The sequence below is a fragment of the Sus scrofa genome, chromosome 14, assembly GCF_054392235.1.
Source record: "Sus scrofa isolate SSC_HxYL_T2T_F1_AM1 chromosome 14, Sscrofa_HxYL_maternal_Yorkshire_Landrace_v2.0, whole genome shotgun sequence".
Lineage (NCBI taxonomy): Eukaryota > Metazoa > Chordata > Mammalia > Artiodactyla > Suidae > Sus > Sus scrofa.
The window spans coordinates 125708752-126186841 of NC_139396.1; the positions used below are offsets into that span (position 1 = coordinate 125708752).

The 478090-nt window shown below is 39.8% G+C and overlaps 5 protein-coding genes, 3 long non-coding RNA genes and 1 other non-coding gene across 58 annotated transcripts; 3 read left to right on the plus strand and 6 right to left on the minus strand.

Annotated features, from left to right (window-relative positions):
- Positions 1 to 8873: 8873 nt before the first annotated feature.
- On the minus strand, positions 8874 to 8980 carry LOC146396981 (U6 spliceosomal RNA). The gene has a single exon (XR_014828567.1). It is a non-coding gene; the product is annotated as a U6 spliceosomal RNA (small nuclear RNA).
- Positions 8981 to 12149: 3169 nt separating this feature from the next.
- FGFBP3 (fibroblast growth factor binding protein 3) lies at positions 12150 to 14442 on the minus strand. 2 transcript variants are annotated; one of them, XM_021071896.2, is made up of 3 exons: positions 14350 to 14442; positions 13125 to 13985; positions 12150 to 12574 (listed from the first exon to the last, which is right to left on the minus strand). In XM_021071896.2, exon 2 carries the CDS (start codon positions 13894 to 13896, stop codon positions 13126 to 13128), a length of 771 nt encoding a protein of 256 aa, XP_020927555.2. In that variant the 5' UTR covers positions 13897 to 13985; positions 14350 to 14442; the 3' UTR covers positions 12150 to 12574; position 13125.
- Positions 14443 to 26175: 11733 nt separating this feature from the next.
- LOC146396982 (uncharacterized) lies at positions 26176 to 27063 on the minus strand. Its single transcript, XR_014826620.1, has 2 exons — positions 26934 to 27063; positions 26176 to 26843 (listed from the first exon to the last, which is right to left on the minus strand). It is a non-coding gene; the product is annotated as an uncharacterized LOC146396982 (long non-coding RNA).
- Positions 27064 to 27146: 83 nt separating this feature from the next.
- BTAF1 (B-TFIID TATA-box binding protein associated factor 1) lies at positions 27147 to 136988 on the plus strand. Of its 6 annotated transcripts, none has more exons than XR_014826618.1 (38): positions 27147 to 27420; positions 43423 to 43546; positions 47733 to 47847; positions 49913 to 50059; positions 57452 to 57615; positions 60525 to 60661; positions 65888 to 66017; positions 66829 to 66897; positions 68634 to 68723; positions 69774 to 69869; positions 69968 to 70144; positions 70845 to 70985; positions 72718 to 72842; positions 75432 to 75552; positions 87147 to 87251; positions 89423 to 89572; positions 90179 to 90321; positions 90568 to 90742; positions 92077 to 92280; positions 98986 to 99412; positions 100319 to 100509; positions 102843 to 102996; positions 103412 to 103534; positions 104924 to 105125; positions 106339 to 106487; positions 116066 to 116218; positions 116435 to 116556; positions 116647 to 116814; positions 118810 to 118887; positions 119132 to 119261; positions 121546 to 121687; positions 121852 to 121982; positions 123257 to 123382; positions 125266 to 125418; positions 130980 to 131191; positions 132962 to 133121; positions 133503 to 133673; positions 135445 to 136988. XR_014826618.1 is itself a non-coding variant. In XM_003359291.6 (38 exons), exons 1-38 carry the CDS (start codon positions 27407 to 27409, stop codon positions 135586 to 135588), a joined length of 5550 nt encoding a protein of 1849 aa, XP_003359339.3. In that variant the 5' UTR covers positions 27147 to 27406; the 3' UTR covers positions 135589 to 136988. The 6 variants fall into 6 exon arrangements, 4 of the variants coding, with proteins under 4 accessions (XP_003359339.3, XP_084850973.1, XP_084850972.1 ...); XM_003359291.6 differs by having other exon boundaries at positions 103412 to 103521; XM_084994847.1 differs by lacking the exons at positions 47733 to 47847; positions 49913 to 50059 and having other exon boundaries at positions 103412 to 103521.
- A 33904-nt stretch (positions 136989 to 170892) lies between these two features.
- CPEB3 (cytoplasmic polyadenylation element binding protein 3) lies at positions 170893 to 367681 on the minus strand. Of its 43 annotated transcripts, none has more exons than XM_084994863.1 (11): positions 367246 to 367372; positions 330888 to 331906; positions 292641 to 292731; positions 281918 to 281974; positions 261475 to 261498; positions 248471 to 248638; positions 246486 to 246575; positions 224200 to 224318; positions 210294 to 210408; positions 200612 to 200793; positions 170893 to 174683 (listed from the first exon to the last, which is right to left on the minus strand). In XM_084994863.1, the coding sequence occupies exons 2-11, from the start codon at positions 331893 to 331895 to the stop codon at positions 174456 to 174458; spliced, it is 2082 nt and encodes a 693-aa protein (XP_084850989.1). In that variant the 5' UTR covers positions 331896 to 331906; positions 367246 to 367372; the 3' UTR covers positions 170893 to 174455. The 43 variants fall into 43 exon arrangements, 31 of the variants coding, with proteins under 31 accessions (XP_084850989.1, XP_084850979.1, XP_084850992.1 ...); XM_084994853.1 differs by having other exon boundaries at positions 292572 to 292731; XM_084994866.1 differs by lacking the exon at positions 367246 to 367372 and adding an exon at positions 367004 to 367155 and having other exon boundaries at positions 248471 to 248611.
- On the plus strand, positions 218642 to 225337 carry LOC146396983 (uncharacterized). Its single transcript, XR_014826635.1, has 2 exons — positions 218642 to 218793; positions 220260 to 225337. It is a non-coding gene; the product is annotated as an uncharacterized LOC146396983 (long non-coding RNA).
- Positions 237102 to 241431, minus strand: LOC146396984 (uncharacterized). Its single transcript, XR_014826636.1, has 2 exons — positions 240206 to 241431; positions 237102 to 240108 (listed from the first exon to the last, which is right to left on the minus strand). It is a non-coding gene; the product is annotated as an uncharacterized LOC146396984 (long non-coding RNA).
- Positions 367249 to 420943, plus strand: MARCHF5 (membrane associated ring-CH-type finger 5). Of its 2 annotated transcripts, XM_084994873.1 has the most exons (7): positions 367249 to 367604; positions 391108 to 391310; positions 404181 to 404336; positions 409688 to 409818; positions 416646 to 416829; positions 416955 to 417121; positions 417890 to 420943. In XM_084994873.1, the coding sequence occupies exons 3-7, from the start codon at positions 404321 to 404323 to the stop codon at positions 418004 to 418006; spliced, it is 615 nt and encodes a 204-aa protein (XP_084850999.1). In that variant the 5' UTR covers positions 367249 to 367604; positions 391108 to 391310; positions 404181 to 404320; the 3' UTR covers positions 418007 to 420943. The 2 variants fall into 2 exon arrangements, with proteins under 2 accessions (XP_084850999.1, XP_001927607.1); XM_001927572.6 differs by lacking the exon at positions 404181 to 404336.
- A 40327-nt stretch (positions 420944 to 461270) lies between these two features.
- On the minus strand, positions 461271 to 469038 carry LOC146396985 (uncharacterized). The gene is made up of 3 exons (XM_084997495.1): positions 468979 to 469038; positions 466461 to 466572; positions 461271 to 464061 (listed from the first exon to the last, which is right to left on the minus strand). Exons 1-3 carry the CDS (start codon positions 469036 to 469038, stop codon positions 463709 to 463711), a joined length of 525 nt encoding a protein of 174 aa, XP_084853621.1. The 3' UTR covers positions 461271 to 463708.
- Between the last annotated feature and the right edge of the window lie 9052 nt (positions 469039 to 478090).

Here is a 478090-nt window from a genome sequence, read left to right on the forward strand (position 1 = left end):
TTTTTTTTTTTTGCTTTTTGTAGGGCTTCATGTGCAGCAGGTGGAAGTTCCTAGGCCAGGGGTCAAATTGGAACTGCAGTTGCCAGCCTACAACATAGCCACAGCAATGCCAGATCTGAGCTGTGTCTGCGACCTACACCACAGCTCATGGCAATGCTGGATCCTTAACCCACTAAGCTGGGCCAGGAATCAGACCTGCATCCTCATGGATACTAGTTTGATTCATTACCACTGAGCCACAGTGGGAACTCATGGAAATAATTTTTATACAAATATTTAATAAGATTTAATGAAATTTCAAAAAATTAAATTACCATTTTAAGCTTTATTTAAATAATTTTGATTTTAAAACTTGAACTTCCTTAGTTATAATTTGTATTCTCCTTTTAATTTAATAATTAAATTCAATATCTTAGGGAAAAAGTAACTTTTTTTCTTTTTATGACTGCACCTGAAGCATAAGAAAGTTCCTGGGGCTAGGGGTTGACTTGGAGCTGCAGCTGCAGGCATACACTACAGCCACAGAAATGCCACATCTGATCTGCAATCTAAGCTGTAATGCCAGATCCTTAACCCACTGAGTGAGGTCAGGGATTGAACCCACGTCCTTATGGACACTATGTTGGGTTCTTAGTTCCATATGCCACGGGGCAGCCAAAAAAGAAAAAAAAAAAAGTTTTTTTCATTGTCTTTGATGTTTTACCAACTTATTCATATAAAAATTATAGTTTTCGCAAATTTATGGTTACCAAAGGGAAAAGGAGAGGTTAAATTAGGAGTTTAGGATTAACATATACACACTACTATACATAAAATATATAACAAATAAGGGCCTGGTGTATAGCACAGGGAATTATATTCAATATCATGTAATTACCTAAAATGGAAAAGAATCTGAAAAAGAATAGATTTTTATATATCATGTATTTATTTTATTTATTTATTTATTTATTTATTTTGTCTTTTTAGGGCCACATCTGCAGCACATAGAGGTTTCCAGGCTAGGGGTTGAATCGGAGCTGTAGCCGCTGGCCTATGCCACAGCCACAGCAATGTGGGATCTGAGCCATGTCTATGACCTACACCACAGCTCATGGCAATGCTAGATCCCTAACCCACAGAGCAAGGCCAAGGTTCGAATCTGCATCTTCATGGATACTAGTTGGGTTCGTTAACCACTGAATCAGGATGGGAACTCCTATATCATATCTTTATATATATAAATGAATTGCTTTACTGTACCCTGAAACTAACACGATATTGTAAGCCAACTATTCTTCAATTTAAAAATTTTAAAATTGTACTTTTCATATGTATATATTTAAAACTTTTTGTTCGGTGAGCTCCTGTTGTGGCGCAGTGGAGGCAAATCCGACTAGTGTCCATGAGGATGCCGATTAGATCCCTGGCCTTGCTCAGTGGGTCGGAGATCTGGCGTTGCTGTGAACTGTGGTTTAGGTCAGAGATGCGGCCTGGATCCTGAGTTGCTGTGGCTGTGGACTTGGCTGGCACCTGCAGCTCTGATTCGACCCCTAGACTAGAAATTTCCATAAAAAAATAAAAAGCAATAAAATAAAATTTTGTTGTTCAAGATATAGTCAATATATTTATTAGCTGGTATTACGATTATTTAATACTTAGGCATATGAGAAGCAGACCTCCCTCCATTGGAACTCTTGCCTCAGACCCTGCAAATGTTGGAGGAGAACCTCAGAGGGAACTACGATTTGGTGTATTGTCTCTGCCTAAACAATCTCAGTATTCCCACCCCTAGTTCCACAGCTCTGAGGACCAATCCCTTATCTCGATGGCCTCCCCTGGTGGCTTGCCCTCTCCCTCTAGCATTTCCACAGAGAGTCTGGTGGGACAGACCTTCTTTGGGATGTGCTCCTAGATTTAGCACACCCCACCCCTCCTGGGGACTTGGCATGACTTCCTGGGAGTTAGGTGGGAAGTCAGTTTAACCAACAGCACATAGTGCAGGAGGAGGTCTTTGATCGCCACCAGCTGTTCCTCCAGGAAAGTTAATAGGCAGCAATTGTTCCCTAACATATGTGGGGTTCAGACTTGGGAACAGGCACATCAACCCTTCTCACTCTTAGATCTGAGCTTTCACTTTCAATATTTAACAAGGATCAGGATGTCTGTGAATTTCAATGAAGATCTAACGGCAAAGTTTGAGATAAACAAGAAAATGATAAACAAAGGCACTTGTGTTATGGATATCGAATTTTGTAAAACCTTGGTCATTACCAAAATATGCAATATTTTCTGCCTATTTCTGCGAAACCCGTCATGTCTGGTTTTCTAAATTATTTTCAAAATTCAAAATCATTGATGTTAAACAGTAGTTATCATGATTAATTTTTAAATGCCAAATGAAACTGCATCACTCTAAGAGAAGGCCTCCTCTGCTACTTTGAACAAATTTACCGCTAAGCAGTAGCCAGACTCAAGGCTGCAGCCAACTGCTCCAGCTGGCCCCTTCCGGCCCCTCCCCGACCACATCCTACAGCTGATCCCATGAGGCTGATTATCCCTCCCACAAATAACTTCAGCTCTCCAGCCTATACTCCACCCTGGCTCTTCCTCAGGCAGCCTACTGGCATTTAGGCACACATGCTCTTATTTTACACTGAGGGCCTCCTTCATTCTGGGGGACTTGAGTTTTTGTAACAGTGGAAGTGCCAACCATTATTCAAAATGACTTCCCCCTCCAGATTTTCTGGAGGGTTTAAATTTGTGGATTTTCAAAGGGCTTTGCAGGAACATCCAAACCCATCTAAGAAACTGGTTGCATACCCACCTGGCTGAGACAGCTGGTGTGAGCTAAGGGGTGAAAGACGTGACTGTCTGAAACATCTTCCTTCCTCAGGGCACAGGGCTGGCAGCAAGTTTTCAAAATACTCCAATCTTCTGTATGTGTCTACATCAGTGTGTTTGTGTGATGTGTGTGTGTGTTCTGTTGTGTCATGTGTCCTTTTGGTTTGATTTTTTAAAAAATTTAATTGAGAGCTCTCCCACGCCTTGAGAAATCATTGGAAGAGAGAAAAGGAAGAAGGTAAAGAGCTACCTCTAAATGCTGGCAACTATTTCATCCTGCGGCACCCCAGGAATACTTAGACATGGTTAAACTTAAACGGTGACATCTCACCCTCCCAGGGATCACCACACTGGCCACCTTCCCTTCACCATTCCCCCCACATCTTAAAATTAATGTGTGAGGGCCCTCTCCCTGTCTCGATTCGGAGAAGAATCGTTCTCATTGTGATCATTGTGCGTGGGAACAAAAGAACATATGGATCAAAGGTTTGAGGTCCTCAGCCCCACCACAATCACATGACCACCCAGCTCAAAGGCAGCAACTGTCAACCCAAGGGCTGGTTGGAAGCGTCTGGCCTTTTATGGAGAGTCCCTGTGGTTACCTAGAAACAGTCCCCTCATGTTATTTACATGGTTTTGCACTGTGCTGCCAACAGTCTTCTGGGAGATTCTGTATTTAGCCATTTCAAGTTTTACCCTTAATGAAAGCCTCCTTTTTTCCTTCTCTTTCTGAAACATACAATCCTGCATCCCTCCAGTCTCCAAATTCATTTTGGTTTTCCTTTAGAACTTTAGAACCAGTTTGCCCAGTTCTCAAGCTACAAAATCCTCTTGGTAGTTTGTTGTACTCCTGTTTAAATGTATAGATTATTTATAACTTGGCTTTTTAACGTTAAGCCTTCCTTAATGATATTAACACATTATGTTTTCATTTACTCAGGTCTTTCTGTTCTGCCCTCAGAACTATTTCTGTGTTCTTCATATAGCTCTTGCATATTCCCTGTTGAGTTTATTCTCAGGTATTTTACCTTGGGTTGCTGTTATTAACAGCATTTTACATTATTTTTTCTAACTGATGTTGCCTGTGTGTAACAACCACCTAATACTTTTAATATGGCTGAAGCAGCATCTTGCTTTAAAAAAGGGAGAGGAGGGCTTCGGTCTTCTTTTATGCCTGCTTTGAAATTTTGAGGGAGGGCAGAGTTTGTATGTGGTAAGCCAGAGGTCACAAGAGGGACAAACTTGGGATAAGTTCATCAAAGCTCTGCAGCTGGAAATATCAGGCAGGAGTCAGGAGAGCTCTCTTTGAAGCTGTAAGAAAGCCGTGGAGTTGGGAGGGCAGCTCCCAACTGCCCTCGAAGCCCCGAAATATTCTCATCTCCTTTCAAGTCACTTTCACTGAAGGACATCTTACATGTCCCCTTACTTCCACTAGGGATGCGAGCGCTCTATTTTGTCCTCCTCATAATTCTCTCTTCTATAACTACATATGTCTTGCTTATCTCTTTTTATGCAGTTCCCAGCTGAGATGGAGAATTCTCACCACTATTTTGCATAAGTGCCCTTTAAGACAGAATCCCTTTAGACTGGGCTCATCCAACTCCAGGAGAACTTTATCATAACCGATTACATCTGCAAAGAGCCTACATCAATATAAGGTCAGCTTTGAGGCCCTGAGAAGGGTATGAATCTTTGAGGACACTGCTCAGCCCAGTATAATCCCCTTCCTCCACACTTTCGTAAAGAGTTCTGTAGTTAAATTCTTCTATTGCCCTTTTCTGTGTCATGTGTTTCCTATAGGAACACTGATGATACAATGTATACCTTAGAACTAATAAATGTGGAATTTATTTCTAATAAAAACAACATTGTAACCTTGTATTAGTTAAGGCAAAGGTTAATCTCAAACTACAGAGGCTTAAATAAAAAATACAGTCAATTCTCACTATTTGCAGTAGTTATGGTCTATAAAATTGGTGTGAACACAGAATTAGCAAATACTGACCCATTCCTTCCTGGTGGAATATAGATTTGGATTTCCACACACCTGTGGCCACAGCATTCTCCTCAAATGGCCCATTCATGCCTTGCTTTATGTGTACTTCTGTTTAAAGACACTATTTAATATATATTGCTGAGCTATTAATATTGAACTCATGACCAACAGCATTCTCACGCAGGTCTGAATTAAGCTTATGCAACATGTATTTTCTCTTTAAGGCATATTACAGCTTTCTTACACGGGAACACTAGACAGCAGCAATTCAGCACTGTGCTTAGGGGGCATTTTAACCTGTGAAATCACCAGCAAAGGACACAGAAATGTGACAGAACATAGATATACACATACCAGGAAAAAGAAGCTTGTTTACAGTATAAGAGCTGAAACAAGAAAGCAGAGCTTTGCTTCCTTCAACCTCAGCTAGGAAAGTGCATGCTGGACAACTCCATGCAAGCATTGTCTACAAATGACTGCAAAGGTGCCATGGAGTATTGATTTGGGGGTTCTAAATAAGTATCAACAAGTAGGAGAATTTACAAATATGGAACCCACAAATAATAAAGATTGACTGTATGTCATCTTTTTCTCTCAAGTAAAAGTCTGGCCCATGTAGAATACTGAAGCTGTTTTCCATGAGGTTAATCAGGAACCCAAATTCTTTCTATCTTGTTGTTCTGCCACTTTCTAGGGTATTATATTCCTCTGCATGGTTAAAATCGAGTTTCCAAAATATCTACCTTCCACCTCCAAAAGGGGAAAGGAGAGGAAGTCCAAAGCAAGTGACTCTTTTAAAACATATCGAAGTTGCACACATCACTGGCAAAACTTCATTTGATCACACTTAACTGCAGAGAAGTCGAGAAAGGTATCAGGCTAGCATGTACACAGGAAGAAAAAAGAGATTAGATTACATTTTGGGTAAATAACTGATAGTTTACCAAAAAGAGTAATTTCAAAAATAAAAGAGGGAGTTCCTGTTGTGGCTCAGGGTAATGAACCTGACAAGTATCCATGGGGATGTGGGTTTGATCCCTGGTCTTGCTCAGTGGGTTGAGGATCTGGCATTGCCGTGAGCTCTGGTGTAGGTCACAGACGTGGCTCAGATGTGGCATTGCTGTGGCTGTGGTGTAGCCCGGCTAGAGCTCCGATTTGACCCCTAGCCTGGGAACTTTCATATGCCGTGGGTGCAGCCCTAAAAAAAAGCAAATAAAAAAAATCATTAAGATATATTTTAATCCTGAAATTATAAGCATTATCATATCATAAAAATCCTCAGGAGTTTTGTTCTAACCCTACCACCACCAAGCCACTCACCTTCTCTAATAAATGTCTTTAATGCTGTAAATTTCTCTGTAGGTCCTGCTTTAGCTACAACTCATGAATTTTGATATGCTCTGTGTTCATTTTTATTCAGTTCAAAATATTTTCTAATTTCCACTGGGATTTCCACTTTGACCCATGGGTTGTCTAGGAGTGTGTGGCTTTATTTCCAAATATTTGGACATTTTCCAAATTTCTTCTTGTTATTGATTTCTAGCTTAATTCCTTTATGGTTAGAAAACATAGTTTGTTATCATTTAAATAATTTTAAATGTGTTACAATTTGTTTTATGGCCCAGATTGTGATCTTTGTGAATATTTCATGTGTATTTGAAAACATCGTGTATTCTACTATTAAGGGATGAAGTGTAACATACTTGTCATTAGGTAGAGTTTGTTGTTTTTTTTTTTTAGGTCTTCTATATCCTTAGGGATTTTCTGTCTTCCTCTGTTAATTGCTGAGTGATTAAATATTGAAGTCTGAAGATGCAATTCTGGATTTATCTATTTCTCCATTTATTTATTTATTTTATTATTATTATTATTATTTTTTTTTGGTCTTTTTTAGGGCCGCACCTGTAGAATATGGTAGTTTCCACTCTAGGAGTCAAATCGGAGCTGTAGCTGCTGGCCTATGCCACAGCCACAGCAATGCCAGATCTGTGCCATATCTGTAACCTATAGCTCACGGCAATGCCAGATCCCTAACCCACTGAGCGGGGCCTGGGATTGAACCTGCGCCCTCATGGATACCAGTCAGGTTCATTACTGCTGAGCCACACAAGAACCTCTCTATTTCTCCTTTTAGTTATATCAGTTTTTGCATCATGTATTTGTAATTCTCTTCTTAGATGCATTTATACTTAAATTGTTGTGTCTTTTTGTGAAACAATTTTATCACTATGCAATGTTCCTCTTTATGCTTGTTGTTTTGGAGTTTAATTTGTTGAATACCACATAGCCACTTGTGACAAGCAAAAAAATGCCACTCTACCAAAATTGTCTGTGTCTTATCCCAAAGATTTGTGAATAAATTATTTTAGATGGCTATGGGGAATTAAGGCTGTAGATGGAATTAAGATTGTTCATCAACTGACCTTGAGATGAGGTTATCCTGGATTATTGGGATGAGATCAACATATTTATAAGACTCCTTTTAGGTAAAAGAAGAAAGCAGGAGAATGAGAGTCAGAGGAAGATATGGTGATTGAAGCAGAGGTCAGAGTGAGATGATTTCTGACTTTGAAGATGGTAGGGGGTAATGAGCCAAAGAATATGGATGGCCTCTGAAAACTCTGAAAGACAGGGAAACAGATTCTCCCCTGGAGTCACTATTGTTTATCTCCTCATAGGCTGGCCTGAATGTCTGCTGATTCTAGCTTGACATTTTCAGGGAATCTTGTTTTGGCCTTGAACCTTGTCCTGTTGAAATATACCCCTGGATTTTTCTTTCAGTAAGCAGAATGCAAAAAGTTAGGACACATCTTTCAGGTAACAGTACACTCGGGCAAAGAGATATGGTAGAATGGTAGAAGACTGGCATTTTATGAGCCCAATAATATCCCTGTATAGATTAGCTTTTTGGATTGAAAATGCAGGGCAGACTGACAACATGCCAAGCATATTGTGACCAGCCACTTCCCAGGACTTCCAAGCACATTTACAGTCAAATTGAAACAGGCTTTTAAAGCAGACATCTCTTTGCAGACAGAATGAAAGAAAAAAATAAATGGAAACCATATCCATAGAAAAAGGGAATATATTTGTATATAATCAAAAAGGACTTTTTTGTGTGTGACAATTGAGGGGGAAAGAGACAGAGAGGTTTATTGTTATTGCCGATGAAAATTCAATTAACTATAAAGTTAAGAAGAAAAAAAAGGAATTTTGTTTGAACCAAACTGAAGATTATAACCTGAGAAACAGATTCTCAGAAAGCTCTGAGAACTCTTCTGCCTACTAGAAGTTGAAGGCAAAGTCATATACATTTTTGAGACAAAGGATTGTACATCAAAATGACACAAAGTTGGAGTTCCCGTTGTGGCTCAGCAGAATCAAACACAACTAGTATACATGAGGATGCAGGTTTGATCCCTGGCCTCGCTCAGTGGGTCAAGAATCCAGCATTGCTGGAGTTCCCGTCATGGCTCAGTGGTTAGCGAATCCAGCTAGGAGCCATGAGGTCGGTTCCATCCCTGGCCTTGCTCAGTGGGTTAAGGATCTGGCGTTGCCGTGAGCTGTGGTGTAGGTCACAGACGCAGCTTGGATCCCGCGTTGCTGTGGCTCCGGCGTAGGCCAGCAGCTATGGCTCCGATTAGAACCCTAGCCTGGGAACCTCCATATGCTGCAGGAGCGGCCCAAGAAATGGCAAAAAGACACACATACACAAAAAAAGAATCCAGCATTGCTGTGAGCTGTGGTATAGGTGGCAGATGTGGCTCAGATCCTGTGTTGCTATGGCTGTGGTGTAGGCCAGCAGCTACAGCTCTGATTCAACCCCTAGCCAGGGAACTTCCATATGCCCCAGATGTGGCCAAGAAAAGAAAAGAAAGGAAAAGGAAAGAAAAGAAAAGAGAAAAGAAAAGAAAAGAAAAAAAGACACAAAGTTCACCAAGGAGTCCAGATAAGTGGGTATAAAGCCAGCAGCTAGTCACTGAGACCCCCCCAAACAGATGGGAAATAACACTATTCTTTTATTTTTTATTTTTATTTATTTATTTATTTATTTTTAAATATGGAATTTTTCATGAATTTGTGTGTCATCCTTGCACAAGGGCCATGCTAATCTTCTCTCTATCGTTCCAATTTTAGTATATGTGCTGCCGAAGCGAGCACAAAAACACCACTCTTTTAAAAAGTTACATTGCTAGCATCAGAGGAAAAAAAAAAAAAAAAAGACCTTTTGGGCTGAGCAGGTACTCCCATCTTTGAAAAGCTCGGGTTAAGGTGTAATGCAGATACACATGGCACCCAATGGAGGGAGGAGACCCAAACAAACACAGAGAGAGAATTTTATATTTAATTTTTTTCTTGTCCTGCCTTAAAATATGAATTTTTATTTCATCGTTATTATGGGTTGGATTGTATCCTCCCAGAATTCCTTTAAAGTCCTCAGAACTTGAACTTATTTGCAAACAGAGTCATAACAGCTGTATTTAGTTAAGATGAAGTCATACTGGAGGAGTGTAGGCTTTTGATCTGGTGCCCTTACTAAAAGGGGAAATTTGGAGACAGACACCCACAGGAAGAAAGCCATGTGAAGAAGAGGCAGAGATCTAAAAGCCAAGGAATGCCAAGTATCACCAGTGAACCACCAGAACCTGGCAAAGAGAGATGGAGCAGATCCTGTTTCACAGCTTTTAAAAGGAACCAACACTGCCAGTACCTTAATTCTGGGACTCCTAGACGGCAGGATTTTGAGACAATACATTTTTCTTGTTTAAGCCACCTAATTAGTGGTACTTTATTATGGCAGCCCTAGAAAACTAATAACTTTTTAAAGAAGTATAAGCAACACCAGATCCTTAACCCACTGAGTAAGGCCAGGGATCAAACCTGCATCCTCATGGATACTAGAGACGAAGGATTGTACATCAAAATCCTTGAGACAAAGGATTGTCCCTAACCCTAACCCTAACCGTAACCCTAACCCTAACAGATGATTCTTAACCATCTGAACCCAGACTGGAACTCCTTGAGTAAGATCATAAATCCAGTGCCTAGTAGAGATGAGTTCAGAAAAACTGAGTATAGAATGCAGGGGTGTAATTTCTTTTTTTTTTTTTTTTTTCCAGTCAGCGCTATGCTAAATAACCTGGGAAATACAACCAGAACAACATGGTCTAGTGCTTGGAAGAAATTCTGTCTCAGACTGAGCCGCAGATATCTTGCTACTTCTGATGCCCTTGCTGATCCCAGCTCTGACAATAAACCTGGCCATGTCCTGGCAACCTTCACTTCATTCCTAATGGCACCTGCAGGGGAAAATATCTGTGTTCCTCAGGCCCACCTTCCTCATTATTTTAGAGATTTTGATCCTATCTTCTTCCAACTGCAGTTTTGTTCATCTAACCTAAACTTCCAACTCTTTCTAGGTGTTCCAGACACACAAGCCTTCTCTATTTCCCTCTCCATTCTCGTTACCATTCTCTGAATCTTTTCTAATTCCCTAATCTTTCTTGGGTTATAACATGAAGTACTCTACACATAGAACGTGTTGATTTTCATATGTTATTATCGCTGTGTAAAACATATATAGGATTCAAGTGCCAGCAGTGTGTCTTAGGGACCTCGGATTTAACCCTAGCCCAACTCCCTCAATGTATAGATTGAGACCGTGGGATTTAGCCTAAGTCACTCCAGAAGATGATGGTTGGATCTGTCCATTCCTCTGACACTGCAAGAAACTGGCCCCTACCAGTTCTGATTCTGTTGTGAGACAACGTTCTGGTATAGTTCCTCTTAAAGGGTAAAGGAGCTGAGACAGTAGCAACCTACACTGTGCACTTGAGCTTAGAGTTTGGCTTTCTCCTCTTTCAGAAAAGGAAGCTCATCGGACTGCCAAAGGGCATGCAGAAAGGAATTAGCAGTATAGAAAGTTAAAATTATGATTCTAGGAGTTCCCGTCATGGTGCAGTGGAAACAAATTTGACTAGGAACCACGAGGTTGCAGATTTGATCCCTGGCCTCGTTGAGTGGGTTAAGGGTCCGGCATTTCCATGAGCTGCGGTGTAGGTTGCAGATGTGGCTCGGATCTGGCATTGCTGTGGCTCTGGCGTAGGCTGGCAGCAACAGCTCCGATTAGACCCCTAGCCTAGGAACCCCCATATGCCTTGGGTGAGGCCCTAAAAGACAAGAGACAAAAAAACAAAACAAAACCCAAATCATGATTCTAGCCATTGTTCTAGACAGCGATGTTTCATTTCTAATATCTTTTTCTTTGATACCCAAGTTTAGCTAAACTTTTTGTAGAGCATGTATAACAATCCCTATATTTAGAGTGGTCTATACCTACTCTGAGCTTCCTTTCCTTGGCAAAGATGATTTTATCAGCATCAGCCAATGGTTGACATGTGGAAAGGTATGTCTAATGTTAAATCTGATTTTACTAGAGGATTCTGAAATCTGGCTTTTTTTTTTTTTTTTTTTTTTTTTTTTGCTTTTTATGGCCACACATGTAGCATATGGACATTCCCAGGCTAGGGGTTGAATCTGAGCTGCAGCTGCCAGCCTACACCACAGCCACAAGATCTGAGTCATGTCTTCAACTGACACCACAGCTCCCAGCAACACCATATCCTTAAACACACTGAGCAAGGCCAGGGATCGAGCCCGCATCCTAGTGGATCCTAGTCAGGTTTGTTACCATAGAGCCACAGTGGGAACTCCAGATATCTGGCTTTTTATAGGAAATTATCTAACTTTTTTCCCCTTTTTTCGCCCAGGCTGGATCAAACCTGAGCCCCAAGACCTAAACCACAGCGAAGTAATGCAGGATCTTGAACCCAATGCACCAGGGCCAGGGATCCATCTGGCACCACCACAGAGAAAAGCTGAATCATTAGCCCACTGCGCCACAGTGGGAACTCCAAAATTAACCAACTTTTAAATGCTGGCACAAATCCCAACTGGGAGGGAGAGAGGGTGGAAAAATGAAAGAGAACTACATGTAGGCCAGACAGAGAAGGGATAGGGCCCAGGGTCTGCCAGTCTGTGATTTTTTCCCTTATGCAGACTTCACAGTTCTTGTCTTTCTCCAACAATTCAAGATGTGTTTTGGAACTTCCTTCAAGGTACACTCAGAACTAGATCAAATGCAGTCAAAATTTCCATTGTCCTGGCGTTCCCACTGTGGCCCTATGGGATTGGCAGTGTCCTGGGAGCTCTGGGACACAGGTTAGATTTCTAACCCTGCAGAGTTTCGGCTGCAGCTCTGATCTGATCCCTGGCCAGGGAACTCCTGATGCCCTAGGGTGGTCAAAAGTGAAAAATAATTTTTCCATTGTCCCGTCGATTCTTTAACCATTTTATTGAGCACGTAACGTATGCAAAGTCTATCATCACATCTTATTTAAAATGAGATACGTTAGCAATTAATTACATGAAACAGATACAACTTTATAATGGTCCAAATGACTCTGAGATCTATTCTTACATTTTAGCTGTTTCAAAAAATACGATCAAATATAAAGATAATTGTCTTTTTAAAACCTACTGGAGCACTTCTATAATTCACCTCTGAATTTGGAATGTTAATGGGAAAGTTTCAGAACACCAGCCATCACTCTGTGTAAAAGCAGCACTTCTGAAAGAATTCAAAGGCAATTATCCTGAAAAATCTTTTCACTGAGTCAGTTTTGAGCTCCAAATGGCTTCTATCCCTATGGAAATCATCCGTGACACCAGACAGCACCCAAGTTCATACTAATTCTGAAAGAGAAAAATAAATTGGTGATCTTGTCAGCTGATTAGGTGAGAAGACCCTGAAGATACAACATGGCTCAGGTTATCAGTTGTTCTTGATTACATTTTAATATGTGTTAAACATTGTATCCTGCTTCCCATATGAGTAACATCATTTAAGTCAGTCTTTCCTTTTTTTTTTTTAGCTTCTCTGTACCCTCCCCTCTCCGTGTTTTGCTGAGGCTGCACATTTAAGCTATGCCTACATTTAAGATACGCCTACTTCTGTTTCCAGTATTTCTTCTGCTCTTAATCAGAGTCGAGACGTAATAATTTTTAACCTCTCTTAATAATTTTTAACTGTCTCAGAGGTCCTCCATACTTTCATCCCAGGCCTCACTATTTCCACCCTCCCCCCCAGCCCCATTCTAGAACCTGGACTCCTCCCTGCTCTCTATCCGATATCTCTGGGCCTAGGAGGTCCTTGGCTTCTGCTTACCCGCTGCGCACATACTCCCCCCCTTTCCTGTCTTCTCTATCCCCCCTTTCCCCCCCAGCCCCTTCCCAGGCCTGCAACCTCAGCCATTCCAGAAATTGACAAAGAAATTGCAGAGGGAGTGCCACTTCTCAGCACAGTAGGTCTCCGTGAGCTTCGCGTTCTCGTCCAGCCCGTCGGGATCGGGCCAGGTCCCCAGGGTCTGCTCCTCTTCTGGGTCCAAGGCCGCCTTCCTCTTGCCCCACTTGGTCTTCTTCTCCGAGGGCTTCCCTATGGGCGGCGCGCTCGGAGGAGGCGGGGCCCTGGCGCCTGGGCCGGGAGCTGGCTCCCGGGGTCGCCCCCGGCTCCTGGCCGGGAGCTTGGAATCCCGGGGGAAACCCGAGGCGATGGGGTCAGCCGGTGCGGATTCGTGGGGCACTAGGCGCAACTCGGCGCCATGGCCCTTCTTGCCCGCGCACAGGCGAGCCTTGAGAGGCGAGAGGTCGTGGCAGGGCCGCGGCTTCCTCCGTAGCCCGCCCAGCACCTGCTTCCAGTACAGCGAGCTGCGGGCAGCGTAGGCGGCGCAGCGCCACGGCTCGCCGCGGTAGGCGCACTGGTGTTGCGCCCCGTCCGGAGCCTGGCAGCGCAGCGCCAGCTCGCTGCCCGCTGAGGGCCCTGGGGCGGGCTGCAGGAGCTGCCAGCTGCACGCGTGCCTCTCGGGGCTGACGAAACGGCCGGAGGAGCCGCCCGCAGGGCCCGGGGCAGACTCGGCGGTGCTGGCGGCAGCCCTCTGGTCTCTCCTGGCAGCTGCGAGAAGGCAGCCACCCAGCAGCAGCAGAAGCGAGAGCGACCTTCGAAGCCTCAGAAGACCCATGGCTCGTTGTGCCTGCGCGCAAGTCGGCTCTCCAGGGAACCCTGGGCACTTCAGTGGTAACAGGGCCAGGAGAGCAGCATCCCTTGGACCTGGGGACAGAGGCACAAACTGCTAATGACTGAGCCGGGCGCAGCCCTAAGTCCAACACATGCACCTGCCAGTCCCCTTCCCCAGACTTCTGGGCGCTGGTTTCCATTGGGCAGCAGCACCATACGACGGGTCCCTCTGAAAAGTTTTCCTGGGAAAAAGTCAATTACTGTCTAATCTTTTTGAAACCGTTTACACGTTGAGGTTTTCTCCCCTATGCAAATACGGTAGCAAAGCGATGCCTGGTAATTACCACCTCCACACCTTCCTCCACCCCGTCCCTTCTCCATCCTCTAATAAATTATCTACATAATCATTTCAGATTATTCTTTGGGTAAATGCACTTTTACTGCACTTTGAACTTACCTAGTTCTGGGGAAGGTGGCGGGGTCTTATTAATGTGGAAGGAATAACTGCATGAAGGATTAGTCTGTTTTAGCCGGCTCCCAGTGAATGAATGTGTTATCAACAGGATAGAAGGGGCCTCCCCCTCTATGCCCCTCCCAGACTTCTCTCTTACTGGGAGATTTCCCACCATCACGCCACACACACACACACACACACACACACACACACACACACACACACACACGAAGGAGCGATGTAACATGAAATATATATCTTTTTTCTTCCAGTCTTTAAAATAATCACATGAATTTTAGCAAATCGTTCTTTTCCTTCCTTTTACATATTTTAATCATCTGAAAATAAAAGTTAAACAGAAAGATCTGTTTTAAGAGTTAGACAACCTTAAATGAAAGAAAACAATTGTCAATTGACACTATTTTTTTATCATTTGAATTCTTTATTTTCACCCGCCGAGTTCTTTATTTTCCAACTGTCTTATCCTAATCATCCTAATAACTGTTACTACTAACATAAATATAATATCTCAGTTTATAGACTCATTGTACTGTCCAGCACTTCACCCAGGGGTGAGCATTTGGTCTTTTGATTATTTTTAAGTATTCTAAGTCATTTATAAATTTCTTATATAAATCAGAAGTTTAAGAAATTCTTTTGATTATAATGCAAGGTAATATTATCAATTCAAACAGTCTTTCAGTCAAAATTAATGTGTTCTTGAATCTTGAGTATTTTACGTTTAAACAAAGCTATTTTTTACACTTTGGGATAGTACATTATCTTTTTAAAAATGTTCTCAGTGGCATTCTCGCCATGACACAGTGGAAACGAATTTGACTAGGAACCATTAGGTTGCCGGTTCCATCCCTGGTCTCGCTCAGTGGGTTAAGGATCTGGCCTTGCTGTGAGCTGTGGTGTAGGTCGCAGATGCCGCTGGAATCCCACGTTGCTGTGGCTGTGGCATAGGCCTGTGGCTACAACTCCGATTAGACCCCTAGCCTGGGAACCTCTGTATGCCATGTGTGCGGCCCTAAAAAGCAAAAAAAAAAAAAAAAAAAAAAAAAAAGTTCTCAGTAATAAATGTGATTTCTTTATGTCAAGAGTTTATACTTCTAATTGTTTTATACATATAAGTATTTTCCTAAAATACTTCCCAGGATGTCAAGAAGTCTCATTACATTTCCTAATGTCTTTTTGTGGACAGTATTTTCTACTACTAAACTCCCATTGGTATTGCATTCCTACAGTTACAATTTGACTACTACTATAAAAATCAAAATATTTTAGGAATTCCCGTGGTGGTGCAGGGGAAACGAATGCGACTAAGTACCATGCGACTAAGTACCCTGGCATTGCTCAGTGGGTTAAAGATCCGGCGTTGCTTGTGAGCTGTGGTGCAGGTCTCAGATGGAGCTCGGATCCTGCGTTGCTATGGCTGCGGTATAGGCCGGCAGGTGTAGCTCCGATTGGACCCCTAGCCTGGGAACCTCCATATGCCGCAAGTGCGGCCCTAAAAAGAAAAAAAAATCCAAAATATTTTAGAGTTAGAATGTATTTAAATGTGTTTTGGCACAGATTAAATATACAGTAGACCTAAAAAAATATTGACCTAAAAAAAGACATCTCTACCACTCTAGTGAAATCAGATTAAAGGATTTACCCAAGGTCACACACAAGCCGTCTGACTCCCAGTGATTGATGATCTTTACATTTCAACTTTGTATTTCATTGCCATCAATTTCAAAGTTAGTTATGTCTTAATAACACCAATTTATACTGAAAAACAATTTGTGCTGGTGAAGTTAAGAAATATTAATATGTTTCATAAACAGAGTAGTTTATTAATACATTTAATAGATGGAACACTTCTCTTCACCAGAAAACTGTATTTATATCAGCAAAGCACTGACTATTTACAGGCTTTTATCTGATGCTCTGGCATTATTAGTTATCAGCTACTGAACCAAACTGGAATAGTATTTCAGCTAAAGAGCGACATCTTGTGACATTCTTCACTAATTACAATGAAAAAGGTTTTTGTTCGTTTTATCAAAATGTCATAATTATTAAGAGAGGTATTCCAGAGACTATGATTTCTGTCAGAAACATTGCCCCCAGAACAAAAATAAGGGCATAAGTATGTGCTATGCCATATCATAAAGGGGTAACTTCTTACCAGAAGTAGTTACTTTTTATAAATTACGGTAAAATATACAGAACATAAGTGTTTTACCATTTTAACCATTTGCAGGTGTACAGTTCAGTGACGTTAAGTACATTCACGGTGCTGTAAAACCATCACCAACCATCCAGCGCCAGAACTTTTTTCATCTTCCAAAACTGAAACTCTGCATTGAGTAAACAATAACTCCTTGTTCCTCCCTTCTTTCTCCCTCTGGCAACTCATTCTGTCTCCATGAAGTGACTATTCTAGGTACCTCATGAAAGTGGAATCATAGTTCTTTTGTGACTAGCTTATTTTACTTAGTATAATGTCCTCAAGATTCATCTATATTGAATCATGTGTCAAAATTTCCTTCCTGTTTAAGGCTGAATATTCCATTGTATGTATATTTCACATTTTGTTTCTGTGTTTGTTGGCTGACAGTTACTTGGGTTGCTTCCACCTTTTGGCTCTTGTGAATAATGCTGCTATGAATATAAATGTATGAACACCTGTTTGAGTTTCTGCTGTCAGTGCTTTGGGGTATAGATAGAAGTGGAATTACTAGGTCATATGGTAATTTTATTTTTAATTTTTGGTGGAATCTCCATATTATTTCCCAGAGTGGCTGCACCATTTTACATTCCAACCAACAGTGCCCAAGGGAACCAATTTCTCCAAATCCTTGCCAATGCTTGTTTATTTACTGTGTTTGTTTATGTGTGTGCATGCGTGTGTGTGTGTGTGTGTGTGTGTGTGTGTGTGTGTGTATTATAATAGCCACCCTACTTGGTGTGAGGTGGTATCTGATTGTGGTTTATGAGATTGGCATTCCTCTAATGATTAGTGATGTTGAGCATCTTTTCAAGTGCTTAAGGGCCATTCGTGTATATCTTCTTTGTAGAAATGTGTCTGTTCAAGTCCTTTGCATATTTTTAATCAGGTTGTTTTTGTTGCTCTTGAGTTGTGGGTTTTTTTTTTTTTTATGTGGTTTAGGTGTTAACCTCTTATCAGATATGTTATTTGCAAATATTTTCTCCCATTCTGTGAGTTCCCTTTTCACTCTGGTGATAGTGTCCCTTGCTGCACGAAAGTTTTAAATTTTGACATAGTCCAAAGGAAGACATTTTTTAAAGTATCATGATGGGAGATGTGTAAGAAAAGACGAAATGGGAGTTCCTGTTGTAGCACAGTGCAAACAAATCCGCCTAGGAATGATGAGGTTATGGGTTCAGTCCCTGAGCTCACTAAGTGGTTGAAGGATCCTAGTGTTGCTGTGGCTGTGGCATAGGCTGGCAGCTGTAGCTCTGATTTGACCCCCAGCCTGGGAACCTCCATATGTTGCAGGTGTGGCCCAAAAAAAAAGCAAAAAAAAAAAAAAAAAGAATCGTATGTCTTAATATTGGTTTTAAAAATAATCATGTTTGCATCAGTGATCCAACAGGCCTGTTTGGACTCATACCTATACTACCTAATAGTTTAGAATGGGGTAAACATTCTTGATGATTTCAGGGATTGACTGCTTGGTGTCCTGCCCTGGGTGAATCTGACAAAGGAAAAAATCTTACCATAAGGAACAGCCTATGTAGCACCTCCTTTTCTTCCTCTCCTAGAGCAGCACCTGACCCATCAATCTTCTATGGTGACAGGGATGAGGGTATGGGACCTCTTGCCTCTCAGTTTCTTAAGTCTCCGTAATTCTTCCTGCATGTAAAATCAGCTCTGCACAATTTAACACTCAAATTTTCTTCGGTTCATGTATATTAGTTTAATCTCCCAAATCATATTGTAAGACTTTTAGACAAGGATAATTTTCTGACTTCTATTGTACCTAATATAGTGCTCAATGCAAAAAGTTGATTGCTCAAAATCTCGTACATTGCTGGTAGGAGTAAAAAATGATACAAATCATTTTAGAAAACTATTTGACTTTTTTTTTTTTTTTTTTTTTTTTGTCTTTTTAGGGCTGCACCCATGGCATATGGAAGTTCCCAGGCTAGGAGTCTAATCGGAGCTGTAGCTGCTGGCCTACACCACAGCCACAGCAGTGCCAGATCCAAGCCACGTCTGTGACCTACACCAGCACTCACGGCAATGCCGGATCCTTAACCCACTGAGCAAGGCCAGGGATCGAACCGAAAACCTCATGGTTCCTAGTCAGATTCATTTCTGATGCACCATGATGGGAACTCCAACATTTTATTATTAAGTCAGTATACACCTACTCTGTGATCCAAGTATTCAGCTCCTCAGTATTTATCCAATGTAAAGGAATATATATGACCACAAAAAGAATGTTCATAACATTTTATTCATAGTAGTTCCAAAATGAAAACAACTCAATTATTCATCAAGTGAATCAGCATACAAGTTGTGATATGATCCGTCTTTTATTCAACAATAAAAAGGAATAACTACTGCAACGTGCAACAATGTACATTAACCTCAAAATCATAATGTTGAGCAAATAAAGCCAGACACAAAAGAGCCCATATTGTATTTGTAGAAAAACAAATTTATACAAAATTGGAGGAAAGTTCTGCATCTATGTAAAGTCCTGGAGCAAACAAAATTAATCGATAGTGGAAAAAAATCAGAACAAGGCTGCCTCTGGGCTATGAGTGGGGCTTTTATTGACCAAGAGGAGATAGAAGAAAACTTTCTAGGGTTATGGCAATATACTATATCTTGGTAGAGCCTTGGGTTAGACTTAAGATTTGTGTATTTCACTGTAGGAAAACTTTACCCCCCAAATCCCAAAATCTGGAGTTCTTTTTGTGGCTCAACTGTAACAAACCTGACTAGTATCCATGAGGACACGGGTTCAATCCCTGGCCCTGCTCAGTCGGTTAAGGATCTGGCGTTGCAGTGAGATGTGATGTAGGTTGCAGATGTGGCTCAGATCTAGAGTTGCTGTGGCTAGGGCGTAGGCTGGCAGCTGCAGCTCTGATTCCACGTCTAGCCTGGGAATTTCCATATCCCACAGGTATAGCCCTTAAAAAAAAAAAAAATCCCAAACCTGTAAACAATGATTAAACGCAAGTTAATGATATCCATTCTGAAGTGTTTAGGGGTGAAATGCACTAATATTTATAACTTATTCTGAAATATGCTAAAAAATTAATATGAGTGCTATGAATAGGAGGAAATGAATAGTAAAGTTATGTGATAAAGCAAGCATAGTAAAATACTAATCATAGAATCTAGGTGAGTGTTCACTGCATAAGTTTCTTCAACTTTTCTGTATTTTTTATTTTTTATTGTGCCATCTTTTTTTTAATAATGATTTTTTAATCTTTTTTATCTTTTCTATTATAACTGGTTTACAGTGTTCTGTCAATTTTCTACTGTACAGCAAGGTGCCCCAGTTACACATACATGTATACATTCTTTTTTTCTCACATTATCAAAATTTTTTCATAGTGAATATGAGAACAAATGGAAAATAAACTTTTAAAATTATATTACTATTATTCAGAATTAATAAATAATAATACCATATTTGTATTCCACAATTTTTTTTTTTTTTTTTGTCTTTTGCCTTTTCTAGGGCCACTCCCGTGGCATGTGGAGGTTCCCAGGCTAGGGGTCGAATCGGAGCTGTAGCCACCGGCCTACGCCTGAGCCACAGCAACACAGGATCTGAGCCGCATCTGCGACCTACACCACAGCTCATGGCAATGCTGGATCCTTAACCCACTGAGCAAGGCAAGGGATCGAACCCGCAACCTCATGGTTCCTAGTCAGATTCGTTAACCACCGCGGCACAACGCCACAACGGGAACTCCTGTATTCCACAATATTTTTAAGAAAAAATAAAACATACCTTTTCCATTTGATTGTATATCTCAAATCCCATTTTCCTCCCTATCCCACTCCCACCCAGGGGGAATCATCATTTTATCATTAGTTTGGAGTGTATCCTTTCAACCCACTTGTAGTAATTTTATACTTGTGCATATGTAGGTAAAACTAATGTCAAGTACAATCATTGTAGCTTCATTTATAATAATGAAAACACTGGAAAAACAAAGAAAATGAAAAAATTATAAATTTTTATACGATGAAATAGATCTTGGAAAGTATGTTAATTAATTAAAAACAAGCTTATAAGTTATACTTTTTATTGTTTATGGATACACATTAATGTATTGCGTGTGTGATGATAAATGATAAAAAAAAACATGGACAGGAAGTATACCCATAAACTTCAAAATAACATTGATTTCTGGGAAGATAGGGAGGGAAATGGGATTATAAAGGAGTAAAAGGAGTTCTGCTGTGGCTCAGCAGATTAAGAATCCTGTGCTGCCACTGCTGTGGCTCTGGTCGCTGCTGTGGCACAGGTTTGATCCCAGCCCTGGAAATTCCGCATGCCATGAGCAAGGCCAAAAAAAGAAAAAAGAAAAAGAAAGAAAGGAATAAAAGACCTTGGTTACACTCTTAATTTTTTTGAAAATTTATTCGAAGCAAATATGGTAACATTTGTTAAACCTGAGTGGGGAGTACATACATTGATTTTATTCTCTATTTTTTTTTTCTGTATGTTGGAAATAATTCATAATTTCAAAATACATATAGTTTTGCTTTGTGAATATGGTTTTTGGAATTTACAGAAATTGTATGATCCTGTAAATATTGTTCTCCATCATACTTTTAAAATTCAATTTATGGTTTTGGGCTTCATCCATATTGGGACATGCTGATCTGTTAATTTACTTCACTGCTCTTGGAACCTGATCATATGACTCTATTACATTTAATTTGTCCATCACTCTATGATGGACATTTAGGTCATTTTACAGGTTTTCGAGATGGTGAATAGTGCTGCAATGGACACCCTGGTAGAGATCTCCTTGTGTACAGGAATTCTTCCTAGAGCAGTGGTCTTTAAACTGGAGTAAACGTGCCTCTGAGAATACCAAAAACTTTTTAAGTGTTTAGGCCTAAGTTAATTTAAACAAAACAATACTCTAGAATTCCCTTGTGGCACAGCAGATTAATCATCCAGTATTGTCACTTTGGTGGCTCAGGTTGCTGCTGTGATACAGGTTCTATCCCTGGCCCGGGAATGTCCACATGCTGGGGGCATGGCCAAAAAAACTAAACAAACAAACAAACAAACAAAAAAACAAGTGATCACTTCACACCCATTCAATGGCTACTATCAAACAAAAAACAGGAAATAAAATAACAAATGTTGGCAGAGAAATCAGAACCCTTATGCACTGTTGGTGGAAATGTAAAATGATAAAGCCACTAGTGGAAAACAGTTTAGTGGTTATTTTAAAAACATTTTTTTTAAAAAAGAAAACAATTCAATTTCAAGATCCTTAATCTCCATGTACATGTTTTTCTCCATATGTTTATTGCAACTACAGTCCTGGGTATGAACCTGTGGTCGGGGTTCTATGCTGGTTCTCCTTTTCCTCATCCTTTCACAATTGTTCTCTCACCTGACTATAGAAACTCACCATTCTCATGCATATCAAATTCCATTTGAGATTTTATATATAAAATTGAACATATATGCATTTTTTTTGTTTTTTTTTCTATTTCTTGGGCCGCTCCCACGGCACGTGGAGGTTCCCAGGCTAGGGGTCCAATCGGAGCTGTAGCCACCGGCCTACGCCAGAGCCACAGCAATGCAGGATCCGAGCCGCATCTGTGACCTACACCACAGATCACGGCAACGCCGGATTGTTAACCCACTGAGCAAGCGCAGGGACCGAACCCGCAACCTCATGGTTCCTAGTCAGATTCGTTAACCACTGCACCACGAAGGGAACTCCTGAACATATATGCATTTTATATTAACTTTTCATTTTTAAAATTTAATCTGTTAATCCATCTAAAATTTGCTTTGTGTTTAGCATGAGGCAACAATGTAATTGTAGATCTAGTGACTTTGATATGAAAGTCTAAATAATATAACTGGACAGCCTATACTTTTATATTCATATCAAATCTCTTTGATCATATGAGTATAAAGTTATTGGAAGTATCATTCTACTATTTCTTAGAATCCCTTGCAGTTATGGTGGCCATCTGTCACAGTTCTGGCCATGAGAAATAAGTCTGTTAAGAATTAGTGGGAAGATTTTTGCTTTCTTGAGACAAGCACTACTCCTCTTCCTTTTCCTTCTTTTTGATTTTTGTTTGTTTGGTTTTGGTTTCGTTTGTTTCTTTTTCTTTTTACAGCCACACCTGCACCATATGGAAGTTCCTAGGTGAGGTGTTGGAGCTGCAGCTGTGGCCTACACCACAGCCACACCTATACCACAACTTGCGGCAATGGCAGATCCTTAGCCCACTGATCAAGGCCAGAGTTCAAACCTGCATCCTCTCAGACACTATATTGGGTTCTTAACCAACTGAGCCATAATGGAAACTCCTCTTTCTCCTTCTTTTTGGATGTATGATGCCTGGAGGTGAAGGAGGCATCTAACTCTCCCAGTAAAATTTGTGTCTTAGAGGAAGCTGACCCCATTCTCATCTCCTGGATAATCCTGTTCCCAAAGTTTGGTTTAGTTATGAGTATGAACCAATTCTGTATACTTGGTGAAGTTTGCTATCACCTTCTGGGAAAGTTCTTCCCTGCTCTTAAAGGAGACTCAGGGAAAGCCAGTCTTACTTAACCCCCTTCCCTTGGATGTTTCATTTTGTAATATAGAAGTTTTACAGTTTAATGGGTTCATGTTTATCTAATTTTTCCTCAACAGTAAATGTTTTTTGTGCATTAAGAAATCCTTTTCTCCTATGAGATAAAAATATTTTTTCAATATAGTCTCCTAATAGTTTTAGTGTTGGGTTTTCAATTTTAGAACTTCGGGCCACCTGAGATTTATTTTGGGATACAATATGAGGTAGGGATTTGATTTTCCCCTCTGCATAGAGAGCCAATTGTCCTATAGTCTTTGTTTAATCATTATTTCTTTTGCCGTTGGTTTTTGAAGCCATGCTTCTGGTGATAAAAATAATAGCTAGGAGTTCCCGCTGTGGCTCAGTGGGTTAAGAATCCAACCGGTATCCATGAGGATGTGAGTTTGATCCCTGGCCTTGCTCAGTGGGTTAGGGATTTGGCATTGCCATGAGCTGCTGTGTAGGTTGCAGATGCAGCTTGGATCCCACATTGCTGTGGCTGTGGTGTAGGCCGGCATCTGCAGCTTGGATTCCACCCCTAGCCTGGGAACTTTCATATGTCACAGGTGCAGCCCTAAAAAGAAAAAAAAGAAAAAAGAAAAAAAAAAGCTAAAATTTATTTAGCATTTAGGTTTGGTTTGTTTGTTTGTTTTTTTTTTTTTGGTTTTTTGCCATTTCTTGGGCCGCTCCCACGGTATATGGAGGTTCCCAGGCTAGGGGTCTAACCGGAGCTGTAGCTGCCAGCCTACGCCAGAGCCACAGCAACTCGGGATCCGAGCTGCATCTGCGACCTACACCACAGCTCACGGCAACACCAGGATCGTTAACCCACTGATCAAGGCCAGGGATCGAACCCGCAACCTCATGGTTCCTAGTCGGATTCGTTAACCACTGCGCCATGATGGGAACTCCAGCATTTAGTATTTTTAAAGTGTATTGTGTATAAACACATTTGATTCTTAAACAACTTTGTAAAGACAGGTTCATAATCCCCTATTTGCAGAATCTTAAAAGGTCTGAAAATAAGAATTTTAAAAAATTCATTTGGTAGGAAAACCTAACCTAAGCTGCCATGCAGCTATTTACAGTCTCTTATTTAGTTCCCTTAGAATGACTAATCATACATTTTGCTACAGAACAAAAAATTTATTTGATTATGGGGTGCTGCCCTAGAAGATGTTGGGGTGAAACATAATACAAGGTATCTAAATGGGATTACTTTCCAAATCTAAAGAAAGCTAAATTCAGAAAATCATCCAACCAGGGTCTCAGATAAGGGTTGTGTACCAGTACTATTATTATCCCCCTTTCACTGATGAGGATATGGAAATGTAGAAGTGATTTGCTTAAGGTTACATAGTTAAAAAAAAGAACACAATGTAGCTAATAATGTTTTTTGAGTGCTTGTTTTTGTAGTCACTTGGTTAAATGCTTTAAGTTCATCACCTTATTTAATCCTTACCACAACTATGAGGTACTGTTATTGTCCTCATTTCTCAAAAGGAACTGAAGCTTAGAAAGGTTACACAACTCCCCCTGGACACACAACTTTTAAGCGCGGTGAGGAAGGATTTAAAAACAAGTCATTCTTGGAGTTCCCTTGAGATGCAGTGTGTTAAGGATCCAGCATTGCCACTGCAGCAGCTGGGGTCATTGCTGGGGAGTGGGTTTGATCCCTGGCCTAGGAACTTGCACATGCTGTGGGTGCGGCCAAAAACAAAACAAAACAAAACAAAAAGCGCCCCCCCCAAATAACCCAAAGTCATTCTGACTTCAATATATTTGATTATTATACCATACCTTACCAAGGTATAACACGAGCTTTCCTCTATTCTATATGTCATTTAGAACTATATATCTGATTATCTCCTGGATATTACAGTATCCCCCCCTCTTTTTGGCTGCCACATGGCACATGGAATTCCCAGGGCAGGGATCAGATCTGAGCCACAGTTGCCGCCTGAGCTGAAGCAGTGGCCACACAGGATCCTTTAACCCACCATGCTAGACGGGGAATCAAACCCACATCCTGGTGCCACAGTGACACCACTGATCTGTTGTGCCACAGCAGAAACTCCAGAGTATTTTTTTTTAATTTTTTTATGGCTTCACTGGAGGCACATAGAAGTTTCCAGGCAAGGAATTTTATTTTATGTATGTATTTATTTATTTATTTAGTTTATTTATTTATTGTCTTTTTAGGGCCGAAGCCAAGGCATATGGAGGTTCCCAGGCTAGGACTGAATCAGAGCTACAGCTGCCAGCCTACACCACAGCCACAGCAAAATGGGATACTAGTCAGGTTCCTTTTCACTGTACCACAACGGAAACTCCTGGTTTATTCTGAAGCCCTCATTTCTAGTATGAGGTGTTTAGCATGTGGTGGGTACTTAATTTTGGCTGAATAAATGAATATAGTGTGTAATCAGTAAATGTACCTGCTTGTTAGTTTCAGTGGTGGTAGATGAACTGAGAAGGCAGGTGGGAGGAGGCTGTGATATGCCAAGATATTAGAACATCAGTTTGGAATTCCCACTGTGGCACAGTGGAAACTAATCTGACTAGGAATCATGAGGTTGCAGGTTTGATCCCTGGCCTCGCTCAGTGGGTTAAGGATCCGGTGTTGCTGTGAGCTGTGGTGTAGGTCACAGACATGGCTCAGATCTTGTGTTGCTGAGGCTGACAGCTGTGGCTCCAATTTGACCCCTAGCCTGGGAACCTCCATATGTCGTGGGTGTGGCCCTAAAAAGGAGAAAAAGAAAAAAAGAAAAAAGAACATCAGCTTAATCAGATTTTTGTCTAATTGCATAAACAGTGCCTAACAGAGTGTCTGGTATAGAGCAGGGACCAAACTAATATTTGCTGAGTGAATGAAGAGTAAATATTATTACTAGCTTGGATGTCAGGCAAATTACCAACTTAGTTTTCCCACCTATAAAGTGAACATTAATACTTTCTTTACAGGATTGGCCTACAAATTATGTGAGATAACGCATGCCAAATGATTAGCACACAGTAGGTTCTTAAGTTAGTTTCTTTCCCTTTATGGTCTATAAACTCTTGTAAACTCTTGTAGATACATGACATCATTTTATTCCTATAGTAATTCTCATTAGCTTCATTTTACAGATGAGAAAGACTCAGGGATTGAGGCATAGCCTCTTCAGGTAATGAGTAGTCAATGGACAAGTTTTATGACACGATAAAAGCAGTGTTTCTTGAAGACTAATCTGTTGGAGGCCTGAAAGATTAGCTCAATTGAAGAAGTTGGAAAAATATCCCTTTGACAATTATTATAAAAATCAGGTTTAAGATAAGGGCCTGCACCAGGTGACAGAGAAATGTTTAAAAGACTAATAAGTTAAGCAATTGAATAGATGCATAAGCAAATAAATATAAACATAAATGGCTGAGAATTTTCAAATCTGATGAGAAAATGACGGGACCAAAAAGAGAAACAATTAGGAAACCAAACTTGGCAAAATGGCTGGCAGAAGACCTTTCCTCCAGTGCCCATGCAGAACATATGGCAGGAATATGGCAAACATTTGGGCCGTGTCTTCAGAAGTACCTTCGCAGATCTTTCTGGATTTCACCCTTCCCTCTGGCACTGCCACCCGGACTAGAGAGTTCTCTGGTCCTTCGGATCCTGCTTTCTCTAGGAAAATCCGGTGGGACAAAAATGGGGCTGGAGGAATCAGAAACATAGGTTTTGAACTTCCAGAACCCGGGCTACAGAGTCTTTTTTCCTTTTTTAGAAAATTAAGGGGACTCTTACTTCTCCTCTCCTGCCTCCTCTGAAGACTAACAATCCCCTTCTGATGGGCACCACGAGCTAGTTCGCAGGCGCGCGCCGCCGGGGGAAGCCTCTCGCACTCCTTTGGCTCAGCGGCCAAGCGGAAACCCTCGCGGGGGCTGACGTCACTTCCGGCGCGCTGACGCTCAGTCCGGCGTGCCGACGCCTACGTCAGCAAAGAGCGGGGCTGGGGGCACCCGGTTTGAAGTCGTGCGGGTCGGAGGACTGCCGCCTCCGACTCGGTCTCAGACCTTTGCGCCCCGGCCGCGGTGGGTACGAGCTCGGGTAGGCGGCGGGGCAGATGCCCGAGGGCCCGCGCCAGGACGCCCCTCGCCGCACTGGCCGCTCCCTTTTGCTTCGGGGCCTGGGCCTGCGCCGCTCTGCTCTCTGGAAACTAGCGCCTCCGCGGCGCCGCGGGTCGCTCGCGGCGAGCTCCGAACCGCCGGCGCCCGGCCATGGCGGTCTCCAGGTAAGTCTAGCTCTTCCCGAGCCGACGGTAAATCGGCCCGGCCGAGGCACAGTCTCCTCTCGGTGCACCCACTCCTAGAAAGGAGCGGTTCCCATTGTCACTGGGCTCGGGCGCCTTCCTCCCCACACTCAGGAGTTTTCCCCTTGGTCTGCGAGGGTTTTGGCTCTGGTTACTTCTCCTAAATCGGTTAAAAAAACGTCTCTTTCTTGTTGAATACAGCCTTTGGCACGTTAGAGCTAGTTTTTCTCTTTCCTCACCATGTTTCTCATCTGTGGTTTCTCTTCCCTCTTTCAGTTCTAGGAGAGTCTCTTCTCTTTCATAGTATTCTAAGGCCGATCCCTAACCTCCATTTCACGGGAAAACTTGGTAGTAACTGTCGACGTCGGGGACGTTTGAGTTACTATTATCCAAATGACCTTTTAATTATGTGAAAATTTTTTCTTTACGTCTTTAGGGATATGTTCTTTCCTTGGGACTTTTTTTTTACAATACAAAATAATTCTTCCTTTTGTTTGGCAGTACCTACTCGATCGTCAGCGTTGTAATCTGTAGCAAATTACTGAATCGGCATCATCTTCTTAACCAAGGCGCGAAAGATGGATCGCAAATCTTAAATTATTTTAAAGTGATGCCCATCAGTAGCAAAGTCTAGGAAAACTGTAGGAAAACCAGCAAGACATTTATTTGTATAGCTATAGGAGGAACTTCTTTCCTCCAGTATTAAAGAATGGTGGGAATACATTTTGGCAGAGGCTCGATGTTAGTGGGCATATGGACATGTAAATAGGGGATAGTCTTTCTCAGAGCAGTCAGAAAGATTGAGCAAGTTTATTGTTAGTTTTCATGAGTAGTTTTCTACCACATAGACTGAAGGGGGAAATGATGACAGTTCAGAAAACATCGTTTTTATTCATTTTTCATAGTTGAGCACATTCCTATTTTGCAAGTGAAAAGATAACCCATCCCTTGCATACTCTCCAGATAAATTATGAAAGAGCGTGTGGGAAAAACACATGAGAATTGGGTTGCAAGATAACTGTAGCAGGGGCATCCAAGTTTTATTTCATAGATTAGTTGAATTCATTAATGTGAGGAGGTTCTTATTTTGTGATTTATAAAAATACCTTGAGAGAATACAAGTAATGTTTTCAGTTTTTGCAAATACAGGAAGGTGTATATTTTAATTGGTTGCCTATAATGTGAATATATAGATATATATGTTATAAACACATTGATACATAAACTTAATATGGAATTCTGTTTATAAGATGATACAGTGTTTAAAGGAATGAGCAGCTCTTGAAATTTCTTTCTTGTGCAGATTGAATATTTTCGTAGTACTAGATGTAGTGACAAAATGAAAGTTGTATAGCAACAAAATGAAAGTTTAGGAGTTCCCGTCATGGCTCATGGGAAATGAATCTGACTAGGATCCATGAGGACACAGGTCCGATCGCTGGCCTCGCTCAGTGGGTAAAGGATCCGGCGCTGGTGTGAGTTGTAGTGTAAGTCATAGACTTGGCTTGAATCTGGCATTGCTGCGTCTGTGGTGTAGGCCAGCGGCTACAGCTGCAATTGGACCACTAGCTTGGAACCTCCATATGCCGCAGGTGCAGCCCTAAAAAAAAAAAAAAAAAAAAAAAAAGCCAAAAAAAAAAAAAAGAGTTTAAAGAGTGCCTAATCTGCTTCTGCTTCTATTTGCAGAAGTTTAGAAACCTGAATTACTGAATGAATGAGTGGGTTTTGAAAGCAGCTGCTTTATATTCTTGACATTGGATTTCAAAGGGTAGTACTCTTTTTTCTGTAGATCTTTTTTATTTAGCTTGCCAAAATTATATTAAATTCTACCTTAAAAAGAAAGCCTGTCATGGTTTTATAAAAGAGCTGGTCCTGTGCTTATTTTGGTAATATAATAGGTTCAAGGAAAACACTTCTGAGACACTTTCTGGTTTGGGGATAACTGCCAGGCCTTGACTTTTTCATCTGAAGATTCACTTTGAATAGCAAACTTTAATTTTAAGCAGGCTTTCTCCATGCACTGAGCACATGTCTTTATTAGCTAAATTTCCTTTCTCCTGTTGGTGTGGAATACAGACTCATTTTAATATTTTATTACATAACAGATGGAAGATGGTTTAAGAGATAAGTATCAGATTTGCTTGAATCAAATCTAAAGTATTTTTTGCACTGTTTATTTTGGTGTGCATGCATAACTGAAAAGAAACTGCTATTTTTAGAACCTTGTAAATATTTCCGATAGAAGGGAAATAGTAAGTTTGGATTGTCAGATTCTGAAATCTAGAAATAATATTTGACTCCTTCCGTTCCTTCCCTTCAGTCTAGCCATTCCTTAAATCTAATCCTGCTAGTTCTACCTTTTTTTTTTTTTTTTAATGGCTTCACTCGCAGCATATGGAAGTTCCCAGGCTAGCGGTCCAGTTGGAGATGTAGCCACTGGCCTACACTGCAGCCACAGCAACACCGGATTTGAGCTGCATCTGTGATCTACACCACAGTTCATGGCAATGCTGGATCCTTAACCCACTAAGGGAGGCCAGGAATTGATGCTGCGTCCTCCTGGATGCTAGTTGGATTTGTTTCCGCTGAGCAAAGATGGGAGCTCCTGATTCTACCTTTCTAATCTTTCTCTGGCCAACATTTTTTCTTTCCCTACCAGTTACCACAGTCCTACTCCATACCACCCTCTTCTCTAATCCAAAGTATCTGTGACAGTGACAATCCACTCTTCCTGCCTCCCATGCATCTCTTTTCTAGTTTATTCTTCTCTTTATTATTTGTTAACATGCAAATTTTAATGTGGCCTTTTTTTCTGCTTAAAATCCTTTAGTTGTTTTCTGTTGCTTTAGGATAAAGTCCAGATTCTGTAACAAATACATCTTTTTTTTTTATTTTAATGATTTTTATTTTTTCTGTTATAGTTGGTTTACAGTGTTCTGTCAGTTTTTGGGTTTTTTGTTTGTTTGTTTGTTTGTTTTTGTCTTTTTGTCTTTTTTTAGGGCTGCACCTGAGGCATATGGAGGTTCCCAGGCTAGGGGTCCAATCAGAGCTATAGCTGCTGGCCTATGCCACAGCCACAGCAACTCAGGATCCAAGCTTTGTCTGTAGCCTACACCACAGCCCATGGCAACACCACATCCTTAACCGACTGATTGAGGCCAGGGATTGAACCCACGTCCTCATGGATGCTAGTCGGGTTTGCTAACCGCTGAGCCACGATGGGAACTCCTGTCAATTTTCTGCTGTACAGCAGAGTGACCCAGTCACACATGCATATATAAATATATTTATATATATTCTTTTTATCATATTATCTTCTATCATGTTCCTTCACAAGTGACTAGATATAGATCCTGTGCTATACAGCAGGATCTCATTGCTTATCCACTCTAAATGCAATAATTTGCGTCTCTTAACCCCAGACTCCCAGTACTTTCCACTTCCTCCCCCTCCCTCTTGGTACCACAGTTTGTTCTCCAAGTCCATGAGTTTCTTTTCTGTGGAACAGTTCATTTGTGACATAGGTGATATCGTGTGGTATTTGTCTCTTTCTGACTTACTTCACTTAGGATGAGAGTCTCTAGTTTCATCCATGTTGCTGCAAATGGGATTATTTTGTCATTTTCATAACAAACACATCTTACAGATCATTTGTGATTGGGTTTCTGCTTTACCTTTTTAGCTTCATATAGTGTCAGGTTCCCTGCATCTCTGTGTCCCTCTTCTCCTACCCCTCCCCTTCATTCCAAATCTGTGTTCTCACCTCCCAGTCTTTATCCCAGTAACATTTTTCTTGCTTCCCCCTCCACCCTAACCTTTCTCTCAAGTCTGGCTAATTCCAACCTTAGTTTTTAGGTCTAAGCCCTAATCCTATACATATATCACTTTTTGGGGGAAGCCTTTTTTGCTTTTATTTCATCTGAACTATTTGCACCAATGTGTACTCCTGTCATTCATATTTATTGTACTTTGTAAGTGATTGTTTAATTGTTCTCTCCTCTGCTTGAGTTGACATAAACTCTGTGAGAGAAGGGAATGTCTTTGATCTTTCTATCCGAAGGAGAGTGCTTGGTTCCTAGTGCGGCCTTATTATGTTTCTAAAAAGTGAATAAATGAGTGATTTTGTTTTAATGTCTGTCATAATTTTCCTGTAATTTATGTATAGAGAGTATTTCCAGTGTTTCCTGGTAGGTGCTTCTGAGTTTTATAGTTTTCCCTTAGGGAGAAAAACTTTCATTATAGCTTTGTATATTGGTCAGAATTACAATTTTATTTTTATTTATTTATTTTTGTCTTTTTGCCTTTTCTAGGTCTGCTTCCCACAGCATATGGAGGTTCCCAGGCTAGGGGTCAAATTGGAGCTGTAACCACCAGCCTACGCCAGAGCCACAGCAACACAGGATCTGAGCCGCGTCTGTGACCTACATCACAGCTCATGGCAACGCCAGATCCTTACCCCACTGAGCAAGGCCAGGGATCGAACCCACAACCTCATGGTTCCTAGTCAGATTCGTTAACCACTGTGCCATGACGGGAACTCCAGAATTACAATTTTAAAAACATAGTAAATATTGTCAGAATTATTTTTATGTTTATAAACTAATGCAATTCAATGATGTGTGGTCTTTTATAATGCAAATTGGATATCATGTAACCTTGCAGTTTGTGTAATCAAAATTTTTAGACCCTGCTTAAAAGTTTTATAAAGACCTAGGTTTTTGTTTTTTGGTTTCTTATGGCTACACCTATGGCATATGCACGTTCCCAGGCCAGGGGTCAGATTGGTGCAGCAGCTTCAGCCTACCTATGCCATAGCCACAGCAATACCACATCTGAGCCACATCTTTGTAGCATCTATGTAGCAGCTTGTGGCAACGCCAGATCCTTAACCCACTGAGTGAGGCCAGGGATCAAACCCACATCCTCACAGAGACAACGTCCGATCCTTAACTTGCTGAGCCACAACAGGAATTCCAATACAGATCCCCCCCCACCCCTGATTTTCAGACCCCTGGTGGCATATGGAATTCCTGGGCCAGGGGTCAGATCTGAGCCATAGCTGTGACCTGTGTATGCTGCAGCTGCAGCAATGCTGGATCCTTAACTGACTGCTGTCCTGGGGATTGATCCTGCAGTCCCAGTGCTCCCAAGATACTGCTAATGCTGTTGCGCCATAGCGGGAGCTCCCAATACAGGTTCTTTTTAAAGATTGTTTTTGATACCTTTTCCTTTTTATGCTACAATTGATTGACTGTTGTTATATATTGATTAGCTATTATGAACATAGTTTTTCCTTGATCATATAGAGAAAATGTAGAAATATAATTTAGAGAATTTTTCCTCAATGATCTCTGCTATAAAGGTCATGTCTAGAGTGTCTAGGCAGATAAATGAGGGATAAATCCTCTAATTAGGGATAAGTTAGGAATTTGGGAGTAGTACACTACTATACATAACAGATAAATAACAAGAATCTAATGCATAGGAGAGGGAATTATACTCAATATTTTGTAATACCTATATGAAAAAAATCTGATAAAAAGAATATATATATGTATAATGGAATCACTTTACTGTATATCTTTAACACAACACTGTAAATCACCTATATTTCAATTAAAAAAAATAAAATGTCTAGACAATAATTATAAGCTGTTTTAGAAGCCATACCTTAAGTCTTTGACATATATCTTTACATTTAAAAGTGATACAGTGTTCAGAAAAGATTGGGGGGTGAAACATACCCTCTTATGAAAGAAACAAATTGCTACATGTGAGCAGAATTTTGCTCATTTTTGTTAGTTCTCTCTGCACTCCTGATACTTCAGAGAAACATTGTTTCAGCAGGCCAATTCTGCCAAATAATAGGAAGTTTCTTGGAGTTCCCATTTTGGCTCAGTGGTTAAAGAGTCTGGCTAGCATCCATGAGGACGTAGGTTTGATCCCTGGCCTCGCTCAGTGGGTTAAGGATCCGGCATTGCTGTGAGCAGTGGTGTAGGCCTGTGGCTACAGCTCCAATTCTGCCCTTAGCCTGAGAACCTCCATATGCCTTGGGTGCAGCCCAAGGAACCCCCCCCCACCAAAAAAAGGAAGTTTCTTATTGTGAAGGAAGTTCCAGTGGGTCCTTCCTCTTGACTGGGGAAAAATGCTAAACTTATCTTACCTGTAGGACAACATAGGTTTCTTATGTGTGCTGGGCTTATTCCTCCATTATTTCTAATTTCTGTCCATTATAAGATTGACAGAAGGCACTATTGTAAATGATAACATCAAATATTTTATACTTGGGAAAATTTTAAGGGAAGAAGCTGGGGAAGGTAGAGGAGGCATTATGTAACTATGTCCATTTTAATCCCTATGGTAAATTCTTCCCTGTTGCTTTAGTTTGGTTTCGCAAAGTACTAAATAACATAAAATTCACCATTTTAACCATTTTATTTATTTATTTGGCCTCATTCTTAGCATGTTAAATTTCCTGGGTCGGGGATCGAAGCCATACTGCAGTTGCCACCTGCACCACAGCTGTGACCTGTGCCATAGCTGAACCACAGAGGAACTTCCCCACTTTAACCATTTTATTTTATTTTAGTCTTTTTAGGGCCGAACCTACAGCATATGGAGGTTCCCAGGCTAGGGGTCGAATCAGAGCTGTAGCTGCCAGCCTACGCCAGAGCCACAGCAATGCAGGATCCGAGCCACATCTGCAACCTATACCACAGCTCATGGCTACACTGGATCCTTAACCCACTGAGCCAAGGCCGGGGATCGAACCCACAACCTCATGGTTACTAGTCGGGTGCATTAACCACTGAGCAACAATGGGAACTCCCGTTTTAACCATTTTAAAGTGTACAATTTCCAATGAAGTTTTAAAATCATAGTCATTTTCCCCAAAGAACCTAGATTTTATGTTTAAGATACTTGAAGTCATACAAGAGACAGATGTTAGAAAAAAATGTCCTGAAGGAAGTAATGCAATTTGGTTGTCCTTTTTCAGCATTTTACAGAGTGATTTCTGTTTTAGGTACTGGAGATAGAGCAGAGAACAAAAATGGAGTCCCCATTCTCAGTGGAGTTTATATTTTAAGGTGGAAGTGAGGGAAATATAAATTATCTAGCATGTGTCTGCCCTTGCACCTGGCTTTGGTGTAGTTTCACATCTTCATATTTTTTCTTAGTGCTCTATGTGGTATTTTAAGTTAATCTACTTTCTTGTTTAAAAAAAATAACAATAATAGAACTTTAAATGACCCACAGGGAGTTCTTGTTGTGGCTCAGAGGGTTAGGATCCAAGTAGTGTCCATGAGGATGTGGGTTTGATCCCTGGCCTCGCTCAGTCGGTTAAAGGATCTATCATTGCCTCGAGCTGCATTGTAGGTTGTGAATGTGGCTTGGATCTAGTGTTGCTGTGGCGAGGGCCTGCAGCTGTAGCTCTGATTCAACCTCTAGCCAGGAAACCTCCATATGCTGCAGGTGTGGCCCTTAAAACAAAACAAAATGACCCACAGTAGGAACTAGAAGACACAGATTTTAAAACATCAGTCTAGACAATTTTTTGGACATTGTTTCTTTTGACCATAACTTCCATGCTTAATGATAATATGTAGGACTAAGTACAGTGTTAGATATTTATTTTCTTTCCTTATTCCATAAGTAACACAGAAAAGTAAAACTTCAAATAGTAAGTGTAAACGAATGTATGACAAAATGGACAAATGTGACTATTCCCTTTTAGGTAAGATTACAAAGCCATCCTTGTGAAGTATTTGCTCAGTTGACCTTCCGTAATTTTTCAGTGATTAAATTATTTTGAGAATATTGAGATTGGAAGTAGATTAATAAAATAATACTTTTTCTTTTTTTTTTTTTTTTTTTTTTGGTCTTTTTGCCTTTTCTAGGGCCGCTCCCGCGGCATATGGAAGTTCCCAGTCTAGGGGTCTAATTGGAGCTGAGGCCCCTGGCCTACTCCAGAGCCACAGCCAACACGGGATCCGAGCCATGTCTGCGACCCACACCACAGCTCACGGCAACGCTGGATCATTAACCCACTGAGCAGGGTCAGGGATCGAACCTGCAACCTCATAGTTCCTAGTCAGATTCATTAACCACTGAGCCACGACGGGAACTCTGATAAAGTAATACTTTTTTAAAAAAAATTCTCAAATGGCTTATGAGTGGAAATGAAATACCTACTTATTCATTAATAATGAAGTAGTAATTGGATGTGTTATATAGTTGAAAGTTCATATGATTTTTTTTTTTTTTTTTTTTTTTTTTTTTTACTTTTTGAATTATCATAATGCAAACAGCTGAGGAGGAGTTAGATCACAGCTACCAGTATAACCTCTATGAACTCCCAGGCATCTTCCTTTTTCTAAGCTGTCTTTAGAGCAGTTTTCTGAAATCACAGATTGATAAAATAAATATGAATCATGCCTTTTATAGTTATTTCTCTTATTTAAAATCCAAATTGAAAATGGGCAAGATTATCATCATCAGTGGATTCATAACCAGTGAATATTGTCAAATGTAATTGGCTTATGTTTTATTTAGTTATTCTTCTACAGTCTTTGGTACCTTTCATTCAGCTTGACATCTGTTACCTCTTTCTCCTCCATCTGTCTATCTTTTGGAGAATGAAGAATGGCGTTTTTTTTTTTTTTTTTCTATTAGCTGTTGTGCAAGAGAAGTATTGTGGTACGTACTGTGTTCCCTCAGCCCTTCTCTTCCTTTCTCTTCTGATCATCTGGCTTCTTTCAGACCTCTCCCTTACCAAGGGCCCTGTCTGTGCTTTAGTATAATACTGACTCTGTGTCATGTCCTCTACCCCTCCCTCAGCAGTTCATTATACCAGCCTTTTCCACTGTGGCCTTGTCCTGATGCTTGCCTTGCTTGCCTCATAGCTGGCTATCCAGTGGTAATAGGTCAGGCTGCCCTCTTGCGAGATCTTGGTTTGCTCATCCCTTTGTTCTTCCTTTTGTGTGGCATCTAATCTGCTGTCCTGGAGAGAGGAATGGAAAACTCCAAAAGGGGCTTTGAGTCAGGGGACCAAAGAAACGTTCTTGTGTCCCCATTCCTCTCTATTCAGGGAGACACATTGGGCTATCAAAGGTGAGAGATTTAAGAATAAACAGGCCTGGAATTGAATGAGAGAGTGAGCTGATCTGCTGCCCTGAGGGCATTTGGCTGGTGAGGGAGCAGAGGTGACATGATATGGCATTGGGATAAAAGGCTTTGAGGACAGTAGAGGCAGGGGGAACTGTATGGTTGTGAGGCCGGGTCAGCATTAGCTTAAAGAGGAGTTAAAGGTCTGAGCAGGAGTATGCTTCTAATGAAGCTGCGTAGCAGAGGACTAAAGGAAAGTTAAGGCAGCGTAGAAAATATTGCATCATTGCCTGCATGGTTGTTTTCAGCTTGCTCTTTGGAGAAAACATAACTGCTCTGATATTCAAATTGCTAAAGTACTGCTTTTCATTTATTGAAAACATTGCCTTAGCATCACTTCTGTTATTTTTATAACTTATTTAATGTGACTGTGACAGATTAAGGATATTTCTTGAAGGAAGCAAAAAATTTGCAATATAGCACACTCTTTCTTTGCTTAAAAATGGTGCTTAAACTTGTCCCCAAGAAACTTGAACTTTTCTTTATGTGTAATTTTAATTACAGTAAATGCCAAGTACTCAACAAATGTTTGAATGCTGTGCAGAGACACTGAAAGACACTGTGCAAAGTATTGTGGGAGACAAAAAGAATTGTTGAAGATGGTGAAGCCTAATGAGGAGCATAAGACATTATGTGACAAATTGAAATGTGTAATAAATGCAGGATGAGCATTCATGTGGACTTTAGAAGAGGAAGTAATTGTGTAGTAGTCCCAGATGGCTTCAAGAAGGTAAAGGACTCGAACTGAATCTTGATAGATGGGAGCTAGATGAAGAATTGGACCAAGAAAAGACATTTCTAGTAGAGGAAACAGTGTAGACAAAATTGTGGAGAACGGTTCATGTTTGGGAGATACTTTTTTGTTTTTGTTTACTATCTGGTAGTCATTGGCAGTTTTAGAGTAAGGCAGTAATTTGATCAGAGAGTGCTTTAGGAAGTAAATTTAGCAATGAGATTGTATTAGTATGGGGTTATGCTCATCAGCAGTTGAAAGTGTGGCACTAGAGCTCCCAGATAGGCTAGATTTGTCTGTTATTACACTATAAATTACGGTTTCCTACAGGAGAAACTGATGAGAGATGGGCAGGCAAGGATTGAGTCTGGGAGAATGTTCATATTAAAAGTGGTAAGAGTAGGGAAAAGAAGGAAAGAAGAGTTCAGAGAAGAGCAGAGTAATACAGTGTTGTAAAAACTTAGAAGGAGGAGTTCCCGTCCTGGCTCAGTGGTTAACGAATCCGACTAGGAACCATGAGGTTGCGGGTTCGATCCCTGGCCTTGCTCAGTGGATAAAGGATCCAGCATTGCTGTGAGCTGTGGTGTAGGTTGCAGACGTGGCTCGGATCCTGTGTTGCTGTGGCTCTGGCGTAGGCTGGTGGCTATGGCTCTGATTAGACCCCTAGCCTGGGGTCCATATGTCGCAGGAGCGGCCCTAGAAAAGGCAAAAAGACCAAAAAAAAAAAAAAAAAAAAAAAAAAAGAAGGAAAGTATTTTTAAGAATGGGCTACTTACTGAAATCCGATGTCAAGATGAATCAAGAAAATTGGATTAAAAAAAAAACAACAACAACATTGGGAGTTCCTTTTGTGGCTTAGCTGTAATGAACTTGACCAGTATCCTGATGATGCAGGTTTGATCCCTGGCTTCACTTAGTGGGTTCAGGATCTGGCTTTGCCTTGAGCTGTGGTGTAGGTCGCAGATGTGGCTCAGATCTGGCATTTACTGTGGCTGTGGCTGTGACTGGCAACTACAGCTCCGATTGGACCCCTAGTCTGGGAACTTGCCCAATTGCTACGGGTGTGGCCCTAAAAAGACAAAAATGGAAAAACCATTAGATTTGAAGCTTAGGAGTTCATTGGTGACCTTCAGGTATGCTATTTCAGTAGTAGAGAAGAGTAGAAACTTGATTTATAGGGACTAAATTGTGTATGGTGAGGAAATTAAAGATGTGTTTTTAAATACTTGTTCAAGATGCTTGGCAGCAAAAAGAAAGTTTTCTAGAAGATGGAGGTCAAGCATTTTATGTTCTCGTTAAAGACAGACCTCTGCATATTTGAAGATATAAGGGAATATATTAATAAAGCAGTGATTGAAGATATTGGAGAAAGGATAATTGAGTGAGGGTAAAAGGGGATGGTATTAAGAAAATAGTGGGGAGTTCCCGTCATGGCTCAGTGGTCAGTGAATCCGACTAGGAACCATGAGATTGCAGGTTCGATCCCTGGCCTTGCTCGGTGGGTTAAGGATCCGGCATTGCCATGAGCTGTGGTGTAGGTGACAGATGCGGTTCGGATCTGGCGTTGCTGTGGTTGTGGTGTGGGCCGGCAGCTACAGCTCCGATTAGACCCCTGGTCTGGGAACCTCCATGTGCTGCGGGTGCGGCCCTAGAAAAGACAAAGACAAAAAAAAGAAAGAAAATAGTGGGACAGGAGTTCCCACTGTGGCACAACAGGATCATCGGCTTTTTGGGAGTGCTGGGCCACAGGTTTGATCCCCGGCCTGCAGGGTGGGTTAAGGATTCAGTGCTGCCGCAGCTGTGGCTTAGGTTGCAACTATGGCTTGCAGCTGATCCCTGGCCTGGGAACTCCATAGGGTGGCCAAAAAAGGGGGAAAAAAGTGGGATACTATGTAAGACTTGAAGATGAGTGAGGACTGTCTTTTCATCATCTGAAATTGAAAGAGAGGATAAGTGTGAAGACATTTAGAGGTAATAAGGAGAGAATGAGGTAGGTTATATTCCATAACTTAGATATCTACTCAGTTTATTCCTTTTTAAGGAAACGGGAATGGCAGTTGGAGCTTCAGGAAACTGGAGATGATTAGGGAAACTTGGAAAACTGTCAATTTTAACTTATTACATATGGATTTATAAACAGGTTAGTATTGCCACTTCCTTAGAGTGTTTTTGCAACTAGCTTTGCTTTTAGTCACAAAAAAATAGAAACTCAGTCATTGAAAAGGAATTATGGGAGTTCCCGTCGTGGCGCAGTGGTTAACGAATCCAACTAGGAACCATGAGGTTGCGGGTTCGATCCCTGCCCTTGCTCAGTGGGTTAACGATCCGGCGTTGCCATGAGCTGTGGTGTAGGTTGCAGACGCGGCTCGGATCCTGCGTTGCTGTGGCTCTGGCATAGGCTGGTGGCTACAGCTCCGGTTCAACCCCTAGCCTGGGAACCTCCATATGCCGTGGGAGTGGCCCAAGAAATAGCAAAAAGACAAAAAAAAAAAAAAAAAGAAAAAAGAAAAGGAATTATGAAGTAGTTCAAATCTTTCCAAAGGTGCAGTCTAAGGAACTTTGTATCAAATAAGGGGAAAAAAACATGATGTGCAAATATGGCTAAATTATCTAGTTTTACCCTACAAGTAGGCAAAGCCAGCTTCTCTACGTCCTCTAACAAGTGATAGAAGTAGTATTTTTGAAGGTCTCCTGACTTCCAGACTAGTTTGTTTTACCATTTTACAACTGTTTTCCCTTAGGAAAGTCTTGAATTTATGTAAACTGTGCACATACAAGAGAGCCCATTATTGTTATAAAGAATGCATGCATCATATACAAATATAAGTCCACTGTTCCATACATTAGACCTAAGACAATAATTTTTATAGTAAAATATTTAATTTTGGTTAATTTTGCCTGGCAGAAAATAAAGATTTAAAATGGGGAGTTCCTGCTGTGGCGCAGCAGAAATGAATCTGACTAGTATCCATGAGGCTGTGGGTTCCCTCTCCGGCCTTGTTCGGTGGGTTGGGCATCCAACATTGCCATGAGCTGTGGTGTAGGTTGTAGACATGGCTTGGATCACACATGGGCCGGCAGCTGTAGCTCTGATTCGACCCCTACCTTTAGAACGTCCATATGACACAGGTGCTGCCCTAAAAAGAAAAAAAATTTGTCTTGATACTTGAGAAACTTAATAGATATTTATATTTTCTTTTTGCAAATTTATTTTCATTGAACTGAGGCATTCAAAATCAGAGTTGTGGCAAAATGCATATATTTGTTGTGAAGGTTCAGAGAGTTTTTTAGGAACTTTAAGATCACAATCAGTTTTAAAGATACAAGTAAGCCAAAGAGCATTCTGAGAATTATGTATGAAATGGGTGAGGGAAGTCATTTTATGGGGAAGGGATTTGGGGTCTAACTTAATTTTAGAGCTTTAAGAACATCAACTATCAGAAAAAAATTTTTTCCTCCCTTTCTTTTTTCCCATTATCTACACCAAATCCAGTAGCAAAGCTTGAATAGGTAAAGGCAAACATTTAGATAGCCTTGAATGGGTTAGGATGAATATTGTGTCAAAAGGTGGGATGTGTCTATACATATTTTATAAAATAAATTTTTATGTTTTATACAAATTAATTATTAATTTCGTTATGATCACTCTGTGTGCCATTCAGTATATTGTAAGTGAAAACGGTTGTATTACTTTTTTTTTTTTTCTTTTTAGGGCCACACCCACAGTATATGGAGGTTCCCAGGCTAGGGGTCCAATCGGAGCTACAGCTGCTGGCCTACACTACAGCCACAGCAGCTTGGGTTCTGAGCCGTGTCTTGGACCTACACCACAGTTCACGGCAACGCCAGATCCTTAACCCATTGAGCAAGGCCAGGGATGGAACCGACAACCTCATGGTTCCTAGTCGGATTCGTTTTCTCTGTGCCATGATGGGAAGTCCAGCTTTTTTTTTTTCTTTATGTTACTGGCTTTACTTACCTCAAATATTTTTCTTGAAGTATGGCCTTATATACTGTCAACTATAAAATTTGAACCTCATCTCTTAGTATATTGTTCTGAAGCAGTTGAAAAGTTTTCATAGTACCCTTAGCCTTCTTGACTGAAAGAGATCTATGTTAGTTATGTTTTTTTACCACTTAAAATGATTTTGTGCCTATTAGTGACTGGCTAGTTTGCTAAATACTACCTGCCCCCGCCCCCCTCAAAAAAGAAAGAAAAAACCCTCCTAATTTTGTTTGCCCCTTATAGCTTTATAATTTCTCATAAAAGCCTTTTAGAGCTTTGCTTTTTAATTTTTTAGCTCTTTGTGAAAGAAAAATAATCCTAAAAGTAAAATATGAGCCTCTTTGCAGTTTATTAATACTTAATAGTTATGTTTAACTTTGAGGCCTTGCATGCTTTCTCATCCTCATTAGATGAGTTTTGAAAGTGATTCTCTAAATATCCACTTGTATAGGATTGCACACAATATAACCTTGCCCCTTTTCACCTTTCATCTTGTTTAAAGTACTCATTTATTCCATATATGAAGCCACCTTCTTTTCAGTACCTGTGGCATCCATTTGCCTCATTGAGCCTGATTAGTAGTGTGGTGAAAGGGCTAGACCTTTATGATATGTGGCTAGCTGGTGGTAGTTACTTGTTTCTTTGCCTTTTAAAAATCTTAGGATTTTCCTGTATCCCAGAAACAAAGTGATAGTTTTCCATTGCTCCCCACTTACTCCAGGTATAAGGCATTGTGATTATATTCTTGACTATTTGTTGGATAAGTGGCGGAACTGGAATATGAATCGTGGTGCTGTGGCTCTGGAATTTGTCCCATTGTATTACTTGCTTTTATGAATCCTTTCCTCGGAGATCTTATTGCCATATCTGTCACTTCTGTACAAATGACTCATGTATCTATACCTTTAGTCTTGACTTTCTCCTGAATGTCAGATCTCTATTGCAACTATCTTTTTTGGTCTCTTCCAGCTTTTCTGTCCCTGCCACTGATAAACTTGTCATTTTTCCCCAGTAACATTTCCTCCACTAATTCTTCCCATTTCTTTTAAAGACATCTTCATTTTCTAAGATTCAGGGTCTCAGAATCCTTTCATTTCCTTGACATTTCATTTAATTACTGTACCATAGTGTTTTCACTTCTGCAGCATTTCCCCCAACTTCTTTCTAGTCTTATTGCCATGGTTGTAGTTCAGGTCACAGAGTTCTCTAAAAGTTTCCTTCCATTCTACTGCATGCTTCACACCGCTGCCAGACTAATATCCCTAAAGCATAGCACCAGTCCCATCACTTTCTCCATTCAAGACCTTCATGGCCGAACTATAATTCTAAGGTCTCCGCATTAGGGCTTTGGCTACTTTTGTAGCTGTTATCTTCCACAGTTCTCTTAAGTGTATCTGAATTACAACCAAACTATGTTACTTACTTACCTTCACCTCCCTAAGTATAGTTTCCTTTTTTTTTTTTTTTTGGTTGTTTTAGGTCCACACCTGCAGCATACGTAGGTTCCCAGGCTAAGGGTCTAATCTCAGCTACAGCTGCTGGCCTACACCACAGCCACAGCAACTCGGGATCCGAACCGTGTCTGAGACCTACACCATAGCTCATAGCTGGATCCTTAACCCACTGAGTGAGGCCAGGGATCAAACCCATGTTCTCTTATTCACTCTTCCAGGTGTTTCTCCCCCTTTTCCTACTTTATCTCTACCAGTATTGAAATCTTTTCTTACTGTTAAGGTCCAGCTCATACACCATTTCTTTTACTAAGTCTTTTCAGTATTATAAATTGGGGTTGTATTTGTTGCCTCCATCCCCACTCCTCAAAGTACTTTGCACTTCTTTTCTGACATATGTCTTAGCATACATGTGTATGCATGTACAATACCCTGTATTTTAATTATTTGTGTACTTGCCTTATCCACTTACTCCACCCCATAGCAAATTCCTTAAGAGTAGAAATTATCTCTTGCAACCCTTACATAAATCTTTCTCCATAAATGCTGAATATGTACATGTACTGACTCAGACTTACACATATGAGGAAACGCATTTCAGAATAACCATTATGTTTTTGTTTTTTTAGGCTTGACCGTCTTTTTATCTTATTGGATACTGGCACAACTCCAGTTACAAGAAAAGCTGCTGCACAACAACTTGGAGAAGTGGTGAAGCTTCATCCCCATGAACTAAATAATCTCTTATCTAAAGTAAGAACTCTTTTTTTTTTTTTTTTCTTTTAGCATAATACAGTTGTAGAAATTTGTCCACGGACAAGAACTATAAAAATAGAGAAAAAAATTGTCTTATTAGTGAGTTTATGGTCTTTAAATTCCATTAAATATCTCAGTATTTCTCCAAATATTTAAGAATTTTTGCCTCTTTTAATTTTTGTTTGTCACAAGATTTAAAATAGTTTGGTTTTTTTGTGTCAAGTTTAATCATTTAAGGGATTTAAGAATATAGAACCTTTGGCCTGTGGCACAAATTTGAATCAGGCCCAATTTGGTAATGAACTAAGTTGTTAATCTAGTTTGTTTGTAGTCTGACTACAAACAAGTTTGTTTGTAGTCTGTTCTTAGGGGCCAATAATTATATCAGTTGGCAGTCTTCAAATGGATCAGTTCTCATGGGCAGTGGTGGGAATGTGTGAGAAGCTAGTTGTCATTATATTCTTAGCTATCAGCTCTTTGAAAGTGGAGGCTTTCTGCTTTGGCGAATCAGTGTTTTCATAATCCTAGTGTTCTTTCCCTAAGCAATGGCTTTATTTTTACTAGCTCTGTGGGCTTGTAGAAGTGTGACTGCATAATAGTAAGCAGAAAATTCCATGTATTTAATTCTCTGGCATGCAAAATAAAAACAGGAGTGCTTTGTATGTGTGTTTGGAGCCAGCGGGTAGGGGGAAGGTAGATAGAGGATGAATAGGGCACTATGATAGCCCACATATTGGAGGACTCAGGATACCTCTCTTCCCACCAGTCTTATCTCCTTTCATTCTAATTTGTCCCTTCCTGATTCCTATGAGTAGGAGTTCTAAGCACTTTGTCAGCACATACAAATTTGCATTTTACTTCCTGCCATAAGGGCCGACAGTGACTCTCTTTCCAGCATCCTCCCTGCTTAGATACTATCAGAACTTTCTAACCAAGATATAAATAGAGAGGAGACAATGATTTGACATCTATAAGCTCTATGTTTTCTGAATAGAAAGGAATGCATATTAGGCAGCACTATAATGTGTAAGGTGTGGGGATAGAGGCATTCCCATTTCTTCTCATCCTTCAGACGGAGGACTGAATGAACTGAAACTGAAAACAATGAACAAGACTAACCTGTGCTGAACTGAGAAAAGTTTCTAGCCTTACAAGTGCATTCTGGTCTTCATAACTCAAATCCCAGCATATGGCTACCATCAAATAATTCTAAAAGAGGCAAAGTTTACTTTTAGCATCTTCTCACCTCCTGTCCCCTCTCTGCCCTCAGTGTCTTCCTGTTGCCTTTGGTTTTATTTTTTAAAAAATAGATTTATTGGAACATTTACATACCACGCAGTCACCTAGGTAAAGGGTACAATTCGTTGATTTTTAGTATATTCACAGATTTGTGCAACCATCACCACAGTCTAATTTTAAAACATTGTCTCCCCAAAAAGAATCCTCATGCCTATTAGCAGTCACTCTCCATCACTCCCTCTTCTCTATCCAGTTCTAGGTAACCACTAATTTACTCTTTGTTTATAGATTTGCCTATTGTGAACAGTTTATATAAATGTATGACCTTTTGTGCTTGTCTTTTTCCCTTAAAATATTATTTTCAAGGTCCTCTTATGCTGTAGCATGTTTCATTTTTCATTCTTTTTTATTGCCAAATATTATTCCATTATATGGATAGAGGTATGCTGTATGGATATACCACATCTTATCTCTTCGTCAGTTGATGGACATTTTGGTTGTTTCCACTTTTTGGACTATTATGAATAATGCTGCTATGAAAATTTGTGTACAAGTTTTTTTGTGTGTGTATGTATTTTCACACATGGGTATATACCAGGGATAGCATTGCTGGGTCATATGGTAACTGTTTAATTTATCAAGAACTGCAAGACTGCTTTCCAAACTGGCTATACCATGTTGCGTTCCCAACAACATGTATGAGATCTGATTCCTCCACATCCTTGCCAACACTTGTCGTTAATTGCTTTATATCTGTACTAGTGAGTATGAAGTGATGCAGTAGTTTTGTTTGCATTTACCTGATGACTAATGATATTGAACATCTTTACATGTGTTTATCGACCATTTCTGTATCTTCTTTGGAGACCTATCCAGATCCTTTGCCCATTTTTAAGCAAAATACTTGTTCTTTTATTAATAAGATGTGTGAGTTCTTTATATATTTTACATAAAAGCCCCTTATCAGGTATGGGGTTTGCAAATATGTTCTTCTAGTGTTTGGGTTGTCTTTTCACTTCCTTGATGGTGACCTTTGAAGTGTAAAAGTTATTAATTTTGATGAAGTCAAATTTATCTTTTCTTTTAAACACATCACTTGTGCTCAAGATAATATCTAAGAAACCCTTGCCTAACCCAAAATTACAAAGATTTATACCAATGTTTTCTTCTAACAATTTTATAGTTTTAGGAGTTCCTGCTGTGGCTCAATAATAACAAACCCGACCAGTATCCATGAGGATGGAGGTTCGATCCCTGCCCTTGCTCAGTGAGTTAAGGATCTGGCATTGCTGTGAGCTGTGGTATAGATCACAGACATGGCTCAGATTCTGCATCGCTGTGGCTTTGGCATAGGCTGGCAGTTATAGCTCAGATTGGACCCCTAGACTGGGAATTTTCATATTCCTCAGGTGCAGCCCTAAAAAGAAAAAAAAAAAGAAGATAGACTTCAATTTGGTCAGTCTACCTTCATAGAAAAAATTATAGTTTTAGGAGTTCCTGTCGTGGCTCAGTGGGTAACGAATCCGACTAGGAACCATGAGGTTGCGGGTTCGATCCCTGGCCTTGCTCAGTGGGTCAAGGATCCGGCGTTGCCATGAGCTGTGGTGTAGGTTGCAGATGGGGCTTGGATCCCAAGTTGCTGTGGCTCTGGTGTAGACCGGTCGCTACAGCTCCGATTGGACCCCTAGCCTGGGAATCTCCATATGCCGCAAGAGAGGCCCAAGAAATGGCAAAAAGACAAATAAAATAAATTATAGTTTTAGCTTTTATTTTTAGGCTTCTGGTCTATTTTGAGTTAATTTTTGTGTATGGTTGAGATGGGGTTTTATATCATTATTTTGTTGCTCCAGCACCATTTGTTGGAAAAAACCCTTATTTCCCCATTGAATTGTCTTGGTGCCATTGTTGAGGTTGACCATAGACACATAGTATTATTTTGGGACTCTTAAATTTTATTGCATTGATCTATGTATCTGTCCTTCTGCCAGTATCACATTGTCTTGATTATTGCTGCAGTGTATTAAGTTTTGAAGTCAAAGAGTGTGAGTCTCCCAACTTTATTATTCTTTACAAGATTGTTTTGATGAGGAGTTCCTGCTGTGGCACAATGGGTTAAGAATCCAGTGTCATTTGCAGTGGCTTGCCTTGCTGCTGTGGCGTGGGTTTGATCCCTGGCCTGGAAACTTTCACATACTGTGGGCATGACCAAAAAAAAAAATAAAAGGATTGTTTTGGTGATTGTGGGCCCCTTACATTTCCATACAAATTTGGAGGATCAACTTGTTCATTTCTGCAAAAAAAAAAAAGCCAAGATTTCGATACAAATTATGTTGACTCTGTATTCAATTTAGGGCTATTACTGTCTTAATAATAGTAAGTCTTCCAGTCCATGAACATGAGGTGTCTTTCTATTTATTTAGGTCATTATTTAATTTCTTCCAATAGTAATTTGATTTTTTTTGTATTCTTCAGTATATAAATGTTGCACTTTTTTTGTTAAATTTATTCTTAAGTATGTTATACTTTTTGATATTATAAATGGGATTGTTGTCTTAATTTCACTTTCAGATTGTTGAAAGTATTTAGAAATACAGTTGATTTTTACATATTGATGTTAATCTTGCAGTGTTGCTGAACTCAAAATTATACTAGTTTTTAGAACTCCTTGCATTAGGTAATGGCACTTAATGCATAGTATACACTTTGTTTTTTAAGTATGTCAAAAGCTATGTTATTTTTTAAATGCAGTTAAGAATTCCTTTACAGTTTCTTTCTTTTCTTTCAAATGTAGTAATATTCCTTGTGACTGATAGAATTTTGCAAATGATTTCAGGGCTGCTAAATTAGAAATTTTTAACAAGTAAACCTGTGTTTCTCTGTTTTGGCCATCTTGAACAAACAATATTTTTTGGTATATAACTATTTTATTTTGTAATTTTTTAAGGTGTTGATATATTTAAGGAGTACAAATTGGGATACTCGGATTGCAGCAGGACAAGCTGTTGAAGCTATAGTGAAAAATGTACCTGAATGGAATCCGGTGCCAAGAACCAAACAAGGTGCTTTTAAGTGGAAAAAGTAGTTTGCAGTAAAAACCTAACTATAGAATAATTGTTCTATACATTTTATATCTTAGTACTTGTACTTTAAATTTAAAGACTTAATTTTCACACTTTAGGTACAGTCTTTTCAGGAAATGACATTGAATAAGGTGATTTTTCACTATGTTTTTTTAAAAAATACTAGACAAAATGTTTTCTCACATATTTTAAATTATTAATTCTGCAGTATGTTTGATTTACAGAGACTATTACCTCCCTCAAGGATTTATATCCTAAAAAAAAAAAATGAATGCAGTGTAAATACTTCAAATGGTCTATTTTTTCTTGTTGCTGGGAAAATAGTGTAATTGTTTACTAAATTTTAAGCACAATTATGTACAGATATTTGGAGGGGTAAGTCTTTAGTTTGCTTTTGTTTTTCCTTTTGGCCACATCTTCAGCATATGGAAGTTCCAGGCCTGGGATCAAATATGAGCTGCAACTTCTGCCTATGTCACAGTTGTGGCAGTGCTGGTTCCTTAACCCCGCGTTGCCGGACTGGGGAGGCTGGGGATTGAACCTGTGCCACTGCAGAGACAACGCCATAGTGGGAACTCCTAGTCTTTAGTTTTTTAATGTGTCTTTTAGATATCTTCTAGTGGAAATTACTTGTTTTGTGACTGCCAGCTATTGATGATATTTAAAAATGAATGTATGCTTTTACAAAGGTGTACATTTAATTGAGAATTTAATTATTGGTGCAACTGCATTTCATTTCCAGTCACTTCGGTAACCTCATTTTTATCATACGTCTTACATCACCTAAAATTTTTGCTTTAATTTGCTGGCACCTATTATTTTGAGTGATTGTGTTAATTTGCCTCTGTCATCAAAAGAAATATATGAGGAGTTCCCGTTGTGGCGTAGTGGTTAATGAATCCGACTGAGAACCATGAGGTTGCGGGTTCAGTCCCTGCCCTTGCTCAGTGGGTTAAAGGATCTGGCGTTGCCGTGAACTGTGGTGTAGGTTGCAGACGCAGCTCGGATCCCACGTTGCTGTGGCTCTGGCGTAGGCGGGTAGCTACAGCTCCAATTGGACCCCTAGCCTGGGAACCTCCATATGCCTCAGGAGCGGCCCAAGAAATGGCAAAAAAAAAGACAAAAAAAAAAAAAAAAAGAAATATATGAGCAGAAGGTATAACTGGTTTTAAAAAAGAGCCTTTTCCGGCTTATTACCTCTGTTTATTTTGGTTTATAGAGACATTTGACTTGGATGGGTTTTTTTTAAAAAACTTTACATTAGTTATACTAGCATTAAAACTTACAGTAATGTTACTTACCATGAGAAAACTAAGATTCTCATAGCTGTTCCCTTTCAGTTTAGGAATTGTACTTTAGTTTACAGGTGAATTGTATGCAAATGCCAGCTAAACAAACTTTTAGGTCAGTGGTGAGTTACACTATATTTTAAAATTTACAATGGCATAACCTGTTTCGGGAGGAATATAAACATTTTATAGATAGTCTTAGGCCCCAGAAGAATATATAGTTTTAACAATTTGCCAGGAGATTATAATTTGCTTATATCATGAGAAACAAATCCTGTTGATTGAGTAGTTGCTTTGTGTCCTAGATATTCCTCAAGTATAAGGAGAGAAGAGGCTCACTAACTAGTCTTATTTATGAATCTATTTTGTGAATATGTTTATTTTCCAATTTATCACTATAATAAACTACCTTGATATTTTTAAACCACTTAACAGTAAGTGGAGACAGCGTGATGTTTAACGTACATATTTTAACAGGGAGATGGATTTTTTTCATAAAACATCGTACTTTCATAGTCAGAAAGTTACACGCACACCCACTAACATTCTGATAGTTTGTGGAAAGGGAGCCACCTATTAAGTAGTTTTTTCATAAATAAGAGCGGATCATAAATAAAAATCCACAATAGCTTTTCTACTTCCTCCAGCTTTTAATTTTCTTAAGATATTACCCACCCATCTGAAGTAATGCTATTTTTTTTTCATTCTGTACTTTGGCTATATAATCAAATGAAATGTTTTTAAACCTCATCTAGAAACTACTTCAGAAAGTGCTATGGAAGATTCATCAACTACAGATCGATTGAATTTTGACAGATTTGATATATGTAGATTGTTACAACATGGGGCATCACTTTTGGGATCTGCTGGTGCAGAGTTTGAAGTACAAGATGAAAAATCAGGTATGGAGTAGTCCTCTAGGAAACAGTCTGAAATATGTGTTCAAACCAGTTTGTCACTTGGTGTGCTATAATTATTAGTCATGTAAATCTAACAAATGTCATAAAATATAAATTCACTCAAGTTTGCAGTTGGAGAGGGGAGCATTTGGGGAAGGGTAACCAGGTACACTAAGTTACCATATGAATAGTTTTTCCCCTTAATTAAATATATACTGTATGTATGCATCAGTAATAGATATGTACTGATATTTCAGTATTTCAATATAGACATTGTAAAGTGGTACCCAAGAGGTTCAGTTGATTAGATTTTAAAATCCAGGATTAGTACAGATTGTGGTAATATTTTCATAATTCTGGAAATTTAAGAGGCTATGCTAGTTTTCTTTTTATCATGTGTTTTAAATATTTATATAATTGGATCTACTTATGCTGATGACCAAAGCAAAAACTAAAAATGAAAAGTAAATCTTAGATGGGTAATTGTCCCATTATCTTTAAACTTACAGAATCCATCTGGATATAAAATAAATGTTTTGGCCATTCAAGATTGATGCCTTGAGTGGAAAAAACCTTGATGGTTTTAATGGATTTCTGTAAGTAAATAAGTTGCTTTTTTGACTAAAACCCAAAACAGAGCAGTGTTTTGTTTTGTTGCTAATTAATCATTAGTAAAAGCACATCTGTCTAGTTAATGAAATTATCTTCAATTTGTTCATCTTAAAAAAAAATGTCAGATACCTGTTTCCTCTTGCCTAATATATCTATTGAAAGATCTGGTGTATTTATGGAGAGATTTCAGAAGGGTATTTGCTTAGTTCTAGAAAAGTGTTATTTTTTCTAATAAGGGAGATAGAAGTCTTCAGAAACTTGCCAATTTGAAAAAAAAAAACTTATTTCTAAATAGTAATTTTACTAATCTTGCTGGTGTATCCATGGACATCATGAGAAATCATTTGCCCTTATCCAGAGATAAAAGTCAGTGTCACTTTTGTCATTTTAAAAAAGTATGTGCTTGCTTAGGTCATATCTTAGAGATTCTGATTTAGTAGATCTGTGGAGAGGTCTGGGAAATTGTATGCTAAAATAAAAAACTCCATAGATGACTGTGACATGTAAGCAGGATTGGGAACCCCAGTTTTGGGGGAACTCAGTTTTTAATGCTTATAAATCGTAGCATGCTGAAGAGTGCTCATCAAACCCCTCTAATTAGGTTTTCTTTAAATGTCTGCTCATCTCTGTTGGTCTCTACATATTTATGAATGACACTTAAAATGATTAGCTTAGGTACTGGTCTGAGTTTCCTTTGCAGTTGTGTTGGTTGTTTTCTCCAGTAGGACTTTGCCTGGAATGAGAGAATCAGTTTTGCCAATTTGGGGCACTTTGTTCTAGACTTGTGACCATTAGTCTTCATTTTGGATGTTTAGTATTTTTCCCTCTGGTTAGAGTAGCTTTAATTAAAAAAAAAAAAAAATGTAGCTTTAGAGAGATAGAATTCACATACCATACAAGTCACCCATTTTAAAAGTGTATGATTCAGTGGGTTTTAATATATTCACAATTACGTTTGGTCAATTTTAGAACATTGTCCTTACCTGTGGAAGAAACCCATGTCCTGTAGCAATGATCCTACTTCTCCATACATCCTTCTCTTCTCTTTCTAGCCCTGGAGAACCATTAGTTTACTTGCCATCTCTAGATTTGCCTATTATGGCCATTTCATAAATGCAGTTATACAATATGTGGTCTTTTGTGACTGGCTCCTTTTTACCTAATAGAATGTTTCCAAGATTTATATTGTAGTTTATATATCAGTATTTTTTCCATTTTTTTCTAATAGTACTTATTACTGTTATAGGATGTATCAGTTTTTTAAATCATGATAGAATAGAGATAACATAAAATGTACCATCTTAATCATTTTAAGTGTATAGTTTAGTAGTATTAAGTATATTCACATTGTTGTGCAGCCAATCTCCAGAACTCTTTCACCTTGCAAAACTTCATACCTATTAAAAACAATTCCCATTCGTTTCTCCTCTTACTCTCTGACAACCACTGGTTGACTTTCTGTCTCTATGAATTTGACTACTCTAGGCCCTTCATAAGTGGAACCATATAGTAATTGTCCTTTTGTGACCAATTTATTTCACTTAACATAATTTCCTTTCATGTTGTGTCAGAATTTCCTTCCTTTTCAAGGCTGAATAACATTCCAGTGTATGTTTATACGATATATTGTTTATCCTTTCATCCATCAGAGGACATTTAGGCAGCTTCTACCTTTTGATTATTGTGACTAATGCTGCTTTGTACATGGGTGTACAAATGTCTATTCAAATTCTTGCAGCCAGTTATTTTAGGTCTATGCCCAGAAGTGGAATTACAGGATCATATGGTAATTCTATTTTTTTTTAATTAATTTTTTTTTTTTTTTTGGTTGACCCTCAGCATCTGGAGTTCCCAGGCCAGGGATCAGATCCAAGCCACATTTGCAGCCAACACTGCAGCTGCAGCAGTGCTCGGATCCTTTAACCTACCATGCAGGGTCCGGGCATTGAACCTTCGTCCTGGCACAGTAGAGACCCCACTGATCCCATTGTGCCATAGCTGGAACTCCTTTAATTTTTTCTTTTTTTAGAAATGCCGCACTGTTTTCCATGGTGGCTGTACCATATTCTCACCAACAATGTTTGAGGTTTCCAATTTCTCCACATCCTTGTCGATGCTTTTTATTTTCTGGTTTTTTGATAGTAGCTGTACTGATAGGCGTGAAGTTATCTTATTTCATATTCTGGTCAAAAAATATTCCATTGTATGGATATTTCACTGTTATGAATAATGTGGTAATAAACTTTACGTACAAATTTTTGTGTGGATGTATATTTTCATTTCTCTTAGGTAGATAGGTTAGGAGCAGAATTGCCAGGTCATATGGTAACTATGTTTTACCGTTTAAGGAACTGCCAGATTGTTCTCCAAACTGGCTTCATCATTTTACACCCCTCCAGCAGGATACAAGGGTTCCAATTTTTCCACCTACTTGCCAATGCTTGTTGTTATTGTTGTTATTATTATTATTAATTTATTTTAATTTTTTTTTGCTTTTTAGGGCCGTACCTATGACATACGGAGGTTCCCAGGCTAGGGGTTGAATCAGAGCTACAGCTACTGGCCTTCTCCACAGCCACAGCAATGCAGGATCTGAGCCATGTCTGCGACCTACACCACAGCTTACGGCAGTGCCAGATCCTTAACCCATTGAGCAAGGCCAGGGATTGAACCCGCAACCTCATGTTGGATTTGTGTCCACTGCGCCACGACAGGAACTCCGCCAATGCTTGTTATTAACTGACTTTGACTATGTCTGTATCAGTGACTATGAAGTGATGTCTTATTGCAGTTTTGATTTGCATTTTCCTAGTGACTAATAATGTTAAACCTTTTTTTCATATGTTTATTGACCATTTCTGTATCTTCTTTGGAAACCCATCTATTCAGATCCTTTCCCCATTTTTTTTTTTTTTTCCTTTTTGCAGCCTGTGGCGTATGGAAGTTCCCAGGTCAGGGGTCGAATCTGAGCCTCATCTGTGACCTGTGCCACAGCATGTGGCAACACCAGATCCTTAACCCACTGAGTGAGACCACCGTTTGAACCCACATCCTCACAGACACTATGTTGGGTCCTTAACCAGAGCCACAATGGGAACTCCTCTTTGCCCATTTTTAAGTGGGCTATTTGTTTTTTTATTAATGAGGTGTAAGATTTCTTAATATACTCTATATATAAACCTCTTATTTGACATATAGTTTATAAATCTTTCTTTCCATTCTGTGCATTGTCTTTTCACCTTTCTGATGGTAACCTTTGAAAACCTGAAAGTTTTTAATTTTGGTGAAGTCCAGTTTATCCTTTTCTTTTGTTTCTCAAGCTTTTTGATGTCATGTATAAAAAGCTGTCACCAAATCTAAGGTCATTTACCTCTGTTTTCTCTGAGAGTTTTATAGCTTTAACTCTTACTATTAGGTATTTGATCTGTTTTGAGTTCATTTTTGTATTTGCTGTGAGGTTAAGGGTCTAGCAGCATTCAGTACATATGGCTATCCTGTTGTCTCAACACCATTTGTTGAAAAAACTCTTCTTTCCCCCCTGAATTGTCTTTGCACCCTTGTTGAAAACCAATTGGCTGTAGACGTATAGTTTTATTTCTGGACCCTTAATTCTGTTCCATTAATGTCTGTCTTTATGCCAGTACCTTAATGTCTTGATCACAGTTGGTTTCTGGTAATAATCAAGAAGCATGAGCCTCCAACTTTATTGCTCTTTTTCAGGATTATTTTGAATCTTCTTGGTCCCTTACCTGTAAATTTTAGGGTTAGTTTGTCAATGTCTACAGAAAACCAGCTGGTACTTTGATAGGAACTGTGTTGAATCTGTATATTGATTCGAGAAGTGTTACTGTTTTACTATTAGATCTTATGATCCATGAACATGGAATGTTTTATTTAGATTGATAATTTCGTTCACCATATTTTTCAGAGTATAAGTTTTAAATTTTATTTTTGATGTTATTGTTAGTATAATTATTTTAATTTCATATTCAAGTTGTTTTTTTAAACTTTTTTTCCCATCTCTGTTCTTTAGATGGACTTTGTATAGCTTTATCTTTGAATTTACTTATATTTTGTTCTATTGTCTTCATTCACCTGTTAAGCACATTTGTTGATTTAAAAAATTTCAGATATTGTATAATATCAGTTCTAGACCTACTTCTTTTTTTTGTTTATGGTGGGGGGAGGTTGTTTATTTGTTTTAGGCTCTTTTTTTGGCTGCACCCATAGCAGGAGGAAGTTTCCAGGCAAGAGACTAAACCCTTGCCACAGCAGTGATCTGAGCAGCTGTAGTGACAATACTGGATTCTTAACCCAGTAAACCAACAGGAAACTCCCCTTCTTCTTCTTCTTCTTCTTTTTTAGTAACTATTGGCATATTTTGCACATGTAAGTCACCTTTTTCAAGCTTATGATTCACTCTCTCTTTTTTTTAATAGTTTCTATTTCTCTATTTAGTTATCCTGTTTTTCATCATTGTGACAATATCTTCCTTTACATTGAACATTGTTATGTTAGCTACTTAAAAACCTTGTCTTCCAATTCCAACATCTGGGTCATGTAAGAGTTGATCTCTATTGTCTTTCTTTTGAGAATGGGTTATATTTTTCTTGATTCTTTGTATGTCAGTTAATTTTAGATTGTATTCCTTACATTTTAGATGTTTATATTGTGCAGGTTGGACTCCGTTATATTTGATTTGTTTGGTTTAGTTGGTGGTTTTTGCATGCTTGTTGTCTTAATAGGTATTTGATTTGGTGAAACTCAAATTTCAAGCAGTATTCTTTGCAGTGAGTAACAACTCAAACTTCAGTTTTTAGCTTAGTTGGATTGTTTGGAGTCTGCACTGTTCATGCATAGTTCAGAGGTCAGCCAGAGATTTGGCTGAGTTCATAGAATTTGGGCTTTCTCTTGGTTCTTTCTTTTTTGGGTTCTCTCTCTTCCTGACAGTGGCTATAGTAGTTCCTGACTTTCCTCTAGTTCTTCAAGCTGGTCAGACTGGGTTTTTATCTGGCCTCTTTTTTTTTTTTTTTTTTTTTGCTATTTCTTTGGGCCGCTCCTGCGGCATATGGAGATTCCCAGGCTAGGGGTCGAATCGGAGCTGTAGCTGCCAGCCTACGCCAGAGCCACAGCAACTCGGGATCCAAGCCACGTCTGCAACCTACACCACAGCTCACGGCAACGCTGGATCGTTAACCCACTGAGCAAGGGCAGGGACCGAACCTGTAACCTCATGGTTCCTAGTCGGATTCGTTAACCACTACGCCACGACGGGAACTCCTGGCCTCTTTTTTTTTAGGGGCACACCTACTTTATGTTACCCCAAACATTTCTCTTTTCTTTTTGGCTTTTTTTTGTCTTTTGAGGGCTGCACCCACGGCATATGGAAGTTTCCAGGCTAGGGTTTGAATTGGAGCTGCAGCTACCTGCCTACACCACAGCCACAGCAACATGGGATCTGAGTCACATCTGTGACCCATACCACAGCTCCCACCAATCGCGGATCCTTAACCCTCTGGGATTGAACCCACATCCTCATGGGTGCTAGTCAGGTTAGTTACCACTGAGCCACAATGGGAACTTCTTTAAACATAGGACACGGCTGCCCTGCATACCATGGACTGGGTCTACCTTCAGGCTAAACAGCTTCAAAAATGGGAAACTCAACTAGTGCCATGCCCTTCTCCCAAGTATTGATAACTCCCCCAAGTAATTGCCTACTTCTCTTCTTTACTCAGTGCTCTCAAGTAGTTGTTTTTTTATATTTTAGCTAGAGTTTGTTATCTATGGAGGGGTAATTCAGTAAGAACTTAATCAGCCGTTATTAGAAGTTGATCATTATTGGGAGTTCCCATCGTGGCACAGCAGAAATGAATCTGACTAGGAACCATGAGGTTGCAGATTCAATCCCTGGCCTAGCTCAGTGGGTTAAAGGATCTGGCATTGTCATGAGCTATGGTGCAGGTCTCATAGGCGGCTTGGATCTGGCTTTGCTGTGTCTGTGGCCTAGGCTGGCAGCTGTAGCTCCAATTGGACCCCTAGCCTGGGAACCTCCATATGCTGTGGGTGTGGCCCTAAAAAGGCAAAAAAAAAAAAAAAAAGGTAGTTGATCATTATTGTTTTCAAAAATTTTTTCCAATAGTTTAGAGCTATCTCTTGCAATTTAGTTATTTTTAGTTCAAATTTTTATTTTTAAAATGATGCCTTTTCTATTTTCCACTGAAATATCAAAGGTTTTACTTGGGACATTCAAAACCTACTTTTATGCCTTTGTCTTTCTTATTTGGGCTTCTAAGGACTGTCATCTCAAAATACATAAAGCCCACACTTGGAACAAGCAGGTATTTGTTGAGATGCTTTTCTGTCCAATGAAATCTAGATTTTTTTTTTTTTTTTTTTTTTTAAAGCCTGGTTAGGTCTTTCAGAGAATGTACAAGGTGTAGCTATAAAATAAGATTGGTTTATTTTCATAGGAATGGATCTCATTTTACATACACTTGATAATTGACAGTAGGCCAATGAAGGAATTTCAGTGAAAACTCCTAGAGTGTTTTGTTAGCTAGAACACTGTTTTCCAAGATCCACTAATATATTTACTCTATTAGGTAATAAAGTTTATGGCATGTTCAGAGATCTTGAGTGTGGTATTATTGTTAAGAGAGTTGTTCTCATAGTTAAAATACTTTTTTTTAAATCAAGTCTGACCCTCATGTATTAGGAAACTTCTTAATTGATGTAGAGTAAATGTATTTCTCTTTTTTTTTTTTTTTTTTTTGTTTAAAGGTGAAGTGGATCCTAAGGAGAGGATAGCACGCCAACGAAAACTATTGCAGAAGAAACTTGGCCTTAATATGGGAGAAGCCATTGGAATGAGCACTGAAGAACTCTTCAATGATGAAGATTTGGATTATACTCCAACATCAGCAGCCCTTGTAAACAAACAACCTGTAGGTAAAATCTTTGGTTGTTTGAAAATAATAATACAAGGAGTTTGCTTTATTTTGCTTTGTAATTATGGTTTTTAAAAAATGTGTTCCTTAATTCTGCTCATTGTTGTTTAATGCCTCAATAATTTAGTGTCATCACAAATTGAATTTCTAGGGATAGATTGTAAAGACACAAGTTGAACCTACCTCTTGGGCACTGGACTGTTAGATAAAAGCTGTGCTGAACCTTTAGGAGCCACTGGTATTGAGAAATCCGAGGTGCACCAATTGCTCTTTCATTTATTCTTTTTTTGGGGTCTTTTTAGGACTATACCTGTGGCATATGGAAGTTCCCAGGTTAGGGGGTCAAATTAGAGCTGCAGTTGCTGGCCTAGGCAACAGCCACAGTCCCCGGCACCAGAGCCAAGCCATGTCTGTAACCGCAGGTCACGGCAGCGCCAGATCTTTAACCCACTGAGCAAGGCCACGGATCTAACCTGCATCCTCAAGGACACTAATTGATTCTTAACCTGCTGAGCCACAACAGGAACTCCTCATTTGTTCTTAAATGAAGGGAAAAAAAGTAAATATTTTAGAGGATGAGAGGTACTATGGGGTATCATAATCAGATATGATGATACTAGAATCTCTAGAGCTATGATTCTTTTATTTGAAAAAGTAACAAATGTGAGGAAAACTTTTAAATAATGCAAAAAGACATATCATCTGACAGAAAAGAAAGAAGTTTCTTTCCAATAATTGATGGGCACCCATGTCCCTGCACATCATGGTGACCCGTATTAAGTTATTTGTGCATCCTTCCTGAAATTTTCTGCATATACACAAGTCCTTTTAAGCCGGCCGTATCTACCTTTTCCCACTTCATCTAACTTAGTATATTAGTTTATACAGATTGATCATGTTATTATTTGACAGCTTTATGTTATTTACACGGCTGTACCATATCTTTTCTTTGTATTTCTCCTGTTTCTTTTTCCAGTTCCCAACAGATGCCAGTGAGCTGCTTTTTTAATTTTTAAATTTTTTCTTTTTAAAGGCACTCTTGCATATAGAAGTTCCAAGGCTAGAGGTTGAATTGGAGCTGCAGCTGAGGCTCACACCACAGCCATAGCAATGCTGGATCTGAGGCACATCTGTGACCTACACTGCAGTTTGTAGCAATGCCAGATCCTTAACTCATGGATCGAGGCCAGGGATTGAACCTGCATTTTCCTGGACACTATCAGGTTTTTAACCTGCTGATCCACAATGGGAACTGCTTTTATACTTTAGACTCTTTTTAGCTCCAATAAAAGCAATCGCTCTCTCCTCAGAAAAATTCACATATATGTGAAATATTACCTTTCAGGTATCTTTTAGGGATTCATGGTTTCCATTAAGAATATCTGCTTTACATGAAACCCATATCTTCTCATTCCCTTGGCCTTTCCTTTTGCTTAAGTGGAGAATGGTTCTATTTACCTTTATATTAGTTGCCCTGTAAACCATTAGAATTTGTGGGGTTTTTTTGTTTTTTTTTTTTGTCTTTTTGTTGTTGTTGTTGTTGCTATTTCTTGGGCCGCTCCCGCGGCATATGGAGGTTCCCAGGCTAGGGGTTGAATCGGAGCTGTAGCCACCGGCCTACGCCAGAGGCACAGCAACGCGGGATCCGAGCCGCGTCTGCAACCTACACCACAGCTCACGGCAACGCCGTATCGTTAACCCACTGAGCAAGGTCAGGGACAGAACCCGCAACCTCATGGTTCCTAGTTGGATTCGTTAACCACTGCGCCACGACGGGAACTCCCAACCATTAGAATTTGTAAATTGAATTTTTTAGCATTGGGGAGTGTATGGTGGGTGGTAAAGAACTTTTATAGACAAGGAGGAAAAAGGCAGATCCTAAAGGGGAAAAGGAGAACAGTATAAAAAGGCAGAAAATACAACAACCAGGAAGAAACAGAAAGAAACAGGGTATAAGGGGAAGCATAAGATGTAAATAAAAATAAAGAAGAAAATAGAGTGTAATAAAGGAAAACAAAAATGTGGTAATATGATTGCAATGTGGTAATTGGATATGGTGTAGGGAAAGAATGGGCAGGTGTATTAGAGATAATGGGTTTTGAACAGAATAGTGGACATGGGATGGGCAACAGCCAGTTTGAGATTTGCAAGGTCCAAATTTGGTTTCCCCTAGATGTTGTGACGGATCTTTGGGAAGAGTTGTTTGAGAAGTTGGTTGTTGCCATAGGGTTATCATTGCTTGTATATGTGCCAGTGGTCCCTGGACCAAGTCTGTAGCAGGGCAGTCCCATCAGTGACCTAATTTTCTGTAGAAGTGTAAATTTCATTTGAATCTTAATCAGTTAAAGACAAAAAGGATTTTTAGGGTTGGGCTCAAAGCATTTTTATTCATAGCCTTTATTCCTCCCATGAATGGAAAAGAGAACAAAAATAATATACAGTGAGTTATTAAAAGGGAAAGAGCACATAGGCTAAGCTAACTATAGAACACTGGACCAGTCAGTTATGGCTGTAATTATTTTTATTTTTTTCAGCAGATGATTATCAGTTTTTTTAAAAACTTGACATTCTTTGTTCTTATAAGTTTTGGATGGTATTATGGTTATTTTGAAGCCTCTCCTCTTCACAGCCCTCACTGGGGAGTCAGGATCATACATTTGTGCCACATATGTTATGTAAAGTTAAGAAATACATGAGCAGCATTTCCTGGCAATTGGAAGAATGAAGAGTGAAATTATGGTACAGTCATACAACAGAATAGCATGAAGCTGACAAAAAAGAACGTGGTCAATTTGTATATAGTGAAATTTATAGACTTTAGTTCTCTTCTGAGAACAAGACTATGGGACTATGGGTATTTATTTTAAATTCAAAAGTTCAAACTCAGTATTCTTTTATTCTTTTAGACTCTCCAGGCAGCTGAATTGATTGACTCAGAGTTCCGAACAGGAATGAGCAATAGACAAAAGAACAAAGCCAAAAGAATGGCCAAGTTATTTGCAAAACAGAGATCCAGGGATGCAGTGGAAACTAATGAGAAGAGGTAGTAATTTTTTTTTTATTTTTTATTTTTATTTTTGCTTATTTAAAACAGTAATGCTGATTAGCTTAAATCTATATCTGCTTGATTTCCAAAAACATTTTCCAACATTGTCTTTAGCTGTGGCGTACTATTTGGATTGTTTTGCTCTATTGTCAGAGAGTATTTATCATTAGGGACTAGGACAACTTCCCCAGGAAAATCCATATTTGCACATATTTTTTCCTTAATAATTATGACCTCTGAATGAGGATTGAAGATCCTTCAAGGGGAGTGCATTCCAGGTAGAGGGAACAAGTGTAAATGCCTTAATCATGGAATATTCAGGAAACAGAAAGAAAGACAGTACGGCTGTGAAGAGAGGAAGAAGTCCAAGTAGTAGAGATTGAAGTTGGAGGGATGGCTTGAGGGCTACAAGTTAAGAATACTACACTCGAAGAACAAGAATTGTCCCAGTATTATATCACCTGTTCCCTTACTGGGGGCTGAGCCAGGTAGTGGGTAATCATCCAAGCTTGTTTACCTAATCCTGTTGTAGGAAAAAACTCTGGGCAATATCACTGTCCTCTTTTCTTTTCTTTTTTTTTGTCTTTTTGCCATTTCTAGGGCCGCTCCCGCGGCATGTGGAGGTTCCCAGGCTAGGGGTCCAATCAGAGCTGTAGCCACTGGCCTACACCACAGCCACAGCAATGCGGGGTCTGAGCCGCGTCTGAGACCTACACCACAGCTCACAGCAATGCCAGATCCTTAACCCACTGAGCAAGGGCAGGGATCGAACCCGCAGCCTCATGGTTCCTAGTCAGATTCGTTAACCTCTGAGCCACGACGAGAACTCCTTCTTTTCTTTTTTGTTTTTGGTTTTGGTTTCTTTGGCCATGCCTGTGGCATGCAGAAGTTTCTGGGCCAGGGCTTGAACCCCTGTCATTACAGTGACAATGCTGGATCCTTAACCCACTGAGTCACAAGGGAAGTCTCTCACTTTCTTAATGAGGTCATAAAAGTAGTATCTGTGTATGGCCTGGAGCAGTATTTTTCAAAGTGGTTTAAAATAAGCCCTTTCATAAGCACTTTGAGAGGTTTATTAAAATGTAGACTCTAAACCAGCTATAATGAAAAAAAATAAAAATCATTAAATTAAAAAAAAAAAATGTAGACTCTTGGGCCCTACTCAGCTTTTAAATCAGAATCTATAGTGGGGAATCCAAGAAATGTTTGAGTAAATGGTAAATTAATGAACATGTGAGAGCCTATGAAAATAAGGTTTTGTTGCAGATAACAGTACTTTTTGTTGTTCTTCCCATTCACATAAAGCTAAAAAGTTAAAATATTTACAGTGGGGGGGGGTAAATAATAAGAATCTACTTGGTATAAGTTTTTATGTGGAGTTTTTAAAATTTTATTATTTTATTTTAAGCATCTCATCTGTGACATATGGAAGCTCGCAGGCTAGGGGTGAAATCAGAGCTGCAGCTGCTAGCCTACTCCAACAGCCACAGCAATGCAGGATCCAAGCCGTGTCTGCAGCCTACACCACAGCTCACAGCAACGCTGGATCCTTAACCCACTGAGCAAGGCCAGGAATTGAACCCGAAACCTCATGGATACTAGTCGGGTTCATTGCCACTGAGCCACAACAGGAGCTCCTGGAGTTCTTTTTTTGTTTGTTTTTTTAGGGCTACACTCTTAGTGTATGGAAGTTCCCAGGGTAGGGGTTGAATTGGAGCTGTGGCCTCTGGCCTACACCACAGCCACAGCAACCTGAGATCTGAGCCACATCTGCAACCTACACCACAGCTCACGGCAACGCTGGATCCTTAGCCCACTAAGTGAGGCCAGGGATTGAACCCAGGTTCTTATGAGCCACAATAGGAACTCCTAGAGTTGTTTTTCTTAAGCATAAGATATTTATTGATTTTGTTAACCACAGGGTTTTTCAAGTTAACAGCTCATTAGGAATCTTGTAGTAACCTAGTAAGTATTTCTGCTGGCTTTCATTCATGTAAGATTTTTACATAGATACTTGAATATTGGAAATGGGAGAACTTATTTTTTCAGATTTCATGACTCATTCATTCCACAAATATTTATTAAATACCCTCTATGTGCCAGATACTCTTCTAGGCTCTCATGATATAGTAATGAATAAAATAGAGAAGAATTCCTATCTTTATGGAGCTTACATTCTAGAGGGAAAGACAGATGAGGAACAAGATAAATATGAATATTAGTGGTAAGGGTGTAAGAGATAAAGCTAGAAAGGAACATGTGAAATGTTTTGGGGGGAGAGAGTTTGAACAAAATTTTTTTCTTTTTATGGCCACACCTGTGGCATATGGAAGTTCTTGGGCTAGGGGTTGAATTGGAACTGCAGCTACCACCTGCGCCACAGCCACTGCCGTACCGGATCTGAGCCTCATTTGTGACCTATACCTCAGCTTGTGGCAACACCAGATCCTTAACCCACTGTGCTGGGCCAGGGATTGAACCTGTGTCCCAGTGCTTCCAAGACGTCGCCAATCCTATTGTGCCACGGCGGGAACTCTGGAAAGTTTGATGTTTTAGGTAAAACGGTCAGGGAGAGATTTACAGAAGTTACTTTTCAGTAAAGATATGAAAGAAGTGAGGAGGCTAGCCCTGTGAATATCTTCAAAAGACATTCCAAATGGAGGGAATAGTAAAGACAAAATCCTGTAGTAAAAACATGCATAACAAGTTCAGAGACATTAAATGACCAACCAGTGTGACTAGATTGAATTTGAAAGAATTAGGGGAATAATAATAGAAAGTCTCACATTTCTTTCATCACCTTATAGAAAAAATGGTTGGCCAAAATTACTCTCTTAAGACGAAAGGTGGGAACAGGTGGTTTTATAGAAATTAATGCTGTATATACCTTATTAATACTAATTTTTTCTTTCTGTTAATATTAAGTAAAGCAGTTGTACTTGTCTTTCCCTTCTGTAATATTTTGTTAGTAGGCTAGCCTCTATTTTTGTGCTTTTAGTCATAAAATTTCTCTCAGATTTTCTCTCATATTTTTCATTGGCTAGTTGTCTTATTTCTGTATTTTTCAAGAACTAGTAAGATTATACTGTGTTACTAAGTATGTTCATTTTCTCCAGGGTACAAAAGCCTAAGAAAGTTATGCTGGGCCAGGTTTAAGTTGTTAAACCAAGAAAGTTTAAAATAAAAAAGATTGTAAAAATGGCCATACTACCCAAAGCAGTCTGCAGATTCACTGCAATCCCTATCAAATTACCCATGACATTTTTCACAAAATAGAACAAACAATCCAGAAATTTATATGGAACTACAGAAGATGCAAAATTGCAAAAGCAATGCTGAAGAACAAAACCAAGCAGGAGGCCTAACTCTCCCAGACTTCAGGCAATATTACAAAGCCACAGTAAACAAGACAGTGTGGTACTGGTACCAAAACAGACATACAGACCAATGGAATAGAATAGAGAACCCAGAAATAAACCCATACACCTGTGGTCAATTAATCTTCAACAAAGGAGGCAAGACTATAAAGTGGGAAAAAGACAGTCTTTTCATTAAGTGGTACTGGGAAAACTGGGCAGCTGCATGTAAATCAGTGAAAATGGAACACATCCTCACACCAGACACCAAAATAAACTCAAAATGGCTTAAAGACTTAAACATGAGATAAGACACCATCAAACTCTAGAAGAAAACGTAGGCAAAACAGTCTTTGACATCAGCCTTACAAGTGTTTTCTCAAGTCAGTCTCCTAAGGCAACAGAAATGAAAGCAAAAATAAACCAGTGGGACCTAATCAAACTGAAAAGCTTTTGCACAGCAAAGGAAACCATTAAAAAAAAAAAAAAAAAAAAAAAAAAAGAAAGACTTAGAGAATGGGAGAAGATAGTGTCAAATGATGCAGATGACAAGAGCTTAATCTCTAGAATATACGAACGACTTATACAACTCAACAGCAAAAAAGCCAACAACCCAATTGAAAAATGGGCAACAGACATGAATAGACACATGAATAGACATTGCTCCAAGGAAGATATACAGATGGCCAACAAGCACATGAAAAAAAATGCTCAACACCACTGAGTATTAGATAAATGCAAATCAAAACTACTATGAGGTACCACCTCACACCAGTCAGAATGGCCCATCATTAGTAAGTCTGCAAATAACACATGCTGGAGAGGGTGTGGAGAAAAGGGAACCCTCTTGCACTGTTGGTGGAAATGTAAATTGGTACTGTAACTATGGAAAATAGTATGGAGGTACCTTAGAAAACTATACATAGAACTACCATGTGATCCAGCAATCCCACTCTTGGGCATATATCCGGACAAAACCTTCCTTTGAAAAAGACAAATGCACCCGCATGTTCATTGCAGCACTGTTCACAATAGCCAAGACATGGAAACGATCTAAATGTCAATAGTCAGATGAATGGATTAAGATGTGGTATATATACATAATGGAATACTACTCAGCCATAAAAATGAACGAAATAATGCCATTTGCAGCAACATGGGTGGAACTAGAGACTCTCATACTGAGTGAAGTAAGTCAGAAAGAGGAAGACAAATACCAAATGATATCACTTATATCTGGTATCTAATATACAGTACAAATGAACCTTTCCCTAGAAAAGAAACTCATGGACTTGGAGAACAGACTTGTGGTTGTCAAGGGGTAGGAGGAGGGAGTGGAAAGGACTGGGAATTTGGGGTTAATAGATGCAAACTATTGCCTTTGGAATGGATAAGCAATGGGATCCTGCTGTATAGCACTGGGAACTATGTCTGGTCACTTCTGATGAAGCATGATAATGTGAGAAAAAAGAATGTATTCATGTATGTGTAACTGGGTCACCTTCCTGTGCAGTAGACAATTGACAGAACCCTGTTAACCAGCTATTGTGAAAAAAAAAAAATCATTATAAAAAATAAAAAAGAGCTGGCTGTAGAGAGGAAAAAAAAAAGACGTTAAATTGAGACCAGTTTGAAAGCAAGAATTTATTGACCTGTTTTACATTTATCAGTAAGAGTACTAGGATATATTTCACTCAAACATTTTTAAGCAGTTAATCTTAGTTATTTGAGACATGAAATTTTAAGTAGACCGTGTAAGTAGAAAATGTCAAATCATTTGGTCAGGTGATGAATTGTCTTATACTCACTGTGGTTCACATTATTCTTTATTCATTTATTTTAAATGGTGACTTTTTTTTTTTTTAAGCAATGATAGCACTGATGGGGAACCAGAAGAAAAGAGACGGAAAATAGCAAATGTTGTTATAAATCAGTCTGCAAATGATTCCAAAGTCCTGATTGATAATACTCCAGACAGTTCTCCTTTAATTGAAGAGGTACTATTGAAATGCCCTAAAGTGTCCTTTGAAATTATTTATACTTATTCATACTAATGTGTCAGTAGATGGTATTTAATAATCTGTCAATTGAGAGAACTTTTTTATTTTTTTTGGTGTTTTTTGTATTTTTCTAGGGCTGCACCCACGGCATATGGAGTTTCCCTGGCTAGTGGTCTAATTGGAGCTGTAGCCGCAGGCCTACACCACAGCCATAGCAATGTGGGATCCGAGCTGCGTCTTCTACCTACACCGCAGCTTACGGCAACGCCAGCTCCATAACCCTTGCTTAACCCTGAGCGAGGCCATGGATCAAACCTGTAACCTCATGGTTCCTAGTCGGATTCGTTAACCACTGAGCCACGATGGGAACTCCATGAGAGAACTTTTGATGTTAAAAAGCTTGGTATCTCTAACTTCATTAATAAAAATTTTAAATTATTTAAAAAAATTAAAACTAAAGACCTTTATTTTTTATTATTTTTCATGGCTGTACCCCTCCATCCCCATGGCGTATGGAAGTTCCCAGGCCAGGAATTGAATCTGAGCCACAGCTGTAACCTACGCTGCAGCTGTGGCAGTGTTAGATCTTTTAACCCACTGCACTGGGCCAGGGATCGAACCCTCACCACTGCAGCAAATGGAGCCACTTAAGTTGGATTCTTAACCCACTGCAGTATGGCAGGAGCACCCTATTTAAAATTTTAGAAGCCTGACTATTACACTAGTCCTACAAATAGACCTTATTATTTAGATTACGAGCATAAAATAGATATTTTGAATTATTGGTAATTCTGTTTTTCTCATTCAGACAAACGAATGGCCTTTGGAAAGCTTTTGTGAAGAACTTTGTAATGATCTTTTTAATCCCTCCTGGGAGGTAAGATTTCTTCACTACAGTTTCTCTCTGCTCTTTTTTTTCTTGGCTAATGATGGGAATCATGTCAAGTGTTAAGAGTCCCCATTCTTCCCCTTTGCTCTCAGAACCATTAGTCGAGGCACTTCATATCACTCACCTCCTAAATAGAAAACTGATTTTGACCTTTCATGCTTGTCATATTTATTTAGTGAATTGTTCATTTTCTTTTCCTTCAGATTTAGCTATAATACAAAGACTTGCTTATCTCTCCCAGACAGAAAGTGAAATTCCACTGGTTGAAGTTGAGGGTTGGTAGTCTCAAATGATTCTGTCCCACCTCTGAGTCATTGGCCTCTGAGTAATTTTTTTTTTTTTTTTTTTTTTTGCTATTTCTTTGGGCCGCTCCCGCGGCATATGGAGATTCCCAGGCTAGGGGTCCAATCAGAGCTGTAGCCACTGGCCTACGCCAGAGCCACAGCAACGCGGGATCCGAGCCACGTCTGCAACCTACACCACAGCTCACGGCAACGCCGGATCATTAACCCACTGAGCAAGGGCAGGGACCGAACCCGCAACCTCATGGTTCCTGGTTGGATTTGTTAACCACTGCGCCACGACGGGAACTCCTGAGTAATTTTTAAACTGTTTTGAAATACCTTTTAGTACCTTTCTGCTCCTTGATATACTTTTTTTTTTTTTCTTTTTTGGTCTTTTTGCGTTTTTCTGGGACAGCTCCCACGACATATGGAGGTTCCCAGGCTAGGGGTTGAATCAGAGCTGTAGCTGCTGGCCTACACCAGAGCCATAGCAACGCGGGATCCGAGTCATGTCTGCAACCTACGCCACAGCTCACAGCAATGCCAGATCTTTAATCCACTGAGCAAGGCCAGGGATCGAACCTGCCACCTCATGGTTCCTAGTCGGATTTGTCAACTGCTGAGCCACAATGGGAACTCCTTGATATATTTCTATTTAAAGCTATTCAAGTCTTAAACGGGGTCTTAAATAAGTGAGTTCAGTGTCAGCGGCCTGTTTCTTTCCTTCCAGATGACAATGTAGAAGGCTGCAGGGTTGCAATCGAGTATTAGTCATGAGACATTTTATTTGAAATGTCCTCCTTTGACACTTAACACTGGTAGCTTTGAAACTTAGTTTTGATGTGTATGTTTCTAAAATACTGCTGTTTGGGCTATGAAGAACAATATGTAATACTTTCTTTTCTCTCCTTTGCTGTGGATAATACTGAATGCAAGTGGAGGGTAGAGGATTGACAGCCAAGCGGGTTAATATCTCAGAAGGAATTTAGGATAGCAATATTCTTAGTTTGATTTTTTACAAATTCCGCATAATCAGAATTGTGAAGTTAATATATGTATTTCTTCTTTGAATAGAAGAAAAACATATTCTTGTGAAGTATGACTTAGTTTGTTCTAATTTGTTTTTTGGTTTTGGTTTTTCTTGCTTTTTAGGGCCGCACTCGCAGCACATGGAGGTTCCCAGGCTATGGGTCGAATTGGAGCTACCGCTACCAGCCTGCACCACAGCTCATGGCAGCACCAGATCCTTAACCCAGTGAGTGAGGCCAGGGATCGAACCTGCAACCCCATGCTTTCTAGTCAGATTCGTTTCCATTGCGCCATGACGCTAACTCCTAATTTGTTCTAATTTCTTGAAAATTTCTTCGTAAAAATGAATAAAAGGTAAACCCTGCTTTTTAAGCATTTGACCTCTGATATTTGCACTTTGGTTCTTTTTAGGTTCGACATGGAGCAGGCACTGGACTTAGGGAAATCCTTAAAGCTCATGGGAAAAGTGGTGGTAAAATGGGAGATAGCACTTTAGAAGAGGTAAGTGTAAGTTTAGTTTAGTAAATCAAAACAGTTATACTAAATTTCAGTAGTTGGCCTCTTTTTCCAAGACAAGGAAGTAATAACATTTGCCATGAAGTAAAAATTAGAGGTAGAAATAATAAGAAATGAGAAATAGTAAATAATAAGAAATACGGAGAGTTGAACATAAGGAAAAAGATAACAAGCTTAGAAAGAAGTTTATTTATATTATTTATAGACAGGAAGAATGAGTTCAGGGGAAGATATGTCCAGAAACATTAGGAGGAAAAATACATAGAAGCAAGTATATTTGAGCAGAATATAATGGATTAGAATGTAGAGTAAGATGCGTAAGAGGATAGTTTAAAGGTTGGTGATCAGTATGATTGGTGTAATGTGGAAACACTGGTAACAGGCTACATAAAAGATACATAGTACATATAATTGGTATCAGAGCAATGTTAAGTGTTTTTTTGTTTTATTTCTTCTCTCTCTCTCTCTTTTTTTTTTTTTTTTTTGTCTTTTTAGGGCTGCACCCTGTGGTATGAGGAGGTTGCCAGGCTAGGGGTCGAATCAGACCTGTAGCCACTAGCCACACCAACACCAGATCTGAGCCGTATCTTCTACCTACCCCACAGCTCACGGCAACTCCAGATTGTTAACCCACTGAGTGGGGCCGGGGATCGAACCTTTGTCCTCATGGATACTAGTCATTTGTTTCCACTCCTTTTTTTTTCTTTTTATGGCCGTACTTGTGGCACATGGAATTCCCTGGGCCAGGGGTCGAATTGGAGCTGCAGCTGCTGGCCTACACCACAGCCATGCTAACACTGGATCCCTAACCCACTGAGTGGGACCAGGGATGGATCGAACCTGCATCCCCATGGTTACTAGTCAGATTCATTTCTGCTGAGCTATGACGGGAACTCCCCAAAGTGTGATCTTTGTTATTAAAAAATGATTGATTTAAATAAAGTCCTACTGTATAGCACAGGTAACTGTATTCAGTATCCTGTGATAAACCGGGATGGTAAAGAATATGAAAAAAAAAAATGATTGTTTTAACAGATGATTCAGCAGCATCAGGAGTGGTTGGAAGACTTGGTTATTAGACTCCTTTGTGTGTTTGCATTAGACAGATTTGGCGACTTTGTTTCTGATGAAGTAAGTATTTCCTAAGGGAGCCTTTACCCAATCAAATTTCAAACTCTACAAAATAAACTTTTTTTCAAATATAAGTTTTCTTCCTTTCTCGTTTGTAGGTTGTGGCACCGGTTCGTGAAACTTGTGCTCAAACATTAGGTGTGGTGTTAAAACACATGAATGAAACGGGAGTTCATAAGACTGTGGATGTGCTGCTCAAATTACTTACACAAGAACAGTGGGAAGTTAGACATGGTGGTCTGCTGGGAATAAAATACGCTTTGGCAGTTCGTCAGGTAAACACTTCAGTTTTTGAAGCATGTATGGGAGAGTTTTTTCTTTTTAGGTTCTTTTCATTAGTTATATGATATGGCCCTAGATTCTTAGTGTTACAAATAAGCCAGTCCTTTAAGATTTGCCTTCTTGAGGAAGAATCACAGAAGTAGGTGATGCTGATAAGAATTTAAGTACAAATAAAAAGATAGGTGGCCTTAACAACCTTTTCCTGTTCCATAGCAAGACCAGTTCTCAGCGAGATTCTTAGTGTGTGGATCACAGGAGTAGTCTCTGAGGGCCGGCTTAAGTGTGGAAATTTGAAAGAGAGTAGTTTGGAGTAATGAGAAGCAGGAAGGGATAGCTTTCCACTTCCCTTTTCTCTCATATTCTATGTGGTCATCAGTGGTGTTGAATGTGAAACAGAAGTTAAGGTTCTAGCCTGCAGTATGTATGTGTGTGTATTCAAAGTGGGAGTTCATAGTGCTGCCTTGAAAACATGTTCTGATGTTATTGAATAGTGTAGTACTTGATACTACACTTTTTCAAATGAGATTAGTTACATGGGCATCTATTGATGTATTTTTCATTTCTGTTTATATGATTTTTTTGTAATACATAAATTTAGGAATTTATGCTTTCATATGTAAATTTAATAAAAGATATTTAAACACAATAATTTTACTGTAGAAAAGTAATCTTTTTTGATGTACTCTTTTACAGGATGTAATTAATACTTTATTGCCTAAAGTTTTAACTAGAATAATTGAAGGACTCCAGGATCTTGACGATGATGTCAGAGCTGTTGCTGCAGCATCATTAGTCCCTGTGGTAGAAAGCCTTGTGTATCTTCAGACGCCAAAAGTAAATGTTTTGCATTTTCTTCCTGTAGGGCTTTTTTACGTTTGAGGTGTAATGTGTTAGCAAAAACATTGAGCTCTTTTTTCACCAGTCTTTGTTTTTCTTATGACAGACAGCCCTCTAATACATGGGATCTTGGTTATATATTTTCCTTAGGAAGAATGAATTGTATCTGTTTCTTTTTTTTTCTTTTTTCTTTTCTTTTATTTTAATTTAAGAGCCACACCTGCGGCATATGGAAGTTCCCAGGCTAAGGGTCCAGTCAGAGCTGCAGCTGCTGGTCTGTGCCACAGTTGTAGCAGTGTGGGATCTGATCTGTGTCTGCAACCTACACCACAACTCACAGCAGTGCTGGATCCTTAACCTACTGAGTGAGGCCAGAGATTGAACCCGAATCCTCATGAGTACTAGTCGGGTTCTTAACCTGCTGAGCCATGATGGGAACTCTGTGTCTATTTATTTTTATCTTTCATGTACAAAGTATGTAGAGAACTTCCTTGAGAAGAAAGGAACCATTTCTTCTTTTTTTATTCCTGGTTTTTAGGCATATAAGATTTTGTTTTGATTTGGGTTTTGGCTTTATCAGTCTTTTAATCTGATCTCATTTTTGAAATGCCTCTTTTAAGGTCTATCTGATTTCCCTTTGTATTATCAGAACTGGAATACATGTATTTAGAAGTGCTGCTTTAAAAGCTCAGAAATGGGGCAGGGCGGGGGAGAGAGTGGAGGGGAAGTTCCCTGGTGGCTTAATAGGTTAAGGATCTGTCATTGTCACTGCTGTGGCTTGGGTTGTTGCTGTAGTATAGGTTCAACCCCTGGCCTGGGAACCTCCACATGCCATGGACATGGTCAAAAAAAAAAAGAAAAAGAAAATAAAAATGCAGAAACTAAATTTGTTCTTTCATGATGATTAGGAATGTTTTAAATGTATTAAAATTACATAGAGATTTCTGATTTGTGTGTCTACACTGTATTGTTTCCAGAGCTCAGTTTTTTTTACATAAAATAGAGTATTGGTATCTTATTTCTTGAGTTCTCCATTCTATTATGAAAGGGAACTGCCAACTTTAGAGTTGAGTGGCATTAAAAAAAGATGTAGAGAATTGTTAGAACAAATAATGTCTCTTTTTTTTAACTTAAAAAAATTATTTTTAATTTTAAAAAAATTTTGGAGATCACATCTGTATCGTGTGGAAGTTGCCAGGCCAGCGATTGAACCCATGCCACAGTCTTGACCCATGTCTCTGTACTGACAGCCCCGGATCCTTAACCTGTTGTGTCATAAGAGAACTCCCTGTCTCTCTCGTTTTATTTTTTTGTTTGTTTGTTTGCTTGCTTTTTAGGGCCACATATGCAGCATATGGAGGTTCTCAGGCTAGGGGACCAATTGGAGCTATAACTGATGGCCTACGCCACAGCCATAGCAATTTGGGATCCGAGCCACATCTGTGACCTGCACCACAGCTCACAGCAACGTCAGATCCTTAACCCACTGAGCAAGTCCAGGGATCAAATCTGCATCCTTATGGATCCTAGTTGGGCTTGTTATCTGCTGAACCACTAAGGGAACTCCATTCCTGTCTCTTTCTTAACTTGCTCCAAACTAGCACCACCCAAAGTCATTGGAATTGTATATGTTGTTGAATCAGTAGTGACTCCTGAGATAAAATTTGACGTGGTTTGTGAATATTTCTTGTGAAATTAATAACTGCTTTCTTGATAACTGTTCTCATAGGTACCCTTCATTATAAATACATTATGGGATGCTCTTTTGGAACTAGATGATCTAACAGCTTCAACAAATAGTATTATGACTCTTCTTTCATCCTTGTTAACTTATCCTCAGGTTCAGCAATGCAGGTAATTATTTCTAGTCAGTGGAATAGTAAAAAACGTTTACATACATTTCTAGGTAATTAAGCCTAAAAATATAATAGCCTGGCACCTTTTAGAACAGTATTGTAATTTGGGGATGCTAAAGGCAATTACTTTTAGGAAGCGTCTTTGCTCTTTAGTCACCAGCACTTTTGGGGCAAGAACTTAGAAAGGTCATATTCTTGGGTTATGTTTGTTATATAATTCTTTATCTTATTCTTCCTATAAGAGTGAACTTTAGAAATATAATTATTGCATGTCATTTTCACCTCTAGCCCCAGACTATAGAATTTAGCTTGATTTAATAACATTTAGTTAATAAAATTATCACTGAACATAGCATTACTTTTTTCAAAATTTGCTACACTGAACTTTGTAATGTTCAACTCTTGCTCTTGGTTGCAATAATGAATCATGAGAAAAGGAATACATAATAATGTAGTATAATATCCAAAAGCAGAGACTGGGTGAGGCCAAAATACAAAGCAAAAATTTAAAGTGTCATCTATTTTCCTATCCTGACATTTGAAGTGAAGGTCAGCTAATTAGTGTATTCCTTACCTTTTAGCCTGGTTCGTGAACATTATTGTTTCTAATTATAGTATCCTTGGAGATACAGAAAAAAATTTCATATGCAACTTTAAGAAAATCGCAGATGAGAAAATTACTCTTTTTAGCCTACTGAGGGTGTTCAGTTAGTGTTTTATTTAGTTATGATTATAAATGGTTACTGATTCTGTGAGTCTGTTTCTCAGGAAAATCATAGATTTGTGAAAAACAGAATGTTTTCAGATAATACTGATCTGGTAGTGGTTCATTGTTAAATTTAGACCCATAGACAGTTCATAAATTGGAATAGCAAACTTAGTGCCCATAAGACGAAGAGAAAAATCAACATGGTAGTGTATATAAAGGGTTTCCTAATTTTCAGATGTGTTCATTGATACAGGGCTTAAATGAGTTAATCTGTTTAAGAGCCCTTCTCCAGCTGCAATAGGCAAATGTTTTTAATTACTCTATATCAGCGGTTGGCACTTTGTCTGTGAAGGCCTAGGTAGTGATGTTTTGGCTTTGTGGGCCATATAATCTTTGTAAAAACTACTCAACTCTGCCATTGCAACACAAAAGCAGCCATAGACAATGCATAAAAGAATGAGTATGGCTATGTTCCAATAAAACTTTATTTTTAACAAAAATGGAGGAGTTCTCTTGTGGTGCAGAGAGTTAAGGGTCTGGTGTTGTCACTGCAGTGTTATGGGTCACTGCTGTGGCACAGCTTCAGTCTCTGGCCCTAGAACTTCCACACACTGTGGGACTGCCAAGAAAAAAAAAAGAGAACCTAAGTGGAATGGATTTGAACTGTGGGCCTAGTTGGCACTGCCCTGAATAAGTAAAGACTTGGACTTTTTTTAAAAAATCAAGTGGATGGTGTTAGGAAAGCTCGATGGTGTAAGAAAATGAAAGAATGTAGTGAAAATCCTGTTATTTCAACGTGAAATAATATAGTTTTTGATTTTTTTTCAAAATTGCCTTAGAAAATTTACTTCATATATTGTGATATTTGGCAGATACTTTCCAGCTTATGTAAGAAGAAATGCAGCATGTATTTGTAGCATGAGCAGTAACACTATTAACAAGATCTGTTACAATGCTTTATGTATTTGAGTCTATGTTTATGGTTGTGTGTGCATGTGTTTAAGTTATAATTTTAGAAGTAAACTTACTAATGTAAGCAGTGATGTTCATGCAAACCTGCCAGCAATGAAAATAGCATTAAAGGATGGGCTTCCTGAAGGAACCACAAAAAGCAGATAAATAGTTACACTGACATTTTCTTTTTTCCTCATGTCTTTTTCTACAGAGGTATATATTTCAAATGCTACTTAAATATAGTTTCCTAATTTGAGGTAACTTTTATAAATGACTCACGTATGTAACAGGAATCCTATGGTCCAATTTGTTAGCCTGCTTGTGGCTTGTGGCTTTGCTTGCTTTCCTGGTTAAAATCTAATCTGTGAGAAGGAAGATAATTTGAGTTTTCCTAACTTAGTAGTATTAAGTCAGGATAACAGATTTCAAAGCTATTATCATACCATTTCTTGCTCTTTTGATATGTGACAGATAGCCCCAAAGTGGGGTGGAAGTTTTGTATACCTCTTGGTTACCCATTGGGGTTAGCTGTAGTAAAGAAGTAAGGATTAGCAATCCTGATTTTGTGTAGGCTGACTGCCAGCTAAGATACATGTCCCATTTTCCTGAGTAAGAGCAGACTGGGTAAGGGTAGTTATATTGGAAAGTTCTAACTTGATAAAGGTAATTCATGGCATTAGTGCCATAAAGCAACCTAATGTGAATATTTCTACTCTTCTTTATGACTGCATTCGCTCTGGCTATTCTGGGGTTATAGAACCATTTTGAATGAGGGTGTTAAATGAATATTCATGTAAACTTTTTTTTTTTTTTAGAATTTATTCATTGAAAAAGATACTAGGTTCACAAGGAAATAATACTTAGATAATGCAACAAGAGTTTCAACTGAGAATGAGTAAGATTAATTTGTGTCTTCTTTATTAGTATTCAACAGTCACTCACAGTTTTAGTTCCACGTGTCTGGCCTTTTTTGCATCATACTATATCATCAGTTCGAAGAGCAGCATTGGAAACTCTGTTCACTTTATTATCAACACAGGACCAGGTAAGAACTAATAACTATAGTAGTCAGAGATCTGTTATTCATTCTTTGCTTGCTGTTTGTGGTTGACAAATGGATGGTTGGCAAAACACATTCCAGATTAGACGGCTACAGTTGAAGCTCTGCAGTATGATTCCTTAGACTGATAATAAAATTGCTAAGCACTTGTCTCCTCTTAAGGATTACTTAAACTTAAGAGCATGGTATTTCCAAAGATAGTATGCTTCAGGAGTAATACATTGAAATGCCCACAGAGATCCTTCAGGTAACATCAGTGTGTGAATGGAATCTGTTATGAGTCAAGAAGTCCTTGTAAAAGGCTTCACATTCCTATTTTTAAAATAACTCTTGGAGTTCCTTTCATGGCTCAGCAGTCAGCTAACCCAACTAAGAACCATGAGGTTGTGGGTTTGATCCCTGGCCTTGCTCAGTGGGTTAAGGATCCGGCGTTGCCGTGAGCTGTGGTGTAGGTTGCAGACGCGGCTCGGATCCCGCATTGCTGCGGCTGTGGTTTAGGCTAGCGGCTACAGCTCCAATTCAGCCCCTAGCCTGGGAACCTCCATATGTCATGGGTGTGTCCCTAAAACAAACAAACAAACAAATAAAATAACCCTTAGGGTCAAACAAAATACTAGAATTTAGGGAACCGTAATAAGGAGTTCATTCTTCTATCATGCTGTTATAAGTATTACAGTTTGAGCTGATGGTCTTTAAAAAGCAGTGGTTAATTTTTTTTAGACAGTAGATTAAAGTATGGGTAAATGTCTCTTTTGTGTTCACTAACCATGCATTTCTATGTGAATTAGGAGTATTCCATGTAGACCTGCTTTAGTCTGCAGCATGATCTTGTGTTGCACCTCTGTGAATCAACATTTGTGAATTTTGTTTTGCATTGTCTTTTTTTTGCTAATCAGACTCTTCGAAGAAAAAACTGTTAGGTCTGCTTTGTAATCCTTAGTTGATCAGGCATGACCTTCATATGACAAAACTGGCATGGGTGGTTCTGAATTTTCACTTTATTTTTGTTCTAGTTTTGTAAATTATGCCTAAATGTTTTTGTTACAAGTATTCTTTTTTTTTTTTTTTTTCTTTCTTTTTTCTTTTTAGGGCTGTATCTGTGGCATATGGAAGTTCCTAGGCTAGGGGTCGAATTGGAGCTGCAACTGTTGGCCTCTGCTGTAGCCACAGCAATGTGAGATTTGAGCCACATCTGCGACCTACACCACAGCTCATGGCAGATCCTTTACCCACTGAGCAAGGCCAGGGATCGAACCTGCATCCTCATGGATAATAGTCAGCTTCTTAACCTGCTGTGCCACAGTAGGAACTCTGATAATTCATTTCTTTTTATCACTGAATAATACTCCATTGGATATACCACAGTTCATATATTCAGTGCAGGGTGTAATGGGAAATTAAGAAAAAAAATCCTATGTGGTTCTTAACTTGGAAAAGCATATGGTATGATTGTGATAAGACTCATATAATTAGTTTAATAACCTTTGCAAAAAATTAAATAATGGAAGAACAGGATATGAGAGTTACCAGGAAGCAACACTGAAGGGTGGATCAAGTACTGTAAAATAAGGGGGATTCGGGTGATAAAGTTAAAAAAACTAATCTTCCCTTACTTCTCCCTATTTAACATCTAATATCTTCACTATGTAATTTTAGAAGTATCTCATTTTTCTGAATAATATGTCAGTTTCAAATTAGGCAAGTATAAAAAATGTATTTTGGAACAGAAGAGCTTTTCCCAGTCTCCTCCTTTTAGACTTTTAAATATATCCTATTTCCACACCTTCTAGTTATTCAGATAGTACATGATCCTTTTAATTTTTAGGTCTTAATGTTTGTTGTTTCCCATATCCTTCTATGTTTGTTATCTGTGCCTCTGAATTCTTTTGCTCTTCTTAAGAAAATTTTTACTGGTGTCACTAATGAAATTTACCATGGTTTCTGTCAAGCCTCTATCTTCATAGAGTGTCTCTTTACTGGAAGCTTTGCTGTCAGTGAAAATTAATATTGCTGCATATAGGTTATTTTGTGCTCCATCCTTGCTCACTAGTATCCTGGATATGAGAGTTACCAGGAAGCAACACTGCCCTAATCCTTGCTCACTAGTATCCTCATCATTGGGGACTTGGCCATGACCCAGATCACCCACTTGCAGTATATTCTGCTTTTGGGGCCCCACATATATCCTTTACTATTTTTGTTTGATTTTTTTGTCCCATTCTTCCCTCCCCCCCCCAAAAGCCAAACTCTTTTAGAATACCTTTCTTACTACCACCACATATTTTTCAATTTTGGGAAATTATTTAAATAGTAAAAAAGAACAGGGTATTATAAAGCAGCATCCATATATCTACCATCCATACATGGCATCTGTTATAGTTCTGTCTCATTTGTTTCAGGTTTTCATAATAAAAAATATAAAGAATAAATTGTAGCCACCTTAGAACATCATTTGTTTTCTAATTTACTCATTTTCTTTCTTTTGCATATTTATAAAAAAAATCTTATCTTCCTTTCCCTAATACTTTGCTTAAGAATTAGATCAGTCTTTGTATAATTAGTTTCTTTACAATCATAGTGTTTCTAAAAGGGGAGAATTTGAATGAGTTTTAGGATAATTTGGGGGACTCTAGCCTTATTTATTTATTTATTCTTCTTTTTCTTTTTATGGCTGCACCTGCGGCATATGGAAATTCCCAGGCTAGGGGTCAAAGTGTAACTTCAGCTTCCAGCCTGTGCCACAGCCACAGCAATGCCAGATCCAAGCTGCGTCTGTGACCTATGTCACAGATTGAGGCAACCATAACCCACTGAGCAAGGTCAGGGTCGAATCTGCCTCCTCATGGAGACTATGACAGGTTTTTAACACACTGAGCCACAGGGGGAATTCTACCATAGCCTTATTTACTTGCAGAGTGGTTAGTAATTTGTCATTGCCTACTACATTAGAATTAAATTCCTGTCTTTCTTGGTCTTCTCCTATTTGGCTCTTGTCAACCTTTTCCTCTACAATTTCCTAACAGATAACCTAGAGCCAAGAAAAATTTCTAAGGTCACACCTGTAACCCAGTTGTAGCCACGTTACATTCTTTTGATCAGAGAATCTTTGTTTATGGCTTATCACCAAACTGCCAACTCCCCCCCAACCAAATAATACCTTCTGTCTTAAATATTAGCCCCCTTTCTTCCTCTTTGTAACTTAACTTTCCTCAGGGAAAAGGTCAGATCTCCAGGCCATAAAACTACTCCAACTTTTAAAACTCACGATGCTTTTTCTTTACATCAACTATTATTTAGGGAGTTCCCTTTGTGGCTCAGTGGTTAACGAATCCTACTAGGAACCATGAGGATGTGTGTTTGATCCCTGGCGTTGCTTAGTGGGTTAAGGATCCAGCATTGCTATGAGCCGTAGTGTAGGTCTCAGACATGACTTGCATTCCACATTGCTGTGGCTGTGGCGTGGGCCAGTAACTCTAGCTCCGACCCATCACCTAGCTTGGGAACTTCCACATGCCACAGGTGCAGCCCCCCCCCCCCCCCAGAAAGTAAACTTATTTAAATAAAGTCGTTATGCAGTGAAAATTTTATTACTTAGTAGTTTTTCCTTTTTTTTCTTTTTTTTTTTTTTTCTTTCTTTTTAGGGCCTCACTTGCATATGGAAGTTACCAGGCGAGGGGTAGAATCAGAGCTACAGTTGCCAGCCACAGTCACAGCAACACCAGATCTGAGCCATGTGTGTGACCTATGCCTGTGACCTACGCTGTAGCTTGGGGCAGTGCTGGATCCCACTGAACAAGGCCAGGGATCGAATCCGCATCCTCATGGATACTAGTTGGGTTCTTAACCCTCTGTGCCACAATGGGAACTCCATATTTAGTGGTTATTTTTAATCTTGTAATTTTGGCAATGTTTGCTTTCTGAGAAGATTTCAGAGTAAACAATGCCTAATGCTTTTTTATCTGTTACTGTGCTCCTCCATAGCATTGCCTGATGTTTGTTATTCATTAAAAGCTATGTGCATACTCTCTTGTAATGCAAGTCCATGCATGATCTCTTATCTACAGTATTGAAATCCAGAACTTTTGTAAGTTAAGTTATAAAACTACTCATTTGGTAGAAAAACCTGACCATTCTGAATAGAGGTTATTTATTTATATAAGTCTTTATCTTATTTGGTGTGCCTCTTCACAAATTTTGCTGGAGAAATATTAATGTGTTTTATTCAGGTGCTGCCTCAGACCTCTGTTGAGGATATTTAACATGATACATATATACAACTTCATTATTGTTCTAAAATTTGAAAAAATTGTGAATTTTATTTTTTTTTTACTTTTTTATTTTTTGTCTTTTTTTTTTTTGCCATTTCTTGGGCCGCTCCTGCAGCATATGGAGATTCCCAGGCTAGGGGTTTAATTGGAGCTATAGCCACCAGCCTACACCAGAGCCACAGCAGCACGGGATCTGAGCTGCATCTGCAACCTACACCACAGCTCATGGCAACGCTGGATCCTTAACCCACTGAGCAGGCCAGGAATCGAACCCACAACCTCATGGTTCCTAGTCAGATTCCTTAACCACTGAGCCACGACGGGAACTCCAAAAAATTGTGACTTTTAAAACATATTTGGCTCCAGGGAATCTGGATTAGAGATGATAGGCTTGTTGTGACAATAGATCTAGCCTCACACTAACTTGCCTTACTTTTTCTGAGTTACATTCTGTCACTGTTGTTTCCTCTTCAGTGGTGTAATGAAATGATCCCTTACTTAAACATAGAATCTGGGTTCTAACCTTAGCTCTACCATTTGTTAACTTTTTGACCTGATCAAGTTTATTTAATCCTCCGGTGACAATCTACTCAGCCTTTCTCAGTTATATATTGACCAAGTAAGGTAATGTGTATGCAAATGCTTTAAAGTGTTAATGCTACACAAATATAAATTATTTTTTTATTTTATTTTTTTTGGTCTTTTTTTGCTATTTCTTGGGTCGCTCCTGTGGCATATGGAGGTTCCCAGGCTAGGGGTCTAATTGGAGCTGTAGCCGCTGGCCTATGCCAGAGCCACAGCAATGCAGGATCTGAGCCACGTCTGCAACCTACACCACAGCTCCGCGGCAACGCCGGATCGCTAACGCACTCAGCAAGGGCAGGGACCGAACCCGCAACCTCATGGTTCTTAGTCGGATTCATCAACCACTGCGCCACGACGGGAACTCCCAAATATAAATTATTGATAGTAATAATAATCATTAACACTTCTATTTCTGGGAATTCTTTTCTAATAATTTTGAAATCTTATATTATGGAGTGTAAGAATGATATTTAATTTTATTAACAATAATCCAAGCTAATATTAAGAGTTTAACTTTATGTGTGAACTGCAGTAAGTACTATAAATGGGGTGGCTATTGCAGATAAGGGGACTGATGATCAAAAATCTAACTTTCCCAATCTCATAGTAAGAGACTCAGCTCAGATTCAGATCTAATTCTGGCTACTTTCAGCTTCTAGTTTTACGTGGAGACAAAATGAATTGTGTCCATTGAATTACTTTCCCATTTCTAAACATGAAGTCACCTTAAATACAAAGTGAAAAAAATGACCTTTGTCTCTAATTTACTACTTAGTTCTGTTTTGGCTTCAGTTTCTAGCTTTTCAGCCCATTTCCCCTTGATAATTCCAAGGTAATTTGGTTAGGCTAAACCTGACTAGAGCTCATTACATCATTACCTAAGACTGATACCTCTGTTCCCTTGAAAGTCCTCTGGTTATCTTTAGTAATTTTGTTTTCTTTAGCTTTGTAAAATTAGAAGACTTTATAAGGGAGATTTTTTTTTTTTTTTCTTCCTTTTTAGGGCTGCGCTTGCAGCATATGAAGTTCCTAAGCTAGGGGTCAAATCAGAGCTGCAGCTGCCGGCCTGCGCCACAGCCACAGCAGCACCAGATCTGAGCCATGTCTGCAGCCTACACCACAGCTTATGGCAACTCTGGTTCCTTAACCCATTGAACAGGGCCAGAGATTGAACCCACATCCTCATGGATGCTAGTCAGGTTCGTAACCTGCTGAACCACAACAGGAGCTCCCATAAAGAAGATACCCTTAATCTTAAAATGTATCCCATCATAAGTATGTATGAAGACATGCACATCTCTAAAATGTTTTTAAATAGAACCACAGTTAATATAGTTATTTATGAAATCTCATTTCTCTCAGACTTTTGTGACATACCTTGGCATTTGTGAAAATGAATCTTTTAATCTCTGTCCCTTTTTCTCTGATGTCACATTGAAAGTATTGGCAAGCCTGACTTCTTAGGGAGCATGAAATAAGGACTCTTAGGCAAACCAGATTAGTTTCTTTTGGTAAGACTTCAAATCAAGATGTAACTTTTTTGGCTGAACTAGGAGCTTGACAAAGAAAATGAAGGAATTAATTTTTTTATATTGTCCTCTTGGCCTCTGACTGTATTTGTTCATGTGAATCTATCTATGAAGGTATATGTCTATTGGTGAACTACTTACTGGAAATATCTAGATTAACTAGTGTTGATAACCACTAACTGAACCAGAACTCAACTTCATGATCTAGGAAGGTATGCTTCTGGGCATTAGTATCTGGTTCAGCCTTGTTTTATTGACTAGGTCAACTTTTCCATTCAGTTTGCATCAGAGTCCCTTTGTGAGTCATTCCTAAATTTCAATACATGCGGTACTGACTTTTGTTTGAGAGGCAGGCATTAGCATGAAACTCATATTTAGCATGAAGGTATACATGAAATTGAGTTGGCGTCTGGGGCATACTCAGTCAAGGATGTAAGAAAATTTAACATATGCATATGTAGAAAAGGAAAGAAAGAGCAAGAGAAGAGAGTTGACTAAGACTCTGGTGTTTGAGAACATTAGCATAATTAAGTATTGGCCAGATTTTATAAAGGTATGAAAAAGGGAGAGCAGAGTTTAAATGTAATAAAACAAGACATAGCTTGTCCAAATATAGAATTGGGGTGATGGGGGTTTTTTGGGGGTTTTTTTGGTTTTTTTTTTTGGCAGTGAGCCAAAGTAAGACTTCAGACCAAATTAGTGAAAGAACTCAGAATTCAGTGTGATTTGTCACATCGTGGTAGCTTCTTTCCAGAATTTCTTCCCTGCCCAAATTATTTGATATGTAGATAGAAATGATGATGCATTTGCCTACAGGCAAGAATCAGATGTTCATGGTAATGATGATCGATTGCTGTTTTTTTCCCCACATTTACCTGTTTTGTGGGTGTGCTTGTGAGAGGATAAAAAAGGGGTCATAGCAGAATGGGGCTGGCAAGCTCTTACCCCACCTAAGATGCCACTTTTGCCAGATAGAGATTTATTGCCAGCTGCAGTTGTGGAAAATTTTGCATATTACCAACTACTCCCTGTGACTTTGGACCATTGCTTCAAGAGGGGGATTTATTCAGTAAATATTTTAGTGCCTACCGTGTGCCACAATTTTCTAGATACTAATCGGTATGAGATAAGGTCTCTGCCCTTCTATAGAGCTTAAAACAGGAAACTAAGAAGATAACTAGATAAGCCCTCATAAAAAAATAATGATCATTTCATAAAGCCATCATTACGTAATGAGGTAAGTATCTGGTAGGGGGAGACAGTGCTGCTGGACCCTTACTAGTGAGGTGAGTGAAGGTCAAGAAGGTATCTCGTTCAAAGTGAAGCATAAGTTGAGACCTGAAGAATGAGTGAAATTTAACCAGGTGAAGAGCAGGGTAACAGTCAGAAGAACAAATTCGTGTGAAACTCTGTGAGCAGGAGTGTGCATGATGGCACTAAAGAGGGAGTGAAAGGATATTGGTGTGGCTGAAGGATGGAGAGTAAGGGATGACCAGAAGTTGCACCTTGATTTTCAGGTACAGTGACATGTCTGATAGGCTTATTTCTGTTTGTCATCAGCTTTCCTTATTCTGAGTTCCAGGAAGGCAGAACATAGGAGGGAACACTAGTCTGAATAAAGGATCTGGGAAGAGACTACCACATTCTTGTCACACTAAACTGTCAGTCATTTATTTCCCTGAGTAATTCCCATAAATGCCATCCCCCTGTCTGATCCTTTCTACAAAAATGTTGGGGACTATGTTTAGCACTAACATAAGTGCTAACTAGCTATTGTGTTATATAACACAAACCAAAATAATTTTTTAAAGCCCTCTTAAAACTTGAATTCACATATCATTTGAGTTGTAGAGGTTCAGGTTATAGTTAATTTAAATCTAGAGAAATAAAGGAGTTCCTGTCATGGCTCAGTGGTTAATGAATCCAACAAGGAACCATGAGGTTGCGGGTTTGATCCCTGGCCTTGCTCAGTGGGTTAAGGATCTGGTGTTGCCGTGAGCTGTGGTGCAGGTCGCAGATGCGGCTCAGATCCCGCATTGCTGTGGCTCTGGCGTAGGCTGGCGGCTACAGCTCTGATTAGACCCTAGCCTGAGAACCCCATATGCTGCGGGAGTGGCCCTAGGAAAGGCAAAAAGACCAAAAAAAAAAAAAAAAAAAAAAACTAGAAAAGTGAAGAGTCTGTGTTAGAAATTTTTCTGTATTTTTCAATTACATTCTGTTAGACTAATACTAAACAGTCATCAAAACTTTCCAGACTTTGCCTTAGATTTGGAGGGAAATTTTTGACTAGTAGATTCCTAGTTAGTAGCATAGTAGAAATCTGTTTGTTTTTGTTTTTGTTTTTAATTTGGGAAGGAATATCCCCAAGTGGATAATCTCTAAAGGACTGAAAATACTACACCTCACACTGCACCACACTCCCCAACTAATTCAATTTAATAAACCTATAAATATAAATCAACAACATTGGGTTACCTGCCCAAATCGGTGCTTACTGGAAGACAGGCATAGAATTAAAGCAGGTAGACCAACTTTCAGATTTGTGAGAGGCAGATTGACTCTGGATGGGCCAAATTAGACCTAGTGATCTTCTAAGAAATGCTAATGGTGAGCTAAAGCATATAACTTTTTGCAACCATGTCTAAAAGGAGATGCTTGCACAATTGGACTAAATTTGGCCTACAGCTGCTTTCCCAGCCTTATATTATCTACAAAGCAGACTTTATGTTATGCTTAGGGAGAATCTACATTTTTGAAAATACTACTTCCTGTGATGATGTTGACATGCACATTTTGGGGTGGGTTTTTGTTTGGTTAGGTTTGGGGTTTTGTTTTTCATTTATTTTTTAAAATTTTATTTTTGTCTATTTATTGACTTTACTTTTTAGAACAAGTCTAGGAGTTCCCGTCATGGCGCAGTGGTTAATGAATCCGACTAGGAACCATGAAGTTGCGGGTTCGGTCCCTGGCCTTGCTCAGTGTGTTAAGGATCCGGCGTTGCCGTGAGCTGTGGTGTAGGTTGCAGACGCGGCTCGGATCCAGCGTTGCTGTGTCTCTGACGTAGGTCAGTGGCTACAGCTCTGATTCAACCCCTAGCCTGGGAACCTCCATATGCCGCGGGAGCGGCCCAAAGAAATAGCAAAAAGACCAAAAAAAAAAAAAAAAAAAAGAACAAGTCTAGATTCACAGCAAAATTAAAGCACAGAGAGCCCATCCATATACCTTCTAGTCTCCCCTTAACACAGCTTCTCCCACCAATAACATCCCACACCTGAATGGTACGTTTGTTACAGTCAGTGAACGAACACTGATACATCATTATCAACCAGTCCATAAATTATATTAGGCTTCACTCTTCATTCTGTGAATTTTGACAAATATATAATGACATCTTTGTCATTATTGTATCATACAGAATGATTTTTCCATCCTAAACCACCCCCCTCCACTGCCATCTATTCATCACTTCCTTTCCCTGGTGGTTCTTAATAATCATAAGTAGAATTTACTAGAGTAACAAAGTTGATAGCCTGAGAAAAGTGCTACAGTTTATATCACACTCATTTATAAATGTAGGAGAAAAAACTTCATCTGTAGTGTAGCATTGGGATCACCAAGCAACTATTTGGATTTCCAGTGACGGGGTTGGAGGTGGATTAAGAGAGGTGGTAAATAGGATGGGGAGAAATGAGAAATAATAGTAATTATGAAAGAGTAATATTATTTGCTTGTTGCAGATTAGCTTTCCTAATTCTATTAATATTGTCCCTAATTCTAATGAGAAAAGAAAGAACTTGCCAATTCTCTTTTCCTTTCAATGAAAAATAGTTAAGGCAAAGCAAATCAATGAGTAGGCTCCCCCAGCTGATGATTTTGCAATCAGTCTATTTTAAACTTCAAACCATTGCAAGAAACATAAAAAGGGAGTTCCCGTCATGTCTCAGCAGTCAACAAACCTGACTAGCATCCATGAAGACGAGGATTCGATCCCTGGCCTTGCTCAATGGGTTAAGAATCCGGCGTTGCCGTGAGCTGTGGTTTAGGTTGCAGACGCGGCTCGGATCCTGTGTTGCTGTGACTGTGGTATAGGCCAGCGGCTACAGCTCTGATTGGACCCCTAGCCTGGGAACCTCCATATGCTGTGGGTACAGGCTTAAAAAGACAAAAGAGGTAAAAAAAAAAAAAAAAAAAAAGCATAAAAGGATAGGGCCAGGGTTATTAGTTTTCCACTGGCTAGAAAATTGTAAGTAACTTTCTAAGTTATGCATTATCCCTAGACCTTCTGGGCTTCTGGAATTTCAGTTAAATTTTTCAGATTTCTCTTCAATCTCTTCTAGACAACATATTTTTTACTTAAAAACAGTTATGGAAGAAGGTGATGTTAAGAACTGTGAACTAGTTAATAAAATTTTTATCTCTTACTCAGGGAGCTTATAATTATAATAGACAACACGTGAGATTACTTTTCTTAGAATTCTGGGCACACAATAGATACTTAGGCACTATTTGATTGCTTGATTTGGGTGAGCTTTTAAATTATTGATAAATTCCTTAGATTGAGGTTCTAAACCTGGATTTAGGGAAATCCCTGAACCCTTTGAATTTAAAGCAAAATGTTATACTTAAGTTTATGTAAGTGTACTTTTCTAAGAAAAGAGTATGCATAGATTTCATCAGATTTTCAAAGGGTCCCTGACCCAGAATAGATTAAGAACCTTTGCTTTAATTTTACGGTGATGTCAAAGTTGAATTTACTAGGTTGGATTTCATCTTGCAGTTCATTACTTGCATTAATGGTAAATACCATAGAACTGAAGCCAACACAGTAGCAATAATCTGATCATCTGTCAAATTTCCCTGACACAGCAATAATATGTAATGTAACCAAAGAGATGTTCCTGTTAGAACTTGCTTCTGTAAACAGGATGATTTGAGTCTATTGCAGAATTCATTGTTGTTGATTGTAATCAGGTTTTCTCTAGCTTCCTAGCAATTGTATTAATTTCTCCAAACTGTTGGAATAATAAATAGGATATTGTTGCTCCAGAATCTTGTCAAAATGTATCACCAGTTGAACCTTTTTGATAAAGACATAGTCTTTTTATGTTAATACTTCTGTTACTTGACTTATATCTTTTTAAATAAACTAACACCCAAGAATTATATGCTATAGTTTTGATTCTGTTTTTGTTTTTAGAACTCTTCATCGTGGCTTATACCTATCCTTCCTGATATGCTTCGACATATTTTTCAGTTTTGTGTTTTAGAAAGCAGCCAGGAAATTCTGGACCTCATTCACAAGGTACATGGTGAATATATCTCTACTCCTTTTCCAAATATCATGGGTAGATTTAAATTTTTCCTCATAGTAGTAGTTATGTTGTTGATCAGAGATTTTAAGAAATTAGAAATCAGCCAAGAGATTCAGATAGTCTGGAGATATGCAAGATGAGACAAGGAAAGAGACTTCTTATAGAATATAATATAAAGTCCTGGCTGGCCATGCTATTTTATGTGACCTACTAGGAATGTGTTTTAAACACTTTTTTCCCTTTCTTTTTTTTTTTTTTTTGCAACTCACTGTAACAAGTAGAAGATCCCTGGCCAGCGATTGAACCCATGCCAAGCAGCAACCCGAGCCACAGCAAAGTATCTTTTAGGATTTATTGGTAATAAATATATAATCTGATTGTCATAGTTTAGACTTGTACTCTTTCCCCTTCCTTATTAGCAAGATTGGTCATATGTATTGGGACCTTTTAAAGAAGAGCCACTTGGTATATTTAATACTCTTTATGGAAGGAGATAGGACTGTTGTACACTTTTTTTTGATCTTTTTGGTTTTTTAGGGCCACACCCATGACATGTGGAGGTTCCCAGGCTAGGGGTCCAGTTGGAGATACAGCTACCGGCCTACGCCACAGCCACAGCAATGCAGGATCCAAGCCAAGTCTGTGACCTACACCACAGCTCTCGACAACACCAGATCCTTGGACCTACTGAGTGAGGCCAGGGATGGAACCTACAACCTCGTGGTTCCTAGTCGGATTCGTTTCTGCTGCTCCACGACAGGAACTCCACTGTTGTGCCTTTAAAACTTGTTCAGTTAGTCTTGAATTATTGGCCTCTGAGGTGGTTCATTGTTAACAACCGTGGATTAACTGGTGGAATTTCTGCATGCTGGCCCTAGCCCATTTGATGTTAGGCATTAAGAAAGGTGCCATGGGAGGAGTTCCCATTGCGGCTCAGCAGATAAGGACCCAACGTAGTCTCCAAGGTTGTGGGTTTGACTTTAGTTGGTCAAGGATCTGGCATTGTTGCAAACTGTGATGTTGGCCAAGATGCAGCTCAGATCTGGTGTTGCTGTGGCTGTGGTGTAGGCCTGCAGCTGCAGCTCTGATTCAACCCCTAGCCCAGAAACTTCCATATGCTATGGGTGCAGCCATAAAGAGAAAGGGAAGGAGGAAGGAAGGAAGATACCTCAATGGGGTAAGACTTATACTGTTCTTAATTTTTTTGGGGGTGGGGGGGCATCTTTTTTTTGCCATTTCTAGGGCCACTCCCGAGGCATATGGAGGTTCCCAGGCCAGGGGTCTAATTGGAGCTGTAGCCTCCGGCCTACACCAGAGCCACAGCAACATGGGATCCGAGCCACGTCTGCAACCTACACCAGAGCTCACGGCAGCGCCGGATCCTTAACCCACTGAGCAAAGCCAGGAATGAACCTGCAACCTCATGGTTCCTAGTCAGATTTGTTAACCACTGAGCCACGACGGGAACTCCTACTGTTCTTAATTTATATTAGGATATTACTACCTCTAAATTTAGCAAAGGGTATTTATCAGGAGCTGTTAATGTGTTGAAATGTGTGTTGAATATAGGACTGCATGTTAAGCTTTGTAAGTACCTTCAAAGACCTACTGAGATTTTGATAACTTACTTTTATGGGTATCTTTTTTTAATGATTTTCATAAAATATTAAGGAAAATTCTTTGTATTCATTTTTTTAAAAAAACTTTCTTTTGTATTACTCTTTTAGGATACAAACCTACCCCAAAAAGCATTTAATAATAAGTCTCTATATTGAATTTTAAAATGAATCTTGGAGTTCCCGTCATGGCACAGTGGTTAACGAATCTGACTAGGAACCATAGGGTTGTGGGTTTGGTCCCTGGCCTTGCTCAGTGTGTTAAGGATCTGTTGTTGCCATGAGCTGTGATGTGGGTCACAGACGCAGCTTGGGCCGGCAGCCACAGCTCCGATTTGATCCCTAGCCTGGGAACCTCCATATGCCGCGGGAGTGACTCAAGAAAAGGCAAAAAGACAAAAAATAAAATTAATCTCTATTCTATTTCCTTCATTTTTTTTTTTCAGTTCAGTAAAACAGGTATTAAACAAGTAAAAACAAGTATTAGGTTTTTAATAGGCCTTGCCAGAAAATTTTTACTTTCTTCTTCCCTTTTCCTTTCGTAGGTTTGGATGGAATTGTTGAGCAAGGCTTCAGTTCAGTATGTAGTAGCAGCTGCTTGTCCATGGATGGGTGCTTGGCTTTGCTTAATGATGCAGCCTTCTCATTTACCTATTGATTTAAATATGTTGCTGGAAGTAAAAGCTAGAGCCAAGGTAAGTGTAGAGGGACATAATGTATTTGTATGTTCAGCTTATAATTATTAATACAGTATAACCATGTAAGAAATCTGTATTGGGAGTTCCCGTCGTGGCACAGTGGTTAACGAATCCGACTAGGAACCATGAGGTTGCGGGTTCAGTCCCTGCCCTTGCTCAGTGGGTTAATGATCCGGCGTTGCCGTGAGCTGTGGTGTAGGTTGCAGACGTGGCTCGGATCCTGCGTTGCTGTGGCTCTGGCATAGGCCAGTGGCTACAGCTCCGATTCGACCCCTAGCCTGGGAACCTCCATATGCCGCGGGAGCGGTCCAAAGAAATAGAAAAAAAAAAAAAAAGACAAAAAAAAAAAAAAAGAAATCTGTATTGCCTTATTATAAGTCCAATGTCATTGATGTAACATAAGGAAAAATTACTGTTAGGACCTTGACAAAATGCATAGAAATTTTTATCCATTAATTTTTTGTGGAAAAAAGAAACCTGTATTTTACTAGAAGTATAACAAATAAGAGTATTTTTGATGTTGTCTATTAAATCTGAATGGTTGATCTTTAATTATTGTTTTGTCATCATACCAAACCTCCCACCCCCCCCAATTCTTTCTAGGAAAAAACGGGTGGTAAGGTGCGCCAAGGCCAAAGCCAGAGTAAAGAAGTACTGCAGGAGTACATTGCAGGTGCAGATACAATTATGGAAGACCCCGCCACCAGGGATTTTGTGGTTATGCGGGCCAGAATGATGGCAGCCAAGTGAGTACACATATATTCAAAGATCATTTAACTAAGAGAGTCCTCTGAAGTGTCTGTCAATCCTTCCTCCGTCATACTAGTTACAGAGTAAGAAAACATTAAAGTGTATGAAAACATTTTAAGTTTTAAAAATAGGATTTATATTTTCTTATAAAGGAAAGATAGGATGTCTTCCTTGGGAAAAGCTATAGCTTCAGTAGGGGAAATGTACGCATTTCTATAGTAACTTTTTTTCCTCCCTCTTAGGTTGTTAGGAGCACTTTGTTGCTGTATTTGTGATCCAGGTGTAAATGTGGTAACCCAAGAAATTAAACCAGCTGAATCCCTTGGCCAGTTACTACTCTTCCATTTGAACTCCAAATCTGCCTTACAGAGAATTAGTGTAGCTTTGGTAATCTGTGAATGGGCTGCTTTACAGAAGGTAAGATTTTGCCCCCAAAATAATGAAGAGAAATTAAACCAGTTTCCATTAGCTGATGAGGATTATTTTCATTGTATTTTACAAACAGAAAAGTGAAAATTTCCTCTGTATAAAAATCCCAAAGTTACAGAAAAGTGTTCTAAATTATGTTGAAACATTGTTTCTCTCTCATTTGCCCTTAACCCTAGACTTTTTTCATAGAACCCCCAGTCTTGTACCTGAGAACTACAAAAGATAAGAGGCTTTGAGTAATAGAAATCCATTTATATGAGTAGCAAGGGCAGATTTTTGGTCACAGGAAGAATAAAATTTCCACATTTAAACTCAAATCTTTGTTTCCAAATAAGCCATTCCCTTGCAGCCCATTTAATCTTTAACTTTTAGTAAGATGTATGATTTTGTATAAGACTTGCTTCTGTAAATCAAAGAAACTTCCTGCTGGCTTTGTTTATTCCATTGACTGGAATTCTGGAAATTTAACTGTCTGCACTTGCTGTGAGAGTTGCTTATTACTGCCTCTTAGCAGTTTGTAAAAGCTGTGTCTAAAAGTAATTGAGCCATGCTCTATTGCAACTGAGACCCCAGCTTTGCCTCTGGAAAGAAGCAAGGCTCATCTGTTTTTAGGCAGGGCTCGGTGTGCTGGAGAGGCAGTGATGCTGTGTTTTTGTGCCTCTCAGAGTCAGCAGCAAGTGTTGACAGTTCGGTTTCTGGACCCTCACAGAGCTTCTCTGGACTTACTCTGTGAAGCCCAGGCTGATCACCCAGATCCCACAGAACCCCTCATGGCTCACCACTGAGGTCATTCCCCCTCTGGTTGGGGCAGGCAACAACCAGAGAGAGTGGGAAGGGTTAGTTAAATTTGGGGGCAGGTAAGTAGTTTTTGAATTATATATCCATTTCTACAGTATGGCATGTGAAGCTATGGATTCAACTGTTAAGAAATCTAATGAGTTTTTAAATAACATTTTTAGTGCATGCTAAGTGTTCTTTTCTGACTGATTTCTTTTTACAGTTGTATATTTTAAAATCTGTGCTATATAATATGTATGTAAACTTTGAATACATTCAGAATAAAGTTAAGAGTAATTAGGTGGAAATTTTAATAGAATTGTAATAGTTCCATGTGCTGCATGTTCTATAGTCATTCATATTAAAATTTTAGAGTAGTTTGGGTGTGATACCTTTTCTCTGTGCAACTAACTATGTTCTGGGAGATAACAGAATATAGATTCAAAATTGAGTTTAGACTTGGTAGTTTGCAAGTGAAGATTTATGCATCTCTAGAATTATGTTTACATGTTTGCCCTGAATATTTGTTGTCTGTTATATTTTAGGAGTGTAGAGCTGTTACCCTAGCTGTGCAGCCACGTTTACTTGATATCCTTTCAGAACATTTATATTATGATGAAATTGCCGTTCCATTCACACGAATGCAGAATGAGTGTAAACAGCTGATTTCATCATTAGCTGATGCACATATTGAAGTTGGTAATAGAGTAAACAGTAATGTTTTTACAATAGATCAAGCCAATGACCTGGTGAGTAAAGAAGTAACTTTCTTAATTTTAGAACATGAAATAAAGATAAAAAATTTGTCATGTCACGTTTTCCACAAAAATACTAATTTGTTGAATCTGTTTGTGGCTTGGTAGCCTGTCTTTCTTATCCTTTAGATAAGAGGATGGGGAAGGAGTTTTTTTGTTTTTTTAAAATCTCAGATTCTGACAAACCAATACACTTTTATTAGAAAACGCTGTTACTTTTTTTTTTTTTTTTTTTTTTTTTTTGGTGTTTTCTCAGTTTTGCTTAAGACTGGCAGAGTATAGGAATTCCCTTGTGGCAAAGCAGGTCAAGGATCTGGCTTTGTCACTGCAACAGCTCAGGTCACTGCTGTGACGCAGGTTCAGTCCTTGCCCAGGGAACTTCCACATGCTGCAAGTGCAACAAAAAATAAAACAAAGCAAAAAAATAAACTGTCAGAAAATAGGGAAAAAATGATTCTGTAGGTACCTGAGTATGTCTCCTCCTCCTTCCCAACTTATGTTAAAATTTTCAAACAAACAAAAAAATAGAAGATTACACAGTGAACACTCTTATACCCACCAACTAGATTCCAATTAACATTTTACTAAATTTGCTTTATCACACATATATGCAACTCTCTACCCCTCTACTTAATTATTAATACATCTTAATTTTTGATGCATTTCTAAGTATTCGAGCTGCAGATGTCTGTATACTTCAACATGTGTCATTAACTAAAATTCAGTTTTCACGTGTTTTGCTCTTTCTAAAGGTAAAATTTTTATGTTATGAATTGCAAAAATTTTAAATTGAACAATTTGATAAATTTTAACGGAAGCAATATACCTATGAAACCCCAAACTCCCATCAGGATACAGGCAATGCCATTACCACTTCTCACTTAATCCCCTGCCCTCAAATGACCATTGTTCTGATTTTTCCTTTACCATATTCTAAAATTTCATTTAAATGGAGTGAATTCTGTGCTGTTTGGTATAAGGATTTTTTTTCCAGCACTGTTTTTAAAATTCTTCTGTATTGTTATATCTGTCAGTAATCCATTCTTTTTTATTGCTGAGGTTTTTTTCATTGTATAAATATACCACAATTAGTGTAATCCTTTCTCCCCCCTTTTTTAAAAATGGCCACACCTGATCCTTTAATCCACTGCACCCAGCCAGGGATCAAACCCAAACCTCTGCAGTGACCTGAGCCACCTTGGTTGGATTCTTGATTAACTGTACCACAGTGGGAACTCCTACCCTTTCTCCTCTTGAACACTTGGGCTCTTCCAAGTTTTGGGCTGTTATAAACAGAGCTGCTGTAAACATTTTTGTACAAGTCCTTTTGTAGACATTTATGTTCATTTCTCTTGAGTAAATAGGAGTGGAATTGCTAGTTCATCAGATAGGTGTTTTTTATTTAGTTTTATTACAAAATTGCATTCTTCCCAAAGTGGCTGTATCATTTTACCTTCTAATCAACAACGTATGAGAATTCTCTCAGCTCCACATCTTCACCAACATTTAGTGGTGGTCACTCAATAATTTTTGCCCTTTCTGGTCATTGTGTGATAGTGTCATTGTGGTTATAACTTGCATTTCCTGGATGACTAAAATGTTTAAAACTTTTTTTATGTCTTATTGTCCATTTGTTGATCTTCCTTTCTGAAATGTCTGTTCAGATCTTTTGTCTATTTTTAGTTAGGTTGTCTTTTTATTATTGAGTTGTAGAAGTTCTTTATATATCCTGATACCAATCCTTTGTCATATAGATGCTTTCCAGATACTTTCTCCCGGTTGTGTAGCTTGCCTTTTCATTTTTTTAATGGTATCTTTGAATGAACATATATTTTTAAGTTTGATGAAGTCCATCCAGTTTATCAGTTCTTTTCTTTTATGTTTATTGTGTTCTGTGACCTAAGGTACCTTTTTTTATTTCCAAACAGCAAAGGTATTCACATACATTTTCTTATAAAGCATTGTAGTTTTAGTTTTTATATTTAATATCCATATTAACTTTATGTTTAGATACAGTGTAAAGTATATTGTGCTTTGTTTTACATATATAGGTATCTAATTTTTCCATTGCGATTTACTGAAAAAATTTTCCTTTCCCCATTGAATTGCTTTGACACCTTTGTCAAAAATAATTTGAAGTGTTAAGTGTGGTCTGTAGTTGGGTTCTTTTTGTTGAGTCTGTCTCTCCTTTTGCCATAACCAGCATTACTGTAACTTTATACTTAGTAAGTTTTTAAGGTTAGGTGTTGTAAATGAGGTCTTTGTTGAATTATAGAATCAGAAACCCAGTCACTTTGCTTGTGTTGATCCCCGTGAAATAGCATGCTTCTCTTACCCACTTTCTTATTTTTAAAAAAATGATGTAGTTGAAAATATTTTCTTCTCTCCTGTGAGAAAAAGCTAAAATTGCTCCAGGGTTTTTTGTTGTTGTTGTTGTCGCTGTTGTTGTGAATTGTCTTCCTGATTGTTTTTTTTCTGTAATTTCTCTTTTTTGCTTTCCCATCCCCATATTTTCCTTTCCTGGAATAAAATCTTGAAGTTTCTTCAAAATCTGGGTTCTCTTCTTACTGTTTCTGAAAACATTTTTTTTTAATGTTATTACATGGCCTCTTCAAGCTTTTCTTATTCATACTTTTTTTTTTTTGTCTTTTTTTGGTCTTTCCTAGGGCCACTCCTGTGGCATATGGAGGTTCCCACTAGCCTATGCCAGAGCCACAGCAGTGTGGGATCCGAGCCGCCTCCACAACCTGCACCACAGCTCACAGCAACACCGGATCCTTAACCCACTGAGCAAGGCCAGGGATTGAACCCGCAACCTCATGGTTACTAGTCAGATTCATTAACCACTGCGCCATGACGGGGAACTCCTCATACTTCTTTTTTTTATGTAAGTTCCCAGGTTTAGGAGTTGAATCAGAGCTGCAGCTGCATGCTTACACCATAGCAACTCCAGATCTGAGCCACATCTACCACCTCTGCTGCACCTTGAGGCAACACCTGATCCTTAACCCATTGAACAAGGCCAGGGATCTAACCTGCATCCTCACAGACACTGTGTAGGGTTCTTAACCCACTGATCCACAATGGGAACTTCGCTTATTCAGACTTCTCACTCCCAGTGAAACTAATGTTCTGTGTCATCAACTTCCTTAGGCCAGTGGTTTTCAATTGGTGTATCAGAATCGCTAGAAGAACATTTTAGGGAAGAGCAGCCTTATTTAATTAATTATTTTTTTGGTTGCACCTCCAGCATGTGGAAGGTTCCCGGGCCAGAGATTGAACCTGGGCTCCTGCTGTGACAATGTAGGATCCTTAACCTGCTGTGCCACAAGGGAACTCCAGGAGCAATTTTAAAAGATTAGTTGTGGTCTTAGCTAAGAGCCACTGCCTTTTGTATCTTTCTTTGCATCTCTGTTTTCTTTTACCTGCCAAATGCAAGGTCTCCTTTGTGTCTCACCATTTTCATAATTGAGTTTTTATCCATGTGCTGTGCTACTTGTCTCTTGGTCTTTTATGTTCTTTGATTTGGCATTTTTGCTTGGATATCTCACTGTCCCTTCATACTTAACACAACCAAAACTGGGATTTATTATTATTATTTTTTTAACAGAATATAGCCCTTTTTATCCAGTCTCAAATCTGGTTAACATTTCCTTTCAGACAAATTTCATATGTTTATCCTTTCTCTGTTTCCATTACCACAACCCAGTCACAGGCCTTAGTACTTTATGACTAGGTCCTGACTCATCTCTAAGGCTCCAGGCAGTCTCTGGTTTATTTCACCCTCCATACTTTGCCAGACTAGTAAACTTCCTTGGTACTGCTCTGAACATATCCCTCCCTTGTTTTTCCTTGATTTTAGTTTTTTTCTTTCTTACTTTCAGCACCTCTAAATCTCCCATCTTTTTTCCTCCTTGTTATTTCTCCAACTTCCTCTGTTTAAGCCTAGTTAGCTTTTGTCTTGCAAAAGTACACCACCCTTGCCCACATTCTGTGCTTCACACAGTCTCAACTTTGGTGTTTGAGCTCCTCTTTCCTTTGCCAGGAATTCCCTACCTCAATGCTCTGTGCTCATCCCAAGTTCATCTCTTGACATTCTTCATCTGCACCCTGTGCTCAAGCTGTGATGAAATGTTGTCAGTTTCTTGGACAGTGCCCCACTTCCTACTCCCTGCCTCACACTGTTTGCCAAGATGTGCCCATAACTCTGGACTTACTCAGTGTTTAAAAACCTAGCATAAGTGTTAATCTCCTCTGGTAAGCCTCATTATTTTGTCACCTATGAAGAGTTAACCTACCCATGTGCTACCACAGCAATTTGCATTTACCACAGTTACTTGTTACGTTGTCTTGTTTACTTGTGTATCTGTCTCTCGCATTAGTCTGCATTTTTTGTGTATGAAGACATTGATTTTACTCTTCTTTTAGTTTTACTGAATAGATATTTATTGAATGAATGAATGAATTTGGGGTAATTGAAAAGCTTTTCTAAACTGCCTGGAATCATTCATTGAAAATTGAAAGAAGCATAGTATATTTAAGACAGTGTTTTAAACTTTTAATGGTGAAACCCTGTTTCTGATAATCTTATGCAGAGCTTGAACATGCAGACAGACAAAGCAATATAGAGAGTATAAGCTAGAAGTGGTATGTGATCGTGTTCCTTTGTAGGGAGCAGATCAAGGTCAAGCAGATACAGCTTCATTTAAAGTCTTTGGTATTTTATAATGACAAAAGGTCTTATTTGTGTGCCTGTTTTGCTTTTCATAATGAGAGACCAGCATTATCAGTCTTATTTCTAAGTCTGAAAAATTGAATTCTTCATGTTTTAAAAAAGTTACATTCTGGGAGTTCCCGTCGTGGCTCAGCAGAAACAAATCTGACTGCTATCCAGGAGGATATGGGTTCGATCCCTAGCCTTGCTTAGTGGGTTGGGGATCTGGCATTGCCATGAGCTGCTGTGTAGGTTGCAGACGCAGCTCAGATCTGGCATTGCTGTGGCTGTGGTGTAGGCCAGCAGCTGTAGGTCCAATTCAACCCCTAGCCTGGGAACTTTGATATGCTGCAGGTGTGGCCCTAGAAAGCAAAAAAAAAAAAAAAAAACCCAAACAAAAACAAAACAAAAAAAGTTAGGTTCTTTAATGTTACAGGCTTTTCTGACCAACATTGATCAGATTGAATCTCTTTATGGAGCCTTTTTATGCTTACAGTTACCTATCAAACAAGAGGATAATTTTTGTTATGTAAGCCATCACACAGTCTTTAATGATAATTTTTTTAAATGTATGCACACAAAAACTTGCACGTTAATGTTCATAGCAACATTATTTGTAATACCTAAAAGGTGGAAACAACCCAGTCATTCCATCAAGTAAAGAATGCGTGGATGCAATTTGGTATATCCATATAGTGGGATATTATTTGGGAAAAAAAAAAGAAAAGGAATGAAGTAATTATAGATGATACAACATCAGTGAACCTTGACAGAATTATGCTAAGTAAAACTTCAGTCGCAAAAGATTACATGTTATATTATGACATCCAAGTGAAATGTCCAGAATAAGCAAACCTATAAAGATAGAAAGTAGATAGAGTGCTGACTTAGGGCTGGGAGGAAATGAGGACTGATTGCTAATAAGTGTTTAGTTTTAAATTGAGGGTGAGGAAAATGTTCTAAAATTTTAGATGATGTTCTAAATGTTCTAAAATTTTAGATGATGTTTAGAAAATGTTCTAAAATCTAGATGATGGTTGTACAACTCTGTAAATATAATAACCATTGAATTGTACACTTTATTTTTTATTTTTTTAAATTGTACACTTTAAATGGGTGTATTGTATGTGAATTACATTTTATAAAATTGTTTTAAAAAGATGTATTGAGGAGTTCCCTGATGGCCTAGCTAGCAGTTGAGGATTTGGCGTTGTCACTGCTGCACCTGCAGCGTGTGGTAGTTTCTGCGTCAGGGATCGAATCCATGCCACAGCAGTGACTTAAGCTGTTGCACCACAAGAGAACTCCTTGAACAATCTTTTAAGGGGCTTGTATAGTCGGATAGCTTTAAGCAGCTCTTGGTAAAGAATTGATAACTGTTGCACAATTCTCTTTTAACAGTTTATATTTGCTTACAGCTTTCTCATTTCACCAAAGTACTATATGGGTATTGAGTGTGATTTTTCAAACTTATTAGACATAATAAATTTCTAAGACCGTCTTTCTTAAAGAATGTAACACTAATGTTAAATTAAGTCAGATTAAAATATAGTTGAGGAGGAGTTGCCGCCGTGGCTCAGTGGTTAATGAACCCGACTAACATCCATGAGGACGAGGGTTTTATCCCTGGCCTCACTCAGTGGGTTAAGGATCCAGCATTGCCGTGAGCTGTGGTGTGGGTTGTAGACACGGCTCGGATCTAATGTTGCTGAGGCTGTGGTGTAGGCTGGCGGCTACCGCTCCGATTGGACCCCTAGCCTGGGAACCTCCATATGCTGTGGGTACAGCCCTAAAAAGACAAAAATAAATAAATAAAATATCGTTCAGTTGGAAGGTTTTAGACATTAGTTTAGTGAATAGTAAAATAGTACTAGATAATTGCGAAACTTAAAATTGAAACAGAAAGCTTGCTGACTGCCCTTTAGGAGTTCATAGGCTGCTGGGGTTGATGTCATTAATGATTTTTGTTTTCTCTTTTTTGATAGGTCACTACTGTTTTTAATGAAGTCACATCATCTTTTGATTTAAATCCTCCAGTGTTACAGCAATTAGATAGTAAACGACAGCAGGTCCAAATGACAGTTACAGAGACCAACCAGGAGTGGCAAGTGTTGCAGTTGAGAGTGCATACTTTTGCTGCATGTGCAGTTGTGAGCTTGCAGCAACTTCCAGAGAAATTAAATCCTATTATAAAACCATTAATGGAGACCATTAAAAAAGAAGAGAATACACTGGTACAGAACTATGCAGCTCAGTGCATAGCCAAACTACTTCAGCAGTGCACCGCAAGGACGCCCTGTCCCAATTCAAAAATTGTTAAAAACCTCTGTAGCTCACTTTGTGTGGACCCATATCTAACTCCTTCTGTCACATGTCCAGTACCAACACAGAGTGGCCAGGAAAATTCTAAAGGTATATAGCTAATCCTTCATTTGGGGTAGAAAGAATTAACCATTTAATTTTCTTTAGAGTTACTTAATAGGTATAATATAAGCACAAATCTGGTTTATGTTGAAGCTTTTTCCCATTTTGAGAAAATTTGCACTTATTGCTATACAATCACAACCCTCTTAAATAAGGTGTTCATTCATAAAAGACCTGATATATGACTGAAATCTCTATGAGACAGGTGTTAATCCTTAACTTCCTTTTCATTAAGTGGGCTAGAAAACTTAATTGTATCAAATGGTGAATGAAAGTTCTCCTATAAAACTCTGGTTTCTGTAATTTCGTACATGTCTTATAAGTAGACTCTGTTACTTTTAGCAAGTATTGCATAAATAGCTTTTCTGTTTTCATCTGAAAAATTTATATAGAAAGTAACTGCCCTTTGTAGGTTTGTCTTAAGAACCAATGTTTCTTCACATGCCTTGGTCTTAAACTTCCCTCATCACTCTCCCTGAGTGCTATGTGAGGCCAGCAGTATTTTGCAGTGGTTGATGTTTCTGAATTCGTAGTGATTATGGAAATTTTTTTTTTAAAGAGAGAACTAACTTGAAGTATTTTTAATGTTTCTTTTAATGCCCAGAAGCAGTCATTAATTTTTAAAGAATTAATATACTTCTGAAGGTATAGTCATCCTTGCATGTGATATTTCTTATTAACATTCTGTAACTTTGGTCGTATTAAGTATGGTCCTATGCAAATACCAAAGCATTTAACTTAATGTTATAAATTTTGACTTACTCTCTATCATTTCAATGTCTAAAGAAAATATCACTGGCCTGTAAAAATTGAGACCTAAAAGACAGTTGTAAATTGTGTTGGCGCCAGAAGCATCTGGTCACCTATATATGCTTTAACTTTTTTCCTTAATAGGATCCAACTCCGAAAAAGATGGAATGCATCATACTGTCACCAAGCACAGGGGTATAATTACACTCTATAGGCATCAGAAGGCTGCTTTTGCAATCACAAGTAGGCGAGGTCCTACCCCCAAAGCAGTAAAAGCTCAAATAGCGGATCTTCCTGCAGGAGGTAGTGGAAATATCCTTGTTGAACTTGATGAGGTAAATAGCTTTTTCTTTGAATATCCTGATTTTTAAACAAGTTTTGTACAGTTTGAGTACTGAATTGTCATATCAGCTCCTAGAATTATATTTTTATATTCAAGTGAATGAACCAGGACTAATAACTTTTTGGAGTACCCCAGCAATGTGATCCAGAAAAACTGCAAAATTCTTCAAAGTTCTCATGTCTCTTGATATTTTTACCAGCTTAACTTTCTTTCTAGGCAAGAAACCCTCTCAGTACTGGCTATGTAAGTCATTCATAAATACAGGCTAATTCACTCTTATCACAATAACTACTACTAAGTAAGAGTGAAAGCTAACTTTTCTCAGTCCTATTAATGTTAGGATTTACTGTTAATTTTCAGAGCATAAGTTTATAGGTGTTAAATAAATTGTTACCTATCTTTTAGTCAACTTGCAATTTATTAATGGTGTGATGTGAGGTAGAGATCTAAATTTATTTGTTTATTAAAACATGTTTGAAGGAATTCCCATTGTGTCTCCGTGGGTTACAAACCTGAGTAGTATCCTTGAGGTTGCAGGTTCAATTGCTGGCTTTTTAGGATACATCATTGCCGTGTGCTGTGGTTACTTGGAAACGTGGCTTGGATCTGGCGTTGTTGTGACTTTTGCGTAAGTTGGCAGCTGTACCTCTTGGACCCCTTGCCTGGGAACGTCCATATGCTGCAGATGTGGCCCTAAAAAAAAAGTGTTTGATTTTTGAAAATCTTATAGTCATATTAACAAAGGAATGAATGCTCTAGATAGCTGTTTTGGTTTAAAGACATTGGAACTTATCCGAGTTCAGCAACAAACTGTCAATGCTAAAAGACATGTGTTTAATATCATTCTATAAATATAGGCCTATTTAAAGTTTCTTTTTTTTTTAATCAGAATCTTAGCTTATTGTCTGTATTTTATTTTATTTTATTTTATTTTTTTAGGGCTGCACCTGTGGCATATGGAAGTTCCCAAGCTAGGAATCAAATTGGAGCTGGAGCTGCCAGTCTATGCCACAGCCACAGGAACGTCAGATCTGGGCCTCATCTGCAAACTACACCACACAGCTCATGCCAGTGCTGGATCCCTTAACCCACTGAGTGAGGCCAGGGATGGAACTGGTATCCTCATGGATACTAGTTGGGCTTATTACCACTGAGCCACATTGGGAACTTCCTATATTTCTTTAAAATATTCTATGAATGAAGGCTTTTTGACTAACTATATTTTTCTCATAATAATTTTAATCAAAAATTTACCGTAGTTTCAGTATTTATATTTCTATGATTTGCATAGTTTCTTCACTTAAAAATATATATGTGTCTTTTTAGGGGGACAGGTTTTTTTTGTACTTAGCTATTATAAAATTACTGCTAAGTTAGAAGTTAATTTTTGGTTAGATTAAACAAATGCTCATATTCTGTCCTTCAAGCAAATATAAATAGGGCAGGTCATTTTATCTCCTCTCTAAGTAATGGGTAAGTTTCTTTGGGATAGAAGAAGAAAACATATCACTTAGAACTGTCTCTAGAAATAATACATATTCTTCTGTTCCTTATTTCTAAGCCCCCAAAAGAATTTACTTTGGATATAAAATCTAGTTCGGAGATTTCCTATTGTGGTGCAGCAGAAACGAATCTGACTAGGAACCATGAGATTGTGGGTTTGATCCCTGGCCTTGCTCAGTGGGTTAGGGATTCAGTGTTGCTGTGAGCTGTGGTGTAGGTCACAGACGTGGCTCGGATCTAATGTTGCTGTGGCTGTGGTGTAGGCCAGCGTCTACAGCTCCAGTTTGACCTCTAGCCTGGGAACCTCCATATGCTGTGGGTGCAGCCCTGAAGAGCAAAAAAAAAAAAAAATCTAGTTCGGGATTTTATGTTGATGTTAATTTAATTATTCAGAAATGTTTATAGTTGTCATAAATATGACAAGGAATTGCTTAATTGGTTAACGTTAACATCATAAATTCTTAGGTGGTGACTTTTAAGTTCTTTTTTTTTTTTTTTTTTTTTTTTTTGTCTTTTTAGGGCCGCACCCATGGCTTATGGAAGTTCCCAGGTTAAGGGTCTAATCAGAGCTGTAGCTACTGGCCTGTACCACAGCCACAGCAACATTAGATCCGAGCCACGTCTGCGACCTACATCACAGCTCACAGCAACGCTGGATCCTTAACCCACTGAGCGAGGCCAGGGATCGAACCCACAACCTCATGGTTCCTAGTCAGATTCGTTTCTGTTGCACCAAGACAGGAATTCCTAAGTTCTTTTAATAACATTTCAAATGCATTATACTTTTTTGAAATATTGTTTTCAACTAACATTTAATTTTAGGCCCAGAAGCCTTACCTAGTACAACGGAGAGGAGCTGAATTTGCCCTGACAACTATAGTGAAGCATTTTGGTGGTGAAATGGCAGTGAAGTTGCCCCATCTCTGGGATGCTATGGTTGGTCCATTGAGGAACACAATCAACATAAATAATTTTGGTGTGTATATGTTTTTCTGAGTTAGGTTGTAAATAAATTTCTGTGTATATCCATTGCATATGTCCTTATAAAATAGCAATGCCTATAACCTGTTTAGCCCAGACCAGCTGGTGAGTTTTTAAATGGAATGTTGGTAAAAACATTTGTTTTAATTTATTTTTATATCATTTTTGTATGCTTTTTACTTTTTCTATTACATATTTAGAGAGAGAGATTATGTTATGTTAAACTTCTTTTAGTTACTTTAACTGTAGAACCTTAGCACTTAAATTAAAGCATGGTACTTCATTTTATATTATAAAGCAAAATGGATTCTCCCACAGTAATTTGGGAAATATTAAAACTTTTTGTGGGCTCTAGATTTTAAAAAATTACTTGTAAGGTGCTGTGCACTTAAATCAATATATTTTAATAGATGGAAAGTCCCTCCTGGAAAAGGGAGATGGCCCTGCCCAAGAATTGGTGAATTCTCTGCAAGTTTTTGAAACAGCAGCTGTGTCAATGGATTCTGAGCTTCATCCCTTGGTAACTAACTAATGCAAGTGTAGTTTTTTTTTCTAGTAAAACACGTCATCTTATTAGAAAGTCTTAAGGCTTGAAAAATGCAAGTTTGATGTCATCCCTATTAATTGCCTTTTCTTTTATATGCTATAACTAGATTCCTTCTTCCCTGACAGCACAAATCTTAGGGACTTTGAGGCAGAGCTGGGTCCATGAATGATAGAAAACCCAGTCTGGGAGCTTAGAATCAAGACAGTGGAGACAGCTCTGATGATATGGAAGCCAGGTGTAGACAGGAAAGGTGGCTGCATCTCTGTTCATCTATACCATCTTAATAATACGGTCTCTAGAAAAGGAAGAGCACAGGTAATAAAAATTCTTCCCAAGATAAGTGTAATAGTAAAGGGAAGTTACCTCTCTGAGATAAAACTAGTCAGTGGCAAAGACAGAACACTGGTTTGTTTTTTTACTATTAAAATATCTCTTACCAATAAGTTGAAACAGAGGAGGAACATAGACTAGAGAATTAATTATATCTAAAATAAGAGGGAGAATCTAGGGGAGAGCAGAGAAGAGTGAACTTTTTCAATTTATATGGTAATAAAGCATATTCTTTTACTTGTAAATTTCACGGATTTATCATTAGTAAAGAGGGGCCGGATCCATCTGTATGTGCTCACCCTCTATGATCAAGAGCTTGCATTCAGCTGAGCTGTAAGCTAGTCTGTTGAGCACGTTCCTGGCTCTCATCAGCATTAATCCTGGCTTCCATGCAGCAGACATCTAATAATGGGATATGTCATGCTCTTGTGATCATATTGGCTATGGTAAGTCAGGAAGTTAAAATACCTACCAGGTAAGGTGCCTGGAATAAAATCAAGATTGTTCAACCCAGTGAATAGAATGTACCCTAAATCTCAGCCAAATCCGGAGTGGGCTGATCATGTGTGGTATCATTTTCCCATTCTCAATAGAATCAAAGTGCCTTTGTTATAGTCCCTACAGTTTTGGAAAGAATTGAGTGTTCCCTGGTGCCTAACCAAATATTGAACAGAGGAGAAGTTCTGCACCTTTTTTTTCTTTTTAAAAGCATTATAACTTAGTTTAGATTTAGATTAAATTTTTATTGAGGATGTGACAGTGTTTTGAGGTAATTGGAGGTATTTTTGGATTTAGAGTCAGTTAGAATATTGAGAGCCTCTGAGTAGAGGCTGTTCTATTTTATTAATTTTTATTTTTTATTTATTTAAAAGTTCCATCTGTGTTGTATTTTGTTTTGTTACTTCCTAATTTTTTTTAAAGTTTTATTGACATATAGTTTGATTTACAATGTTGTTACAATTTCTTCTGGTGTACAATATTATAGTTATATTTTAAACAGTAGATTCCCTAATGAATATTCTGATTTAACTTTTTTTTTTTCCAGTTGGTACAGCATTTGCCTCATCTTTATATGTGCCTTCAGTACCCCAGCACTGCAGTGAGGCACATGGCTGCTCGTTGTGTAGGTGTCATGAGCAAGATAGCTACCATGGAAACAATGAATATTTTCTTGGAGAAGGTTCTTCCATGGCTGGGAGCAATTGACGACAATATCAAACAAGAGGGTGCAATTGAAGCACTTGCCTGTATCCTTTTATTTTGACAAACTATTCAGAAATTCATTTTATTTAAGGATAACCAAAGTAAAATTTATTCACATTTGCACATAAATAACCTGCCTTGTTTCCAAAAGAAAACTATTTTTATTTTGAAGTGCATTAATATGAGATTATAATATATTACAAATATATTTACATTTTATATTTATATTTTATTATGAAAATACTTTCACAGAAAGTTTGAAGAATTGCTATTAGTTTTAAGAGATCCTTTTAGAGGCAAAAATAATTTTATGTATTTCATGAACTACATATGTAGTAACTACCCTGTTTATCTGGTTTATAATCAATGTTTTATTAATATCAATCAGATACTATGTAGGTAGTCCTTGTATTATGAACATATTATGTTTGTTTTGATTATTAATTGGGTGGAAAATGACTAAAGATACTAAATAACTAGAAATATACAGGCAAGCTTTTTACCAAGGAGATGGCATCCAATGACATTCTTTAATTCGAAATACCTGAAAGATACTTCTAAGAGCAAGAAAGATGGATGGAGATCAAATCAGTAGAAACTCTGGTTCAGAAATGCTGATGATTGCGGGAAGACTGAACTCACTGGGCCTGCCATGTCCAGTTTAGGATTGTTAAGACCCTGGTGGGAAATTTGGAATTAATCTTTGAGTGATGCTAAGTTGTGATCCCTTGCTTACGTTATAACTCAGTTTATTTTGGTATGAGAATTCTAGAAACTTATAGGAATTTCTCTATGGAAAAAAATATTAGTAAAATTTCTTCCAGCCTTCTTCAGGAGAAAACATGTTTTTTGTTTTTTGTTTTTTTTAATTGAAGTATAGTTGATTTACAGTGTTGTGTTAGTTTCAAGTGTACATCAAAGTCAGTTTTATATTTACTTAAATACGAATATATATGTGTGTATGTGTGTGTTCTTTTGCAGATTATTTTCCCTTGTAGATTACTAGAAGATACTGAGTGTAGTTTGGAAAACGTAATTTTATATTCTTAATCATGAGAAAGTTACATAATGTTTACAAAGGAATAACATTGTGCAGATGCTGTTATAATTGAATCATAGACCTTGAGGAACAGTCTCTTCCCTCATAATACAGTTGAGAAAATGAGGAGCTATTTTAGAAGTCACAGCCTTGGTGTATCAGTTTGTACAAACATCTACCTCAGAACTAATTGGAAATTTCCTTAATAACTTACTCAGGTGTAATGGAACAACTGGATGTTGGTATTGTTCCATATATTGTCCTTTTAGTTGTGCCTGTGTTGGGAAGAATGAGTGATCAGACAGACAGTGTAAGATTCATGGCTACGCAGTGCTTTGCAACACTAATTAGACTCATGCCACTTGAGGTAAGTTGAAGATACTTGATTTGTGGACTTAGTGTTTTCTGTGATTTCATAATAATTGTAACCCTTTTGGAAGAACACTTCAGGTTTTAAAATAAAATTTGAATATGTAACTTAGTGTTAAGAATTTTAGGCTTTCCTGGGTAATTCTTATTTCTTGCCTTGTTTTTCACTTGCCTTTTTTTTTAAATCAAAGTATAGTTGATCTGCAATGTTGTATTAACTTCTGCTATACAGCGAAGTGATATCATTTATACAAATATATATATGTTTATATATGCAGTCCTTTTTATTAAATATTCTTTTCCATTGTCGTTTATCATGGGACATTGAATATAGTTTTCTGGCTGTATAGTTGGATCTTGTTGTATATCCCCTCCATGTATAATAGTTTATATCTGCTAATCCCAACTTCTCACTGCATTCCTTCCCTAAGCCCCTCCGCCTTGGCAACCACAAGTCTATTCTCTATGTCTGTGAGCCTCTTTGTTTTGTAGGTAGGTTCATCTTTGCCACATTTTAGATTCCACATATGGTGATGTCATATGGTATTTGTCTTTCTCTTTCTGGCTTACTTCACTTAGCATGATAATCTCTAGTTGCATCTATTTTGCTGCAAATGGCATTATTTTGTTCTTTTTTATGGCTGAGAAGTATTCCATTGTGTATATATACCACATCTTTCTTATCCATTCATCTGTCGATGGACATTTAGGTTTTTTCCATGTCTTCGCTATTGCGAACAGTGCTGCTCGGAACATAGGGATGCATGTATCTTTTTAAGTTGTAGTTTTGTCTGGATATATGCCCAGAAGTGGAAATGCTGGATCATATGGTAACTCTACCCTTCGTTTCCTGAGGAACTTCCAAACTGTTTCTTTTCTTTTCTTTTTTTTTTTTTTTTTGTCTTTTTGTCTTTTTGTCTTTTTAGGGCTGCACCCGCTGTATGTGGAAGTTCCCACGCTAGGGGTCGAATCCAAGCTGTAGCTGCCAGCCTACACCACAGCCACAGCAGCCTGGGATCCGAGCCACGTCTTTGACCTACACCACACCTCATGGCAACCCCAGATCCTTAACCCACTGAGGGAGGCCAGGAATTGAACCTGAATCCTCCTGGACACTAGTCAGGTTCGTTACCACTGAGCCGTGACAGGAACTCCCCAAACTGTTTTCCATAGTGGCTGTACCAACCTTACATTCCCACCAACAGTGTAGGAGCGTTCCTTTTTCTCCACATCCTCTCCAGCATTTGTTATTTGTACTTTTTAATGATGGCCATTCTGACTTGTGTCAGGTGGACCTCATTGTAATTTTGATTTGCATTTCTTTTTTTTTTTTTAACTTTGCTTCTTTAATATTATTTATTTATTTATTTATTTGTTTATTTATTTATTTTTGTTTTTTGTCTTTTGTCTTTATAGGGCCATGCCCTCAGCATATGGAGGTTCCCAGGCTAGGGATCAAATCCAAGCTGCAGCTGCTGGCCTTTGCCACAGCCACAGTCGCAGCAACGTGTGATCGAAGCTGCATCTACGACTTCCACCACAGCTCAGGGCAATGCCAGATCCTTAATCCACTGAGCAAGGCCAGGGATCGAACCTGCATCCTCATGGATACTAGTTGGATTTGTTAACCACTGAGCCACTACGAGAACTCCAGATTTGCATTTCTTTAATAATTAGTGATGAGCATTTTTTTCATGTGCATATTGGCCATTTGTATTTCTTCTCTGGAGAAATGTCTATTTAGGTCTTCTGCCCATTTTTCTTTCCTTCCTCCTTCCTTCCTTCCTTCCTTCTTTCGTCTCTCCCTCCCTCCTTCCCCCAACCCCTTCCTTTCCTTCCTTCACCAATCTGTAGCATGTGGAAATTCCCAGGCAAGGGATAGAATCTGAGCTGTGACCTATGCTGCAGCTGTGGCAACGATGGATCCTTAACCCACTTTGCCAGACCAGGTATTGAACCTGTGCCATTGCAGAGACAGTGCCAGATCCTTAACCCACTGCGCCACAGCAGGAACTTCTCGGCCCATTTTTTAATTATTTTTTGTTGTTGTTGTTGAGTTGTATGAGCTGTTTGTATATTTTGCAAATTAAGCCCTTGTCGGTCACATCATTTGAAATATTTTCTCCATTTAATGAATAATTCTTAACACAGTGTTTTAAATAAAAACTGTGGTTCTTAAAAGAATGATAATTCATTGAAACTATTCTAGAAATACAGTTGTTCCTCAGTATCTCTGGTAACATCTAGGAAAAGATTCTGTTGTGACATTTACATGAAGGTAAATTCGAGAGATGGTAATTAAAAGTGTCAAAAGCAGTGTTCCTGTTGTGGCTTCGCAGTAAGGAACCCAAATAGTATTCATAAGGACATCGGTTTGATCCCTGACCTCGCTCAGTAGGTTAAGGATCCAGCATGCAGCTCAGATCTGGAATTGCTGTGGCTGTGGTGTATGTCTGCAGCTACAGCTCCAATTCAACCCCTAGCCTGAGAACTTTCATATGCCACTGGTATGGCCCTAAAAAGACAAAAAAGAAAAGAAAAAGAAAAAGTATAGAAAGCAAGAATCTCTTTTGGGTTATGGAGGAAAAAGGTAAGAAGGCTGAAGTTGGAGAATTTTGGGAGTCTATTCATGTGGCAGAAATAATACATATGGCCAAATAGGAAATAGATAGGGCCAAAAGGCAGAGGTAGGACCCTAACACTTATTTTTAGAGATTTTTTTGTAATACAGGTAATAGGTAGATAGGCACTTCATCCATTTGTGTTATGTTTTAGTAGTTCCTTTATATGGCCAAGTAATACTCTAGGGTATGGAGATACCACATTTTGTTTCCATTCACCAGTTGATGGAAGTTGGATTATTACCATCTTTCGGCTATTATGAATAATGCTACTATGAACATGCACTTATGAAGTCCTTGTGTGGATTTATGCTTTTATTTCTTTTGAGCAGATATTTAAGAATGAAATTACTGGTCAAATGATGTGTAACTTTTTAAGAAACTGCCAAATTATTTTCCCAGAGTAACTGTACCATTTTATATTTCTACCATCAAAGTTTGGGGAGTTCTGTTGTGGCTCAGTGGGTTAAGGATCCAGCATTGTCACTGCAGCAGCCTGGGTAACTACTATGGCATGGGTTTGATCCTAGGCTCAAGAACTTCCACATGCCCACAAGCACAGCCAGAAAGAAAAAGAAAACAAAAGTTTGGCTCTATCTGGTAAAGTTTGATTCCCATTGCATTGGCTCAGCAAATCCATCCTAGGTATATGTCCTAGAGAAATTCATACACATCTTCAAGAATGTTTATTACATGGAGTTCCCATTGTGGTGCAGTTGAAATGAATCCTACTAGGAACCATGAGGTTGCGGGTTCGATCCCTGGCCTCACTCAGTGGGTTGAGGATCCAGCATTGCTGTGAGCTGTGGTGTAGGTTGCAGACGTGGCTCAGATCTGCTGTTGCTGTGGCTCTGGCGTAGGCTGGCAGCAACAGCTCCGATTGGATCCCTAGCCTGGGAACCTCCATGTGCTGCAGGCGTGGCCCTCAAAAAGACAAAAAAAAAAAGTTTATTACAGCATTATTTATAGTAGTCCAAAACCACTCACACATGTTCATCATCTGTGGAGTAGATATGTTAACTGTTGACCATTATGTTGGCACTAAGAATGAACCAAGTATAGACACATGTAACAATTAGTGAATCTTTAACATAAGAAAAACAGGCAGAACTACATGAGATGCATATTTGGTGATGAAAGTATATAAAGAAAAGCAGGAAAGAAATTGCCATGAAAGTCAGTAAAATAATTACCTCTTGAAAAAAGGAGAGGAAATTATCACTGGGAAGGAACTTATGGGATCTTGTAGAATGATAGTAGGGCTATTTTTCTTGATCAGGCAATGGTTAGAAAGGTGTTTGTTTTATAATTTATTAAACTGTATTTGTTTATATGTTTCTCTGTGTGAATATTTATCCCACACATAAAAGATGTTAAAATTATCACAGTAACTAAAAAAAATACCAGACTACTGTATCAAAAGACCCAAGTGTCACATCCCAAATGATTCCCACCCTCTGCTTCCTTGGTCTTATTCACATCCTTTAATTTTTATTGCATCATCTTATCTATAAACTAAATTGGTTATGCTTAGTCCCTTTGGTCTTTTTAGCTTTGAAATCAGTGATTGATGAGAAACCGTCATGTGTTCTTTGAGCAAAGGAGTAGGTGATAAAAGTGATGTTTTAGGAAAATCAGTTTATAGCTGTTGGAATGTGGATTAGAATGGAAGTGCCCTTAAACAGGGCTCAGATCCACTGTGAGGTGATAAAGGGTCTAAATTCCTTTTTTTTTTTAATTAAAATAAAATTTTTGGTCACACCCATGACATATGGAAGTTCCTAGGTCAGGGATTGAACCCACACCACAGCTGCAGCCTTAACCTTTGGGGTGACAACACCAGATCCTCAACCTGTTGCACCACAGAAGAACTTGAAAATTTTTATTATTATTATTAATTTTTGCTTTTTTAGGGCCACACTTGCGGCATATAGAAGTTCCCAGGCTAGAGGTTGAAACGGAGCTGCAGTTGCAAGATTACACCACAGCCACAGCAACATGGAATCCGAGCCGTGTTTGCAGCCTACACCACAGCTCACGACAACACCAGATCCTTAACTCACTGAGGGAGGTCAGGGATTGAACCCGAATCTTCATGGATGCTAGTTGGATTCGTTACTGCTGAGCCATGATGGGAACTTGCTTATTACTATTTTTGGTCATAGCTTGCAGCAGCTTGGTATGGGATCTCAGTTCCCACACCAAGAATTGAACCTGAGCTGCAGTTATGAAAGTACCAAGTCTTAACCACTAGACCACCAGGGAATTCTTTTAGCAAAGAAAATAGATTTTGAACTTTAGAGTTTGAGAAAAGATTGTAAGTGTGTCCCCCCTGCCCTTTTTTGGCTGCACCTGTGGAATGCAGAATTTCCAGGGCCAGGGATTGTACCCACATTACAGCTCCGACCTGAGCCACAGCAGTGGTGATGCCAGATCCTTAATCTGTTTTGCCACCAAAGGAACTCCAGATTCCCTTTGATAGATGTGAAAATTACAAAGAAGTGATGCATATTTTGTTTCCAGCCAATATAGAAAAACAGATTTATCCTCCCACCTTATCTTGAAAACTAGACAAAATGAATCAGACAATGATTTTCGGACATTAAACAGTAGGCAGCAGAGAAGAGTGATACATGAGAGAAGGGGAACAAATGAAGTCCCCTAGCTTACTGCCTGGAGTGAGTTTCCAGACATACGACAGGGAAGTGAAACCTAAACTGAGGCTAAAAGATTCAGACTGTGGGGAGGACAAGATGGGTAGAATTTGTAAGGCAGAGTGCCTGAGAGGAAGTAGCTGCATAGAAAGGAAGCTCCAGAGGTCCACGCAAAGGCTGAGTATTCATTTATCTGGGCATATGAATGAGAATGTATGTTTGAGATTGGGGGGGGCAAATTCATAGTAAGAAGTAGGTGGAACAGTTAAAATTCCCAGAGGTCACACAGCATCAGGAATGGGTGTTTTCACCAAGCTGAGTCAAAGGACCTACCATATACGGTAGAAGTATAGTCCTTAGAAGTATGTTACCTGAGTAGTGGGGCCAGATTAGGCCTTGACAAAAGGCTGATTTGAACCCCCATTAACAAAGCATAAAAACAGGCTTTAAAAGGATCAAATTGCTTTCAGGTAACTTAACTACATCCCCCACCTCCCCAAAAAAAAACCCTAAAAATATTTAACCTCAAAAAGTTCAGTACCCAACACATTCAGACTTAGGGTTTTTAGCACCTATCAGAAAATGAACAAGTATGAAAGCATGTCCAGTAACCAGGAGAAAAGTCGGTCAATAGAAACAGACCCCGAAATGACCCAGATAATAGAATTAGTATACAAGGACATTAAAATAGGTTCCATATATTCAAGAAGGTAGAGGAAAGGCATGAGTTTAATGAGGGCAAAATGGAAGATATATAAACAATCAAATTGAACATCTTGAGATGAAAAATATAATTACAAATAAAACGCACTGAATAGGATTAATAGCAGATTAGATGCTCTAAGTTTGAAAACAGCGGTAGAAACAAGTGACTCAAGTACATTCCTGTTCTACTTTTATCTTTTTTTTTGGCCATGCCCTTGGCATGTGGAAGTTCCAGGGACAGGGATCGAACCCAAGCCACAGCAGTGGCAATGCCAGATCCTTAACCTGCTAGACCACCAGGGAACTCCTTTCTACTTTATGTTGATTTGCTCTGTTATAGGAAGAATTATGTACTTTTCTGAAATATATACTGTCAGGATTCAGGAAATATCAACCAGTGGTTTTGACAAAAGCTTTAGTTCCCTATCTTTAGTAACTTGCTAACTTTATAGGAATTGAAGTGAGGAAGTTACTCAAAGGAAGTGTTCCTGGCGCTGAGGAATATTTATACATCCTAATTATTGTTAGATGTACCTCAGTGTGTGTCTTTATATCTGGTTGTCATTTATTTAAAAATCCATGTGGATAATGTTTGAAGATTTATTACTTTCTTGTAAAGCATAGTGCAGAAAGGCCTCATTTTGATGATTGTCATTATGGTATTAGATGTGTTAAAATGTTTGTTTTTTTCTTACTTGATAAAGTTGTTAATTCTAAAACTCTTTTTTTTTTTTTTTAATGGCCCCACCTGTGGCATGTGGAATTTCCCAGGCCAGGGATTGAATCTGAGCAACAGTTATGACCTATGTTAGATCCTTCAACACACTGCACCAGGCCAGCGATCAAACCTGCACCTTGGCAGTGACCTGAACTGCTGCAGTCAGGTTCCTAACCCACTGAGGCACAGTGGGAACTCCAGCTCTAAAACCCTTTGAAAAAAAACATGTGGTCATTCTTAAGACTCAGTGTACATATATTACTTCTGATACTGTGTCTGGTATTATAAGGAACATACGTTTGAATTTAATTGAAATTCTGTTCCCAGAATTATATATTTTTTAATTTAACTTAATTGCATTTTCCCCCCTCCTTTTTAAGGCTGCACCTGCAGCATATGGAGGTTCCTGGGCTAGGGACTGAATCAGAGCTGCAGCTGTAGTCTATACCACAGCCACAGCAATGCTGGATCCAAGCTGCAGCTTATAGCAATGCTGAATCCTTAACCCACTGAACGAGGCCAGGGAGTGAACCCACATCCTCACGGAAACTGTGTTGGGTTCTTAACCTGCTGAGCTACAACAAGAACTCCTAACTTTACATTTCATAGAGCAATTGTTCTCAAACTTTTTGTTCTCTGGACCTCTTTATACTCTTGAAAATTGACCCCCAAAAGAGCTTCTGTTTATCATATTTTCTATAATAGAAATTAAAACTGAGAAATGTAAAAAATTTATTAATTTATATAAGTAATAAGCCCAGGAGTTCCCTGCTGGCTCAGCAGATTAAGGACCTGGCATCACTGCCGTGGCTTGCGTCACTACTGTGGTGTGGGTTTAGTTCCCTGGCCCTGGAACTTCCGCATGCCACAGGCATAGCCGCCCCCCCAAAAAAACCCCAAAAACAAATAAACCTATTAATATTACCGTAAGTAACATTTTTAAAATGAAAACTATTTTCTAAAAAATGAGGGAGAAGACTGACATTTGACATTTTCGTAAATCTCTTTAATGCCTGGACTAATAGTAGATAGCTGGATTTTTTTTTATTTGCTTGAGCATTCAGTCTCTTGCAGCATGTTCCTTGGGTTGAGGTATATGAAGAAAGTCCAGCCTCAGAGACAGATAGTTAAAAAAGTGAGCAATACCTTGGAAGCCTTTTCAAATAATGGATAGTCTTGGAGTTCCTATCGTGGAGCAGTGGAAATGAATCCGACTAGTATCCATGAGGGTACAGGTTTGATCCCTGGCCTCGTTCAGTGGGTCAGGGATCCGGCGTTGCCATGAGCTGTGGTGTAGGTTGCAGATGCGGCTCGGATCCCGAGTTGCTGTGGCTGTGGTGTAGGCTGGCAGCTGTAGTTCACATTTGATCCCTAGCCTGGGAACCTCCATATGCCGCGAGAGCGGCCCAAGAAATAGCAAAAAGACAAAAAAAAAAAAAAAAAAAAAAAAAAAAGACAAAAAAAAAGAAATGAGAAAATTATTTTTAGGTGTTCCGTGGTGGCCTAGTGTTAAGTACTCGGTGTTGTTGACATTGTAACTTGGGTTACTGTCGTGGCGAAAATAAAATTATTTTTAAATATTCGGAAGCACTTGTTTCTTTTGAAAGCTTGAATTTTATCATTGGTAACAAGTTATGTCAGTTGTTTTCCTTGAAATGACAAATTTGTTTTTGAGAAAATGTCAGCCAAATTCCCAAGTCAGAATAACCATAGTTTGTCAGTCCATTCATGTAAAATGTTTTGTAAAAAATGGCTAGGTCTGGAGTTCCCATTGTGGTACAGTGGTTAACAAATCCGACTAGGAACCATGAGGTTGCAGGTTCGATCCCTGGCCTTGCTCAGTGGGTTAAGGATCTGGCGTTGCTGTGAGCTGTGGTGTGGGTCACAGACGCAGCTCGGATCCTGTGTTGCTGTAGCTCTGGCATAGGCCAGCAGCTACAGCTCCGATTCAAACCCTAGCCTGGGAACCTCCATATGCCTCAGGAACGGCTCAAGAAAAGGCAAAAAGACAAAGAAAAAAAAAAAATGGCTAGGTCAGCTCACGATTTTAAACAATCTTGTAAATGCTTTTCCTCAACATATTATGCTCTCATATGCATGATATGCAGCAGAAATCCTTTATGTGTACTTCATGTTTCATTGCACAAAATGTTAAAAAGATGTGCCTTTCCAAGATTGAAGTTTAATAAAATTGTTTTTACTGCTTCAAGGACATTCTTACGTGAAACTTGTACATGGTCATGATGAATACAGTGACTGCTTGGTAACATTGCCTTGATTCTGAGGCACAAGCAGTTTTGCTCACCATTGCTTTTACACATCAAATCAAATGTCAACACAGTGAAAAAAGCATATAGTGTCTTTCTTTTATTATGTAATAGTTGATATCAAGGACTGAAAAGGTTTTAGGAATCATGAGGGGTCTGCAAACTACATTTTGAGAACCAATACCCTAAGGAATTATAACACTAAAATTGAGATGGTCTAGTAACATTATTTCACTTTAAGCTATACAACTTTATTTGCCTCTTTATCCAGTAATGCATGGTATGGGAAAAAATAAGTTGTAGCTGTGTTCTTTAAAATACATCAAATGTATTCATTTAGTAGTCTCATTATAGCACTTTAATACCTGTCAGATTCTTAAATATTTGTCTTCTAGTCTTTAAAATCATACTACTTTTGAATCACTTTTTTCTCTGTTCGCAGTGTGTGTGTATGTGTGTATAATCTTCAGTATTTTTTAAATTGAAGTGCAGTTGATTTACAGCATTGTCATCTGCATTATATTTTGATAAGACTTAAAATGATTTCATAATCTGAGGGTGGAAAAATAGTAGCAAATAGTTTTAATATACTTTAAAAAAAATAATTTTAGGCAGGCATTCCAGATCCTCCAAATATGTCAGAAGAATTAATCCAGTTGAAAGCCAAGGAGCGACACTTTTTGGAGCAATTGTTAGATGGGAAAAAATTAGAAAATTATGAAATTCCAGTACCAATCAATGCTGAACTCAGAAAATATCAGCAGGTAAGGCTTGTAAATATAAATAGTACCTATTCCTTTTAAATGTGCCTTGAAGAGTTTTTAAATGGTTTTAGCAAATTCTTGTGTTTAGTGTCTTACATCCATTTACCTGTAAAAATGCAGATTTGGGGGGGGGGTCTGTGTAAACATGTTCTTTACAAGAAAGTTTTTTATTATATATTCGTATTTATCATTTTTCTCTTTCTCCCAATCTTTCAGGATGGTGTGAACTGGTTAGCATTTCTTAATAAGTATAAGCTTCACGGAATTCTGTGTGATGACATGGGTTTAGGAAAAACTTTACAATCCATCTGCATTCTAGCAGGAGATCACTGTCACAGGTAGTTTTAAATGTTATTTTAAAAGAAGGCTTTCAGATGCTCAGAAGTGTGAACAAGCTGATGAATTTGTTGTGCTTTGCTGTTGTAAAGGGCCCAGGAATATGCAAGATCTAAATTGGCAGAATGTATGCCACTTCCTTCCTTGGTGGTTTGTCCGCCAACGTTAACTGGCCATTGGGTGGATGAAGTGGGTAAATTTTGCTCCAGAGAATATCTCAATCCACTGCATTATACTGGACCTCCCACTGAAAGAGTAAGGTAAGAAGTATATAACCAGAAAATGTTTTATCTTTTGCTTTAGTAGTTTGGGAAGAATCAAATTTATTAAAGATGCATTCTAGTTAGTTTTTTTGGTTGTCAGATGTAGAAACTTACTTGAACTTATGTAAGAAAGGTGAGTGAATTATAATAAAGATGTAATCAGTGAGACTCATCAAAATTCAAGGACTTAGCTATTAGTAACAGTCAGTTGAGCTTTCTAAGTTTTGGAGCTAGGAAACTGTCAGGAACCAGAGCCATTTTCCATGCCCTTCATGGGAGTCTTGTGATCATCGCACCTCCTAGGTGTTTCTCTGGTATCCTTATTCTCTACTTGCTTTCCCTAAGATTTCTCTCTTCCTTCTTCCGTCTCCCCAAAAATGCTTTTGGTCCACAGTGGCTTGCTCCAGCTGCCCTGATACCACCGAAACATTAGAGTTCCTTAGCTTTATCTTTTTTCTCTCATGTTTATCTCTTATGTTCCTAAATACAAACATTGAAGAGTGGTGTATCATTGATTTCAGCTCATCTTTTAAAGCTTGGATAGTCATGGCTTGTTGATTGGTCCATAGATTTGCTGCCCTTCTGTTAATAATAGCTAACGTATATTGAGCACTTACTGGCCAGGCATTTTTTTCTAAGCAGTTTTACATTTATGTAAAATTGCATTATTGTGTATCCTCATATGGGTATTATTACTATTATTGTTCCCAGTTTGCAGATGAAAAACATGGGGCCTGAGAAGAAGGTCACTCAGCTAATGAAATGGGCAGAGTGGTGATTTGAACACAGCTGAACAGCTTGCACTCGTAAATTTATTTTAAAAGAATTAATCCAGGAGGTCCTTGAGGGTACAGCGAGTTAAGGATCTGGTGTTGTCACCGCAGTGACTCGGGTTGCTGCTGTATTGTGGGTTGGATCCCTGGCCCTGAAACTGCCACATGCTGCAAGCACAGTCAGATAAAAACCCAGAATTCATCCATTTAAGTGGTAGAAACTTAGCTCAAATTACCTTAAGCAAATAGAAAATTTATTCATTAATCAAATTAATTAATTTGAGAGTCTCAGGGATGAATTCTTACTTCAGGTACATCAAAATTGCTCTTCCTCCCCATGTATAACTTGTCGTTTTGGTCTCTATTGGACTTGAGTCTACTATTGGTGGATAAGATGACCGTGGGCAATCTTTATTTTTGTTTTGTTTTTTGTTTTTTTTAGGGCTGCACCCACAGCATATGGAGGTTCTCAGGCCAGGGGTCCATTCGGAGCCACAGCTGCCAGCCTACTCCACAGCCACACCAGATCTGAGCTGCATCTGTGACCTACACCACAGCTCATGGCAACGCTGGATCCTTAACCCACTGAGCAAGGCCAGGGATCGAACCTGCAACCTCATGGTTCCTAGTTGGATTCGTTTCTGCTGTGCCACAATGGAAATTCCTGGGCAATCTTAATTAGGCTTACATTCTCCTACCTTGACAATTATAGTAAACAGTGTCTCCCATCTTTAAATATATCAGTACTGGAGATAACGGAATCATACCCCCAGACCAGCCTTTGTGGTCAAGGGGTAAATACTGAGGGGTAAATACTGTGAATGGCTTAACCTGATTTCAAATGCTTCATTTCTTTGTTGATTATGGGGACATGATTGATAGCTCTCCCTCTACCCTCCAGCACAACATGGAATGGTGAAGGAATAGAGCCTCCAAGGAAGAGGTGTTAGCTAATAAAATTAACAGGTCCACCACATTTTCATTCATATGTCCATCTCCTTTCTAATCAGACTAAGTTGGGGCAGCAAAGCCAGATCATAAGAAGAATGACCTTCAGGTTGCAGGGTTATGGATGTATAGAGTAAGCAGAAAGGAACACTGGACTTAGTAGGCAGATTGAAAGCACTTTATACGGTGGCATCTGTGGTTTCCCTTTTGAAGGTATATTACAAACTTTGCAGATTCCCCATTTTCTAATCTTATTTATTCTTAAATGCAGGTTACAGCACCAGGTGAAAAGGCACAATCTGATAGTGGCTTCATATGATGTTGTGAGAAATGACATAGATTTCTTTAGGTAAGTTACAGTTTAAAAAAATTTCGGAATTCCTTGGTGGCCTAGAGGTTAATGGCTTGGCATGGTCATTGCTGTGGCTTGGGTTCAATTCCTGGCCAGGAACTTCTGCATGCTGTGAGGGTGGCCAAAAAAAACTTAGTATCAAATTCAAAGAGACTTATTATTTTCCTGCCTCAAAGACTCTTCATATTGTTTCTGACATATACTAAAAAATGCTAACTTTTTAAAATTTATTCTTCCTTAGAAATATTAAATTTAACTACTGTATTCTTGATGAAGGCCATGTCATTAAAAATGGAAAAACAAAATTGTCAAAAGCAGTAAAACAACTGACTGCTAATTATAGAATTATTCTCTCTGGAACACCAATCCAGGTAATTATTTACTTTTTAAAAAAATATGTGCCATGTGGAGAGAAAGCTTTGCATTTGACAGTGAATTGAAGAGGTTTTTTTAGTTTCTAGGAATGATAATTTCCAGTAATTATCTCACTTTTATAATGGTTTATTTGGTATGTAGCAGTTTCTGAGCAAACCAGGTTTCAAAACTTATATTTAAAATTTAATTTTAGACTGTGTAAATAGAATTCTTGGAGTTTCCATTGTGGCGTAGCAGTAATGAACTTGACTAGTATCCATGAGGATGTGGGTCCCATCCCTGGCCTCGCTCAGCAGGTTAAGGATCCTATGTTTCTGTGAGCTGTTGTGTAGGTCATAGACTCAGCTCAGATCTGGCATTGCTGTGGCTGTGGTGTAGGTTAGCAGCTGCAGCTCCGATTCGACCCCTAGCCCCTGTGTGATCATTCGACCCCTAGCCCCTGTGTGATCATTAAAAAAAGAAGAAGAAGAAGTAGTTCCTGTCATGGCACAGCGGAAATGAATCTGATTAGGAACCATGAGGTTGCAGGTTCGATCCCTGGCCTCGCTCAGTGGGTTAAGGATCTGGTGTTGCCGTGAGCTGTGGTGCAGGTCACAGTCTCGGCTCAGATCTGACATTGCTGTGGCTGTGGTGTAGGCTGACAGCTGTAGCTCCATTTCGACCCCCTAGCCTGGGAACCTCCGTATGCCGAAGGTGCAGCCCTAAAAGGACAAAAAGACTAATAATAATAATAATAATAAAGACGTAGTCTTGTATCCAAAGTATGGGAGACATTAGTTACTCTCTTCCATGCTGGCCATTCTCCTTCAATAACGTAATATCACAATCTGATTTAACATTGAAAAGTTAGAGATGGTTCAAAGGTGAATCATGACATAATAGAGGTATGAATACTTGAGCTTAGGAAGCATTTGAAGAAAAAAGGTTGTAGAAGTTTACCTTGGAAAAGGAAGAAGATACCTGAGTATGGAAGTGTCTTTAGATACTTCTGAGAGGTTCTCTTATGTCTAGAGGAATTGTTGCAAATGTTCACACCTAGCTTGGACAGGATAGCTAACTGATGGGAAGACACCTTCCATCATGCTCCAGTTGGTGGGAGAGTAAACACCTGGTGACCTCTGAGATTCCTTCTGACTCTAAAATAATAATGGTTCTTTATGTATTTGTTACTTTTAAATTTATTCTTGGTAATGGACTGATTACTTTAGTATTACTATTATGAAGTGAATGGATTTTAATAACCACAAGAGGTAACACACTTACAAACATTTGAAAACTGAATGGCAGTAAGAAAAAGTCCATTTAAAAGGGGGGGGAAATCACTCTTTAGGTTTGATTTATCAAGATTTTTTTTTTGCTCATATGGAAATAATGGAATCACAGTATTTTTAAACAGTAGCTTTCACAACATAAGAACTTGTTTTGGTTTTTTGTTTGTTTAAAGACTTGTTCTTCCCTACTCCCTCACCTGAACAGTTTAGCTCTGAAGCTGTAAGGTGGGTTTCAAAAAGCCATGAGTCATGGGGCAGAGCCTAAGTAAGATTAGAAGGGTTCTGATACAGGAGCATCGTTTAGCATGATGGGCCGGAGCTTGAGCAGCGTGAGGAGGGCTTCTGGAAGGGGTAAGCAGATGGGATGGTGCCTTAGGATCCATACATACTGGGAAAGCATCCAAAATGGTAAGGTGTTGATTTACTTCATGTAACTCCAACAAGAAGAATTGGAAAGAACCTGTGCCTATTCATGACCCATAAATTCTTTGAGTAGATGTGACTTGTGACCAGACTCTTCTAGGTTTTCATGATGATGTTGACCAAATTCCTTAAATTGTGCTGTTAATCTGAGTCTCAGAGTTAAAAGAGTCAGAAATATATTCATCTTTCTGCTTTTCTATTTGTTACTTGATCGATGCCACCAGTAGGATTTAAATATGGACCAAGGCTTATTCTGGTGTAAGAAACTTAAAAGTTTCCCCCAAATAGGATAGAGTATTTTCTCTAAATTTTACACATTAAAATATACATTCCTGGAGTTGCCTGGTGGCTCAGCAGGTTAAGGATCTGGCATTGTCACTGCTGTGGCTCACGTCACTACTGTGGTGAGAGTTTGATATAGCAAAAATATAGACACACACATACACATGCACACACACACTCATACCTAGAAATGTGGAGATAATCTCCCATCTGTGTCATCACAATGGGCTTTTATTAATGTTCCATTTTTAAGTGTAAGGAAATAATCCCAATACACAAGGTAACTGGTGTTCTTTATTTTCAGAACAACGTTTTGGAGCTGTGGTCATTATTTGATTTCCTTATGCCAGGATTTTTGGGGACTGAACGTCAGTTTGCTGCTCGATACGGTAAACCTATATTAGCAAGTAGGGATGCTCGAAGTTCCAGTCGAGAACAAGAAGCAGGTATGAAAAAGAGATACAGTTACTCTGTGGAAGTGAATATAATTTATTCCTAACTTTTTGGAAGCCATTTAATCTTATTATTAAGAGAAATGAATAGGAGAATAAGAATAATAAAATTGGTGATAATTGTAAAAGAATAAAATCTTTTCTGTTATTATTAACAGGTGTTCTTGCGATGGATGCACTGCACCGCCAAGTCCTGCCATTTCTTTTGAGAAGAATGAAAGAAGATGTTTTGCAGGATCTACCACCCAAAATCATTCAAGACTATTACTGTACTCTTAGTCCTCTCCAGGTTAGGAATCTGGTGATTGTGATTGTTGGTGGTATATTTATTAGTAGAATGCTTTGAAACCTTTGGTTTTATCACACAGATCTAGCTTCTACTCCCCTAGACTTGAGGAATATTCTTTTTCATGCAGGTGTAGATAAAACCTAAATGAATTTGTTTGGTTATATAGATATACATTTGGGTATGTGCATTTTGGATACATCATTAAAACAAAATCCACTATCATAGTTGGTTTGTTATATATCTACTTAATTGAAAAAGTTAGTTAAAATTATGAAATAAGCCAATGTGTTATAGGGGCCAGAAATCTGCTTATAACGTTATATCCTCACAGCAGTATTTTAGATATTGTCAGTTCGCGTTTTTGCACATAAAGAAAGTGAAGCCCAGAGAAGTTAAGTAATTTGCTTAAGGTTATATAGCTAACATATCTCAGGGCTGAGTTTCAAATCTTGGGAAGTGGGCCCTCATCCTTTTTAAAGTATTGTATTGCCAGTAAATTTTTAAAATAAATTTTTGGCTTCTGCACAGTTCTCATTCTGTACATGGAGATCATTATCAAAGAAATATATCATATGCCTTTTCTTATGCAGTATTTTTGTAAGGGAAAACTCTCTCTTAGATATGGCCTATAAGCAGAATTTTCTGTCTGAATGTTAACTTCTTGTTCTAGGTTAGCAAGCATCAGTCTGTTTCAGTATTCATTTGATTTAGTATGATCTAATGAATAAAAGATACACAGATAATACCTGGAAACCTAGCTTCTTTCCTCTCCAGTGTATAGTTAACCTTTTAGTATTTATCTATATACACTTTGATTCTAGAGAACAAGACACTAATCTAGATGCTGAGAGCTCTATGATTATTTATATTATCTACTTAGGTCTCTGAGCCTCCATCTCTCATTTGTAAAATTTGGATTAATATTTATTAAAAGAAAAATTTTAGAGGTAATGAGATGCTGACTTTTTAAAGTAAGTTCAATAAAGAAAAGGTGCCACATTAAACAAAAAAACCTGTGATGACAATACCAGTGGTGGTATTCGTCTTTTAGCAGGCAAACAATGTGTTCCACTTTTTTCTAAATATGATTTAAAAGGAATTTATCAAGATGCAGTGGATTATCTATAATCAGTACAGTATTTTAATCAGAAATATCGGTAGCATAATTTATTTTCTTTGATGAGGTCTGATTTAAATTATTGCTGTTATTGGCTAGTTATGTTTTGAACAATTGAAAGCAAATATACCTACTGCTTTCTTTGGGAATTTTACAGGTTCAGCTCTATGAGGATTTTGCTAAGTCTCGTGCCAAGTGTGATGTCGATGAAACAGTTTCTTCAGCTGCACTTTCTGAAGAAACTGAAAAACCAAAGCTTAAAGCTACAGGCCATGTATTCCAGGTATAGATTACCGTCTACTTTTTAAATGTCAAAGAATGTTCTTCAGTGCCAAAATTTTTACATGGAACACTGAAATGTGGGTTTAATTTTTTTTCAATATTGTGTATACATTCTTGAAAACAGGTAAAAATAACAATTTATTTTCATAGTTATAATTAATAATTGATAGTAATTTAATGTTGAAATTAAAAATAAAAAATGCAGGAGTTCCCGTCGTGGCTCAGTGGTTAACAAACCCAACTAGCATCCATGAGGATCCCTGGCCTTGCTCAGTAGGTTAAGGATCTGGCGTTGCCTCGAGTTGTGATGTAGGTCAGAGACGCAGCTCAGATCGCACGTTGCTGTGGCTGTGGTGTAGGCCGATGGCTACAGCTCTGAATCGACTCCTTGCCCGGGAACCTCCATTTGCCACAGGTGCGGCCCTAAAAGAACAAAAAAGTCAAAAAAAAAAAAAAAAAAAAAAAAGGAAAAATGCAGTATGTTTGTATATTGCCTGAAAAGAAGTGTTTTAAAATAGAAAATCTTGTTTTCTACTCAAAAAATATTTGAACACCGACCACAAGGCAGTAATTTTTCTAAGCTTAGGAGTTAACTAAAGCAGTGGACAAAACAGGCTCCTTCCCTTGTAGAGGTGAAAAATGAATAAGTAAGTAAAATACATATCAAGTAAAAGAAAAGAAAGGCAAGTATGGGCATATACAGTATAGGAGTCAGGGTAGTTTGTGGTTTTTAATAGAGGGATCAGGGATATTACTGAGAAGGTGACATTTGAGCAAAGATCTGAAGGAAGATTGAGGCATACAGATATGTGGGGGTAGAGGGTGGGGTGATTCCAGGCAAAGGATACATAAAATACAGAAGTCCTGAGACAGATGATGAATATGCTTGAAAAAAAAAGGAAAGTGTTGACTCAATTTTTTCCCTTCCCTTTTGAAATATTTTATCACAGAATACCTTTCAAATCCCCTTGTCATCAGTAAATTAAATACTATAGCATTTTAAATGATAGAACTGGGAAAAGGTGATGATAAAGGCTTATACCACTGCACAGTTTCTACCATCGTGCATCAGGGTAGAGCTTACTAATATAAATCTTGTGCCAAGGGTGAGACCCAAATCATAAGCCAAGTAAATGACAGACGAGAAAGGGAATCAAAATACTGTAGAGGGGAAGAGATTTACAGATGTATAAGGTCCTCAAGCTTTTAAATCCACCAAAGTTTGAGAAACCCTCTAGGAAATGATGTCTAGTTCCAGAAGCGGGTATCAGCATTATTGGGCACTTTGAGTGGGAAAGAGTTAGCTATAGGAACTAATAAGACAGTTTTTCTGTCATGAGAAGCTCATTGTCTACTGGAGGAGACAGACAGACACAGTAAAATTTATATGAGTTATAAATGCTTCATAAAAATAAATACAATTTGCCCAAGAAGCACAGATGAAGACATCACAGATGAGATATTTGAACTGATTCCTAAAGAATGAGTAGGGAGTTCCCATCATGGCTCAGTGGTTAACGAATCTCACTAGGAACCTTGAGGTTGCGGGTTCGATCCCTGACTTTGCTCAGTGGGTTAAGGATCCGGTGTTGCCGTGAGCTGTGGTGTAGGTTGCAGACGTGGCTCACATCCCGAGTTGCTGTAGCTTTGGCGTAGGCCAGTGGCTACAACTCCAATTAGACCCCTTGCCTGGGAATCTCCATATGCTGTGGGAACGGCCCTAGAAAAGGCAAAAAAAAAAAAAAAAGAAAAGAAAGAATGAGTAGGAGTAGTGAGAAGAGGAAGAAGGGCATTCTAGATAGATGCGATAGCATAGGAAAAGATACTGAGATACAAATATTTGTGGCATATGAAAGAGACTTCTGTACTTTTTCCTCCTTAAAGGCGCTGCAGTACTTACGAAAACTGTGCAACCATCCAGCATTAGTTTTAACACCTCAACATCCAGAATTCAAGAGTACCACTGAGAAACTTGCAGTTCAGAATTCTTCTCTCCATGATATTCAACATGCCCCTAAACTCTCGGCTTTGAAACAAGTAAGTTGCACTTACAAGTGTTAGATGTGTGTTGCACACTCCTGATCGGTAGCACTAGTTAAATTTGCTTTTTTACAAGATTACTGATGTATTTACTGTTTCTTTTATTTTTAAGTTTGGTTTGTAAATTTTTGATAGAGCTTTTTAAAAATTGAGGTAGGAATTCCTGGGCGGGTCAGCAGGCATAAGGATCTGGTGTTGTCACTGCTGTGGCACAGGTTCAGTCCTTTGGCCTGGGAACTTCCACATGCCATGGGGCATGGCCAGGAAAAAAAAAAATGTAAAATACGTAAAATATATGCCATTTAACCAAAGTTAGAATTCTGTGGCATTAATTACATTCACAGTGCTATATAACCATCACCACTATTTATTTCCAAGATTTTTCCATCATCCAAATAGAAACTCTGGGAGTTCCCTTTGTGGCACAGCAGAAACGAATCCGACTAGGAACCATGAGGTTGCAGGTTCCATCCCTGGCCTTGCTCGGGGGTTTGAGGATCTGGTGTTGTCATGAGCTGTGGTGTAGGTCACAGACCTGGCTCAGATCTGGCATTGCTGTGGCTGTGGCGTAGGCTGGCAGCTGTAGCTCCATTTTGACCCCTAGCCTGGGAACCTCCATATGCCAGAAAAAAAAAAAAAAGAAGAAACTCTGTACAAGTTAAGCAATAACTTCCCACTCTCTTTTCCATAACCCCTGGGAACCTCTAATCTCCTTTTTGCCTATATGAATTTGCCTATTCTAAATATTTCATGTAAGTGGAATCATATATTATTTGTCCTTTTGTGTTTGGCTTATTTCACTTATTTTCAAGGCTCATTCGTGTTACATTATGTGTCTGCACTTCATTCATTTTTATGGCCAAATAACATTCCTCTATTATTGTTATTTTATCACCACCACCACATTTTGTTTATCCATTCATGTGTTGATGGTTGTTTCCATCTTTTGCCTATTACGAATAATGCTCCAGTGAACATTAGCTTATAAGAATTTGCTTGAGTCCCTCTTTTCAGTTATTTTAGACATAGACCTGGGAGTGGAACTGCTAAATCATATAGCAGTTCTGCATTTAACGTTTTTAAGAACTGCCGAACTGTTTTCCACAGTGGCTGCACCATTTCTGTTCCTACCACCTCTGTGCCAGGGTTCCATTATTTCAGTATCTTCACCAGCACATATTTTCCTTTTTAAAATTATAGTCATTACAGTAGGTATGAAGTGGTATCTCATCATTGATTTGATTTGCTATCCCTGATGGCTAATGATATTGTTTCTTCATGTACTTATTAGGACAATTTTATATCTTCTTTGGAGAAATGCCTATTTAAGTCCTTTGTTTTTTCATTGAATTGTTTGCCTTTTGGTTGAGTTTTAGGAATTTACATTCTAGAATTTATATTAAACCTTTATCAGATAAATGATTTGTTTTTAGTTTTTTTGTGCTTTTTAGGGCCGTACCCACAGCACATGGAAGTTCCCAGGCTAGGGATCGAATCGGAGTAGTAGCTGCTGGCCTACACCACAGCCACAGCAACGCCATGTCCTTAAACCACTGAGTAAGGCCAGGGATCAAACCCGCATCTTCATGGATACTAGTCAGATTCATTTCTGCTGAACCATGACGGGAACTCCAGATAAATGATTTGTAAATACTTTCTCCTGTAGATTATCTTTTCACTTTCTTGGTAGTATTCTCCATGGTTTCTGATGAGAAAAATAGGTGTTGATCTCATTGAGGATCCCTTTTCAACACTTCTCTGTCCCTGTCTTTCACTGGTTTCATTGTAATGTATGTCAGTGTGGGCCATTGAGTTTATTTTTCTGGGAACTGACTACTCTACCATTTTGTTTGTGTCATTTTTGGTAGATCTTTTAAAAATGGAATTTTTTAAAATTCTAAAATATGGCATTCCCGTCATGACACAGTGGAAACGAATCCGACTAGGAACCATAAGGTTGTGGGTTTGATCCCTGGCCTTGCTCAGTGGGTTAAGGATCCAGTGTTGCCATGAGCTATGGTGTAGGTTGCAGACGCGACTCGGAACCTATGTTGCTGTGGCTGCGGTGCAGGCCGGCGGCTGTAGCTCTGATTTGACCCCTAGCCCGGGAACCTCCATATGCTGTGGGTGCGTCCCTAAAAAGCAAAAAAAAGAAAAAGAAAATTCTAAAATATGAAAAGTTTAAATTAAAGGAACCAATTTCAGGTTAGTTTCAAGTTAATGTAAATGTTAATGCTAATACCATTTGGTCCTTACTAGCCTTAAAAATTACAATCTCATTAAAAATCTGGACTTTAGTTATTTTAGCTTTCTGTAGTCATTCTGCCTTAAATTTAATGAGAATAATTAATGAAGATTTTAGATTTCATACGGACTAGTATAGAAAATGTTATATAATGAAATATATGATATTTATGACATCCAGGTGTATATTTTTTATATCACTAATTGTAAAAGAATGGTCTTTTAACATAAAATTGAAAAATGACTGTTACCTTTAGATAAATTATAGATGACACAGTTTTCTTGTTTGACCAAGCTTGATATGTAAAATATTCATGATTTTCTTAACGTAGTGATAGATTACATAAAGCTGTAAGATATACTTTGTCAAGAAATCAGCTAATTAGATCTATTTTCAAATAAAAATCAAATTTTATCGACATTTTAATTATTCTACAGGTTTTAAATTATTTTTAGTTTTTCGTTTTATACATCTTTTCCCCCAGCTATTATTACTTAAATTGATCTCTCATTTTAGGGTATTCTTTTTTTTTTCTTTTTCTTAATAGCTGCACCCTTGGCATATGGAAGTTCCTGTGACAGGGATTGAATCTGAGCGGCAGCTAGTCTTTGCCACAGATGTGGCAATGCCAGATCCTTTAACCCACTGCACCAGGCCGGGGATCAAACCTGTGCCTGAACAGTGACTCAAGCCAGTACAGTCCGATTCTTAATCCACTGTGCCACAATGGGAGCTCCTCGCGTGCTTCTTATTACCCTGAAGTATCTGAAATTAAGATGCTTAGGAACTCTGCAATTTAGGCCCAGATTGTTTCTGGCCAAACTCTTGGAAGGCTTTTCTTAGAATCCTTCCTTTCCTTTTCATCCACTCAGAATAAAGGTTCTCTCTCTCATGTAAAATAAGTGTATTCTCTGAATTAAGGGAGAAGTCTTATTTTTTAAAAATCTAACCCTAGAAATACAGAAAAATATTTGTTAGCATGTAATAGTACCTAATACTACCAGAACCAGATTTTTTAAACATCAGGAGGCTGGAATGATGCACTGAAATTCTAGGTGAAATTTAATGGAGATAAACAGTCAATTTTAAAATAAAACACTTAGGTGAACAGAAATTTTGTCAGACTGGGCAGACATTTCATAAAAGGTAAAGTTGTTTGATATGATGGCAAGTTCATTATTAACCCTACTGTGTAAATTGTATAGTTGCCAGTGAATAAAGCTAATATGATTTTGGGTGGGATTAATAGTGTTATGGCCAAAATGAGAGCATCATAGTTTCATTGTATTTTATACCAGTCAGACCAAATTTTTTGAGTATCATTTATAGTTTTGGGCACTATAAGATCAAAAGAAACCATTTTATATGAGGAATAGCTTGAAAAATCTGGGGTAATTTAGCCTAAGATGAAGTTAGGGCAAGATTAAATTGTTGTCTAGAGAGGAACCTGGCCTCTCAGATGGGCATATAAGGTGGCCTTGGTAAACATGCCCTGGAGTCTGGTAATCAACTTTTGAAGGCCATGAACTAGATTTTGTCAGGATGTTTGTTGTCCATCAGTCTCTCAGGGCAGATTCAGGTTATGCGATTATTGGGAAAAATCAGAAAGCCAGTTCTGCTGCCGGACGAGAATCCATATGTCAGATGATTTGTTTATACAATCAGCTACACTGGAAGATTATATTAGGAAGACTGGTGAGCGTGGATTCAGAGAGAAGTCTTAGTTGGATGTGCTTAGTATGACTGGTTATCTGTGAGTTTTATGATACTGCTACCTAAGGGACTGAGATGATTAAATCTGCATGACACAGACATTGTGATAAATCCTCATTCTCCTGTTTGACAGATGTCCTATAGCATGTTCCACCGATGATAGCACGTTCTTTATACTGGATATCTCATCCTGGATACCACACAGTCATACTCACCTAAAATACTCTAGAGGGGAATTTTTTTTTTTTTTTAAAGAAATTTATCTTGGATAGTAATCTTACTACAGATTTAGGGGCAAGGGATAGGGCTAATTATATTTATCAGATTTCTTTATTCCATTTGGAGAAGTTCCATGTAGTATATCATTTGCCTCTTCTATCTAGGAGAAGGAAAAAAACCTACCACAAGCTAATAAAAATGTTAAATTTAAGGGCTGTTAGTAATAAAGAAAGAATAGTTAGTTCCCCAATATCAAAGGATAAGAACATATAGGAAGTGTTATCTTCTAGGGAAGTTCCTCAGAGGCTCAGTGCCCAAAGTTTTTATTGGATCTGATTACATAGATTCACTCTACCTAGTTCGTACCAAAATTCTAGACTCCCAGAAAGAAAGCAGCATAAATTGTTTACATAACAGTTTAAGCACAGTAAGCCACCCTTACCAATTAGGGAATGATGGGAAAAATCCCCAAATCCAAGTTCCAGACTTCTTTCAGCCAAGGGCTGACCTTGCAAGCAGGACTTTCTAAGAAAAGCAGTTCAGGCTTGCTATATTAATTTTTTTTCTGTAGAATACCTAGAGAGATTTACATTGAATTTGGAGTTTGCTTTGGATGGCCTTTTATTATCTTTGCCATCTGAGCTTTTGGTTTTCTAAGGAAGTTTCATGAATAGAAAGGAGAAAGCACCCTGCCTAAGGTCTTACATTTTGAACAGAATTCAGGATCTAAGATCTCAGGGATGGAGATGACTACTTTGGTAAGTTAGTTTTTCAAACTGATCTAAACGTGATTGTCTTGGATTTAGTTCATTTATTTATTGTAGCTTCTATGTGCCAAGCACTGAATCACTTAAGTATCAGGAAATGCAAAACAAGATTCATAGCAGTGTGATTCTTGCTGTTAAAGATTATGTCTACAGATAAAGCAGTAAGCTCAGGAATCCAGGAAATCTACCTAGATGCTTTTGGTTCTCTTTCATTTTTGTGACTTTGATTTCTGCCAAATTCAGGTGCTTCTTTATGTTTCTTCACATTTTAATCTTTCTTAACCCTTCATGAACCATTTTGCTTGGGTGTCTTCATTGTTACCATTTTCAATAAACACTCATTGAGGTTCTCATGAGCCTCAAGGAACTAAAGAAAGGGAAGAAATGCTTGTTAGAAACTCTCCTGAAAAGGTGACCAGGAAATTCTAAGCCTGAGCACCTCAAAACTAGTTCCAAGTGCTGCAGGGTGACACACTGCAGCCCAGAGTGCTAATCTGCTTTCCAGGTCACAGGTAAGTACACCTTTTCTCACCACAAACAGATACACTTATTTTGGTGAGATTGGTTGCCTACTTTTATTGAACACCTGTGTAATACTTGTTTTTGTTTTCAAGTTGCTGTTGGACTGTGGTTTGGGAAATGGCAGCACTTCTGAGAGTGGCACAGAGTCGATTGTAGCCCAGCACAGGATACTGATCTTCTGTCAGCTAAAAAGCATGCTTGACATAGTAGAACATGATCTTCTCAAACCTCACTTACCCTCTGTCACTTACTTGAGATTAGACGGTAGCATACCTCCTGGTCAGAGGCATTCCATTGTTTCACGGTAAGTGGCTTCTAAAATTCATAGATCAAATTATAGTCAAAGTGTTATTATTACTTACATAGAAGTTTGCCTCGTGCAGTATTCTCTCAGGCTAAATATCTGTAATATGTTTTATTTTGTATATTTCAACCCAACTTAGTGTTTACTTTTTTTAAAATCTAGTACTGCAGTATAACTGGTAAGTATAGTTAGGGGGGGAAGTGTGACTGTGTTTGGAAAGCACTTGTAAGGGTATGAAAAAATTAAGGCCATCGACAAAAACAGAGTACTTTCCCCCTCACCTATTTTTGGGGGCTTGAGTGGGAGGGAGGAAGCAAACAAATGGCTAAACTAAGATCTTTATTCTGATCCCTATGTCTCTGCTGAAAGGAAGCTGCAAGCTGGCCTAGCTTGGAAGCAGATTAGCTGAGTGCAGTGTTTCTTATGTATAGTCTGCATGCTCTGCTTTAGAAACCTCAGGGGTTTGGAATATTTTCTTTCTTTCTTTTTCTTTTTTCTTTAAGGGCCAAACCTGCGGCATATGGAAGTTTCTGGGCTACAGGTCAAATCAGAGCTGCAGCTGCTGGCCTATACCACAGCCATGGCAACACTGGATCTGAGCCACATCTGTTATACCTACACCCCAGCCTGCAGCAACACCAGGTCCTAAACCCACTGAGCAAGGCCAGGGGTTGAACTTGCATCCTCATGGACACTATGTCGGGTTCTTAACCTGCTGAGTCACAATGGGAACTCCAAGGCTTCCAGTTTTTAAATGCAGATTCCTATTCTTCCCCAAACTTGCTAACTTTAAGAGTGAGCAACTTAAAAAAAAAAGTTTTTTTTTTTTTTTTTTTTTTTTTTTTTTTTTTTTTTTTTTAATGGCTGTACCTGTAGCATATGTAAATTCCCAGGCCAGGGATTGAATCCAAGTCACAGCTGTGGCAGTGCCAATCCTTTAACCACTGCATCAGGCCAGGGATCAAACCATGCTTCCACAGCAACCCAGGCCACTGCCATCAGATTCTTAACCCACTGTGCAACAGTGGGAACTCAAGCGTGAGCATTTTTAGCAAGATCTCTAAGATTTTTAGTCAGTACAGTTAGAGACCGATGAAGGGGCCTTGGACGCTCATTTGACACCTGACTAAATAAGGCAGTGTTCTCTTGGGCCTGTTTTTCATCCACACAGCCTGAGTCTCTCTCAAATAAGGATAATGATAATATCCTTATAGAGCTATTGTAAAAGTATCATAAAGCATGTAAAATACAAGTCCCATTGCTTGGTGAGAATGTACTAAACAGTAGCTTAGCAATGTTAGTTTTTCTTTTTCCTAGAAGCTACTAGATGTCCTTTGTCAATATCTACTAGGGCTAGTACAATTTGAGCAATCCTCAACACCCTGATCTGCCTTTCTTGACTGATCTAGCCTTTTTCCACACTCTTCTGTGCTCATAGTTAAAGGTTCATAGTTGAGTTGTCTTCATTATAATAAGTGTCAGTTCCATTTTTACAACTTACTCTTTTTCTGATACCTTAAAATATAACCTAAGTGGACTTAACTGCTATGTATAAAATTTCTGACATGTTCTAGAATACCTTCTTTCTATTACTCCTTAGTATTTTTAAAAAAGATAGTCTCAACTCAGTCACGGAATTATCTATATCATGGATTTATAAAGCTCTGTTCTCATTTGTGCTCTTTAATTTTGATAAAACAGTTACGTTTCTGTTACTGGAACTTTAGAAAGAAATGTACTAATTTTATTTCTTAATATCTATGTTTTTAGGTTTAATAATGATCCATCCATAGATGTTCTCTTACTTACAACACATGTTGGTGGCCTGGGGCTTAACTTAACAGGCGCTGACACAGTGGTATTTGTGGAGCATGACTGGAATCCCATGCGTGATCTGCAAGCCATGGACCGGGCCCATCGCATTGGGCAGGTAAAACGTCCCATTCACAGGTGTTACCTTGTGCACTGGAAAAAACACTCTCCTCAAAACACATGAAGCTTTGGTTTAAGTTCCTGCTTTTCTGTCAATAAGTGTTATGACCTTAGGCAAGTCACTTAATTCTGTGGCACCACTTCCTCATGTATTAAATGAGGTGCTTAGGCTAAGAAAACCTGGGACACTGCCTATTCCTAATATTCTGTGATTGTCTACAAACAATTTAAGCATATGGGCCCAGATAAATAAAGAAACCCAACCCTCATTCAGTAGTAGTTAAGTACTTAGCAGTAAAGTATGCAAGCCTTCTGACTTGATAAACCTCAAAGCTTATTCATTTGTGCTGCAGTTGGTTAACTTCTTTTCCTCATTCAGAAACGTGTGGTTAATGTGTATCGACTGATAACCAGAGGAACGCTGGAAGAGAAAATAATGGGGTTGCAGAAATTCAAGATGAACATAGCGAATACTGTTATTAGCCAAGAGAATTCGAGTTTGCAGAGTATGGGGACAGATCAACTCCTTGATCTGTTTACTCTTGATAAGGTAAAGAACTTACACAATTTGTCGTATCTTTAATGTGTTCATAGACTCCTGGGACTCCTTGGTGAAAGTATTAAAAGGAGTAGAAAAGGCATTCACTTTATTATCAGCTTGACAGCCCTTTGAGGAATTTGTGATAAAACTCTGCAGGATACAAGGGGATATTTGAAGTTTTGACTTTCCAGGATACTGGGGGATGTTTGAAGTTTTGACTTTCCGATTGATGTCTTCAGTGTCTTCCCCCAACTTTTCTTTCCTTAGTCCCCACTTTTAAAAGACGGTTATGTCTGGAATCAGCTAGACTTGGGTCTTTGTTTCTTGCCCTACTCCCTATTAACTGGTCACCTTAGACAAATTAACTTCTCTGAGCATCTTCAGCCTTGGCAGGATAACAATTATCTATAGTACTACATGGTTGTAAAGATAATAAATAGTAGCTGTTTTTGCTTTTGTGGAGGATGGAACATCATCATATTAACATCAAGATGACAATCCATAATCAAAGGATGTACCAGCTGGAAATATTGGTCAGTCTGATAATGTAAAATTAATAGGGTTGGAGTTAATGTCCTACATAGGTTCAGAAAATCAGCTGCACACTCAGTATAAATGGCCTTATATAATGGCATCAAGCTAGCTGTAATAACAGAATTATGGTGTCCAAATTTGAGAGAAAGTAGTTTCACTCTACTCTGTGTTAAGTCTCATTTAGAATATTATGTCTGGTTTTGAGTGCCACATTTTAAACAGAAACGAATTAGTAGTCTCCCAAAAGATGACCCGAATGGGGAAAGGGTCTTCATTCATGTAAGATAAGGTTGAAAGAACAAGATCTGAGTAACCTGGAAAAAAGACTCAAAAGAAACAGGGGTTGCTTCAAATGTATTTTATCCTGTTTGAAAAAAATATTCTTATGGGTGACTTTCAGTGAGCAAAACCAGATGGAAGGGGTGCTCCATGGAAGCAAGAACTATTGCCGTACATGATCTTTAGGGCAAAATTTGATTATGGACTATATATTAGAACATTTTAATATTAAGATATTAAATTTCCTTATTTTGATCTTTGTACTTTAGTTATATAAGAGAATGACCTTGTTCCTTGGATAAAGGGGCATAATATCTATCTACAACTTGTTCTCAAATGGTTTTGGGAAAAAGCTGATAATTTGATTATATATATACATATATATATACACACACACACACACACATATATATATATATATACACACACACACACACATACATACTTTTTTTTTTTTTAGGGCCACACCCAAGGCATATGGAAGTTCCCAGGCTAGGGGTTGAATTGGAGCTGCAGCTGCCAGCCTATGCCATAGCCACAGCAACGCAGGATCTGAGCTGCATCTGTGATCTACACTACAGCTCACGGCAGCACCAGATCCTTAACCTGCTGAGCAAGGCCAGGGATCGAACCCATGTTCTCATGGATGCTAGTCGGTTTGTTACCACTGAGCCATGATGGGAACTCCTTAACTATATATTTTAATATGTACATAACATATACACATGTATATATACAAGGGAGAAGAATGACAAAGGCAGTAATTCTTCTCAAATAAAAAGCATAAAATGATACATTATTAGGGCTGTGGGAAAATAGAATAGGCTATCTTATGGAGATTGTAAACTTCCCCATCACTTGAACTCAGTTGAAAAGTGCAATGTTAGTAACAAGTGTAATATTTTACAGGAAATATGATTTCTGAAATTAATCTTAACATTTTATCTTCCTGCCAATTTTTCTTTAGGATGGCAAAGCAGAAAAAGCTGATACTTCTACTTCTGGAAAAGCGAGTATGAAATCAATTCTTGAAAACCTGAGTGACCTTTGGGATCAAGAGCAATACGATTCAGAGTACAGCCTGGAAAATTTTATGCATTCTCTCAAATAACGATCAAATATTGTAAATGCAATTGCTGCTAGTTCAGTAACATTTTTGCTGATATTCAGCAAATTTCAAAGTTTATGGTGAACTTTTAGCTCAATGTGTAAATAGATCTGAAGAATATCCAGCATAACGCTGGTTCTTGTTTCACTGGGGGGAACAAGTTATTCTCAAACATTTGCACTGTATTAAATTTAAATGTTAATGTGAAATGGTTTAAATTTTACATGCTGAACAGCTGCAGAGCAGAGGAAGCAAACCAGGTTTACATGTGCTACCATGAGGTGTTCTTGCTGAGAACAGGCCTCCTAGCTTTATACAGTTACTTTGTACAGGATAATATCCATGAGTACTTTAGTGTTCATGTACAATTTTTTTCTTTTAAATAGAACTTGTTTTCATAAATGATTAAAATTAGGGCTTTTTTTTGTATAAAAGCCTTAATGAGCCATAATTTTGAGAATAATGACTACAATATTGGTCACTCTTGGAACATGAAAATCTTAGACAATGAATTAAACCAGGCCGTCGGTGGAATCCTTTATATATTTAATGCAGAGGCATAGTGTTTTTCAAATCTTTAACAACATTTTGTCAACTTTTAAAATATATCAACTATTCTAAATACAGGTAATGTTCTATTTAAGCCTATCATAACATCCTAATTAACAGGGTGTTTTTTTAATTTATCTAAGGGCTAGGATATAGCCAGATTCAGAGAACATATGTACTCAATAGGTTTCAATCATATATATATATAATATATTTTTTGTAACTATGAACATATACAGTTTTCCAGAAGTAGATTTTACACTGTTTAGAATTTCAAAACCTATGGTGAAAAGACTGTTTACTCTAGTAATGCATGACTGAAGCATAAAAGGGAGACACAATTCCTTTATATACACAAACATACATAAATACACATATCTATATGCACAGAGGTACCTGTCCTGCATCCAAAAGGGTGCTTGGCATTGGCACTAAAATCATGTAGTTATACTGGGCAGCAATAATTGGGCATGGAGCTGATTAGGAGTAGAAAAGCAAGTTCATTAGTGAGGGTGGGTATATGTATATAGATATGCATGTATGTGTATGTACATAATTTTATAAATTTCACACATAAATTAATACATGCCTGTGTGCATATATATGTATGGAATATATTTGTATATACATGTACAGGTAATAAACATCCCCCAGGTTTGTGGCTGGCCATACACATAGGCATCGGTTTAAAAACCATCAGACCTCAGCTGTAAAATAACTTTTTTGTTTAAAGTTATACTGTTCTGCAGCATTTAGACATGGACATGTGTCACATTTCAGTAGCTCTGACAACCATACTGTAACATTAAACATAGCATTCCACAAGAGAATAAAAAATAAGATTTAAACTAAAATATATGCAACTGTGTGTTATTTGTAGGAACTGATCACTAGGAAAAGATTAGGTAAGAGTCTTAAAAAGCTCAAGATCTTTTTTCTTACTAATTAAATGGTTATTTCTTCATTATTTAGGGCTTATATTCGAGTTTGCTACAAGACCAAAAGAAAATTCTTTATATAGGACATCGGTTGTACATACCACTGGGTAGCTAAGCCAGTATGCCTGAGTTGAAGGTTTTTTTAATTAATGATTTGTTATTTCCATAAGCCAGCTATTTAACATAGTTCATAGTAATATTTTCTAAGAATACATAGGGAGCAATATATCATTAAAAAGATAGAAAGGAGCAGAAGAATTCACACTATGAAAGCTAGAAAGTTTTTTCCAATTTGAAAGTCAGAGCTAGCTGGAAGACAGATATTAGGCAGGTTTATATTTTAAAAGAGTACAATATTTCTAGAACAAAAGACAGGGAAATGAGTAGTGAATGCCTCTGGGAAAAGAAGGTCACAGGGAGACTTAGTGTGACTGTAACGTTTAAAAAACAACTTTTTGATTGTGTAAAGTTACACTCCAGCTTTCCAAATAAAGAAAAACAGCTTAAGGAGTTCCTGTCATGGCGCAGTGGTTAACAAATCCGACTAGGAACCATGAGGTTGTGGGTTCGATCCCTGACCTCGTAAGGATCCGGCATTGCTGTGAGCTGTGGTGTGAGTCGCAGATGCAGCTCGGATCCAATGTTGCCGTGGCTCTGGTGTAGGCTGGTGGCTACAGCTCCGATTAAACCCCTAGCCTGGGAACCTCCATATGCTGCGAGAAGCGGCCCTAGAAAAGGCAAAAAAAACAAAACAAAACAGGTTAAGAACTAAGTATTCTCAAATAAGTGACCCGTTTTGGAGTCACAGTATTATAATTTAAGAATAATTGCTACACTAGGGAAAATTGAACACAGTATTGGATGATATTAAAGATATTTATAGCTGCAAAGTTTGTGAATGTGATAATGATATAGTAGTTATGTTTTTTAATGTGTGCATTTAAAAAACAAAACAGTGTGATGATAATACTATGTCTGCGGTACTGTACATCTCTTTTTTGTGTGTTTATTATAGAAAATTTCAGACAGTTAAAAATAATTATAGATTCAGAAATTAAGAGTCATCACTAGTATTTCCTATAGAAAAATGTTAAAAGTTTTTAATACTAAAAAAATATTAAAATTTGGGGTTCTGGGTATAATTTTCTTATAAGTATATATATCCACAAACATTTCTCAAAAAAAATAGATTTTCAATGAGAATTTATAAGGGTAACAAGGGTGAAAGTCTCTGATGATGGAACTGATTGAATTTGTACAACATAGCCTTATTCCTTCTGAATGGTTAACATAATCTTATTAAAAAGTATATACTGCAGTGATGCTGCATGGGAATGTGACCACTTAGAGGGAATGGTGGAGGAACTATAAAGAGCATAATAGAAATTATAGGAAAAGTAACAAGGGATTGGGATTATAATCCCAATATAATCTTACACCTCCTGATTAAAGACAGACGACTTCCATTTCCAACAATAAATGCTGGCATCAGTGGAATCTGAAATTGATTGCAGGAATATCTGTTATCAAGTGCCAGAATACTCAAATGTGAATCTATAAAGCAAAAAATTGAGTTATGCCACTTAACAGAAAACATTCGCTATTCACACAGTCAGGACAGACATCAAAAACTGCCTACTGCTTCAAGAAAGCATTCCTGCCAATCTCTGGTAAATTCCTTCAAACCAGTAAAGTTCTGTTGAAGAGTACAGGGGCTGAGATCCTGATATCGACATAGGGGCAAAAGCGTTGGTTTCAGGCTTACAGAATAAAGTTGAACTATAACTTAATCCTTTCCATAGAGCCACAAAGAGTTCATGTATTCAAACAGGACTAGTAGATCTGTCTATGAGCCCAGAATCATGAAGTCTTCTATGAGCAATCAGAACCCCCAGCCTGCACCACAGGTAAGCTGAAGGTTGGGTTTATGCTCAGCGTATAGCTATAGGAAGTACAAGCCAAGAAAATAACAAATCAACTCTGGGACCCAAGCAGAAGCAAATACAAAACTTCCCTATAGGAATAATTTCAGATAAGGTCCTGTAGGACTATCATATGGGGAAAGATTCTAAGAATTGAGTTCACACACACACTCAATCCACAAGGGGCAGTGGACTACCAAGAGGAAGAGTCAGCAGGTACAAATAGGAGAATTAGTTATTTAGGAATTGCAAATAGAAGAATCTGAAAAACCATAAAATAGTATGATTAAGGTAATTAGATACAGAAATAAGGAAGATATGTAAAAATTAGAGTTGAAACATTCATAAATGAAAAGTTACTAGAAGTGAAAACTTGATAGTTATCAGTGCAGATTAGACATGGGTGCAGAAAGAATGTGAACTGAGAGAATGTTACAAAACCACCTGTGATGGGATACAGATGAACTAATAGGAAATATGAAAGAATAGACAAAAATCATGGGAGAGGCAATGAGAGCACCTAATAATACAGTTAATAGGAGGGTCTAGAAGGAAAAGGAGATGAGGAGCTTAAGTCTAATTTTTACACACTCCAGTCCATCACCAAGTTCTATCCTGTGGCCTCAAAATATATTCCAAGTCTGATCACCATTCTCCATGTTTACTACTACTGTGATAGTTCCCACCATCATCTTAATTCTTCACGACTCCTGTATTCCAGCTGGTCTTCTAGCTTGCCAAGCCTTCCGTGGCTTCCTAGAACACTCATGCTGAATCTGAACTTATCATAATATACAAGCCCTACAGGTCCGAGCCACTCCCCATCTCCAACTTCCTCTCATCATATCCCATCATTTTTACCCCAGTCAAGTCAGTCTGTCCCCCTGCTTACCCTTCATCATAAAAACAAATGTGTTTCCATCTTGACTTAGTTCTTGAACAGCTGTGTGAATGTTGTCATGGTGTGATGTGGAATATTGAAAAGGTAACAAATTGTGAAGGGGAGAGCAGAAATCAAGAATTCTCTTTTGGTCATTAATTTGAGATGGCTGTTATGTCAGAGTAGCAATGTTGAATCTGGAGCTCAAAGGAAAGGCCAAGACGAGAGAGATAAATTTGGAAAATAGTATTTTAAGATATGTATGGGACTGAATGGCCTGGGGAGTTATTTATATAATGAAATACTATACAGCAGTGAAAATCAATGAGTAATAAAAAACATGGATAAATCTCAAAAACAAGGTTGAGTGAAGAAAAATAATGGGATATGTACAGTATGAATCCATTTACGTAAAGACTAAAGGCAAAAATGAAACTGTATAGGGGATACGCAAACAAATCACATATACGGACGGCTATTTCACATTTGAAAAATAGAAAACTGAGTGACAGTCATATGCACAGCATTTATTGATCACTTCCTGCATTGTGCCAAACACAATGGGAGAAGCTTAGGGACTGGCGAAGAGGGAAGAAACAGATGATTAATTTTAGAAGTAGACTTGAAGGTAAAAAATGTTAAATGCAGTACGAAGGGTATTTCATAATGATAAAGTGATTCAGTTAACCATGAGGTTACAACAACTCTAAATTGATACTCACTTCAAAATCCATAAAGCAAAAGTAGACAACTACAAAAAAGGAAATGGGCAGGTCTAGGGTCACAGAGATTTTAACACCTCTTTTAGTAGAACCAGCAGGAGACCCTCCCCCACCAATGTAACAGGATATAGATGATTTGAATAATAGAATTAATAAATGTGACTTAATTGACATATATCTAGAGATAAACAACTACAGAATCCATTCTTTGGGAGCTTATGTGGAACATTCACCAAAACTGACCACATGCTGAGCCATACATAATACGAGTCCTGGCAGATTTCAAGAAATTAAAATCATATATATAGGGTCCACTTTCTCAAAGATATATTTGAGGTCCTTCCTTGTGCAACATGGCAATAAAGGGAAAGCATACAAATCAGAATATAAGACAAAACTGTTTTAACAATGACTGTCTATATAGAAAATTCCAGGAGTTCTCGTGGCTCAGCAGGTTAGAAACCTGACACAATGTGAGGATGCGAGTTTGATCCTCGGCATTGCTCAGTGGGCTAAGGATCCAGCATTGCCACAAGCTGCGACATAGGTCACAGATGTAGCTTGCAGCTGGCACTGCCGTGGCTGTGGCATAGGCCTGCAGCTAAAGTTCCGATTCTACATCCGGCCTGGGAACTTCCTACAAATTGACTGGCTACAAATATACTGACAAATAGTCAACTGATTTTCTACAATGGTGCTACAGCAATTCAATGGCGATGATAATCTTTTCAAAAAGTGGGTGTCCATCTACAAATAATAAATGCTGGAGAAGGTGTGGGGAAAAGGGAGCCCTCCTACACTGCTGGTGGTGGGAATGTAAATTAGTACAAGCCCTTTGACAAAGAGTATAAAGTTTCCTTAAAACTCTAGAAACAGAACTGCCATGTGAACCAGCAATCCCACTCCTGGGCATCCAGAGAAAACCATACTTCAAAAAGATCACATGCACCCCAATGCTCACAGCAGTGCTATTCACAATAGCCAAGACATGGAAGCAACCTAAATGTCCATCGTCAGAGGAAAGAATAAAGAAGATGTGGTACATATATGCAATGGAATACTACTCAGCCATAAAAAAAGACCAAAATAATGCCTTTTGCAGCAACATGGATGGACCTAGAGATTATCATAGCGGGTGAACCAAGTCAGAGAAAGACACGACATATATGATATCACTTAAATGTGGACTCTAATTGTACAAATGAATGTACTTACAAAAGGGAAACAGACTCACAAACATAGAAAACAAAATAATGGTTATCAAAGGGGAAACGGCAGGGGATAAATTAGTCTGGGATTAACATATACACACTACTATATGTAAAATAGAAAAATGAAAAGGAACTGCAGGGAACTCTACTCAATATTTTGTAATAACTTATGTGGGAAAATAGCCTGAAAAAGAATGGATGTGTGTATATGTAAAACTGAATACTTTGGTGTAACACCATATTGTAAATCAAATCCATGCCAAAAAAAATTTTTTTTTCCTTTTTTAAGGCTGCATCTGCAGCATATAGAAGTTCCCAGTCCAAAGCTGAATCAGAGCTGCAGCTGAGGCCTATGCCCTAGCCACAACAATGCTAGATCTTTAACTCACTGAGTGAGGCCAGGGATCAAACCTGCATCCTCAGAGAGAACTTGGGTCCTGAAACCACTGAACCATAATTTTTTTTTAAAAAGAAATGTTGGGGAGTTCCCATCGTGGCACAGTGGTTAACAAATCCAACCAGGAACCATGAGGTTGCAGGTTTGATCCCTGGCCTTGCTCAGTGGGTAAGGATCTGGTGTTGTCATAAGTTGTGGCATTGGTCGCAGATGTGGCTCGGATCCCACATTGCTGTGGCTCTGGCATAGGCCGGTGGCTACAGCCCCAATTAGACCCCTAGCCTGGGAACCTCCATGTGCCATGGGAAGCGTCCCTAGAATAGGCAAATAGACCAAAAAAAAAAAAAAAAATTAAAAAGTAAATAAAAGAAGTGTTAAAAGGAAAAAAAAAAGGTGTCAAGTGGAGTCAAGACGGCAGAGTAGAACATGGAATTCACTTGCCACAGATACATCAAAACAAATTTTTATATTGAATGATTCTCACAGAAGATCTACTGAACACTGGCAGAAAATCTAAGACTTCTAAAAAGGGCAAGAAAACCTCCACATAACTGGGTAGGACAAAAGGAAAAGAGAGAAAAGGGTCTCAGGACAAGACCAGCACTCCTGGGAGGGAGCTGTGAAAGACGGTAAGAATCCTCATACTGGGAGGCCCCCGACTGGCCTGGTGGGGAGATGAGGTGGGAGAAAAGTGCAGCAGCCAGTCTGGGGAGGACAAAGCAGAGAGGGCCACACAGACGACTGGTACCACTGCCCAGGCACCTCAGCCTGGGACAATCAGGCAGGGGCTGGGCACTGAGGCTTGGGCTTTGGAGGTCAGTCCTGCAGAGAGGACTAGGGTCGGCTGTGTGGAGACAGCCTGAGAGGGCTGGGAGTGGGGTGCATCAGCCCACTGTGACCATGGAGGGCAGGAGGAGGCCTGGGTGCCAGAGAAGCAAGGTGCCATTGCTGGGAAGTGTGAGAAGGTGGGGGAGGGTGGACTGCCATAGGAACTTCTTTCTCCGTGCGCACATAAGCTCTCAGGTGGCAAAGTACTCTTGTGTGGGATACAGGGGTACAAGCCGCGGCAGCCATCTCAGACTCCAGACGTGGGCACGGCCTGCCACTGCCTACAACCTACTAACCCAGGGATCAACACCAATGCAAAGGGCCCTGCAACCAGGTGCCACCTGTCACCCCCACCTCTCTGGGAAGGCACATGCCCTGTCATTGCCACTGCCAAGGGCCCCGTGACTGGGCACTGCCCCCATGTCTCTGGGGTTTGCCGTCCCTACTGAGGGCCCTGCAACCAGGCGTAGCCCGCCACTCCTATCTCCCAGGACATATGCCCAGGCTATGCACCTGTCTGCTCCATAAATGGCCTGCACACACTGAGGAAAGAGACAACAAGCATCCAAAGCAAAAACAGCCCTCAGGCCAAAAAAATAGTAACCCATACAAGCTGCCCAGGGATACTCCCACATACAAATAGCACCCCTGCAAGACTACAGTAGATAACTGTTCACTCTAAACTCAGAGTAAGAAAAATATAAGCAAGATGAAGAAGCAAAGGAACCATTCCCAGTAAAAGAACAGGAGAATGCCCTTGAAGGAGCAAGCAATGAAGCAGACCTCTTCAGCCTAACAGATGCTGAGTTCGAAAAGGATGTTATGAAAATACTGAAAGAGTTAAGAATGGCTATCGACAGTAATGCAGATTACTGTAAAAAGGAACTAGAAACTATAATGTGGAGCCAAGAAAAAATAGAAAATTCATTTGCCAAAACAAAAATTGAGCTAAAGACATCGAAAAGCAAAATGAATAATGCGGAGGAATGAATAAGTGACTTGGAGGAGAGAATGGAAATGACCCAATCAGGACAGCAGACAGAAAACCAAATTTAAAAAATGAGGGCAATATAAGTATTTGAAGAAATTATGGCTGAAAACTTCCCAAATCTAAAAAAGAAAACAGATATCCAGATACAGGAAACACAAAGGGTGCCAAAGAAGATGAAGCCAAACAGAACTATAATGGAGCATATTAATGGAAAAAGCCAAAGGAGAGGATTCTAAAGGCAGCAAGAGAAAAACAAAGAGTTAATTAAAAGAGGGAACCCCAACAAAGCTATCAGGTGATTTATCTATAGAAACACTGCAAGCCAGAAGAGAGTGGCAAGACATATTCAAAGTTCTAAAAGGTAAAAATATGCGACCCAGAATACACTACCCAGCAGATTATCATTTAAAATAGAAGGAGAAATAAAGGATTTCTCAGATAAGCAAAAACTAAAAGAAAACAGCAATAGGAGTTCCCGTCATGGTGCAGCAGAAACGAATCCGACTAGGAACCATGAGTTGCAGGTTCGATCCCTGGCCATGCTCACTGGGTTAAGGACCTGGTGTTGCCATGAACTGTGGTATAGGTCACAGACGCAGCTCGGATCTGGCATTGCTGTGGCTCTGGTGTAGGCGGGCAGCTGAGGCTCCAATTAGACCCCTAGCCTGGGAACCTCCACATGCTGTGGGTGTGGCCCTAAAGAGACAAAAAGACCAAAAAAAAAAAAAAAAAACCTACAAGAATACAGCAATAACCTATTGTAAAAGAAATACTGAAAGTTCTCTAAAATAGGAGAGAAGTAAGAAGATACAGGATAAAGGAAATCACAACTGCAAAGTAATCAAATAAATCAGTATACAGATCAAAAAGGAACGAAAATCACATATTTGTGAAAGCAATGATAAACACAAGGAACAGCAAAATGACAAACATAAAGATATTTAAAAAGGACTTCAATATCATAGAATGTGGAGAAGGAAAGTAAGAACACCTAGACTTTTTTTTTTTTAAGAATGTGTTCAAGCGTATACGACTCTCAGGCTAAAGCAAGCAGATATAGGAAGGGGTTAAAATACTTGAAAAACAAGGCAGCCAGAAATCAAAAACAAAGAATAGATTCACAAACAAACAAACAAAAGTACACAAGCATAAAATCAACCACACACACAAAAAGAAAGGAACAAAGGAGAAATGTAGAAGCAAGTGGAAAACAAGGTTTAATATAGCAATAAATAGGGAGATCCCATCATGGCGCAGTGGAACCAATTCAACTAGTATCCATGAGGATGTGGGTTCGATCCCTGGCCTCGCTCAGTGGGTGAAGGATACAGCGTTGCCATGAGCAGTAGTGTAGGTCGCAGACTTGGCTCGGATCCCACATTGCTGTGGCTGTGGTGTAGGCCAGCAGCTGTAACTCCAATTTGATTCCTAGACTGCTAACCTCCATGTGCCACAAGTCCAGCCCTAAAAAAAAAAGGCAATAAATATATATATGTCAATAATTACCTTAATGTCAATTACCTGAATGCTCCAATCAAAATACATAGAGTGGCAGACTAGATAAAAAAACAAAAGCCTACAATATGTTGCCTACAAGGGACCCACTTTAGGGCAAAGGACACACATAGATTGAAAGTGAGGGATGGAAAATGATATTTCATATAAATGGAAATAAGAAAGCTAGAGTCACAAGACTCCTATCAGAGAAAACAGACTTTAAAACAAAGCCCATAAAGAAAAAGAAGGATAACATTTAAGGATAAAAAGATAAATTCAAGAAGAGGATATTAGGAATTTCCACTGTGGAACAACAGGATTAGTGATGTCTCTACAGTGCCAGGACAAGGTTTGATCCCTGGCCCAGCACAGTGGGGTAAATGATCTGGCACTGCTGCAGCTTCAGTGCAGATGGAAACTGTACCTTGGATCTGATCCCTGGCAAGGAATTCCAAATGCCACAGGGTGACCAAAAAAGGGGGAAAAAAGGATATTACAATCATCAACATATATGCACCTAATACAGGAGCATCCAGATATATAAAACAAATATTAACAGACATAAAAGGAGAAATTGCTAGGAATACAATAATAACAGGAAACTTTAACACCCCATTCACATCAATGAACAGAGCCTTCGGACAGAAAATCGGTAAGGCAATAGAGATCCTAAACGACACAATAGAAAAGTCAGACTTGACATTTTTCAGGACATTACATCCAAACAAATCAGAATACACATTCTTTTCAAGTGCACATGGAACATTCTCAAGGACTGGCCACATAGTGGGGCACAAAAATAGCCTCAAGAAACTTGAGAGTATAGAAATGATTTCCAGTATCTTCTTGACCACAATGGTATAAAACTAGAAATCAACCACAGAAGAAATGAGAAAAAACTGACTGCATGGAAACCAAGCAACATCCTACTAAAAAACTAACAGGTCAATGAGGAAATCAAGCGGGAAATAAAAAAATACCTCAAGACAAATGATAATGAAAACACAACCATTCAAAATCTATGGGAAGCCACAAAAGCAGTTCTTAGAGGGGTTTACATCAATGCAGACCTTCCTCAAAAAAGAAGAAAAATCTCAAATCAACAACTTAACCTACCACCTAAAAGAACTGAAAAAGAAGAACAAACAAAACGTAAAGTCAGCAGAAGGAAGGAAATCATAAAGACCAGAGAGGAAATCAAAATAGAGATTCAAAAAACAATGAAAAACATCAATAAAACCAAGAGCTGGTTCATTGAAAGGGTGAACAATGGTTCTTTGAAAGGGTGAACAAAATTGACGAACTTCTGGCCAGACTCACCAAGAAGAAGAGAGAAAGAACTCAAATAAATAAATAAATAAATAAATAAATAAATAAATAAATAAACTAAAGGAGAAATCTCAACAGATACTGCAGAAATGCAAAAAAACATACTGCCAAAAATTACATGCCAACAAATTTGACAACCTAGAAGAAATGGACAAGTTTCTAGAGACATATAGCCTGCCAAAACTGAATCAAGAAGAAATAGATCAACTGAACAGAACATGTACTAAAAATACTCCTTACAAACAAAAGTCCAGGACCAGATGGCTTCATAGGCGAATTCTACCAAACATACAAAGAATGTATACCCATTCTTCTTAAACTTTTCCAAAAGGGTGAAGAAAAAGGAACACTCCCAAAGATATTCTATGAAGCCACTATCACCCTAATACCAAAAACCAGACAAAGATAGTACCAAAAAGAAAATTGCAGGCCAGAATCTTTGATGAATACAGACACAAAAATTCTCAACAAAATTTTAGTCAACCAAATCTAACAATACATAAAAAAAAAATCATATACCATGACCAAGTGAGATTCATCACAAGTCCAGAAGGATGGCTCAACATACACAAATCAATCGTCATATGCCACATTAACAAAAGAAAAGTCAAAAACTGCATGATCATCTTAATAGATATAGAAAAAGCATTTGACAAAGTCCAACATCCATTCATGATAAAAACTCTTACCCAAGTGGGTATAGAGGGAACATACCTTTACATAATCAAAGCCATTTATGACAAACCCATGGCCAATATAATACTCAATGGATCAAAGCTGAATGCCTTCCCACTAAAATCTGGCAGGACAAGGATGCCCACTCTCATCACTTTTATCCAACATAATATTGGAAGTCATAGCCACAGCAATCGGACAAACAAAGGTAATAAAAGGTATCCAGAGTGGAAGAGAAGAGGTATAATGGTCACTGTATGCAGGTGACATGATACTATACATAGAAAACCCTAAGGAGACCACACAAAAACTACTTGATCTGATCAATGAATTCAACAAAGTAGCAGGATACAAGATTAACATTCAGAAATCGGTTCCATTTCTGGATAATAACAGTGAAATATTAGAAAAGGAATATAAAAATATAATACCTTTTAAAATTGCAGCCCCCAAAATTAAATACCTAGGAATAAATCTGACCAAGGAGGTAAAAGACTTATATAGCAAGAACTAGAAAACATTAATTAAGGAAATTAAAAAGGATTCAAAGAAATGGAAATATATTCCATGCTCCTGGATTAGAAGAATTAATGTCATTAAAATGGCCATACTACACAAAGTAACCTACAGATTCACTGAAATCCCTATCAAATTACCCAGGACATTTTTCACAGAACTAGAACAAACAATCCAAAAATTTATGTGGAACCATAAAAGACCCAGAATTGCCAAAGCAATCCTGAGGAACCAAAACCAAGGAGCAGGCAGAACTCTCCCAGACTGCAGACAATATTGCAAAAAAAGTAATCAGCACAGTGTGGTGCTGATTAAAAAAAAAAAAAAGACATACAGACCAAATGATCAGAATAGAGAACCCAAAAATAAACGCAGACACCTATGGTCAATTACTCTTTGACAAAGGAAGCAAGAATATAAAATGGGAAAAAGTCTTTTCAGCAAGTGGTACTGGGAAAACTGGATGGCTGCATGTGAATCAATGAAACTAGAACACACCTTCACACCATGCACAAAAATAAACTCAAAATGGCTTAAAGACTTAAACATAAGACAAGACACCATAAAACTCTTAGAAGAGAACATAGGCAAAACATCTCTGACATCAATTGTATAGGTCATGACCTTTCTTAGGTCAGTCTCCCAAAGCAATAGAAATAAAAAGAAAAATAAACCAATGGGACCTAATCAAACCTACAAGCTTTTGCACAGCAAAGGAAACCATTAAAAAAAAAAAAAAAAAAGAAAAAAAAAAAAAAAGACAAGGATACAACCATTCAGGGTTTAATCTCCAAAATATACAAACAACTCACACAACTCAATAGCAAAAAAACCCAAACATCCCAAATGAAAAATAGGCAGAAGACCTGAATAGACATTTCTCTAAAGAAGACATACAGATGGCCAACAGGAACATGAAAAATGCTCAACATCACTGTTAGAGAAATGGAAATCAAAACTACAATGAGGTACCACTTCACACCAGTCAGAATGGCCATTATCACTAAGTCTACAAATAACACATGCTAGAGAGGGCGTGTAGAAAAGGGAAGCCTCCTACACTGTTGGTGGGAATGTAAATTAGTACAAACACTATGGAAAAAATTATGGAGGTACCTCAGAAAACTAAATACAGAGCTACCATGTGATCTAGCAATTACACTCCTGGGCATATATCTGGACAAAAACTTTCTTTGAAAAAGATACATGCATCCCTATGTTCACTGCAGTACTATTCACAATAGCCCAGACATGGAAACAACCTGAATGTTGATTGACAGAGGAATGGATTAAAAAGATGTGGCACATATACACAATGGAATACTATTCAGCCATAAAAATAACAAAATAATGCTGTTTGCAGCAACATGGATAGAACTAGAGACTCTCCTACTAAGTGAAGTAAGTCAGAAAGAGAAAGAAAAATACCATGTGATACCACCTATATCTGGAAACAGAGCTATGGCACAGTTGAACCTATCTACAGAAAAGAAACAAATTCATGGACATGGAGGACAGACTTGTGGTTGCCAAGGGAGGGTGGAAGAAATGGGATGGACTAGCAGTTTGGGGTTGGTAGATGCAAACTACTCATTTGGAGTGGATAAGCAATAAGGTCTTACTGTGTATCACAGCGAATTCTATCCTTTCTCTTGGGATAGAACATGATGGAAGATAATTTAAAAAAAAGAATGCATATGTATGTATGACTGAATCACTTTGCTGCACAGCAGAAATCGGCACAACACTGTAAATCAACTATCATTTTTAAAAAAAGGTGTCCACATGCTAAAAAAAAGAACCAAAGAAACAAAAAATCAACTCCAAACATATCTTATTTCTCAACTGCAAAATTTAACCTGAAGTTAATCATGGACATAAATGATAAATCTAAAGTTGCATAACTTTTATAAAAATAAAACATCAGAAAAAACTTTGTGATGTTGGGTTGGACAAATATTTCTTAGATATGATACCAAAAGCATGACCCATAGAAGAGAAAATAAAATGTACTTTTTTTAAAAATCAAGAACTTCTACTATTTGAAAAGCCCTAGAAAGAAGAGCCATAACATGAGAGAAAATATTTCCAAATACATATCTGATAAAAGACTTATGTCTTTCATATCAAGAATACATAAAGAAACTCTAAAAACTCAGTAACCAACTCAATCTAAAAACAAGCAAAAAGAGTTCCTGTCGTGGCACAGTGGAAACGAATCTGACTAGGAAAAAAGAGGTTGTGGGTTCGATCCCTGGCCTTGCTCAGTGGGTTAAGGATCTGGCATTGCCGTGAGCTGTGGTATAGGTTGCAGACATGGCTTGGATCTGGTGTTGTGGCTGTGGTGTAGGCCAGCAGCTACAGCTCCGATTCCATCCCTAGCCTGGAACCTTCAGAGGCTGCAGGTATGGCCCTAAAAAGCAAAAAAATAAAAACAAGCAAAAGATGGAGCTCCCCCCATGGCACAGTGGGTTAAGAATCCAATTGCAGAGGCTCAGGTCAGGACAGAGGTAAAGGTAAAGGTTTGATCCCCTGCCAGGGCAGTTGCTTAAAGGATCTGGCTTTGTGGCAGCTGTGGCTGGGGCTGCAGCTGCAGCTGTGGTTCAATCCCTGGCCAGGAAACTTCCATATGACCTTGGGTGCAGTCGTAAAATAAAAAGAAACAAAACTAAACAAGCAAAAGAACAAACACATCATCTAATAAGATGTATGGAAGACAAATTAGCACATGAAAAGATATTCAAGATGTTTAACATTTTTCCAATAGTGTGTAGTGGTATATCCACTACCATACACCTAGGAGAATAATTCAAAAATTTTAACTGATAATAAAGACTGCTGATGAAGATGGAGAGCAACTGGAACTCTCATACACTGCTGTTTGGAATGCAAAGTGGTATGGCCACTTTGGAAAACAGTTTGGCTGTTTTTTTGTTTGTTTCATTTTTTGTCTTTTTGCCTTTTATAGGGACACTCCCACGGCATATGGAGGTTTCCAGGCTAGGGGTCAAATCGGAGCTGAAGCCACCAGCCTTCGCCACAGCCACAGCAATGCAGGATCCGAGCCACGTCTGCGACCTACACCACAGGTCACAGCAACGCCAGATCCTCAACCCACTGAGCAAGGCCAGGGATGGAACCTGCAGCCTCATGATTCCTAGTCGGATTTGTTAACCACTGAGCCATGATGGGAACTCCCCACTTTGAATTTGTATGTTTCCCTAGAAGTGAACTGGGTCTCTTGAAGACAGCATATATATGGATCTTGTTTTTGTATTCATTCAGCCAGTCTATGTCTTTTGTTTGGGGCATTTAGTCCATTTACACTTAAGGTAATTACTGATATGTATGTTCCTATTGACATTTTATTAACTGTTTTGGATTTGTTTTTTGTTTGTTTGTTTGTTTTGTCTTTTTGCTATTTCTTGGGCGGCTCCCGCGGCATATGGAGGTTCCCAGGCTAGGGGTGGAATCGGAGCTGTAGCCACCGGCCTACACCAGAGCCACAGCAACGCGGGATCCGAGCCGCGTCCACAGCTCATGGCAACGCCGGATCGTTAACCCACTGAGCAAGGGTAGGGACCAAACCCGCAACCTCATGGTTCCTAGTCGGATTCATTGACCACTGCGCCATGATGGGAACTCCTGGATTTGTTTTTGTTGCTCTTTTTACTTCCCTTCTTCTCTTGTTCTCTCCTCTTGTGGCTTGATGACTCTCTTTAGTATTGTATTTGAGTTGATTTTTCTTATTTGTGTAGGTATCAATTGTACATTTTTGGCTTGCAGTTACCCTGAAGTTCTGATATAGGAGTCTGTACATATCCAAGATTGTTTTAAGTTGTTGGTCTCTTAACTGCAAGTGCATCTCCAGTGCCCTGCATTTGTACCCTCCTCTTCTCACGATTTCTAATTTTGGTAGCATATTTGTGCATGGATGATTTCCTACCTTTACTGTATATAAGTCTTTACTGATGAGACTTGTCATTTGTGGTATTTTTGTTTCTAGTGTGGCCTTTTCTTTTCTGCCTAGAGAAGTTCCTTTAGTATTTGTTGTAAAGCTGGTTAGTGTTGCTGAATTCCCTTAGCTTTTGCTTACCTGTAAACCTTTTGATTTCTCCTTCAAATCTGAATGAGAGCCTTGCTGGGTAAAGTAATCTTGGTTGGAGGTTTTTTCTTTTCATCACGTGAAGTATATCATGCCACTCCCTTCTAGCCTGCAGAGTTTCTTCTGAAAAATCTGCCAATAACCTTATCGGGGTTCCCTTGTGTGTTATTTGTTTCTTTTCCCTAGCTGCTTTCAAGATTTTCTCTTTGTCTTTAATTCTGGTCAGTTTGATTAATATGTGTCTTGAGGTATTCCTCCTTGGGTTTATTGTATATGGTACTAGTTGTGCTTCCTGGATTTGAGTGAGTGGTTCCTTTCCCACGTTAGGGGAGTTTTTGGCTATTATCTCTTCAGATACTTTTTGTCCCTTTCTCTCTTCTCCCTCTGGCACCCCTGTAATACAGATGTTGGTGTGTTTAACGTTGTCCCAGAGTTCTCTGAGACTGCCTTCCTTTCTTTTCAATCCCTTTTTTCTCTTTGCTGTTCTGCATCAGTGATTTCCACGTCTGTCCTCCACCTCGCTTATTCGTTCTGCCTCCTGTATTCTGCTGTTGGCTGCTTCCAATGAATTTTTTATATCAGTTACTGTGTTTTGCATCTCTGCTTAAGTTTTAAATCTTGTATTTCTTTGCTCAATGTTTGCTGTAAATTATCAGTCTTTGCCTCCAGTTTATTTCCAATGTCTTGATCATCTTCAGCATCATCAGTCTAAAGTCTTTTTCCCAGAGACTCATAATCTCCAGATCACTTAGCTGTTTTTCTGAAGTTTTTTCTTGCTCCTTTATCTGAGGTATAGTTCTCTGCCTTTTCATTTTTATAGGATTTTGGTGTGGTCTCCTTTTTGCAGACAGTAGAGTTGTAGCCTCTCTTACTTCTAATATCTGCCCCCCTTGGGCTTAATTTGGTAAGGGGGCTTGCTGTAGGCTTTCTGATGGGAGGGACAGGTGCCTGTCCACTGGTGGGTGGGGCTTTGTCTCTGGGTGAGATTAGAGGCGGCTGTTGCCTGCAGGGTCTTTAGGCAGCCTGTTTACTGATGGGTGGGGCTGTGATTCCCACCTGGATTATTATTTGGCCTGGGGCTTCTCAGAGCTGATAGATAAGGCCAGATTTTCCCCAAATGGCCACCTCTAGAGAAACACACGCTGATGAATATTCCCAAGAGCTTAACCTCCAATGTCCTTCCCAAACAACAAGCCACAGTCACCCCCTGTTTTCCCAGGATATCCTCCAAGAACTGCAGTCAGGTCCAACCCAGATTCCTATGGAGTCTCTGCTTTGCCCTAGGACCCAGTGCACCCCAAGAATGGGGTCTCCGTTTCCCCCAGTCCCATGGAGCTCCTGTGCACAAGCCCGACTGGTCTTCAATGCCAGATGTTCTGGGGGCTCTTTCTCCCAATGCCAGATCCCCAGGTGTGGGGACCTGATGTGGGGCTCAGAACTCTCACTCTTGTAGGTCTCTGTGATACAGTTACTTTCCAATCTGTGGGCGCCCACCTGGTGGGTATGGGGTTGCTTATATCATGTAATCACCCCTACTACCACCTTGATGTGGCTTCCTCTTTGTCTTCAGAAGTAGGATATCTTTTTGAAAGTTTTCAGTCCATTTGGTTGAAGGCTGTTCAGCATTTGGTTGTATTTGTTTTTATGAGAGAAGGTGAGCTCTGGTGCTTCTATTCCACCATCTTAATCCCGCCACATCCTTAATCTGGCTGTTTCTTTAAAACTTAGCCATACACTTACCACGAGTCCCATCCCTAGTTATTTACCCAGGTGTAATGAAACATACGTTCACAAAAAAACTTGTACACAAATGTTTATAGCAACTTTATTCATATTAGGCAAAAGATGGAAACTACTCAAATGTCCATTGACAAATGGATACATTTTATAAATGGGCATTTGACAGTGGAATATTTTGCCATAAAGATGAATAAAATACTGATATATGCTATAGTATGGGTGAACCTTGAAAACATTACACTTAGTGAAATAACTTAGTCATAGTATATGATTCCATTTATATGAAACATCCATAACAGGGAAATCCGCAGAGACAGAAAATTACTGATTACTTAAGGCGGGGAGTGTGGAACAAATGTGGGTGATAGGAAAGGGTACAGACTTCCTTTTTTTTAATTAAAAATTTTTTCTTTGTCTTTCTTTTTCTTAGGGCTGACTCTGTGGCACATGGAGGTCCCCAGGCTATGGGTCAAATCAGAGCTGTAGCTGCTGACCTACACCACAGCCACAGCAATGCCAGATCCAAGCTGTCTTTGCAATTGATACCACAGCTCACGGCAATGCTGGATCCTTAACCCACTGAGTAAGGCCAGGGATGAAACCTGCGTCCTCATGGTTACTAGTCAGATTTGTTTCCACTGAGCCATGATGGGAACTCCAAGGGTACAGACTTCTTTGTGAAGTTCTAAAATTGACTGTGGGTGATGGTTATATTTACCTGTGAATACATAAAAAACCACTGAACTGTACACTTAAAATGGGTGAATTACATCTCAATAATTTTTTTTTAAAGAGAGTTTCTAGGAGTTTCTGCTGTGGCACAATGGAATCAGCAGTGTCTTGGGAGTGCTGGGAGACAGTTTTGATTCCCAGCCGGACGCAACGGGTTAAGGATCCAGTGTTACAGCAGCTGTGGCTTAGGTCTCAACTGTGGGAAACAAAACAAGGACACTAGAGGAAAACCAAGCCCCCAACACCTACAACTACAGTAAACATTAAACAGAGCCTAACTCACATCCAGATAGACATAAATATTATGCTAAAGACCTATTTACCATTTCCCAATACATCATGCCCAGATTTCAACAACAAAAAAATACAAACATGCTAAGGCAAGAAAAGACACAATCTGAAGAGACAAAGCAAGCATCACTACCAGACTTACACAGGGCAAGACCCTGGAATTATCATATTAGAAATTTAAAATAACTATAATTAATGTACTATGAGCTTTAATGGAACAAGGGAACAATATGCAAGAACAGATGGGTAATTAAAAGTAAAAGAAGAGAATCATCTCATACTCATTAGAGTAGGGTTTTTTTTTCTCATTTTTTTAGGGATGACCTGCAGCGTATGGAAGGTTCTGAGCTAGGGGTCAAATCAGAGCTTCAGCTGCTGGCCTACGCCACAGCCACGGCAAAGCAGAATCCAAGCCACATCTGCAACCTACACCACAGCTCATGGCAATGCCAGATCCTTAACCCACTGGGTAAGGCCAGGGATCGAACCCATATCCTCATGGACACTATGTCAGGTTCTTAACTCACTAAGCCACAACAAGAACTGCTTAGAGTAGCTATTACTTAAAAAGACAGACAACAACAAGTTTTAGCAATAATGTGAAGAAACTGGAAATGTGCACCCTTGTGGTGCGAGTGTAAGATGGTGTAGTTATTGTGGAAAATAACATGGTGATCCATCAAAAAATTAAAAACAAAATTAAAAACTACTTGATCTAGCAATTATATACTTTTGCATATCCAACAGAATTGAAAATAGGATCTTAAAGAGATATTTGCACACCCAATATCATAACAACATTATTCACAATAGCCAGGAGGTAGAAGCAACCCAAGTATGCATCAGTGGATGGATGGATGAAAAGATTTAAAAAAAAATGGTACAGACAAACAATGAAATATCACTCAGCTTTTAAAAAGGAATATTTGATAAATGCTACAATACGGATGAACTTTGAAAACATTATGTTAAATGAAATAATCCAGTCACAAGAAGACAAATACTGTATGATTCAACTTAAATGAATTATCTGGAGTAGTTAAATTCATATAAAGTAGAATGACGGTTTTCAGGGGCCAAGGAGGAAAATGGTGGGGAAGTTGTTACTTACTGGGTATAGAGTTTTAGTTTTGTAGGAAGAAAAACTTCTTAAAGTCCTTTGTACAACAATGAATACATTTAACACTACTGAACTATACATTCAGAAATGGTTTAGATGGTAAATGTTGTATGTATTATGTGTTTTTTTCCAACTGAAAAATAGAGATGAAGAAAGATACACCATGCTAATACAAATCAAAAGAAAGCTGCAGTAGTTACATTAATTTTTAGACAAAGCAGATTTCAGAACAAGGAAGATTATCTGGGCTAGAAAGGGGCATTACATAGTGATAAAAGGAGCAATTCCCCAAGACATAACAATCCTTAAGATACAAGCACCTAACAACAGAGCATCCAAATATTTGAGGCAAACACTGATAGAACTGAAGGAGAAACAGACAAATCCACTGTTGGAGGCATCAACATATCTCTATCAGTAACTGACAGATTCAGCAGAGAAAAAAATCAGTAAGGATACAGTAAAACTGAACAATATCCAAAAGAAGAATACATATATTTCTCAAGCTGACATGGAACACTGACCAAGACTGGCCACATTCTGGGCCATAACACAAACCTCATCAAACTTACATCAAACTTAGGAGTTCCCATCATGGCGCAGTGGTTAACGAATCCGACTAGGAACCATGAGGTTGCGGGTTCGGTCCCTACCCTTGCTCAGTGGGTTAAGGATCTGGCGTTGCCGTGACCTGTGGTGTAGGTTGCAGACACGGCTCGGATCCTGTGTTGCTGCGGTTCGCATAGGCTGGTGGCTATGGCTCTGATTAGACCTCTGTCTAGCCTGGGAACCTCCATATGCCGCAGAAGCGGCCTAAGAAATGGCAAAAAGACCAAAAAGAAAAGCAAAAGAAACTTACATCAAACTTAAAAGAACAGAAATCATGGAAAACATGATCTCAAACTACAATGGAATTAAATCGAAAAGCAGCAGAAGAAAGATAGCTGGAAAATCCCCTGCATGTTTGGAGAGTAAACAACACAAAGAAAAAAAATGTCAAGAGAAATTAAAATTATATTTTGAACTAGGAATTCCCCTTGTGACTCAGTGGGTTAAGGACTGATGTTGTCTCTATGGAGATGTGGGTTCAATCCCTGGCCTGGTCAGTGGGTTAAGGATCTGGCATTGCCACAAGCTACAATGTAGGTTGCAGATGTGGCTGTGGTGCAGGCTGGCAGCTGCAGCTCCAATTCAACCCCTGGCTCAGGAACTTTCATATGCCACAGTTGCGGCCACAAGAAAAAAAGGGGGGGGGGAATAATATTTTGAACTAAATGAAAATACAACTTATCATTTTATAACATTATATTATGTATTACAAGTGACAAAAGATCTAAAATCAAAACCTGAAGGCGAAATCAAGATGGTGGAAGAGTAAGACATGGCACTCTCATTCATTGCTCACAAGTGCATCAAAAAAAACACATCTACATGTAGAGTGATTTGCACAGAACGTCTACTGAATGCTGGCAAGACCTTAAACCTCCAAAAATGGCAAGAAATCCTCCACATTACTGGGTAGAACAAAAGGGAGAAAAAAAGAGAGAGGAGGAGGAGAAAGGAATCATAATGGGGACAGCACTCATGGCAGGGAGCTGTGAAAAAGGAAAGGAACCCACATCCTGGGAAGCCACATAACCGTCAGGGAAATCAGCCAAGGCAGAGGGACCTCAAAGCCTCAGAGAAAAGCAGAGCAGTTGGACTGAGGAGGGCAAAGCAGAGAGACAGTCACACAAACCATTACTACCACTACCTCCAGACACTAGAGCCTGAGATGCTCTGCAGAGGCTGGGCAATGAGACTTGGGCTCCAGAGGCAAGTTCCAGGGAGAGAACTAGGGGTGGTTGTGTGGAGAGAGCCTGAGGGGCTAGGGAGAGGTGTGCCACAGGCTGGGGAGCAGAGCACCAGAGCCAAGGAGGAGGGTTGGTCCCGAAAGAGAAGCAAGTCACCATTGTTTGGAAGGGTGAAAGGAAGAGGGGCAGACCGCCATAGGAATTTTCTTTCTCTGCACACACACAGGCTGTAGGGTGGCAGGGGTGCTTCTTGCACAGGCTATAGGAGGCTGGGCACCTCTTGCATAGGCTACAGGTGGCTGGGTACCTCTTGCAAGGGCTAAGGGCAGCAGGGCATCTCTTGCATGGACTATAGACACAGGGCCCCTCTTGTGTGGGCTACAGGCACCAGGGGCAAACCACCACAGCCATCTTAGATTACAGAGGTGGGCAAGGCCCACCACCACCAGGGGTCCATGAACTGGCACCAGCTGTGGCCCTAGTCACCTCATCAGTCAACATAGAGGAGGGTACTACAACCAGTGCCACCTGTTGTTGCTCTCACTCCCTCGAGAACGCACACACCCTGCTGCTGCCACTGCCAAACACCCTGGGTGCTATACACCTGCCTGGTTACTGCCACTTCCCAGGGTGCTGCAACCAGAAGCAGCCTGTGCCACCTCCCTACAGTGGGTCCTCACCACTGTCAAGGGCCCAGCATCCAGGCATTGGCTACTAGCCCTGCCCACTGCCTCCATCTCCCTGAATGCACACAAAGGCCATACACCAGGATGGGATAACAGCCTGTACACACAGAGGAAAGAAACAGCAAGCATCCAAACCAAAAGCAGCCCTCACGTCAAAAAACAAACAAACAAACAAACAAAAAAACAGTAAGCCCTTAAAAAAATCCCCAGGGGTGCTCTCACATATAAATAGCCCTCCAAGACTACAGGAGTTGTTTTCCCTAACTTCACTGAATAAGAAAAAAATGTAAGCAAAATGAAGAAGCTCAGGAACCATTATCAGTAAAAGAATAGGACAATACCCCTAAAGGAGCAAACAATGAAACAGATCTCTGCAGTCTAACAGACACCAAGTTCAAAAAGGAGACAGTGAAAATACGGATGGAATTAAGAGCAAATATGAAGAAATTAAGAGTGGATAACAGTAATGCAGATTACTTTAGAAAGAAGCTAGAAAATATAAGGAGGAGCCAAGAAAAATTAGAAAATTCATTTGCAGAGACACAAGCTGAGTTAAAGGCATTGAAGAACAGAATGAATAACACAGAGGAACAAATAAGTGACTTGGAAGACAGAATAATGGAAATCACCCAATGAGGACAGCAGACAGAAAACCAAATGAAAAAAACACGAACATAATATGAGAGCGCTATGGGATGATATAAAGCAGGCCAACCTACACATAACATGGATTCCAGAAGGAGAAGAAAAAAAAAAGAGGATTGAAAATATATCTGAAGAAATTACAGCAGACAATTTTCCAAATCTAAAGGAAACAGTTATCAAGATACAGGAAGCACAGAGCACCCCAAACAAGTTGAACCCAAGGAGACCCACACCAAGACATAGTATAGTAAAAATGGCAAAAGTTAAATATAAGGAGAGGATTCTCAGGGCAGCAAAACAAAAACAATGAGCTTATTAAAAGAGGAAACCCCCATAAGGCTATCAGCTGATGTCTCTACAGAAACACTACAGGCCAGAAAACAGTGGCAAGATATATTCAAAGCTCTCAAAGAGAAAATTTTTTGCAGCCTAGAATATTCTACCCAGCAAGACTATCATTTAAAATAGAAGGAAAAATAAAATTTCTCCAACAAACAAAAACTAAAAGAATACAGCAATACTAAACCCATTCTAAAAGATGAAAGGTCACCTCTAAATAGGAAAGAAGTAAGAAGATACAGGATTGGAGGAAATCACAATTGGAAAGTAAATTGCCAGTATACAGATAAGCCAGTATACAGATTTAAAAGAAAAAAAAAACAAACCTATTTGTAAAAGTGATGATAAACACAAGGAACAGGATAAAAACGAAGATGTTAAAAAAGGACATCAAAATCATGAAATGTGGGGAAGGAAAGGAAGAACATATAAACTTTTTTTTAAGACTGTTTGAGCCTATATGACTATCAAATTAAGTGAGTAGATATAAGAAGGGGTTAACATACCTGAAAAACAAGGCAACCACAAATAAAAACCAAACTATACATTCATGAAGACTAAAAAGAAGAAAACACAAGCATAAAATAAAAGGAAATCATCCAACCAAAAAAAGAACAAAGGAGAAACACAGAATCAACTGGAAAACAAGGTTTAAAATGGTAGTAAATACATATTTATCAATAATTACCTTAAATGTCAATGGACTGAAAGCTCCAATCCAAAGACAAAGAGTGGCAAACTGGATTAAAAAAACAAAAGCCTACAATATGCTACCTACAAGAGACTCACCTTAGGGCAAGGGACACATAGAAATTTAAAGTGAGGGATGGAAAAAGATATTTCATGCAAATGGAAAAGACAGGAAAGCAGGAGCTGCAATAGTCATATCAGACAAAATAAAAAGTATACAGATTGAAAAGAGGACATCAACCTGTGTTTGTAGATGACACAGGGTTTTCTATGCAGAAAAATCTCAAAGAATTGACAAACAAATAACTCTGAAATTTATGAGATTATATAGCAAATTGCGGGGTAGGTCACAGACAGGGCTCAGATCCCACGTCGATGTGGCCATGGTGTAGGCTGATGGCTTCAGTGCTGATTCGACCCCTAGCCTGGGAACCTTCATATGCTGCAGGTGCTGTCCTAAAAAAGCAATAAAATAAAATAAATAAATAAAAATGCTACATTCTGTATGATTCCAACTATATGACATCATGCAAAAGACTCAAACTATACAGAGAGTAAAAAAAAACAGTGGCTGTGAGGGGGAAAGAGGAGGGGTGAAGAGCTGGAGCACATGGGATTTTTAGGTCAGTGAAACTATTCCCTATACACTACAATGGTGGATATATGACATTATGCATCTGTCAAAACCCACAGAAATGTACAACACAGAGTAAACCCTAATGCAAACTATGGATTTTGTTAATAATTTATCAATATTGGTTAATCAGTTGTAACAAATGTACCACACTAATGCAAGATTTTTTTTTTTTTTGTCTTTTGTCTTTTTTAGGGCCCCACCAGCAGCATATGGAAGTTCCCAGGCTAGGGGTCGAATAGAATGGGAGCTGTTGCTGCCACCCTACACCATGGCCATAGCAACGCCAGATCCGAGCTGTGTCTGCGACCTACACCACAGCTCACGGCAATGCTGGATCCTCAACCCACTGAGCAAGGCCAGAGACGGAACCAGCAACCTCATGGTTCCTAGTCGGATTCGTTCCCGCTGCACCACGACTGGAACTCCCTAATGCAAGATGTTAACGGCGGGAACTTGAGGGGAAAGGACTGAAGGGGGTACATGGGAAATCTACTATTTGATCAAATACACTAAATAAAAAAGAGCCACATGGTAAAAATCCCAAGCCAATTAGAAAATGGGCTAAAAGAGAGGCATTTCATTGAGGAGGATATAAAGACAACAAACATGCACATGCAGAAATGTTCAACATTATTTGCCACTAGGGAAATGCAAAGTAAAACCACAGGGGAGATATTACTGCACACCCATCAAAATGGCAAAGCTGAAAAGCACTGACAAAACCAAAAGCTTTTTTTCTTTTCCATTATGGTTTATCACAGGATACTGAATACAACTCTCTGTGCTATAGAGTAGGATCTTGCTGTTTATCCATTCTATATAAAATAGTTTCCATCTGCTAATCCCAAACTCCCAATCCATCCATCCCCCACCCCCCAATGCCCAGCAACCACAAGTCTGTCCTCTATGTCAGAGTCTCCTTCTGCTTTATAAATAAGTTCATTTTGTGTCATATTTTAGATTCCACATATAAGTGATATCATACAGTTTTTTTGTTTGTTTGTTTGTTTGTCTTTTTAAGGTCACAACTGTGGCATATGGAAACTCCCAGGGGAGGGGTTGAATTGGAGCTACAGCTGTTGGTCTATACCACAGCCACAGCAACGTAGGATTCAAGCTGCGTATGTGACCTACATCACAGCTCAGGGCAATGCCAGGTCCTTAACCCACTGAGCAAGGCCAGGGATTGAACCTGCATCCTCATGGATCCTAGTGGGGTTCATTAACCACTGAGCCACAACAGGAACTCCCTGTCTTTCTCTTTTTGACTTAGCATGATAATCTCTAGGTGCATCCACATTACTGCAAATGGCGCTGCTTCAAATGATGGAGAGCAACAGAGAAACTGGATCATGCATACATTCTGGTTGATATGTAAAAAGCCACATCCACTTTAAAAACAGCTTGGTAGCTTTTTAAAAAACTAAACATGAGGAGTTTCCTGGTGGTTCAGTGGTTAAGGTTCTGGCATCATCACTGCTGTGGCATGGGTTTGATCGCTGGCCCAGGAACTTCCGCATGCTGTGGGTGCAGCCAACACAATAGCTAAACGTAAAACTGCCATAGGACCCTGCAATTGCACTCCTGAGCATTTATCCCAGAGAAAAAGAAGACATGTTCATACAAAACCTGTACATGAACATTTATAGCAGCTTTATTTGTAACAGCTCCAGGCTAGAAATGATCCAGATGTCCTTCAAACAAGTGGTTAAACAAACCCAGGTTGCATCCAGGCCATAGAACAGTACTTGGTAATCAAAAGGAACAAACTATTAATATACACAACAACCAACATGAATCTCTAGAGAATTATGCTGATTGAAAAAAGCCAAGCCCAAAAGGTTACACATTGTAGGTTTCCATTTATAGTCCCCCTTTTCTTTTTTTTTTTTGGTCTTTTTGCCTTTTCTAGGGCTGCTCCCTCGGCATATGGAGGTTACCAGGCTAGGGGTCTAATTGGAGCTGTAGCCACCAGCCCACTCCAGAGCCACAGCAATGAGGAATCCAAGCCGCATCTGCAACCTACACCACAGCTCACAGCAATGCCGGATCCTTAACCCACTGAGCAAGGCCAGGGATCGAACCTGCAACCTCATGGTTCCTAGTGGGATTCGTTAACCACTGAGCCCCAATGGGAACTCCTACATTCCCTTCTTGAAAGGAGAAAGTCATAGAACTGGAGATTAGTCATCAACACAGATTAAGGGAGGTGGGAAAGAGAGGGTAGTGGGTGTTCTTACAATGATAGAAATGCTTTTCATTTTGTCTATCAATGTCAGTATTCTGGGCATAATATTTCATACAGTTTTGCAGGATGTTAGGGGGAAAGTGGGTAAACAATACATGAGATCCTTCTGTCCTATTTCTTACAACAGTATCTGAATCTACACATATCCAAAAATTTAAAAAGGTATAATGTAAAAGTCAATCACACTGTAATGTGCAACTGGGGCCAACAGATCTTGCATGTTAAAAAAGACTTCACATAAACCAGGGTGCACATGCACTGTGAGATGAACTGGCTTTTAATATTTGATGCTCGACTATCAACTGTACAGAGCAATGGATGGAGGTTTTTAAAATTCTATTTCTCATAGTTTCAAATGATGCAACTGACAAGGGCTTAATCTCTAGAATATATAAGCAACTTATACAACTCAACAGCAAAAAAACCAATCAATCAATGGAAAAATGGGCAAAAGACCTGAATAGACATTTCTCCAAAGAAGATATACAGATGGCCAACAAACACATGAAAAAATGCTCAACATCGCTGATTATAAGAGAAATGCAAATCAAAACTACCATGAGATACCACCTCACACCAGTCAGAATGGCCATCATTCATAAATCCACAAATAACAAGTGCTGGAGGGGCTGTAGAGAAAAGGGAACCCTCCTGCACTGCTGGTGGGAATGTAAACTGGTACAGCCACTATGGAGAACAGTTTGGAGATACCTTAGAAATCTAAACATAGAACTTCCATATGACCCTGCAATCCCACTCTTGGGCATCTATCCGGACAAAGCTCTACTTAAAAGAGACACTTGCACCCGCATGTTCATTGCAGCACTATTCACAATAGCCAGGACATGGAAACAATCCAAATGTCCATCGACAGAGGATTGGATTCGGAAGGTGTGGTATATATACACAATGGAATACTACTCAGCCATAAAAAAGGATGACATAATGCCGTTTGCAGCAACGTGGATGGAACTAGAGAATCTCATACTGAGTGAAATGAGCCAGAAAGTCAAAGACAAATACCATATGATATCACTTATAACTGGAATCTAATATCCAGCACAAATGAACATCTCCTCAGAAAAGAAAATCATGGACTTGGAGAAGAGACTTGTGGTTGCCTGATGGGAGGGGGAGGGAGTGGGAGGGATGGGGAGCTTGGGCTTATCAGACACAACCTAGAATAGATTTACAAGGAGATCCTGCTGAATAGCATTGAGAACAATGTCTAGATACTCATGTTGCAACAGAAGAAAGGGTGGGGGAAAAACTGTAATTGTAATGTATACATGTAAGGATAACCTGACCCCCTTGCTGTACAGTGGGAAAAAAAAATTAAAAAAAAATAAAACTCTATTTCTCTATTCCACCTCTCCTCTTGAACCAACTCAAACAAATGAAAACAAAACAAATCCTCCTGGATGTTGGTAAGTTTAAGGAAGAGCAGAAACGAGCCTAAAGATGGGAAGATGGGGAGCAGGGAAGCAGAGGTTTGGGTGATTGAGAAAGCAGACTAGTCTGGATGGGCGCCTGGTACCAATGACGACAGCCAGAAAAGAAATCTGGTTCAGGAGTGTGAGAGGAATTGCATGGCGTTTTCCTGGAAAGAACGGCATTTGTGCCAAGCATCAGCTGTTACCTTTCACAGAACCTCCTTTTTTGTTTTAATGTTTCACTGAAACAGAGAAAAGTGCATAGATCTCGGAGAGTTTTCTCAAACTGCTTACCACTTGTATACAACACCCAGATCAAGAAAGGTACCCACAGCCCGGGAGCCACCTCCATGCTCCCTTTCAGTTACTCCTCCTCCGTTTACATAAATGGAATCATACATACACTATGTACTCTTTGTGTTTGGCTTATTGTGGTCAACACTAAGTTTGTGAGATCCTTCTGTAATGTGGCATATATTTCTAGGTCTTCATTCTTATATTGTTATCCAGTATTCCATTTATGGATATACTACATTGTATCCATTCCTATCCTGCAGGGCACTTGGAAAGCTTCCAGATCAGGCGTAAAAACAATGCTGCTGTGATCTTTCTTGTATTATCTTTTGGGAACATGCTACACATTTTTGTTGGGCTCCTGCCTATGAGCGAAAAGGTGAAATTACGGGATATATACATTCAGCCCTTGTAAACAGTTCCCTAATATGGTTGGAACACTGTAGACCTCTACCAGTACTCATCTAGATTCTTCATAATAACATTCCTCGTCCTTTAAATTTTAGTCCTTATCACTATGTGTTAGAACTGCATTTTGGCTTTAATGATAAGTAATACAACTGAGAAGAAGGGCCCTGTCTTCTGAAAGAAGCCAGGCATATAAGACAACTCCTCGCCTTAGGGACAAGAACTTGCCCAAGTCTTTCTTCCATTGACAAAAAGAACCTCATGTGGTTCCGGCCTGCACTGAAAAATGACAAGCTGGAATGTTTCCCTTATACTTAGCAGTTCAGCTCAAATAATTTTTTATTTTATTTTTTCACAGCCACTCCTGCAGCGTATGGAAGTTCCTAGGCCAGGGGTCGAACTGGAGCTACAGCTGTGGTCTGCAAGCCACTGCAGCTTGTGGCAATGCCAGATCCTTAACCCAGTGAATGAGGTCAGGGATTGAACCTGCATCCTCACAGAGGTGTTGGGTCCTTGAGCCACAACAGGAACTCCCTCAAATCATCTTTTTTTTTTTTTTTTTAATTCTATTTATTTATTTATTTATTGTCTTTTTGCTATTTCTTGGGCAGCTCTTGCGGCATATGGAGGTTCCCAGGCTAGGGGTCGAATCAGAGCTGTAGCCACAGGCCTACGCCAGAGCCACAGCAACTCGGGATCCGAGCCGTGTCTGCAACCTACACCACAGGTCACGGCAACGCCGGATCGTTAACCCACTGAGCAAGGTCAGGGACCGAACCCGCAACCTCATGGTTCCTAGTCGGATTCGTTAACCACTGCGCCACGACGGGAACTCCGTGAAGATTATTTTAAAAGGAAGACATTTAGTAGATATAAAAAGAAGCTTTTTTAAAGCTTCCCTTATCTGACTAAAGGCAGAAACTTCTGAGAGCCAAGGCTGTAATCAAAGTCCTCTCCTGGGGAGTTTCACTGCCTAGAAAGAACACAGAGAAAAAGGCTTGCACCTGTGTAAACAAACATTATCACAAACTTTCTTATTTCTCATTTGTTCCCCTAAAAACCCCCTCTCCTTCCTAACTCTATAAAAATACTGCATAGCTATATCACACACCTGAAACTAATACTGTAAATCAACTATATTCCAATTTTTTTTCCTTTTTCTTTTTTTAGGACCACAACCCCGGCATATGGAGGTTCCCAGGCTAGGGGTCAAATTGGAGCTGTAGCTGCCAGCCTACACCACAGCCACAGCAACTCGGGATCCAAACCACATCTGAGACCTACACCACAGCTCACTGCAACGCCGGATCCTTAAGCCACTGAGCAAGGCCGGGGATCAAACCTGCATCCTCATGGATGCTAGTCAGATTCGTTAACCACTGAGTCATGATGGCAACTCCTATACTCCAATTTTTAAAAATTAAAAAATTAGAAGTTCCTGTCGTGGCTCAGCAGAAAATCTGACTAATATCAATGAGGACACAGGTTCGATCCCCGGCCTTGCTCAGTGGCTTAAGGATCCGGCGTTGCCGTGAGCTGTGGTGTAGGTTGCAGACGCGGCTCAGATCTCGCGTGGCTCAGATCTCGCGTGGCTGTGGCTGTGGTGTAGGCCAGCGGCTATAAACTCTGATTCAACCCCTAGCCTGGGAAACTCTGGATGCCGCGGGTGCAGCCCTAAAAAAAAGGGGGGGGCATATATCTCTTCAAAAAATTCCTAAAATTAAAAAAACCAGTGCATTGGAAAGTTGATTTTTAAAAAAGAAACCGTCGGATCTTTCCACAGAAGCCCCCTTCCCCCGCTTTCTTTCCCCTACTAGAGTATAAACACCTACCTCTAACTATGGAAGGGCCACTTCTTTTGCCTGATTCATGTGCCTAAGGATAAGCTTTGTCTTTTCTGCTGTGATTCTGCCTTTTGCCAGTTAACTCACAGGCCTGTTATCACTGAGCCTAAATTGATAAAGGAAACAGTTTTTCTTCCTAATAATCTTTAGCATAGCAGTAGAACCCCCCTCAATCTGGATTCCCCTCATGTCATTAGCAATCATTAACCCATGTAGTAGAACTATTCTAGTTAAAATACGTGATTTTTAAGTCTTCCAGTTTAAGGCTGTCTGTGACCCCACGTGCCAAGAATCTGGTTAAAAAACCACCCAAGAACAATTTTTAAGCTGTGTTCCTCAGTGTTTGCAGGTGACGCATTTGCTCTCCGTAAAGCGGGTACCTTAGACAGGACCCCAGCCTTCTCAGCCATCAGGGTCTGTCGTGCACATCCTCGCGGCAGGGCTTAGCGGCCAGCAAGGGAGCTGATTCAGAACCTCTGCTTCCAACCTCATGCCCCAGCAACGCCAGGCCTCCTGGCTTTTACTCCTAGAAAAGACTACTCGTCACCAAGGCCCATTCACTTACCAACTCCCCCTTTTACTCCGAGAGTTAAGATCCCAGAACCGTTTTGCCAGGGGACAAGTGTGGGGTCCAAGTCAGAGCAGCGTTCTGAAAACAGGATTCTATTTGTTGCTTGGCTTTAGTGCATGACATATTTTTAGAAAATCAAATGTAAAGGGGACCTGAAACGTAGTATTCCTCTCCCTATTTTGGAGGGGCGGCACAAGGGATTCAGAGCCCGAAACGGTCAACGCCGGCCGGCGACACCGCTGCGCTGAACCCCGGGCCTCCCGAACGAGCTTCAGCCCTTCCGGCCCTGCTAGCCGCTGTGGAGGCCGGTGCTGAAGCCGCAGCGCCAAGCCCGGGAGGAGGCGGAGTGGGCTCGCGCACCGGTCCCGGGTTAGCTTACCTGCGCGCCGCCGCCACACGCCGAAGCCACCTGGGGGAAAGGCAGACTAGGTTGGATTTGGGGACCAGCGGCTGGAAGGGACGCGAGGCGAGAGTTGGCGGGGCGAAGAGCCGCGAGGAGGCCGCGGCAACCTCGCAGCCCCTCAACCCTGCGGGAGCCCAGTCTGCTCACAGCCGCCCCGCACGGCCCCGCCCGCTCCCCTGCAGCGCCAGGCGGCTGGGAGGCGGAGCCGGGGCCCCGGGGGGGGGGGCGGAGCGCTGCCCGGCACCTCCCCCGCCCCCTCGGGCGCCCGTAGCAGGAGCCCGGAGGGCCACAAACACCTGCGCCAGGCCCCACCCCCCCACAGTTGAACTCCAGCTCGGAGTTGGGATGCTGGCACCTGCATTTCCTAAAAGCTCTCGGGGGATTATTTCGTGCGGCCACTTGTAATCCGTTGTCTAAAAGGATTGAGGTTAGTGCCTTTGAGAGTGTTTCTAGCACGTCCAAAGTCTCTACAGAATTAAAAAGGACCCTTTTCCCAGGAGGATCCCAGAGAACCTAGCGAGAAAAATAAAACGAAGTGGGGAGTACTTACGTTTCCATTGACTTTCTCGATTTTGATTTTGAAAATTGGTTTCATGTGGCAAGTACTGACATGGAAATCAACCTGCCCCTTAAAACCTTGCATACACGCTCACATTGTGTCAACAAACACCTTCCTGTTTCAAATACACTCGTGGATTTGTTTGTTTGTTTTTTTGAACGAGGGTTGTTCGTGTCAGGGAAAAAAAAAAAAAAAAAGGTGGATTTTGCTGTATTTAACCAGCTATAAAGGAATTTGTCCCCCTCCCCGCAAAAGCTCATGGAGCAAAGTGGAGTGTGCAAATGTTCCCAGACGCAATCCATGTAATCCAAGCTACTCCTTAGCAAGTGCAAAGGATGACAAGTGTCAGTACTTCATACAACTAGATTTAATAAGTTGTTATTACAGAAAAAAAAATGAAGTTCAAACTACAAAGTTTAAGCAGTTGTAAGCAATAGCTGCATTGAGCTCCATGGTGAGTCACAGTACTGCAGTTCCACACAAGCAATATATCAGTCCAAGCCCCAAAGGCAGAAGCTGAGTAAGGGTTACTAGCAAAAACAATCTAAGAGAACAGGTAATAAAAGATACAATACATTTAAAATTAGTTGTTAGTTGAAAAACAAATACAGAGATCTTAGCTGTGAACACTCTAAAAGTTATGTCCATTATTTTGACAGCAAAAATACAAATACCTAATACTTTATACCCCAACAGAACTATATCCAGGAAAGAAAAAGAGCAGAAGTTATCCTGTATTAGCACCCAGGTTTTCTACTTGTTGTGATTAACTTCATTGTCATACAAATTTGAACATCCCAAATCACATTTCCATTTCTTGACCCATTTTGGGGTATAAAGTCAACAGCATTAATTATAAAATACTCTGTGGTAAAATGGAACACTATTGCAGCTGAGATAGAGAAGTTTGGTTATTATTAAAAAAAAAAAAACAGAAAATGTTAGCTGACATACCATACAAACTGGTGAAAAAGCAACGATCCATACAAATAAGCCAGTTTTAACAAAAAGATACTTTTTTTTTTTCACTAATCTGTGACTAATCTTTCACTCAAACCTTGCAGTAGAGATGTCACAATACTCAAATACTTAGGTAGGAGCTTTACCCAGTTAAATGCCATTTTGTTGCTAATATAATACATAAAATGAAAACTAGCATTATTTGCTAATTGCATAAATGCAGTACATTCTGCATTAGCCCATGCCTCACTAACAAGCTATAAAACACAAGATATAGGCAGAAATCTAAGCATAATCTTTATATCACTAAGCAAAAAATTTCCAATTTCTTTTCTTCTGTTCCTAATCACTTATTTGTAGTTAATGTAAAATTCCAACCAGTAGTACCCAATTTGAGTTAAAATTTTACATCACAACTTGATCTAATCTATATATTATTTACAAAACTGAATACATAGAGCATACCCAAGAGCCAACTCTGGACACATGTTTCTCCAAGTCACTGAAAACCTTGCCTCTTGGCAGCAAGGCCTGGAAGAGGCCATTAAGGACTGGAAGAAACACACCATCTGTCTAGAGCGAGTCATTGGATGTTCCGTTTACGCAACACCAGTTTTGCAGTTGTATAATTTTTGTTTAATTTTAGGTGCCATGACAATGACACGCTGCCTCAAGAGCACAGCTTCAAGGTGAGTTTGGGAGTTGGAAAAGAAGCAGGAGGGCAGACAGATCATGCTCGGAGTGGCCAGGTGTGTTGCCACAATAAGGGACAAACAAGGGGCACCGTAACGGGAGGCGGGGGGGAGTGGAGGAAGACGAAGTCAGAGACTGTCCAAGTATAGTGGTGACCTCGGAGTGGCCACTATAGTGATCTCACTAGGCCACCCATACTGCATGGGGAGGTCACTCAGGCGAGACACGGCCATCCAAGTGTAGCAACCCAGAGGCCAGAACCTCTCAGTGGCTTCCTTTCACTCTCAGATGTCACCACTGTCAATGTAGGGGAAAGATTCGGGCTGGGCAAAAGGCACCGTCTCACATGTGGACAGCAGGTGGTGGCAGATTCACACACACACACACATGCACACGCACACGCACGCATGCACATGCGTACACACGCACCACATAATGAAGAGTTAGAGGGGAAAGCAATGAACCACTCTATCGACCTGGCCAGGTTCTCAACCTGGTGGTATCTCAGTAAGGGCTGACTTCATCATCAGGGCCACAGATTTGGCTGCACCTGGTGTTGTATAAATTCACTGTGACATCCCTAGAGAACTGTACTGTGACATCCCTAGTCTTACACTAAACCACTGTAATAAAGGAAAAGGCTTGTCAAAAATCTCACATGTTCTGCTCATTCTGTCATTTTATTACCCAATTATCCATTACATTTTCCAATCACGTTACATAACCAACCATTTTCATCGTTGTCACACTATTGTAAACCACATCAGCAAGTTAATACATAAAGCTTTGCATTTCAAAAAACTAGACACTTTAGTAACAATATTACAAAGGTTTTTAGCTTCAAAAATAACTGAAAATGAAAAAAATAAACTTTTAAAGAATTAGCATCATAAAATTAATTTATTCCAAGTAAAAATACAAAATAATATTATGACATTGACCAGATATGAAAGTCCCTCCCAGAAACAACTCTATTAATGATTGAGAAAGCACTCCTTAAAGAAAATACGAAATAAAATGAAAAATATGTAAATATGTTTAATTTTTTTCTTAGCAAAAAATCTTTCTAAAAATAACAATGAAAATTTGTCTCAGTACAAAGGCTACATTACTATTGAAAAAATACCAGCATGAAGAAAAGGTACATATTTGACAGTAGAAAAATGATTTCAGTGAATCACAATGTCTAAAGTTTGCAATGAAAATAAATCTGCAATAAAGATTTATGCCTTTTTTCTTTTCTTTTTTTTTCTATTTTTTATACAAACAGTACAAACAGTATTGCACATAACAACAAATAGTCGAGGTTAGGTTATAGCCTTCAAAAAATCGACTAGTTCAAGTGTCACATCAAGGAAAGGCCACAACAGGACCTGTGATACCCGGGGGCTTCCCATCAAGTTGCAGGTCAGAACACCTCTGTGTTTTAAAAAATAATTTTTTTTTGAAGGACCCTCTCTTTTAATATAACATTAACAACTTGGGGGCACATTTATTTACAAAACAAAAGGGAACATGTTATAATTTAATAAACTAAAAAAGTTCTCTTTAAAAAAATACAAACAGAAGAACTCTTTCACAATCCTGGTCAGTCGTGCACAATCAACGCTTGATTATAAATATACAAATTAAGGGAAAGTAGTTTCCACCACCTATTCACAACTTTCAGCACCAAATGGAGTTTATTTTTTGTAACCTATTCTTCATAACAATGTTTTTCGCCTTTACTTCAGCTTTATGCTGTACAATCTTCCAGCTTTTTTTTTTAATCTCAGTATTATTTTAGTACATGAAAGAGGGGTGCTTCTTCAAAAAGTTTTGCTTCTTTCACATAATTAGGTAGATTTCTGTAGGTTAGATATGATCTTTAATATTATAGTTATAAAGCTCTAACTTCTTCATTTTCAAAAAACACAAATAAGCATGAAAAAAATAAAGTTACCCATCTGTTAAATCATTTTTCTTGCAGAATTAAATTAATATATATTTTTTCTGAATAAACTTACTTAGAAAATATCATTTTCTTTCCTATATTTCAAAATTGAGGTATTGCAAAAGATCATGTCAGTCAGAAAGCATGCCTTTTTCCTTAAAAACAAACAAACAAAAAAATCTTCAGCCAACTTTTGAAAACTGTCTAGAATACAAAAAGTAGTAGTGCATAACAAAATTTCTTGTACAGATGAAAAAAACCACAAACATAGAAAAAAAAAAAAACAAACAGAAAACCACAGCTGGGCTGGAAAAAAGCAATTATTACTAAAAAGCCCAGAGATAACCTCAAAGGGGGAGGATTCTAATAAGCATTTTTAATCCAGTAAAAAACTATTTTGTTTTTTTCCTTTTTGAAAACAAACTAGAGGTTGAGAGCTGGTAATTGCAACTAAACACTGGAGAACCAAAACAAAATCAAGCGATATTAACTTAAGACAGTACAAGGACATCACAGCACATAAAACACAGCGACTTAAGTCTATTCTGCAGTGTCATATCCAGTCAGATTGTCCCCAGAATTCCAAAACATAGGAAGAAGATTTAAAAAAAGATTTACATAGTCTCATAATCATTGTGTGTGTTTATATATTACTATCTGCAGCCCAAGAGTGAATGCTAAAAAAATGTCCATGGTAGTACTAGCAGGTCTTAATTCTATTCAAGCTTTACAGGATAAATCCAGGGAATTAAGTAGTTAATTTCTCACCCAGACAACCAACCCTGCCCAGGCCATCTTATTTTGTACAGACATTTCTTTAGCATCACAATCACACAACTTTCTTAAAATGTGCCTAGTTTGTCAACTGACAACTTATCTCTATATACTGTATATATTCCTAGTGTTTGTAAGCTAAGATGAGCTCTTTGGTTTTCTGGACAAGGTCTGAAGCTATGTAAAATGGTGCAAGCACTAGGAGATTGTAACTAAGAGCTCATGTGTTAGTTAATAATATACCAGTTATGAACTGTCAAGTTCGTTAATGTCTGACACAGAGGCTTTAAACAGTTAAGTTTGATCACAGTTAGACATAATCACTTTACTATATAAAATAAATTGCACAATATATAACAGAGCACCGCAAAGTACTTCATCTACCATCCACAAATTTGCTTTAAGAATATCCTACACCTAGGTTTTATATTGGTTGTAATATAGGTCATTCTGTTATGGGCTCTTCTTAATTTCAGAAGCATTCCATTTATTGAGGCATGCCTTCCTCCAGTCAATTACCAATTCTTTGAATGAAAAAAATCTTTTTAAAAAAATCAGTATTTTATAGCTTATATAGATTCTTAATTTGTGCAGTGTGGGAAGGTTTTATACTAGACATTGGATATAAAATTTATTGCATGCAGCAACCTGATTAAGTAAACATGCAGTCAGAAATAGTGACCTTCCGTTGAAGCTTTCTCAAGTCTATTCTGATCTTCTTTCGGCAGCTGATTCTATCCCTAAATCACAAAAGTGTGTTGTTGGGTTTTTTGTAATTGATACCTTAGCCTGAATAGAGTATTATGGTATTAATAATACCATCTTAATAGCAGCAAAAGCTATTGCAGCATAAATTTACATAACACTAAAAGATCTAACCAAAATTGTCAGCAAAACAAAAATCAAACATGAAGGAAAAATAAAGATTCAGCTTATGAGGTATCCTTACATGTCAAAATAGAGAGCAACTAAAGGCTTATTTTCATTAAGGGTTATCCTTACTCTAAATGACCCCAACTATTGATTGCTGAATTGTTGCGAAGTTTTTGCTACATCTGCCACCTACTCACAAGTATTACCTTTGGTAAGTCTTCTCCTAGGGGCAATTCTCTAAGTTTCTGAAAATAAGTGCATGCTCCAGTTCAAAAACAATCAGAACAACAACAACACAACAACAACAAACAAAAAAAATCACAGACATCAACCTGATGGCCGCTGATGAGAATGGCAGTCTACGAGTGACAAATCAGGTGTAAGAAATTAAGGTACCAAGCAGACAAAGGTGTGAATCAAAGTGCAAATCAGTACCGTTATACACTCTGCAATTCTGCATTATACTGGACACTGAGTTCAGTAATATGACTGTAAATAATAATAATAATAAAAAGACCCATTTCTTCTTTAAAAATCGAGAACGAATGCACAGATTTCCAGAACACTGTAAGCCCTGAGGCAGTGCCCTCTCTTTTCCCTCCTTGTTATCTACTCCAGTACTTGTGGCTGGGTCTGCTCTGGGCTCAGCTCCAGCGGAACGGGACGTGACGAGGGCGGTCGCCTCCCTCCTTCACCAGCGGTTTGTGGAACTCCCGCCCGGCGCGGGAATGTATGCTCGCCCAGCAATATTCGCAGTAATACTGCAGACAGGTGACGTTGGCACAGAAGAACGGGGCAAACTTCCCACCACAGCGTGTGCCCTGGCACTCATCACACATCTGATCATCCAGCACATATGGCTTCACTTCCACCTGGACCCGAAGAGGAAAGACAGGAAAAAAGATTTTAGCAAAGCTTCCTCACATTGCTTCCTTTCGAGAGTTCTTAAATATACCTTAATATATCCTAGTCAGACTTGGCTTTAAACTCAGCTGGTATCAGACAGAAGCTAAGAGTATGGGCTGTGGGATCTGTTTCTTGACCTACTAGTTGTGATCGCAGGTAAATTCTAAACCTCTCTCTGTGCTTCTGTTGGCTCTATCTACGGATCTGCAAAGGGTGCAACACCAATTCATAGACACACACACACACATCTTCTATCTGGAAGATGGGTATAATGGTGTCTACCTCAAAGGGTGCTGATGAGGATTAAGAGAGGCAGCATGTGTAAAAGCACACGAGCTGAATCTTGAAGGCCACGCAGCACCTGGCGAGGAACCAGCAAGGACAAAGCCTAGAAGCAGGCAAAGGCAGGGCACATACTTGGGGAACAGTTTGGCAAGAGCCAGGCCAGAGGGGGAAGTCCTACTGAGGCTGGCAAGGCCAGAAGAAGGGCGACACACCTCAAAGCTCTGGGCTTCAATGTCTTAAGCGCAAGGCTTTCATAAGATTGACCTCCCAGGACCGTACACAATGGATTGGAGGGAAAAGGGGACTAGGGAGATGTTAAGAAGCTGCTATAACAATTGAGGCTTTTATATTTTTGAGACTTTATTGCCTTAATCTCCCAAGACTGGAAGCTTCAATAGAGAACTTATCACCACAACCCTTTAAGGGCATTTTATTCTTTTTTTCTTCTTCTTATAGTTGATTTACAATGTTGTGTTAATTTCTGCTGTACAGCAAAGTGATTCAGTTTCACACACACACACATTCTTTTTTTTTTTTTTTGTCTTTTTGCTATTTCTTTGGGCCGCTCCCGCAGCATATGGAGGTTCCCGGGCTAAGGGTTGAATCGGAGCTGTAGCCACTGGCCTACGCCAGAGCCACAGCAACGCGGGATCCGAGCCGCGTCTGCGACCTACACCACAGCTCACGGCAACGCCGGATCGTTAACCCACTGAGCAGGGGCAGGGACCGAACCCGCAACCTCATGGTTCCTAGTCGGATTCGTTAACCACTGCGCCACGACGGGAACTCCCACTCTTTTTTTTTTAGGGCTGCCTCTGGCATATGGAAGTTCCCAGGCTAGAGGTTGAATCAGAGCTGCAGCCACAGCCACAGCCACAGCAATGCCAGGTCTGAGCCTCATCTGCGACCTACACCTCATCTCATAAAAATGCCAGATCTTTGTGATTTTGATTTGCATTTCAAGGCCATGGATTGAAATGCAAATCCGCATCCTCACGGATATCAGTAGGGTTCTTAATCCACTGAGCCACAATGGGAACTCCCAACACATATTCTTTTTAATATCCTTAACATCTCTGGATATTTTTATTTTTATTTTTTTTTGTCTTTTCTAGGGTCGCTCCTGTGGCATATGGAGGTTCCCAGGCTAGGGGCCAATTGGAGTTGTAGCCTCAGGCCTAGGCCACAGCCACAGCAACGCGGGATCCGAGCTGCGTCTGTGACCTACACCACAGCTCACGGCAACACTGGATCCTTAACCCACTGAGCAAGGGCAGGGATCGAACTTGCAACCTCATGGTTCCTAGTCAGATTCTTTAACCATTGCGCCACGATGGGAACTCCACAGCTCTGTGAATATAGTTTCCTGTGCTATACAGTAGGACCTTGTTATTTACTCCTTTCGTATGTAATAGTCTGCATCTACTAACCCCAAACTCCCATTATATCCCTCCCTACCCCTGAGGGCATTTTATTCTAAATGAAGCAATGTTCTATTATATGTAAACCAGATGCAATGAAGAACAAAAGTTCCCACAGTTTCCCCCCACGTCTTCTTCCCAGAACCTCAGAAACGGAAAATCTAATGTTTTCATCCTGAGTGTTAGAAATTAGCAGGAAGCTGGTAAGTCTGTGATCAGGCTCCTTCCCATGCCCACCACAGGACAATTCTGGGAAAGAGCAACCACTGCGGCCGCTAGGGCCAGGGGGATGGGGACCCAAGGCTTTTTGACATAAGCCAGCTGACGGACAGTTTGAGATGCCTCTGTCCTGTGCCAGCAAGACACGGGGCAGAGCATGGGAGGGTCTGCAGATGGAGAGCATGGGGTGAGCAGGGAAATGGGGACTGAATGGGACTGGACTCTTGTGTCCCTGCTCCTTCCCTTCTGGAGCGCTGTCTCCTGCCACCACCTGGGGTCCACGGGTCCTTGGCCAGCCAGGTATTTCTGCTTGGAAGACCCATCTGAGATGACCTGTCCTAGCCCTTGGCCACCCCAGGGAGAAATGTCTTTCTTTACTCTGGTTCTAGTTCCCTTCCTCAGGTTAGTGAATGGGGTTCAAAAACATCTCTCACATTTATCTATGCATCATAATTAAAACCATAATTTTTGGTGGCTCTGCTGTTATCTGCCTAGGTTCAAATTGAGGCCAAATTAGTAGCTGCGCAAACTTAGGCAAGTTTCTCAGGCACTCGGAGCCTCTGTTTCCTCGTCTGTACACTGGGGGAAAAGAAGGGTTCGCACTTCGTAGGGTTCCTGTGAGGAGGAAATGATTTAAATCATGTATAGCACACACGACAGTGCCTGGGACATCACCAACCCTAATTAAGCACAGTTATTATTCCTCCTGTTCCCTCTCTAGTCTAGGCCATCACAACTTGCACCTACATGTGTCTAATACAGATGGCCTCTGCACGGGTCACCAAGCTCCAGGCTTTCCCTGGTTCAATTCTATGTCCACGTGGACATTTCAGTCATCTGCCTTCACAATGTTCCTCTCCTTGTCAAAAGCCATTCAGGTTCTCCACTGCCTATAGGATTAAGCCCAGCTGCCTCTGCGTAACAGGGTGCTCCCTGTTCCCTACAACTCAAATGTAAGCCAGAGCCTTCATGGTTTGCCCCAATCTCTCCCCGAGCTGTCTCAACTCAAACTTGACCTGGTCTCTATTTTTATTTGCACTTTCCTCCCACCTTAAATGCTCAGCCCACCCAACAATTTCATATACCAAATAAAGGCTTTCCTTTTTCTTTTTCTTTTCTTTTTCTCCCTAGGGCCACACCTAATGACATACTACAAAGCAATACCATTCACAACAACAGCACTAATCATTGGAAGCCTAGCATTAATAGGAATACCCTACCAGAGGTTCCTAGGCTAGGGGTGATCAACAGCTACCGGCCTATGCCACAGTCACAGCAACATCAGATCTGAGCCACATCCACGACCTATACCACAGTTCACGGCAACAGCGGATCCTTAACCCACTGAGCAAGGCCAGCGATTGAACCCGCAACTTCATGCTTCCTAGTCAGATTTGTTTCTACTGTGCCATGATGGCAACTCCTCCTTTTTCTTTCTTAACATAAAATTAATATTCTTAAAGTGAGCAATTTAGTGGTCTTTAATACCTTCACAATGTTGCACAACCACCACCTCTATTTAGTTCCGAAACATTTTCATCATCCCAAAAGGAAACTCTGTAGCCAACAAACAGTTACCCTACTTCCTCTCCTTGGCAGCAACCTATCAGCTTCCTGTCTCTATGGATTTACCTATTTTGAATATTTTATATAAATGGAATAACACAATTGTAACCTTTAGTGTCTGGCTCTTTCACCTATCATAATGTTTTGGGGTTCATCCATGTTGGAGTATGCAACAATAGTTCATTGCTTTTTAATGACTAAATAATATTCCATTCTACATGCACGCATACATTCATTCACTCATGGACATTTGGGTTGTTTCTACCTTTTGGCCACTGTGAATGGTGCTGCTATGGACATGTGCATAATATGCTTGTGTGAATATTTGTTTTCAGGGTATACCTAGGAATAGAATTGCTAGGGCATATGGCAATTAACTTTTTGAGGAACTGTCAAATTGTTTTCCACAGTGGCTGTACCATTTTATATTTCCACAGCAATGTACCATGGTTTTAATTTTTCCACATATACACCAGAACTTGTTGTTTTCCACTTCTGTGATTATAGTCATCGTAATTGGTGTGAAGAGGTATCTCACTGTGGTTTTGATTTGCATTTCCCTATTGACTAATGACATTGAGCATCTTTTCATATCCGCATATCTTCTTTGGAGAAAGGTCAAGTCCTTTGTCTTTTTTTTTAATTGTGTTGTCTTTTTGTTGTTGAACTGTAAGAGTTCTTTATATATGCTAGATACTAGACTTTTATCATATGATTTGCAAATATTTTCTCCTATTCTGTAGGTTGCGTTTCACTTTCTTGAAAAATGTCCTTTGTTGTACAAAAGTTTTTAATTTTGAGAAAGTCCAATTTATCCGGGTTTTTTTTTTTTTTCTCTTGTTATTCTTCCTTTTGATGTCACGGTTAAGAATCTACTGCCAAATCCAAGGTCATGAAGATTTGGCCCTACGTTTTCTTCTAAGAAATTTATGGCTGTAGCTCCTATATTTAGGTTAAATGATTTTTTTTTGTCTTTTTTTTTTTTTTTAGGGCCACACCTGCAGCATATGGAGGTTCCCAGGCTAGGGGTCCAATCAGAGCTGTAGCCACCGGCCTACACCAGAGCCACAGCAGCAGGGGATCCAAGCTGCGTCTGCGACCCACACCACAGCTCACGGCAATGCCGGATCCCTAACCCACTGAGCAAGGCCAGGGATTGAACCCACAACCTCATGGTTCCTAGTCGGATTCTCTAACCACTGCACCACGACAGGAACTCCGGCATCACTGGATTCTTAACCCACCGAGCAAGGCCAGGGATTGAACCTGCATCCTCATGGATACTAGTCAATTCATTTCCACTGAGCCAGGACAGGAACTCCTAGATTAAATGATTCTGAATTAATTTTGTATACAGTGTGAGACAGGTGTCCAACTTCATTCTTTAGCATGTGCATATCTAGTTACTCCAGGACCATTTGTTGAAGAGACTACTCTTTATCCATTGAATAGCCTCAGCAACCTTGTTGAAAGTCAATTAAAGACCCATCTCTCCTTAACTATCTCAGTCCCACAAGGATCTACTCCTTCCTCCTTTGAACTTAATACTCCACTTTACTCCTCTGTGCATTTCCTATCTATAGCCCTGCCTTGGTCAGCATCTCCCTTATCCTCAAGCAACTTGAGGACAGAATCCTGGAGCAAGACAGGATAGTGGTAAATCTAGTCTGCAGAGACTGTAGGCTCCTGGGGAAGGAAGCTGAAGGCTTATGAGAGTGTATATAACCTGGCTGGACCTCCCTGTACTTGAAGGCCAAGGAGCAAAGTGGTGGATTGAGTCCTCTCTGTCCCGAGGTGGGAGGACTACTGGTAAAGGCAGGGAACTGGGAGCAGCCAGCTGCTTTGCTTCTACCACCAGGTAGATGCCTACACTCAGGGTGTTCCTGCAAGTAGATCTGGGCCCCCAAAGCCTAGAAAAGGGGAATCCAGCAGTCAGAGCGAGGACTGGTCTGAACAAAGAGAATTCACAGGCAACAAAAGAAAACTGCTGGAGGAGAAAGACAATGGCCATTTCTAATATATACACACACGGAAAAGTATTTAAGGAGATTCAAGTCTAGCACAAAAGGCACTTTCTGTTTTTTCTGGTAATATATTTTTTAATTTTATTATTATTATTATTTTGTCTTTTTAGGGCTGCACCCACGGCATATGGAGGTTCCCGGGCTAAGGGTCGAATCGGAGCTATAGCTGCTGGCCTACACCTCAGCCATAGCAATGCGGGATCTGAGCCAAGTCTGCAACCTACACCACAACTCATGGTAACACAGGATCCTTAACCGACTGAGCAAGGCCAGGGATCGAACCTGTGTCCTCACGGGTGCTAGATAAATTTGTTTCTGCTGAGCCACGATGGGAATTCAGTAATACATATTTTTTAAAAGGTTACTTTTTTTTTTTTTTTGTCTTTTGTTGTTGTTGTTGTTGCTATTTCTTGGGCCGCTCCCACGGCATATGGAGGTTCCCAGGCTAGGGGTCTAATCGGAGCTGTAGCCACCGGCCTATGCCAGAGCCACAGCAACGCGGGATCCGAGCCGCGTCTGCGACCTACACCACAGCTCACGGCAACGCCGGATCGTTAACCCACTGAGCAAGGGCAGGGACCGAACCCGCAACCTCATGGTTCCTAGTCGGATTCGTTAACCACTGTGCCACGATGGGAACTCCTACTTTTGTTTTGATGTAAAAGTGGCATTGCGGGGTCTTCCCCCCTTCAGGTTTTCTTTGGCCACGTCCATGGTACATGGAAGTACCTGGGCAGGGGATGGAAACTGCACCACAGCAGCGACCCAAGTCACAGCAGTGACAACGCCTGATCCTTAACCTGCTAAGCCACAAGGGAATTCCTCCCTCACCTTAAAAAAACATTAATTATTTTTTAAAATTGAAGTTAAAGTCATAAAGAATTAAGTATTTTAAAGTAAACAATCCGGGGGCATTTAATAATTCCCAATGTGGTAAAACCTCCACATCTAGTTTCCAAACATTTTCTTCATCCCAAAAGGAAACCTCATATCTTCAGTTTTGTTTTTTAGAGATAAATTCTGAATTATTTCAGGATGAAATGATATGATGTCTGGGATCTGCTTCAAAATAATCTGGGGCGATGGTGGGAAAGTGGGTAGAGGTGTAGATGAAACAGAATTGGTCACGAGCTGATAACCACTGAAACTGGATAATAGGACCATGGTGATAATTGTTCTAACTGGATGATGGAATTCATTACACTACTCTATACTTGTTTATCATTTAGAAGTTAAGAAAATATAAACTGTGAGTTTTAGACTAATTATCAGATGAACTGAAGACTGAACAAGACTGCTGAGATCCAGGTTAGTGGCCTAGAAGACCAAGTGTTAGAAAAACACTGTAAACCAACTATAATGGAAAAAATAAAAATCACTTAAAATGTTTTAAAAAATAAAATAAAAATAAATAAAAATAAAAAAAGAAATACTTCAAACATCTGGGAAAAAATAAATTTTTTTTTTTGTCTTTTTGCCATTTCTTGGGCTGCTCCCACAGCATATGGAGGTTCCCAGGCTAGGGGTCGAATAGGAGCTGTAGCCACCAGCCTACGCCAGAGCCACAACAACACAGGATCCGAGCTGCGTCTGCAACCTATACCACAGCTCACAGCAACGCTGGATCCTTAACCCACTGAGCAAGGCCAGGGATCGAACCTGCAACCTCATGGTTCCTAGGTGGATTCGTTAACTACTGCGCCACGATGGGGACGCCAGAAAAAATAATTTTTAAGAATAGAGGAAAAAGGGAGTTCCTGTTGTGGCACAGTGGAAACGAATCTTGCTAGGAACCATGGGGTTGTAGGTTTGATCCCTGGCCTTGCTCAGTGGGTTAAAGATCTGCCATTGCCGTGAACTGTGGTGTAGGTCACAGATGCAGCTTGGATCTGGCACTGCTGTGGCTGTGGCGTAGGCCTGCAGCTCTGATATGACCCCTAGCCTGGGAACCTCCATATGCCTGGGGTGTGGCCCTAAAAAGCAAAAAAAAAAATAAATAAATAAAGAAAAAGTAAAAGCTTAGAATAGATCCAGGAAAACATAACATATAAATAACAAAAGTTCCAAAAGAAGGGGAAAAAAAAGAGGAAAAGTAGTAAGCTGACAAAAGTCCTAAAACTGCATATGAAAAACTCCACCAGGTCAGGTCTGGACGAATGAGAAAAAAACATACCTCCAGGAATATTCTGGAAAGATCACTAGCTATTGAAACCAAGTTCCTCTAAAGCTAAGTTTCTTGCCTAGTTTATGATTAATCTCTCTATCCAAAACTTTATTTTCTTTCTTGTTCCACCCCCTGTTTCTCTCAGGATTGAGGAATATCCAAAAAAAGGGGAGGTGTTAAAATAGAGCAGGACGATGAGGAGTCCTCCAGGATAAATTCCCTCTGTGTCCCCCATTTCTTGTTTGTAGAAGGAGATTTTAGTCTCTTAGGCCGTCCCTGAGTTCCAAAGAGCAGACCCAAGCAGGGAGTGAGGGGATGCAGAAACAAAGGAAAAGCAGCCAAGAAACAGTAGCTCAGGGATAAAACAGCATCCTAGTTCCTCCTCAAGGATGCATAACAATCTGACACAACATCCAAGTGGTTCTGCAGGAACTAAGATCCTCGGCCAGGTGGAAGATGGTGATGACAGGCTGACCACAAGCTCATAGGCCCCAGACTGGTTGGAACCAGAAGGTGGATGATTCAGATTCCTGAAACACCATCCTGTTGCCTCACCACCAACCCACCGGCCAGAAGAAAGCCATGCCCCCCTGCAACCCTCACTTCAAAGGTTACCTTTCAAAGCCCTTTCCTGAAAGTCATCAGGGAGTGTGGGTCTTTTGAGCGTGAGCTGCCCGTTCTCCCTTCTTGGTCCTGCAGTAAACCTTATACTTTTCTTCACCACAGTGTGGTGTCAGTGAATTGGCTTTGCTGTGTGGTGGGTGAGGGGACCCAAGTTCGGTTGGGTAACACCCATAGGTGTACATTTACTTTGTTTTTCAGTGTTTTGCCCTTATTGGCAATTCTGCCATAAATACACCTTTCATGTGTCTTCGCATCTGTGGCTTTACTTCCAGCATTGGATTATAGCATTAACAACAACTAACAGAGGAATTACTGGGTCAAAGAGTATAGGTATTTTTAAGAACTTTTAAATAGCTCGTTTGCTTTTTTTTTTTTTTTTAAAGGTTGTAGCAATTCACTTTTGTATCAGCAAATGATAAGAAGTAGTTACCACCTCTTTTAAATGTCTGAGGAGACTACAGTGATATTAATTTTGATTTTCTTGACTGTGACTAAATGTGAACATCTTTTTAGGTGGGTTGCCTGTGATTTTTACATGCATTATCTTCTACCCATTTTCCTACTGGGTTGCATGTCTTTATCTTGACAATTTTTTTTTTTTGGTCTTTTTGCCTTTTCTAGAGCCGCTTACCACGCCATGTGGAGGTTCCCAGGCTAGGGGTCTAATTGGAGCTGTAGCCACCGGCCTACGCCAGAACCACAGCAACGCAGGATCCGAGCAGCGTCTGCAACCTACACCACAGCTCACAGCAATGCCGGATCGTTAACCCACTGAGCAAGGCCAGGGATCGAACCCGCAACCTCATGGTTCCTAGTTGGATTTATTAACCACTGCGCCACAATGGGAACTCCCTATCTTGACAATTTTTAAGAGTTCTTTGTATGGTACAAATAGTAATCTTCAGTTTTTTTCCAAATCCATCACGTGCTTATTGACTTTTCTCAGGTTGTCTTTGCCATTTAGGTGTATTTTATTTTTACATAATCTAATATATTTATTTCCTTCTGAAGCATCTAGGTTTCTAATCCTTATTAAGGATGCCTATTTTGCCCTTAATCTGTACATATAGACCTAATTTTTTTTTTTTAAGATTATCGCTATTTTTTTGCAATTACATCTTCCTTTATGTAGAGCCTGTCTTTACGGTTTGGTTCAAGTAATTTATAATTTTTTGTTACAACTGTGAATAGAATATATTTTCTCCATTTGTATTGCTAGAATAGCATAAAGTTACTGGTGTTCTTATAAGTCTTCTTGACAGAGAAATGATATCTTGACCAGATACAGGATTTTGAGAGCATATGTCTTTCTCTCAGACTGATGGATAGTATTCTGTGGTGTTCTAGCTTCCAGTGCTGCAGATGAGAACTCTGATGCCAGTTTCTTTCTTTCCTTCCCTTGCAGGAGAGAGTAACTAGCTCTTCTACATGACATTTTCTCTTTACCTTTAGTATACAGAAATGTTAGTGCAATTACCCAACTTGGGTCCCCTCACCCACCACACAGCAAAGCCAATTCACTGACACCACACTGTGGTGAAGGAAAGTATAAGGTTTACTGCAGGACCAAGAAGGGAGAACGGGCAGCTCACGCTCAAAAGACCCACACTCCCTGATGACTTTCAGGAAAGGGCTTTGAAAGGTAACCTTTGAAGTGAGGGTTGCAGGGGGGCATGGCTTTCTTCTGGCCGGTGGGTTGGTGGTGAGGCAACAGGATGGTGTTTCAGGAATCTGAATCATCCACCTTCTGGTTCCAACCAGTCTGGGGCCTATGAGCTTGTGGTCAGCCTGTCATCACCATCTTCCACCTGGCCGAGGATCTTAGTTCCTGCAGAACCACTTGGATGTTGTGTCAGATTGTTATGCATCCTTGAGGAGGAACTAGGATGCTGTTTTATCCCTGAGCTACTGTTTCTTGGCTGCTTTTCCTTTGTTTCTGCATCCCCTCACTCCCTGCTTGGGTCTGCTCTTTGGAACTCAGGGACGGCCTAAGAGACTAAAATCTCCTTCTACAAACAAGAAATGGGGGACACAGAGGGGCTTTTGTACTCAGGAGGGCCCTGCACAGTCCTACTTGGTTTCATAGGGAAATAATTAATAAAATGTGGTACATCTACCCCCATGGAATATCATGTAGTCACAAAAAAGACTGAATTGGTCCTTGATTTGAAAGGATTTCCACAACATGAGGATATTAAGATCTAGTGGAATGATGGATATAAACATCTACTGCAAATTGAACACTGATCAAACATAAAGTCAGGTGGTACATCTGTGCTGATACTTGAAAATGCATTATGAATAAACTGCACCTTCCTGTATTCAGGCTTCCAGCTGAGCGTGGCACCAATGTTCCTTACCAGGTGAGGGGTTGTGAGAGATCCAGTCAACACCATACTTCAGCAGCCCTGTCATGATGCCTATCAGGCCAGAGGTACTAGGCCTAGGTACACACTGATACCTTATTTAATCAGCTTCCGTAGGGAATAATGGATTTCTCAGAAGTTACCTTTCCATGTAGCAGACATTTTTTTCTTTCTGGTGCCAAATATCTTGAATGTTAATATTTCTTGATAGAAATCTTCCTAAAATATGCTACTTATTCTTCCCCCAGATCCGGAATTGCCACAATCTGTGGCGTAGGCTGCAGACGCAGCTTGGATCTGACGTGGCTGTGGCTGTGGTGTACGCTGGCAGCTAAAGCTCCGATTCGACCCCTAGCCTGGGAATCTACATATGCCGCAGATGTGGCTATTAAAAAAAGCTAAATAAATAAATAAAACTCTGAATAAAGCCTAAAAAGTAAAGGAAGTGGCTTCTGGATTGCCACTGAGCTCTTAGAGGTCTTTCTTGTCAACTTCTGGAGGACTGTCTTCCAGATGGGTGAGTGGCATTTTTACTGCAAAGCGGCTTCCAGCCCCTGTGTGTAAGGGCGGATCCAAAGAGTAGAGGCTTGCCCAAAAGATAAGACACACATCAAGACTCAAACTGATCTGTAAACAAATGTGCAAAGTAGCTATCACAACCTCTCAAGGGGTAATAGTTAAGCAGTACCCCTGACAACTTGATATCCATAAAGAGAAGTAGCTGCAGGAAGGACACTGGTAGTTAGGTGGGCCTATACTTAAGAATAGTGATTGGCTCCAATGTATTCATTCGTTTGATGACTAGTCATGGAGTGCCTATTCCTCATATGCCACCATATTCGCATTAAAAACTGAAATACAATGGAGAACAAGACACAGTTCTTCCCTGAAATAATCAATGGCCTACCTGAGAGTTTCTTCATGGCATTCCCAACCATTTGCCATATCCTAATACTGTCTGTACTACCAATTGATGTTTTACTTGACTATCCAGATTAATTCTATTTTTTTTCCAATATACAGATACAAACAGGTTTCTCTGTGAACCACCTACATCACCTGGAACATCATTAAGCTAAGGCACTTTGGAGACACCAACGGACTGAGATCTCACTACTGATCTACACTACCATTAAAGTCCAAATACTAGAGCCCCATGCAGAGTAAATCAAATCACCAAGCTGACCTGCTGCTTCAAATGATTTGCAGGACCAGGAGTTGAAAGCTTCCAACAGAGAAACATCTGAATTCCTACCACACACCTAATGGAGATGACGATGCCCAAGAATGCTGAAGAAGATGTGTAACTTATTGATGAGGGGTAACTATTAAGGATAAGGAAGACCGATGTGGAATGCTGGATAAGTGGCTATAAGAAGACGAATAAAAGGAATAATATAGGTAGAATGATAATAGACAAAGAAAAAGCTGATCTCGATGCTGACATTGTTATGTTTCTAACCAGCTAGGGGAAATATTTTGCTCAGCAGTCATTGTGATATCAGTCAACAAAATGACCTCCCAAAGTATACACAGCAATGACTAACAGCTTTTGGTGGCAGAGAGGAGATACCTAGGGAGACCATAAACTATTCACAGGTCCAGAATCCTTGCTCCTTGGATCCAAAAGGTTGTTGTAATGAGAAAGGAGGGGCATTAGCCAAGGTCAGGCTCAGCTTGAATTATGTGCTAAAGATCATATTAGGAACAGCTAAAGACTGGTTCCTGCTGTAGGCCACTCTTTGGTGACCAGAAAAAAAAAAAATTAAATCTTCCAGATACCTAGCCACCCTAGGGCAAGCAAGGCATGTTTACAGGTGTCTGGAAGGTTAGGAGCAGCAAAGATTTCAGATAATGGAATCGGAGTGGACACACTGGGGAAAGAGGCCAAGTGAAGAGCCATAATTTAATAGGGTTAAGTGTCTGGAACGGTGTGCCCAGAAGTCAGGTAGGCCATTTCTCATCATCTGGAGCAACACACTTCCTGGAAAGATCATTTCGTTTGGTATACTCAAAGCTTTAAACATCACGTGCTCCTAATCTTCCTGGCATGTGTCACACAGTATATCCGGCCAGGCCTAAAACTCACAGCAACCTCATTACCATCTCCACTAAACATGGTGTCATTACAGTTGCTAAAGTAAGTCCTCCACCAGCAAGGCAATATTCAGAATGTTTAAACACAAATTTTTAGTTTTTCAACTGACCATGAGCTGGAATCCTGCTGTTTAGAAAGCAGATGCCAGAGGCCTAGGAAATCAAAGTAGCAACGTGAAAATAGCTTTTCCTTAGCAACAAAGTGAGACACAACCTTCCAGATACAGCAAATTTGTAGTTCTTAATTTTAGAAGACGTTTGGGGTAGATTAAGAAAAACAGAGTGGAAATGGTTTGAATTTTATTTCCGTCTTACCATTCAAAGGATGGGACTCACCATTTTTCATATTTTCATGTGCCAGGAGAAGAAAGCTTTTAAAACCACCCTGTGCCTTTCCCATAGTTCTTATAGGAGCGAATGTTGACACCTCTGCCATATGTTTACAGAGCACAGAGAGATCTGTGAGTGATCTGTGTGTCCTTAAGATAACTTTTTCATGAAACAAATAAAGTCCAGCTGACAGAATGCTGCAGCAATCCATAGATTCACTCTCTTGTCTGGTTTCCCTCCATGCAGCCTGGGAGTGGGGCTAGAGGTAAAGATATAAATCAGCCCCAAACCAAGTTCTAGTAGCAGAAGAGTATATCATGTGGAGAACAAAGAGTAAGAAAACCACTGAGAGTCTATGAAATGCTTAACTGCCATGGCATCCCACTCCACCCCCAGCCCCAGAATGCAGAAGGGTAGTGCACTCAGCTCTTCCGTTAATAGGCTACATCACAACCTTGCAGGTTTCAGTTTCCTCTACTATATGAGAGGTTTGGACCAGCTCTTCCAAGTAAGAATAAGCACTCGCCAAGAAATGGTTAAGCCCTGACTTCTAGAGTCAAAAAAACTTGGAATGACCTATTGAGTTAATTACGTTAAAAAAAAAATGGTGGTTGTCTTTTTCCCATTAATAATCTCATAAACAGCCTCTATCCTCAAATATGAGCAGGAAAGAAGAACATTTAAGCACCCTAAAAAGTTTTCATATTAAAAATGACCAAAACTCCATGAGAGAGAAGAGAAAAGGGCAGAAGAAGACCAGGGGTCAAGACCAGGAAGGAGAGAAAAATGAAAAGGCCCCATGCCGTTCAGAGAAGAAAATCTTCCTCTTGCTCTTGAGATGACCCAAACGCCATTTAAACAGCTATTTCTAGTCAAAGGCTCTGAGATTCCCAGTGTTATATATATATAAAAAAGGCCCATGTAGGATTATTTCAGACAATATTTGAACTCAGTTCTGGGTGTTGCTTTCTCTCAAAGGCTCAAATCAAACATAGCTCTAGCTACTGCTGGGTAACTTTTAAGCCAGATCAAGGCAAGAGGCACTAACAGCAGCAAAATAAAGGCCCAGTTGTGGGAGTCTCAGACTAAGGCCAGGAGCATAAATAGTCTGGGAATAGGTCATCAGAACCCCACTTCTTTTGCTTGTGAGTCATCTTATACATTCCAGCTGTGGCCAGGGATAAATCATGGTATTATCAGCACTTCTGTTAGTATGGTTACTGGGTCATATTAATCTTCTTGCAGGCTAAAAATATAAAGCCTTTGATAATCTTTAGCTAAAATTCAGGCCCAACATGTTTCTTGTGAAGAGAGAAGAAAAAAAAAAGACTAAATATATGAAGTACTTGAAGGGCTTGCAAAGAAAGATACAATGGACAAAAATCTCATTAAATGAAAAAAAAAAAGGATTATTCTAAAAAGTATGCTATTCAAAGCAAATATTATGTGCTATGGCTTAACCAGCCCAATGTTCCTTAAATAAAAGTATCAGGAAGTCCCAAGTTAGCTAACTGAAAGACTCTCTAGTTCTCTACACTAAGCTAAAATAGAGTCAAGGGAATATGGTTTGTCAATGGCTATATTGATTTCAAAACCATTTGCCCTTCTTATATAGAGATTGATGTGTTAGAAAGATACAATAGATAATATCAAGTGATCAAAAGATGAAGAAATATAAATACTAAAGGAAATATCAATCTTTCAATGCCTTTTCCGTCATTCTCAATATGCAGCTGCTGTCTCCCTGTCCCACCACAACCCTTTGTAGGTAGAAAATATATGTCCAGCATTTCTATTTCTGGGTAGTTGAAAGAACTGAAAGCAGAATCTAGAAGAGATATTTGCACTATTATGCTCATTGCAGCATTATTCACAATAACTAACACATAGAAGCACTTAAATGCCTACTGACAAATAAAAGGTAGTATATACATAAATTGGTGTATTATTCACAACTACCAAGGAAAGAAATACTGTCACATGCGACAACATGGATGAACTTTAAGGACATTATGGTAATGATAAAAGGACAAACACTGAATGATTCCATTCATTTGAGGTGGTCAAACTCATAGAAAAAAGAAAGCAGAGTGGGGTGACTGACAGGGTTTGGGGGCAGGGGAGTGAGGAGTTGTTATTTAAAGAGTATAAATTTTCAGTTATGCAAGATGACAAATTTCTACAGATCTTCAGTAAAACACTGTGCTTATAGTTACAGTATTGTACTATATGCTTAACAATTTGTAAAGAGGGTAGATCTCAAGATTGTTGTTTTTTTCACCACAATAAGAAAAAAGAAAAGAAACTTTACAGTGAGTGGGACACACTTGGAAAAAGGACCAAGGAAGAGAAAAACAATCAACTGCTTATTGAACTTTTGACACTGAACATGCAAGAAGAAAAGAAACCAAAAACACTGTAATTTCGCAACTGGGTTCCCTAGAACATTATTCCCAAGAGATGGTACATTTTAGACGAGTTCCATGATCAAAACATTTGTGAAAAATTGCATATTGTCCTCTTCTTAAATCTTCAGAATAAAGATTAGTATATAAAAGATTCTAGGAAGTCCTTGAATAAACCAGCCTATTTAACTTTCTTCAAGGAGTTCCCTTGTGGCGCAGTAAGTTAAAGATCCAGTGTTGTCACTGCAGCAGCTTGGGTTGCTGCTGTGGGCATGGGCTGGATCCCTGGCCCCAGAACTTCCACATGCTGTGAGTGCAGGAAAAAAAGCAAGCAAGCAAGTATTTCCAAATTCTTTTAACTCAGACATGGAAATTTTTTTGGTAAAATAAATATTTAAATCCCAAGGGAGGAGTTCCTGTCATGGTTCAGCACTAATAAACCTGACCAGTACTCATGAGGATGTTGGTTCGATCCCTGGCCTCACTCGTGGGTTAAGGATCCGGCACTGCCTTGAGTTGCAGTGTAGGTTACAGACGAGGCTCGGATCCTGTGTTGCTGTGGCTGTGGCATAGGCCAGCAGCTGCAGCTCCAATTTGACCCCTAGCCTGGGAACTTCCATATGCCTCGGGTGTGACCCTAAAAAGCCACACACACACACACACACACACACACACACACACACACACACACACACACCACAAAATCCCAAGGGATTCATGTTTCACGGAGGACAATTTAAGAAATGATGATTTAGGGTCAGATTCCTGAGCAGGGCAGACCTGCCTACTGAGAATTCCTCTTCTTGCTTCAAAAACTCAAATAACCAAGCAACTTTACCCCTATCTTGCCTGAAATATTTAACTCCCTTCATCACGTGAAATTCCAGTTAGACTGTCTAACAAGTATCTTCCAGAAGAGCTCAAATATTAGTCATTTATGATTTCCTATAAATAAATGTGTTATCAGTGCCACTGTATATCAACAGAGTGTTTTATAGTTTTTAAAAGCTTTAACACACATGTCCTTCCTTCAACCTAGGCAATAAAGTAGGTATAGTTGAGACTAAACCCCAGACTAGCAGATTCTAGTCTAGTATCCTTTCTTCTAGTAAAAAGCCCAACTCTATGGACTGAGGTGGCAAAACCATACCCAAGGTCCCTGTATAAAGAAGCCTTTCAAGTTATAAACAGCTGACATACAAATTTCTAGGAGACAATATGACCAAGTTGTGTTAAACAATAGCTGCAAGTAGGGGAGGACCCTTGAGATTTTTATAAATTGTTGATAACAGTAAAAATCATATGTTTTTGTTGGATTGGGGGAGATTCAACTCATTCTACCCTTACAGATTTTCTCAGGACCACAGAGAGGAAACAAAAGGGCAGAAAAAAAAAATCACCATTTTGAAGAAAGACTACCCATTTTCTAATCTCATTTTTCACACTGCAAAAATCTTTCATACGTAAGTGACCTAGACTTGAGTTATAAAGAAAACTGGATTTAGCAGAGCTTTCACATCTTAAGTGTTCATTTGGCATCACTTCTAAAAATACCATTAAAACAGACAGAATGAGTACAGGTGCCCTCTTTTGCCCTTATTGTACTTAAATACTTTGTCCCAGTTTTTCATGGAAACACTGTTCAAAGAAATATAAGCAAAATTTAATCTTAACTTTTTACTCAATTTCAGGTTCAAAATCTTTTCATTATCAGAGAAAGGGTACTGGTAAAAACACTTTTTTTCTAGACTAGATAGAAAAAACCCTTTAATCCTTCAAACAGAAAATGCATCCAGCTGTTTACATGTATGGAAGGAACTTAAGAGTCTCTATGTGTCTTGATTAATATCCAACCGTCATGTCAGTAGACTGCCACTTATGGTAATTTTTCTTTTTTTTAGTGTCAAGTTCAATTATTTCATTATCCTTATATTAAAGATTCTAGTGGAACGGAGTAAGTACTTCAAAGGGAAAAAAAAAAGAAAATCAACTGCTAGCCTTGGACATTTGGTTAGGCAACAACACCACAATTTAAATAGGTCAGATTCAGCTATAATACAAATCAACATCTGTCCAGCCTAATAACTTTCCAAACACTTCTTCATCTGCCATTGTTTATGTGTGTAATAAACCTTAAGATAGGCCAGTGTTCTGATTACTATCAGGCAATAAGTTGCCAAGGTGGAGGGGGAGGGAGTGGGATGGATTGGGAGCTTGGGGTTAAGAGATGCAGACTATTGCCTTTGGAATGGACTAGCAATGAGATCCTGCTGAGTAGCACTGGGAACTCTGTCTAGTCACTTATGATGGAACACTTGATGTGAGAAAAAAGAATGTATACATGTATATGTAACTGGGTCACCACGCTGTATGGTAGAAAAATGACAGAACACTGTAAACCAGCTATAATGGAAAAAAATAAAAATCATTATACTAAATAAATAAATAAAAATAAATAAATAAATAAATAAAATCGAGCCTCTAAAAGGTTAAGTAACTTGCCCAAGGTCACATCATGACTGGGAGAGAGACAGGAGTATAAACTCAGATCTCCCAATTTCCAAGCCAGGGCACTTTTTCACTATAGCCATGGTTCTGTGGGTATGAGAATAGGAGCAGGTATGGGGTGTATCTCCTCCTTGATACATAAACACCCCACCCCATGAGGGTTCTAGGGAGCCTCTGTTATCCGGGAGAGTGTTTGCCAAGGCAGAAGAAACACTGAGAATGCTATGCAGGTGTCATACAACCTTGATATTGTCATCACAGGGACACCAAGTGGCTAATACTGGTGAACATGGGTCATAAAATATGCATAAATGTAAGCCTTAAAGGATTTATTTCACGTTGTTAATGACTTCCCCTTTAAAGTAAAAACTGATGCATGAATTGCATTTTTTTCATTTATAATAATGTTCAATAACAAGGGTCATTATGACACCAAAAATACCAAACAGTTTCACTAAATGTTATAATCCAGTGGAGATGCATTGGCACACATTGACTTGAAAAAGGCTTACATAAAGACAACATAAAAATGAAAATCAAGGAGTTCCCTTGTGGAGCAGTAGGTTAAGGATGTGGTGGTGTCGCTGCAGTGGCTTGGGTCACTGCTATGCTGTTAGTCTGATCCCTGGCCCAGGAACTTCCACATGCCGCAGGCACGCACTCCCCCCAGAAAAGAAAATCAAAAGCAAAACAATCTCACACACACACAAACCCAAACACATTCTGTTAATGTTCAAAATGACCTACAGACACACTGGCAAACCCTGATAACAAATTCTAGATGTGCCCTGCTCTGTGTAGTGTATCTTCACCTGAAAAGTTACATGAAATATGGAAACATATAAAACTGAGGGACCTATAACTCAGGGGCTCCTACCTAGGTCTATGGAAAAGGCCTTCATAGAAGAAGTGGGTTTGAAGGAACATTAGACCCTGGATGACCAGCAATGTTCAGGAGGGGAGTTCCATGAATAGAGGCAGCACTGCCCTTAACTACCAAGTGTCTTATGAGTCTTCAAACCTCTCCTAGGTTGTCCTCTGCTGCAAAGAAAGGGGGTTGGACAAGGGTCTGGTTTTAATGTGCTGTGTCTAAGCATACCTTTTGATATGCTCAACTGCAAAACCTAAATTTATTACTCAAGTGAGTGCTCTTAACTAAGTGAAAAAAGAAAGAGGAGCAGAGTACTCTCTGGAAGCTCTCAAACAATGAGCATTCATTCAATAACTTGTTCATTCATTCAATTATAATTAACATGTGTCTACTGTGTATCAGTTGCTGAGTATACAGAAGCTAACATGAGAGACACACAGTCATGGCCCTCTGTCGATTATTGTACAGTAGTATTGTACAGTATAGCAGCATAGATGAACAATAAAAGAGGCATTACTTCATTGCAGAAGTATTTAATGCCACAAAGCAACAGCAGATGGTATCATGACAAGGCTCTGTGGGGAAGAAGTAAGCTCCACTGAGGAAAGGACTCCTAAAAATAACAAAATTAACCTGAGACCTGAAGGAAAAGTGAGTTTTACACAGGCAGAGGAAACAGTATTCATAATGACCTGGAAAACAGAGGACAAGGTCTGCTGAGGTTGGCTCAAGATGAGGAAGTGGGAGCGGCAGAGCTAAGGCAGGGGTAGTAGGTATGACACGAAAGGTCTTGTAAACAGTGCTAATTAAGGACTTGGACCTTTAATCTAAGAGCAGTAGAACATAATCAAAAGGTTTAAAGGAGGGGAAGACATGATGCAAATTCTGACTTTAAAAGATCATTTTAGTTTTCATGTAAAGAATGAGCTGGAGAGGGGCTACAGTTGAACTAGGGAGACCGGAGGGTAAGGGATCCTAGATGTCCAGGTAAGATTAGAGTGATGCACTCTGCCATCCCTGACAGCCTTCCACAGCTGCTTCAGGCCCTTGCTCTCCTATATATCTTCCTAGCTTTCTCAACACACTTATTGTCATCCATGTGCCAAGCACTCCCATTCAGACCTCTGGGCACAGGGGGCAGAGTCAAGATCATGGCCACTCTGTAAGGAACTCTCATGAGAAATCTCTTTCGGAGTTCCCATCGTGACACAGTGGTTAACGAATCTGACTAGGAACCATGAGGTTGCGGGTTCGATCCCTGGCCTTGCTCAGTGGGTTAAGGATCTGGCGTTGCTGTGAGCTGTGGTGTAGGTTGCAGACACGGCTTGGATCCTGTGTTGCTATGGCTCTGGCGTAAGCCAGTGGCTGCAGCTCCAACTGGACCCCTAGCCTGGGAACCTCCATATACTGCAGGGGCGGCCCAAGAAATGGCAAAAAGACAAAAAAAAAAAAAAAAGAAAGAAAAGAAATCTTTCACCTCTGCTAGTCCTTCCATTGCTACACATACCATGGCAAAAAACTTGATGCATGACCGACTCCAACAAGTCATATATTCTTGGAGGACCCTAATTACTGCTATGGGGGGGGGCGTTCAGAAATTTGCCCCAACAGCCTGGGCTACCTTGTTCCTGGGACTTCAAAGAACAAAGGTTACATACGTAGGATCCCCTCCCTATAAGCTGAGTAAAATTTATGCAGGATAAAATGCAGTACCCCCACTCCCTGTCCTCACTGGGGTTGTTATTTCAATTGACCATCTTATTGCAGGCTTGAGGCATACACATTAAAATGCATCTTCCTATGTTCTAAAATTGACTGTGGTGATGGTTGCATAACTATGCAAATATACTAAAAACTGAAGTGAGGTGTTCCCGTCATGGCTCAGTGGTTAACAAATCTGACTAGGAACCATGAGGTTGTGGGTTCAATCCCTGGCCCTGCTCAGTGGGTTAAGGATCCAGCATTTCGATGAGCTGTGGTGTAGGTTGCAGACACGGCTCAGATCTGGCGTTGCTGTGCATAGGCCGGCAGCTGTAGCTCTGATAGCTCTGATTGGACCCCTAGCCTGGGAACCTCCATATGCCGATGATCTGGCCCTAGAAAGAGATAACAACAACAACAAAAAAAAACTGAAGTGAATTCTGTAAATTGGTGATTTGTATGGTATATGAATTATATAAAGTTGTTACCTAAAACAAAAATTAAAAAACCACCTCTCCTGAAAGATGATGACATTATGGATGAGTGAAATGACAGCAGAGATGAAAGTGCTAAAGCTATAGGATGACTTTTTTTAGAAAGTTGCATATTGATATATTTTACATTCATAGCCAAGCCGAAAGTCCAACAATGGTGAGAAGAAATACAATCTATAATGGCTACATTTTCCCCATAAACCACTCCATCTAAAAGTTTTGCCAAAGAGTAGCCAAACAGTAGCAATAACAACAAATAAACAATAGCAATACATAAACATATAGACTCTCAAAAGAGATTGTCTTTTTTCTTTTCTTTTTTTTTTTTTTTTGCTTTTTTAGGGCTACACCCTTGGCATATGGAGGTTCCCAGGCTAGGGGTTGAATCAGAGCTGCAGCTGCCAGCCTACCCCACAGCCACAGCAATGCAGGTCACATCTGCGACCTACACCACAGCTCATGGCAACGCCAGATCCTTAACCCACTGAGAGAGGCCAGGGATTGAACCCACAACCCCATAGCTCCTAGTCAGATTTGTTTCTGCTCAGCCACGATGGGAACTCCAAAGAGATGTCTTTTTTGAAAAACATCAGTTGGATATGAAAGAGGTCAGGGAAATATACCACTCAGACCTTCTCCCTAGACCTCCCAGTTTACCTAGGAAAAATGAAGCCTGGGAGCACACACCTTAAACAGTCCTGCAAGTTCCATGATTCCAGGCAATGCTGCTCCACAGGAGGCCCTCTCCCACTCTCCATATGAGGCAAACAGTGAAAGGAGAAGGGCTGCAAACAGGAACCAAGTGGCCTGTAAAGTGCCACCTATAGTTTTTTTTTTTTTTTTAAATCTGCTGATTCTACTGAATCTGCATGATAATGATACAGAAGCAAAGGAGAGTCCTTTGACCAAAAAAGAAATAAAGGTTGAAGCCATTCAAAACAGTTTAAAAGCAACTCTAGACTAACCTCAGACTGACGAAGAAAAAGATTGTAGCATCTTGGAATTTGCAATATAGCAAGGAAAAGGGATTGTGGGCACAGGTAGACATCTGCCCTTGAGTTTCAAAGTTTCAAAACTTTAGCTATGAGACTATTGCTAAAAGCCTGAAAGGGCTAATCAGGAAAGAAGGTTATTCCCAATGAAAGAAATTCTTCGAGTTCCAGTTGTGGCTCAGCAGTAATAAACCAACTGGTATCGACGAGGATGCAGGTTCGATCCCTGGCCTCACTCAGTGGGTTACTATCTGGCATTGCTGTGACCTGTGGTGTACATCACAGATCCCAGATCCTGCATTTCTGTGGCTGTGGTGTAGGCAGGCAGCTGCAGCTCTGATTCGACCCCTAGCCTGACAGCTGCCATATGCCACATGTGCGGCCTTAAAAGGCAAAAAGAGAAAAGGAAAATAGAAAAGAAAGAAATTCTCCATAAGCAATCAAGAACAGAGCCCCTGAGTAAGGAAAAGGGCATTACCCAAGGAAATATTATATATAATGGAAGCTCTCTGGAAAGCCCAAACTTAAGCTTTATTTTATTTTATTTTGTCTTTTAGGGCCACACCCACAGCATAGGGAGGTTCCCAGGCTAGGAGTCCAATTGGAGCTGTAGCCACTGGCCTATGCCACAGCCACAGCAACGTGGGATCCGAGCCACGTATGCGACCTACACCACAGCTTATAGCCACGCCAGATCCTTAACCCATTGAGTGAGGCCAGGGATCGAACCTGCATCCTCATGGATACTAGTTGGGTTCATTAACCACTGCACCACGACGGGAACTCCAAACTTAAGCTTTAGAAGAAAGACACATAAATATAAAAGTGGAAGAAACCTAAAAAAGCATCTATAGAAAAGGGTGCAGTTAGCAGAGGCTCAAAATGGCAGAGACGACAAAATAAGGTATTGTTGGCTATGTTCAAAGCAAGAGGAAAACAAGAAGAGGATAGAGTAATAGTTTGGGAGAAAGGAGTGTAATATTCACAGAAGACCAGTGAAAAAGGAGCGCAACTCAAGAGGAAGCTGGCTTCCATCTCTCATAAGAAAGAAAATGGCCAGAGCAAACAGAGAACATGAAGATGGAGCTAGAAGACAGGGAGAGAAGGGACCCCACCCCTTTCAGTGATTTCCAGTTCTCCCTCTTAGATGACTCTCATCCCAGGGCACTGAAGGAAGTGACGGATCCCTCTGTGACACGACATGGATGGAGACAGCATTCTTTTAGCCACAACAACAGTCCCACTATATTTGCGTGCGTGAGTCACATTATCTATACTGCTTTCTTGTTCAGTATCTCTCCTGGGCTTCTCAACAATCCTGAGGGATACATAATATTACTACCGCCCTCCTTATACACTGACACTCAAGTGACCTGCTCAAAGTCACATAGCCCGCCGGGAACAGGATCAGATGCAGACCCAGCCATGTGACTCTGGTCCAGTGCTCTTTAAAATAACTAGCATACCTTTCACTGCATTTTCAGTAGAGCAACCAATGAGATTCAAGGTACTATTAACAGGATCAGTACAAGTGCATTGCAGCAAGATTAATACTGTTAACCAGCCAGTGCCAGTTAAATGTCTATCCAGCTGCCATATGACTAGCTCAATCCTCAAATCTTATTTGATCTTCAGGCCACCCCCAGGAGAGGGTTACAGATAGGGACCAAGGCCCTGGCATTAAGTAACCTGCTTAGGGTCACCAGTGACTGGTGCAGTAGAGGTTTAAATGTACTGAAATTTGTTCTAGCTCCAAACTCCATAATCCTTTCATTACAACTGGTTGCTACCCTAAATGTTTATCAAGGACTACTCTCAGATATGGAGGGTATGGTTACCCCAATATAGCAAGCAAAAAATAGTCCATGGCGTGCGGAGTCCTGAGAAGTCTGATGTGTCAAATACATTTTTACAGCATGGCCTGTGATTATGCTAACAAAAGAAAATCCACTTCTCTCTTTCTTACCTAGGTCTGTATCTTGTGGGAAGAAATGCTAAGGGCCTGCGCATAGCAGGGGTGAGAGCAGAGACAGATGATAAAACAAAGAGTGCCTGAATTTACTGTGATTCTTAAAGGAGCTAAAGATTACTGTAATCCCTGGGGCAAGTGTCCTTCCTTCTACTAAGGATTGGGCCAGGAGGTTGTTAGGGTGGAGGCAAAAGAAAGACAGAAGCATGGGGAAGTGGAACCTTCTTCTATCATCTCTAGGACCTATGTCCTGAGCAGTCGCACTAATTCTGGCTTCAGAGGGGAACAAAGACAGCTACTTGATACAGATGAGAACATAAGGCTCTTCAGGTTAAGTTTATTGCCTGGGATCACCAGTGGTGGGGGCAGCAGTAATCTAAATGTAATGAAATCTGGGGTCTTAGACTCACAAATGTATAGGCACAAGCAAGTCCACCAGCAGTAGTTAAGAAAACCTGCCACGTAGCACCATTTATCAGTTCACCAAGGGTTTATCAAGGATTTACTGTATCAATACATCAAATGGATAAGCAATGGGAAAGCACTGGGAATGAAGCAGAGAATGAGACAGACACCATGCCTAGCTTTCTAGAGTTTAAAGTCTGGAGGGAGAATTACTGTTACAAAAGGGAAAGATCAGGATGCTGTGGGTGCTTAAACTAGGAATGGAGCTGAATCTTTATCATCCTTCTGAGTTTCCACTGATTCCAAGAGTGTTTCAGTATTCTGTAAAACAATTATTTTATTCACTTCAATTAAAAAACAAACCACCACTACTTACTTTTAAGGATCCCAGGGACAAAGCAAATAGATTGTTTATTTTAAGCACTGGCTTTTGTAATTTGTCCCATGTCTTAGAGAAAATATAATCTTGTTGATACAAGTCCATCACCAATTGAAACTTTCACCTCCCAAGAAACTTAAGTCTGCCATACAAAATTAGTCAAAGTCAACCATAGAGAGTATAGGTGAAACTCTGCAATAAAACATACTTACTACTTTCTTTATTCCAGTCCAGAATACCCCAAGAACTGCAAGTATTCTTTACAGGAAGTATTAACAGCCACGAACAACTGTATAGGGAAGTATTTCTGACTCAATGTTCTCCCACTTGCTCCTTTAAACCATGAATACAGGTCCCGAATTAGCTCCAACCACCTTCTATTCCCTTAAGATTCCAAACAACTGGGATTTAAGGGGTTAAAGCCTGTGCCCGTCCCCAAACCCAAATAAGCACACCCTATAGCTCTATTGTCCCTTTTAGAGGAGAGTTATTAGCAAATCTGAGTGTCTCTAGTGGCCAGGCAGGTAATATCAATGAGCAAAGGGGCATGTAATGTATATGCATATACGACGTGAGCAGAACTACAAGGAGTTGGAGATGGGACTGGAGGGGACAGTAACTATCTGGCTCCAATGATTGGGACCATGTATCATCCTGCAATTTTAGGAGAAACCAGAATTTCAATATTTTATGTATACTACTGAATATTAACACTGAACGTTCCTTCAAGTTTGCTTAAGAGTACCACATGGGTCAAACAGGTTACCAGCTCTCGACCTTCGTTACTGTGCTGATAGCATCATCTTTTGAACAGCACTGGTTTGGTATGCTAAATTCTGCAGGGTTATTTTCATAAGTGTAACATCACCCTGGGGATGGGTGAGACAGAAGGTTCATTAACGCCTTAAATACCAAGGGTGCTCTCTTTTTCAGGCAGCCTAGATGGGCTCATGGACAAACGCCACGGAAGCTGGAGCTGCTCACTTACCATCACCAGGTGCTTTTCTCCCCAGGGGCCCAAGGAGCAACTGTCCTTTCTTTCCCAGAGCAATTACACCCTGAGCAGTTGCTTACCCGTTTGTCAATGTCATTGTGTTGGAGCTGCACAAAGCGAGCGCTGATGGCTGCAATGTAACTCTGCTGATTGGAGAACGCCACGCGGCCAGCACCTTTGGGGTACTTCAGCTCTGGATCCGTATCAATGCCAGCATAGCAGACACCACCATACAAACGGTCCATGATCATTGCCAGTTCAACTGCAAGAAAATAAACACCATTCTGTATAAATGTTGAGAAGGTACTCTTGCCCAGGAGAAGGAAGGACTATTTAAGGATCATGCAGTGTAATTAAGAAAAGGTACACCCATGTTAAATATCAGGAAGAATGTCCACACCAGTCTTTCAACTCAAGTAGGGGAGCTCCTTATAGGATATTTGAAAACAAAAGAAAAAAATTAAGAATTTATGCACACGCACATACAAATTTACATAATCAGAACTTCGGCAACAGTATTAAAGAAAATGATCTATCAGTAATCCTCCTGTTCTAATTTCTAACTACTTAGTCCACGGGAGTGGGCCCTGGGTAAGCAAAGCATTTCAGGTGACTCTGATAAGTTAATAAGAAACTGCTCTATTTACTGACCTCTAGGACTGAAAGCAATTACTGAAAGTCACACTACTGTATTAAGATTAAGTTATAGAAGAATCCATTCATTTTAACTAGAGGCAATATGTTTGCAGCCTTCAAGTAAATCTCTACAATTATAAAAATTAGAGGTTTGAGAGTATATTTATTCCTATTGAGAAATCTCCACACTAACTTCAACACAGGATTCTAAATAATACTAAAAATGATAATAGCAGCAATGAACATTTATTGAACACTTACAATACGTCCGGAAACACTAAGCTGCTACCAAGTCGGTAAGAACACACCCATCCTGCACCCAGCTCTAATTCCAGAGGTCTGGCCTGCACTCCTCACCATACTTCTAAATACACCTTCATATTGTTTTATTTGTAAAACATCTGTATAGGTGGCATTTGGAAACTGGACCATTCTAAAGGTCTGATATTCTAAAACTCTCCTCACAAAAAAGGTACCATAGAGAGACAGAGAGCAGTTACTTACCTGGACCCAATTTGCCTGAAGAGAATTGTTTACTTGACACTGGATGGCACCTCCTCCAGGTATGACCATTCCTTTCGGGCCACTTAAATGGTTTAAATCAAAAGACTTAGCCCTAACCTTGGGGAACAACCCAGGAACCCACGTCTCTCAAACACCTACATATGGTATTTGGAAAGGGGCAGACTAGGAAGACAGATGATGACCTGGGCCACAGCCAGTGTGCAGAGACCATCGCAGGAGAGCTCCACAGGAACCACTATCTGGGGGGAAGCAAAGCAGCACGGCCTGGTGGGGTAGAGGAGGAACTCTGCAGCAGGTACAGGGGCTGAAGGGCTGATTGATTTAAGAACTCCACCAGATTTCTACAAACAGAAGGAAAGCCAAGTACTACTGATTCCTGTAATAAAATGCTGCTGTGGCAGTAAGAAAGCTACGTGGCTATGACGGAAAGATTGTCTTTCTATTTAATTTCTTCAAAATTTCTTCCCAAATCAGTTTGCCTATTACTGGTAGTTGTTTTCTAAGTGTCTGTTTTAAAGAGAAGAATGACCTGCAACTAACATAATTTTCAGAAGGTGAGAAAATAAGTGATAAAGGAGCAATGATTAAGCCCAAGAATAAGTGCTCCGAAAGGCAGAAGAGCAGGCAACGATTCCAATGATCCCATTATGATCAGAATTACTGAGTCCTATCAGCCAAGGGACCTTGGCTACAGTCTTGGGGCAGGATGCAGGAATCACATTGTTTTTCAAACAATGCAATAAGAATCATGCACATACCCTGAATACCAGAGTTCAGTGGGTCCTTATACTTCATCTCAACCACTTCTGACAGCTTGAGGACTTTCTCACATAGCTAATGTGATTCCGTTACAGACAACAAGAAACTGAAAGTGGAATTAATTCATTCCAGTCATTAATGAATTTCCCTTATTAGACAAGTGGGCTTAGCAAAACATATAATAACCTGAGGGCCTAGAAATTAAAGACTAATTTTCCAAAGATCTGGCTTCCTCTGGAACAGAATAAGACAGTGAACACTCCCTCAGTCCAGTGAATGGCCAGGAGAAGAATGCTGGCGAGGGACTGAATAACACTTGTCTTCCACCCTTAGGAAGGACACAAGAAAGTGTCCAATTGACAAAGGTGTACACATCAATTCTAAGCTTGAAGCCTCAGCTCAAGAGGAGGGTTACTGTAACCATAGGTTCTTCTATTGCATAGTGGTCTCCAAAGGAAACCTAGAGATCCTCAGATGCCAGAGAAAGCACCTTCCACAAGCACTGTGCAATTCTAGCTGCTGGAAAATCAGTCGTCTTCATCACCAAAGATTAGGTCATGAATGCTGTTGCTGGCAGTCAAGCACTTTTGATAGGAAAAAAAAAAACTTCAGTCACTCAGCTTTTATGAAAACTTATTATAAATAAATCATTTCCACATAAAAGCCTATATACAGTCATTTTTGTGGCCACCAAAGTGTCTGCAGACATTTGAGCCAATGAAGTCTCATTCAAGTGAAGGACAATTTGTTGAGAAACTAGAAGGAACCAAGGTTGACTAAAGAGTTTTTTGGGGAAAGAGTATGAAAATTACCATCTCCCCACACTAATCTCTATTTTAACTACATAAGGTCTAATACTGTGATGACCCCTAAAGAAAAGTAAATAATGTCCAAACAACTACTGTCTATAATTGGTCCTTTACTCAATCAGCAAGGCTTTGCTAAAAGCATACTTCCTGCAAGCTAAACTCATGCTGGGCTCAAACACCAGAGAGGTGTCACTTAAATAGTAAACACAGTTTTTAATTATTGAGAAAAGTAACCGATTGGTATAAACAGCATTTTAAAAAAGACTAATTTAATTCACCTATTACATAGGTAACTAATAAACACAGAGCAAACGCAAACTTTCCTCAAGTCCTACACATTTCCAATCTGAAAATAATTTCTTTAATAGAGAAGATACAAATTCACCTCCAGATGTCAGAATGTACAACTGCTTTTATTTTTTTTTATTACTCAAATGAATTTATCACATCTGTATGTACAACTGCTTTTACAGAGTAGGTTTTGAAGAGTTCTTTCGAGTGGGTATTAACAGCACAGGGAAGTCCCATATAAACTCCCTTCCTTTCACAGGGAGAAGCTGAGACAAGAAGAGAGCTACCATTTTGACTACTTGGGAGAAAGAGAGAAAAAAGAAGAAAAGCAGTAAGGATCTAGTCGAGTGAACGAAAACCTTCATGGGTCTATCCATATCTTATGGTCTCAACCCTGCTCATGAAATGTGAGTCCTGATCAAGGATGTGTCTTACCTGGAAAATGCAGTCAAACCACCTATTATACCTATGGCAGTGAATCCTCATTCTAAACCATTCTCTGTAGAGGACAAGGACAGGGTAGCTCCCAGGAGCACATTCTTAAGATGAGGCTACCAGAGCAGGGCATACAGGTGGAGGCGAAAATTCAGACAGATGGAGGTGACAGCAGGCACAGACAGAGTCTGTGAGGAAGTCAGGTGTCTCCAAACAATTTTTATTTTTTTCCTTCCTATCCAGACAGGTCTCTGTGGTCACCACAGGGGTGGAAAATTAGGAGTTCTGGTAGCTATATTCAAGGGCATTCTGTACTTTGGATAAGATGCTCTGTGTTCCTAAGACAATTCAAGTCATTTCATGAATAACTGTTTCAAGGTAACGGCACACTACTGTGAGTCTAACCCATACATTGGCTCTTGTGATGAGCTTCACTCTGTCCCAGACTGGAGAGAGTGCCAAGAACACTGCAGTTGCATGTAGCAGGTAGCATTTCCACGAATTCTTCTGGGTTGTCGTGACTATGCCTCCAAAGGTCAATCTGAACCCCAACTATGGTTTTTTGGTTCCTCATAATTCTTCACAGAGATTTGAAAGGGACCTCAGCTCATCAGAAAAAAAGGAAAGCATGATGACTCCCCGATCCTGCCTCACCTTAGGGTTCGGTTCCTATCATTTAACTGGATCTCGAAGCCAGCCTAAGGCAATGTATACGTCTGAGGTACTATGAGCACCAGAAGGGGTAGAGCAGGAATGAGGATTCTTGAGGGAAGTATTAACACGTTCATGTTTCCAGATTCTAAACTGAATCTAGAAACTACATTTCTCCTCTTTGGAAGTAACAAGGTAAACAGGAAATAGGCAGAAGGCACCTCAGGATGACAAAGAGGTCTGAACTTCTGAAAGAAAGGAAAATTCAACTTACAGGTGGACTTTCTAGATTTACAATTGCCAAGTTGGTTCACAAGAGCAACCACGCATCTTTAGTGGGAGAAATGTGCTCAGAAGCTTCCACTCGACATGAGATGCTGGGAAGTTAAGAATATTTTCAAATAAATGGCATGAACAACCAACTAAGAGAGATAAGAGTGTTTGTTTTGATTAAATCAAACTGGTACTAGGTTGGCTTATTACTCTTACTGAGACAACATCTTACACCTCAGCTTGATAAAGCAGCTTCCTTCTGTTCAAAGAGCCCTGAACTTGGAGTCTGGAGATCTGAGTTTAAACCCCAGCTTTTTCACTTGTTGTGGCCTTGACTAATCACTCGCTTTAAACTCTACATTCTTATCTCTACAATGAAAAGTCTACCACTTGGCAATCTCACAGGGTTATCACGCAAATTAAATGTATGTGAGAGCTCTGAGCACAACACAGTGCACAAAGTGGTGCTCGAATATTCAGTTTTGCCCAGGGGTTGTTTTTTCTCTACTCATAAATCTTTGCTGAACATTAACATGGCCTGGTTTCTGCTCCATAAGCACCAATTCATTCCAGTGTGACTCTGGCTTTATGCTAATGTTACTCAGCCTGCCACTGATATGGCAAACTTTGACATTGGCTATGTGTGAGGGTGTGCTTTTTTGGAGGAGGGAAGCACTCAGATACATACCAACACTGGAAAATCCTTAACCCGAAGGGCAATTAAGTCAGTAGGCCTCATCTGGAGTTTATCTGCAACAACTCATACTGAACTTGGGTTTATCGAAAGAAAAAGCTGCTAATGCTGAGAAACATGACATAAGGATTTCTGCCTGCCACCACTTCACTGAACAAAAAGGGATATGGTTACAATATTCCTATTTCCTAAATCGCAAATCAGGATGTGATTCTTTTTTTTTCTTTTTTTCGGTCTTTTTGCCTTTTCTGGGGCCGTTCCCGCGGCATATGGAGGTCCCCAGGCTAGGGGTAGAATCTGAGTTGCAGCCGCTGGCCTACACCACAGATGCAGCAATGCGGGATCCGAGCTGCATCTGCAACCTACACCACAGCTCACAGCAACGCCAGATCCTCAACCCACTGAGCAAGGCCAGGGATCGAACCCGCAACCTCGTGGATCCTAGTTGGATTCGTTAACCACTGCACCACAACGGGAGCTCCCAGGATGTGACTCTTAACACACGTGAACTACTGGAATGTTTGTACAGAATGTCTGAAACACATGCCCTTAGAAAAACTCAGAATGTACTTCTCTAGATAACTACCATACAGCACTGAATATTTACCTAAAAAAATTTAAAATTTATTTCCTCCATAGAAGGGTCATCCTCACAACAGTCAGAGAAAAAAAAGGTGGAGAAGGAAATTTCAGGATCCATAGCAGAGTATTTATAGGGGAGAAAAAGAAAAGAATCATCAGAGTGATAGTTAGGAAAAATGGGAGACCCAGAGATGATGGGCAATTGGTAGGCTCTAGGAATTGAAGACTGATTTATTCTGCAGGGCCTGGTCAGATAACCTGTCAGAAGGAGGTCGTGAAGTGGAGGAATAGCTCAAATGCCTCTAATTAGACAGGACGACTGAGGGTTTTTCAAGTTTGATCAATGTTGGAAATGGAAAGGTCCCAAAGTCTGATCACTAAGGCAGCTCTCAAATGAGATATCTAAGCCATGAAGCTGGAGTCAGAGAACACTCATGTTTACAAACTGGGGGAAAGCACAGGGACCAGGGCCTTCATTTCCCACTTTTTCCTGGTGGTCTCCTCCTGACCTCCAAGCTTGGCACTTATTTGCTCTCAGAGGAAAGAGATGGATTCTGGAGAGGGTCTAATGCCATAGGGATATGAAGCATGGACAGTTCCATACTGAGATTTAGGAAGACCTGTTGCTTACAGCACCTGAATGAAGAGTGGCAACACGCTGTTGTATTGTGCAGGTGGTAGCAGGAGGAGTACCACACAGACCATGCCTTTCCCAGTACTCTCTGAAGGATATGTACACTGTAGCCACAGGGTGGCATGCTGAGTCTACCTGTGGCCTTTCCTAGCATGGGGGTGGGAAGAGGTGGAGAGTAGAAGAAAAACACCAAGAGACTTCGGGCAAACCATCCTTGGCTTGCCCCTGGCATTGACGGGAGTAACAGAAGGGAGAGACAAGAGACAGCATATTATCTGACTTAGAGAAGGCAACAATCAAGAAATCCCACTTAGGGTAAACCCATCTAGATTGTCCACTGATATTTTCCCATTTTCACGCTAATTTCTCTAGGCTTCTGACTTTTTTTTCCACCTGAATTTTTAAAAGGCAGACTTGTCAAAGGATCAGAAGGAGCAACCTAAATTCAGCAGGACAACATTCCTTAAAACATGTTGCCTTGTTTCTTAGAAGTGTACATTTTTATTTGCTGGGATAAGGACCGTATGTAGAATTATCTACTAGTGATAATGACTCCTGTCTTACAATGGGAAAATATCAAAGATAAAAAGCTTTACAAGATTTAAAGGAATAATTCTTGGGTAATAACATTTCAGTCACTCTAACATGTTAAAGGACATTTTTGGCCCAGAATAAGGTCAAAACCAATCTGGACACATAAAACAAACAAACAAAAAAACCCTCACTTGTTGAATACCATCACTGATACCTACTTAGGATCACCTTGCGTATAGTGCCTGAAATAGTTCTAAGACTTTTCAGAATTCCATAACCACAATATCCCTGGAAATGATAAAAAATGCTTGAAGTATTTAAAAACCAAATTTGAGAAGGATCATGTTCTTAGGAGTATAATTCAGCATCTAATTCTGAGTTAGCATTCTATTAATACATTTCTCATTATTTTCTGTTGTGAAATCTCTGACTCCAGAGATGACAACCTATTCAACACAATAATGGGATGTTCCTTCAGTTTGGCATGACACACACTTTCTCAGTGCCAGTAACATAGTGCATGCTCGATAAATGTTCATTGTTCAAGTGGACGGCACAGTGTTCAATTTAAGATTGTCTAGCAAAGTTGAAATGAATGCCTTTAAAAACAATCTTCTGTTCCAAGACACACATCAGTCCAAAGCTCAGTGTGTTTCAAAGAAATCCAATTCTATGCACATGGATAAAAGCTGCAGATTTAACTCTTTCCATCTAGATCACATGGCCTCCAATCTAGAAGTCTTGGATTGATAACAAAATTCTAAGATGCTAATGTAGATTGTTTAGTCTTCTAAAACTAGTTACACTTAAAAGAGGTGCTGACATGGGGGAACATTTCCATTAGCCCAAGAGACTACAGATTACTGCCTAATAACAGCCAAAAAAACCCCCAAAAACAAAACAAAACAAAAAAACAAAAACAAAAGTTTAGATGAAAAATTTTTAGCTTACCTTAAAAAAAACTTTGACATTTATAAAACATATACTATCTAGGCAGGGAACACAAAACCCCATTTCTGACTAGATAACCAAATATAATTCTTGTTTAACTCTAGAACTTGCAGCATCTTATAGACACAGAATATTAAGGAAAAAATAGAATTTAGCATCTTGGGTTTCTTGTCTTTTGGTGTCAGTGTGATCACCGATGAACAGTGTGAAAAACAGATTATCATAAGATTTACAGACAGAAAATGATGTAGAGGCCGATACTACTATCCTTTCAAATCATTTGAACAGAAAAAATAAGGGGTAAATAATAAAAAAGGGAATTTATTTTATGAACTATTGTGTCTGTTGACTTAAAAACAGACAGAAGAGGTTAAAGTCAATTTTGTTATTTTTACAACTGTGGGATTTTTTCTTTCAGAAAAAAAAAAATGGGGGGAGTCCCCATCTACAAAAAAAGGAGAGGGGCTAAAATATTAAAACCAGTTTGTGCTTGTATTTCGTTGCAAAAAAGAATAGCTGGAATACTACCAATGAATGTCCATTTTTGTAGATTATATATGCAGTTAAAAGACTGTCAAAGGGGATTTTTTTTTTCCTTCTCTACTCCTCAAACACTATCAATTAGTAAAAGCCAGGAATGCTCCACAGCGCCTCCATCCACTTTTTTTTTTTTTTTTTTTTTTTTTTTAAAGCACAAGCTGTCTAGAAACAAAGGCCTGCACTGGCCCTCATCTCATAATGCTGTTCACGTTTGAGTTAGCCCTGCCTAGACGTTATTCTGACAGCAGATAAAGGGGAGGCGTCTCTGCTGCTTTGCTTTCTTTCTTTGGGCATAGTTTTCCATTCAAATGAGAAAAAGACCCAAAGATATTTGACTTTCTGAAATACCACAAAATTACAAACTCCACAGTCATAATCAATATGTTTTAAAGTCCTTCAAAATAGAATTATGAATACATCTTTATACAGATCTAAAGCTATCTTTTAAGAACAGGTTGGAGTTGATATTTGAATAAATATGTTAGAAACGTTGAAGAACGTTTAGAATTAACAAGTCACAGAAGTCATAGAGCCAAAGAGTTGTAGGTACATTTTATAATTCTGTTTCACCACTTGATTTGAATGATTTCTGCTTTTTTCTTTTACTTTTTAGGTGGAACTGTCTACTTGCTTACATCTAACATAGAAACACTGTACTTTTGCAGCTATAGTGGCAACGGTTACCTTATTTTTTCATCTTACTTTGAAAAATTAACTCAACTGTTTAAAGCATTTTAAAAACTTTGCTCTTACAAATAACTTTAGTATATTCCATGGACAATAACACTGACCCACAACTCATTAGATTTGTCTTTGGACTGAAATACTGAAGTCATCAGTACAGCATCAACGCCCCAGATCACTTATGATTCTGCCTGATTCCAGCAGGCACGATTATTCCATCACTGGAAAGGAACTTAAAAACAGGGAAGCTTTCAGGAAGTCAAAATAAAGATGCTCAAATACATAACTCACTTTTCAAAGTACATAAGAAAAACAGGAACCTGTTTCACTTGGGAGGAATTCAGTTTGGTTCCCAGTGACACAATTTTCAGCAGGGGTTTGGTCATTAAATGGGCACAGAGCTGCACTGGATAGATTTCTGATGGGGTGACTTCTTTTTCTGTCATACATAACAACACTAACCAGCATAAGAATGCACACTGCCAAATGTATCATTATTTTTAAAATATGTGGCTGAGTAGGGGAGCACGAACTGGAATTCATCTGTCTGAAAATAACAGTTTAATGAAATTCACTCTGGCACCATAAGAAAATACAACATCTTGGGAGAAAACATTTAAGGGTCAGCTCAGTGAAACTGGCATGACAGCCTTCTTCTTGGAGACTATGTATAGCTGACAGGAAGCCTAGAAAATACTGAAGACTACACACATTGGGGATTTTGTTGTTGGTTTTGTTGTTGTGGTGTTACTATTTCCACTCACCAGCTCGAAGGGGTCGTGGAACTCCCCCAACAAAGATAGTTTTTCTGGGGTCCAAAGGCTGAGAACCATCCATTACAAAGTCACTGTCACTTAGGTTCCATGGTCGAATTTGCACCTGAAAAAAAGTTGTTTACTTGGTCCTTACTTCATTTCCATCAACCCCAAATGAGAATAAGGTGACTAAAGACAAACCCACTGATTTTGTGCATTTTACCACATACACAACCCAAACAAAATCCATTTATTAATGTAATCTGCATTAATTGCCTTTTAATAGAACTCCTGGGGAATCTACTTACAGGTATTATAGCACTCTAGATAGACATATACCATGAAACCTTCAGAAACCACCTTTGGTTTAAAAAAGGGTAGTCTTTTAGAGACAGAGTCTGGGTTTTGAATCCATTTTAACACATGAGGGACTGTTTACAACCTGTCACATTACAGCACTGAGCTTTTTAAGAGCTCACCAAAAGAGGGAACAGGAACATGTGGAATATTTTCTAAAAATTATATGTCTGGACTTTAAATTATCATCCCCTAAAATTAAAACATTTCTCTTTCAGCAATTAATTTAACACAGTTTTTAATACTTATCAAGTTAGCACGCAATTACCAGCAATATCAAATACTGAAGGACACACAGTTATCTACTTTTGATTTATCTGATTTTCCTAAATAAGTCTGGTTAAAGAAAGGTAAGCCTAGAAATTGAAGTAAATTTTCCAAGAGTAGAAAAAGAAATCTCTATGACATATTTCTTTCTATTTGATAATCTCTCTTCATTGGGACTCAGACTTCCTGTCCAAAGTTTGTACTGCTTGATCAGTATCATATAAAATAAGGTACTTTATCAGAATCATAACCTTAAAACATATTCCTTTCAATCCACAGGTGAACGAACTATCAATGTATAGTTTAAAACAAAACAAAACACAAAAAAACCCTCCCATTCCAAAAGGGGAGTTTTAGCTCTGCCCAAAAACCAACTAGTCACTCAGCTGGCCATGTGCTTGGAGAGGTGGGCTAAGTGGAGAAGCACAGAAACCAGCATGGGTCCTTAAGGAATATGTCTCTCCCTTCCTCGCATTGATTAGGATAGGAAACAAAACAGCTGAATTTTCATTTCCTTAGTATCAACAAAATTCTTCATTTTCCCCACTGCTCAACCATCAACACTTAATGCAAGGAAACATATGTGACAATTTCTTCTGTGGCTTGGCTGATATCCACGGTACTCATTTTCAGGGTAGTAAACCTGCCCATTAACACTTTCAAAACACCTTGAATCTGTAGGGTAGAGCTGAACTCTACAACTGGGATTGCTCAGTTAGAAACAGGCTACACATTCTTTATGATTGCTACAAAATTTACCACCACCACCCCCAACCCTCTCTGAGCAACTTCTTGGGCTTTTATGACCAGTTAGCCAGAAAACCATAAAATCTTCACTTCTTCCCTAGACCCTGAAACCTTGGACATGTTTTTAATTGTGTTAACACTCCAGCATCAGCTCTATCTTTACCGCATTAAAAAAAAAAAAAATCCAGTTCTTTCCTTGTAAAATTTGGTCTGTTTGACTAAGTTATTGTTCTCTTGACGTTTACCATAAAGGCAGATTCACCAATACCATAAAACACTGCTTTCAAAGCCTTCAAGAGGGTTCATTATTAACTTTTAATTAAAAACACAACCTCCTGATACTAAGAAAAAGGATTTCAATGTCTCACACGCACAACACACACACACAGTAGGGCAAATCTTTTCCTACTCAGAGCCCTCTCTTCTTCTAGTCTTAACCCTAATAAAGTAGTAAAGGCAGCCTCTGGACCTGGTAAGGTAATTCCATTCACCTTATGATAATTCAGTTTGATCATATGGCTCACAAATAAAAACAATTTCTGTAGAGTATCCACAGCGTTCTGGTTTCATTTAATCAGAAGTACAGAAAATGCAGCCTTCTACAATAGCGGGAGGTTACTGCTGCTCAAAAGAACTGCGGAAGATCTCAAACCTGCCCGCTGAGAGCTCTCATTACCGCTTCTTCTTCCCTCTGACACTCTCCCCGCCCCTTCATTACATCACACACAACCCATTCCTTTACTCTATTCTTGGTAAAAATACAGGAAGAAGACGAGGGAGACAGTAATGATTAACTGTATTCACAAACCCACATTTTCCAGCTGCCACCACAAAACAGCTCCTCAGAGCTCACACCACTGCAGATTCAGAGAAATGTCAACACAGGCCAACAGGAGCACACTCCACAGGCTAAGCAAAAAATAATATTGTGGTACTGTTTGCACTGATATGTTCCATTCGCACTTGGGTTTCTGTCTGAAATATAAGGCCATTCTCACACAATGCATGTTCTTCATCTTCTAAGGATTATTCTCAGACCTGAGGGCCTAATACCCATGTTCGATCTTTCTTACTCTTTGAATATATGCTCTGGTGTATATACATGGCAGAGAAATATATGCATATATGTCTCTATTTTTTAAATACCTTATAAGCTGAATAAATATTTTATAAGCTGACTCATATTTTGTAGCAAGGGGCAGAATACAAATAAAAAGTGATTTTTTGATTATCTTTATTTCTTAGCTCTCTGTCCTAATTCAACATAAATTTCCCCTGGCAAAACAACTTTTACATACATGGGGATTACTCTGTGTGTGTGTGTGTGTGTGTGTGAAACAACTCTTCCAGTATGTTGTCAAATGCTATATTCTGAGCAGTAAAAGCCTCAACATTCTAAGGACAAGTATAAGGAGGAAACCAAAAATGGTGAAGATTATCTTACATGAGCCTGACATGGTTTCAACACCACCACTTCTTTTTTTTTTTTTTTTTTTTTGGCTTTTTGGCTTTTTACAGCTGTACCCTTGGCATATGGAGGTTTTCAGGCTAGGGGTCGAATCGGAATTACAGCTGCCGGCCTACGCCACAGCCAGAATCTGAGCTCCATTTTCAACCTACACCACAGCTCATGACAACGTAGGATCCCTGACCCACTGAGCGAGGCCAGGAATTGAACCTGCATCATCATGGATACTAGTCAGATTGGTTTCTGCTGCGCCACAATGGGAACTCCTCAACACTACTTCTTGAAGAAACCTGACATGTAATTACAAAGGTGACTCTAGGAAGAGGCTATCTGGGGGCAGCACCCACTAGGGCTACTTACACCCAAATGTCTGTAGGGCTGGACAGGAAACAGAAATATGACAAAGCCAAAGGACAATAATTAGAAGGCCAGCAGTGACACACTGGAGTAAATCACTCCTTTTAAAGGAAGCAAACACTTCCGCAGCTCCAGCTAGTAGATTTCACTTGGAAATGTTTGGTCTGACTTTTCAATTCCTCAAAAATAGCTAGAAATTTAGATTTTTATGTGAAACTTCAAGATTTTTAAATGTTGGGAACTAATTTAAATGTTAAAATCCCTTGTACAGGCTAAACAAAACTATCTGCACGCCAGATCCATTCTGCGGCCCCAGTCTGTGATCTCTGACTAGAAAGGTTAGTTGCTACACAGCTGACAATGGAATGTTTTGCTCTATAAGCACTTATGAAAGAAATACAAAAGTCGTTTTTCTTTGGTTTCTTTTTTAAGCATATATCCCTATGGAAGTCCTGGTGAGGATCATAAACCTACTTTTGGCTAAATTACTTGTCTTCTGAATTCTCATCTCCTGAATTAACAATCAGCTTTGAATAATTCTTATCTCCAAAGGCAAATCTTCTTAAGGATAAAGGCAAAAACCGTATATGAAGCTTGGGAGTATAAATATGCCAATTTATACCATAGAGTGACTTCAACAGCCTTCAAGAAAAAATCTAAAAGAACATAACATTAACATGTAATAGCAACACTTAGTACTGAAAGCACTAAGTTTCCTTTTCGAGGTTTCCCAAAGTGTGTTCTGTGAAGCACAGGTTCCCCAGGGTTATTCTGCCAGACAAGCAGTGTGTGGGAAAAGTTAAAAACTACCTCTTCCTTCTTGGAGTTTCACGGCACAACAACATATATATCAATTAAAGGCTCTGAGAAGTTCTATAGGAAAGGAATCTGTTCAAACATTGTTTAACCCAGCATTTCCAAATTATTTCCATTTTTTTGCATAAAACTTATTAATATCCACACTGGATAACACTACCCTATTATATGTTACTCTTAGTATGTATTAAAATACAGCACAATAGGCTTGAACTAATTGAACAAAACATCATAGAAACTTCACTCACATCAAGGCCTTTTCCTCACTTATTTCCTGTTACTGCTCTCAGAGAGTTAACTAAAGTTTCATTCTAGTTGAAACTGAAAGTCATTAACAGGGATAAGATTAGGCCAAGTGCTAGGAAACAAAATTAAGAAATGCAATATAGGTCACTTATTTTGACAGGATGCTACAAGATAACATTAAAAAGAAAATTTCATTGAAAATTTGCAAAGGCCTCTAAGTTAAAATTAAATATAAAATGCATCTGTATTGTAGCTTTAATAATAGGATAAGAAAAAACATACGGTTTCAGTAAGAACAGTTTTAAATAAAAGCCTTAGAGTTTCAAGTTTCTGAACATGATCCTATAGCTCTAGAATTCTTTCAGTATAGACCAATTCTATTCAGAATTTAGACATTCATCTACCAGTAAACAATGCTATCTTTAGCTCATTTTGAACACTTCATCCTTGTCTGGTCCTTTCCTTAAGTTACAAATATTCACCACATGAACGTTCTACTGCATGGTGCCTTCCTTTTCGTCTGTTCATCTTAAGGCAGCTCTAAAAAGCAACCAAACTGTTCAGACTCAACAGTGCAATCTGGTGGCCAGTTTAGGAAATTACCTGAACAAAAGCCCCTTCCTTGCCATCTCTTTCCCACAAATGATCCATAAAGCACATGGCGCAGCATCCCTTCCACCCTGCCCCATTTTCTTTTTCCTCTTTTTTATTCCCTTCAAACTCCTACTCAAGCTCTTCAGGAAAAAGTCTCCGTTTTTCTCTCCCTAATCCTGCAATCCTTTCAATCTACATGAATTGGAAAAACAATACCGCAGAACCATCAGGACTGCTCTCCCCAACAAGCAGGAGCATTCCGGCTCTTCTGACAGCCAGGATGAGTCAGCTGGACTGAGGTCCGCTGACATGCAGCTGCAGCAGCTCAGCTGTAGTGGTAATGAACTCAGACCCACCCCAGCTGTCAGCAATTCTATTTTAGGCCACAGAGGCCTCACAGAATGACTGGGGTGCCTCACAGTATCACAAATAAACTAGTTTGTGGTTTGTGAGGCATCTTTAACTCTTCCCTGGTTGTTTTATTATTATTAACCACCAAAACTAACAGCCATAACAGCAATAATTGTGGTTTGGACTCTTCAAAGCACATTCGTAGTTGGTATCTCATTTCCACCTAATTTTTACTGCACAGCTCCATAACAGCCAACTTTGAGGCGTTTAGATGCTAGCTACTATTCTCAAATGCTGCCCTCCACCCAATGGGGAGGAAAAGGAGATGCACTCCCTCTCTGTTCTGGGGGAAGGAACCTAATAGCTGCTCAGAGTCAACAGCCTTGATAAGACTTCTGTACCCTCGGCAGCTCTGGGGCCTCAGGAAGAACTCTACTGGGACTCAAAGCAAAAAGCTCTCTTACACTCAGACTATTCCTTCCACTCCTCAGATCCTGGTAGAGCACAGCACTTCATCAAAATAGCCAAGATTCTTCCTAGACAGGGAGCCAAAAGCAACCCTGGGAAATTCTCTCACCCTCCCAGGATATTCCAACCTACATCAGTCTCAGGAAACGGTCCAGGTACAAAAAGGAAACTGCTGCCATCGGCACCAAGCTGCACAGCCTGATGCATGGAAACCAAGGCTTACAGCCCCAATGGGACAGTTCAAACAGCACTCTATATACTGTTTCCTAAAGGCACCCAGTACAAAAACAGAGCATGCAAAAGCTGTGCCTCCCCAAATGGCGATGAATGTCCTTGCTCTATGCATGATATAATAAAGCCATTATCAATTAGATGCTATGATTAATACTGGTACCTAGAACTGGAAGATTCAAGGGAACACCTTCCCGCTAAAGGCTTGCCAGACTCCTTCAGGAACATCAGACCACTCTGCTTTGTGAGCTGCCCCTGACCCCCACAGCCACTCTCTATACTTCCGTCACAGCACCCGTGACTCCTTACTCCACTTACTATTCACATGTTTATTTCTCTCCATTGGACTCTGGGGCCTCTAAGGCTGAGACCATAGCTCTGTGCGGATCCTAACTGCCTAGCACAGTGAGTGCTCTGTGCTTCTCAGCGTTCTGGTGAATTAACAAATGTTTTCCTGCTGGGCAGACAGCGGTGCTATAAGAACACGTCAGCAGCTGCCCCTCTATAGATCCCTGATGGCTTGCCTCACTCCACTGAAAGCTGCCTTCCAGAGTCACAGTAATACAGGAAATCTGCTCACCAGACAGTGCCCCAGAGCTTGGGCCTAATCAGTGCAATTTTTTTTTTCTTTTGTCTTCTTAGGGCCGCACACGTAGCATATGGAAGTTCTAAGGCAAGGGGTCAAATTGGAGCTGTAGCCACCAGCCTACGCCACAGCCACAGCAACACTGAATCCTTAACCCACTGAGCGAGGCCAGGGATCGAACCTTCGTCCTCATGGATACTAGTCAGATTTGTTTCCACTGCACCATGATGGGAACTCCCAGAGCAAATTTTTGATGCCACCAGGTGACCCACTTGATGATCAGAATCATCTAGTCCTCATCATCACTTCTGATGTTCCCACATCGCTTAGAAAGTATAAGCATGATGGATGATTCCCTTTCAAAAGGAAGAAGAAACTAGCACTTCTGGGCACCTACACTGCACCACTTGCTAGGCCTTTTACACACACTGTTACATTTAAACTCACCATAACTGTCTGCTGTAAAAAGTATCCCTGCTTTCAGGGTAAGGAAACTAAGGCCCAGAAGAGTGAAGTCATCTCAGGACTGAAACCCAGGTTTATCTGACCCAAAGTCTATATATACTCTTTCTGCTGCCATGATGCTGTGTGCCTGCAAGGCTCCCTGTCCTTCAGGCTACTGGCCACCACCTCTGAAAAGACACAATGCATTTTTATTTGTGAGTGATTAACCTCTCTCTTCTTTCCAAACTCATCTGGCCCATTTTCAATGCATTAAGAAATGACCCACAGATTCTTTTTAAAGCTACCAACAAAACTAGCAGTTAGAAAAAGCTCAAGAAAATGATTTAGTGATGAAACTGGCACTATTTTCAGCTATTTTAACTTTTAGGTTCGGAGCTTCAGGAGCTCGTGCTCTGTAGCCAGAAGATTTTGTCCAGCATCTACAGAAATGTGTATTTTCAGCTCCATGGTGCTAGAACAAGGATGTTGTCACTGGCATGCGGATCACTAAAACTCCTGAGAGGAATGCACACATAAAAGTTCAAGTTACCTAAGTTTTTCCTGGGAAGAAGCCTATTCTTTGAGTGAGCTTCCTGGAATACTAATTCCACCGGAATCTGCACAAGTATAATCCCCAGAGAGGTATATAATATGCTGGATTAAACAATATTTCACTAATTTATTTACTGCACGACTCCTCAGAACTTTATTATGTTTCCCAAATGTTTTTGGCTATGGAATCTTTAATTAAAGGAGAAAGTGGACATAAAATGCACGAAGCGTGTGCTCAGTAAGTGCTACCTCTTACTACAAGCAAACGTTTTGCCAGTGATCCTCTCAAGAGACCAGTGCTTGATGAGACAACTGTTCTTCAGAACACACTTTGGAAAACACTGAATATGATCCCTTGGGGGATGGTTTGACTATTTTGTCCGCTCGATACCATTCTGCACACTAGAATTGCAGTATCTTTTGGATCTCCCGAGAAAGGAATAACAGCTTCCAAAGACTCCAGCACTAAGAACTCTGGACCCATTTGCAAATTCAGATACTGAGGATGAGGAAATGTGACTTATTTGTGAACAGGAAGTACTTCTCTCATTTTAGAGAAAGAATTCCTTCTCTGGAGAAATTCCTATGATGGGAGGAACCCAAACCATGATTTTAGATCAAGGTTTCAATAAATAATAAAGAAAGAAGATCAGAAATGCTACAGATTTCCAAGGTGGGATATGATATAAAACCAAATTTGATTGAGCCAAGATAAAATTATAGTTATTGTTTTAGGAGGTAGTAGATGGAAGAGGAGTTTGAGTGAGTGTACCACACACTGAAGGACTGAGACCATCCATAAAGATTCCCCTATAAGCCTCTCTACCTATTTTTTCCAATTTAATTTCCCTCTACTCTTTTTCTTATTCTTTTTTTTTTTTTTTTTTTTTTTTTTTTTTTTTTTGCTGTTTAGGAACAAACCCATAGCATATGGAAGTTCCAAGGCTAGGGATCAAATGGGAGCTGTAGCTGCCGGCCTGTGTCAGAGCCACAGCAACGTAGGATCCAAGCGACATCTGTGACCCGTACCACAGCTCATGCCAGCGCCAGATCCTTAACCACTGAGTGAAGCCAGGGATCGAACCGACATTCTCATGGATACTAGTTGGGTTCACTTCCACTGATCCACAATGGGAACTCCTTCTTTTCCTTTATTTGTGTTCCAACTAACCAGCCTAAGTGTTCTCCATTTATACTACATAATTTCTCATTTCTGTGTTCATATTATTGCCTTTCTCTAAAACGTCCACTCCCCCACACTTCCACACTTCTCCTGGCCAATCTCCAAACTCTCTTCATCCTTCAAGGCCGTGTTTAAATGACACTTCATCCAAAAAGTTTTCTTTCATCACTCCAGGTATGTACAGACTGTCCAAAGTACTTAATCTATATCTTATCTTCATTGTATCTGTTACTTTCTTAATTTAACAAATATTTGAGAACATTTTATGTGCCAGGCTCTATAGATTTGTGTATTTATACACTTGTTTTATCTACTCATTATACTATTAACATTATGAACACAGGATTTCATGTCTGATTCATAGTAACCAGTACTAATGTCTTGCCTATAGTAGGTACTCAAACATGGTTTGAAGGAAGAAAGGAAGGCATAGTAGTTAAGATGGCTGTACATGGGCTGGAGATAGTTATGACAGAAGGTATGATTCACTATAGATGGGGTAGTGATCAGAGAAGGCTTCAGAAAAGAGACAACATTTGAGAGGGGCCTGAAAATAAGGGTAGGAATTAGACATTAAAACAGGAGCTTAGGGAGTTCCCATCATGGTTCAGTGGTTAATGAACCCAACTAGCATCCATGAGGACATGGGTTCGACACCTGGTCTACTCAGTGAGTTAAGGATCCAGCATTGCCATGAGCTAATGGTGTAGGAACCTCCATATGCTTAGGGTACAGGCCTGAAAGACAAAAGACAAAAAATAAATAAATAAAATAAAAAAGAAAGAAATAGGACCTTAAATATTTTAATTGATGGGAATATGGGGCTCAGGAGGAAAGCAGAAAAAAGTAAGGTTGAACAAAATTTGAAGTCAGACTGAGCAGGTTTTAAATCCTAAGCAAAAGGATCTGAACATTTTTGAAACTTAAAAAAGTGATGAAAAATGCTAGAGTCCTCTGATATATAAATGGGGGCAGGAGACACTGGAATGATAGAAAGTGTCGAATTAAAAATTAGACAGAATTAGGAGTTCTCCTGTGGTGCACTGGGTTAAGGATATGGCATTATCACCACAGCGGTTTGGGTTGCTGCTCTGGCATGGGTTTAATCCTTGGCCCAGAACTTCTACATGCTGTAGATGCAGCCAAAAAAAAAAAAAAAAAACTTAAAATTAAAAATTAAAAAAATAGGAGTTCCTGTCATGGCTCAGCAGAAATGACAATCAGACTAATATCCATGAGGATGCAGGTTTGGTCCCTGACTTTGTTCAGTAGGTTAAGGATCTGGTGTTGCCATGAGCTGTGGTGTAGGTCACAGATGCGGCTCAGATCTTGAGTTGCTATGGCTGTGGTGTAGGCCAGCAGCTGCAGCTCCAATTCAACCCCTAGCTTGGGAACCTCCATATGTCGTGGTACGGCCCTAAAGAAAGAAAGAAATTAAAGAATTAAACCAGACTTTATTTCCAGCTTCCTATTTTTTTTCCCTGTCATTTTTCCATTTTTTTTCTTTCTAGTTTTAAGTGGATGACCTGAACAATAACCTAAAGAACTGACCTTATAGGATAAGCACACTTCAGTTTGATAAGACAGTTTAAAAATATATAGCAAAGTCAATCTGTCATGTTTTAGGGTATTTATAAATTGTGATTGTGCTATAAATTGTAAGAAGGAGGAATTCGGAAGCTTCCCTGATACTCCCTTCAGGGTGTTTGCTATCCCACATCTCTGGCCAAAGTGTTCTAGAAGGTAAGAACCACAACGTCTCCTTCCTCGCTTCCTGTTCAGGGTTACCCTTTGCAGCACCTCAATCTATTAGACTCTCTTAGGTTTCCTGCTCTGTCAGTCTGCTGTCTTGAAACTTTAGTTCAGCATATTTATAGATTCAGAAAGTAGGCCTTAATAAGAAGGGCCACTGTCACAATGTATGCCTGCTCCACTGAAAGCAGGGGCAAAGACCCAGCTATCCACCGGGATGTCTGAGACATCTGAGCTATGGAACTCCTCTTGCTGGAGGAGGGGGGAAAAAAAATCACAGATATAGAAGCTATGCAATCACTTCTGCTCTTGCCAACTTGTCTTTTGTTCTTTAAGACTAAGGAGTCAATTAATCAGGCCATAAATACAGTTTCTTTTGCTATCTTTCTGGATCGGACCTATATATAGAATAGTCTGAGTGGAGACATGTAATGAAAGGTAACTACTGACCAAAAATATAACTACCTGAAATCCACTAATTATGGATTCATTTGCGTTAAAAAAACAAACATGATCTTAGAAAGGATAAGTGAGAGGGAACTTTTCTATCAGGCTCTATATTAGAAAAACCATGTGATTAACCTAATCCGTACAAAGGGAATGAGGGGTTGGTTTAGGGGGAAGGGAGAAGGGCAAAGGATAGAAAATCTGTGAGGTTACTTTGGAACACAGTATGTATTTCCAAGGAGAAATCCAGCGAGGACCAGAGAGAACTAAACAACAGACTGAGGGCACTAAGATCCTGAAAGGGAGCTAAGCTGAGTGGAAAAAGCAAAAAAGAACCACCGCTCAAAAGGTTTGGTGAATGAGCTCTAGAGGCTGACTTTACCTTGCGCTACTGCCCAGGTCCTCATTGACTCCCAAAGGTTCAACCCAGCTTTCATTTTCTGTGGGAGCATCCCAAATGAGGTGGAATATACCAAAACCTGGTAGAGAAGTGTGGCCAAATGAAGCCGGGAGTGGTAGATGTGGAGCTGGAGCCAAGAAAGAGAAGGTTTCAAAAATGGAGCCAACAGAGCCAGAACCCAACTTGGGATCCAGTTCATTGGAATTACAGGTGTTTGGGGGCTTTTATGGTTCCCATCCTAAGTTTCATTTAAATTGTTTATGCTGGAAATTCTGAGTATGCTTGGGTCAAAGAAATACGTGATCAGCAGTCACCATTCAGAATTCACTAAGCTCCAATAAAACGGCTTCACTTGAGCTCAGGAAATGAAAACTGCAATAAGGCAGAGGTTTGTAGAAACACAAACTATGAAAGTTAGTTTCCCCATAAACATTTCCAAAACAGATAATTACACGAATTCACTTCCAAAGGCCTTCAATGTCTACAGCCATACCACCCTGAACACACTCACACCATCTCGTTAAAAGTCTTTCAAGCCAGGGACAGTACATGTTTTGGAGTGAAAACACTCAACAGTCATGGCAGTGCCTCCATACCACCTCTGTCTGCAACAACCACTGCTCATTCCCCTCTCACAAGATGCCTGGTCCTGGTGAGAGCTCGCCCTCACACAGCATATTATCTTCTCCTTTCACAGGGCCCATGACATGACTCTTCCAAAGTACGCCAGCCCCGCCTGCTCATCTCCAGGCTCCTCCCCTCAGTCAACAGCTTCTCGGTCTACTATGGGCATAACTGTCTCAATGTGTCATCTGATGGATATAAACATATTTTGAAACCTCTTGTATGGTGCACGGCCAACCCCAACCCTTCCTACCTCCCTACCCTCTTCCACTGATGTGTCACTGGCAGAGGCTCTCTGGAGGTTGACCATTTTCCTCTCAGACATCTGCCCCTGCCAAACTGGGCTCAGTCTTCCTAATTTCACATTACTCCACAGAGATTTAGAAGTTACTGCAGCTTTCTTATTATTTATGCAGAGGCAACACCGCACACTCTCATTCTAGTCAGTCCCCATGTCTCTTGTAACACACACCCTCTCCACTCTGTTTAAAACCAAAGTTAACAAAGGCTCTCTACTCTTTGGCTCAACCTATTATTTTCTACCATTTTCCTGAATAGCTACCTGTATAGTTACCCTGCCCAATGCTGTTAACTGTTGTTATAAAAATTGGGTAATGGCCCCAGAAATTGAAAATTACAGTGGTACTTTCATACTTGCTAAATTCCTTGCTTCGTCTTCTGCATCAGTTATCGTACAATGACTCAGGAGCCCTGTTCTTTAATAATTTCATCTTCTGCTTTACAGGTTGCATTCTCCCACTATGCAGAGTGCCAGCATCATTGTTTTGCAACTAACTGTAAACCCTGTTCTAGATGTCACCATCTTTTCAAAAAATATTAGTAGGTAGATAATCTCTAACCTTGCTCTCCTGAATCCTCTAGCACCACGTAAGACTACATAGCACCATTTGCACAAGTACTCAACCTCATCAAATGGTTTCACATTCATGTTCCTCTTCTTTGAGCCTCTCAACATCCCACAGAGGAACCATTATTCCTCTTATTTTTATAGATGAGGAAACCAAGATGCAAAATGGATTAAGTGACTTATTCAGAGTCAAACAGATTTTCAAATACTAGAATCAAGACTCAAACTGGGAATTTCTATGTCCGACCACAACTCTCTCCCATACACATTTCTGAGAATAAACCTAGCTGTCAATCAAGCCCTACATCTCTGTGTAAGTCTTACAGGGGATGCTGCAGGCTCCGTGACAGATACTTCCTCTGGTCCCTTAGTCCAGATCACTATTTCTACTCATCTTCCACTCCTAGTACCAACACATAAACTCACCCCCCCCAACTTCCTGAGGATCTTTACTTCTACCATGTTAACCAAGTTTTCTCTTCTGCTCTAAACATAGTCTTGCCCCTGCTCCACTGATACCCCCTCTGCCAGTAGAAAGGAAACATCTTCCTCTCTTACGCAGTGACTTACATTCTTTGGTTCAGAAACCACAAACTTAACCACAAATTCTGAAGTGTACATTTATTTATGATTTGGGGTCCATGTTCTCTGTCCTTCCCCTCCCCTGCCCTGTTTGAAGCTATCCATTTTGGAGTATAAGCTCCCGGCCCAGAAGGCCCTATTTAGCCAGCTGTGGGCACCACCCAGCACAATGCCTTGCATTCAAAGGCACATAAACATTGACGATTATGATCTTTTTTTTTAAAAAAAAATTATTCCTGTCCTTGATCTGAAATAATGACAGAAACCAGCTGCCAAAACCACTAAGAGCATTATTTACTTTGATGCAGAGTTTCTGAATAGGAACTAGCTTAAAAGAGGCGTAAAGTGAAAGACAAGGGCACACTTGTTTATATGTGGTCCCAAAGGTACAAAACAAAATACTGAATAATTTGTTATTAGCTTCCCATCAACAGAAGTCCAGCTCTACTGCACAGCAAGGTCACCCCGGGGAAGAGGAGCCCAGTTCCCAGCATTCCCATGACAAGGAGAAGGCGATCAGCTATTTCAATTGCATACGTGCTCTGCAAAGCAACAGCTGGCTGCATATGTCTTACCGGTTTATCCTTGATGGTGGGGCTTGACACGCACAGGTACAGTTTCCCGTCTTCTTCCAGGCAGGCATCTATCAAAGCTTGTACTGAGCTCTCCTCCTGGAACAGCAGAAAGGCATAGCCTTGGGGGAGAACAAAAACAAACGGGTAGGGGGAGGAATCAGTAAATTAACTCAAAGTACCAATTAAACATTTGTCTCATTTCACTTTGGCAAATTCTTACGAAAATCTAAGAACCTAAAGTGGCACACAGGGAGGCAACAGTCACTGAGACCCTCACATGCCAGGCACTGTAGTAAGTGCTTGTAGATTTTACCTTGCTTAATTCCCGTAATGACTCAGGCAAGTTCAGAACATGTCCATGGAAATTCCACTGAATAGGTTTGGTCATCTTTAATGAGAGCAGGCAGACTCACCATTGGCCTGAGTCACAGCTGCTAGAGAGAAAACAGGCATCACCTGCCCTCTAACTTCCACCAAGCTTCAGACTTGACACCTGCCACAACACAGATGTATCCTGACAACACTATGCTAAGTGAAACGTGCCAGGCACAGAATAGCACATACTGCATGATTCCATGTATATGGAATTTCCAGAACAGGCAAATGGATACAGACAAAACACAGATTAGTGGTTGCCCAGGGCTGGTTGGGTGGTGGAAGTAGGTACAGTGTTTCTTTGGAGGGGGGGGCATAATGAAAATTTTCTAAAAGTGATTGTGGTGGTGATTGTATAACTCTGTGAACATACTGGAAACCACGGAACTATACATTTTAAACGAGTGAATTGTGAATTATATCTCAAGAGGTGTTCCCCCCTGAAAAAAAAAGCTCCAGAATAGGCTAGCGTGTCTTAACATGTTCTTTCTGATGGTGATGCTCTGTGTCTTCAAGGATATTCTTCCATCTATGGCTGAGAACATGATCTGTAAACGGGGACATGAGGGATGTCCATGGACACAGCAAGCTTTGTTCAGTTTAGAACGTTTTACTGAGCAACTGTTACAAATGGGACACAAGCTATGGAGGAAAACTGAGATCAACGAAACTAGGTTTCAGCTGTCAATAGACTTGTATGGTAGAAAAAAAGACTTCTAGACAATTAACCACTCACTACAAAGCTAAGGGAGCTAAGTGGGGGGAGGAAAGGACTACGGGAGCCCTTACAAGCAAGGAATCTGACTTGAGAGAATCAGCAAAGACTTCAAAGAGAGTAAGAGATGTTCAAAGGCCAACGCTAGCACTTGCTGCCACCCTGGCATTCACGAATGGCAGCTGAGCAAAGGCCCATCATGAGCTAGGCTAAGCCTGAATAGTCAACCACTCAATCTCTCTACAACCCCTTTAGCTTTGCTAAGTCTCTCACCTCCACTCCCAGTCCTACTACCGACCTCAAAGAAAACCATCACTAGTACAGATCTCCTCTGGTGCACTGTGTGCCAAAACGCTATAAGTAGTGAAGAAGGATAAGAACCCCCATGTTCAGAAGCTCATTGCACATCAAACAAAGATGCTAAATCAAATGGTCTAGAAGCAAAGCTTTCCGGAGTCCTGGGCAGCACACAATGACAGTGGCAGTAAAGAGTGATTAATGGGTACTCTTTTTTTTAATCCTTTCTCCCAACTCCCCATCTACCATACAGAGCATCCAAGCAAGCATAGCAGGAAAAATATGAACCATGATGCTGCATACCAAGAGTGGCCAATGCAACTGGCAGAAGCCAATACCCAGAGGAAGGCTGCAGACATGGTAGGACCCAGAGCTGTTTTCTGGGCTTTGCTCCCAGGCTAGATGGTTCAGAGTATTCAGCAGGTGGCCAGGCAAGAAAAAGAAAGCTTAACTGCAAAACTAGAAAGGATAATACATCATTTTTTCATACCCTCTCTCTCTCTTAGAAATAGTACTGAATGACTACCAAGCCCCAGTGAATCTAACAGAAATTCACTGTTTTTATTTAATGTGAGAACATTAATTACACTTGGCAAAGGGAATACTAGAGATCGGTGGATTAAAAAACTCAAAGATCAGAGTTCCTGTCATGGCTCAGTGGTTAACGAATCCAACTGGAACCATGAGGTTGCAGGTTGGATCCCTAGCCTCACTCAATGGGTTAAGGATCCGGCATTGCTGTGAGGTGTAGTGTAGGTTGCAGATGTGGCTTGGATCTGGCGTTGCTATGGCTGTGGCGTAGGCCGGCAGCTGTAGCTCGATGAGCCGCCTAGCCTGGGAACCTCCATATGCTGGGGGTATGGCCCTAGCAAAGACAAAACAAAACAAAAACAAAAACAAAACCAAAAACAAAACCCTCAAAGATCACAAAGAGGAGGTCTCAGCACATCCTCTCAAATCCCCTGCCTCAACTTTGGTGCAGCTTATCCACAAAAGTCCTGAGCAGCATACTGGTATCTTGTTCTTGGAGAGGACCCATCTGGGTATACCTTGTACAAACACATCAAAAAGGCCTGGGGTGGGGCATGCTCAGTGAGCTGGGACTTTTCTCTAGCTCCTTGCCTCTGCACATGGCTGGATGCACATCACTGCCCACCTCCGACAATCTCCCACATGAAATCCCACACTGGGTTCAATTTGAACATCAGGGGAAAGGGAGGGTATCTCCGCAACAGCATCCGAGTAGCTACTACAAAAGCACACAGGTTTCCACTTAGGCCTATCCCACAGCCATAAATGTCAACACTGGCAGTAGACACTAAAAACAACTGGGTCACAAGTAAAAGCCTGACACAAATATTATTACCAAGAAAAATATCTACAAACAACTTCTTTTCCTTTTTCAGGGACTGGACCGTCATACTTTACCAGTTTCTTCAGAATGGCTCTTTTACAACAAATCATCTCTATTCCCTGATCAGCCAGCTCCCACTCTCAGTAATGACAATATTCCCATCACACTGCAGAGAAGGGGTGTGACTAAAGTCCAACTATTTCCTTTAACCTTACTGCCTACCTCAGGCCTTCCAACCAAAATAACATTCACCAGAAACCCCAAAACATCCATGAAAACGACTTCCTGATATGTGCACCTACTAAAACACCTTCTGATACCTCAAGGTCAAACAAACCTAGATGACAACAGAAATCAGAGGATTAAAAAAAAAAAATCAGGAAGTCCTTCAAACACATTTCCCTGCTGATCCTTAGAAATTAGAGCTCAAAGTAAACAAAGCAGAAAAAGACCTCTTCAAGAATAACAAGGTCAATGTGAGACAGAAATTAAATCAGTGATTTACAAAAAGGCAAATTCCGCATGGTGCTATAGAAGGAGTTCTGGACTAGGAGTTAGAAGGTCTGGATTTGGGTCCTAGTCCTAGCACTTAACTGGCTATGCGGTAATAATAGCTAATACCTAACACTTACTGAACACCTACTATGCACCAGGCACTGTTTCTAAGAGCCCTATGTATATTAACTTGTTTCATCTTCACACACACTCTGTGAGGTAGGTACTATTTTAAATTCCATTTTACAATTAAAGAAACTTCACAGAGTGATTAAGTGACTTGTTTGAGGTCATCCAACAAGTAGTGGAATCATGAGCTTAAATGTTCTGGGAGTTCCCTTGTGGTGCAGAAGGTTAAGGATCTGGCATTGACATAGCTGTGGCACAGGCTGCAACTGTGGTGCAAGTTTGATCCCTGCCCTGGGAACTTCCACGTAACTTCCACGTACCATGGGTGTATCCAAAAAAATATTAAAGTTTCTGTGTCTTGGCTCTTTTATCTGCACAGTGAAGAAACTAGGCATTTGTCCTAATTATCTTACAGAGATGAAAGTTATAACTAAGGTGTAAGGTGCTTCGAAAGCCAAGATATTGTGCAAGTGTCAATTTTACTTTTATTGCATTTTCAGTTATTTTTGAGATAAGTAAAATTAAATTAAGTTTTATATATGGTCTCACTGTAAAAATTAGAGTTCAAATGAATGAGATAGTTTTTATTTATTTATTTATTTATTTATTTATTTATTTATTATTATTATCTTTTTAGTGCCTCACCTGCAGCATATGGAAGTTCCCAGGCTAGAGGTGGAATTGGATCTGCAGCTGCTGGCCTAGGCCACAGCCACAGCAACGTGGGATCCGAGCTGCATCTGCAACCTACACCACAGCTTACTCACAATGCCAGATCCTTAACCACTGAGTGAGGCCAGGGATCAAACCCGCAACCTCACGGATACTGGTTGGGTTCCTTACCACTGAGCCACAACGGGAACTCCAAGATACACTTTCTACTCTGTGTTTGCAAGCATTTGGTGGTGAATAAAGGGAAATAACCTAGATACTAAAGGAAAAACCTTAGTTTTTTGAATGACAGGCAATAAAATGACTGAATATTTGCTTTCCTATATTACTAGCCATTTCTGCCAGGACAGAGAATTATTGGATGTGGCATTATTTGATTTTAATGCGTTCTTTAAATAAAAGCCTATTTTACCTACAAATTGTGCTCCTCAAACTGTTACTATGATGGTAGGTATTCTACTAGTTTGAAAAGTATATTAAAAAATTTGGCCCAATAATTATAAACTCCTGTTTTCCCTTGCCCTCTGAGCCAGCCAAAAGATAACAGGATTATAAATCTCAAGTTTCAGAAATGGTGACCTTGTTACCTGAGTACCTAAGAAGTGTGGTAATAATTGCTAAAACCTAACATTTATTGAATACCTACTATGCACTAGGCACTGTTTCTAAGTGCCCTAAGAAAGTGGGTGGTGGAGGCACCACTCAGAGCCAGTCTGTGGGTAGAAATATGGGCTCTGTGGGAAGCAGCAGGAACTCTTGGCATGGTCACCATCACCCTGGGTTATAGGCATTATGAGTGGCAGGAAACTGCTTGTTTTCCCACTGCTGCCAAATAAGCCGGGGAAGAAGGATAGAACAGTGAGGGCTTCTTGGACAAGCCTGAACTGACCAGTGCACTTCTCTGAATAAAGAGGTATGGGATGAGGGAGGAGGGATTGAATTGGGCTAATTCCATTTTATTTGGCCAGATTTTTGAAGGAAAAATTTAATTAAAAGGTTTTTTTCTTTTAATACCTGAGAACACATTGAGTACAACAATCTCCAAAATGTTCTTGGCTACCTTTCAAAAACAAAGCTTCCGGAGCTCTTAACACACAATTTTTCATGTTATAATTTTTTGTACTTGATCCCTAGTACTAATAACTATCACTATCAACTTCACCACCACAAACTAATAACGAAGTGCTGACAATGTGCTAGGCACAGTGCTAATAATGCACACTTGACCTCACAGTAGTTCTATGAGGTAAACACAGTTGTTATTATTACCATTTCACAGGTGAGGAAACTGAAGCTCTAAGAGGTTAAGGGACATCTCAGATTAAAACCTAAAGATTAAATTTGAGATTGAAACTTAAGATCAGCTTCCAGAGCCCTTATGCATCCATTAACTTCTATTGTCTCATCTAAAAATGATGAGATACTGGGAGAAAATATTTGCAAACAATGCAACAGATGAGGGGTTAATACCCAAAATAAAACATACAGACAGCTCATACAGCTAAAAACAAAAACAAAAACCACAATCACAAAATGGGCAAAAGATCTAAATAGACGCATCTCCAAAGAATACACACAGACAGCCAACAGGCACATGAAAAGATGCTCAGCATTGCTACTTATTAGAGCAATGCAAATCAAAACTACAATGAGCTATCACCTCACATCAGTTAGAATGACCATTATCAAAAAGTCTACAAATAATAAATGCTGGAAAGGGTGTGGGGGAAAAGGAACCCTCCTATACTATTGGGGGGAATGTAAATTGGGGCAGACACAATGAAGAACAGTATAGAGATTCCTTAAAAAACTAAAAATAGGGAAGTTCCCGTCGTGGCTCAGTGGTTAACGAATCTGACTAGGAACCACAAGGTTGCGGGTTCAATCCCTGGCCTTGCTCAGTGGGTTAAGGATCCGGTGTTGCCGTGAGCTGTGGTGTAGTTTGCAGATGCAGCTCGGATCCTGCGTGGCTGTGGCTGTGGCGTAGGCTGGTGGCTACAGCTCCGATTGGCCCCCTAGCCTGGGAACCTCCATACGCCGCAGGAGTGGCCCAAGAAATGGCAAAAAAAGACCAAAAAAAGAGAGAGAGAGAAAACTAAATATAGAGTTAGCATATGATCCTGGGCATATACCCACACCTGAGCATATATCTGGAGAAAACTCTAGTTTGAAAAGATACATGCATCCCAATGTTCATAGCAGCACTATTTATAATAGCCAAAATATGGAAACAACCTAAACGTTCATTGATAAAGGAGTGGATAAAGAAGATGTGCTACATATATACAATGAATTACTAGTCAGCCATAAAAAAGAATGAAATAATGCCATTTGCAGCAACATGGATGGACCTAGACATTATCATACTAAGTGAAATAAGCCGGACAAAGACAAATATCACAGGATGTTGCCTATATGTGGAATCTAAAATACACACACAAACTTATTTCCAAAAGAGAGACTCACAAACATAGAAAACAAACTTACGGTTACCAAAGAGAGATGGGGGGAGGGACAAATTAGGAGGTTGGGACTAACATATAAACACTAGTGTATGTAAAATATATAACCAACAAAGACCTACTGTATAGCAGATGTAACTATACTCAAAATTGTGTAATAATCTATAAGGGGAAAAGATTCTGAGAAAGAAAAGTACCTATAACTGAACTTTGCTGTTGTATGTCTGTAACTAACAAATTACTGTAAAACAACTACACTTCAATTAAAAATTTTTAAATAATGAGATAAAAATTTCAATATCACTAGCAAGAAATACTTGCCTATTTATTATTGACTGTCACTTTTGTGACAGGGACCATTTAACAGCGATTTAGCTGCAGGAAGTGGTCACCTGTGTTAGTCCTGAAATTTAAGGTCTATGCAGGTATATTCACTCTAAAGCCCACAAAAATTACATTAAGAAGAGTTGAAATGATGGATTTCAAAATAATCAGGAGAAGTTTAGTTTTAGTTTTATTTAGGTCAATCAAATTTTCATATTGAGTAAAGATGCTTATTGGTTTTCAGTGTATTTTTAAGCTATGTAATCAAAATGAAGGCTCTTGAGGGAGTTAAAGGGCAGATCTCACTAAATTATATTTTAATAAGATGAACATCAGAGTTCATTAAGAATGTCATCAACTTAAGGAAGCATCTTCAATGCTTGCTAAAAACCACTGGCTAAATTTGGGAGGGGACACAATCTTAAGGTATCACTTCAAAGATTAATCAGTATTTGCAAAGGGAGAAAAGGGCACTTTTACAATGGAGGAATCTGGCAGACAATACCTTAATCCAATGATCACACCTAACATCACCAAGAAACGGCAAACTGACATCATGTGCCTCCTACATTATGTCCTCTACGCAGCACGTCATCTACGGAGTCTCCTGCTGGCAGGGTTTCACCTGAATCTCATTAGGAGGAAACAAACTGGTCATGCCAAATTAAGTGCTGTCCTATAAAACATCCAGCTCTTGAAATGATACAAAAGACAAAGAGCCTAGGAAACTGTCTAAATTAAAGGAGAGTAATGAGACATGACAACTAAATGTAAAGCTAGACTTTGACTGGACCTTGGATTAAAAAAACAAACAAACCAACCAAACAGCTCTAAAGGACATTACTAGAACAATCTGAATACTGCTTGTTCTCAGAAGACATACAGTGAAACCTTTAGGAGTGAAAGGTCTTGAAGTCTACAGATTACTCCCAAATGATTCATCAAAAATTACATATGTATATATACACCTACCTACAGATAAAAAGAGAAAGCAAATGTGGCAAGATGCCAACAACTGGTGAATCTAGCGGAAGGTTATATAAGTGTTCGTGGTACTATTCTTTTTTTTTTTTTAAACTTTTGAAACTTTTCAAAATAAAAATTTGTGTAGGAGTTCCCACTGTGGCGCACTGGGTTAATGATCCCACTTGTCTCTGTGGAGGTGCAGGTGGGATCCCTGACCTGGCACCTGATTAAGGATTTGTCATTCCCTCAGCTGTGACATAGGTAGCAGATACAGCTTGGTTTTGAACCCTGGGCCTGGGAACTTCCATATGCCATGAGTGCAGCCAAAAATCAAACAAAAAAAGCAAATAAAAATGTTGTGGGAAATTAAAAATTAAAACCACAAGGTCTTCCTGGAGAAGAGGGTAACATACTCTCCCATTCTCTAAAGAGGTGTGTGGTCTTTTGAAAGACCTAACAGTTCTTAAAATCAGCCAATACTCAGTGATTTGTATGTTTCAAGTATCAACTACAATAGGAAAACAATTCCAGCTTGTGAAGCTGTGTCCTGAGCTACAGGTGCATTCATAAAACAGGGACTGACCAAGGGACCAGCCTCGGATGACAGAAGGAAGGACCCAAGGTCTGGACAGAGAGAGATCTCTCCTTGTATAGAATCCAGGCTTCCCGATTTCCTGTGACCTTCCTAGAGAGACCTGAAGGGCACCTCTCCAGCTAGAGCTGCATGAGCTCAGACTTTTTTTGGCACAGGAAGTCTGTTCCAAACATTCTCCCTGACCTTGGCTTTCAGGTCAGAGGACTTGCCTGGTTTGCCTTGGATTCAATTCAATAGAGTAAAAAATGTCTAGGAGGTACAAGGCATGATACAGGCACATGATGCAGGCACTGCAGATACAAAGACGAATAAGCCAAGGAAGAACACTGCCCTGGAAAAACTCAGCCTGTAAATAAGTGACTAAGAAACAGGAAAAGTGCTAGGTTGGGGTTATGTCCTATAGAACACTGGTCAGAGACAAATGGGGCAGAGGTGCCCAAGCATTGGAGAAAGCCATAGGGCAAAGGCTATATATGGGCTGGAAGGTAACTGCCTTTCTAAGAAGGAGGGGCATTCCCAGTTCAGCAAAGAGCACAGGCCAAGGCTTGAACGAGTCAAAGGCTAGGCTTATTTGGAAAACAGTGAGTAGAGTTCATTAGTTAGAGTGAGCATTGGGGGTGGCTGGTGGGAAGAGAAGAAGCAGTTCATCAACCCCCTGCCTGCTGCCTGGAGAACACAGTAGTTCTCTGAACTGGATTCCTCATTCATCCACCTCTTGGATGAAAACATCTGATTTCCAAGATTTACTGATACTTAACTATGTACCCGGGGCACTGCAGGTGAATATTGACGTGATCAAGTCCTTGTTCTGAAGAAATAAATAAATCAGTAGATGAAGGTCATGAAGAGGAGGTACACGGAGAACTCTAATCTAAGAATAATTCATTAAGGAACCCTTAGAGGGATTTCTAAAACATATTTTAAAAGTTGGACTTCACAGAAGGAAGACAGATCTTTTGGTGAAAGAAATCAGGGAAGACTTTCTGTTGGCGGTGGCACAGGAGCCAGGTCTTAATGGTATGACAAAGGTGAAAAACTGGGCAAGGATGTGCCAAGGGAAGGATTTCACCTAAGTTAAGATATAGAGATGGCTCAGCAGGTACTGTCCACAGATTCCTAAACATTCCTCTTGGATTCAGAACCAAACATATTTCTTTGACTATATTTATCACACAGAGCTCAGGCACAAACATTCTGGTTCTGCCCCCTTTGGCGTGTTCTATTAGACTAGTAACTGTTTCTTGGTGGGCTTGTGCTTGGCAGGCAGGGTGGGAGAAGGTGAGAATGGACAAGAAAACAAGTCTGATGGGTGGAACCACCTCAGAGCTGAAAATTGGCAGTCTACTCCTTGTGTTCTTAGCAAAGTCCTGTAGTCCAGGGCAGTGACCTGGGGCATTTGGGCTTAAAGGCTGCTCTGTTTATGTAACCACACATTCCCTATATAAAGAGTTCCTTGTGAAGTCTGCCAATCTGTCTATTCTAGTCACAGTTAGTTCTAACAAGCACCTGACCAAGAAAACCAAGATCAGACTAGGTGTGTGGGAAGGAACTGGTCAAACTAGTTGGGCAGTTTTGTTTTTATTGAACATGACATTTTCATTGGGGGGAAAGGATGCTAATATTTTTTAACACCTATTACACCTAAGTACTGTGCTGGTGTATATGTACATTGTCTCACGTAACCCTTTTAAGAACTCAATGAGTAGTAATAATTTATCTAGATAAATTGAGGTTCATGGATTAAATAACTTGCTCAAGGTCATACAGCTAGTAACTGCTGGTGCCCACGTCCGAGTCCACAAATACCTACTTCTTAACCCACTGCTTGTTGCTCTGCCTCATTCAGCGTCAGACAATTGGCAAATCCTACATTTCAACCCGGAAGACGCTTTCCTGCAGATGAAGCTTTAGTCCGGCCTGGACTGTATATTGCCTATAATCTGACAATCCAATTTCTCCCCCTTGCACTTTAATACTCCTTTGATGAGGTGGGGTTTTTTTGGTTTTTGTTTTTGTTTTTGTTTTTGTTTTTGTTTTTTTTTTGTCATTTTAGGGCCAAACCCACAGCATATGGAGGTTCCCAGGCTAGGCGTCTAATTGGAGCTGTAGCTGCTGGCCTACACCACAGCCACAGCCACGCAGGATCCGAGCTGCATCCACAACCTATACCATAGCTCATGGCAACATCAGATCCTTCACCCACTGAGTAAGGCCAGGGATTGAACCCACAACTTCATGTTTCCTAGTTGGATTCATTTCCACTGCACCACGATGTGAACTCCTGACAAGCTCTTTTTTTTTTTTGGTCTTTTTTCCATTTCTTGGGCCGCTCCCATGGCATATGGCATATGGAGGTTCCCAGGCTAGGGGTCGAATTGGATCTGTAGCTGCCAGCCTATGCCAGAGCCACAGCAATGCAGGGTCCAAGCCTCGTCTGCAACCTACACCACAGCTCATAGCAACGCCGGATCCTCAACCCACTGAGCAATGGCAGGGATCGAACCCGCAACCTCATGGTTCCTAGTCAGATTCGTTAACCACTGCGCCGCGACGGGAACTCTCTGAGGAGCTCTTAATGTGGGTGCCAACAGGTTTTTTAAGGGCCAACATTTCCCCTTCTTGAGACTAAGGCTATCCATTCAATTTTGAAAGACAACTCAAGTCTTTGCTCTCAGCTTTCAAATTTTTTCACCAGATCCTCTTAGTCAGCTTCCCATTCTGAACTCTTTCAAATAATATATCCTCTTTTGATCTCACTTGCTCATAGCCTTAGCCTACCCAATTCCTGTCAGCAAGTCCTGTCCCAAGCTACATCCTCTTCTAAAACATTTTCTCTGCCTCAGCCTACCAAGTTGGCACCTGCCATTTCAGTTCCTGAAATTGCCACTTTTCCAAAGAAAGTTCTCATCGGGGATGGTTTTGGCTTCTCTGAACTAAACAAGCATTCCCCCCTTTCTAGCACCTCTGCCCAGGCATAGTGCAATAGGTGCTGCTATGACAGAGCACAAGATGTCTCTGTTGTTTATGTGGCTGCTCAGCTTTGTCCTGTGGCCTGTACAATACTACTGCCTACACTGTTCCTCAAACTAAGAATGCTTTGAAATCAAAGACTAACTCTTACAGTTCATTTTTAATACAGTGCAAAAGAGATAGGTGTTTAATGGAACAGCTTAAACTGAGGGTGTGCTAAGCTTTTAAAAGCCACAATAGAATGCTGCTCCATCTGTCCAAACAGGACAAAACAGAACAAAAAGCCCACTCTTGTGGCTCTGCAATGCAGTTTCCACGCAGACATTCTCAGAAGAGCCATCCTAAGAATGAAAACTTCAAGCAATCAAATATTAAAGTATAGGATTCATAATTCACCAAAGACTATGAATACTATAAGCCAGAACCTGTGTTTGCAAAAAAGAAAATTTGCAAAGTATTACTCAAAAGCTTACAAACAGTAAAAGGTTAACTACAGGCTGAAATGCCATTAGCTTTCCAACTTGATCAGTTTATGTAACTCAGAAGGTGGAAAAACTTGGAATCTGGGCCTAAAACAACACTGACTTATTTCCATTCAAGTTATGCTAACCGGGCGGGCGGTGGGGGGGGGGGATGTGAAGTTTGAAAACTTTCCTTTCCAAAGCTGGATTTAGACAAACGAAAGGAAAAAGGAAGGAGGTGCTGTGAAACCAGCCCACTGCAGCTTCACAATGACCTATTTTGCCCTCTTTCATTCTTCAAATAGTACCTCTTCAGCTGGTTGGCTCAAAGTCAATCTGAATCCCATGTGGCCTGTCTTATGCCAGGTTCACAAACCATGCTGGTATTGTATAAACTTCCACAATTGCATGACCTTGGTCACAAGGACGAGCAGTCAAGTCAGCCTGACCAGCGTAGAGGAAACACATGACCACCAGTAGCAACAGCCACTCAGAAGGACGCCCATTACTCAAGGTGGGAGGAGTGCAAGGCATAGGTCACTCTTGCATAAATATGCATGACCTGTTACTGTTCCTGTTCACCTGGTTATGCACCTGAAGAGCTGGAGCTGAAGCTGGCTTCCAAGTAGGCTGAGAATGACAGCCTCCCTCATTCCATTGCCAGCATCACCGACTTCTGAACACGGTTTCAGAGCCACGTGGCCAATCGCCTGTCCAACATCTGCAGCTGGCTGCTGTCCTTGCCTTTGCCTCAGAGGTCTCTGCCAACAGTGCTAGTGCAGCTGTGCTCACTGCCCAGGAGATGCCAACTCCTCTCCCTGGCCCAGCCCCAGCACAAGAGGTGAGACTGTTGGCAGTGTCAGGAGCAGCTGCCTTAGTACAAAACAAGGGGTAGAAGGCTCAGGGTAGGTAGACATTTTTTTGTAGCTCTAGTAAGAGCAACTTAGGACATGGGCTATTCTCCCTGAAGGCAATGAGGGAAGTTATGCTAAACACGTCTATTATCATAAAAGCTTCTCATATCCAACTTATCTTCCTAGCTGCCACATTTTCAGCCCCATGCTTGAGGAAGCAGAACTGAACCAGGTTTCTTTTTTTGGGGGGGGGGGGTTCTTTTGTTGTTGTTTTGTTTTATTTAAGCAGTCAAGGATTCTAAGGCCACCACGGTTAGGATGGCCTATGTCACAGCTAAGGGTTAAAAGATGAACTGAGCCAATCAGATTCCCTCTCTCTGAAATCCAACTAGAAATATGAAAACAATTTGCCCACTGGAGCACAAACTGAGAGGAACACACATGCAGAGAAGAGCTGAGTCATAATAATGGTGGAACATTACAATGAAGAATTAATAGCTCCCACTGCTCAAATCCCTGCAGCCTGCCACCCCCTAGCTCAGTCTCCATGACACTTGGTTCTATAACGGCTCCTATTTTTGGACTTTCCTTGTCACTCATAACAACATCCTCAATTAGAAGCAGCACAAGAGAACTCTCTGATCCTTGAAGTCAAAAAACTCCATTACAAAGCAGTGCACTCAGGTCCAGAAACAGTGTAGCCATCACCCAAGAGGCAGAATCCCCTGGTTAAACTATAGCTAAAGGGTGGCTCAGACCTACAGCCTCAGCTCTTTGGAAATACCTCAGCTATGTGACTATGGCCAATAGAATAGAAGAATTCAGGAAAAACCCAAGGATCATTTTCACACTTAAATAACTACGAAAGTATACCATGGGTTGTATAACTCAAGCTGTTAATTTTTATATAAAGCCTTGTAAATAAAAGCATAATTTATCAGGTTATATAGTTTAAATTTATCTTCCTTTCCCACAAATGATACACACCAGCAAAACGACTTCCTTTATAAGTCACTAGGTAGAATAGCATAAACTACTGGTCTGCTGGGTTTGAGTCTGTCTAATAAGAGCTATGTTTTCCTAGGAAAAGACACTTCACCTCTCGAATTCTCAGTTTAAAATAAAGGTTGTTATGAGATGATCTTTAAGGCTGCTCTAAAATTTGACGGGCTCTACTCTGCGCAGGCAATGACCTCACCATTTGCAAATATAAAACTCATCCATTTCACAAATATCTGAGGGCTAGCCATTGATGCAGCTGTGCAAGGTACTGAGTATAAAGCAGTGAACAAAACATAAAAAAAAACCCTGTTCTCATAAAACTGACATTTCAATCTGGAGAATAGAAAAATACATATTATTTTTTTAGGCCGTGATAAGTAATTTGAAGGAAAAAAATAACATGAGGATAAGAGGGACAGAGAGCAAGAGAGTAAAGGGGCTTCTAGTTTAGAAAAGGAAGTCAGGAAAGATCTCTCTCTGAAAGTGACAGCAGAGCACAGGTGTGTCTAAGGGAAGAGAGGAGCAGTCCATTCAGAAATTAGGGGACAAATTTTCAGACAAAAGTAAGTGCTAAGGCCTGAGAAGCCTCAGTTTACCTCAAGGAATAGCAAAGGAGCCAGTGTGGCCAGAGAAGGTAAGGCGGAGAATGACAGGCAATGAACACCCAGGATTCAACTGATGAGACCCAAGAGGACAAGGTTTAAACGCTTCAAGTACAAGATCCCTACCAATGTGGTTCCTGGCTTCTGCAGGGGTCTATTATATTCCAAACACATAGGCAAAAAGCTAAGTCCACAAGTGCAATGTAACATCTATTGGACTTGGGACTAAGCAGAGAAATGTGCTGCAGATGTCCAAATTAGCATAAACTTCACAAAGAAAACAGCTTTGGGAAGCCACATGATGTCATATTTGGAGTCATTAGATTTTCATTTCCTTTAACTCTGGCTAAGCTTCTGCTGAAAATTTATCCTAAAGAAAATAATATGAAAGAAAAAACATACATAAGAATATATTGACAGGAGTTCCCTGGTGGCTCAGTGGATTAAGGATCTGATGTTGTTACCACTGTGGCATGGGTTCGATCCCTGGCCTAGGAACTTCTACATACCACAAGTGTGCCCCCCAAAATAAATAAATTAAAATAAAAAATAAAGAGAACACTGACAGAAGCATTATTTATAATAGTCTACACAGCCAACAAGTGAGTAAATTATGATGCAACAACAGGTTAGACAGCCATGGAAAAAAACAGGAAAATTAAGCAGAAACATGGGAGGAAGAACAATAGAAAACTATCTTTGCTATTATTACACTCCCACAAAAAAAGATACATATGAATAAAGACGGAAAGGACACAAAAATGATGATGGTTGGCTCTGCTAGGGAGGTAGGATTAATCTTACTGCTTAGAAAATAACATTTATTCACCGCAAACCAAAGTGCTTTGGGAGTTCTCTAGTGGCTCAGAGGGTTAAGGATCTGGCATTGTTGCTGCAGCAGCTTAGGTCACTGCTGTGGCATGGGTTTGATCCCTGGCCTGGGGAGTTCCACATGCTAGGGCACAGCCAAAAACAAAAAACAAAAAGCCCCCCAAAAAACCAAAGTGCTTTGTTCTGCTTTTACTTCTTCATTACAATATTAAGGCCCAGAATTAGATAACAATAGAAATAACTATGATCATGTACATGACAAGAGGGCCACCCGCATCTGTGAAGCACTTCTGTGCAGCACTTCTCAGTAACCCTGCGGTATCTGATGGTGCCAACTGTTCTTTCCTGGAACTTCTTTCCTGTAGCCTCCACAACCACAGACCCACTCCCAGTCATTCACTCACCTGCATCTCTATTACGATGTACTCGTTTCCTTTCTGACAAAATTTACTTATGAACTGCTTTTCATTTTCTTCTCCCTCCTCTCTATAAAGAGGACTCTCAAAAGAGATGCACCTCCAGTCTCTTTTTCCAAACTCCCTAGCCACAATTCCAGTAGCCCATTAGGTATTAACTCTCAGCTAAGATGTGGGGACATACCAAATCCTACATGCCTTTAATCCAATCAATACTACACCAAACTAGTTTTCTCTTTATTGATTCGCCTACATTTAGCAGGGCCAGGATTCTCCCATTCAGTTGAAGGAAGTTTAGCACAACCCTGCCATCAAATCTATTATCATCATAATCTACTCTAAGATCACTGGTCCCTTTCTCCCTTCATTCTAGGAATACCTCCACGCTACTATCTTAGGATTACATGGTCCTTATTACTTCTCATGAGCTTGCGCTACTATTTTAGGATTACATGGTCCTTATTACTTCTCATGAGCTTGCGCTACTATCTTAGGATTACATGGTCCTTATTACTTCTCATGAGCTTGATTACAAAAAATCCCGAAATGGTTTTTCTGACCCTGGCTAAAAAACCAAAGCCAAATAAAAAATTGCATCTCTCTCTTGCTTAATAAAAAGAAGAAAAAAGTCATCAACAATATCTGGGCACCATGAAAGTTATTCTAAGTGCATTATCTCATTTAATCTTTATAAACCCAAAAGTGGTATTACTGTTTCCATTTTGTAGATAAGAAAAAAAAAAGAGAGATTTTTGGAAAATTAATAATCAGCCCCAAAATACAGCAGTGGCAATAGAACAGGAATCTAACCCAAGCAGCTTACTCCAGAGCCTGTACTCTTGATCACTGGTTACTGGGCCCAAGTTTTAGGCCTGGCAGTGTGGCTACTACATAACCCCACCTTGAACATGCTACCTCTAGGCCATTCTTATTCCCCAATGACAAGAGTATATATAGTGCAATAGTTAAAAACCCTGGGACTCTGGGGTTCATCTGTTGAGGTTCCAATTCTTGCCTTATCATTTAACACATGACCATGGCCAAATTACTCTCTTCTAAACCTGTTTCTTACTCTTTAAAATGGGAATGATAAAGTGCAGCCTCTGAAAAACATGAATAGGGTATTCTCTAGATCCTCCTCAAAACCAGATTGTCTAGACTCTTCTACAGACTGATGAGCAACAACTATTAGATGGATTAATGTTCTCAATGCTGCATGACCATTTGCATGATGTTGTGGAATTAGGAAGATTAGATTAAGCATATAAAATAGTAACCTACTGCCTAGCTCATAACAAACCCTTAGTAAAAGCCATCCTAATTATTATTCTAATCCCCTCTTCTATTCTATTCTATTCTAGTCCCCTATTCTAGTTTGCCTGTTTTCTTCTTGCCTAGCTTTTAAGACCAAGGTCTTGTACAGCCCACAGTAATCTATTCCTCCTCTGGATGCCTAGAATATTTTTTACTCACTTGTCATGAACCATAAATTGATCTGTAGTTTAATAAAACTAACAATATCACTAATAAAACCTACCGTGTGCAGGGACTATTTTAAGCATCCCACATGGATTTACTCTTTTTTTTTTTTTTTTTTTGTCTTTTGTCTTTTTTGTTGTTGTTGTTGTTGTTGTTGTTGCTATTTCTTGGGCCGCTCCCACGGCATATGGAGGTTCCCAGGCTAGGGGTTGAATCGGAGCTGTAGCCACCGGCCTACGCCAGAGCCACAGCAACGCGGGATCCGAGCCGCGTCTGCAACCTACACCACAGCTCATGGCAACGCTGGATCGTTAACCCACTGAGCAAGGGCAGGGATCGAACCCGCAACCTCATGGTTCCTAGTCGGATTCGTTAACCACTGCGCCACGATGGGAACTCCGGATTTACTCATTTTAATCCTCATCACAACCTTATGAAGATGAAGTGGGTACTCATATTACCTCTCTTTTACAAGAGATGAAACTAAGAAACAGATGCCTTCTTCTGCCTTCCATGTTCTCAGGGATGCTCTGGAGAACACCAAGCAACTTCCTGATCCAGAGGGCTCTGCAAAACCTCAAATATTTGATCAAAGCTCTCAGTGGCCTTGTGCTGGAGAGAACCCCTATCTCCATCACCTCCTACTCTGCTGGCCCAACAACACTTAAGGGGACAGTTGATTTGCTCGGCCACTGTTTCTCTATATGGATTTTAGTTCTCCATAGTCCACAGAAATAGTCATGCTTTTACAAACCCTACTCCACATCTGTAGAGGTACACCTACTGGATAAATTAATGATTCTGTTTATTTCATTAAGCATACACTTTCCGAGAAAAAGGCAGAAGGACTCAATAGCGGATGGCTCATGTTTTCCTCTTATTTACACACAGGGCTAAAACGTAGAGCCAAGGAAACTCTGCCTGATGACCTTACTAAGAAAAGTATAATCAGCAAGAGGGGTACTACCAAGAAAGCACTGACCTGAATTAAAACCTAAGGAATTTAAGGAAAAGCGGTAACAGTATGAGGGAGTATTACTAAGAAGGCACAGAACAGTTTGTGGTAAACTACTTAAATGTTCCCAATGTTCAAAGCAATGGGTGTGGATTCTCAAAGTTACTTCAATCTTGGAATGACATCAAATTTCTTTAGGCCCTTCTAAAATAGGTCAACCTTCAGCCTTTAGCTGAGAACAAAACACAACAGGAGTCAATAGAATAATAATGATTTCTCTTCCTTGATCCCCAAATCACCAGAAAGGCAATCTGCTCTCTGAGGATGCAAGCCTGAGGACCAGAATCAGGAGATCCAGATTCTTGGCTTGGCTTGGCTCTTCGTAGTCCATCTTCACACTTAACCTCAGCTATAAAATAAGAGCACCTTCTCTAATGTTGTACAATTCTGTATTATTGGGCTGTTACAAAGGAGTGGTACAGAGTTTGCATTGTGGCTCAGCGGAAACGAATCTGACTAGTCTCCATGAGGACGCAGGTTCGACCCCTGGCCTCACTGGATTACGGATCCAGTGTTGCCATGAGCTGTAGTGTAGGTTGTAGATACGGCTCCAATCTTGCGTTGCTGTGGCTGTGGCGTAGGCCAGCAGCTACAGCTCCGATTTGACCCGTAGCCTGGGAACTTCCACATGTCACAGATGCGGCCCTAAAAAAACAAGATCAAAAACAAAAACAAAACCATAGGAGTCGTACTAAAACCATGGAGTTCACAGAGCTAAACTCTCTATTGCTCATACAACCCAGATGTTCTCTCTTCAACTCTCAGTAACATAGTGAAGTAGGATATTGTAAACACAAGATATATAGAGAAAAGGCAGACAAGAATAATGGTGGTCCAGAATCCACTAGGCATAAGGTATGACTAGAGACGTGAAAATACCTAGCTTGGAAAAAGAGAAGACTTAAAAAGAAACTGATAGTCCTTTAAGTACCAAGAGATAAATGTCACAATAATGACTTACTCTGTTTTACTTTATCTTATTGGACACAACTGACCAATGGATAAAGATTGCGGGGGAAAATCTGACTCAATAAAAAAACAAAATTTAATAATTAGGTCTGCAAACATATAATTTCCTCTGAAATAAACTGCCTCCTTTGTCACTGGATGTCTCAGAAGCTAAATGAGAAATTCTCTGGGCTATTTTAGAACAGGAGACAACAAACTTTCTACAAAGGAATCTGAGGGCCAAGTATAGTCTCTGTTACCTATTCTTTGAGTGTTTTTACAACCCTTAAAAATATAAAAACTACCCTTAGATCACAGACCACACAAAAAAAGATAGTTTGCTGACTCCTGTTCTGCAGGCGTGCCATCCAATAAATATGAGTCATGTATATAACTTAAAATTTTTCCAGGATCTACATTTATAAAGGTAAAAAGAAAAAGGTGAAGTTAATTTTAATATCCTTTAGTTAATCCGATGTATCCAAAAAATTATCATTTTAATATACAAACAAAATTACTAATGAAATCCTTTGCATTTTTACCCCCTTTTTAGGGCCGCATCTTGTGGCTTATGGAAGTGCCCAGGCGAGGAGATGAATTGAAGCAGCAGCTAAGGCCTACGCCACAGCCACAGCAACACCAGATTTAAGCCGCATCGGCAACCTAAGTCACAGCTCATGGCAACGCTGGATCCTTAACCCACTAAGCAAGGCCAGATTTCAAACCCATATTCTCATGCACACTATGTCGGGTGCTTTACCCGATGAGCCGCAAAGGGAACTCCTGCCTTTTTTTTTTTTTAACTAAGTCTTTGAAATGCAGTATAGAGAAACAGAAGAGATGACCTTTCAACCAATACTTAATTCTAATGACTCAAATCAATGAGAAAAAAAAATGAGACTGTCAATAAATGACTACTGGGAGAGATGGCATGCTACCTGGAAAAACAAAGCTCGATCCTTTGTTGTGTCTTACTCCATTACAAATTCCAGACCAGAAATGAGATGTCAATATAAAAAAGTAAAATAATAAATTCAAAAGGCCAGTAAGAGAGAAAAATGCCTAAAAGATGTTATTTTAACATCAGATTGGCAAAAGACTGGAAAAGAGCCATATCTCAGATTCTCAATAAAACTGAGTTTTATAAATTAGGTACTACTGATGGGAACATAAATGTGTATGACCTTTGTTAAGGGCAGCTTGGCAATATGTATAAACATGTACCTTACTTCTGGAAATTCACCCTAAGAGATAATTAGAAAAAGCAAAGAAAATGAAGGAACAAGGATATTCTTCAACTGAGAGAAGGAAAGTGAAAGCAACTTAAATGCCCATCAACAGGACTGATTAAATAAAATAAGGTCTAGGTGCCTCGTTAGCGCAGTAGGTAGTGCATGAGTCTCATAAATAAAATAAGGTCATTAAAGATTATGTAGGTTTCTTATTGAAAGATGTGGAAAATGGGGGGGGGGGCGGCGATGCCAAATGTTAAACAACATATACCGTGTGATCCATTCACACAATATTTAAATTTTCATATAAATGTATATTTTCATAAAGAGATAGAAGAAGGATATGTAATAAAATATATACAGTGATTATCTATGACAGAGGTAGATTTGGGATAATTTCTCTGGACATCACCATATATAGGCTTATCTTCATTTTTATGTTTTGTAATGACACCTTTTATCCCAGAATCATTTTTTATAACCTTCTCATAATTATTTTTTTCAACTAGCACTCTTAGAAATATCTTTTATACATGTCATTTTATAGTGTGTCCCACACACCACAGTGTGGTAAATACATTCCTTCACTGAAATAACACTGCCTTCATTCACACGATCAACTAGTACATCTTCTTATACGTGTGACTTTACAGAGTGTTTAACATGCAGCACAGAGTGGTGAAATCATTCATTCACTGAATTACCACTACCCTTATTCAAGAAACTATTACCACGCTTAAAAACATGTTTTAAATATCTGTTTCTTTAAACAGTGTCATACATGTACCACAAAGAAAGAAAACATTCTTTCACTGCAACAACCAGCATGACGATTTTTATCTTTTTTTGATTAATACAATTTTTAAAATTATTGGAGAGGATTAAGGGAAGAATGTTAAAAGCAAAAAAACAGCCTTCTATTCAGTGAGTAAATTATTTTCATAGGCTATAAAGAGATTGGAGAGAAGTACAGGTGACAAAGAAATCTAATAAGCCAGCCATAAAAGCAAGCCTTCTGCCTTTCCTGGGTGAAGGTATAATCTGATTCCTGTACAAGGCACAGGACGGATATGTACTTTGACTTCATCTTCTTATGAGTTTTGTTACACAACAATACATATCAAAAAAAAATTCCTTAGAGATGAAAGACATCCTTGAAATGTACAGAACATAACACAGGAAGAACACTTTCTCTTTAACTCAAAACACTCTTCGATATAAACCTAAGAACACACTCCAAATTATTATCACCAGAAAAGTTCCACAGATTCCACAGAAATGATTAACTATAAGGGAAGTTTATTCATGCCCTTATAAATTATTTTAAAAAGCCTATTAAAAATAAGAGAAACAGGTGAAGAGCCCTTTGCTAATTTGTCCTCTACCTGTCAACAGACTGTTACTTAAGATACAGACATGGATAAAGGTAATTTCATAGTGTCATTCTTCAGTCACTAGCTTTTCCAAGCTTGGGGTTTGTAAGATCTATAAAACCACAGGGCTCTGGGATACAAATAAAATTTGACACAAAATAATCTTTTACTCTCCATTGCTGACATTTCTCAAAACCCTAGATTTTTTTCTCCCAATTAATGAAAAGTCAGCACAAGGCTCATTTACAGTAGACTCACAGGATCTCACCGTCAATCAAATACATGCCATGAAAAATCGGTAAGTTCCTGGGGAAATCGTCTCCAAGTAGGAACAGTAAAACACAAAAAGATGATTAATGTTAAAATGTTTTCTTAATTGGGGTTGGCGGGAGTCAACAGCTATTTCAAGAGTGAAAAGGCTGCCTTTTAAAACAATTTTTTCATTGGAGTATAGTTGACTTACAACGTTGTATTAGTTTCACGTGTACAGCAAAGCAAATCGGTTATACACATATATCCATTCTTTTTTCCCATGTAGGTTATTACAAACTATTGAGGAGATTTTCCTGGGCTATATGCTAGGTTCTTGTTTAGCATCTACTTTACACAGTAGTGTGTATATGTTATGCCACCCTCCCCCTACAGTTTCACTGCCTTTTAATGAACTACGATGCCAGCTCTCCGAGAGGCAGGCAGTGGAGACAGTTTCAGCGCATTACCTTTAGGAGGAAAATACGACTTGCTTTCAGCTTTGTGAGGCCAATCTACGACGAGCGGTCCAAACCTGCGAAAGCTGGCAGTGATCTCATCTACGAAACAGAGAAGGAATCTTAGCAAAAGAGAAAAATATATATATTGCAAACAGAACAGCCCATATAACATGGCTTTTTATTTTAAAATGTTTTGAGAGCTATTTTCTAAAGATTTTTACAGAAGTCAAACTTACTAAGTGAAATACCATCATTGGGGGCGGGAGTACAGTTGGTTATTCACTTTTAACCATGCAGAATGTGTTTCTAACTATAATTCATTTCCCTTCACTTCCAATAAACCTGATACAAAGTATTTGGAAGAAAAAAAAAATTGACATTAGCTTAGGTGACCTCCCTGTCAAGTGAGAAGGAGAGTCTAAAAATAAGAATGTTCTCTGTGTTTAGAAAAAATGGCAAAAGTACACAAAGTACTTAAAATATGCTTCCACTTGTATGAAATAATCTCTAAGGTCACACATCATACACTATTATAATTAATTTAAGATTGTTTTAGAAATAGATCCTATTCTTTTGGCAAGTAGAGACAATAAGTGGGTAATTCTATTCAAGAGTAAGAAAAAGTTAAAAACCAATGGTCTGTTTCTCTCATACATACCTACTATTCATTCCACAAAGAAAATGTTTCAAAAGTTACAGCTTAATAAATTTATCCTTTCCTTCTGACTTCTGACTCAAACAGGTTATAACTAAGCTCCTAATCAGGGGGAAGTTGCCACTCCCACAGGCATGATCAAAAACTGTCTTAAAGCATAAACTCCAATCTATAGATGAGATTAACACTAGTATGAGAATAGTTCGGAGAAAAATGAGTCTCCATCTGTGTACAATTTTAAAGGAGTTAAGTATAAAATAAAACTACTTTTAGAGACTATTCTCTCATCATGGAAAAAAAAGAAAATAATAATTAGAGAAATATTATAGATAAAATAATGCCGGTGAAACAATTGTTTTAACAATGTTTTCATAGCAGATCCAAAGTCTACTAGAGCTGCAGTTGTTGTTTTTTTTCCCTTGAGTTAACTTTGTCACAATTTTATCTCAATTGTCCATTCAAGAAATATTTATTGACAATCTACTATGTGCTGACTGGCTCTCAGCATAAGTGAAACTCACTTCTGGATGGGCAGTATCTCAAAAATATTAGTAAGAAATACTCTAGTTAGTCTTCTTTTTTTTTTTTAAAGGCAAGAGGGTTTTTTCATTAATAGTTATCTACATTAATGTGAGATGGTGTGATGGATAGGGGCAAAAGTTCCAGAATCAGACTGATTTTGAGTCCAAATGGCTACATAAACCTGGATAAACTGCTTCTCTCTGATCCTCAATGTCCTCATCTAGAAAATGGAGTTGGTAGGAGATGACTTTAGGAAAGCTGTGGAGATGTACCAAGATAATGTAAAGCACTTAGCATAATGACAAGTTTCACAAATATGAGCTCTCATTAGTATTTAAAAATGGGAGTTCCCATCGTGGCTCAGTGGTAACAAATCCAACTAGTATCTATGAGGACACGGGTTCAATCCCTGGCCTCAGTCAGTGGGTTAAGGATCCAGAGGTGTCAGGAACTATGGTGTGGGTTGCAGACATGGCCCGAGTTGCTGTGGCTGTGGCGTAACCCAGCAGCTGCAGCTCTGATTTGACCCCTAGCCTGGGAACTTCCATGTGCCTCAGGTGCAGCCCTAAAAAGAAAAAAAAAAAAAAAAAGGGAAGGTATCCCCAAATTAATAACTAGGAAATGGGAAGGCTGTTACACATGAAGAGCAGATCTGAAATGCACGATCTATTACTTGCCCATCTATCAAATATTCTCATCTCCTGACACTAAGATATAAATGTCCTAAAGCTGCCTTGGAAGAGGAGAAGCGAGGTAGAGTCAGATCACACAAATAACAAGCCTGGCCTTTATAAAGTCATTAGTGCGTGCACCATACCTTCATCGATATCAGGAGGAAGGCCTCCAACAAACACCTTTCTGGAGTAGCGCTCTACTCGCTCCCCATTTTGACAGCGGGTGGGAGAACTTAAGCCTGATGACAAGGACTGATCGCCGTGACTGTCATCCAGGAAGGCATCTTCAAAGGGAAAGAGAGAAGATCGACCTGAAACAAATGTGGGAGTTTCTCCAGTTAAAATTATTTTCCTGGACACCACATGCTTTATTAGGAGCCAAAGCACAGAATGAAGCATTCCAAAAAACAGATCCTGAGCTTTTTCAACAGAATAGAATTGGCTGCAGATTACCAGGTTTATACTATCATTTTTGTGTAAAGGCATGTCCAGCACAGAAACGACTGGATTGATATTAAGGAAGAAGCACCAAAAATTGCAGCGGTTTTCGCTGCTAAAAAAGAAAAAATCACCACATTTTACTCATACAGTCCCTATTGCTGCTGCTAAGAGTATTCAGCAGTTATTTTTCCTTTCTCTGGGAATTTCTTAAAATAAATGGAAAGGTAATCTTTATTCACAGATTTTGATGGCTCTTTACTGAGCCCTCAAGATTCGGTTCTAAAGTTTGGCCCTGATTTGCTGAGGGAATTTTAAACTGATGACAGAGGCTGATAACTCCTCTGACAGCAGGACTAAAAATGATCAAGTTGTCCCTGCCACTCTAAGCTACGCCAATCTGGAAATAAACATCTGCCATATAAAGGGCAGGACAAGTAAATGAAAACATAGAAATTAAGATGTGGGAATATATATGTACATGTGGTTATGACATCTTTACTAATCTAAATTGTATTTTACATCTCCCCAAAAAATGACTCCTACTGTTACTTCTAGAGTCAAATAAAGTGTGTAGAGTAAAGGCACCTACCAGCTCCACATGACCGTAAGAAAGATGTCAGCAGTTAGTCCATTAATAAATGTAACACAATAATGTCATCTGGCATTACAAAATAAAATCTAAGTTTAAAAAGTATGTGTGTATATATATATTTCCTGTTTGAGTCAGTAAAAGTTCCTAGTAAAATTTTCCACTAGGTTCCACTCTAAAAATGAACTATCTTGAGCATTCTAACTTCTGAAAAAAAGAAAAATTCCCCTCGAAAATAAATTCATACATTCTTCAAAAAAAGGATACTGTCTTGTTGTCTTCTCCATTTAGTCTATCCTGTCTATATTTCCCTGAGACCTAGGTTCTGCGTCACTACAGCCAGCTCTCTAAAACAGAATATAAATAGCCTTAGAAAAATACTGAACATTTATTTCTTTTATTAAAAAAGTTACTAATATAACTCTGTTTATTTTATGAACAACCCAGGTGGTAAAAGAAAGGCACTGTTTTCATGTTGAGAGTTCACAAATAAAAGGATTTTTTGTTCAGCTCTTCCCAGCTGAGCTACAAAGAAACAGAACAAAATCTGTCACCTTGTGTCACCTAGCTTTTTTAGCCTGGCAAGGACAAACAACAGACAGTAAATTCTCATCCCTTGATGTCTGTTTTGTTCATTGGGGGTGGGGTGGGGTGGGGTGTAAAAACTAGATCTACAGCAACTAGAGCCAAAATGAGCTTCCCAAAGACTTCCAGAGGTGTTCTCCCACGGCTGTTAGGTTTGCTTTTGATATAGTCCACACTCAGTAAATTATGTGCCTACTCTGATAGGCACAAACCCCAATCAGCATTTTCAATATGCTCCTATCCCCACCTCTTATCCTCAACACTAATAACACGAGATGCTCAGAAAAAAAAGCTAGTGGAGGGGAAGGCTTGGGAAAACTAAATAATACTGGAAAATACTGCACACCTGATACCTTTCCCAGAAATTCATAATCCATACTAGTGTATCAAAGACTGAGGAAAATTCTGCAGGCAAACAACTTAATGTAGCATTACCTGGATTTAAGATAAAGGAAACTTTAATATACATATATAACTTAGTGGAAAACAATTGAAAAATATTTTTCCACATTCCAGGAACACCAAACAAATAATTTCAAGGTCCCTGCCAAAGAAATCAAGTCTGGAGAGAGAGATACACAAGCACGTAATTATAAAATAGACAAGTGTAAGAGAAGACTTCACCAAGTAACATAAGAGCACAGTTTACTGCTCTACAGAAAATGGAAGGGGCGGGGGGTGGGCTTGAGATTTCATAGGATGGCGATTTTGAGCAGAATCTTGTGGGAGTGGGAGTTTCTAAGGGGAAGAGAAAAACTTTCACAACAGCTCTTGGCTTTCTCTGGAAACCTGCTCCTCTACCGTTCTTTGCAATCTCACTAAAAATGACTATTGTCCATGCTCAATTCAACCCAGAAATCTAGGACTCAACCCTCACATCCCTTTCTTTCACACTCCACCTTTAATCCATTTCTCACTTAGCCCTCACCAAGTCAAACTACAAAATAATTCTTCAACCCATTTGGTCCTCTCCACCTTCAGTCCCGACACCCTGGTCCAGACTGCCATCATCTCTGTCCTGAACTAACAGTCTGATGAGTCTGTACAATAGCCTGTTCAGTCTACTGATTTCCACCTATCCCACAATGCTTTCTCTACACAACAGCCAAAGTCGCCACTTGCAAATGTTAACCTGAACATGTAACCACACTCTTCACCCCTATCCTTAAAACCCCTCATCTCTCTCTCTCTTTTTTTTTTTTTTGGATAAATTATTACTGTAAACTATAGTCTCTGCTTATCTCTCCTGTGTTACAGTTGCTGCCTCTCCCTCTGGTTCACTGACCTCCAATTGCACAGACCTCCTTAAAAATTCCTGATGATTCCTTCCTGCCTCAGGCCCTAAGGATCAGGTGTTCCCTAAATGCAAGACAAACACCTTCCTTTCAACTCTCTAATTTTCTAGTTAATTCCTATTAATTTTTCAGGTCTAAGCTGAAGGGTCATTGAAACTCAGGTGAAATCTTCCTGACCTTCTAGGTTAAATCAAATGCCTTTTTCTATACAACACTTCTCCTAACATTTTTTTTTTTTCCAGTTAGTATCATGCTATCATATGGGTTTTTCTTTGGTATCTCATTCCTCAATCCCATGAAACTGTAAACTCCATTAAGACAGGGACCAATTTAATCTAGTTCACCACTGTATCTTCATATTCTAATAAGGGCACATAAAGGTATTCAATAAGGGTTAACAGTGAGGCAGCAGCCAAGAAAGGAAAATAATATGCGCAAATATATGCTGGAATATAACAGACAGGTATGAGAATGGCAAGAGATGGGACCATGTTCTTAGAAAATTAAGTTCTTTTCTCTTGCTTCCATTTATTCAAGCACTACACCTTATATTCTATATTACAAAAGCAGTAGGAAATGTCCCCATTTTCATAATTTACTAGTTCACTCTAAGACTAGCCTTAAAAAAAAAAAAAAACAAGGAGTTCGTAGCTCAGCAGTTAGAGAATCTGACTAGCAGACTAGCATCGGTGAGGATGCAGTCGATGAGAACACAGGTTTGATATCTGGCCTCGCTCAGTGGGTTAAGGGTCTGGTGTTGCCGTGAGCTGTGGTGTAGGTCGCAGATGTAGCTCAGATCCCGAGTTGCTGTGGCTCTGGCGTAGGCCAGCAGCTACAGCTCCAATTAGATCCCTAGCCTGGGAACCTCCATATGCCGCGGGAGTGGCCCTGGGAAAGACAAAAAGACCATAAAAACAAAAAAAAACTACACTCACTCCCTGGAGACTCTGATCCTCCCACCTAATCCATCTTCTATCCCATCAGAATGACTTCTCTAAGATTCTAAAATCCTCTGATGATGTTATCCCTCTATTCTAAACCCTTCAATAGCTACCATCACCCTCAATAGCAATTTGCACCCAGGGAGAGGGGGGATGGGATGAGAGTTTGAAGAAATCTGTGACTGTCCAGTTGAGAGATGAGGAAGTCTTGAACCAGAGCAGTGAGGCGAAGCAGCGGATGTTCAAGACATTCTGGAACAAAGAGAACTTTCTTTCTGCGTGGCCAACATAACCACAGCTTCCCCAGAGTATTTTGGCAGAGAAAATAAAAGCAAGAGAATTGTAAAAATTTGGACTGTTTTAAAAATTGGTTATGGGTACTTAAGAAACTTTCCAAGGTTTTAAAACCAAACCTCTTATTATTAGTATTTAGAGTACCACAGATTTAGTAATAAATTTGCCCCTGGAAACTGCTAGGAATTCACATATACATGGTGTTTCTCTAACTACAGGTAAGAACTAAGAATGCAGGTCTCAGAGCTCAATTCCAGGTCTACTTACTCTGGATCATGGAGGTCAAACTTGAAAATCTGCACTTTTAACATATTTCCCCAGTGATTCTTATGCTCAAATTTAAGAACCACTGAAATGCAGATTATCCATCTGTAGCAGACAGCCCACTAAAGACTTTGTGTCAAGTGTATGGAGCCTTGGGAAACATCCAACCAAGTTCAATCACGTCAAAAAAAAGTATATCCTCAGGAACGGACTATAAAATCTATAATCTAGTCAGCCGTACCAAAACACAAGTGCCTGAAGTGCTGATGGAACAAAAAGTTAGTCTGCAGGAAGCATTTAAAGGACAGAAGGACAGCCTAAGAATCTGTAGTGTTTACCCACTGCAAACCAACAAGAGAGAGGATTTTTATCACACTGGGGTGGTGGTGGTGGGGGGGTTCCTCCTCTGTGGGACAGAATGGCTCATTTGATGTTTCCATAGCCTGAAAGCCAGCTATTTCCCTGTGCTCTAGTTATAAGCTCCTAAAGGACTGTTCTATTAATTTAGTGCCTTGTTATTACAAAGAGCTGACTCCTGAACTAGTAGACAAATAATCAGCCACTAAAATTCTATTTCTGTTACATCCAACTCCATGGTAAGTTAAAAAACACTGGTATTCTGATTTGTCCAGTGGACCCTCAAGAGGTTAGTATCTGTGCATGCATTTGGTTGGCATAAATCATCCCCCCACAACACAGGCCCTATGAAGACTGATCAAGTTTTAGTTCCTGGATATGTGTTACTAGAAACTGAAACTATAGGCTGTACCCAAATTGTGTCCCATGAGAGGCCTTGCTTCACTAAACTAGTATTTCTCTGACATACTTATTTTCTTTAATGAAAGCATTCCTCAAGACACAAATGTTTTAAGTAAGTGTTATTACTTACCAGAGATTATATTCTCATGTACCTAGCATATAAATATATAAATCTGCTTTAGAATCTCATGATATTTTCACATGAAATATTCATATGCAATATTTCAACAGAAGCAGGAGAAGTGCTTCTTTTTTTATTTTTATTTTTTGCTTTTCAGGGCCACACCTGTGGCATATGGAGGTTCCAGGCTAGGGGTCAAATCAGAGCTGCAGCTGCCGCCCTATGCCACAGGCACAGCAACATAGGATCCAAGCTGCGTCTGCGACCTACTCCACAGCTCACAGCAACGCCGGGTGCTTAACCCACTAAGCGAGACCAGGGATTGAACCCACCTCATGGTTATGAATCAGATTTGTTTCTGCTGTGCCACAGCGGGAACTCCTGATATCTATTTTTAATTAATAACCAGAATATAGTTTTTGGTCCAGTAATTGGATAAATAATATCTGAATGTAGAGATGACTTAAAGCTAAAGAAGCCTTGTAAGAAAAGTGCCACATAAGAAAACTGCCAGGTGCTAGTTAAGCATGGAAGGCTTATCTAAAATAAGCCTTCCCCAGGAGGCTCCCTTTCCTACAGCTATGAGGAGAAAACAAAAGCCCACCAGTCATGCTGGGCAGCCAAAACCACTGGACCTCACCCCTGAGTTCCCATGTCTCTGCTATCAATCCAGTAGCTCCAAGGAACTCCTGACATGATACTTCCATTCCAAGCCCGACCCTTTTCATCTTAGTTTTGCAAGTAGCTCAGAAATAAGTCACTTTGAGGATTTTTTTAAAAAATGGATTATGTGGTATGACTTCCTTTTTTTTTTTTTTTTTTCCGCTTTTTTAAAATGGCCACACCCACAGTATATGGAAGTTCCCAGGCTAGGGGTTGAATCCAAGCTGCAACTGCTGGCCTACACCACAGCCATAGCAATGCCAGATCTGAGCCAAGTCTGCACTACACCACAGCTCACAACAATGCCGGATCCTTAACCACTGAGTGAAGATAGGGGTAGAACCTGTATCCTTATGGATACTAGGTGGGTTCGTAACCTGCTGAGCCACAACAAACTCCCTAAAGGTGTTTTTTGCCTATGCCACCACTATCATTCTGAGCTAGACAACCTACTTCTCATCTCACTCCACCCAAGCAACAGTCAGAGTGCTCTTTTAAAAACATAAATCCAGGGAGTTCCCTTGTGGTGCAGCAGGTTAAGGATCTGGTGTTGTCACTGAAGCAGCCCTGGTCACTGCTGTGAGAAGGGTTTGTTCCATGTGCTTGGGAACTTCCATAGGCCATGAGCGCAGCCAAATAAATAAGTAAATAAACCAAAAAACATAAATCCAAACACTTGACCCTGCTTTAAAACATACATAGGTTTTTTCTTGTATTTATTTAGACCAAGTTCAAAATCCTCACCAGGAGCTAAAGCCCAGCAAGATCAGATTTCCTTCCTTCCTCCAACCTCATCTTAATACACCCTCCCTTCTCTTCTTCCACCAAGCTCAGCCATTCTGGGCACTCTTTACTTCCTCAAACACACAAAGCCTTTCCTTGATTCAAATGCCTCCCTCAAAAACCCCACACCTTTTAAATACAGCTTTAAGATATAATTCATCTATTATGCGATTCATCCTTTTAACACAATAGCAGTCACCCCCCATTTTCCTTCAATTCTCTCAGCCCTAGGCAACTACCAATCTACTTTCTGTCTCAATAGATTTGCATAGTCTGGACATTTCATAAAAGTGGAATTATCCAATATGTGATCTGTTCCAACTGCCTTCTTTCACTTAGCAGAGTGTTTTCCAGGTTTATCAATACTGTAGAATTTATTAGTACTAGGCTTCAAGCCTCTTAAAATAGTTGTATTTCTTTTTTTTTTTTTTTTTTTCCTTTGCTTTTTACGGCTGTGCCTGTGGCATATGGAGGATCCCAGGATAGGGGTCGAATTGGAGCTATAGCTGCTGGCTTACGCCACAGCCACAGCAACATGGGATCTGAGCCTCGACTGCGACCTATACCACAGCTCATGGCAACACCGGATCCTCAACCCACTGAGCGAGGCCAGGGATCAAATCTGCATCCTCATGGATACTAGTCAGATTTGTCTCCGCCACGCCACAACAGGAACTCCAAAATAGCTGTATTGTGATAATTTCCTTGAAAATATTCTAAGGGAAAAACGGGGGAGGAATATATGAAACAAGATTGGTGAAAATGTTGATAATCATTGAAGCTAGTGATGGTTATGTAGTTCACTAAACTATTCTATTTTTGTATATGTTTAGAAATTTCCATAATAAAATATTTATTTAAAGATAAATAAATCTTTCCATCCTGTCTTTCCATCCTTTGTCAGTTTAAAAAACATCTCTTCAGAGAAAACCATCCTGCCTTGGAGGGACCCTCCCATTTTTCCTGCCTAGTATGTATCGCAATTTTTGAGTTTGAAAATGTTCATTTCACTATTTATTCTCTCTCTCTACCCTACTAGAATGAACACTCAGTAGACAGACAGCTAGAGTCCAGCACAGCATCTGACCCATAGTGAACACACAAACACTCAGAACCCCTCCTTCATTAGTAGTTTAGACTCCTCCCAAAACAGCTTCTTGAAAAAGTAAAAAACTAGTGATCTTACTCCCCTCACCATCTCCTACACTCAAATTTTCTTATTACTACAAGCAGTAACATTTCAGATATTAGAACTCAGATTTTCTTCAGCTGTCCGTGTTTCACTCTGGAACCATGCATTCTTTTTCTTGCCTTTTTTTTTTTTTTTTTTTTTTTTTTTTGCTTTTTTTATAGAGCCGCACCCTCAGCATGTGGAGGTTCCCATGCAAGGGGTCGAATTGAAGCTGTAGCTGCTGACCTATGCCACAGCCACAGCAATGCAGGATCTGAGCTGCATCTGCAACCTACACTACAGCTCATGGCAACACTGGATCCTTAACCCACTGAGCAAGGCCAAGGATTAAACCTGTGTTCTTATGGATGCTTGTCAGATTCGTTGACTGCTGAGCCACAACGGGAACTCCTGGAACCATGCATTCTTCTTTTTTCTTTTTTGTCTTTTTAGAGCTGCACCTGTGGCATATGGAAGTTCCCAGGCTAGGGGTTGAATTGGAGCTGTAGCTGCCAGCCTACACCACAGCCACAGCAATGTGGGATTGGAGCCCTGCCTGCAACCTACACCACAGCTCAGGGCAATGCTGGATCCTTAACCCACTGAGAAAGGCCAGGGATCAAACCTATATCCTCATGGATGCCAGTCAGATTCGTTTCTGCTGAGCCACGACAGAACTCTACGACCATGCATTCTTTTAGACAAGAAAGTTCACATAGCCAAGTCTGAATTAGCAGGATGGCACGTTTGTATCATGGTCTCACTGATACAGCTGATCTCTCCTCTCTTGGGCAGGCTGTTTTTGGTAGGAAGACTCAACTCCAACTTGGTGCAGTTTGTTTTATTGGATTCTTAGAACCTTTGCCATTGACTAAATCATACACCAATTTCAACAGATTTTTATGGATTAAATATACACAGGAGAACATTTTACAGTAGTAACACCAATCCAGTAGTAACTCCAATACTAAAGTAACTCTCATCATTCTTTGCATTGCTCATTCACATTACTTAAAAATATCTTTTGTATTTTCCTTGCTGCTCTTTAACTAAGAAATTCTGTTAAACATCAAGAGCATTGACATAGCCAACATCTCTACTTACAGACAAAAGCCTTCCAGAAACCATAAAAACTCACGTGAAATGAAAACACAATACATTTTAATTAAGTGTGCCTGTTAAGGGTCTAAGCAAAGATCATTAATGACACTAGCTATCAGGCTAGTTTCTAACAGGGGCTGCAGCTGTGTAGGAAAACACACATCAAAGCTTGTGAAAGCCAGAACAGTACAGAAAGAAAATGTTAAAATTCTTTGGTGTTATTTTGATTCCACAAGGGAAATAAACATTTGCCTACTGGAACACATCTCTAAAAGTGGGTATCAGTGGGAAATATAATTGAATATTTAAATACTTTATGTATAACCAATATTCATTTTCAGATCCTATTCTTTCACATCTAATTCTTCTTCCCTACTGCTACTGCTTCAGCTGCACCTCTGGAAGCACCTGATTTGCCAGAGACAACCCTCCAATTCTTGAATCCCCATCTAAGCCATCAACTGATACCCAAGTTCTCTCCTGTTTTCATTACTCGTATCATGAAATGCTCTTTCTAAAGCCTGAGATATCTGTGTCAAAAACCATTCATCAGGGCAGTAGAAACCATCTCATTGCCAACGTCTCCTCTCCAGCTGGCCCCCACTGCATACACTCATGGACACAGGCTCCAAGCATCTGGTCATGCCAATCTCACCTCGAAGCTTTCTTTTAAGTTGAATCAGATACCAGGAGTGCTTTGCTTCCTACTCCTCTTCCATCATCCAAATAGTTCCTGAAATCCTACCTATTTCAGAAAGCTTTTCCAGGTTTATCAGGAGAGGTGAAAGATTCCACTGGCCTAATTTTTGCTGACGGATCTCAAAAACTGTCACAGATAATTCCCTTGGCCCCCTATTCCTAAAATGTTTACCAACATGTATGTAATGCATAATATAACTAACACACATCACCAAGTTCAATTTTATGATTTCTGGGGAAAGTCTGAACTTTTTTTGGAGGAAAGAAATTAAGCATTAATATAACCCTTGATCACACAAATAAATGGACATGAGGAAATCTACCAGATCATCAAATTTATATTACATAATGCTGAATGATGAATACATTTCAGGCAATGAGAGTGGATATGAAGTACACCTGTGCCATTCCATGTGACTATGTCACTATATTTTTGAAAGATGGATTTTCTTCTTTTTCAGCTTTGGGAACAGAAGACTGAAAAAAAGCATGGAACAAAAACATTCTCTTTTTTTCTCATTACAGAAAGTCAACACTCATGTCTGTTAGTGCTCTTTCTCTCTGTCACACACACACACACACACACACACACACACACACTTTTGTCATTGTCTTCTTCAACTAGAACTATCAAACTTCAGACTTATAGAGACCAAGTCATTCTAGGTAGTGTTTAGCTTAGCACTTGATGCAAAGATGATCATGGCTTCTGAAAAGAATTAAGTCAAACCTTACAAATAGAGATGGAGAAGACAACACGGAAAAAGGGAAGATTAGTTATTTTTTTCAGGGGTTTAGAAACTATTAGGTGATCTTATATTCTGGATATCTAGTATTTAATATACTATGATTTTTAAATACAAGGTTTTTGTTTGTTTGTTTTTGTTTTTTGCCTTTTTGCCTTTTCTAGGGCCACTGCCCCCGGCATATGGAGGTTCCCAGGCTAGGGGTCTAATTGGAGCTGTAGCTGCTGGCCTACGCCAGAGCCACAGCAACTCGGGATCCAAGCCGTGTCTGTGACCTACACCACAGTTCATGGCAACGCCGGATCCTTAACCCACTGAGCAAGGCCGGGGATCAAACCCACAACCTCATGGTTCCTAGTCAGATTCGTTAACCACTGCACCACGACGGGAACTCCAATACAAAATATTTTAAAAATATACATATAATGCCAAACTCTGCTTTGCAGAAATGTGGGGGTTTACTTCAAAATAATAAGAAGCATTTAATTAGTGCTAAATATATGAAAGTTACAGTGTTTGGCGCAAGAGACAACTGTCCTCAAAGAACTTATCTTGAGTTGAAGAATCAGGGCATACAGAAAAGGTATAAAGAATGTAAGGCGCAAGAAAAGAAAACATTGCCTGTAGAGCCACTGGGCAAGGCTTCTTGGAAAGGGTAAGGCTTGAATTAGGCTTGGATGCATAAACTTAAAGATAAGTTTTAGTTATGAAAATGAAGTAAAGGAGAGGAAGGGTGGATAGTACTTGTACTGGCTAGACAGTGGAAAAGCACAGGGATTGGTCAGGGGAAGGTAAGGTGGGGGAAAAATGGAGATGATGAGACGGGTGAAACAGGGAGAAGCCAGACGAAAGGAATCCTGAATGGAGAAAAAGGGTGAGAGGGACGAAGTGTTGTTTCAGAAAGATGAAACAACAGAATGAAAAGGGAGGGACAAGGCCTGAGAAACTAGAGGGAATATTGACAAGATCTAGTGACTGATCGGTGCACAATAACAGTCTCTGTTGTATACTCCCGAGATGATGTCCTTTCCTACTCCTTCCTGAGAGAGATCAATTCTCTAGCAACAAGAAGAAAAATTACAAGATGATTTCTAGTAATATTATTCTCTACACTTGAAACTTTACAATGATAAGGTTAAAAAAATGTTAAATGGTATTTATTTCCATGGTTAAAAAAATAATCAACTATACCAATTTTTTTCTTCATCAGTAACATGAAAACAAAATCAACTATGTGATTCAACCATGAAAGAAGGTTTCAACAATGTCTCAAACACATGTTAGGTTTTGCCAATATTCACCCATTCGACAAAAGTTACCATGGAGTAAATAAAAAATACTACGAATTTAACATTATTAGCTTCTCTTCAGGGCTCAACTACAGAGTCAGAGACAGCCTGATGAATGATAAACATTACCCAATAAACAGCCAAAAGACTTGGCTCTAACTTTAACTTGAGATCACACAGCAAGTAAATTACTTCATCTCTCCCAGCTTCTCGAAATGAGCACCAAAGCAACTGACATTTGTGGAATGTTTTTAGTTTACAATAACAGCTTCTCCTCTCCTTTTTTTTTTTTTGTCTTTTTGCCTTTTCTGGGGCCACTCCCGTGGCACATGGAGGTTCCCAGGCTAGGGGTCTAATCAGAGCTGCAGCTGCCGGCCTACGCCAGAGCCACAGCAGCGCGGGATCCGAGCCGTGTCTGCAACCTACACCACAGCTCCTGGCAACGCTGGATCCTTAACCCACTGAGCAAGGCCAGGGGTCGAACCCGCAACCTCATGGTTCCTAGTCAGATTTGTTAACCACCGTGCCACGATGGGAACTCCTCCTCTCCCATTTTTATGCTATAACTTCACTAACATTCTTAAAGTTTGACAAAATTGGTTTTATTACTGCATAATTTACAGATGAACATAAAAGACATAAGTGATAAAACAGGGGTTATAACCTAGGTCTTTGACCCTAAATCTCATACTCTTTCCACATTAGGCTTACTCTACTTTGTAAAATTATTTGAACAACTTGCAAACATGGAAATGACTTAGAAAGGTTATAGAAACACACAAATGAAAGGAATATTACTTTGTTTGGGTGTGACCAGGAGAGAATTCAAATTTTATGGGGACTAGACCCTACACAAGTGAAGGATCTCTCGTTAAGAAAAAGAATACAAAGATAAGGTAAAGACCTTGGAGGATACCCATGAAAATAAGGGTATCTGAAACTTTAGTTTCATTTAGCTTCAAGGTAAATCTGTCTCTGGATGTAACACACACACAAAATTCACCAGTCAACCTACTAAGATCAGGAACTGCCCTCTAAAACCTAATGACTGTCTTCCAAGCAGTGTGAAAAGAACACAGTGGATACAGAACAGTAACAAAAAACAAAAAACACACGCTTGCCCTTTATTCCCTCAAGACCACTTACAATAAACCAAATAACAAAAACTTCCAGTTAGAAATGGTCTTTGTTATGTCTTGATTAGGATCAAAAGAACAAATTACCAACTAATAACAAAAAAAATAATTATAATGAAAGTGACAAGAGAATTATTTCACTAAAGTAATTAAGCTAGAACATCATACCAAACCATAATTATTGTTTTATACACACGCACAGGTATAAATACACACACTCATATTTACTCACAATTTGGCAAGCAAAAGATCTCATTAAAAAAAATTTACCTCGTCTCCGCCCATAGCTCCTGGCTGCATGTAAACACAGAAGAAAACCATGGGTATCTGTATCAAAATGGTGAATTTAGAAAGAAAAAATATTTACACAAACCTTTTCTAAGTAGTCTTAGAATGAATTAATCTGGAGATACTGTTCAACTTGACTACACACATATTTAAAAAAACCTACGAAGCACAAGTTAAATCACAGTCTTAAAGAGAACTTCAACTGGATGTGGCAGCCACTGGAAAAGATACAATGGGTGCTTAAGTATCACAAGTCTTACGAGGATTTATAGGTGGCCCATTATCTATATCAGAAATAGAGTTCTTTAAACATTTTTCTGATTCGTAAATCTTCATCTGTACTATATATTACCACCAGACATCACTTTTTTTTTTTGCCATTTCTTGGGCCGCTCCTGCTGCATATGGAGATTCCCAGGCTAGGGGTCTCATTGGAGCTATTGCTGCTGGCCTACGCCAGAGCCACAGCAACGCGGGATTCGAGCTGCATCTGCAACCTACACCACACTTAACCCACTGAGCAAGGCCAGGGATCAAACCCACAACCTCATCGTTCCTAGTTGGATTCGTTAACCACTGATCCACAACGGGAACTCCACCACCAGACATCACGTTAAAGAAAAAAACATTCATTCTAAATAAATAACTGTACCGTGTGGTGGTCATTCTAAATTTCTACACACACACACACACACACACACACACACACACACACACACTTCAGAGTCCCCTGAAAATTGTTTACACACAATTAGCTCTTGCTTACAGAACAAGTTTCCATAAAATTTTCTGTGACGTTTCTCTAGCCTCCTCATTTACTTTCCATACAATATCGCAGATAAGAGGAAAGCAATAACTTTTTCTTCTAGAAAGTGAACTGAAAAAGTAGCAAGAGATTAAGGTGATGAGTACATCATCCCAGGCTATGCTGAAGAAGACAGCACCTTAAAGATTTTCTTCCCCTTCAGAACTCAAGGCCCACAGAATGCATTAAGTTGATGCTACAGTCTGGCTCTGTTAAACATCGCATCATACATATATGGCTAGGAAATCCTGTCATCTAAAATAAATTTCAAAGGGGAAAGTTTTTTGAATTCGAAATCTTGAGCTCTATAAAAACAAATGAGAACTCTATTTAATCCATATTTTAAAGACATGAAATGTTATATTAACTTTAAACCAAAAACAAGGATAATTTGGGGTTACATTTGTAGTGCAAAAGAGAGCTAAAGAAAACTATTTCTCTCTTAGGAAAAGAATTCAGACTTTTCAGCTAGAAACTTGAAATACCAGTTGGCCAATCTTATCTTCTTAGTTCTCATTTTTCTTCAGGCATTGAACTCACCATCACCTACACACCCTTGGTCTCTTCCCTTTTCGACAACCAAATATTAATAAGGATTATTCAGGGAGTTCCCATTGTAGCTCAGCAGGTTAAAAACCCAATATCGTGTCCTTAAGGATGGGAGTTTGATTCCTCACTTTGCTCAGTGGGCTAAGGATCTGGTGTTGCCACAAGCTGTAGCCTGGGTCACAGATGTGTCTGGGATTGGTGCTGCTATGGTGAAGGCCAGCAGCTGCAGCTCCAATTCAACCCCTAGCCAGGGAACTTCCATATGCCACAGGAACGGCTATAAAAAGAAAAAGAAAAAAAAAAAAGGATTATCCAGTTCAAACCCTAATCCCCTAACTCCTTCCATTGCTATAACTCTCAGTGGGAAACATCTCTTCTGAATCTACACAGCAATTACTGTTTATATCACTTACAAAGGGAATACATCCCCAAAAAAATTTTAAGAAACTTCTACACTTTTCATTATTCAGAACCTGGAATTCATCTTCCCACAGAATGTATAATAAATGGTAATTTCCTAGCTTGCCCCCCTCCAAAGCTGACTTCATTTATAAGAATATGGCTGAATTAATACTAACAGACAACACTTAAAAAGAGATTAAATAAGTTTGGACATCCTACCGTTTATTTCTTTGTCCCTTCTCCCATCCCAATGATGTCATGCTGCCAACACCCCCAACTACGAAATCTCTATTTAGAGAGGAAATAAAACATTCTATATTTCAAAAGTAATCATTTCTTTCCCAAACAGAACATTCCCATTCTTTCATTTTATCTGATTTCTGATCAGATTCTCAGGGGAAAAGAATCTGACCACAATTCTAAGGTAAAACTGACTCATCAGACTTTAACACCCTTAAAGGATAAGAGAATGCTCCTCACTCATGTCATCAAGTGCTAAGTATTCAAGTAATAGAGAACATGAAGTGGCCAGATCCAGACAAGTATGGGGGTGGGGAGCAGCATCCAGGATTGGAGATGGGGGCAGTTGCAAAAGACATACTTAGGAGTTTTAATCAAAGCTTTCTTAAACAGGAGTTCCCATCGTGGAGCAACAGGAACGAATCTGACTAGGAACCATGAGGCTGCAGGTTCAATCCCTGGCCTCGCTCAGTAGGTCCAAGGATCTGGCGTTGCCATGAGCTGTGGTGTAGGTCGCAGACAAGGATCTAATCGTGTGTGGCTGTGGCTGTGGCGCAGGCAGGCAGCAGTAGCTCCAATTGGACCCTTAGCCTGAGAACCTCCATATGCCGCAGGCACAGCCCTAAAAAGCCAAAAAAAAAAAAAAAAAAAAAGCTTTCTTAAACAGGTCATGGTTTTTACAGATTTTTCTCTTTTCCCATTTCTAATCAAAAATAGCAAATTGGTTCATGTCAGCCTGTACATGCTGATAACATGGACACAAAAGGGCATATGGAATAGGGAGACAATTTAAAGTGGTGATCTGCAATGCTTCAATTTGCTTCCATCATTCACTGTGGAATAATTATGTGCTACCTTGGTCCTAATTTCAATAGTTTACCTATGATCTCTATGGTAATTATTATTACAGCTGCTAAAACAATGAGTACTTGCTATGTGTGTGGAGCAGTTCAAAATGCTTTATGCATATTCCTATCATTTAATATACACCATAACCTTATGACATAAATATTCTTATTAGTCTCTTCTTACAGCTGAGGAAAATGGGACATGGAATTAAGTGTCTTGGCTAAAATTGCCACTAGGAAGTGGTGGACTTGGAATATGACTCTCAGCACTCTGGCTTCCGAGCCTACCCTTTCAACCACTCCACTATACTGTTAAATTCCTGGAGGACAAGGTCAGGATCTTATATTCTTTTGAATATTCTCTAATGCACCTGGTAGAACGCTCTGTACCAAGCTGGTATTCAACAAACATGGCTTGTTAGCTGCATGTGCAATTGAGGGAGCGAGTAATACATGCCATGATGGCCTTTTGAATGTAGGCCACCTCCGCTGGTGATTAAAAATTTGCTCATGAGGGCCATTTGCAAATAGACTAATTAGAGTCACACTCTTCCCTAAGGCAGAGGTAATGAAGTGAACACCAAGGACAAAAGTTTCGGAGCACAAAAGTAGTGCTTTCCCCTGAGAATAAATATGATTTCTAAACAAGAAAGAATATTGAATACATAAATTTCCATGAGTCAGCACAAAACGATCACACATGGAGAAAAAGGAAGTAATGTGACTAGTTCCATCTATATAACATACCCTATGCTAGTATAGATTTATACCAGATATAACAAGATGGGATATACTTTCAAAGGCCCATCTACTTTCTCCAAGAACTTTTTTTTTTTTTGCTTTTTAGGGCTGCACCTGTGGCATATGGAGGTTCCCAGGCTAGGGGTCAAATTGGAGCTGTAGCCTTGGGCCTACATCACAGCCACAGCAACACATCTGTGACCTACATCACAGCTCATGGCAACGCCAGATCCTTAACCCACTGAGCGAGGTCAGAGATCAAAGCTGTGTCCTCATGGATGCTAGTCAGATTAGTTAACTCCTGAGCCACACGGGAACTCCAGAACTTTAATTCTTTACTATCAATCATCATCATTATAGATAAAATTCTTTTGTTGTTTCATTATTAAACAATTTTAGACCTCATAAAAATTATATTTAATTTCTAAAAGTCAAGGTAGTGGTTATCCTTGGCTAGAGGTATTAACTGGAAAGAAGGCTGAGGAGGGCTCTGGAATATTGGTAATGTTTTGATCTTGATCAAGGTACTGATTAATTTGTGTTCAACTTGTGATGATATATCAATCTAATTATCATCTATCCATTGTTTGGTATATATATTGTACTCTATTTTAAAATTTTAAAATATTTTAGACTAGTTCACTGGAATAAAATGTTATAAGATTAATGTAGAAAGTCTCAAAATGCTAACATTTTGTAGTCTTTAAATTATAAACCTGAATAACCCAAAACTGAAAAAAAAATTAAAGACTTATTTCCAACCCATCAGAATAAATATAAAAGGGTGCATGTTTGCAGTGGGATATGCTAGAGTTATTCTAAAAATAAGTTCACATGATCAGTAACTAGTACATTGTGAATGGCGCCCTCATATTAATGGTATGGTACTTTGTCAGGCACACGAGGCAACACTGGAAAAAGCAGACCATCTGTCACTCCTATGACTTGACCTGTGATTGGCTTGTACCCACACATGTGACCTCCTAAAGGCAACTTACAATCTGATTCTAAAATCTAAACTACATCTTCAGCTACATGAACTCACCCAAAGCTGCTGAAGTTTCTGTAAGCAAAGTAACATCATACACAGATTCTACTGCTGAGGTTCGAAGATGCTCATGATTGGCACAACAGAGAGAGAGAGAGAGAGAGAGAGAGAGGAGGGAAAGAAGAGAGAGAGATCTATCTCCATTTTCTGGTGGATCAAAGTAACACACACCCATCTCAGGAACCTAAGCAGAGTCTCTACAATGCCATACTTAAGAAAAAAAAAAAAATGAACAAGATACAAAATCTTAGTACAACATTTTACTAACTGGAATGGAACTATCTGTCAAGATGTTAAACGTTAACCGCAGAAGCAAGGTGTTAATTACTTCCCTTGCAATAAAATCAGTTTCTTAAAAACAACTTGTAAACTTGCTTTTTGAATACCATTTCAGTACACAAAATTAAATCCTATTAGAACATCTAATGGTCCCTTTCAGCTTCCATCTAAGTATTAGTCATGCAAAAAAGTCCACCTAAGATAGGTTAAGATCTTAAAGTTAGTACAAAAATATCCCCTTTCCCTAATTAGACTGTAAATTCCCAAAGAGCAGCAATGATGGAGTTTGGATTCATAAGTGCACCTCCTCTATCTCTGTCTTTTTAAAGGTTAGAAGTTTTAGCCTAACAATTTTCAAATCTGGCAAATTGTTATTGAAAAGATCAATTTCTTCATAAACAAACTTCATAGGTAAAAACAATGCTTGAAGAGACAAGATACATTTTCATCTGCTACATTCCCATAAAGTATTTGGATATTTTAAAATCCCTTCTTGTTACCCTTCTCTTTGATGCTTTCCCATTTTTCTCAGAAAAATCATGCCATTTTATTTACAAGCCTAAAAAGTAACACTAATAACTGGCAAGCATAATACTAGTGTTGCTTACATACTTCATAAAGGAGAAGAAATACCAGAAAGTAAAATATAATAACCTAATGACTTACTATGCTCCAGGCATTGTATGCTAAATGCTTAACATTGTGGATTCTAATTCCCGAAGCGACTACCATAATGTACATTTCCAGATGAGCAAACTGAGGCCTGAAGAGAATGAATGACTGGTCTAGGTTATTCAGCTACCTAAACAGCAGAGTTGGGATGGAATCCAGGTCCACACTGGCTTTAAAGCATTTATTCTTTTGTTTCTTATAAGTTGAGATATTATTTACATTCAGTAAAACGAACCTGCTATAAGTTTACAACTTGATTCATTTTGGTAATCATATATAGCCATGTAACTAGTACCATCATAATCAAGATACAGAATAGTCATCTCCCTAAAATGTTTCCATGTGCCCTTTTCCTGTTGATCACGTGAACCATGCCCCTGGCAACCATTAATCTGGCTTCTGACTATAGTTGTGTCTGCCCTTTATACAACTTCACACAAATGGAATCAAGGTGTTTGACTCCCTTTACTGAGCATAATGTTTCTGAGACTTATCCATAGTATTACATGTGTCAATATTTCATTTCTTTTTATTGCTGAGTAGTATTCCTTAGTATGGAAATATCACCATTTATCCATTCATCATCAGTTGTTAGGGACTAAAATGTGTTTCCTCCCAAAATTCAGAGGTTGAAGCCCTAACCCCCAGTGTGACTATGTCTTAAGACAACACTCATAGAGTAGGGTCCTATTCCAATAGGATTGGTGTCCCTTTAAGAAGAAGATACCAGGAGTGGCCATGCCTACAGAAAAGGCCACGTGAAGTCACAGCATGAAGGTAGTAGCCATCTGCCAGTCAAGGGAAAAGCACTTAGGAGAAACCAAACCTGTCAACACCTTAATTTTGGACTTCTAGTCTCCAAAACCATGAGAAAATAAATTTATTTTGTTTAAGCCATCCAGTCTATATTTCATTATGGCAGCCCTAGTAAAGTAATACACCAGTCAGTGGACATTTGAAAAGCCTTTATTCTTAACCACCAAGATCACAGGGCCAGTTTTCAAACCTATAGAGTCACTGAACGTACCCAGAAATTCCCTTTAGGATTTCCACAAACTTACCATCCTCTAAGCGTTCACTGTTAATATCACAATCCAAGATTAATAAGGGAGACATCTCACACCCAAATTTTTATTATCACTACCATAGCACTATTATTTTCTATTAATTATTACACTTAATGCTATCATTTATGAATTAAAATCAGAACTTAATAGGTATTTTTGTGGACTGATCAGAAAATCTAATTGTCTTTAATAAAATATGAAGCTGTATCCTGCATTCTAAACAACCGAACTTTTGCAATATTCTGTTTCATTGCTCACAAAATCTTATGGAAACCTATAGATCTTTAATCAATCTCCCAAACAAAACAGGATTACTTCTACAACTGACACAAAGATATTCTACCTGGTTCTGCTGGAATAATCAAGAGTTAAAGTAAAAGAATAAGGAGACTCGCTTCAGCCTCTTCCAGTCATTTTTTTTTTTCAAACTGTTTTATAAGTAGCACAATCTGTTCTCCTCAACAAATGAACCCCAACTGTTACGAGATAACCGTGTCCTGAAGACAAGTAGCACAGGAACTCAGAACCCCTCTTGTCCTTCCCCATAGTGGCCCTTCAAGAACTTCCTTGGATGCTGGGGTTCCACAGAACATGACTGGAAAACTGGAATTTTATACTCCATGGCAGGACCATTCTTTCTAGCTACCAAGTTCTTTCTTGTACTTGCCTCACTACTATCCCAAGCCACAGACACCAGCCTAATCCCACTTTTATTTAAGGGTCATTACTTTATCTCCTTTTGCTTTTCTTTTCTACAGTGAAGTTATATTTAGCTATTCCCAATAAGAAATGGCTTTCCATACCCCACGTCATCCTGAATCTTCTCCTTCAATAAATCTAATTTTCCAATTAAACAATACTTATCTGTCCAAGCTTCTCATGAACATCTAAGGTCCTTCACCTCTGACCTCTAATCACCTTTCAGATCCTCAATCCCACTATTTCACAGTCAAACCCATATTCTTTTTTTTTTTTTTTTTTTTTTTTTTTTTTTTTTTGCCACTTCTTGGGCCGTTCCCACGGCATGTGGACATTCCCAGGCTAGGGGTCGAATCGGAGCCGTAGCCACCGGCCTACACCAGAGCCACAGCAACTCGGGATCGGAGCCACATCTGCGACCTACACCACAGCTCACAGCAATGCCGGATCGTTAACCCACTGAGCAAGGGCAGCGATCGAACCCGCAACCTCATGGTTCTTAGTCAGATTCGTTAACCACTGCGCCACGACGGGAACTCCCAAACCCATATTCTAGTCACACTAATTCGACCCACTCTTCTGACAGCAGCATTATAATATAAACACCTATCCAGTTAGCATAAGAATCTAGATACCACCATGTCTTAACATCTATTCTTTTCTGCTTCCTAGGAAAGTCCTAATCCCCTTTTCCACTTCCAACCACTATTATTTTTCCTATCTTGTCCAAAATGGTAAGTTCAAGGCTTTACTACACCATCTTGCAGTGTCCATGCACACCTAGTATTAGCTTCTAAACTACATTTACCATAAGGTTGCTAATTAAACCTCTCGATATGTGCCATGTTACCAAAGAAAGCACTTCAGAGCTTCCAGGTTCATGTCTTAAATTTCTCATTAAAACAGAGAAGTATTATTCAAAATCTGTACATCTGACAAGATTTCCATGGAAACAAACCTAGGTAAAGCATCTGTGTGTTACACGGCTATCGCTGATTGGAGAATGTGAGCATGCACACATGCTTACGTCCGCTGATGTCTATGCACCCTCACGCCTGTGGCCTGATAGCATTCCACTGAGTAATTAATTATCACTTTACTTTTATTTCAGTAGCATATTTCTAAATAACATACTAACTGCCCTCCCCAAAAGCAAGAAAACCAACAAAGCACTGAGGACTCTAATCACTTACCAGAGTATTTTATATTTAACACAGACTAGTCTATCCCAACCAGGTCTGAAAATCCCCACGTCATGCACCCAAAATATGTTCTCAATAAACCATATTCACTATGCCAAAATCCTGAGGTCTCTTCAAACTCTGTTCTTAGCAAGTGCCCATGGCATGTGGAGGTTCCTGGGCCAGGGATCGAATCCAGGCCACACCAGCGACCCAAGCTGCTGCAGTGACAATGCCAGATCCTAAACCCACTGCACCATAAGAGAACTCCACTTCAAACTTTAAATAGTCAATTTTTAGATTGTTCATGACAGCCAATGCTTGCTAATCCTATGAGTCTAAACCCCCAGATGATGTAGGAAATTAGGAGTTCCCATCATGGCTCAGTGGGTAACGAATCTGACTAGCATCCATGAGGATGCAGGTTTAATTCCTGGCCTCGCTCAGTGGGTTGAGGATCCGGCGTTGCCCTGAGGTGTGGTGTAGGTCGTAGAAGCGGCTTGGAACCTGTGTTGCTGTGGCTGTGGCATAGGCCAGCAGCTACAGCTCCAATTCGACCCCTAGCCTTGGAACCTCCATCTGTTGCAGGTACGGCCCTAAAAAGAAAAAAAAGAAAATTATACAGAGGGAAGAGACGGCCAACAAAACGGGTACTGTTGAGCTCAGGCCCCCTGTCAGTGGTTCCTCGTCTCCTCCTTAGCAGCAAGGTTCCTCTCATGTGAGAAAGAGGGTTCCTTCGTGGAAGAAAGTTATGGAAAGGAACCAACCTGAGAACCTAGGAAGAACTCTAGCAACAAAGGGAACTGCCATTCCCCTCACCTGTCCTGACCTCTCAAAGACAGCTTCTTCTCCTAATCAGGACTTGGAAAAACTTCAGGGAACAATAAAAGCAGATCAAACCAATAAAAAAGAAAGAAAAAATAGGAGGGAATACACGGCAAGATCCTTATACCACGTGACTCCTTCGTGTTCAGATAAAGATAGACACTGGCAAGGGGTAGGTGGGTAGCATCAGATTTCTCAAGAGGTAACTACTTCTAATTGTGGTCTTCTCCAACCACCCCCTGCCCACCCTCTACAACCAGGTTCCTATTCCAGAACAATTAAATTACAATCTCTGGTGTGGGGCCACGAGTATTTTCTATTTTGGTTCCCATTTTGGTTGTAGAACCAAGATTATGACTAACTCGAAAGGGGAAAAAAGGAGGGTGTGGATGTGTAAAAAAGGACAAGCATTTGTTAAGTGTGTGTTTCTTGCTAGGTCTGGTAATTGAGGATTGCATACTAACCTTACTATTGGTAAAGAGAGATTAACATGTGTGCATTTAAAATTAAACACAGATAACTTTCCCAAGGAAACAAATAAGGGATAGGTCCTGGATTTAAGCCCAGATCTGTTTGGTCCTCTCAAACTGCATTATTTCCACTATATTAGGCTGGAAAAACAACAACAGCGACAGCAACTTTGGTCAGATAACAAAGGTGTGTGTGTATACAGGCTAACAAAGGAAGATAAGGGTTTAGAGACTTAGCATAGCAAGTCTTTGTTTAAGTCTCAGATTCCCAGTCTGCATAGACTAGAGGCCTGAGTGAAAGTGTGTTAAAAGATCTGTCACTAACAAGGAAGACTACATTCTGAAAGTAAAACTGATTATTTTCAGAAATGCACTCATTCTCCAAAATCAATAAAGTATTACTTAGTTAACTTACTAAAGGGAGTATGAGTGATCTTTTTGGGAAAACCCAAAAGGGCAGAAATCACATTGGATTAGAGGACTGGCTGGCAGAATACTATGTGTGTCCAAGTCATAGAGGACTTGCTGGTTGTATAATATCAGCAAGTTCCTTTACCTTTTTTGGAAAATAAAGATACTGCCATGTTTTAAACAAGAATGCAATAAAAATGGAGTTCCCATCATGGCTCAGTGGTAAGGAACCCAACTGATATTCATGAGGACACGGGTTCAATCCCTGACCTTGCTTGGTGGGTTATGGATTCGGCATTGCCATGAGCTGTGGCGTGGGTCTCAGATCCCGAGTTGCTGTGGGTGTGGTGTAGGCCAGCAGCTACAACTCTGATTCGACCCCGAGTTGAGGGACTTCCATATGCTACACTTGCGGCCCTAAAAAGACAAAAACAAAAAACAAAAACAAAAAAAAAAAGAGAGAGAGAATGCAATAAAGATGAAATTAATGACCATGAGTCTCAACTGTTCTATCAAAGTGCCCTAACAGCAGACGAAAATGGATCATAGAGCATTCTTAAAACTTACTGAAATCTAGAAAACCCCTTGAAAAGTCTCCAGCTTTATATTACAAACTGCATTCAGTTTCCTATATTGCTCTATCACAGAGCCATATTTTGTTTGGATAAGAGAATACTTCTGGGGTAAAACTGGTGCTTAAGGAAAGTTCTGACCATATCCTAGCAAACCATGTTAAGGATTACAAAGGCAGGCAAGAGGTCTGTGAAAGCACTTTGTAAACTGTTAATTGCCCAATCCATATATGTTATTACCATGTTCAAAAGAAAGAGTTAAAACAAATTTTTAGGAAGGAACTAAGGTGGACTAGATACTCTACGGCTGTTACACCATGCTTTTCACAATCCCTCTGAGCCATTCTGCCCTCTCTTCCAGTCTCCCAGACTGAGTAACTATTCCATGGTCTGGGCACTGCACTAGAAGCCAATGAGCAGCTGTGAATAAGCCTAGTCTCTGCCCTTCTGAAACATACATATTAAAGAAAAACACCAACGTTAAATAATTAATTACAAGGGTGGTAAGTCCTATGAAAGAGAAGTCTAAGTCCTATGGACTACATATGTGGAGAAAGCAAACAGGGAAGCCCACAGGAAAAAGCAGGTAACTTTTCAGTTTCCTGCATCTTATTAGGTTGGAAGATGCAAATCCTAGCACTTTCTACATATTCACACACACCAGGAACTTCTTCGAAAATCCAATAAAGTCAGTCATGAATATTTCAGACATCTTTAGAATATTCAATGCCAGGCCATGTAAACCAGTTACTTCACTCTATTTTTTCAGGAAAGAGGATTTATCAAGCATTGAGAGCACAAACAAGGTGACAAGTAATATTAGAAAAATGATTTTCCCAGAGACACCGAATTTGTGTGTTTACGTTAAACTAGTATAAAAATAACCACTCTTAACAAGTAAGTATTTCAAGCAAAGATTATCACTCTCAACCTGGAGGCAGAAAGTTCTGATCCTGATCCCTCCATCATGTCACCCTAGCCAATTCACACAGTCTCTTCAACCTCAGCTTCCCCATCTGTAAAATGAGAAAGTCAAAACAAAGCCACAATAACCTTAGGTCCCCTAAGGGTATGTTCATGTGCAGTATTTATCCAAAACAGTTTGAAACTTTAGTACTTAAAAGTTATAGATCATGACATAACCTTCTGACCACTATTTTTCATTTTTTAATTAGCCATCATTTAAAATATATTCAGCAAGCTCTCTTGTGGTGCAGTGGGTTAAGGATCTGCCACTGCCACAGCTGTGAGGTAGATCTCAACTGCAGTACAAGTTCAATCCCTAGCCTAGGAACTTCCACATGCCACAGGCATGGCCAAAATAATATTATATATATATATATATATATATATATATATATATGTGTGTGTGTGTGTGTGTGTGTGTGTGTGTGTATGTGTGTGTATACACACATACACACACACCCTTTCATACCACAATTGTATACTGATTTTACTTCTAAATCTGTTCAGATGGAAACGGGGATGTTCCAAAAGTTCAGGATACTCAAAGACAATGTCTTCAATGAGAATCTCCAAATAATTCCTTCACTACCTTATTAATCTCCTAAAAATAAACAAACGAACAACAACAACAACAAAAACTATTTACTTATATCCATTCATGGTGAGTAGAAATACAATGCACTCTTCAAATTTTGGAAAATTCCATTTGGAATCCTAGCCAACCTGGCTCTATTCCCATTTTGGTATAAAAGCATCATGTGTTCAGCTCCCTCTCTGCCACTTCCTCTCAGCTGAGCCTCTCCCCAAGGACTTCACTCTCAGCAGAGCAAGAAAGGGAGGGGCAAAGAGCAGGCTCTGCGGCCATACCAGAGTCTTCCCGACACAAAGTTCATACAAACTCTTCCACATTTCCTCTTTGATTCAACAAAAAGTCTGGCAGCCCTCAGTTCAAACAGAAATATAAGCAAAGTCTTCCAAAATAACATTTTCAAGGCATTAATAAGAGGAGAAAAGTGGAAGATGGCATAACCCAAGGTCCATGCTCCAAGTTCCTCAGTGCTTCAGCTGTGTATAAGGTATTAATAATCAATGACCAAAGGGTTTCCTCAAGCAGGTGATTTTTTTTTTTTTTTTTTTTTTTTTTTTTTGCTTTTTTAGAGTCACATGTGTCATACAGAAGTTCCCAGGCTAGGTGTCCCATCAGAGCCACAGCTGCCAGCAAATGCCACAGCCACAGCAACCTACACCACAGCTATACCTTAACCTACTGAGTAAGGCCAGGGATCAAACCTGCATCCTCATGGATACTAGCCGGGCTCGTTACTGCTGAGCCACAATGGGAACTCCCAGATGAATGCCTTTTTGTTTTTTTAAAAAGACATGAAGATTTTAAATCTTCAAACGCCCAAGATTTAAATCTAGAATGCCTCAATTTATCAGTGTTTTTAAAAGTTTGATAAGGAAGAATGACGGCAAACCATCATCTCTCCCATCAGAGGGAAAGTGGCACTTTAAATTTCTTGAAACTTGGAATAGTTACAGGCTGAGAAATATCAGATAATGAATGGCATGAGAATTTTTAATTTAAATAAAACTGGGAGTTCCCATCGTGGCTCAGTGTTTAACGAACCCGACTAGTATCCATCAGGACTCTGGTTCGATCCCTGGAGTGTACATTTAACTTTTAAAGAAACTGCCAAACTACCGTCCAAAATGGCTATCCCATTTTTCAGCCCAAGCATTACTGTATAACACCTTTAAAAGTGCCAAACATCATGAAAGATATAGCAACTCTACGTCCCAAAAAGGTGCATTGTTTCAGTCAGGGGACAGAGACAGGAAACATTTCATGCAGAAGAAAAAGATTCATACAAAAAGAGATGGTACCATTCTCCAGGACAGCCACTCTAGCCTCTGAGTGACTTACAGGTGTGCTGCCTTAAATTCCGTCAGGAAAGCATCTATCTAAATACAACCAATGTAAGACTTGTTTTGGAAGTCTAACATGTAAAGAAAGGGGAATCTTTAAAAGGCAGCAATAAAGCTGATGCAAGTATTCACAAGAGCAGTTCAACCGAGCATTATCTACTAGGCTGGTACTATGTCAAACTTTACACAATTATATATTATACACAGCCACTTTAGTGGTCATTATCTCCATTTTACAGGTGAAAAAAACCAGAGGCAGAGAAGTTAAGAATGTAGTTCCAAGGTCATATAGCTTCTAAGATGGACTAGGTCTGCCTGATTTGAGACAATGATTTTCACGGCTATGCTAATTCATTGCTCCCAAGTTCAGATTTCACATGCCTTCCAGCATACTTGGAAAATTCCTCCGTGAAGCTGAATGATCCTACCCCTTATGCCACACTTCTCCCTCTGTTTATTTTTTATTTTTATTTTTTTTTGTCTTTTTGCCATTTCTTGGGCCGCTCCTAGGGCATATGGAGGTTCCCAGGCTAGGGGTCTAATCAGAGCTGTAGATGCCAGCCTATGCCAGAGCCACAGCAACGTAGGATCTGAGCCGAGTTTGCGACCTACACCACAGTTTATGGCAACACCGGATGCCTAACCCACTGAGCAAGGCCAGGGATCGAACCCGCAACTTCATGGTTCCTAGTCAGATTCGTTAACCACTGAGCTACAACGGGAACTCCGTTCTCCCTCTGTCTCTAATGTACTCATCAAGCAACTGTCAGACATTTCACTGTTTATCCAAGCCCAATCTCTACTTGAAAAAAGAAGAGCTGACCAATCAAAAAGAATAAAGTGGATCTACTCAGCAGGGATTCTAGAGTAAATAACAAGACAGGCATTCTGGTTTTGAACATTAATTTGACCATAAATTTGGTTGACTTAACTAATGATGAAGGCACCAATATCCTTTCCTGAAGATCATCATAACAAAGGACAAAGCACCAATTCAGGCATCAATCCTATGCAAGCCCACAACTGATAAACTCAACTCTATACCTAGAGTGTAATTACACACACACACACACCACAATCAAAGAAACAAAAAAACCACACGCTACTGTAAGGTTAGAAAAAAATCTGTACTACACACATGGTTGGAAGCACTCTCAATGGACCTGCTTCCTTCTCCAACAAGATCTTAAAAATGTTATACAAAATAGTGTTTTCAGTGTAAGGGTGAAGCATATGAAAGGAAAATCATTAAAAGGTTAAGAAAAACTCACAGTTCCCATCGTGGCTCAGTGAAACAAGTCTGACTAGCATCCATAACGACTTGGGTTCGATCCCTGGCTTCGCTCAGTGGGTTAAGGATCCGGCGTTGCCCTGAGCTGTGGTGTAGGACACAGACCAGGCTCAGATCCCATGTGGCTGTGGCGAAGGCTGGTGGCTACAGCTCTGATTAGACCCCTAGCCTGGGAACCTCCATATGCCTCAGGTGTGGCCCTAAAAAGATAAAAAAGAAAAGAAAAGAAAAACTCATTAACAGTTTAAATGGAAGGGACATATTGTTTCAGAACTAATCACATTTTGGAAATACCAGATAAGTGGCAGATCTTACTGATGGGTCAGAATTTCTTCCTATCTCCCCTGCTATATTCAATAATACCTGAGGACTAATTTTTTTGGGAAAAGCCAAAATTCAGATGGGCCTCTTACTTTCCTTCCCAAAATTTGGCCTGTTAATTATTACTAGATTTGTGGTTTTAACTAGGAAAAATCAGTAGATTCTTTGTCTTAACACACATCTTGTCAATCCTCCAACATCCAAAATGTCTGCAGGTTTACTGTTTTCTACAGTTGGTATCCCATTCTCTTCTCCCAAGCTCCATTTTTGGCTTCTGGATGACATCAGCAGTGCTGATTCTCAGAAGAAAGTATGGCTGAAAGGTGCTAGAAACATCAGAAAAAAGGAGGGGGGTGGAGGGAAGTGGCCCATTCAAAGCTGAGCAGGAGTACTGAGAAGTGATAATGTTCACCAAGACATCTCTATCTTTCTTGTCAAGTCAGGAGAGCTGATAGCATGATACCTTCAGGAGAGGTTTGGGTTTTGGTGAGATCAAAGAAGTAAAAGAATGGGAGATTTTTCGAAGACATAGTGAATGGCAGCATTATGAACTGAATTAGGAAGGACAGACTTTGCACAGCAAAAAAAAGGGTAATAAAAAACTAAGGACAGGAGTTCCCTTCGTGGCTCAGAAGTTAATGAATCTAACTAGGAGCCATGAGGATGCAGGTTTGATCCCTGACCTCGCTCAGTGGGTCTGGGATCTGGTGTTGCCTTGAGCTGTGGTATAAGTTGCAGACGAGGCTCAGATCGCAAGTTGCTGTGGCTGTGGTGTAGGCCAGCAGCTGTATCTCCGATTTGACCCCTAGCCTGGGAATTTCCATATGCTATGAGTGCAACCTTAAGAACAAAGAAACAAAAAAAAAGCAACTACAACTGACTCACATTTCCTTTTTTTCCCCTTTGACTGCACCTGCAGCATACAAAAATTCTCAGACCAGGGCTCAAACCTGCACCAGAGCAGTGACCCAAGCCACAGCAGGGACAACGCCAGATTTTTAACCCACTAGGCCACCAGGGAACTCCTCACATTTCCTTTTTAAGAAAATTTAGCCATTGGTGTTCTCTTGTGGCACAGAGGGCTAAGGATCTGGTGTTGTCACTGCAGCAGCCTGGGTGGCTGCTGTGGTGTGGATTCAGTTCCTGACCTGAGAACTTCCACATGCCACAGGTGCAGCCAAAAAAAAATTAACCATTGACTCAATTCTTTTCAATTTTCACTGCCTATCTCTTCTTGTCTGAAAAGATAGCTCAACTGTAACCCAGCCCCCCTTTCTTTTTTTCTTATAAATTTACTTTTTAAAATTATTATTTTAACTAAAGTATAAATCATACATACAGGATTTGCAATGTTGTGCCAATTTTTGCTGTACCAACCCAAAGCCTTTCAATAATCACAAATTCTGAATTAATAAGGATTTATAATTTGGGACCTCATCTGTATAAAAGTTGAGGGAAAATAAGGACAGACCAGTTACAGGACAACAACTGTAGGGCCAATGAATGGCAGGCATAAAAAAGAAGATGAAAAAGCACGCAGTTGTGTTTGTGCATGTGTTACAAATGTAAGTCACGAAATGGCTTGGGCCCAACTATACAAAAGGGAAGAAAAGCTTAACCACACTACATCTGTCAAAACCTGTAGACCTTACAAGAATCCACCAAGGAGGATATTTTGCTTATTCTGATCGTTAGAAGTTGAAGTTAACTTTAAAAGAAAGCTGACAGTAAATAATGTGAATGTCAAACTCCAATCGCTTTTGGGGTTTTTTTTTGCTTTTTAGGGCCACATATGCAGCATATGGAAGTTCCCAGGCTAGGGGTCGAATAGGAACTACAGCTGCCGGCCTATACCACAGCCACAGCAACCTGGGATCTGAAACACATCAGCGACCTACACCACAGCTCACAGCAATGCTGGATCCCCGACCCACTGAATGAGGCCAGGGATTGAACCCAAGTCCTCATGGATACTAGTCAGGTTTATTTTTATTTTATTTTATTTTATTTTTTTGTTTTTTTAGGGCTGCCCCATGGCACATAGAGGTTCCAGGCTAGGGGTTGAATCGGAGCTGTAGCCTCCTGCCTACGCCACAGCCACAGCAACACCAGATCCGAGCCATGTCTGCAACCTACACCACAGCTTATGGCAACACCAGATCCTTAACCACTATCGAGGCCAGGGATCAAACCTGTGTTCGCTTCTGCTGAGCCACGATGGGAACTCCTAGCCAGGTTCATTTTCACTGTGCTACAACAGGAACTCCTCCAACTGCTTTTATGGTTTACTCTGAGGAGCCTACAGGTGAGCACCCACAGAGTCATTTAAAGATAGATGTGCTCTAGCATCTGCTGTAATGTTGCAAATATGTATAACTCATCAACATTCAATACAGATACTGGCAAAATGACCCTTTTAGTACTTAAAAAAATATATTACAGAATCTCACAATCTTCATTCTGAAAGCAATCATTAGGATGACCTAATTCACTCCCCTTCTTTTACAAATAAGGAAATTTTGAGGCCAGAAGAAGAATTTAAGCAACATGTAGAAAGTGGAAAGAACATAAAATGAAAGCTCGTATTTAAAAGCAGAGAATTAAAGAGAATCAAATCAAAGAGAATCAAAATCTTTTAAAAAGAAAAGTGTCTTTTAGGTTCATTTTACACAGAAAGTCAAAAGTCATATCCTCTCCCTCTTGCAAAAGAGGACTCAGAGGTGTCAAATTAGGTCTTTTCTAAAATACACACACTGTACAGCTATATGTAAAAGAATGAAATTAGAACACTCTCAAAAACCATACACAAAAATAAGCTCAGAATGGATTAAAGACCTAAATATAAGACCAGATACTATAAAACTCTTAAAGGAACACATAGGCCGAACATACTCTGACATAAACTGATAATATCTTCTCAGATCCACCTCCTAAAGCAATGACAATTAAAAAAAAAAAATGGGACCTAATTAAACTTAAAAGTTTTTTGCACAGCAAAGGAAACCCTTAACAAAACAAAAAGACAACCCACAGAACAGGAGAAAATACTTGCAAATGAAGCGACTGACAAGGGATTAATCTCCAAAATATATAAACACCTCCTGCAGCTAAATATCAAAAAAACAAACAATCTCATCAAAAAATGGACAGTAGATCTAAACAGGTATTTCTCCAAAGAAGATATACAGATGATCAAAAAACACATGAAAAAATACTCAACATTACTAATTATTAGAGAAATGCAAATCAAAACCACTGTGAGGTACCTACCATCTTACACCAGCCAGAATGGCCATCATCAAAAAGTCTACAAACAAGAAGTGCTGAAGAGGGTGTGGAGAAAAGGGAACTCTCTCACACTGTTGGTAGGAATGCAAATTGGTGCAACCACTGTGGAAAACAGTATGGAGATTCCTCAAAAAAAAAAAACTAGGAGTTCCCGTCGTGGCGCAGAGGTTAACGAATCCGACTAGGAACCATGAGGTTGCGGGTTCGGTCCCTGCCCTTGCTCAGTGGGTTAACGATCCGGCGTTGCCGTGAGCTGTGGTGTAGGTTGCAGACGCGGCTCGGATCCCGCATTGCTGTAGCTCTGGCATAGGCCGGTGGCTACAGCTCCGATTCGACCCCTAGCCTGGGAACCTCCATATGCCACGGGAGCGGCCCAAAGAAATAGCAAAAAGACCAAAAAAAAAAAAAAAAAAAAAACAACAACTAAAAATAGAATTACCATGTGATCCAGCAATCCCACTCCTGGGATTCTACCCAGAGAAAACTATAACTCAAAAAGATACATGTACTCCAATGGTCAGTGTAGCACTATATACAACAGCCAAAACGTGGAAGCAACCTAAATGTCCATCAACAGAGTGGATAAAGAAGATGGGGTACATATATATATAATGGAATATTACTCAGCCATAAAAAGAATGAAATAACGGCATTTGCAGCAACATGAATGGACCTAGAAATTATCATGCTAAGTGAAGTTAGACAGTGAGATACAAACATCATATGCTGTCATTTACATGTGGAATCTAAAAAAAAGATACAGGAGTTCCCATTGCAGCTCAGCAGTAATGAACCTGACTAGTATCCATGAGGACATGGGCTCAATCCCTAGCCTCGCTCAGTGGGTTAAGTATCCAGTGTTGCCATGAGCTGTGGTGTAGGTCACAGACTCAACTCAGATCCAGCATTGCTGTGGCTGTGGTGTAAGTCGGCAGCTACAGCTCCAAATCAACCCCTATTTATGGGAACATCATATGCCTCAGGTGTGGCCCTAAAAAGACAAAAAATAAAAATAAAAAATAAAAAAAGGATATAAAAGAACTTATTTGCCAAACAGAAACAGACTCACAGACTTGGAAAATTTATGGTTACCAACGGGGACAGGTTCAAGGGGGAGAGGTAAGCTGAGGCTTGGGGATGGAAATGTTCTATAATTAGGTTGTGATGATGGGTGTACAACTACAAATACAATAAAATTCATTGAAATAAAATAAAATACACACTTTTTCCTGCAGGCAGACACACTACCATACTGTTCTTTCCTTTTTAGGGCTGCACCTGCAGCATATGGAAGTTCCCAGGCTAGGGGTCAAACTGGAGCCGCAGCTGCTGGCCTACACCACAGCAACCAGACCTGAGCCACGTTGGATCTGCATCAGAATCACCTACAGAACTTGGTAATACACACATTCCTGGGCCCTATCCTTAAAGTCTCTGATTCAGCAGATCTGTAGTGGGTCCTGAGTGTTCGCTTTTTTTTCTAAATTAAAATATAGCTGATTTACAGTGCTGTGCCAATGTCTGCTGTACAGCCAAGTAACCCATTCATACATGTATATACATTCCCTTTCTTATGTTATCGTCCATCATGGTCTATCCCAAGAGATTGGATATAGTTCCCAGACTTTGCATTTTGAGTAAGCTCCCAAATGATGCTGATCTGCTGGTCCAGGGACCACACTTTGAAAACCACTGGTATAGAATAATGATCTATACAATACTCAGCAGAAGGCTGAAATGTAATGCACAACTAAGAAAGTAGGAATTACATGCTGTAGACCTGACGACTAATTTTATAGAATATTTCATGCGAAGACTTACTGTTAAGTGCCATAATATTATCTGTTCCTGGATGATGGAAATTTATTCCCATGCGTCCTAAAAAATAAAATAATTTTATTTTAAGCACAGAGAAAAGAATGTGTAATATAATCACAAATACATTGTACGATATGAACATTACAAAAAACTAAAACAGATTAATCTATAACAATGCTATCACAGGCCATAGCAGTTACAACAGTTTTAAATCAAGTCATAAAACATATGCATGAAAAAAATCTTAAAACAAAGCCAAAGTCTCAATAACAAAAAATAAACAAAACAAAAAGAAGCTTCCATTATAATAATAGGAAATTTTAACGCATCTCCCACATTCCGATTTAAACATGCCAACTCCCTGGATTAAGCATTTTACTTAAACAATTTATACTGCCTTTCGAATTCAAGCAGCAAAATAATGAATTCAAAGAAGTATATAAACTTGAAGCTTAAAGAGAATGAAAAGATAAAGGTTTCATAGTGGCTCAAAAATGCAACATAATGATCAGAATGTAAAGATGTAAAACTTATGTGATAGAAACAGTGGGGGAACAATGACTGACCTAAAAATGTAGGGTTCTTCTGCTGCCCCTATCCCTACTTAGTTATATGACCTTGGGCATAGTGCTTGTGTCCAGACTTTCACCGTTATAGTATCAGGTGGATGGCTACCTGTTTTCGCATGTCTCCAGGCTAAGAATCATATTCACATTTTTAAAGAGTTGTAAAAACAAACACAAAAAGTTAAAAAAAAAAAAAAAAAGAATGTGCAACAGAACCATATGGCCCACAGGCCTACTATCTGGCCCTTTGCAGACAGTGTTTGCCAATCTCTGGCCTATAAGATGACAAGTCTAAATCAGACATTTCAACTAATAGTCTCCAGGTTTAAGAGTGGAAGATGTGATAATTACTAGGGAAAAAGGAGGTGGCTGTATGAAAAGAAAAATGAAACAGAGAGTCTTACACAGAAAAAAAAAATGTACCTCATAAGTTTTCTTAACCAATTCCTTTAATAAAATATTTATTGGAACAATTCTTTTGTGTAAAGCTCACATGATATATGTGAACTTGGCTCTGCATGTCCAAATATGTCAAAGATTATCATGAAGTTCTCAGGAAAAGTGTTGATTTTATGTCACTACCATTATTTAAACAAATAAATGTCAATAGTATTTTTGAGGAGAATGATACAGATAAAGCTGGAGATAAGGAAGAAATGCTTGACCTTGACAACAAAAACAGTGTTATATATAATTACAAAAGGTCAGTAATTTGGTACTAAACGCCGTTACAGGGTACTGGATGCAAAAAGCATTATCAAGCTCTCTCACCCAAAAGAGAAGAATCGCAGTGGTCAAAGTGAAATACTTGTGTCAAATAAAAACAAATGGATGGGGGAATCATGAATTTCCAGTCAAATCAATTTTTTGCCTAGATGAGGACATCCTAATCTCTTAAAGACTCTTAGGTCACAGTAATTTGTGAAAGGTCATTTCATATTAAAGGATAGGGAAAAAGCCAAACTCTCCTAAGTATACTATTACTTGTTTTGATGGATGTGTGTGTGTGTGTGTGTGTGTGTGTGTGTGAGAGAGAGAGAGAGAGAGAGAGAGAGAGAGAGAGAGAGAGAGAGAGAGAGAGAGAATGGAAAAATCATCAGCCATTGACGGATTCTGTTGAAACTGTTCTAGTTTTACCATGAAGCATTATAGGACTTTCAACAAAAATTATTTGTAGTTTTTATAATATTAAACTTCCTTATTAGGTACATATATCTCTAGCTGTATGGAGACTATTTTGCTAGCATTTATATTACAGTAAATTCTTTTTTAGAATATATTTTAATGTTTTCTATGGAAAACACATTAGTAAAGAATTATCTTAAACGATGGAATTGACTTTTATTTTTATGTGTTCCGTAGACCTTTCCATATTTAGTAGAATTACTAGCAGTTTCAAAAACTACCTACTGTTAAAAGATATACCTTAACAGTATCTGCATATGTAATTGTTCTATGTGTCATTTTTCCAACTCCTAAGTCATTTTAGAGTCTCTAAAAACTAATCTGCACCATATGCAATCTCCCACCACAGCACATTGATCAGAACGTCCTATAGGAAAATTTGTCACCAGAACAGTTGGGAGAATTTACATTCCGGTTTTAGTTAGCTGTATCAGTGTTTACGCTTTCATTATTTTCAGATAATGGCCACCTTATTTGGAGTATTTGGAGTACCACCAAATACTAACATCTAAGATAACTAAAAACCTACACTGTGCATTAGAATTTAAGCAAATGGCACACACACAGGGTCTCTTCTGTCTTTGACCTAGGAATATTCAGATATGGGTGTGGTTCCCATGAGCTAGGGATGTTCCCTAAACATTCTCAGAAAAATGAAGGGTTACCAAGGAAACCAAACAAGCCCAAATTTAGCTCATTCAACTTCTTTCATGGTAAAGAATAACATAGTTTACAATCACTACATCAAATAATAATTTTCATATGTTTCTGGAACTACTTATGTTCCCTAATTTTAAGGGGTGCCCCTCTCTAGTTCTCCAGAAGTTGGAACTTTCTTATACTCTTTCCATCAGGTTTGGGGACTTTTCAGCCTAGAAAGATGAAACTGAAAGGAAGCTCAGTAGTTTTCTAATTATAATCCTCCATTCCACAGTGATTACTTCCAATTCAAGCTTTCTAAAGATGCCACAAAACGAGAGCCTTAGGCAATGTTTTGTTGATGAAGGCATCACTACTTGCTGAAAAGCACAAAATTTACTGTCTTTCCTGGTATCTTTCCTAATTCTGTTGCCTCTCTGACTTTAGTGGATCTCTGGATCAAATTCATTAACAAAAGATTTTATAAGAAACTCTAGTTCAATGTCAGACCTATCAGAACCAATTATTTAAATGTAATCTAATTTTTTCCCAACTAAATATAAATTATTTTTAGTGAAATCACTTATGGCTTAAGTTACTTTCCTTACCTATTCAAAAATTAATGTTTAGATTATAAAATACAACATATTTTCATTGGAGAAAAATTAGACAATACAGAAAAATGAAGAAAACAAGATCACCAAGCAAAGACAAGCTCTGTTAATATTTCGCTTTATATACATAAAGGTTAGCTTTTCTAGAATTAGGATTATTTCATAATACTTTTTAAATTTAATATATTGTATGCCTTAAGTTTTACAGTTAACATGGGATTTTGAAGGAGACAGAAAATATACGACAGCAAAAGAAAAACTGAATCCAACTTCATATGAGGCCATTTCTTTTTTCTTCCTTTTGTCCAACAAATACTGCTGTTTAATCAGCTGTGAAAATAGAATCAAGTGTGTGACATCTGGTGATTTTTGTTAATGCAGTCTGGTGCTGCCAGCGTGACATTTTGTCACCTGTCCATGGTCTGCTATTTTTAAATTGTTCTTGTCAGCTAGCTATCTTTTAAGTATAGTGTAAAATATAAGGTTTCGAAAACTGGAAGGCATACTTGGTTTTACTGAGTTAAATGATGCTGTGGAAATCTGAGACTGTGTCCCACTTTCCCTACTGCACAAGGCCTGATAAATGGAGTGGGAGAGGATGGAGGGGGAAGTTGGAGAATAGGGTTACATATGGCTATTCAGACTCTACAAAATCATAGTCTCATGAGCTCAATCATTTAAGATGCCAGTTATAAAAAACTGCCTCTACTGTTAAGTTTCAGAGTCAAACTAAACCCATGTCCAAAACAAAAACTGGAATTTTTATTAAGTCATAATTAATTATGAAAAAAAAACCTCTTCACTTTTTCAACACATTGTGAGATAGGGAACAACTGCTGTATCTTTCTCCAATCATGCCCACATGCTCTAAGAAGTCAAGTACTTTGGAGACTTTACATAACAGAACATGAGTACTGTGCTCTAGAAAATGTTATGAGACAGTATATATTCATCTGATTCTATCTCCAACCAATTTTCTCTATAAAGCTGAAAAGATAGTCCCTCAGAAAAATCGTCTGCAAGATACAATTATATAAGAATACAACAAATTGGTGTTTCAAATCCCTTTTAAAGAAAAATGATAAAAAATATGATACTATAGTAGTCTCAATGTGTTCCAAAGAACCACAAAGTGAAAACATGAGCTTTGACCCAAGGTCAAATCCTAGTTTCTTCACATACCAGCAGTGAATAATTTTTGGTATGTTATCAAGTCCTTTGTGCCTACATTTCCTCATTTATACTCTAGAACAATTAAGTCAAAATTTGCAGATGTAGTACCAGGATTAAAGTATCCATAATCTTTTTCTCCCATGTGATTATAGTGCTATAGCAGGATCAAAGGGAAATTAATGGGCAGTATCTATAATACAAAAATCACTCAACTTCTATCTACTGGCCTCCCTTTTACGTAGAACAAGAACAATCATTTCTTGCTCACTTCGAAGCTGGGCCCTAATAGTCTGGAATCTGCTAACCTTTATATAGGACAGACTGATAAGGGCAAAAGGGATGTAGCACAAAACAGAACTGAATCAACAGTTCAAGTAAAGAGACTGTAAATTTTTCTGAAAAAACTAAATGTAATAAATGTATACTTTTTCTAATACAAGGTGACCTCAACATTCCTCAAAAGGGGCCAATTTTGTGAAAGGCTCTGTAATACTAAATTTAAAGAAAAGCCTCTGTAAGTAACACCAAAGGGCTGGCATTTATTCTTTCCAAGTTTCTGTCAATTTAAGTGTTTTAAAGCACTATTATCGGAAGATAGCTGCTGTTCTTTCCCAGATTCAGTTTACATCTGAAAAGCAAGCTCTTCACTATCAGTTCTCAACTGACACCTGCTCTTTTCATTTTTCAAATTTCGGTTCCATGAATGGTGACAGAAGAGAAAATTCAAATACACAAAAATGTTTCATCAGGCACTACCCCCAAGTGGCCAGCCAACCCTACTCTTCTGTTGTAACAGGGAGTCTGCATGGGAGGAGAGAAAAGTGACTCCTTCCTGGTTTTTGCCAAGATGTCTGCTATCTTGTGCTACGCCAGCCGGTCAACAGGACCTTGCTTCGCAATGTCACCTACACTGCCCAATGCACCGCGGCTGGATTTTCCTTTTTATTCTTCTCTCTCATTACCTTGTCTTCTTTGAATAATAATCCCAACAGAGGTGATGAATAATCAAACCTAACGTCTCTGGGTTTTCAGAGGGGTTGTCCAGTGGTGAGGGGAGCCCTCACCATTAGCAGCAAGTCAAGGACAGCTATAAGGAGGGTACAGTGGTGACTATTTTCCCTATCTTAATCTTTACTCCCCCAATGTCGGAAATCCCCCTAATCCTCAACAGTGATGGGGACAGTTGGCTTTCCCTACAGTCCACTAGAAAAGAGGGCAGAGGATAATGCTTCTGACCCAGGCTCGTTCATCTCTCTACTGACCCAAGTTTTTCCGTATTTCGAAAAGAAATATGGGGTAGTTTTCACCAGTTCATCACCCTTCTCAAAACCCTCCTCATTTCCTAGAGACAGTCTCTCAAATGAACAACAGGAAAAGTCATTCATAAGGTATGGTAAGAGACAATAGGTAATTTATTAAAATGTTATTCTGCTGGAATCAAGAACCATAGTTTGAGATCAAAGAAGCCAAAAAAAATTTGTTTAATTTTTTTTTAAATAAGGGTTCTGTGAGGAAGTTCCGCTATGGTACAACAAGTTAAGGATTGGGCACTGTCAGCACAGTGGCTCAGGTGGCAGCTGTGGCATGGGTTCGATCCTTGGCCTGGGAAATTCCACACGCCATGGCATGGCCAAAAAAAATAAATAAATAAGGGTTCTGTGATCTGAGCACACAGCAGAAGACATTCCTCAGGATTCTGTGAAGAAAGCCTAATCCGACTTTTCTTTTTCCTTATTTTTCTTTTTAGGGCTGTACCTGCGGCATACAGAAGTTCCCAGGCTAGGGGTCAAATGGGAGCTACAGCTGCTGGACTACACCACAGCCACAGCAACGCTGGATCCGAGCCGCATCTGCGACCTACACCACAGCTCATGGCAACACCTGATCCTTAACGTTCTGAGCGAGGTCAGGGATCGAACCTGTGTTCTCATGGATACTAGTTGGGTTTGTTACTGCTGAGCTGCAGGAACTCTGATTTGACTTTTCTACTACATTACTTGACATTTTTATCATGGAGGAGAAAGTAGAGGATTTTTTTTTTTTTCATTTTTGTAAAGTCTTATTGAAGTACAGTTGATTTACAGGGGATTTTTTAAAATTTCCTACAAATATCTTCAAGGTTGACCCAGTATAAGGAGAAATACAATTGGAAAACTGTTAAAGCTCTTTACTAGAACAGGAGTCTTATTACTTCCTAGATTTCCTATTCTGTCATTTCTCCTACCAACCTTTTTTTCTCTTAAATCAAGATAGCAGTTGAATAAAAAGATTTCTTTCTTTCTTTCTTTTTCTTTCTCTTTCTTTCTTTCTTTCTTTCTTTTTTGCTTTTAAGGGCTGCACCCTTGGCATGTGGAGATTCCTGGGTCCTTAAGCCACTGAGCGAGCCCAGGGATTGAACTGGCAACCTCATGGTTCCTAGTCAGATTCATTTCTGCTGCACCAAGACGGGAACTCCAAATAAAAAGATTTCTTATTGAATACATTTATAAGATGAAATGCCAATGTGAACATATTTTTACCATGTTCACTTTAACTACATTATGAAGTACTTTTACTTTTCATGAACATGATATCCGACTTTATTATACTTTCTTAATACTATTTGCATACACAACTTCGGAAAGCCAACATAACTTATAAGGATTATGTTTCTTTCTCCTTTAGGTGGTTTTTTTTATAATGATGGAATGTTTATCCTTCACTAGTCACTACTTATATCTATGGCAAATACAAAATTTTTGACAACTTGGATTTGCAAGCTTTCAACATTTAGCTACAGTTTAGCTGGAAGAAAATAAATATTGTAGGGGTATAAAGGTTTACTTTATTCCCTAGGCCAGGCAGTAGGCACACCACTACCACTGCCAGAAGAAAAATACAGATAACTTTTGAGAGGTTTCTAGTGTCAGGGACTTTATCTCACCTTCACACCCACTTTATGAAGTAGGTGCTTTACTTTAATGATGAAGACACTGAGGTTCTGAAGAGGCTAATGTATCTAGATCAACAGCCAACCTAAGGGCAGAACCAGAATTCAAACCCAGGTTTGAATGACTGCAGAATCAGAAAGGCTCAATTGAAATTTCATCTTCTATACAGAGAATATAAAAAATTTGAATGAATGTTAATAAAAACAATAGCCTTGTGTGTGTGTGTGTGTGTGTGTGTGTGTGTGTGTGTGTGTGTGTGTGTGTCTTTTTTTGCCTTTTCTAGGGCCACTCCTGAGGCATATGGAGGCTCCCAGGCTAGGGGTCTAATCGGAGCTGTAGCCACTGGCGTACGCCAGAGCCACTGCAATGAGGGATCCAAGCCATGTCTGCAACCTTCACCACAGCTCACAGCAACACCAGATCCTTAACCCACTGAGCAAGGCCAGGGATAGAACCCACAACCTCATGGTTCCTAGTCCAATTCGTTAACCACTGTGCCACAATGGGAACTCCAAAAACAATAGTCTTTGTTATCGCTAGGTAGTAAGTCTCAGCTGTTTTTTTCACTTTCTTTTTTTGTCTTTTTAAGGACTATTTGAATTTCTTACAATGAGCAAGAACATATTTTTTTCTAAAGAAAACTGAACTCTAGAGAAAAGCATCAAAACAAATAAGCACACAAAAAACCAATGACTCTCTAACTTGAGTTTTGAGACCCTCAAAATAGTGTTCACGGAGTTCCCGTTGTGGCTTAGTGGTTAACAAATCCGACTAGGAACCATGAGGTTCCAGGTTCGAACCCTGGCCTTGCTCAGTGGGTTAAGGATCCAGCGTTGCCGTGAGCTGTGGTGTAGGTTGCAGACGTGGCTTGGATCCTGTGTTGCTGTGGCTCTGGCGCAGGCTGGCAGCTACAGCTCTAATTAAGATCCCTAGCCTGGGAATCTCCATATGCTTCAGGAGCAGCCCAAGAAATGGCAAAAAGACAAAGAAAAAAAAAAAAAAGTCTTCCCATGTTCAAGTGGGAGAAGAGGATATTAAAGTTAGGAAGAAGAACAGGATGGATAAAGGAAAGCGTTTCTGGACAGACTCCTACAGAAGCCATGAGGTAGGTCCCCTAGCCTACCACGTTTCTAAAAGCTTGATTTACCTAAATATTTACATCTTTTGGCTCAAGGAACCCCACAGTGAATTTACCTTAAGAAAAAGCTATGCGCAAGAACTCATCCATGGTAGCATTACCTACGTGGAGAAAAAGCTGGAAACAATCTAAGAGTCAACCTTTTTTAAGGTCTATGAATAATTTATAAAGACCTCAGATAAAAATGAAGATAATGTTTAGCATGTGGGAAATAAAAAAATAAGGGATATAACATCATAATTTTTTTAAATTATCTTTTTGTTATAATTTCCTCTATTTTTTAAAGTCAAAAATTACTTAAAATCTTTCCTTTAAAATGCTAGGATCATAATTTTTTTTTTTTTTTTTTTTTTTTAAGAGCCAAACCTGTGGCACATGGACATTCCCAGAGTAGGGGTCAAATCCGAGCTACAGCTGTGGGCCACAGCCACAGCAATGCCAGATACAAGCTGTGCCCATGACCTACACCACAGCTCATGGCAACACTGGATCCTTAGCCCACTGAGCAAGGCCAGGGATTGAACCTGAGTCCTCATGGATATTAGTCGGGTTCCTTACTGCTGAGCCACAACTGGAACTCCCCATAATTATGTTTTTTATAAGTAATAAGGATCAAACACATGGTGCCATAAGCCAGATGTAAGTCTCCCAGCTAGAAAAGGGAAGCCGGAAGCTCAAACACCTTAACGAGGGGACGATAACATGGTGATGTAACTGACCATGGGAAATAGTCCCTTCCTAGGAAATTAATGTGGGTGGTATGAATTTGGAAGTTTCAAATGTACTGAGGCTGTAAAAAAGTACATATTAAGTGCCTTCCAACTTATAAGGTCATATTACATCTACAAGTACAATGCAGAAGGCTTTATTAGATGAAATCTCACATTTGTAAGTGTAGTGGAAAAACGTATGCAGAGGAAATTGGACATACAATGAAAAAGGGGCCACCACAACTGGAATACGGTACTTTCATTACCCCATAGGAAGGGGGTTTACTTGGACAGCTCCTTGTATTTTGACAGCTCCTACTCTCAACAGGGCACTACAGATCCTGCTTAATCAATATCCACAAAATTCTAGAAAATTGTTTTATAGACTATAGTCTAAGATCCTTCCATAATCTTTTATTGCTAGCAGAATAGAGAGCAAGATAAAACAGATATGCATAAAGAACAAGGGCTGAATATTTTAGAATAATTAGGAGAGGCTTACAGCTGTGCGTGGTAGAGAAGGAAGACAAACGTAGATGTAGATGGTACTAAAAACACAAAACGGTCTGTGAATATTGCTTTTTTTTTTTTAACACCATTCTCACTTCTAAGTGAAATTACCATGTACCTAATCTTTACTGTAGAAAGAAGTAACGGTAAATAAATATAACAACGACCAAATGAGAGGCCTTTTTTCCTGCTTCTCAAGGCCTTGAAATGTAGCTTTTCTTAAAATCTTTTATTGTCTTCATAGCCTGTTAACTACTTTCTTTTCACTGGAAATTGAGGAAAGCAGCAGAAAACCATGAGTGTGACAAGAAGATGATGAAGCAGATTTTTGGTGTGGCATGAAGAAATGACCATCAGGTGTTCACAGTCAGTCATACCGTATGTAAGAGCCTGCAGGGAACCAGAGGGGATCAGATTCCTCACAACTCTAGAGGACAGAAGGTTCATAAAAGATGGGCATCCCTGTGGCTAATGCTTTACAGCTTTCAGATAATTAGGCTCTAAGCCCCGGTGCAGTGGCTATTTCCACAGAAAATTTCCATCACGGTATTTAAAAATATCACAGAGCCCCTAAAAAATCCTATAACCCATAACAAGACCTATCTGTCTTCATGAATGTAACATCAGCCTCTATCCTGAACTTACATGGGCTCTAAAAATAGGAAGTCCTAATACTGCTGACCCCGGGACTTTCTGCCTTAGAGTTAACCCAAAACATTTTTCTTGTGTTTAGCTTGCTCTATGTCTGTGTAGTGATACTTCCTACACTAGGAAAGTGACTATATTCTAATGAAATGAAACCTTTTTCTATGAACTTTTCTGAAGCAGTCTTTGGAGATTAAATGTTATACTTCCTTGCAGTGTACGTGGACTTCAATGAATTATCCAGGTTCAGTTAAGGATTCCAAATGCACAAAGCTCAAAACACTTGGCTTCTGGTCTCATGCTATAAACCACGACCTCAGCTACCCCACGCATGCTTCTGCCAGACATTATGATTAAAGCGATCAAACTTGATTATGGTAGGTAGCTGAACCCAGGTTTAAAAAAATCAACTTTAAATACATTCCACAGTGCTTTACAAAGCAAACAAAGCAAACAAAAAAGAAACAAAAACAAAAATCACAATGATTAAAAAGCTGATTTTTGTTTAAAACACCAAGCAAGGAATGGACATATGAATATTCCTAACCTGCAAAATGATTCCTCCACATTATATCAGCGAAACTCATTGGTGGGCCACTGGGAGGGTAGTGTTTACCTTTCAGAGGCTCATGATCAGTCCTTATCATATCCATTAAGGAGTTCTCCAACGAGTGCAAGTTAAAAGTGTCATAGGGCCTACTCCGGTCCTAAAAGTAAAAACAGAACAAGACAATACATAAAATTACTTCACAAAATTAATAACCATGTTATTTGCTTCTTGCTATAGATTGATGACATGAATCAAAATTCCAGATAGTTTTAGTTGGGAGTTCCTGCTATGGTTTGGATTCAATCCCTGGCCCAGGAACTTCCACATGTCACAGGTGTGGCAAAAAAAAAAGTTCCAGACACTTTTAATAACACACAGCACACAGTCATTCTTTTCATTAAGAATAATGACTTGGCAACATTAATTTTAATATGTTTCTATAATTAATTAAATCACATCCTTTCCCCTAATAATGCTTTTTTTTCTTTCTTTTCTTTCTTTTTTTTTTTGTCTTTTTAGGGCCGCATCCTTGGCATATGGAGGTTCCCAGGCTAGGGGTCAAACAGGAGCTGTAGCTGCCAGCCTATGCCGCAGCCACAGCAATGCCAGATCCAAGTTGCTTTTGTGACCTACACCACGGCTCATGGCAACGCCAGATCCTTAACCCAATGAGCAAGGCCAGGGATTGAACCTCCATCTTCATGGATGCTGGTCAGATTCGTTTCCACTGAGCCACAATGGAAACTCCCCCCAAATAATTCTTTAAAGCGTATGTCCCACTACTTCAGACTGATTTTCTCTGAAATGAACTAAAAAGGTAAAATCAAAGGAAAAGTCAAGTGAATTGGCTTTTGCCCTCCACCCTTCACCCGCGTCTCTACTATCAAATGGATATTGTATTCTAATGAATAGGGACCTTTTCTTTCCTAGAGGAAAATCGTAACTAAGAACCCGAAGAAGTTCTCTTGAGGCATAGCAGGTTAAGGATCTGACATCGTCACTGCAACAGCTCTCAGGTCACTGCTGTGGCAGAGGTTTGAGCCCTGGCCTGGGAACTTCTACATACTGTGGGCACAGCAAAACAAAACAAAACAAAAAAAAAAACCCTCTCAGTCTACAAACGGAATCACTTCCTTGAAAAAAATCAAAAGGTGACATTAGTGTCAATGTAATTTAATTGGGTATCTTTAATAATTATTACTGATAATTCCATTGCATTTCTGTATACTAACCATAAAATATTAGAAAAGGAATATAAAAACATAATACCTTTTAAAATTACAGCCCCAGGAGTTCCCGTCATGGCTCAGTGGTTAACAAACCCGATTAGGAACCATGAAGTTGTGGGTTCGATCCCTGACCTCGCTCAGTGGGTTAAGGATCTGGCGTTGCCATGAGCTGTGGTGTAGGTGGCAGACGCAGCTTGTATCCCGCATTGCTGTGGCTCTGGTGTAGGCCGGCAGCTATAGCTCCGATTAGATCCCTAGCCTGGGAACCTCCATGTGCCATGGGTGCAGCCCTAGAAAAGACTAAAATAAAATAAAATAAAATAAAATAAAATTGCAGCCCCCATAATTAAATATCTAGGAATAAACCTGACCAAGGAGGTGAAAGACTTATACACTGAGAACTATAAAACATTAATCAAGGAAATTAAAGAGGATTCAAAGAAATAGAAAGATATTCCATGCTCCTGGGTTAGAAAAATCAATAGCATAAAAATGTCCATATTACCCAAAGCAATCCACAGATTCAGTGCAATCCCTATCAAATTGCCCATGACATTTTTCACAGAACTAGAAATAATCCAAAAAATTATATGGAACGATAAAAGACACAGAATTTTTTTATTACTCAATGAATTTATTACATTTATAGCTGTACAATGATCATCACAAAAAAGACACAGAATTGCCAAAGCAGTCCTGAGGAACAAAAACCAAGCAGGAGTCATAATTCTCCCAGACTTCAGACAGTATTACAAAGCCACAGTGATCAAGACAGAGTGGTACTGGTACCAAAACAGATATACAGACCAATGGAACAGAATAGAGAACCCAGAAATAAACCCAGACACCTACGGTCAATTAATCTTTGACAAAGGAGGCAAGAATATAAAATCAGAAAAAGTCTTTTCAGCAATTGGTACTGGGAAAACTGGACAGCTGCATATACATCAATGAAACAAGAACACACCCTCACACCATGCACAAAAATAAACTCAAAATGGCTTAAAGACTTAAACATAAGTCAAGACACCATCAAACTCCTAGAAGAGAACATAGGCAAAACATTCTCTGAAGTCAACCTTACAAAAGTTTTCTAGGTCAGTCTCCCAAGGCAACAGAAATAAAAACAAAAATAAACCAATGGGACCTAATCAAACTGAAAAGCTTTTGCACAGCAAAGGAAACCATAAAAAAAAAAAAAAAAAAAGACAACTTATGGAATGGGAGAAAATGAGTTCAAATAATGCAACTGACGAGGGTTTAATCTCTAAAATATACAAACAACTTATACAACTCAAAAGCAAAAAACCCAACAACCCAATGGAAAAATGGGCAAAAATGAGGAGACATTTCTCCAAAGAAGATACACAGATGGCCAACAAGCACATGAAAAAATCCTCAACATCACTGTTTATTATAGAAACGCAAATCAAAACTACCATGAAATACCACTTCACACCAGTCAGAATGGCCATCATTAATAAGTCCACAAAAAACACATACTGGGGAGGTTGTGGAGAAAAGGGAACTGTCTTGCACTGTTGGTGGGAATGTAAGCTGGTACAACCACTATGGAGAACAGTATGGAGGTACCTCAGAACACTATACATAGAACTACCATATGACCCAGCAATCCCACTCTTGGGCATCTATCTGGACAAAACTCCTTGAAAAAGACACATGCACCCGTATGTTCACTGCAGCACTATTCCCAACAGCCAAGACATGGAAACAACCTAAATGTCCATCAACAGATGAATGGATTAAGAAGATGTGGTATATATACACCATGGAATACTACTCAGCCATTTAAAAATCACAAAATGATGCCATTTGCAGCAACATGGATTGAACTAGAGACTCATCCTAAGTGAAGTAAGTCAGCAAGAGAAAGACAAATACCATATGATATCACTTATATCTGGAATCTAATATACAGCACAAATGAACCTTTCCACAGAAAAGAAAATCATGGACTTGGAGAACAGACTTGTGGCTGCCAAGGAGAAGGGAGTGGGATGGACTGGGAATCTGGGGTTAATAAATGCAAACTATTGCCTTTGAAATGGATAAGCAATGAGATCCTGCTGTATAGCACTGGGAACTATATCTAGTCACTTGTGATGGAGTGTGTTGGAGGATAATGTGAGAAAAATAATGTGTGTGTGTGTGTGTGTGTGCACGTGTGTGTGTGTTGTGTGTGTCTGGGTTACTCTGCTGTACACTAGAAAATTGACATATTCCTGTTGTGGCACAGCAGAAACGAATTCGACTAGGAACCATGAGGTTGTGGATTCAATCCCTGGCCTCACTCATTGGGTTAAGGATTCAGCTCTGGTGTAGGTCGAAGACGTGGCTCAGATCTGGCGTTGCTGTGGCCATGGCATAGGCTGGCTACTATAGCTCCGATTGAACCCCTAGCCTGGGAACCTCCATATGCCACGGGTGCTCCCCAAAAAAGACAAAAAAAAAAGTACTATAGAATAGATTTAGTGTGCCTTTGTTAAAGAAATACAGATCAGACCATCATAAATCTCAATAACTACACCAAATCAAGCTAGAGCAATGAGCAATTACTTTCAGGGTCTTGAAGAATTTATCCAGCTTCACAAGTGATCACTAACCTCCCCTATGAACAACAGAGTAACACAATGAATGCCTAGATGAACAAAAATGGATACAATAGGTAGAAACCTCAGCTATGGTGACCATTTTCTAGTTTAAGCCTTAAACTCTTGGGAAGCTGTTTTCTTCTGGTTTCTGGAAAGCATGGCTGTATACCCCTCCAGGGAGGCAGAAAGGAAGATGGCAGTTCCCCAGCACTGAGCATAAAAGAGGAACCAGAGGGTTAGTGAATGAATGAGTGCAGTAAGCTTGGGTCCTGAACTGTGCAAGAGTACTGGCACAAGTACAATCAACTGAGGGAGTCTGGGTACATCATGAGCTACCTCTCCAGTTGTGCCTGAAATTCCTCCCTTTACAAACAAGGGGATTAAGCTAGATTATTTATAATACCTCTTATGATCCTACACTTTTTTTTTTTTTAACTTACACATGAGAAGTAAGGGTAGACGGCAAAGATGTTTTCAAATGCTATAGAGAGAAATTCCATTTTTACAAACCTTTAATGCACAAGTTAAGGGCCATCTCCCTTGCTAGGTCCTGGTAATTCACAGATGAATGTTATAACCTAGTTCCTGCTTGCAAGTAACTAGTAGAGGGAGATATAACCAATTAAAATAAGAGTATGACAGATGTTTTAACAAAGGAATGGATACAGTACAATGAAAACTAAGTCACATTATTTCATAAAGAATATATATTTCTGTGTGTTATCATTTTTAAAAAAATTACATTCTGTAAAGTCCCAAGTGCCTTGTCTCTGGTTCTTTCATTTAACCAGGTACGAAGTCTGTCTTAGTTACTTTCCACGTCTTCAGTATTCTCATTGGTAAAATAGGATCTTACCTGTGAGGATTAGGGTGAAATTATTTAAATGTGTTTGAACTTTTTTTTTTTGCTATCACTTCCTACCATTTGTCACCTCACCCCACTTTTTTTCCTTTTTAATACTCAGTGGTTGTCTCTACTATTGGATAAGAAAGAGACATGGAATATTTTCTTTGGTTCTCCATTTTGGTCTTTATATAATTCAAGAAGATCTTTTCTTTTGCCTTTAGGGTCTTGTTGCAGATCATTTGCTTTGCTTTGGATTCAGATTATCAGTAGAAACTCCAATTAGTTATGGAGGAAAGCTGAATTTCCAGAAATGCAGGTTTGTCTGTACCCATAAGTGGTATCACAGCCATTGTCCAAAGAAAAAGCCAGGAAAAAAAAAAAAAAGTGCTGCTGAGTACTCAATATGACAGTCTATTACTGGCACTGACAACCCTAGAAAGAATGTCTAAGAACCTCCTATCACACTCACCCACACTTCTAACTAGAACCCTGCAATTGTAGGACTATTTCCAAAAAGGCTGATGAGGTGAAAGAATTATAAGAAATGGCTGTTGGAAGGCATTCTAGAATCTTTCCAGCTAGGACAGGGTGGGGTTGTTGGATTTTTTTTCCAATTAATTCTTGATATTATCCTTCAAGGTAGATAACAACATACTCATTTTACATGAGGAAAGTAAGGCTCAGAGAAGATTTGGACCTAGATCTGACCTCCAAGCCAGTATCTAAGGAGTATGAAAATCTGTCCAAAGGAGTTGATCCAATCCACATGAGACAATAAATGAAAGCTCTATAAAAGCATAGCGCTGCATCTAATTACTAATGAAATAACCTTCCTGGCAGGGTGGTAGGTGTAGAAGACTTTCAGATATTAGATGACTACTCGTCAGGAAAATTGCAGGGGTCTTTGAAGGGGGATTCATGTATTTGAAGTGGTTCCCAAACCTGTCAGACTGTCCAAATCATATGTAGAATGGTTAAAAGCAGGTTTGTAGGGCTCCAGCTAAAACCAACTTAATTATAATTAAAAAAAATAAATGTCTCAAGTAATTCTTATGACGGGCTAGATTTGAGAACCACCAGACTGGATGATTCTTCAAATTAAGCCTTTACAGCCATGATCAGCGGAATAGGACAGTAAAGTGAGGGGAGAGACTCGATAGTAGCAGGAAATAAACAAGCCAGGCCACTTTGCCAAGGGTCAGCTTTGCAGTCTTCCAATTGATAGTGGCTGAGAGAAGCAGTCAGTGGCCTCATTTTTCAAAACACAAACTCTGAAATCAAACATATGATTTTCAAATTCTGACTCTGCTACTTGGTAGCATGTCACTCGGAACAAGTTTCTATGCCTGGATTATCTATATCTATAAAATGGGAGTGATAATAATTCTCTTTTTATGGTTGTTTTCAGTAATAGATGACAATGTACAATGCTGGCTATTGGAATATTAAGGAGAACACAAAGAGATCTTGTGATGCCACCTCAGCGTATTGCAAAACAGATATTAAAACCTAGGGGTTCATGGATGCTAACCCAACAGGGTTCACTAGCATTCAACACATGAAACATGTGAAATGCACAGCCGAGTTTACAAAGGCTTCTAAACTGAACAAACGTTAGTAAGTGCTGACTTATTTTTCTCACTAAAATTCTATGTCTCATCAATTTATATTTGCATACTATTAATCCTTCTGGGTTTTATAAGTAGTAAATGCCGAAATAACTGATTACTGAGGATGCCTGCAAGAAACAACATAAAAGATAGGAAAAGCCAAAAAATTAGCAGTGAAATTCGATGGAAATTATGCATAGTGAAACCAAACCCATAATTTATCATTTAACAGTGACGGTTAAAAGTGGCAACTTATCTTTTTTTTTAGGTCTTTTTTTTTCCCCATAAGCTTTGTTTTTAACAAGAAAATACATCAGGAAATATTAGAACATTTATAAATAATGTTTCCCATTATGGACTCTTTCTCCGGAGATAACCAAGGACAGATGTTATCAGTTGGATGTACACAGAGGCAGCCCACGCTCACTATACACTTCATTAGCCCTGCTTTCCTTCTTCCCCTAGTTTAACTTAATATTAATAAACTTATCAAGTACTTAGTACGTACCTGGCACTGTTCTAAGCATATGAACTGTATTCGCTCACAGTTCTATGAGGTAGATAACTTTTACCCTCATTTTATAAATTAAGCAGTTAAGTTTTAGAGAAGTGAAGTAACTGGCTAAAGGTTACGGGGCTAGTAAGAGACAGAGACAAGACTCAGTGAAACCCAGACGGTGCTCTTAAAGACGGTTACGTACTGCTTCCCTGACTTCCTCCTACTCGCTGTACCTTAAATCTTTTTCACAAACACCCCCTTCAATCTAATCCTGACACAATCAGAGAGAGAACTCTTTGATCCCACCCTCCCACATAGGCAACCTGACCCTCACTTGCCCTTGGCCTAAGACCAAGGCTCTACTGACAATAATTAAATTCAAGAAGGATCTCCATCTACCCTCCAGGACAGCCCCAGGCCTGCCTCTTCCAGCCCGGCTCCATTTATGTCTTTTTCCTTGGGAGAGAAATCCAGGACCCTTTCTACCCTTTCTGGATTACCCCCAGACATTTCCTCTCCTGGAGATACAAGGTAGAAGCTGCAAAGGGCCGAGAGAATCTGAAAAACAGCAGCTCTGGAACCAAATGATAAAATAAATCATGATTATGTAACTGCTCAAAGTCACAAAGCTGGTCAGAAATCGGGATGTGACCCCAGGTCTGTGACTTTTCAAGTCCACACCAGTACCATTCCAGTGCACTATACAGATCTGCCGCTGTGTGCCCCATGAACAATGGGGGCTTAGTTGGGGACAAGAGGGCACAGACAAGATCAAAAATCAAAAGGTGGGCAGATATTTGAAAAAACCAACAAAGGATAAATTTTCTAATTAGTTTATATTATGTGAAACCACCTCAGTTCTGTCTACACTATAAACATTGTTCAAAAGTAATGAATATGCTTCACCTATTTTTAAAGACATGATTAAAATGTGAATTTACTCTTTTCAAACACACACAAAGAATATTATAGAAAAAGCAAAAGTCTCCAAATCTTCCTGCCTTCCTGAACTCTCTTCAGACCTATATATATACATATATATATACACATTTGGCATGTACTCTTTCAGATGTTTAGAGTATACACATATATATATGTATATATATATATATATATATATATACAGAAAATATACATTGGTTTTTTTTTTGTTCCCTAAATGTAAAAATATGCATACTGTTCTGCAATATGCTTTCTTTGATCAATATTCTCCTTCTGAGATAGGTCCCTTTTATATGTTCTTGCCTCTCCCCCACCAAACCATACATATCTGCCTCCTACAAAGTAAATAAAACACATAGTGAGCACATTAAAAGAATCAAGTAATCACCCCAGTGTACATTCTAAAAAATAATTTTCTGATTTTGAGATTTCTTTCCTACCCCCCAATTTTCCCAAGATATCTGTTCTGGTCCTTTAACTGCGTATCTTCCATGCTTGGTCTACTTTGGTACAATAGTTGCCTGACTCCTGGTTTCCATGAAGGTTACCCCTACCAATGAAACAGAAGGATCTACAGAACCTGCCAGGCCAGAGTAAAAAACAAAAGGCGATATATCCAAAAGATCGACATGTAGTGATTTCAAGCACAAACTGCTTAAGAGTGTCCTAAAGAACAGACAGAACATTTCACAACAAGTATCAGATAGAGGCAGGAAACAATCAGATGAGTAGTAATATGAAATTTCTACGTATCACAAAGTTGAAGTTGAGGAATTCATAGTTCTATATCAATTACCACACCTATCAAAAGCATGAGGTTCCTGTATCAAACTGAACTTTACTATACTACTGAGCAGCTTGATAAACTTTTGACCAAAGATTAAAACCTTTACCAAATAAAGGAAAATCAATGTCACTAACCTGAGGGGAAGAGAGAAAAAACTTTTCAAATGCAGATTTTCATCACATCTTCAGTAGGTACCAAGTCCTTCAGTAGATGGTAAATTTTTTTTCTTTTTTTTTTTTTTTAGGGTTGCACCCTTCGCAAATGGAAGTTCTCAGGCCAGGGGTGGAGGAATCAGAGCTACAGCTGCCAACCTTTGTCACAGCCACAGCAACGCCAGATCCAAGCCGTGTCTGTGGCCTACACCAGAGCTCAAGGCAATGTTGGATCCTTAAATCATTGAGCGAGGCCAGGGATGGAACCTGCAACCTCATGGTTCCTAGTCGGATTCCTTTCTGATGCACCATGACGGGAACTCCTCAATGGTAAATTTTAACCTTCCCAAATGAGACTATCATTTTGTAGCCATCTGGAACATGTGATTGTAGCTTTTCCTTCATTCACTCAATAGCGAGCAAATGCTCCTTATACCTAACCTAAAGTCCTTACAAAGTTGAGATCTCTCTTGCTTTTCTTACTTCGGGGGGAAAAAAAAAAAGATCAGCTCCTGCTATGAATTTTAGTATTCTTTAACATTGCTAAACCCAATCTTCCCTTCAAAAAAAATCCCCAAGAACCCTCAAAATAGTCTGGAATGAGATTAGGGTACACAAAGAAATTATGACTTTCTCATGTTTTTCCTTCATAAGAATGACTAATTACAGTCACTTTAAACTTTTTATCAGCTCTTATTTTTCCTTGTTGTATAACAACAAACCAAGCCAAGGTTCTTGAGACTTTTTAAAAAAAGGATAGTTTGACCCTCTCTGAGAGATGCTCAAAAATTAGATGAGCATGACAACTTGAGGCACAATCCAGCAGTTTTCACCTTGTTTCTTCCTGTTCTCTGCCATGCCCAATCTTCCTTCTCAGCTCTTCTCACTGGTTTGCCATACACGTCTGATAAAAGGCCCAGTTTATCAGACATAGGAAAACATGGCTCGTGGAACCTTATTCATCTGAAATGACCTTCGTATTGAGGCCAGATCTAGTTGGGTCAAGTGGACAGAAAGTACAAATGCCTACTGCTACCACTTCTGACTGTGGTAAATGGTTCAGAGCTAAGTATACAGGCACTTAAAAGGGGGGTGATTATACAGTTTGGCAGTGTGCTAAGTAAAAGACAGAAAGCCAGATCTAGCAAGGACACAGAAAGGCAAAGAACTACAGTGGTCAAAAGAGCAGGCGCCAAGGAACTACAAAAATTAAGGTTGCCCCTTTTCCTGCTAGTGCCTATGTGACTAGCTGGTGTTGCCCCAAAAATCTGTCAGGAAGCAGAATATTATCCTAAGTAGCTTATTAGGCACTGATTATTAGACCTGATAATGGGGGGAGGTGACCTTTGCAACCAAGGCCTATCTTAGAATATTATGCAAAGGTACATGTAGCTCCTCATATTGTTTCATTTTTACTGATCATAAATGTCAAAATCCATTCACAGGAGTTCCCATCGTGGCTCAGTGGTTAACGAACCCAACTAGGATCCATGAGGATGCGTGACCTTTGCAACTCATTGAGCAAAGCCAGGGATCAAACCCTCATCCTCATAGACACTAGTCAGATACCTTTCCAATGTGCTGGTGGGAATGCAGAATAGTACTTCAACTTTGCAAAAACAATTTGGGAGTTAATTATAAACATACACTTAACAATGCAACCACAGTTGCCGTTGTGGCTCAGCGGTAACAAATTCAACTAGTATCCATGAGAAATCCTGTTCCATCCCTGGCCTCACTCAGTGGGTTAAGGAGTTGCCCAGCAGCTGCAGCTCCAATTCCACCCCTAGCCTGGGAACTTCTGTATTCCACAGGTGTACCCTAAAAAGGCAAAACAAAACAAAACAAAACAAAAACAAAAAATACAACCTAGCAACCCTACTCCTAGGAACTTTCCCAAGGTAAATAAAAAGATATGTCCAGATAGAAACCTGTGCATGAATGTTTATAAAAACTTTATAAAACAATTCATTCATAACTTTCCCAAACTACCCAAATGCCTGTCAATTGCAGAATGGATAAACAAACTGTGGTATATCCATACACTGGAATGTTATCCAGCAATTAAAAAATAAGTACTCATGTGCTATAACATGGATGAAACATAAAAACACTATGAGGAGTTCCCTTCATAGCTCAGTGATTAAGGAACCTGACTAGTATCCATGGGGACATGGGTTCGATCCCTGGCCTTGCTCAGTGGGTTAAGGATCCGGTGTTGTCATGAGCTGTGGTGTAGGTCGAAGATGTGGCTCGGTTCTTGTGTTGCTGTGGCTGCAGCTCCAATTAGACCCCTAGCCTGGGAACCTCCATATGCCGTGGGCGCAGCCCCCCCCCCCGCAAAAAAAAATTATGATAAGGAGTTCCCTTGTAGCACAGTGGGTTAAGGATCCAGCGTTGTCAATGCAGCGGCTTGGGTTCAATCCCTGGCCCAGGAACTTCTACATGCTGTGGGTGTGACCCCCAAAAAATTTAAAAATTAAAAAGAAAAAAAAAGCTTTTCTAACATTTTAGTAGGAACTATGACACTACCTGCAAATCATCTATGTTTGTTATAAGACATAAGACCTAATAACTTTCTTGAGCTATGATTAAAGGAAGGCAAAGTCTTGACTCCAGCTGTTCCATTCAGCAGCCACTGAAGAAGCCAGGTAATTAAACCTAAACCACACTTTACTAAAGTTCAAAAAGCAATTCTACTGCCAGTCAAATAACTAATGCCATCCACTGTCACAGTATTATTTATATTTCTAAGGATGTCTTTAAGGTTCCCCCAGAGACCAACTAGCAGTATTTAGCCATATTACCCACAAACAGCATCTTTTCACATCTTCCATTGTTTCTGATGAGTTTTTTATCCCAGAGATTCTGAACAGTGATGTACTGTGTCCTTCAGAGATGCAGCTCATTTCACTTATAACCTTTTAAAAATGACATGCTCCAGCATTTACCTAGAGGCACTACTAGACCTTAAACACCAGCAGCCCTGCTGCTGTTTGTTTGTCTCAATGGCTGTTTGATTTCAATGGTAGGTGAGGTGGCACAGCAGAATTTGCAAATTCACCAGAATCTGACATGGACCACAATGTGAATGCTTCTACTGTGGCTGCCAGTTATCCTCTGATCCTTGTAGTTAAAAAATGATCAGCAAAACACAGAAGCTTTTATGCAAATAGTCCTATGTCAATAAAAGCAATAAAGCATCAACTGTGCCAGTTTGGGCTAGCACCTGGTTAGAGTTATTTCCCCTTTCAGAAACCAACAGATGATGTCGTGCCCAGCATACACAAAGATTAAGAGCTATGGACTACAGTTTTTCACCGTCACTCTATGGCCACCACTGGAGAGGTCATCAATGTATTGTGTGTTTATTTTTAAGCAAGGAAACTGGTGAGTACCCCAAAAAATTCACTCCATGTTGATGGACTAGGACCAGAGGAAGAGAAGTACAATGTTTTTTCTTGGTTTCCAAATCCCTCTCTTCCAATGGAAGAAGGGAAAATAAACAAAAAACAAACCACAAAAAAAAAACTCTGCTCCTTAGGTTTATTGTACAATCTCATCTGATTCCAGATGAGACCAATAATAAAGACAGGTTTGAGTAACCGAACAAATACAATAGGACACTATGGTCCAAAGCCCTAACTATCCTAATCATTTTCAATGCTTTATTCTTTTTGAATTTAATCAGGCTTACTCCCCCTTTCTGCCCAACTGTCTCTGACAAAAGATAATGCTGGTTTATAAAACAGCTACCAATCTGCCTCTGGAGAGAGGAAGATGGATGGGTATACCGTTTTTCATAATAAGCCTTTTAGAATTTATTAGGTCATAGCTACCACATGACAGATAATTAATGTGCCAGACCCTGTGCTGAGTACCTACTTGGATTATTTACTTAATCTTTACAATCGTCTTACGCAGTAGAGGTAATCTCTATTTTACAGATGAGGAAACTAAACATTGAATTCAGTTCCTAATACAAATCAAGTGTCCTTGAAGAAAGCTAACCACACACAAACTATTATATAAGCTTATATAAGCATTCCAGGAAGAAAAGAACATCTATAAATCCTTAGCCTAGTCTTCCATTTAAATGTTACCACAGTTAAGAAGAACACATCAAAGCATATAAAATCTAAAGCATCTACATGTATTAAAATATTTGGTACCTGGAAGGCTAAAGAATTTAGTTCAAAATGAAGCCTACATCATTCTAGCAATGTTACATTAAGGTATTCTGGAGAGTATACAGGGAAAATGCAGTAATTTAGATTAAGGGGAGTTCAGTTAGAATTTCCAAAATGTCTACATCACAGAACCTTTTTTAGAAAAACAATTTTCTTTATTACTTTCAAATGTTAGTGCTAACGAGATGTTGCCAAGTATGCTGAGGGCTGCTTTACTCTTTCTCCATTTATTCCACATATATTTATTGAAAACTTTAATATGCCAAGCATTAAAGATTGAAAAGTAAGGCATAGTCTGTCCACAAGAAGCCAGCTGTCTAGTTTGCAGAGAATCACTATATAATGAGGTAAATGCAATGACAGAGCTATGTGGTTGGAATTACGGGAGCACAAATGACAGAGAGATCAAAAATGCTTCCAGAAAAGGAAGGCCAGAGGCACAGAGACTTGCACAGATGCCTGGGCCCAACTTCCTCGAGAAATATGCAAGGACTCAAGAAGAGATTCTTCAGAGGAAAAATATGCTATAAGCTATAAATAGTAAGGCTCATTTGTATATCCTATTAACATTAAGGATGTAGCTTAGGAACCGTTTTCTCTAGGACAGTATCAGGTTAATTTGGGTGTGAGTGTGCCTAATTTCAAAACTACACCCTATCAGAAAGGAGTCGAAGTCTATTGTAAAGACTTTTTTTGTGTGGCCTTAAATCTTTTCCCTGGTATTCAACTTTGGGTATCTGGAGGGGAGCATCACCATTATCTATGAAGTCAGATACACAAATGTTCATTCTCTAGCATACTAAGCCTACAAATACTCTGATTTCTCCCTATTATCTTTTATTTATAGACTACTTTACATCTCATAAAGCATTTTCACACACCTTTGCTCATCTAAACCTCATTAAGGTATTCTTTTGAGCTTTACTTCCATGCCTATTCCATGTCAACATCTCCTAGAATTTTTCACCTCTTATTAAACCAACAACAGGGCCAAGAGAAACTCCCAGAATTAAAGAATAGCAGAACTGATCAATACCAGCTATGTGCCCAGCACTGTTTTAAGCACTTTCATCTAATTTCTTCCTCATAAAAGTCTATGGCGGTAAGTACTATTATTATCCCATTAAAAAAAAAAAAAAAAAAAACTGAGGCAAAAGATATGGCACGGCAAGTATCTGAGGCAGAGGTCAAACCCAGGCAATTCTGAGCCTTAAAACCATTGGGCTGTTGTGTGTCTAGGTTGGTAATGATTCCTAGTCAATAATTCTCATTTCTGTTATCTAACCATCAAGTTTTACCATTCTTTTTTTTTGTTGTTGTTGTTGTTGTTGTTGTTGTTGTTGTTGCTATTTCTTGGGCCGCTCCCGTGGCATATGGAGGTTCCCAGGCTAGGGGTTGAATTGGAGCTGTAGCCACCGGCCTACGCCTGAGCCACAGCAACACAGGATCCGAGCCGCGTCTGCAACCTACACCACAGCTCATGGCAACGCCGGATCGTTAACCTACTGAGCAAGGGCAGGGACCGAACCCGCAACCTCATGGTTCCCAGTCGGATTCGTTAACCACTGCGCCACGACGGGAACTCCCAAGTTTTACCATTCTTGATGTGGAGTGTGTGTGTGTGACAGCGAATTATCTTTTTTATATTACGGTTTCTTCTTTTTTTTTTTTCTTTTCTTTATTATTATTATTATTATTATTATTATTATTATTTTTTTTGGTCTTTTTAGGGCAGTACCCATAGCATACGAAAGTTTGCAGGCTAGAGGTCGAATCAGAGCTGTAGCTGCTGGCCTATACCACAGCCACAGCAATACCAGATCCAAGCTGTCTCTGTGACCTACACCACAGCTCACAGCATCGCCAGATCCTTAACCCACTGAGCAATACCAGGGATCAAACCTATGTCCTCATAGATACTAGCCAGGTTCATTACCACTGAGCCATGACAGAAACGCTTATTGTTGCTTCTTATTCATTAAACTGAATTTCACAGGAACAAGGGAAAGCAAAAACATGAAAAACTCCAAAGCATTTTTTTTCTGTCTATAATTTAAAATTCCTCTCCCATATCTAATAAAGGACTGAAAAGACCCTAATGTTCTACTTTAATTTATGTTTCAAACGCTATACAGAGGAAACTGTTTATGTAAATGAAAAAAATTTATTTAATTTGCTTTTAAAATTTAATTAAAGGAGTTCCCGTTGTGGCTCAGTGGAAAATAAACTTAACTAGCATCCATGAGGATGCAGGTTCTATCCCTGGCCCCACTCAGTGGGTTAAAGATCTGGGGTTGCTGTGAGCTGTGGTGCAGTTTGCAGACGTGGCTCGAATCCCACATTGCTGGGGCTGTGGTGTAGGCTGGCAGCTGCGGCTCCAATTCAACCCCTAGCCTGGGAATCTCTACATGCCATAGGTGCGGCCTTAAAAAGAGCAACAAAAAAAAAAAATAGTAATTAAAGTTTTTTAAGGTATAGCTGTTTGGAGGTTCTTAAACTAACTCAATTTTAAAAAATTTTATTCCCAAAATGTGGAAATGTTGACTGCCTAAAAAGATAGCAATGTAAAAAATTACATATGAACATAAATATATAAATATATAAGTATATGTTTATGTGTAAATACATAAATATTATTCTTCCCATGCACTCTACTGTCACCAGAATATGTTATGCCTTCTGCAGGCAGAAGAAAGAACAAGCAAGTGGACTGGCTTGTGTTATGACTATCCTCATTCAATGAGATGGGGTATATACAATATTCCAAAAGCAAAGGCTCAAAAGAAGAATTTCAAGGCACAATTTGAGAAAGGAAAAAGGAGACAAAAGCCAAGAACAAAAAGGAAAAAGCAGACAGAACTCACTATCTGCACAATGTATACACAAGAAAATCAGCCTTTTCACTGGGATAACCAGTGGTAGCCAGAAGGAAAACACTCTGTGCTGCAGCTCATCAGTAAAAGTAAAAATTCTTAAATGACAACACACTGATAAGTACTCATATTTTAATAGATATGGTTACTTAACCTCCCTGTGAATCAGTTTCCTCATATGAAAAATGAGGATGACAATAAAACCTGTATCTTAACATGGATGCTGTGAAGATATTCGCAAAGCTCTTAGCACACTACTCGGCCTAATACAAGACCAAGTAAGTGTGAAATAAATAAACAAATGATTACCATTCACTCCCGTCATCATGCAGGGAAGTGAAGGTGGTCCTATACCATGGTATGAAAACTCAGAATAAACTTCAATTCCTTTTTCATGAAGTAATGACGAACCAAGGGAAAAACAAGGCATGATTTCTAGACTGCAAACTATGGAAATATGAAAGAGGCAAGTGGTAAATAAATTGCATCTAAGTGGGAGTGAATATACATAAGGCATAGGAAAAACCAACAGCAACTATTTTGAAGTAACAAAAGATAGGAAAGTTGGAGATAAAAAGAAAGGAGGGTAAATATTACCTGCATACAAACACACACGCTTTAAGAAGTAACACCTAACAATCTGTAGTCACTTGGAAACACTGTAGGTAGGAACAAAACTTCAATGGATATACAGTTCTTTTCAAAATATTTTGAATAATTTTATGATTTTGTTGACAACTCATCTATCTTATATAAAATTAATTTCATTCAAAATGTAAACATAAAAGTTCAAAGGTAATACCTAGGAATGTCTTTAGTGATAACTAATGAGAATATATATAAAATGTTTTTGTCTACTGTAGAAAAAGCACCACATAAAATTAATAGAAACAGTGTCAGTACAATAAGTGCATTTAGCCATTTCTGGGCAGTATATGTTGTTCAAATTACTCTCTAGTGGAGTTCCCGTCATGGCTCAGCAGAAACCAATCTGACTTGGATCCATGAGGACATGGGTTTGATCCCTGGCCTCACTCAGGGGATTAAGGATCTGGCATTGCCGTGAGATGTCGTGTAGGTCACAGACTCGGCTGTGGCATAGGCTGGCAACTACAGCTCCAATTGGACCCCTAGCCTGGAAACTTCCATGGGCCACAGGTGCAGCCCTAAAAAGACAAAAAACAAACAAACAAAAAAAAAACCTCTCTAGCTTCGAAAAATTGATGAAAAATTCTACCTCTTGGAAGAGAAGCTTAATTTAGTAGACAGTCAATAAAGCTTACAAGAAAATTCTTACATTCTCCTTGTAAATTATTGATTATATCTCTCTTTGCAATATGTTGATTTAAGGAAGCCATGCTAATGGAAAACCACAGATTTATGCATCAAAGTGAGAAATGAAACAGAAACCACAAGTATAAGACTATACTATGACTTCCAATACAGATAAACTGCAAAATCACGACATAAAACACTAAGAAAAAATTGCTGGAGTTCCCATCATGGTGCAGTGGTTAATGAATCCAACTAGGAACTATGAGGTTTTGAGTTCGATCTCTGGCCTTGCTCAGTGGGTTAAGGATCCGGTGTTGCCGTGAGCTGTGGTGTAGGTCACAGATGAGGCTTGGATCCTGTGTTGCAATGGCTGTGGTGTAGACCAGCGGCTACAGCTCCAATTAGACCCCTAGCCTGGGAACCTCCATATGCTGTGGGAGCAGCCCTAGAAAAGGCAAAAAGACAAAAAAAAAGAAAGAAAGAAAAAATTGCTTTAAGCATCAGTTCAGATCCATTTGTTCTAAGATATGACTATATATCTACACTGTCCAATATGTCAGCCTCTACCCACATATGGCTATAGAGCAACTGAAATCTTGTTAGAACAAACTGAGACATGTTGTATGTGTAAAATATATCCTGGATTTTGAACACAGAGTACAAAAAGAACAACATAAGAAAACACATCAATAATTTCTATATTGATCAAATGTCAAAATGATATTTTGTCTTTTTAGGGCTGCACCTATGGCATATGGAAGTTCCCAGGCTAGGGGCTGAAATGGAGCCATAGCCACCAGCCACGATCTACACCACAGCCACAGCTACATGGGATACAAGCCACATCTGCGACCTACACCACAGCTCTCAACACCAGATCTTTAACCTGCTGAGCAACGCCAAGGATGGAACCCACATGCTCATGGGCTAGAGGGTTCTGAACCCACTGAGCCACAATAGGCCTTATAAACTGGCTAGAAACATGAAATAACTTTTTAGACTTACTGATGTAGATTACATCAGTAAGTCTAAAAGGTTTCTAGGTCTTATGAATAGGCCTAAAAGGTTTCTAGGTCTTATGAATAGGCTAGAAACTTGGTTTAATTTTTCAGACTTATCATTTTCACAATTTGTACCCAACTCCTATACTGAGTCTATAGAGTAGTAATACGGGTGAGGTTTTAGAGACCCAAAACAAATGTGGCCATCTCCACCACTTTTCCTTAAGTCTCAGGACTCGGTAGAACACCATTTAAAAATCCAATAGCCAGGGCAAACCCCCTAGTCTAGAGGTGATTACAATGTGGCAAGTTAGCTGAATTCTACCAAGTCTTCCCAGTACTGAGTGAATTACACCCTGTCATTTTGAGTCCCTTCAATGGCCACATTTAAACACCAGAATTACAGCTACTTAAATAGGCCATATTTATGAAAAGCTAAATATATCCTCAAATCACGAAACAGAAAACCATACACAAGACTTTTTTTTTTTTTTTTTTTGCTTTTTAGAGCCACACCTGTAGCATATGGATGTTCCCAGGCCACAGTTGCCAATATATACCACAGCCACAGCAACCTGGGATCTGAGCCACATCTGCAACCTACACCACAGCTCACGACAATGCTGGATCCTTAACCCACTGAGTGGGGCCAGAGATTGAACCCACATCCTCATGGACACTGGTTGGGTTCACTACCACTGAGCCTCGACGGGAACTCCCACACACAAGACTTAGTTTTCAAATTTTCACCATTGTACACACATTTTCACTTACTCCAAAATAGTCACCCATCCCACCCAAGCCTATTTTAATCATATTCTTTCAACTTCCCCAGTGTTCTCTCTCTCTCTCTTTTTTTTTTGTCTTTTTGCCTTTTCTAGGGCTGCTCCCACAGCATATGGAGGTTCCCAGGCTAGGGGTCTAATTGGAGCTGTAGCCGCTGGTCTACACCACAGCCATTGCAACACAGGATCCAAGCCTCATCTGTGACCTACACCACAACTCATGGCAACACCGGATCCTTAACCCACTGAGCAAGGCCAGGGATTGAACTCAAAACCTCATAGTTCCTAGTTGGATTCATTAACCACTGAGCCTCGACGGGAACTCACCTAGTATTCTCCACATTAGTAAGTTAAAAGATTTTCTTTTTTTTGTCTTTTTTTGGCGGGGGAAGGCTGTACCCGCAGCATATGAAAATTCCCAGGCTAGGGGTGGAATCGGAGCTGTAGCTGCTGGCCTATGACACAGCCATAGCAATGCCAGATCCAAGCTGCGTCTGTGACCTAGACCACTACTCACAGCAACACGGGATCCTTAACCCACTAAGCAAGGCGAGGGATCGAACCTTTGTCCTCATGGATGTTAGTCAGATTCGTTTTTGCTGAGCCACAATAGGAACTCCAAAAGATTTTCTTAATCAAAGACATCAGATACTCTCCAAATCCTATGGCAATCTAACTAGAGACAGAATAAAAATCTTTCTTGACTTGGGAACCACGCATTTTTAACAAAAACACATTTACTTAATTTATCAATATTATGAGCCACAATCAATTTTGCAACTTTGGCAGTTTTATTTGACTTTTTTTTTTTTTTTTTTGTCTTTTGTATTTTTAGGGCCACACTCTTGGCCTACAGAAGTTTCCAGACTAGGAGTCAAATCGGAGCTGTAGCCACAGTCACAGCCATAGCAACATGGGATCTGAGCTGCATCTGTGACCTCTGCCACAATTCACAGCAACACTGGATCCTTAACCCACTGAGTGAGGCCAGAGAATCAAACCTCCGTCCTCATGGATACCAGTTGGGTTCATTTACCCCTGAACCACAATGGGAACTCCTATTTGACTTTCAGTATGTTTAAGTATTTCTCCATCATTAATGAATACTCGAATTGAGTCCATATTAACAAAAGTAAAAATGATTAAGATTGACCACTGACAGGAGTTTCCTGGTGGCCTAGCAGTTAAGGACTTGGCGTTGTCACTCCTGTGGCTTGGGTTATAGCCGTTGGTTTGATTCCTGGCCCAGGAACTTCTGCATGCTGTGGTGTGGCAAAAAATATATACTACTACTACTACTTCTACTACTACTAATAATAAAAGAATGACCACTGACAAAAACAGTATTTCAAAAGCAAAGAGAAATTTTTGATTTTTAGATCACCAATAACACTTCACAGTGAAATGGTCTACTCAAGATGTCTCTATAGAGTGCAGGTATATGTGCATGCATGCACGTGTAAAAGAAGAGATGTGTTTTAGTACAAAATATTATAAGCGGTCACCCTGTTCTCTAGCCTCCCTTCAAGTATACTACCCATAGTGACCCAACATAAATCGCTAGACAGTTAAGACCACACACTTAGGTGAACTCTGTGGAGGAAGAGCAAGAGAAGGTGTTATAAGAAACTCTAGAGCATAAGGAGATTTTCTCACTCTCACAGCCTGACCTCACATCAGTTCTGCATCCTCACTTTTAATTGTATGCTTGCTGCTTATTTTTATTCGAATAACCCTTCGGTACCATAACACTCAACCTATGGTGGGGACAGGGATTCAAGGAGTAGAAATAGCCCTGTCAGTAGTTCAAGAATGAAATTAGGCAACAGCAGTTTTGACTTCTTGCGCCTCAAAAGTTAAAAATTCAAAGAGTAGGTGGTAAAATTCTGAAACTGCCAAAGACAGACAGGGGAAAGACCATCCTCTCCTCTTCCCCCGCCAATTCTGTTCATGGATAGGGACCTTCATGGAGAATGGTGTCGGAAATGTAGCGTCACAACATTTTTAGCTGGGGCAGAACCCTGTAGGGAAAGAGAAAGACAGGGGGAAAAAAAAAAAAAGCCTAAAGTTTTAAGCATGTTTTAAGCATAGTAGCTCAGAACGATTTTGCACTCCTCCATATCCATCAGCACTCTATCCATCCTCTATCCATCAGTACTCCTAAGATATTTTCCTTTGTAAAGTTTCCCACAGTTCCACCTCTCTAGATTTGTGCCAAACTCCAGACAACTATCATGCCTTCTCACCAGCCTCCCTGCCCCAGGTTGCACCTTGGCAGGCACAGACATGTCTCTAATTCACCTGCCCTGTCTTTTTTTTTTTTTAAGGGCCGCACCTGCGGCATATGGAGGTTCCCAGGCTAGGGTCAAATCGGAGCTGTAACTGCCAGCGTACACCACAGTCACTGCAATGCCTGATTCGAGCCAGATCTGTGATCTACACCACAGCTCATAGCAACATCAGATTCTTAACCTGCTGAGTGAGGCCAGGGATCATGGATGCTAGTCAGACTCATTTCCACTGAGTCACGATGGAACTCCAACCTGCCCTGTCTTTCTAAACACATGCTTTTTAATTTTTATTTTTTATTGAAATATAGTTGATTTACAATGTTTCAGGTGTACAGTAATGTGATTCAGTTTTAAATAAATACATATATTCTTTTTCAGCTTCTTTTCCATTATAGGTTATTATAAGATTTTGAAATAGTTCCCTGTGCTATATAGCAGTACAGTATTTATCTATTTTATATATACTAGTGTCTATTAATCCCAAATTCCAAATTTATCCCTCTCTGCCTTCTCCTTTAATAACCCTAAGCTTGTTTTCTATGTCTGGGAGTCTACCTCTGTTTTATAAATAAGTTCATTTATATCATTTTTTAAAGATTCCACATATAAGTGATATCATATGATATTTGTCTTTGATTTATTTCACTCAGTACGATAATCTCTAGGTCCATCCACGTTATGCAAATGGCATAATTTCATTGTTTTTTATGGCTGAGAAATATTCCACTATACACATGTACCACATCTTCTTTATCCATTCCTCTATCGATGGACATTTAGATTGCTTCCATGTCTTGGCTGTTGTTAATAGTGCTGCTATGAACATAGGGGTGCATGGATCTTTTTGAATTACAGTGTTCTCCATTACATGCCCAGGAGTGGAATTAATGAATTATATGGTAAGTCTATTTCTATCAACATATATTTTTATTATGTCACTGATGTTAGTCCTTCAGGGCCTCCCACTGTCTACAGGAAAACCCAAATTCCTAAGTCAGACATTCAAGACTGTCACTCTCCTGATAAGTATCATCAGTACTATTCTAATTGTGAGCTCCATTTTGCATCCTTACTCTTATATTACTTTTCCCTCACCAACTTCTAATTTAAGTTCTCTTACAGTGTAGTATGTGTAAAAGACATCTTAAATGTGTTTTAAAACAAAGCGGAATCCAGTAAATTAAAATTATTGTTTTATTTTATTTATTTATTTATTTTTGGCTGTACTGAGTGTGGAAGTCGCTGGGCCAGGGATCAAACCCATGCCACAGCAGTGACCCAAGCCACAGCACTGACAACCCAACATCCTTAACCTACCAAGCCATCAGGGAACTCCCTATTTCTTTTTAATCCTAAGGAGCAATCAATTCATCCTCACGTCCAGTAGGACCTAAACATCCCCTGCTCTAGTCAGGAAGGTCTGGTCAATAACCAGACCTCATTTTTTCCTTCCTTCTTTTGGATTCCCATTCAATCAATCTAGCGAAATCCTACTCTTCCTTAAAATGGAGCTACAGTGACATTCTCTACCACTTTTTAAAAAACCTTTGTAGGCCAAATTATTTTTGCCCCTATTTGACCTTTCATAGCAACTAACACATCACACAGTCTGGTATGTGCTTTCATATAATGCTCCATTGCGTGTACGTTAATTCCTAAAGACAGGATTCAGATAATTTGCGTCATCCACAATACCTAACACCAGTCCAAGAATATAGCATGTACCTTGTAAATACTGAATTCAAACTCCAGTTACAGCACTACCACGTATAACAAATGCAGATTTCTACAGATTTATAATAAAGAGAAAACAGATAAAAGAGTATAAAGAATTTTGCACAGCATAGTTTCTACAGTTTTTCTATAGAACACAGATCTATAAAACAATATCTTTTCTACATAGGTCATCTTTTTACAATTCTGACTATTGTGAGAAGTCATGAGACTAGATCATTAATAAAATACACAATGCAAATTATGCTGAACACACAGTCTTTCTTTGATGGTTTAGAACAAACGAAGAGTCTTAGAGGCATCATGAATATTATGATCATGCCACAGGCGACTGAAAGATTGGGTTTTGAACTTGCTTATGACATTCCCTAGAAGAAACTTAATATCAATCCCTGATGTTAACTTGCTTATGGCTCGCTGGCATGAAACTGGGATATAAAATGGGCAATTGCTTAACTTCCTGGACAGGATAAAGTGGCTGCCTTTTTGAATATTTAATTATTGTAACAAAAGCGCAAGCATCCTTTTACCTTGCTTTGTCCTCTTCACTGAAATTTTCTTTACCGTCTTTCAATGTCCTTTGACATCTCTGTATTCAATACATTCTCTATTATTTATGTCCCTCTAATAGAATGTGTCACTTCAGCTCCCTTGTCTGCTTTAGCTCTCCATTATACCCCATTAGTATGGAGGAATATATTCACTATCAAGAGATTTTTCTTCCTTTCCTCCTCACTCCAGGTCTTACTTTCTCTCTCTCTCTCTCCCTCTTTTTTTTTTTTTTTTTTTTAAGGGCCACGCCCATGGCACATGGAAGTTCCCAGGCAAAGGGTCAAATTGGAGCGCAGCCGCTGGCCTATGCAGCAACAACAGATCTGAGCTGCATCTGCGACCTACACCACAGCGCATGGCAATACCAGATCCTCAACCCACTGAGGGGGGCCAGGGATTAAACCTGCATCCTCATGAATACTAGTCAAGTTCGTTACCACTCTGCCACAATGCAAACTCGGGTCTTACATTTTTGACTTTAAGCTATAATTTCCTTTAAGTCTTCTATGTATCACACTAGTTTTGTTACATTTAATTAAAAAAAAAAAACTAGGCTTGATTAGAATTAGAATATCAAATATCCCACTGTATTTTGAAATGAAAATCATGTGTTATATACCTGGATGATTCACCAACTTTAAAATAGCTGCTCTGGAATAACATTTCATATGCTAGATCACACCAAAGTTGACAGGTCAAACAGAATCATCCACTTTGGCAAATAAGTAGGAAGTATGCAGCAAGCTCTAAAATGTCAATGTTGCTACTTTCAAATGAGCTAATGTCTTTGGAATGTTGAGGAATCCAAGGTCAAATGATAAAAATCAACCTCCATTCCCAGTCCCAAATCTTCTAAAATAGGTAAACTTATAATGCCTTTGAAAGAAGAGTCTAAAATTTTCCATTCACCGAGTTTTACTTCGCAACAGCCTGAAGCATTAGCACAATTAGTCTTTCTTCTGCTTAAAACCACACAAAGCTTAATGTAATAAACACTGCAAAGTAATGTTTCTTCAGCATTGTAAAATGATTCAAAGTATTCAGACTGTATCATTGCAGCTTAAGCCAACTATTTTAAAGCTTTCCCCACAGGGATACCTTGTGACCTTTGAATGAGCAGGATGGTAATAAGATGCCTGGTAAAGCTTCATCTTAAATTATAATGTTAAAAAAACATGAGTTCCGGCTGGGGATCACAGGATCTCTGGCAGCACCAGAACACAGGTTTGATCCCTGGCCCAGCACAATGGGTTAAAAGATCCAGCATTGCTGCAGCTCAGATCTGATCCCTGGCCAGGGAAACGCCACATGCCAAGGGGATGCCAAAAAACAACAGAAACAACAATTCGTTCCCCAAACAAGCAAACTAACAAAACAGTCTATTTTAATTTAGGTATATGCAAAATATGATGCTGCAAAAGAGTTCTGAACTGGCAAAAAAGTTTGATCAATTTTTCTTACCAGGTCTTGACATCATACAACTTAAAGACACCGTATACCAAAATGCACTATTGTTAAAATGGCTATTTACCAACAGAAACTAAGTAATAGTTGATGGTTAAGTTTCCACACTAGTCTTTAGGTAGTTAATTGGTTACAAAGCTAAACAAAACTCCTATATGATATAGGCAACATTGTTTCTAAGTGAAAAACTTCAGCTATGGCACACTTCTTTTGGTGTGTTACAGGTCTGTCTTTGAAATCTAGGACAACTGCTCCTCTACTCCCCAAACCCCCAATTTCTACCCTCTCCCCCATTTCTACTCTCTACTCTCTCCATTAGGTTACAATAGTAGGAACACAAGAAGAAAGACATGAATGGGTGAACGAAAATGTTCCTCAAATAAAGGAGGTCTTTTACAATTTAGCAATTTCTAGAGCTCCCTGGTGGCTCATCAGGTTAAGGATTGGTGTTGTCACTGCTAATGGCATGGGTCACTGCAATGGCGCAGGTTCAGTCCCCAGCCTGGGAACTTCTGCATGCTGTGAGCGCAGCCAAAACAAACAAACAAACAAACAAACAAATAAAACCAAATAAACAAAACCCTGAAAACTTGATCTTAAAAAAAAAAAAAAAAAAAAAAAGAATGAGCAATTTCTTTTCTTTTCTTTTTTGCCACATCCAAGGCATGTGGAAGTTCCTGGGCCAGCGAGCAAACCCACACCACAGCTGCAACCCAAGCTACTGCAGTGACAATGCCGGATCCTTAACCCTCTGTGCCACCAGAGAACTCCCACGAATTAGCAATTTCTGAAAGTCAGTATTTCTTTTTTTTTTTTTCTGTCTTTTTTGTCTTTTTAGGGCCACACCCGCAGCACATGGAGGTTCCCAGGCCAGGGGTCTAATCAGGGCTGCAGCCTCTGGCCTGCCCCCGAGCCACAGCAACACCAGATCTGAGCAGCGTCTGCAACCTACACCACAGCTCACGACAACACCAGATCCTTAACCCACTGAGCAAGGCCAGGGATCAAACCCATAACCTCATGGTTCCTAGTCAGATTCGTTTCCACAGAGCCATGACAGGAACTCCTGAAAGTCAGTATTTCTAAGATATTTCCTATATCAGCAACGAAACAGCATCCCTCTCTTGAATCAAAACTTCTAGTCCATTTATTTATTCAAATATATGTGTCTACTATAAATGAAGCTTTGATTAATTTTCTTTCAAGATCAACCCATGAATTCCACCTTCCCAATAAAAAAAACTCCCCTAGTACATTCAATACCTGTGACTAATAAGCCCATAAACTTCAGTCCTTCCAGATTAGTTGCAAGTTTACCTAAAAATGATGAGCTTATCTCCTAATCTTGTTAATGCTAGTGCTACTGTGATTTAATTAATGTAAGCCAATGAAAGGAATGCCAAAAAATTATTTGTATGATGAAAAGTTAATGTGAATGTTCAAGAAAAAGATAAATAAAAGAGGAGTTGGGTCCCTTCTATCTATTAAATTCTCAGATTAAAGTCAGGCAAAATTCCTCTGAGCTATGAAGAGAAATAAAGACAATTTTTGTGAGATGGCTAAATTTTTTAAATCTTTTAAAGGCTTATCAGGTGCCAGGTAGCAGTGCTCTTTCCTACCTATCTGTGATTCTTAAGCATTTTTGAGTTATGGACTCCTTTGGAAATTTAATGAATGTCACAGCCTTCTTCTCACCCTAGAAATAAAAATGAATAAACACACAATTCTGGTGGATCTTATACCTGTCCCCATCTTTCCTTCACCCTCTCAGAAAGCACATCTCCCCATAGCTCTATGGATTGTAAGCTTCAAAACATTTCATGTTCACACCCATTAAAAAACTAAGCATTGCAGGAGTTTCCACTGTGGCTCGGGGGAAACAAACTCGACTAGTATCCACTAGGATGCTGTTTCAATCCCTGACCTCGCTCCGTGGGTTAAGGATCTGGCATTGCCATGAGCTATGGTGCAAGTTGCAGACGTGGCTCGGATGTGGCATTGCTGTGGCTGTGCTGTAGGCCAGCAGCTGCAGCTCTGATTCAGCCCCTAGGCTGGGAACTTCCATACGCCAAACCTGCAGCCCTAAAAATACATATGTACGTACGTGCATACATATATACATACATACACACATACATGGCAAATGGAATGGTTTGGCTTAGTTTCATTTCATGCAAACAAACAAAAAACACTAAGCACTGTATTAGTGGAACTAAATTCTACAATGTCTAATCTCACTTTGCTAAGACCTTACTAATAGTATGTCAGACCAACTAATAACATACACTACCTCTCAAGTGAGTTTATTCAACTTAAATAATAATGGATACCAGGTCTTATTTCTCTTAATTCCTGTGATCCTCCCATATGATGGATTAGTAATTCCTTATACTTGTTGGCAATACCAAGCAAAGCTACCTATAAACAAGATGACTACTCCGCTAACACATACTCTAATTCTCAGGTGTGATTTTTTTTAAAAAAATAAGGCTAGAATTAGAAAAAGCTCTTAGAATGGTAGTTATTTCTTCTCTCAGATTTAATGTTCTAATAAGTAGTACATAAAGCAATCTGTCTTAATAAGGTTTTTCCTTCCTACACATTAAGAGTCACACAAAAGCATGGGTGGGTAAGAGATGTCAAGTCACTTGCTCAGCTATTCCCAACACATAGCTTTCTCTCCTGAAGTTCCTCCAGTCTAAACCCACCTAGGCTTAAGAGTCTTGAAAATGCGAATCTGTCATTATCAAGCCTTTTCACCTCTAGATCATTTTTCCCAGCTGCCTAAACCAAAACCTGAAGAGTCATTCTAAATTCCTCCGCCTCCTTTATTCCCCACATCCAAGCAATCACCAGGCCTTCCAGCTGGTCTCCTAATTCATTTCTCAAATTTGTCCCCTCCTCTCAATCACTTTAGGTCCTTACATGTCCCTGCCTGTATTCGTTTCCTGACAATCCATATCCCAGAAATCTTTCTGAAACAAAGGTGTGATCACTCCATTCACCAAAACATTAAGAGTACTTACCTCTGGGTAACATAACTATGGGCAATTTCCCCCCCCCCAAGTTTTGGTTTGGTTTGGTTTGTATTTTTTGCCTTTCCTGTGGCATGTGGAAGTTCCCAAGCCAGGGATCGAACCCATGCCACAGCAGTGACAACACTGAGTCCTTAACTGCTAGGCCACTGAAGAACTCTCTCCCCTCAAGTTTTAGATAATGAATAGGTATTGCTTCCAAAATTAGAAAAACTTCTAAAATATTTTAAACTACAAAGACTTTCCTAGAGCCTTCCCAACCCACCTCCTACCAAAACACACACAAATTTAATTATTCCTTCCTCTGATTCAAGTATACATTTCCTTTGTTGTGTATACCACACATGGTTATCAACCTTATCATCCATTTTTTTTTTTTCTTTTTAGGGCTGCACCTATGGCATATGGACACTCCCAGGCTAGGGGTCGAATCAGAGCTGAGAACTGAAATTGTCAGCCTATACCACAGCCTCGGCCACACCGGATCCCAGCTGCATCTGTGATATACACCTCAGTTTGTGACAACACCAGATCCTTAACCCACTAAGCAAGGCCAGGGATCGAACCTGCCTCGTGGACACTACTCACGTTCTTAAACCCACTGAACCACAACAGGAATGCCAATCATCCTATATTTTAATTTGCGTTTGCCAGGGAGCTATCTAAGGACAGCATATGGTTCAGCTTTAATCCTTAGTGCCTGACTTCTGGTCACAGGCCAGAAACACCTCTCCAAATGTTTATAAAAATGAAATTGCTCTTACATCGCCTGCTACATGCAAATGACCCATAAATGCCTTATCAATCGTTTGTAAATGTAAATCATTAACACATTCCACAAATATTTACCATGTGCTTAAAATATCCCGCCTACTGTCACAACCACTGGGAACACTACCGTGAAAAGGTCCTTGCCCTTATGGAGCCTACATTCTAGAGTGGAGAAACACACAAACAGTTTAGCCCAGCTCATTTCAGGGAGTAACAAGTGCTATAAAGACAATGCGGGATGAGGGGAATTAGGGAAGATCTGGGGGGAAAGCACAACATCAAAGGCAGAGTGAAAAATGGGAAGGGATAAGATGCAAGCAGGTGTAGTATAGGATGGAGGAACTAACTGGACATGGAGCCAAAAGATCTACATTTCCATTCCTCCTCCATCACCTTGCTAGTCAGGTGATATCCTCTGAGTCTCAAACAGGATAATAATTCCTAATTCACAAAAACATGTAAGGATTAAATAAAATAATTTACTTGAAAAGGGTGCAGCCAGGGCATGGCCTGCAGGCTCCCTTGAGTTTGTCAGCTGAACCTTTTTGGAGAAGGCATCAAAAATAATACAGCAGGGATTGCACATGGATTATGACTGGGAGTGAAGATGCCAAAAGAAACTTAATGTAAATCCCACCCCTTTGATCAGGGAATTCTGTAATAGATATGTGGTTAACAAAAATATTGCATTTGCTCTCCTTCTTAACTGTTTATCTGAACTTGGGATCCCACTATTGATTATAACTGCTTTAACCAACAATGTGGGAAAGAGCTGAATAGTTTACCCATAATATCAAATGCAAACAGATGAAAAGAGATTCATGATTCAAAAATTGTCTCTCAGCCTTTCCCCACAATCTTTATTCATAAAGCTCCCTGGTCTTCATTATTTTTAATCCCCTGCATATCTAGTTTATATTTCTCTGGTCCAAAAGAGGAAGGGAAATTTTCCACGGCAGACTACAAAAGAGAGGTTCTTCTAGGCACATTCACTTCTTGTCCTTTTTAATTGCTGCTTATCTGAAACCTAAGAACTAGGCTTCCTGGACTTTGAGTTGGGGGTTAGAGCATCAGATCACTATAATGTTTCCTCTGAGGTTTTTCAATCCCTAACTAGTCCCCAAAACCAACCATATATTTAAGATAGAAAGTCCTTTGCCCTTTATACCTCTTTTCCAGTCTCATAATATTCAAATGACTGGCTTAATGGGCCTACTATAATCTATTCTTTGTCAATCTCTTGGACCAAAGAATCCTCTCCATAATATTTCTAAGTGTTATTGACAGAATCATTCTGACCCTGGAGTTCCCGTCGTGGCTCAGTGGCTAATGAACCTGACTAGTATTGTGAGGACACGGGTGTGATCCCTGGCCTCACTCAGTGGGTTAAGGATCCAGCGTTGCTATCAGCTGTGGTGTAGGTCACAGATGCGGCTTGGGTCTGGTGTTGCTGCGGCTGTGGTGTAGGCCAGCGGCTACAGCTCCAATTCAACCCCTAGCCTAGGAACCTCCATATGCCTCAGGTGAGGCCCTAAGAAGACCAAAAAAAAAAAAGATTACAACAATTAAATATAATTTTCTACCCAATGAAATATCAATGAGGGAAAAAAGAATTATTCTGACCCTCCTTTTGGTCACTTCCAATATTAATAACTCTATTTGGGAAGATAGGAATAAAACAGATCACCATGACGGGATAAATTAACTCCATAAGAATGAGTTAATTAACAGTAAAGAGGTAAAGAAAAATTTAACTCATAAGTGTTCCCATCTACTGGTTGCCAAAATCTCTTGTGTCAAAGCAAGAACCCTGCTTACTTCTTAGCATACCAAGCCTACAAATAGAGTCACAGCCAATAAACTATGGGATGTCCATAAAATCTGGGAACCCAGCTATTTTCTATTTTTACAATTTGAAGATGTCCTTTATGACATTCTGTACACTCACCTGTTTCCACATTCCATGAACCCCTTGTAGAGAAATGCTATCGTGGAGAACCTGTCTCAAAAATGTTAAATATATGGTATTACAGAAAGGGCAAAATTAAAGCAACTTGTGTTTAAATGTTTATTCAATCATTCAGTGAGCACCTATTGTCAGGTGTTCATGAACATCTAGACACCGGTTCATAGCACTGACCATTTCATTCATTACACTAAATTACTAAAGATAATTTAGTAATTACATTTCTTTGTCTTGCACCTGATCTTCACTTTGAAATAAGTTTGACCGCTTGAGAAATAGAGATATGTGGCTGTTCAACAATTTTATCCACACAACATCAGTATACAATGTCTCCTTCCCTTTGTGCACATTAATTTTATGATCACTTCAAATGATATAAAGGCTGGTTGGTGCCCATTGCTGTTTCTGCCCTCCAAAGACTGCCAGTAAGGATCCATATCATACATTCATTATTTCTGAGAGTTACACAGTAGTGCTTCTGGGGAGAGAAAAGTGGTCTTGATTCTAAGATGCTAATTTATTGTATTATTTTAATTCACTAGTACTTTTCTATGTCAAGTTAGAGAAGATATTACAATGGTGTCACATTAAGTTTATATGTCTAAAACTTGTAAAGAACACTGAAGAATAGGAAAACTAAATGCAAGAGAAATGAAGCATAACAGAACCCCCAGAGAACAAGCCATCTATTTGGTGCAAGGACCATTTGTGGAAAATTTGCTGTGAAGCTGGCAACTACTGCAAGCACAGCAATCACCCCAGAAAATCCCCTTTGAAGCTGTGGCTAAATTATATTCCTCAACTCTCAATATCCAAACTTGGGCCTCTATCTCTGACAACCACACTGGTGCCTATAGAGAGCCAGGCTCAGTCTTCAGGGAAGTGGTCATAAGGAGCTTCAAATTAGAGCCTTTGTAGCTCTAGAACTACCAAAATTAACACTGGTAGCAGTTGGGAAATGAAGCTAAGCATTTCTCCCACCACCAATTAAAATGTTCACGGAGGCAAGGAAAACTCTCACATTTGTACTGGTGCATCAGCCATAAGCAGAAGCAGGTAGTTACAAATATACGCTGTGTTTGTGACACGGTCTATACTCTAACCTTCAGAGCACCATGACTGGCTTTCTAGGACAGGCAGTCACCATAACATACAAAGAGCCTTACACTGCTCCTCCATTCCTCTGGACACATCTTTCTACGCTCTCTCCACTTCCAGATGCATCAATTAGCATCTGACCCTGGACCACTAGCTATCAACAAATATTTCCTCTATTACACTCAAACTGACCAAATCACCAGTAGTGTAGTCAGGCATTTAAGAGCCATAAGAGTATCTAATTTTCTGATCACATTATATACATTCTCTCTTAAAGCAAATCCAGAACACAAGACTCTCTCTCTCCATCTCTGCAGACTTCCTGGAAAAAGTATCACTGGATAAATGACTTGACTCCAATCACCAGTGACAGAGCTGAGGTTTCAACCACCGTCTTCCCCATTTCTAGCTTTATAGACTATCCACTACTCCATACTCCTATCCATTTCTCTCCTCAGTAAAATCCACAAGGCTTAATCAAAGTCTTTCATATTGTGGCACAAAGCCATAATATTTTGACAGCTGCAGATCAAAAATCACAAAAACCACCTGAGCAAAGACACCTTCCAAATGGACAAGCAGTATTCCTTATGCGACCCTTGAAAGACAGGAAAAATAAGCCAACCAATGGAGAAAGCCATTTAAGTAGAAAATTGTGTCTTAGAGGATATCTAAACATGACATTTCTGGGAGTGTTTTTTATATAAATTTGCTTCAAGGTCATGAAGAGTTTAAAGCTAAGTAATTTTCAACATGCAATTTTAAAGTATACAGTTTATATTATTAGATTAATGTTTTCAGTAGCATAAAAACCCTTCTAATATTTCCTAACCAATGCCTCTTTTAAATAAAATATAGATAATGTGGCTTTGCTGGCATACATATTAACCATGCCATAATAGGTTCTAAAACAGTTTGTGGGGTTGGGTGGATTTTAAGTGGTTTTGCATTAGAGCAGTAGTTAAGAAACCAATTACGGAAGAGTCTCTAGTTTTAAATCTAGGTCATACTATCCTTATTCAAAAGGATAATTTATATTACTTCTTGGAAAGATGGTTTTAAAAAAGCATGGTTGAGGAGTTCCCGTCGTGGCGCAGTGGTTAACGAATCCGACTAGGAACCATGAGGTTGCGGGTTCGATCCCTGGCCTTGCTCAGTGGGTTAACGATCCGGCGTTGCCGTGAGCTGTGGTGTAGGTTGCAGACGCGGCTCGGATCCCGCGTTGCTGTGGCTCTGGCGTAGGCCAGTGGCTACAGCTCCGATTCAACCCCTAGCCCGGGAACCTCCATATGCCGCGTGAGCGGCCCAAGGAATAGCAACAACAAAGACAAAAGACAAAAAAAAAAAAAAAAAAAAAAAAAGCATGGTTGAACACAGTAATGTTGCTACAGTATGTTGCAACAAACATGCTATTGCAAAATTTATTATGGATAGACATATTTATTTTTTAATAATTTTTATTCCCCTGAATTCATAAAAGGAATTCCTTTCTCTGTTATAGATAAGTCGCCAGCACAAATTAATACTAAATGATACTGAAGTTGACTTATGCCAGAAAATATAAAGTCCATATAGTCTATAATCTATATAGTCTATATAGGGTAGGAAAAGAGGGGAGCGATAAAGGCAGAAATGCAGACAGAAGGCAGAATATAGTTTGAATTTTGTTCTAAAAATACAATATTCAAAAATTCATAGATTAAATAAATAAATAAATAAGGGAAAATATTGACTACTGTTGAATCCAAGAGGTAGTATATGCGTGGGCATTATACCTTTCTTCCTGTTTCTTTTCTTTTCTTTTCTTTTTCTTTTTTTTTTTTTTTTTTTTTTTTTTTGTCTTTTTAGAGCCGAACCCACAGCATATGGAGGTTTCCAGGCTTGGGATCCAATCAGAGCTGTAGCTGTCGGCCTATGCCACAGCCACAGCAACGCCAGATCTGAACTGCATCTGCAACCTACACCACAGCTCACAGCAATGCCAGGGATCAAACCCACAACCTCACGGTTTCTAGTCAGATTCGTTTCTGCTGTGCCACGACGGGAACTCCATCTTCCTGTTTCTATTGATATGAAAAAACAAATTTTTTTTGGCTGCCCTGTGGCATGTGGAATTCTCAGGCCAGGGATCAGATGTGAGCCACAGTTGTGGCCTATACCACAGCTGCAGCAACACTGGATCCTTAACCCACTGTGCTGGGGCCAGGATCAAACCTGTGTCCCAGTGCTCCAGAGACACCACCGATCCCCTTGTGCCACTGTGGGAACTCTAACATACAATATTTTAACAACACGATTTCCAGAACATATCAGAAGGTCAGGTACAGCAGTAACCCTCAACTTCTTTTTTTTTTTTTTTTTTTCTTTGCTTTTTAGATCCATACCTGCAGCATATGGAAGCTCCTGGGCTACAGGGTCAAACTGGAGCTGCAGCTGCCAGCCTACACCACAGCTCACAGCCAACATCGGATCCTTAACCCACTGAGTGAGGCCAGGGATTGAACCCACATCCTCATGGATATTAGCTGGGTTCATAACCTGCTGAGACACAATGGGAGCTCCAACCCTCAATTTCTTTATTAGGATAGTGAGGATAATAATAGCCTTAAAGGAGTTCCTTTTTTTTTTTTTTTTTTAATTGGTCTTTTTTTAGGGCTGAACCCACAGCATATGGAGCTTCCCAGGCTAGGAGTCAAATCAGAGCTGTAGCCACCAGCCTACACCAGAGCCACAGCAACTCAGGATCCGACCCACATCTGTGACCTACACTGCAGCTCACGGCAATGCCAGATCCTTAACCCACTGAGCAAGCCCAGGGCGGGAACCCACATCTTCATGGATACCAGTCAGGTTCGTTAACCGCTAAGCCACAACAGGAACTCCTACCTTAAAGAAGTTCCAATGAGAAACTATTTGTAAAGGTAAATGGTGGATTACCACATTGTTACAGTAACCAGAGGGTACCTTCAGACAGGGGAAAAAAAAAAAAAAAGACTAAATAATATTACATTGAAGTTTAGAGTTTTCCAAAATTGCCCTGGATGAAAAATCAGTAATATCAGTAATTCATATTATGATAAGATCATGCAGAGCCCCTGGTCAACATTATAATAACAATAATCATACCCCAACATTTATATGGCACTTTACTATGGGCCAATGACTTGCCCAAACACTGGCAGAGTTGAGAGCTGAACCTAGGCAATCTGCCTCCAAAGTCTGCTTCTGACAGAAACTACCCACCTGAACTTGGGCAAGTCATTTCACATATCTGAAAATATCCTCTTCTGGAAAATGAGCAGTGTAGTGGAATAGGTGATCTCAAAGTCCCTTCTAAACGTCTCTGGACAAAAATGCTATTTAAACCCAAATTCACTACATACAGAAAAATCCTCTCTTCTAGTCCTTTCACATACCTAAGGCTACCCTGTCTCACATAAATAGAGAATGAATCATATGTCTAATTCCCCAGGTGGGGTGCCTCACTGCTCTTGAGCTCTGTTGGTGGGGGTACACCACTAAAAGCCAGATAGAGAACCTCATGAGATAGTTGGATTAGTAAGTCCCTTTGAATGGAGCCCAAAGAACCTGACAGCACTAGTGCTGCAGGGAAGTTAAGGACACATTTCAACAAAATTAGCCAAAGCTCTGGTACTTGAGTTAAGTCACTCTACCTTTTAGGACCTCAGTTTTCTTACTTACAGAAATGAAGTAGCTTTTAAATAAAAGAAATCCCTAAGGAAGCAGCCACCCCAACCCAGAGGAATCAACTTTATTTGAACTAAGGGAAGGGTGTAAGAAAGAATGTTTAGTTTGAAAAACCACATTCAAATACAATTATTGTTTTCACAATATAAACCACAGAAGTAAAGCTCCAAAAATTCTATTGTGTTGGCTGGCAAAAGAGAGTGAAGCCGCACTGCTGGAGTTGGGGGGGGGGTAAGGATTTTTTTTTTTAATATGAAGATACATTCCTCAGTTTCCTTGTGGTACAATGGATTAAGGATCTGGCATTTTCACTGCAACAGCTGGGGTTGCTGCTGTGGCGTGTTCTATCCCTGGCCCCGGAACTTCCACATGCCAAAAAAAAAGATACATCAGATCACTGTTGAAAGCCTCTTTTAGCTCAGAGTCTGTGAAATAAAAAAATTAAACTGGTATTCTATAAAATAACATAAAGGAAAAAAATTTGAAGAAAAAAATCCTATTTCTCAATTTAAAGAAAAAAGTTCTATTTGTCAAAATAATTTTTTAAAAGTCATTAGGGACTACTTAAGGTATTTGTTCTTTAGTACAGAAATGATTTAAATAAATACACAAACATGTAAAATTCTATACCCAAGACTCAAGATATTTTGCTTTTGTCTTTTAAACTTGATATGCTTTTCAACACAAACCAAGTCTGGTAATATTTCAAGCCAAACACAGCCAGGTTCCTCCTACTCTGGCTTTAATATTGCTTCAAAACCCTGAAGCTCCATTTTAAAGAAAAAGAAATGAGACATAAAGTCCATGCAATTCTTCCTGAGGCCAAATTTATAAAGCTCAATTTTCAATCAAATCTCTCCTCCTACAAATCTTTTGGCCATCTTTCCCCTACTCAATAGCACTACCAGGGATGAGAAAACAAGAGTTCAAACTCAATCCAGTCCATCTGGCTCTCATTAGCAAGGCTGGTAAAAGGTTTGCTGAGAAACAATTGGCAATCCCCACGTTACTTGTCAGAATCAGTTTGGGGGAAATTTTATGGATTTAATCTCTCCCCAGTCCCCATTTCTGGAGATAATTGATCAGAAGCTAAGCTGTATTCAGATTCTACTCCTAGAAAAAGGTAAATGATGTCTACACTACCAGTCTCCAGGCCTTAAACCTCCCTATCAGATTTTAGGTTATCTTTTAAGAATGGATGTAGGTAAAGAGCTGCAGAATAAAAAGGACCATTAGAAAAAGATGGGCTCTCTTACCAAATGCAGCCTCCCTGTCCGGCCCCCTGCCACCCCCCGGCCCCCCCCCCCACACACAGAAAGAAGCAAAGAGAAATTCCAGAATGCAGATTCTGCCTCCTTTTCTCTATCAAACTAATCCCAGCTTGCAGTGTCTTCATTCTATTATAATAAACTTTAGGATAATGGGGAGCGATATATCTTAATACTAAAATATTCCAATCCTGAAGGACCCTTGTAGAAATTTGTTAAGATCATCTCACGAAAAACTCTCACACACACAATTTATGGGTTTCAGGGAACACTCCTGAACTGTCCAGGTTAAAAACCTTTGCTCTAGCTTAGAGAATCATATGCTTCTTAATAACCCTGTCAAATGTCCGTTCTGCCATTTTTCAGCAATGCTCAAAGAAGTCCTTTTTTCTGTTTCATTTCCTTGGATCCAAAGATCCAAACTGGGTCTTATCCAAAGCCCTCCTCTCTCCTTCCTTTCTTTTCTTTTTAAATTGAGCCTAGAAGTGTATGGCCAAATCAATTTGTAAGTGAAGGATAAATGTTTGCCTGAGAACAAAGGCCCCCAGTGAACACTCACCCTCACCACCCCTTTCCAACTCAAGATGTCCAGGACACTGCCAACCGATGTGGCCGTGGGCTGGATCACAAAGTGAGAACAGAATAAGGACGCTCCATTCAACGTTTTTGTCTGGGGCACTTCCTGGGTTTTTCATTGGCATTTAACACCAAGACACAAGGCTCATTTTTCATTAAAGTTGCAAGACTTTCACTTTGCCCAGTCTCAAATGGTGTAATTGATCTGCATTGTCTTCTTAAATAACCCAACTGAAGGACACTGCAGCTTTAAATATTTCAGTGCTAGCTAGCAAATAGACTCCATTGCAATATGGCTCTGAAGGTCGTGTCCTATTGTCTCTTTCCTCTGGAAAAAAAAACAATTTTTAAGTCCTTCCTCTAGGTAACATAGAAATGGGTATACCCCTAGAATTTCCACTCTTCCATCTTGGCCCCTGATAGAGTTTATTGGAATCTCACACTCATAATTTTCCCGGCAGGGGCAATATGCTGATTGCTATTAATGATGCCAGCACCTTAGCGAGACATAAACACATGTGTTCACATTAGTTTAATTGAGCATATGCAACTGTCTGAAATAGCACCACTCAAGGGCTGTTAACCTCTTTAAGAGTAAGGCCAGGGTGGTTTGGGAGTGGCCCACTTTCAGGAGACACCCTGAGTCCAGGATTGCATAACCTGAAATGTGTATGTAGCTACTTAAAACGACTGGCATCTCAGCCCACTCATCCTGGGACTATGCCGGCACCTTGCCATACACTTGCAGCTTTTCTTGTCAAAGAAGGTCAAAATAAGAGGCACAAGCATGATGAAGGAAAAAATAAAAGAAAAAGGCCCTTTTCTACCTTGTCAGGGTACATATATAGGGCAGCAGTCGCAATGTTCCCCCACCCTTGTCCCAAGTAGTGGAACACCCCCAGTGAACTAAAGGTTTTGGAAAGGGGCAGGGGAGTTGGGCATCACTGCCTTTTTTAAAGAACAAAAATGAATGGACGTTTAAATGGCAGGGAAGACGAGGCAAAGGGAGTGGAACAGAAAGGTGTGTGCAGGTGCACTGGAGCATTACCTGAAATGGCAACAGATTGTTACCATTATCAGTCCGGAAAGCGTTATCCTCCATCCAGGACTTGGAGGTGAGCGGGGCCGCGCGGGGGAACTTGGGCGGCGCGATCACATTGCTGGAGAAGGGCTTTTTGAGCGGAGAGATGGGGTTGAGCGGTGAAGGCACCCCCACACCCACGCCCACGCCCACGCCGACCGCCCGGCGAGGGTCCCGGCCCGCCTGCAGGCCGCCCCATGGGTTGGATGGCGCACTCCAGGCGGCGTTCACGCTCTGGTGCGTGTTCCAGCTGGACGACGCGGACGAAGCGGCGGCGGCGGCCGCGGCGGCCGCTGCAGCGGAGGACGAGGACGGCTTGCTAGTCATGATGGGCTGGTGACCATACGCCGCGGCAGCGCCCCTCTGCGCGTAGGGCGCCTGGCTAGGGCTGGCCGGCGACCGGCGCTGCTGCGGGGGCTGGGCCTGTGGGGGCTGCGCGGGCTGCGCGGGCTGCGGCGCAGGCGGCGGCGGCTGCTGGTGGTGCTGGGTCTGCGCCAGGCCGATCTGCGGGGAGAACGTGCCTCCGAAGACTGGGTTGACATGGTGCGGGAAGTTCTGGAAGAGCATGGTCCCGTTGACTGGGGTGATCCCCTGGAAGAAGCTGTCCTCTACCGCATTCGTGGTGCCCGTTGACCAGGTGCTGCCGAAGGACGGTGACAGCGACGCTCCCGGTGCCGCGGGCTCCTGCGGTGGCGGCGGCTGCTGAGGGGGCTGGTGGAAACCCAAGCCCGGCAGGAGCGGCGATTCCATCTGCATCTTGTCGGGGCCGTTGGGGGCCGGCGGGGCCGCGGCGGGGCTGAGGGCCGGCACTGCGCTGCTGTCCTCCGGCTTGGGGGTCTCTGAGGACAGGGGCGTGGACGGGGCTTCGGCTGTGCTGGGCTCGGGCTGGGGCTGCTGCTGCTGCTGCTGCTGCTGCCGCTGCTGCTGGGGCTGGGGCTGGGTTTTGCTTTTGTCCATCAGTAAATCATCCTGCATGGTTTGCGCAGCTGAAACGGGAAAAAAGAGAGACGCGTTATTGTCAATGTGTTCGTTAATGCCCCTAGCTGAAGCAGGAGGGTGTTTTACTTGCGAAAATCCAGTGCCACCGCTACTAGCCAATTGCAATGCAAATCCATAATCTCCCATTTAGAAGAACAGGTCGGGCTGGGGGGGGGGGGGGCACTTGTGAAAGGTCTCTAAAAATACTGTGAGAGCGTCTTCACCCTTTCTGATGCCTAGGTTCCTTTTCTGTATTAGTGAGAGATGTGCTTATAAGACAGAAAGACAGCAATTTCGCCACGTCTCTTTTCCCTTCACCGGAACTCAGAGCGTTCACCCTGCAATGAGAAACTGATTCTGGTTCCTGTTTTTTCCCAAGCACCACCCTCCCCCAGCTATTTGCATACGTCAATAAATACTGCTGCGTCCTTCAGCAAGGTTAAAAAGACACCACACACGACCCTTTCTTCCCCCCTTCCCAGTTCGGGCACTTTAAAGAAACAGTAGTCTTATTCCCCTTGATTAGCAAACTGCCTTCTTGCCTTGATAATTGTTTCATTTAGCAGCGGCGAACCACGAGGGAGGAAATCCTTGGCATTTGTTAGGAGGAGGACTCAGCTGCACAATCATTCTCTGGCCTCCCAGTAACTGCAGCTACTCCATTTTGTTAGGAGACATTTAAGAAACCCACTGTTTTTAAAGAGGTAAAAATCTACTGATACATTTAGAAGTGCTTGCTTCTTGTTACTCTAAGGATTAAGGGTTTTCTGCTTATTCTCCGGTTTTCGCGTCTCCAATTCTGCCACACAAGAGATTTCCTGACATCTCAGGGGTTCAGGTCTCAACAGGAGCCTGAGAATTTCTCTGCAGAGTGAAGAAGTGTTCTGGTTGGATTTGAGGTCAGAGAGAGTGAGAGCACAAGAGGGAGGGAGGGAGGGAAGGAGAAAGGGAGGGGAGAAGGAGAGAGAGAGAGGGAGGAGGGGGCGGTGGGGAGGGACACCGACTATGGGGTGGGGGTGGGGCTTAAAAAAAAAATCCCTCTAAGATTTAAGTAGAAAGTCAAGATAGTTCTGAGGTTGCCAGATTTTCATCTTTGAATCCCCCTGCTGCTGCCTTGATCACAAGACTTCGGCAAATTTAGAATCCATTCTTTTATCACTAGTATTAGCAGTGAAAGATTATGGTTTGAAGACCCTGAATTACCATATGCTAGTTAAAGTGTTAAAAATAGCATAGTACAAAGTCCCAAATTCTCATACATTGTAATTATAGTGCATTGCCATCACTGCCTCATTTAGCCATATAAGGAGTGTATGGTATTTTCCATTTCGCATAGAAGGGCTATATTCACCTCTGCCATAAGCCTGTTTTATCATTCAAGGATGAAAATAGTAATCGCTCAAAACCAGATTTCCATATACATAGTTATCACTGAGTTAGCTCATCCCTTAGAACATGTTAATTGTTTTAAAAACATAAATATTACAGTGCTCAGACCCTGAAAACAAATATTTTGACATGTTCAAAGAGCATATGACCAAATATATAATTATTTTTAGATGATGATTCAGTATAATTGCAACAAAGTTATTAATATATTTAACGCAGTTAATTAACTCATACTTGGAGAAGCATCTTTTCAGGACACTTGTGAAAGGACATTTAGAAACACAGAGAAGTTCTGCCTTTGGACATTCTCATGATAATAACAGCTGTAAAATAAATGTGTTAGAAAACATATGCTACCACTCTTAGCTATTAAAGCAAAATATGTCAGACTAAGAAATGGGATTAAAAGTAGCTCTACTATTTTATTGAATAATATCTTTTAAATTTTAATCTTTCATTTTAAAGTTTCATACACAGACAAAAGAGTGGGCTCAAGGAAAAGCTTCACAAGCCACTTAACTTCCCTTTCTACTCCTCCCTTCCCAGCCCCCCACCAAAAAACCCCAACCCAATACACAGCACAAATTGCCAGCCACTATCAAGAAAACCTCCTTCAGACTGGTTTTGTGTTCCTTAGTTCCCTTGGTCTAAAATAGTGTCTTTAATCAGTATTGTAAAATATGACAAAGAGGCAAGCAAAGCTTGGATTCACAAGAGCACAAAGTTCTATTGCTGCCAAAGGAAACGGATATAGAAAGAGACATTTTCATTCTTGGTTTAAGCGGTGCTGCAGTAAACCATTATAATCTGGGATTTGAGTCTCTTCCAGTGGGCTAGAATTGTCTTTACAATAGGCATATCATCATGGCTGAAATGTGCATTTGATTATAATTTTAATATCACTCAGCTTTACCAATGCTCATATTAATGCTTTCTGTTAATGCTTTCGGTTTTAACTATATGTTCTTGGTGAAAAAAATTAATGCTGTACTACAGCAAAAAAGCGAAAAAGTAAGGTGGACTCAGAATATTTTAAGGCTATGACTAACATTAATATATTTATTAAATTTAGAAATTTAACCATACCAGGAACACCCATGTCTCTTCTCAACATTCCTTAAAGACAAATTTCACTTTCTGCATAAATTCACTGTCAAGGTCAAGACCCATCTTTAATAAATAAGACCCTTTTAAACAAAAGATAAGCAATAGATTAGAATAACATTTACAAAGGTAATATGCAATGTCAGTAATTGCTTGTACAGTTTGTTCGTTTGGGTGGGTTTTTGGTTTGTTTTTTTCTTTTTTCTTATTTACAGCAAAGTCCGAGAAATAGATACCTCCTTCCCCTCCCCCCACCACACACACAATAGACCTTCCTTTACATGCAATCGCCCAATTTCAAGTAACAAATTCTTAGCAGCAGTTACCTTTGAGTGTCCAGTTTTTAAGGATCGATAAAATTTTTAAATGTACAGTATTTATTTTCTTCTTTCGGGTTGATTATGTGACCGCTCTGGCAAAAGCACTTTGACAACTGTAAGAAGAGAGGGCATGCGCACACAGGGAACTGTGGGGGCTGAAGTCCTTCACAAGGTACTCTGCCCGACTAAAGCACGTTCAGCCAGGAAAGGAGGAAGCCTCGCGAATACGACTCTAAGGGAAAGAGATTGTGCCGAATTACATTTTATCTTCCTAACCAATCTAATCACGAGTTGTCGAGATGAATAGGGGGGAAAATAAACTGGTTTGTCAACTTGATTTAGGAAGCCAGGTTAAAAGAAAAACTGGATCATAGGACTCAAGATAAATAAATCCAGCAGAGCCACCTTAAATGGTAATAGAATGGTAATAACTGGGTAGCCAGCAATAGGAACTCTAACATAGCGAAAGAGATAGGATGGGGAAGGATGGGGGGGGGGGTAGGGGTGCTGCTTAAAATCTGATATTTTAAATAAACATGTTTAATATGATAAAATGAAAAGTACCTTAATATTAAACGTGATATTAACCTTGGAGGTCAGGTTAAAAATAGGTTCAGTCACAAATTTGACACCTATCCACCAATATTTCTTTTTTTAATTGATTTTCTGTATTTTTATTGAAGTACAGCTGATTTACCATATTTATATTAGTTTCAGGTGTACAACATAATGATTCAATTTTTTATAGATTATATTACATTGAAAGTTATTGCAAAATAATAGCTATAATTCTCGGTGCTATACAATATATTCTTGTAGCTTATCTATTTTACACATGGTAGTTTGTATCTCTTAATCCCATACCCCTATCTTGCCCCTCCCCTCTTCCCACTGGTATCCACTAGTTTTCTGCTTATGTCTTACATACACCAAGGTTTCTTTGTGTTTGATTTTCTTTTTCTTGTCTGCGCCTGCAGCATATAGAAGTTCCCGGCCAGGGATCTGGCAATGCCAGATGCTTAACCCACTGAGCTGAGGGGGTGGGGAGGGGGTAGGGATCAAACCCATACCACAAAGACAACGCTCGATCCTTAACCCACTATTCCACAGTGGGAACTCCCATATTTGATTTTCAATAAAGGCACAAATTTCACTTATTTCGAGATTCTACTTGATATGCTCTAAAGCAACTCATCTCCTTATTTTACTCATCAAAATGAAAGTTTACCTTGTATTATTCATACAATGATCAATCAAATAAAATTCAACTCTTCTAAGCTAAAATTGTACTTGGTAAAATATTAAAAAATAATTTGACGTGTTTAACATTTCACTGCCTAGGGCAGTGACTTCTTCATTCAAGATAGAAAGTTGATAGTTTCTATACAAACATTTTTTTTTCAGTGTACATTTTTACTATCTTAACCTCCTGACTCCAAGGCTGGAATCTCACAACATCTTAACATCAACTGGTATCTATAACTTCTGAGAGCAATAGTTCAATTACCAGCTTGCTCACATAAGCAAAAGATAGTGTTTCTTTGGGAGTTTGGTTCAATGCCATTTAGTCCAAAGGGTTCAGAGTAAATGTCAGTTGATGATTATGCTGGTTGAACTTGCAACTAAAAATGTTAAGCATCATTTAAAACTGTCTTAATTATCTATTTCCCCTCTTCACCAATTAGAACTAAAGTAGTACTACCAGAGACTACAATTTGCAGCAGTCTTTGTTTCTAGTTACTTCTAAGGAAAAAACCAAAACTAACAATTGAAGAGGAAAAAATCACTTAGAATCAATCTGTCAAAAGCTCTTTTTTTTTTTTTCTTTTTCTTTTCTTTTTTTCTTCTTTTTTACAGCTGCGCCTGCAGCATATGAAAGTGCCTAGGCTAGGGGTCAAATCAGAACTGCAGCTGAGGCCTACAACCACAGCCATAGCAACACAGGATCCAAGCCATATCTGCAACCTATGCTGAGGCAATACCAGCTCCTTTACCCCCCAATCAAGGCCAGGGATTGAACTTACATCTTCACAGAGACAATATCAGGGCCTTAACCCACTAAGCCACAATGAGGATGCCCCAAAATCTCTTTTTAAAAAACTAAATGGGGGAGTTCCCGTCGTGGCGCAGTGGTTAACGAATCTGACTAGGAACCATGAGGTTGCGGGTTCGGTCCCTGCCCTTGCTCGGTGGGTTGACGATCCGGCGTTGCCGTGAGCTGTGGTGTAGGTTGCAGATGCGGCTCGGATCCCGCATTGCTGAAGCTCTGGCATAGGCCGGTGGCTACAGCTCCGATTGGACCCCTAGCCTGGGAACCTCCATATGCCGCGGGAGCGGCCCAAGAAATAGCAACAACAACAACAACAACAAAAAAAGACAAAAGACAAAAAAAACAAAAAAAACTAAATGGTCTTATTCCTGTGTGAACTTAGCATATATTACCCGTTTTTTTTTTTTTTTCTCCTCTACTTTCCTAAAGAATGCTTTACTCCTGCCAAAGTGCTATACTCACCATATTCATTCTAGAGTCTGTAAGGATCAACTCAAGGTTAATCTTATTCCTGAAGACTTCCCTAGCCTACCAAACTTCTACATTTTAAAGTACTTCAATTAAGTTAAAAAAAAAACAGTCCCCTCATAAAATCCTTACCAAGACTTGTCTTAAGAAATAGATTTTTAAAAATTACTTGAAATTAATATGTCAAGATTTTATTGGTAAAGTAAATTCTTAAGTTATTCAGGTATTCTTGAAGATTGTTTACTTGGGCATTTATCAATCCACCTCACCCCAAGTACAGATTTACCAATAATTCACCCAATGAAGAAAAATAAACTTTGGCCTCTGACTCTTGATAAATGATAATAATTAGCACTGCCCATACTTAATGTAATTTTATTGTATTTGAAAATGAACTATCTCTGCTCTTCCATTCCTAAAATGAGCGCTCAAATTTAAAGAGAAGGCTCAAATATATACCAAAGTGTAATTAATACCAGGCAAACAATAAATTATAGGAGAGGAGTTCCCTGGTGGCTCAGTGGGTTAAGGATCCGGCATTATCACTGCTGTGGCTCTGGTTACTGCTATGGAGCAGCTTCAATCCCTGGCCCATGGAACTTCTGCATGCTTTAGGCACAGCCAAGAAAATTATAGGAGGACCCCCCCAACAAAAACAAAGACCTTCTCTACTGAAATCTTGTCTTTTATTTAACCAAAAAAGAAGCATTTTCTGAAATTTTGTCTTTAGGTCACGAAGCTTAACCATAGTCCCTATTTGAATAGTCATGGAAGGCTGCAAAAAGAGATTGCAACTGCAAAGTTAACTCATTGAGGTATTATATATGGATCAAAAACATTTTTCTAGGCTTCCTTCTTTCCTGACTTACATCTCTGGCACAGGGCTTGTTAAGTTGTGGGTAGCTGGTGGTTGCTGGATAAATGAATACATGTAATGAACGGATGGATGAAGTATAGTTTTTGATTATCTAAAACAGCCAAGGTTTGGGTAAGTATTAAACTACTCTCCATTTACAAAAGCAATTACTTCTTCATCAGCTGCAAGAATGGGAAGTGGGATAAAACAGTTTTGACCCTTACAATGCTCACCAGTATGCAGATCATTGGATTATCATCATGAAATAACATTCATTAAGCACTAATTGAACAGGGAACTTTGTTCCCATCTAAGAGTTTACAATCTAATAAAGACACACACTATACCCCTCCACAAAAGCTGCTTCATTAAGTTCACAATAGCCACTAAGAGCTAAGTCCAAAGGATGTTTTGTTAGTCTTATCTTGCTTGACCTTATATAGCAACATTGACATAACTGACCATACTTTCTAGATATATCTTCTTCCTTTGGCTTCTTTCATGTTATCCTTCCTTGGTGTTCTTGCATTTGGGACTTTACAAGCTTGCCTACATGTGCACGCACACACACTCCTTCTGTCTTCTTTGCAAACTGACTTTAAATATTGAGTTCCTCGGGGCTCTATCCTAAGCCCTCTTCTCATCTCACTCTATGTGAGTGGCTTTTCCAACTATAAGGAAAGGACCAGGCCTATTTTATTGACAGCGACATGCCCAACATCCATGACTGTGCCTACCACATAATAAACAGGTATTTAGTAAATATTTATTAAATTAAATTTACTTTTGTATGCAAAGGGCCAAGAATACCAAGGCAATCTAGGTGGCAAAAATAAACCTAGAGGGACTTGTACTACCAGATATTAAGACCTATTATAAAGCAATAGGAATTAGCTTGTGTGGTTATTGGCACAAGAATAAGCAAATAGACAAATGGACCAAAAGGTTATGAAAACTGTAATACTGCAGTAATGAAAGGATGGTCTTTTCAATACAGAATATTGGAGTCAACTGAATATCCATATGGCAAAAAAGAGATCTTCATCCTTGCCACACCATACACAAAAATAAATTCCAGGCAGATTGCGGGTCTAAATGTAAAAAATAAACAATAAAATCTTTAAGAGAATATAGAGAGCTCCCACTGTGGAGCAGCAGGTTAAGGCTCTGGCATTCCTGCAGCTATGGCTTAGGTCACAGCTGCAGTTCATATTCAATTCCTGGCCTGGGAACTTCCATATACTACAGGTGCAGCCAAAAGAATTTTTTTAATTAAAAAAAAAAAAAAAGAACAGAATGTTTTCATGACAGAGTAGGCAACAATGTCTTCAACGGGAAAGCAGTAACTATAAAGGAGAAATTTAATAAATTAAATGAATAACCAAAAGACAATGAAAAATCACAGAAAGGGAAAAATATATTCAACATATATGCATATTTTTTCAAAAGACTTGTAATCCAAGTATATAAAGGACTCTTACAAATTAATAACAAACATCCCAGAGAAAAACGGGCAAGAGGCTCCCACAAAAGATATTCAAATGGCCAAAAGGCATATGATATGGTGCTCTACCTCACTAATCATCAGAGAAATAAAAAATAAAACCAGAATGGCTAGCCTAAAGTTGGAAAAAACAGACAATACCACACATTAGCAAGGGTGTGGGGCAACTCATGCTCAAACACTGTTGAAGGAAGTATAATTTAATTTAGTATAACTAGACAACCACATTGCAAAACTATTTAGCAGGAACTATTAAAGTGAATATTGACACACCTTATAACCCTGTAATTCTGCATTTCTCTCTCTCTCTATATATATATCAAACAAAGATGCAAACATATGTTCACCAAAAGACATGTTTAAAGCAACATTATTCATAATGGCCCAAATCTGGGGAAAAATGCAAATGTCCATCTACAATAGATTGAATAAGTAAATTTGTGAGAGTCATAAAATGGAATATCATAAGGCAAAGATAATGAATAGACTTCAACTCATAACATAGATGAACTGCATGACTACAATGCTGAGTGAAAAAAGTCTGACACCAAAGAATACATACTACATAATTCCATTTATATAAAGTTCTAATAAATCCAATTTACAGGGCTAGAAGACAGCATGCTGGTGACTTCTGCAGAGAAATAATGACTGATAGGGGACATGAAAGGAGGCTGCAGGGATGCTGATGATATACTCTGTTCCTTTAACTAGATACTGTTACACAGGTGTATTTCAAGATTCAGAAAACGGGACACCTAGGATTTTTGCACTTTTTTGCATTTTTGTTATACTTTCTTTAAATTTATAAAATATAAACCTGTATATGTAAAGGTTAACTATCTTCTGTAGGATAAAAAGGAAAAAATAGCACTATCTGGCCACATAAGAAAGGGAGCCTTAAGTCTGGGTCATCTAAGCTACAGAAATAAACTGGGGAGTTGCTATGTGCCAGACTTGTAATAGAGGCACTAAATGCAAAGATGAGAAAAGCTCAAATCCCTTGATTTCAAATACCTCAGAGCATAAGGAGGGAAAAAATAATTTTGCTCAACTATGGTAAATTAGATACTCCCTAAGTAACCTAGAAAGCTTTTAAGATTATTAAGGCCTATTTACAAGAAGGAAGTCCGCATCCTCTGAGTAAGGACCTGTTAAGCAATTCTAAATCAGACTAAGTTTGAGAACAGAACAAGACAAAGGGAACAAAAGGGGAGCCAGATGAGTCAGGTGTGGTTTGAAGAGCACCTGCGGTTCTTTACGTTTCTTGCCTCTCTGTCCATTAGTCTTCAATTCATTCATTCATTCAACAATTTTATGAAAGACCTCCTAGGCTCCAAGTAGCAATCAAAACCTTCACCTGCTTTTTTACTGACCCTGTCTCTAACCATTAAGAGGAAAATGAACATATTAGGCAGTAATATGCTCAATTTCTCAGCTGCCTACACGCCCTTAACAAACTTATCTGTATTTCCACTCATATTTGCTTTCCTCCTATCTCACAGGAAGCTGAGTTTCCCTGCAGGTCCACAATTAATCCTTCCATCTGCAGTCTAGAGCTCATTCCATCTAGTTTTCTTGAGACCTGGATTATCAGTTAATTATGCCTAACTTTCTTCTTCCCATTCCAGATAGGCTGTTTGAAAGAAACCTCTGAATCCTAGCTCTACTTCATTCTCACTTCCAGTTGACTGCATCTGGCTTCTGCTCCTACCATCGTGCTAAAATTGTTCTTGCTACTGACAAGTCACCAAGGACCAAACGACAGTTTTTCAATTCTTATTTTATTTGCCATTTATCCTTCATAAAACACTTGTAGCAGGCAGAATTCTAAGATGGCCGTCCAAGATTCCAAGCTAGAACGAAAACAGGAACCTTAGTCCTATAATTGCAATTCTGTCAACAAGAATGAACTTGAAAGTGGATTTGACATCCTAAACAGAGAACTCAGTCATGTTGACCTATAGAACCATAAGTTAATAAATGAGTGGGTTTTTTTTAAGCCATTAAGCTTGTGGTAATTTGTTATAGAACAGTAGAAAACTAACACAATAGTATTCCATTGTCTTTTTTTTCTGCCTTCCTGAGGCACATGGAGCTGCCGGGCTAGGGATCAGATCCAAGCTGCAGCTGCAGCAATGACAGATCTTTAACACACTGTGCCATGCTGGGGATCGAACCTGTATCCCAGAGCTCCCAAGAGGCCACCAATACCGTTGCGACACAGCAGGAATTCCAAAAGTATTCCATCATTGGAGTTCCCATCATGACGCAGTGGTCAATGAATCCGACTGGGAACCATGAGATTGCAGGTTCAATCCCTGGCCTTGCTCAGTGGGTTAAGGATCTGGCGTTGCCGTGAGCTGTGGTGTAGATTGCAGACTCGGCTTGGATCCCGAGTTGCTGTGGCTTTGGCGTAGGCTTGGCAGCTACAGCTCCAATTAGACCCCCAGCCTGGGAACCTCCATATGCCACAGGAGCAGCCCAAGAAAAGGCAAAAAGACAAAAAAAAAAAAAAAAAAAAAAAAGGTACTCCATCATCTTTGAAGACACTGCTCTCCTGCTTCTTCACTTCTAAAGTTTCTTTTTAGTCTCTTGGCCACTCAGTACAACTTCCACCAGGGTTTTCCTAATTCTCCTACTCTCTCCCTGGAAAGTATTACATTCACGAACTGGGAAACTGAGTTCACCACTATCTAGGTTTCCACAACAAATCTTTTTGCTAAACTCCAAAGCACTATTTAAGTAACAATTTCTCTATCCAAGGATCCTGTAACACCTCTCCTCCCACAAATGGGCTTCTGCTTCACTCCTGGTTTACTTATCTTAATCCTGTTTGATGGTACCAGCATCCATCTGGTCACTTAAGTTAGGAATGATGGACATGATTTTGGCTTTCCCTTCCCCCTCAGTGAGCAACAAGTCCAATTAGCCACTAAAACTTGTTAATTGCGCCTCCTAAATTTCTGCTGAAAATGCCCCCTTCTTCATTCACAGCTGGCATAATGCTTCATCTGAATTAGGGCAGTAGTATCCTAATGTCTCACATCTAATACCCTTCCAAACGTGGCCTCTGTCCCAAAGCCTGAATAATCAAACACAGTTTTACTATGGTATGACCCTTCCTAAAACACTTTCATTACGTTTCCCTTGCCAAGAAGCTAAAATACAAACTTATCTCTTCTACTCTTCTTTCCAGTCATATCAAACTACTTCAGGTCCCTGGATGGGTCATGCTCTTCCACTATGACGCCTCTGCACGTATTCCTTCTGCTTGAAATGCCTTTCTACCTCTTAATAAACTACTCCTACTCACCCACTAGAACCCAATTCAAACGTCGCCTCTTTGTAGATTTCCCTGATCATGTGAACAGAAGTGCACATTCCTTCCTTATATACTTCTACACCACACACATCTCTATTACAATATTCTTTTTTTTTTTTTTTTTTTTTTTGTCTTTTTGCTATTTCTTTGGGCTACTCCCGCGGCATATGGAGGTTCCCAGGCTAGGGGTCGAATCGGAGCTGTAGCCACTGGCCTACGCCAGAGCCACAGCAACTCGGGAAATGAGCCATGTCTGCAACCTACACCACAGCTCACGGCAACGCCGGATCCTTAACACACTGAGCAAGGCCAGGGATGGAACCCGCAACCTCGTGGTTCCTAGTCGGATTCATTAACCACTGAGCCACGACAGGAACTCCTATGTCGGGTTCTTAACACACTGAGCCACAATAGGAACTCCTTAGAGCACTTCACATCAGATGAAGAGAAATTCTTTTGCCATTAAAGGTATTTCAAAAACACTATCCTTAATGACACTATATTTAATGTTTAATGAAGATATTCCGCACTAAAATTGGGGGTAATTAATTCACCCTTTCTCCCATTATAGGACATTTGTTTCTACATTTTTGCTATTTTTCCAAACTGATTGTTTCTTTAAAGCCATATTTCTTTTTCTTTCTTTCTTCTTCCTTTTTTTTTTTTTTTTTTTGGTCTTTCTGTCTTTTCTAGGGCTGCACCCACAGCATGTGGAGGTTCCCAGGCTAGGGGTCGAATCAGAGCTGTAGCCGCAGGCCTACACCACAGCCACAGCAACACCAGATCCAAGCTGCATCTGAGGCCGACACCACAGCTCATGGCAACACCAGATCCTTAACCCACTGAGTGAGGCCAGGGATCGAACCGGCAACCTAATGGTTCCTAGTCGGATTCATTTCTGCTGTGCCACGACCGAAACTCCTTAAAGACATATTTCTAAAGAAAAAAATGCACCTGGTTGAAAGGAACAATATTAAGGTTTCTGATACACATTAGCAAAATTTTTAATAAAGTTGCAGCAGTTTATACTTCCTAGTTAAAAGAACCTCTAATATGAAAACAATGTATGCATAATGTACACAACAAAGAATAATATTATAGTTTTGCTCTGATAATAACCTAAAGTAGAAAAAAGTCTCTACTCTTTTGTTATGCCAAATAAGATTAAGTCCTTTTCAGCATCCTAATATGTTTAATACTCTGTCATTCTTCTTCATTTTCATGTGATAATGAAACAGTAAAGATATGTTTATGTACTTACAGCCTATGTTTATCAGCTGGAGATTTTCTTTCAAAGAATGACATATAAATGTGTATTCCATTAGAGAAAAAAAGATGAAAACTCTTCATCTATGTTCCCCATGTTTCTAGATTTCAATTGTAATTAAGTTTATTTTAAAAACTAATAGTCATGAAGGTGATCAAAAGTTATGTCACAGAAATATAGCATACAGCACAGGGATTATAGTTAATGATACTGTATTGTATACTTAAAGTTGCTAAGAGAGTAGATCTGTAAAGTTATCACAAGAAAAAATTTGTAACTATGTGTGGTGATGGATGTTAACTAGACTTATGTGGTGATTATTATGCAATATGTACAAATATCAAATCATTATGATGTACACCTAAAACTCATATGTCAACTATATCTCAAATTTGAAAAAGGAAAAAATCCTAATATTCGTATATACTTCATGTATCTGTGTTTATCTTGGCTTCGGAAGAATGTTTAGTAGACCATATATATATATATGGGTTTTTTTTTGGCTTTTTGGGGCTGCACCCGTGGCATATGGAGGTTCCCAGGCTAGGGGTCAAATCAGAGCTGTGGCCCCAGCAACACCAGATCCAAGCTGAATCTGCAACCTACACCACAGCTGAGGGCAACACCAGATCCTTAACTTACTCAGTGAGGCCAGGGATGGAACCTGCATCTTCATGGATACTAGTCAGATTTGTTTCCGCTGAGCCATGATGGGAACACCAAGACCAGATATTTTTATATAAAAAGTTTTATGCATCAAAAATGTGTAAAGTGAATTTCCCATTGTGGCTCAGCAGAAACAAATCTGACTGGTATCCATGAGGACACAGGTTCGATCCCTGGCCTCGCTCAGTGGGTTAAGGATCTAGTGTTGCTGTGGCTGTGGGGTAGGCCAGCAGCTACAGCTCCAATTAACCCCTGACCTGGGAAGCTCCATATACAAAAAAAAAAAAGGGGGGGGGGGTAAATTTACACAGAAACTAAATTTGTGCTCTTAAAAAAATCATCCCACACTATTTTTAGATTTTTATCCATTGGCCAGTTGAATCCCCTCCTCACAATGTCCTTGCCTTTACTGCTTTTGATGCAGCATGTCTCCATGTCAACTACAGCTTGTTCATTTTCCTACTCTCAGTATAGTAGCTCAGTTACAAGAACCCTCTGGAGACTACGAAAGTTGCAAAATTATTTCAGAAAATATACTCAGGCTTTATATGGGTTGTTTCTTCTCCCCCAAAACAATACCATTTTATATTTAAAATTTTTATTTTAAAATATTATTTAAAATATTATTCCAAGAGGCCATGTGTTCAGAAGACTTCAGAGAAGCAAATTCTACCTGGGTAATGTTTAAGCTGTTCTTCAAATCTCCAATTTCACCATTTCACCTTAAATGCTGTTCGAAAGTTGCCCTCATTAAACTGAATCAACAGGCCCCTCTCAAGGGGCTGGCCTTGGAAGTATCACCAACTTCCACATTCAACTTCCATTCCCAAAGTTTTACTTATGGCTTTAAGCATTTTTCCCAAGAGCATTCCAGCTGCCTGCTAGACGTTTCCATGTGCAAGTTTCGTCATATCACGCATCATTATCTACAGGACAAGAGCAAATGCTAACCCTAGTATTTAGGGTTTTCTCCTTCTAAGCGCAGCTTATGTTTCAGACAGCATTAGCCCCACTTCTTCAGGCAAATTGGCCTAGTCATGGTGCTAAACCTTGCTAAACCATGTGGCATACCCTTCTCATTCTCTCTATTACGCCAATTTCACCTTTCTTCGGGGCCTAGTTCAAACACTAGTTCCTAAAAATCCTATTTATCTGTACCACACCTTCACAGCTTTGCATTTTTATTTGCTTTTTCTGATATAATTATGTTAACTCCCAACTAGAACTCTAAACTTCTTCAGGGAAGGCACTGGAACTTATGCTTTTGTTCTTCAAAGTCTGGTAGAGTACCTTTAGCAAGGAGCCTCGTAATAAGAGCTAACATTTATGGAGCATTTACTGTGTGCTAAGAGTGTTCTACATATTAGTTCATTTAATCCACACAAAAAGCCCTATGTGGTAAGTACTGTTATTGTCCCCAATTCCAGATGACAAAATGGAAACTTAGGTGATTTACCTGCTCAAGGGGACAAAAGTATTAAGTGTCAGAATTAGGACCTAATTTCAGTTTTGTCTGACTCTAAACTGTCTTTTCATTAGTGACTCACACAAGCAGATTCTCTTTGTCCTACTTGATCGAAACAGCCCAGCAGACAGCCTGGGCTTCAAAGGTGTGAAAAGAGGGCAAACTCTGGTTCAGCAACTTATCTTTCTCCCCTTGACACAAAGCTTTTATACTAATGACCTTTGCCTGAAAAGTAGAGATAAGTTTTAACCAAAAAATTCCAAATTCCACCAGGACCCAGCCCTACTCCGTGGTGTTCGAAAAACAACATGATTGTTTTCAAAAGGTTGAATCATCAAAAGAACTGATTTTGGTCTTCAGAGACCAAGAGAAAGGCTGGTCTAGGCTTAAAATGATGGCGAAAACCTTTTTTGGCCACATTCTCTATACAAGTACACAGCAGATGTTGTACAAGTTAATGAGTTACCAGGATCATCAGAACCAAAGGGAAGGGCAATGGTCAGTGTATCTACCCAGGTCACTGTTGGATCCTGGTGTTTGAAACCAAGTAGTGTTTGCGTGATATCCATCCCTCACATTCACAGAGGAGTTTACCAAACTCCTTCACCTTATTATCTCACTTGATATCAGCAGCCCTGTGTGGTGGAGAAAAACAGCACAGACAGGGCCCTCGTGTTTGCTTCTGCAGTGCACCAGAAGACTGGCCAAGGAGGCTAGTGGAGACTGAAGTCTAATATATGCTCTGCACCAAGCTCATGAACCTTAGTGGCAGTGCTGCATCTGCCTGGAGGAAAGGCACCTTTTCCTAATTTCCACAAAGGGACTGTCAACAGATGACAGCACCAAGGATTACTATTGGGATCCCTATGTTAAATATGCAGGAGCCAATTATATCTCAATAAAGATAGAAAAATAAAAAGTAAATAAAGATGTGGAAACCCAGGCTCGCAAAGGTTACAAGACATAGTTAATGAGTGGTGGATCCAAGATTAAGATTCAAGTCTTCCAACCTACTAGTTAGCATGCATGCTTTTTCAACTATACTACAAGTTTCCCATTGGTTCAGTTTAATGAAGGCTATCTCTGTCTTCTCCTGTAGCAGACTGGTATCCTCAGTACATTGCTCCAACCAGTTGAACCAAAGTCCAAAGTTTTTCAGTGTAGCTTTGTCCCGAAGCCACAGTTGTTCTCTTATGAAGGAAGCTGAGAAATAGATATGTGTGCCACCTGTATCCTTTAGATGGATCTCCTACCACTTCTGGAAAAACAAATTAGACCACCTGTCCTAATGCTACGGATCATACATCATCACAATGGCAGGAAGTCAACATTGTTAATACAAGGGAGGTGGGGTGTGGAAAGGACATGAGGTCTGAAATCCAATTATCTAAATTTAGACACTAGCATTACCACTCATTAGCTGCCTGGCCCTGGAAGATAACAATAACAAATATTCATTGAGCACATACTATTGGCCTTACCATGGACTTTGTTTATGTGAAGAATAATTTCACACAAACCTAAGAGGTATATAACTTCATTACCCTCATTTCACAGATGAAGATATTGAGGCCCTAGTAAGCTTAAGTAACCTACCCAAGGTTACACTGTTGAGAAGTGGAGGAGTCAGGATTCAAATCCCAGCAATATGACTCTAAAGCTTATGCTCTTAATTTCTCAGTCTTTGTTTCCTCCAGAATAAAATAGAGATAATAATAACAGCTGCTCCACCTAATCAGAATCATATTAGCATGTACATGGACATTTTTAATAAAATGTAAAGCAAGAGAGGTCAGTGTTTGAAATCCAAAGCTAACACTGACATGCAGATGGGTTTATCTGGAAGGTCTACACTCAGGTACAAATTTCCTTGTCTACTTCCTGCTTAATACTGGGAGTCAAATGAGCTGTGTTAAGCCTATGCTTCTTCTAGCAACAATGATCTTGCTACTCAGATGTTTCTTACTCCACCTCTTTCCATATCCTAGGGCAGAATACAGTGAGATATACACCTAACTGCTAGAGGATACAGGGGTTGGTTTTGTTTTGTGGTTTGTGTGTGTGCCACAGCTGAGACCTATGGAAGATCCCATGCTAGGGGTCAAATCAGAGCTGCAGCTGCCAGCCTATGCCACAGCCACAGCAACGCCAGGTCCTTAACCCACTGAGCAAGGCCAGGGATCCCGAACCCACATCCTCATGGATACTAGTTGAGTTTGTAACCTTCTGAGCCACAATGGGAATTCTGAGGATATAGATTTAATTGTTTATTAGTTTCAAAATGTGTAGCTTTAAGAGTTCCCTGGTTGCCCAGAGGTTAAGGATCTGGTGTTGTCAGTGCTGCATTTTGGGTTGGATCCCTGGCCCAGGAACTTCTGCATGCTGAGGGTGTGGCCAAAAAAAAAAAAAAAAAAAAAAAAATTGTAGCTTCAGAGAATTTCTTCACCATCTGGTAATGATGATGAAGATGTCTATACTAACTGATTAGTTACTTATGTAGGCATCTAAATAAGCATTTTACATGTCTTATCAGTTAATCCTCATAGTAGTACTAAAGACAGAAATTATCATTCTTCTCATTTTTCAGATAAGGAAACCAAGGTTTAGAAAGGCTAAATAATTTGCCAAAGGTGACATTACTAGTGGATGAATAAGCACAGGTCCATTTTGACTCAAACCCAAGCTCCAAAGCTTAACTCTTAGCTCTCACATCCTGCCACACCCAGAGGATCATGCCCACATTTTCTTTACAATCAGCCTGCTGCCTCCCACCGCTTTTGTGACCATAGTTTTTCTAAGCCAAAAAACACGTGGCCTGACAATCTGAAATAACTGCACTCCATAAAAATCCAGGACCTGTGCCTATTGGGCTTTTATCATCCCCCCACACACACCTGATCACCTAAACAAACCCTATTCAGACTGTTCTTGGCTTCTCTTTTATAGACCTGGCTCCTCTTAGTGTTAAATCCACCTCCCAAGCAGAGGCCTCTGCCTACCTTCTTCACCCAAGAGCCTCAGAGCCTCTAAGAGAATGAAACTCCCATCAGTCTTACTATTCTAAAAAAATTCCTCTCTTAAAAGAAAAGATGAAAAGAAGAAACCTTTTTTTTTTAATTTTTAAATAAGAAGTCCTTGAGGCATCCCTCTGAAACACCCCACTCTTCTATCAATGGCCTCTCCCAAGGAAAGCCAGGAGGAAAAGAGAAGTTTATTTGCTCTCTTAAGAGAGAGACATTGTTTGGCTTCTCCTTTCCAAAGTGGCTCTTCATTGCAGTTTACACTATATAGGTCCTCTCAGAGAAGACAGAAAAGAAAGCACAAGCCCTAAACTTCATATACAGAAATAATCTATAAATTCACTCATGCATTGAGCACCAACTATGCAGTAGGCTCCCGACACTCACTATCCCTCTCTTCTGTCTAAATGCAAGATTAAGAATACTCAAAAGTAGTATACAAGAAAGAAAAGATCTTTCTACATGGGGGATTGGGGAGAGAAGGGGAATGGTTATGGAAAAATAAGAAATATCAGATAAGTGCTATAAAGAACAAAAAAAGTGATATGACTGAGAGTATCTATCTGGTAAGGCATTTGGATTAGGTGGTTATTAAAGACCTCAATGATGAAGTAACACCTGACACCTGAATAAAAAGACCCATCCATCTTGTTGCATATTCTTCATTTTTTGCTCCTGTTATTGTAGTTGCTTTACAATCCTTTAAAAAAGTAGGAGTTCCCGTCGTGGCGTAGTGGTTAACGACTCTGACTAGGAACCATGAGGTTGCAGGTTCGATCCCTGGCCTTGCTCAGTGGGTTAAGGATCTGGCACTGCCATGAGCTGTGGTGTGGGTCTCAAACGCGTCTCGGATCTGGTGCTGCTGCAGCTGTGGCTGGCAGCTACAGCTCCGATTAGACCCCTAGCCTGGGAACCTCCATGTGCCATGGGTGCAGCCCCCCCCAAAAAAAAAAAAAAAAAAAAACCTTCTAAATAAATAAATAAATAAATAAAAATGTAACAATCTCTTCTTAGTTCCCTGGCAGTACAAAAATAGGCTGCTGGCAAAATTTGACCCTCCCTTAGTTTTCTGACCCCTGCTTTAGAGGAATATCTAATCTATCATAGCTAGAGAGTAAGTCAAGAAGGAAAAAGGGGTACAAAATGAGATCTGAAAGGTAAGCAGGAGCCATCTGGTGGAGTGCCTTTTAAGCTAAATTAAGATTTTAGATTTTTTTTTCTACATGTGATGGGAATCCCCTGGAAAGTTTTAGGCAGGGCAGTGGCATGTCTTGAAAAGGTCACCATGGTTCTGTGGAAGAACCAGGCTGTGGTGGGGGTAAGAGTGGAAACAGAGGGAGTTGATTAGGACGCCAGCTATAGTATTCAGGAAGGAGAGAATGAGGGTGGTGGTAAGAGACAAAAAGAACTGAACAAATATTTATATTCATAAATATATTTATCACTGATAAACAAAACCATGGAGGAATTCTGAAATTTCACCTCAAAATCAAAAGAGTAGTATAAAGAGACGGATTAATAGAAAAATCTTGGTTACTCAAAAGTTTAGCAAAATTTTGACATGTTTGATTTACAGGTATTTGACTTTCAGGAGGATCACCTTTTCCTTTCTCCTCCTGGTGAAATCATTCAGTTTCTCCTCTGATACTCATTATTTTCCCCACTTCAAGTATATTATGAAGTGTACTTAGAATGTTCCTCTCATTTCAGGGTACACTGTAGTCAACCAAAAGAACAAAACTGCTCTTTTAAAACCCAAGAAACTTCTGATTTTCCTTGGCAAATCCTTTTTTCTCAGTTTTCACCACAAGGAAGTTTGAAATGGAGCTGGTTCTCCAAACTCTATTTCCTGTTCTTTCTTTCTTTTTCTTTCTTTTTTTTTTTCTTTTTAGGGCCAAACTTGCCCTAGACTATGGGTGGAACAGGAGCTGCAACTGCCAGCCTATGCCACAGCCACAGCAACCTAGGATCCAAGCAGCATCTGCAACCTGCACCACAGCTCACAGCAATGCTGGGTCCTTAACCCACTGAGGTAGGCCAGGGATTGAACCATAGTGCTCATGGATACTAGTCGATTGGGTTGGTAACCCACTGAGCCACAACGGGAACTCACTTCTTGTTCCTTCTTTGATAAAAATGAAGCTCTTTTTGAAAATTCATCAAGGTGTACATTTAATTTGGGCATTTGGGGGGTGTATCCGGGGGAGAAAACAAAAGCAAAACCCAGATACACAAAAAGACATTCCAGTGATGGCAACCTTTGCACATTAGATAATGCCATAGGTTAGGTTCCTTGGAGACAGATTCTGAGATCGGGTTTTTCAAATAAGTTAATTTTTTTTTTTTTTTGTCTTTTTAGGGCCACATGTGTGGCATATGGAAGTTCTGAGGGGTAGACTCAGAGCTTTAGCTACTGCCCTACACCACAGCCACAGCAATGTGGAATCCGAGCCGCGTCTGCAATCTACACCACAGCTCACAGCAACGCCAGATCCTTAACCCACTGAGCAAGGCCAGGGATTGAACCCGCATCCTCATGGATACTAGTCAGATTCTTAACCCACTGAGCCACAACAAAACTCCAAGCAAGTGATTTCTTGAGGCTGGACACAACTGGCAAATATACCTGCAATGACATGAGGAAAGCCAGATGAGTCCGAGGGAGACACTGGCCCCCGAGGTGGTTGCAACTCAGCCAATACCTGTGATAGCTGGGATGGTGGTCCCTCAGACTTGTCCTCAAATGAAGCAAGGAAGCTGGGCCTTTGCATCTTAAATCAGCCAGTCAGTGGCTGCGGGTTCCTGGTAGGATTAACTAAAGTGTGGCGGTTCCCTGCAACCTAATGCAACACCAGCAAAAACAAAGCTTCACACCATCAGGAACTAAAATTCCCAGCAGCTGAGAGTCCTTCACCCATGAAGAGAGGATCTAGGTTGGAGTATCATAGTACCCATTACAAAAGGATACGCAGGTATTCTCATACAGTCATGTTTATCATTTAATGTTTATCAGGGCACAGTATTTTATCATGGATATATAGTATTTTTAATCTTACTGAAGTAAAGCTGATTTACAATGTTTTGGGTATATTTTTACTAAAATACTCTAGTAATTTTTAGTATACCAAATACACTAATTAGCATGTCAATTAATATCTACCACATAATATAGCATTTTACCATGGACATACGGCATTTTTATTAAATATAGAGACTTCAGAGTTCCTGTTGTGGCGCAGCAGAAAAGAATCTACCATGAGGTTGCTGGTTCGATTCGTGGTCTTGCTCAGTGGGTTAAGGACCCGGTGTTGCCATGAGCTGTGCTGCAGGTCACTGGCAGGTGTGACTCCAATTCAACCCCTAGCCTGTGAACTTCCATATGGCATGGGTATAGCCCTAAAAAGCAAAAGCAAAAAAAAAAAAAAAAAATAGACACTTCATGTTTAATTTTTTTTTTTTTTTTTTTTGCCCTCACCTGCAGCATGTAGAAGTTCCTGGGCGAAAGACCAAACTCATGCCACTGCAGTTAAAACAACAGATCCTTGAATCACTGTGCCACAAGGGAACTCCTAGATGTACTCCTAGATACATCCTTTCATAAAATACTGCTGGAAAAGTGACTCAAGTGCCATTTCAACTGTGTGCCTTTATAAGTGGGTGATTAAACCTGAATCATTTTTTAATTTTCCTCCTCCCTTATCAAGTCCTATGGCTCCTCCATGATAAGACTCCTCCATCTATCCTTTCCTATCACTGCCACCAATTCTGGCCCCTACCTTCATCTCCCCAAACTTAAAACATCTCCTGTGTCAGTTTCATCCACACTGAGGTTTTTTTTGGCAGGGTGGGGTAGGATGCTCCATTGCATGACTTGTATTAATTACTCAAGCAGTCCTGGAGAGTGTGCAAAGCAATAGGGAAATAACACTGAGCAAAAAAAGACACGATCTCTTCATTTCCTACAAACATTAATTTCCAGTGAGTGACAGAGACTTGAAACAGTAAGTTCCATAATAAATAATTTCATGGCAGTTGCAATAAAAATACTATGAAAAAGTACCAGATGTTACGAAACCATATAATATTGTGACCTGAATGAGGGGGTCAGGGAGGGGGTTTGCTAGAGTAAGTAAAATAAGCCTTAAAGAACAAAAGCATAAAGTGCAAAGGAAGTATGCTCCAGGCAAAAAGAATACATGTTTCTTCCTACCTTCAGGATCTGAAGAGAAGGAGCCATGGCATATTCAAGGAACTAAAGAAGAAAGCCAGTGGCCAGCATGCTAGGGCTCAAAGTTCATTTGGGAAGTCAGAGCGAGGTGGGGAGTAAAGTAAAGCAGATAAAAGTAGGCAAGGACAATACAAAACTATTAAAAGTGGAGTTTTATTTTACCTTTTTTTAAAAAAAAAAAACTTTCATCTTAAAATAATTTCAGAATTACAAAAATGTTTCAAAAAAGAATTTCCCTATGCTTTTCAACAGCATTCTCCAAATGTTAACATCTTAAATGTTAATTTAAGTATAATTATCAAAATCAGAAAAGTAATATTGATTCAATATTATGATCTAATTTTTAGACCTTATTTTACCAACTGGCCCTCTAATGTCCCTTCTAAGAACCCAACCCAGGATCACACTGCATTTTGTGGTCGTGTCTCCTTAGACTCCTTTTTTTTTTAAAAGGCCGCACCTGCAGCATATGAAAATTCCCAGGCTAGAGGTCAGAGCTACAGCTGCCGTCCTATGCCACAGCAACTTGAGATCTGAGCCGTGTCTGCGACCCACACTTCAGCCCGTGGCAACACTGGATTCCCAACCCACTGAGCAAGGCCAGGGATGGAACCCGCACCCTCGTGGATACTAGTCAGATTTATTGCTGCTGCACTACAATAGGAACTCCTCCTTAGTCTCCCTTAATATGGCACAGCTTCTCAGTCTTTGTTGTTCAAGACCTCGAGTTTTTTTTTTTAATGGTTGCACCTGAGGCATATGATGTTCCCATGCCAGGGACTGAATCAGAGCCACAGCTGCAACCTATGCCACAGCTGCGGCAACACAAGATCCTTTAAGCCACTGCACAGGGACAGGGATCGAATCCCACGCCTCCCCATCGACCCAAGCCTCTGCAGTTTCATTCTTAACCCACTGTGCCCAGTAGGGAACTCCAAGCCCTTGACACGAAGAGCATTGGCCAGCTATTTGGTAGAATGTCCCTCAATTTTGGTGTCTCTGATGTTTTCTCACAATCAAATTCAGGTCATACATTTTGGGCAACAATACCACAGGAGTCATGTTGTATCCTTCTAAGTGCATAATTTCAGAAGGAACATGATATGCAATAGTCCCATTGTGGTGATAATAACTTTGATCACTTGATTAAGGTAGTGTCTTCCAGATTCCTCCACTGTAAAGCTACTATATTTCCCCTTTTACCTAAATATCTTTGGGAAGACACTTTCTGACTATGTGAATATCCTGTTTATCAACATACTTTCACCCACCAACTTGAGCATCCATCAATGATTCTTGTCTGTATCAATTATTCCTGTGGCATTTACTCTTTTATTTTTATTAGCATAGACTCGATAGATTCATATAATATTCTACAGATTATAATTCATTTTTATTACTTTTGTTACTCAAAATGTCCTTGTTTGGACATTGGGGTCCCTTCAAGTTGACTCCTAGGACCTTCTGACATGTCATTTTTGGGGGCACTACTTTCTGGCACTGCAGATGTTATAGGCTCATGTATTTTTCCTATCAGTCTAGAATTAGTAATTTCTCCAAAATGCCCTTGTTCCCTTCATTGGAGATAGCATTAGGTATAATCATTGGTTCTGGGATATTAACTGCCTTAGGCCCTCCGAGCAGACAAGAGCTAAAAGCATACGTGTGCACATATCTATGTATCTATATCTGTAAAATCATGAGTTTGTTTCATTGCAGTTGCTGTTGTTTTTATGGCCATACCCATGGCATATGGAAGTTCCCAGGACAGGGACTGAATCCAAGCCTCAGCTGCAACCTATGCTGCAGCTGCGGCAACACTAGGTCCTTGAGCCCACTGAGCCACAGCAGGAACTCCATCATGAATTTGTATTGATACTTCCAACTCCAGGGAAATGTCTCAGCGTTCATTCCAGTCTTAGAAGTGTCGCTCTTATTTCTTTTCTTTTCTTTTGATCTTTAAATGATTTTTATTTTTTTGTGTGACTCTTTTTTAAATTCACTGAACACCTGCCAAGGGCCAGGCTCTGTGCAAGGCATTGGGGATATAATAGTGAACAAAATAAGTATGCTCCTGTCCTGCCCTCATGAAGCTTGGAAGACTAATTTATCGATAATTTCCATTTTCTCCAAATTGCTAAATTTATGCTTTCTACTGGCTCCTTCTTACCAGGATTTCAACAGGCCACAGAAGGATTTTAAACATGTAACATGATCAGTTCTACATTTCTTAACAAGTCATTCTACTTGGGAATCAAAGGAAGAAAGCGTAGATTGGAAATGCCAATTGTCAGATCAGTTGAAGGGGATGAAAGATTCTGTGGGGAGACCAATTATGAATAGTCCAAGGTAAGAGATGACAGGCACCTGGAGTGGGATGAAGGCAGGGGTTATGGGAATAAATGGATTTGAAAGATTTTTAGGAGATAAATGTACGACACTTGGTGATGACTGAAGGATAGGAGGATGGGCTAAAGGAGAAGGACGACTCAAAAAGGACTCCTAGGTTTCAGGGAGTGCCTACATGTGTATTGGCTCAGATTTTCATATACTTTAAATATATGACAACATGTATCTTCCATTAAGTTGTAAACAACTTGATGACAAGAACATATAACAATGTATTATTCACATCTTTGTATCTTCAGTGTTTCCCACAGTGTCTGGCACATAGCTGGAGCTCAAGAAATGATGTTGAATAAACGAATGGGTGATCTTTCTCAGGCTGACCAAGTTGAGATTTCAGCTGTAGGCTATAAAATTAGTTATAATACCTTTATAAAGGCCTAAAACTCCCTAAGTAGAGGAAAACTATTTACATTGAATTATCTAATCTCCCAAAAGAGTATATCCTGGTCTTTCAGTTTACTATGTATACTTTTTCTTCTATCATTAATTCATCTTACCCAAGAGGTAAAACCTAGAAGCTATAAAATAGAGGTAAACATTTGACTAAACAATGAAATTTCACTTCACACCTATCAGATTACCAACAATTAATGCCTATTAATTGCCTATTCCTGGCTGGATTGGGGGTGAGAGGAGGTCTCTGTTTCCTCATCTCTCAAATGAGGCTATGCAGATTAGGTGGGATGTTTCTAGATTCAAGATGGCACTCTGCTTAGTAAAGATTGGCACTCTGCCTTTCTCTTTATACATTCATATACTCCTCCTTCAAGACCTAGTTCAAACCACTCCTCCACAATGAAGCCTGCTCAGACCACTCTAATACGCAGCAACTTCTTTTCCCTTCTCTGAGCTCCTAGAGTACTTACCTGTAAAACTCCTCAAAAATTAATCATGGGCAGTCCTCTGATTGCTCTTCCAATAAGAAATCATTTTCTTCTTGTTATTTAACTATTCAAATACTCATACACTGTTCTGAAGTATAAGTGAAATATACCTGGATTCAAATGTCATCTGTGCCACTAATTTGCTATGACTTCATCTTTCCAATGCTCAAGTTCTCATCTATGATGCAAGAGACAAAGCCATCAACCTAATAAGGTCATTGTTAATATTTGAAATAATGTGTATAAAGGGCCCAGTACACACCACATATTAGGTGTTGAGTAAGTAGATGTCAACAAGCACTCATTGAGGGCAGTTGTTAAATCTTTTTCAAATTCCAATCCTGTGCCAGATACAGCACCTCACAGAGTATCCCATATGTGGCTGATGCTTTTTTTACTTATTTATACTCCACCTTGTCCAAAAAAGACTTAAGGTAGGTAGGTGTTCAACAAATATTTATTGAATGATTACAAGCCACTTTACAGTCATATTTTCTTTTTCCTTTCTTTCTGTTTTTCCATAATAAACCAAACCACAATACTGTGACTTTTTTTTTTCTTTTTTCTGCTTTTTAGGGCCATACCCATGGCATATGGAAGTTCCCAGGCTAGGGGTCTAATCAGAACTATAGCCACTGGCCTACACCATGGCCACAGCAATGCGGGATCTGAGCCGCGTCTGTGAACTACACCACAGTTCACGGCAATGCCGGCTCCCTAACCCACTGAGTGAGGCCAGGAGTCAAACCCACAACCTCATGGTTACTAGTCAGATTTGTTTCCGCTGCACCTCAATGGGAACTCCCTATTGCGACTTTTTAAAGCCTTCAATCATCCTTCACTTCCACCAAGGATTTTTTTCTTTTAAAATTTAATTTAAAAATATCAACTAAAAAATATATATGATGAAAATGAAAAACATCATAAGGGTAATGAAAAGTAGGCTCTTCTCCCCATATCCAGCGCCCCCCCCCCGAGGTAATTAAAAAAAAAAAAAAGATCTCCTATGTATTTCTAGAAACCACCTTACACACATGCTAAGTTTTAAAAAAAAAAAAAGTAAATGGGAGAATACTGTACACACTATCTACTCCCTGCTTTTTTTCACTTAACATATAAGTATTTATCTGTTTGGGTGTTTGGCAACCATTCAACTTTAAGTTATTACTTAAAGATTTGCCCTGACTTGGCATCATAAGAATATAAGCTCCACAAGAGCATTTTTGTCTCTTTTGCCCTTCTCTATCCCCAGCACCTAAATAGTACCCAGATCATAACTACACGGTCAATAAGTGCTTGCTAGTGGATGGACTTCCTTTGGAGGAATTGCCTTCAGTTAAGGTATACTGCCGTCCCTTAGCCAACCGGCAAGGAAGATTGATTAAATGCTCCCCCACCTCAGATTTTGTACTGTGGGCAGAATAAAAACCATTGGAGGAAGTCTATCCATTCCAGTGATGAACCCATAGGAGAGCATGGGATGTTCCTGCAAGATTCTCTGTGGTGTCTGCTACACGACTGCTTCCAGCTGGGTTCTCCTGCCTTACTTTCAATCCTATGATCTCACTCATACCCTTCCAGTGAATTTCCCTTTGCTTAAGTTAACTCAGGGTTTCACAACCTCAGCACTATTGACATCTGGAGCTACATCATTTTTGTTGTGAGGGGCTGTTCTGTGAATTATAGTATGTTTTGCAGCATCCTGGGTCTCAACTTGCCAGATGCCAAGAGCATTCCTAGTGTAACTATTGAAAAAATCTCTAGACATGAACAAATGTCCCCTAGAGGGACTGATTTCACTAGAGTTGGTTTCTAGGGGGTGGGGGGTGGGAATCCTAACTGATGACTGCTACATCTTTGGCAACTTTTCATTATGGCCAATACAGAAATATCTCATTTGTTTCACTAGCTCAGCTATATAATACTGTTATATTGATATGCTGCAAGTTATTAAATCAACTAATAATGGATTTTAAGGTTTTATCTGGTGTTATTTTAAACTACAGCTTTTTGGAAATATAAGTCAAACACCAAGTAATTCACCCATTTAAAGTGTATACTTGAAGAGTTCCCATTGTGGCACAGCGGAAACAAATCTGTCTAGGAACCATGAGGTTGTGGGTTCAACTCCCGGCCTTGCTCAGTGGGTTAAGGATCTGGCATTGCCATGAACTGTGGTGTAGGTCGCAGACGTGGCTCGGATCCTGTGTTGCTGTGGCTGTGGCGTGGCATAGGCCAGCAGCAACAGCTCTGATTAGACCCCTAGCCTGGGAACCTCCATATGCCACAGGTGCAGCCCTCAAAAAAGACCCCCCCCCAAAAAAAGTGTACATTTGAGTGATTTTTAGTATATTCACAGAATTGTCAAATCATCACTACACTCAATTTTAGAATATGTTCATCACCTCAAAAGGAGGTGCACACCCCTAAGGGTCATTCCTCAAAACTCTACCTCCCCCATTCCTGGGCAACCACTAATCTACTTTCTGTCTCTGTAGACTTACCTATCCTGAAAAATTCATACAAAGAGAATATGTTCTCTTTTGGACTGGCCTATTTTACTTAGCTCAAGGTTTTTAAGACTATGCTATGATATTTAGTAATACTTCATTCGTTTTTATTGTTGAATAATATCCCCTTATATGGACATATCACATTTTTTATATATATCAGCTGATAAACATTTGGGTTGCTCCACTCTGTGGCTATTATGGATAATGCTGCTATGAACATTCATGCACAAGTTTTTGTTTTAGACATATGTTTTCATCTCTTTGGGGGATATACCCAGGGTAGAACTGCTGGGCTATATGGAAACTTTATGTTTAGCATTTTAAGGAAGTGCCAGACTGTTTTCCAAAACAGCCACACCATTTTACCTTCTCAACAGCAGTGTATTAGAGCTCTAATTTTTTCACATTCTCGCCAACATTTATTGTCACATGTCATTTATTATTCATCTTTTTTTTTATAGTCATGCGAGGGAGAGTGAAATGGTATTTCATTCTGGTTTTTTGTTTTGTTTTGTTTTGTTTTTTGGTCTTTTTGCCATTTCTTGGGCCGCTCCCGTGGCATATGGAGGTTCCCAGGCTAGGGGTTGAATCGGAGCTGTAGCTGCCAGCCTACGCCAGAGCCACAGCAACTCGGAATCCGAGCCGCGTCTGCAACCTACACCACAGCTCATGGCAACGCTGGATCCTTAACCCGCTGAGCAAGGGCAGGGATTGAACCCGCAACCTCATGGTTCCTAGTCGGATTCGTTAACCACTGCTGCCATGACGGGAACTCCTCATTCTGGTTTTGATTTGCATTTCTCTGATGGTTAATGTTGGTGAGCATCTCTTCAGGTGCTCACTGGCCTTTTGTATACCTTTGGAAATATCTATTCAGATCCTTTGTCCATTTTTCAATTGGGTTATCTACCTGTTATTTAGATGCAACCTATATACATATATATACATAGTCTCTTAAGGGCCGCATCTGCAGCATATGGAAATTTCCAGGTTAGGGGTCGAATCAGAGCTGCAGCTGACAGTCTACACCACAGCCACAGCAATACCAGATCCTCAACCCACCGAGCAAGGCCAGCGGTCAAACCCACATCCTCATGGACACTAGTCGGGTTCATGACTGCTAAGCCATGATGGGAACTCCTATTTATATATTCTTGATACAAGTCATTTTTCAGATACATGATTTCCAAAAATTTTCTCCCATTCTGAAATGAGTGAATTTTCACTTTTTCTTAACAGCTCAAAAGTTTAAAAATTTTACTATCAGTTGTCTTTCAGGTAAAAATAGTGTGGCATGTGAGCTGCTTTCTCTGAGACAACTGTCTTAATTTGGATGCAGCAGAAGTGTGCATATTTCCCATTTCATCACACAGAATATTAAAAATATGCATACCCAAGACTCATGATTTAATAAACAAATTTTTTTTTACTGCTTAATCAAGATTATTCTTAAGCGAACTTTTGTTTTATTTTTACTCCATGTATGTAGTGGTAAAGACTCTATCACCATTAATACGGTTTGATGTCAGCATCATTAATGGTGCTAAGATATAAGCAGTTTATCAACCATTGCTTGTGCTATCAGTGTAAATGCCAATGTAGGGAAAAAGGCAAATAGTGTTTTAGTATTATTATAAAAATAGCTTTGGGAGTCCCCATCGTGGTGCAGTGGAAACGAATCTGACTAGGAACCATGAGAGTGCAGGTTCTACCCCTGGCCTTGATCAGTGGGCTAAGGATCCAGCATTGGGGTGAGCTGTGGTGTAAGTCGCAGATGGGGGTCAGACCTGATGTTGCTGTGGCTGTGGTGTAGGCTGAAAGCTGTAGTTCCAATTGGACCCCTAGCTTGGGACCCTCCATTGCTGTGGGTGAGGCTCTAAAAAGAAAAAAAAAAAAAATAGCTTTGACCTCACATACCTCCTGGAAAGGTTTTCAGGGAGTCCTACACATCTACGAGACCACCGTTTGAGAACTGCTGCTCTACGACATATTTGTTTTAAAAAGATAACAATTCTTTATATATACATTTTCTCATAAAATTGATATTTCTGGAACAAGATCACAAGAAGGAAGATGGGGTATGTTATCCAATGATTTTTATCTACACCTGACAAACCGCTGCATATGGATACCTAAACCAGGGAGAGAAATTTGAGCAATGACAATGAAAAGCAATGGGTCTCCACAATATTTACAAGGAGGAAAAGAAGACTAATTAGTGGGTGACTTTTTTTGTGCAATTATTTACCCTTTGTAAATATCTATTCCATTAGAGTGGCTATCAGATGTTAAAATTCTATCTTCTGTATAGAAACTGAAGACAGATACGTTTTAGATTGTCCTAAGTGGCCAATAAAGCCGCTGTCCAGAATTAAGAAAAAGTCAATTCAAAGTAATTCTATAGATGTTAAAAGCCAGTAAAGTGTATTCTGTGGACCAAGGTCTTCCTATAAAAGTCCTTTAAGAGGCTCAGGAACATTTTCTAGTTGAGAACTACTTAGCCTACCTAAGGCTCTTCAAGAACTTATAGCTGTGTTAAAGCAAACTTCTGAAATAGTTACAGACCGTGGCTAAGTTACTGAGACCTAGGCCAGTCCTAACTTGTTTTTGTCCCCAACCCACCCTGCATACCACTGCAAAATTAATACCTCTAAATGAATCTCACCTTCATTCAAGAACTTTTAGTAATAATTAAGAGCTAACACCAACAGAGACCTTAGCCATACCCAGCATTGTCCTGAACAATTTAAATGAATTTTCTCATTTAATCCTCCCAATAGCCCAGTGAGACAGGTTGTGTAATTCTCCTCCTGAAGATGAGGAAACTTTGGCTTTAAAAGATGCAATAACCTGCCCCAAATTGCTGAGCCTCTAAGTGGCAATGCTAAAACTCAAATATAGGCTTGAGTTGAAGCTCTCAGCCACTGTGGTATTTCTGCAGTGATACCATTGGTCTAAAAATCACATAGGGAACTTGTTTTTTTAAAAACAAAACAAAATAAAACACAAAAACAAAAACAGCTAATTGAGCACAACTACTGGGCACATGGATCAGAACATACAGGGTAATTTTCTGACACAGCAGGTTTGGGAACCACTACAAGTTAACTCTCCATTTCATGGTGCGTTTCAATTGTGTCAATTTCCTTTGTGTCTAAACTCCTTCTGGCAGGAGTCTAGGATAAGGGCAAAATTCCTTAAATTGGCCTACAGAGTTATTTATAGTCTGTTACTTGACTGACCTTTTTGGTCCTTATTTTTCCCCCCAAGTCCCCTCTTTGTTTCAGCTTTTCCTCTTCATCTCAGGACTTTCCTCCACAGGATCTTTGCACATGCTGTTCTTTGGCCTGGGATGCTCTTCCCATTCCTTTGTCCAATTAACTCCTACTCTTCCTGAGGCCTCAGCAAAATGGACACTTCCAGAAAGAAACTTTTCTGACCTCCCTGTCTAGGTCAAAACCCTAGTTATTATTTCTGATAACCCCATGTACTACATTTGCAACCTAAAAAAAAATACATTTATGTAATTACCTCTCTCCCATTATAAACTCAATAAAGGTAGGGACTGTGCTTGTTTTTGCTCATTACTGTATCCCAGTGCCTAACTTAGTATCTGTCTACATAAATATTGCTTGTTCAATAAACACTTGTTGAAATAATAGCTTTAAGGCCTTTAAACTATTCCCTACTTAACAAAACAACCATATTTTTCACTCTTATCAATAGAGACACACAGTTCCAGTTATGGAGGTTAACTCCTCTGTCTACACCTTTTATCCTTATCCAGACCCAAGATTCTTCTCCACCTGTTTATCTACATAATTCCTCCTTTTGCTACAAGGTAGAGCCTAAATTCCCCTTGTTTCACCAAGTTTTCTTTAACATACCAGCTCATAACAGTCTCCTTTAAACTTCTACTTCCCTTTTTATTTCTATGCCATTCACTTTGGCACTTCATCATATGCTGCCATGTATCATTATATAGTATTTCATAAGTGCCTTGTTTTATTTCTTCTTAAGAATAAGTATTGTTAGGTAGTTTGTATGTTCTTAAAAGGTATTGTTTAATTTGTGACTAGGGCACCCAGGCAAATCATAAATCCTCTGGAAATGTCAGCAGAATAAATTAATGAAGACTATTCTTTGGCCCGCAATGTAGACTCAGCCTGAAGTTTATCACCAAATTTGGCAATTGACAATTCTTAGAGGGCACCCGGATATTTTATATTATCTCTATGGAATACCTCCAGAGCTCCTTTTGGCAGACGGTTCAAAACAAATGTCATGGCAGAACATTAAAGTAATATACTACTTTAAACTTCCTAACATATCTAGAGCATCTCTATACTCAGATATTTCTAAATCCATTAAAAATTATGAATATATCCCATAATTCTTTAGAAAACAACATTATCAATCCTTGTTCTTATTCTGAGGGTGGAAGAATCTTGAAATATTTTCAGTAGATTAATTTCTATTTTAAAATGTAGCACTGAAGAAACTATTTCTTTGTTGTGATGTTGCTACTCTCTTGGCTAAATATCATTTACCATAAGTCTTTAACTCTATGTAAAATGCCTAAGTCCGTTTCTACTTTGTTTGTGGGGGAAGGGGTCAGACTAATATCTTAAGTAATCAAGACTTTTTTCCTTCAAAATCAGAGAGTAAATTATCATTCCAATTATTCTAAGTTTTACTGGAAAATGCAAGAGCAATGAAAACAAAGTGGACAAACAAAATTGAAGTACAAGCTGTGTGTGTCACCCATTTCAAATGTAAGGGACTTACTTCATGAGTTTTATTAATCGTGATTTTTGCCCCTACTAATTACAAAATGTAAAAAGTTAGGAATTCTCCTGTGGTGCAACAGGTTAGGGACCCAGTGTGGGCACTGCAACAGCTTAGGTCACTGCTATGGCACAGGCGATCTGTGGCCTGGAAAGTTCTACATGCTATGGGCTCAGTCAAAAAAAAAAAAAAAAAAAAAATATATATATATATATACACACACAAATATATGTTTGACAATAAAGAATTATCAGTTATCTGTTTCTCTTTAGATATCTTTATGAACATTTTATATGGAACAAATTAGTTTTCTAACTGCTTTTCTGAGATGTAATTTACATATTATAAAATTAACTCACACTAAATGTACAAATTAATTCATATTAAGTGTACAATTCGGAGTTCCCGTTGTGGTGCAGTGGTTAACAAATCCGACTAGAACCATGAGGTTGCGGATTCGGTCCCTGCCCTTGCTCAGTGGGTTAATGATCTGGCGTTGCCGTGAGCTGTGGTGTAGGTTGCAGACGCGGCTCGGATCCCGTGTTGCTGTGGCTCTGGCGTAGGCTGGCAGCTACAGCTCCGATTCGACCCCTAGCCTGGGAACCTCCATATGCCGCAGGAGCGGCCCAAAGAAATAGCAAAAAGACAAAAAAAAAAAAGTGTACAATTCATTTTAAGTATATTTACAGAAGTGTGCCACCATTACCAGAATCTAATTTTGTTTTATCTTGCTTTTCAAACTACAATATAATTGATAAAGTTGTATAACCCTCACTACTCTAATTCTGGAACATTTTCCTTAACCCAAAAAGAAACCTCATACCCATTAGCAATCTCTCTTCATTTCTCCCCAACCCCTCCAGCTCTGATCTATGTCTCTATGAATTTATTCTTAATATTAAAAACAAATGAAATCATACAATATGCAGTTTTTGAAATTGGCTTTCACTTGCATCATATTTTCAAGATTCATCCATATTTCACATGTATCAGAACTTCATTGCTTGTTACCACTTAATAACATTCTATTGTATGAATACACCACACTTGGTTTATCCATTCATCAGATGATGGATATTTGGGTGATTTCCACTTTTGGCTATTAGAAATAATGCTGCTATGAATGTTGGCATACAAGCTTCTGTGTAGACATATGTTTTTATTTTTCTTGTGTAGATGTCAAGGAATGGAACTACTAGGTCAGGTGCTGATCACTTTTTTTTCTTAATAATCACTTTTTAAAATTAAAATATAGTTGATTTACAATGTTGTGCCAATTTCTGCTGTACAGCAAAGTGACTCAGTCATGTATATATACATACACATACATTCTCTTGCTATCACTCTTAAGATGAATAACTTTTTTTTTTCTATTTCAAAGGATTATTTGACACAGCCAGGAAATGGAATTTTCATGAAGATGCTAATATAAACTCTTTTTTAAAAAAAATAAGGTTAATCTGCACACCATTCTGCTATCAATAGAACTGTTATCATATCACTTTCCAATTTGGGATTCAAATAGAAATCTTAAGATGAGGTGAGAACTTCTTTTAGTGTAAATCATGAAATTAAATGGCGTTTGTCCTAACCTATTTAATAGATATTCTAGGATCAAATTCTATTTTTTGAGCAGCATGTATGCATCCATCCTGTGACTGACAATTGCTTAAGAGATAAACACACAGCAAGGGACTTAACACAGTAGGAGTAGCAATAAATAGGCATTCACAATATCAAACACCCTAAATTACTTATTTCTCTCCCCTATCAAGGGCCTGCTTCTCATTTCATGAGAAAAAGGCGGAAGCATTAATTATAATTAGTCATGTAAATTTCTAAAGCCTTTCATAAAAGTATCTTTCAGAAATTGGAGGCCAAATAAACTTCTAGTCACATGTTATTTTTGTTTTTCTTCCTGGCAATGTACACTCTAGTTCAAATATATTCAGGACGCAAACTTTAAACAGAATTAAGAGCTGATTGTAAAATTCTACGTTAAAAAAAAAAAGAGCTTAAAAAACATTTTGATTTGAAGAAAAAAAAAATCAAGCCTCTTGCGGCAGAAATTAGACATAATCAAGGGAAAACTACCAGACGTCGTACCAATCACTGCACTAAAGAACGCCACAGGTCGTCCAAAAGACGCATTCATTTTAACCAACAGCTCCTTTCCTCCCGCCAAAGCTGTCCCTAGAACATCAGAGAACAACCCAAGGAGCGATTTATGATTTTTCCCTTTTGATTCCCCCCCACCTCCATATCCATCCATCCACCTGCCTGGAGGTGTCAAGGCGCCTATAAATGGTTAACAGTGACCAGAAGCAGAGAGAGAAACAAACACCCCTGACAACCCACAGCTGAGTAAGCAAGAGCTGTTTATTCACGAACATGTTCCATTTGGAGACTATCGGAGAGCCCTTGAAAGCCCGGGCACATTTAGAAGGTTCCTAGAGAGGGAGAAAATAATCTTTCCCCCAATCCCACCTCCCCTCTCCCCTTTCCCCCACCCCATCCCCCGGGGCAAACATACACACTCGGGTGGGAACCATCTGGTCACGGCAGCCCCTGTCCTCCTGACCCCTCAGGAATAACACTAGAGCATCCGACCCTTTGCGGGGGTTGTGTAATTCCCCAAAATGGGTTCAGATGCGGCAGAGGCTGGCCCCTGCGCCGAGAGCTTCAGAAGGCGCTTCTGCCACCCCCACCCCCGCCACGGCCCGCCCGGACGCCGCGGCCAGGACTGGGGACCCTGCTGAGAAATGGCTCTTTAGCCCCCACCCCTCACCTGGCTCGGTCCCACCTGAGCGCAAAAGCGGAGAGAAAAGAAACAGGCAGGGAGGGCTGACCTTGATGCTACTGACAGTGGAGCGGCACATCCTGCTGCTTCCTGGAAAGCGGCCCGCAGGACATTTTTCCCCCTGGAGGAAGGAAACGGGAGGGCGCCGGCCGGGCGGCGGCGGGCGCAGCGGCGGTGGTCTGGGCAGGCTGTGCAGCCTCTAGCGGGGACGGTCCGAGGACTACATCTCCCAGGCTGCTCTGGGCCGCCTTGCGTCGTGACCCCGGCGCGCACGGAGGCGGTGACTCTTACCTCACAGAGGTAGCTCCTCCGCCGGCAGCAACTCGGCGCCCGCGGTCCATGGACCGGAACCCCGGGCCGACGGGCAGGAACCCGGGCCGCGATCGCCGCCTCCCCGCCCCAGGCTCCTCCTCCTCGCTCCCCACCGCCTCCTCCGGGCGCCCGCGGGCCGCGCACCGCCACCGCTGGGCTCGCGGAGCCGCCCCGGGAGGCTGGCTGGCGGGTTCGTGGCGGCCGCTGGACTGAGGCCTACTCCGCCGCCTCTCAGTGCTATTGTCCCTGGGCCCGGCCCTGACCGGGCCCACTGGGGAGGCGAGTGCGCCGGCTCAGCGGAAGATGCCGGACCAAGCCCTACAGCAGATGCTGGACAGGTACGGACAACCTTGGGGGAGGACGCGAGCCGCGGACTCTCGCTCCGGCCCTGCCGCGCCCAGCCTCGGGGCTCTTCGGAAGCGGAGCCCGGCGTGCTGGGAGGAGTTCCACGGCCTGGGGGCCGGGTGAGGGGCAGAAAGTTTGGAGCCCATACGTGGGAGAGGACAGAGCGGGTGGCCTGGATGCGTAGACCTAAAGCGAAACTTAAAGAGTGCCGTGTAGTATTGTTCGAACGCCGTTGAGAAGTGAGAGGGGTTCGTATTAACCCACAGAATTAGTTTCTTTTTCTTACTCTTCTCCCCTCCCCCCAAACTTTGTTGTAACGTGTTTGTCAGTGATGTCACTGGCAAGGAGAACCAGACTCTTTTCCTGGGGAGTGATCCCCCTCCAATTTTAATACTTATTCCAAGATAAGCATTGTTTTGGAAAGCCTGATAGGCTGATTACATTTCTCCTAACTCCCCCATCCCATCCCCACCCCAGGCTGTAAGGTCAAGAGTGTCCGCAAGGGACTTTAACGGTCAGACCAAAGTAGAGGTTATGGAAAACAGCCATGAGTCCAACCCTGAACACTTAGCATATTTTACTATTCGTTGAGTTCACAGAGCAAGTTTCATCTTATTTTGGGGCCAGCTCCTGGGGGCTCCAGGGGGTAAAATTCTGTGAAATCGGCTGCACCGCCCTCTGCTGTTCATATTCTAGTCCGTGGGTTCTATCAAGAGTTTTTGGGGACCGGTAATCCACATTTCCCCCTAAACCAGGACATAACTTCCCAGCATAGCCAATGCTGCAGGCTAATAATGCATGTTTGGTTGCCTACACCTTTCAGTAGACCACTTGTCCCCTTGTTCAGCATGAGGTACAGCTCTTTGTACTGAGGGAAGGTCCAACTGGAAGGTGTTAAATGAAAGGCCTCGCTTAAATGAGATATACCCAATTAAATGCTGTTTGGATCTGCCCCACCCAGAACACACATCCCCCAAGAGTAGGCCTCCTTCCAAAGTGACAGACGTTTCCTTTGGAGCTTAGAATTTTGAGATGTCTAAGTTGATAGAAATCATGGAACTGACTTGTTTATTAGTTGGGGTGGCCCAGTGATTAATCCAGCCCTTGTTTGATGAGAGCATTCAGGTCTGGTTGGTTGTGTTGACTACTCCCTTCATGTAAGCAGTTTACAACCTCCTGGAAGATGGCAGCTTACTCATTATTTATTTTGAATCCCACATCAGAGCCTGGTACTCAGCAGGTCCTCAGTATATATGTATTTGTTTTTTGAACAAATGCATGAACTTTTTGGTCATTTTCCCCAATTGTCTAGGGGTTTGATAATTTACCATACTCACAAATTTCATAGGATACTGAAATATACCCAGAGAAGTGCACCTTTCTGCCACTGCCAGTTCCAATCAAATGAGACCCTATTCTGGTGCAGGGTATTTTGTAATTAACTTTTTTTTTTTCCTCTGAGGGAAAACCACTTTTATGTAGGTGACTTTTAGTAAACTTTTGTGTCTGACTTTCATATGTTCTTTGGAGATTTCCATAAAAGTTAAAAAAAAAAAAAAAAAAAAAAAGAAAGAGAGAAAGAAAGAAAAAAGCCAAGAAGTACTAGTGAGGCATTTAAAACATCTCAACAGGAACTTGGAAATTCTGGCAGCATATACTGAAACAAGTGACTGTAATTCTGGCTTCCCTCATCTTCTGTACTTCTTGTATATACCCCAAGAAAGATTCTTAAGATGACATTTAGAGATCTTGATTATCTAATCAGTATTTTGCAACCTGGCCACATGTTAGCATCACCTGAGAAGCATTTTAAAATATGGATGGATTCCTGGCTCTGCCCAAGACCAATTAGTTTACAAATTTCTGGAGAATGGGACCTGAGCATGTATATTTTCAGACACTTTTCAAATATTTTTTGTGGTTGAAAACCACTACAAGAGATAGTACAGCTGAATGAGATAAGCTTGGGCAGAAATCTTGATGTTCTTATTTTTCTGCTTACCAGCTATGTGACTTTGCACTCAAATTCTAAGGCTCCACATCCTCATTTATAAAATGGCAATATCCTACCTCACCAGATTGTATAAATGAAACATGTTTAAGCACTTTATAAACAATGAAACACTATTCATATGCTGTGCACACAGAAGGTACTTAAAATTCTAGTGTAACCAACCACTGTAGCAATCCCTGCCCCTCCCCCATCCTCTTCATATTTACTATCATCTTAATCTAGGCTGGCCCTACATGCAAATTGAATGCAAAGATACTTAATAGGTTGATTTGAGGAGTACTGATGGGCCCAAGAGAGTAAAATATGTCAACCTATTAGGGCCCAGATTTCTTGTCATGAATTTGGCTTACCCCCAGCTTTTCTTTGGGTGGCAATTTCTGAGGGGCATATTTAGCTAAGAAACTTGCCCTTGTGTTTATTTCTTCAGTGCAACTTCTGTCCTTAAGAAGAGTAAGGAAATGTGTATAGCTATACTGTTCTTTTTCCTCTAGGTTAAAAATATGTTTTATAGTGCTTATTAAACATTTGTGCTTGTTGTATTGGTTTAATATATACTGACAACATTTGCCCAGTGCCATTCTAGGCCCTTGGTATATAGTGGTAAACATAAGCAAAAATGCTCAAATGGAGCTTTAATTCTAGTGAGGTTTGTGTTCCATAAACTGTCAAATAAAATGAAGATTATATTTATGTAATATGAATGGTATGAACACTTTATACATTTAGTTTTTCAAGGTTTTTTTTATTTTAATTTTTTCTATTATAGTTGATTTACAGTGTTCTGTCAATTTCTGCTGTACAGCAAAGTGACCCAGTCATACATATATATGATCTTTTTCTCACATTATTCTTCATCATGTTTCATCACAAAGTTTTTTAAATTCGTAGTAACTTACTAATAGCTGAAGTTCAATTGCTTTGCCATTTGTGAATAACCGAATTTAGTTTAGCAATTATTAGCGTATCTCGATAAATTTTATTCTTGCATTATTTGTAGGTGGAAAGAGTATATATAGATATATATTTTGATTGCCTTTCATTTTTATAAATAAGCAACTATTTTATGTAAGTTTATCATTTGAACCTTTTAAATTGAGAGTAGTGGGAAAAGGGGTGGTTTTCTAGTGTCATGAATGATTTGGGGTCACAAATCTTTGCCCTGAAATTATAATCGCTCATAAAAGCAAACCCTTTACATCAGGCTCTCGGGATCTTGATCAGTTTCTCTTCCTTTCCTTCATTGCTTTACTTTTTTAAGAAGTCTGTTATAGATTACTCTATCACCATACACTTTCTTGTTTTCTATTTCTCAGAATTAGTAATAAATTTATAGAGAATGCAAAGAATATTGTAACAAACTGCAGGAATGGACTTCAGGTTTTAGGCCTGATGAGAGATGATTCTGGAGACTTGACTTTTGTGTACCCTTTCACTTTAAACACTCAGGAATTTGTGGAGGCTGTTTTGCATCACTTACTTGCACCTGGTGAGTAGGCAAGGCATGAAGACAGTGTCTCCAAACCGTCACATGGGAAGGAAGGCAGGAAGAATAATCTGCTCCCCACTGGCCTTCTGCCTTGGCAAAGTGAATTAGATTCCCTACTTCAAGGGTGTACATCCCTTTAGATGTTCTGATTTATATAACCATCTCACAGTTACTGAAACGACTTATTCTCTTGCACATCTTTTTCCTCAATCTTTTCCACCTATCCCATTTTGACATTTACAGAATAATACCTAGAATTAAACATTAGTAATTAGTTATATTTACTTTCATCTCTTTGTAAAAAGTGGAAACTTTACAGATAACAAATCCCCTTTGATCACTATCCCCAGTCCCATATCTTTTCCCCATCCCTACTCCTCTATCATAAATGGGTTTATGTTCTTCCAGTCTTTAATTCTTTTGTATGTAGTTTTGGTTTTGTTTCTAGAATTTAAATATATCAATCTACAACTTGCTTTTTTAAATACTGAGTTTTGTGATGTACAGCAATTAAAGAGAGTATATATATATAATCCATTGTATTAACATACCACCCTTTTCTTTCTTAATCTATTCCCGTTTATGACATTTAGATTCTTATTTTCTCCTTATTATCTCTCATAATTTTTATATTTTTATAATTGTCATTTGTCAATAATTAAATTTAGTTTAGCAGTTATTTATCTTGGTATTTATATTTTTCATCTTTCTTGTCCTTAGCTCTACTAAAAGTATTAAAGATTACAAATAATTTTTTAAGTGGTAAACCTAATGACTGTAATGAAAATGAAGCTGATGACCACCACCCCTAACTACTTGAAACTGTGTTCTCGTCTTCCACACTCTTTGTCTTTTGCTTTTTTTCCCCCTCTTATATTATCACCTTACCTTTACTCCCTTCAATCACGGAAGTATGGTTCGGTCCTCAGCACTTAGCACTCCTCTTTGAAAAGTGTACCCACTTACTATCTTTGTTCTTTGAGTGACTCCTAGATGTATGTCTTTATTCCTGACCTCTTTCCCCCACATTTTAGTGTCTCCTTCTTAGCTGCTCAGTAGACATTTTGTTTGGGTATATACACTGTTACTAGTGCCTTAACCTTTCTAAAACTTTATAAACTACTGATATTTCCTGGGCTCTTGACTTCCCAATTTGGCTTTTTTTGTTTGTTTGTTTTGTTTTGTTGTCTTTTCTAGGGTTGCACGTGCAGCATATGGAGGTTCCCAGGCTAGGGATCTAATCGGAGCTGTAGCCACCGGCCTGCGCCAGAGCCACAGCAACTCACGATCTGAGCCGCATCTGTGACCTACACCGCAGCTCATGGCAATGCTAGATCCTTAATCCACTGAGCGAAGCCAGGGATTGAACCCGCAACCTCATGGTTCCTAGTCAGAATTGCTAACCACTGAGCCATGATGGGAACTCCCAATTTGGCCTTTGATAGGACCTTTCTTCTAGTACACCAGCCACAAAACCTACATCTTTTGTTGGTTTGTTTCCCTCCAAATCTACTTGCTTATCAAATACTAGAGATTCTCCAACTCCATTTTTTCTTTGCCAGTTTGATTTACAGAATGGTCCCAGAATTGGCCAAGGAACAGTTATAATCATGTTTCCATGCTTTAAAACCAGCCAGTCTCTGCATCACCTAAAGGATAAAATCTAAACTTTTCAAGACCCAAGTGAAGGTGTTTAGCTCTGTTAATACAATCCAGCCCTTACATTCTTTGACCATACTCTTCTGAACTCCACTTCTTTGTCCTAGGAACATATCCTGTTCTACATCTTCTTTTTGTTTTAGACAACTTCGCTTTTGACACCTGGCTGACTCTGACCCATCTTTATTTTTTTTTTCAAGGAATTATTTTCTTTTACTGTATTTTGTTCCTAGTACCTAGGTGCTAGTACATAGTAGGTATTCAACAAATAAGTCTTTAATAAGTAAATATTGTAGATTGTGTTTCGTATGCTTCCCCACATAATCTCGTGTCTGATCTGTCTTCAGAATTCAGCTCAAATAATCACCTTAAAAAGTATTGCACATTTTTAGGCAGAGAGAGTTACTCTTTACTGTACTTCCATGGAACCTTGTGCATTCATCATAGTACATCACACTATGTTGTTGTTGTTGTTTTTTCATTTTATGGCCACACTCATGGTATATGGAAGTTCCCAGGCCAGGTATTGACTCCAAGCCACAGCTGCAGTCTACCTTTAACCTACTGCAGGAACTCCTTTATTGTAATTTTTTTAACGTGCTTATCCCATGTCATAGAGCCTTCCACAAATACCCTTTACCACCATCACCATGCACATTCAATGAAAGTTAACTGAGAACAAAAACTGTTCCCTATCCCATTTCCTTACAAGGGGAATGTACATTGGAAACACTGTTGAATCATAATGTCTTTCTTTTCACCTTTTATAAAGTACCAATGCCTGGAATAATCTTACTGAAGATTATTTCACCACTTTTAAAATATCTCATTTTCCCAAAATCTTTTGCATTTCCTAAATTGCTTACTAAGCTTTCTTTCACATGCTTTAGACTGGTCTTCAAGACATCTCCATAATCACATTTATTGTGCTCACAAGTGTGGCTGGCTGGCACCAACTACCTTATTAAAACTTTGTCTCTCCTTTAAGAAAGAATATATAGGAATTCCCATCATGTCTCAGTGGAAATGAATCTCATTAGAATCCATGAGGACACAGGTTTGATCCCTGGCCTCTCTTAGTGGGTTAAGGATCGGGCATTGCTGTGAGCTGTACTGTAGGTCACAGACACGGCTCAGATCTGGCATTGCTGTGGATGTGGTGTAGGCCAGCAGCTACAGCTCTGATTTGACTCCTAGTCTGGGAACCTCCATATGCTGTGAGTGCAGTCCTAAAAAGACAAAAAACAAAATGACTACGTAATGTATAAAGGTCTTTTGGCCAGGCCAAACTGATTTCCTCACTGTCCTGTGTTCTTTTTTAGTATCTTGTCTTTCAAAATTCTACCCACTCTTCAAGACCCAATTTAGTTTCTGCCTCATTTATAAAGCTTTTCTGACTATTTCAGCCAGAAATTATTTCTCTCCTTCTCCACACTTGTATAGCAGTTCTTTATATGCCATACATACATATATGTCTCCCCCGTCTTTACATGCCATATAGTTCATAAGATGAGAGATGGTAATTTATGTGGCACATTGGAATGTACTGGAAAGGGTTTAGATCTCTGATAAAAATTCCTTATGGCTGCTTAAAAGTGCCTTAGCAAAAAATGAAACATATGATTAATTTTTTCTTGCTTGCTTGCTTGCTTGCTTTTTTATGTCTGCACTTGCAACATATGGAAGTTCCCAAGCCAGGCATTGAATTCAAGCTGCAGCTGCGACCTGAGCCACTGTAGTCGGATTCTTAACCCACTGCACCACAGCAGGAACTCCATATATAATTTCTTATATTGGCTATAATTTCGTAGAAATGAGAAATGGAGAATTTTCTCAGAACACACTGTCCATATGGCAGCATGGTGTGGTGTGAAGAAAGCTGTTTTGGAGTCGAGCCCTAGATTATACCCATGCTTTTCTACCTAATCTTGAGGCCTTGGGCAAAAACTATTTAACTTTTCTGGACTTATGTTTCATTATTTCCTTAAGAAGGAAATGATTATGCTTTGCAGAGTTAATGAAGATCAGAGACAAAGAGCATGACCTGAATATATATGCTCAGTAAATGATTGCTTTCATTGTGGTATATTTCCCTTCCCCTCTTTCATAATTTGTCATGATTATGAGAGCTCTTTTTTTTTTAAGTTATTTCTTATGGATTTTTTTAAAATTACTCGATGAGTTTTATTACATTTGTAGTTGTACAGTGATCATCACAACAAAATTATAGCATTTCCATCCCAAACCCCCAGTGCATCCCCCCAGCCCTCAACCTGTCTCATTTGGAAACCATAAGTTTTCTAAAGTCTGTGAGTCAATATCTGTTCTGCAAAGAAGTTCATTCTGTCCTTTTTTTAGATTCCACATGTAAGTGATAGCATTTGATGTTGGTGTCTTGCTGTCTGACTGACTTCACTTAGCTAGATAATTTCTAGGTCCATCCATGTTGCTGCAAATGCTGTTATTTCTGTCCTTTTAATGGCTGAGTAATATTCCATTGTGTATATGTACTACTTTTTTTATCCACTCCTCTGCGGATGGACATTTAGGTTGTTTCCATGTCTTGGCTATTGTATAGAGTGCTGCAATTAAGATTGGAATACGTGTGTCTATTTGAGTCATGGTTTTCTCTGGATAGATGCCCAGGAGTGCAATTGCTGGATCAAATGATAATTTGCCGAGACCAGCTTAGCAGGTTAGGGCTGAAGAATGGGTGCTGTGAAACTTAAGGAAAAAGTTAACATAAAACAAGACACAGAGACATTTATCTTAATCAAAGGTGGGAACCAGGGGACTCAAGGTCTCAGGGACCAAGAGCGCCTCCTCAAGAAACCACACTGCTTTTATTGTGCTCTTTAGGATTACGTCAAGTGAGGAGGGGGTTATAGGTGCAGGATATAGGGTTTTTTTTTTTAATTATTTTAAAAGTCACATATCCGGTAGCTGATTAAGCTTTTATTCTGACCTTTAAACATTTAACAGTCATTAGCAGTGAGGAAGCTTGGTGGCAGCTATCTATGCATAGCATTCTAGAGAATCACTATTGTGCTTCTGCTGACAGCATGCCTATCTGCAGCAACCCGGCATACCTAGGTTTGCACCTTGGTTCTCCTTGCTAATGCATATTCTGCTAACGACCCCTCATAAACCCCTTGGGGCCATGAGGCTCCTCTTCCTCTTATTCTTTGGAGGACATAATCATGCTGTGCACAGGTCCTGCATGCCTAGACCAATACATTATGTCCTCATTCAGCTGCCCACATGAATAACTTAATGCCTTTACATTTTCTTTCTTAAGCTTAAGTTATTTACCAGCACTTCAACTGTTTTCCAAGCAGGAAGATGGGGTAAAGTAAAGCAGGACAAGGTGGAGTTTTCAGCATAGAAAACAGAAGCAAAGAGGCTAAGAAAATATGGTAGAAACATGTCTCGCGACAATAATTCTATTTTTAGTTTTCTGAGAACTCTCCATACTGTTTTCCACAGTGGTTGCAATTTACATTGCCATCAACAGTGTAATAGGGTTCCCTTTTCTCCACACCCTATCCAGCATTTCTTGTTTGTAGATTTTTTGATGGTGGCCATTCTGGCTGTGTAAGTTAGTACCTCACAGTGGTTTTGATTTGCATTTCTCTAATAATTAGTGATGTTGAGCATCTTTTCATGTGTTTTTTGGTCATCAGTATGTCTTCTTTGGAGCATTGTCTGTTTAGATCTTCTGCCCATTTTTTGATGTTTTTTTTTTGTTTGTTTTTTGTTTTTTTTTTTGGTATTGAGCTGCAGAAGGTATTTATAAATTTTGGAGATTAATCCCTTGTCCGTTGATTCACTTGCAAAGATTTTCTCCTATTCTGTGGGTTGTCTTTTTGGGTTTTTTTAGGGTTTCTTTTGCTGTGCAGAAACTTTTGTTTAATTAAGTCCCACTTGTTTATTTTTGTTTTTATTGTCATTACTCTAGGAGATGGATCTGAGAAAATATTGCTGTGGTTTATGTTGGAGAGTGTTTGGCCTAGGTTTTCCTCTAAGAGTTTTATACTATCTGGTCTAATATTTAGACCTTTAATCCGTTTTGAGCTTATTTTTGTGTATGGTGTTAGGAAGTGTTCTAATTTCACTATTTTACATGTGGCTGTCCAGTTTTCCCAGCACCACGTATTGAACAGGCTGTCATTTCTCCATTGCATATTCTTGCCTCCTTTGTCATACATTAGTTGGCTGTAAGCGTGTGGGTTTAATTCTGGGCTTTCTATCCTGTTCCACTGATCTATATTTCTGTCTTTGTGCCAGTACCATACGGTTTTAATGACTGTTTCTTTGTAGTATAGTCTGAAGTCCAGGAGCCTGATTCTTCCAGCTCCATTTTTCTTTTTCAGGATGTCTTTGGCTATTCTGGGTCTTTTGTGCTTCCAAACAAACTTTAAGATATTTTGTTCGAGTTCTGTGAAAAATGTCCTTGGTAATTTGATAGGGATTATATTGATTCTGTCAATTGCCTTGGGCAGTATAGTCATTTTGATAATATTGACTCTTCCAATCCAAGAGCATGGTATATCTTTTCATCTATTTGTGTCATCTTTGATTTCTTTCATCAGTGTCTTATAGTTTTCAGAGTATAGATCTTTTGTCTCTTTAGGTAGGTTTACTCCTAGGTATTTTATTCTTTTGAATGTGATGATAAACAGGATTGCTTCCCTAATTTCTTTCTGATCTTTCATTGTTAGTGTATAGAAATGCCACCGATTTCTGTGTATTAATTTTGTATCCTGCCACTTTGCCAAATTCATGGATAAGCTCTAACAGTTTTCTGGTAGAGTCTTTAGGATTCTCTAGGTATAGTATCATGTCATCTGCAGATAGTGATAGTTTTACTTCTTCCTTTCCAATTTGGATTCCTTTTATTTCTTTTTCTTCTCTGATTGCCATGGCGAGGACTTCCAAAACTATGTTGAATAGTAGTGGTGAGAGGGGACATCCTCATCTGGTTCCTGATCTCAGCGGGAATTCTTTCAGCTTTTCACCATTGAGAATGATATTAGCTGTGGGTTTGTCATATATGGCCTTTATGATGTTGAGGTAGATTCCCTCTGTGCCCACTTTCTGAAGGATTTTTATCAGAAATGGGTGTTGGATTTTGTCAAAGGCTTTTTCTGCATCTAGTGAAAGGATCATATGGTTTTTATTCTTCAGTTTGTTAATGTGGTGTATCACACTGACTGATTTGCAGATATCAAAGAATCTTTGCATCCTTGGAATAGATCCCACTTGATCATGATGTGCAATCCTTTTACTGTATTGTTGGATTCGGTTTGCTAGTATTTTCTTGAGGATTCTTGCATCTTTGTTCATCAGTGAAATTGGCCTATAGTTTTCTTTTTTTGTGGTATCTTTGTCTGGTTTTGGTATCAGGGTGATGGTAGCCTCATAGAATGAGTTTAGGAGTGTTCCTTCCTCTGCAATTATTTGGAGTAGTTTCAGAAGGACATTTAGGTGTTAGCTCTTCTTTAAATGTTTAATAGAATTCACCTGTGAGGCCATCTGGTCCTGAACTTTGGTTTGTTGGAAGTTTTTAAACCACAGTTTCAATTTCAGTACTTGTGATTGGCCCATTCGTCTTTTCTATTTTGTCTTGGTTTAGCCTTGGAAGGTTGCACTTTTCTAAGAACTTGTCCATCTCTTCTAGGTTTTCCATTTTATTGGCGTATAGTTGCATATAGTAGTCTCTTAAGATCCTTTGTATTTTGTGATGTCTGTTGTAACTTCTCCTTTTTCATTTCTAATTTTATTGATTTGAGTCCTCTCTTTTTCTTGGTAAGTCTGGCTAAGTGTTCATCAATTTTATTGATCTTTTCAAAGAATCAGCTTTTAGTTTCATTGATCTTTTCTATGGCTTTCTTTATTTCTATTTCATTTATTTCCACTCTGATCTTTATGATTTCTTTCCTTCTGCTAACTTTGGATCTTGTCTGTTCTTCTCTCTCTAGCTGCTTTAAATGTAAAGTTAGGTTGTTTATTTGAGCTTTTTCTTATTTCCTGAGGTAAGCTTGTATTGCTATAAACTTGCCTCTTAGAACTGCTTTTGTTGCATTCCATAGGTTTTGGAGTGTTGTATCTGTGTTTTCACTTCCTTTAGGTATTTTTTAATTTCCTCTTTGATTTCTTCAGTGAGCCATTGGCCATTGGTTGTTTAGTAACATGTTGTTTAATCTCCATGTGTTTGTGCTTTTTGCAGTTTTTGTTGTTGTTGTTGTTGTTGATTTCCAGTCATATAGTGTTGTGGTCAGAAAAGATGCCTGATGTGATTTCAGTTTTCTTTATGTTACTGATGCTTGATTTGTGGCCCAGAATGTGATCAGTCCTAGAGAATGTTCTGTGTGCACCTGAGAAGAATGTGTATTCTGTTGCTTTTGGATGGACTGTCCTATAAATAGCTATTAACTCCATCTGGTGTAATGCTTCATTCAGGGCCTGTATTTTCTTGTTGACTTTCTGTCTGAGTGCTGTAAGTGGGTTGTTAGAAGTCCCCCACTATTACTGTGTTATCATCAATTTCTCCTTTTAAGGTTGTTAGCAGTTGCCTTATATATTGAGGTGATCCTATGTTGGGTGCATATATATATTTACAATTGTTATATCTTCTTCTTGGATCGATCCTTTGATCACTGTGTAATGTCCTTCCTTGTCTCTTATAATAATCTTTATTTTAAGGTCTATTTTGCTACTCCAGCTTTCTTTCCATTCCCGTTTGCAGGGAATATTTTCTTCCATCCTCTCATGTTCAATTTGTATGTGTCCCTAGAAGTGAACTGGGTCTCTTGAAGACAGCATATATATGGATCTTGTTTTTGTATCCATTCAGCCAGTCTCTGTCTTTTTGTTGGGGCATTTAGTCCATTTACACTTAAGGTAATTACTGATATGTATGTTCTTATTGCCATTTTATGAATTGCTTTGGATTTGTTTTTGTTGCTCTTTTTTCTTGCCTTCTCTGTTCTCTCCTATTCTGATTTGATGACTCTCTTTAGTGTTGTATTTGAGTTGATTTTTCTTATTTGTGTGGGTATCAATTGTACATTTTTGGCTTGCAGTTACCCTGAAGTTTTGATATAGGAGTCTGTACATATCCAAGATTGTTTTAAGTTGTTGGTCTCTTAACTGCAAGTGCATCTCCAGTGCCCTGCATTTGTACCCTCCTCTTCTCACGATTTCTAATTTTGGTAGCATATTTGTGCATGGATGATTTCCTACCTTTACTGATGAGCCTTGTCATTTGTGGTGTTTTCGTTTCTAGTTGTGGCCTTTTCTTTTCTGCCTAGAGAAGTTCCTTTAGTATTTGTTGTAAAGCTGGTTAGTGTTGCTGAATTCCCTTAGCTTTTGCTTACCTGTAAACCTTTTGATTTCTCCTTCAAATCTGAATGAGAGCCTTGCTGGGTAAAGTAATCTTGGTTGGAGGTTTTTTTCTTTTCATCACGTGAAGTATATCATGCCACTCCTTTCTGGCCTGCAGAATTTCTGCTGAAAAATCTGCCAATAACCTTATCGGGGTTCTCTTGTGTATTATTTGTTTCTTTTCCCTAGCTGCTTTCAGTATTTTCTCTTTATCTTTAATTCTGGTCAGTTTGATTAATATGTGTCTTGGGGTATTCCTCCTTGGGTTTATTGTATATGGTACTGGATTTGAGTGAGTGGTTCTTTTCCCATGTCAGGGAAGTTTTTGGCTATTATCTCTTCAGATACTTTTTGTCCCTTTCTCTCTTCTCCCTCTGGCACCCCTGTAATACAGATGGTGTGTTTAACGTTGTCCCAGAGTTCTCTGAGACTGCCTTCCTTTCTTTTCAATCCCTTTTTTCTCTTTGCTGTTCTGCATCAGTGATTTCCACTTCTGTCCTCCACCTCGCTTATTCGTTCTGCCTCCTGTATTCTGCTGTTGGCTGCTTCCAATGAATTTTTTATTTCAGTTACTGTGTTTTGCATCTCTGCTTGCTTAAGTTTTAAATCTTGTATTTCTTTGCTCAATGTTTGCTGTAAATTATCAGTCTTTGCCTCCAGTTTATTTCCAATGTCTTGATCATCTTCAGCATCATCAGTCTAAAGTCTTTTTCCCAGAGACTCATAATCTCCAGATCACTTAGCTGTTTTTCTGAAGTTTTTTCTTGCTCCCTTATCTGAGGTATAGTTCTCTGCCTTTTCATTTTTATAGGATTTTGGTGTGGTCTCCTTTTTGCAGACAGTAGAGTTGTAGTCTCTCTTATTTCTGATATTTGCCCCCTGTTGTGGCTGAAGTTGGTAAGGGGGCTTGCTGGAGGCTTTCTGATGGGAGGGATGGGTGCCTGTCCACTGGTAGGTGGGGCTGATTCCTATTTGTCTGGTGGATGGGGCATTGTCTTTGGGTGGGATTAGATGTGGCTGTGTGCTTGGGGTGGGGGGGGGGTCTTTAGGCAGCCTGTTTACTGATGGGTGAGGCTGTGATTCTCACCTAGATTATTGTTTGAACTGGGGATTCCTAGTGCTGATGGGTGGGGCCAAATTTTCCCACAAATGGCTACCTCTAGGGGAACACAGGTTGATGAATATTCCCAAGAGCTTTGCGTCCAATGTCCTTCCCCCACAATGAGCCACAGTCATTCCCTGTTTTCCCAGGATATCCTCTAAGAACTGCAGTCAGGTCCGACTCAAATTCTTAAGGAGCCTCTGCTTTGCTCTTGAACCCAGTGCATGTGAAAGCCTGTGTGCATCTTTCAAGAATGGGGTCTCTGTTTCCCCCAGTCCCATGGAGCTCCTGCACACAAGCCCCACTGGCTTTCAATGCCAGATGTTCTGGGGGCTCTTTCTCCCAGTGCCAGATACCAAGGCCTGGAGACCTGACATGGGGCTCAGAACTCTCACTCCTTTAGGTGAGTGTCTGTGATACAGTAACTTTACAGTCTGTGGGCTTCCCACCTGGCAGCGCAGGTATAAAGTTGCTTATATTGTATAATCGCCCCACCTTCCTCTTTTTTTTTTTTTTTTTTGTCTTTTTGCCTTTTCTAGGGCTGCTCCCATGGCATATGGAGGTTCCCAGGCTAGGGGTCGAATCGGAGCTGCAGCTGCCAGCCTACACCAGAGCCACAGCAACATGGGATCCGAGCCGCGTCTGCAATCTACACCACAGCTCACGGCAACGCCAGATCCTTAACCCACTGAGCAAGGCCAGGGATTGAACCTGCAACCTCATGGTTCCTAGTCAGATTCGTTAACCACTGCGCCACAGCGGGAACTCCCCCACCTTCCTCTTGACGTGGCCTCATCTTTGTCTTCTGGAGTAGGATATCTTATCTTTTTTTTGTTTTTGTTTTGTCCTTTTGCCATTTTTTGGGCCACTCCCGCAGCATATGGAGGTTCCCAGGCTAGGGGTCTCATCAGAGCTGTAGCCACCAGCCTACACCAAAGCCACAGCAGCACAGGATCTGAGCCGCGTCTACGACCTACACCTCAGCTCATGGCAACACCAGATCCTTAACCCACTGAGCAAGGCCAGGGGTCGAACCCGCAACCTCATGGTTCCTAGTCGAATTCATTAACCACTGAGCCACGATGGGAACTCCAAGGAGTAGGATATCTTTTTGAAAGTTTCCAATCCATTTGGTTGAAGGTTGTTCAGCATTTGGTGGTAATTTTGTTGTTTTTATGAGAGAAGGTGAGCTCCAGCCCTTCTGTTCCACCGTCTTAATCCCGTCCTATGAGAGCTCTTTTGATGAATCCACATACTTTAACTTCCATTGTGCTTGGTTGGACAAACATATAACGGGATTTTTAGTCTCCTTGGTGGCATATAGTTTCTGTTTAATAATACATAGGATGTGACACTTTTAATCCTGAGACAAAGCAGTTTTTTTTCCTTGTAAATTGGGTCGTTCTTTACATAACCAGAGCAAGGTTCTGTAAGCCTGTTCTGAATTAAGAGCATTGCTTAAATGTTATGTAAATTAAAACAGTCCTACAGATACATTGTTAAGATACTGTATATAATACAACAGCAACAATTTAAAGCTTGTTTCATTGCTCTCACTCCTATATTCTGGAACTCTTCTATTCTGCTACACTCTAGTTTTCATCAAAGTGATCTCTAGGGAAGAAGCCCTAGATTTTCCAGATCTTTGTAATAATCCAAGATAAACACTTGGAGTTTGAGTTTGCAAAGATAGACTTTACTGCCAGCTATTTTATTAGATAACCATACTTATCTTGCCTAATTTATGTGCCAGTGAGAAATTATTCTGTTGAAATTTCTTTCCCTACTTTTCCGTATACTTTCTAAATAATTAACTTGATCATAGAAACAGTGGTTTAGTCACAGATTAACTCTATGAAGTCACGTTACCTTTGTCATCCATCCTTTCCCGACTGGTTTGTAATACCTAGGGTTAACCTTCCTGCTCCAGCCACGTTGGTCTGCTCTCTGTCCATGAACATATGCTCATTTCTATCTCTAAGCTTGTTTATACTGGTATTCTTACTTTAGATACTCTTTATTCTTTTCATTTCCCAATCCTCATCTCATCTGTAGTTCTTCCTTTTCATGAAATCTTTCTCAGATTTTTTTTTTTTTTAATTCCTTTTTAGGGCCACACCTGTGACATATGGAGGTTCCCAGGCTAGGGGGTCTAATCGGAGCTGTAGCCACTGGCCTATGCCTCAGCCACAACAACACTAGATCTAAGCCATGTCTGTGACCTACACCACAGCTCACGGCACTCCTTAACCCACTAAGCAAGGTCAGGGGTCTTACCCACAACCTCATGGTTCCTGGTTGGATGCATTTCTGCTGTGCCACGATGGGAACTCCCTGAGCTAATTTATTCTTTGTTCCTTATAGTCGTCATCACATTTCTATAATATCTGTGGTCACTGACATCGTTTCTTGGCACTTCATGTTTTATGTGGTTGTTTTTATGTGAATCTTTTATGCATATATTTGTTCCATAGCTATACTAAGTTCCTTAAATATATTTCTTGTGGCATCAAATAATGAATGTACTTAGTTAGGTACTTAAGTTAATTTAGGAGACCTTGACTACCCTTAGATTAAGGCAGACTAGCTGTGTATTCCTTGAACTGTTTATAAATTTTACTATTAAGAAGGATTTATAATTGGAAAAAAGTTATAATTTTAATATAAAGCTATGTGGAATTAAATGATGATCTTTTATAAAGAGTAGCACGTTATACATAGATTAGTGACATTACCAATACCAGTTAGACCATACACTTATTTTAAGGAATATGTTATAGTCTTTAGATTTGTCTGGTTTAGTTCTTCATATTATAACAGTGATTTGTTCTTTGATCTCTGAACCAATATAATAATTTCCAGACCTCCCTTTACTCTGTAAACTAATGAGCTACAACTTGTTTGGTGGAAAGATGTGGATGTAAATAGTGAGTGTGTATATCAGTGAGCAGGTGGCATCTAGAAAACCTTGTGAAAGGAAAAAAAGAGTAGAAGAAAATGAATTGAGGATTTGAATGAATATCTTAAGTGGAGGTGTTGGCCTATTGAAATATTGGAGAAAAATGCGGGATGTTTCTACTGAATAACCGGGTGCCAGGCAGAATTGCTTTATATGCTAATTTAGGTAAGAAAAAGCATCCATAAAACCTAGGCATAGATGTAAGAGTGCCACCATCTTTTTCATCTCTGTTGATGCCATTATTGCTACTGTTCATTTAATGGTTGTATATGTGCCAGACAGTTCTTAACAGTTTCATGATTACTTGTTTAATTGTTGGCAATAGGGAATCTTAGCATAAAACCTTTTTACACATGGAGAACTCCATTGACGGTTTAGTTGAGCCTATGAGTTCTGACTCTGAATGTTTTAAAAGGATGAAACAAAATATATAGGTCAGAAATGAACCAATTACATTGAAATACAGCTCTCAAAATATAAAATCTGACATATATGAGCTTTAACACATTAAAAGACAGGATCTTATTGGTGGGGCAGATAATTGCAAATTAACAACGGGCTAAATGTTATTTTGGGATTTGCACAGCTATAATATGAATATTTCTGGTCACTATACTAATTTCTAATTTCTGAACTGCTAATATTACTATGTTTTGCTAACATTTATCATTGTAGGAAAATTAAATTTTATTTAGAGGTTAGTGAAAATGAAGATGTAATTTTTTTCCTATCCAAGTTTACCATCCCTGTTAATTTTTCATGGACCCCAGATTGAGAACCCCTGCAAACACTCTGAAAAGAGATTTTCATTAAACCTAAAATAAGTGGTAAGCAGGAATTTGAACTCCAAAGCCCAGGTTCTTTAATCACAGGGGTTAGGGTTTAAAATATCCTGAGATGACAAAATCTTTTCCCCAAATTCAGCTAGCTTTTTTCCTTAGGAGAGAAAGTCTCAAGCATTTTTCTTACTGTTTAAATTAAAAACCAAATAACTTAAAAATGTTTACATTGAATGTAAAATAGAATTCCATTTTTGTATTATGGTAAATTGAGAAAACTTATAAAGGGAAGAAACTGGAAAAGGGAAAGAAGAATGGCCAGAGCAGAGATTCTCAAACTTTAAGTATCATGATCACCTGAAGGGCTTGTTTTTAAAAACGTTGGTGATTGTTCAAAAAATTAAAAATAAAATTAACATATGATCCAACAATTCCACTTCTTGGTATATATCCAAAAAGAATTGAAAAGAAGGTTTCAAAGAGATTTGTACACTCATGTTCATAGTAGCATTATTCACAATAGCTAAAACTTTGAAGCCATCCTAGTATTTATGACCAATAACTGGATAAGCAAAATGTGGTATATCTGCATATAATGGAATATTTTTCAGCCTCAAAAATGAAAGATAGTCTGCAATATGCTACAATGTGGATGAACCTTGAAGACATAAAAAGACAATTAGTGGATGATTCTGCTTATAGGAGGTACTTAGAGTAGTCAAAATTATAAAGACAAAGTATAATCTGTGAGGGGCTTGGGACAGAGGAGATTAGGGAGTTGTTTAATTCGAGTTCGTTTCACAAGATGAAGAATTACAAGGGTGGGTGGTGGTGATGGTAGCACAAGAGTATAAGTGTATTTAATACCACTTAATTGTACACTTAAAAATGGTTACGATGGAGTTCCCGTCATGGCTCACCGGTTAACAAACTCAGTCCATGAGGACGTGGGTTTGACCCAGGCCTTGCTCAGTGGGTTAAGGATCTGGCATCGCCGTGAGCTGTGGTGTAGGTTGCAGACACAGCTCAGATCCCATGTTGCTCTGATTTGACCCCTAGCCTGGGAATTTCCACGTGCCATGGGTGTGGCCCTAAAAGAAAAATGATTAAGATGGTAAATTTTATGTATTTTACCACAATTAAGAAAAATAATAAGAAATTTGAAGTAAGTAAATTTTTTAAATGTAGTTTTGTGTCCTGTTCTCAGTGTTTCCAATTCTGTGTGTCTGGGTGGGTATGAGAATTTGCATTTCTAGCAAGTTCTCAGATAATGTTTGTGCTTTACACTGAGAACTTTTCTGAGAGACTGGAGGATTGAAGAAAACAAGGAAAGGAAATTAAGAGAAACTCTTAAGAGTTTGGTCAGAAATTACAACCTCTTCTTGGGTGTGGACTTTGAAAGGTTTTTTGGCTTTGTCCTTTAAAATGGCAAATAGACAATTTTCACTTTTTAAGGGCATTAAAATTGCCATCTCATAAATTATAACATTAAAATATATAATAACTTAAAGTAGAATTATAGTTATATTCTATAATTTGTAAGTTCTCTAGTGATTTTGGATTTTTTTGTATTTTGGGTTTTGTTTTTTTGTTTTTTTGTTTGTTTGTTTTGTCTTTTTGCCATTTCTTGAGCCGCTCCCGCAGCATATGGAGGTTCCCAGGCTAGGGGTCGAATTGGAGCTGTAGCCATCGGCCTACGCCAGAGCCACAGCAACGCCAGATCCAAGCCACGTCTGCAACCTACACCACAGCTCACGGCAACACTGGATCCTTAACCCACTAAGCAAGGCCAGGGATCAAACCCACAACCTCATGGTTCCTAGTCTGATTCATTAATCACAGAGCCACGACGGGAAGTCCTCTCTAGTGATTTTGAACTGCTAGTCCAGAGACAATTGTTTTGAGAATCCCTATAATAAAATCATTTCCCCCTGCTAATTTATCCAAATTGATCCTTTTTTTTTTTTTTTTTTTTTTCCGTCCATGCCTTGTGGCATCCAGAAGTTCCCTGGCCAGGAATCACAGTAGTGGCAACACTGGATCCTTAACCTGCTGAGCTCTCAGGGAAATGAGAGTAGGGAACAAAATATGTAAAGGAATCTTTTCTTTCCTCCTTTTGTTTGTTTTTTGTTGTTGTTGTTGTTGTTTGGTTGTTTTTTGGTTGTGGCAGCAGCTTGAAGTAGAATCTCAGTTCCCAGATCAGGGATTGAACCCAGGCTGGGGTGGTGAAAGCACCAGGTTCTAACCATTAAACCACTAGGGAACTCCCACTTTTCTCACTTTTAAAAAGACTTAGGAGTTCCTGCTATGGTGTGGTGAGTTAAGAGTCCGATTGCACCTGCTTGGGTCTCTGCAGAGGCTCATTTCCAGCCCTGAACACTAAAAATTCTGTCTTACAGTCTGTCAGCCTAAAAATATTATGTGTCTATTTTTATATACTTTAATTTCCCATGTACCTGACCCTTTTATTTCACAGACTAATATTCTTTCCGTATTACATAGATTAAACTCTTATTCCCTATAAGGTAAATTCTTTAGAAGGTAACATTTTCTGTACTATTACTTATTCTTTCTTCTTAAATGGATGTTCCTATGGTACTACGATAATTTCACTGGAACCTTAGAACAAATCTCTTGCATCTACTAGATGTAGCCCCAAGTAAATTATAGTTTTCCAGGTAGATACCATCTTCCATTTATTTTGTTTATGTAGCCACATGGAACCAGTGAAACTACATGGAATCATAAATGCTCAGTAAATTGTGGTCAATTTCTGTAGTTTTCAGTTGTGTACTTATTTTGTACTGTTACTAAGTTAGATGTTTCCACTTCGTTTATTTGTATCTAAACTGTAATTTTTAATTTTTTTTATTTTTTGGTTGCTCCTCAGCATGTGGAAGTTCCCAGGCCATTGGTCAAACGGAGTTGCTGCAGTGACAATGCCAGATCCTTAACCCACTGCCCCACAAGGGAACCCAAAACTATAATATTTAGATCCAGTAATTTGGTGGTGTTACCAGAAGTTTACATATTATGGGTAATACTATTTGATCTCAGATGGCCATCATCAGATTTATTGTTAAGCAGTTGAAATAAGTAGGAAATGGATGTGGTAAGTTGGTAGATGTTGAAACTCAGCAAAACTTTTTGAGAGTATTGTTATCAGTAAGTTTTCTTTATTATTATTTCCTCTGTAGGATAATTTCAGTTAATCTCTAGTGAGCATAAGCTTCAAAATCCAAATTAGTAAGCTGTATACTGTCACTATGAATAAAACAATAATAAAACAAGGTTATTGGTATTAACACTTCCAGTTAGGTTTAATGCCTAACTTTTTACTGTGTATCATTTTCCAACTATCTTATCTACCATAGTGGTGAAATTAGGAAAAAAAAAATCCTATTTTTGAAGTTCACATTATGGCTCAGTGGGTTAAGGATACAGTGTTGCTGTGAGCTGTGGTGTAGGTTGCAGATGCGGCTCAGATCCCTCATGGCTGTGGCTGTGGCTGTGGCACAGACCAGCAGCTGCCGCTCTGATTGGACCCCTAGCCTAAGAACTTCCATATGCTGCAGGTATGGTCCTAAAAAGGAAAAAAAAATCCTGTTTTAAATGTCAGTTGAGTACCTTCTAAAAGGTAAAACTGAAAGTACTCAGGGATAAAGTATGTCTGAAACTGAAATGAATCAAAAAATAAGATGGATTGATGGAATTAATATATGGTAAAGCACATATATAGCAAAATGATAAAGAATCATAGAATCTAGATACAAATATGGTATTCACCAAACAGAAGCAGTTTTTCAACTTTTTTTGAAGCTTTGAAATTTTTTGTTGTAAAATGTTGGTGAAAAATAAACTTAAATCTATCCAGAATTTATGGGGATTATAGATATACAAGTATTCCCATTAGATTAGTATATGAAACTGCTATTTATGTAAGTCAAAAAACAGACAAAGGCCATTTCATTTGATGTGACATAGTATTAAGGTTCTTTTACGTTTTATTTCCTAATGACTGGTATTTGGCTTAATTTAAAATTCAGTTCACCTTAATACTGATTATGTTCCATTGTTGATATGAGAAACTTAGAAGGGAGTTCCATTGTGGTTCAGCGGTAACAAGTCTGACTAGGATACATGAGGATGCAGGTCCGATCCCTGGCCTCGCTCAGTGGGTTAAGGATCCAGCGTTGTCACAGACGTAGCTCAGGTGTGGCGTTGCTGTGGCTGTGTCATAGGCCATCGGCTATAATTACGATTCAACTCCTAACCTGGGAACTTCTATATACCACTGGTATGGCCCTAAAAAGAAAAGAAGAAAAAAAAAAAAAATCACCTTCCTAATGGGGAAAATATGTACTAACACAATTAACTGGTCTATATGCTCCTTACTTGTCAATTGAAATTTTATGAGAAAAAAAACAAACTGGTGAAACCCAGTCAAATCATGGGTAGTGGTAATGGTTGGACAACAGTGTGAATGACTTAATGCTACAACTGTAGTCTTAAAAAATGGTTAAAGTATAAGTTTCAGAAGGTGGAGAAGGAGACATTTTTGAATAAGCTTAAGATAGCATGAGGGCCCAGACAGCTTGCCTGAGGTGGATCAGAGAGCATGCTCAAACAAATGCTACCTACCTCCAGTTTTACCTAGGTAGATGTGAGAAACCTAAATTTGAAAGCTGAGTAAAAGCATGTTTTGGATCTTGTTGCCATGTATTCAGTTCAGTTTTTTTCTCTATTCTAATTGAAAAATTTTAATTGGAGCACACAATTAAAATTCATGTTGTTCTACAAAGACTGGAGACCTCACCCATCTCTAGTACCTAGCTATATATATATAGGCTTTCCCACTGTGCATAGTTAGCTAGTTGTTTTGACAGAAATCACTTATCTAATTATATGAAAAGTGCACAGTATGTAACAAGCTTTAATTAGCAGTTATTTCCTTTTGTGCAGTCAAACTTTAACTGTGGATGGTGGGGCAGGCAGTGAATGGTGTCATTGAATTAAATTGTATGTGCCATAATGGAAATTGGTGTCAAAACTTGTGTTAATTGGGAGAACAAATAAGGAATTGCAACCTGGAGTTCCCATCATAGCTCAGTGGAAATGAAACTGACTAGCATCCATGAGGATGCAGGTTGAATCCCTGGCCTTGCTCAGTGGTTAAGGGTCCAGGCATTGCCGCCACGAGCTGTGATGTAGGTTGCAGACGTGGCTCGGATCTTTCGTTGCCGTGGCTGTGGCATAGGCTGGCACCTGCAGCTCCGATTCAACCCCTAGCCTGGGAACCTCCATAGGCTGTGGGTGCAAAGAGACCAAAAAAAAAAAAAAAAAAAAAAAAGGAATTGCAACCTGATTCCACAAGAATAAATTAGAATTCATGAAGTATTCTTAAAACCGAAATAGGAAAATTGTTTTAAAATTAATCATTTCAGAATTTTTAATTCCCACAGAAAAAGAAAACAGTCATACCTATAATAGAACATGTAGGCCCAAATTTACCATATCACTGTCCTAAAACAGTTTATCTTGATGTCTTCATTCTTCCCTTTGGACTTTTTAAATTTAATCATCTTTCTCTCTTATAGTCATACTTTACCAGAAAGAAAAATGAGTGGGAGTTTTTTCCTGTCTTAGTTGAAAATTGAATGAGACCATATGTGAAATAATTTGTGTACTACCTTAGTTCTTCAAGTTCAAGAGGTTATGAGGTTAATGTTGATGAAATGAGAGATACACTGAATTTCACATATTCTTGTATTTACCACTCTTCAAAGAATTATTAGGTCTTAAAAAAGCAGCTTGAGAATTGTTTCTACATTCTGGTTTATTAGAGAAGGTGAAGAATTACTAGAAAGATGGAGGAAGTACACAAAAACAATATTCTGAAAACGTTTAAGATTCTGCAGAAGAATACAAGGAAAAACAAAAAGAAGAAACCACTCTACTGGAAATGTGTTGGTTGTTTTGTCTCCTCAGTCTTTTAATATAGAATTGAAAGTTCTATGATGTAACATAGTAGACTCATCCCATTGAGAGTTGCAGTGGAGAGGAGGCTGGGGTCTTAAAGATAATGTGGTTATTTTCTCTTTTGATTTATAGAAGTTGCTGGGTATGTTTTGCCACTGATGAAGATGATAGAACAGCTGAATGGGTGAGACCATGCAGATGCAGAGGATCTACAAAATGGGTTCACCAGGCTTGTCTACAGCGCTGGGTGGATGAAAAACAAAGAGGAAACAGTACAGCCAGAGTGGCATGTCCTCAGTGCAATGCTGAATACTTAATAGTTTTTCCAAAGTTGGGTAAGAAGATTCTTAAAACCAACACAAATATGTGTCATGTTATTATATTATACATAACTCTGTGATCCTATATTTATTTTGAAATGACTCATCTCTTTGCTTTTTTGTGAATTTCTCTGTTCTCTTTCTGTTTTCTCTCTAAATGTCAGACATTTATTTGTTTTTCTAACAGTTTACTCTGTCCTTAATATATCTCCAAATCCCTCCATTTGTCTGTGTATTAAGTTTTCATTTGGTTGAGTAGGTAAAGAACTTGGACATCTATGGATAAAATCAAATAACAAACTATAATAAAAAGTTGACTGAAGAGCCTCATTCTCTGGAAACCACTGGTATGGGAGAAAGAAAACAATCATGTGTTCTTTCTAATACTTATTTTTCTAAATTCTTCTATTAAGGAATAAAAGTAGGGAAATTAAAGGTTTAATAAAAGACGGTGTTAAACTCACCTTTGGAATCCAGTTTATGTGGCTGTCTGTCATGAAAACTGCTCTTCTCTTTCTGTGAATTGGCAGTCAAGGAATAACCAAAGGTCCTTGAGAATGGGGCTGGCGTTAAAATAAATGTAGCAGACTGTTTAAAGAAACTAAGGCTGATAATTTAGTTAGCATGTGTAAAGTAACTAAGGCTGATAATTTAGTAGCATGTTCCATTACAACCACATGATTATGAACTGGTATCATTCTCTTTGGTGTTTATACCATACCAGTTGTTAAACATTTTTAATTTTACCCTTAACTGTCATCAAGAGGTTTATGAAGGCAGTTTCAGTTCTGGGAAGGTCAGAAGGAAAAAAATGACTCTGTGAGGATATAAGGTTCAAGGAGAAATTGGAAATGATTATTAGATGTTGTTTTTTCTAGGTGCAATACATGTTGAAATCAGACCCTTTTTTAAGGGTCATTTATGTTTGAGGCAACATAAATGCAAATAGTTAATTGCTTTTCTAGTGTAAGAAGATTGATAATAAAGGCAAACAAAATTTCTGTAGTTGTCTATATTTCTCTAACAGTGCATAGGAAGAAATGATGGCTTCCTATGAAAGGAAAATAGTAAAGAAAGGAGTGCTTCTCAAACATTTTGAATTTGTGGACCTCATTGATAGGTCTTTATGCATACCATTGATTTTAGGTGAAGTACCGCAAAACAGTAATCCAAAAATTTGTCATTATAATATGAAAGCATTGTTTTAAAGTACTATAAGCATCACAAAATGCAAATTACTGCTGCAGTCTTTCACCGTATTGCTATCTGGCTTACTAAATTAAAAGTTAGAGTTTCCTATTTAACTGCTTCTTTAACTACTCTTTAGTTCTGCCAAATTAGATAACTCCACTTTTCAACAATAGGTTGTTGGGAATAGCAGCAAGTAAAGGATGATTCTTTTAGATGTTTTAGCTGTTTAGATGGATGGATTAAAAAAATATTGCAAGAATTCTCACTGAAAACTACCTGCAATGTCCAATGAAGCACTGAATTAACAAATGTAAGCCCACAGCAGAGAAGCTTGGAAGATGGCAGTGGGTGATTCTGCCCTTTTGGTTGTATTTAAGTTCTAGGAAATATGTTTGCAAGTCTAGTGTGGTAATTGAATGCATTTTTAAAGTTTAGCTAATAAGACACTGATTTCATTTTGCAGCAAGGAAAGAAAATGGCTAGATTCTGGAAAAGTCAAACTCTTTGGGTAAACCATGTGTATCATGATTTAGTCTTTGTATTTTATCATAAGAATTGTTATTGCACCCTCATATGAGAGTTTCAAGTTATTCAGTATACTATATGTCATGGAGATCTGCCACTTGAGTAAGCCACAGATAATCATAGAAATTTTTTTACTGACATTGGTGTCATAGGAAAAAATACATATATTCATTTGAAGTTTTTGTTAGCATCTTTCCTCCTGACAAGAGAGAAAAGCAGTGTTGTATTTGCTTCTTTCTTGCTGTTATGACATGCTGGGGATACCTGTCCAGGGACTGCAGTTTGAATTATAGTCACAATTTTCCATTCAGTCTTTAACAGACTCAGGAGTAGAAGACTTACTCTCAAATGCCAGATGTTTTCTATAAATGAAGCCATGTGTGAATGTGTGAGTTGACTTTCAGGTGCGTGGCTAGTGCTTTGGGCCATATTGATCCCAGTATATGTTTTCAGGTCAAAATTCAAAAATAATTATTGGTTAAGGGAAAATCCCTTCTCTAAAGTGTATTTTCATTGATAATCAGAACAGAAATTTTCTTTCTTTTTTTTTTTTGGTCTTTTGTCTTTTTAGGGCCACACTCACGACATATGGAGGTTCCCAGGCTAGGTCAAATCTGAGCTACAGCTGCCAGCCTATGCCAGAGCCACAGCAACACCAGATCCGAGCTGCGTCTGGAACCTACACCACAGCTCACAGCAACACTGGATCCTTAACCCACTGAGCGAGGCCGGGGATGGAACCTGCAACCTCATGGTTCCTGGTTGGGTTCGCTAACCATTGTGTCACACGGGAACTCCCTAAAATTGTCTTTATTTCTTGATTTACATATTATGTTTATACCAAGAGTTGATTCATACTCTGAATACTAATAGTTTCATGTAGCCATGAAAAAAAATATTTAAGAGCATACATCAGAGTAACTGTTTTCACTCATATATACCTCACCTCTTATGTAATGTCTAGTAGTGTTATATAAGAAATTTACCAGTAGATTGTTTTCTTTCTGAGCATATTTGTCATTGATTTTGTAGCTGACTATAGTTATACCTGTTTTTGTTAAAATGCCTTGAAGTTCCTTTGACTGTAGTTTTTAATCTTTGCTTCCAATGACAAAATTTATAATGTAGGCTTTGATAGGTTTACTAGAGTGGTTGAAAATTATGTGAATGCTTCTATGGCTTCTTGTCTGTTTTATAATGTTTAAGTCCCCATTTAAAAATGCATTACAGTATGGTGGGAACAAGAAGGTCTCCTGGTACAAACTAATAACTTGTAATTCAGTAGTCGCAGTCCATTGTGATAAGATCATACTATTTTCACTCTATTCATACTACTTACCATTTATGACATTCTGAGTCAAATGTGTTTTTATCACTATTACTCTTTAATAAACACTTTTGAGCCATTGACTCATTTTCCAAAATTGGATATTTAACACATTATGATAGGAACAAAATATATATTTAACCAATATAAACAACTCACATGACATCAAAGTTTGTTAGCTGAAACAATCCCCTCTTAAGTATCTTTGTAAAGCACATGTGGCACTTGGAACATAACAGCAATTAAGAACCTAAAAAAATTTCCTTGAAAGTCATAGTCTTTTCAAATTTGTGAAATGTTTGTGATCAAAGCTTTTATCACTTTTTTAAAGTCAAATTATCTATAATAAACCAGTCAATTGATTGCCAAGGAACACCATTGGTCCCCAAATGATACTTAGGAAACTCTGGACAGAAGGAATAAAAGACAAAGGAAAAATGCAGAAAGAGGTGATGGTTAACATTCTATGAGATGATCTCTGTGTAACAGGTGTTTTAAAAAATTTTTCTTATGGATTTAGCCTCAGTCTGTCTGGTTAGCTAGTCAAAGTTTGCATCTTTTCTGGTTCTTAGCAGTAGCCAGAATGGAGGGATGATGCAAATGTATGTTCTTAATTTTCAGTAGGGAATATATTGTGCTCAGTTATAAAAAACGTAGAGAACTCATCAGACAGACTTCCATTCCTCTCATTATTTGCTTCCCATCCTAGGCTTTGGGTTTTTTTTCTAGTGAGTTTTGACAGTTACATGTGTATAGGTACAGGTGCTTAAAAACTATTGGAAGTGTGATCTGAGGACCAGCAGCATTAGAATCATCTGAGAGCTGTTAAGAATTAAGAGCCATAGCCCCACCCATACCCACACCCAGTGTAATTAATCAAAATCTGCATTTTCATGAGATCATCAGATAATTTATGTGATTTAAGGAGCATTGATTTAAAACATGAAGGCTACACCGAATGAAAAAAGTTGGTCTTCCATTAAAAATAAAGCATTTCGGAGTTCCCGTCGTGGCGCAGTGGTTAACGAATCCGACTAGGAACCATGAGGTTGCAGGTTCGGTCCCTGCCCTTGCTCAGTGGGTTAACGATCCGGCATTGCCGTGAGCTGTGGTGTAGGTCGCAGACGCGGCTCGGATCCCGCGTTGCTGTGGCTCTGGCGTAGGCCGGTGGCTACAGCTCCGATTCAACCCCTAGCCTGGGAACCTCCATATGCCGAGGGAGCGGCCCAAGAAATAGCAACAACAGCAACAACAAAAGACAAAAAAAGACCAAAAAAAAAAAAAAAAAGCATTTCCATGAAGCATGAAGTTTAAAACTGGATAGTCACCTTGTTTAGCTAAACAGGAGGATTCAGAGGAGGAGTATCTCCTCTGCTGTCTTGGTTCACAGGGGTAGCAGAGATTGATTCACATTAGATTACTTTTCTTTCATGTCTTTCAGTGATGTTTTATACTTACCAGTTTACAGATCTTAAATTTATTCTGGTATATTTCCTTCATTTTTTTTAAGGTAGGGATTTTTTAAATTCTTATTTTATATTGAAATGTAGTTGCTGTATAATATAATGTTACAGGTGTACAATACAGTGAGTCACAATTTTTAAGGTGAATCATAACTCCATTTATAGGTATTATAAAATATTGGCTATATTCCCCATGCTGTATCTTTGCAGCTTATTTTATACCTAATAGTTTGTATCCCTTGTGTTTCATTCTTTCTGATGCTTGCCCCCACCGCAGCATGTGGAAGTTCCTAGTCCAGGGATCCTACCCATGCCACAACAGTGACCCCAGCTACTGTAGTGACAATGCCAGATCCTTAACCCTCTCTGCCATGAGGGAATTCCTTTTTGATGCTATTCTAAATGGAATTATTGGAGTTCCCATTGTGGCTCAATGGGTTAAGAACTCAAAATGATATCTAGGAGGACGTAAGTTCGATCCCTGGCCTCGCTGAGTGAGTTAAGAATCCTTTGTTGCTGCAAGCCTCAGCATAGGTCACAGATGTGGCTCAGATCCAGTGTTGCTGTGGCTGTGGTATAGGCCAGCAGCTTTAGCTCTGATTGGACCCCCATCCTGGGAACCTCCACATGCTGCGGGTACAGCCCTAAAAAGCAAAAAAAAAAAAAATCATTTGTGTTTCTACACACTTGCAGTAAACTATCTGAAAAAGAAATAAAGCAAATCCCATTTATAATAAATACTTGTGAGTAAAATGAAAAAATTACAAGACATTGATTTAAGAAATTAAAGACACAAATAATTAGAAAGCTATCTTATGTTCATGAATTAGAAGAATTAATACTGTTAAAATGTCCATACTTCATAGCCATCTATATATTCAGTTTAATCTCTATCAAAAGTCCAATAATGGGGAGTTCCCGTCGTGGCGCAGTGTTAACGAATCCGACTAGGAACCATGAGGTTGCGGGTTCGGTCCCTGCCCCTGCTCAGTGGGTTAACGATCCGGCGTTGCCGTGAGCTGTGGTGTAGGTCGCAGACGTGGCTCGGATCCCGCGTTGCTGTGGCTCTGGCGTAGGCCGGTGGCTACAGCTCCGATTCAACCCCTAGCCTGGGAACCTCCATATGCCGAGGGAGCAGCCCAAGAAATAACTAAAAAGACCAAAAAAAAAAAAAAAAAAAAAAAAAGTCCAATAATGAGTTTCCCGTCATGGTGAAGCAGAAGCAAATCTTACTAGGAACCATGAGGTTGAGGGTTTGATCCCTGGCCTTGCTCAGCGGGTTAAGGATCCAGCATTGCCATGAGTTGTGGTGTAGTTCGCAGACGAGACTTGGATCTGGTGTTGCTGTGGCTCTGGCGTAGGCCAGCAGCTACAGTTCTGATTAGACCCCTAGGCTGGGAACCTCCACATGCCTCGGGTTCGGCCCTAAAAGGAGAAAAAGAGAAAAAAAAAGTCCAATAACATTTTTCACAGACGTAGGAAAAATGATCCTAAAATTGTATGGAACCACAGAAGACTCCCAAATAGCCAAAGCAATCCTAAGGAAGAAGAACAAAGCAGGTGACATCACATTTACTGATTCAGACTTTATTACAAAGCTTTAATAAAACAATAAGGTAGTAGTATAAAAAGACATGTAGGCCAGTGGACCAGAATTGAGAGCCCAGAATTAAACCCACACATACATGTTCAACAACATGTTCAATATTTGACAAGGGAGCCAAGAATACTCAATGAGGAAAGAATTGTCTCTTTAGTAAATGGTGCTGGAAAAATTCAAAATGGATTAGAGGTTTAAGATTGGAAATTACAGTGGAATAAAACAAGAAAGTCTCCTTGATATTGGTCTTGGCAATGATTTTTTTGGATATGACACCAAAAGTACAACCAACAAAAGCAAAACTAAATACATGGGACTACATCAAACTAAAAAGCTTCTGCAGGGAGTCCTTTTGTGGCACAGCGGGTTAAGGATCCAGTGTTGTCACTGCTGTGCCGAGGGATCAGTTCCTGGCCTAGAAACTTCCATATGCTGTGAATTTGGCCAAAATAATAGTAAAAATAAAAAACTTTATAGAGTTCCTATTGTGGCCCAGTGGGTTAAGAACCTGACATTGTCCCCATGAGGATGTGGGTTCAACCCCTGGCCTCACTCACTGGGTCAAAGATCTGGTGTTATGCAAGCTGTGGTAGGTTACAGGTACAGCTTGGATCCAGTATTGCCATGGCTGTGGCATAGGCCCCAGGTGCAGCTGCAATTCAACCCCTGGCCAGAGTATTCATATGCCACAGGTGGAGGGTTTTTTGTTTTTGTTTGTTTGTTGTCTTTTTAGATTCTCACCTGCAACATATGGAGGTTCCAAGGCTAGGGGTTGAATTGGAGCTGTAGCTGCTGGCCTATACCCCATCCACAGCAATGCAGGATGCGAGCCACATCTGAGACCTACACCACAGTTTATGGCAACACCAGATCCTTAACCCACTGAGCAAGGCCAGGGATCAAACTTGTGTCCTCATTAATACTAGTCAGGTTTGTTAACCACTGAGACAAGACGGGAACTCCTACACAGGTGCAGTTGTAAAAAGAAGAAAAGGAAAAAAAAATTTCTGCACAGCAAATGAAAAAAGTAGCAAACTGTGAAAGCAGCCTATGGAAAATGATAAAATATATGCAAACCATCTATCTGATGGGTTTTTTTTGGTTTTGGGGTTTTTTGGTTTGTTTTTTGTCTTTTTTTTTTTTTTTTTTTTTTTTTTTTTTTTTTTTTTTTGTCTTTTTAGGGCGCACCTGCGGCATGTGGAGGTTCCCAGGCTAGGAGTCTAATCAGAGCTGTTGCTGCCAGCCTACACCAGAGCCACAGCAACACCAGATCCAAGCTGTGTCTGCGACCTACACCGCAGCTCACAGCCACGCTGGATCCTAAACCCACTGAGTGAGGCCAGGGATCGAACCCACAACTTCATGGTTCCTAGTCATATTCGTTCCCACTGCACCACGATGGGGATTCGTTCCCACTGCACCACGATGGGAACTCCTGACAGGGGATTAATATCCAAAATATATATATAAGGAATCCATACAAAAAAAAAAAAAAAGGCAAAAACCACATACAATCTGATTTAAAATGGGTGAAGATTTTTTTTTTTTAATGGCTACACATATGTGCTGTACATGGAATTTCTCAGGCTAGGGAACAAACCCGCATCTCTTCAGCAACCTGAGCTGCTGCAGTTGGATTTTAACCCACTTCACCATAGTGAGAGTCAGAAGATCTTGAAAAGATAGTTTTCCATAAAAGACATGCAAATAGTCAACTGATGAGTGAAAAGATGCCCAACATCACTAGTTATTGGGGAAATGCAAATCAAAACCACGATAAGATGTTGCCTCGCATCTGTTAGAAATGACAATTAACAAAAAGACAGTACACAAGTGTTAGCAAGGCTGTAGAGGAAGAGTATTCTGTGCACTGTTTGTTGGAATGTATGTTGGTAGAGCCACTATGGAAAAACATGTGGAGATTAGTGCCCCCCCCAAATTTTTAACTATTCTATGATCTAGCAATCCCACTTCTGAACAGATATCCAAAGGAATGAAATCACCGTCTCAATGAGATACCTACCCCTTCATGTTCACTGCATCATTATTCACAATAGTCAAGACACGGAACTAACTTGAGCATCCATCAACATGTGAATAGATAAAGAAAATATGGTGTTTGTGTGTGTGTGTATGTGTGTATATATATATATATGGAGGAATATATATATATATATATATATATATATGGAGGAATATTTAGCCACTTTAAAAAAAAAAAAAAAGAAGCCTTACCTTTTGCAATAGCATGGGTGTATCTTAAGGGCATTCATTTTGCTAAGTGAAATAAGTGAAAGACTGATACTGTATGTTTTCCCTTATAAGTGGACTTTAAAATAGCCAAACTCTAAGAGTCAGTTGTAGGCATCCAGTATGGTAGCCATAATTAACAACAACTGTATTATATAAATGAAGGTTAAGAGAGTAGATCTCAAGTGTTTACCACAACAAAGATGGAAATTATGTAAGAGGATTACGGTGTTAACTAACCTTATTGTGGCAATCATTTCTCAATATATACGTTTATCAAATTATAACATTCCCTACCTTAAACTTATATGTCAATAATAGCCCAGTAAAGCAGGAAAAATGTGTAGTTATCTTTTTTTTTATAAGACTGATGAGTAGATATAGGTGTTATCAATCTGATGCATCCAGTAGAGTTCCCTGTCAGCTTCCATCTACTGGTTTTAGCAGAGATTGATAATTTTTTTCATTTATTTCTTCTAGATCTATTTCATTAGATTGCACAGAAGAATGGCATTGTAATTTTCTTTTTCCTTTTTTTTTGCATTTATTAGCTTAGAATACTTACTAAAGATGAACTGAGAAGGGATTATATGGTCAAAAGGTGAATTGTGCATATCCGTCTGCTGGATATTACCAAATTCACCTCCATAGGTGTTACACCATTTGTATATGTACCTGCAATAGATGAGTTTGCATTTTTACTTACAGCTTCCAATAGATTGGCTAACATTTTAATCAGTACAATTTGTTAGGTAAGAAAAGGGATCTCAGGAGTTTCTGCTATAAAGCAGTGGGTTAAGAATCCAACTAGGGTGGAGTTCCCATCGTGGCTCAGTGATTAACAAACCCGACTAATATCCATGAGGACTCAGGTTCAATCCCTGGTTTCGCTCAATGGGTTAAGGATCCGGCTTGGCTGTGGCGTAGGCGGGCAGCTGCAGCTTGGATTAGACCCCGAGCCTGGGAACATCCATATGCCGTGGGGGCGGCCCTAAAAAAAAACAGAAAGAATCCAACTAGTGAGGCTCGGTTGCTGCAGAGGCGGAGGTTTGTTCCCTGACCCAGCACAGTGGATTAAAGGATCTGGCATTGCCACAGCTGTGGCATAGTTCAAAGTTGTGGCTCAGATTCCATCTCTGGCCCAGGAACTTCCATGTGCCATGGATGTGGCCATTAAAAAGAAAAGAAAAGGGATCTCATAGTTTTAATTTACATTGCTTTATTTGTGAGGTGGCTAAACCATTGAAAGCAAGAAAGAATGCTGTTGATTGAAAAAGGGTACTAAATACAAAATACATTTTCCACAAACTTAAAGTTTTCCATTGCTTCAGTTTACTTTTTTATTTTCTAAGCTATCCTTACTCTCTAAGAATGTCTCCATTGTTTTTCTTGAACCATATGGCCCTCTATTACTCACATAAATCCAACCTGTTACTTTACTGATTGTTCTCAAAGTACATCGTTGGCTTATTTCAGTACTTGAAAACCAGTATAGGCTTAAGAACTCAAGTACCTTCTTCATATAATTAAGAGGGTTTTTTAATTTATTTTTTAAATTATTACTTTTTTTGCTTTTTAGGGCCACACCCACAGCATATGGGAGTTCCCAGGCTAGAGGTTGATTCAGAGCTGTAGCTGCCAGCACACCACAGCCACAGCAATGTGGGATCCACGCCATGTCTGCGATCTACACCACAGCTCATGGCAATACTGGTTCCCTGACCCACTGATTGGGGCCAGGGACTGAACCCATATCCTCATGGATACTAGTCAGATTTCCCTCCTCCTTGTCCTTTAAGCAAAAAATACCTTAATTTCTTACCTCAGATTTTTATGAAATGGTTTTGGGGTTTTTTTGTTGTTTTTATTTTTTTGCTTTTTTTTTTTTTTTTTAAGGGCCACACCCCGAGGTATATGGAAGTTCCCAGGCTAGAGGTCTAATCAGAGCTACAGCTGCCGGCCTACACCTACACCACAGCCACAGCAATACCGGATCTGAGCTGCATCTGTGACCTACACCATAGCTCACAACAACACCGGATCCTTAACCCACTGAGCGAGGCCCAGAATCAAACCCACAACCTCATGGTTCCTAGTTGGATTTGTTTCCACTGCGCCACGATGGGAACTCAGAAATGGTTTTATTTTTATACCAGAGTTCTAAATCATAAAATTTTCCTCAAACATCTCTCTTGGATTATACCTCTTATTCCCAAATTCTTTTGTGCCTTAGTATGCCATTTTTGAAAGAGCTAATATCTGATGTTGTTACAGCAGAACACTAAGTACTATATTAAGAGCTTCGTATACATTGATTTTCACAAAAACTTTTGAGGTAAATATCTTCATTATCATTACGCATGTAGAAATTGAGGTCCAGAGATAGCATTTTGTCCATGTTCATATAGTAGACCCTACCTAATCCTTACCCACCTTGTTATTTTGCCTCCTAAGGAGCCTTAGGTGAGTTTCTCATATAAAGGGGAAAAGAAAATGAAACAGTAACGGTAGGTTGACTTTCCTTAGAAAGATCCCTTGTGAAACAGCGGGTTAAGGATCTAGCGTTGTTACTGCTGTGGCATGGGTTCAGTCCTTGGCCTGGGAACTTTTGTATGCCATGAGCACAGCCAAAAAAGTTGACTTTCCTTAGGGTATGGTTGCCTAAATTTTATGATAGCCTACGTTATTCTCAAAAAAGTAGTTTTTCTTATTAATAAAGGTGATTCTCATCATGGAGAATTTGAAATATATATATATTGGTATGTTTAAAGAAAAAGAATATGTAATAACAATTCCTTGGCATATATATAGTATTGAATATTAATATTGCCATCTATTTTTATGTAATAATAATAACTGACAATGGTTTTTCTTTCATCATGACAACTTTTTCAGCTTTTTATTTTGAAGTTCAGAGAATTTAATACCTTAGGAATGGTTTTATCCTAATAAAAAGACATTCAAAACAATGTTTTTCTCTAATAAATTTTGATGTTTCTTTATCCTTTCCAATTCAACTCTCTTTTATATTAAGCTACTTTGGGATCAGTGTTACATTGTCTTTCTTTGTACTCACTTTGGACACAAAATCATGCAGATTCTATTCTAGTTTGTTCTGACTTTAAATAATCATAGTTTTCCTAAAATAGCTTATTTGTTTTAGCATGTCTCTCACCAGGAACTTCCTATTGTGTTATGTTCTTCAAAGATCTGGCCACAGTTTCTATCAATTAACCCCTACTTTACTGGCATACTAGATTTTTAAACACATGTAAACCCTCTGAATAAAGTCTTTTGCTTCTAGTTAGGTCTTTTGGCCTGCCCCCTCCTTTTCAGATCATAGATTTCTAGGTTCAAGGTTAACTTCTGTTAATTAGTAAGTACATAATACAGTAATTTAAAAACTCTTATCCTTACCCCGTCTATAATCTTAACTTTAAAAAATTATTAACATCTTTCTATATAGTTTGTATGATACTATCATATGTTTGTTTATTTTGCTGTAAAGTTTTCCAGTTGTTTAATGTGTATTTATTGTTTGTCCCTGACTAGATTGTAGGCTCCTTGGAGGCAGAGGCTGGTGTGTTAAATTTTATTTACATTTATTTTAATACATAGTAAAATGCTGTGTGTACAATAGGTGCTTAATAAGTACTTAATAGTTGACCTTATAGCTCTCAAATATTCTATGGGCTATTTTATTCCAATGAGAATAAATTTAAGCTTTCCCTTGGCACAAACTATGTAATCATAAACAAATACCACAATGGTCTTTAGTTACTATTCATACACACACACACACACACACACACACACACACACACGCACACACACAGAGGAACATGGTGCTCATCTGCTTCGACTCTAGATCTTTTATTCTTTAGTGTTGTTTGTTTTGTTGTGAGAGGTTTTTGGTCAATTATTATTAGTCTGGTTAAATAAAAAATTGTCCAAGAACATAGCCTTTCTTCTGTTTACAATCTGACTAAGTTCTTGTTATTAAGGAAAATAATTTGCAGCTGAGTTTGCAGGGTGTTTGTTTTTACATAAAAAACGGTAAAATCTCAACCCACAAATACAGCAATTAAAAATGAAACTTACATAAACTCGTCTGAGGCTCTTAGATCTAGCCTCCAGAGTCTTAGTGTATAAAACAGTGATGAATTCTAGAGAAAGAATTAAAAGTTAAAACTACTACCCATTAAAATTCCCACATACTTTTAACTCTTAATTGAATTGTGGTTTTGATATTATTTCATGTCCTCAAAAAAATCTACATTTGTTGTCTTGAGACCATGTAATTAATACTTTTGTTTTTTAACAAGTAATTGAGTCAGATACTTGCCACAGAGTGCTGCAGCTAGGTCCTGTGCCATTATATTCTAACACCCTGTGAAACAAGCCAAAGTGCCCTGATATACTGCCCAGTACCATGTGCTGAGATAGCTTAGAGAGTCCCTAAGAGTGATGCCAATCATCATTTAAAAAGCATTTTTTTAAGCACCTATCTGTACATGGTTCTATCCTAGGCACTGTACAAAACGAGTTAAACAGACATGACCCCTGCCCCCTGGGAGTTTTCAGTCTAAGATGATGCTGACATGGACAGACATAAAGGACATTGAGACAACTGAGCAAACATTGAACAAGAATATAAAGTACTAACATTATGCACAAGCAAAGGGGTAAGTGCATTTCGTGGGATAGTATGTAAAGGAAGCCTCGTGGATATGAATGGGGGGGATAGAGCAATTAGCCTCTATCAGGTTAGGTTAGTTTTCATTGGGAAGTTGGGTTTTCATGGATTTAATCAAAATAGGGATAGGACATTCCAGAAATAGTGTGCAGCAAAAAGAAGACTTCGAGCAAGGAAAGAAATTTAGAACTACATTGTTAGATTCTTGGTGGCCTCCACAATCTGCAATTCTGGATGGTTCTGAATCTCAAAGTGGGGTTGATGTTTTGGCTTAGCAAGTCGGCATTTGAGTTGGGTCTGGGTCAAAGCTAGTTGTATGCAAAGCAAAAAGCAAACCAGTAAAACCCGGAAACTTGAGTAGCTTCTGCAGTATATTTTTCTTGTTAAATCTCTTTTTTAAATGTGACCATTTAACAGAAACCCTGGAGTTCATGAGAGCTGATACCATCTCAGGAACTTACGTAAGGTTATCTTGTGAAGCATTCAATTATGTTTTGTGTTAGAACACTCCAGCAGCATTTAGGAATTACTTCCCAAGAACTGGTCAGGCGTGTTTTTGAGGATACCTTTCTATCCCCAAGAAAAGTCCTGGCAATTCTGGATATCATAGTAAGCAATGCCAGGATATTCTGAGCACTATGTATTACCTGCCCTTCAGTCATTAATTTCATAATTTTCAAGATGTACCTTTAACACCATGCATACAGACTTAAATTTAAATCACAACAAATCTACTTTTGCAGAGTCTGCCAGATAAAATTGATTACTTCTTTTCAGTAGACATGGACTTAGGAGTTTCCCTAGTAGTTCCCAGATCTTTCTTTGATGTCATTCAAATCTGAAATGTGAAAATTTGAATTTACCGAAAACTTTAGGGTACAGTTATTTTCTTTACAAAAGCTTTATTGTACAAAAGAATTCACAGTAGATTTCCTAGTGTCCTTTAAATTATTGAATTTTCAAAACTTGTATTTATAAAAATCTTCTCTAATTGCCATTCATTGTATAAATACAGTATTGTTGAAAACATAAGTGATGAAGCCCACTGAGGCATTAAAAATTCAATAACGCCTTTTTAAAATACTTAAACCTTTTTATTTTTTATTTTTTTTTAAACCTTGTTAACCTTACATTTTTAACTTGTGAGGTTGCATTCATTCATACTTCTTTCTCCCCATTAGAATTGAGGTTTTTAAGGGCTAGAGTCTTGCCTTTCTTTATTTCCCATACCTCTTTTTGTTGTAATAGGACAATAAGAAGAATCTAGTGGCTGGGGCTATTTTCCTTTAATGACACCAAGTCATAGGATAGTAGCACATGATAAGCTTCCTAATAAGAAAAGTATGATTGAGGGATGCCATCCAGAAATTTTCAGTGATTGGAGTTCCCGTCATGGCACAGTGGTTAACGAATCCGACTAGGAACCATGAAGTTGAGGGTTCAATCCCTGGCCTTGCTCAGTGGGTTAAGGATGCAGCATTGCCGTGAGCCATGGTGTAGGTCGCAGACTCGGCTCGGATCCTGCGTTGCTATGGCCCTGGCGTAGGCCAGTGACTACAGCAGGGATTCAACCCCTAGCCTGGGAACCTCCATATGCCCCGGGAGCAGCCCTAGAAAAGGCAAAAAGGCCAAAAAAAAAAAAAAAGTTTTCAGTGATTGTTCTTATTCAGCAAATAGCTTGCCTAGGTAATCTTTAGCCCTCAGAAATACTTCCCCCAGTGGCAGTTCATGATTCTAAATGGCATTTTTAACACTGATCACTTACCCTTCCTTTTAAATATTAAACTAATCTTGGACTCTTCTATCTGGAAGAGACTTGAGAGGTTTAGGCAAAATAAACTAAGACAAAAGCTCAGACAAACTTTTGTCAGGAAAACTAGAATTGGGGATTATAAAATGCAACCAGTGTGTTCATTTAATCCAGCACATCTGTTTCATATGACCCAAGGGATGAGTAAAATATTTTCCAGAAGGAAGTATGAGGATTTGTTTATTTTTGTTTGTACAGAAAGAATTCATACCCAGTGATTTAGGGAGAAAATTGAGTTTACGGTGTTAGAACCTTCTGAGATCTTTTAAGGGAAAGACAATTCAAATATCTCTATATTGTCCATGTTCATTAGGTAAAATTGGTGGTGATGGATTACTTTTTAGGAACTATTTCTCATCTAATTGACCTTTTACTTTTTCTTAGAAGTTATATTGCTTTGCTCCATCAGTACATTTTTCTAACTACCCTTTTGAAAAGGTGGGAGGAGGGGGAGGTGAGTTGGAAGCAGATAAAATACCTTCTTTCTTAATAGAATCTGATTCTGACTGGGTAGAAAATAGTCTTATCACTTGGGCCTCATACAAAATAATGAAAAAGGAAGGCCTAAAAGTAAATACGGTTGACCCTTAAAAAACATGGGGTTGGGAGTGCCAACCCTTTGTGCAGTCGAAAATCCACATCTAACTTATAGTCAGGGAGTTCCCATCATGGCTCAGTGGAAACAAATCTGACTAGCATCCACAAGGACACAGATTCAATCCCTGGCCTTGCTCAGTGGGTTAAGGATCCAGCATTGCTATGAGCTGTGGTATAGGCCACAGACACGGCTCAGATCTCATGTGGCTGTGGCATAGGCTGACAGCTACAGCTCTGATTCGACCCCTGGCCTGGGAACCTCCATATGCCTCAAGTGCGGTCTTCAAAAGACAGAAGACCAACAACAACAAAAAAAAACTTATGGTCAGTCCTCCGTATCCACGGTTCCCCTCTGTCCATGGTTTTGCATCCATCAATTCAACCAACAGAATTGTGTTGTACTGTAGTATTTACTATGGAAAAAAAAGCCAAGTATAAGTGGATCTGCACAGTTTAAACCCACCTTGTTCAAGGGGCAACTGTATTTTAGGCTTTGCATGTGGCCATGTTCCTATAAAACTTTAATTACAAAAACATTCCACGGACCATAGTTCCTCAAACCCAACATTAATAGGTGGAAACAGAATTAACAAGTAAATTAGAGTATAGTAAGTGATAAGTGCTCTGGGAAAAATAAAATAGAGCAGAATAATCAAATAGGGAATATGATGAGTTAGAAGTTGACAGTATGGGCCTCATTGAGGTCAAGAAGAAGAGGAACCAGCAAGGGGGACTGAAAAATGATTGACTAGTGAGGTAGAAAGAAAACCAAGAGATAGTGACGTCCTGGCAATGCAATGAAGAACCACATATTGGGAAGAAGGGAACATCTGTCGGAGTGTGGTGGAAGGCCAAATAGAGGAAGGCTGAGATTAAGCCATTGGCTTTAGCTGTGTGTAGGTTGTTAAGGACTTTGATGAGCAGTTTTGGTGGAGGGGGTTCAAGAGAGAATTGAAGGAGAGGGAGTGAAAACAGAAGTCTTTCAAGTAATTTGGTTGTAAAGGGAGCAGAGAAATGAAGCAGTGGGAAAAGAAGAATCAAGAATTTGGGGGTGGTGGGGGTTTTTGTTTTTTAAGACAGAAGAAATAAATGACATGTTGGTTTGATGAAAATAATCCAGTAAAGGGTGGGGGGAAATGAGAGTAGAAGTGAATTGCTGGAGCCATGAATTGAGTTGGCAGGGGGGTGAGATCTGGTATATAAGTGAAGGGATTGACTTCAGATAGGTGTGATGTGGGTAGGTAGATACATGTGCTGTAAAGAGTCTAGTTGTGTTCTCTTGTGGCTTCAGTTTTCTGATTTAATAATTACGATAGGGAATATAAAAGCTGAAGTTTTGAGGTTTTATATTCACCTATTTAGCTTTTTGTACCAGCACTAGAGGGGTCTTTGGTGACTCACTAAAATGCTTTTTATTGTGCCTTCTGAGGAAGTTATAAACCTAGCCCAGCAAATTTGTGTATTTTAAGGATTAAATCCTACATTATGAGATTAAATAATGACTCATGTGTGGCAGAGTGCCTACTATCATGTAGATATTCAAGAATTGCTAACTATTACTAGAGGATGTAGGGTCAGTATGCACTGAACTAGGCTTACTTTATCTCTTTGGTCCCAAAAGATATCTTGTCATAGTTTTAAATGTTATATGTAAGTTATATTTTGACAAAAGTAGGTAAATATGCTAAATTTAAATCTTAGATCTCTTGGACATCTCTCCTAATGTTCTTTCTTCTTCATAATGTGGTCTCTCTTTATACAGTGACTAGTGATATTAATTTCTTTGTACAATGAAAATAAATTGATTTTGTATATAGCATCCTCCTGTAGATTGTAACCCCCAGAGGTAGGTAATAACTCATATATTTCTTAAGAAAATGTCTTAAGTAATATTTGTAGATAGAAGGCATTCAACAAATGATGATTACTAAGTCAAGGTTTCATGTTCCTTTAGTTAAGCTTAAGATATTCAGTTCTTTCGACCTTGCTCTAATTCAGGCCCAAGACCTTTTCACTACTCTTGAAAATTCTGGAGCTAAATTATATTGGGCTTGATGGTAGTTAATTAGAATTCCTCCAAGTGTAACAATTCCTAAGTAACTACCAGAGGGAGGTAGTAACCAAATTTCACTTAGTAGGCACATATAATAGAAGCATAATTGGCGCATACAACTGTTAGAATGCCATAAAAACTGGCATGATCATTAAAAGAACCTTATTAGAGAGTAATACTCAGCTAAGTGTAGCATATTGAAAATCAAAGTAAGATAGATTGACTTGATGTAACCTGAAGAAAATAGCCTTGGATCCGGTATTGCCATGAGCTGTGATGTAGGTCACAGACTCAGTTTAGATCCCGAGTTGCTGTGACTGTGGCATAGACTGATAGCTGCAGTTCCAATTCAGCCCCTAGCCTGGGAACTTCCATGTGCCATGGGTGCAGCCCTTTTAAAAAAAAAGAAAAAAGAAAAAATAGCCTAATTGCCTTCATACACTGCTAAGGAAGTAATGAGTGAAGTCAAAGAAGTTATATTCTTATCAAGTACTAGAGAATCTAATTGTGGCCAGGAACTGTTTGGGAAAGAGCAGGCTGAAATGGCCATGTCATTCTGCTGTAGCCAGTGTGATTAACAGAGTAAGAGAACTATTTTCCTAAGAAGCAGCTGTGTTTGTGTTAGGTTTACTGATAAAGATAAAAATTTGAAGAGAGTGTTTCCCAGATTTAGGAAGTAAAACTTAGCTATTCGTGCAAATGACTGAGAAATTCTAAATCTTTTGAAATTCAGGTTCCTATTGCATTTATCAAAGTTATTTCTAAAGCATCAGAACACCCAACTTCATTAAAATATTTTAGATCTGTGAAGATACTGAACAGGTCTTTTTTTTTTTTAAGGTATTATGTTGAAACTTTACTTGTTTTCTTTGTATTATAGGTCCAGTTGTTTACGTCTTGGATCTTGCAGATAGACTGATCTCAAAAGCCTGTCCTTTTGCTGCAGCGGGAATAATGGTTGGCTCTATCTATTGGACAGCTGTGACTTATGGAGCAGTGACAGTGATGCAGGTTCACTATTTTATTCTATTTGATGATGTTACTTTTGATATGAAGATCAGTTAGATAGGTTTTTATTAGGAGTTTTAAAAATTGTTATTTTGGGGAGTTCCCACCTGACTAGGAACCATGAGGTTGCAGGTTCGATCCCTGGCCTTGCTCAGTGGGATAAGGATCCGACGTTGCCGTGAGCTGTGGTATAGGTCGCAGATGCAGCTCAGATCTGGCATTGCAGTGGCTTTGGCGTAGGCCAGCGGCTACAGCTCCGATTAGACCCCTAGCCTGGGAATCCCGATATGCCACAGCCCTAGAAAAGACAAAAAAAATTATTATTTTGAACAAGTAATAACATTCTCATGGCTTAAAAATAAGAAAATATATAAAAATCTATCTAGGGGAAAGACTTCCTACTCCTCTCGCTCATTTGCCCAGGTTCCCCTCTCACCATGTAGCCCCTAGTATTAGTTTCAGATATATTCTTCCATACTTTCTTTGTTCATATGCAAGAAAAAATAAATGTTCTCTTACATACACTATACCTTCCCCTCCAAAAGGAAGGATATTAGATCTAAACATAAACACCTCTTTTTCCAAAAACAGTGAATTTTGAGGATCTTTTCACAAAAGTATGGAGAAAAGCATAGCATTCTTTGTATAGATTTTCAACACTTTACTAACCAGTCTCTTGTTGATTAGACAATTATTTCTAGCTTTTTGCTATTACAAAACAATGCTACAAATCAGTAACTGGTGGTAAAGATGAGAGACTTAGATTTCGAGATTTAGTCCCAGGCCCTTGACTCTTCTTACTTTATACTTCTTCCTTAAAGATTTCCAGCTATCATAACTCTGTGTTTTGTGTGCAGACCTGTGCCTTTTGCCCTAACCTTTTCCCAGATTCAATCCTATAAGAGCAGTTTAGGAGTTCCCGTTGTGTCACAGCATAAGTGAATCAGACTAGCAACCATGAAATTGTGGATTCGATCCCTGGCCTTGCTTAGTGGATTAAGGATCCAGCATTGTCATGAGCTGTGGTGTAGGTCACAGACACGGCTTGGATCTGGTGTTGCTGTGGCATAGGCCATCTGTAGCTCCAATTTGACCCCTAGGCTGGGGACCTCCATATGCCTCAGGTGTGGCCCTAAAAAAAAAAAAAGTTAAAAAAAAAAAAAAAATTCTGTAAGAGCACTTTGGTTCTCCTTAAATGACCTCTTGTGCCTTCACACTATTATTGAAGTAAAACTTATGTTTTTCCTCAATTTGAAACCTAAATTTATTCCCTGCTGTAATTTTCCTATATCTTTGATTTCTACAATTATGTTTCCATCTACTCAATTTATAGCCTACATAGGATTACCTTTAACTCTACTTCATAGCTTGTATCTAGTCAATTGATCTAGTCCAGTTTCTCTTTTGATATGTCTTACATCTATGGCTTCCTTCCATAGTCTTTAAGACCTGACTTACTGTCATTCCTCCATCATACCTGGATGGCTAAAGAAGCCTCTTGGTTGTTTTAACTTCATTCTCTTCTGTCAATCCATCCCTCCAAATAAATCTTGCTAAAATAATGCCTTTCAACATCTTACTTCAAATTTTACCATCTTCTTTGCCTTAAGTAATCATTTTTAAAAGCAGGACGTATATTGATTAAGTGTTTCATAATAACCTTAGTAATAGTTGACACACATAGGTTTGTAGGTGATATAACTTGCTTTTCTTTAATATAAACTAAAGAGCACCTGAAGAAAAAGGAGATTAAGGGAATTATATGTAATACTCTAGAAATTGCACATAACCCATCTATGCTAGGTCCATAGTGAGCAGTCTTTCTGGTTGCTCCATTAATAATTATGATGAGACAGAATATTGCAAGGCTTCCTCATAAAATGTTGGTGACACCCCAGAAATCTGGATATAGTCACTGGAATGAATCACAAATCATTTGTCATAGGATAGTGGGTAAAAATTGAGAACCACTGACTTGAAAAAGATTCCATTTCCCTAACCTGTTACCAGTGTTCTCCACAATCGTAACTTCATTCTACCTTGAGGCCTCTTGGACTGTCTCCTCCACCCATCCTTATGTTATGTCCTTTAGCTTATGTCACCCTGCCTGCCTAATGCCTCTCCTCTCTCCACTTACCCAAATTTAAACCCTCCTTTAGCCTTAGTTCAGCCACTTTTCCTCCATGAAACCTTATCAGGCAACTCCTGCCCAGTGTGATTTCTTCTTCCTCTACATTCGTGTCTTTCTTTTTTCTTTGGGTTTTTTGGGTTTTTTTGTTTGTTTTTTCCGTTTTTGGCCTCTCCACGGCATATGGAGTTCTTGGGCCAGGGATCAGATGAGAGCTGCAGTTGCCACTTAGGCCACAGCTCACAGCAATGCCAGATCCTTAACCCATGGTGCCAAGCCAGGGATTTGAATCGGTGTCCCAGCACTCCCCAGATGCTGCCAATCCTATTGTACCACAGCAGAAACTCTAACATTCATGTCATACTTTTAAAAATTGTATTGAAGTATAGTTGATCTACCGTGTTGTTTTAATTTCTGCTGTACAGCAAAGTGTATGCCATTTTAGTTCCTCAGATGGCAGCTAATCTACTGTTGACCAAGTGCTATTTCTTAGGTTACCTAAGTTAATTAGCTTTTGCTATATTCAGGCTTTATTCTTCTTATTAACAAGTAACTTCCTTGAAAGTAGAGACAATCCTATACATTGATTTTCCTTGTATAGCATATTCACAGACTTTAAAAGACTGTCACAATTTATTTATTTATTTTTTTTTTTTTTTGGTCTTTGTTGGGCCGTACCCGTGGCATATGGGGTTTCTCAGGCTAGCAGTTGAATCAGAACTGTAGCTGCTGGCCTACGCCCAGAGCCACGGCAACACGGGATCTGAGCCACGTCAGCAGCCTGCACCACAGCTCATGGCAATGTGGGATCCTTAACCCACTGAGCAAGGCCAGGGATTGAACCTGAGTCCCCATGGATACTAGTCAGATTTGTTAACCACCGAGCCATGATGGAAACTCCAAGTACTGATTTTTTTTAATATGCCCTGTTTTATCAAATAGTAATGGGTTTGTTGGGGAGCAGGGGGATTGGTTTGGGGGTTTTTTTTGTTGTTTGTTTTGGTTTGGCTTTTTTGGGGTTTTTTTTTTTGTTTTTTGCTTTTTAGGGCCACACCTGCAGCATATGGAAGTTCCTAGGCTAGTGGTCAAATCAGAGCTGCAGCTGCCAGCCTGTGCCACAGCAATGCCAGTTCCTTGATCCTTAACAGTCTGTGTGAGGCCAGGGATTGAATCTGAATCACAACAGGAACTCCTGTAACAGGTTTGACTAATAATATTCTCTACAGTTATTTGTTAAACTCCAGTAATGAGTATCAGTTTATCATTAGATCAAGGAAGTTCAGGACCATTCGCTAGGATTCACAAAGATCTGAAAACTTAGAGATAATACTTTTTTTTTTTTTTTCTTTTTAGGGCCACACCCATGGCATATGGAGGTTCCCAGGCTAGGGGTCAAATTGGAGCTGCAGCTGCCAGCCTACACCACAGCCACAGCAACGCAGGAACCGAGCTGCATCTGCAACCTACACCACAGCTCATGGCAACACCGGATCCCTGACCCACTGAGCAAGGCCAGGGATCGAACCTGCATCCTCATGGATACTAGTTAGATTTCATTTCCATTTAGCCATGACGGGAACTCCAAAATTGTACATTATGTAATATCCAAATACATTACACAGAACTATATTTGTAGATGAGGAAACAAAAGCCCTTTGAGACTGAGTGATTTCTCTTTAAGACCTAATTGACTCTAAGAATCAGGGTGGCTCCTTTTGAGGAAAAGATTTTAGGCTAGATCAATCTTAACAGAATCTTGATAATTAGACATTTCAACAGCAGGAGCCAATTAAAGAATATAGTTTGTATCCCCTGTAAAGGGCCACCAGCTCTATTTTGGCCTTTTAAAACCTATTAGTGTGAGTCATTAAAAAAATTAACACTGAACTGAGGTCTGTGAAAATACAAAACAAATTGAAAGCCCTGATCCCCAGCCTCAAGCAGTATAGTCTGAGACAAGGTATACTTGAGTGAACAGCTGGAGAGCAGTTAAAAGGTTATGTAAAGAGATGTGAAGAGAGTGCAGAAGACTACATTCACGGTATTTTAATTCAATAAAAGTGAAAGATCATTTGAAGTTATGAAAAAATAAGTCTTAAGCTGACCCTTGAAGGGAATAATTTGGATTAGTAAAGAGGAAGAAATGATATGAGTGAAAATGAACATGTTAATAGTGACAGTAAAAAGGTTAATAAGGTGACAGAAAAGAACTGAAATTATAAGACATGTATATATGTGTTACCATTTAGAAGTAACCTTCACGTGTGCTGTCTCACTTGAAAAGATTTTTTTAGCTCAGAAGTGAGAGAGATTAGCTGTGACAGTAGGTAGGTGCTATTGTGTGATTTAAGAGTATTGGGAGACTTATCTTTCTGAGTATATTTGATAACATTTGTGTACTCTGTACTATCAGCAGTATTTGGGGTTTTCTTTTTAAATTTGACTGTTTTATTTCCCCCCCCCCTTTTTAATTGACTACTCTGAAGTCAAGTAAATCAGATTAAGGAATCAGATCACTATATTTTATCCATTTATTCCCATTTATTTCTTCATGAACCAATCTTAAGTCCAATCCCTGTTCATTGTGAAGATCTTGAATGGGCCCTTCCACATAAATTTCTGTTGAATAGACAACATGATAACTTTTTTTCTCACCACACTTGGCTGAACACCTTTCAAGTACTGTTGCATATAATTCTTGCTACAATCTTGTAGCATAGATACTATCATTTAACTCTTAGCTTGCAGGAAGAAGCTAATCCTATCCCTAATCTAGGGCTCTTTAAATGAAACCTGGTCCCAAAGGCAGCTGGAAAATTTTATCCTAGAATAATGGAACCTTAATAACCAGCCTAGTTCCACCTCTGCCTCTAGTGTAAAGACAAGCCCCACAAGCATTGTCCATTCTTAATTATATTACATTTAATTATCCTTAATTCTAAGAAAACCTGTTCATCACTGTTCTCCTGTTTAAGAGTAGAGTTCTATAGGCAGTGCTTTAAAATTAATTAAAACTCTTAGCCTTTCAGCATTGGTGAAAACTGCAGGCCTACCTAAGAAGATCTAGCTTTTAGCTCTTAAGCTGAAAAACAAACCTTTCTATAAGCCTAAAGTTCCATAGGCCTTTTTTTATACATGGATACAAAATTCTTACAGAAGACAGTCTATAGCTCCTGAATCTCACCTCAAAATTGAAGTCTTAAAAATAATCTTATTTTGGAATTCCCGTCATGGCTCAGTGGTTAATGAATCCAACTAGGAACCATGAGGTTGCAGGTTTGATCCCTGGCCTTGTTCAGTGGGTTAAGGATCCAGTGTTGTCACAAGCCATAGCTTGGATCACAGATGTGACTTGGATCCAGTGTTGTGTGGCTATGGCATAGGCTAGCGACTGCAGCTCCAATTCGACCCCTAGCCCAGGAACTTCCACATGCCACAGATGCGGCCATAAAAGGAACAAAAAACAGAATGCACATTATCCTATGCAAGATTTGCTAATTTTGTATTGACCTAAATTAACGTTATTGCTTAATTCATCTTTCATGTGTTACCCTTGAGTCTGACTGTAGTAGCAGGTGGTATAACACTACGGGTATTATATTATCCTAGTTCCTTAACATTTATATTTGCACACTTCCAAAAGATGGCTATTTAGCACACCTTTTAATTCCTAGTACCTAGGCCTGTAGCTAGCACGTAATCAGTATTCAGTTGAATGAATGCTTGCAAGTATGCATGTATGGTCAGCCTCAGCTTGAGCACAAATGGGACAAAGGCCCTTTGCTGACTGTTTACCCTGTATCTTTTTTTTGTTTCCCCATTCTTAGACACCTGATTGGAAGGTTTTTACTGCTACCCCATGCTGATCACTCTATATTTTTAAACCCTAAATTCTAAAAAAAATAATAATAATAACCCAACAAAGGAAGTTTTCAACTTTATGAATTTATTTGCTAATACTTTGGAAGTATTTAAGTCACATTTAGTTGTAACTCTAAAGTGATAATATTGAAAAATAATAAAATGATGTTAAAAATAGAATGTCATGGGGCAAGCAGTATAGGTAAAGACAATCTCTGGGCCTAGGCTTCCTGGATTAGAGAAAATGACTGGAACCTCTAGCCAAAACTGGAACTCCTGTAGCAGTCCCTGGGATCTAGACCTCGGGATTGCATTTTAGGGGAGTTAGGTCTGTAGAGCAGGCATTTAGTCAGCCAAAGAAATCATGCTTAGTCTAAGATACCACTGAATGGGGAGAAAGCCAAGGAGAAATGAGCTTTCAGGCCATCTGAAGGCCAGCCTTGGCCAGCTGTGCTACCTCCTAGTAGGAAGAACAGAAAAACAGATGCTCTTCTGGAAGACACATGAGACCTAAAATTATAGCCCAGTCTAACCAAATTAAGTAAGAGGAATGGAAGCAAGAACCAGAAGTCCCCTCCCCTCTAACTGAAATGTTATTGTGGGTTTTAAAGCTTTTATTCCAAAGTAATATGAAACAGCTTGGGAGCTTTTTTTTTCCCCCCCTTGAATGAGAGACACTTCTTAAAAATAAATCAGGACTGATAGCTTTCCAGCTTATTTTTAAAACTCTATTTCTGTATTCTTTTAAAATTTAGCATTTCCTCTAAAATGAATTACACTCAAACATGCAGCCTTTTATTAGATAAGGAAATGATTGTAGCAAATGCTATCTGTTTCACAGGTTGTAGGCCATAAAGAAGGTCTGGATGTTATGGAGAGAGCTGATCCTTTATTCCTTTTAATTGGACTTCCTACTATTCCTGTCATGCTGATATTAGGCAAGATGATTCGCTGGGAGGATTATGTGCTTAGACTATGGCGCAAATACTCAAATAAACTACAAATTTTAAACAGTATATTTCCAGGTAAGACCTTGAATTATGGTCAAAACAAGCATAACAAATTAATCTTGTGGCCGATTCTTAGCATGCCAAAGATATTGTAGCTATTCTGGTTTTTTAGTACTAATACCCTACATTTTTTTCTCTAGGGATTGGTTGTCCTGTTCCTCGAATTCCAGCTGAGGCTAATCCTTTAGCAGATCATGTCTCTGCCACCCGAATTTTGTGTGGAGCCCTTGTCTTTCCTACTATTGCGACAATAGTTGGTAAACTAATGTTCAGTAGTGTTAACTCTAACTTACAAAGGACAATCTTGGTAAGATGGCTTTAATATTATTTTTTTTCAAGTGACTATACAAAAGAGAATGAACTGTATATTTAAAAAAAAAAAAAATGGGACTAGAAAAATATTCTATGGCTCCTGGTACCATAAGCCTCTCTCTGACCCCTACTGTCATCCAATACCAGTGAAAAGGAGGATCTGCCACAGTAGTTCTGGTCTTTTGGAACTATGCTGTGGGTCACTTCCTCCCTGGAAAAAGCATGAATCGTTACACCCATCCCTGTCACCAACAAGATATGGTGAAGAGCTTCTGCTATAGGGTCAGACTGCCCAGTTCAAATCCTATCACAGACATCACCTTGCTGAGAAACCTAAATAAAATTTCTTGACTTCTTTGTGCCTGTAGAATAGAAATAGCTACCCAGGATTATTTTGAGGATTAAATGAGATAATTCACTTGAAGTACTAGCACATAGTAAGTTCTCACGTTGTTTGCTGACATTATTGTTGCCACTTTTACCCTCTGGTGGCAGCCTGCACATAGTTCCTGGGTATTACTCTCTCTACTATATGAGAATAAATTTAGAGTTGAGTGAAAGAAGATTACTTAGAGAGGCATCTCTGATCCCTGCTACCTGTAATGTCTCTCTTCATATCTCACCCCTCAGTAAAAAAGAAAACTTTCATTTGCAGTCACCTGAATTAGCATCAGTGCCTGTCTTTTGTGATTTAAGTAAAATTATTTTTATTATGTTTCTATAAATCTGCATTATAAAAAGCTAATTTTTCTTTTTATTTTAGGGTGGAATTGCTTTTGTTGCGATTAAAGGAGCATTCAAGGTTTACTTTAAACAGCAGCAATATTTACGTCAGGCACACCGCAAAATTCTAAATTATCCAGAGCAAGAAGAAGCATAGAACTGTGACTTTTCATTGTTCTTCAGTTCTCTCATTCATATGGGTCTGTTGTGTTGTTTTGATTCCATCATTAATGCACAGTAGTGGAGATTTGTGACAAACTGCTGCTCTCATATTTTTAAGAAATATAATAAAGCACTTAGGGCAGGGGAAACCCTCTCAGTAATCACGGAACCTGAGGATGTGATTTGTTTTCATTGTATTTTATGTACTTCTTTTATGGCAGTCATCTGAACCATTATCTTAGCATGGTGAACCTGAGTTTTGATCATATTTTCTCCAGAAAGAAATGTAAAGATCAAACTGTGCAAATACTTAAAAATGAACATACTATTTTATTCAAATGGCTCTTTTGTACATGTTCATGTTCAGTGTTTTCTTAGAATCAGCAACTCAGTGAAGGTACTACGAGAATTTTTCTCACTGGCATAATTTGATTACAGGCTAAACAGGAGTATATATTAATATGAGGAAATATAAATTAGTTAACAAGCCAAAAATTTATGTAAACATTCAAATGATTATCTGAACAAATGCAACTTTGTTATGTTTTTTTCTTAACCCAGGTGATGTCCTCCAAAATGTATAGGGTAAAAATTCGCAGGGCTTCCAGATCACTTTTTCACTATTAAATTTTATTTATATAATGTCGACATCTCATAGTTCATAATGTGATTTTGACTCATGCAGTCTTAATTACTGTGGTGTGTGTGTGTGTGTGTTTGTGTGTGAGAGAGAGAGGAAGAGAGAGAGACATGAGACAGACATCAGGTCCTTCCATCACTGGAGTAAGGCTTTTAAATCCATGTTTATAAAAATTAGAGCTGCCGGTTTATAGTTGTTTGAGCACAGAGAAGGATTTGCAAAAGATCAATAAAGTTATTTTACTCTCCTCTCATAGATTCCGTTATTCAGGTGTCTGTTGATCACCTCCTACTTGCACAAGCACTGTGCAAAATGCTGTGTGCGATGCAATGGTGAACAAGTTGGACTTGGTTCCTGCTTTTATGTAGTTTATGGTCTAGTTTCAACAGACAAAAAAACTAGCAGCAAGTAAACCAAGGTGAGACCTTGAGCTCTTTGTTTTTATACCAGTCAGTGAGAAGATAATTATGAAAACAAGAAATCTTGAGTAAATATTAAGGTCATTGTTTTTGTCAATTTATTATAAGCAAAAACCCCCCCAAATACTAATGTTTTTAAATTTTAATTGCTTGTTGTATTGAGGAGGCTAGCACCTTAATAATCACTGTTTAACTAGATTTATATTCATTTTTCAAAAACATTTTCAGCTGTTCAGTAGCAGCCCTTTTAATGTTCAGTAACCTGAATGATCTTGCAGTTATTTTCATGAATATCAAATTTTTTAAAGATAGTTCAAAAAACCCTCTTTATTTTCTTGTTCACCATACCTAATGCATGACAATATAAATGTTCCCCCTTACAGATAAGTGGCCACTTCTCTTTAGGATTGTAGCAAATATAGATTGAGCTATGTTAGATTGCAGTAATGTATGTTAACTTTAGTAATTTAAGACTGGTACCTTTCTTTAGTATGAATGTCTTAATTTTGAGAAATAACATGAAATTTATGTGAATGGCCTTTAAACATTCAAAGTTGTAATTATTTGGGGAGGAAGGGAATATTTGACTGACAGTGAGCCTTATTAAGAACACTGCTACAGTTCTGAAGGGGAAATATAAAATCTATGATTATATATAAAAGTAACTTAGATTATACAGCTATAATTATAAAATATATTGGCTTTTCTTTAATTTTCAATATGAAAAGGCATACTGGATAGTTCCTGAATAATTTTGTTACCTAGAACAGCTTTTAGCAGCCTTTACTAAAATTATACAAGCACACAGCTCCCATTTACTACTTTATGCCCCAAATGAGGGAGTAGCTGCTTGGGTTTATTTGGCATCAGGGCTTGTCAGGGCCAGAGAAACAACTATAATCCCTTAGGGGAAGGAAGAAGTAGTTTCTAGGGCTATGGGAAGGGAATTGCAAGTGCCTGGGGACCAGAGTGGCCTCAGCCCTGGAGTTGAACACATTTACATCTTAAGAACCATACTAGCTCAAGAAGTACCAAAAACTTGTCTCCAGAAAGTGGCCTGTACCACCCTGAAGCAGCAAAAGCATGGGCTGACCCAAGCTGGATGAAACTGGGTTCAAATCCTAATTCTGCCTTTGGTAACTATATGTATGACTTTGGCCAAGCGACAACTTTCAGCTGCAGTTTTCTTCATCTCTGAAATTCAAGTGATACTTAATCTCAGAAGACTGTTTCTAGGATTAAGTGAAAAATTAAAAGAGCAAAGGCACTTTAGACTCAAAATATCCCCATACAGAGAGAGCAGTAGTGTCTTAATTGCTGACCACTCTAGGAAAAGGGAATGAGCTAGTAAGAGAGGCATTAAAGGGACAGATCAAAGGAATGCTCTAGACTCTTGGGATGGGCGGGTGTATTTGTGTTTTCCAGTTTATTTTCATGTTGCTTTACTGTGTTATTTCTATGAATTTTAATGTTTTAAACCTCTTTTATAGAATTCAATGACAACTAGTAGAATTCTCTTCTTTGCAGAATTTAACTTATCTCCAAAGTGGCAGAAAATATTGTTCATCATTACCTAATTATCAAATGACTGTGAAGAATATAAAATTAAACTGAGTGACTTAATTAGTCACTGCCTTGCTAACTGTGCTGTAATTTTTTTTAAACGTCTTATTTTTAACATAGACTATCTCAACACTGGCTGGATTAGTTTAAATAAAGAATTTTTATGTTCTCTAGGTGTACTTTGTCTGTTGAACAACTCCCAAAACATAATTTGTTTATTCTGTACCCTATGTAATTCTTTTTAAATCATAGTAATTGAGATGCTAATGAGATTTTTCCTTAGTAAAAGTAATCTGAATTTTTTTAAAAACTATGGAGGAATTTGTCTTAATTTTGTAAGCAGGCTAGCCTAAATGTGAAGTATGTATGTTCTAATTTTTAAAATGAATCCCCTCTTACTTACCCTCAGAGCCACTTGGATGCTGATTAGGCAAGATCTGTGGGTGGTCTCATGCACAGGGTATCTTAAAGTATACTTGGGTGGTTTGTGAACACACAGAACAAGTTGCTTCCTCTGAGATACTAAGAACTTAAGTTTCTGAAGAAGATTAGGGTCTTCTAGAATGAGTTTATCAAATAAAGGCTCTTCAGTCCATGGGGATTGTATTGTGTCTAGGTCATTTCATTACCACCCTCTGTGAGACTGACTGGTAGAGGAGAAATGGCACAGAGTGGGACAGCCCTGGGTACAGATTCTAGGTAATGTTTAATTAGTTGTAGAGCAAGTTACTTTACGTTTCAGAGAGATCCTCAGCTTCCTCATCAGTAACATGAAGATTATACAGCCTCTCTGCGGGGTTATTGTGAGAGTTAAATGAGGTAACATTCTGGACACTTTGACATACAGAGAAACTAAATAAATCTGTGCCAGTTTAGAGGTTCATTTGCCCGCAACCTTTCTTTGGAGCCCTGGGATTTCAAGGTTGCCTCTTTTCTGCTACCTGCTACCCACGTACCTATTAGAAATGGTAGAGTGATCAAATGTCTTGTTCAGTTGCCTTCCTGGAGGAGAGATTTTGAGCAAAAGGAAGAGAAGGGTTTGCAGCTGAATGACTGTAGAAGCCTTGGGCAAGTAACAGATGTTAGGCCCTTCTGGTCAACCCCATGTGAGTTTCTCTTACTACTAAGAGCCTTACAAAGTTACTGTATGTCCAAAACATAATCTTTACCAGATGTTTGTTGAGCACCTCTGTGAGCCAGGCCCTGTGCTTAGTCCTGGCATGGATGGAAACTAAACCTACTTTGAGATGTCTATAGAGTGTTTTTAAGTACACAAGAGTTCTTCCTTAGTCTTATGATATTACCACTGTAAGAATGTAAGATCTGTAAGAATGAGGAGGGTTTTGCTTTTACTTTTTTTTACTATATTCCTTAAGTTAACAGCATTCAGGGGCCACTGTTGAATACTTTGAAACCTTAGAAGACATGGCCTGTTTAAATGTGGAGTGTCTCTAGTTTAAAATTAGCAAGCAAAAAAATCTAACAGGAACTGAGAGGTAATATGCTCATGATCTTTTAATAACTCACATTTATCAAGGTATTTATTCTTATGTATCAGTGTATCAATTCAGATAACTGTACACCAAAAATAAAACATGTAAAGTGCACAACTTAAGCATTAATCTTGGTAAATTTTTGCAGAATGATCACGTAATGTATCAGTCAGGGTCTAGTCAGGAAATAGAAATCACACTAGTTATTTGAACAGGTAAAATGTAATACAATGAATCATTGTAGGAAGTAAACACTCGAGGAAAGAAGGGCTTTAAAGTAGCGGGAGAAAAAGCAATAACAACCACTACCTCTAGGCTAAAGAAGAGTAGACAGTAGGTTAAGGAAGGCCTGAGAGAAGGGCTCTTCCTCCTGGCCACCCCACCCCTGCAAGGCTGTGATTCAGAGCTTAGAAGGAGGGTGGAGAGAGAGGGCTGACTTTTGCACAGACTGCTGGGCTCCAGCTGAAAAGTCATAACGAAGACAGGAACCTGGGAGGGTGGCATTTCCTGACACAACAGCCTTGCACTATCACCCCAGTCCCCTCTTAGGAAAGCCTAATGTTCCAAAGGAAAACTTAACAATCCAGTTCCATGTCACCAAGTTGGGCAAGGAAGAGTGAATTTGGAGCTAAGAGATAATAACTTAGTGTGTAATTAGTGCCCTTTGTGGCCCTTCCTAAACCCCCCACTCCACCCCTACAAGGAAACAATCTTTACCTCTTTTCAGTTAATGACTTAGAAAATATTTTGGCACAGTTATTTAATTTTGATGTACCTGATTCACGTAAGGGTCATAAATGATTACCATGTCATCCAAGATAATAAATGGGACATTTTCCTATATTACGGTCAGGGTACAAACTGGAGTGGGCGGCAAATAGTATCTTTCAAAATTACAACTTTGACTCAGCTGTTCCAATTCTAGGAATTTATCTTAATATATCTGCACTTAAGTATAGTAACATATCTATACAGTTATTCCCTTATAGTAATATATGTAACAAGAGATTGAAATCAACCTGATGTAAATAGAGAATTGATTAATAAAGTTACAATATATCCACAATGGAATACTACACAGCTGTAAAAAAGAATGGAAATTGTTTACATGATAGGAAATTTTTTTTTTTTTTTGCTGGAACTTTTATTTTTTTTATTTTTTTTAATATATTTTTTTTATTTTCCCACTGTACAGCAAGGGGGTCAGGTTATCCTTACATGTATACATTACAATTACATTTTTTCCCCCAAGGAAAATATTTCTAATGAGTATTGTTAAAAGGAAAAAAAGTCAGAATGTAGATTAGTGCTTATATTATGTTACCACTAATGGAAAATGGGTGATGGAGGACTTCCATAAACATTTGTTTGTGCCTTTTAAAAATCTCTGGAAAGTTGTATAAGAAAACTGTAGTTATCTCCAGGACTGGGAGGATGGCTCTTGGGAGTGCAAGGGAGATTCTCTACTGTTACCTTTTATACTTTTTTCTTAATTTCATGGATACATGGTTTACAGTAATTAAGAATTTTCCCCCTCACAGAGTACTGAAAATCAAATAGAAATTTGTTTCTTTTGAAGATGAGGGCATTGGAATTGTATGGCAATAGTTTCTTCTTCCTAAAGACTGTTAATTTTTTTTTTTGAGAAATAATTTAATTTTATACCTCCTTCAAGTAGATCTTCAAGTAGGTAGTCAATAAATGTTTATTGAACTGAATTTGCTTCCCATAAAATTCTTCTTTTTTTTTTTTTTTTTTTTTTTGGGCTGCAGGTTCAGCATATGGAAGTTCCTGGGCAAGGGGTCCAGTCGAAGCTGCTGCCAGCCTATGTCACAGCCACAGCATTGCCAGATCAAAGCTGCGTCTGTGACTTACACCACAGTGAGAACTCCCTGGTTTTGTTTTTTCAAATTACCCAGGGTGGAGTTCCTGTCAGTGGCTCAGTGGAAACGAATCTGACTGGTATCCATGAGGACACAGGTTCGATCCCTGGTGTCACTCAGTGGGTTAAAGATCCGGCGTTGTCATGAGCTGCAGTGTAGTTGCAGACGCGGCTCGGATCTTGCGTTGCTGTGGTGTGGGCTGGCAGCTGTAGCTCCAGTTCCACCCCTAGCCTGGGAATCTCCATGTGCAGTGAGAGCGGCTCTAAAAAGAAGAAGAAAAAAAAATTACCCAGGGTTACATTGATTTACCCACATGAAGCTCACAGTCTAGTAGATCAGACAAGAAGAAAGACATAAATCCCAGTAAATGATAGAAGACATAGCAAGGGAGTAGAGCTTCCTAGAGGTAGGTCTTAGAATAGGAATTTGACAGATGGAAAGAATGGGGCATGGATAGGCGCAGTGTTCTGAGGAAAATTCTGAAAGAGAAGGGTGCTGTTGACATACTAGCCTTGTATACTCAAATATACTGAAAAGAAGAAACGTTTAAAACTGCAGTACTATCATATAAATGGACAAACATTACAAGACTAGAAACCCTAAGACAGACCCGAATACAAATGGGAATTTTATTTATGGAAATGATAGCATTTAAATCAGTGAAAACAGGAGTTCCCATCATGGCTCCCTGGAAAGGAATCTGACTAGTATCCATGAGAACATGGGTTCAATCCCTCTCCTAGCTCGGTGGGTTAAGGATCTGGCATTGTCATGAGCTGTGGTGTAAGTTGCAGACGCAGCTCAAATCCTGCATCGCTATGGCTGTGGCATAGGCCAGCTGCTACAGCTCCTATTCGACCTCTAGCCTGGGAACCTCCATATGCTGTTGGTGCAGCCCTAAAAAGACCAAAAAATAAAAATAAAAAAATTTTAAAAATCTGAAAACAAAGAAGGGCTCATCAGTATATGGTGTTGGAGTAACTGGTAGCCCTCTGGAAATTCCATTTGTGAAAAAAATTCCAATTGGAACAAATGGGTTTGTTTGTTTTTGCTTTTTAGGACAGCACCCTCACAGCATATGGAGATTCCCAGGCTAGGGTTGAATCAGAGCTACAGCTGCCAGCCTACACCACAGCCACAGCAATGCCAGATCCAAACCCATTCTGACCCACACCACAGCTTACGACAGTGCCTGATCCTTAACCCACTGAGTGAGGCCAGGGATCGAACCCACAACCCCATGGTTCCTAGTCGGATTTGTTTCCACTGCACCACAACGAGAACTCCAGGAACACATGTTTTAACAGGAAAAATTTAACTGCTACAACACTACAAAAGGGAGAAAATATTTGCAAGACAGATAAAAGACTCATAGCCGAAATACTCAAAGAACACAATAACGATAAAAAAAAAAAAAAGGTCTGAACATAGACCTCATCAATGGAGCTAGATATACAGATGGCAAGAAAAGCATATGAAAAGATGTTCGACACCATATACCACTAGGAACCTGTAAATTAAAATAACTGAGATACCACTATCCACCTTCAGAATGGCAAAAAGAAAAAATTGTGCAGCAAAAGGAATTCTCATTCATTCTAGCGGGAATGCAAGATGCACAATCACTTAGGAGGATAGTTCGGAAGTGTCTTACATCAAGATGAATAGTTTTTGTGGGTTTTTGGTTTGGGTTTTTTTTTTTGTTGTTGTTTTTTTTTTTTTGTCTTTTTGCCTTTTCTAGGGTCACACACTAGGCACCCCCAGCCTGGGAACTCCAAAATGAATAGTCTTAACATATCACCTAACAATTACACTCCTAGTTATTCACCCAAATGAACTGCAAACTTGTCCACCCAAAACTTGCATACAAACGTTTATAGCAGCTTTATTCATAATTGCCAAAAATTGGAAGCAGCCAAGATATCCTTCAAAGTGAAAGGATAAAATGTGGTACATCCATCCACTGGATTATCATTCAGTGAAACAAATGAGCTATAAAGCCACAGGGGGAGAAAAAAAAAAAACATGGAGCAACACTAATTGCACACCACTACGTACAAGAAACCGGTCTGCAAAGCTGGATGATTTCAACTATAGAGCATTCTGGAAGAGATGAAACTATAGAGACCAGGCGTTCCCATACTGGCACATTGGAAACAAATCTGACTAGAAGCCATGAGGTTGTGGGTTCAGTCCCTGGCCTTGCTCAATGGGTTAAGGATCCAGCTTTGCCATGAGCTGTGTAGTCTCAGACGTGGCTTGGATCCTGCATTGCTGTGGTTGTGGCTATGACATAGGCCAGCAGCTGTAGCTCCGATTAGACCCCTAACCTGGGAACCTCTATATGACACAGGTGCAGCCCTAAAAAAAGCAAAAAAATAAAAATAAATTAAAAAAAAAAAAGAAACTATAGAGACGAAAAAAAAAAAAAAAATCAGTTGTTTCCAGAGGTCAGGAGTTGGGAGTGAGAGGTGAGGATAATGAATAGGTGAAGCCCAGGATTTTTAGGGCATTGAGGCTACTCTTAAGATATCATGTGTCAGAATTGTGTAACACAAACAATGCACACTGTAGGCTTTAGTTAATAATAATATATCAATATTTATTCATTTGCTGTAATAAATGTAGCACATTAATGTATATTAATAAGGGAAACTAGTTGAGGGGGCAGGTCTATGGGAACTGTTTGTACTATCTGCTCGATTTTTCTGTAAATTTAACACTGTCCTAAAAAATAGTCCATTATTTTTTTAAAAAACTAATACTGCATGAAAACATGGAAAAGCTGTATTTTTAATAATTTCACAGCATGAAAAGTCTTTAAGAAATCATAAAAGATTAAAAATTCTAACTATATTAGGAACTGCATGAAATAAATGCAAAGTGGAAATAGTCACAATTCATACAGAACCAATTTCTTTTATATGTAAAACCCTTTAAATCAATATACAAAACCCAATTTTTAAGATAACCAAAATATGTGATCAGTTTATAAAAAATAACATTGAAATATGTAAAACAATGTTTAGCCCAATTCATAATAAAAATATCCAAATTAAAACTATAATGAGTGTTAATATACAACAGCTCATACAACTCAGTATCAAAAAAGCCAATGATCCAATCAAAAAATGGGCAGAAAACCTAAATAGATATTTCTCCAAAGAAGACATATGGATGGCCAAAAATCACATGAAAAAATGCTCGACATCACTAATTAAGAGAGGGAAATTAGAACCACAATGAAGTATCACCTCACACTAGTCAGAATGGCTGACATCAAACCATCTACAAATAATAAATGCTGGAGAGGGTGTGGAGAAAATCCAGCCTTCCTATCCCGTTGGTGAGAGTATAAATTGGTGCAGCCACCATGGAAAATAGTATGGAGATTCCTTAAAGAACCAAAATTACAACATGAGTCAGTTCAAAACTTTGGTAGCCAGCTGTGTGGGCTAGGATGTAAGGAAGTAGGGGGTCTCCTATGTTCCCTGTCTATTCAGCATCTCAATTCTAGTGGATGACCCCTTCACACTTTCTCCTCTCGCCTCGAATCTCCAATACCTCCTTCACTCTCACCTGATAACCTTGCTTCTTGTCTTTTACCTGAGACATTAGAAACAGAAGAAAACCCATCAACTCTCCAAATCCCTCAAAATTACCTCCATTTATTCCCATGTACAATATAATCTGCCATTCCTCCTTTTACATTAGACCAACTGTCAGTGTCTCTATTCAAGGCCATCTGTATCAGGAATATTTTCCTTTCTAAGAAAACATTCACACACACCATCTTTTTAAAAAAAAAAATTTTTTTTTTTTTTTTTTGTCTTTTCTAGGGCCGCACCCGTGGCATAGGGAGGTTCCCAGGCTAGGGGTCCAATCAGAGCTGTAGCCACAGGCCTACACTACAGCCACATCAACTTGGGATCCAAGCCGAGTCTGTGACCTACACCACAGCTCATGGCAATGCTGGATCCTTAACCCAATGAGCGAGGCCAGGGATCGAACCCGCAACCCCATGATTCCTAGTCAGATTCGCTAACCATTGAGCCACGACGGGAACTCCTCAAAAAAATTTTTGATCCATTTCCCCTCCCAGATACCATCATTTCTCTACAGTCCATACAGCACAAATTTCCTCAGAAAATGAATTCATGTCTCCACTTTTTAAAAATTTTTTCTTGAGATACAATTTATGTAACATAAAACTCACAGTTTAAAAGTATAAATTCAGTGGTTTCTACTGAAATACAGTCGTATTTTCTGAATTGTGTAAACCATTACCACTATCTAATTCCAGAACATTTCTATTCCCGCAAAAGAAACCCTGTACCAATCAGCAATCAGTCCCAAAGTCACCCTCCCCCAGTCTCTGGCAAGCCCTAATTTACCTTCTGTCCAGATATGCCTATTCTGGATATTTCATCTAAATGGAATTATATATTACGTGGCCATTTTTGTCTGGCTTCTATCACTTAATATTTCATGGTCCATCTATGCTGTAGCATGTTTCTGTACTTCATTCCTTTTTATAGCTAAGTAAGAATCCATTGTATGGATAAAACCACATTTGATTTATTCATTCATCTACTGATAGACATTTGGGCCTTTCTCTTTTAAACCTACTCCAGTCATGCTTTCCCCCCTACATCGCATACATTACCAAAACTGTACTCCAACAACTGTCATCAGTTACCTCATTGCTAAATCCAATGATCACCTCATTTAATTTATATAAAGTATTTGACAGTCATGGCTTCATTCCTAAAACAGTTTCTTCAACTTATATAAATTATATGACATAGTCATAGCTTCATTCTTGAAATAGTTTCTTCATTTGGCTTCATTCTGGATATTTAATTTAAATGGAATCATATATTACATGGCCATTTTTTGTCTGGCTTCTGTCACTTAACATAGCATCTCATGGTCCATCTATGTTTCTTCATGTGGCTCCAGATTCTCCTTCCACTTCACTGGCTGCTCATTCCCAGTCTCCTTTGTTAGATCTTCTTTCTCTTTCCAACCTTTAAGTGTTGGAGAGCCCCACGGGTCAGTCCCTGGACTTTTCTCATTTACACTCCCTAAGTGAACTCATTCAGGCTTCTGACCATACATCAGATGACCTACTATCTATAATATAAGAATTCCCAAATTTGTATCTCCAGCCCAATTTGCACCTGTGAATTCCCAACAAGCATTTCCTATTCAACATCTTAAGATATATCTATATATACATATATAGATATAAAGGCATCTCAAATTATCACAAATCATGTACAGAGTGGTGCCTGGAGGGTGAGATGCTACAGGGAGAGAGGGGGAATGAGGGAGACATCTGAGTGATGGAGCCATTTTGGAAGTGGATTTGCTAGCCCCAGCTAGCCTCAGCTAATCCTGTGTGGATCAGAGACAAATTACTTGGCTAAACCCTTCCTGAATTCCCAACTCACAAAATTGCCCACAAAATAAAATGAAGTGGTTTTTACATAGCAATAAATAACTGAGACACAGAGTGGCAACAGTTAGTTACTGGTGTGAGGCATCTTGGGGGTGGACCTCAAGTGCTGCTGGCTCCATTGTCAAGGGCATCCCTCTGGTGAAGGAGGCATGAAGGCCCCTCACCCTGAAGCCAGTACATCTTGAGGCTACCCGGCGCTTCTTGTTCAGATGCCATGTCTATCAGACAACTCTGTGAGGTGCACAGACCAGCCTAAAACTGCCTCAGTGCTGCTTGCATTTTTAGTGTCCCAACCCAGCCTTGATGGCACCCATGGCAAATTAATAAAAATGATCTCTTTGTCTTTCCCTGCAGCTTCATCACTAGGCAAGAACATCCTGATCATGAGGCCACAGGTAGGCTAGTCTGTCCATATGAGAACTGGCATTCTCGCCATAATTTAATCAATGGGCATTCTTAACTCTGCCTCCTTTGTGCAAGAGTTTCAGTTAGTTGGTGTTGAGGACAGAAGAAAGCAAATGTTTGAACCTTCAGAGCACAAGAGGGACAATTTCAACTAGCTTTTGTTTAGATGACTCACCCAAGTGCCAATTCCAGATGTCCTTGGTTTCTTTTGATCTACACCCTTTGTTATCCCCATTTAGCGGCTAAGAACATGCAGGTTAAGTGCCCTATCTGCTGCCCTTTCCTCCCTGCACATTCTATTCACTCATTCTTAAGACTGTGACAACTCGCACATATCAATGATTTTAAGTGGGAGGTCATCGTTATTTTTTAGTTTTGTCTTTTTAAAAATTGTTTGAATTTTTTTTTTTGCCTTTTTTTTTTTTTTTTTTTTTTCCCCAGCCGCATCTGTGGCATATGGAAGTTCCCAGGCTAGAGGTCGAATTGGAGCTATAGCTGCCGGCCTACATCACAGCCGCAGCAACTTGGGATCCAAGCCTCATCTGTAACCTACACCACAGCTCACGGCAACACCAGATCTGCGACCCACTGAGCGAGGCTAGGGTTTGAGTCCACATCCTCTTGGATGCTAGTCGGATTGATTTCCACTGTGCCACAACGGGAACTCCTTAAAATTTTTTGAATTTTTAATGGTAAAATAAACAATGTTTAAAGGTTACAACCTCAGTGAGTCTTTATACATATATGTATATATATTGGAAAAAAAACCCCATATATAAATGGACCCATGCAGTTGAATCCCATATTGTTCAAGTATCAACAGTATGAGCCTGTGTGGCCACCATGTGCTCCATATAGAACATTTCCATCTCCCTAGAAAATGCTCCTTTCCCAGCTCATACATCCCTCATAGAAAGGCAATCCTATCCTGACATCTATCAATAGTCTTTAATTTTAGCCATGCTGGTGGGTGTATATAGTAACAGTATCTTATTATCGTGGTGTGTTCTTAACCAAATTTGTTAAGGTTACAACCAATGTGCTATCTCAGACCTCAGGCTGCTACAAAGAGGTTTACTGACTGGTAAGGGTTTGATGGCTTTGGTTGAATAATCAAGCAACCTTAGTTTTTAATTATCTGGACAGGGACAATTCGAAACCTAATTCTAATTATTTCCTCACTTGTATGTAGAGATAAATCTATCATTAGACATATTATTAAAATCTTGTAGTTATAGTACTCAATCAGAAAAGATTAGCATTTAGAGCAAGCAGTGCATTTCATTTATTCCACAAATAATTGTCGGATGACTCCCCTGTGTACCACAGCAACGAATGAGACAAGATGTGACCCTTGCCCTTATGGAGCTTGGAGTCTGCTTTTATAAAACATCTCTTACGTTTAGGTAATACAGCCATTAATCTAATTTACTTATTTGGCATTTCTAAGAGGCTTTGAAGGTTTTGCTGTACCCTCTTTGTTCTTCACCAGCAGCTCCTTGTCCTAATTTGGTTCCTTGTTCACATCAGTGCAATTATATGTCAATTAGTGGTCCTTTCCTTCTTAAAGAATTGATCAGGAGTTCACATCGTGGCTCAGCAGAAATGAATCTGACTAGGATCCATGAGGACACAGTTTCAATCTCCGGCCTTGCTCAGTGGGTTAAGGATCTGGCTTTGCTATGAGCTGAAGTGTAGGTCACAGATGTGGCTCAGATTCTGAGTTGCTGTGACTGTGGTGCAGGCCAGCAGCTATAGCTCCGTTTGGACCCATAGCCTGGGAACCTCTATATGCCTTGGGTGTGGCCCTAAATAGACACACACACAAAAGAACTAATCAAAACAAACATAAACTTTCCACGAAATTTTGTTTAGCTAGATTGACATTCCTCTTTTTCAGAAGTATTAATGATGATTCTGTCTTTTTTTTTTTTTTTTTTTTTTTTGTCTTTTTGCCTTTTCTTGAGCCGCTCCCACAGCACATGGAGGTTCCCAGGCTAGGGGTCGAATTGGAGCTGTAGCCGCCGTCTTACGCCACAGCCAGAGCCACAGTAACTCGGGATCCAAGCTGCGTCTATGACCTACACCAGAGCTCACAGCAATGCCGGATCCTTAACCCACTGAGCAAGGCCAAGGATCGAACCTGCAACCTCATAGTTCCTGGTCGGATTCCCTAACCACTGCACCACAATGGGAACACTGTTGTTCCATTTTTTCTAATGTATTAGTTCCAATCTTTCAATTCACATGGCCAAACCCAAAGTCAAGGATGAGGCACTATACCCTTCTCCCCATGAGGCTCTAGCAAGAATGAGGATGTGAACTTTATTCGGTGTTATAGAGTTAAAGAGTTAAGAACTGGGACGAATAATCCAATCCAATCTTGTATCTCAAGCCACTCAGTGTTTTCCCCAGACAGTCCCCCCATCTGCTATCAGGGATGGATAAACCAAGCTACAAGTGTCCTCAGAGGGGTTAGGGCTCTCCCTGACCAATGACGGCAGGATGTCATTTACTCCTCTGGTTTTCAGTCTAGCTAGCCCTCCACCACTGAACTCACTGCTACTCTACGTGTGAGGACACTGTTCTTAAGTTCTGAACTTTTCTGGTTCAATGTCTCCAAAGAGTACATACACCCTCTGGTGTCCTGTGGGAGTGAAGAGGGAGACCTGCTTGATTGCTGGAGGTGGAATTCATCTAAATGTTTTTTGTAAAAAAAGCAAACCAACCTCCTGCTTTCACCCCCTCTTCTGAGGTGTTATGACTTCCAGTCTTTCTCATTAATTTCCCCTTCTCCAGGTGCTTGTGTTTTTACCTTTCTTCTACTCAGCTGCAATTACCACTCTAGTATCTGCTTACTACAGAAGTGGTTGGGATTTATAATTTCATCAAAGATACAGTTTGTGTTTTTTTTGTTTTGTTTTGTTTTTGTCTTTTTAGGGCCGCACACACGACATATGGGAATTCGCAGCCTAGGGGTCTAATCGGAGTTACAGCTGCCCGCCTATGCCACAGCCACAGCGACACAGGATCCAAGCCACTCTGTGACCTATACCACAGCTCATGGCAATGCTGGATCCCCGACCCACTAGGTGAGGCTAGGGATCAAACCCACATTCTCATGGACACTAGCTGGATTTGTTTCCACTGAGCCACGATGGGAACTTCCATGTACAGTTTTGTTTTGTTTTGTCTTTTTGCCTTTTCGCCTTTTCTAGGGCTGCACACGTGGCATATGGAGGTTCCTAGGCTAGGGGTCTAATCCGAGCTGTAGCACCTGGCCTATGCCAGAGCCACTGCAATGCCGGATCCGAGTCGTGTCTGCAACCTGAACCACAGCTCACAGCAACGCGGATCCTTAACCCACTGAGCGAGGCCAGGGATTGAACCTGCAACCTCATGGTTCCTAGTTGGATTCATTAACCACTGAGCCACGACAGGAACTCCGTGTATAGCTTTTTTTAATCAAAGAATATTTCAGGAGTTCCCGTCGTGGCGCAGTGGTTAACGAATCTGACTAGGAACCATGAGGTTGCGGGTTCGATCCCTGCCCTTGCTCAGTGGGTTAACGATCCGGCATTGCCGTGAGCTGTGGTGTAGGTTGCAGACGCGGCTCAGATCCCGCGTTGCTGTGGCTCTGGTGTAGGCCAGGGTCAACAGCTCCGATTAGACCCCTAGCCTGGGAACCTCCATATGCCGCGGGAGCGGCCCAACAAATGGCAGAAGACAAAAAAAAAAAAAAAAGTATATTTCATGTTGCCAATTAGAAATGGTCCAAGAACATCCTCCAAATACCACACATTCAAAAAACACCATTTGCACAATATAAATATAGCATCTTTTTTTATAAAAATAAATTATTATAACAGTACTCTAGGCTATGATTTATAAAATTCAAACATAAAAGGACAAAGTAAGAAGTTAAAGTCTGCCTTGCCCCATTTCCTCCCTAATTTCCTAAATATCATGTGCTTGTGGTTAAAAACTTCAATTGATACAGATTCTGCTTTAAAAAAAAAAAAAAAAAGTACTAATTGGAAACCTCAAATAGAGGTGGGAGACCAAAGGGTGAGCCTCGTGCCTTGAACGATAGCACAGCCCAAGAGGAAGAAGGACGACTCCTCCTGTTGCCTGGCAACAACTCAGCCAATGAAAAGCCATGAACTCTTCCGTTACTGTAGTCCCCCAGAAGTCCTTTCCTCTCTTTAAAATCTTCTTTCTCTTGTTTGTCTTCACTTGCATTTGGCTCACTTTGGTTGCGAACCCCAAACTGCAGTTCTTTCCTGATCCCAAATAAACCCATTTTTGCTAGAGAAATAACTGGCAATCTACTTGTCTTAGATCAACAAAGCATATCCTCAGCCTCATTTCCCACATGTAACTAGTGTTACAGTTTTTGATATTTCCATTGCCTCTTTTATTTATTTTTATTTATTTATTTTTGTCTTTTTAAGGTCACACCCTCAGCATATGTAAGTTCCCAGGCTAGAGGTCAAATGGGAGCTATAGTTGCGGCCTATTCCACAGCCAAGCAACACAGGGGGTCTGAGCCTTATTTGCGACCTACACCACAGCTCACGGCAACGGGATCCTTAACCCACTGAGCGAGGCCAGGAACCTAACCCGCATCCTCATGGATACCAGTCAGGTTTGTTACCGCTGAGCCATGACGGGAACTCATCATCTCTTTTAAAAACAACTCACAGGAGTTCCCGTCGTGGTGCAGCTAAACGAATCTGATGCGGATGTGGCCCTAAAAAGCAAACAAACAAACATCTCCCAGAAATCTTTGGGATTAATAACTAGATTTTGCTGAGCATTCTTCAGGTGCCACTAACTATATAAACTGAGAATGGCTGTACTTCACTTCAGCCTTTGGGGATTTTGTTTCCTTTGGTTTTGATTGTTGTGTTTTGAAATCCAGACCCCAGTAAAGATCTAATTGAAGAATCAGCTCACCCCTGCAGCCTCAACACAGTTCATCTCAAGCTGTAGGGTCATTTTTAGCAAATGAAGTATCACCTCCATTTGAATAAGAGTAATACTGGGAATAAGGCATTGTGTTGAAGGGGAAAATGCAACTAGGATTCTCAAGACAAGAAGCTATGGATTTATCAAGTCTCCTTACCAAAGCAAAGCACCTTTTGTAAAATGTACATATATTGTAGTTTTCACGTTGTAAAATTAATATATTCCCCTTGTAAAAATGTTAAGATTACAGATATATATAACATAGAAAGTGAAAAATCAACCTACTCTCTAGCCCCCCAGAAATGACAACAGTTAATAATTTGGAGTAGGAGTACCCACTGTGTCTCAGTGGATTAAATATTTGACTGCAGCATCTCGGGTCACTTCTGAAGGTGTGAGCTTGATCCACAGCCCAGAGCACTGGGTTAAAGGGTCTGGTGTTTCCATAGCAGCATAGGTCACAGATGCAGCTCAGATTCAGTCCCTGGCCCAGGAACTTTCATATGCCATGGGTGCAGCCATAAATTTTTTTTTTTTTATTTTGGACTATATTCTTCCACGGTTTTTTTTTTGTACAGAGTAAACTTTTGTGTGTGTGTTTTTCTTTATTTCCTAAATACTCTGTGCTTGTTATAAAAACTTCAACTGAGAAAGATGCGTATCAAAATTTAAAGTGGAAATTCCCTTCCACCTAATTCTTAGAATTCAATGTATACCTTCCTTTACAGAGATTTTCTACATAGATGCAAAGATACCTATATGTCTTTTTTAAAAAAAAACACACAATAAATCTATTTTGTAGCAGTATTTTTCTTTTCTTTTTCTCTTGGTCTTTTTAGGGCTGAACCCATGGCATATGGAAGTTCCCAGGCTAATGGTCGAATTGGACCTGTAGCCACCAATTTATATCACAGCCACCACAGCCACACCAATGCCATATCTGAGCTGCATCTGCAACCCACACCACAGCTCACAGCAATGCCAGTCCTTAACCCACTGAGCGAGGCCAGGGATCAACCTGTGTCCTCATGGATACTAGTTGGATTTATTACCACTGAGCCACAATGGGAATTCCTGTAACACTATTTTTTTTTTTTGTCTTTTTTTTGTCTTTTTTTTTTTTTTTTTTTTGCCTTTTCTAGGGCCACACCTGCAGCATAAGGAGGTTCCCAGGCTAGGGGTCTCATCGGATCTGAAGCCACCGGCCTATGCCAAAGCCACAGCAACAAGGGATCCAAGCCGCGTCTGCAACCTACACCACAGCTCACGGCAACGCCAGATCCTTAACCCACTGAGCAAGGCCAGGGATCGAATCCACAACCTCATGGTTCCTAGTCAGATTCGTTAACCACTGTGCCACTACGGGAAACCACTATTTTTCATAAACGGTACATCTGGGGCTTTTTTCCATGTCTATTCATGTAGCTGTGTCTTGGCTGTTTAATTGCTTCACAGTGTTCAGTGGTAACGGACATACCAGGTCCTATTTACCCAGTACATTGTGGTTGTTTCCTTTTTACACGTTTGTATAAGCATTTCTCAAATCTAGTCTGGTGATCACCAGAAGGGACTCTGCAGTTACACTGCCTGGACTGATACCAGTTCCACCTTCACCACTTTGTAACTTAGACAATTACCAAGCTCCTTTGTGTCTCAATTTCCCCAGCTGTAAAATGGGAATTATAATAGGTCTGGTATCATAGGGTGTATTATAAGAATGAAATGACTCAGACCATATGAAATACTTGGCACACCAAAGTGCTCATTAAATACTGGTTCTTAAGTTTATCATCAATAACATAATAAATAGTTATTATTATAATTATCATCACTTCTCAAGGAAGCAAAAAAGAGAGTACATTGAGAAAGTAGTAACTGGTACTTAATTAGTAGTTTAAAAAATTATATCACTACCACCTAAAGATATTTACACTACCAGACAGGTCAGTTAGTGAAAGTGTATTTTAGGGTGTGAAAAATTTTACATTAAGCTAGTTACAGAAGAAAACTGAACAATTTGTACTTTAAGAATGAACAGGCCTTTTGAGGTTCAGAAACGAAGACATTAACTGGTAATTAGAAAAATCCAATCCCTTAGTTGAGAGTTTTAGTGACTTCCTTTACTCTTTTATCCTAACTGTGGTGACCTGGACCTAAGCAGTGGCTGGAGGGAGGGCAGAACCCTCAGTGTTCCTGGCAGGGCTTCCACACAGGGCCTCGGGGAACAGAACTCCAGGTGGCATCTTGGTCACTTTGCTATCAAGAATATCTTCCCACTAGGGATTAGTGTCCCTCTTTTATAGCTTAGGAAACTGAAGCACACTAACCACATCATTTAGGGTTTCTGGTTTGCATCTCTCAAAAACCAAGACTGACTCAAGTGAAGGGTTTTATTTATTCCTCGTTGTAAACTGTGTTAACTGCCCAGAGCAACTCTTACAAATCAATCTAACATTTTTAAGATTAAAAAAAAAAAAAAAAAAAGCATGTTGGGAGCTCTTAGGGTGAGAGGGGGCAGCTGGAGAACCTGGACCAGAAACAGGCAGGATCTTGCAGGTAACATGGGGCAGAGGAAGGAAACAAGTACAAGCTTTTCAATACTCAGATTATGATTCCAGAATCGGGAAGCACTCAATGGCCAAGTGTTTGAGAATGGGCGCATAAGCTGGCGACTTCAGCATCACCTAGGAATTTGTTAGAAATGCAGAATTTCAGGCCCCATCCAGCACTTGCTGCATCAGATCTGCCTTTCAAGAGATTCCCCATATCTCTGCATAGTACAATTTAGGACACACTAGGCAGAGCCTCTAAGGAACACATGATCCCTGATAAACTTCCCCAAGAGGAAGAGCTGATTCCTCTACAGGAAATCTGGGGTGCTTCTCAGAGAAGGCAAAGGAATGGACTCTAGGAGAGCCATAAAAGCATCTCTAGGATTCCAGCACAGGCTGGTCCCCACCAGACTGCCTCCTCCTAACCATCCACAGGACATGTGGACAGACAGTTCCTGTTGGCACTAGGGCAGGGTGTTTCACTCTAGATTGGATTTCTTGGAGCTGCTGACATCTGAGAGATCCAAGAGAGGCCTCTGTTGTAATATCATTGATTTTTTTTAAACTGATGAATATTAAAAACCTTTTCCCTCTCTATACAAAGACGGAAAGTTAAGCCAGCAGCTGCATTCCTTTTTCTCAGTGATTCTTTCACAGGAACCAGGTATAGATTTCTTGCTATATTAAAGTAAATAATAAAGTTTAAAGTTTTAGAAGGCCTTGGACCCAAGTGCCAAAGGGCAAAGCAAGCACCTGGCTTTGCCAGCGCAAAAGCTCTTGAACAGGAAAATGCAAGATGCGAACACTGGAATGGCAAAGGAGGGCAGATTCACATTCCTTCATCTGAGGTTGCCTTGACAAGGGGCTTCTACAGGAGAGGCCTCTTTGCAGGACTCTCTTCCCCTCCTCCTGGAGGCCTGCCGCTCTTTCTACCCAGCTTTCTCTTGCTTGAGCAGAGCAAGACTTTGATGTTCTGTGTTAAGAGTAGGGTACATGGACCGCTATCCTTGGTCCTGAACCACTGTTCTGAGTTGTTGCAGTAAATCACAACCTGGCTGCAAATCTGAGTCACTGGGGAAGGTAGATAAATGTAGTGAATACAAAGCCCTCCTCCCAGATATCCTGACTCAGTAGGTCTCTGCATTAAAAACAACAAGAGACCAGATTGATCTGATGGTCAGCCCAGGGATTACAGCTTGGAAATAGCTCTAATAGTGTGTGTTTGTTGCATAAGCCTATGCAGTAGACATTGGGTGATTTTTTCCCTGTATGCATTTATTCTCAAATCTTCTAGAAATGCACCCCTGCCAACCCAAAGGCAGGTAGAACTGAGAGATGGAGTGAGACAAGATCCAAATGACCCTGTTTGAGCCTTTGAATCAAGTGGCCCTGAAGTCAGAAATTCCTCTGGACTTTTCAGGGCTAATGCCTTCCCTTCACTGCTTAAACCAGATTGGGTTTGGTTTCTGTCACTGACAACCAAATCTGACTAACATTCATTAGGACTCTAGTGACTCTTATATACCCTCTCCTAAGAATTCTTTGCTGCGAATTCTGAACCAAGCAAGGGAAGAGACAGAATGGAGAAGAGCTGGAGGCGAGAAAAGAATAGGAAAAGAAGCTGAAAAGTTGCCAGGGAGAAATAAGAAGGACTCTCATTTGGACAATATTTCCAGATAGTCAGCTACTGAGGATGAAACATCAAATAACCATGTCTTGAAGATCACTTGACTGAAGGAAAGTCGAAAGCTTGGGTCAGCCTGGGGGACACCAAGGTCAGTACACCTCTGATAAAGGTATCCTAGGCTGTGTCACCAAAGTGTTCACAGATTTTGTTTTTATTTTCATTCTCAAAAAACTTGTGACCGTGTCATTCCTGTTGTGGCTCAGCAGGTTAAGAACATGACTAGTATCCATGAGGATGTGGGATCAATCCCTGGTCTTGCTGAATGGGTTAAGAATCCAGCTTTGCCCAAGCTTCGCATAAGTCATGGATGCAGCTCCTATCCAGTGTCGCGTGGATGTGATATAAGCTGGCAGCTGCATTCGACCCCTAGCCCAGAAACTTCCATATCCCACATGCATAGTCCTAAATAGAAAAAAAAAAAGCCAAAAAACTACATGTTGCCAAGGATATGGCAATAAAAAAGGTAATAATAAAAAAAGCCTTGCAGGAGTTCCCATCGTGGCTCAATGGTTACTGAATCCGACCAGGAACCAAGAGGTTGCAGGTTTGATCCCTGGCCTTGCTCAGTGGGTTAAGGATCCGGCATTGCCATGAGCTGTGGTGTAGGTCGAAGATGGGGCTCAGATCCCGTGTTGCTGTGGCTCTGGAATAGGCTGGTGGCTACAGCTCTGATTGGACCCCTAGCCTGGGAACCTCCATATGCTGGGGGAGCGGCCCAAGAAATGGCAAAAAGACAAAGCAAACAAACAAACAAACAAAAGCCTTGCAACATTTACTTTGTTAGTAAAGTATCTTTGGTTTATGCTACATGGTTTCCACGGTTGATCCCAGCTTTTTGTCTGACGTTTACAATGTTTTTCTCCTCTTAGGAATCTGAGCACTCTGATCCCCTTCATCAGCACCCTGAGCTCAGGGTTTGTTCCCTCCAGTGGCCTTGTGGGGAGGAGGACATGTATGATATTTGTACTCCCAAGAGTTTAATTTAATTATTTTAATTTTTTTCCATTACAGCTGGTTTACAGTGTTCTGTCAATTTTCTGCTGTACAGCAAGGTGACCCAGTCACACATATACATATACATTCCTTTTTCTCACATTATCATGCTCCATCATAAGGGACTAGATAGAGTTCCCAGGGCTGTACGGCAGGATCTCATGGCTTATCCATTCCCAAGGCGATAGTTTGCATCTATTAACCCCAAATTCCCAGTCCATTCCACTCTCTTCCCCTCCCCCTTCCCCTTCCCCCGTGGCAACCACAAGTCTATTCTCCATGTCCATAATTTTCTTTATACTCCCAAGAGTTTTAGACCCATAACAAAAAATACTCAAAGATCAAAAGGTTTTCAGGACTGGAGGGAATAACACAGAGCATTATTTCTCCAAGTTGGAGGTACATAATAGGAGAAGGAAAGCATGACAAAAATGCCTGTATCCCTTCCATGTGGTTTTGAGAGTATTCCTGTCCGGCTAGGGGAGGAAAAAAAGTCTAATTAGTGGATGTTGAAGTGGGTTAACATTTGCATTATGGGAGGAGGGAGAATTGCCTGACAGAAATTCCAGGACAGAGGTTATTAGATGGGAGGAGAGGGTCCAAATGAGAGACCATTGGGGAGATCTGAAAAGCCAGGGTGAAATATAAAAGGATGCTATTTTTAGGGACAGGGATGCTAGATCGGATTGCAAGGCAAGCAGACCAATGCATCTGGGAATGGTCATTAGAAAAGTCTTGAGGAGTTCCCGTCGTGGCACAGTGGTTAACGAATCCGACTAGGAACCATGAGGTTGCGGGTTCGGTCCCTGCCCTTGCTCAGTGGGTTAACGATCCGGCGTTGCCGTGAGCTGTGGTGTAGGTTGCAGACGCGGCTCGGATCCTGCGTTGCTGTGGCTCTGACGTAGGCCGGTGGCTGCAGCTCCGATTGGACCCCTAGCCTGGGAACCTCCATATGCCGCGGGAGCGGCCCAAGAAATAGCAACAACAACAACAACAAAAGACAAAAAAAGACAAAAAAAAAAAAAAAAGAAAAAGAAAAGTCTTGAAAGCCAGTGACTGTGAGCATGAGTGTTAAGGCAAAGTTGTGTTTGAATGATGGTCAAGAGATGTGCAATTTTATTTATTTATTTATTTATTTATTTATTTACTTTTGCCATTTCTAGGGCCTCTCCTGTGGCATGTGGAAGTTCCCAGGCTTAGGGTCCAATCAGAGCTGTAGCTGCCAGCCTACACCAGAGCCACAGCAACATGGGATCCAAGCCACGTCTGCAACCCACACCACAGCTCACAGCAACGCCAGATCCTTAACCCACTGAGCAAGGCCAGAAATCAAACACACAACCTCAGGGTTCCTAGTTGGATTCGTTAACCACTGTGCCACTACGGGAACTCTGAGATGTGCAATTTTAAACAAATTCTGGGGATTCAGATACCTCTGTACTATACACAAAGCCCAAGAAAAGATTTGTTCCTTTTTGGACAAAAGTGCTCTTCTAATGTGGTGCAAAGTCATTATATCATGAACATCATATTACACTGACCTTTTAAAATATTGTACCTAAAAGTCTGGATGGTGGAGGAAGCACATGTCAGGCTCTGGGGACTGGTTTTCATCTGATTCTTGGCCTGGGAGAGAGCCGCTTCTAAGAGAGCTCACTTTTGATTATTTGTGAAATTATACGTCGGTGTTATTTGAACTTTTCTATGTATTTCACAGTAAAATAGTAAAAAAAAAATTATCCAATGCTAACAGAGAAATATTCTGAGTCACTGAGAGAGGATGGGAATCAGAGAGGAGGGAACATCCTCCAGAGCATCTTCCAGCATCCTCTACAGCATCTTCCAGCATCCTCTACAACATCCTCCAGCATCCTCTACAGCATCCTCTGATGGCAGCCACTACTAGAAATAGTGTTTATGAAAAGTATTGATATGGGGAAATGTTAACACTGTGTGTTCAGTAAGTGGGCTATATAGGTGTATATACATAAATATCTATAAAAACTATAAAAATATGTACTATGTATAGGAAAAGAATTGAAAAGAAATATGCTATCACCAGAGAGCTTTGCCCCACTTCCTACAATGAAGGGAATTTGCTTTGGTAGTGCGCTGGCTAATTCCTGTACAATAAATGCATTGTAACAGTTAAGAGCATGTTCTAGGCTTTGGCGGTCTAATCCTAGCTCTGCCGCTTACTACTTGGGTCCCTTGGACCAACTGTTTAACCTCTCTGGGGACATAACCTCTCTAATGCCATCGGGGAAATAGGTCCTAGGCCATTCTGTCTTTTGTAGAAATTATGAAAGCCTTGTCTGACAAGGATCCTATGATGTAATTGTGAAAATGCTTTAGAAATCATCAACTGTAAGTTTAAGTTATTCTAATTATCATTCAAAATGATTAAGGGACTTAAAATAGAACAAAGAATGAGAGTTAGGAGTCAACTTGAAAGCGCTCACAATGGCCAAATCTAGTAGAGTTTGAGCAACAAAGTAATAATGGTGATGGATTATCGCTCAGTGTAAAATGAATATACGTCCTTGATTACATAAATAGTTGAATAAACTTTTAAAATATAGGAAAAGGGAAAGAATTCCTTAGGGTAGAATTCCAATTAAATAAAAGTACAAGGAAGAATTGAAATAGAAAATCACCACTTGGCAAATTGTGACAAGTGAGGATCATCCATAGGTACCAAAAGTCATGGTCAAATGTATGATGGATATAGGGTATTTACACAGTCTCAAAGTAGCTCTTCCAAGATACTTATTAACTGAAAAGGGGAAAACCAGTAACTTTACAGTGGAGAAATATGGTGGACATCTCTTTAACTGTTTGAAGTTAACACCACTAGTAATGCAACACATCAGCATCCTATGTCTTTGATGTGATGCAAGAAGTCACATCACTTCTGCCGTGTTCTGTTTACAACATAACCTGAAGTTAACCAGGAGGAAACATCATATAAACCCAGACTGAAAGACAGCCTATCAATTACTGGACAGTGCTCTTCATAAATGTCAAGGTAAGGAAAAACAAAAACAAAACAGAGAAACTCTCCAAGACTGGAGGAAATTAAGGCGACACGAAAACTAAATGCAATGTGTGACTGTGTATTTGATCATGCGCCAGAAAAAGATCATTAGTGAGTTAATCAGAAGCACTTGAATAAGGTCAGTCGTTTACTAGTGGTATTATGGCAATACTAATTTCCTGGTTTTGATAACTGTCTTGTGGTTATAGATGATCTTAACAGTCTGGGAAGCTATAGACACATTACACAGGAATTCTTGTACTACTTACACAATTTTATTTTATTTTTTCCTTTTTAGGGCCACACCCACAGCACATGGAAGTTTCCAGGCTAGGGGTCAAATCGGAGCTACAGCTCCACAGCCACAGCAACACAGGATCTGAGCCAAATCTTCGACGTACACCATAGCTCGTGGCAATGCCAGAAGCCTTACCCAATAAGCAAGGCCAGAGATCGAAACCCCATCTTCATGGTTACTAGTCTGATTTGTTTACTAACACAATAGGAACTCCCACAATTTTATTTTTAAGTCTGAAATTATTTCAAAATGAACAAGCCTAAAAAATAAAATGCGATAGCTCATTGGTATTTATATGGAATAATCTCCAAAATACATTAGTGAGTGGAAAAAAATGTTACCTTTTGTGGAAAAAGTTGCCTCTTACTAAACACATACACACACACATTCTACATAGAGAATCTACATAGAGTCTGTCTTGAAGAAAATGCAAATAATTGCTAATAGTGTTGCCACTGGGGTGGGGAACTAAGAAGCTGACAGTCAGGATTGGGAGAAAGACTTTTTTAGGATACACATTTAAAAAATTTTTTTTGTTTTTTTAGGGCCATACCCATGGCATATGGAATTTCCATAGGCTAGGGGGTTGAACTGGAGCTGCAGCGGCCAGCCTACCCCACAGATCTGAGCTGTGTCTGCGACCGACACCATAGCTCACAGCAATGCCAGATCCTTAACCCACTGAGCAGGGCCAAGGTTGCCCTGTGTCCCCATGGATAGCAGTCTGTTTTGTTACCGCTGAGCCACGACAGGAACTCCAGGATATACATTTTTATATTGTTTGAGGTTTTAAAAAATATCATGCATGTTTTATCTTTAAAATATCCTTCAACTACCAAAATCTATTTGTCTTGTGAAACCTGATTCATTTCATCAAACTTGCTGGGGTTAAAGACCTTCACACCTCTGCCTACTGTCTCTATTTCTCTAAGCTAAGAACATAAGCCAATATAATGAGATTTCTTCCCAAACACATAGGCTCATGGAAACTGAAGAGCAACAAACCAAGAAAGAGAAGCAAAAAAGAAGCAAAGAATATTTATTTATTTACAATATTTGAAATTCTTTAGGTCACTTTCCAACTTTCACTTATGTTCCATGAATGCTTTGAAAAACTCCAAATGAATAACTTAATTCTGCCTGTAAAGAGCAAGAGTTTTATTACTAAAACCAGGTAAGAAGCCCCCTTTAGTGTTAGGCAAGGTCTGGATAACAAGGACCAAGATAGAGTATAAAAGTCTGTTTCTTTGTGCTTTGAAATCTAGCTGGTGAACGTGAAGCCTTTTTGAGAAAAGTATGACCACAAGTATTAAAAACTTTAAAATGTGTAGAAATAAGACTTCCAGCTATGACAATATGAAGAAGTAGGAAAATCACCTCTCAACAAATACAAGAAAGAAAAAAAAAACTGGACAAATTTACCAAAGTCAAACCATGTCAGGGCTCTGGAGATCAACCAAATGCAAATAGATGTTTATGTCTAATGAATTTGCTGAATTCGTCCTTGCCAAGGATGGCTCCCATCCCACCACCCTGCTTGGTAGGTGCAGCTGTGTTAGCAGGACAGGATAGGGATTGGAGACCAGCTTGGCTATAAGGAGGGGTAAACTTGATTTGGAATGGCGAGTGAAAAGTCCATCTTGATGGATCATCAGGAAAGCAGTAAGCCCAGTAGAAAAGGAACATAGAAGACCTGCAGTTGGGATGATCTGGGGCTGTGGTCCTGGGTGGGGTGAGTGGTGGATCGGCTATGGGTTCAACAGGAAGGCTCTGGCAGTGACAGAGCAATAAGCTCTCCACATGTCTCTAGCTGCTTGGAAAACTATATACATGTTCAAGGAGACACGAGAGGGCCCAGGGACATGCAAAAGCCAAGGCAGACTTGAGAACCACCTGAACTTTGTTGTTGTTGTTCTTTTGTCTTTTCCCGTGCATATAGAGGTTCCCAGGCTAGGGGTCAAATCGGAGCTGCAGAAGCCAGCCTATGCTGCAGCCACAGCAACGTAGAATCTGAGCAACATCTACAACCTACATTACAGCTCATGCCAATGCTGGATCCTTAATCCACTGAGCGAGGCCAAGGATCGAACCCAAATCCTCATGGATACTAGTCAGGTTCTTTAACCACTGAGCCACAACCAGAAATCCAAGAATTGCCTGAACTTTGAATGCCCTCCCCACCCCACACACTGACCTATCAGTGAAGGGTGAAAATGTTGTGGGCTTGAGATGTTTCAGCACAACCTCTGCCTGAATCAATGGCTAACTACTAAGCTATGTTGACATAAGTGTCCCCTTAGGAAGTCAAGGTAATAATAAAAATAAGAATTTAAAACCTGAGCTTCTATACACTGTGAAGAAGACAGATTCTGCAGATTAAGTGCAGGCAAGTTACTAAAACCAAATCAAAACAAAACAAAGAAACAAACTAAAAGAAGGCCTCAGGAAAATAAATCAGAATCTCTAGGTGCTATAGGATATATTATGTTGAATGCTCTTGAGCTTTTGACAAAACATAATGAAATATATAAAGAAACAGGAAAGTGTGGTCCACACAAAGAAAAAATTCTCTGTTGAAACAGACTGAGTGAGCTGAGATGTTGATTTTAACAGATAATGATTTCGAAGCAACTGTTTTGAGGTGCTTTTTTTTCTTTTGAAGAAAGAAATGAAAATTTTTATTTGAGCCAACCTGAGGCTTATAACCTGGGAGACAGTCTTTCAGAAAGCTCTGAGGACTACTCTCTCAAAGCAACTTTTAAAAATATGCCCAAGTAATTAAAGGAAACCATTTAAAAAACTAAAGGAAAATATGACAATAATTCCGTAAATCAAGAATATCGAGGAGTTCCCATCATGACACAGTGGAAATGAATTGGACTAGGAACTATGAGGTTGTGGGTTCAATCCCTGGCCTCGCTCCATGGATTAAGGATCTGGCATTGCCATGAGCTGCAGTGTAGGTCACAGACGTGGCTCAAATCCAATGTTGCTGTGGCTGTGACACAGGCTGGCAGTTGTAGCTCCAGTTGGACACCTAGTCTGGGAACCTCCATATGCCACAGGTACGGCCCTAAAAAAGCAAAAAAAAAAAAAAAAAAAAGAATCTCAATATTCTTGATTTACTGAATATCAGCTAGACTAAAACAAAACAAATGGAGGTTCTAAATCTGAAAAGTAAAGAACCAAAATGAAGATTTTCGTTTCCTAGACAGGCTCAACAACAGATTTGAGAGGGAAGGAAGAGTGAGTGAGCCTGGAGATAGTGCAATAGAAATAATCCAATTTGAAGAACAAAGAGGGAAAAATAAAAAAGAATGAGGAAAAGTGAATGGACCCTCAAAGACCTTTGGAAAACAACCTCAAACAAACCACCATGTAATGAGATCCCCAGAAGGAGAGGAAAGAGCCAAAATATTTGAAGGAATAACGGCCCCAAATGTTCCATGTTTTATGAAAAGCTCAACCAACCCCAAATAAAATAAACACAAGGAATCCATATCTAGACACATCATAGCTGAATTGCTAATGGCTGAAACATGGAAAAAAATGTTAAAAGCAGCAAGAGAAAAATGACTCAATGTGTACAGAGGAACCACAATACAATTAATGACGGACATCATCAGAAACGCATCCCAAAGGCAGTGAAATGGCACAGAGAAGTTAAAAAACAACAACAAACAAAACACCTCAACAGGATTTCCCATTGTGGCTTAGGGGTAACGATGCTGACTAGCAATTACAAGGACTCCAGTTCGATTCCTGGCCTCGTTTAGTGGGTTAAGGATCCTGCATCGCTGTGGTGTAAGTTGCAGACACAGCTTGGATCGGGCATGGCTAGGGCTGTGGTGTAGGCCGGCAGCTACAGCTGATTCATCCCCTAGTCTGGGAACTTCCATATGCTGCACATGCAGCTCTAAATGCAAAAAGCACACACACAAACAAAACCCAAAAACTCAACAAATAATTATAGTTTCAGCAAAACTATTCTTTAAAAATGAAGATAGGAGTTCCCATTGTGGTACAGTGGAAACGAATCCGAATAGGAACCATGAGGTTGTGGTTCCATCCCTGGCCTCACTCAGTGGGTTAAGGATCCAGCATTGCCATGAGCTGCGGTATAGATAACAGATGCGGCTCAGATCTGGTGTTGCTGTGGCTGTGGTGTAGGCCAGCAGCTATAGCTCCTATTCAACCCCTAGCCAGGGAACCCCATGTGCTGTGGGTGGGGCCCTAAAAAAGCCAAAAAAAAAAAAGACAGGAAGCGTTGCCATCGTGGCACAGCAGAAATGAATCTGACTAGCATCCATGAGGATGCAGGTTCAATCCCTGTCCTTGTTCAGTGGGCTAAGGATCTGGTGATGCCATGAGCTGTGGCCTGCGTCACAGATACAGCTCAGATCCTGTGTTGCTCTGGCTGTGGCGCGGGCCAGCATCTGCAGCTCTGATTGGACCCCTAGCCTGGGAAACTCCATATACTACAGGTGTGGCCCTACAAAGGCAAAAGAAAGATGTTTCCAAATAGACAAAATCTGAGGGAATTTGTGGCTAGCAGACCTACCTTTTAAGAAATACTGAAGGAACTGCTTCGGGTGGATAGGAAATAACACATGGTAACTTGAATCCACAAGAAGAAATGAAGTGGCCCCCAAATGTTAAATACATGGGCATATTTAAAGGAACATAAATATAAATGCTTATTGTTTCTCTTAATGTCTTATAAATATGATTGCATAATAAAAACCATTGATTTATACACATTGAACATGTGAACTTTATGGGACATAAATTATATCTCAAAACTATTCAAGAAATATAAAAATGCATAAAAATTCTAACACTGTATTGTTGGAGTCATTACATGTATATATGACAATAGCACAAATGAGGGGGAGGACATGGAATTTTGATGGAACAAAGTTTCTATATTTTGCCAGAATCAAGTCAGTATTAATCAGATGCAGACTGTGATACATGAAGATGTGTATTGTCAGCCTTGGCACTATTGACATTTTGGCTCAGATAATTGCTGGGGTGGGCTGTCCTTTGTAGGATTTTAGCAGCATCCCTGTCTCCTCCTAGTAGCCCACCCCTAACTCCAGTTGGGATGAATAAAAATGTCTCTACATTATACCCTATCCAGGTGGCTGGAGGTAGAGGAATCACCCCTGGTTGAGAACCACTGACCTAGAGAAACCACTGAGAAAATGATCCAAAGGACCACAGTTTAAAATCAACAGAAAAAAAATCAACAGAAGAATTAGAATGACACAGTAAGAATATCGGTTTAGGAGTTCCCGTCGTGGCTCAGTGGTTAACGAATCCGACTAGGAACCATGAGGTTGCAGGTTCGATCCCTGGCCTTGCTCAGTGGGTTAAGGATCCGGCGTTGCCATGAGCTGTGGTGTCGGTTGCAGACAAGGCTCAGATCCCGAGTTGCTGTGGCGGTGATGTAGGCTGGTGGCTACAGCTCTGATTCGACCCCTAGCCTGGGAACCTCCATATGCTGAGGGAGTGGCCCTAGGAAAGGCAAAAAGACAAAAAAAAAAAAAAAAAAGAGTATCTGTTTAACACAAAAGAAGTCAGTCAATAAGCAAGGCAAAATACATACAGAAAACAAATAGTGAAGTGACTGAATTTAAATGCAATTAAATTAATAATCCCATTAAATATGAATAGGCTAAATACTTCAATTAAAAGATAGAAATTGTTGGCGTTCCTGTCATGGCTCAACATATTAAGACTTCGACTAGTATCCCTGAGGATGTAGGTTCGATCCCTGGCCTCTCTCAGTGGGTTAAGGATCCCTGCATTGCCGAAAGCTGTGGTGTAGGTCACAGAGGCACCTCAGATCTAGGTGTGGCTGTGTCTGTGGTATAGGCCGGCAGCTGCAGCTCAATTCAACCCCTAGCCTGGGACTTTCCATATGCCGTGCATGCGGCTCTAAAAAGCAAAAAAAAAGATAAAATTTGTTAGATTGGATAAAAAAGCAAGATCCAACTATATGCTGCCTATAAGAGACGGGGTTTTTTTTTTTTGTTTTTTGTTTTTTTTTTTAGGGCTGCACCCATGGCATACAGAGGTTCCCAGGCTAGGGGTGGAATCAGAGCTGTAGTCATTGGCCTACACCACAGCAACACTGGTTCCGAGCCATATCTATAAACTACACCATAGTTCACAGCAACGCCGAATCCTCAACCCACTGAGCGAGGCCAGGGATGGAACCTGTTTCCTTATGGATGCTCGTCAGGTTCGTTAACCACTGAGCCATGATGGGAACACCAAGAGACAGTTTAGATTCAAAGACCTGGTTAATGTGAAAATTAAAGGATGGAAAAAAGATACACCATGCAAACAGTATCCAAAAGAGCTGGAGTGGCTATATTAATATCAGACAAAATGGAGTTTCCTGGTGGCTCACTGGGTTAAGGATCTGGCATCATCACTGTTGTGGCTTGGATTGCAGCTGTGGCTTGGGCTCATTCCATGGCCTGGGAATTTCCCCTTGCCATGGGAATGCCCCCCCCCCCATGAGGATATGGGTTTGATCCCTGGCCTTGCTCAGTGGGTTAAGGATCTGGCACTGCCGTGAGCTATGGTATAGGTCACAGACATGGCTCGGATCCTGCGTGGCTGTGGCTGTGGCGAAGGCCAGCAGCTGTTTCTCTGATTGGACCCCTAGCCTGGGAACTTTCATATGCCCAGGGTGCAACTGTAAAAAGCAAAAAAAAAAAAATATATATATATATATATATATACACAATATATATGTATATAAAACACTAGAAACAAAGAGAAACATGTCATAGTAATAAAAGAGGAACAACATTAAGAAGATACAATGACTATAATTGTATATGCACCTAATAATAAAGACCTAACACACATGAAGGAAAAGCTGACAGAATTGAAACAAGAAATAGAGCAACCAGATAGGACCTCGGGCAGGACAGAGAGCACTTTCCTGTTAGATCTAACTGATCATCACAGAACTCTCCACCCAGTGACAGCAGAACCTGCATTCTTTTCAGGCACACTCAGAACATTCTCCAGGATAAAAAAGGAAAAGACTGAAATCACACAAAGTATATTTTCTGACCACGTGGAATTAAATTAGAAATCCAAAATAGCACGAAATTTAAGAATTCCACAAGCATTTTGAAAGTAACACACTTTTAAATAACTCACGGGGCAAAGAAATCGCAAAGGAAAGATTTTCTAAAGGGTGGCTGAGTCTTTAACGGACCCCCTGGCTAATAAGCCCTTAAAACCAGGATTTCCACAGAGGTCTGTCCCGGAGCAGAGACACTTTACTCCCTTAATATGCGAGTGAAAATCCTGCAGAAAGGTTCTGTTTCTCCACCTGTTCCCAATACGACTGGCTTAGCAGTGACATCAAAAACACCTGTCAGGGGCTGGGAAACCCCTGCTTTCTGTAGAAATTCCAGTTTCCCCACCACCACCCCCTCTCCCAAGGAGAAAGCTGGAAATGACGGAAAAGAATATACCATCATGTTTAATGGAATGTTCCAATTTACAAGGAGTAATATTATTCCATTAGAGTCTATCACTCAAAATGTCTCATATCAGAGAACGAATTATTATTTAACTAGGTGTTCAAACCGTACTTCAGAAGGACCCATTCATTAAACATCACCGTATTCTCAAGCTGAGAACGTGGATCATCTTGGCACCTTCTGGGTCCGTCTTTTACTGCAGCCGATTCTCAAAGCCAGTGCGCTTTGAGAATCGCACTGAACATCCTCAGGCAGACGGGGAAGCTCAGGCCCAATAAGGGGATACAGGATTTGGGAGGCAGTTCTGTGCCTGCCAGGAGCATGGGCTTTGGTGTTAGACATGCCAGGTCTGAGTCCTGGCTTTTCTGCTCTGGGCTCCTGGGCAGCCAATCACTCAACCTCTCTGAGCCCACTGCCTGTCATCTGCAAAATAGGGATGAGGAAGTCTACCTCGGCGACTGCAGGGAGAGAATAGATGTGTGTCACATGCTTGGAAGAGAGCCTGGTGTGTATATACAAGCAATCAGTAAGTGCTGCGGTTAGTGGGGAGACCTGGTATCAGGGCTTTGATTTCTGGGTTCCCAATCCAGTATCCTGAACTCTTTACTTCTCCCCACTCAGCCCAACCTCTGTTAATTTCTGCATGTCCAGGTGCTCAGCCCCCAAAACTTGGAGCCGTTTTTTAAAAGTGAAGTCCAGTTGACTTGCACCATGATATTTGTTTCAGATGTACAACATATTGATTCAATATTTTCATAGATGACACACCACACAAAGTTTTAAAATACTGACTATATTCCCTGTGTTGTAAACTACACCCCTTGATTTATTTATTTTTATAACATTTGTTTTACTTTTTTTTTTTTTAGGACCCTACCTGCAGCATTCGCAAGTTCTCAGGCTGGGGGTCAAATTTGAGCTACAGCTGCCAGCCTATGCCACAGTCACAGCCAGAGCCATGTGGGATCCTAGGCACGTCTGCGACATGCATCAGAGCTCATGGCAATGCCGGATCCCTGACCCACTGAGTGAGGCTAGGGCTTGAATCCACAGCCTTATGGATATTAGTCGGACTTATTTCCACTAAGCCACCACGGGAACTCCTAGGTCTCTGTACTTCTTAATCCCCTTCACCTGTTTCATCCCTCTTCCCACACCCCTCCCCTCTGGCAAGCACTGATTTGTTCTCTGTATCTGTGAATCTGGTTCTGTTCTTTGTTCTTTTGTTTGGTTTTTCTCGATTCCACTTCTGAGTATTTATCCAAAGAAAATGAAAACACTACTTTGAAAAGATATGTGCACCCCAATGTTTGTTGCAGCATTATTTACGATAGACAAGGTGTGGAAGCAAACAAGTGTATAGATGAATGGATAAAAATGTGTTGCATATATCCAATGGAATACTACTCAGCCACAAAAAAAGAATGAAATGCTGCCTTTTGTGACAACATGGATGGACCTGGAGGGTGTTATGCTTTTACTGCCCACATTGAATCCATCAAATCCTGCTGGCTCTCCCCTTTAAAGGATACATCCAGAATCATTTAATTACATCCAGTAATCCAACCACATCTCACCATACGCTGGGTCCCACTTGGCTCAAGCCACAATCTAAGCCCCCATCATCTTTCACCTCCTGACTGACTGGTCTCACTTCTGCATTTGCTCCCTTGCAGACCAGCAACCAAAGGAACCCTATTAAAACGTGAGATGCTTTTTGCTTTCTGCTCAAATCCCTGTGAAGAAAATAGGCAATTCTTGAGCCTGTGGCCAGGGACTGCATGCTGAGCTAATGGCGATTCTCTGACCCAGAAGGGATGTGAGAGACTGAAAGTACAGGGAGGAGTTGGACTCAGGACTTGAGCCTCCAGAAGCCTAGGTCACCAGCCACTTTAGGGCCCTCAGGGCAGCACTTACCTCCAGCAGTCCTCCGGGGCAGGGTGTGGAACCAGAACACGGGCTCAAAGGCCAAGAGCAAGAGCAAGGCTTACCTTTTCTCCTAAACTTCTGGTCCCTAAACTCCAGTATTCTCTCCAGCAGTCACGCTCGTCCTCCACCCCACACTAAAGGGATGAGAAAGAGAGCCTGGCTTCACCTGTTTCCTATAAACCAACAGGCAAATTTAATCAACGCCCACAGCCTACATTTGCGCTGAAAGGCCTGGCTCCATCTGTACCATGAGCTGCTGCTGCTTTTTTTTTTTAATGAAAAATAAAGCAGCTTTTCTGAAATATATTTGATATACACAAAAATTGAACATATGGAATGTATACAATTTGATGAGTTTGAACATATGCATACATCTGCAAAACCATCACCAAAATCAAGGTAACAGACCTAGCCATCATCTCTAAAAGTTTCCTAGTGTCTTTTTTTCTTTTTTCTTTTTTTTTTAGCCTTTTTTGTTTCTATATATCCTTAGAATTTCTTTTACAACATCGTTTTGAATCATCACATATCACGTAATTATTAGAGATTTAGGCTATTTCTAATTTTGTTATAAGCAATGCTGTGATTAATATCTTTGTCATGAAATCTGTGCCCATCCAGGGTTATCCCCTTTTATTTATTTGTCTTTTTAGGGCCACACCCACGGCATATGGAGGTTCCCAGGCTGGGGGCCGAATCAGAGCTGCCAGCCTACACCAGAGCCACAGCAACACCAGATCTGAGCTGCTTCTTCGACCAGCACCACAGCTCACAATAATGCCAAATCCTTGGTGTCCTTTTGCTTGATTTTGTTGTGGTAAGAACACTTAAACGAGAATATCCTCGAGAAATTTTGAAATGCGTGATAGAATGCTGTTGACTGCAGGCACTATGCTGTGCAGCAGGTCTCCAGAAATGATTCATTTTGCGTAAGTGAAACTTTTTTGTTTTTAGGGCCACACCTGCAGCATATGGAAGTTCCCAGGCTAGGGGTCGAATTGGAGCTGCAGCTGCCAGCCTACAGCACAGCCATAGCAACGCAGGATCCTAAACACATCTGTGACCTACACTGCAGCTTGCAACAACCCTGGATCCTGAACCCACTGAGTGAGGTCAGAGATTGAACCCGCATCCTCATGGATACTAGTCGGATTTGTTTCTGCTGAGCCATGATGGGAACTCCCAAGTGAAACTTTATACTCGCTGCACACCTCTCCCCAACCTCCATCTAGCTCCTGTAACCACTGTTCTAGTCTCTGCTTTTATGACATTGACTATTTTAAGTCGCTCATTCAGTATTTGTCCTTCTGTGACTGGCTATTTCCCTTAGTATAATGTCCATGGGTTCATCTGTGGAATCTCAGAGATTTCTACACCCCCATGTTCACTGCAGCACCTTCACAATGGTCAAGGTATGGAAACAAATGTCTATGGACAGACAAATAGATAAGATGTGGTGTATACATGGAGCCCCCATTGTGGATCAGTGGGTTAGGAACCCAACTAGTATCCATGAGGATGCAGGTTCAATCCCCGACCTCACTTAGTGGGTTCAGGACCCAGCACTATTGCAAGCTGCAGTGTAGGTCGCAGATGTGGTTCAGATCCTGCGTTGCTATGGCTGTGGCGTAGGATGATAGCTGTAGATCTGATTCAACCCCTAGCCTGGGAACTTCCATATGTCTTGGCTGCGGCCCTAAAAAGAGAGAGAGAGAGAAAAGGTGTGGTGTATACATACAGTAGAATATTATTCAGCCTTGAAAAAGGAGGCAACACCATGGGCTTCTAAGAGGAGGGCAAACTGCCCATGGAGGACATGCAGGTTGAGAACTAGTACATGGAAGACTAGAACATTCTTCTCAGTGGTCAATGGGGACTGGGTTCCCTTGAAATTGAGGGAGAGAGGGCGTAAAGGAATACAGAGAAGGAGAGTATTACAGGCCCAGAGAAGACACTAAGGACTTCAGAAGTTCTAAGTGCTCTAAGAATCTGATTAACCTGGGACAAGGTTTTCCTCATGTTTCAGTTTATTTACTGTAACATAACAAATCACCCCCGAACTCAAAACAGTGAGAATTTATCATTGCCTACAATGCCACAAGGCCTTCTCAGTGGTTCTTTGGGGCTTGACTGGGCTCATTTTCATAGCTGTTATCAGCAGTGGGGTCCGTGCATTGTGGCTGGGCTCTCTCTCACCAGTTTGGGCAGGTCTATGGTGGCCCAGAATGAGACTCCAGGGCTGCCTCCCGTGTGCTCCCTTGTCCTCTGGTAGGTGTTGGTAGAGACCCGAGAGAGAAAACAGATGTAGGCAGAGTCTCGGCGGGCCTAGGCTTGCAATGGACATACCTGCCATTTCTGCCACATTCTGTTGGCCAAACTCAGAGTCAGTTTGGGGGGATTCTGTCAAAGACGTGGACCAGGGAAGGAGGAGAAATTGGGACCATAATCAATCTACCATATCATCCCTGCCCTGATTTCAAATCTGCCGCCCCACTGTCAGAGAGGCCCAGAGAACAAAGGAATCATTGACTAAGAGTTTGGAATCTAGGAGTTGCTCTTGCGGCTCAGCAGCTTAAAAACCCGACTAGTATCCAGGAGGATGCAGGTTCGATCCCTGGCATCACTTGGTGGCTTAAGGACCCGGCGTTGCTGTGGCCATGGTGCAGGCCAAGAGCTGCATCTCCAATTTGACCTCTAGCTGGGGAACTGCCATATGTCTCAGGTGTGGCCTTAAAGAGAAGAAAAAAGACTCTGGAATCCTCCAGACTTGAGTTCAAATCTACTTCCTTGTCTGTGTTTGGGCAAGTTACTTAATCACTCTGGCCTTGGACTTCTCGTCTGCAAAAGGATAATAATAGTGTCTCTCCCTCGGGGCTGTGAGGATGAAATGACATGAAGGTGAAGGGCGCCTAGCAAGTGCTCAAGGGTTGATCATAACACCTAGGCTGGGAGTGGTGGGGGAAGCACGGGGAAACCCTGGCGCCCCCTCTCCTCCGGTCTCTAAGTGGAAGGCAGAGTTTGGGAAGGAGATGAGTAGGCAAAGGATGAGGCAGGCAGGGGTGGATGGGGAGGGTTGGTGTGGTGAAAGCCCCCATGCAAGGCCTCAGGAGGAACTGAAGAAAGCAGAGCGTGCTTCTGTGAAGTCACAAATGCCCTGATGTCCGAGCATCCGCAGGCAGTCGTCAGCCCGGGAAGCAAACACAGCTGACTCTCACTGGGACCAGGGAAGGGAGAACAAGTGATGCCAGCGTCTAATCCACTAATCCATCAAGTCAGCTCATCTTCTCCAGGAAAGGGGTTTTTGGCCTCCCTCACCTAACATGACGGGGTTGTGTCCTCTTACTTGACTGGCTCCTGCACGCATCTGTTTGTGTGTTTGAGTGTGAGGAACAGGCAAACACATTTGCTCCCTGACAAGAAAGCAACTTCATAATAACCACAAGGAGCCAAGAGACTATTTGGTTTACTCTCTTCGTTTCACCGATGAGCCAACTGAGGCCATGAAGCCAAGTGGGTCTTGCCAGTTCACAGGGCCAGCTAGTGAGCCTGGACCAGAGCCCAGGGTCCTGCTTCCTTTGACAGCAATTTCAAGTTCAGGTTTCCAAAACCACCTCTGGGTTGACTCATTCACTAAAAGGAATCACAGAACTCACTGAAAGCTGTTATATAGTTTTCAGTTTATTTCAGGGAAGGAGTATAGATCACAATTAGCCAGAAGAAGAGATACAGAGGGTAGCGTCTGAGAGGGTTTCAAATGCAAAGCTTCCATTGTCCTCAGCATGTATGACCGTCCCTGTATTGATATATGGCAATATGCACAGTGTGTGGCCAACCAGGGAAGTTCACCCAAGCTTCCGTGTCTAGAGGTTCTACTGGGGCTTCATTCCATAAGTATGAGTGATTTATTGTTGATGGGCCCGAACTTCATCCCGAGCTCCACCCCACTCACTGGAGGTCAGGCTGATATATCACCTGGCCTGAGCAGACCAAGAGTCACCTCGATAACACAAACTATCTGAGCTAAGGGACCATGATGAGTAATAAAGACACTGGCATCACTTGGGAAATTCCAGGGGTTTAAAGGTTACCTCCCAGAAACCAGGGACAAAGGCCAGATCAGTTTGGACAAGGCCAAGTTCTTTACTACACCGTACCTTCCATCTGCTTATGCCTTATCAAGGCAGTTACAATGAAATAAAGATAGCTGTACCACGTGTGTTCTAGGTGCCAGATACTGTACATATTTTGTCTAATTCTCACAACAACCCTACAAAGTTGGTGTTTACTCATAACCGTAACGTCCTATTTTACTGGTAAGAAAATTGATGTTCAGAAAGTTGCCGAAAGTTTTAGAGCTGGAAAGTAAACAGATTTGGCTATGTTGACATACTCCTTGGGTGGTTAGATCCATGTTGCCAACTTCATTCATTCATTCAACAAACATTTACTTAAGCCAGTAACAGTTTTAGTTGCTGAAGATACAGCAAAGAACAGATACAAATCCCACTTGCACAGAGTTGACATTCAAATGGAAGTGGCAGACAATAAACACTAAATACATAAAATAAATATTTTTGAATAATTTAAAGCAATGTGTACTTCGTAGGGACCTTTATGCAAACATACCAACTATAACAAGACAACTGAAATTTGATGTGGACTACTATTATACAAAACCATCAATTGTTAAGATTTGATAATGGCCCTCTTCCAAAAGAGTACCTATCTATTAAAGATGCAATGGCTGAAATAAAATTATAAAATGTTACTAATTATTGATGTTGGATAGATACATAAAGCCTCTATAATATTCCTTCCAATTTTGTGTATATTTGAAAATTTCACTGGTACACAGTGTGGGTTTTTTGGTTTTGGGGGGGGGTGTTTTTTTTTTTAAGTGATGGCGGCAGATAGAAGGTGTAAGGGGCACTGCAAGACCAAGAAGTACATCAGGGAAATCTTCCCTCAGAAGGTTACAATGGAGCAAAGACCTGAAGGAGGTGGGGAAGAGCTCTAGGGGGCTCTCCAGAAAAGAACATCCAGGCAGGCAGGAATGGGAGCTGGAGGAGAGCCCTGAGGTGGGAGTGTCCCTGGTATGCTCAAAGAGTAAAAAGCCAGTGGCTGGAAAGGGATGATCAATGGATAAAAGGGTGAGAGGCAGCATCAGAGAGTTAACAGAGATGGGTGAGGAGGAGGATATACAGACAGGACCACATCCAACAGTGAAGTCAAACCCACATGATGCAAGAATACCTACAAACCAAGAAGAAAAATGCCAGGAAACACAACAGAAAAAATGGGAAAAAGACTTGAACGTCACAGCAAAAGAAATGGCCAATTAGCATGTGATACGGTGTTCTACCTTATTAGGCATCAGAGAAATGAACACTAAAACCACAATGCAGAGTTCCCATTGTGGTACAGCAGAAATGAATCTGACTAGGAACCATGAGGTTGCTGGTTCGATCCCTGGCCTTGCTCAGTGGGTTAAGGATCCAGCATTGCCATTGAGCTGTGGTGTAGGTCCAAGATGCGGCTTGGATCCCAAGTTGCTGTGGCTGTGGTATAGACCCCTAGCCTGGGAAAGCTCCCTATGCTGCAGGTGTAGCCTTAAAAAGGTAAAAGACAAAAAAAAACAAAAAAAACAAAAAACAAAAAAACCAAAAAAAACAAAAAACACAATGCTACGCCTCCACACACCCACAGAAAGGTTAAAAGGGCAATACAAGGTATTAGAGAGGAAATAGAACACTCTCATACACTGCTGGTATGTAAACTGGCACAAATAGTGTTTACTAAAACTAAAAATAGGTGTATCTTTTCAGCAATCCATCCCATTTCTAGGTATACATCCAACAGAAAGCCATGTAAATGGTCCTCAAACACTGGAGAAGGATGTTCAGAGCAGCACTATTCTTAACATCCCAAACCCAAGAAATACCCAAATGCCTGGTAACTGCAAAATGGATACACAATGAGCTACTATATAACAATTCAGAACAGAGTAATAAATAGAGATCAATCTCAAAAAAACAATGAGCAAAGCAAACAGACAGGAGGGTTTAATACTGTGTGATTCCAGTTACGTAAAGTTCAAGAACAAGCAAAACGAAGCTATGCTGTTCGGAGACACATTAGCGGTTCCTGCCACTGAGAAAGTGACTGGAAAGGGGACTTGCGGGGCAATTGGGGGAGCTGGTAACAGCTTGTTTCTCCATCTGGATGCTGTGTAAGCATTTGAGTTCGGTTTGTGATAGTCACTATGTGGCACACTGGTGATTTGTGAACTTTTCTGTATCTATATAGTCAAGAAAACATTTTTAAAAAATCACTCTGGGAGTTCCCGTCGTGACGCAGTGGTTAATGAATCCGACTAGGAACCATGAGGTTGCAGGTTCAATCCCTGGCCTCACTCAATGGGTTAAGGATCTGGTGTTGCCGTGCACTGGGGTGTAGGTCGCAGATGTGGCTTGGATCCTGCGTTGCTGTGGCTGTGGTGTAGGCTGGTGGCTGCAGCTCCAATTAGACCCCTAGCCTGGGAACCACCCCCTAGCCGCAAGTGCTGCCCTAGAGAAGACGAAAAGACAGAAAAATAAAAATAAAAATAAATCACTCTGGGCCATCTTGGTTCCCTCCTCTGAGCTATCGGTGACCACACCCAGATGCTGCTATCCCCCATCCCAAGTCCAACAAGAGAGACACGGGGCACCTCGGATTATTGGCTTAAAAAAAGAGTAGAAGATGGAGTTCCCGGCATGGCTCAGCAGTTAGCGAACCCAACTAGCATCCATGAGGACGCTGGTTTGATCCCTGGCCTTGCTCAGTGGGTTAAAGATCTGGTGTTGCCATGAGCTGTGGTGTAGGTCACAGATGTGGCTTGGATCCCATGCTGCTGTGGCTATGGTGTAGGCTGGTGGCTACAGCTCTGATTGGACCCCTAGCCTGGGAAACTCCATATGCTGCAGGTGCGGCCCTAAAAAAAAAAAAAAGAGAAAAAAGACCCCCCCCCAAAAAAAAGAGTAGAAGACAGGCTTTCTCAACTCACAGCTGCAACTTCTACACCTAAAGATGCTGAAACTGACATAGTGAGTTCTCCAGCTTGTGGAAGAGAGGCATCTACAGAGACCTGGGAGAAATTATAAAAATCTGAGATCTCCCCTTAAAAGAAGGTACCTTATTGTGTCTTATGCAACATAACAATTTCACACAGCATCATGACGCCAGTTAAGTTGTGGCATCATTTTGAGAACAATTATTTAAAGAAACAGGAATTGAATATTTTAAGTGTAGACATTATGAGCTTCTCTAAAAGCCAAAATGACAGATTTTCAAACTAGAAATGAAAAGGCACTGAAGCATCCTACAGGTTTTAATTTCTAACAAGATACTGATAGGCATAACCCATATAAACAAAAAGCCCTTTGAAAGAAGTTCCCTTGTGGTGCAGCAGGTTAAGGATCCGGTGACCCCACAGCTGTGGCACAGGTGGCAGAATGGGTTCAATTCCTGGCCCAGGAACTTCCACATGCTGTGAGCATGGACAAAAATAAAATAAAACAAACAAACATAAAACATTATGGGGAATCTCTGTTGTGGCGCAGCAGAAACGAATCCCACTAGGAACAATGAGGTTGTGGGTTCAATCCCTGGCCTCACTCAGTGGGTTAAGAATCCAGCCTTGGAGTTCCCGTCGTGGCGCAGTGGTTAACGAATCCGACTAGGAACCATGAGGTTGCGGGTTCGATTCCCTGCCCTTGCTCAGTGGGTTAATGATCCGGCGTTGCCATGAGCTGTGGTGTAGGTTGCAGATGCGGCTCGGATCCTGCGTTGCTGTGGCTCTGACGTAGGCGGGCGGCTACAGCTCTGATTAGACCCCTAGCCTGGGAACCTCCATATGCCACGGGAGCGGCCCAAGAAAAGGCAAAAAGACAAAAAAATAAAAAAATTAAAAAAAAAAAAATCCAACCTTGCCATGAGCTGTGGTGTAGGTCGAAGATGTGGCTCCGATCCCACATTGCTGTGGTTCTGGTGCAGGCCAGCATCTGTGGTTCTGATTTGACCCCTAGCCTGGGAACCTCCATATGCCACAGGTGCGGCCCTAAAAAAAAGTCCTTTGGGGTCCTCCATATTTTTAAAGAGTAATGGGTCTCACTTGAGAACAAAAAGAAAGTCACTGTGGATGATGCCTAACCTTGCTGATGCTCTATTTCTTCCTACAACCTCATAAGGAGCTACTGTTTTGGTTCCAAGTACCAAACAAGCACCTGCTTAGGCCTAGTCAATTAGACCTACTAGCTCAGTCAGCTCCTTCTCAGCGACCTGAGGGATTTTGACCAAAGTCAGCCTGTTTCCTCCTTGGCATTTTGGCCTATTTGGGTTGTTGTGGTTTATTTTTTTCCCCTGTATTATTTTTGCTCATTTCTTATTTTTAGTCTTTAATTTTACTATTATCATTTTTCTTTTCCCTCATTTTTTTCTTTTTAATTTGTTGGTATTTGATTTTTAGTTTTATCTGGCATTGTGTTTTGATTCCATCATAAAGACATGGTCATGGTTTGAACTTTGAACCGCTTTTCTTTTGCTTTGGACTAAGCTTCTCGCCAGCTCTTCCCAATGCAAGCCCACCTGAGGACACCTTGACTCCAAGCCCAGCAGTGAGTCCAACAGGTGGGGCCTCTGGGTTGCTTCTGCTGAGGAGAGATTCAGATTTGCAGGGTCTCCTCCAGATCATCCAGACAGTTGGCTATGGTGAAGTTGTCTTGAAGAGTTTTAACTAAAGAAACAACCCACCAGCTGAGGAGGCAGCTGCATGCCTGACAGCAGCTTTGCTGGTCCCATGTCACCCTTCCTGTAATCTTGCAGCAACTACATGCCTTATGCCCTTGCTAGCAGCTCTGCTAGCAGTGCTCCAAGCATTGCTTGTTAGTTTCGTTTTTGTCATCTTGTTTACTCAGCTTCTTAGGCAGGAACACTGTCTGCTGGGGAAGGGGGAGGGCCTGGCTGCTTGCTCGGGAAAAACAAGACTGGGAAGTCTGTATTGTATAAAAGCTACCCAGAAGACAGACCTGGGGCTCAGACTCTGGAGGCGACGCCTCTGAGCCCACAGCGATACTGAATAAACCTGGCTATTTCACATCTCCGAGTGCCATTTGTCTCTTTCTGATGCCACAGTTTCTGCAACAGTCTGGCACATCCTGGCTGGGAGAGCGACAGCCGTGAAGATTGTTGAGACTTGACAGAACTCCTCCATCTTCCGGAGACTGACCTGCAAAGGAACCATGATTCCATCCTCAGGAGTCATAGAGACTTGGATCATCACAGCACAGTGAAATATCTGAAGTGATAGAGGCTGAGGAAACTCTCTGTCTTGTTAGGAGGATGCTAGCGGAGGAGAGGTGTTTGTACCTCATGGCTCACGGCAGTAGGACAGCAAGGAGGCTGAAGGCACATTTCACCAGAGTGTGTGCTGTGTACACGGTCACCAGGAGGGTATTGTCCATAGAGATTTAAAGGCAGAAAACCTGTTTTTGGATGCTAACAAATATCAGATTTTGGCTTCAGCAACAAATCTACCTTTTACAATAAGTTGGACACCTTCTGGGACAGTTCCCCTCATGCTGGCCTCATGTTTTTCCTCTGGGAAAAAATCACAGGAAGTCATCCTATATACACTGGTCATGGAGTCCTGCCTTTTGATTGACAGAACTTCAAGGAGCTGCCAGAGGGGTATCAGAACACAATATGTTATATTCCCTTCTGCATATATATGGGATGGAAATCCATCTGAGAAGTCTCTGATTCTCGGTAAGAAATAAGAGCAAGTGGTGAAGGACTTGTGGGTTATTGTGGGTCATGGACAGGAGGAGCTAAAGCACCCCCATGGGGTCTCTCTGACTATAAGGACTACCAGCAGACTGAATTCACAAAGTCAATGGTTACACGTGGAGATGGAGATCAGGACTCACTGAGAGGCCAGAAATACAAGGTAATGTTAGAATATCTGCTCCTGGGTTGTTAGAGATCTGAGCCGGAGCGCTGCCCCCCTCACCCTAAGCCTCAGCTTTCAGCTGATCTAACCAACAGCAGTGCTCCTTCCCACCTGGCTCCACACAGGGTCCCTGCCACCTGCAAGCACCCTGTCTCCCCACCTCTAATTGCTGCTCTAAGGACCCTCAGGGAAGGGAAGGGACGCACATCTAAAGGAGGACCAGGGACAGGGCAGACAAGGCAGAACCAACGCGCCTGCAGGGGAAGAAGACCACCCCTGTCCCCTGCTACAGCAGCCTCTCCACCTGCACATATTAGAGCAGGAATTCCCCACATAGAGAGAGAGTCGGCCTTGGCCAGGCCTTGGTGCAGAACAGCAGCCAGCCTAACCGCCAGGGTCCACGACCCTGTGGCTTCCCCTTCCGCTACAGTCTCCCCCGCCCACCCGCACGAGGAGTCCAAGTGTGACTCAACGTGGCTTCCAGAGACCACCTGTGGGGAGCCCAAGGCCAGCCTCGCCCAGCGCGGCCCTGCTCCTTCTCTCCCTGCATGTCAGCAGCCGGACGGAGGTGAGCCCTGGGTCTGTCCGCGGGGAACTCTGCCCACGGGGGGCAACCCCAGAGATTTTGCAGGGAGCTGAGACCCCAGCCTCTCCCCGTGGGGCCATTGGGGGCTCCTTCCGGAAGTCCAAGTTCACATCTACTGGAGACATCTTTGGGGTTTGCCAGAGGAACCCGAATGAACCTGAAAGCCAAGGCAGACGGAAGACACTCCACTGTGGTGGGCAGCGGAGGCAGAGATAAAACAGTGAGGGAATTTCCATAGAAATTCCAGGAATTTTTCCAGTGAACCGGGCTCACTACACTCGAGATGGAGACTGAGGATTACGAGGTCCATGGAGCCGGAGGCGATGGGAACACAGGAGGTGGTGCGGGGACAGGAAATGATGAAGGGGCAGAAGCAGCTCCATTCCAGCAGCTGCCGGGGCCACCGAAGCAGCACCTGTAACTGTGTGGGTGGCCAGGCTTCCTGGCCTGGAGGGCGGATGGAAACGCTGACCCAGCACCTGCAGGACCGCAGCGAGACACAGGAGGGGCCCCTCGGAGCTGAGGCCACACTCGCCCACCCGGACCAAACCGCAGCCAGGCCCAAGCCCTGCTCCCGCCGCGGCCTCCTCCTCTTCTCGTCCCCATGGTGGGGAGGTGCGAGGCTCTGTAAGATAAACACAGGCAGCTCCCGTGAGAACGCACGGCGGTTTACTAGACCTGGCGAGCGGAGTTGCCTCCATCACTTGCGTTTGGGACACTGGGACAGTGCAGCCTGGGTCCTAGGAGTTTCCCCGGAGGGGGGTCCGGCCAGGTGGGGCACTCCCTGTTGGGCCCCCCCAGGCCCTCTCCCAGTCTACCCGGCCCCCCACCCCACCGTCCCCTTCTAGCAAACCAGCACTTTGTCCTGCCCCAACTCTGACCCCCGGAGTAGGTGGGGCTGGCGCTTCTCTGGGGCTCCTGAGGGGAGGGGTGGGAGTTCTGGCCTCCTATTGCCCTGAGCCCTTCCTTTGTCCCCAGAACTGGCATTTCTCCACAAAGTGCTGTGCAAGGAGTGTTTGTGCCCCTTGTCAAGTCGGTGCCATCACCTCTCCTGCTGCCCTCTGGGGCTGAGTGTGTGGAGGGGACTCCAAGGACTTTAGGCTCCCCTGGCCCCCCTGAACTGTTGGTCTCCTTGGTGACAGGGACACTGAGCGCTCTCCATTCTAGGAGAGCCTGTGTCTGAAAGCACCATTACCCACCACCCTCTTCCACACGCCTCCCCTGGGTTGGCATTGACCTGGGCACCAGCTCATTCCTCTGCGGTGCCCTCATCCACCTGACCCTGCTGCCTCTTCTCCTCCTCCCCAGCCATCCCTTCCCTGCAATGCCACCTGTCCATGGAGGCAAAGTGGCTCCCTGCCTGCTAACATCATGTCTGTCCTAGGGACAAGTGGTTATGGAACTGGCTGGTGGTGGCGCTGCTGTTATCCCTCATTTACTTCTCTGCTGTTTCTGTTCCTGAGAAACTGAAGCCCAAACCAAGGGCTTCCCTTCCCTCCACTCCCTGTCCCTGCCCTGTGGAACAGCCCGGATGCTCTGAGGGATCCGGTAAAGCATGGCTTTGTTCCCAAAGCGGGTGGGAGCCAAGGACACCCCAGTAAGTGGCCCACCCCCTTCCAGCATCCCCTCCTGCACTTCACATCTCCTAGGGAATCAAATGCCTGGTAAAGATAATGTTTTGAAGGGAAAAACTTTTAGTCTGGGAGGAATGGGAGACATTGAAGAGTTTTCACAGAGAACTGACCTGAGCTGACTTATGTTGTACCAGGATCCCTGTTGTGATCAAGTGTTTAGGGGGACAAGGGCAGAAGCAGATGGAAATAGTGCCATGTTCCAGAATGACTGGTGATGGTAGGTGGAACCAGGGTCATGGATGCAGAGGTGGGAAGAAGAGTGTGTCCTATGGCTGGCAGCTGGCACCTGCTGAAAGAGCCATCAGCTGTTGCAATTGCTGAAGGCCTCCAGCAGGGCTCTCTCTGCCTCCCAGACCCAGTATGTCCAACCTCTTCTCCCAGTCTCTTCCCCCAGACCCTCTCGCCCAGCTAATATCAGAAGATTCAAGTAGCAGAGGCCAAGGGGAGTGCTATAAGATGTAAGTAAGTACAGAACTAAAGGTGAGATGACACAGGGAAAGAGAAGGTTGTCAGCTCATGGGTCTTAGTTGCAAGCAACAGAGACAAAATGATTTCGATAAGAAAGGAATTATAAAGCTGGATAGTTCATAAATTTACCAATATAGTTGGAGAGCCAGAGTCTATGAAACAGAGGATCAATGCCCAACACTACATGGCAACAACTCATCAAGGGTGGACATCGCTACAACCACTAGCAAGCAAATAACTCTACATCTTGCACCACCAACCCCTCTAGCACTGCACTCGGTATACCACCTCTAGCCCTGCTGCCACTGCTGCCTTAGGAACTCAATCTGAGTGGAGGCTCCCAGTCCCTACCTATTAGAATCACTGGTTCCTGCTTCTGAGTCACTGTAAGACACTGGACCATGTCCTAGCTGCAAGGGAATCTAGGAAAGCAAGAGTTTGGCATTTTCATCTCCCACCAGGTGAGACAACCTCTCCATCCCATTGTGGCTAATAAAGCTGGGGATAGACTAAACATCCAAGGGATTGCAGATGCTCAGCAGTCAAAACAAAACAAAACAACAGAAACACAGGTGTCCATAAGAGAAGGTTTTTCAGACAGGGACCAGTGAATAAATAATGATTATAAAACTACCAGACTGATTTCCTTCTGTGGCTGTAATCCACACTACTAGAAGGAAAAACCCAAGAGAAAGATTGTTCTCAGGAAACCACCTTAAGTGAAAACACTTGTTATGATATTTGTTTAAATATTATTGCCAATAGCATGATAAAATGTTTATAAAGTAGTGTTTGTGATAGAGAGATAGATAAATGTAATACTAAAATCTAGGCAATATCATTTTGACACCCCCTTTGATCCAGCTGTAACTAGAGCTGAATAACCCCTCGGAACTCCCAGGTATTCAAACAGATGAATTACCTTTCCAGCCAGTTAGTCTGAGATGAGTTTCTGCCACTTGCACCCAAGAGAATCTGGAATAAACATTTGAATGAAATTGGCACTTAACATATGTTGATGCTATTTCTTTGGACTACAGACATAAATGGACTTATTGAGAGTATTTTTAATTCATATCAGAAGGAAATAGAAATGATTATAGATTTATTTTTATAACCTTTCATCTGTGAGAGCTTTGGTAAACTTTATTTTCTTTATAATTTTTTCTTAGTTTTTAGAGTTGCCACTGTGATGCAACAGGATTGGTGGCACCTTTGCAGGACATAGGTTTAATCCCTGTCTAGCACAGTGAGTTAAAGGATCTGGTGTTGCTGCAGCTGTGGTATAGGTTGCAGCTGTGCCTTGGATCTGATCCCTGGCCCAGGAACTCCATATGTTATGGGGTGGCCAAAAGAGGGAAAAAAAAAAATTCTTCTTAGCTTTTATTTATTTATTTATTTTGTCTTTTCGCCTTTTCTAGGGCCGCTCCTGCAGTATATGGAGGTTCCAAAGCTAGGGGTCTAATCGGAGCTGTAGCTGCCGGCCTATGCCAGAGCCACAGCAACGTGGGATCCAAGCCGTGTCTGCAACCTGCACCACAGCTCATGGCAATGCCAGATCCCCAACCCACTGAGCAAGGCCAGGGATTGAACACGAAACCCCATGGTTCCTAATCGGATTCGCTAACCACTGCGCCACGACAGGAACTCCTCTTCTTAGCTTTTAATGTTTGGTTTTCTTATTATGTATAAGTGGGACAAAAGAATATTTAACCAAAAGGAAGGACGAGTCCTACTGTATTTTGAAAATTGTTTACATTCCAGGCAAGGCAAATTCTACTTTGTTCTACTAAAGGAACAAACTTTGACATAGATTTAAGGCCAATATGTGAAAACAAAGCTTCTAAAAGTTAAGCTATTTATAAAATATGAAGGGAAAAGAACAAAGAAGATTGCATTTGTGACTCTAGTAAGAGTATAAAATTAGGGTCAAACACTTGAGTCTAGCAATGATTCCCTCTTATCCTCAACACACACATACACACACACACACACACACACACACATACATTCACACATGCATTAAACAGTTACTCTGCTCTAAGGGTTCGAGAGTGCTAGATTAAATTTAAATAGTACACAAAATGTGATAAGAATTTTATGAGCTACTTCCCACCAATTATCAAAAAATGAGCAAAAAACTTACCTCCACGCCCTCTTATAATACTACTGAAATAATAGTAAAGGGAATAATTTACAAAGTCAAATCACAAGGATAAATAGAAGTGGCAGGGAGACAATAGCAACAAAGGTTTGGGGGCAAGAATGTGTGTGTGCGATCAGTCAGTAACTTTTTAGCAAACGTGAGAAAGCCAGAGTCTAACCAGCAGCAGCAGAGCGTGAGCAGGCTCTTCCCTACTGCAGACCCTCAGGAGCTCTGGACTGGAGGCTGCAGGGCCCCTGTGGTGGGTCCAGTGGGTGAAAAACCAGGGGAGTCACTGCAAGTCTGAACACACATACCCCCTCCCCAGTGACTGAAGACTAGAGGTTTACTCCCTGGAAATGTTCATTCAACAAAGCTCTGGTCTCTAGGGCCCCAGCCTCCCCCCATAGGCAGTAAAACTGTGCTGAAAACACGGGAACAAGTAAGAATCTCCACACCAAACAGTGAGCCTCTTGTCCACTAGGATCCCCAAATACTGCAGGTTAATTTAGGGTGCAGCTTTCAGGCTACCTTTCCTTACTTTTTTCTGATTATATGTGGTTTGACATGTACTATATATATATATATATAAAGAAAATCCAGGAGGTAACCTACTTCCAACTTTGATAGACCAGGCGCCAAAGAATGCGTCAATTTGCTCCAACAAAGCAATGACAGGTTGAACATCAGCTTATTTGGAATGTCCATCTGGTTAAGTTGATAATCTGCTGTTATTCACCACAATCCATCTGGCCTTTGCAGAGATGTATGTAATTGAGCAATCCTTTAAAGAGAAAGAAACTGGGATTAAGATTGCATAACTGGAGTTCCTGTCTGCCGCTCAGCAGTAATGAACCCAATTAGTATCCATGAGGACGTGGGTTCAATCCCTGGCCTCACTCAGTGGGTTAAGGATCCCCAAGTTGCTGAAAGCTGTGGTGAAGGTCTCAGAGGCGCCTCAGTTCTAGGCGTTGCTGTGGCACAGGCCAGTGGCTACAGCTGCAATTGGACCCCTGGCCTGGGACTTCCATATGCCTCATGGGCAGCCCTAAAAAAAACTGCATAACTGATAAATGACCAGAATTTAAACTCATTTGTCTGAATCCGAAGTCTAAGCAGACACCATGCACCACAAGGCCCCAGAGGCTCTGTGATCACATCAAGTTGCCATTCACAAATCTGGACTTGCTGGTCCATCGCTAGCAAGGAAGTAGTCTCAGCTTTTGGTAAATACATTTTTTTAAAAAAAATAATAATCACCCTCTCCCAAACATTAAATAAATTGCCAAGAAGGTACCAAAGTAAGATCCAATCTTTCTCCTGCAATAAGTGAACGATCTCTGACAGGAGCCCACATCGGTGACTGGCTTACCCGATGGCAGTTTGGCAAGGAATCAACATCCTTAACGGCCGCGATGGGCGCGAGCCTGGCTGTGGAGGGGCTGGGAGCCCGCTGGCCTCGCGCCCTCGTCCCAGCGGCCGCGCTTTGAGGGCCAGCTCCCGGTTTGTGGAACCACGGAGTCCGGTGGAGCGGCGGAAGGCGGTGAAGCTCCGGAAAGACTTTGACGACGACAAATTCACTTGCATGTTGCCCACCGAGGGTGAAAAGAGCTTCGACTCCGTGTCCAAGCTGCAGAAGGTGAGGAGTTTGGAGGAAAAGTGAACGGTTTCATCCTGGCAGATTAGACGGTGCACCGAGGTGAAAGGCCATAGAGGGAGTGGACCTGGACACGGATAAGGCAGCCGGTGCGCACCTGCCTTCCAGCTGCAGAGTGGAGGTAAAGAAAGTGATCAGGGATAAAGAGGGGCATTACGTGATAATGTAATTCCCCACGATGGTACAACAGTCTTTCACGTGGATGCACCTAACAACAGAGCGTCAAATTTGTGAGGCAAAGATGGATTGAGTTGCAAGAAGTAAACCAATCCATTCTTGATAACTGGCGACTCCCACACCCCTCATCAGAAATGGACTGACCAGCAGGCAGAAAAATCAGCAAGGACATAGTGGAACTGAACATCAGTCAGATCTGCTGACATCTATAGATTACTTCATCCAATCAGTACAGAGTACACATTTTTCTCAAGCTCACGCGGAACATTCACCAAGAAAGACAACTTTCTGGGACATTAAACACACTTTAACAAATTTGAGAGAACAGAAACCATACGGAGTATACGCTCAGACCACAATGGAATTAAACTAGAAATCCATAACAGAAAGATAGCTGGAAAACCCCCAAATAGTAGAAGATTGAACAACATAGTTCTAAATAACACATGGGTCAAAGTAGAAGTCTCAAGAGAAATTTTTTTTCAAATTCTGAACTAACGCTGCAGTGGTTTGGGTCGCTGCTGTGGTGTGGGTTCTATCCCTGGCTCGTGCCATGAGCAGCCAAAGAAAAATCCTGAACTAAATGAAAATTCAACTTATGTGGGATCCAGGAAAAGCACTGAATGCATGTATAGCATTGAGTGCATGTATTAGAAAAGAAGATCTAAAATTTATAATCTTCCACCTTAGCAAACTAGAAAAGAAGGGCAGATGAAATCCAAAGTAAATAGAGGAGTTCCCGTTGTGGCACAGTGGTTAATGAATCGCACTAGGAACCATGAGGTTGCAGGTTCGATCCCTGGCCTTGCTCAGTGGGTTAAGGATCTGGCGTTGCCGTGAGCTGTGGTGTAGGTCGCAGAAGCAGCTCGGATCCCTCGTTGCTGTGGCTCTGGCGTAGGCTGGCATCAACAGCTCTGATTCGACCCCTAGCCTGGGAACCTCCATATGCCGCGGGAGCGGCCCAACAAATGGCAAAAGACAAAAAAAAAAAAAAAAAAAAAAAAAATAGAGGAGGCCTTCTCTTGCAGTGCAGTAGGTTAAGGATCCATTGTTGTCACTGCTGCAGGTGGGGTCACTGTTGTGGTACAAGTTTGAACCCTGGACAGGGAACTTCCACATGCCATGGGGGTGCAAAAAGAAAAGAGGAATATTATGAACAACTCCATACTTACAAATTCTGACTTTTTTTAAGAACCAAATTTAGGTTTTGTTGATTTTCTCGATTTTTCCTCTATTCTTTATTTCATTTATCTCTTTCTAATCTTTATTATTTCCTTTATTCAGTTACCTTGGGTTTAGTTTTCTTTTTCTAGTTACTTAATGTAAACAGGTGATTGATCTGAAATCTTAAGAAAGTTATTTTTCATTAAATAAATGTAAGTTTCATTATTACATCTGCATATTTCCTAAAATCCTGTGAGGGTATCTTAAGCTAATCTACTCATGTTGATGTTGATGTCTAGTAAAATAACTTTTTTTTTTTTTTTTTTTTGTCTTTTTGCTATATCTTTGGGCCACTCCCGCGGCATATGGAGGTTCCCAGGCTAGGGGTCCAATCAGAGCTGCAGCCACAGGCCTATGCCAGAGCCACAGCAACGCAGGATCCGAGCCGCATCTGCAACCTACACCACAGCTCACAGCAACGCCGGATCGTTAACCCACTGAGCAAGGGCAGGGACCGAACCCGCAACCTCATGGTTCCTAGTTGGATTCGTTAACCACTGCGCCACGACGGGAACTCCTAGTAATATAACTCTTAATCTAATTTCAGAAATCTCCACTCCATAGTATATGAATAATATAACCCATCATTTAAAATTTTCAGTTCTTTTTTTTTTTTTTTTTTAGGGCCGCACCTGCGGCATATGGAAGTTCCCAGGTTAGGGGATCAATTGGAGCTGTAGCTGCCAGTCTACACCACAGCCACAGCCATGAGGGATCCGAGCCATGTCTGTGACCTACACCACAGCTCATGGCAACCCCAGATCCTTAACCCACTGAGCAAGGCCAGGGATCGAAACCACAACCTCATGGTTACTAGTCAGATTCGTTAATCAATAAGCCATGACAGGAACTCCTAAATTTTCAGTTCTGATGCCAGTTTATGTGGGTCTGTTTAATTAAAATGAGCTGGAAAAGGAATGGAAAATATTTATAAAAGCTAGTTCTAGGCGAATAAGGTATATATTTTTAACCACATGTTAGTTTTAAAATAAGTTCCTGGAATTTTCCCCAGTGGTGGAAAGAACTTTGATTGACAAGCAACGGTACCAAAGATAATTTTACCTATCTTCCCACATTTTTGCCCTGCTTGGTACACTTCATAAATTGTGGTTGGTGCAGCTCTAAATTGAGAAAATGGATTTTGTGTGGCACCTTTTTCACAGAGATGTGCTTTTTCTCCACCTGGTGGACAAACTTATCTTTGCAACATCTGCCATGGCTCTCTGGCCACAATCCCAGTACCGAGGCCTCTCCCCCAGACTAATTCAATCTGGTCTGGAATAGAACAGAAAATCTGTTCTATTTGAAGATGTGTCGCTAATTTTAATGTGAAATTAGGGGTAAGAAACGAGTTAGAAGCATCTCTAAATTCATGATGAATACTGGACATTCATTCCTCTTGCAAGATTGCCACAAAGGAGAAAAAAAACCAATCTAGGTATGTAAATTCAGTCAGCTTTCATAGGCTCATTTCCACCCACCAGAGGTTGCAAGCAGTTGCTAAGAACATGAGAAATCTAAGTACACACACACACACACACATACACACACAATGAGACTGGTCCTGGGGCAAAACTGTCAAGAAATCTCAATCAGGTTTGGATACCATATGTATTTACCAAAAACTGTCTCATACGTTTTCTCCTTTAATTCCCTCAAGGACCCATTAAGGTGGGTATTCCTTCTTCCCATGAGTGTCAACACTCACTTAAGAACATGGAGAGCGATGGGCGATGTTGCAAAGATAAGTTTGTTCGCCAGGTGGAGACAAAGCACTTCTCTGTGAAAAGGTGCCACAGGTTCCCACTGTGGCTCAGTGGGTTAAGAACCCAACATAGTGTCCAAGAGGATGTGGGTTTGATCCCTGGACTCGCTTAATGGGTTAAGGATCCCATGTTGCTGCAACCTGCAGTGTAGGTGGCAGATGTGGCTCAGATTCTTCATTGCCAGTGGCTGTGGTATAGGCCAGCAACTGCAACTCCGATTCATCCTCTAACCTGGGAACTTCCATATATGCCCACAGATGCAGCGTTAAAAAGAAAAAAGGAAAAAAAAAAAAAAAGAGTATCTTAGATACACACTCAGACCCTGCTTTTCCTTGCATCTTCTCCTCATGAAAAGTTACATTGCTAGGGAGTTCCCGTCATGGCTCAGTGGTTAACAAATTTGACTAGGAACCATGAGGTTGCAAGTTCAATCTCTGGCATCGCTCAGTGGGTTAAGGATCCGGCGCTGCTGTGAGCTGTGGTGTAGGTCACACACGCAGCTCGGATCTGGCATTGCTGTGGCTCTGGTATAGGCTGGTGGCTACAGCTCTGATTACATCCCTAGCCTGGGAACCTCCATATGCTGCAGGATCGGCCCTGGAAAAGACAGAAAGACAAAAAAACAAAAAAAACCCAAAAAACTAACATTGCCAGAACTGGCTTCCCTCCTGGCTTGCTATTGTTTCAAAAAGCTTCTCAAATTAATTCCCTCTGACAATGGCTCAGTCTTCATCATGATACATGCATTATGGATGTCAGTTTTAGTTATTAAAAAGGAGACCAATTTCTGCTTCTGGCAATGGTTGACCAGATGGTTTTGCACCCTCTCGCTGAAAACAACTAGGAAACTGTACAAGATACATACTATTGAAAGAGTGAAAAGGCAAGCCAGAGAGTGAGAAATAATATTTGCAGTACATATAACTAACAAAAGAATGCATATCCAGGATATATACAAAGAATCACTAAAAACTGGCAACACAATTTTTTTAAATGGGCAAGAAACTTCACAGAAGGAAATACTGAAATAGTCAACAGACATATGAAAAGGCTCTCATCTTCATTAGCATACACAGAAGTACAAAACTTTCGTTCACCACACCTATTAGAATGGTCAAAATTGAAAAGACTAACAATACCTAGTAATGAGGAGCAACTGCAGATCGCGCACCCTGCCACTGAGGGTGTAAACTGGTACAACCACTTTGGAAAATTATTTGATGGCATCTCCTCAAGTTGAACATACATGGATACCTACAATGTAGCAATTTCCATTCCATGGAAAGGCATGCGTGTATACCCAAAGACACGTTTAAAAATGTTTATAGGAGTTCCCTGATGCCTCAGTGGGTTAAGGATCCAGTGTTGTCACTGCTGTGGCTGGGGTAAATGCTGTGACACTGGTTTGATCCCTGGCCCAGGAACTTCTGCATGCTGCAGGTGTGGCCAAAAGAAAACCAAAAAAAAAGAATGTATTTAGAATTACTTATAAATAACCAAAAACTAGAAACGTAAATGTCCTTCAATAGTAGACTGGATAAACTGACGTACTCATACAATGAAGTTCTATATAACAATAAAAGTGGGGAAAAAACGATACCTACATATACAGCGAATGGGTAATCTGACAAATTTTGCACAAAGTTGGACATGAGCAATGCATATTTTTAAAATTTCATTTATATAAAGGTCAAAGTAGGTAAAACTAATCCATGCCATTAGAAGTCCAGATAGGGGTTACCTTCAGGTATAGGGAGAGGTGGAGACCACCGAGGGGAAAGGGATAATGATATACTTCTTGCCTTGACTTGTCCTTACATAGATGTGTTCACTCTGTGATAATTCCTTGAGCTGTAAATCATTTTATGCATTTCAGTTAAAAAAAGTTTAAAAAGCAAAACAGGATGGTGTTTCCTTGTGGTGCACAGGGGTAAGATCTGGCATTGTCACTGCAGCAGCTCAGGGTGCCATGTCTTGGGTATGATCCCTGGCCGGGGAACTTCCACATGCTGCAGGCACTGGCAAACAAACAAACCAAAAAACAAAACTAAACTAAACTAAACAAAAAAACGGAAAATAGGATATTCAAAACTAGTTTTGTAAAACTGAGTCTTCCTTGTGTTCTTTACCTTAAGTGGGAGGTAAGGGATGGATTGTAACTGACAGTGTTCTTCAAACTTTACTGTACTTATGACTCATCTGAGTAGCTTGTTGAAAGGCATCAGGTAATGCAGGAAACAGCAATCATAAAACAGGATATAAGAAACATTGATAAGGTCATAGTATAGCAGCAAGAGACACAAAGCATAAACAGTTTTAAAATAACAAAAAGAGGCGGAGCCTCCTTGCCTGCCCACTTGCAGCTCTCAAAAGTGTCTTATCTTAATAAATCTATGTCTTGCCTAAAAAAATAAATAAATAAAAATAAAAAATAACAAAAAGAGAACAAATTAGAACAATGACTAGTATAACTGGTTGCAGTCTGGATTGCAATAAACCACCAAGTCCAGAGAAGACCCAGCTGAAAAGAAGTCAAATTCCAGATGGATCAGGTACAGAGAAAAAGATAAATGTTTTATCTTTGTTTATCAAACTGCTGTTAAGTCATAATTAGCATAAGAAGAAAGGTTTCCTCATATCTGGAAAACAAAGATTAAAAGCCAGTAATATATCAGACAGAAAGTCATAAAAATTGTGAATCATATTCATTAGTTCATCTAGTCCCATGAAATTAATTCTTGTTAATATTGATCTTTTGTTAGCAGTTTATGAAGCCATCAGGTTTTCCATTAGAGTTCTATAATTTCTTACCCAGGTGGAGTTCCCACTGTGGTGCAGTAGAAATGAATCTGACATCCATGAGGATGAGGGTTCGATCCCGGCCCTCACTCAGCGGGTTAAGGATCTGGTGTTGCCGTGAGCTGTGGTGTAGGTTGCAGACATGGCTCAGATCCGGCATTGCTGTGTCTGTGACATAGGCCAGCTGCTGCAGCTCCAATTTGACCTGTAGCCTGAGAATTTCCAGATGCTGTGGGTATGGCCCTAAAAAGCAAAAAAAAAAAAAAAAAAAAAAAAGTCATCAGAAATCCATATTTGTCTAAAAGGCCCTTTCTAGGAACCTTCTTGAAGATCTTTACTTTTGTAAAAGCATCACAGTCAAGCATTAACTGTCTATAAATGACAAAAGACTTAAAATGGCATGCTTGAAGACCTGATTACAATTGACAAGGAAATGCAACTGACAAGGAAATTTGGTTATTTCTGTGACACACAACATTTTAAAGTAATTACTAAAATTATGACTGATAACATTATAACAGGACATACCAACTTTAAGAATTCCATATAATTTTAGATCATTTACATTAATAGCAGTTACCTTTATAAGAAGAGTTATGATCACTTACTTGACAGTTTAACTAATTTAACAGACCAAAGAAGCCTCATTAGTTTAATATCTCTCTTTGAGATGTTTCAAGGGCCCTCTGAAACATCCCAAAGTTAGTTAGAGGTCAAATATACTCTAGAATTTGATTTGGGGAAGTTTGTCAAAGATATCAAAAGTCTGTAAAATGCTTGATCAATTAGGATTGTAGATCACTATGAAACAATATTTATTTATTTAATCAAAGTGATAAAAGATTTCAAAGGTAAATACAGAAAGTTATAACAGATTACTTAAGAGGTAAAGAAAATTTACAACAGGTCCAGGAGTTCCCATCATGGCACAGCAGAAACAAATCCAACTAGAAACCATGAGGTTGCAGGTTCAATCCCTGGCATTGCTCAGTGGGTTAGGGATCTAACGTTGCCTTGAGCTGTAGTGTGGGTTGCAGATGTGGCTTGGATCTGGTGTTGCTGTGGCTCTGGCGTAGGCCAGCAGCAATAGCTGCAATTAGACCCCTAGCCTGGGAACCTCCATATGCGCAGGTGCGGCTCTAAAAAGACAAAAAAAAAAAAAAAGCAGGTCCATTTTTTTTTTTTTTTTTTTTTGAAAATAAGAAAGTTAATTTTATTGGGGGATTTTTTAGGGGCTCTCTTTTTGATGTTTGTGATCCTCTCCATTAACTGGAATGTTTGTGTCCATCCAGCAGCTGCTCAGCCAGGAACTGAGACATTTAACCTGCCAGCAGTCACCACCTCAGGTAAGACTCCGAAGACCTTGTTTGCCAGCTGGAAACGGGATGGCCGAGTCCCTGCCACACTCAGGGTGCTGCTCAGCTCCACTGTCCCCTAGTCAGGGAGGGGGTGGTCAGCAGCAGGAAGAGGTGACCCCAGATGGAGCAGATACTTGCTGAGAACAGAGATGAACAAGGAGAAGCAAAACTGCTGAAGAAGCTTGTGGGAGGAAGGCCCTGCAGAGAAGGAATGGAGGAGTCACATGGGCGGCTGCCTGACTCTGAGGTTACTCTCGGGACACGGGGGGCAGGGGGCCGTGTCTCTGACCTGCATCTCAAAAGCAGGTCCATATTCCAAGAAAACTTTATCCTCTTAACTGAGAGAACCAAATTTTAATTTTGTACCATCTTACTTTTTCATTACTTTATTCATTTCCTTAGTTTGTTCTAATCTTAGCCATCCCTAACCATACACAAAACTCTTCTCAGGTTTCTTTTTCCATAACCTTTCTCTAACTTTCTTTCTTTTTTTTTTTTTTTTTTTTTTTTTTTTTTGTCTTTTTGGGCCGCACCCAAAGTATATGGAAGTTCCCAGGCTAGGGGTCGAATCAGAGCTGAAGCAGCCAGCCTACACCACAACCACAGCAATGCCAGATCCGAGCCACATCTGCAACCTACACCACAGGTCACAGCAACACTGGATCCTTAGCCCACTCAGCAAGACCAGGGATCGAACCCGGGTCTTCATGGATGCTGGTCAGATTCGTTTCTGCTGAGCCACTACGGGAACTCCTATACATTCCTCTTTTGTCTTTAAGCTTATCTTCCTCAGGACCCCATCAACAAGTCTTGGTCTTATAAGGCGTCCCAGAAACCTTTCCTTTTTATCCTCCAGCCACCTTATCCATTCTCAGATAAAAGGCTTTGGGGTCCCAGTGAGGGGTCCAGTCAAGGCACTCAGGCCCTTTTGTCAATCTTTGACTTGATTAACTGGCCTACCTGTTGCTCCAAGCAATTGCTGGTCAGGTCTCTCAGTGTAAATTTTTTCCTTCCAGCCTCTTAAATTTTCCCAAACTGGGGTAAATAGAGTGAACTTGTTTGGGGCCCTTTAATGTTGGGTGGATCCAAAGCAGGTCCCTTTGGCCCATCCAACCTTAAGCAGGCTGTATTCAAGCCTTTGTTTTAATCCCAGGTCTATTTTATTTATCCTATTTCTTTGTGTGTGTATGTGTGTGTGTGTGTGTGTGTGTGTGTGTGTGTGATTTCTTGGGCCGCTCCCTCAGCATATGGAGGTTCCCAGGCTAGGGGTCCAATCAGAGCTGTAGCCACCGGCCTACACCAGAGCCACAGCAACGCGGGATCCGAGCCGCATCTGCAACCTACACCACAGCTCACGGCAACGCTGGATCCGTAACCTACTGAGCGAGGCCAGGGATCGAACCTGCAACCTCATGGTTCCTAGTCGGA

Bases quoted from the DNA above. Each gene is read 5' to 3' on its own strand.
- FGFBP3 (XM_021071896.2), bottom strand. From the start codon at position 13,896: ATGGGTCTTCTGAGGCTTCGAAGGTCGCTCTCGCTTCTGCTGCTGCTG.
- BTAF1 (XM_003359291.6), top strand. The intron at 70,986-72,717 runs GTAAATGTTTTG...CTGTTCTCATAG, and splicing joins TGTATCTTCAGACGCCAAAA to GTACCCTTCATTATAAATAC. The intron at 75,553-87,146 runs GTAAGAACTAAT...TTTTGTTTTTAG, and splicing joins TATTATCAACACAGGACCAG to AACTCTTCATCGTGGCTTAT.
- CPEB3 (XM_084994849.1), bottom strand. From the start codon at position 332,045: ATGGGAGATTATGGATTTGCATTGCAATTGGCTAGTAGCGGTGGCACT. The intron at 224,319-246,485 runs GTAATGCGCTGA...TTCTCCCCCAAG, and splicing joins GTCGTATTTTCCTCCTAAAG to GCTATGCCTTTCTGCTGTTC. The intron at 200,794-210,293 runs GTGAGTGGAAAT...ATTTTCTTGCAG, and splicing joins TCCACGACCCCTTCGAGCTG to TTGAACTGGCAATGATCATG.
- MARCHF5 (XM_001927572.6), top strand. From the start codon at position 367,570: ATGCCGGACCAAGCCCTACAGCAGATGCTGGACAG. The intron at 409,819-416,645 runs GTTCACTATTTT...TCTGTTTCACAG, and splicing joins GAGCAGTGACAGTGATGCAG to GTTGTAGGCCATAAAGAAGG. The intron at 417,122-417,889 runs GTAAGATGGCTT...TTTTTATTTTAG, and splicing joins ACTTACAAAGGACAATCTTG to GGTGGAATTGCTTTTGTTGC.
- LOC146396985 (XM_084997495.1), bottom strand. From the start codon at position 469,038: ATGTGGGCTCCTGTCAGAGATCGTTCACTTATTGCAGGAGAAAGATTG. The intron at 466,573-468,978 runs GTACCTTCTTGG...TTATGTCTGTAG, and splicing joins AAAGATTGGATCTTACTTTG to TCCAAAGAAATAGCATCAAC. The intron at 464,062-466,460 runs GTAATTCATCTG...TTTATCTTACAG, and splicing joins CAGACTAACTGGCTGGAAAG to AGCCTCGCACCTCCCCACCA.